This window comes from Macrosteles quadrilineatus, unplaced genomic scaffold (assembly GCF_028750875.1).
Source record: "Macrosteles quadrilineatus isolate MER2022 unplaced genomic scaffold, UCM_ALF_1.0 Scaffold_3__2_contigs__length_128488019, whole genome shotgun sequence".
Classification (NCBI taxonomy): domain Eukaryota; kingdom Metazoa; phylum Arthropoda; class Insecta; order Hemiptera; family Cicadellidae; genus Macrosteles; species Macrosteles quadrilineatus.
This window is the reverse complement of record NW_026542596.1, coordinates 112,548,593-113,125,308: the sequence shown is the minus strand read 5'-3', so window position 1 is coordinate 113,125,308 and position 576,716 is coordinate 112,548,593. Positions and strand designations below refer to the sequence as shown.

Genomic DNA, 576,716 nt, shown 5'->3' with positions numbered 1-576,716 from the left:
ATAAACAGTCAAATACATTTTACTAATGGGATAGCGATTTATGGTTTCACGAAACTCTGTGGTTTATAAATTCGCAGTAAGATAAGGTAAGATATGGAGAGTTTCAGGGGAGAGTAATATTCGTGATAAGGTTGAGGGGCGCCAAATTGACGTACGATGTTGACCTCTTCTTTACTTTGCTACCTTTCTTCCATCCAGACCCACATTCTAAACCTGAAGTGAAATATCTCCAGAATATTTTACATTTTATCGTTCAAACTGTAAATGTTTTTTCCAAATACTTTGATAAATTAGTTTGTAAATGACAAATGTGTTATTTCAAAAATATAAAATAAATAAATAACTGAAGAAGCTGCAGGCTTTTCAAACGTTGGCCCTTAAGCTAATGTGAACCCATTTTCATATCTCGTTTGTAGTATACAGGGTGAGTTTTAATTGTCCCCCCCCACACTTTTTTCTACATTTTTTCAAATATCAATGCCAGACCACTTCCAAACATTGTTGGGTAGTAAGTACTTCATTTTGACAAGGTAGTCATTTCCGGCCGCAATCTTGCATCCGCCATATTGGATGCAAAATTTTTTTTTCAAATGTAAAGGTGGGGTTGTGACCCATTATTTCGAACTAAATTTGTACCTTGATTACAATGCCACAAACCGTTTTAAAAAATCTTGATTCATTCTAAAGTTATGAGGGCTTTTTAAAACTTTATTTTTAGCCCATTTTAACATTGTGCATGTACAAACTAAGACCATAATCTCAAAATAGTGCTAGATAAAGATAAGTATACACTACCAGTAAGTGTCGACCTATTTTCACTTGGTTATGACTGATGTATTTTTTCGGCCGCCATCTTGGATCCGCCATTTTGAAATGTGATAAATTATTTTAAATATGAAGGGGGTGTTGTGACCTATCATTTCGAACTATTTTTTTAAGCTAAACTCAATGCCGCTATCAATTTTTTGTTATCAAGTTTTATTTGTCAAATATTGCAATTTTTTTGTTAAAAATGTCTATATTTCAAAATCAAAATATGAAAATGAAAAACAGATCATGGAATTGAGTTTAGCTTAAAAAAGTAATTCGAAATGATGGGTCACAACACCCCCTTCACATTTAAAATAATTTATCACATTTCAAAATGGCGGATCCAAGATGGCGGCCGAAAAAAATACATCAGTCATAACCAAGTGAAAATAGGTCGACAATGACTGGTAGTGTATACTTATCTTTATCTAGCACTATTTTGAGATTATGGTCTTAGTTTGTACATGCACAATGTTAAAATGGGCTAAAAATAAAGTTTTAAAAAGCCCTCATAACTTTGGAATGAATTAAGATTTTTAAAAACTGTTTGTGGCATTGTAATCAGGGTAAAAATGTAGTTCGAAATAATGGGTCACAACCCCACCTTTACATTTGAAAAAAATATTTTGGATCCAATATGGCGGATCCAAGATGGCGGCCGGAAATGACCACCTTGCCAAAATGAAGTACTTACTACCCAACAATGTTTGGAAGTGGTCTGGGATTGATATTCGAAAAAATTTAGAAAAAAGTGTGGGGGGGGGGACAATTAAAACTCACCCTATGGTACAGAAAAATACATATAATGTATCTTCAGGTAACTAAATAACAACTTAACACATTATTATTCGTACTTGTTAATGGCAAAACATGTCTTACCAAGGAATTAATATATGTGTAAAGATGACTAAAAATATTTGATTGTGATCAGTAATAAAACAATTCGATGTTGACTAATAATGTACATTTTTACCAACTTGTAAATTTTAATAGCACTCTAAGAGTTTAAGTGTAAATAAGTTGACAAATGTTAAAAAGACGTATCTATAATTCACAAATGATAATTAAATTACGTACTATAAGTAAAAATATAAATATTTTCTATTTCAGATGCAAGAAAAAGGTGTTTTTAATGTGTTCATACGCACTTGATATAATATTTATTTTAATGAATACATTTACTGAAAATACACTTTACAAACAAGATGAACTGAGTTAACTAAGTTTCAAGTGATGTAAGCAAATATACACGTAACAATCGATCTAGGCTTGAACTTGTAAAAAAAGTTTGATTTTGTTCAGACCGATCCAGAAAGGTGGAAAGGCGTCAATCGGTTGAGTCAAATACCATGACAAAAATGTCTCCGCGTCAGAAACAGTCCGATTGAATGTAACAGTTTGATTAATCAAATGTTACTCGATGCTGTTTCAACAATTTACGTCACACAACAAATTCCTTTTGCACAAAGCTTTTTTACACGCACTACTTGAGAGCACTGTATTGTTGTTGTACAGCATACCTAAAAAAAATTGCCAGAAACTGTCCAAAGTGTAATTGGTTCTCTAGGTTTATAGATAAAGTGTTCAAAATACTTTGTTTTAAGTATCTAGCATAAGTAATTCTGTTTGTACGAATAAGTTTATTAGACCAGATTGAAAATCGAGAAAAAAATTTTCAAATAAAAATAACTTTTAACTAAACCAGTATTGTTTGTAGTTTGATTATGTAAAAAATAAATAATTTTGAAAATTAGATGCTTATAACTAGTTTTTATTATTGTTTTCAAAAAAGCTGTCTTTTAATGACATTCCAGGTTAAAATAAGAGTAACTAACAAAAACAACGATTTAATTATTATCTTGTTTAAGTGTGATAAAATAGACAAAAAGTATTTTCGGTAGCAAAGATTCTCAGTAAAAGTAATTTAAATTCAAAATTAAACTTTGATTATTTATGAAACTTAATAAGATTAAGGTTGCAAAGTTGAAGGCTATTTATAAAAAACAACTTTGCTCTTCTCGAATAAAGGATGATTTCAAAATCCGAGGATTTATTTAAAAACACAACAAGCAGTGTCAGACTTCAAAGTAATGCAGTTAAGTCATATAATTCTTCCCACTCTCTGATGTAACATTGGCTTTCTTGTTTGCATATTTTAAAACTAATTATGTACATTCTCATCTTTGTGGTTGTAGCAAAACCACTGCATTTCATTAAAACTCGAGCCAATAAATTACAGGTCTCTAGAAACATTAAACAATTTTTAATTTCGTTCTGGAATGTTATATTATGACGTTGATGCAATTAACAACCCATAATGGTACGATCAGCAAAAGTGTAACGATTTAACTAGTCATAATTGTGTATGTTACATTAAGGTTGGTAACATTTAGTAATTGCGTAGTTAGTAACCGAGGTTTAATAAATTCTAGACGAAGTAAGTTACATTGTTTTTAACACGTGATTCGACCAATTGGAACAACGTTTTGACTGGAGCGATGAGTTTATAGGCCTATTTATTAAGGATTTATTATTTTAAGGCACCCAGGAAAGAATATGTTGAATACAATAATTTCCATTAACAATATCCATAACCTATAAATATAAAGAGCCATTACCCTAATTTATAGTAAAAGAAAGATAAATTACCATCTATAAATTAAAACACACCACATAAAACGGCCAGTGTGGACGCCGAATGCCACAATATAAAAAAATTGAGTTGATTTATTTTTGCAAAACAAAACTGGAAGCTTGACACCTCGTTGTTTACTTAGCTCTTGATTGTTCACTCCACAAACTACATATTTTAAATTGACTGCAAATAATTTTACTACATCCCTTTTTGATTATTTTAAATATCTGAAATTTACAGTGGTAAAATTATTTTACCAATAAAATCAAATGTAATGCTAATCATATGGGGTTCCTAGGATTTTATAAGATGAATTGGTCTGAATAGTTTTCAAAGTAAGAAAGTAGAATTAGAGTTTCTTATATCTGCTGATAACCTATAAGATCGAATTCTGCAAAAACAAACCATCTTTTGCTGGATCGCGAATTCTAAGGAATGTCTGTCTCCAAAGGAGGAACCAAATTAAAAATCATTTAAAGCTAAATAAAAAAAAATAATAGGAAATGCGCCTTTACAATGGAGAAACTCATTGAATAAATTTTCATCTATAATTTAGTACTGAAAAGGTACGAAGGGTAGTTTGCTGCTTTATATTTGACACTATTTTTGTACCAATATACATGTAAGGAAAATAAAGACGTTTTGAATTTGAAATTTGAAATATATAAGGTAATATTAAATTTGATTTAAATGCTATTTCAAGTAAGAAACCCATTTAATTCCCAATGTACGAATAAGTATTCTTGGAAAAAATCCCAAAGTATAGGTAAAGTTTACAGTTGAATCTGAGCGTATAATGGTGATTATATAGAAATATTATTTTCTATAAAAACTAATCATAAAAGATTATTTTTATAATTTTATTTAAACGTAAATTGGAGCTATTATCGTAAAAATATGTTTAACAAACAGAAAATGATCGAGATGAAACTCTAGTTTTGCTGATCCACTTGAAGGACCTTTAAGGACCTTACTAATGGTGTAATTTCCTGAAGACTCTTGACCTAATGGACAAGAACTCTCCCTGATATTCCTGCTAAATAAATGATCCTTAGTTAAAAATACAGTACAAATGTACGAAACTAACGTTCGTAAATGTGTTTTCTGTCTAGATACACATTTATGGTATCCACTATTTTACTGATTTTTTATTACTCAATTGTATGGCCTTTTTCGCTCTGAGTTTTTAAAATCATTAAAACACAATGTTTGATAAATTAATGATGTATTGTAACATCTGAATATACTACGCAAACATGTACAGAATATACAATGGCCAAACCAATATTGTGTTAGATAGAACTAATTCCTTTGGTATACATTTACGGAACGTATAAATATTAAATATTTTCTTCACAAATAATGGGATACAATCATACTATAATATCTTTAGAAGAAAATGTATGACCTAATGTTCAGTGTGTCCACCATCACAACTGTTATTTCAATGAAATTGAAACAGAATTTATGTATTAGTCGGTTACTTTTCGTCAAATTTCAAAGACTAATTTCACAAATCCTATGCGTTGAATGATATACTGTATGACAGAGGCTCTACTACTAGAGAACGGTAGATTCTCAGCGTAACAACCTGACATAAACAACCATTAGGCTCTTGTTACAGAAATTCTCGCAAGGAATTATGGGTAATGAGGATAACCTGTGTCTCTTGCCAAGCAATCCTGATATTTCCTTATGCCTCTAGACTCCATTACTCAGGACACATTTTAATGAATGCTAAATATTAGTTTTTGTTGTCAAAAAGTAGTTTTGTATAATTATTCTTTATTGCAAGCAGATGATTAGTCTGTGGAATATAAACAATTTAAGGGAGGGGCAAGATAAGTGTATGGCTAGGTTATAAGATTTTGCGTGGACACCCATACTTTATGCAACTTTTGCTATTCATCTTAAGAGAATAATTTGCAATGAATGCCCCTTTTACTTTGCCTAGATCAAGCATCTTTATTTTTGACTATTCCGGTACTTATTTTTCTTCATATTCCTTATATGGGGGGGGGGGGGGTGTTCCCGGGGTCCATGCCATGCCTTCCCTTATACTGTATTCGCCCATTTTATTAGTTGCAGGATTGCTCAAAACCAGTGATATTGAGGATTAGCGTTGAAAAGAAAATGAAATGAAATGAAAAATCATTTATTTACACAGGCAAAGTTAGGGCCACATGGCCCTTTCTTACACTTACACTTATAGCGTTGAGTGGATCTTAAGATTGGACTCGATTCATCGTAACCACAACCGGTTAAACTGTCAGCTCTCCATGTGAAATACTACACATTTTATTTAGTATTAGAGGATATTAGAGGATAAGAATCAATTATTATATCCTACAAAAATTTTAAACGTTTGAAATGATCAGTATTTCAGTTCTTAAAAATATGTTTTATTTATGTAATTAAATGCCCAAACGGTTTTCGTCAAATATTTTGGCTGGAGGTAGGAACTCAATATCAACATGCAACTCAATATTTTTTTTTTAAGTTTTGATTTATATAAGGCACTTTCTTAAAATGTAGGTTTGATTTAGTCCGAACCACTTACACCTAGACGTTTCAAGTGTATCGCTTACAACTCGATAACCTTATTTCTAAACTGACCAAACGTGTATGTAGTTCGAAGAATTAATTAAATTCAATCCGTAGGATTCGAATAAAGTCTATCTTCAATGGTTTACCTTAAGTATAACACCAAATAACATCTCAAAAACAATTTTATCTGCAAAATTTGGTCAGGTCAGTGGTTTTTAAGACTATTTTTAGGTTTAAAATCTGCATAAACCAAAAATGGTTTCTGCAGACCACCATTAACAAAAGAATTAACAAAACAAAAAAATAAACAACAAATAAACAAAAGAAAAATTAAATTCATAGAGGATCAGAATTTAAATTTTAATTCCCTTAAATATAATCTTTAGATATTTACATACAAAATTAAATAAATATAAATAGTTTGGAGTAAAGTACTCCTCTGCCTACATTCGGAATACACCTGCACAACGAAGTTCAATAGCAATGGTCAAGATGCAAATATCAAAAATTATATTTTAAACTCGTTATTATTCGCCTAACTGCTATAAAATTACTTTCGGTGTCATAAAATTTAATTTTATAGGCCTTCTGTAAAACAGATCCAATCTTCTAACATAAATAACATAACGCTTCAGGCTTTAGATAAATTAACTAAAAGAAATGTGTTACTTTACAATAGCCTCGTTTGTTCTTTGCTGCACTACCTGTTTCGTAGTATCTGCCACATCAGCAGTTCCATTCTAAGATTCGTCATAAACTTAAAATTGAAAACTCAAAAGAAGAGGATGAACCCGATGATGTGGTAACATGTAGTATAACCAAGAACAAAAAGGATATTGTAAGACAATACTTTTATGAATTTAAAACAATATCCAGAAGTAGGACAGTGAATTTTGATTAATTTGTTTTTTTGAAGTTGAGAGGACAAGATATTTAAATTATCTTTGAAATAATATGTATTGATGATATCAAAAAGGTCATTTAAGACCAACAATATTGATTTATGCTGTCTACAACAGGAAAATATCTAACACAACAACGATTATTAGCTTGATTAGCTTGAAATAGTTTGATTGTTAAATAAAATTACAAAATTGTGAATACTATTATATAAGTTTTTTTTCCTATTGTATCACAGATTTTATTGGAAATAACAAGCCTTGTAAATATTTGAAAAATAATTTACTTTCTGTCAAGCACATTTACATTCGATTATATAAATATGTTTTATGAATTGCCATGTTGTGAAAGTTAGTAAAATACATCATGTTGGACAAACCGTTTTAATTTGTTATTGGTGTAATTCGTTAATCAGTATTTAGTGTTTGACAGTTTAAACTTAACGTTATGGAAATACGGCTTTAGTTAACTACACGATGGAGTAAGAGGATTCCTAGTTTTAAAAGATGAAGTTATTTATCTAAATTTTTCTTCTGATGAAGAAATAGAATTTATTGTGCTGATAATGGGATACTTGTCACTATAGGTAACTGACAACATGTAACTACCCAGCAACAATGTGACCAACACACTCTCCTCTAGATTAACAACTCTCACTTATGGTTGGTTTGTCGTTCAATAGTGTTTAACTGAATTTGTTTTAAAATTCTTTTTTCATTATAAAAGGCTATTTGTTTATTTAATTTAACGGATTTACTACCAGATGATTTACAACAGATGACACGTGTAATTTCCTAAATCGGTAGGTGTTAAAATCTAGAGTAAAGTTTTACCTAAATTTGTCTCATCGAATATTATCTCTAATACACAAACACATATTTTTACATATTAATCTACGTATGTTCCATTGAAATCCTCGAAGCCACATTTCCGATTAACAATTACAGGCTTTGCTTTAGAAGCATTAAACATGTGTTTATACAACAATTGGTACATGATTTTATATACAAGATTTTAGTCGTGTATCTCTTTAAAGTTTGTTTCTTACCTTTATAATGGGCAAAAGACTTGTTTCATCTTCATGGTGATGATTTTAGTCGGGTCATTATGACCTGGTATTACCAAATGATCAACATTATTTATGTTCCGAAGTCAAAGATAGTTTTCAAAGTTAAATTTCAACATATTTGATTTTTCCAAAAAACTATGTACAACAACATCGAATCGTGAGAGTAAGAATGTCAATTTCTCAAATTATCATGAGAGAGAGAGAGGGGGGGAGAGAGTGGGGGGGAGAGAGAGAGGGAGAGGGGGGATGAGGGGGGGAGAGAGAGATATATATGTCTAGTTGGTGAGGAAGTTTGAGGGGGGGGGTTGTCGGTAGCACGGCTAACATGGCGTTAAGTTACAATCAAATTACAAACGAAACAGTTCGACCTGATGATTAAATAACGAATAGTGAAAATTTGTAACCGTCCACGCAGTTCACGTTACAATTTGGTTTTCGTTAATGCGGTAACTCTAACTTGAATATAACAAGATAATTTAGGATTTTGTTAACGGCTAGAATACTCATACGGGACATTAAAAGCTTTAAAGCTCTTACACTTGTTTTGTTGAGTAAATTATACACTTGGGCGGAAGGTTACTTTACATAAAATTTACCACAACGCACTAAGTGTACTTATAATCACCTAATATGTATGATTAATACCTTAATATTAACTTTAAATAAAAATGTCAGGTAAAATCGTTGTTTATATAATAATTTTCTATCCAAAACAATTGGATAAAACAAAACGAAAGAGTAAGTATGTTGCTTTAAGCCAATATGTTTGCTAACAATCCTGCCATAAAATAACGGAAAAGGTAACTGTTAACCCATGTGTTATAACGTTTGTTATCTTTGTTTGCATTCAAAACTGTCTGAAATCAAAGTAAAATTAATATTTGACTGTGTATTTTGTGAGTTTGTGACTATGTATTTAGTTAAACAAGCAGACAAAATTTACACGCTGAAGAAAAAGATTGGTTTAAGTTATATGGAAGTAGTATTATCTTGAATATTTCTATTTAATAATAATGAATGATGTAAACCAATTAACAAACGCTAATTTAATAATTTTAATGCGCTAAAGGTTTGCAATAATGTACTTGGACACATAAGTGACGTACTCTATATAGGCCTGATTATTTTAAAGTACTGTGCAAATAAAACAGTGCAGGGGTAGACTTCCGTATCTGTTGTCAAAACAAAAAAATGACAATATCGATGGATTTATCGCCACCACATAAAACGGCCAGTGTGGACGCCGAATGCCACAATATAAAAAAATTGAGTTGATTTATTTTTGCAAAACAAAACTGGAAGCTTGACACCTCGTTGTTTACTTAGCTCTTGATTGTTCACTCCACAAACTACATATTTTAAATTGACTGCAAATAATTTTACTACATCCCTTTTTGATTATTTTAAATATCTGAAATTTACAGTGGTAAAATTATTTTACCAATAAAATCAAATGTAATGCTAATCATATGGGGTTCCTAGGATTTTATAAGATGAATTGGTCTGAATAGTTTTCAAAGTAAGAAAGTAGAATTAGAGTTTCTTATATCTGCTGATAACCTATAAGATCGAATTCTGCAAAAACAAACCATCTTTTGCTGGATCGCGAATTCTAAGGAATGTCTGTCTCCAAAGGAGGAACCAAATTAAAAATCATTTAAAGCTAAATAAAAAAAAATAATAGGAAATGCGCCTTTACAATGGAGAAACTCATTGAATAAATTTTCATCTATAATTTAGTACTGAAAAGGTACGAAGGGTAGTTTGCTGCTTTATATTTGACACTATTTTTGTACCAATATACATGTAAGGAAAATAAAGACGTTTTGAATTTGAAATTTGAAATATATAAGGTAATATTAAATTTGATTTAAATGCTATTTCAAGTAAGAAACCCATTTAATTCCCAATGTACGAATAAGTATTCTTGGAAAAAATCCCAAAGTATAGGTAAAGTTTACAGTTGAATCTGAGCGTATAATGGTGATTATATAGAAATATTATTTTCTATAAAAACTAATCATAAAAGATTATTTTTATAATTTTATTTAAACGTAAATTGGAGCTATTATCGTAAAAATATGTTTAACAAACAGAAAATGATCGAGATGAAACTCTAGTTTTGCTGATCCACTTGAAGGACCTTTAAGGACCTTACTAATGGTGTAATTTCCTGAAGACTCTTGACCTAATGGACAAGAACTCTCCCTGATATTCCTGCTAAATAAATGATCCTTAGTTAAAAATACAGTACAAATGTACGAAACTAACGTTCGTAAATGTGTTTTCTGTCTAGATACACATTTATGGTATCCACTATTTTACTGATTTTTTATTACTCAATTGTATGGCCTTTTTCGCTCTGAGTTTTTAAAATCATTAAAACACAATGTTTGATAAATTAATGATGTATTGTAACATCTGAATATACTACGCAAACATGTACAGAATATACAATGGCCAAACCAATATTGTGTTAGATAGAACTAATTCCTTTGGTATACATTTACGGAACGTATAAATATTAAATATTTTCTTCACAAATAATGGGATACAATCATACTATAATATCTTTAGAAGAAAATGTATGACCTAATGTTCAGTGTGTCCACCATCACAACTGTTATTTCAATGAAATTGAAACAGAATTTATGTATTAGTCGGTTACTTTTCGTCAAATTTCAAAGACTAATTTCACAAATCCTATGCGTTGAATGATATACTGTATGACAGAGGCTCTACTACTAGAGAACGGTAGATTCTCAGCGTAACAACCTGACATAAACAACCATTAGGCTCTTGTTACAGAAATTCTCGCAAGGAATTATGGGTAATGAGGATAACCTGTGTCTCTTGCCAAGCAATCCTGATATTTCCTTATGCCTCTAGACTCCATTACTCAGGACACATTTTAATGAATGCTAAATATTAGTTTTTGTTGTCAAAAAGTAGTTTTGTATAATTATTCTTTATTGCAAGCAGATGATTAGTCTGTGGAATATAAACAATTTAAGGGAGGGGCAAGATAAGTGTATGGCTAGGTTATAAGATTTTGCGTGGACACCCATACTTTATGCAACTTTTGCTATTCATCTTAAGAGAATAATTTGCAATGAATGCCCCTTTTACTTTGCCTAGATCAAGCATCTTTATTTTTGACTATTCCGGTACTTATTTTTCTTCATATTCCTTATATGGGGGGGGGGGGGGGTGTTCCCGGGGTCCATGCCATGCCTTCCCTTATACTGTATTCGCCCATTTTATTAGTTGCAGGATTGCTCAAAACCAGTGATATTGAGGATTAGCGTTGAAAAGAAAATGAAATGAAATGAAAAATCATTTATTTACACAGGCAAAGTTAGGGCCACATGGCCCTTTCTTACACTTACACTTATAGCGTTGAGTGGATCTTAAGATTGGACTCGATTCATCGTAACCACAACCGGTTAAACTGTCAGCTCTCCATGTGAAATACTACACATTTTATTTAGTATTAGAGGATATTAGAGGATAAGAATCAATTATTATATCCTACAAAAATTTTAAACGTTTGAAATGATCAGTATTTCAGTTCTTAAAAATATGTTTTATTTATGTAATTAAATGCCCAAACGGTTTTCGTCAAATATTTTGGCTGGAGGTAGGAACTCAATATCAACATGCAACTCAATATTTTTTTTTTAAGTTTTGATTTATATAAGGCACTTTCTTAAAATGTAGGTTTGATTTAGTCCGAACCACTTACACCTAGACGTTTCAAGTGTATCGCTTACAACTCGATAACCTTATTTCTAAACTGACCAAACGTGTATGTAGTTCGAAGAATTAATTAAATTCAATCCGTAGGATTCGAATAAAGTCTATCTTCAATGGTTTACCTTAAGTATAACACCAAATAACATCTCAAAAACAATTTTATCTGCAAAATTTGGTCAGGTCAGTGGTTTTTAAGACTATTTTTAGGTTTAAAATCTGCATAAACCAAAAATGGTTTCTGCAGACCACCATTAACAAAAGAATTAACAAAACAAAAAAATAAACAACAAATAAACAAAAGAAAAATTAAATTCATAGAGGATCAGAATTTAAATTTTAATTCCCTTAAATATAATCTTTAGATATTTACATACAAAATTAAATAAATATAAATAGTTTGGAGTAAAGTACTCCTCTGCCTACATTCGGAATACACCTGCACAACGAAGTTCAATAGCAATGGTCAAGATGCAAATATCAAAAATTATATTTTAAACTCGTTATTATTCGCCTAACTGCTATAAAATTACTTTCGGTGTCATAAAATTTAATTTTATAGGCCTTCTGTAAAACAGATCCAATCTTCTAACATAAATAACATAACGCTTCAGGCTTTAGATAAATTAACTAAAAGAAATGTGTTACTTTACAATAGCCTCGTTTGTTCTTTGCTGCACTACCTGTTTCGTAGTATCTGCCACATCAGCAGTTCCATTCTAAGATTCGTCATAAACTTAAAATTGAAAACTCAAAAGAAGAGGATGAACCCGATGATGTGGTAACATGTAGTATAACCAAGAACAAAAAGGATATTGTAAGACAATACTTTTATGAATTTAAAACAATATCCAGAAGTAGGACAGTGAATTTTGATTAATTTGTTTTTTTGAAGTTGAGAGGACAAGATATTTAAATTATCTTTGAAATAATATGTATTGATGATATCAAAAAGGTCATTTAAGACCAACAATATTGATTTATGCTGTCTACAACAGGAAAATATCTAACACAACAACGATTATTAGCTTGATTAGCTTGAAATAGTTTGATTGTTAAATAAAATTACAAAATTGTGAATACTATTATATAAGTTTTTTTTCCTATTGTATCACAGATTTTATTGGAAATAACAAGCCTTGTAAATATTTGAAAAATAATTTACTTTCTGTCAAGCACATTTACATTCGATTATATAAATATGTTTTATGAATTGCCATGTTGTGAAAGTTAGTAAAATACATCATGTTGGACAAACCGTTTTAATTTGTTATTGGTGTAATTCGTTAATCAGTATTTAGTGTTTGACAGTTTAAACTTAACGTTATGGAAATACGGCTTTAGTTAACTACACGATGGAGTAAGAGGATTCCTAGTTTTAAAAGATGAAGTTATTTATCTAAATTTTTCTTCTGATGAAGAAATAGAATTTATTGTGCTGATAATGGGATACTTGTCACTATAGGTAACTGACAACATGTAACTACCCAGCAACAATGTGACCAACACACTCTCCTCTAGATTAACAACTCTCACTTATGGTTGGTTTGTCGTTCAATAGTGTTTAACTGAATTTGTTTTAAAATTCTTTTTTCATTATAAAAGGCTATTTGTTTATTTAATTTAACGGATTTACTACCAGATGATTTACAACAGATGACACGTGTAATTTCCTAAATCGGTAGGTGTTAAAATCTAGAGTAAAGTTTTACCTAAATTTGTCTCATCGAATATTATCTCTAATACACAAACACATATTTTTACATATTAATCTACGTATGTTCCATTGAAATCCTCGAAGCCACATTTCCGATTAACAATTACAGGCTTTGCTTTAGAAGCATTAAACATGTGTTTATACAACAATTGGTACATGATTTTATATACAAGATTTTAGTCGTGTATCTCTTTAAAGTTTGTTTCTTACCTTTATAATGGGCAAAAGACTTGTTTCATCTTCATGGTGATGATTTTAGTCGGGTCATTATGACCTGGTATTACCAAATGATCAACATTATTTATGTTCCGAAGTCAAAGATAGTTTTCAAAGTTAAATTTCAACATATTTGATTTTTCCAAAAAACTATGTACAACAACATCGAATCGTGAGAGTAAGAATGTCAATTTCTCAAATTATCATGAGAGAGAGAGAGGGGGGGAGAGAGTGGGGGGGAGAGAGAGAGGGAGAGGGGGGATGAGGGGGGGAGAGAGAGATATATATGTCTAGTTGGTGAGGAAGTTTGAGGGGGGGGGTTGTCGGTAGCACGGCTAACATGGCGTTAAGTTACAATCAAATTACAAACGAAACAGTTCGACCTGATGATTAAATAACGAATAGTGAAAATTTGTAACCGTCCACGCAGTTCACGTTACAATTTGGTTTTCGTTAATGCGGTAACTCTAACTTGAATATAACAAGATAATTTAGGATTTTGTTAACGGCTAGAATACTCATACGGGACATTAAAAGCTTTAAAGCTCTTACACTTGTTTTGTTGAGTAAATTATACACTTGGGCGGAAGGTTACTTTACATAAAATTTACCACAACGCACTAAGTGTACTTATAATCACCTAATATGTATGATTAATACCTTAATATTAACTTTAAATAAAAATGTCAGGTAAAATCGTTGTTTATATAATAATTTTCTATCCAAAACAATTGGATAAAACAAAACGAAAGAGTAAGTATGTTGCTTTAAGCCAATATGTTTGCTAACAATCCTGCCATAAAATAACGGAAAAGGTAACTGTTAACCCATGTGTTATAACGTTTGTTATCTTTGTTTGCATTCAAAACTGTCTGAAATCAAAGTAAAATTAATATTTGACTGTGTATTTTGTGAGTTTGTGACTATGTATTTAGTTAAACAAGCAGACAAAATTTACACGCTGAAGAAAAAGATTGGTTTAAGTTATATGGAAGTAGTATTATCTTGAATATTTCTATTTAATAATAATGAATGATGTAAACCAATTAACAAACGCTAATTTAATAATTTTAATGCGCTAAAGGTTTGCAATAATGTACTTGGACACATAAGTGACGTACTCTATATAGGCCTGATTATTTTAAAGTACTGTGCAAATAAAACAGTGCAGGGGTAGACTTCCGTATCTGTTGTCAAAACAAAAAAATGACAATATCGATGGATTTATCGATTACTCAATCGTTTCATTCGATATGTCGTTTGGTTAGTAAGCAACCAAACGAAATATCGAATTAAATAATCGATATATCAATCGATATTTTCATTCGGTTGTTATGGACAACAGATATAGAAGTCTTTCCCAGTGCAGCACTGTGTAAAAAGAAGGAAATTAAGCATTTTTAACGGCTAGCCTAATAGCAAAACGAAGCAAATAAAGGCAGAATTTGACCGATTGACTAAAATGAACCAATATTTCTCCAAGACGGTGTTCCAAGGAGTATATTTTAATTACATTTCGTAATCATTCATTAATCCGATTACACTTCATGTCTAGAAGCGTTTAAGAACCTCTCAAAATACGCCTAATGGTTGTTTATGTTATGTTGTTATGCTGAGAACCTCGGCTTGATTATTCTAAAGACATCATAAAAATATAAACCGTATGGGTAAATCACTATGTTACTCTTATATTAAAAATCCCCTTTTTAAATAATTTCGCCTGTTTATACTGTTCATGGGGAGATGTGTTAAAACAGTCTAACTTAAAAAGTTACTAGTCTTTTATTACACAGTATAAATAAACTGTAAAACTAAAACTGTGATTTAGTGTATTGAATTAAAAAAAAGCATTTCAGGGTTTAAGAGCGAATAATTCTTATCTGCATTCAAAACATATACAAAAAAAATGTTTAACAATATTTTTTAGTAATCTCTAAAAAGTTGTTAAGAACAGTTCATTTGGTTACTATGTGACATTTCCTTGAACCCCAATGTCTTTTCTAAATAAGATTATGTAAAGACGCCCGTTATGTTTTCTAATCAAAGATACACATTTCTATGGACTAAAATTAAGTACATACACATTTCGGTATATGACCATTTTCTTTTACTAAGTTTACTATGTAAGCTCGTTCTTGAAATTAGTAAATATTTTGCTTCTGTAGGAAATACTGGTAATTGCTTCCCAAAACCAAGTAAATAAACCATTACCAAAACCATTACTATTGGATACTATAATCAAAGTTTTAAACACTTTCCTACCAGCTAACATAGCTTCTTGTGGGCAAAAATACCTATTACCATACGATTTCAATTATTATTTTATTTAAAAGAAACACAGCTAATCTAATTATCAACAATATTTAAATGCAATGTTCTGAATACTCTTGAACGTAATAAACGAGAAACAATTTACTCGAATACAGACAGCACTAAAAAGTTAAGTCCTAAAGTGTAGTTTGTTTTCCCCAACGGAAACTAACTACCTTTCAACTCCAGTGGGCCAATTAGGTGAACTAAACAACTGCGACAATGCATTGTCATGTAATTGGAACTCTTTTACACTTGTGCTGCATTGCTCAATTGTGTATTGTCACTTGTCCATTAAGCGCAATCATTCTCGTGATAAAAGATCAATTTTCTCCCAGATTTGTTTATTGATTCGAGTGACTATTGTTGCGTTACAGCTTGTTCACATATTGACATTTAGTTACCATAAACCGTTGATAAGTCTGTTAGAAATTTATTTGGTTTAAATCAAACCTTGTTCAATAGTGAATTAACGTGTTACATTCTGTAAGAATTGTATTTCTTCGAGTTGTTTTTGGTACCATGTACCAAGCTAAAATGTTGTATACAAGACTAATCGGCGACTGACAAAATCTGTACAGGTTTAATTTATCTGAATTGATATTTTTCAGAATTTTGCAAAATATTTTACATGGAATGAAATACCTTGATGCATCCATAGTTAAATCTTGCATTGACGCAAAATGGATCGTGGTAGGCTATTGTTTTATCAAAATCATATACAGTATGGGTCTTGACTTTTAAAGAAGTTTTTATATCTTGAAATTGGGGGATTTATACCTTATGTGACTACTTAGATACATTATGATACCTTATGTGATACCTTATGTTTACTTAGATTAGCTAAGTAAAGGTGATCCAACCATTATTGTATACATTTTCAATCTTACTGTTAAAATACTCTTATAACTAAATTTAATTAAATTAGTACAAATATCATGGATGTAAATAAAATAAACTACTGCATATCTTTAATTGCATGAATTCATCTTATGGGCAGAAAATAAGGTAAGTGATTTTATTTAATTAGAAAGAGATCTGTAACACTTTTACGAGAGCGCATAGAACGAGAGCGCATAGAATTATATTTTAGTCATAGATTAATCTTTACAAACTGTACTCTCGTTCCAAGGATTTACTAGTAAAAAAAATATATAAATTAAAATTTTTCCTACACTCAAAATGTTCAGTAAGGATTCAACTCACGCTGTGTGCATCAGCAGATTTCATCCGGATTAAAAACAAACATTTACTAATTTTGTCTTTACGTGAGAGTGATGAATCTGTACATAATTTAAGAGAAATAATTGCAAATTGAGGAGAAACGTTACATGCGGGTCCTTTGTAGTGATGCGGCTGCGGGCGACGCTGCGACTACAATAACAACCGACACAATAGTTACCGGTAAGGGTGACAGGTTGATAATATAAATTAGTATACAAATTTTATTTCGTAGGGCTTTTAGTGATAGGAGTATTTTCCATAAGGAGATTTTTCTTCCACCTGAGGTGTCCTACGATTTCAGGTAGGTGTAATATAACCTGTCATGAATGTTTCATATAGTTAATCAAGCATTGCTATGTATTGGAACCTAGAACCTAGGACAAAAGTCCTTAACTTGAACTTCTCTTAGCTAAAGTAGGGAGTCTTACAATTAAGGTGTTCTCAAGGGCAGGGAATCATACACTTTCCGGTTTCTGGAACAGAAGGTGCTACAGGAAAAGTTCATTACGTCATGAAAATATGACATAGTCAACCCTGTTGGAATTGATGGGATTTTAACCAGGAACTATATGACAGTAGTCCCGTACTTCCACTATTAGACTAGCCTATTCTTTGTTTGAGGTTTATTTTAGTGATGGTGTGTTATGTAGAGGATCATTGCGGACACATATTATTACGACTTTTAAGAAACAATGTGTTTACGGCAGTTCGTTTACTAGATCCTGCTCCATTTCTCAGGTGATGAGGTTCCAAAGCAAGATTTAGCACATAAAGCAGTTAAAGCTGAAACATCAAACGACAAAAAACGAGCACAGAAAATACTTCATAGTTTGAATACTAGTAAGCCAAAATCCTAAAATAAAAATAAATGTTCGTCCAGGTTTTCCATCATTGAATAGGTGTTTGTACTAATCCTGTTATTTTTTGCGTTTTTCTTACCTGAGGGGATTAGATTCCAGCTTTTATAGTCTTTGAAAGGCTTTGCAAAAGTAGAGATGAAAAAACAAGTGTCAGTGGTGATATTCACCAGTTTTGTGTTTCAACATTCGCGATGGCTATTCACTCTGTGACGTTGCATATCCAAAGATTCAAACAGAGATTAAGCTTAAAGCCCAACAAGGACTAAAACTGGCCAGTTGCGATTCGCGCTTGAAAACACAGCTGATAGAGCAAGTTAATGTACTAATATTTTCAAGAGTCTATCTGCACCCACAATGATGCAAAGTTATGCAAGAGCTAAAATACACTTATCAATGTATTCATAAGTATATTCATTCATACACGATTGTTTTATCTGTAATATTTCAGTCTATACGATACCTGTGACAAAATACCAAATAATAATCATAAATTGGATTGTTTGTTTGTCTTACTGAAACACCATTGAAACAAAACTGATTTACAGACGGAGCATACGGATCTTATATTAAGCCACGCAAAAATAGTGACTAATAAATTTAAGAAAGTGGGTGGTAAAAATGTATTGCAATATGCGTCTACCTAATATCCTTCCTCGCCACTTTGGTATCGGTAAAAGTCACTTTGGTACGTACAATGCGGCCAAATGAGCCTGTTTAGCCTATTAAGAAGATGGCGGTCGTGTATTAATTATTCACAAACCGCAGCCGTGGTTTGGCCCTAAACCCGCACACTGTTGTATTCATTAGTTATACCTGGACATTGATTTTGTCACACACTTAAGTGCCTGCATGGGAAACCAACATGGATAGTATAGTAAAACTCTCACGTTAAATTATATTTGTATTTGTAAGTATAGTAATTTTAGTTGCAAGGTAGTATTTGTAGTGTTAATTTGTTTGCAATACTTCGAAACTTTTCTCCACTATAACTACTAGCAATTACGCCAACATTGGAAAATGTACTCGCGTTTACAAAGCAATTAAATATATGTCGGAAATATATAGCTAAAATTGTTATTTTCAACCCATGTGTTTTTGGTATATATACATACAGTAGTTGAGAAAAAGAGATTTTTAAAAGATTGCATTTACATTTATGTACAATGAGACTATTGATATGGTACAATATACATTTTCGGGATTAATACACTTTCAGATTTTTATTAGATTTTTGTATTTTTTATGGTTATTTATTTCTCAATGTTGCGGTTGTGTTCGGTTAGTGCGTGCATATTGTTTATATATTTTCTCAATTATTGCGAAGGAAGCCAAACAATGATTTCCTTACGTGGCTTTATTTCAATTTTCTTTAATTCTAAGAGATGAATAGGAATATGTGTTAGTCGGGTTAATTTCTACATTTGCTCAAAAATATAAGCTTATCCGGTTTGAGTACATCTCGTGTACAAGGTAAAAACACAAAGGTAAAATGTATATTCACACACTGCCTCGATGAAAATGTTCAACTCGTATATTCGTGAATCACAACTTAGTTGAAATTCTTCGTGTGATCGTATGTTGAGTCTAAATCTACAGTAACCTCGTTTGTACCAGGTCGCTGCTTTAGTTTACATTAATCCAATCAGAGGCCAATACTCGGACCTGACCCGTGTTACCCAATAACCCAATTTTATCGAAGCAACCTGACATTTGCATTGTTATAAGTTATGCTTCAGGTATGTAAATGGAACTTGGCAAAAATTATAGTGCAATGTTTTATACATTATCTTATATTAACATTTATTTTTTTCACTGGCAATAGTAGATTAAAATTCTATTCTATTTTAGTAGCATATCACTCAGCATGTTTTACATTTGAATGCTCAAGTAAAATTAAAAACTCATAGTAATAAGTTTGAAGCAATGTTGGTTAGGTAGAGGAAAGACAAAAATGTCATCGTATTTTCAAACCTATCAAACTACAGTATTTATGGGGTTTCCATAGGTTTCTCAAAGAGGGAAAACGTTCTTGTCTAAGGCATGTTATTTTTTTCTTGCAGGAGGGCCTAGACTCACGTTACACTTTAGATTACCATGGTCACACCACCAGAAGGCGGTAACATTGTTTTACACACTGAGTTAAAGTGAGACCTTCAGAAATGCGGCGACCTAGGGTGCGATTTTCACAGTGGAGCGATCCTGTACATACTATAGCCACAAGCATCGTTACGTCATTTTTTGTTTCAGTAACTTGATCACACTTTCAAGTATCTAGAAATTATCCACGCATTATTTTATTGCAGAAATAAAACTAAGGCCCATCATATTGAATTTATCATATAACGTGTATTAAGGACGAGAAACAAAACTAATTCTAGAATAAGTCGAAATATTCATCGATAAGAATTATCCAGACGAAAGCGAAAAATGTATGTGTTAAATTAATAATTATTACAAGTCCACGTCTACAGTAATACAAAACCTAGTACGTTTCGTAGTGCTTACATCACTGTCCATAGCGGCATCAAGACCGACCGACTGACCTAAGCATCATTTACTAAACTATTTTTAAATCTAACATTTGTTCAAATCAACTAAAACTAAATATACCCCCGCCACAGCAAACCTGCAGACTAAGCGAATTTCAACTTGTCTGATTATAAAATATTTCCATAAATAAGACATATTCATTCCCAATTTAAATAACATTAGATCTAACGAGTGCTTAGGTTTGCTGCTACGGGCAAGGTAAAAGTGTTTTTGACCATACGTCAATAGTATAGGATGAAATAAATAAATTTACCAACTTTGATCAACATATATCCATAAACAAGTAAACAACAACAGTTAAAATTGTATCTATAAGAATAACATGAGAATTTTAAATTACACTATCTTTCAATTTTCTCCGTGACCACTAGGCACACAACAGCGCTTCAATATAATACTAAATTATTTATTTTTTTAAGCTCTACAAAACGGTTTAAGAAGAAATTGCGAAATGTTTCGATTTTAGTGCCAAAAATTGGAAACCCCATTTTTAACCCATAAACCCCCGTTCCTATTGTCCGATTGTGCTGGTTCGCAAACTCGTTCAAATAAACGTAGGTTTACACGTTTTTACCAAATTTAATCCAAATCGGATCATTTTTGCTCGAGTTATCGAGCTAACGGACATATAGATATATGAATTTGAACGGATGGTGTTTTTGACCTCTAGGGACCTCAAAACGAAAAATTATATCGGTCCCGGGTCCAGGTCTTAAGTACTACGGTAATTGCTTATTCCCTATATGGAAAACTCGCTAAAAGTCAATTTTAGAACAGGCCCCGCCCTACAAGTTTAAGATGGGGTTAGCACCAGGGTGTAAGTGCCGTTGTACCCAAATCTTGTTCACTTGCGGTGCTGTTGAATAATGAACTAAGTGGCTGCCCTTCTCCGGTGTAACTAAACAGCCTGATTAATCACCCATTTACCGTCAGATTACCTTAAAACCTCGCCCCGTCTTTTAATTGCATAATACAGTTTAAAAATCCTTATACCCAACCGTCCAATAATTGCTAGATATTTTACGTACAAAGTAATAACTAAAAGTGTAATTTTCGGTAAAGGTGTATTTTTTTTTGTTTTTTCGTTGTTACTAGGTATCTTATTTAATTAAAATAATTGTCTTTACAGACATACAGTATACGAGATATATGTGATACAATTAATAATTATATAGTGTAGAAATTCAATATCACATTTACCACAGAGCAACGACGTCAATTATAAATTTACTTTTCTATTTAAATTTTACTGAGGTAGGGTGTTTGATTGGCTCTATTCTTTCATGAAATTTTGTCAATAATTTTATAATTATGAACAGTTTTCAACTTTCTTCAAAACCTAAAAAATAATTACCGTAGTTGATTAAGGCTCCAACAAAATGAGCTCAAATAACGATTTCTGTCGCATACACCTACTTTTTACGAACCAAACAAAAATAACAACTAACTGCAAAACATCAAATTTTTATGCAACATTACAAATCTAAGTATTCACAACAAGAAACAAATATAAATTTGGCTATTGCATATTCTGTGAGCTGCTGACCTGACTATGTTCTATTCAATGGCAGATTAGCTACAGCAGATTCATATAGATGTGATGTTTACTTCCGAATACAATACGACAATGGCAATAGTTATTTAATTTAACGTTGGCATAGCACTAAGCAAATCAATTTGCTAGTTAATTCCTTTTCATACACACACTGTTGTTATGGAACTTAAATCATTTCGAGGAAAAGTGACTTCAGTAATTTTATATTGTTTGATTGCAAGTACTATACAAATATCTTCACTTATGACGACATACTTTGCCTCTGACACTGCTACGTGGCACAAATCGCTATACTTCCACCAGAGCTTATATGCGTCACATACACCCTTGTCTCCAGGTAATAAACAGTGTTGCTCTTTGAACTATTTCGCAGTCTATTCAGCACTAATTGCTGTTATAATTGGGTGTCTATGGTCGTTGGCCACCATAGAAAACATCTCCTCAATAGCAGTTGATTGAAGAAACAATGTGTTTAATATTTTAAAGTACCGGAAGATTCTGGGGCAAACCATTTGTGTATTCTTAATGGTTTATATTCTAAAATGCGAATAGTTATTGTATGTGGAGGCGAGTGATTGTAGTGCAGGTTTTTATAACTGAAAGCTGTTGGTTCGATCCCAATCAATCAGAACTAAAACACCGTTTGTCACAAAGATGAACTTATCTTACGGTCGACTTATTTTGGTAATAGGCTAAAATTTGGAACGTTCCCTTAAGAAAGCCTTAACAAATCTAAATAGAAAATAAATGGTAAATAGTGGTATCAGTTCTTCCTAATATTAATTGTGACGTTCTTTAATATTAGTCTGTCACATGTGGAAGTAGTATACATACTGTAGTACACTTGTTAACTCAATACTGTAAATAAGAATTATTTAGGATTCTTTAGTTTTAATTATCGCAATTTTATTAAATGCACACCAAACCATATGTCAGTGTTAAGATCTTAAAAAGATTTCATTATAAATAGATTATATTGATTATAATCTATCTAACATTAAAACGATTGTTTTCATTCATATTTTAGCACTAACATTTAACATGCATAAGAACCCTGTATGACAATTTTGAAGCGTAAAAAAATATATAAATTGAATACGTTTGCTTACATAGGTACATAGCCTTTTGAAAAATAGAACTAAGCTACAGTTAAAATTTAATTTTAACACTGAGATTTTGATGTAGGACCCGATTTTGAAAATAGTGATTCTTGTGCAAACACCCAGAGATTGTTTGGACAACATTCTATACTTGGTCAATATGGCACTGTTCTGGATTGGAAAACAATATGGAACTGGGTAAAATTATTTAGGATCAGCTTTAACTACAAAAATAATCGGTAGGTGACGGAAAACTCTTTGTACACCAGCAAATGTTGAAAGAGTACGAGTCGCAGTTACTTGAAATTTCAGGGTTTTCAAAGTTGACCTAGAGATTTTCTTGAATTTCCAAGAAACTTAAGTGATTCCTGAAGAAATTTTGGAAGGAGTATTCAATATGGAATTTTCAAGTGACCGAAAAAGGAATGTCAAGTAGGACAAGGATCACTTAAAGGATTTTGTTTTCAAGAAATGGAAGAATGCCTTTGTTACGTTAAAATGACAAAAGGTAAGCTGTGTTTTGACTGCTATTTATATGTATAGGGTAAATGGTATTGAATTTGTACTATTTATAAATTGGGGCGCTTTCATTGCCTCACCCTGTGTTTTATAGTATGATACACGATAGCTACACACCAAAATGTAATGTGTCAGAAGACCATAAGCACCATTATGTGTAGCGAAATATAAACACTTTAACTACTTTTATACAAATGTTGGTGTCTAATATTTATTCTCAAAGTGCTTAGACACCACTGCTCTGCTGTGGCCAGATGAAATATCAAAGCATTCAGAGAACCACTTACCTTGATTGAAACTGAATGAAATCTCACTGCTGATTGTTTGTACTTTTCGTCGCGTTTTATTTTTAAACATTGCAGACAAAATGGTAACACATGTCAAGATTGTATTTATTAACATTATTGATAGTGTTATGCTCACTAGTGTACACTTATTAGGTGTGTGTTAACTGGCTGGGTAGCTGAGTGGTTATAGTGCTCGCCTACTAATCAAAAGGTCGCCGGTTCGATCCTGAGAAAAGTCAGTAGCTTTTTGATGGTTCAAAACTGGACCCAGCTGTTCCTGATCATTGTGCTTTAAATAAATGATCCTGACTAATGAAACAGCGGATCTTAGTCAGTAACAAAGCTACACAGGTCATCACACTCCATTCTACACTCATCCTTCACACATATTTGGGTTAAAATACGCACCTAGGCGGCGTCCCCATCTCAATGATTGATTGATTGATTATACTCACATTGTAATTATCAGTTAAGTTTTCGTGTCTCAAATAGTTGTAGCATAGATGAAGCAATATTGAAACAATACTTCATCTATGGTTGTAGTCCATAATGTACCTAGTGTACATTCTCTGTTCTGTGGTGTCTGTGTTCTGTGTGTGTTCTGTGTGTCTGTAGTGTTCTGTTTAGATTAATAAACTAAGATATGTAAATCCACAATATTATAATTATGTTAATGTCAAAAGAAACTTGGTTTCTCATTTTATTTCTAGGTTAATTGTGAAAGAAGTCCTATATAAAGGTGTATGGTTGTGAACAACTTGTTAATTTTGGTATTGAACGGAAGAGGAAACAGTATTAATCATCAGCACAGAGTTTTGGCAATATATTGTGAATATATTTTTTTATGTTAACCTGAAAATAAAAAAAAATTATGTCAAGTCGAAAAAAGTTACTAAATTTAAAGGATCTTTGTGAAGGCATGACCCATTTTCTGCAAAACAGAGTTAATTAGTTTAAAGATAGAAACATGTTATTTTTATGTTCGGGAACTTTTTTGAACTACGTATTAACACAACATAAACATTGTAATTCACACTGGCATGTGAAATATAAAGATCACATTTCATCAAATTGCATATAAAAAAATTGTGAGTCAAAATTAATTTGATTCCTAATTTTTTTACAAATGTAAAATGCCAGCTAATGAGAATAAAAGCTCTCGCCAAAGCTTTGACCCGCGTAATTCAAAACTAACAAAATAAGGCTCCGTCAGTCACAGCCAACGCTGACGAAACTGAGCAATGAGTCGCCGTGGATAAAAACTGTTTACCATTTTGTTAAATGGATGTCTGTTTTTGTATTTGGCCTTTTTTAGGTCTCGCATCGTTAAATTACGTTTACTGATGAAATTCAACGTGTAATTGTATGGTGATGATTTAAAGTGTATCTAATTAAATAGTTGTGTAGAAACTGGTTATAAAACAGTTATTGTGACTATAGTATGACTTTCCATTAGTTGTTGGATAAAGTTATGAGTTATGACGCATTAAATGTGGCAGGTAAATTTAGTATTCGGTCAGTTATGGTTACAAACACGATTATATGTTTCAATGAAACCAATGGAATAAGGAAAAGAGTCACAAAAGAGTATTTAATGAACAAATAGTGTCAAGCTACATAATCTAAAGGGATAAATAATGTAAAAGTTCCTTATTGTATTTGACCCCGTAATGTAATGTGGCATGTTACATAATGTAACAAGCTATGAATCGTAACAGGGTAGGTTTTTTTGTCCAAGGATGCTAGGCACGAGACCGGAATTGTTTTTCAAATTACTTTAGGCTAGACCTAGGGGTTACGGCATTATCACTTAGATGAAATCCATTGGTGATTTAGCGGGATTTGAACCCGGGACCCCAGGAACCGGAGTCCCGCGCTCTAACCACTAGACCAGCTCGCTCCACACTCAAGGAAGGTAATTTGATAGGTAAGAGTCGTATCATAAAAGGTCAAACAGCTTAATTTACCAACAAATATAAGTACTTTGAATTTATTAAATGTACAAAGTAGAATTCATTCAACCTAAGAATAACGTGCGATATACTCTATATATCATAAACGCCTCATTATTTATTTTAAAAACTAACGTTTTTCCCGAAAGAAGAGATTCTATCGGATAAGCCAACACTGTATCGGTGTCTGCATTAATTCTATGCGATTTTGTATTCCCGGAACGCCTTCGAAAGATACATATTCAAACCCTACACACGTAGGCGGATCAGTCAATACTGTATTTCGGTTGTTGAACTTACGGACAGCTCCACGGACAGGAACAATAGTCCAACTATTGTACTGCTTGATAATTAATAAACAAATCGTTTGGGAAAATTAAGAAAAATATCTGACAAAGCTAGATACAAGAGCCAGCTCTACGTTCAAATAACACAATCTAATCTTGATCCTCTCTTGGGAGATGACTTCGTTGATGAACAGGAAAATACATGCTAGCCAAAGTGTTGGATGCGTTTTAGAATCCATCCTCAGGGTAATCTGCAAAATGTTGGATTGAATTGTGCGGATTGCCACGACACATCCAAAGCTTGTGTCATTGTATTTCTTTTACAAACCCTTCAAAATGTTTACAATGTCAATATGTTTACAATCAATTCGACAAACAGAATATTTCTATCTATTTCGATATTAAAAATACAGATTTGTTTCCATATTTGTGAAGTTGGTGTTTTTTTACATAAAGTAAATCAAATTTTGGAGTACCTGACATTTTGGCTAGTGGTGGGATATCCACCTTGGGTTTGCGTCATTGTGTTTTTTTTTACAAATCCTTCAAAATGAGGGGTCACTCAGTAGGGGTTGCTATTTGAAAAAAATAAGTCACCCCCTACCCTGTTAGGAGGGTCAAAAAATATTGTTGAAGAAAAAAATTACAAAACTTGTGTTAACAATCAACGCCACAAACCGAATATTTCTATCTATTTCGGTTCGAAAACACAGATTCGTTTCAAGACACTATATATATATATACAACATAACTGGATACAGTTGATCCATGTGTATGCGTTATCCACAACGCATTCAAAACCAACTTAATGACATCATTAAAATGTTATTTATAACATCAATAATTAATTGGTGTTTGCTGATTACATTTCACAGTCAAAGAATTAAATAGTAGTGTTTTTACTGATCAAACAATAAAAAATTTGTATATATAACATTCACTTGTTTTTTAATTCGAAGCGCTCTAATTTCCCCCTGTAGACTACAATTTTTTCCCTAATATATAAGTTGACTGGAAGGAATTACTGAAGTCCTTAAACAATTCTCGTTAGCTTACGAACGGTTTTTTTATGGAATTTATAATTCCTTTCTAAGGTAAGCCCGACATTTACACATTCCTGTCCTTATTTCCTGTCTGATGATCAGATCAGCTTAGTTGATTATTTTAAAAGGACAACCATTGAACAAACGTCATATATTTGTATAACGATAGGCCTGCCATTAAAACATAACGTATTTAAACCAACAAAGCTGATTTGGTGTGTTCGCTGGACTGGAGTGTTTAACGATGGCATCTCGCCAAAACAAGCAACACGATTGTAACTTTTGGAACTGCATGACAGGTATTGTAAAAACCCCGGTTAGTAAAGGTATTTACATAGTCAAAGTGTTAACTTTATATCAAAGTGTTTATATCAAAGTGTCAAGGTATTTACAAAGTGTTTTACATATCCCAGTATAGAAAGAAGTTCACTATTAATTTTTCGAAATTCGCTTAGTCTGCAGGTTTGCTGCGGAAGGCATATCCTTTACATCATTGGCATTCGATACTGTAACTATAGGATGTTGACATTCAGGTCTACATAAATTGAAAAATATGTACTACACATAGACTTATATCCTTTTTTGTTGAACCATCCAACACAGTAGTACATAGGTATAAATATGTAAACTCTAAATTAAGTTTCCTCTATTTGAGTTTCTACGTCATTGGCATTTCTAATGTTCATTTATTAAAAAGTTTGAATTACTATGAAATCCAATTGTAATTATTTTTAAGTTTTATATAGCATGTAAATGTTCTTAAAAGGGTCATATTAACCAATCCAATATAACCTCTAAAAAGGTATCAGAGAGTCTTGAGATATGGTTAAACTTTGCAAGATTTGTGTTTTATATAGCCCAGTATAGAATATGAGAAGATTGTATATTTCAAAGGTCTATTTAATTTCCTTTGACGGTGCCTCCAGTATCCCGAATATTCTCTATTTTACTATATTATGTTTGCGAACTGCAACTTCTGTATTGCATAACTTTCAAAAATAGGTACCAACTTCTTAAACACCTATTTTTCCTTGGATTATAGCTGTAAGAATAAATAAGGGGGACAGCTAAAATGTTGTAATACTATTATTATACAGTTAATTTATAATCAGAGAACAGTTATTTATCAGTTCCGTTATATTTGTTAAAGAAACTATATTTAAAAACAGATTCACCCTAATATGCAATGCCTTTTGCTTGGTAATAAGAACAAAATGAGAGCAGTTATTTTCAATTCTTTAATAGGTTTAATTTATTACCGATTCTTCAATAGATTAGAGTTATAATGACTAAAGGAAGGATCCAACAAACTACAGTATAATATTAGACTGCACAGTATGTATCAGCACACATTATATGTTGGACAGCAAAGATAATTAGTTTATTTAAACCTTATCACTTTTTTACCTGAAAGTTTTCTTAAAATAATGAGTGGAGAGTTTTTTTGTACTCATTTTTTAGATCAAATTCGATGGATTTAAAGAGTGATATTTTATTTATAGCTGGATTGAGTGCTTATATTGACAGTGCAAGTTATTCCTGAGGAAAACATTATTTCCCACAGTTTGAAACATCTTAAAAGATTATGAGGAATCGTGATAAGAAATGTAACCAAAAAGCTTCTAAGTGCTTTGTGTTTACCGATTTGGACCATGGTAGGAAATTATCAGTTTGTTTGCAGTTTTATTCACTGAAAGTTAATTCCTTTAAAAATAGTATGATTCCGTAGTATGATATCACTGGCATTGTCTAACCAAATAAAAATGAATATTGACAAATATAAAATCTCCAGCATTTATGGTACAGCATCATTCATTTATAAATCTACATACTCCTATGCTACTCTTCGAGTTGTAGATTCATCTTCAGGATTTTTATACAACAATTAGTTTTAAAATAAACAAATAAGTTTGATTGGTACTTTCCTGTTAAAGGGAACATTCATTATTATCGATGATTTTTTCTCGATAACAAATTGAAACATATCAGCTGACAACAACGCGATAAATATTGTTCACTATCAACAAACACAGTATAAAAAAAATAACCTAACATAACTAACCAAACTTGCTATAACATTTAAAAATTCCGTGTTTAACTTGCCTTTTCTATTATCAAACCCAAACGGAATTTTTAAATGGTCTAGCAAATTTGGTTGGTTATGTTATATTAGCTTAGAACAGTTTCATTCCTAATCCATATATAAGACTATTTTAGCCTAAACAAGATCAGTAAGTTGTTGTCAATTTGTAATGGATCGGAAAAAAATATCGATATATCGAGAACAAATCATCGATAATAATGAATGTTACCTCAGGAAAGAACCGTTTGATTTGCCAAACGACTACTTCACCACCCGGAAAACATTATTTAACCATACCGACCATAACATTTTGAAACTTAGCACTTGATATCAGTAGTAAATGTGTATGGAAGCTGATGTACAATCAAGCCTTTGACCAAGCCTAAGAGCGAGTTTCAAAGGTAACAAACAACATTACCCCTCGTCACAGCTCTCCAGCTGCCAGCAACGTTTACGTTCCCTTGCTTCCTAATCAGTCCCAGTTCATAGGAAAAGTACAATATTGGAACAAAATTCAGCATACATAGTTAATGTGTCATGGGCTCAAGAGGGAAATATAGGTCAGGATTGGGTTATTCCTTGGTTTAAGGGTTATTCAGTATTTAATCTGTACTCTTTTTGGTTATAGGCCTACATTTATGATAATTTATATATCAATTAATAGTGTTGACACTCAGACGGAAACACAATCACACAAGTAGGCCGCAGTAGTTACCAATTTGCCTCCCAGGTTGCAGGTTGCAACACATGACCCAGAGCCATTATGGTTTATACTCGCTTTTTAGTGTTCAAAGTTTGGTTAGCCTATGGTGTGTGTCTTGCATCCGATTTAATGGATTTTGGGAGACAAAACGTTGTAAAAACATACATGTATGTAAGATAAAGATATATAGTTAGTTAAGCGTTGATATAATAAATAATGCAGTTTTTTATATCAATTATTTGAGATGAGCACGCCCCCTAGGTGCATATTTTTAACCAAAATATGAATGAAGGCTGAGTGATTTGAAAGATCACTTTCAGGTGATGAAAGATGTGTTACTGACTAAGAACAGCTGGTTCATCAGTCAGGATCAGTTTTTAAAGCCCAATGAGAAACAGCTGGGTCCGCTTTCGAACAATCAAAAAGCGATTGAATTTTCTCAGGATCGAACCAGTGATCTTTAGATTATTAGGATAATTACATAGATAATTACACTATAACCACCCATCTATTAAGCCAGTCATACATAATTTTAACTGTTCCTAATAGTTAAAAAAATGCACTATTTTTAAAATTCTACCTTCGTAGCTATCATGTACGTTAATTTCATTTCGTACTAAAGTGAAAACGCATCCAACGTTTTTCTTACCCGTGATCATAGTCAAACATTTTAGAGCAATTAAACAGATATTTTATTTAGTGCACAATTTATTTCTGGAAAAGGCTATTTTTACTACATCAAATCCTATAAGTTTTCTTATTTAATAATAATGATAATAGGTGATTTTTTACATTATGTTCCTGAAACACTTTGTATCATGTGTTTTCTTATATCAGGATCAAAGCTAACAACGTCTAAGTACAATTTATATTTAAAGCCTGTGTATGATGTTTATTAATAAAGTATAAATTCAGCGTAGAACATCGGAGATGGTTTCTTGCACAGTCTTGATATGCAAAGCAAGGATGAAATCCTTTCATTTCCTGCAGTAGATTCTTCTTCTCCTCACCTCCACTGCTGCCAACATTATTTTTCTTTTTGATGCGGGATCGAAATATACAAGTTTATGTGTATGAAATTTATAAACCAATAAGAAGTACAAATGTTTTTTTTCGTGCTTTCATGAAATCATTAAGAAAGTCATTATAACAAAATACAGTTTTGTTTTTATTATATATTTTTTATATATTTTTAGAAGTGATTTTAAGTTGTAAAATAAAAAATCCTATTTTAAGACGTAATTTTACTATAATTTCTGGAATAGTTAATGTGTTGTGAATTTTTATATCACAGGCTATTCGTAGAATCACTTTTTGATAAGTTGATGTGATGTAACTCTCTATTCATCGCTATTTAACCCTAAAACTAACAAACACTAACAAGTAAACTATAATATTGTCTTTTTTTTTTTTTTTACTCCACTCATCATATCTTTTGGGTAATTCAAGTAGTTAAAAACCACGTAACAGGTTTTCTATAATATAAACAGCAGGACTTTAAAGTACAAAGTTTTACTAGATATATTATGTAAGTAATCCAAATATTGAATGCTGCATTGAATTCGTCATAAAAACAGTTTATCATAAATTATCAATTAAATATCTAAAAACAATATTTCAATGATCGAAATTCAATACCACCAAAATTAGTTCACGTTGTGAAAGGAGGAAAGACAAAGCGAGGCTTGTTATACAAAACTATTGCGATGCATGTAAAACCCTTCTTTGTTTTGCAATTTGAAAACACACCCAATCCTCAATAACAGAAATTGCCTGCGAATTTAACGTGAAGGATACATTATTGTGCAGCACAAAGTTTGTCCCCGGGGAAATAAGTTTGAGTAAGAGAATATCTTTACCGTTAAATACTAAAACCTGCGGTTTAAAAACGTCATGCATTTATTTTTACCTTCAGCAACGAATAGGATGAACTTTAATCCAGAAGGGTTTATCCGTGCAATGTATTTGTGTTAATATAAGTAGAGTGAGTAACCTTCATTATTTTAACATTGACTGTTAACTTGGTTAAAAAAACACCAGTTGGATTTGAATTAATTTTCAATAATATAACTGTCTAAAGCCAACCTCGAAATTGTATTCATCGATATACATTAACTTAGTGTGGAAAAAAGACTACTTGTCCACTGTCAATACTACATTGATTACTAAAAAGGAAACTAAGGGAAACATTTATATTGTAATCTGAATAGAAATCGTGTGAAATGCAAACCAGAAAAGTTGGTGGTTAAATAGCAACACAGCCAATGTTAGTGAATAATACGTTGTGGGTCGAAATCGTCAACGATTATTGACGAATCCAGACGAATTTATAATCAGAGAGTCTTTGTAGAAATAATAAATAACAAAGTGCTATCATTCAGTTAGTATGTGCAAAACGTGTTATTTTTTACTGGGAAAATTATTCTTTAAACGTGGTTTTGAAAATAGTAACAACGTAAGTGCTATTCAGTGAAAATGTGCACAAGCCATATGAAATGTTAAAACTAACGTATTTCTTCATTAATTTCAAAATGCTTATGTAATAAAATCAATGATGATAATTCATTTAATTTTTAGCTTAAGACTTATTTGGTTTTAAAGTGTTTTAGTATGTCGAACACAAAGTTAGGATTTAAATATACACGTGTTAGTACACGTCCCTATTTACGGAATAGTGAAGTTGCATATTATTATATGCAACTTCACTATTCCGTAAATTATGCAGCTTGAAATTTGTTGGCACCTTACTCAGCGAACTTAAAAATTTTTGAAACAGTGTGAACAGTGTGATTTTTGAATTCTACGGTGAATAATCTCATGAAGCACTAAGTTTGATAAATAACTTAAGTTTTTTCGTGTATGGCGTATTAAATCTTAATTATACATTTTAGATTTGTAAAATTGTACAAAGGTTGATTTCGAAACGAATTATTTTACAAGGCATTGCAGTTGATAAGAGACACTTTTCGGGTAGACTTCCGTATCTGTAGGCACAAACATCCGAATGAAAATATCGATTATTCAATTCTTTCATTCGATATATCGTTTGGTTAGTTAGGTAACCTTAGCTAACCAACCAAACGATATATCGAATAATCGATATATCGATAGATTTTTTCATTCGGTTGTTTGTGCCAACAGGTACGGAAGTCCACCCCAACCGGCAAAAGCGTAAAACAAAAAATATATCTAGATAAAGACTATTTCAATAAGCAGGGTTACTTGGGTGCTAAACTAAGAATCGAGTGAAGGAAAATAAAACACCAATCATAACTTTATTCTATTCAAGCAGGGAAATGTCAGGGAAGGATGCAAAATAAAAACAGCAGATAAAAACCAAGTGTTTATTCCACACACAAAATAAAACATTATATAAAACAATTATCTAACTCATTCTTAATAAAGGTTTAGTATATTTTAGCTGTTTCACAAGATAAAAATAGCAAAGGCCGGACATTTAAATGTATTTGCATCTGCTGGTATTGGGACAAAATAATTGGTCCACAACTTGAGAAATCGGGTATAAGTACCCAAACAAAAACCAAAATAAATAGTTAGTTCTCTTTAAAAAGGTTTAGAATATATTTAATGAATTTTTCCCTTATCGAGGAGAATATTTTTTCCGTTGCATTCGTAAATTTTTAATATAAACTATTTGCCATAATGTTTATTAATAATTTTAGCACAATTGAGTCACTAAACAAACCTTGTTAAAAGTGAATGTCTCAGATCAAAAAGTAAACTGTACAATTTATCCTGTAAACTATTGTTTAAACGATTTCAACAGAAATAGGAACTTTTAAATCTGCAAGGAGATGAATTTGTGAAATATTTTAAACTTGCAATAAACTATTTATCACGTAAAAAACAAACAAACCAGCAAACGCTAATACATCAATCATTGTCATTACTAGTTTTAATACACATTGAATTTGTATACCTAATTTAAAATACATTGTTCAAAGAGAAAAATGGTTAACTTTTTAATTGTAATCAGGTTCAAAGAAAACATGCAAACACTATTGCATTGAAATTTAACATTAAAACAAGTTGTCAAAGAAAATGTTAAGCAGTAATTGCTATAAATTTATTCGAATTAGTTAATTTAACCTTAACACTTGCACAAAGGTTTAGAGTAATATTGCTGTACTGAATACTTCTGTCTGCATAACATGGTTATTTGCAAAATGTATAAGTAGATTAAACAATAAACTAAACCTTTCTACATATTTTTAAAATAAATTATAAATTATAAGCGACATGCAATTACTTTTTTTATAATTATAAAGAAAGCAAGCAATGTAAAATCCTTTTATACCAAAAAAAGAGAGTGCATGCCTCAATATTCTAAAATATTAATTTTTATTTACTCATGCAGTTTCCCATAAATTTGAAGTTTTTTTTAATTTGTTTAAGTAGTTTTCCATTATAAAACATAAAAGCTCTCTTTATCACGTTGGATTTTTTTATTCCGTATTTAAAATAAATGTTTTTATTAAACTTTTAAAAAGTACACTATCGAAATACAACGTATAGCTTCAGATAAATTGTAAATGTAATGTATATGGAGCTAAGATGAAAAGATTGAATATAAATGATGTAAAGTATAGTATATTATTTTTCAAATGCTTGATTGTTTTAAGAAATGAATTTTCTAAAATACACCACAAGATTACTCCGGGTGTTACTGAACCCCAATTGAAGCCTGCGAATAGTATTCAAAGAATTTAGGCAAAAAGTAATCTTATAAAGGTCTCAAAAGGGAACGACTGTTTTGTAATCCCGCAAAAGATTTACAATTACTAAAGTAGCATGCAAAATGGGTTAACGTTCTCAAAACTAAGCAAACATGCACTAAAATTATTAATTTAAGCACTGTTAAACAAATCTGTAAACTTGAATTTAGAAAACGATTAACAAGCGTAAGAAATGGGTACTACATAAGTGTCTCATATTTTATGAAATGAACATTTACATACATTTTATCTAGCCGTGGGGTTGTACACAATTTACATGGAACATACAATTAAGAATAATAATTAAAATCAAAAAATTTAACTCTCCAGCGCAAGAAAATCTAGCAGAAGTTTTTTTAGTTATTTTTTTTCATAGGCTATGTTTAAGTACAATTCTAACATTTTAACTTAAGCAGCTGGTTATGAAGTAAAGTTTTCACTATATTTATAGGTGTAAGTAGCATGTGGTGTATATAAAAAATATTAAATATACATAAATATTCAAAATGTTTATTTCAAAAAGGAAAAAAGAAAAAAAGTTAAATAATAAATACTAGGATGTTGATACTGGGACCCCCTACGTATATCTCCTACCTACTCACAGTAGTTTAGACGAAGTAAGCAAACGTTAATGTAATATTCAATTATATGCGTAATGTTTTGGAAAGATTAAGAAACTTGATCTCTAAACAGCAAACGCGATTTTTTTTAGAGATACAGACTAAGCCTAATCATAAAAGATTATTATTTTGAGTGAAGTTTGAGAATTATGAATAAACGTAGTGTTTTACATTGGAACACTTATAAACTTAGTTACTCGTATACCTCTCTATCGACGTAGTTCCGGTTTACATTTTTACTGCACTAGTGGGTTGTATTTTCCATAATTACTCACAAAAGTATTATTACTAACCGTAGAAAACATGTAAGATCTGCGCGACTTTGTAACGTAAGGCATTATACAGAGTGTCCCGGAACTCTATACCAATATTTTAGGACATTGATCCTGGATAAGAAACGTACCTAAATATCATATTTAAATTGTCCGGAAGTCCTTAGTTACTCACACAGCCTCCATTTTGTTTTTTTCAGTTATTAATTTTTTTCTAAAGAACGGTTGAACATACCAAATGGAAACTTTGCACAAACATTTATGACAACTAGACAAAGCTACCAAAAAATTATCACGATTATTCAAGTTCATAAAACAAAATGGCGGCCATTTAAAATTTTATTTCTTAAATAACTCAAAAACCATTGATTTTACAAAAATTTTAAATGACCGCCATTTTGTTTTATGAACTTGAATAATCGTGATAATTTTTTGGTAGCTTTGTCTAGTTGTCATAAATGTTTGTGCAAAGTTTCCATTTGGTATGTTCAACCGTTCTTTAGAAAAAAATTAATAACTGATAAAAACAAAATGGCGGCTGTGTGAGTAACTAAGGACTTCCGGACAGTTTAAATATGATATTTAATTATGTTTCTTACCCAGGAGCAATGCCCTAAAATATTGGTAGAGAGTTCCGGGACACTCTGTATTACATTGAGGAAACATTTAAGAGTAATTTGAATAACACAGTTAAGTAATCAAAACTTCGACTGACAAAGGTTTTGTGGGTAACAATAATTTGTATTACATTTAGAAAAAGTCTCATTAATCTTTTACAGTATACTACGTTAAACAAAAAGGAAGAATCAAGATAAAGAGAATCTATGTAATAATTTACGAACATTGGTAATCGAAAGAAACAAACTGCAAGATTTACCATTTTAAATACAGACTGGTAAAAATTAATGCACTACTGAATTACATTTATAATAGAATATTACTTGAAAACATGATTTAAAGTTCACCAATTTTTTGTCGTATTTTGTCGTAAAATAAAAACAAGCTATTCAATGATCTTGTATCTTGGTAATCCATGAAAAATATTAAGTATTCGGTTGAACCGATTACTTGTTAAAAGTTGATAACACTTTTTGCGCAATACTCCGCTGTATTTTTTTTTAGTATAACAATATTCCACAATAAACAGGTAATTTAAACGTAAAATGGTAAAAACATATGACAACTCCTACTGAAACAAGCATACATTTTTAACATTCTGAGTACACACTTTTAGTCATCAGCATATATTCGTAAATATAAATGTTATAGAGTTTAAATTTATGAACGATTGAATATAATCATGGTCTTAATTAGAATAACCATATATTGAGCATGCATCTTTCTTTTTTCCTTTCAAAAACTATAATTGTCTAGCTCCCATCACCAATCCCAAAAACATTAGTATTTTATGGTTCTATTTATATTCTTACCAAAACGTTTAGCTATCGTCAGACGTTCACTGTTTTCTTTACCTGAAACAGAAATGAAAAATACTTATGTATCACATAATATTGTTAATATGGTCAGGATTTCAATGGTTATTTCTATAAAGTATGGAATAGGATAAATGTACCTAATTTCCAACACTTCAGAAGACATACAAAAGTTCAAGCGCTTTTTAAGAGTAGAACCCACTTAAAGTCCAGTTATACTAAATCCCTACTATTATCTCTATACTACTTACTACGGATCAAATAAATTGGATATTCACCTTTTTTATTACCTCGTTTTAAGCAAGAAATTATCAGAAAAACGAATATTTTCGATGAATTATTGCTGGATTGATAACGCTAAATTTACAAACGAGGAAAACGCAGAATATTTTTCCCTTTTAACGTTCAGTTGGTCTCAACCCCCACGCTATTTCCATCAGCAGATTGTTTCATGATTAAAAGCAAACATTTGTAGCTAATTTTGTCTTTACATGAGAGAAAATGCGCACACAATTCATGAGAAATAAGTTGAGAAATGTTACATGCGGGTCCTTTGTAGCGATGCGGCTGCGGGTGATGTTGCGACTACAATAACAACCGACACGATTAACTGGTAAGGGTGACAGGTTGATAATATATAAACTGGTAATTATTACATTTTGTATTCCTTTTATTGGAGAGAGTTTTTGAATGGAATTCTGATTGCTGATAACCTGGTGTGTTTTCTAGGTAGAAAGATCTACAGTTAAGGTAAATTCCGACTCAATGGATCACTGACATATAGCAAAAAAGTAATTGATTGAATTGCCCATACCTTAAGGGAAGGTTGAAGTCCAATGCTACTACAACTAGACTACCCAAGCCTATTTTACCACAGATATTATTAAAGTAGGATTTGAAAGTAAAAGTATCTTTGAAAACGAGTTAACAATCTTGCTAAGTTTGCAATTTGATTCTTGAGACCGGGGATGTCAGTTAGAAGTCCCATTAACAGTAGAACAGTCAAGCTTCGCAACCACAAAATAACGAGTGAGACTCCGTCACTTGTTATTCTACCAACACACACAATAGCCATCATTAAACTTACGTGACGCATTAATGTGCTTCAACTGTAAATATTGTAGAACCAAAGACTAATTTATGCTTTTGTACGCTGGCACGATTTATATGATGCAGTAATGAGTCACAAACGTGTTTGACACAACTGTAATGTTAATGTTATGTAACACAGCTGGTTATTCGCTATGTAGCGCTTTTCACAAATGCACTCTAAATTTTTGCTGTATCATAACAAATTCAAAAGAAAATTTGAAAAATAACACACAATTTGCAGTTTTTATACGAGGTTGTTGCTAGAGTATGGTGAGTTATGCACATGGTAGTGTGGCATTGACTTCTTATAATTTCATTGTAGTATGGATAGCTTCCAGATTACGTAGAATAATAGTAATGGTTTAAATACCTGATTCTAGCAATGCAATTGCTATGTTCACAACTATTTTCGATCTGCTAAGAGATCATCATCAGGTGAGTACAAGGATGCTTATTTCACATGGATGTCGTCATAATTCATTTTTTACACATACACATACACGGACACACATATGCCGATAAAATAAAATCATAAACAACGAGCATTGGTGTTATTAATGCGGGAATTGAGTCCAATTTCAAGCATCCTGAAGTATACTGGTACTCACCTGATGATGATCCAACTTTAAGCAGATCGAAACTAGTTGTGAATACAACGATTGGATAGCCAAAATCAGGTATTTAAACCATTATTATTAGTTCTTATAATTGATCAGTCTAGATTATACTAAGGAATTTTCAAAATCAATGTGTTTAAATTACAAATGAAGTAAAAGACAAATAAAACAATAAAAAAGTAAATGGCCGCTAACTTACCCCTCTTTTTTAGATGCAAGTTGTGTTCGGTTAATTTAAGATAGGCCTATTCATTAAACTTGTTTTAACCAAAATGTATTTTAAACAAATAACAGTTATAATTTTTCATACATATTGTCGGTATCAGTTTCATGATAGTTGAAAAGTTTGTATTTGAATTACGATGTGGATGATTCATTTTAATAACTCCAGTTGCAGTTGAATGCCATAAAGCCCAATGTCTGAAAGTTGAAAGCTGAGAGAGTCAGTTACAACAGTTCTGACAGCGCCTGATTGATTAATATCACCCTAATAAGCGTGTTTAAGACTTGTATTGACAGTTGGTTGTTTCCATTGATTATGCTGACTATTGTGTATTACAACAGACAAAAGTAAAAAGTATTTAGTAAAAATATATTTTGGAAATTACATAAAGTAAACGTAATACACCGTCACGTTTTTCGTAGTTTGTGATTATAATTATTACAGTATTTCTGAAAATAAAGTGTTAAATTTCTACCTAAAAAATTAAAAATGTACATTTAGAGGAAAACAAAAATAAAATGTGAAAAAAGGCGTGACGCATAGCGGCACGCTATATTTTTTATACCTACCCTATTAGCATTACCCTGTTTATTCCCTCCTGATTCCCCGAATTCCCACCGATAACCCACACCATATCACACCACTAACCTAACCCCCCCCCCCCCCGTTCCACTTCATCATTAAACTTCACAAGTCCACTAGCTTCAATCCCCACCGGCTACAAGGGCAGTGATGAAAAAAAGATGCTTAAGGGTGGGAAATTAAGTTGGCACGGGTTTAATTGAGTTGATTCTTTAAACGGGTTTTGTGAATAAAGATTTCTTGAGAAATCTTAAACTACAATAATTTGCATACTGTACCAAATTTGAAAGTTCATTATAATGAATGTTATTTTCAAATTCACTGTTGTAGTTTTATTCCGGTCAATGAAAACCAGCAACAATCATTATAAATCACTCAGCACGTTGATTGCATTCCTTAGACCCAAACTGTGGGTAATGCGGTAACCAGAATACGAGTCATGGGAACGGGTCAAACCATTACTATGTAAACTTATATTACACACCACCAAAAGATACAAAAAGGTTTTTCACATTCTAAACTACTTTAAAAGCATTATGTCATTGGTGTGACTGAATATTAAGTGTGATGTCATTGTGTGTTTTTTACGGAACCCTCTTAACTGATGAAATATTTTAATAAAGATTGTTAATGTTATCGTTTATAAACATAACTAACTAATAACACTCATTAACACACACGCAAACAAAAGTGCTCAGAATCCAAATCCCATATATTGAACACCTATAACAATTTGAGACAAACTATTTGAACAATTTTAATAATGTTTTGATAAAAGTTAAACAAGGAACACCAACATAGTTTTTATTCGGAAAAGGAATGTATTTATGTAATGATAAACATCCATTTTTAATTTATACAGATAAGAGTACGCTGCTCACAAGTATTAAAAATCACAACATTAAAATATTGTTTCTAAAACATAGCCGTTGTATACCTTTAATCGGTATAAAAGGTATATTTTTAGAAGAGCTGAGCCTATTTTACAGGTGGTAAACCAATTAATTGTTTATAATCAACTGTTCTCTTGACTATATTGAATTTAATTTATGCATTACATTTAACTAGTAAGTACAGTATCATATGAGCGAGTTGTGTTTCAACAATGATGAAATACATATAAAACATAAATTTGCATTAGTAAATGAGCGTATGCATCTTTTCTCCTCTAGGAATCACGTTTTATTACAATCATTCACAGGGTGACTTTTAAGAAACTTCTAAAAGCAATAAAACATTATGCTCACATCGAGTACACTTCATTAGAACACAGTGGATACAGACATACATGTACTTGCTTACATCTGCAACACAGTCAAACTCACATTACCCGTCAAGGGATTAGTGTTGTAATGATAAATGACGATTTTCTGTGGGATTTGTTGCACCTGTAAACCCCGCTAACTGCAACAGATTGATCGATAAATCATTCGACATTTCAAATCCTCTCATCAAATCTACAGGGTGTCCCGGATCTCTACCAATATTTTAGGGCATTGCTCCTGGGTAAGAAACATAACTAAATATCATATTTAAACTGTCCGGAAGTCCTTAGTTACTCACACAGCCGCCATTTTGTTTTTTCAGTTACTATTTTTTTTGTAAAGAATGGTTAAACATACGAAATGGAAACTTTGCACAAACATTTATGACAACTAGACAAAGCTACAAAAAAATTATCACGATTTTTCAAATTCATAAAACAAAATGGCGGCCATTAAAAATTTTTGTAAAATCAATGGTTTTTGAGTTATTTAAGAAAGAAAATTTTAAATGAACGCCATTTTGTTTTATGAATTTGAAAAATCTTCATAATTTTTTTGTAGCTTTGTCTAGTTGTCATAAATGTTTGTGCAAAGTTTCCATTTCGTATGTTTAACCATTCTTTAGAAAAGAATTAATAACTGAAAAAAAAACAAAATGGCGGCTGTGTGAGTAACTAAGGACTTCCGGACAATTTTATATGATATTTAGGTACGTTTCTTACCCAGGAGCAATGACCTATAATATTGGTAGAGAGTTCCGGGACACCCTGTATATTCAGTATCGCATACATAACAGCAAAAGTATTGAGGCTATTTGATTTTCTAAATTCAAGTCATCTGAATGTAGAAATCTTAACCTGCAGTGCTTAACTTTGTAGGTTACTAATCTCGCATGTAGGCAAATCCATTTTTGAACGTTGTTAGGTCCACACCAGTGCTATTTAGTACTAAAAAAGCGGGTTTTTTCAGATGACGGTGAACTACCTCCTTAAATATTTGTGAGTGTATCAAATAAAACCATGTTGGTTTCAAGAACATGTTTTATCCAGTTGTTATTTTATACAGTCACTTTTCAAACTAGGTGTATTTTAGTGATAGCAAATCGTGATATAATTATTACATTATTAATTTACTACGGATGTATTCTAAAATCAAGTATAAATAAATTTATTTGCGAACATTACAAATATTTAATATCCACTTATCAAAACGTACTTTTAGTTATATAATAAATCGAAAAAGTAAAATATGAAATAAAATCTTTAATTAACACCCATTAAACATGTTCAAATAAAATTAATCTTAAAAAAGACGATGAAATAAATACAACAGCCAGAATAAAAAGGCCACTCAATAGGAAAATGAAGGATAGTCTATGTATTTTAAATAATTATAAGAAAGGATATGTAATGAATGCTTGGGAAGAATTGTATATTTATAAAGAAAAATGTAAAAATGTAAAAAAGAGGATTAATGAACAAGTAAATTTCGACTCTAGTTGCAACAATTTATTGAACGGTGCTTCCGGTAAGTAGGGACGCCATTCAAGATTCTCCAGGTCTCTGTTAATGCCGTGATCGGGTTACAATAAGTGTTGTAGGCCTACATGTAAATGTTTTTGTTCGTGCGTGTCAAGATTGTAATTTTTTTTGTTTGAAGCGTTACAAGACATTTCTTTTATTTAATTTCCGTAAATAAAATTATTGAACGAAAAACAATTTATTGGGTTCATACTTTTCATTGTTATTTAAAAATATTGCGTTCAACGCACGAATAAAATGTATTAAACATCAAATGCAATTCTTAATTCCGTTGATTATTTTTATGCTTGTCAATATTTCAACCTTACCTATATTCCATAATTTCAATACAGTACTACATTTTATTTAAATAACAGATATTTGAAACGTCCTTATTAATATAATACGTTTTGGGCGAGAAAATAAATTTAAATTACGGGTGATATTGCGATTTATAACCATGTTCCAATATTCAATTCAAGCGACATGGAAAGAAAGATAAATTCCATGCATCGAGGACATCGGTTTTCTATTTAATTTCCAAACAATTTAACCTCCTTTGGTAAATAATTGTTTTAAAAGTGTTGCCTGATTAAATTGGTCAGATGTCTAATTTAAACGTCAAACTAATGGGATATAGTATGAGTCAGGTAGCTGATAACGTTTATTAGGTTAGAATTTAATCAGGTTTGTATAGGCCTAAACACATGTTACACCTTAAACCCCTTTAAAATACAACCCAGAATTGAGATATTACGACATTGGTTACTTTCAATAATTCTCTGTCGGAAAATAACTAAAGGAAATACCGTGGTATCTAGGTGTTACCATAAATACTATGAAAAGATCAACTCTCCTAAAAGGGTATTTTTCAACTACAGAACAGTGGTCCTTAACTCAGGTTCTTAACAACGACTACGTTAAGTCTTATTTTATACTATATAAAATATGTTTTTGTAGTAACAATTTTTTTAGCTGAAACTAAAATGTATTTAAACTTAAAAAGTATGCATCCAAGCCTATTTAGTTATCTCTACAACTAAATTTTTGAACATCACTGAAAAATAACATGTACTGTTTCAATATAGAACAGGTAGTAGCTTTTAAATAGGTGTAACTTAACATAACTGTACATAAGTAACATACGTTTTTAGTAAATTATTCTGGTTATATAACCAGCTATTCTGAGGTATAAAAGACCATCATTTATTTATTTAAAAATCATAAAAGTAATCCAACAAGCAAAATATAGTTCACCTCTTCAAAGAAAATTATAATTGCTCAATGTAATTTATATACACGGAATTGCAGTAAAGAGGAAACATAAACATAAAGGCAAAACAATACTAGTGCAATGGAATGTTAAGCACTACCAAGTGTGCTTACTTCGACAAAATTGCAAGGAATGTTTATGCCTTGCCAATTAATGTACAATTGTAGAGGTTCCCAATAATTAATTACTCTCACGTAAGTGTGTGTGTGTAGCTTACAACCACTATCTACTCTTTGTAGGTTACAATCAATCAAAAACTTAAAAAAAACTTTTTAGCAGAGGAATTTAAACCATTCAATGTAGTTAAAATGTCGAAATACAATATTTTAAGTTAAATGTAATTATTATGAATGCCATTAATGAATGGAAATCCTTTATTTCATTAAGTTAGGACAAACAATTGTGTATACGAGTATTCTAAATAAAAAGGAATAAACAGGGTCAAACACATTAGTAAATACGCAAGTTTGATAACAACCCTAGGTCAAACATAATCAATTTTTTTGTGAGTGTTTTAACCCTAGATTGCTTAGCTTAGGGTACAATATAAATTGCAAACAACCCATTGACATCTACAACACAATAATTCACATGTATATCACGCAATCGGTGTTGTAATAAATAATAACACTGCAATGCCCACAGTTGCAACACCAGTTTCACAGTGTAATAATAATTCATTACTAATTATTTAAAGACCCCCTTAAGCCATGAGGTCATACATTAATACAACAATTTTTTTGTTAACATAATATCTTGCCAAAATTGCCGTGTCTACGTCTTAAAATTAAATTTCGTCAATGAGAAACGACAACTCATTAGTATAGTTTACAAGCGTAACAATATCAAAGCTTGCTACATTAAAAAGTTATGGCAATTTTGTACTTAATAGCAAATCAACCAGTAGCTTCTGTCGATGGGATTTATTCAGTATACAACTGTATAAGATATTAATTTATCATAAGTGCAGAAGTAATAGCATGAAATTAAAGCCTTTTTAGTATATTTTACATCTAAGTCCATGGCTTGGTTTATGTAATTACGGATGGACAATAATCGTATTGAATCCCTGAAACTGAACAATTAACTCGCAAAGATAAAGCCATTCCTATGAAAACATATTATTTTAGCTCGTAATGATTGCCCTTAAAGCAGGAAAACCCAGCGGACGCAGCACCTAAAGTACTCTTCATCCTGTTTCGCAAAATAGGTATCAATCAATGGAAATTCAATTTCATCGCCGATATTTTCTCTCATTCCGACCAGTACAAAAACTATCGGATTAAATGTTATGGAATTGTTTTATTAGTAAAAAAAGGGTAAATGAATATTAAATTCGTGACTTGGGCGATTTTAGTCAACCTTTAACAAATCGTTTTCAGTACTGATGCATCTAAACTGAAAGTGTATTAATTAACACAATAGGCACCACAAAATCTTTAATGATCAAGTGAAATGTGTTAAAACTACGTGCACAGATTTACACATGATACCTACTTTTATTACGCTGGAAAATTAATTGTATATTATACTTGGTCTACTAATATAACAGCTCAAGAACTAACAAATTAATCAAAAGAGTGTCTAAATGTTGACTAAAAAATTAGTATTTTGATATTTCAAAACTAACACATTCACTAGCAGGTGACACAAGGCTCCTCAAACAGATGATTGTAACAGCTGGTGGACATCGTGTTAAACTTAACTATAGATATAATTGAAAATATACATTAAGTAATGAAATAAATATATTACTTACTCGTTTTATTTAAATAAAAATACAAATGGCGGCCATACATAGTAGGTATTTTAAGCCAAGTATGAATGGAGATGAGTGTAGTATGAATGGCCCGATCTTGTAGTCTTGTTAGTGACTAAGGCCGACATATTCCTTAGACACAGCTGTTAATTAATATCCCATACAGCTAATGGCAACAAAGGGACCTACAGTTTATAGTGGAATCCAAACCACATTTTTGCCATGGTATATACGAATTGGTCTAAATATCAGGATAGTACTGCGGATAGTCGTAGTACTCACTAGAACGGACGTTAATCCACACCAGGGAGTATCGCATCAACTAAAAGGGATATCAAACATAAAACTCCAGAGAAGATACCACCACATAATATTGGTGGGTCAAACGTGCGTATTTAAAAACACTGATGGTAACATTTCGAATCTTCAGTAGCCAACTATTAATAAGTTTGACCCATTTATAAAATTAATGTTTGTAATAAAATACTGAGAAATTTAATTAAAAGTTAACTAGTGACATATTTATAACTGAAAATAGTCCGGCATCCACCGGCGGATAATTAATTATTATGATACGCTTTCATATCCTATATCTAAACATTAACCTACGACCTAGTTAGAGCACTTTGTGTTGCATAATCATAGATCATAAAAGTCACTACGCTCAGGGTAATGAAAATATAAACAGGCCTTTTCCATATTGCTCATTAAATTCTAATTTTAACTGGTTTAATATTCGTGCGACATATTGCTGATCCTGGAATACGATTTTGTTTTTAATGCCACGCTCTGTTAGAGTAGTATAAGGAAAATACTGTATCAACTATTCTCGACGATATAATCATTGGAAACATTTTAAAAATTGATAAAAGAGATCATCTAAAGCAAATTAAATAGGACCTAAAAAAGACATTATGGATTATTTGTTGTAAATATTGATTTTTGGATAAACATATAATTATAATAAGAATTGTCTCTAATATTATTGAGAAATGAAAATTATAATTTTGACTAACCATATAAAAATGACATTACTAAGTACATAGAAAAGAAAAGTTGGCAGGTAACATTGGTAAGATATCAAACGAGATAGCGAACTTAAGTTCTTGATCTTTTAGCACTGCAAGCGGAGTAGAACTTTTTGCTCCGAGTTACTTTATCTTAACCTTTTGTTATACTCCTGTACGTAAAAAATTTAGACCGAACATAATTTCACTATGGTACTGAACAAGTGTGTCTTACGGAAATAAAATTAAATACATTAAAAACCCAGATTGGTTTCTTGTGTGTTGTTAGGTTAAATGTCATTTGTGAAGTTAAACACACAATTAAACGTTTCTATGTGTTAAAAAAAACTATCAAAGCTTTGACATTTTACCGTCTAAAAATCGATCTGAACACAACACCTTTTATTAAATGCGATTTATTAGGATAATTAGTGACCTTGGAACATGGCACCTCATTCCAGAATACATAACACTTGAAATCTAAATCAACATAAAAATATGACAATAGTTACTTATGAACAGTGAAACGACTATTCTATATTTATTTGAAAGTATACTATATTGATTCCACATGAATACAATTCTAACCTTGTCTATTACGTTATTAAAACATTACTTAACTTTTTTGGCACAAATAGAATACCAGGTCTTTAACAGTTCTATATAAACTTTTATAATGTTCCTAACCAACATGCACGCACAAATAAAAGAAACCTTGAAAAAGATAAAATTGAGAAAACAGTTGACAAAGCATCTCTCCATTTACTAGATGATTCCATCGATAGAGCCATATGTTGCTTGAATTGCATTTGCGGTCTCATACGTCTGAGCGAACCATCCGAAATATTTTAAAAGACATTGGAAATTGATTTAAAATAAATAGCACAATTCTAATAAACATCAACCTTCTTGGCTTTTAAAGCTAGAATTAACTTACCCATTTCAATAAAGAATTAAGTTGATGATTAGTTACGATTTAACAAATGTTATTGATTTGTTTAGTTAGTAAATTATTAGTAACATAGCGCCTGTCTATTCGATAGATTGAATTTAAACTAAATTCTGGAAAACGTTCAGTTTTCAGTAGTTTTTATAAAAAGACCTTAAGGGGTGGTTCACGAGCTCGGGACTATCGTAGTACTGTACTACGTAGGACTGCCGGAAATAACCGGTATTTGGGCCGCGACTTAAGGTTTAATATTTCTCTTAAGGTGGATGATAAAAACTGTTAATAAACGTTACTATTTTAAGAGAAGGTTTATTGAACCACGAGAAAGAAATTGCCTATGAGAAAGAAATATTCGAAGGTAAAAATATTAAAATTTTCCGAAAATAGATAGAATAAACTAGATACACAAAACATATTTATGTGTATTTTTATATAAAAATGTTCATCAAATAATAAAATATAAAATAAAACAATAATAAAATTAATAATACGTAGTAAGGTTTACGGACTAATGCTAATAAACTTATAATACAATATGAACAATCGTTTCGTTTCTTTATTTCGCCTCAATCTCAAAATCCCTCTTCTATACCTACATTTTAAGTAAAAAAAAAATAATACGTATTCCTGTACAAAAAAAAATATTTTATAGTTAACGTTTTTAAAGCGTAAATCAATGCCATTTAAAGATTGAAAATAAACGTACTCCCAAATTATAAGTAGTATGTCCAGTGTTTGAATCTTTAATAAAAAAAATTGAACTGACTGTGATGTTAGAGTTAGAAAAATGTAGTAAATTTAAACTACATTACTACACTACAAATAAAAGAAAATGTGTTTTTACATAACTCCATCCCAATTTCCACTGCTAAACCTTTCAGCTTAATTTTCTTGCTTTCATTAATATCCAACAATTCCGATTCGTTTGCTGTATTGTCTATATAACGATGTTTAAATTATTTTAATAGTTATGGGTTCACCATAAATATGTATTTTTAGGTTACTAACAATCAATTTAACAATCGATTATAAAGCACGGTAAAATTGTTAGGACCTCAAGAGTTTTGTGGAGCAATTTCAGGCATATTGTCCTTCAAAAGGTTTTGGATTTTCTTGAATTATTAACGAATATTCTTCCGGTGTAGTTTAGTGAATGGGAAATGTTATATAAGTATTTATTCAAACATCACAGAGAGCAGGTGTCATTTTTTATGTTGAGCTAGGCTGATTTAATGTTTATTTTTAGATTATTATAATTTTTTCCACTGACCACACAACTTGTTAAAGTGGTCAGTTATATTTCCAATATTAAAAGTGTTCACCTTGTAAATTTTTGATGGAAATAAAATCATTTATTCATTTATTCATAATTGGATCGTTAAAAAGACTGTAATACGATTTGAACAAAAAAAATAACCATGTTTGCAGTTAACTCTTGGCAATAGTTAGTTTATACTATCTAAGAATTACTGCAGGAATTTTCCAATACGATGAGAATAAACCCCGGGTTTTATAATGTAAAATATTCACATATCCATTAGTATTTTAGACAAAATAACTACTGCAATTTATTAGGTACTTTTATGGTCCCTTCATGAAAGTTTGAGTACAAAATATATTTTTTTCTAAAATAATTTGAGAACGATTATGAACAGTCTGAGAAGATATAAATATAAAATCGGAAAGCGAGCGCCAGGATTTCATCTGACGGCTTGAAACAATCTGTCTCTTCCCACGTTAATTACGTTATGATTTCACACTGATTTTCTTCTTCTTTAAACGTAAGTTTTTTTTAATGAGTTCAAGGATATTAAATTTTAAGCTGGTCGGGGCTAATAATAAATTACTTAGACTTAAAAATATTAAATCAGTACTGGAGATGCAGATTTGATTCCCGACACAGCCACAAGAAAAGGGTTTGGACCTCTTCTCTAACAGCTTCTAATTTTCAGTTAAAAAGCACCGGCGTAGACAAGGAAAACATGTAATACATGTATAGGAATAACATAATTATATTTTTATAAAGGCAATGTGACGTAGCATACCTTGTGTTTAACTATAGATTGGAAGATTCAAAAATGTATTCATATCTTTAATTGTTATTAAAAAATAAAACACCTGTTTAGATTGCATGAATTAAGTGCTTGGTTTATTGTTGAATGCAGATTGAAGCCTTTGTTTAAAAGAAGGATGGACCGTAATACGTACACTAAAGATATATGTATTTTATGAGAATTGATTTAATTTGTATGTGGTTTTTATTGTGAAGGTACTTAAATAGTGCTATGTCTACACCATATATAATTTAATTGCCAAACAATGGGCCATTCGTCAAATATTCCTTAGAAGCAACTTTTTTTAACTTTAAAAAAAAATGCGTCTTTGAACTGCAAATATAGTTGGTTGTAATGACTAAAACACTTTGGTGTGCTAATCTTTTGGTGGGAAAAAGGAGTTTATCACGTGTATTGAATAAATAATTATGCATACTGTTTACTATAATTATTTAATCTTTATACCTAAGAGCACATAAGAAGTTCATATTTTGAAAGCCCCTTGACCTAAAATGAGAGAGCTGTGGTTATAAATGCATAGACTTTAAGTAAAACCCCTTTTGAAAGAGCTACAAAGATTTAAGTTTTAAAGTGCATTAGTTCATCCATTACTATGCATAGCTTTTCGTTGTCCAAGCTTGTATATACATTTATCGTCACAGGACATAATTATTTCAGAACCGAAAAATCTTCACACCCTAGTCGTTGTACGACGTTTTGACAGGATAAAAACACAGGAAACCCCAAAAATGAAAAACAAAATGGTGGGTCATTCATTAACTTAACGAGTGATTCCTTAAATGTTCTATTTTCATATTTTACAATTTATAATAATTATTTTTGTACCTGTCAATGTTATACGTTTATTCAGAGCTATTAGTCATACTACATTGAGTTGTAGAGTTGTATTAATATTTCAACGAGAAGCAAATGTTGCTAACGTATAGAATCTTACAATTACTTGCAAATAATAAAATGCGTAGAGCAAAAATGGTTAAAAAGACCATTTTAAATTAATTCTCAAGCAAAAAGATTACCTGATAAATCCGTATCAATTTAATATTTTGATTTGCAATATTCGAGCTATGAAGATAGAGTAAGACTTTAATGTTATTATTGGTTATCGTGTCAGAATGTTTACAAGTAAATTTACAACTCTTTTTTACACTTTATTTACCTTAATTTTCTCTGCAACTTTTTTTTTATTTTGTATTCTATGATCAATGTAGTATTACGATTTTAGACTCCAGCTACGCGAGGTAAAGAAAACTTTACTATTGCAAAATAATTTACCATCGAATTACGTAAGAACTTCTACATTAATTTTATTTGTTACAACCATTTTTACACCCTAACACCGTTGAAGATTGTTGAACAAAAAAAAATGCGAAGCTGTGTACACCTCATTTTACCTATTTGCACTAGACGTAGGATCCCGCCTACTGTTAATTTCAGAAGTCAAATCTTTTGATCATCGTCGTGGCGCATGCATCAAGGCAGCAACGTTTACCCCCCCCCCCACCCCCCCTAAACAACCCCCTCTAGCTCTTACGTCACACAAGGGTTGCTGCTGATTGAGACAGACGGATTCAGCAAACTCCACGCTCCATCTATCCACATATACTTGTATTCAATGGGCCATGCTACCAGAAACTTAACGTAGCTTAACATTTCCCATAATACTCTTTAAGAATTTTAGTTGTATCTATTCGGTTTGCTATCATTTCATTTGATCATAAGCATAGACTACGTGTTAAGAAAGCCTAAAATAAATGAGGAGACATGAAGGAAAGTTGCTTAGTTTGATAGGGACCAAAATTTTTTTTCGATCCAAAATAAATCCAGTGCAATCAATACTCATTTACTTTAACAAAATTGAGTTTGTTTAGTTTCATCTTTCTTAACCGACCTGGTGACGCAACAAAAAACAATTGTTTATTTCATGATCAATTTCCTGCATTTAAGCACCATCCTATAGAAAATACAAAAGTCAACTGAAACAAAAAAGGTATTGTTAACCATCTAGAACATATATTTTGCACAGCCACTATCGCGGGCAATATTCAACACGTAAAACTCGACTGTAACAACGAAAGGAATAGTTGAGCAAATACTGATTATAATTTATAATTAGATTCGTGTCATTACTGTTTTGCTACGATTTCATCAGCAAAGTTCATCTCTCTACGCCCACTGTGACCGGGACTTATCTGGAGCCGAATCGGGCAACAAAATAAAGTTTTTCACTGTCATTAAATTTATTTTTGTTCCTATAGCCAATGAAATGTTATCTAAAACACCAATCAGAGTAAAATATCATGTGGTTTACGTGTTCACAATCAGATAAAAAAATGTTATCACAATATCAATGTTTAAAAAATGTTATAGACAAATACAATGAATTACGGATTAATTGCGTTATGCGATCCATACTAAACAGGTATAACTTTGACGAATAGAGTATAGGGACCACTACAACGTATGTGTAAGTTCTACAATATAATAAAACTATAAAAATACAAAGCAAATATAACATAGGTCTGCAGTAAATTCAGTTCACCTTAAGGAATGCCATTAATTTTTGTGTAGTTTTAACACTACTCATAATTTGTCTCAACTGTTTCATAAGGTAATTTAAAATATATATAAATAACATTAAGCTGCGCGCGCACTACGGCGGCACGGCACGGACGGGCGGGCGGCACGGCAATTTTTAAAAGTTAATAACATTGAATGTCATATGAGTGCGCCCACTACGGCGGTACGGCCGGCAACGGACGTTCGGCAGCTTCCGCCGTTTGTTAAAAAGTCCGGGAGACAGAACTCCAGGACATTTCCGAGCTGCCGTGACGCCCGTACCGACCGGGAGCACTGCACACCGACCGGGCGGGCGGCACGGGACATCCGCCATTCTCAACCGATCTCTGTCAAAGTAGTAGTGTTTTCGTGTGTTATAAACATAGATGTTAGTAAGTTGATTTTTCTCGTTGAGAAATGCCCGAAACTGTACAACATGCGACACCCGGAATATTTTAATAACGTCCGGCGTGACAATATATGGGCAGAAATATGATCTATTATGAAACAATCAGGTAAGTTTTACACATAATCCTTCTACAAGATCAGGAAACAAGGTGTGGAACTCTCCAAAACTTAGTCTTTTCCTGTTTATGTGGTGTATCTAAAATCTTTGCTTGCACCTTCTTGTCTCCTCTTCCTATGCTAAAATTAAACCTACTATCACCACTTTATCTACATCCATCTTTACTCACAATTTTTAGCTCGCAGACTGTCAACTGTCCTAAATTGCGGATGTGCGGATGTCCCGTCCCGTCCGTCCGTGCCGTGCCGCCCTAGTGCGCGCACCCCCTCTTAAAAATGCCGTCCGTGCCGTACCGTCCGTCCGTGCCGTGCCGCCGTAGTGCGCGCGTAGCTTTACACTCTGTTTAAAAACGTGTAATGGCTGAACCATCAACCAGCTTGCATCTTCTGCCTTATTAGTTATATTTGTACAAAAGACGAAAATGCCACATAAGGATGATTTCAGATATGCATAATGAATTTACACTCGCGGCAACATATGGTTTGTGGATCCGAGTGTCGTCTAATGAGGCCAATAAGGAAAAATGTCAACATGATTTAACATAGAGCTAAAATAATTGATAACATTAATAATGGTAACGACTTATTTTCTATTCATAGCCAAATCAACGTTAAAGTCAGTTTTAACAAGGAAATATAACTTGGTTATAAAACAAAAGTATTAAATTGTATTGCGCATAATAAATACTAACATCTTTGATAACGGAGGTAATAAAATCAAATTATATAAGTAGCAGCACAAGAAATAGAAAAATAATAAGAAATTTCAACAGTAACTAAAAATAAAGTTATGACCTTACCGAATGTAAAAACATATTTTGCTATCATTGCAGTAAAATTAATTGAAAAAATATTATACTTCAAGTTAAAAATTTAAAAAGTCAAGTTAAAATTAAAATAATTAGATAACAATTCACAGCCATACAACATCAACAACATCTACTGCAGCTAATTATCTGTTACCTAACAAATACCTGGCTGTCTCACTGACAATGTCTAGGATCACGAGGTATTCAACTGAGGAAACCTTTGTTTTGATAACAAATCACAGTCATCAATCCAGCCATACAACAGCACCAACATCTACTGCAGCTAATTATAAGTTATCTAACAAATACCTTGCTGTCTCACTGACAATGTCTAGGATCACGAGGTATTCAACTGAGGAAACCTTTGTTTTGATAACTTATCACAGTCATCAATCCAGCCATACAACATCACCAACATCTACTGCAGCTAATTATAAGTTATCTAACAAATACCTTGCTGTCTCACTGACATTGTCTAGGATCACGAGGTATTCAACTGAGGAAACCTTTGTTTTGGTAACAAATCACAGTTATAAATCCAGCCATACAACAGCATCAACATCTACTGCAGCTAATTATAAGTTATCTAACAAATACCTTGCTGTCTCACTGACATTGTCTAGGATCACGAGGTATTCAACTGAGGAAACCTTTGTTTTGGTAACAAATCACAGTAATCAATCCAGCCATACAACAGCATCAACATCTACTGCAGCTAATTATAAGTTATCTAACAAATACCTTGCTGTCTCACTGACATTGTCTAGGATCACGAGGTATTCAACTGAGGAAACCTTTGTTTTGGTAACAAATCACAGTAATCAATCCAGCCATACAACAGCATCAACATCTACTGCAGCTAATTATAAGTTATCTAACAAAGACCTTGATGTCTCACTGACATTGTCTAGGATCACGAGGTATTCAACTGAGGAAACCTTTGTTTTGATAACAAATCACAGTCATTAATCCAGCCATATAACATCACCAACATCTACTGCAGCTAATTATCTGTTATCTAACAAATACCTTGCTGTCTCACTGATATTGTCTAGGATCACGAGGTATTCAACTGAGGAAACCTTTGTTTTGATAACAAATCACAGTCATTAATCCAGTCATACAACAGCACCATCTACTGCAGCTAATTATCTGTTATTTGACAAAGACCTTTCTGTATTACTGATGGACCTTTTCATAATGCCAATCTGGTATTTCGGGAAGTCATATTTGTATACATGATTTACACATATTGTAAGCTGGAACAGGAGAATTATTTGACATATGTATAATAATTTAAGTGACCTTAATAAAAACGTCCATATACCCAAAAAATATGTAATTTACTTGTATGTACATATGCAATCCACTTTATTACATATGTAAATTTAATACTCTCGTAGGTATCTCTATTGACTAGTTCCAAAACAGAATTAATTTAATGTATTGGTTATTCTCCATTGTACATGCAAAATTACTACTGTAAACATTTTCCATTATAACGTATGCCATTATATTATTATTGAACCAAATTTAATTTGAATAACCAAACGGAGAAAGCATCAATCGTCCAATAAAACGCAGTTGGAATATTTATTTAGTACGTCTTATCACATTGTTACTTACAGTATCAAAATCATTTTACCCAGGAATTCAATACTTACACACGAAAAATGCTTATACACAAGATAAAAATTCGAGGTAAAAGAAAATACAACTGAAAGAAAATTAACGTTTAACTTACATCCTCCGAGGAAAACTGTGAAAATGGTGTGACGAAAATTGTACCTTGACACAATTACAAAAGATAATTAGGATAGCATTTAATTTTTTAACGTTTAAACTTTTAAACAAAAAAATGATGTTTTAACAATCCTTAAGTTTCAGAATTCCTGGAGCTTACGCATTTAAAGCAGGCAGTGAGATATTAAGATCATTCCTCAATGTAAGACGAAACTATGCTATACATATTTGGATTAATTGTACTGTATATGGAATTCTATGGTCGTTTACAAATGCCCAAGTATAAAAGAAACTATTTCCAAGTCAACAAATTCAAATTAAACAGGACGAGGTGTTAGCCCGTCCTACGTACGGGAATTCAGTAGTCAAATTCAAATGAAACAGGATATTTCTATGTTAAAATCCCTCATAATTGTAATACAGTTTATTAAACCGTGCATTCCGATAACTAATTGATCGTTGAGTGTTCGACATTCGAAATAATTATTATTTAATGAGAACAATACAACGCTCAGCGTCATGCATTAGCTAATTTTGCGATGATTAGTTGATTACAGCACGGTGTTTAATTTACCGGTAAAACAGATACCTAAATGTTGTGTCAAGTTGTACGTGTTAAATATCCAATCAATATCCTGGAAATGTAAATAATCAAATGTAACAAATGTACAATTGAATCAAAATTTGATGTTAAAAGCCCGTTTTGCCAGAAGCGTCTGGTGCGTCTTTAGCGATGATCGCTAGAGCGGTAATCGCCCAGCGTCTATCGCTCGGGCCTATTTTGCCAGAAGCGTCTGTTTCTTGCGATTATTTGATCAGTGAGTGGTTTACTTTGGTGGCGAATAGAATTTTTCTGAAAATGAGCTGTAAAAAGCAAATAGTAAAGTATTTGTTAGCTGAGGAATTAGATGATGAAGAGATATTATAAATAAGGGGCAAACCTAGGGAAGAAGTTCGCACTATGTTTTAAAAGAGACCTGAAGAGTGATATTTTAAATTGTTGATTGGATATCATCTTCGCTCTGATGAGACCAAGTTTCACTAGTTTCATCTAGTTTTTCAGTTTTTCATCTTCTTCACTATTAAATCCCCACTTTGATAGTGTCATGTCACTAAACTTGAAAACACAACTTATTTAAGGAAACAAAAGTTAAGTCAACAACTAAACACGTGCTTATTCCAGTAATAATCGCTAGCGACTGCGTCTCCGTCTGCTCCAGGAGCAGTGGTCCGCGTCAGACGCTTGCGTCTCAGTTACAGACGCTGGCGGCTATAGCGATAGACGCTTCTGGCAAAATAGACTTAACTAAAACAATGCAAAGCAGTGGGCAGCGATTGACGCAGAGCGATAGACGCTGAGCGATAGACGCACGAGACGCTTCTGGCAAAACGGGCCTTAAGGGTGAATAAAAAAAACGCCTAAATAATAAAGTAAATTGTGATAACTACTTCTTTACACAACTGTAGCGTATCGTCACGGCATATGTGTTTACTGTTCAAATATTCGCTTTATTCACAACATCACCTGATTTATCACCAATAATAAATTCGTCTGACACTGACAGGGATTATCGGATTACAAATACAGCGACGTGAATGACGGATTCAACAACTCTGACACATCGATAGATCGATAGTTTCAACTATAAAATGTCGAATTAATTCTTACCCGTCAGTTATTTTATTTTTAATAACCCTTGAATACCGTAACGTCTGCTACAAAAAATCAAATCCATATAAACAGATTCTGTGTTTCAAGAAATAAATGTGTTAAGTATATTTTCCATCCAGTTAAAAATAGTTAAGTTTTATTCTACGTTTGTTAAGGATTTAATTTAAAACCAAGCTACAAAATTAAATTAAAAAATTTACAAATATTCGGATATTACAAAAATCTTTACGATCGTAATTGAAAACAAAGCACTAAAAAGGTTTACTGTCAGGATAAATAGTTGGAAGCGTGTTTGCTAACAAGATTGATTGAAACGATTGAGGAAATTCGATCAACATAAAACATGCGCACGTGTTTGACAAATCTTGTTACTTTTCCTCCTTGTTGACAATGTCGCCGTTCAATTAATCATGATGAAAAACATTGTGAACTATTTAAAAAACAATTATTTGAAATCGCCGTTGGCTATTGACAAATTTTGTTTTTAATATGTTTTATCATCTTTCTTTTTATAATTTACATTTTTAACATTTTTACATTTTTTTACGTACGATGCACGGTTTTCAGAGTAGAAGTAAAACCCAAAAAAGGGGTCCCCCCCCCGCTGAAGCATCAGGGCCAGGGCAGGGACAATTTTTATCTTCTAACTACCCCGAACACATTCCCGCAAACAAAATTTCCCCCTCTCCATGTCCTCTACAATCCCTTTATTGTATTTTGGTATTACAGTTATTATTCATCACTGGAGGTCAATAAATTGTTATTCACAGCGTTTGCATCAACAATGCTAGGCTTAAGATTCTGTTCCGGCTAAAGACAGAACTATATTCCAGATATTAAAACATCGCTGAACTTGTGTTTTAGTAAAAGACGTGGAAAATCCTTATGGCCTATCAAAGTCTGATACGATTACAACACAACATAATGTCATCAGTTTGGTTATCAAAATTAAAATTATTAAATTATTATTATGTTCGCCTTAAACTCAAGATCGCCAGTTCGATCCTGGGAAGACGCCGGTTTTTACGGTTAAAGTTGAACCCAGTTGTCCTAGATCAAATTTTTACAAATCCGATTTTAAGTGTCCTGGCTCTAAAAAAAGCCGAGTCAGTAGCCATTCATCTTACTCCATTCCACACCTAACCCTGAATAGTTTAAAGCCTGCGTCATGTCATTGTATTAGGACATTTTGTGACGGTACAATATTTGATGGGGGAAGGATAATACTTTAAAATACATTCCAAATTCGAAATTTGACCCAAAGGACACACAATCGCTGTACGTGGTGACGTCACAGTGAAGGGGACGACTGTAGTTATCTAATCCACCGACAGGAGCGATGCGAGCAGTCAGACGTCATCACACTAATTCTGATATACGTGTTAGCATTGGTCTAATTAATATTGTAATCCAATAATCTTGAGACGGCAATTAGTTTGTGGAACTCATTCACGAACCACGGACTATCTCGGTGTAGGCTAGGTTATCGAAACTCAATTTAATTTGTGATCAATTTTAGTAAAACAAAATTATTACGTGTTCACAAAAGGTTATGTAACTATATTTAATTTTTACTCTTATCCAAAACTTCATCACAAGTGCGGAATATTTATATACGTTATAAAACGTCATAACCACTACCAGTATTTTAAACATACTCCAATACGCATAGCTGTGTAATTAAAAATTATCTACGGTTGAGTTCACTTGTGTTCGTCTGGTTCTCTTTTAATTAGTTTTCATACAAATGCTACATTTTGAAGATTTATACCTAGAATACGGAATAAAAAAGGCTGATATGCTTTAATTTTAAATACATTTTATAAACAGTAAACAAAAGATATTTTAGGATACTGAAATGTTGTAAAAAATATAGTACTTCATATTTCCAATGTCGGATTCAGGTTGTATCCGTTGAGTGCTAAAACACCTCTTCAAATATAGTTTGGATCATGCATGTTTTTGTAAGATGTTGTTTTCAAACCTCTCGAAATTTTTTTCAGCACTTCTGTTTAAAAGAAGTCATATTCTTTTGTTATTTGTTGTTTTATATCCAAGAGGCATAATCAATATAATCATGCTAAAAATACTATAATTATTTATTTATGAGGATGCGTATAAAACATTTACAGTTTGTTATTATTCGTAGAAGCAACATATTTGTTAAGATTTGTAGTGCGCTATATTTTTGTAACACTGGATATTTATCTTAAAAAAGAATTCCTAATTTACAAAGTACTGTTTATTACATGGTGAAAGAAACTTTGAGATACTAATTGTCAATATTATTGTTAATTTTTGTGTTGGTGGATTCTAAAAAATCACAATTAAATTGAAATTATAAGGAGTTAGGGGGTAAACAAATATAATTGAATGGAAAATTATTTTTGGAAATACGAATCTTGCTACTCGAATAGTAAAAGATGCTCCCACATGCCTTCCAATAATTTACCTAAAAAATCGTCGGTTGCATTTTCTAATTCAAGTATTTTTTCAAGTGTGATCAAGCTTAAACGAAGCCTTATACTTATATTTGGTTTACATGTAATTTAATACATACGTGATTTGGCTAAATGAAGTATTTAAATATTGTTTAAATTGTTAAGAAGCTATTAGTTTAATCTATACAAGAATTTCATTAATGACCGGGTAATAATTTAGATATTTGGAAAGTAAAGAGGTAAAGTTTTGCAAGTAAAATAAACATGTAAAAGACAAACTAACAGTAAACTCGTTAACATTATGTTCAGAGAGTGTCAAGTAGCAGATTTCACTTTTGTTGTTACCGTTCTGTCAAAATAAATTAGACATATTTCCTTTCCACTTTAAATAATGTTCGCGTTTTCTTCATCTGAAGCATGACGTTATTAATTTATATTTTACAAATATTTGAGGTTGCATACAATTTCATAAAGTTAGCATCCACATAATAATTAGGAAGCCTTATGAATAATTTCCAACAGTTTTCGTTGAACTCTTTTTAACGGTTTAAACATGTACATAGTTTTTTTTAAATGTGTACATAGGTTGCAATTTGTTTTATTTTGCACTATATACACATGTAGAACAGTATACATGTTAACTTACACTTTTCCATAAGTAGTTTATCGACTTATTCGGATGGTTTTAATAACTTCCAATTGTTCTTTAGAAGTTAAGGTTAGGAACAGCTGGGCTGCAAGGCTAGTGCGTAAGACAAAGGCCGGCCGCACACCTGATACAGCACGGCACGGCAAGGCGAGGCGAGACGTCTTTGCCTCGCCTTGCCGTGCCCGATGGAGATTTGAGATGCATGCGGCACAGCACGGCAAGGCGACTTGAGCACCCACATGGTCGATCCCATGGTTTCAGTAAAGTGAGATACTGTGTGTTATATGAGGTTGTTTGTACATTTTGTGACACTTTGTACTACACATTTTGTGAGAATGGATGCAGAAGGCGAAGAAGACTGAAGAGGCTGCTGCCATCGCTGCTAAATGGTACCATTGACTGTTGTGTTTATATAGTCAATGATGGTACCTAATGAATGTAATGGATGATCTCCCTAACAGAGAATCGTGGGTGCATCCCATCAACCAAAAAAGGAACTTGAAACCATTCATTGCATAACTAAGAGCAGATCCGGAAAAAATCATAATTACTAATCGTTGGAAATGCACACTGATTTTGACAGGGGGTGTCACTGCGCTGAACGTGGTGTCGATCCTCGCGCATGCGCACATCGTTTTGCCTCAAGCCTTTTGCCCGAAAGACGAAAATTGAAAAGGCAGAACAAAGCGCCGTACGGCGCTGTTTTGCCGTGCCTTGCCATGCCTGATGATGTGTGCGGCACCCCCATTTGAAATAATAGAAATCTAGTCGCATAAGGCGCCTTAAGGCAAAACGTCGCGCCGTGCCGTGCCGTGCCGCATCAGGTGTGCGCCCGGCCTTACTCACAGGACTAGGTTCAAATGTCACAATATGCCAAAGTTCAATGTATTATTTCGTTTTTTATGGGTTGGAGCTGATCACAAACTGCAGCTACATCTATAAAGTGATAAATGTTCTCTTAGTCAAAGAAAACAAACAGCTGTTACCGCTGCGGTGCGGAATCGCTCCAGCGTGAGCGTCCCAGCGATACCACCTACCAGGTGATGGTGGATGAGGGGGATGAAATTTCGCGCCAATACCGCCCCGGTGTAGACAGGCAAGTTTAGGACAATAGAGACCAAAATTGGCACTGACTACCTATAAGAAATGTAGGGGTAAATAATATCGTAACTATTACCTTACGTACCTCGTCTTGCAGTTCAAATATAGTGTTTAAGTCCACTACATTATGTTTCGCCATGTATGGCATTCTCAAGTGGTTACAGAAACATTTTGTCCAATTAGGACTCGTCAACATGTTACTGTACTTCAAATACAAAAATATTTACATAGTTTAGTCTACTACGCAGTTCAGGGGCTACAAAATGGAATTTAAATAATATTTCTATTTACGTAATTTGGTGTATATAAGTATTTTAAGGTGGTTTACTTTATATTTCAAGATACGTATTTAAAAAAAAAATATTTCAATTATCTTGTGAACAAAAACAAATTTGATATTGATGCATCATCTCTGTTACAGTTGCGATACAGCTTACAGTTCAAAGATGGTATCAGTATCAATAACCAACATCATTACCTGACACTACCGTCTACCGTCTGGCATGTGTAATAGATAGTGTAATAGATGTGTTAGTAGTTAGTACACAACTGATGACAACCACCTCTAGGCTTGACAATGACATGCCTTTGATTGTATCTCTACCCGTCAGTATCACCCCATCACCCATAAGTATTGAATGTTTCAGGATTAACACGATGATAGAATAAACACATTTGTTTTACCCTAGCGTTAGTCATAATTGATTTAGTTTTGATTATTTTCACTTAAGAGTACTTGGAGCCTAGACGTTCTAACTCATAAAACAATTGAAAAAAGCAAATTTATAATCACGCTGTATGCTAGATATTTAAATTACAATCACTTTGGAATTTGAAAAAATATTTTGAGATGGTAAATAACTCTTCAGCGTCTCTTTGAAAAAAAAAAAACAAAATCATCATTGCTCTTATGCGGGCAAATACAAGATGGCCGTTATCTTCCATGGACTCCCTTGGAAATACATTGAAAACAACAAACAACATTTCTAATCCCACAGCATACTAGATATTTGCATTATGATCACTTTGGTGTTTGAAAAACTATTTTTGGATGATAATTCAGCAGCTGTTTAAAATTATCAAAGATGGCCGCAAGCCTCCAAGACTATTAATGGGTTTAGATTTTAGTGTTAATAATGGTCTAGGATAAACGTAAATTATTAATTAAGAATAGATTAGTTGACTCCCTTTAGTGCACAAAACTGTAATTTATGAACAAAGCATATTGGATTTGATTAATGTTTATCACCACAAATGTTTATTTTCCTTATTTTGACAAATGAATTTAAAAAGCAGCTATAACGTCTCATCCCTAATCTTCGTTACGATTTTCTCAAAAGAATACTACCCATAATCTAACAAAAGTAAACCAATTACATCTCAGATGATGTTTTTAAACAGCTTTGTACACTTTGTACACATTAGATTTTTTTGTTTATGCCTTATTTGTTATGTACTGTAATTTATCTTTGACTTGTGTTTTTGCAGCATATATTCAACTTTATTGACGTATCCTAATGCATGTACATGTCTAATGGAATAAAATATTGATTCTGATTCTGATTCACTTTGGATAAAATAAATTATGTTGGTGTAATTTACTTAGAGTCTCATTGTTAAATCATTGTTTTCAAAAATGATATGATGTGATTTTATAGCTAACGTGACCCCTAGTGACAGAATAAAAGGTTTCAACTGGTTTTTAAGAAAAGACTATCTGTATTTTAAATTAATATTCACATTTATCACTTCAAACAGCATCACCAACTAGTAAAGAAGTAAATAACTGCAACATATCAACTACTTAGTCTGATTGTGGCGAGTGGTTGCTCACATTTAAATCTAGAGATTATCGTTTCGTCCCTAGCGTTAAAAACTAATCAAATTTTTAAAACTTGTTCCATTTGCTTGACCCGAGCTTTGATTTATTTAGTCTAAACGAAGAGATGAAACGCGGCTAAAATAATGATACGTGATTGTTTTTCCACCAGAGAGTGTAGTGGTTGAAGAAACAAAGAAATATACAGGGTGTCCCGTAAAAACAGCCAAACTCCGGGAAATAGTTGTATGGGTCAAAATAAAGAGAAAACATGTTTTCCAAAATTGCCTCGTTAACTAGATATCCACCATTTTGTTTATTTTATATAAACATTATTTTTGGATTTTTTCCAACCGATCTTTATAAAAACTTGGTATGTAGGTTGAAGTAGAAAATATCCATGTTAAAAAATCATATTTATTCAACTTAAAATTTTGAAATTACAGCTATTTTTAGATTTTAAAATGGCTCAAGGTGATTTCTTTCTAACATTGGTATTTTCTACCTTAACCTACATACCAAGTTTATAAAGATCGGTTGAAAAAATCAAAAAATAAAAATGTTTACATAAAATATACAAAATGGTGGATATGGTGGTTGACAAAGCGATTTTGGAAAAAAATGTTACTCTCGATTTTCTCTTTATTTTGACCCATAGAACCATTTCCGGGAGTTTGGCTGTTTACTTACGGGACACCGTGTATAATTATTGAAAACAATAAAACAAAACAAAAATAGTTACTCACCTCCCACCGTTGCTTCACAAGTCTTTAACAATTTATTCTAACAACAGAGGATACATTAGGTAAGTAAGGACCTGTTTAAATTACACACGAGAATTAGCGAGGAAGCATAAACATCGCGATGGATTACTCATGTAGTACAAACACGAAAACGAGAAACAACATTGTCACACCACACGGCATGTTGAGTTAATTAATTCGTCGTATCAAGCTCAAAACCAGGTGTAACCTATCTCCTTACACCTTGTTAGAACAGAATAACTAGTGCAGTGACATGATTTACTCAAACACACGGTAGATTAGCTTATACATAAATAATATATAGCGTATGACCACTGGAGGTTTCATACAGTTACAGCTTCGCATAACAGACTTATCTTCATTTGGTGTTCAGTGGGTAGGTGGACTCCAAACCATTGAATCGCGGCGTTATCGAAGATCAACATTCAAAATTAACATGAACAACTTCAGTATATGTTATAGTATAATGTTCAGATGTCTGCAATATAGTTATAATTCTCTTCAATTGACAGACTTATCTTCATTTGGTGACCAAAGTTGGTGGACTCCGAACGTTGGATCGCATTGACTCAAGATCAACATTCAACATTAACATGAACAAGTTGAGTATTAGTATGTTTTATCTATGGTATTAGTAATCGCAGCGCGTTCGGTAGAGGGAGTCCATGTGTTTAATATAGTTACAGTCAGCTTCGCATAAAAGGTCGATATTCTATTGAGTTCAATTTTGGTAGAGTCGAACCATAGAATCACGGCGATATCGCACAAGATCAACACTGATCCTTAAAATGAGTGTGGTATGAATTATTGTATGATATTATTATACATGGTTTTCAAATGGAGGCAGCTGTCAATGTCAGGAAACCTAAACCTGTACTCTCTAATGCTGAGATATTACTTTTCGCTTTAGATAACCATTTGTTTTCCAGATAGCAAGACCAGCGAACTACCAAATGACTAGTATAATCATATTTCTAAAAGCTATTGGCGATTGGCATGATTCGAACCCACTCCATTAAGACTGAAGTCTCGTGTTCGTATCACTATAGAAACGAACCCTCTCTTAATTTGTATCCATACATTTTATCTTTACTATTTTACTGTTACTTTTTATCGTACTATTTAGGTAAGACAAAGTTCATTTCTAAGTTATATAATGTTTATGAATTATATTTAACAACTTAAACATCATACATTGTGATTTTTGTTGTTGTAACAAACACAATCTGTATACTTTCCTATGGAAAAGCGCGATCCAACGCTCTACGTCAAATAACATGTCAAATGCTTGTAAACGGGGTTCATGCGGAATATGTACAATACTGTACGCCAACCGTTGCCAGACTCACAGACTGTGAAGTTGTAGCGAAACATGTTGTCTAGACACTGCTTGAAACTATTTACGGGATTTTTCAATTGTCACGATTTGTAGTTAAGGGTATAAAATCATTAAAAACAGAATGCACTGAGTGATTTTATTTAAAATTATAAACATTTGTGAAACGCAAAAATAGCCAATTTACAGAAATTATATTTTTCGAAGTCATGGTGTTATATTTGAAAACGTAGTTTAAAAAGTTTCAATTTCTACATAGGTTTCATATGAAACAATTTAATACAGTATTGGAAAATCATCTCCTCTAGAAGTTCTAAGAAGTTTTAACTCGTAGCAAAGTCGTCTGATAGGTGATAAGAATACAATAATATTCATCTTGTATTTACTGAGCTTATTCTATCGTAAATTTCACTTTTAATGGTTCTGTATCTAAAACATAGCAAACGATGAAGTTTCCCCTTTAAAACTTTACTGCAGAAGGTTAAGTCTAAGTTTGTTAAGATACTCGTATTACATAAGCCTAACCATAGACTAAATAAACAAAACTTCGACTATGATGGTCATGTAGTAATTTCTTCCACAATTTACTACAGTATAAGCACATTAAAAGTAAAAATCCAAAACCTTTACATGAAAATTAATTCAACAAAATATTAAAAATACTTTTCTACTTATTTGGCAACTAAGTGATGAGTTGAAACCTAATAAAATGGAAATAATGGAGGGATTTTACAAAAACATTAAGCAATGGAACTGGATATTATTTTACAAGTGAAAACACAAAATTGAACTGGATTGTTACTAAATTACAGGATATCCGTTAAAATGTGATTGATAATGAAACCACTCAACCGCAAATGAATATTCGCCAAACAATAATCTAAATGTTATTATTGTAAACGTGATTTTACCAAGAGCTGGACGCTTTATTTCAATGGTTATTGATTGAATCTCAATTAAAATTGGCGATCAACGCTTTGGCAGATTTGTAACAATACGCTGTCCTGTTACACAACATTGAATTATGTAGACAAATATGTTTGACTAAAGTATAATTTTATACTTAAGTGATCAATTCGTTGTTGTAGGCATTCCACCCCCATGTTAAATTTGTAGCCAGGTTTTTAAAGAAAACTGTAGTAGTTGATGTGGCCAACAGATTGCGCTGATCTAAATTACGAAATCTGTCGAGTACACACACTTTTTTACCAAGTCATACTTAGGGAATGACTTATGGTGATCTATAGAAACTGTTATGACCCATCAACATGGTCAGTAACAGAAAATAGGGTATAAAATATAATTTTAGACACTAGCGCATTCTGTGACTGGCTCACACAACTACAATCTTTTTTTATATAAATTCGCGACAGCTGGTCTATATAGATGTGATGTCTAGGTTTAACCAAACAATATGTTTATACATTAACTAGAGTAGGTATCTTATTATGACAATAACTTGTGAGTTGAAATTAAAACGAAAAACGTTGTACATTGTAAAATGGATTTATGTTTTCGTAATAAAAGATTATTGTCCGAAAAGAATAGCCAATATTTATGTACATAGAGTTAAAATATGAGCCTTTTAAGCCCCTAATATTTTCAATCAGGATGTTTAATGCCATGAGATAACACACAGTTTAGCAACGCAGGTGTAACTATTGACAGGTGCTTCTGTCGTTGGATGACTCACTCTGTCAAACTGGAAATCTCTCCCACACCCCAGACCGTTGTGAAATTAAGGAATATCATCACTCTAAATCAGGATGTTTAATGCCATGAGATAACGCACAGTTTAGCAACGCAGGTGTAACTATTGACAGGTGCTTCTGTCGTTGGATGACTCACTCTGTCAAACTGGTTATCTCACCAGACTGTTGTGAAATTAAGGAATATCATCACTCTAAATCAGGATGTTTAATGCCATGAGATAACACACAGTTTAGCAACGAAGGTGTAACTATTGACAGGTGCTTCTGTCGTCAGATGACTCACTCTGTCAAACTGGATATCTCTCCCACACCCCAGACCGTTGTGAAATTAAGGAATATCATCACTCTAAATCAGGATGTTTAATGCCATGAGATAACACACAGTTTAGCAACGCAGGTGTAACTATTGACAGGTGCTTCTGTCGTTGGATGACTCACTCTGTCAAACTGGTTATCTCACCAGACCGTTGTGAAATTAAGGAATATCATCACTCTAAATCAGGATGTTTAATGCCATGAGATAACACACAGTTTAGCAACGCAGGTGTAACCATTGACAGGTGCTTCTGTCGTTGGATGACTCACTCTGTCAAACTGGTAATCTCTCCAGACCGTTGTGAAATTAAGGAATATCTTCACTCTAAATCAGGATGTTAAATGCCATGAGATAACACACAGTTTAGCAACGCAGGTGTAACTATTGACAGGTGCTTCTGTCGTTGGATGACTCACTCTGTCAAACTGGTTATCTCACCAGACCGTTGTGAAATTAAGGAATATCATCACTCTAAATCAGGATGTTTAATGCCATGAGATAACACACAGTTTAGCAACGCAGGTGTAACCATTGACAGATGCTTCTGTCGTTGGATGACTCACTCTGTCAAACTGGTTATCTCACCAGACTGTTGTGAAATTAAGGAATATCATCACTCTAAATCAGGATGTTTAATGCCATGAGATAACACACAGTTTAGCAACGCAGGTGTAAACATTGACAGGTCCTTCTGTCGTTGGATGACTCACTCTGTCAAACTGGTAATCTCTCCCACACCCCAGACCGTTGTGAAATTAAGGAATATCATCACTCTAAATCAGGATGTTTAATGCCATGAGATAACACACAGTTTAGCAACGCAGGTGTAACCATTGACAGGTGCTTATGTCGTTGGATGACTCACTCTGTCAAACTGGTTATCTCACCAGACCGTTGTGAAATTAAGGAATATCATCACTCTAAATCAGGATGTTTAATGCCATGAGATAACACACAGTTTAGCAACGCAGGTGTAACTATTGACAGGTGCTTCTGTCGTTAGATGACTCACTCTGTCAAACTGGATATCTCTCCCACACCCCAGACCGTTGTGAAATTAAGGAATATCATCACTCTAAATCAGGATGTTTAATGCCATGAGATAACACACAGTTTAGCAACGCAGGTGTAACTATTGACAGGTGCTTCTGTCGTTGGATGACTCACTCTGTCAAACTGGTTATCTCACCAGACCGTTGTGAAATTAAGGAATATCATCACTCTAAATCAGGATGTTTAATGCCATGAGATAACACACAGTTTAGCAACGCAGGTGTAACCATTGACAGGTGCTTCTGTCGTTGGATGACTCACTCTGTCAAACTGGTAATCTCTCCAGACCGTTGTGAAATTTGGGAATATCATCACTCTAAATATAAAATATACTTCTAGTTTACCTTACACATAATATAAATCAAATTATAATGTTAAAAATATTACGTAGTATCCTATATACCTTTTGGTCGGAATGAAATCTTTATATGATTGCATATGGTTATGATATTTGGTGGTATTTCTATAAACAAACAAAACAGGCTAAATAGCTGCAGAGATATGTAACTGCCGATATTCTACATGACGAAACTATACTTATGCAATTTTGGGAGTTAACTTATTATGATACAGAGTTGGGGCCTTTTAAATGTCGTATTAAATAATGATAAGTAATTAACTTAAATAACATGAAAGCTGCCAGCCCAGCTGACAGTCCTTTGGGCTAATGCTGATATAGTGCAGTTAAACAAAACAAAATGATATTATGGTAAAAAACGCTAGAATAAGTGTGAGTCAAGGTTGTATGTAGATATTTTATTTGTATGTGGAAGAGTTATTTATGAAAAAATCTTATTCTTTTGTAATGCATTGTTTTAATGAAAATAAAGCACTGGAATTTCATTTCATAACTAATAACTATAGTTAATCTCGATTAAATAATGTAGACTTTTTATTCAGGAAACTGTTCTTCAGTTGATTTTAAATTAGCTTAGAAGCGAACCAAAACTTAATATCTGGATAGTTAATGAAGAACCAACGTTCACATTGGTCATGGTGAGGAATCGAACAATTAAATGATTATTTCTAGTAAGGCAAAATACATTTCTTGAGGATACATCAATTCATGTGTGAAGATAGCTTTACTGAAGGGCATGGAAGTATGGGTTCAAGATGTATTCAATAAAACATGGAATGAAGGAGTAATAGAGAAGAAACGTCAACAGACCAGATCTTATTTAGTCTCTATTTGAAGATAATAGTTTCAAGAGAAGAAATAATAGTTTTAAAAAAAAAAGATGAGGAGTCCAAGCTCAAGGGGAAGATGACAAATAACATATGTTTAATTTAATGTTCATTTGTATAAGTTGTGTTTGTAAATATTTACTTTTATATATATATACACAAAAAGTTGATACAAAACTATGAATTTTAGTTTAATAATTATACATTGGTCAAGAAAGGATACAAGAAAATTTACAAATAAAATAGAGAAGAAATATGCGGATGAGAATAGCAACAAGGAAAAAATGTATCACCCTGTGTGTGATTAGTCCCAATACGCAGCGAAACCTAAAATTATTAGTTCCAAATATAATAAAGGTTCATTATAAGCTACGAGTTATTTAATTAAAATAATGAATAACTACTACTACTTAGGTCAGTTAAAATTAAAATAGAATCAAATTTCAATGTCCAGTTTAACCCCGTGATTACATTGGGACGGATAGAATAGCACGGTCACGAAGGCAGTTCTATGTGACGACTCGAGCAATCCGTCTTCCTCAGCTATAATTGCATTTTGATTAAATCCCATCTAGCAAGGTCCAGCGAGACTTCTACATCTTTGATCAAAACTATGACAAAAAGATTTGAAAACCATTTATGTTGCTACCGTCAAGTATTTATTTTGCATAAGCATGAATGAAGAGGAAAAAAATTGTTTTTCTCATTTGTCTAATTTGTAGTTGAAAATTAAAAGTTGAATTTCTTAGTAAACGGAGTCATATAAGCTTTCTTCAGTGAACCTCAAATCAATTTAACTATTTGATATCGATAGCTATTTATGTATTAAAGCAGATAACAAGTAACATTAAAAGTACTAATTGCGATACTTTTTCATATCTGCTTAGGATTGTTTTAGCTAATATTCCTTTTAAGGAGCAAGCTATTATCGTAGGTCTTATGGAATAACTAGACCTAAGTTGATTTATTTTTTAATGATACAATTATGTAAACCTACGTCCAATTGGACGGATTTGAGAACTAGCATGATCGTACACTGGGTTTTATGAAGGGTTTAATTGGGGGGGAACGATTATTAAGGAAATATTCAAATAAACATACAATAGGTTTGCATAAATGTTTTAAATTTTCAGTAATATTAATTTTTTATGTTTGAAAGAGTTTATTATGCTGTTATGCACGGAACGTGTGGTCTCGTTATATTTATGATGGTTGTTCTAGGCACTATTGTTAGTTACATAAAAACGATAATATTGATCTCACGAGTGTTAGACAACCCACCGATGGACACTCACAACCAAGAAACAGTGACCAGTGTAGCCAACATGACAGACAGTGTTCCCAGATATTGATGACGTGTCACTGTGTTTCACACCTGATCATATTTTACCCTATAGACCAATACATCACATACCAGTATAACAACCCTCACAACCAAGAAACAGTGGACAGTGTAGCCAACATGACGGACGATGTGTCCCAGATATTGATGACGTGTCACTGTGTTTCACACCTGATCATATTTTACCCTATAGACCAATACATCACATACCAGTATAACAACCCTCACAACCAAGAAACAGTGGACAGTGTAGCCAACATGACGGACGATGTGTCCCAGATATTGATGACGTGTCACTGTGTTTCACACCTGATCATATTTTACCCTATAGACCAATACATCACATACCAGTATAACAACCCTCACAACCAAGAAACAGTGGACAGTGTAGCCAACATGACAGACGATATGTCCCAGATATTGATGACGTGTCTCTGTGTTTCACACCTGATCATATTTTACCCTATAGACCAATACATCACATACCAGTATAACAACCCTCACAACCAAGAAACAGTGGACAGTGTAGCCAACATGACAGACGATATGTCCCAGATATTGATGACGTGTCACTGTGAGTTTCACAACTGATCGTATTTTACCCTATAGACCAATACATCACATACCAGTAACACAACCCTCACAACCAAGAAACAGTGGACAGTGTAGCCAACATGACAGACGATATGTCCCAGATATTGATGACGTGTCACTGTGAGTTTCACAACTGATCGTATTTTACCCTATAGACCAATACATCACATACCAGTAACACAACCCTCACAACCAAGAAACAGTGGACAGTGTAGCCAACATGACAGATGATGTTTCCCAGATATTGATGACGTGTCTCTGTGTGTTTCACACCTGATCGTATTTTACCCTGTAGACCAATACATCACATATCAGTAATACAACCCTCACAACCAAGAAACAGTGGTCAGTGTAGCCAACATGACAGACGGTGTGTTCCAGATATTGATGACGTGTCACTGTGTTTCACACCTGATCGTATTTTACCAGCGAGCAATATTTTACCCTATAGACCAATACATCACATATCAGTAATGCCATCCTCACAACCAAATTACAGTGGCCAGTGCCACATGACCAACAATGTTTTTTTTTTTTAAGAAAGTAAAAAAGTGTAGAATTTATAACTGTAGGGCCTAAATTAAATAAATTAGAAGCTTGCAAATAATACTAATATAATACACTTTTAAAGCCTAATGTATTTTATTTATGTTTTTATAACCTTAACATTTTTTTATATAGTGTGTTTTGACGTCATAGATTTTTTAACAGGGATTTGTGATATAATGTTCAATAATAGGAAACTTAGTCTTGACGTTATTTGTTGCATACGATCATTAATTGACACTTAATAGCAATTTGACATTTAATTTGACATTAGACAGTTTATTTAATTTGACGTAATGTTTAAAGGATTTTAAATTGGGTAAGTTTCCCAGATGTATATTTTTATATTTGATTGGCTTAAGTAATGGCATGTATAACTTAGTTAACAATGCACATTTTAAACATGCAAACCGTCATAAACTTTAATTTCATTTTAAATGACAAACGTTTTAGTTACAGCCTTGAGTTATATCGGTAAAATAGCTGACGGCACAACCTTGGAAAAGTTAACAAAAACGTGAATTTTTCATAAATACTTGTTCACCAACAAATTTAATTTGCTACATCAAAAGCCTGAAGGAGAGTAATAGTTTAATATATCAATGATAATTATTTCTTAATAACCTATAAATTTGGTTCACGAGCTACAATGTTTGACATCCAGATAGAAATGAAAGACTTGGGAAGAATATCAATACAATTATTTCAAACTATTTAAATAAATATGTAATCAGTAGCTATACAAATTATAATTCAAACTAAAGCATTTTGTTAGTAGTATTTTTTTATATTACAATAAAGGCTATGTAAATCTAATTACAACTCAATCAATCGGTTAATCCAAGCTCACATTGCTAATTGAGCTGAATAATTAATTAAACTTTGCCAATTGAATCGTGTATAATTGTTACTGATTAACATACTTAAATAATAATTATATTAATAATTTGTAGAATGGAATGTACTTATAAACATAAGAAAACATATTTATTTCATTATATCGTATTTTTATTTGTATTTACGTACAAAACCAATATATTAACATGACATAACTACTATTTTTATAATAATTCAGTCTAAAGATTCATCGTACGACTAAATAATTATACTGAACTACTAAAACGATTTTATTAATTTATAGGTAGTTAGAAAGCTAATTAAAAGTAAGCCAATACCTGCGGATTTGCATATTATTATGAAAGTTTGTTTGTGTTCGAATTTATGGCGAAAAAAATTATTTAAAAAAATACGTTGAAAACGGGGGTTTTCACTTTTTTTTATTTTGAGACAAATTTTGTAATTTCCATAAATCATCAAAGATACTTTCATCATAATAAATGTTTTTGACGAGCTAATAGTAGAAAGTATAGGAAATGCTGATACCGTTATTAACCAAGCTATTGTTAAAAAAAAGCTCACTTCCTAATAGGAAATTCGATAATATAAAATAATAATACATAAATTCCTTATTTTATTACAGGGTCAAAATAACGCCCACTGGACATCAAGTTTTATACTACAGCTAGATGCAGTCATTATTTTTTTACTATGATAAATGGGAAAATAATTTCAGTTTTATATTGTACTATATTGTACTAATAGTTTTTTTCTTGAGTTCGAAGCTAAGTTCAAGTTTTGTTTGGGTGTGTTGCCTAAAGAGAGCAAATGCTTCAAGGGGTTTGCTTTGAAATTTGAAACTGTTGTAGAAAGCTCAAAATCCTTAACAGTACCTCTAAACAGTCCTTCACAGATTCCCCATCTGACCAAAGGATATTCTCAATCTGACAAAAACATAATTATTTAAAAATGCGTTTAGGAACGATGCTCATCAAGAATACTTTTAGTAGAGTTTATAACATTTTTTTTTAGTTAAACAATAATAATTAATGTTTTCGTTTCTAGTATAACTGCAACTCCAACTTTATTCCAGGAAAATATTATTTACTTTCAAAATATCGGTTTGTCAATCAAAAGTATGCATGATGACTATAAAATGTAAAACTTTTGATAAATGCTTTCCTGCAAAATGTTTCACTGTATTTTTAATATTCTATACAACAAATGTCTGATTTTATGCATTAGAACTACAACTATACGCCTTAAGGATTGAAAATATATCTTAACGTATTAAACTAATTTTAATTTAAAATTCCACAAATAAATTTACTTTGTTTTATTTGTAATTAAACAAACAATAGTTAAGCCTCGCAACGTTAGGGTTACAAATGTTGGTACTTGATCGTACTTTCGTAGATTGTAAGTATTTTGCTTAAAATATAAGCTCAATATTATCTTATTAACTTATCTTATTATCCAGTGTCTTGGGCTGAAAAGAGAGAGAAAATTGGCTCGATGCCGAAAGAATGTACTAACTTATAACTGCAGCTGGCACTGACTTGTCAGGTTACTTTTATCATACCAGTATAATAACCTAATATTAACTGCCTAAAATGTCCACACAAAGTAGCACTTTTTTGGTAACGGGTATTTGATGATACAATTAATCAATTTTTAAAGAGAACGTATGTGTTTTTCTGTTGGTTATATTTAAATACAAATTACAGAGAAATTAACAATAAATACCTCCGCCACAGCAAACCTGCAGACTTGTGATTTTTTTTTTAATTTTAATAGTTAAGTAAGAAATGAATGTATTTTCCAAAATATGTTCATAAACAAGCAAACTACAACAGTTGACTTATTCTCCATAAGAATAACATGGGAATTTTAAATGTTCAGTTTTTCAGAATTTTCTCCGTAACCAATAGGCGCATAATAACGCTTCAATATACTAAATTGTTTATTTTTTTAAGCTCTACAAAATGGTTTGAAAAGAAATTGTGAAATTTTGTGTTTTTAAGGTCAAAAATGGGAAAACCTATTTTAACCCCATAAAACCCCCCATAAACCCCCGTTCCCATAGTCCGATCATGCTGGTTCGCGAACTCGTTCAAATAAATGCAGGTTTACACGTGTGTACCAAATTTCATCAAAATCGGATCATTTTTCCTCGAGTTATCGTGCTGACGGACACACACACATACATATATATATATGAATTTTAACGGATGGTGTTTTTGGCCTCTAGGGACCTCAAAACGAAAAAGTAAATCGGTCCCGGGTCCAGGTCTTACCATGAGTACTACGGTAATAGCTTAATCCCTATATGGAAAATTCGCTAAAAAACTACAATTTCGATCAAAAATTACGTTTGAAAATAACTTATGTTACATCAAAATTAAAATATATACAATATAGGTTTGTAAATTTGGCGTATTCAACGATAAAGCGAGGCGTCTCATGTTGTAGTACAATTGACAGCATTTACTTGCTGAAACTTCTCTCGGAACTTGTGAGATGAATGTTGCAGTAAATTATGTGAGGAATTCGAGACGCAGCTTAAAGTTCTGGTACACTTCTGTATTATACTGATCTAAACTTGTGCTCCAAACAATAACTGAAAAATACGACGAATAGGTCGCAAGCACATAGGTTTAATTTTTATGACTACAAACCAAACATTAAGATTATGGAATTATTTTTTTCAACTTTCAAGAACTTTACAGATATTGATTATTGATAACACCGTAGTGGGGCTAGACGTAATAGATTAAAGATATGTTTTTATAGATAAAATGTTAAATGAGGGTAAAATGTATTATTCCGTTTATTAAAAACTATATTAGGAAAAATTAAACGAGTATTCACACAATGTAACCGACACTACGGAGAGTAATTTTGTAATATTCATTAAGCAATAAAAAAACTACTTTTTATTGTAAATATAGCTAGACGTATTTACAATTTCACTTAGCTCTTCATTTTATTTAAGTTAAAGTATGTTTTTATAGGAAACAAATATCGGTACTAACCATTAAAACCATCAACGGATGTACTAAATAAAAAACTTCGTTTCAAAAACCGTGTGACACAATTTTTTTTGTAATAAAATATACAAACTAAATTAAAATAATTGTTTTACCTTATAAAACTAAACTTGATAATAACTAAAGAGCACTTCAAAAATTATATTAATATAACAATAATTAATAACAAAATATTTATCGCAAATTTTTTTTGAAAAAACTTAATTATAATTTTTCTCAAGGTAGGTTATTTCAAATAAAGAATTTCATCAATGAAGAGGTAACCATTTTCATAACATCCTTATAGAAAAATTTAAAATCGAAATAAATATTCACACCTAAACCATTTCAGAAGGGTTTGAGATATGGAAAAAGCTCTGTTAAAACATCAGCTTGAAACAGATGAAACTGACTAAGAATATTTCGAAAATATTTATGAAATAAAAGAGGCAGTGTTTGCCGCGCCTCGACTTAATGACTTCGGCAATCCGTCTTCCTTAAAGAGTTATTGCGTTATGATTTCACACCTGTTCTGTTAATATTTTTTTGAAGATAAAATAAAAGTCTATTGAAGAAAAGTAAAAGATTGAGCGTTCTTTTACTTAAAAATGTTACTTCGCTCATATTTCGTTTATAGTATTAAAGAATAAGTAGCTTGATATTTTATCTATATATTTTTTTAATTCAAAGGTTAACTAAGAAGGTTTAACTAAAACTAATGTAACTTAAAACTAGATTATACGAGTACTTTAAAATTAACACTAAGATATGTAGTCACTTAAGTGCAAAAAGAGAATTAATGCATAGTAAATTATACGACAAATTATTAATCTAAAAAGTGCATGAATGGTGGAGAGATATATTTAGCATTTTTACCATTAATGCTATCACATTTTTTACACTTAAAGATACATAATGGTCATATTACGAATCAACATAATAAATCATACAACAATATGATTTATTGTTTCATAGTTTTGAAACACAACGGCATCGTTGATTAAATAATATAATTCAATGCGAGAGTGAATACATACAAATACATTTGTTCCTAGGTTATTTGGTGATACTTGTTATTGAGTTTGTAACAAATTACTTTAAATGCATAACCATTTACTAAAATTACCACAGAATAAATCAATGAATTATTACATAAAGTTTAATATGATGAATATTTCAATATAAGCAATAACGGTAAATTTTTTCTATCACCTAAAACATGACCATTATCAAATGAGTAGTTGCATAGAGTAGTTATTGATTGTATGCAATAATTGTAAATGTATTTTATTTACCACATGTTTAGTTTACAGTAAATACCATGAAAAAGGTGAAGGGAATGAAACTAAATATATAGCATAATACATGTAGCCAAATTAAACTTACATTCCATTGTTATGTTGGTCTCCAAAAATTTGGGATCACTTACCTGAAAAAAAGATTTATTATTAGTTGATCTAATTTCAAAGCATCAGAATATATATATATATATATATTATATATTATGGTATAAATGTGGGAGATGAAATTATCAAGGACTAATATATAACTAAATATATACGAGTCAATTCATCAGTGATGGACAACTTATAAAAGTAAAAAACCAACTTATAAAAATTAAAATTGACTTTGAGGCACAAAACGAACATACGTTTGCCTTATCGCCTTTCGTCTTGAGCCAGAAGACGGATGTCGCTATAAATTCCACCAAGAGATGTTTGCGGTCTTGCTTCACTCGCGAGTTTGGTAATTTACTGTGTTACTGGAATTACTACAACTGCAAAGATGTTAATTCTTAGTAAGCATCTTGTTAGTATATTTGGTGAAGGTGATTTTAAAACAAAAAGACTTTAAAAAATATAATACTCCTTCAAACTGTTGTATCCTCATTAAAATGACATGATAACAAATAATTATCAAAAACCACATAACCAATAAATGAATCCCTGTTTATTTAAAAAAATATTCATTTGAGCCTTTTTAAAGTGAAAATTTATTTTTGAACGCGTCCTTTAAGTTTTAAATATAATTGTATACCAATGTCAATGGGGAGCGAGCTGGTCTAGTGGTTAGAGCGCGGGACTCCAGTTCCGAAGGTCCCGGGTTCAAATCCCGCCAAATCACCAATGGATTTTATATAAGTGATAATGCCGTAACCCCTAGGTCTAGCCTGAAGTAATGTGTAAAACAAATCCAGGCTCATGCCTAGCCTTCTAGGACAAAAAAAAATACCAATGTCATATCGTTCATCATATCACCATGTCGTTGTACAGTAGCATATTCGTAAAAACAATAAACCGTATAGAATAAATGTCCAAGAAAATGATGTAGCTTGTTTATGAAGATTTAAAAAAAGTGATATTGCTCACGAAAATATTGTATAGAGTAAAATCTCTAAAATATTGCTCGCAAATGAAAAAAAGACGTTATCTACTTACAAAGTTGGTTGAGCGGGCAGTAAAAGCCCAGAAGATTCGTGTATTAAACTAAAATCGCTTTTTGTACTATTAAAATGTTTCAGATATCATGATGATTTCTGACATTAAACTACCATTCCATCTAGATTTTAAAAAAAATCCCGTGTTCTACTAAAAAAGAGCATAGTTTAATAAGCCCCTCACAGAGAATGCTTCTATTAGTATTAATCCTTCTATATCGGCGTTTCATACTATGAAGGTTTACAGGAGGCATAACAAATAATATTAATGATTTTAAATTAACCTTTAAGTTTAGTATGCTTAAAGATTTCATTATTCTACCAATTAGTTACTGTATCAATATCAAAGTAAGAGGAATGCCATGAGATAACACACAGTTTAGCAACGCAGGTGTAACTATTGACAGGTGCTTCTGTCGTTGGATGACTCACTCTGTCAAACTGGTTATCTCACCAGACCGCGGTGAAATTAAGGAGTATCATCACTCTAAATCAGGATGTTTAATGCCATGAGATAACACACAGTTTAGCAACGCAGGTGTAACTATTGACAGGTGCTTCTGTCGTTGGATGACTCACTCTGTCAAACTGGTTATCTCACCAGACCGCGGTGAAATTAAGGAATATCATCACTCTAAATCAGGATGTTTAATGCCATGAGATAACACACAGTTTAGCAACGCAGGTGTAACTATTGACAGGTGCTTCTGTCGTTGGATGACTCACTCTATGAACCTGGATATCTCTGCCACACCCCAGACCGTTGTTAAATTAAGGCATATCATCACTCTAAATCAGGATGTTTAATGCTATGAGGTAACACACAGTTTAGCAACGCAGGTGTAACTATTGACAGGTGCTTCTGTCGTTGGATGACTCACTCTGTCAACCTGGTAATCTCTCCCACACCCCAGACCGTTGTGAAGTGTCTATAAAATACTTTTAAATCATAAAATCATCTACACTCACTAAGCACTACATACCCTTACACTTGTGTATATGTGTTGCATACATAACCAATAGTATGTATGTTTTATGAATATGGATGCATATTCTCCGCACCGCATCCTGGCGAATCTAAAGTTTGACGTAGCAAACAAGTAGGTATTATTGCATAACTTAAAGCCATGGGTGATTCTCAGAATGTTATCCCATCCTCAAGAAATACCACTCTACACACAACTAGATTAGCGACAACCCAAACACTGCCATAGTTACATGCTTTCTGAAATTATTGTACAAAAAGCAATGTAAAAAATTGATAAGCTTTCTTTCTAAAAGTAAAATTTAATAACACTTTAACAAGTAATTATGTAGTTTATCAAAAGACTATATATTTAACGCTACTAAAATGAGCTACAGTAAACTAATTGTGTTGCAGTAAGCTATGTCTTACAGACAAAATTGGTTAAAGGTTTAATAAATCAGTAGAGACAATTGAACAATAGGATGAAAAGTAAAATATTTTTGTTGTAAAACACGTAAAGAATATTGTCTTTGTAAACGAATCAAGTAAAATTGATGTAATGTGTAATTATTACTCTTTAAAGAATTTCTTTCTGATAACCTATTCCATGTTAAGCACATGCAAAGTGAACAGAGATAAAAACTTACAAAATAGGTATTCATAAATAGGGTTTTGTACGACGGCGTAGAAGGGCCATGGAGTAACATTTTTTTTTTTTTTTTTGTAAAATTCTGCCTGTAATCTCAAAATTTTGACTTTTAATCTCAAAATGTTTACTTTTAATTTTAAAATTTCGACTTTTTATCTCAAAATTTTGATTTTTAATCTCAAAACTTTGACTTTTATTCTAAAAGTTTTTACTTTTAATCTCAAAATTTTGACTTTTAATTTCAAAATTTTGACTTTTAATCTCAAAATTTTGACTTTTAATCTCAAATTTTTTACTTTTACTCTCAAAATTTTGACTTTTTTTACAAGTACAACCAACCGAGACCAACATAACGGCTCAAGCGGCAATCTTGGATGGCACGCTTTACTCTTATGTTCAACCACAGAGTAGTGACTACAGTCTATCTATTCATATCTATGGTTATAGTAGGCCTGCTTACGGAGTTTGGTGGTAATTTAACACTCAAAACCAGATGATTTAAAAAGTTATTGAGCTCCAGTTGTAAAAGCGCTTGCAATAAATACGACGTTGTAGAATTCAATGATACAAGTATACATTTTGAGATAGACGTCAAAATTTTGAGAATAAAAGTAAAAATTTAGAGATTAAAAGTCAAAATTTTTAGATTAAAAGTCAGAATTTTACAAAAAAAAAATACTCCATGGCCCTTCTACGCCGTAGTAGTTTTGAACATCAGTTTCTATCGCAAGCAAATCTCGGCCACAATTTCCTTGTAAAGCATCTGTTATTGGCTGCATTACCTCGGAAATTTGATGAAATCCAATGACATGAACGTTTACAAACATAATTAACAACCAAGTTTGATTTTGTCGTTGTTCTGTGGTTACCAGTCACAGCCAGTTAGTGTTTATCTCATTCTTAATTGAGTTCTGATTCAACTGTTATAACTTTCGGTTTACTTTACCATATTGTTACTAAGTTTAATTAGATCCTGACATTGCTGCAAAAGCTTACAACTAACAATGTTTTCAACCTCAATTCTATGAGTGTCGATGAGTTTGAGCTACATAATATAATCTGTCTCAATAAAGTATTGGATATTAAATGGATAGGCCTACACTAAAAACGGATTTTTTTACATTGTTCCTTATTCATAAACAGTTTTTTTGTTACAGTGCACTTACTGTTTTCGTTACGTTAGCCAATTCATGCCATTTCAGTTTTCCAAACAGAGTAATACCATGTTTATAACACACAAAATAATTTTTAATGTTTTTAACATAATGAAATTTAAACTATTTAATAAGGTATTTACAACTTTCGTCTGCAGTTGGTACTTATTGTAAATAATAAAATGCCAAACTTTAATTCTACTAATTTCCAATTACGAACTTAATCTAATAATAAGGTTAGTTGGTTTTATCTAAACATTTACCAATTAACCATGATGTTTTAGTAGTTAAATTGTTAACTATTAACTTACAATATTGAAAGAAAAAGATCGTTATTTAAATACAACTAGTAGTAGCATGTAGGGATATCTGTCCCTAAAAACTTAAAATGTAAAACGACTTATTGTAATATAGTTAAACAAACTACGAATCAAATTATTTATTTGTGAAGATGGATATCCCTGTACATCACATTACACACTGACTGTTAATAATTAACATATATTCGTCTTCTCACTTTTATTTACTGACAACAGCTGGAGTTGCATAAGAATGTTTGTTTCCCATGTTAATCTTAAGGAGAAATACAAAACGTTAAAGGGCCCCAGGGCCTCATTCTCTAATTATTTCCCTAAAAAGTAAGTTTCCTGCACAACTTTACGTTACGCTCTTTCCAATGACACAAAAAACATGTCAATCGGTTCAGCAGTTTCGGAGGAGTAATTGTCACAAAAACCTGCTTGCGTATAAAATAAGTACAGATTATGTCGACGGGGAAAAATAAAGGTATTGTATCACATAATTAAATACATATAATTTTTGGTTTAACCATTGAGTATACATGGGACTGCAGTCATTATTTATCAAGCTACGCTAAACATAGTTAATTTATCTATTTCCTTTGTTCAGAGGCAAACACTAACACATCTCAGAGATTGTCTAGTACCGCCCACATATCAATGTATACAGTACATTCCACACAGGGTAAAGCAACATAGTTTACCTTACGTCAATTACACAGCCATAGTGATAGGTCAAATCATAAGAATTACCGCTTAATAAAAATAAATATTTATTTTCCTACAGTCACCCGACAAAGTTGGCTTCCTTGTACTGTTTATAGTACAGAAAGCTGCTAATTACTGCATATTTATACTTTGCCGTACGGTTTATACTTTGTCGTACGGTTTATACTTTGCCGCACATCAGGATTCCAACAAAACAACACAAAACAGCGTGGTTCTATTATGCACGTAATCCGTGTACGCTTGGAAATAGGTTGGCAACACTTAAAGATAATAATACTATGAGCAGCTGATTGACTATTATAACTACGATTTAACCTGTCATTTCGTGTTTATAGTTTCGGTATTTCTGAACTTTCTGGACCTTTCTTTTAAACGTTTTTAAAACATTCCTACGATCTTAATAAACAAGAAAATACCATTAAAGCATATTTTTTAGGCACGGAAACCACTTCAAATGACAAAAACATACGGAACTATATTCTCAAAACGCGGAGCACATTTCTTGCCGAGGAAAAATAGCGGAGTGATACGGACCGGGTACTACTTTCTCTAGGGCACCTATTTGTGTTGCCAGCTGAACCTAAAAACATGTTGTATAGTGTTTGAAAGACTAATTATTAATGCTTTATAGTGACTGTAGGAAAAATATAATGTGTAACACGAGTGCAAAAGGCCTTTGCTGCACTCGAGATCATTCCGCACTCGCCTGCGGCTCATGCGTAAACATTGCTCTCGTGTGCAGCGAAGTGCCACTTTTCCCACTACAGTAGTTACACAAATAACTATTTCCCTACAAACATCACGTTATGGTCATACTTAAAAGGATTTCAATCTTAACATTAGGTGAAATACTTGAACATCTACATGTTTCTGACAAAAGCGCTAAAACAGAATAGAAATAAAATTATTTTAGCATAGAGAAGTTTATTTTCTTCACGAATTCAGAAATAAAACATATTAAACGATGGAGACTGTTTTGTATTAAATTAACGCATCCTAAATTATTTTTGTTTACCTTATTATTTTCTGGATGTTAATTATATAGACCGAAACTGCGACGGATACCAAGATTATTAATTAGAAACAAAAAATGACAGACGAGAATTTGTCTTTTCTTAGAAGAGATGTAAGTCTGTCTTTTGTCCAATTAGGAAATTGACCTCCTGGCATTAGGGGTTGAGTTTGAGTTGTTATAATTTACTCTTCTAAAAATGACAGTTTCCAACCACTTTCCATAGGCCGACAAATTTCAAAACTACTAAAATATGTATTTAAGAAACCTAGATTAACATTTATAAAAATCCCTCACGGTCTTTGTAATATAACCAGTGCAAAGATGTTATACGTTAACACTCACGTTATTAATCTAAAAGACATTGAATGTTATGAAACATGATACATTTATAAAGAATTCGGAAATATTATCTTTACTCGAATACTATAACAACTGAGATGATTCTACCAAGAATGTAGTTTTAGTTTCAAGTCTCCAATTCGTCTGATTCCCTGCGGATAAACTTACAGTCAAATAAATTATTATACAGAGAGACAAAAAAGTCTGGAAACGGCTTGATATCTTTTAACTAAATTCGTTAGAAAATTAAAACTTTTCACATCATCTTATATGTATGAAAACTACTTTTTGCAAGCATTACCATTTTTTGACCTTCACCAGGGAGGAGCACTATGCCCACGAGGAGTAGGTACATAATCTTTAATGTAAGCATAGGTTGATATGGACGTCATTTTAAAGATCTGGTCAAGTGGAGTTTATTGCCGGAAACCGCGTCAAAAAAGGTCCATTCGTTACAAAATGGCGGCTGTCCAAAGTTCTTGTTGAATATACCTGCACAGGCATTAGAATTGGTAAATACTCATATTCAACATTAGCCGGGAAATCTGAAAGCCGTTTAAATTTGTTTTGAAGATTGAATAATATTAGTCTATGAGCTTTTTGACTTTAAAATACAGTTTCAGAACTCAGCTAATGTTTAATACGAGTATTTACCAATAGTAAGGCCTGAGCAGGTATATTCAACAAGAACTTTGGACAGCCGCCATTTTGTAACGGATGAACCTTTTTTGACGCGGTTTCCAGCAATGAATTCCACTTGACCAGACCTTTAAAATGATGTGCATATCAACCTATGCTTACATTAAAGATTATGTACCTACTCCTTATGGGTCGTCCCCTGGTAGAGGTAAAAAATGATAATTCTTGGAAAAAGTAGTTTTTATACATGTAAGTTGATGTGAAAGGTTGGAATTTTCTAACGGATTTAGTTAAAAAGATATTAAGCCGTTTCCAGACTTTTTGTCACCCTGTATATATTATAAAACATTACCTAGTAGACTTCAAACTCGTATTTTATTTTGTTCAAATATAACCACCAGGACCAATTTTAATCAAGTCATCAAAATAACTACGCAAGCTGAGATCAACTTAAGTAGTAATACATTTAAGTGGATGTCTACTTAAGTTGTCTCCGTGTTCCGCCATGTTGTCAACTAGGTCAGTAACTTTTCAGAGTGAAGTATTGTTATCCTGGATATGTGATTTGTATATGGTTCTCACTTGGAATATTTAAGCTAAAGCAACTGTTTGGTATTCATGACATCTATAGTATAAAACCCAATAACATTAACTGCACTAATTAGGTTATAACCTCAGTAGAGGTTCCTAAGAAGGGCTTAGTAATTCCTAAGTAATTTAAAATAGGAAATAGTTGAGCTCTTACTGATCAGGCATATAACTACTGCTTGGACTAATACATAGTAGTGTCCCAGTAGGACAGTATAGTGTATTTGATATATACAATCAATTCTCCGCATGATTTAAGTGTAAAAACATTACTAAAGGTAATTTTTCCCTTCTATTTCTTACTGTAGAATATGTAGAGTTTTTTAGATGTATCAAATTACTAAACTATGTCAGGTTAGTTTGGAACGCTATTGTAGCTATTGCGCTATTGGTAGCTATTGTAGTAGTTAGAAAATTAATGCAGTAAAAAAAAATATTGTATTAAATATTTATATACCCTTTTATTTTATGATAATTGAATAACCTATTTGAATCAAGTCATGGCAATCATTGAACTTCCTGAAGTTGCAATAAACTTACATAAAAAGAATAAAGTATCAAAAACATTTATTGATGAAAACGTTTTATAATTTTAAAAGGTACTTTGGTATTATCCGGAGGCCAATTATTTTAGAGGGATTTTTTACTGGAGAGTCCAAAAATAACTAAGTTACATACTGTAATAGAAAAAACCTGCTTTAATTTACTGACTGTCCAAATTTGACATGATTACAATTAGCGGCCTTTGAGTTCTGTTTCCCAGAAAAAAGGCAGCGATGTCGGCGAGGATTGAGTTGAATGCGTCGCTGCCGCTATACTCCGCCAAGAAGGTATGCAGCACGCTGCGGCGGTCATGTTAGGTTGGATTATCATAAACATGTTTATAAAACTTTCCTCGTTTCGTTATGAATTGAACTATACCAAATGAGTCATACTTTCGCCTGCCAAATACCCCAGATACAGGTGATGCATGCTCCGGTCAATGACCTGGCTAAGTACTTGAGGGGATATGGCGTGCAAAAGTAATTTATAACTCATCTGGTATTGTAAGATTCACAAAGAAATGAGGAAAGTCCTGCAAACAAACATATTTGTGAAAACTCAACCTAACATAACTGCGCTGTGTAAGGGTGGCCTCCGGATAATACCAAAGTACCTTTTAAAATATCAAAAATCTTATATGATCATAACACCACTTCAAACATTGTGTTCAATGAGGTCCTGTAATGTAATAATGTGAATAACTAAAAATTATGATTTTTTATAATTTAATGATCTAAAATGTAAACCTACATTTATTCCTGAGGTAAGGGATCATACCTAAATCAACGCCACATTAACTACGAAGTACTAACTGTATGTTGTGTTTTAATTGAGTGGCATTTGAGGAGGATAGAGTGCGAATGCTTTGCAAGCTCCGGCTAGTTAGGTAATGTCAATGTTTGTTACTCTTTAAATATCGAGCCCATTTTTAGGTTTAAAACTAAACCTATTGTAAACATTGTTTTCTAAACAACACTTGGCACGTAACTTTTTCAAAAATATTTGATTTAAAAAACTTTTTACATACTATTTTATATAGTAGTTTTTTTTATATGCATAAATTGTAAAACGAAAGAAATCACTTGGTTAAAACTTTAAAAATTACAAAACTTGACGCCGATGGAAGCACTTAAGTTACCAAAGAAACCTGATCTGCTGTCAGCATGAGTAGTTAATATCGGAAAATTTGTCGGTTTCTATATAACTCTTCAAATATTTTATTGACACCCAACTTGCCTCTAAAATCTATCAACGCCACTCCAACCGGTTGCCAGATTAGTTTAGGTAAGCCTTTAACGCTGTTCACACTGTTTTAAATCCGTTTCTGACACGATTAAAAGTCAAAGTCATCCCAAAGTGCTGGATTAAAACTTTAGGTTTTTGGTTGAAAGACGATCACGATGTATTTAAACATATTTAGCACTTATTTTGTAAGAAGATATCATCAATAACAAGATCCGCAAGCATGTATGTACGCAAAAGCTGATTCTGCTGTATAATGAAAAAAATCTTTACTGATCCTAAGCAAAAAATATGGTTTTCTTAAAATTTAAAAATTTCTATAGTTTAAAGCATATTTTTTTTACTACAAAAAAATAAATAAAACATGAATAAAGAACCTAAATTTGAACTTCTTGCGGTAGCAGTTTTATTTTTACAAAATTGCATGAAAAAACCGTCTGAATAGTGAAACATTGCGTTATGAAAGAAAATTGTTGCTAGCTGTCATACATACAGGGTTTACGATCTCATTTACTTAATTTTCATTGAGGTATAAAATGTATAGACTACCAAAGAAGTTCTTCCTTGGAAAAAAAAATTTAACATTTTTCATTATTGATAATATGAAATACTATGTGCGAAAGGTAGCCAATGAATTTTCTACAAACTCAAATTTTTCATAGGAAGGAATTCAGCTAGTTGGCATAGTTTTATTATCTTCTACATTCAACATTTCAAGTCATCTACTTGTAGTCTGTAGATGACTTCCCATTTCGGGGCAGTTAAACAATAATTCGCTGGCAGGTAGATCAAGGATCGTCTGAGTCAACATTAATCATCTCTGGAGTTGATTGCGTTAACTCCGAGTCAGTCGTGCTGAGCCGACTCATCAAGAGAATCATCAGAACATGTTGAGAACTTAACAATGACATGCGTTAATAACTAGAATAGAAAAACGTATTAATTTACTTCGTAACTAGCCGTAGGTTAGTCTGTGTGTTATTACATTCATAGCCCAGGGTAAAATTTCATTGGAACTCCTGACCTAGAGGCCAAAACTCTATTCTGTCATATAAAAACGGATTTTCATACATAGATTTCTCTTGAGATAAGATTCTAATGTTACGCAGCGTAAACTTACAAACTTACATGTATTGGTCTTTTTCCCAGACAGTAAATGATTTTTTTCTGAAAAATTATACAACACTTGCGGATAACAGGCTTTGGATGTTTGGAATGGAAATGAACTAAAGCCTTCGAGTTAAACATTTACCAAACAAAACTACTTTGAAATACATAAAGAAACATTGTTCAAGTTTACGAAGCCCAGATTGCTCGACCAGCGATGAAAACTCTTATTTAACTTTTAAATCTCGTTTAACTGTTTTCCTCGACGGTTGGTGAATTCGGATTTCAAGTGGACGAAGTTTTCTTCATGAAAGTCACGGTTTGAAACGCTTCAGATTTTTTATAACTGGATATTAAATTTATGTCTCTGCTATGATTGTAATATTGTTTACTTGGGATTTATAGTTAGACAATTTGGATCATCAACCACGTCTATAAGTCATCTAATATACTAATGTTTTTACAGTGTTGAGGAAACACAAATCTTTTAAATAATTCTGAAAAAATACAACCATATTTCAAACTGGTGAGTCGGTGGCTCAGTCGGTAGCGTCACGGACTTCGGGCCCAAGGCAGCGACGTCGTGGGTTCGGATCCTGGCCACTGCCGCAACAATTTTATCAGTACAGTTCACCTTTGTAATGTACCGGCTCACCCCTTGCTAAAATAAGATCCACGGGCAGTTAGTCTATGTGTGCGGGCAAATGCAAGGTTAAAAGAGGCCGCCAACCTCTTAAAAAACATATGTATGAAATACTAGTCTCAAAAGAAAGAAATTTTAACAGTTGGGAAATGTATCCCACTCACTGTTATCAATCCAGTATGTCAGCCCTGACAATGTAGGTCAACAGATCCGCATAGTACGTGCTAATACGTGACACGGTTAATTTTTTGACACTCTAGAGATCATAAAGAGTAACGTAACGTAAGAATTTTAAGTCAGGGTGGCTAGTGAAATCACATTGAAAATTTCCCTGACTTTTCCCTGGCAATTCCATGATTTTTTAAACTTTCCCTGATCGACAAATTCAAAATTACAATTTAAATACTAATTAATTTTTCAAAAGGACTAATCTTTAAATCTGAAGAACATCTTGTGTTTGTTTACATGGAAAAAATACATAAAATCTATAGATAGGCCTACAGGCTAGCTTATATTAAAACTTTACAACTTGTCTTAATGAAATTAAACTGAGTTTGATAAGATGATACACAGTTTATTACAAAATTTAATTTGTACAAACCTGTAGGTAACTTAACCTCTTTTTTACAATTTGTCAGTCTTTAAAAATATATATAAGAACCACACCTTCAAAAGCTAATCTTTTATGCTGGGATGTTAAATTAAAGGCTTCCAATCATTTATCTATTCGCAGTGAGGGTAACTCTCCTCTAGAGGGAATGTTCTCCTAACCAGAAAAACACGTACCCTTTATCATTTATGAATTGGCAAACCTACATCTTGGGACAAGAAGGTTCCGTTCCACCTGGTCTGGTAATTACATGATAAAAAAACCTCAGTGAATAACATGTATACACTACGTACTTTTACGATTTACAGGCACTGATATCCACAGCCAATGAATGGCTAATATACTACTTCATATGTTTTTAGTTTTTTTATATATATATATTTTTTTTTATCAGCCTATCTTTAGTTGAGAGGGACAGGAGGACCTATAAATTTTGGAAAATTTAATATTTAGGTTATGTGGTTGCCTGCACGAAGTGGACTAAGTTCTATTCCACAATAAAACTAGTCTGTCATTAACACCCAATTTTTGCCGTTATTTTAAGTAGATATATACATTTTTGCTGTAGTAAAAAACAGCGAAAAATCGCGTTCCGCATAATAATCAAATTTGAAGTTTGTCTATAAGGAAAAGCATATATTTTTAATCTTTCAGGCTACAAAATTAAACCTTTTTGAGTATGATTAAAAGGTAAAATTCAAACTGGTGTGTTTTGTCAACCCTGCATTTAATCTCAGGAATATTATATTTTCAAGATACTCAATTTCAATGTAATCACTCGTTTTTTACCGCTAGTAAATGCTTTAAGCTACGGGAAAAGTATAAGTACGGTGAATGGTTATTTTAAACAAATAGTAATACCGTATTTTCTCGTTAACTTGTATTACCTTAACACATCAAGTTCATTAAACCTGTATAAACGTAAAGATCTATACAGAATAAAAAAAATAAGTTGTAATATTGTAAATGTCCATTTTTCCATTTTCAGTGCACTCAGCATTCAAAGATTAATAAAATATTTAATTATCACGAACAAATAACATTGAATGTACATAGTTAGGTTTTAAATGCATAACGTTGGAAATTTCACAATCGGAACACTTTACTCAAATATTGTGTAAACGCACACATCGCTATTGTTATTCTTACGACTTTTTCATCCGTAAAATATCAATATAATTTGAAATGTAAACAACAATAGGACAAAGACGAATATCAATGGAATCACTTGCCATCAATCACGAATAAGGGGTGACGAGTGTGTCTGAGGTAAAAATATGGGCAGCTGTAGCGTAGGCCGCGCTATGACATTATCGATACCTTTAAACATTTGTCATGTTGGCGACACTGACGGTCACTGACTTGTAGGGTTTGGTAACAAACAGCATAGAGTTATATTGCGTAAAAGGTTATTTTTAAAGATTATGCTAAGTTAAAGATTAAATTTGATGAGTACGAATTCAAATTTCAATTGTAATGGAGTTTCGTGGAAATATATGTTAAAACCAACAGTGGCTACCGATGAAAGATATCCCATTTTGTTTAAAAGTAGGACATTGTGTGTGAATACAAATTTGTCATTAGTTCCTTTTTGTTTCTCTTTTTTGTTCGTCGTAAAAAAAATTTAGTAAATGTCAAATTATGTAATTTATCAAACATACCATGTAAGATAAGGAGTTTTATAAAGGCCTTGCCAATCGTTACTTAGCCTACCTACTTAACTATGTTTTTAGTTTTATTAGATTATCTCGAACACTCAACATTATTTCAAGAAAACGTTTTTATTTTGTTTTAAAATCGTAAAATCAAATATTTACATGGTACATGGTACAATATGGTTTTGTAGTCTGGCTCAGACAACCATTACTAGATACAATACCGCGTGGCTTTTCGTGGACATGTTTTTAAATTTACACAAAGGAAGTGTTCCTCACGAGAAGAGACTTTATAGAGAAGAAACCATTTCTGTCGAATGTCCGTTCTGGTCTCGTTTATTTTAGAAAAATATTTAGCATGTCACTATTTTAGGGATTGGTGGGATTTGAACCCGAGGCCTCAGCACACAATCACCGCGCTCTAACCACTACACAAGTCACGCTCCATCGAAATAAAAAAATGTGTAAACCAGACTTTGGTGTGTACTCACCAGTAATAGAACGTAACCCGTTAAAATGCGAATGTATACAAATTGTTCAAATTCAAGAATATTTCAGTGCTAACACCATCAATACAATCTATAACCAAGAGGTGATTCACAATTCGTACCTAATCATATGATATCGGAGTCAGTGACTCTGATATTATAGACGCATTGATATGTGTTGGCTCATTGATACTTGACTATACCCGATCACCTTCATTGTTTTAGCAAGGCTGGTACAAAGTGGTTTCATTTTATTAACCTGACGAAATACACATTATTATTTTCCTACATATTGTATAAGTTTATGACATTTTTAATATAGCTAGTTGTTTCTTGCGTAACTATGCATAGTATGAAACTAATTTCAGAGTTAAGTGTTTAACCAATGTAATTAGATTTTATCAGTTAGTAACTTTCTAAATACTTTTGAGGAGAGGTGCCAAACGGGAGTAACACTGTATCTGTATAAGAAATCTATTTATAAACACTTAAGTGGATTTAGCCTTTTCAATGATGTCACGGTATTTATAATTAATTGTACAATACAATACAATATTCTTTATTGTTAATTCGTCAAGAATTACAATAGTGTCAATACAATAGTGAATTGTACATGTTAATTTTCATAAAATTCCTTTATTGAGTAGAAGGGTCTTGCGATTAGCCACTTCTTCAGCTCCTGGTGTAGCTTGTTGCCAGTCAGGTCTCTCAGGTAGTCAGGTAGATGGTTCCTCAGCTTGCAGCCGGTGTAGGAAGGTTTTTTCTCCCAAAGAGTTGTTCGGTGAACTGGTAGTGCAAATTTGGAGCCATGACGGGTGTTGTAGTGGTGCAGGTCTTGGTTTCTTGGGGGGTTTATTTCATTCACATACTTAATGGTTTCAAGTATGTAGAGAGACACCACTGTGAGGATTCCTAGGTTTACGAATGCTAGTCTGCAAGTCTGTGGTGGTACAAGGTTGGCGAGGGCTCTTATGGCTTTCTTTTGAAGGACAAGAATTCGATTCATATTTTTTGTTGAAGTTCCTCCCCACACTGTCAAGCCATATCTAAGATGCGACTCTACCAGTGCGAAGTAAGCTGTTTTGGCCACAGAGAGTCCGCCTATGTAGTTTATCCTTCTGACGACATATATTCCAGTACTGATTTTTTTGCTTAGGTGGTTGATGTGCTCTTTCCATGTTAGTTTGTTATCAAGGATAACACCGAGAAATTTTGTGTAGTTTTCTATTGTTACATCCTCTAATTGAGGGACTATGTCTTTTTTCTTACTGAAATTCAGAGTTGTAGTTTTTGTGGGGTTTATTGCTAAGTCATTGTTCTTTGAGTAGAGGATAGCTTTATTTAAGATCGATTTTGAATTAAGGTAAAGGCTTTGGGCTGTGTTGTCCTTGATCAAAATGGTTGTGTCATCTGCATACATGATTGCAACAGCATTTTCACTCTCAATTTGTTTGGGGAAGTCATTAGTCAATAAGATGAATAGAATCGGGCCTAATACAGAGCCTTGTGGAACTCCTCTCGTCAGCTTGCTTTTTGAAGATTTGAAACTTTCTGTGACTTCATTTGATGAGTTTTTCAGTTCCACGACTTGTGAACGTCCCGTTAGGTAGCTTTTGAACCATTCTAGCGCAGAGTTTCTTATACCGAGTCTTTCAAGTTTCTTGCATATCAGGTCGTGGCCCAGGCAGTCAAAAGCCTTACTGTAATCAAGGAAGATGGCGGAAATGTATTGTTCGTTTTCTATCTGGTCTAGGACGTACTCAATTAGTGCTGTTATAGCTGAGGATGTAAATTTATTCTTCCGAAAGCCATGTTGGTTGTCAGTTAAGAGTTTGTTATGATTAAGATGTGCCATTAATCTAGCCAGAGCAATTTTTTCTATGATTTTAGAGAAACTGGAGATGAGAGAAATGGGCCTGTAGTTTTGAGCATTTTCAGTTGGTCCTTTTTTATGTTTGGGGTATATTTTACTGACTTTTATGGCGGATGGGAATTTGCCTTCTTTAAATGATTTATTTATAAGATAAACCAGAGGAGAGATGAGTTCTTGAGAGCAGTGCTTTATCATCTTAGAGGAAAACTCATCTATTCCACTTGATGTTTTGGCTTTTAGGGAGTTTATTATCGTTTTAACTTCTTTATAGGATGTTGAAGTTAGGGTAAGGTGTATTGGGCAGACTGGTTCCTCTCCACTCAGCACTGTTTCAGGGTCTATTGGTCAAGGGTATTTTCTGCTATATTTGAGAAGAATGTGTTGAAGTGTTCGGCCATTTCTTTTGTGTTGTTTGTGAGTTTGCCATTTATTTCTAATTCTGCAAGGGTTTTCTCTTCACATTTTCCTTTCCTTTCCTTGTTTATAACTTGCCATAGTGCTTTTGGTTTGTTGTCAGCTTGTTCTATGAAGCTAGCTGTTGAGGACATTTTTAGGTTTCTTAGTTTCATGTCGTATATCCTTTTTCTATTAATCATTTCTAATTTGTCTTCATTTCTGTTCGTTAACTCAAACTTTTGCAGAGCTTTCAAAAAGTTCTCTTTAAGGTATTTTGCTTCATGATCGTAGTACTTCATATGTTTTTTGTTTTTAATAATTTTAGTTTTCTTTAATGGGCATGTATAATCCAGTGCTGTTTGAAGAATATTATGAAATTTGTTGTAGGAGGTTTCAAGATTGGGTGAAGAGTAAACATGTTCCCAATTTTGTAGATGGAGGTGGGCCTTCAGATTGTTTAGGTTTGTGTTGTTTAGGCTTCTTTTCATTACAAATCTTTGGGAAGTGTCTTCTTGGTGTGTTTTCAGCAGGCACAGCTGCGCAGTGTGGTCAGATAGACCAGTATGCACAACTTGTCCAGTAATATACGCACATGGTATGTTTGAGCATATACAGTCTATTGAAGTGGCTGTGTCATGGGTTATTCTGGTGGCCTCTAGAGGAAATCTCCAGATGTTTTGTGTGGTTAACTCTTCTTCCAGCATGGTGTTTTTGGAATCTTGGGTGAGCCTGTCGATATTTATGTCACCGATAAGTATTAGGTTTTTCTTGTGTACTTCTTGTAGTTCTAGCGTGTCTGATAGGAGGTCAAGGGCAATTCTTGCATTTTCGATTGGTGGTCTATAGATTCCCAGAATGTAGATATCCTTTTTCTTTGTTGTCTGCATGCGAATCATTGCTGCTTCGAAAATTAACTCCTGGCATGTGTTTGATATGTTAATAGCTGATACTGTATCAGCAAGGGATTCCTTGGAATATATTGCAACACCTCCAAGTTTATGTTCTTCTCTACTAAAGTGGGTGATTAAAGAGTAGCCGGGAATTTTTGTAGCTTCTAGCTCTGTTTTTTTCAGTCCGTGTTCAGTCAAGACTAGAATGCTTGGTTTTGTGTCATTGAGAATATGGTGTAGTCTGTTCGTCTTTGTAGCAAGTCCTCTAATATTTTGGTGCATTATTGCTACACAAGAATTATTTGGAGATTTGCAGATTTTTCTTTTGCTTTTTTCAGGCTGTTGTTTCTAAAAAAGGGGTTATAGTATGGGGCACTGTAGAGTTATTAGATTGTTGACTTGAATTGGGTTCTTGCAGCTGCTCATGTTTCTGTTCTCCTTGAGAAGAGAGGCAGTCCATCTCGGTCATGTTTAGTCGCTTGGTGTGTGACAGAATATTCTTTTTATATAGGTCTATATTTTTCCAAAAGAAGTCTTCAATGGTCTCTCCCGGCTTAAGAAGCTTGGCGGTGATCGGGGGTTTCCCTGTGTTCTTTGGTTTAGTTGATTTGTTTGGGGGAGATATAGTGCCCTTGAAAGTAGAGCAAACTCCTTTTTGAATTTTGATGGCCTTGGGTTTTTTAATATTTTGATTTTGTGTTTGTTGTGGTTGACTTTGGTGTTCTGGTGCTTCTTTCCTCAACTTGCTTTTTGCTATTTGCAAGGAAACACTGAAATGGGTTTTCTTAGTAGTTGCCAATTTGTTTTTATTATATGAAACTCGTCTTGGTGTGTTAATTGGCTTGCAAGGAGTCTCCTTTTTCTCAGTTATTAGTTGCTGGGAATCTTCTACTGTTATTTTATCTTCTAATTTCTTCATTTTTGACTCCATATTATTCTGTTTTTCTTTTAGGGCCTTTAGTTCAAGTAGAATTAGTGTTTCTGTGTTTGATGCTTCTGGATTTTTGCTGTCTGAAACTGTGGTTTTGTTTGTGAGGTCCTTCGCCTCTGTAGTGGTTGTCTGTGTGCTTGTCTCTCTGAATGATTTTGTAGATTCTTCTCCGGTGTTTATTCTGCTGCATGTATTTTTTTGCCTAAGGCATTTAATTTCATTCTCCATGTCCTTTATTTTTGTGTTGAAGCTATTAAAAGTTTCTTCCCTGTCTTTGTCATAATCTTCAAATGTTTTTGTGAGAGTGTTTCTCAGGCTTACTTCCTTTTCCAATTGGTGTTCTAGTTCAGTTATTGTTTCGATTAGGTCGTTGTTTCTAATTAGAATAGTATTTTTCTCATCTTCTAGTTGTTCAATTTGAGCGTGGTAGTTCATGATGTCGATGGTTTGTACGTTTGTTAGTTTCTGGGCCAGACTCGAGTTTTGTTGAGTCAGGTTGAGTACTTCTTCTCTTAGTTTGCTATTTTGTGCTAGAAGTGCGTTTCCAACTTCTGCTGCAAGTGTTAGAGAAGTTTCTAAATCAGGATCTTCTGAGTTTTCTAGTTCTAGAATTTTGTTTTCTACCTCGCCCATTTTGTTACCCTGACTTTCAGAGGATATTTGATTTGGGGGTGTGGGAGTTTGGTCTTCTTTTAGTTGTAACGCTGGCTTTCCAGAGGTGAGGGAAAGATCACTACAATTGTTACACCTCCATAGGAAAATGTCTTCTTTAGAAAGGTTTTTTAATTGTTTTTCTGTGATATTGACACATCCACCATGAAACCAGGAGTTGCAGGGACCAGTACATTTTATACTGGAGTATTTTACACCGATGTTGCATTCACCACAGGGATATTTTGAAACTTTTTTGTTCTTCGACATAGTTCAGGTGTAAAATTGTATCAGTTTTGAAAAGTTTGGCTGGTTCTTTATGTCAGGAATCTTGAGGTTCAGGTTAAAAATTATATCAGTTTTGAAAAGTTTGGCTGGTTCTTTATGTCAGGGGTCTTGAAGTTCAGGTGTAAAATTGTATCAGTTTTGAAAAGTTTGGCTGGTTCTTTATGTCAGGAATCTTGAGGTTTAGGTTAAAAATTATAACAGTTTTGAAAAGTTTGGCTGGTTCTTTATGTCAGGAGTCTTGAGGTTCGGGTTAAAAATTGTATCAGTTTTGAAAAGTTTGGCTGGTTCTTTATGTCAGGAATCTTGAGGTTTAGGTTAAAAATTATAACAGTTTTGGAAAGTTTGGCTGGTTCTTTATGTCAGGAATCTTGAGGTTCGGGTTAAAAATTGTATCAGTTTTGAAAAGTTTGGCTGGTTCTTTATGTCAGGAATCTTGAGGTTCAGGTTAAAAAATTATATCAGTTTTGAAAAGTTTGGCTGGTTCTTTATGTCAGGATTAGAACTATTTAAATAAATAAATAAATTTATTTCTGTTGTCAAAAATTTGTGTAGAGTAATGAAGAATACAGTGTTGTACTGTATTGCTGGTTGGTAGTAGGTTGTAGACACTGTTAGAAGTGGCAGTGTCTGTGGTCAGTTTGCTGAGCGTCCAGTCAGCAACTCTCAGTTCAAACACTCCCAGGCAGCAGGTGTCGTGTTGGAAGTGATGAATGTGTAAGTGCAATCGCCCCCTATTACTTATATCTTCTGTTACAGTATCGTAGCTAATCATTGTAGGTATTTATATGTAGGTATTATAGTAATACAACGGATCTTTGTCAGAATTAATATCATACCCGTAATTCCTCAGTTTTAACATGAAGTTGAAAGTTTTGAAGCTACAGCTTCTACCTGTGATTATCCACAACAGTAAACACACAAGTTGAGAGTTACTCTTCAGTCATAATCGGTTTATAACAACCAATTGAAAACGCGAAACTTCCATTAAACCCTTTAATTCAAAAATTTGCGGTCCTGTGAATATGATAAGAATTTTTGTTTATTCCTGTACACAGGAGAAATTTAACGTAAAATAGTTCTAAAATTAATTACAATAAAAATTTGATATCTCCTTTCTATGAGCAACTACATATTTAATATTTATATCGACTTAAAATAACCCCCTACTACAATCAATACTGACATTCTCAATTCTGACAAGAAAATATGTCTTCACCATATTTGATGACAAATACTACAATCAATACTGATTTTCTTAATTCTGACAAGGAAACATGTCTTCACCAGATGACAAACTATAACAGACGTACAAGACAGATATTGACCTCAATGCGACAAAACTGATCTCCTGTCATCCTTACACCATAGTATTAATGGTCTTGCATTCAGACAATTTATTCAACTTCCTAAACAATCAATACTGATATACTAAACTATGTCAAGGAAATGTGTCTTTACCAGATGACAAACTATAACAGACGTACAAGACAGATATTGACGTTATGCGACAAAACTGATCTCCTGTCATCCTTACACAATGGTATTGATGGTCTTACATTCAGACAATTTATTCAACTTCCTTAACAATCAATAATGATATCCTGAATTCTGTCAAGGAAATATGTCTTCACCAGATGACAAACTACAACAGACGTACAAAACTGATCTCCTGTCATCCTTACACCATAGCATTGATGGTCTTACATTCATACAATTTATTCAACTTCCTATTGGACTACAATCAATACTGATATTCTGAAATCTGTCAAGGAAATATGTCTTTACCAGATGACAAACTACAACAGACGTACAAGACAGATATTGACGTTATGCGACATAACTGATCTCCTGTCATCCTTACACCATAGTATTGATGGACTTACATTCAGACAATTTAGTCAACTTCCTATTGGACTACAATCAATACTGATATTCTGAAATCTGTCAAGCAAATATGTCTTTACCAGATGACAAACTATAACAGAACTACGAGACAGATATTGACGTTATGCGACAAAACTGATCTCCTGTCATCCTTACACCATAGAATTGATGGTCTTACATTCAGACAATTTAGTCAACTTCCTATTGGACAACAATCAATACTGATATTCTGAAATCTGTCAAGGAAATATGTCTTTACCAGATGACAAACTACAACAGACGTACAAGACAGATATTGACGTCAATGCGACAAAAGTGATCTCCTGTCATCCTTACACCAGAGTATTGATGGTCTTACATTCAGACAATTTAGTCAACATCCTAAACAATCAATACTGATATACTGAATTTTGTCAAGGAAATATGTCTTCACCAGATGACAAACTACAACAGACGTACAAGACAGATATTGACCTCAATGCGACAAAACTGATCTCCTGTCATCCTTACACCATAGTATTAATGGTCTTGCATTCAGACAATTTATTCAACTTCCTAAACAATCAATACTGATATACTAAACTATGTCAAGGAAATGTGTCTTTACCAGATGACAAACTATAACAGACGTACAAGACAGATATTGACGTTATGCGACAAAACTGATCTCCTGTCATCCTTACACCATGGTATTGATGGTCTTACATTCAGACAATTTATTCAACTTCCTTAACAATCAATAATGATATCCTGAATTCTGTCAAGGAAATATGTCTTCACCAGATGACAAACTACAACAGACGTACAAAACTGATCTCCTGTCATCCTTACACCATAGCATTGATGGTCTTACATTCATACAATTTATTCAACTTCCTATTGGACTACAATCAATACTGATATTCTGAAATCTGTCAAGGAAATATGTCTTTACCAGATGACAAACTACAACAGACGTACAAGACAGATATTGACGTTATGCGACATAACTGATCTCCTGTCATCCTTACACCATAGTATTGATGGACTTACATTCAGACAATTTAGTCAACTTCCTATTGGACTACAATCAATACTGATATTCTGAAATCTGTCAAGCAAATATGTCTTTACCAGATGACAAACTATAACAGAACTACGAGACAGATATTGACGTTATGCGACAAAACTGATCTCCTGTCATCCTTACACCATAGAATTGATGGTCTTACATTCAGACAATTTAGTCAACTTCCTATTGGACAACAATCAATACTGATATTCTGAAATCTGTCAAGGAAATATGTCTTTACCAGATGACAAACTACAACAGACGTACAAGACAGATATTGACGTCAATGCGACAAAAGTGATCTCCTGTCATCCTTACACCAGAGTATTGATGGTCTTACATTCAGACAATTTAGTCAACATCCTAAACAATCAATACTGATATACTGAATTTTGTCAAGGAAATATGTCTTCACCAGATGACAAACTACAACAGACGTACAAGACAGATATTGACGTCAATGCGACAAAACTGATCTCCTGTCATCCTTACACTATGGTATTGATGGTCTTACATTCAGACAATTTATTCAACTTCCTAAACAATCAATACTGATATTCTAAAATATGTCAAGGATATGTCTTCACCAGATGACAAACTACAACAGACGTACAAGACAGATATTGACGTTATGCGACATAACTGATCTCCTGTCATCCTTACACCATAGTATTGATGGACTTACATTCAGACAATTTAGTCAACTTCCTATTGGACTACAATCAATACTGATATACTGAATTCTGTCAAGGAAATATGCCTTCACCAGATGACAAACTACAACAGACGTACAAGACAGATATTGACGTCAATGCGACATAACCGATCTCCTGACATCCTTACACCATAGCATTGATGGTCTTACATTCAGACAATTTATTCAACTTCCTAAACAATCAATACTGATATTCTGAATTTTGTCAAGGAAATATGTCTTCACCAGACGACAAACTACAACAGACGTTCAAGACAGATATTTACGTCAATGCGACAAAACTGATCTCCTGTCATCCTTACACCATGGTATTGATGGTCTTACTTTCAGACAATTTATTCAACTTCCTAAAAAATCAATACTGATATACTGAATTTTGTCAAGGAAATATGTCTTCACCAGACGACAAACTACAACAGACGTTCAAGACAGATATTTACGTCAATGCGACAAAACTGATCTCCTGTCATCCTTACACCATAGTATTGATGGTCTTACATTCAGACAATTTATTCAACTTCCTAAACAATCAATACTGATATTCTGAATTTTGTCAAGGAAACATGTCTTCCCCAGATGACAAACTACAACAGACGTGCAAGACAGATATTGACGTCAATGCGTCAAAACCGATCTCCTGTCATCCTTACACCATAGTATTGATGGTCTTACATTCAGACAATTTAGTCAACTTCCTAAACAATCAATACTGATATTCTGAATTCTGTCAAGGAATTGTGTCTTCACCAGATGACAAACTACAACAGACGTACAAAACAGATCTCCTGTCATCCTTACACTTGCAAGTTAAATCTAAATACTGATGTTCTCAGATGTGACAAGAAACACGCCTTCATCAGATGATGAAATACAACATTCTACAAGGCTGATATTGACGTCAACATGACAAAATGCGATCTTTTGTCAACATTACATTTGATTATTGGAGATCTGTTAAGGTTCTTCCCCTTTTCCTATACTACAGTAATGTTAATGCTTTATTGACCTTTAGGCCTAAATGGAGATCCAATATCAAAGTATTTCTTAAAAGGTTGACACAACAATACTCAAATACTTGCATTATCGACCACATTGTTTACTCACTTGAGACAAAAACTTTAGATGCGAATCGGATTGATAAATTAGCTTTCCCTTTAGCATTTCTTTGTGACATATAAATTAAATTGAAAAAGTCACCAAGACTTAAAACGAACGTAACTAACAGTTGTAGAGCATATCTTATAGTAACAAAATTATGTCAAGAGTATCGGATATTTAAATTAATTAGAAAAAATACACGCTATAAATCTGAACTAATAATTTATTAACTATAAACTTTATATATTTATTGTATGTCTTCTTGAACAATTTGCAATTTCGTTTATCAAAACATTTGCATCATATGGAATGTATATTGTGTATCGATGTTCACTGATATTTTAATTGATATTTTAAACCGGGATAACGAATATATTGGCTTTCTTTTATTGTTGATTATTACAAGTAATAGTGCAAACAACAAAAAATGGATTGTGTTAGCTTAATGGTAGCGTGTGCTAATAGTGTTTAATTTCGCTGGAATCTATCGGAATCAGATTCCTGTTTATGAAAATGCTAATCGTTTCAAAATCGTGATCACTATTGACACTGGAATCTATCACCTCATTAACTATTATTTGTGTGCCAATTCAATATACGTCCATCACATTCAGTCATCGTCGCTCAGTTCAATGATTCATGACAGCTTTATCTAGCGGGTCTATTGTCATCAGCTGGACACTATCAATGATTTCATGTTGTGTTTTAGAATTTCATGATTATAGGCCTAAAAAATCTTCGTCAACAATTAATGTTTTGTATAGTGTCTAAAGTTGTAATTTAAAAATAACGATGAATGTTTTACGTCTTTACATAGACAATCACGCCTGAAACTAATGAAAAAGTAAAAATCATGATAAGATTTTTATAATTTTAATTAACTATTACAAAAATGTAGCATTTAGGCTAGCCAATTTATATCATCGGGATATACTTAAGTTGACGATTTCCATTAAGCATGAACCAGCAACCTGCGTCACTTCGTGACTTCAAAATCAGTGATATGTTTTATATTTATTTCATATAAGGTTGAAAACGAGTTCACTCTTCAATTTATCTCATCATATCCCTATTATTTGCATTGCTAGCCTTTTTATTTTATTGCGTGCGAGGTATCTTCGAGGCATAAAAAAAATTACAAATACTAACGAAACATACAATGAAAACACAAAATCTAACGTAAGTCATTTTCTTATTTACATCTTACACAAATAACATTACATTTTGAAACATCACCAACTATAGATAACCACATTTTCGTATGAATGTAAACAAAATTGTATCATTTTTTTATGTAAACTTGAAAAAGTTCAGATGATTGACAACAGAACTCACACAAACTATGATATTTTAATAGCGTATAGGACTAAGGACTTTCAGGGTATATAATCAAAACCCGCAAAAGGCACATCTAAAGGATAAGAGCATTGATACCCAATATGCCTATAAAAATAAATATTTAGGGGTCGATTTGCTGCACACAAAAATCCAAAAAATTCTTTTAATAATATAGATTCTATCTTACGATGGAAAAACTTATTAAGTCATTTAATGTTTACACTACTCAATTGAGATTCATCATCCCTATAGATCATGCTAGAGACAATGCCTCGGTAAGTTCCTGTCCAGTATGCAAAAATATAAAAATATTCTTCTTTATGTTTATTGTCTTATTTTACCAACGTTTAAATCATTATGGCAAAACTAACAAAACATAGCCTACAAATGCAACACTACCAAATATTTTGGAAGCTTAAAGTCTGATAGCACAATAGTTTACAAACGGATCATACATGAAGGGTTATATGGTAGTCACGTGTGATTGTATTTAGAATCACTGAGGATGACTGGCTGGAGACATTAATCTAACCAGCGTTGATTGCATTCCTTCTCAGTTGACTCGGGACCAGCGCATTATAAATATCTCTTCTCTAGACTGGTGTAAAACATGGTTGAAGCTCAACCTGATGTCTCGTCCACAGCGAAAACCACTGTCGTTAACACGACTCGCTGGCCTAAAGTAGTTATTTTTAGGGTGAACACGATGCAGCTAGAGTCGACACCAGCAATACGATTTTACTTTGTTAACTCGGCTGTTGATAAAAAAAAAGTTGTTTAATTGGTTTTCATCTATATTTAAACTAAAAATCTCAAAATTGAGCGTCTCAAAATATTTAATCTTAAAACTCGTACTACGTGACCATATTTAAAACTCAAGCATCTAACGTTTCTAAAAAAATGTAAACAAACCAGATAATGGAATACGTCGGTTGTAACTGTTCATTTACAAGACCAAGATATGAGGAATTCAGAGGACTAAGTATAAGAATAAACGACAAATAAATAAATGTTCGTTTTAAAATTGCCTTCAAAATACTCAGTGCAGCATGACGAACAATTTATTTCATTCTGATTGATTGGGCCTCACTCAATTTCAACCTCGGTCGTTGATACTTAGCTCGTAAGAAAAAGTGTTCCTTCTAAATTTTGAAGACCTAACATTTCTTTAAATCAACTACTCTACATTTTACATTTATCCTTGTATAGTGAAATTCGTATCCCAACAAGCAGCATTAAGTTAAATAGTGTAATATTGTCAGGCGATCCAAAATTGGTCAGGCTTAGGCGCAATTGTATGTCGAATATCAGGCTATGAATAAACCTCTCAACCACTGACGGGGGATGTGAAGAGTCGTCGTGGCATTGATTATGTGCGTAGGGACATCGACAAATATGAATACAGGGACACGGCAACAATTAGTAAAATTGTTGCCAAAAAATGTTTCAAATTGTGGACGCGTGGTGTTGCCAGCAAATTACGAGTCGTGACTTGATAAACGTAAACCAGAGGCTGAAACTTTTTGAATTAAGTTAATTATCATTAAATACCATGTGTTCGTTTTATTTACCGTTGCTTCCAAACACTAAAAACAATTTTCATATTTCGTACGAAAACTAACAACCGAACACAAAAAAATAATTTTATAATTCGATAATACTAGTAAAGTTGTTTAAACATCTCATCTTAGAAATAAGTTTGAATACAAATAAAATCATTTAGTTCGTTTGCAAGAGTTTGTGTTGTAACGCTACAATAATTTTGTAATATTTCACCAATATTCGCTTTTATAACATTGTTCCAGGTATAAATTATTAAATGTCTTTTAGATTACATATATAAAACAAGCAACGTTTTTAGAATGACGGACGTAACAATTATTAGGGAGACTACTTGGTTGTTCGCGTTTCATCTAATACTACAATCTACGTTGTTTTGTTAATGTTTAAAATTTCTCTATATCTCACTCATGAACGAACGTAAAAGTGTAGGCCTTTGTTAAACGTTTTCAGTTTTAAAACTTAATTTGCCTTTGTCCGCAGCCGTAATGAGTTAATTTAATCTTAATACAGGAACGATTCAATGTGAATGTATTAAAAGACAAATACGAAAAGTAAATAAAAGAAACGTCAAACCTAAATAAAGACTAACCCTATTCGACTTCATATCTATGTTTAGACGTTCAACAAACTCATAACTATTATTTACATTAAATATATTTTAATTCTAAATCATTGCTGAGCTTACTTGCTAACATTTTCGAAACATTGTAACATATTTCATATGTATTTATTTAAATACAAATATATATAAAACATGTGATAAGTTTGTTCATCATATGCCTCTGAAATAATTTGCTACAAACGAGAGGGCAGGTATGTTGCCTTAGGCCGTTATATGTTTGCTAACAAGCCTGTCAGAGAATAACGAAAAAGGTAACTGTTAACCCATGTGTTATAATGTTTGTTATCTTTGTTTGCGTTTGCGTCCAAAACAGTCTAAACTCTCAGTTAAATTAATATTTGAATATTTTTTCTGTTCTATTCGCATTGTGTTTGTAATCGTAATTAATTTTACAACCATTACTTTTATTTCGTTCAATTAGAGATTACGTTCACGCTGTCATATGATTAATACGTTTAAATTTTGAGTTTATTTGATGCAACTATATACCCTGATGAAGATACATTTCACAGTGACGTACTTTATGTACGTATTTTAAACTGTTATAAAAGAACGATCATAGTACACAAAGGTGAGCATCTTTGTGTAACTTCAAAAAGTCACATAAAGAATACAGCTATGATCAGGACTGAACCATTATCCTTCTGCAATTACTTGTGAAAATACTTATTTGCTATTATTTACTAATGATATGGTTATCCCTTACTTTTACCAATAATGGCTTGAAAAAGAACCTTTCTTAGATAATTTACTTATTAATCACGCTCTTATGGTTCAGTAAACCTACTAAGTTACTCACGAAAACAATATTTTTTTAGTTATGCGCTAAGAATAGCTGTTTAGTACGAATAATTTTGATAAAAACCCAATACGCTGAGAACCAGCATTTGTGTCTAGGTGAATACTTTCGTAAAAGTAAATTTTTAAGTATATTGGCAATTTATCTAATTAAGGCCACTAAAGCTTGTATAATTGTTAGTTTAAAACCATTTCACAAATAGATCAGTGTAATTGCTAATTGTCATAATTAAATTAACAAGTACCTTTCAAGCACAAAAGGCAATCAATTATTATCACGTTACAAAGCAAACTAAAAACACCGATCATTTTAAATTGGACATTCCATTAACATTAAATATTCAAAGTTTAATTACCAAGTTTCAGCTTTACTTTACAAGTGCTCAACGTCAAAGAAAACAAAATACTCTTAAAATAAATTATTAATTACTTGATAAAATTCACAAACGCGAGTGTTATTTCGGCTGTGTTCTGTTTGAAACTTTTAATTATTTGTAGTTTGTTTTGCAGGTAGCTTAATGTTAATAAGAACAAAAAGAATTAAAATTGTATATTTCACGGACACTGTACAGTCTTTTATTCAACCGAAAGTCAAATTTTTCTTATCAATAAAAGTGAAATAATATGTCTCCTTCGTATAAGGATATAGAAATACGTCTTACACAACAATGTCATGTGGTCAGGCATTATGATACCCAGAGTGATTGGTCCAAACCAGTCACCATTGTAATGTCTTACATATTACTGTATCTAATAAAACTATTTACCATTGTTATCGAAATTAATCTATGTATATTTTATTTTGTCCAGGGACGCTAGTACGAACCCGGAATTGTTTTTCACATTACTTCAGGCTAAACCTGTTGCGGCATTATCACATGGATAAAATCAATTGGTGATTTGGCGGGATTTGAACCCGGGACCTATGGAACCGAAGTCCCGCGCTCTAACTACTAGACCAGCTCGCTCCCCTAAACCAATCTATGTATTATATGTATCTAATTAAACAATTATCATTAGTTATAACTGTATGTCCTATTGTGAATGGCATTTCAATGGAATACAAAATTATATAAATAGATAAAAGTAAATAGATGTTTATCAGGAGTTGCATGATTGTTTTAAGATTATGGATTATGAAACATAACAATTTTCAGTTAAGCTTTAACCACTATTATGTACAGAGTAGCAAAGAAGTATGTGTTTTAATATCACTTGTAAATCATGCTAGGGACATATTTTCTCTTAGAATTTCGTTTTTTCTTCAACATCGTAACCAGCTAAAATCTCAAAGTGAAGTATTATACTTATTATACTGTTTGGGCCAGATTTTAAAAACTATATGCGAATCATAAAAAAATTCAATGAAAAAACAAACATGTACTAAAACGTAACATCCAAACTTATTAAACACATCATTTACGTCAGATTAGACTCAATCAGTCAACAGTGAACGGATTCCAGGAACTTTACTAACACATGTTCCTATAACTTTACTGATTACTTCGTAAAAAATAAATATCGGCGGAATATTTTTCGCACGTTTTTCCTGGTCAAATTAGCTGTATAAATGTATGTTAATACATTTTACTTGGTACTATGGGGTATTTCATTTCGTGCACTCATCGTGGTTTAATATCAAGCACGTATTCTTGTTAAATCAAAACTCAGTTCGTATATCTTTCTATTCATACAATGCACAACAAATTTAATATAAATTATCTTTTAGATTTACTAATTACATATATACAACAAATTAAACTTAACATAAATTCAATTCCAGTTGAGTAAAACTAAAAAAGGTATCTCATTCCAAAGAAAACAGCTAGATAAAGTTTTAAACTGTAAGATATAAAAGTTAAATAGGACTTAGTCAACGTACTGAATCAAACTTCTTTTACACAACTTTCCCAATTGTATTTCAATCTTGTAAAGTAATAGAGTAGACGGTGGTATTGTTTTATCTAGATTCTCAAAGAAGCAAATGTTTATATCTCTTTATTGAAGTTATGAATTTAATTAAGACAGTAATGTATTAAACTTTGTTAAAAACTATAGTTCGAAAGAGGAAATAAAATGTAAAAGCATGCTCAAAAGTTCTAGTGTATAGTGTAAATTATTTACATGCCAATTGAACATATGATGTAAAAAGGATACCCCCGCCGCAGCAAACCTGCAGACTACGCGAATTTCCATTTGTTTAGTGGATTTACATTAAAATATCTCCTTAAAAATATAACATTTATTCCCTATTCAAATAGCATCATTTTAACGAGTACTTAGGTTTTCTGCAACAGGAAGCGTACAAAAAATGTTTTTTTGTGAAATATTAATAATTAAGTATGAAATAAATGTGTTTTCCAAATTTGATCAAAATATGTTCATAAACAAGCAAACTACAACAATTTACCTATTCTCCTTAAAAATAACATGGGCAATTTAAATTATTATTTTTTTTTTTTTCATAACTATTAGACGCATAACAACTCTTCAATATACTAAATTGTTTTTTTTTTAAGCACTAAAAAATGGTTTGGAAATAAATTGCATAATATTATATTTGTAGGGTCAAAAATGGGAAAAACAAATTTTTACCCCATAAACCCCCATTCCCATAGTCCGATCATGCTGGATTTTCTTCACAAAACATGTAAATCCCCTTTAAACACTCCAATGAAATGTGTCGATAAGAGGTAAGGTTGGCCAAATTTACGAGGCCCATAGTCAAACACTGGCTTTGATTAGACACGTTTAATCCCCAATATAAAGTTTTACCATGGTTTTACACTGAACTATCAATAGATTTATAGGTGACTAGAGACACTTTGTCGAGTGTTATACGCCAGCTGTTTGTATGATTTAGTGGTATGACGGATAAATAGTGTGAAAACGTTAAATTACAAGTACTGTAAATGTTATTAGCCTATAATCCCTTCCATGTTATGGAGATCAGTGTGTTTAAATCTGATGTAAAAAAATAATTTTAATTTTTTACCACTACAATGTTTAAAATCAACTATTTTTTATTAGGATTTTATCAGTGTGTTTAAATCTGATGTAAAAAAAATAATTTTCATTTTTTACCACTACAATGAGAAAATCAAGTATTTTTTATTAAGATTTAGTAAATACTGTATCAAGTCAATAGTTCCAAATTGTTTCTGATGTGATACTAAAATTGAAGCGTATACCATTAATTGTATTGTAATTATACATTGCCATTATATTTTATACCATAAAATCATATTTGAACCGAGCTCGTGAAGTGTTCTGCAGATAATTAATGGAATGTATGCATGCTGTGTTGATCTATTGCCATATAACAAAGGCGTCCTCCTTCTACCGTTGTGCAGCGTTTTCCTAGTATACGTCCAATTGATATTTTTTAGTTCATTTGAGAAAATATTGATTAGAGAGTCCCAATTACTTGAAATATAATAAAATAAAATAGGGAATTCGCTTATGTTTGTTTTTATTTTTATGCTTACGCTCAAGCAGTCCATGAAGGATTTGTCTGATAGTGGGTTTTGCAACGTTTTAAATTCATTACACAACTATGTTACTCTACAAAACAAACAGTTTATACTATTTTACAATATTAAGCTATCATCATTATTAATTGCTTTTATTCATCAAATGGTTTAGCCTAATTACAGTATTTTGAAGCCTTAATTTTTATAACAAAACAAATAAATGTTTTATATTGGTAAAGTTTAAATTGTTCCACCTTTATTTACAACTGTATCGCATTTTACCATAACATTTACACGTGATTAAACTGACCTAAAGAACTAATTAGAGTTTAGTGGCCAACACTTTAAATAAAAATTTAAATTTATTTTTTATCAAAATTAATTAGAAACTTGTATTTATAATAAATTATTTTAATAAAAAATATATACAGGGTGTTTTTTTTTTAAACTTGCATCTTTATTTATATAAAAACCGCAATAGATAGAAATATGCAGTTGGCGGTAATCATCTATTGACGTAGAGGGCAAAATTTGTTTGAATTCAACGTTACATTCACATTCCCCCCCTTTCCCCCCTGCCCACAACTTAATTTTTTTAAATAGCAAGGTACCCCTTGTGACATATCAAATAAAAGAGCATGAAAAAAGAAATCTTTTGATGAAAAAAAATTGAAAATTGGTTTATAAATGTGTAAGATATTCCCCCCCTCCCCCCCGGAACTTATTTTTTTTAATAGCAAGGTACCCCTTGTGACATATCAAATGAAAGAGCATGAAAAAAGAAAATGTTTGGTGAAAAAAAAAATAAAATTGGCTCATTAATTTGTGAGATAATCCCCCCCCCCTTTTCCCCTACCCATAACTTGTTTTTTAATAGCAAGGTACCCGCCCTTGTGACATATCAAATGAAAAAAAATTCACCAAACATTTTCTTTTGTCATGCTCTTTCATTTGATATGTCACAAGGGGTACCTTGCTATTAAAAAAAATTAAGTTCCGGAGAGGGGGAGGGGAAAATATCTCACAAATTTATGAACCGATTTTCAATTTTTTTCATCAAAATTTTTCTTTTTTCATGCTCTTTCATTTGATAGGTCACAAAGGGGTATCTTGCTATTAAAAAAATTAAGTTGGGGTCAGGGGGGAAAGGGGGGGAATGTGAATGTAACGTTGAATTCAAAACAATTGGGCCCCCTACGTCAATAGATGATTCCCGCAAACTGCATATTTCTATCTATTGCGGTTTTTACATAAATAAAGATGCAAGTTTTTAAAAAAACACCCTGTATATATATCAATACCTTTAAACAATAGTGCGAATTGACATCTCACGACTAATGCAAGTTTCCTATTGATTATGAGTGATTACTATGATAGCAAATAATCCTCTTTCAGTAAATTGTCGATTTTATGTTTGAGCCTACACTAAGGTTCAAATAACAGACGACTAACAATACGTTATTAATTATTTTTTAGCATTTAAGTAGGTATAAAATAACAAATAACCCTGAAGTTAGAAATAATAATAGCAGTAAGCGTGAAAAAAAAATACCTTTTACGTGAGCTGGACAGAAAAAAAAAACATTTTAATTGTCTTAAGCTGTCCCGTGAGGAGGATATATCAAAGAAATCATGTTGGATCATGTTTATACGACAATTCTATTTGGTGCATACACATTAAAATCGTTCGTACTTTTAAACAATACTGCACACTCATATTTTTTGAATGAAAGAATATTTATGTGACGTTCAGAGTAATGGCCATAAAGCAAAAGTTACGATCTAAATAATCGGACAAAATCCGCTCACCGATACTCAGTCGCTGCCAATACTTCACTGTTATGAATGGTTCGATCATGATATCGATAACTCTAATCACTGTTTCATGTCACGGTATACTACCACAAACTGAAACCCGGTCTTTGGTCTTTTGAAATGCATCTGTAATCAGAACTAAATACACTATAAGGAAATTTATTTAAATATTAAGACAATTAAAAGCCTCCGCATATAGCCTATACGCACGATGGATTAAAAGTTATGCAAGTAAGATTAGAAAACCGTTTACTTATACGTAATTTTAAAAATAAATATACAAAAAATAAGTTAGCTGGAAAATGTTGTTGGTTGTTCATTTTAAGAAAACATCAGTACAAGTTAACTCCACTGACATAATTTGCTCTTGACAATATATTATATTGAATAACATCATTCAAAATCATTTTTGAAGGTAGCATTTATCATAGGGATTTCGTGACGCTGGCGGCAAATTTGTTGTGTCCAGAGATGGAATATGACAGCGTGAAAAAATACGCCAAGTGAAAGTCAACTATTGTTGACCTAACGAAATATTAGATTTAACTTTACTGAATTGATTAGGCAGTGATAATTTTAAGTCCCGGTATAGTGTAATATTTTTTCACCATTATAGATAAAGTAATGAGACTTGGTATATCAATAAAAACGATAAATGTCTACCCTTTTCATCTACTGTAAGTCAAACCCCTTAAGGGGGACAGCCTACGAGAAGTCGGACAAAATTCTTAAATAGCAGCATAGGTAACAAATTAAAGTTCTTAGAAGAACGATTGCCACAAACCCGAGCTCAAACGAAAACTGAGTAAATAACGACAGCTGTTCAAAGATCCAATGAATTTGCAATGCTTATTACCACTTCCTCCTCTAGGGGCGCCTTCTAGAAATCGTAAAAAAAATTTACATAGACGTTAGAATAGGTCGATAAGCACATCTAATTAGATCTTTATTATTACAACGCCGCAAATTTATGCTTGAAAGAAAAACAGAGTAAAAAATCGCGACCGTTCAAAAATTCAAAATTGCGGATTCATGACATGTTTGAAAGCTGCAAATTAAGACTCTATGTAACGGTACAATAACCCCAACATATTTCTTTGATAGAAAAGTAAATTTGAACATCCCATTTGGGATGAAACTGAACTACTGCCAAAAGAAGTAACGTTTAAAACACTTTAAAATTCGTAATAATTTGCACATGAACCGTAAAAAAGCGATAACAGTACAGCCAGCGCTTTCCTACGGCAACACCGGGAACTACGTGAAAATTGACTTTTTACAGTAAGTTTACCTCCTCCCAACCTCCCACTACAATATAAACAAATTTAACTCGTATTAAAATCGATAATCTACAAATACTATTTCAACAATTGAGTTGAAACCAGTAGAAAGAAACGCTGAATATTTTCATCCTGATAGTATTACAGCAAAAATTACAATAAAACAATCTTTATTCTTTTCAAATCATATTTACTGTAATGTCCGGCGTATTGTAGGGTTTACAGCTTTATTTAAGACAGGAAAGTCAACTACAATGTAATTCACGTGTATTATTCAAAGTTCCCTATGGAGCAAAACTACTAGAAATTCCTTAGAAATCTAAAAGGTTTGTTAGCGTCAACTTTGCGCTGAATATTGTATTAAATAGTAAGTATTTAAAAATTATACATACTTGTTTACCTTATACTGCTGTAGTGAAAATGGTACTTCCTTACCTTTGCAATCTAAAATTTACAATTTTATTACCAGGTGAATTATGATTTCCTTTCTTATTGATGAGTGCAAATAAGAAAAATGAGTAAGTTTCGGAACGAATTAGACAAAGAAAACATGAGTTTGGATTTATAGGTTAATCACCCTATAAAAGTTTATTATTTTCAATATCTAGATTCTCAAAGAAGCAAATGTTCATATCTTTATTCAAGTTATGAATTTAATTAAGACAGTAATGTATTAAACTTTGTTAAAAGACTATAGTTTGAAAGAGGAAATAAAATGTAAAAGTATGCTCAAAAGTGCTAGTGTATAGTGAACATAGTTTACATGTCACCTGAACACGTGATTTAAAAAGGAACCCCCACCGCAGCAAACCTGCAGACTATGTGAATTTCCATTTGCCTGAGTGGATTTACACTAAAATATCTCCTTAAAAATATAACATTTTTCTCCCTATTTAAATAGCACCATTTAATGACTGTACATACCTTTTTTACCTTATACTTCTCACGTAGTGATAATGGTACTTTCTGACCTTTGCAATCTAAAATTTACAATTTTAGAATTAGACAAGTAAAACATGAGTTTAGGAAAATAAGATAACTATAGCCATGGTTCCTGAGTGTAATAATGTAAATTTATATTTTTCATGCAATATGTTTTTCCAATAAGACGATTTTAGTCATAGAAGCCCTTTATTGAATAATATAAATATGTCGGTCTAAGCTAGCTGACGATGCCGTTACTAGGGTGTTAATCAATTTTAGATTTATAGGTTAATCACCCTATAAAATTTATTATTTTCAATATATTCTATGAAAATATCAGCGTAATATTTTTCTCCAACCAAAATTACGTAAATTCTTTACACACAGTAAAGTACAACATTCAGTTTAAATTATTATGGTCGAAATAAACCAATGTCTTGCAAAATTAAAACAAAAGTATAAACAAAGACAAAATTCAACCTAGAATAAATGTCAAACTGAGAATATACTCAAGAGGATACACAAGTAACAAGTCAGTTAACGAGCATAACAAGATTAGGTTTCAGAGGTAAACGACAAAAGAGACGGTCTTAATGAGGTAGTGACGTCACTCGACAGATAAACACAAGGGCTACATCAGCAAACAGAAGACGACATGCTATCATCACAGCACTGAGTAATGAATCTGTGTAAATTATTACATGTTATAAGGTCAAATAAATCAGTACATGGAGAATCACGTAAGGTGTCCACTTTTGATTTTCAGACAAACCGTTGGGCACCCAATGCTGATATGGAATAGTATATTACGTTACTAATTCTGAAAATAAGTGTTTACCGGACGAGTGTGGTCGTTCCCTTGCGAGACGAAGTCAGGTACGGGATTACCATACGAGTCCGGTAAACACATTTTGGACGAGTTACGTACGTTATTTTACGCCATACTACTAAATCTGTACAAATCCTTATGTCCACCAACTAAAGGACTAAAAATCACTAGTCATGTCATAACCTCTAAGAGAGGTTATGTTTTTGTTTATAACCATTCATTGCCACCTAAATACAGTATAATCAGCTGATTGGTGTCCGGTAAAACTCATTACAGTACCGTAGTACGCAATGAAACCCCATTTGAATAAGCTGGCGGCAAACAGCTGTTTTCTGGACTAAATCCTTGCGTGGGAAGTTCGTCAAAATAATGTAGTGTGGCGTAAATATTATTACCACTAAACTAACCCCAAGAAATGAACAAAAGATATTTTAAATGTTTTTCGAATACAGGATGTACCAAAATTAGAGGTTCACTAGTTCCAAATCTCACAATTATTCAAAACATATATACGTCATATTACACTTTTAAAGCTCTTCTTAGTACAAACATATTAGTGAATCCGAATTTTACTATTGTTATTAGGTAAAAATGGAGACTCTCTATGAAAAAAATTGTACTATTGTATTTTTAATACCCTATAGTTTCATTAAACTGTAATTATTTCTTATCTCATTAAAATTCTACATTCTTTATAAGCTAAGTTAAAATTGAATATGCAATATTACGATTATGCCAAGAAAACAAAAATTTCAAAATTTTCCTTGGTCGAAACTGAAAAAATGTCCAAATACAATCATTTTAGAGATTTGGTTGGCTACGTAAATATTAAAAAAAGGTATTAATATTGAAATTTTAGTTTTAGTAAATTTTTGAAATATTGAATATTAAATTAAGACTTAGCTCATAGGTAATGCACGATTTTAATCGGAGTATAGATATATGCTTTTAATGAAAAGTATAGCATAGGGTTTTCAAAATATTTAATGCCAATTCTTCCACATTAAGAGCCGTAATTTTTTTTAAAAATAGCCAAATTCTGATTCCACCAAAATGCTTGTACTAAAAAGCATAAAGTTATAGATAATATTATATGCGTTTATTTGACAATTATAGTGAGATTTCAACTACTGAACCACTAGTTTGGGTAGATACCGTTTTTAAAAACATTTGAAATAATTTGTAATTATTCTTTGGCCTTGCTCAAGTTGGAAAAGTTTTTATTTCATCAATATGAGAAGGTTTATCTGAATATAGATGACAAATTACGTGTTCATCCTGTATACAACATTAAAACATTTAAATCTCTATACAAGTTTAGATAAAGTAGTTTACATTTAAGTCATCCTATCTAATCCACGCCTAAGCATGGTTTGGGTATTAATGAGCAAAATGCAATTTATGCTAATTAATACCTATCTTTCATTATAAAATGTCAAAATCTCAAATAAGCTGTCCAAATTGCAATTAGCTACGAATTAAAATTTGAATTGTGGGTTTTTCCACATAGACATTTTGGATATAGTCGATGGTTAGTTATGAAACCTCCATAACAGCCTAGACTAGCATACTTAGGTGCATTAATTTCAAATATATTAATAAGGAAGGTACTGTGTGTGCCCACAATATAAACAAAGCTATTTAAACAATGTTCTCTTTGGGCCAACCCGCTGTCGTAGTTGATGGAGACGCCGCTAGGTAGCAGGACAAGCTTCGAATGTACAAAAATCAATGACAACAGCTGATCACACAACGTCACAACCGCTCTGAAATTTGACCTAGTCCCTAATGAAGGGCAGCAGGGTAAATAGAAATATCGTAATTTTAAAAAAGCCTAAAGAAAAAATATACATAGTTAATTTTACCGTAAATCATGCATTATGTTTACAGTTTCGCAGTATGAATCGAGTTTTTTTTTATTGTAAGTCATGGCTATGATTTTAAAATACTAGTGTAGACGCCCAATTTCGATTGACTAGCTGTAGTAATTTTTCTCTTCAATATTACAATTAGCATGATATTTAAATTAGCATTTTGAGTGTGCTATAATATTGTCTCACTTAGTTTTTGATACGGTAGATGTTATAGTCTTTAAAAAACGTTTGGCGTTGTTAAGATGTTGGTGTTTTAACAGTAATAATTGTATTAAAAGCGGCAACTTTAACTATTGAATGAAATGTCTAGCTGTAACCTTATTCATAGGTAATTATTATTACTGCATGGAAAACTTCTAAGATTCGTTTAGAAAATTATCTTAGAATAGAAAATTCAACCTAACGAAATGATGTAGTAAGCTTTTTCTTTATGACTATTAACAATAAATTATATAAGGTTTGATTGGCAAACTATTACGATTGGCTTTCGTAGAACAGACGATAAAATAAGTAACCAAAACTGATTTGTTTTTTTTGCCTGTTTAAAGATGTTTTCCCTTAAAATTATAAATAAAGTAAATATGTAAATAACAGCCAAAATATTCCTCACTCTTTCTGTAGTGTACCAAACCAACTATTCAAATCTAAGACAATTTTGCAGTAATAACATGTAACAACCAATTAAGTACCACACAAATAATTTTGTACACAAAAGAAAACGTTTGAAATTATATTCATGTACTGTATTTTGTAAAAGTCACTTTTTTAACAGCCAATCAGGCACTAACACCATTGATTATTAATATAATAATCAAAGGTGACACCTCCAAAGCATATTTTTTACTTAGAAGTTTCGACTAAATATTTTTAACCTAACTATCTTACTCTCTTTGGTTAACTGTACAGTGTAGCCTACAGCACATGAACAATTCAAATTTCTGTGATGCTTTTGTATAACTTGCCCTTAACGGTTAATTAGGCAAACACCTCCAAAATCAAGTTTGTTAAACATTTTACACAGCTCGTCATCGACGGGTCGAAAGATGCCGTTATTCGAGCCACAAAGGCGGCTTTTCAAAGAGCAATTTTCACACACATGAACAATTCCTCGGTGGGATAATTTTGCTCAAAGGCGGGAACTGGGAAGTTCAGATGTAACACTCGTCCTATCACTCTCTCACTCTCCCACTCACTCCCTCTCACTCTCCCCCTCGTACCTTTTCATCCATACCTCTCTTCGACGCATCATTCCGTAACACTTTGAAACTCTTCAGTTTTTTTTCCGAATTTTTCACATTACTCCAGGCTGGACCTAGGGGTTACAGCATTATCACTTAGATAAAATCCATTGGTGATTTGGCGGGATTCGAACCCGGGACCCCAGGTACCGAGGTCCCGCGCTCTAACCAGCAAAAAAAACTCTTCAGAGTGAAACCAACTTGTTTATTTATGAGCCAAGGTCGGTCTATAATAATAAAATATATTTATATTGTGTTTTTGAATAATTAAGTAGACCTCCCAACAATATGGACTAGCCAAAAATCCACGACTTTTTCACCGCTTTGTAGATGGTGTACCTTAAATGTTATAACTGGTTTAGGCATTTATAACTGAATTATACCTCCTATCTGCCTAAAGGACCCCAAGGTATCCACTATTTCCTCAAAGACGATTACACTAAGTTATTTCTTATTTCTCTTTAGGTTTTTCTTACTGTGATTGTTTCTGGGGAAAGAAGGAAAATATAAATTACTCTTTCAGTTTTGTATGGTAAAAAGCATACCAAACCAAACTAATACGTCCGGAGCTCGATTATTCCATTCTTAACATTTAACGTGGAAATCAAATTACTTATTACACGGTAGTGCATCACCAGTTTCAGACACGGATCAACGGATCAGACACCGATCAGTATTTAATTTTTAAGTAAAAGAAACTTAAGATTGGAAAAGTTAAGCCGTTAATGTGTTTTTTTGTGTTTTTATATTATTAAAACAATGCGAAAGCACCTGTTTATAAAGGCGTTTTCATAAACTAAATTAAGTATATTTCACTAAAAAGTAGTCCTCACAGCACATTACCCGTTACAACACTATTACCGGACATCTTGCGGATCAGCTGAATAGACTTACATGTTTTGGATTTGTTTTAGTTCGGTTTCCGTATGGTGCGTTTTGCTATTTGACATTCTTTGAGAGGATATGTTAACTGCATATTGTATTGCGTAAAACGCGCAAAAAAATTAAAAAGGTGTTTTATGAATAGTCTGCTTGCACTATTCAAAGTCTATAGTTTAGCTAAAGCAGCAGTTTGATTAATTCCAAATGTCATGAACAAACAGCTGATAGTAAGTCCCGGTAATTGTTACAACTCACAACCTAGCACTTCACTGCAAACGACTACCTTTTGTACCGTCTGATAAATCACGAATAATAGCAGCAGTTTGTTGAAATGGTTAATTTCCCAACAGGGAAGAATAGAGAGCGGAGTGACAAAATGTGCGTCAAGGGGCTGCGATCTAATTAATGTAGACACACTTAAAGCTCCCACTATAGACACAATGCTGTGAGGTAGACTAGACATTTCAATCCCGTGTTAATGTTGTAGCTGATTGGAATGAAAAGAACTTCGATTAAGTTACCACCATAGTGTGCAGCTTTTGACCGACTTATTAATCAACCCATACATTACTTCAGGCTATGTCTAAAAGGCGACATTATCAATTAGATAAAATCCATTGGTGATTGGCGGGATTTATCCCGGGACCTCGGGGCCGAAATCCCACGCTCTACCACTATAATTATGCGAACCCCATAATTTAAGAAATGATTTACATCAATGAACAGTGACAGTGCAGTTAAGGTATCCAAGGAGAACATACAGAAACTAATAGTTGTGAAATAAATTGTGAAATTATAAAATAAAGTATTGTCAAAATATCCAAATTAACTGAAGAAAGAAGAATTTAGACCTACATTATTCAGAAGAAAATTATTATTACAGAAGATTGGTGAGAACATTCCTTTTATTATTAACTCAAACTATAGATATCTCCAGGATCCATTTTGGAACTAAAATTACCTCCATATTTCAAATTATAGCAAAAGAAAAGAAAAATTAATCATCTTACTAAAATATTGTTTCCACATTATTACTCAATCTACATTTTAACTTATTGCCTTCCATAAATTCAAAGAAATCTTTTGATTCAGTCTGCACGAATCCCACCCCTGGAGAATTTTTGTAACCACTTATTTAGCATTAAACATTGTATTCAATAACACCTGTACCTCATCATTTCTATTATTAGTTAAGACAAAAATAAAATAAGAACAACATAATTAGAGGTTTATTTCAGACTTCTCTTTAGTTTGCTAAATTCAAACAAGCCCCACGGCCATATATATCTTCTATATTATGGTATATAGCATCACATATCAAATATATATGACGTAGTTAGGTGAGCTCCTAGATATTTCAACCAACTGATCATTTACGTGGCTGCAATGATGACAGTTAAGTGTTTTAACACATTTAACTATTACACAATTAATTTTTCTTAATTTAGCCTGTTGGCTTGATTCTTACAGGTGTTTTAAGTTGCAAACAGCAAATGAACTGACCTAGTAAAGCTTGGAAGAGACGAGATTTGAAGATGCGGATGACCCTCTCGATGGCCAGACGTAGCTGCTTATCCTGGGGCTTGATAAGCTTGGAGTGGTAGTCTTCTAATAGCTCCAGCGCGCGATGAGCCTCTGAAAAATTAACAAATAAATTTACTTTTCAAACCTTAGAAAATATTACATGGATGTCATGCGATAGTGGAATGTAGAAGAATTTAATTTGGCAAAGCAATACGAGAGGCTAAGTACAGGAAGATTCTGTCTGTCTGTATTTTCGACTAAGGAAAGTAAAATACATCATACTACCAATGTGAATTTGGCCAGTTATACAATGAAAACTACCGTCATAGGATGAAGCCTTCAATGAATATCCTGTAAAATACTAATGTCTGTACTAAACACTAATATTTTAACCAAGGATATGTTATAGTGAGGGAACGCATATTTTATGTTACATCAATAAATTGAATTGTAAAATTATGGGATGGCATTTTGGCAATTGCACTATTTCGCAATGGCTCATTCGCACTTTGCTGCTAGTAACAGAAATGCGGCGAGTGCTGAAGGTTTATCGAGTGCAGCAAAGATACTTTGCGCTCTTTTATACATTATATTTTTCTTACAGTTACTATAAAACGTATAAATAATGGGTAATTGTAAGTATATGCAGGTTAAGTTTTGCGATGCAGTTTCACAAACTAACATACCTAAATGTAATCATCTCACAAAAAAAACCCTATTGGAAGTTGTTTCACAAATTAGCAAATAAACATTTTAATGAAATTAAACAAACAAGATGAATTACAATCTGATGAATGTTTTTGTTGGCACGCAACAACAGGTTTGTAATCAATGTCACTGTGTTCATTATTTACAAACATTTGGCTTTAATAAGTCACTTAACAACACGTTTTACGTAAGGCTAAATTCAAGCGTTGAACGATAATTGTTAACACGCAACAACCAGGTTTATAGGTTAGGTTATAGTATATCGTTGTATCAATTACAGTAGTGTTCAAATGGAATAACGAATAAACAGCTGATCGTAGTCGTAGTATATAGTGTTGCAGACGTGTTCTCAAGAAACTTTTTGTGTTGTTTGGTTGAAATACTGGAATGCGGTAAAGTAAAATGATTGCGACGAGTAAAAAATGATGGTGTGGAGGGCATAAAAAAGATTGTATGTATTGTATACGTGGTGAAATGTATTCGATGGTACGATTTAAAAGATTAACCAACAATTTAATTCTTTTACAGTCGAAAAAAATTTAACAAGTAAATATTAAGAGTAAAGTTTTACTAAGTTCCTCGCACGAACGGGTTTCCTTTTTGCAAATTCAAATCACATTCTGAATTTAATCTGTCAGGAGCATTAGAAGATTAAATCAGCGTTTTCATCTTATTTCCTACCTAAATTAAAGCTCCCCTTTTGTTTCATGTGACATTAAACATAATAAATAACATTTGTTGAAACGTATAAAATGTAGCGTACTTATTGTTTACTAAAATTGAACTAATTCGCCATGCAACTATGAAGAGGTGGTTTATTCAATCGTTAACTGTGTGAGGTAAAACATACGGGGATTCTGAGAATATTTATTTACAATTAATTATAATTAGACTTCCGAAAGCATCACCTAATCGACTGTTCAAACAAACTCTGGCATTTTTAGAAAGTTAAAATAATAAACAATTAATCAGCATAGCAAAAATTTTAAATGAGTCATTTTCTACAAGCAAAGCTTTACTTTACATATTTTGTACTTCATAAGAATACAACTCATATACACATCATTGAATCACAATTAAAATAGCTAAATATTGTCAATTTTTATACTCCTCTCTATTACAGTTTGGACTTTATTTGTGTTTATGTTTTCTTCTCTTATGAAAATTTAATTATTAAACCAGTTTGAATGTACTGTACTTGCATGAAGTGTTTTCTACTGGAAGTTGAGTATAATAGACTTTTTGAATTATGCGTTATTTATTATCTAAAGATTACATGTTATAAATGGTTGTATATTTGGGTATACAAATTATTCCACACGCACTAGATTGCAACATATATTTTAAGTTTATATTTTCAGCCTAATGCATGGTAAATAACTGATATAAATCTTTTTAGATATTTCCAAATAATATGCCATTGTTTTGTATGAATGGTTTTCATCATAAAATTATGATTAGGTAATGGTTTTATAATTAAACTAACCTATTTGAAAATTAAATTAAATACAACGGACGCGACATCCACTAAAAATCAATAACAAACTATTTGAACTGTACTAAATGAATGCAAGGTCCAAACAAGAGTCTGAAAATTAATTCTACTACAGTTTCTTCTTAGTCTGTAATAAAAATGAATTACTCAAAATTAAATTATTTGCTTAAACCCAAACAATGCTTAAGAATTAGGTATTAATTTTACAAGGAAATAGAATTTGCAGCAAAGTTGTGTTTGTCATATACAAATATATGACGTGGCATTTGGACGACAAACTCAGGGTAGAAGTTAGTTTGGGCTACATAGTTGCAGAGTTAGTTGAGGTCGTCAGTATGCAACACTTACAACAATGTCCACGAGGGTACAAAGGCACTTTTGAAAGACTTCAACTCAAAATATTTTAATTATTTCTTGTTGTAATTTTGTAGAGAAAGTATTTAAAAGAAATTATCATAATGAAGCGACCATTTCCTAATGGTAGCACGTAGAATCAGGGCCAATGTACGTTTTTAGAGTCCACAGAAGTCCCCCCTATTATTTATTCAATGGTATTAATAATGGTAAAAAAAATTTCGTTTTATTGACTTTTTCTATTCATAATGATACTTATTAATATATTTTCTAACTATCAAAAATGCTTGTCAACTTCTGCTTATCAAACTTGAAATAGATGTTTTATCTACATATCTATGAACTGTACTGCTACATATCTACCCAGCACAGATATCAGCCGAGTTCAACACTAGGATGCTAAATGCGGTATCTGCAGTATAGATTCAATGAATTACGAGTGCATATGGTGCAATGTTGGCGAGTTTACATATTAAAACATGTTGCTGCAGCCAAATACAGCTTCTGCCAGTCTGAGAAAATCTGCTTTGCTCTATATATAACTATATGGAAAAGTATATATATTTCAGAGTTAATGCGAATAGTTATTGTGGGAAATAGGTTTCTCAAAAGAAATTAATCGCATTACGATTCAAAAATCTTTTAATATTGTAATTTATATTTATTATTTATTAATATAGTGTATATATTGTTATGAAATAACAGAAATAGTAGGCCAGGAAACTTGAGTCTGAAAAAACGTAAATAAAATCATACTACCTCAGTTTTACCATGGATTATACAGTAATTAGTGTCAGCTCAAACAAAAACTTTAGCAAACAATCATAAATAAATGATTTGCTAGATAATTTCAAGAGTTTTACAAAATGCACACGACAACATGATGGTTTTATCATTTGACATAACTTATCACAGGCAGCCCTTGTCCCGTATATCCTTCTCCACCTACATAGCATTTGCGATAACTATTCCCACGTAAAACTACATGAAATCTTATTTGAAACTGTACCACCCTCATTAGGAGCATTTTTATTTTCACTGTAATGTCAGCTTTAAAAATTACTGAAATGTTAGATTGTTCATATTTTAACTGTTCGCATTATAGGCCTGAAACAGCTCAAATCTAACCTTAACTGTTTTGCATCTATTACATCAGACATTAATTTAGACAAATGATCGTCACTTACAATAAGTTTAATGTCCCCGCGAGTTGTTAGATGATTCTAATAAAAAGCTATTAAATACATTAAAGTATAAACACCTAACCAGATGGTGTTTAAACGCATAGTGACCACCCATCAGTATTCCGTAAAATGTTTTTAAAGTTGTAGATTAGTAATTAAATCTTAATTTCCAAGTGGAACTTCAAAGCGCAATTTTCATAGAAACAATACTGTAACAGAACCAATTGCACAAAAGAAATAAACATTTAACATCCTTAAAAATAAAATGTTATGAAAAACAGTGTTAAATTATGTTTAAGATACGAGTTCAGTGTATTGTGTTGTATGAAAACATTGTTTGTCTAGAGGCTACACAGGACAATGCAGATAGATGCAACAAAGAACCTCATCAGCTGAGTCGGGACATCACATGAGCTGACGTCATCAGTGTGCTGTACATGTAGAACACTGTTATGATTGGTGTTAGATACGAGTTCAGTGTATTGTGTTGTATGAACACATTGTTTGTCTAGAGGCAAAACAGAACAATGCAGATAGATGCAACAAAGAACCTCATCAGCTGAGTCGGGACCTCACACGAGCTGACGTCATCAGTGTGCTGTACAAGTAGAACACTGTTATGATTGATGTAAGATACGAGTTCAGTGTATTGTGTTGTATGAAAACATTGTTTGTCTAGAGGCAAAACAGGACAATGCAGATAGATGCAACAAAGAACCTCATCAGCTGAGTCGGGACCTCACACGAGCTGACGTCATCAGTGTGCTGTACATGTAGAACACTGTTACGATTTGTGTAAGATACGAGTTCAGTCTATTGTGTTGTATGAACACATTGTTTGTCTGGAGGCTACACAGGACAATGCAGATAGATGCAACAAAGAACCTCATCAGCTGAGTCGGGACATCACATGAGCTGACGTCATCAGTGTGTTGTACTTGTAGAACACTGTTATGATTGGTGTAAGATACGAGTTCAGTGTATTGTGTTGTATGAACACATTGTTTGTCTGGAGGCTACACAGGACAATGCAGATAGATGCAACAAAGAACCTCATCAGCTGAGTCGGGACTTCACATGAGCTGACGTCATCAGTGTGCTGTACATGTAGAACACTGTTATGATTGGTGTAAGATACGAGTTCAGTGTATTGTGTTGTATGAACACATTGTTTGTCTTGAGGCAAAACAGGACAATGCAGATAGATGCAACAAAGAACCTCATCAGCTGAGTCGGGACATCACATGAGCTGACGTCATCAGTGTGTTGTACTTGTAGAACACTGTTATGATTGGTGTAAGAAACGAGTTCAGTGTATTGTGTTGTATGAACACATTGTTTGTCTAGAGGCTACACAGGACAATGCAGATAGATGCAACAAAGAACCGCATCAGCTGAGTCGGGACATCACATGAGCTGACGTCATCAGTGTGCTGTACATGTAGAACACTGTTATGATTGGTGTAAGATACGAGTTCAGTGTATTGTGTTGTATGAACACATTGTTCGTCTAGAGGCTAAACAGGACAATGCAGATAGATGCAACAAAGAACCTCATCAGCTGAGTCGGGACATCACATGAGCTGACGTCATCAGTGTGCTGTACATGTAGAACACTGTTATGATTGGTGTAAGATACGAGTTCAGTGTATTGTGTTGTATGAACACATTGTTCGTCTAGAGGCTAAACAGGACAATGCAGATAGATGCAACAAAGAACCTCATCAGCTGAGTCGGGACATCACATGAGCTGACGTCATCAGTGTGCTGTACATGTAGAACACTGTTATGATTGGTGTAAGATACGAGTTCAGTATATTGTGTTGTATGAACTCATTGTTTGTCTAGAGGCTACACAGGACAATGCAGATAGATGCAACAAAGAACCTCATCAGCTGAGTCGGGACATCACATGAGCTGACGTCATCAGTGTGCTGTACATGTAGAACACTGTTATGATTGGTGTAAGATACGAGTTCAGTGTATTGTGTTGTATGAACTCATTGTTTGTCTAGAGGCTACACAGGACAATGCAGATAGATGCAACAAAGAACCTCATCAGCTGAGTCGGGACATCACATGAGCTGACGTCATCAGTGTGCTGTACATGTAGAACACTGTTACGATTTGTGTAAGATACGAGTTCAGTCTATTGTGTTGTATGAACACATTGTTTGTCTAGAGGCTACACAGGACAATGCAGATAGATGCAACAAAGAACCTCATCAGCTGAGTCGGGACATCACATGAGCTGACGTCATCAGTGTGCTGTACATGTAGAACACTGTTATGATTGGTGTAAGATACGAGTTCAGTGTATTGTGTTGTATGAACTCATTGTTTGTCTAGAGGCTACACAGGACAATGCAGATAGATGCAACAAAGAACCTCATCAGCTGAGTCGGGACATCACATGAGCTGACGTCATCAGTGTGCTGTACATGTAGAACACTGTTACGATTTGTGTAAGATACGAGTTCAGTGTATTGTGTTGTATGAACTCATTGTTTGTCTAGAGGCTACACAGGACAATGCAGATAGATGCAACAAAGAACCTCATCAGCTGAGTCGGGACATCACATGAGCTGACGTCATCAGTGTGCTGTACATGTAGAACACTGTTACGATTTGTGTAAGATACGAGTTCAGTGTATTGTGTTGTATGAACACATTGTTTGTCTAGAGGCTACAAAGGACAATGCAGATAGATGCAACAAAGAACCTCATCAGCTGAGTCGGGACATCACACGAGCTGACGTCATCAGTGTGCTGTACATGTAGAACACTGTTACGATTTGTGTAAGATACGAGTTCAGTCTATTGTGTTGTATGAACACATTGTTTGTCTAGAGGCTACAAAGGACAATGCAGATAGGTGCAACAAAGAACCTCATCAGCTGAGTCGGGACATCACACGAGCTGACGTCATCAGTGTGCTGTACATGTAGAACACTGTTACGATTTGTGTAAGATACGAGTTCAGTCTATTGTGTTGTATGAACACATTGTTTGTCTAGAGGCTACAAAGGACAATGCAGATAGATGCAACAAAGAACCTCATCAGCTGAGTCGGGACATCACATGAGCTGACGTCATCGGTGGAGGACAGTTGAAATTTGCTTTGTGCATTTAAAGTGTATTTATGGCGCTGCTAGATTTTAAAAATTTAATATCATCATAAGTAGATAGTGTCGTCTTAATAAATAAAATAATGTTGGTCAATAGATACAATAACACACAACGAACTACATATACTTTTATATAAAAAACACAATCCTCTTCATATACTTGGAAGTGTACCATAGTATCCTCTGTAGTACCCTTGTAATATATTTTATAAGTAAATATAATTAATGTTTAAGATTAGCTGCTGGAAATAAAATGTGGTCTTAATCGACACGTACAATACGTAAAGGACAAAATTCGCTTTTATCTGTTACCAGTTTCGTGATTTAAATGTGTGTCTTAGAGGACCAACTTTTTAGAAGCCATCATTAATATAGATATATTCCCTATGCCATAAACTAATTCAACCCACTCAGCCCTAGCAAGTATGATACTATAACAGTCTAATCAGTCCCTAATGAGTCATGTGGAGGGAAAAAATTAAACCTCCATATCATACAAAACCTAAAGCACTTTAAGGACTCAGTTTTATTTTTGGGCCAAGAAGACGCCAGTAATTCGAGGAAAGATCCCTCGCGGTTTATTATTAATGAGGACGGCCAAGTTTCCAGACTACAATTGGATTTACGCGTGGTTAGTGGCGGATTACGTTACTCTCCAGCCTCGTATTTTCGGCCATCAATTTTAGAATTACCATTTCGTGGAAAACTCGCTAAAACTTTTGTTTAAGGTTATGAAAAATAAATTTATACCGTATTTTAAACTATGACATCCCCCCCCCCCGTAAACTACAGTCTACTGATTGGTGCGTTTTAGTCTTGTGTTTTATGTTATCGAGTAGCATTGTAGGCCTAGCATCTTTACGTGTTAGGACTATAATACGAATGTATTAAAAGACACCTTCAAACACTGCCACATGTATTTTTAATCTATATACACTGTGTTTTATTCAACTAAAATAAATTAATACTATTACTCGCATTTGCAAACGAATTGCAATAGGTTTTGGTGGACTCAAAGTTGACTTTTCCCCATTCTTCGTAAATATTAAAACGTTTATTCCCAATTATTCATAAATTTTCCATTTTGAAATATCACTTCTTAGATCTTTCTGCCATGTTGCCTTGTGTGACGTGAGGCTATTGATTGATGTGTGGTGTTACATATCGTAAGGACCTTTATGGTTTGTTAGTCCTCCACAATATGATTAATTGTGAAGGTGATCTTCGAAACAGATATATTTATGACCTTATGGAGCAAAAGCTTTTACTACTTCTTTATGGCTGAATCACGTAGCCTAAATTCATTGACGATTAGGGAAATTTATTAGGCATTAGCACTCTGCTAGTAGAACAGTAACAAATTATCACACCACTTTACTTAGTAAATCCTTACACTCGCCCCTATTTTCTTGCCTATTACCTCGAATCACATCCTTACTTCATTATACGTTCCATACGTGCTTTACAAAAGAATTCTAAAACGGGATCAACTGTTAACACTGCAACGCAAATATAGGCCTAAATATTTAAAAACAGATGTTTACCTTCATAAGAATGTGTTAACCAGAGTTAGATACACATCGTGCTGCTGCATTACAGATAAGCCTCCCGACACAAAGCAAAGCTCTCTTCTTCTTCTTCTCAGAATGCCTTTTACGCCTCGGCCATCATTATCCCTCTGGGCTCCTTCAAAGGAACCAGGGGAAAGCTATAATTTAGTAAAAAATTTAGATACTTCAAAAATGGCCACTCAAAACTGAATATAGTGATAAATATAAAACATTAGTGTATATTTACGACAGACAAAGTACTAAATCTATAATAAATATTTTGCATGAATAGATATGTTTCTATAAAGTGCATAAATTCACTTAAATGAACTTTGCATGCATACTTGTTTATGTTACTTATTATTTTTAGGTTAAATTTCCTCCACATATTCTTTCATCCCACAATACATTATCTGACCAAACAAAAGGTCCAAATTGAAAAATAACTCGACCACAGAGGGGTCTTCATTCAAATTGCGTTTTTGCTCAAGAGGACTTCTCAATAACATATAGGCTCATTTGAATGTAAAGCAAGAACTCAAAAGAGTCATTCTTTGGAGGTTAGAATGAGTAAATTAATGGGGGGTATCAAAAATGTCTCATTTATTATACTCAAATGAAAATACAACAGAAAACTAAGGATATATTACACACTATAGTTGTTCATACTCGATTATCCAAGGTGGATTGTTGCCATACGAATATAATGGAAGTCTTTCGCCACAACATAACGAAACATATCGTTAACACATAACCATTACGCAAAAGATCGATTTCAAACGGCCCATCGACACAACACATTGTCACAACCAATGATTATATAAAAGATAAATTAATACAGGTTCAAACGAATTTATTTGCAAGTGAACTTAACGTACCTAACATATATTCTCGTTGTGTGTAAACATATAGAAACTTTACTAATATTTGGTACGACACTCTTTGCACTGATGATTTGTTCATATTATATGAATCGAAACATTGTTTTATTTTCATTATACACCTCCAAAAGATATGATTTCTTCGTATTCGTACATTTAATTAGTTTACTGTTAACGTTTAATTAACCTTCCCCAAAGAACCTTGCTGTAATGGGAGGAATCTGTAATTGTCAATTAAAGTAGTTGCAAACAAATGATTTCCTCAGAGAATACAAAGCTAAATGATGCATCTGTTATCTTTTTTTTTAATTTTCCTCGTTTTATAAACTTGTGTATTGCATTTCATGATAAAGATTGACTTTTTAAAGCATAGAATTTGACTTAATTGTTGATATAACTTATTTCGAAACTTTACGTACTACCCTCATATATCTTGTTAATAGAAATAATAAATAAACGGTAAAAGCAATCTGACACATACGAGCTCCCATAAGCTTGTCAACAACCTTTATCATGGGTAAGCTGTAGGAGTAACTATGATAATTTTGTAGGAAAAATCAGAAAAGTTGTAATAACTTTTAAACCGTAATTGTTACAGTAATTGGGGTTGCATTATTTTGTTTAGAATTATTAGGACCATAACACATTAATTTTCATCAAAACCAGGGTTTTTACAAAATCCGATTATTGTAATTTTAAGGGTTATTATATGGACAATAACATAAGTTACAATAACTTTTGAGAAGTTGTTTTTACAGTAATGGCATTTGTACCATTTTGTTCAGAATCTAAAGGACTATAACAAATTACAATTTTATCAAAATCGTAGGGTCATTTTTTGGAAAATCAGATTTTTTGTTATTTTATAGGTTTTATGGGAAAATATCCATTAAAAATCAAAATTTCCAAAAAATGAAAACAAACTGCTGGAAATACCATAAATAATCGGACTACAGGTAAGGTATGTAGCTCTGTACACATCCACACACACGCACACACACCATGAGAGGGACAGACACCACTTCGAAAACCACTTTTTTGGGTTTAGGGGGCCCAAAATGGGTATATCCACTCAAAACTCAAACTCGAAAATGTTGACGAAAACAATACTTTTTCCGTATAGGAGGAGAAAATAAAACAAGACCATTTTCTTTTTAAATCAAAATTTAATTTTAAACTCAATGTTTTTACATTTGTCCAAATCCGAACGTTTCTATTTCAATACTTAAAAGGATTGATCCTGGAAGATTTGCCAATCTTACCTTATCCTTGCAAAAAAGTGTAACAAATGGTAAAAAAACATAATGTCATTTAGTAGTTATTCAATCTAATTTATAATACTCGTATGTTCAAGATCGATCTAGACCTACAAAAAGATGTAGAACTGTCGTTCTTTTTAATTAGGTACTTAACTTTTTTATATTTTTTACATTGCACTCTAGGCATGTTACGTTTACAGTTCTTTTACATGAATAAATGATTTTAATGTTTGCAACATTTAAGATATATTCTAGTTATAAAATTGAGTATGTCTTGTGGGAGAAATTGCTTTTTGTTCTAAGAAATTTTTCCTTTAAAGTATATTTTGGTGTGAGTTGTTTCTGCAAATTTCGTCATAAATAATTTTATACACTCGTATCTTTTACAATTGGAAACAACATATTTGGTATGCAGTATAATTGACGCTTTAAAATATTTTTAGCTATCCACTTAGAGATTTATCAACAGATCTGTAGACTAGGTTTTTTTTCGAAAACTATTATTAAATTACTATAATAATTGGTTTATCACTATTTTTTTTACATTAAATCAGTTTCCTCTTTCACACACTAATACGACTTAAGATCTTGGGAAATAGCTTTCGGAATAAATGTGGATATCACTTTGTTCAATTCCTAAACCAATTATAAAACCACCAAAACATATTAGAACTAGTTACCTCAATATTAGATTGTGTCTACAATAGCAAATTATATTGCAAACATAAAATAAAGTCTGTGGAAAAGATGAAAAGCAGAGGAAATCTTGCTTGTGTCGGCTGTTATTCCCACTTCAGCTTATGTAACCTGTTTATATGTAAACAGAAAACAAGCGATGTAAGCGAATATTCTAAACGTTTACTGTACCAGAAATGTGGAAGAATATCTTTCTAAAAATTTGTTATACGTAACATGTTATACATTACGAGATTTCTTTTATTTGATATCTCAAGATGTAAGTCGCAATATATACTCAGTATTCAAAAGTCTTGAAACCTCTTAATATTTTCACTTATGAATAAACAAAGAATTGTGAACTCCTATGTATACTTCTTCACTGCAGTTACTGACTTTATGGTGAGTCTTGTTCACTGACTGTTAAGGAAGTCTAAAAAACAAAGATTATATAAGTAGCACCAAACTTTATCTAAAGGTCTTTGTTAGAATAACAAATTAAAAAAATTCGGACTGAAATGAACCATTCGTTTGGAATTGGTAGCCTCACAACATTTGTATAGGTTTAATGATGGTTAAACAAAAAAATAATTGGTTGTTGGTGCAGCCTGCTAAGATGCACGAAAAATTCAAAAAAAATTGTACAGAAAGGACATAATCCTAGTTTTTTTCCCTTTTTAGGTTGATTTGTAAGTGAAACAAATAACAGTTCCCACACAACGACTGTAAAATCACTTTGTTATCGATTAACTAAAATAAAACAAACCTTTGTAAAATATTTACCAAACAGATATCCTATATCTATATATATAATTCCGTAAGTCAAATTTTTGTAAAGAAATTGTGAGTGACTGGATGGCCGTAGAAGGATGGGAGGGGTCTTATTTTAAAGGTCTTGACGTGAATTTATTCACAAACAATGATATGTTTGCTGCCTTTTCAAGTTAAACCACTGGAGTGATTCAAATTATTTATTGAAAATGACATCAACAAAAGCAAACAAAGAAGAACAACAAACTGGTTTTTACACAAAAGATATGGTGTAGGGATGCCTATTCTGACACATAGATAATGTTATTCTGAGTTTGTTTAAATACCGGTATATTGCAAAAAGTTGTTTTACATTTGAGCTTTTTAGGGACTTATGTTCCTGCAAGCCACTAGTATTAATAGGAAAGCATGTTTCTTGAAAACCTTTTTCCCAAGCTCATGTGCATCACAGGGAATATCTACGCATACAGTTAGAAAGATTTTTGCCTGTAGATGTGCAGAATTCTTTTATAAATTAACATGGCTCAAAAATAACAAATTAATTTAAATTTTATTTATTAACAAGGGCCGTATGGGTTGCCATGCTGGTGACGAAATAACAACGAAAAATGAACAAAAGATCAAAACAAATGAAGAAAACTAAATCATAAATAGGGAAGTCTGCCAAATAAATATTTTCTGTCGAGTTTTCAACCTCGGAGCGACCTCTAATGTAGTACTAAATACTAAAAATTTATGAAGGATTTCAAGCAGCATTCAAACGAAAACTGAAACAACGCTATGAAAATAAAAACTGTTAAAAGTAAAATTACGATTATTTTCTGCGGAATAGGTAAGAATGAATGTAAAGGAGGGCTTTTGGCTGACGTCCAAATGGGCCGAGGCAGATGATTTGGAATATTGGAGGCAACTGTTGCAAGAATTCTGACTATATATTGTTTTGAAAAATTAAATTTATACTTGTACTTATTTCAAACAAGTGTGTTGGTAACCCAATGGTAACACGGGGTCTATTCAAGGACTTCACATGACTTTAGGTAATCTAAACAGTTAGTTATAGTTTTAGTTATGACTTAGAAAAACCAAGCGTCGTTATAAAATACTGTTGGCAAGTTAGCAGAATATAACTGTATCATATTTTTTCTACTTAAAAAAAAAATTATCTAAGATCTTACAATACATAGTTTCATAAAGTTTAATAGGTCAAACAACATAATAGAAAAATTATAGTCAAAGATATTGTGTGTTGTATTTGATTCTAAGTACTGAGTTTTTATGGAAATCTCTACAAAAATGTGTTTTGTACGATTAAACATTAAATTAAAGACACAAATATTATATTTAAACCATGACGTTGACCTATGGTTCACAAGTATTTGGCGTGTGGACGTGCATGGCTCTGACGCACAATCTGAAGGCTAGATTTTTTAGCTTTTCATAAATTAACTATGGACATACTTGAAAAAACCAGATGAATGTCAAGTTTTTAGCCATCCAACGTGTCGGATTTATGAAGACAAAAGGAAAATTTTCTTGTAGCTACAGAAAATAATCCATTAATACAAGATGCATATTCGGAAAGGCTGGTTTACTTGACATCTGCCCACTATGTACTTATCGAATGTAAGCAAGGAACTGATAACAACCAGCGGTAAGTTCGGTGATACATATTTCCTCATACCAACGTTATTTTACGATGGACCCAAAAGTTATTGATTCCTTGTTATAGCTTGTAAACTTATTCTGGTGCGCGAACCTAGTGCTAGATGAACAAAAGGGCTACAAATAAAAAAAAAACAGATAAACAAATTTAAAAAAGTCACACAAACTCTTGACATCTTGTGAGTGTGAGTGTTGGTGAGAACTGTATCACTGATGAGGTCCTTTGTTACAATCACAAGTCACACTGTTTAACCACCTCCTGACTAACAATCACACGACAATATTACTGATTTGTCTCTGAATTAAGGTTACAGAGTCATTTAGCTTAGGAATTGTATCAATTTGAACAACCTACGAAGCAAATGTTCGGGAGAAACGGATTTGCAAAATCGAGGTAGATTTTTCATCGTGTTAACGCTTTAAATTATAAGAGCTCTTACGTTTAGAGACTGATCTCCTCACCGATGAGACCTTTTTGTTAATCCTAAATAGACAGACTTACAGTTTTCAAGAAAATTGTTGAACCATCGGTAATATTATCTAGCTTAGCCATGATTCATTTGTGATCGGTATGATCTGAACCCAGGTCATCGAGAAGTTCTACAGGCTAACCATTTGACCAACCACGTATGCACTATAAGGAAATAATAATAATGATTTTGCTCCCTAGATTACATTATTATTCTACTAAGTACCTGTATTTGCTACAACATAACAGCGTTAACATTTTAAAGGTAACATATAACGCAAAAAGTATAAAAAATGAATTTAATTCAACGAAAATGTACTGCCCTCTTATCTATACTGTATCTCGTACGATATAACCCGAAAACTCAGGAACACATTTCAGTTTTCGGGCCGGTCTTGTTCAGGAACTCATTTGCATATAAGTCTACATATTTGTAGGAAAGGAACACAAAACATAGAGCATTTAAATTTAAGTGCCTTTCCTGTTGGGGGTAACTTTTTAATGTGCCAAGAAACAACGAACATTTTACAATATTTAAGAGAAAGATTAAAAGAAAACATTTCAATCAAATTGGAATAAGGATTTAAAAAAAAAATTAATTACAGCTATATTAAATTTGAAAAAACATTTGATCTTACTCTTAATTAAAATTGACTCTTCCATTGTTTCCATTGTTTTTGTTGTCAGGAATTATAATTCCTATTCCAAATATAAATATTAAACGATAAATTTACCAAACCTAAAGTGGCACTATTTTTTACACGCGATGGGATTTTAACTCTAACTTTATTCAAGCATTTGTATTTTAACATTTCCCAACAAACAGAGCAACCGAACCAACACAATTAGCACGTCTTTGCAGACGAGCTATGGCGTGTCTTAAGAAAAGTTTAAAACACCGCAGTCAGCTGTGCCATAACTATCGATGAGCAAGGGGAGGGGGGGGAGGGGGTAATAAATCACCAGGGTTGCTTCATAACTATGCACAGATATTGTTGAACACTACTGAACTTAACCATTGAACAATATATTGAACAAATGAGTGGTTTTGAAATCCACGAATTTATAAATATCTCAAAATCTATTAAGAAACCAAATTTAAAGTATAAAATGAAAACAAAAATTAAATTAAATCGCCAATAGTCACGAATATAGTAAATCGTAGAAACAATATATTGCATGATTAAGAAACTGGTACATTGAATAATTATCAAATAAACAAAGGTAAACTGGCAAATGGTTCTAAAAACTGTTTATTTTTAGGTAAATGTTATTTCCTTTCCAGCATATATGCGAACCAGGAATGGTTTTTATTTTTACAAATCTAATTCATTTTAAGCCGAGAAATTAGTTAATAAGATGACAAATTGGCCAAGAATCAATATTTATGCAACATACAACTTTTATTTAGTACAAGTGTGTGTATTTTTTTATTTAATTTCATAACCAAGATATTCATGAAAAAAGTTACATTTCTAATATGAAATTAATACTACATACAATAGTAAATTTTATCAGAGAACATATTAAGCACTGTATGGAACTACAAAATAAACAATAAAATACAACTTTTATTTTTATTTAAAACTTATTTAGAGTATTGCAATTTTACAGCTCCACAATTCACAATCATAGTTTCCTATATATTATTATGTTTAGTCTATAATATTTTCACACACTAACACTATATTTCTTCAAACACGCGTACTGCGTTCAAGAACAAACTGCTACATCCAACACCAGCATTTGCTGCAAATTGTCTATCATTATTAATTTATGTTCATCTGGTAATATGCTAAGAGTAAATGGGCTGGTGCTTTGAGTGTGACTTATTTTTTCGATATTACATAAATAAGTAGCTCTAAAAACTAGTATAGTACGCTTTAACAATATAAATACTTAAAAACGTGTTTTACAATTTAATGTATCAAATATAATACGTTATGTTAAAAATATCGATAAGACGAAAATTAATTTTAAATTTAAGAGATTAAATACATTCTCTCGAGTATTTATTATTCATTACATTGTTTAAAGTCCAGTACTAACCTAACATTATGTTGTAAAAGTCACATAATACATACTCCTTTGTAATGGAAAATTAATTACACAATGAATATGTTCAATAGTCAAAATGAACAATAATTAATTCTGTTCAAAAGGGGTTTTGTTCCAGCCAATAACCTTTGTTCATTGTAACGTTTAATTGTATTAGAAAAGCGACAGCAATAATGATTTGATGATTTTTATCCACAAACATGTTTCACAGATGAACTCCGCTGAAGTTAGAATTTCGGAAATTGTGCCACCAATATTCCAATTCATCTATCATCGTCTATTTTGACGTTAGCCGAGTGCCCCCCCCCCACCTATCCAAGACCCCCCCCCCCCCGACAACCAACCCCTGAATCTACAACCTGCCCAATGCTTTTCTGCAGTCTATCGTATGAAAATCATATCACACGTTCAATCAGACAACTTAAGATAGATTTCTTAAACGGTTTACTCCACGTCTACCTTGTAATGTATTTAGTGAATAAAACGCAACCATTTTCGGCAACATCCATCGCACACACAAAAAATCCACAAGCAAGATAAATAAAATAAAATAAAACTAAATATCGATTTGACGAATAAGGGTCGTAACAATTTCTATGTCGACAGACCGTCAATTTTGTACACCGTTTAAGTATAATATTTCTGCGTCAATGAATATAAAAAATGTAACATTGTTTGAAGATCTGAGACAATATTGAAGATGTACGTGCAAAATAATGTGAATTTTAGGGGAAGGAAAGTATACTTTTAAAAAGTATATTAAAAGAAGATAAAAAACAAAATTATGAACAAGTCGACTTATCAAAACTTTTTCGAGGAGTTGGTTTCCGATGTTTTTAGTGACAAATAGGATTTGAGTAAGGATGCTAAATTTATTCTCCTGAATCTCCGAGTTGGTCTGTTGATGATCGGCGTAACTGATTTACAATTCGGTAAAACTTTGAATGATTAGACTTTACGTTATTTTTCAAAAGATATTTCTTGTTTTACTTGTATATTTTCAATAACATATGCGAAAACCATTTTAACAGTAACATAAATTAAAATGGAGTTGTCTATAAACTTGAATCGCGCTATATTGAACTAAATCTATAGAAAAGGTTAACAAAATTAAATATCCGTAAATATTTTCTTCTAAATGGAAAGTGCGAGGGGCTTGAGTGATTCCAAAATCTGCTGAATAAGCTAAATGAACAAAAAGAAGAACTTTTACAATCAAAACTGACTTCATGCCTCGTTTCTCTCAAGGATTGCCTCATTATGTTGGGTCCATTTCAACGATCTTCGCTGCTCGAAAGTTTTTCTTGGAACAGTTATGTTTTGTGTTTTTAGCTTAATATCTTCATAACTTGTTTTATTTGAAGAAAAAAAACCGTAGGTCATATTTTTTCTATGGAATATTAAAACAGTCTTAACTTAAGCTAGCTGACTCACCTAGCATTCAAGAAGTTTGGTGAGAAGAAAATGAATACAGATGTCGTACAGGGTGAAACGTGATTTACTTTGAAAAGAAACTTATCTCTCGAAGTATCACTTTGCTCACCATTTTTATTACTATTTCGATAACTCCAAAAGGTAAATGAACACAAAATATAGCATAATCTTTTTATGACGATGATTAATTTATGACAATTTAAACGGATACTATTTTTCGGTTGGCACTTTGCCTATCCTGTCCCCTCTACATTGAAGCTCTACAAGAAAGGCTAAAAGTTTCTATACATTATGTTAAGTACTACTGAAGCAAGGGTTTTCAGTTGTTACCTAATATAACTGTAGGGATAGTACAGGGTGATTCTAAGTTATTGTTACACTTTTGAAACTCTATAAATGAAAAACTATACAACCTACAACCTTGATCACGGGGTGAGAATCAATTAAAAGAGGAGATTCCAAAGTTTTGTTGACACCCCTTTGTTAAAAATGTTGCAAAATTAGCCTCTACAAACATTTTCAGGTTTTAACTACGTTTTTTAATTTATTACGATCTTTTACCTCTCTCAATCTCAAAACCTCATACTCTATGTTGAATTTTCAATTGTCAAAAGCTTTAAGTAATACCACTTGCGGGTAAATTAATTTTATAATTTACCGCTCAGTTATTGTTGTCCCCCATTATTGTAGCTGTGAGGAAAATAGCTTCGAAAGAGCAAAAAGTTTTCTGCGTTTTAGAGTTTTATTGATTTTAAATTGTTTATTTAATTTAAAATCTTAGTTAAATTCTAAAAATGTCAATAGAGGCTAATTTTGCAACTATTTCACTAAAGTGGTGTCAAACAACACTTTAGAATCCCCTCTTTCAATTGATTCTCACCCCGATATGATAGATTGTATAGTTTTTTCTATTTTAGAGTTTTAAAAGTGTAACAATAATTTAGAATAACCTGTATAATGTGCAATTGGTGAAAAAGCGTCGTTTTAAAACTCAATTGAACTTTTTATCGCGTTCTTAAAATGCCAATCAAAACTTGCACAAAGAACTAGTTTACTGTTAGGCGAACGTGCCCTGATTTTTACTCATTACAGTGATCTTTTTATGGAAAATTAACTTTAACATATGTGATGCACTTCGTCCATGGAAAAAGAACAGTTCAATACCACATTTAAGTGGCTTTCGATTTTAGATCGCAAATACTCCATATATCTTCATTGCGATTACGTTTAGGTCACCTGATAGAGACATTCCATCGATGAGTGACACATTATATCGAAAGAATCTATATCGGTTGTAGATTGAAAATAATTCTGAGGTAATCGTTTGATAGCAATATTGGCATCATAGGTACATTACATGGACTGGGACGGGTGGCGTCGTCCTGTAATCCAGCTACTAGGAGGTCACGAATTGTATAGGCATGCACTGTGGATGCGATACTCTCTGGTGTGGATTAACGTACGCACTAGTGAGTACTACGACTATCCGCAGTACTATCCTGATAATTAGACCAATTCGTATATACCAATGAAAAATGTGGTTCGGATTCCACTATAAACTGTAGGTCCTTAGTTGCCATTAGCTGTATGGGATATTACTTAACAGCTGTGTCTAAGGAATGTTGGCCTTAGTCACTAACAAGACTACAAGATCGCGCCACTCATCCTACACTCATCTCCATTCATACTTGGCTTAAAATACCTACTATGTATGGTCGCCATTTCATTGAACAGTATTAACAGTACATTCTACGGATGCGTGAAAGAATGGGTCAATATTACATAGTGGCTCTACGCCGGCCGTAGAATGCAAATTCCGGTCATATACGGCTTCGCTGAGGCAATAAAACTGAACTCTACTCAGTAGCGAAGCCAGCTAAATAGCCCAAGATATTACGATGGTCATTATACAGGGTTATTACAAATTATGTTCATGATTTCATACATATATAAAATGTAGTTTTATTTGTTATACAAAGAAATAAAATGGTTACAACTTTTGAAAACTCAAAAAGTGTCGACACAGATACACAGAACTGTAAATGCTCGATACGGGAACCCCTTGTGGTACGACAGATGTCAATAATGTAGTCAAGCTCTTGCTGGACTTTGAAAAGTGTGTCTAGGTCTATTGTTTCGATAGCATTGGTAATCCGTTGCTGGATCTCAAGTATGTTATCTGATAATGGTGGTGTGTACGCCTTATCTTTTATGTATCCCCACAAGAAAAAATCAGGGGGTGATGTCCGGAGATCTTGTAGGCCAGTTCAGGGGTGTGTCATTATTCGGACCACCTAGCTCGTTCCATATCTCAGCACAGAAAACGTACTACTATAGTGGTACGTTTTCTGTGATCTCAGGCAGCACATTGTTAATTTCAGCCCTACTACAAGTAACATTCAAATGCAGCCATTTATCTTAAATTTCAAGTGTCACCTTGCCAATATAGTGGTTACTAGGAGGATAATCGTTAAACCTGGTTCTAAAGTGTCGTTGCACACTAATAACAGATTGGTTAATGCTTAATGTAATATTCCAACTGGCAAAAAGCTTTCCTGCCTTCAAATTCAGCCATTACACAACACTTACAACAATTGACTTGACAAACAGCTGATATGCACCCAAACCAATGTAAATGAAACTTTATGAGTTTTTCTTTCCAATGGTACCAACTAAAATAGTCTTGAAACAAATTAACCCAGTAATATTTATAATCAAAATCAGGAACATCATTTGTAATAACCCTGTATATAATATCTACCGGTACATGATACAGCGATACATAATTTTCCTGTGTCCTTTAGTACCGAATCCTGTAGAGCCGAATTCAATTTGTAATTCCTATATCGGATCTCAATAGTTCAGAAATCCGTGACCTTTATTAACGTTTATTATTTAACGTTTTATTTCGTGATTTTCTAAATAACATACAAATAGTTTACAATCTCACAACTTCGAATTATCGTTTTTGTCTCAGAGCAGCTAACCCTATTGAATCACAGTATTGACGTCATACTGAATATCTTTTAAAGTGTTATAGGACCTAGGATGTTGTAGCAATTCCCCCTGCAAACTAGTTTACAAATTGAGCTAATTATAGTAAATTCTGTAATTCCTGTCACGTTACTCATTTTGTTTTACAAACTGTTCATACGGTGATTTTCTTAGCAAAAAGTGTAACATTAATTTAATAACAGATAAAATCAAACCTAAGACGAACGTTTCAGTTGTTTTCTTCTAGTTGCATAGGTTGGGAAGTTGAAATAATATCAGATAAACATTACTGCAGGTACAAAACAAAACCTACAAAAAACATTAATATGTTAATTTTCATTGTAAAGCATCACTAAACTGTTATTATTTATTTTTGTTAAATCTCATTGTAAACTATGTTATTATGGAGACTGTAAAGAAGGAAAAATGTGTAAGCTATCTTTGTTCCGCTTGACAAAAATTTCACGTAACTCAAGTCCGTATATTTACCACATAATTGCACAACAATTGCTGTCATAGAGTTTATTTTTTAACTTAAGTGAAATATTTATGTTTTTTAAGGCGACGCGACGGTCAAAACCATTGCGTTTACTTGTTTTGCAATGACATTAACAGAATGATAAAACTCCATAAACATATTTAATACATGTTTTTGTTGCAAATTTGAAAAGCTTATTTGTATAGATTTAGACCCAAAAACACATGTTAAGATACTCGTAACCAATATACGTACAATGGACGGAGATTCTAACAGATTCCTCAACCCAAAGTACAATCAAGCTGTATAATTAATTACCAAGGATCGCCTTACCCAAACAAGGTTATGGTATGCCGCGTTCAGTTCAAAACTTGGCTCGCTCAGTTCCCTATCGACGCTTATTAAATTTTACAGGCTAAAAGCACTGCTATAATTCACGTTAACCACTAAATATGACATGTTGCCAGGATAAAATCCGTTCGAAATTTCAAGTTCTGTGCTTAAAATGCAGTCGTAGTCATAGATTTTTCGAACGATTTTTTACCACATGTATGTCGTTATATGCCTGAATATAACCAAACTCAAAACAATAACTATAAGCAAATGAATTCACTTAGGGAATACACTGGCTAGAACAACGAAGATTTTTCTTGAGATTTTTTAGATTTTTTTTAGTGGGACGACTAAGTCAAGCCAATTATTGAGAATTTGTCAAGTGACAAAAAGACTGGTTCAAAATGACAAAAATACTAGTTTCACTAAAATAACTAATTATATAAATTAGTGAAGACAAAACTAAGTGTTTTCTAACAAAAGGTCATGAAACGTTACCAATGTGTACGACGTTTTGCTTTTTGGGAACATGCGGTTAAGATTTTTATAGCCTAACAGTTTTTTTTTTTTTTTTTGTACCTTGTCACATAGCTCCTTGACCTTGACGATAGCTATGGTCTTCAATATGGAATATGTTATTCTTGGAAAGTAAATTTCATTCAAAATATATATATAGTGGTAGGCCTTACTTACTTTTTTTTTTATTTAGGTCCAGATACGACAAAGATTTGGATCTAACAATCCAAATACAGTTGGAACAATTTTTAGATTTAGGTTCAGGCACTATTACGACGTCAAACTATTAAAAATATTCTAAACAATATTATATTAGTGCAATTAACTAACATACGTAAAAACTGATGTACAGGACTTGTACACGTTACCTTAATTAGCGGTTACATGTCCAAACAAGGAGGTCCACGAACAATTATTTTAACCATGTAACTAATTAAAGAACGCTAAACCAACGTTTAACTGACCTAACCTTACCACTTTAACAGTTAAACTGCTAAACGTACACAGTCTTCTTATAATAGGATCCATGAAATGATTGCTTGAATAAAAATAAGTTTAAATGTGTGAGTACGACCTTGGAAAATAAGAATAAACAATTCTAACTACGATATAACTCACTTTTACATTAAGGCTTTATTGATTTTATTAAAATATATTGGTAATTTACCTAGATTAATTTACTAAAGGTATATTAACTGTTAGGACCTATTACAATCAAATTAATTACTGTACATAACATTATACATAACTCCAACATGGTTAGGCTATATTGCCCGACGAACAATTATTACAACATCAATGCAGTAAAAAACCATTTAAGGAAGGCAATTGTATTCAAAGTAAAAACAATGGTAAGCATGCATGTAGCAAAATACTCAGTAACTCAGTGAAGCATGTTATAGTGTTAAAATATCGAAATGCATCGCACGAAGTGCATTGTAATACAGAAAATAATATCGTATTAAAATAAATAATGGGTATTGCTGCGTGAAATTAACAAACTGTACGAACTTATAAAATCAAAATAATCTTGCTATTAAAATCAATCAAAATCGACAGAATCGACAAAATGTTAATACCAAAGCGTGTGACGATAAGAGAATATAAAACTGTATCATATCATGATATTAAAATTGTATCTTATTATTAAAACTTATCTCAGTATCACCTAGTACAAAATTATTGTACTGTACCATCAAAATATATAAGGATCAAAATGCTGATTAAATAGTGTCAAAGAACACATCTTCCTGTCATGTCATAGAAATTTGTTTCGCGTCAAAACTAAAAACTCAACTCGATATAACACGTCTCATCTGTTGTAACGCTATACAGTTTGAGAAGCTGAACATGAGCCTTCGAGAATAACTAATTTGTGTTATCCGAGGGATTTATCAAGGTTGTTTTACTTCTTCAACTAATCATAATATGGTTTTTTCGTTTAGTTTTCAACACGACGGTTGATTGTGTGGAAAACATAGAATAAGTGAAGAATCGTAGCAATAGGCCTACACTTGTTTGTGATTTATTTAACGCTCAAAGAGCGTCTATAAACACAATGCGGATTAAAAACATTAGGAGATTCTTATTAAATGACTTGATATGAATAAAATAAAATAGTAGGCCTACGTCTGGAAACTATATTACAAGCTTTTGACGGTAAATGCAATTTATGTTAAATTTTCAATTCTTACGAAAATCAAAATCACGCCTATGCTAAAATGACTCTTTAATAATATTGGTCGCCGACAGTTTCTAAAAATTGTCCCGTTTATAAATAATTAACGTTGTGTTTTTAATGTTGCAAAACTTGTCCATTTACTTCGTAAATGCACAACTGTCAGCAATACAAAACGTTGTAACCTCAACACATGTAAACGTGAAATAAAATGGACGCTTGGAAAAAGTAACATGAAAATCGTTCTTTAGTGAAATAGACGCTTATTAGTAGGCCAATTGAAAAAAATTAAGAATTTTTTAAAAGAAGTCCAAAAATGTCAATTAACATTTCAAATAAACTAGCGATGGTATTTTTTTCGTACAATGAAATAACACATGCATGAAGAAAATACAGTATTTCTTTAAGTTTGAGTTAGGTTAGAGCCTCTTTGATTAGGTAAAATATTCTGTTTTGCGTAAGAACAGATTGACACAGCTGGTCCATCGATGTAATGTTTACATTGTTATCTAATCGTCTAAAAGTTATATAAAAGCTATCTAAAAGGTATCACTGTTATCTAAAAGTGAATGGTTTGACCCAGCTCAAAAGGCAGACGTTGAAGTTGGTAAGGATGGCGACATTTCTGTTTGAACAGCTTCTAATTAATTAGTACTTAAGCGTGACGTATTACCCAAAATTTAATATCAAAACTTCCTCGTCGGTTGCTTAAGTCTAAAAAATTACAAGAACATATTAAATTACTTATTAGGAGAGGATTTGTGACATAATTTGTCGCAACAAATAATATGAGTCAGCGAAATCGGTTATAATTTAAAATTTCTACTGTGAATAATAAATACTGGGTCTTAAGTATTGGTATTGGTATTGATGTTTTCGTATTCATTACGATTGCATTATTAATTATAGTCTTGACTTGTAACGTTATTCAAGAATTTGTTTATCTATAGCAATCATCCATAGATATTAGTGTTAAAAGGATTTAAAAGTCCTTTATTGCTATTACTTGTGCCTCTTGTATTCAATAATTTTTGGACTTACAATAGCTGTTGACTAATGTCATAGTTACTTTTCTCAAACCACCTGTAAAGTGTGCATGCTTCAACAATGTGAACGTCTTGAAAAAGAAATGTGTCATTAAGTAAAATTGTGTCACAAGCTGCAAAATTTATTGGTTAAATTGTAAGCAAATTTCTTAGTAATTTACTATTATTTTGTCCTTATAATATCAGCAGCCCAGCTGTTTATTAGTTTGTACACACGTCTAAATGGTTGACTAGGGATAAATTTCATCTGGGATTGAATTCAATACTATGCATCAACTATGACTTTAATTTATATTTCCAGTCCAATATTCTTTCAATAAAGTGAAAATATAAAATACAAATTAAAAGTTGACTTACTTTAGAAGCTGACGTTGGAAACTCTTACCTGGAAAAGGAAAACATGTGTTACAAAAATACATTTGGCGGGTGTAAATTGTGACAAAACATGACATAGAGTTGAATGTTTACACCTACAACAATCCTTTGAAACGGAAACATGCATGTTTAATAAATATTTGACTGTGTTCATATCCTTTGACATTGTGGATTTTCGATAGAGTAGTATTATTATTCATATTTATTACGAGTCTCATTTGTTGGTGACATAAATGGTAAACATCCTTTATAAAAAAAGGTATGTTAGCATTTTATTAACATGATTAATGAATATAATACCCAATTTTACACAAAGCTTAGGCCTAATTAATTTCGTATTGAATGTAACAGTTGTGCCGATTGTTGTAACAAAGTCTTGTAACTAAGTGTTAAAACAAATAAAAAAGTATATAAAAATTAAATTTGTTCCAAAACGTAGTGGATCGAGGCCTTAAGCATAGAACTCATAACCCAACACTTTATCCGGAGAAATATTTTTTGTCTAAAGTAAATTTTAAAATCATATTTTCTTATAGATAACTCTAAATTAGGCTTATCTGAAATATATAAACACATATAAAGATATTGTATGTCAATAAAAATGTTGTGCAAAATATGAGCTTTAATAAACAGAAATAAATGACGGTAGATCAGCAAAATGTTGAATACATTAACGTAAATATACAACAAGAAAGATGAATCGTTTTCGGAACTAATGAAACACCATCATTATTAAATGAAACATTTAGGACCATTGCAGCATTCCATTGCACGCGACAGCTGATTAACAACAATGAAATTTAAAAACGATATTTATACATACCACAATATTGTACATATGTGATATTTACTTAGATGGTTAATGTTGTAAATTCAATAACCCCTAGCCTTGTTTGATAAATAAATCTCTAAGTTCCTTAAGATATTCCCTCAAGGACACGTCCAAACTTGCGAAGACACAACTTGAAGCATCAATTTGTGATGTTTGTGTCAAAGTTTGACAATTACAGCTGTATGTTGGTTCAGATACGGAAATTTACTTCATTCATAAATTGAGAGAGAAACTTGTTTTTATTATCAGCACACTTAAATAACACTGGAGATGAAACAAAAACCAAATGTGGTTTTATATGTAACAATATTAAGCGTACTTGCAGAATCCAAATTCAATAAAAGGTTCATTAGGGTAAGATAAGGTTAGGGTGTGGATTAAGGTAGGGTTAACTAGGAACCCTACGAAAACATTATCGAAGCCCCACCAATAATTGTGATGCAAACCAATTACGATACTTTCGTTTTAATTTTTACACCCATTCTGTCATTAATCTTTCCTGGTTCATTCTATAATTTCTATCAAATTCTAAATCCACTCAATCTTAAAGTGAAAACTAACTAGAAAAATTACGTATTTGTTACTGACTAAGAATTTGCAGATCAAGCCATAAATAAGCTAACTAAGAAGGAAAGGGTAGTTTTCATCGTTTGAAATAAACTTTTCTCCAGTTATAAACGACACTTCACATTGCCTGGCAGTTACTTTATTCCTACACGCATTTGATGATCATATGCAAATAAGGGTCAATATCAAAGGGTTAACACATTTAAATATTCTTTTTGCTGCTGATTACGGCTGGATAAGCTTGCGTTGATTAAACGGGATTGGTTTTGGTTTGTTGAGGCAACTAAATAAATAATCTGAAGGTTGAGCAAGAATCCAACTAGTGGTTTGATAAGTAAAAGAATATTGATCAAAAAGTGAGTTTAAGCTCAAAATTTAAACAGTTTGAACGATACATAATAATTGTTACTTTTTTAAAAGTGTCATTTGTTGGTTTTTACAGTATATTGGATTGATTAATTTAAGCTTTGTAATAACTTCAATTTTCTTTATCAATCTACCAAAGACTTTATACTAGGTTGAAGATGAAAAATATCTATAGAACCCTGTCAGGCTCCATCTCCAAATAAAACGTGACGTTGGTAGCTTAATTGGTAGCTTAATCAAATCAAATCAAATCAAATGACAACTACGAATTAAGTTGAGATGGAACCTTTACATTTTCTAACACTTTACCAAATCTAAATAGACTGAGTTGATAAGGACACACTTTTTCTGTAATTGTGCTTTTTTAAGGGAAAAACAACCACTGTAGTAGATATTTGTGTAAACAAAAGCTAAGAAAAATCATTAAACTAAGTTTAAAATCTTGTTTAATTTGATAAAATATAGTTCTTATTAAATAAATCTATGAATTGGACGACAATTCATCTCGGTTTTAAAAATATAAATGTTTACAAGCAACACCATTAGGAGGTTTAACTGAATTCATAAAGAACTGTTCATAATTATATTCTTTCTATGTCAACATATTATGTAAGTTATAATACCTAAATAATAATTTCATTATTTTGACGTAGCTAATGCATTTTATGTTAGTTTTGCTGAATAAACAACTTATGACTTAACTTAACTTAACCTATAACTTAACTTAACTTATGACTTATAACTTAACCAGTGACCTTCAGATTTGAAGGCAAGAGTTATAACCACTCAGCTACCCAAACGATCCAGTAATATAAATAAACTACCAGTACCTGTACTTCACCTTATACATTTAATACTTAGTACCTTCAGTACATTAAGTGCCAATAGGACATTTTGATAATCTTTGGAAAGTTGGCAAACGAATACTGCCGTTATATCACCGATAAATCTATTTGGATATAAATTTGCGAAAAATAATAAATATATACTGCTGTTTGATTAGTCTAGAGCACCAAGATAGACAACTAACCATAGCTCTCAGATGTGGTTAAGTCTTATCCGGTAATACCACTACCAACGCATCATTGGTCTACTTGTACTATGACCAGTATATTCCGTTTTAGGAGTCCTAACCAAGCTTTATTCAGGAATACATACTAAAAGAGTTTGGTCTAAGTATAAAAACATTGAGGATAGTTAGTAATTTCCAAATAAATTGTTATATTTAATTGAATTTTTGGAAAACCACCTATGAATAAAAAGAAGATATTAACGCAATCAAGATCTACCATACACAATTAATTGTTTTAGAAATATTTATAGAATGATAATAGTAAATCTACAGGAAAGAATTAGGTTCCCGGTTCAAATCCCAACAAATCACCAATGGATTTTATCTAAGTGATAATGACGCAACCCTTAGGTCTAGCCTGAAGTACAGTAATGAGAAAAACAATACCGTGCTCGTGCCTAGCGTCCTAGGACAAAAATACTGTTATCTTAGAGCCCATTGCCAAACGTATTTAGAGAAGAATATAAAGACATCCAAAACATCTATAATCATCTAATTCAGTATTTCTTAAGAAAATCTCTTCTTTATCGCACAAATCAAGGTCAGAGACATTTTTCTATTGGACCTGACGATTAGAGTTTCAGATCAAAATTAAACGTAATTGTAACATTTGTATACATAATATGTTAATGATGTCATGATTTACAAGACTAGTGCAACTAACAGTGTTGGAAGACGTATCATTTTAGATTCAAATTCCGTTTTAATCAACAAATTCTTTCTATGCGAACCATATATGCCCAATAAATTGGTAATTCCCCAAAATTGGCTTGTAAATGAAGCATCGAAATACCACTATATCGGTGATAAAGCACCTATATCACCATTCACACTGCCGAGGTTTGGTTTGTTTACGCCCAGTCGCCAGTCCTAATAGAGATAAACGCGCCGTAACGGGTGCCAGGTAAACTGTGGCTATTTTTAAAACGAACAGCAGGCCATTACGTCTTTAGAATTTTTATTCTCTTCCCCTTTTACGTTTCTTATAATCGTAAAAAGTAATATAACTCTGTAAGCGAAGTAAACATTGTACGAACATTAAACAACGGTTCACTGAATACTTAAACGGAGTCAATAATTGTTTAATGTTTATGATTGGTTCTCATTAAGCACGTCTCTTGTTAACAGTTTATTTTACTAACACAAAGTCATTACAAACAAAAAGATTATGTACTCGTACATAACTGGACCATTTGCTCTGAAGTCTTAATAACTATGCACATACACTGCAAACTTCACCCTAAAATGAGACTTTATATTATATAGTCAACATCGATGAACTCAAGCGTTGTTGTGCATAATACATACAAGAAATAAGCTTCAGATATTATGAGAAGGTATGTTTCTACTGTTTTCAAAGAAGGTAGTTACACGCACAGGCGCGTTTAAAATGGGTAACATTATGTATGTAAGTAAATGGTGAACTACAAGTAAACTTTGAACAGTGCAACAATACTTTACACTCTGTTTATACATGCGAAACGTCTCAGTGGTTTTCGGTGCGCTAATATCGTCTAAATGTCTTTCTTTTTAATTTAGGGTAGACTTTATGATTTGTTATGTATTTTACCTACGATCGTTTTTTTAAAGTACAGTACAGTTTTTTCAGTACAGTTCTTTGAATTGAAAAGTATCTCATAACAGCATTGTTTACTTTCATAACAGCATAGTTTTACTCATAACAACACGGGTAACGGACCAATGAGGTTCAAGGATTGAGAGAGGAGAAGCAAAATTGTAATGATTCGAAATTCAACTAATCAGCTGTTCAGGCCAATTTAATTGTTGATTGGTGCAATTAGTGTTTCGTTGCATCACTGTCAGTGGCAATTAGAGGTTATAAACAAAAACATAACCTCTCTTAGAAGTTATGAGTGGTGATTTTTAGTAATTAAAACACCGTCGTAGGTAAAGTAGTGTACGCAACTCGCGTAAATAGTGTTAACGACACTCGAAGAAGTTTTTAAGGCACTCGCCAAGGCTCATACCTTAAATTTTCTACTCGTGTCGTTAACACTATCTTTACGCAATCGTTGCGTAAACTACTATTTTTTTATAAAGCCATCCAAAACATCTATAATCATCTATTTCAGTATAAAAAAAACAACCCAAACTAACCCTTGTTCCCCCTGTTCTGTGGTCTAGTGGATTTTGATAATCAATTGTTTAAATTGATCTCTTATTTTTAAAGTAATTTCTTATTTAGCATATTTTTAATTGCTTTTATAACAAGAAACAGATAGCAAACACAACAAAACTCCTTTTACAAAAACAGACACAACATGTTTTTATCGTCAATCAACAATCCTGATGATAAATCTCTATTGGAGTCGTTTTTATCCTGATTTGTTTCCACTGTACTAACAGGTTACTTCTGATATACTGTATATCGTTCAAGCTTTGTTTGAAGTGTTTGTAAGCACTTGTTATCAATTCTAATTTCTATTCATTGGCATGTGTTAAAATGGTATATCGTCACGATATAAAAGTCGTAAAGCAAAAAGTTATAAATGTTCCTTAAACGATTACTACATGTTGTTTTTTTTCTAAACCATAAGTAAATCTATAAAAACACAACCTAGTAAGTACTTAGGTCTAACAATACTGCCAAAATTTTCTAAGGTTCAAATTTCATAAATCTTCCTTCAATAAACTAACAAAATGACATTGTCTTCACCTTAGCTCTCCTACTCTCATGAAGCCTATAACGTTGTTACGCTTCAACCCTATATGCGCACTTCTCATGTAGCCTATAACTTGGTAGACTATCTTACTAAATTACTCCCAAATAGCCTACTGCAATCAACATGTCATTAAAACACTTCAGTAGGTATGCTCAATGCTTATACCTACTGCGCTATCTTTCCAAGCCGTGTAAAAAATTATTTGTTAAAGGAAAACTATAATGGTAGCCTATACTGACCAGTCGTACTAATATTCCTATATACAGTACATCAAAGATACATATGCTGAAAAACAACTCAACAAATTTTATCACAAGTGAAAAACGACTCGCATATCTCATACGTTGGTGTTTATTCAGCTTCCCTGACAAAATAAGCACTACATGCTGAAAATTGGCACTTAAACTTTTTTACGGCGAAACTAATGCATACCATTTTTCATAACATTCTATTCATAAACACACAACTAAGTAATTTCATGCATAAAATTAAGTATTATGTTTGTATTACTCATTTTCATGTCGTAACATGAAATGCTTAATATTGCGATCCAAAGTAATATTGGAAGGACAATTAAAAAACATGTTTTGTTCCTTTCCAAATCCTTAATGCTTTAAATAAACCCCCACAGCGCAAGGAATGAATATTTCTGGAAATTTAATCACAAACGACCCCAACAGATGTAAACTAATCAAGTGTTCAACATAAAGTGACATTCATTTATGTTAAGATACATTTTAAGGAAAGAATAGTTTTCTTTGTACTGCAGTAAAAACCAGTATTTCTTTTCCTTTTTTTCATTTAGGCATTTATTTTCATCTCAAGGTTAAGAAGAATAAATTTTAGCTGAGGACATAATTGCATATACAGGGTGTCCACGAAAGAACTGAAACATTTTAAAAGCAAATACCGATACCAAATAAGAGCCTATGTTTTACGATTAGTGGATTGGCAGGGAAGGACTCATGCAATGGCCTCCTAGGAGTCCAGATATGACTCCTCTGGACTTTTTCCATTGAGGGGCAGTAAAGAATGACGTCTGCTCGGTGCAGCAGGTTCTGAACCACCCCCGACAGATAATAGTCACATGAGATGGTACAACATCCCCTGAAGTACTGACCAAAACCTGGGAAGAGGTCAAATTTCGCTTAGATTTATGCCGGGCCACCAATGGTGCTCATATCTAGTTATACTAACTTGCTAATACAACTTGAGAATTTTAGCTTTAAATCTATATATATAAAATCCAATGTATGTTTGTTTGTTTGTCCTTTATGGACTACGAAACCGCTCGACATATTGTAATGAAACTTTCAGGTATTATTAAGCATTATTCAAGGATGGTTTGTGTGAAGTTTGGTGTATATCCGTTAAAAGGGCTCCACACCAGTGACTCTGGAGTTTCCCATGTTAACCTTATGAGTATTCATATTTAAATGGAATTAAAGAATCTTAAAAGTTGGTTCAACTAAAGAATTTGATTCTGTGATGTCCAATAGCATTAAAAATTGAATAGGTTTACCAACAAGGTGCAGCACTATTATTTTTTTTTATTTATGACTACAGCTAATTTGCAACCAAAAGGTGAGAGAGCATATCGAACGAACTTCAAAACCTGGAGACGAGTTAGCGTAGCGAACGAGCTAACCTGAAGGCAAGTGAGCGCAGCAAACGAGCTCCAACCTAAAGATGAGTGAGCGTAGCGAACAAACTTCAACGAGGACGTGATTGAGCCCTGCGAACGAGCTCATCTTGAAAATGAACCAGCATGTCAAATAAAACCACATTAGGTCAGGGCCAGCTGGTACATATATAAAACATTAAACATAGTCTCTTATTTGTTTCAGTATTTGCCCTCTAAATGTTTCAGTTATTTAGTGGACACCCTGTATTTATCCTTTGTAAATTTAGATTTTCAATTATTAAACGTGACGAGAGCTATTATCGATTAATCTTTGATTTAGCAACTGTATAAGCAGTCTAAAGTCTTTAAAAAGTGTTTTACAATCAATTTTAATAATTTGGTTTTAGTTTTCATTCAGCAGAAAACGTATCTAGGCTAGGAAGTTTCTACGTTACTAGTGTACTCAACACCCAAAGGTGAAAGAGTTTTTTTGTGCTGGATTCATTAAATAATAAATCATTGTATTTCACGAAAATATTTCTAAATTTGATTCGTGAACAAATTTAATTTACGGAAAATTTAAACTACTGTGTGATAAATACTTGGAAAAAGAGCAACCAATTATGATGTTTCGCATCATTCGAAAAAAACTGTTTTGTTCCGTTGAAACGACAAAAAGTGGATGTTACGAGTGGTAGACCTATTATTCAATCGCGTTGTTTTCCCCGTCGCTGAGGTAGGCGTTTATTATTGGCTTACCAATTTAAAACGGTTTCAAAGTCACAAACATCGTAGCTCAAAGTGAATTTGTCCTTATAATAACGACCACACAATTTAATGACATTGGTTTGATTTTGTTTGACCTTTAGTTCTAAAAAAGGAAATTTATTATTGTCTCAATCATAAATCAAAATTACAATAAATTTATAAATTGGCTATGATAGATTTTCATGACAAGAGCACACAGCTAGACAACCACCTTATGCATGGTTTTACAATTAATGAAATAAACAAGCTAAATATTACTACAGTGGGCTGCTGTATTTGACCAGTTCGTTGTCTTCGACAACAGTTGGTTGGGAAGTTGAAACAGATTGAGTGATTAAAATTATGTTAAACAAATTAATGGTCAAGCTATAGGATTTTTATTACAATGCAACTTATGTTACTTATGACAGGATTTATGTTTAAATATAGTATAAAGAAAGGGACGTATAAACAATTGTGAAAATTTCACTATATTGATTATGCATATTAACTTTATAGCCAGATTTTCATTAGTTATTATTGAATGGTTTATCAGGTTTGAAATGAAATTATCTAGATTGAAATAAAACTGTGTTCTTACTCTAATTAGGCTAATCCTATCAAAAACGTGTGTATGTTTCATAAATCATGTTCAACTGATGATGATGAATCAGTGAGGGCTTTATGTATACGTGTAAATACTTATTACATTATCCAACATTCGAAAAATTATTAAATCTATACGTAAGATGTTTACCAAAATATCTATCTACAAAACATACACTTTTCTTTAAGGTAACACAGTAGTCCCTATCCCGTCCATGTTAATTTTTAGGTACACCTAACTTCTTTAAAAAGTATCCTAGCAACCTGAAATTTTTATACATTGTCTTTATACACACCTTTCTCAACGATAATAGGAACCACTTTTGTTCTAAAGTCAAAAATAATATTTTTATGAATTTTTTTAAAACATAAATATTTTATAGCGTTTTTTTTATAAAAAAAATAATTAAAACTCGGGTTGTATCAATAATTTTGTAATTTCACTTCCCATTATTATTTGTTAATATGAACAGAAGGTCTGTAAACAATTTCATTAAAATCGGTTCATAAATGTGTCAAAGAAAGGTACCGGACGAAGAAAAAAGTAAATTTTCGGTAAATCGCATATAAAGCCTTAGTCGCTGTCATGCGATCACTGAAACAGCTGTGCAAGATTTATAATAAATGACAAAAAATCTATCAAATAAATTTTATTATATAACATATTTGGTATCTATGGATTCAGGATAAAATTTAAAACTAGAATTAATTATAAAAAATTTTATTTTCTTTATTTTTGACTACTGTGTTACCTTAAACTAACGCCCATACTGTTTAGTTTAAAGTACGAGGGACGTTGCACAGTAAACTCCTGTCAACGGTACATTCTTGTAAAGACGGCTATAAGATTAGCCTAACCAGTGTTTAACGCAAATTAACTTTAAACGAGAGATTTTCTCAACTATGTTAAACCCTGTCTACACAAAAAATATTTTCCCTGTTTCAAAGTGACGTCGCCTCACATAACGTCATCAAAGTGCACGAATTGATTTATGTGAAACGCAACGCCTTTGAAATGTTTTCCCTCGGGGAATTATGGTATTGTAAACTATCGTAGGTGGAGCGAGCTGGTCTAGTGGTTAGAGCGCGGGACTTCGGTTCCAGAGGTCCCGGGTTCAAATCCCGCCAAATCGCCAATGGATTTTATCCATGTGTTAATGCTGCAACCCCTAAGTCTAGCCTGAAGTAATGTGAAAATCAATTACGGGCTCGTGCCTAGCGTCCTAGGACAAAAAAAAACTACCGTAGAAGTATGCCCTTCAAAAACGTAAAGTTTAAAAATATTAAATTGGTTTCCTAAGTAGTTGTGTTTTCTTTAGTCTTGTTTGGTAATCCTGACTATCAATACCAGTATAGGTAGGTTAGCCTATACTACTAGTATAGGGATTATTACAACCGCTATCATGATAAAAAGGCTGTAAACAGTAAAACCTTCAAGATTGGCTAAATCATTATAAACTGTATCGGATCGCCAATGCAACATCAGTAGTATTATTCTAAATGTGCAATTAAAAATTTTAAATTACTGAACGTATTTGCACACTAGGTTTGCATTACAAGACTAATTGGCTGCAGAAAACTTATAAACTTATGAAATAATCTGATGAAAAAAGTTAGTGACCAATGATTATTGGAGGAACTTTCCGATGCTCCTCGCCAGTTGATTGTTATACATTTGTATTAGTTCCCAACTTTTCTCCTCACAGATGCTGATGTCAACTTTTATATTGTCTGGCAAATTATCTAGTTTATTACCTAAAGTTTCTGTCTACGGGCGTTTTTAAATTGGAATATACTTATCTGACAATTAGTTTGGGTTTCTATTGATTCTTCTGGTTATTTAAACTTAGAAATATATAACTAACTCACTTAAAATTTGGCTAAAATCTTCAGGTTTGTTACGTAACTAAAAAAAACTACACTTAAACCATAGTTTGTGTATAATTTAAACTCAACTACAACAGTTTTGGAATTCGCACAAAGGTTAGTTCTATCAAAGACTAAATAAATTCCTATATACAATTCTAACCTTTTTCAATTAACTGAAGACAATTTTAAGTATGTTGATATGCACAGGGTGTTCATAAATGGGTGCCACAAACTTCAGGCGCTGATAGTACTAAAGGTCCTCCACTCTAACTCACAGACCAGTCATGACCAGTTAATGGTAGTTAATTCAAAATACTGTAATTAATAGCCTAAACTGTGGTTTAACTAATGGCGGCCCTCTGCTAAAAAACACCCGAAATAATTATGGAACGCAATAATCTCTTACATTCCTTAAATTCCGCTAATAAAGTAACAATAATATAAAATTTAAATTGCAAACAGAGTAATTAACGATTAATTAAATACAACTCAAATTATAAAACTTGCTATGAAAAACTGCATATAGGGACCGTGACCACACAAAAACTTAAAAATACAACAAAGTGTGTACTAGTTTACTTTACTCAACTTAAACCGACCGAAAATATGTTACAAAATAGTGAACTGTACACGAACTGAGTCGTTCATCATCCCAGGTGAACTGTGGCACAGAGGAGGGTGAAAGGTGGTGAAATGTCAGGGAAACAAAAGCGGCGAGTTTACTAATCACAGCAGCGGTTCGTGTGCTCAATGTCAACTATTTGATTACATATGTTTTCTTTACTTTTATTTATAAACGAATACACTTTTTTAATTTCTCTGATAACTACAGACGAAAATAATCAAGTGTGGTTTTTAAATAACTAAAATTATGTAACATGTCTCCCTCCGCAGCGAACCTGCAGACTAAACAATTGCAATTTGTTTGATTGGAATTTTAATAAAATATTTAAATAAAACGAGTTATACGTATATTCCCTGATTAAATTAAATAAATGTAACGAATACTTGGGTTTGCTGCTACGCAGAAGGGTAAAAAGTATTATTTTGATCAAATTTTAATAGCATTGGATACGGAGATTGAAAATTTTTATCAAATCCATAAACAGGCAAAGTACAACAGCTCTTTCATGAAAATAACATAAGAATTTTACATGTAAAAATTTGTAGTTTTATCCGCAACCTTTAATAATTATTGTACAGTACAACAAAATTTCAATATACAAGACGTTATTAGCTCGACACGTTGGCTACAAAAGAATTTTGACAATTCCTTGTGTCAAGAGTCAAAATTTAAAAACTAATACACACTATTTCCTTACCAAATCTTACTGGTAATTTGAATTTGGCCTCTGGGTACATTAAAATTAACATTTATGTCCCTGGTCTAGGTCTTTCCCACTCTTAGGTGGGAACTTTTACCTTAGTAATAGCTCCTTCCCTATACAAAAATTCGCTAAAACCACTTATTTCATCAAACAAAACTTTACACTAGCTTGTATTGAAAAGTGTGAAAGTCTCTATGGACATTTGGTTAATAAACTAGATAATTTGCCAGACAATATAAAAGTTGACATCCGCATCTGTGAGGACGAAAGTTGGGAACTTATACAAATGCATAACAATCAACTGGCGAGGAGCATCGGAAAGTTCCTCCAATAATCATTGATCACTAACTTTTTTATTAAATTATTTCATCATGAGTTTATGAGGTATAATTAATGAGGTTATGAGTTTATTGGTTTGTAAGAATATTATTATCGCAACAAATTCAAGTTGTTTTTAACTTCTCTCAACTATTTCAAATTAGCACAAAGTGATTTGTATTATAATTCCCAAAGCTTTATAATTTTAATAATCATGATTTTGCTGATTAATAATTATGATTTTTTTACTGCTTGTTTATTTTAATAAAGAAATTCAACATAGTTTACAAAAATTTGTATAATGCTGTCCATGAATATAACTTAACATCCAATGATTTGGGTGAACAGCACATGTTGAAGATCGAATAAAACAAATTAATATCATTTATAAAGAAAATCTGTTGACTTTCTACTTCGGATCAAACAAAAAAAACAATAGTTAACGGGTGTTTAATAAACTAAAAATGTAAAGTCTTTTGTGATGAGTTTTTATTGCAAAAATGTATCAGGATTCCATTATAACATTTAAATATTTTTTATACGTATCAATAACACTTTCAAAATCCGCTGTTGAGTCCCATAAAACTATTTCGATTTTATATTTTTTCTGAGATAATTTCTAAAAGTAATGGTATTTTATTAGGGCCGTTACTTTTAAAGCAATCATATTACGGTAACTCAATCCAATGTATACGTATTTACTAAAAATATGTACAATTTGAATTTATAATTCAAATACAATTTTCAATAGCCTAAAAAATCTTTTACCCTCATAGTGGTGGTGGCCATAAGAAAATCAGGGGGTATTCCCAATTATATCATTTCATTCAATTCAATTATTTTTTCTTCTATTTTACTCTCAAGAATAATTATAAAATATAAAGAAATTAATCAATAAAATATAATATAAATAAGTTAAATGAATAAATTAATTAATTATTGATACGACAATATAAATAAATGAAATAATAAACAAAAATAAATAAAATCCAACACCTGACAAAAATTTAATATAACAATGATAACATAATATTCATGCACATTGCAAACATACAATCAATAGTCAAAGATACAATTAAGAAGAACACAATCCAGTACAGATATTACATGAAGCATTTTACTGCTTAAACATGCAAACGGACCAATATCCTCGTTAGATACCGATTATAGTTATAGTTTTTTTTCCTAGGACGCTAGGCACGAGCCCGGAATCGTTTTTCACATTACTTCAGGCTAGACCTAGGGGTTGCGGCATTATCACTTAGATAAAATTCATTGGTGATTTGGTGGGATTTGAACCCGGTATCCCAGGAACCGGAGTCCGGCGCTCTAACCACTAGTTAGTTATTAGTTTTATAGTGGTATGAAATCACAAAGTGAAAGTGGCCTGGACTGTTGGAATGGAAATAAAAAAATGTGATTTTAACATATTTTAAAATATAAAATAAAATTGAGAAACATTTTTTTATCTATGAAGGTAATGGTATCCTTTGTAGTTGTTAATTATTATTATGCAACTTCTACTATTTTGTATCCAAAACTTAAATACAAAAGTGTGACCGACAAAGTGACTATCGCACACCACAAACACTAATTAAAAGACCTTCTCTAGGGGTTTATTGTTACACCACAACAAAAAACTCTGATTAAATTTCCGCCTTATTCTCACTGACTTTATGATTAAAAATAAGTCTAGGGTGTTTGAGTGCAAAAGACAATTTATAAGTTACACTGGTCACAGGATTTAAAATATTTTATCAAAACATTTAGGCTAAAAAAAATGTTGAATGGTTAGTTGAAACGCGAGTGTTTAGGTTTAAGGAAAAATAAATGTAAATTATGAAGGCTTCGGTGAAAATTTTACTCAAGATTAAATAGCTAAATAGCATTGACGGTAAAAATACAAAAATATTTTCGGTTTGACTACAGCAATCCCGTAATAATCTGAACCTCATCAATACGCACTTTGCTTCATCCAGACAGCCAGTTACGGACCTTAAAAATATATATCACAGTAAAATTAGTTCCTAAAGACTATAAAAAGCGAAGTTTTGTCATACAGTTTACAGTGCTTACCTCCAGGGCCATCATCAGACGCGCGAAGATTCACCAAAATTGTTTTAGGGTCCGGCCAAAACTTACAAATTCACCAATCAGCTTAACGATCAGAGTCAGGCGCAAAAATGGGCCCACCAAATAGACAAATTTGCCGTCTTTTCCAGCCCTGGCCCAAGGAGGGGTAGCTTTCTAATCCCTGCCAGGAAGGGGAGCCGAATTATATTTTATATTCATCCTGGGGGGGGGGTTATCCCAATACCAAGAACTGTGCTAAATTTCACGTCTCTAGTACATCTAGAAGTGGTCTATAATTCGAATCCCCCAGAGAGTGAGTTACATAAGCGGCACTATAATATTTGTCTCCCCTATAAGTAATAATCCAAGCAGAAAGGTGAGCAAGACATTTAGTGTAGATAATATTACGTAGATCATGTTTGATAATTTATTTTTTCTATTGTTTAGGTGCAGTGGTAAAACATTATGCTACAGTATATGAGTCTACAGCATGCCAAAAAGAAAAGAATCAAATTTCATCTAACCGTGTCTTCCCCCATTGCAATCGCAAAGCTTGAGTATAACTGCAATGCTCATTTTATGCCAACCCCGTACGAAGAACGGGTACTCTGCTGGTAAATACAAAGAATATATGGATGTTGCTTTTTTACTGTCTATTTTTAACTAAACTAGCTGTATCACGTTGACAAACCATACGCTTCCCAGACAGTAACAGTTACTATAAATTGCAATATAGAGAAGTTAACGTCAAACTGACGTAGTGTAAAAGCACAATTTACAGCAAAGTTAACAGTAACCAACATGTCACTCGCTATACAGTTATGTACAGTTTGTGTGAAAGCATGCTCGTTGTTTGTCACAGTTATTGCTGTACAACAGGTGTTAATATGAGTATGTTGTGTGTGTTTTTGTCAATATTAATCAATTAATCGATATCGGTATAAATTAACCAGGGATTTAAACAATTAAGGTTATAATTAATGAATGTACTTAATTTGACACAATTATTGTTACATTTAATATGAGAATGGTGTATTTGATGCTGAGTGTCAATCAAAAATTCGTTACTGGGACCTAAGGTAAATTCTGTTTGTAAAAAAAAATTATTTTAAATCAACTAGCCCTATCGTGCAAACGTGTTTTTTTTACAATGTTATATAGGTAGTGTAGTTAATTTTATCAATTTAAACGAATATTTTTCATAATATATTTTAATTCCAAGTCCCCTTTTTAAACATACGGGAAATGAAATACAGTAGAAGTGCTCGCCTTCACATCTGAAGGTATAGTTCGATTCCAAACATGTTTGATTCTTAATGCCATTTATCAATCAATCAATCAGTCAATCAATCAATCATTGAGAGGGGGACGCCACCTAGGTGCGTATTTTAACCCAAATATGAGTGATAGTTCAGTTAATTTGTGTTTTTACCAGGAAAGTTTTGGGGTAGTTTTGATTTTTTCCATTTCTTATGTATTTTGGTGTGCTGAATCCGAATCTGAGGTTTGCCAACAAAAATTCTTGGTGCAACATAAAAAAAATGAGAAAAATATGGAAAAAATGATATTTTTTGTAATATTTAGCTTATAACTCACAAACTATCAACTTTTTGTTATTATAGTCTATATTATAAAAATTAAAGTACACAAAATTTGCTACAAAATGTACCCCTAATGTGGAAATCTCCGATGAACCGTTTAGGCTCCAGAGCTATTTGAAAATTGGAACATTTTGTGTTAGTTTTTAAATTTCTCCAATTATTCTGTCAATGACATATATTTATTGTATATGCCCAGGCAAAGGTCTTATATAAATACAAAGTGTTAAAATTGATTAATTTTGTGTTACTGAACCGTTGACATTTTATTTAGTGTACAGAAAAGTTACACGAACTTTTGCCGTTTAAATTATCCTCGCTCAGAGGGTTGTAGTGAGGCAGGTTCTGGCAAACGTTTCGATGCATTATTTGTGAGCATTCTAGCTTGTTCATCTGGACAATTTAAAAAAGGTTAAAAGTAAAAAAAAAAATACACATAGTAATAAGTAATACCAAAATCAAAATTATCAAAATTAAAATAACAGCAATCTGTTAATCATGTAATATCGTATGCACCTGATGACTTGATATTTAGATATACGTAAATAATGAAATTTTATGTAGGCATATACTGTTGTTAAGCATTTATATTATGTGTAGATTTAACAAGTTAATAAATAAAGGAATGTGCGTTTGGTAGGTACTATGTCATATGAATATATGTCATTGACAGAATAATTGGAGAAATTTAAAAACTAACACAAAATGTTCCAATTTTCAAATAGCTCTGGAGCCTAAACGGTTCATCGGAGATTTCCACATTAGGGGTACATTTTGTAGCAAATTTTGTGTACTTTAATTTTTATAATATAGACTAATAACAAAAAGTTGATAGTTTGTGAGTTATAAGCTAAATATTACAAAAAATATCATTTTTTCCATATTTTTCTCATTTTTGTCAATGTTGCGTCAAGAATTTTTGTTGGCAAACCTCAGATTCGGATTCAACACCCCAAAATACATAAGATATGGAAATAATCAAAACTACCCCAAAACTTTCTCGCTATGAGTAAATTTAAATACAAATTTACTGGATTATGAAGGATGAGTGTAGAATGATGTGAGATGTTTAGCTTTGCTACTGACTAAGATCAGCTGTTTAATTAGCCAGGATCATTTATTTAAAGCCCAATGATCAGGAACAGCTGGGTCCAGTTTCGAACCATCAAAGCTACTGACTTTTCTCAGGATCGAACCGGCGACCTTATGATTATTCGGCGAGCACTATAACCACTCAGCTATCCTTGAACTATCAATTAATGATGCTTTCTAAAAGAGATTGACGTTTGATAGTAACAAGATCATGACTTAGTTTCAAAAAAATGTAAAACTATAAAGTCCAACAAAAATTATAATATTGAAATAAAATATACTAAAATACAATACATTTAATTTTTTGTGGGCATTAACCTTACTAATGGATAATCACGTATCGGTTCTAGGTGTCCTACTTACTACAGTATTAGGTTTATATGGGAGTTAATGCAAGATACTGCATTGCGGCGATTCTTTGTCAACATAAAATATTCACAATCCCGACACTCCAGTGGGAAAGGCTGGTTATTGACAGCTGTTTTATTGCGTAATGTTATCAAAATATCTCTAACTTGTACATTGCTTTTGGTAGTATTTCTTAAGTAGAGGTTCTTGTCCAACGCAAATCGTTTTACGCTAATGTAATTTTTTGCGCATTTTTTTATTTTATTTTTAAGTAATGTCTTAAACCTGGTCTTGTTTTATCTAACATTTAATTATTGTTACTGTTGTTGTTGTCATAATTCAATGACAAATGGCATGTGGGTGCAAAATCTACTTAAATTGGAATTTAACCAACTACATTTAGATTTGATGGTTAGCACTAAACACTATCAGCTACCCAAAAAGTAACTTGACCACAATTTTTGTAACTTCAGGTTATGGTTGAGATTCTTGTCAACTTATTCGTCATTCTAGTTTGTTGGTATTTATATTTCATGATTAATTAATTATTTTTTACTGGTTTTAAATAGACAGATAAGTTCCGTGCATTTTAAATTATTACTAGCTGTTGACCCGTCCTACGTACGGGAATCGAGTAGTCGATTAAAACTGAATACAATTCAAAACAGCTAGTTTACACGCATAAAGTAAAATCATTGACGATAATGCTGGCACTTTAAATAGCGAAAATCATCGTCTAAACAAATATAACGTGACCACCTTCACCTAATTCTTTCATCCGATTATAAGCCTATACGATAATTTTACAATACAACAGCGAGTGTTGATTTGAAAGCCTTGAAGTGGGATTGGTCGATTCACACACACACTGGTTTAAAGTAGCCTACAGCTACATATCACCTTCCATTGCATACTATCACTTAAATAGTACCTTATATTACCTCGGTGGACACTAAAACCTTAAAGAGGATTTTGGCCTCCGATTCTCTTCTATCCCTTGTCTTTTCTAATATATGATATGATGATGATGATTTAAATTGCCAAAGGTAACCTAAATCTTTATTCTTTAGTAGTTCAAGTAGTCGTGAAACCTTTAAACACTATTAGTAAATGTTACCTATTTACGTGCATGATTTTAAAATGCTAAATTCGCATATGTGCCTACATATTTCCAACCCATTACTGTTCGTTAGCATAAATATTTCAAATCAGCTTAGTGTACAATGTTTGTCAAAAAACGTACGTGAACATTACAAATAATACAAAGCAAGTATTTTTTACCTTAAAAACATTTATTGTAATCAACCCCTACGGAAGACCAGACCGGTTTAAATATTAGGCCTTCTACACAAAAATATTTTCCCATACATATTTATAAAAACGTTAGAGAGACGAGAGAAAATCCTTCGACCCTAGGGAACACAGGCTCGGAAACCTTTCCAGCTAGCGAAATAATTCGACGATTGGGAAACAGCTAAATGTATCTTTAAAATAATTTCATAACTTCTGTTTGACTTTTATTTTGAAATATTTGTTATTAATTAACATAGAACTACTGCATTCAATTTTAATTTACATAAAATAATTGGTTCATGTAGCATTTTCACAGCAATTCAAATCACCACTAGTACTTATTTAATACGCAAGCAGATTTTTTGTGACAATTACTCCTCCGAAACTACTGAACCGATTGTCATGTTTTTGTGTCATTGGAAAGAGCGTAGCGTGAAGTTGTGCAGGAAACTTTCTTTTTAGGTAAATAATGAGAGAGTGAGGCCCTGGAGCCCTTTAAAGTTTCGTATTTCTCCATAAGATTAACATTGCAAACAAACATTGTTATAAAACTCCAGCTGTTGTCAGAAATCAAAAGCGAGAAGAAGAGCATAGGTTGGTTAATCCTAAACAGCCAATAAGTTTGCTAATATAACAGTTTGCTACAAATATTTGCTGACTTGGTTGAAATTCGTTTTAAAATAACGCCTGTAATACTTAGCAATTGCTCGAATCCGAGCAACAGGGACACTAGTATAGTTATATATAACTGGCGAAAATCAACAACAGCAATTAAAATAAACCCATTCAACTAATTTATGACACGCTGAAAATAATTTTAATAAAATTCAATTTGATCGTATTTAATTGAAGAACTAAAAAATTATTTTTCTATGTCGAGGTACTTTGTTGAGGAGGTACTTTGTTGAGGTACTTTCTTTGCCAGTTGAACCACTGGTAAACTAAATCTACAAAATCAATATACTCTGTGATTAAACAAACAAAACTACTCTAAAACGGGTGATAGATTTGTATCCCTTCAGAATATGGGGCCCAAATGAAATCATTGACATTTAAATTCTGAAGTAGACATCTCATCTAGGCCAGCTGTAGCCGTCCTTAAAAAGAGCATGATTAAATGAGCCTCTCACAAAGTTCTCAATTTTAGAATTAGTTTTCTTGAGTTATTGAGAATATGACAGTTGAAATATAAGATATGCTTGAGCAAGTTTTTATCTCAATTTGGCATTGTTAAAAATTATACATTTTCATTCAACAATTGTGATTCACGTCACTACATGCTGTCGGTAGCACAATTGATTTACATTAAACATTTACCTTAAAAAACTGGCAAAAGCTTTGACAGAGTAATAGAATGTATAATTTTCTCAGTAATTAAAGATTACGCATTCTTGGTAAATAAATAAATCTATCTACGATATAATATACTATGTGGTTAGGCCAATGAAACGAATCGATAGATTATGCCATGGATTTAGCATATATCCTGCCTCATAGATGTATCAATATTATGGATCAGCTGAAGACAATGTCAGTTGGATCCGTACAAACGAAGGGGGCGTTTTACTAATTTATTCTTGTTTTTACACATACTAGTAGCCTGCGTCACTTCGTGACTTCAAAATCCGTTACATATTTGATATATAGTTAATAAGGGTGAAAACGTTTATTTAACTTATCATATTTTCCTTTTATTTGCATTGCGCCCCTTATTATTTTCATTACGTGCGTGATCTATTCGAGGCGTCTTAGTAAAATTACAAATGCGAATGAAACATACTATGAAAACACAAAATCTCTTCATTACATTTTAAACCAATATCATTACAATATTTTAGTTAAATTCACTAAAACATACTATGAAAACACAAAATCACAACACAAAATCCAACGTGAGTAATTTTCTTTTATACATTTTATACAAATAGCATTACAATATTTTACTTGAGTTCACTGAAAATCACTACAGATAACCCCATTTTCGTATGGATGCAAACAAAACTGTATCAGGCCATCTGTTTTGATGTAAAGAAATGTAAACTTAAAACAGTTCAGATGATTGACAACAGAATTCAGCACAGATTTTGAAATGTAAAAGCCAGGACGAAGGGCTTTCACGAGATATCATCCAAACCCGCAAAAGGCACGTCTAGATGACAATAGATTTAAATTGATACCCAATATGTCCATAAAACTAAATATTTAGGGGTGGATTTTCTGCACACGAAAATCCAACGAATTCTTTTAATAATATAGATTGTACAACCAAACTATAAACAACAGCTCATCCTCTATTTGTATAACCAAACTGTGAAGCTCAAATTATAACACCGACCTTAAAATCAGAAGGAAAAAAGTTCCGTCCTCACTACCTACTCAACTTCATCACCATGACACGCACAAAAGTAGGTTTCTGAATTTATAATGGGATGCCAATTCTTTTAGTACTATTAAAAACCGATAATTATATAATTTGGGTTGAATATAATAAATCCACGATAGATATGTTATAAGCTAGGATTAAACCAGTGAGCGTGATTATTTTATTTATATTTTTAGTCTTTGGAAATAGTTCCTGGACAGTAAAATGCAATCGAGACAAACTAACTGTGTTCATAAACGTCAATTTACTAATAAAATCCATTTATTATTCGTCGTCACGTGTATGTGCACTGTGTAGGAAGCAGGTACGATGTGACTTACGTCAGTCGCCATGGCAACCACAGAGACAATTTATTAGGTTACGTCACGGTTAAACGGTGCTGAGATTCAACGGCCATTCTTTACTACCTACTTTGTCGAATTTACTGCTCAGTGAAGCCCGACTGCGTCACGCGGTCGTAACTCAGTGTAAAGTCGTGTTACTGTGACAGCAGAGCGGTGAACTGCATTACGTATCGTAACGCGGTAAATCAAGAGTTGTGGTGAACTGCGTCACAGTGAAAACGATAACTGCAATGAACAGAGTTACGATAATTACAACAACTGCAGTGAACTCAGTCAGAGTAAATAGTACAACTGCAATGAACTAGTTAGGATAACTACTGCGACTGCAGTGAACTCAGTTAGGATAACTACTGCGACTGCAGAGAACTCAGTCAGGATAACTACTGCGACTGCAGAGAACTCAGTCAGGATAACTACTGAAACTGCAGTAAACTCAGTTAGGATAACTACTACAACTGCAGTAAAACTCAGTCAGGATAACTACTGCAACTGCAGAAAACTCAGTTACGATAACTACTGCGACTGCAGTGAACTCAGTTAGAATAACTACTGCGGCTGCAGTGAACTCAGTTAGGATAACTACTGCGACTGCAGTGAACTCAGTTAGAATAACTACTGCGGCTGCAGTGAACTCAGTTATGATAACTACTGCGACTGCAGTGAACTCAGTTAGAATAACTACTGCGACTGCAGAGAACTCAGCTAGAATAACTACTGCGACTGCAGTGAACTCAGTTAGAATAACTACTGCGGCTGCAGTGAACTCAGTTATGATAACTACTGCGACTGCAGTGAACTCAGTTAGGATAACTACTGCGACTGCAGTGAACTCAGTTAGGACAACTACTGTAACTGCAGTGAGCTCAGTTAGGATAACTACTGCAACTGCAGTAAACTAAGCCAGGATAACTACTGCAACTGCAGTAAACTCAGCCAGGATAACTACTGCAACTGCAGTGAACTCAGTTAGGATAACTACTGCAACTTCAGTAAACTCAGTTAGAATAACTACTGCAAGTGCAGTAAACTCAGCCAGGATAACTACTGCAACTGCAGTGAACTCAGTCAGGATAACTACTGCAACTGCAGAAAACTCAGTCAGGATAACTACTGCGACTGCATTGAACTCAGTTAGGATAACTACTGCAACTGCAGAGAACTCACTTAGGATAACTACTGCAACTGCAGTGAACTCAGTTATGATAACTACTGCGACTGCAGTGAACTCAGTTATGATAACTACTGCGACTGCAGAGAACTCAGTTGAGGTGATTACTGCAGATGCTGTAAACTCAGTTACGGCAATTACTGTAACTGCGATGAACTGAGTTACGATAGTTATTGTACTAAGCTATGATTATCACTCAACTGCGGCGTACTCAGTTAAGATAACTGATATGAGTTGAGTTACGATCATGACTATAACTAAATTATTATTGTAACAGTAAGTGGGGTAAACTGTGTTACAATGAAAATTACAGAGAACTGCTGTGAATTGAGTTACAATAATGGCTACAACTGCGGCAAACTGAGTCATAACTATAACTGCGGTACAATATGTAAATATAATGAATGTAACTGCAGTAAACCGAGTTACTGTAGTTAGTGAAACTGCTATTTTTACTATAAACTATTACAATAATGATTTAAACTGCGATATGTTAATTTATAGTTGCTGCAACTGCGTTACGATAAAATACTATATTGGTTGTAACTACGGTAATCTGAGTTACGAGTTTTATAATGCAGGTAGATACATTTAAATAATTATTTTTACTGCGATAGCTGTAGCTAAAATGGTTCTAGCAAGTAAATTGTAGTACGCTGAAGCCAAAACAAAACAAAAGTACTAAGCTATAACTACTTTCAACTTGGTTTCCAAATTTATTGTAACTGGTCAATAACACAGCCACAACTCATCCTATTGTTTAATTACACAACTGCATTTGTTTAGTTGTTTTATTCATAGGAAACTTTTCCAATATACTCGAAAAGGAGTAGTCACTAGCGGTAAACTATAATATACACTTTTTAGGCAACTTAAAGTAGAAAACAAAATTATTTTGGCCTAAAAACAATAACAGTGACAAACTACCACCGAGTAGTGGTCGACTCATCCGAGATAACCATAAATCTCGAACAGCTGAGGTCATAAAAATATATCTTGTATCTTTTTGTTCTTTCTCCCAACCCCTCACAACCTATAAGCGTATCCAGTGATTTGACAAGCATAATTGACAAGGACTGTTTCTTAAAACGCCAAGCAATTAAATATAAACAGGTCGCTGTTCATAAGGTTGTCAAGAGCCTTAATATGTTGTATGTTAGAAATGTATATTCATAATAAAAGTTAGATCAATCCATTATTACATAATAGAATAAACTAAATTTGTATAGGATGCTGTATCTTTGCCCATAGAGCATTATAGTTCGTGGTTCAACATACACCATTCCGGATAACGGGTTTTCTGGTTAAACCAACGTCCCCGAAAACTCGTAAAAACGGACCGTTTAAATGCGTATTTGACTTAAATTTAGGAGAGCATTGTATTTAGACATGGGATCACTGGTCTCAAATCTTTCCTACGAGAACAGTCGTTTCAGCACTGCCCACTTCCTGCCGATCTAGTCCGATTAAACCGATGTGCTGATAACAATTATCCGGTTAAAGAGATGTCATTTCCGCCGAGTGTAGTTCGGATAAACCGATGTCCGGTTAAAAGGTATCCGGATAAGAGGGAGTCCACTTTGGCATTATTTAATCACGCACTGTAGTGCTCTATCGGCGTCCTTGACCTTCATAGACGAGTGGATGGAACACGTCCATACCTAGTGTTTTTTAACCGCCAAAAGTGCATTAATCCAACCGACAACCTTCGGATGACTTTTTGAAATCGTTAGCGAGTTATTAATGAGTTTTGAAGCGGTTACTCAGCATTTCTTGCCCCGTGGAATGTCTTATTTAATGGTATAATTTAATTTGTAAATTACAAATCAATTACGCTCTTCAAATCATTTTCGAAATGTGAGTTTGTTGTGGTAGAGGCAGGATTTGAATAATGATACAAGAATATTTTTTTTCTTTTTGAATGGACATCAACTGCGTAGTGGCTTTAATACTTTTCACTAAGTGGAACCCAAGTAGAATAAAAAAGTATTGTGTATAAAATGGAGGGAAAGGATTTCCGAAATCACTGATCCCTGAGAGTATGTGCATCGAACTGTGACAAAGTGATTTTGGTGATTTAGTGAGAGACTACATTCATTTCACAGTTAGTTCAAATTTGAGAGATATTTGTAGGGGGGGGGAAACAAAAATTATATTCAAACATATTTTTGCTAGAAAAATCGAGGTCAACCTATACTATTTTACTATCACCGCATTTCCCGAAATTCAAAAAATATGAGCTTAGAAACGCAATTTTCTTTTAAATTCAACAAAATTCCGAATATATGAAATAATAAGGTATTAGATATTTTTATTGACTTTTGTAAAGAAGTTCTACAGCCAAATGTACATATCTAACTAATGTATTTTAATTTCCTCATGAACTCATCATTATCTTTTAAATCTAAGTACAACTATGTAAAGAACACATTATTCCTAACAATCTTTCAAGCCTACAGCGGGGATGAAAGCAATAATAAAAATTAGTTTTTTAATGTTTACAAATCGAACCTAAAAACTATAAATCATTGTTTTCTAATATTTTACTTTAGATAAGCGAACTGGACAGTTCATAAACGTCAAAGATTGAAAATTGTGCAAATGATAAAAGAGATTTGAATGGCAATATTTAATCAACTGATAGTCCACAAACCGGCCTCAGTGCTTCTATTGTTTCCAATATTACAGTTTCATCAAAACACCGTCCTCAGATTCATTCAAACTTTTATTTGAGGCGGAGGGTTTCAGACCATTTACGTATAACTGTATTTCATAAGCTAAAACGAAGTAATTTAATAATTTTACCATATCCTTTAGCTTTAAATGGTACTTGATTATACCGGCCACACCGATAAATCGACTTCTAAATCTATATATATATATATATAATATTATGTTATGTATAATATAATATATATAATAATATAATATACTATATAATATAATATTATATTATATTATATATATAATATTATCTTATATTATAATACGTGAAGCAGTTTTTTCTTAACGCAACTCCTCCCTTATTTGTTGACCAATTTTAACGTTTAAGGTGTCAAAAGATTCGCCTCAATATATAGTTTTGCAATAAGGTTTTCGAATTTTAAAATTCCTACTCTTAAGGGCGTGAGACCCTCTCAAATATATTATAAGGAATTAAGGAATTAAGCCCGTTACTCTTTCAGTTTCAAATGGTAAAACAGTTTATGTATTAGAATGGAAACAATTGTTTGGATTCTCTGTGGATCAATTGAACTGCGTTTTTTTTCCTTTTTCTAAAACTGTTTTGGACAGCTGTTATGGTTATTTTTAACACACCTATTGTGATTAACAATTTCACATTTTGTATTCAGTCGTCGGATTCAAAAATAGCTAAACAGACAAACTATTTGGTACAATACAGTACTAATCAAATTAATATACAGGGTGATTCCCCTAAAGTATTACAATAGGTAACTTCTTAGGCGTTTATTTTACAGAGAGCTTTAAATTAACAAATTCCCTCATGTTTTGTAACATTTTATGACATGCTATTTTTTTATTTAAATGTTGCTACCGTTTTCCGAAATGGCGGACAACTTAATTTATTTCAATAGCAACCCAATATATTATGGCTGTATCTGCGAAACAGTTAGGAGTATAAAAAAAATGACAGAAGTAAAAAGTAACAATTTTTACAATTTAATTTTCAAAAAAGGGGGTTGCCATTGAAAAAATTGAGTTCTCCGCTATTTTTAAAAGTGGCGGCAAAATTTAAATGAAAAATGGCATGTCGTAAAATGTTACAAAAAAAAATTAGGGAAGTTGTTAATTTAAAGTTCTCTGTTAAATAAACTCCTAAGTTACCTTGTAACACTTTAGGCGAATCACCCTGTATTATTGTAAAATACATTTCATTGACTTATCATCACTGTTGATTAAAATGTGTTAAACACGCATTTTTCGTAGAAGCCAACACAAGTACTTATAAGGAATAACTTCATTTACACTTGGCGTGAAGATAAGTGTAATATTCCGTTTGTTAAAAATATATTGCAACGTTAACTCAAGAGGATTAGCTATTAATTCAATTAGTCGGCAGGTTAGCTGCAATTAGGGTACTTATGCTTTAAGCTCACAAACTAGGTGGTCTATCTGCTCATTACACTTTGGTCTAAGGCCAAATATTCTATTCACAACCAATATCACTGTTTATGAACACTAAAACACGGGCTTTCATCGACTGCCATTTGGAAGCATACCTAATACGGTACAGTATTACATTTGCCTGATAAAAAGAAAACACTTGGGTTTCCAATATTCAATTATAAAATAGTATCAGTTCGGTTTAACCAAAAAATATTGGACAAAATTATTGATTTTCATACGACAAAAATACTATATGTAACTAGCTAGTTAAAGGTCGGCTACGCCACACATAAGTTTGTGGGGCAAGTGTTATTACTATTACTACAGTGAACTCGCCGCCGTCACTTTGATATCGGCTAAAATAACCTTTGAATTATTAATATTTTCCCATTATGTTATAAATTATTAGCAATGCTACAATTTGTAGCTATAGTAACACGCTTCAAAATGGGTAAAAAATTTCATCAAAATATATTTATTATATCCAGAGTTAACTATAAGTAAACTATATATATATATATATATATATATATATATATAAACTAATAAGTTACGGGTTTTTACTACGGGCCCAACCGAAGGAGGGCGGAAATCGGTTGGGGGGGGGGATATTAGTCTAATTTGTCCCCTTTACTCCCAATAAAGTTTTAAACAGTATTAGAATACAAGTAAGTTTGACTCATTAAGATTTGTGGGTAAATTATGTTAAGATGTTTGTTTTAATATTAAGAATACTTATGTTATTTAAAAGTAAACCATGATGTTTTCAATTGAAAAATATGTAAACAACTGTACACCCACATTATTGTATAGCGATTGCTTGGTTTAACCCGTAATCAACGGTAATCGAACGGTGAGCCGCTGCAAAACACGTAGATCATCCCGAACGAAGGGATTGTCCACATTCCGCCACTGCTATGCATATCCTTTATTGAATACGACCTTTCAATCTCACTTTCTACTACATTGCCGTGATGTAGACATGGTTGAAACATTGAAGAGCACGAGTAGAAGTTTTCTTGTAAAATATTAAGCGTGGTTTAATTTGCAGTCAGCATGGACGCTTTACATTAGATTAAAATAGTGTGTCGCCGATACGCCAGGGGGCAAGTTTAAGGGACTGGGCGGATGGCGTCGTTCTGTTCGAGCTACTAGGTTACGAATTGTGGATATTTATAGGCATGCACTGTGGATGCGATACTGCCTGGTGTGGATTAACGCCCGCACGAGTGAGTACTACGACTATCCGCAGTACTATCCTGAAAATTATACCTATTCGTATATTCCAAAGCAAATATCTGGTTCGGATTCCACTATAAACTGTAGATCGCTTAATTGCCTTTAGCTGTATGGGCTATTAATTAACAGCTGTAAGGAATTAGTCGGCCTTAGTCACTAACAAGACTACGAGATCGCGCCACTCATCCTACACTCATCTCCATTCGAACTTGGCTTAAAATACCTACTTTTATGGTCGCCATTTCATTGAAAAGTATTCAAGTATTAAGGAGAGGATGACTGAAGTGGTGTTAAATTAATGATATGATAACTGGAGTACTGAGATCTACTGGTGCTCTACCAAGGTTATCATACGTCCTTGAACATCATACGTCATGAATGGATCTCATCTCAAGACTTCAACATTGACATTATTTCTGACACTTGATTGTTTTTGTGAAACATTAATTTCCACTCATGTACTTAAGACGTATGTTAACAAATTATCCTTTTTTTCTAAAAATATACTATTTATAATTTTTCAAAATCGTGCCGTTTCACTGCCTCACCCTGTATAAGTGTTACAGCGAGCACTTTTCCTTACTCTTTATTACTCTAAATAACAGAGAACAGGTAGTAGTTCCCATATCGTCTAATTTCGTCCCAGCAGTTTTAGAAATTGTAAAACAGGTATTCCAATTAATCCAATATTACTTATACCATACTGAACATAAATATTATAGTCGAGTAAATCCGTACGAGAACCCTAAAAAAATTACTTTAAATTGTTTTATTGGATATTTTGACTTAGGATTATGTGTATTTTCCAGGAAAAAAAGTCTTATGAAATCGGAGTCTCGGAAGTCCAAAATTCAAGATGGCGTCCAAGATTTTGGTCAAATGTGTCCGTTAGCACAATGACTCAAGCAAAAATGATCCGAATTCGGTGAAATTTGGTACAAACATGTAAACCTACATTTATTTGAACGAGTTCACGAACCAGCATGATCAGACCTTGGGAACAGGGGTTTATGGGGGGTTTTATGGGGTAAAAATTGATTTTCCCCATTTTGATTCTAAAAACGTAAAATTTTGCAATTTATTTCGAAACCATTTTAGGTTTAAGAATAAAAAACAATTTAGTACATTGAAGCGTTGTCATGGGCCTTATACCTAGTTACGGAGAAAATTCCAAAAACATTTAAATTTAAAATTCCTATGTTATTCTTACGGAGAATAAGATAACTTGTTGTAGTTAGCCTGTATATGAATATATTTTTATCAAATTTGGAAAGTGCATTTGTTTTATACTAAACTATTAAACATTTTACTAAAACACTTTTTTACCCTCCCTGTCGCAGCAAACCGAAGTACTAGTTAAAGTAGTGCTATTTAAATAGGGAATAAATGTGATATTTTTAATGTGTTTAGTGTAGATTCAATCAGGCAAATTGAAATCCGCTTAGGGTGCAGGTTTGCTGCGGCGGGGGTGTTTTAATTAATGACTATTTTTTGCTTGTAAAATCCAAAAGGCCTAATAGGTTTAAAATAAAGATCACAAGCTTGCTAAAATTCAACATACATATTTATTTACTTAAATAAATATCTATAAATTTTTAGCCCGAAAGGATTTTTTAGATAAGAATAGGCTTGTATTAATCGGGAATCCGAGCTATCATAAAGCCACATTTCAGCCCAATCCGACCAGTAGGTAATGCGTGATTGAACTTCAAATAAACAAACTGTCACATTTATAATATTATTAATAGTATAATATAGTCACACTTTCATGTGGTTAGTAGTAGAGCATTATACAAATAATAATTGATAATTTTCATCAAGTTGTACACTGTTATGATCACTTTACGAACTGTCACATTGTTCTCCAAGCTGGTAAAGTCCACAAGCTGTAGTACAAGGTAACCCATACTTTGTTGTAGGAGCATTGCAAATTCTTGCAGCCAGTAGAGTAGTTGCAGTGAACAAATCTTAAAAGAATCTCTGGAGCGGCACTTTGGGTCATCGAGTCGTTTTTATTGTTTATTTTTTTCCAGCAGAGCATCTCAACATTATTTTTTTACAATAATTGAAAAACACTCTTCAAATGAATAATAGTTCTTTTCTTTTTTTAGCAGTTGATTCACTAGATTTATGAAATAATTTTTGTTTATTTACTTTTTAATTTGGTAGGTATCAATCTCATTGAAGCTGAGATTGATAAATTTATATAAATTTTATTTCTAGTTTCATATGAATGGCATTTTTTTCTAATTTCCAAATTATGTTTTAAAATTCAGGGACAAATTCATAGATATATTTCTGACTTACTACCGCGAAATGGGGAGTTGCCTTCATAATAATTAATAATAATTTTAACCGTTACATACATTTTGTTCTCAAAATGGAAACTATAACAGAGTTCGTCAGATTATAAAACAAATATTCAATTTTAAACTAGAAAAGATGTGCAAAGTTTGGCAGTATGATTTCAGCTCTGATTCGTCGTTCTCCGGGCTCAGGCCAAACCGTGTGCACGTTTCCATTTGTTATGTTGTGTTATTGATCTAATCATTATTTTACAATTGTATTTTATTGACACATCAGAAGCAACTAATATACGACTCGAACGGAAGGAAAACCAAGATTAATTTTAAGTAACATAAAATTTACAATTTTAAAAACATATTTCGAATATTTGTCTTTTTATATATGGTTTTTTATTGTAGTCTAAATTAGGGGCTATGGCCCCTACAGGCCACTAGTTTATAGTACATATTTATTGATCAGACAGTCAAAATGTGTAGTTTTGAAAATTGATCTTTTACAGTTATCGTTTGTCTAAGTATAGCATGATTCTTATCGCATTTTTAGAGTTTCAGAACTACATCAAAGTTTTTTGGGCGTTCCGCCATAGATTGCCGGACCATAAGACAAAATATTTTTATTTTAGAATGTCCAGGTTACATTAGTGACACTGTCCTAAAAACATATAACTCTTAAGAAAGTTTTTGTATTATGATTTGTGTATATATAAGATTTGTGTCTAGGTTAAACCCAAAAATTGATCTCCTATTTTTTACGGGGTAAAAGTAAGAATTTTCCCATTTTTCACTTTAAAAAGTTGCAATTTATTTCCAAACTATTTTGAAGAGATCTTAAAAACAAATAAATTAGTTACCAGAAGGGTATTTATTCCGTACAGGTGCCTCCAAACGAATTTTTAATTTTGATATCTTACTTTATAGTTTTTTACCTCCTGAATCCAAATATACCATTAATTTTCACCGCTGATGAATATTTCTCAAGATATCGCCGTAAAAACATACCTAACATTACAATAAACAAGATAGGATGGATGACATTTACAAGTGGAATGAACTGTAGGTTAACTAAGCCTTAAACTTAAGCCTACTTAGGCCTACAGCTGATTGTTCAGATTAAAGCTGGGTTTTCCTAGACGCGGAGTCGGCCAGCGGAGAGCGGACAACGGAGAGCGGAATTGAAATTAACATGGCATTCCGCTCCGCTGCTAGGAAAACAGTAACATTAAATTACCTAAGACAAGCTGAGTCCGCTCTCCGTTGTCCGCTCTCCGCTGGCCGACTCCGCGTCTAGGAAAACCCAGCTTAAGTTAAGTGAAGAGAGTAACATGGTTGATGAGAAGAATAACATCGTTGACTAAAGATAATAACATCGTTGTAGACACGGTCGCCTTCAACCACGGCCGCAGGCGGCCGTGCTTTAGCTTTGTAGAAACATATCAAGTGATTCTATAGTCAATAACTTAAATGTTTTCTACAATAGGAATTTCGTCACATTATGGAGATATAGATGGAATAATGGACTAATTACTCGTAGTTCTTATTTAGGCATGTCAGGGTGGTAGGTCGTGCTATATGTGAATTGGTGACTGCATTAAGTGTTTTGAAGTTAGGTTAGATTAGGAAGGTAAAGTTTAGGTTATAATGTATCGAGTTGTTAGTTTATGTCGCCTGCAGACTGTTTTTGTAAAATTAAAATCCTGAGAAAAACACTTCAAATTACTATTTCAAAAATGCTTGCATTTGTGAAATAGTAATTTGAAGTGTTTTTTTCTGGATTTTAATTTTACAAAAACAGTCTGCAGGCGACATAAACTAACAACTCGATACATTATAACCTAAACTTTAACTTACCTAATCTAACCTACCTTCAAAGGACTTAATGCAGTAACCAATTCACATAAAGCACGACCTATCACCCTGACATGCCTTTTCTGACATCAAAAGGAGTTTGCTTACACATTCTAGAGGTTTGGTTAGGTTAGGTTATGTTAGAATAGCACCATTTTAGTATGTAATTTCTAAACGGCGAAATATAAATCAATAAATCATTAATCTATACTTATTTAATACGCAAGCAGGTTTTTTGTGACAATTACTCCTCCAAAACTACTGAACCGATTGACATGTTTTTGGTGTCATTGGAAAGAGCGTAACGTGAAGTTGTGCAGGAAACTTTCTTTTTAAGGAAATAATTAGAGAGTGAGGCCCTGGCACCCTTTAAAGTTTCGTATTTCTCCATAAGGATAGCATAGGAGATAATTTTTATTTACAGAAACATATGTTTGTTACTTGAACATAGTCAAAATCTACTACATAATAATTGCTGTGTATTATGACTGTTAATGTATACTACATTTCAATCAAGGATTGTATACCTTAAAGTTTACCCATAATGGATCTTAATACTTTATTTTAATGCTGGGAATAGTAAAATTTAGTTGAGATTAAGTTACCACTATTTAGAAAACTTTACTATAAAAATTTATGTATTTAAAATCACAAATCTTTGACATTATTAATTCATTTGAAACAAAACAGCTGATCGACAAATCAAACAAATCATCTATTTCATGTGAATAATGTTGTTACACAAAAATAGGTTACACAACCAATAACTTGATTCTTTTTTACTTGTGGGTGTATTTTGAGTTTGCAGTTATGAAAGCAACATGCCAAGTAACTTAAGCACTTTTATTAAAGATCAGCATTGTTCTTACCCAGACCAATTTCAGTCATGAGCAACTATATTATATGTTTTAAGTAAGGCTACATCTTTTAATAGGTTACACATATTCATTATGGGAAATTTTGACGAGAGTAATCTTCCTGGAGGTAACTTCAAGACTAAAATCGTAGTATTCATGGAAGTGCTTTTGTGGTTAAAATATTGTTTTTTTAGTGTTTATTTTTTAAAGTGTTTCCTCCAAGCAGCATTTTATGACCCTCAAAATATGCTACATAGGCCTATTGGTTTGATATGATAAAAACTTTTGTTAAATGTGTTTAAAAAAATCTTTAAAATAACTACCCTATAACATACTTGAACACTTATTAATCCACTAAATAATAAAATACACATACAGCTAGAAAATGGCTGGACTGCTTCTCTTCTAAGGATTTATTATTACTGTATTTAATTTTTGACGTTGAGCCAATATATAACACGATGAATTTGTTTTCTAAATTCATATGTAATTTTGCGGGGCATTGAGCCGCACAGGTTCACTAGTAAGGATAAAATACTGGAAACAATAATACATTATTAACTTATTGGTCTTAGAAAGTGAAAAGTGTAACTTAATCAGGTGATTTTCATATTGCAGAATCGGAGTTAGCTAACTAAAGTTGTCACTTCCATTTGCTTGACTATGATTGAAAACAATCAGCTGGTTGGTTTACTTAACCCATCGTACATTCCACTTGTAAATGTCATCCATCCTACCTTGTTTGTTGTAATGCTAAGTATGTTTCTACGGCGATATCTAGAGAAATATTCATCAGCGGTGAAAATTAATGGTATATTTGGATTCAGGAGGTAAAAAACTATAAAGTAAGATATCAAAATTAAAAATTCGTTTGGAGGCACCTGTACGGAATAATTACCTACAGAAGTTTTGTTGTATGCCTAACGGTTACTGAGAAAATAAAAAAGTGTACATTTAAAATGACCATGTTATTCTTATGGAGAATAAATAAAGTGTTAAAACTTGCTTGTCTATGGAAATATTTTAGTGAAATTTGGAAATTTTGACCATATTGAAAAAACCTCGATCTCCGAGACTCAGATTTTATTAGACTTTTAGTATATTATTTCACATACTTATTGGAAATGTAAAGCATCAAAAAATCTTTCAAAGCAATTTTTTAAGGTTAAGGGGTTTTATTTCATATCTTGACTAGACTCAATTTGATCTAAATAACTGTAAACATGAACAACAATACGATTGGAATCATATTAAGTCAAAAAAACATCTGATTAACAGCAGTATTTCCAAAATAAACCTGTAAACATTATACATGTAATTATTTTTGTAATTAACTATTTGCGTTTTATTACTAAACTACAATTGAACGAGCGGAAGTGAATCCTGTGGAGTAAACAGCTGATTAACAACAGTATTACCAAAATATACCTGTTAACATTATACATAGCCTATAATTTTTTTTATAAACTACTAGTGAACTATTACAAAATAAAAGAATTGAATGAGCGTAAAAAAAAGTATTGAAACAAATTCTATTACTTGACTCAACACAGAATTCGCTTATGACAAATATGTGTGTGTTTGTATCTGTGGAGACGATACAGGCCACGATGAATTGTTATCCAAGCGTACCAATTAACAATTAAGATATGGTAATTTTCAGAATTCCCATAAGAATAACTTAGTTTTTTTTTATAATTATCCCACCACCACTTAAGATGATTTAATGATTAAAAATACTAAATTGCATATATTTTTTAAGGATTTACAACATGGGTATAGCACAGACTAGGGATAAAAAGTTTTGTTCCCTATAGTGACCAATATTGAAATAAGTTATTTACTACTAACAACTTAAGACAGATTTTTACCTATTTTCAACCCCATACAACACGTTTACTGTATATTATTTATCTTAAATCATGAATAGTTTATAGATAATACAGTTTCAAAGGTTTGTACCAAATTTGGTCTAAATTGGAGGTTCCGATGAAAATTTACAGGGAAAATAGTAAGGTTTATTATTTTTTCAAATTTTTGGACGCCATATTGGAAAAACTCAATTTCCGAGTCTCCGATTTTATTAGACTTTTAATATGTAATTTAACATACTTTTTGGAAATGAAAACCATCAAAAAACCTTTTAGAGCAATTTTTTTAGGGTTAAGGGGTTTTTTTCCATATCTTGACTAGACTATTATCTATCTATCTATCTATACTATTATAAAAAAGAGGTGGTTGCTGTATGTGTGTATGTGTGTATGGGAAAAGTAAACTCGAAAAATACTGGTCGGATTGGGCTGAAATTTGGCATGATGATAGCTCACATTCCCGATTAACATATAGGCATATTCTTATTTCAAAAACCCTTTCGGGCTCCGCCCCAGTGGCTCTGGAGTTTCCCATGTTAACCTTATGAGAAATGGAATTATTGAATCTTAACAGCTGTTTCAATTAAACAAGTTGGTTCTGTTCTATGATGTTCAATAGCATTAAAGTTACAAGGATTACCAACAGGGTGCAGCACTATTATTTCTTTTACATTTATGACAACAGCTAATTTGCAACCAAAAGGTGAGTGAGCGTGGCGAACGAACTTCAACCTGGAGGCGAGTTAGCGTAGCGAACGAGCTAACCTGAAGGCAAGTGAGCGCAGCGAACGAGCTCCAACCTAAAGGTGAGTGAGCGTAGCGAACGAGCTCCAACCTAAAGGTGAGTGAGCGTAGCGAACGAGCTCCAACCTAAAGGTGAGTGAGCGTAGCGAACAAACATCAACCAGGACGTGATTGAGCCATGCGAACGAGATAATCTTGAAAATTAAGAAGTTAAACGGGGCAAAGCCCGCGGGTTACAGCTAGTTAATTGATACAATTATAATCATGGGGTAGTTTAATATTCATTGAAAAGTAGATATCATTGTGCACATACCGTACTATGCACCGGACCAAATCGAACATAGTAAATGAGTCTTTACACTACTAGTAACTTTCGGATTCGTAGCTTGGCCACCAACGTTTATTAATTTTGTTTATACTAACATTTACGGAGATCTATTATTTACAACCAAAGTCTAGCGCATTACATTCGGATTATCTGGATAATCGCGTTCGGATTATCGGAGATACAGTTGACAATACGATGCGTTGTCGGTAACCGACTTACCACAAGTCTTTAATGACATTCTTCTCAGATTCAGCTCACAACGCTATTTCATCTGTTGTTCCGTTGAGTGGAGTTATCAGCCAATAAGAGTTATATGACCGGCATCAATAGTTTCATTAAATTGTAATTACAGTAGGTTTTAGTACAATTTCTCAGATCACCTACTTATTTCTTAGATTTCAAGCCAATTTTCAATCAATTCAATTGTCATCAGTAGTATAATAACTGAACAATATGTAAATGTATCAATATAAGTTGAAATCTATATATTAATTTGAAACTGTTTTTCTTTGTGACAGCTAATTTGAGAGAACGGCTGGGCGTAGAAATTTGGTAGGGGTCTCTAAAGAAAGGTCTTGGTCTGTAGATGAGCCATCAAAAGAGAAACGTGGTAAATTCCCTTGGGGCTCTGCCCCAGTGGCCTTTAAATTCCCATCCCATGTTATTCTTATGGGGGAAAACTGGTTTTTGTCACAGCAAATTTTAGAGAACGGCAGGGCGTAGACACTTGGTAGGGGTCTCCAAAGAAAGGTCTTGGTCTGTAGATGAGCCGTCAAAAAAAGAAACGAGGTTAATTCCCTTGGGGCTCTGCCCCAGAGGCCTTTAAAGTCCCCTCAGCAGATTTGTTTACATTATGACCATATGTATAATTTTACACTACTTTTTAATGAAACAGCTGTTAATATTTAAATTGTGATTTACTGAAATTGTCAAAATGAAGTATTAGCAAAGGGGTTTTCTGATTTTTAAATTGATTTTCTTCTGCATCGTGTCATGTTTTGCAATACAGTATAATGTTGTACATATTGTAATATTGTAATGTTATAATGTGCAATCCAAATAAGTGGAAAATCCTAATATCACAGTAACTCTTAAAATTATTTCTTATGGAGTTAACTTATGTCTATTGTATGAGTTGGTTTCTGCCCTTCTTTACCACTTCTTGGAGATTGTACGTAGGCGTGTTGCACGTAGATGATATTCTTTGGCGTATTGCATCTGTAGACGATATTTGGGTTGGTGTGATTATTACAATGGAAAAAAGCGAGAAATCCTGGACAATGTGATATAGGCCTACTAAAAATAAAACTGAATTAGAAGAAAAAGAAATAATGTTTTTTTCTTCATTTATAATCGTTATTGTAGGAGAACCTAATGCGTCTATGAGTGGGAAACATTTGTAGAAAACTCTAAAAAAACAAGATCAGCTTTTGAAAAAAGATAAGATATTTACAAAAAATTTTGTTTATATCTAACTGTTGTGTACATCGTGAGTATTTCCATAATATTCGACATTTATAAAGTCATCGTAAATTATGACCGTCATTCGTTTTACAATAAACGCCTGTAATGGTTTGCAATTGCTCGAATTCGAGCAACAGGTACACTAGTACTTAATCAATTCAGAACTGAGACGATTTTTTTGTGATTAATTTTAGTTTTTTTTTTTAATTTTGAAAAGTTAAAACGTGCAAATTGTACAAAAATGCTGCAGGTAAATAATTTAATTCAATACATTACTCTACGTAATAACTTCACTCGGACAGCGACGCACATTATGTACGTAGGCATATACTGTAGTATATTTCGAACCTAGGGCCGAAAATTAGGTTTTGCCGTTCGATTTTGAACGGCTTTTTCAATAGAGTTTTTTTTTGTTCGAGACGAAGTCGAGAACTTAAAACGATCGAGACGTGCAAAACCATTACGGCCCGTGGTAAGAACACTTTTTTCACCACACTATACCCTATTACCACTATTTAATTTACCACAGTAAAAATTTACACTAATAGTCAACACTACTACAACTAAGGTAATGTGAAATATTTTGAGGAATCTGTAAAAATAACAATACAAGTCTATTGAAATGCATATGAATACTGCTTGTGTATTTAATACACATTAATGTTTTAAGTAAATAAGCAAACGGCTGGTTTTCGGCCCTAGGGATGTAAAAACCTCCCCAAATGACGATGACAGCTCCATTTCCAATGTAAGTTGGAAATATGCATTAACTATCCAAGCAAAAGTAAAAACAATAAAAATAAATTCATCCACGTGTATTGTCAGATATTTTTATAGAGCTGTTATTTATTGCAATAATTGTGGCAATGGTCAAACGTCCGGGTGGACCGACCTACCCCGATATCTGGTTTAATTAAACATAGTAAGCCGACATTCGGTTTAATTGGTTCAGCTCTACTTTGACTTTGCATTGTCTTGGTTAGGGAATTCATTTAGTGGCGATTCGCAGAATTATTGAGTTTGGAAATAGCCAGTTTAGCAATTTTAAGACTACACTCTACAGTGCACCGGACAGAACTATACAATTTGCTTCAGCTGTTCCATATGGATGAGAAATCTAAGACATTGTAGGATTGTAGTCAATGATTTGTTTCTCGCTATCAGCTGAGATTGTTTTGCAGACTGTTCCTCCCCTCCTCACCCCCCCCCCCCCCCCCCCCACCACCACTAGTCACTCTGGTACTACTCTACCCGCTAATCCCCACACGCACTTGTAGCGCCTCTCGTCTCTAGTCTCTCGTCCCCCCTCAAGCTATCACTTGCCAAACACTCGTTGCAAAACCCGCGAACAAAACTCACGAGCAAACTTGCAAACTCCAATGCTTCCCGGTTTATAGTTTTGGCGAATTTCCTATTTAAAGGGAATAAGCTATTACCGTATGTCTCATGGTAAGATCCCCCCCTCGTACCCGAGTCGATTCACTTTTTCGTTTTGTTCTCCCCAGAGGCCAAAACCAAAATCTGTTCAAATTTTTAAATTTTTGTCAAAAATTATAAACAATGAAATATGAAACAGTGCTAATTTTCGGTTATCATACAAACATTTTCAAGGGGAGAGAAGTACAACATATGGCACATTTGCAGAATCGCTAACCTCAAAATTTGCTTATTTCAAGTTATGTTTGTGAACAACAGAAATGTAAACATTGTTGGCGACTTTGCATAGTTTCAAAATATCTATCCTTATTTAATACGCAAGCAGGTTTTTTGTTACAATTACTCCTCCGAAACTACTGAACCGATTGACATGTTTTTGGTGTCATTGGAAAGAGCGTAACGTGAAGTTGTGCAGGAAACTTTCTTTTTAGGGGAATGATTAGAGAGTGAGGCCCTGAGGCCCTTTAAAGATTTGTATTTCTCCATAAAATTAACATGGAAAACAAACATTGTTATGAAACTCCAGCTGTTGTCAGAAATTAAGTGTGAAGAAGAACATATGTTAATTGTAAAATTGTGACAGAAAGGTTATGCAGAAATTCAGGTAGTTAATGGTTATTTGGTGCTATTAAAATAAAGACTGAAATTTGGAAACGTACTGGCGACAATGTGTACCATGAAGACTACATTATCATTGACAAAGACCAACATGGACAACCTATTGCGGCTATAAGTGGGAAACAGTTCAACAATAAACTAAAAGCCAGATCAGCTTTTGAAAAATGATAAAATATTTACAAGAAATGTTGATTATATAGAACTGTTAAGTACATTGTGAGTATTATCATTAGTGACGTAATCTTTGAGTTGAACATTTTAAACTCATCGGAATTTTTGACTTATATTTGTTCCTAAATAAGTTATTTGTTTTAAATAACTTCTTTGCGATTGCTCGATTTCGAGCAACGTGTACACTAGTGTAGTATAATTTTGTAACGATTAGAAGGTCATTTCCACAATTGTTTATCACACGGCACGAAAGTGTCTTTTTGGTACTTTATCGTATTTTAAAACGCAATTGCGTGCCAATAAGAGCCACTTTCGCTCCTAGTGATAAAAAGTATTATTGTTTTTATCCATATGCCAATCCTCACTAATCCATAATAAAATTCTTATTTAAAATATGTCTACTAATTCATATTTTAAGTGAGAATTATCTTCACGTCGAATATTAAAACAGTAGTATTTAATCCGTTAAAGTCTAAAAGAAAATTTGTAAACAAAGTTTAAAAGAAAATCTGTAAACAAACACAATAAAATGTTCTATTAGGGACTTCAAACGTAAAAGAGCAAATTTTTTCCCGTTGGAGTTTAAACACCAATAAGAAACACAATAAGAAAAAGTTGATTGGGATAAATTTACGAACAAATAATAAAGGGTTATTAAAAGTGGATTTCATTATAAAAACAAAATCATCTCCGTCCAAAACAACAATTAAATAGCGACTGACTTGGACTTTGTTGATAATATTTTCTTAGAAACTCAAAACTGCTTGTTGCCTTTTTACTCCATCACTAAACTCCAAGAATCCGGCTATTCATACATTATACAATTTAGATCAGCAAAATCTGACGGTGGCTCATATCAACTACGACAATTTTGGTTAAAAACTGGCTACAAAATGTAACATGGGGATGGAATGTCTAGTTGTATTAATATTCAAAGGTTAAGCCTAAATTGATTCAAAAATTCTAATAGGTTTAAGGGTGGTAAATTCGAAATTTGGTCTGCATTCATGTTGTTTCGATTTGAATTAACTTTATGAACAACTAATTATATTTAAAGGCTAAAAATTATTGATAGAACTTAACATAAAGTTTGTTTTACAAATATAACTGTTATCTTAAAAATACAAAATGCTACATAGCAACATAACTTAAAGCATATAATAATTCCAGATTTTACATAAAAAAATATGCTTCACTTAACCACCAAGATTTAATGAAGTTGTAAAAATCTACTGTAATGCAATGAACTTACTTTTTAACGAAACCTCAAAAACATGTATCCCTTCTCAAGGTCAAAGTTAAGCATATTGCTAAGACTCGGTATTTTAATGAGATCATTGTTTTCTGATATATTCTGAAACTGTCTTTAAAAAGGAACTGTTAAGAACGGCTATAAAAAGTTTATGCCTAAATAATTTTAATATACATTATTTAGCTTATGTTTTACTACGTTACGCCAAATACATTTAGTTGCTCTGAACATACCTCATACCTCTATGAACAAATCTTTCTAAACTATAACTTTTAACAACAACAAAACAAATCTAGTACAGTAATCTATAAAATCTATATTTAAAATATGCAAATAATTACTTGCATTAAAATATCAATAAAAACATTGTAATTGTATCATACGATTAAATTTTGTATAATCGTCATTAGAAAAATGTAAACTGTCTTTTATAGGCCTAGATGATTTGGATGAGTGGGATTTATCGAGATTATTTTGACGCCTTCATTTCTACTTCGATATTCTGCGTTACATTGCCGAACATATATTGCATTGTGCCGATTGAAGGCCAGTTTAAATGCTGTATAACAGAGGTGGGATACTCCAATCTTTTGTCATATATTTCCAAAGCTATTTTATCAACTGAAGGAAAGTCGAAGCTTTTACCTAGCTCCATTACTGATCAAAAATGTTTATAAATATACCAGGCTTCTCAGGGTGTATTCCGCCATCGGTACGATATCTTCATTCTCTCATCGCATAACTTGTGTGTTATGACATTCATATTATAAGCTATATTGCTTCGATGAACACAATAAACGTATAAAATCGATTTTCTGACATACTTTTGTGTATGGAACTGTTTCCAAATTTTTTATTTGACATGTGTTCCACAAAGTACGAATATATATATATATAGAATAGATTTAGTACGTATTTTATTGCATCCATATAATCGCACCTGTAAAGCGGCCTACACACTACACGTGCATTGCACGCCGTGCCATTTTTTATATTGGCACGACGTGCTTTGCACGGCACATTTTGCCCACACACTTGATCTTCAGTGTAGCCTGCAACGTGCTAAATTACATCGTCTGTTCGTACAAATGAAATGCAGAACACACATATGTTTTAAGAACATTGGACATGATTAATTGATTAATCATTAAAAATAGACACAAGGCAGCAGCACTAAGCCACCTTAGTGCCTAGGTTAGTCCAGACCTTGCACCTCGCTGCCGTACAGATATATGCCGGCAGGGCACTTGGTTCACAATACTGTGGTGGAGGATGTATGCTCTATGATATATTATATAGAGATCTATGACTGCGTCTCGGGTCACGCATCACATACAGCGTGCGATCCATTGTAATCTCGATGGTCGTGCCAATTATCAATGATCAATGATCAATGGTCAATTATCAATTATCAATAATTATTTAAGGTGGGGACGCCACTATATGCGTATTTAATCTGTGTTGCAAATGGCCAAGACAAAATGCCGTTGATTCACTAATAAGAAAGTACTATTATAGGGTCAAACCGATGGTCAAAAGTGGTTGAACTACCAGCACGTGGCACGGGGACCACCTACACACTAACACGTCAGAATGGCGTGCTTTGGCACGGCACGCCAAAAATCAAACTCGTCTTGATTTCCACCGTGCCATGCCAATGCACGCCGTGCTTGCACGGTGTTCGCCACACACTTGCACGTTTCGTCAGTTTTTGGCATGACGTGCTTGCACGGCGTGCAATGCACGTGTAGTGTGTAGGCCGCTTAAGTATGTTGCATTATGATGTAACGTAACATAAAACATTTTTTTTATTAAACTTTGTTCATATAACAAACCTAAAGCCATCGATATTAACCAGGGAAATCTATTAAGGTCCAACTATAACTAAACTCCTCCTTTAATGACAAATTATAATAACACCTTTGACTAATTATCCAATATGCCAACTACAATTCACATTTACATGTATAAATTCAAACACAAATACACACATTTACATTGAGGATGGAAGTGAAAAGAAGAAGTAAAACTGTTTGACCATATGAGAAGATGACTACAAAGGACGCGTTGCAGAAAGTCAACAGTCCCGGAAGGTCAAATAATTTATACCTGTGCCGCTAGGTCAAAAACTACAATGTTTGCAGTGTCTGTAGATCAAAAATCCCAGTAAGTCAAAAAGTACAGTCCGTGCTAAAAACGTAGTCTATGTTAAAGCAATTGACTTATTGGGAATTTGACCTAATGCAACAACAGTTTTAATATAAATTAACGAAAAAAGATAAAATATAAGTTCAGTTTCGCTGAGTCAACAGTGCCGGAAGGTCAAAAGTATAAGCTGTTAAAAACTACGATAGTCCTCTCGACGCATGACTTCAATAATTTCGTGTTTTGGTGTACTTAAAGTTGTGCTAAAATTTTGAAAATTGGCACAGAGCTTCTTGGTTAGTCCTACTCGATGACTATTTTGTTTGAACTTTAAACTATTTACCGATCTAATTAATAAAAATTGATATGTATGGTGAAATAGTTTTAAATCGTGATTTCTAGCATGAAAAAGTTAGCATGCGAGATTTTTTTTGTTTTTGGGTTAGAGAGGTTTTGTCTGTGGCAAAGTTGTAGCCAAAAGTGTGATGCGTAAAATATATTTTTTTTAATTTTTTACAACCTGCGGTTCAATAGATAACTTGGGTTGAAGAGGACGGCAAATTTAGCATTTCGCAACGCATGGAAAGAACTATACATCGTACGATGCGACAGCTGAGTGGACTTTTAATTTACAGTTCTAAGGACAAGAAAAAGATGAATATACAGATCACCTGTACATTCATATTATTTATAAAACATTTTTCTGTATTACCAGCTTAAATTTTTCACTTATAAGAATACATCATAAACAGGGTGTTAAAAATAAGCGGGGAGATACTTTACCTAGTAATTCCTTGGGTCAAAATAAACAGAAAATCAAGGATAACATTTTTTCCAAAATAGTTTCGTTAACCAAATATCCACCATTTTGTATTTTTTACATACAAATATTTATCTTTGCACTTTTCCAACCAAAGTTTTTTGAAACTTGGTATGTATGTTAAGGTAGGAGAGACCCATGTTATAAAAAAAGATTCATCTCGATTCACCCTAAAATTTCAAAATTTAACACTTAACTGCAATATAATATACTTTACTACACCACAATATTTACGTATCACCATAAATCTTTAACAAAATTAAACGTTAACATTTTTAAAATCCAAATTAAATCAATATAATCTTTCTTTTTGAAAAATATATAAAAAAAAGGCGATGGTAAATAACGACAGGCGAGTTTCGATCTGGGTGTTTCAGGTTTGAATCTAGGAGGATTTAACATTAATTAACATCAATGTTTAATCCTCCTAGGTTTGAACTGATTGAGAGGAATACATGAAACCGGAGGGGGGAGGTAGCAACAAGTGCACTAGTACTTACTAGTGTCCAATTACAATTTGATGGATTTAACCAAAACCTTTTCTATTTCACTTATTTTCAGCTGTTAAATTTCAAACTATACGTTTTAGCGACATCATTAACATTATTATCATCATCATCGTTTGAGTTTGGGTTTGCGGCAATGTATTTTTATGAATAAAACCTTTAATTTGATACCAAACTTAATCTCTGCTGCTATTAATTGACTGTATGGACTATTAATTAACAGCTGTGTCTAAGGATTATGTCTGCCTTAGTCCCTAACAGGACAACAAGATCGCTCCACTCATCACACACTCATCTCCATTCGTACTGGGCTTAAAATGCTTACATTTGTATGGTCGCCATTTCAAAAACAGATAAAATAGTATTAAAATTATATAAGAATTTTGTCTTGGTCTTTGTGGCCCATCTCCCTTAGGGATAAAAAAGTGATAATAGCTTAAGACAGTAGATATTTATGGCTATTATTGATATACCAAGTCTCACTACTTTATCTATATTGTTAAAAAATATAGCCAATCCAGGACTTTTAAACCATACTGTATAACGCCAACACGAAATTTTTCCGTTGAACTCATCCGCATTTCTTAGGCGATTTTGACCATTCATGTCTCATTAGAAAGAGCGTGTCACGTACATTTGCAAACCAACCTTACATTTTTAAATTCCTTGGGCTCAGCCCCAGTGGCTCTTAAAGAACCCATGTTATGCCTATGAAGAACATATTGATTTATTTATATTAGGATCAGCTCAATTAATTGCTGTTATGCAATTCAAGGAAATAATGTAGGCTACATTATTAACATGTTACTGATTTGTTTGAAATACTATATTTACTATTTTGATTTGGGCTTGCTGGATAATTTAATCCATTTTATCAAACAATAAAAATTAATGGACAAAGTACTATATCTCATGAGCAATCATTGAAAGGACCTATTGAAGTCCTCATCAACCAAAAGAATGCCTACTAAAGCAAATAAAATTGAGACGAACATGTAACAGGTGGTTCTTAAGTATGTGAAAAAATGTATCGCTATTCAAAAACAGACGGAAAACTTGTAAACATATTCGTGACAACGGGTGTAACATGGCTACATTATCAATGACAAACGTGGAAAACCTTATACGAGTGTGAGTAAGTCCGAAAACAGAATAAGTCCGAAAACAGAGTAAGTCCGAAAACAGAGTAAGTCCGAAAACAACTCTAAAAAACAATCTATACTATTATATAAAAATCTAATGGTGTCTGTCTGTATGTGTGTTACTAATAGGTGCAAAAACTACTTAACCAACTGGGCTTAAATTTTACAAAAATATAATTACCATACCAAGGATCATTATTGGACTATTCACATTTCAATACTGACCGTAGGCTTTGCCCCTTTGGCTTTAAAAGTTCTGAGGTGAACATTTTAAAAGTAAATATTGATTGGTCTCCATGGCTGTGATGAGAACCCTAACAATGTTTGTTTACATTTGCTTTGACATTTAAATGTAAACAAGAAGAACTGCTAAACTGCATATTTCACAATTTCAGACAGCTGTTACAAAGAAATTAAATATAATATTTTCCATAAGGTAGGTTAATTTTAATCTAACCATTTTATCATGGATTATTTATTCTAAAAATATGTCAATGATTATAGAAAAAAAAGATTCTATAACCGTTGCTGTATCAACTCCGGCTCTGCTTTGGATTTTTTAAAGCGTAAGTTATGAAAATAATGTTATTGATATGTTTTCATGGAAACAGTATGAAAATTACAATGTATAGATGTTTTGTGTGAATTTGGAGGCTACTTTAAATACATTCTAACTGCTTAACATGTGTTAGATTAACTTAACATAACTTGCACATCACATTGTTTTTATATGTATATTTAGGTAAACGAAGTCATGCTAAACCTATGCTTAAATTAAACTAAAGAATATCATCAATAACTAAATTGCGTTGATTTTTGTTTTCTTAAATCTGTTGTACTCAGGCTATCCAGAAAGTAAAGAAAGTTTGTTGATATTTTTGCAGAGTAGAATCAAAGATGCAATGAAACATATACTGTATTTGCTATTACATTTTTTAGTCCCTGATGCTTTGATAATCATATTAGATTTGTCTGCTGACTTTAACGCTAAATTATTTTATTTTTTATAGTACCTATAGATATAGTTTCTTTAATATTTCAAAAGACTGTTTTGATAAGGCACAGCAATATTTCTAAAGTTTATAACAGCTGACTTAGTTTTGCTAATGATTTATTGTGAGTGAAGAACTTGAAGATGGAAGGATTTGTGATTTAATATAAAGAAGAGTGAAATTTTAAAAACGTTCATTTAAATTTAATAATTAGTATTTTTGCAACTTCAAAATTGAAATATAAAATGTCGATAATAAATTAAAAGATATGTAACTAAGGGAGATGAAGGTAAATCATGTATGTCAAAGTTTTATTCGAAGATTTGGTCAGTTTTTCTCATATCTGCCTACACAAGATTTAAAATTAATCAAAATCAAAATGGTGGTATCCACTACTTACCAGATTTAAAAGTCATAACTTAAACGTTTGTATCAAGGCTATACAAGTTAAATTTTGTTTCTAAAAGCATTGGTGGATGTGTAACTATTATATGCAACAGATGTGAAGATTAAAATGTTTCTATTTTGTGTCCTCTTCCCGTTGCAAAGCACGGGTACAACAGCTAGTAAGCAATAAATTGCAAGAACCGTTGCTTATATCATTGGGTATACACGTATCTACTGACGTGTATACTCAATGCTTATATCGAACTGTTATATGTACATCGTGAGTATTTCCATTAGTTGTTCCATTTAGTTGTGTGTCCATTAGTATAATTTTTTAGTTGACACTTTTAAAGTCAGCGGAAATTGTAACTGTTATTACCCTTGAAATAATGTTTGTGTAGTACTTTGCAATCCTACCAATACTTATAGAATCATACGATTACAATTTTCTGGTTAGAATATGTCGCATAGAGTGGTGACTACTGTATCTTTTTGGTTTGCTTGTAAAACAGGATCAACAGAGATTTTCCATCGACTTAAACAATACGATGCTCCCAAATTGTTCATTGCAATAACAAAATATCACACAGTTTGATGAATATTTGTGTGTAAACCACATACAGTACACCTGCATTCTATCTATTTTACCTTTTATTTTTCCAAGACTTTATAAAAAATCACGCATTACGTGATCAGTGAAGAAAGGGTGTATCCCATGTGTTTTATAGGTAAAGAAGACAAGGGCGGTCCTAGACATATATTTTTTTTGGGGGGGGGGGTCACCGGGGGCCTAAAAAGGAGGGGGTGCTGGGGTTCCCCCCGGGAAAAATATATAAATAAATAAATATAGGCTATACAGGGTGATCAACTCAAGGAGGCCACCATTGGGATATCGGAAACGGTAAGAATTAGAGAAAACTTCAAATGGGGGACATTCCTTTATTTTTGTGGCAGTTAAAAATATTATTTTAGTTTTCCTTTTTATTCAGCCGCCATTTTCCAAAATGGCGGCCAAATTTGAAATTTCTTATAGAACACCCTATATTTTATCATGTTTTCGGATAGAATAGGCAATTTGAAAACTTTTTTACAATTGACATTTTTTCGATAAACCCACTCGTTTAGGAGTTACAGCCTATGGAAAAATGACTTCCGGTGTACATTTTACATCATGTAGCTCCTAAACAAGTAAGTTTATAGCAAAAAAGGGAAGAGTAAAAAAGTCTTACAATTGCAGCCACATTCCAAAAAGACCATAAAATTAATTAAAAATGTGAATTATATTATTTAAAAACTGGCGGCAAACTTGAAAAGTGGAAAACTTTTTATTTTATAGTCCTTAAGGAATGTAGATGCAATTCTAAGACTAATTTACTGTTTCCAATTTTGCTCTAAACTTACTCGTTTAGGAGCTACATGATGTAAAATGTACACCGGAAGTCATTTTTCCATAGGCTTTACTCCTAAACGAGTGGGTTTATCAAAAAAATGTCAAGGCTAAAAAAGTTTTTAAATTGCATATTCTATCCAAAAAAATGATAAAAAAACTAAAATCATATTTTTAACTGCCACGAAAAATAAAGGAATGTGCCCCATTTAAAGTTTTCTCTAATTCTTACCGTTTCCGATTTCCCAATGGTGGCCTCCTTGAGTTGATCACCCTGTATGTATGAATTTGAACGTATGGTGTTTTTGGCCTCTAGGGACCTCAAAACGAAAAATTAAATCGGTCCCGCGGGTCCAGGTGTTACTACTACGGTAATAGCTTATTCCCTATATGGGAAATTCGCCAAAAACCTAATAGTTAGGGGCCTATATAGAACAACATTACATTCAACCAGCTGTTAGTTAAAACAAATTTTATGGGACTAAAACAAATCAATGATTAAAAAGATTCCTTTAAAAAATAATTTGAACATCCTACAATTTTACTATGCATATTTAATTAATCTGCCATCCTCATACCTAAGAATTGAATGTATCAATGGTCAGCATTACACATAGTATAAATATGTCAACTCTAAATATGTCTTTAAATTTGTTTCCAAATGCTGAATTTGTGTCACAAATGCTGAATGTTTACAGCTGTTATGTTAAGCAAATTATATTGTACTAAAAGCTAGCTTAGAAGGTAAGCGTCGGCTGCTAGACTTTTTAAAAATTAAAACTTGATTCAGAATGTGAAAAAACCCCATTTACGTTTTAATAATATATATGATAGTTTGGACAGGTTTCAACTCTTCCGAGGCGTAATACATTTACACAGTTTATTTGTATACTACATTATAACTCATAAAATAGTTCTAAAATTAAATGGATCTCCTTTTACAAGCGTATATAATAACCAGAAACTTTCAGATCGTCCTTGCGTGTATTTCATGCCACAAATTTTGACGAAAGGCTTTTTATTACATAAACTATACCTATTTACAGTGTTGACCAAACAGTTGGCAAGAAGCATTAATAGATAAGCTATGTACCAAATATGATAATTTTAGCTCTATTCTAATTATGACAAAACACGAAGTAACTAAAAGCGAGTTTTGTTGGTGTAGTAAGCGTTGCAGGAGGTCTACTTTACACTGAATCGACGTTCACATTTATTGCTTTTGATCTTCCGGCACTGTTGACTCAGCGAAACTAAACTTGTATTTTACCGTATTTCGTTATATTAAAACTGCTGTTGCATTAGGTCAAATTCCCAATAAGTCAATTTCTTTAACATAGACCACGTTTTTAGCTCGGACTGTACTATTTGACTTACTGGGACTTTTGATCTACAGACACTGCAAACATTGTAGTTTTTGACCTAGCGGCACAGGTATAAATTATTTGATCTTCCGGGACTGTTGACTTTCAGCAACATTCCCACTACAAATTACAACAATGACATAATGAAGAAATGAAGTAAGTGTAGTTTACTCTAAGTTCAAACTTTCGACATTTACATTTAACAAATATTTCATTTTATTTGAACATAACAAAAACATCTTATTTTATAATCACTATATAGAAAATTAAAAAAAAAAATCAACAAAAATGGAGTATTCTGAATTCTAGATCTTCCTATTCGTTTTAAATACAAATACAAATAATTGTCAGTGAAATGTTTGTCAAGAAACAGACCACTGTAGAAGAGAGAATGTTCGGAAAGGTAAAGATGTGAATTGCTGAAATCTGCAGTTTAGTTTAGCCTCCAAAAATGTTTATCAACATCTCAACATAAACCTGGCGAATCTTACATTAAATAAACCAACATTGGTAGTCTTCTATCTCTCAAATCTACATAGGCCTATGTATTTCCATTGTTTAAGAGACAGTTTAGTTGGAAACAAAATTATGACTTAATTATGGTAAAATGTGTGTAACCTTAACATGATTGTACTCTTGGAAACGATAGTGTTTGTGGCTTAACATTAATCACTCTTTTACGTGAGTTCAACGTTCTCAGGGGAAAATTTTAATTCACCTAGCAAGTCGTATTTTATTTGACCGCCATTTAGATTCTCCCGAATGAAACATAAATCACATAATTAATTGCTCCCATCCTGTTTGAACGTAAGTACAATTCAACTTTTGCCAGGAGAATATATCGATATACTGGTATTATGTTAATTATACAGTGTGTTTTTTTATAACGGAACTCAACCCAAATTAAAAGAACTGTGACATAAATTTCAATGACAACACAAGCTTAGGATTGTATCCCTGTTTCCTTTACTTTGCCGATCAGCTGATTTGCATTGTTGCATAGTTATCTACGAGGTTTAGTGTTATTGGGAATTTGTTAAAAAAAATAATTAATGTGGTGTTTCCCCTGTTCAAAGAGTTAGAAGAAAACGTTAAAAGGAAACATTGGTTATATGCCAAGAAAGGTATGAAATAACCCAGAAATACTAGAAAAATGCCGAAGGATCATAAACATAAACAAATTACGGTTTGGCCCGAAAGTAAACAAAACCTCAATACTAATAGTATTAATTAACATGTAATTTTGTTTACTTTCGGGCCAAAAACGTAATTTGTTTATGTTTATGGTCCATACCGGGCCTTTTCTAGTATTCGTGAAATAACCACAGGTTAGGAAACCGGATCCGCACAGAACAAAAAAAACCGAGAGCCACAATACATAGCCTATTATATTTTTGTGATAGCTTGTGATTAAATTTGGTGCAACAATATATATCAGCTGATCGGCAAAGAAAAGGAAACAGGCTACCAAAAAATAAGCTTATTTTGTCGCTAAGCCGTGCCCCACAGTAACCTACTAGTGATATTTGGCTTGCGGACTCTGTACTACGAGTTAAATTCTCCCGGGTGAACTTTGGATGACCGAATAAGTAAGTCGGTTTGACTCACACGATGTGTACAAAAGGTCACTGTGACGGTGAACAGTCCAAAGTGGGCGTTAAAAGACGGCGTTTCGCTCTGGTTTGGCAGTCGACCATTGAGTTTGGCGACTTCATTATCAGTCTTGGGTCGGCACAATTCGGACACAGTGACGCATGGCTTCAGATAGGCTTTATTCAACTTAGGCAGAGCCAAACCCCGTTTCACACTTTACGCGATAAATTGTGTTCCTGGCATATGAATTAAATTAAGTTACCACACGGTGTGGATTCTGAAGGATTGTGAATGTTTAACTCTCAATAGTTCTAGCGTTAGCCTGTATTCATGTAGTAAGCACAAATGTGTTCTATGAATGTTTGTAGTTTGTAAATTAGACAAAGGAACTAACAATACCTCCTCAGGTTAATACATTTGTGAAATTCACACTGTTCAATATACGAAATCAATTAATTAAAATAATCAATTTGTAAAAAATCAACAGAATATTTGTTAGGTCCCCTACCTAAATTGATAATGATACTGTAACAACTTTTCCCAATACTAGAAAGTACATTTTTCCTGTATTTTTTTTTAAGCGTACAACAATTTTCTACATAAACGTCAATGGTTTGCACTAGTAGGCCTACACCTAACCTAAAAGACCACTAATTTGTGTCCTCAAGCACGATGATTACAATTAACTGGGACGGGTGGCGTCGTCCTGTAATCCAGCTACTTGAGGTAACGAATTGTGGATACGTATAGGCATGCACTGTGGATGCGATACTCCCTGGTGTGGATTAACGTGAAAATTGGACCAATTCGTATATACCAAGGCAAAAACGTGGTTCGTATTCCTATTAATTAACAGCTGTGTCTAAGGAATATGTCGGCCTTAGTCACTAACAAGACTACAAGATAGCTCCACTCATCCTACACTCATCTCCATTCATACTTGGCTTAAACACTCATCTCCATTCATACTTGGCTTAAAATACCTACATTCGTATGGTCACCATTTCATTGAAAAGTATTCAAAAGTATTAAAGTATTAACAAAATCGACTATACACTTACAAAATGTGTCCCATATGAACTTTTCAACTGGTTTAGCACGATAATATTTTACGTCTGGTGAAATACACAATTTTTATTATTGTTTAACCACAAAATATTACCTTTTCGAAAAACTTCTTTAGGTACCTAGTGTGTACGATATTTTTTTTATTTAAAAGCCATACAATTAGTTTATTCACACAGACACAATAAATTTTCCTCGTGCACGATAATTTTACACAAGCTACAGAAGTTACACAATTGATAACACTACGGAAATTCGTCCCTCATGAACAATGAAATCGTTTCTATTTGTACGAATTTCAAATCTGTTTTCACTCGTACGTTAATTTTTACCAGAAAACGCCATAATATTGTTCCCAGCGTACGATAATTGTTTAGCCAGACAAGGCGCGGGGGACACGAGGTTTGTGTTGGGCCTGTGGTTAAAAATAGAATCTAATATTAGACTTTGCCGAGTAGGCAGACTTGAACGCGAATTCTCCCTTCCACCTGACACGGTTGGACATCTGGCCTTTCATTTTCACACTTCCCTGCTATGATTGACCAGTGTGTATGGAATGCCGGTGTGCAATGATGTCTTTTGAGAAGTTACTTACAATCTAGACGGATGTATTTAGCAATATAAAAATATAACGAAAGGGTAAACTTTTATTTTTTATTTCAAAATCTTTGTTGAATAATTAATTGTGCATTGTACATTGAATAGTGTCAATTTGAATATTCCTAACCTAGTAAATACAGTTAGGCTAAAATTACAATTTAAACCATAACAACTAATAAAATCAAGTTAATTGAGGAAACACCTATTTAAGGGATTAAGGATCAATTTCTATAAGACTAGCAGAATACTTGTCCTTCGTACGGGATAAAATGCATATTGCAGTTATACTCTTCATTTGCATTTGAAATGGGAGAGGACACGGTTTGAGAAGATTTTTTTTATTTACGGTATAGCCCGTAATTTACACTACCATAGCCATAATAATGTTCTACAATTGAACCTAAACAATATAAAATACCCCGCCGCAGCAAACCTGCAGACTAAGCGATGAGTAAAAATGTGTTATGAGTAAAAATTGGAACTAGTTCTTGGATCGTGTATTTTATTACTTTAACGGGAATTTTACTTTTAAAAGGGGGAAGTCGTGCCCACGTATAGGTTTGTTACATAAGGGTTGTTACTTATCTGATAGACTGGTTTAAATATCTTCCAACGAAGGAAAAAGCATAACCCATTTCTGAAGAGAAACATGTTATTTCATTTACAGGAAATCATTAGGGACTAAGTTCATTCATGAAAATGGAATTTGAGCGTGGGATAGACTTGACTCATTTCTATCGTACAAAATGTATTTTCCAGTTCGGGTGCTGACCCTTGGCCCAGTTTGCTACAAGGTGGGACTCTCGCCAGAAAATGAGACATGGGTCATGAGATGCCAAATTCAACCATGAGTTTAATGCAAAATGTACGCAACGCCACGAGACTCCCCTGACGAGGAAAACGCGTCACCGATTGTCTAAAGCCGTTTATATAATACCCCGCCGCAGCAAACCTGCAGACTTAGCGAATTTCCATCTGCCTGATTGGAGTTAAACTAAAATGTCTCCTTAAAAATATCACATTTATTCCCTATTTAAACAGAATTAGTTTAATGAGTACTTAGGTTTGCTGCAACAGGGAGGGTAAAAAAGTTTTTTTAATGTAAAATATTAAAAGGTACTGTGGTTTAGTAAGAAATTAATGTATTTTCCAAATTTGATCAAAATATGTTCATAAACAAGCAAACTACAACATTTGACTTATTCTCCATAAGAATAACATGGGAATTTTAAAATTACAATTTTTTTAAATTTTCTCCGTAACAGTTAGGCGCATAATAACGCTTCAATATACTAAATTATTTGTTGTTTTTTTTTAGGTCTACAAAATGGTAGAGAAATTGTGAAATTTTGTGTTTTTAGGGTCAAAAATGGGAAAATCCTATTTTACCCCATAAAACCCCCCATAAACTCCCGTTCCCATAGTCCGATTATCCTGGTTCACGAACCAATAAATGTAGGTCGAATAAAGGTAGGTTTACACGTTTGTAGTAAATTTCATCAAAATCGGATCATTTTTGCTCGAGTTATCGTGCCAACAGACACGTAGCCTATATAGGCATATATGTGAATTTGAACTGATGGTGTTTTTGGTCTCTAGGGACCATAAAACGAAAAAGTAAATCGGTCCCGGGTCCAGGTCTTACCATGGACTACGGTAAATAGCTTATTCCCTATATGGAAAATTCATTAAATTAACATGGGCCTTATGGGTTGTCATGCTGGTGACAAAATATAAACAGAAAGTCAAAACAAATTCCAATCACATATTGTTTTATTTACAGTGTGGGTTGAAAATAGATAAGTCTGTACATTATATTTTTGGTCGAGTTTTCAACCACGGGACGATTTCTATTTTACTATATTATTAATTTTTTGTGGAGTGGTTCAAAGAAGGAATTGTCTGTGGCAGTTAGATTAATGTATCTGTAATACTAATATGGTTTTGGAAGGGAGAGAAAAAGGTCCATGGTGGAGGAAATAGGAGAGCCGTGTGGGAACCGTCTGTGGCAGTTAGTGCCAGTTAGAATAATGTATCTACAATAATTAAATGCCATGGGAAGGGAGGGAAACAGATCCAGGACGTAGGAAGTGGTGTAGGAAGTAGGCTAGTAAAGGCGAGCATTGCAGAGTGTGGGAACCGTTTGTGGCATTTGTTTTAATGTATCTGCAATACTTAAATGCCATGGGAAGAGGGAAGGGAGGGAATCAGGTCCCTGACGTAGGAAGTGGTGTAGGAAGTAGTAAAGGCAAGCAGTGTGGCGTGTGGGAACCATTTGTGGCATTTGTTTTAATGTATCTGCAATACTTAAATGCCATGGGAAGAGGGAAGGGAGGGAATCAGGTCCACAACGTTGGAAGTGGTGTAGGAAGTAGTAAATGCGAGCATTGCGGAGTGTGGGAACCGTTTCTTGCAGTTAGATTAACGTGTCGGTGTCTGCAATCCTTAAATGCTTTGGGAAGGGAGGGGAACAGGTCCACGACGTAGGAAGTGGTATAGAAAGAGTAAAAGCGAGCAGTGTGGAGTGGGGGAACTGTTTGTGGCAGTTGGATTAATGTAGGTATCTGCAATAGGTACTAAGACTGCTGTCAGAATAAACTAATGATTTTCCTCGAGCACAACTTGGTCCCCAGGTATTTAGTAGAATACAATGGTGTAAATTTGAGCTCAAAATAACAGCTGGGTAAAAAATGGCAGATTCAAGAAATATGTGAACAGTTGTCATTTTGACTCAGTTGTTTGTTTGAGTTTGGGTTTATGGCAATGTATTTTACTAATTAAGCCTTCAATTTAAAACCTAATTAGACCTATGATGATTCTATTAAAGGAAACATGTACAGTATTTAACATTTTAATGATTAGGTATTAAAAAACTTTTCAAAACTTAAGACAAATAGCCTGATCATACTACTGGACCGAATTACAAGGGGGTTTTACCAAAAGAAAGGTTATCGGTCCTATATGTGCTTGTTTTATTTGGATAATATTTATATTAATTGGCTCAAAAATGGAAAATCAACTTTTCTTATAAAGATTTAAACCTATATAAAATCTTCATAAGAAAAGTTGATTTTCCATAAACAAGCATGTTTATTGAAAACCTTTTTTCTCAGCTCCTGTGCATCGCAGGGAAAATCTACGCATACTTTCAACTAATTTCAGCATATTGTTTTTAAAATTACCCCCCAGGCCACCTGGTGGGCCACCCCTAGCGACCCCTGTTTCAATTACGCTCTTGCCCCCCCCCCCCCCCCCCGTATTAATCCTAGGTACGCCCTTGCTATATACTATTAGTAGAGGAGTTTCATTAATTTTAAAATGTACCAAGGAAGTACACCTTCAAATTCGGTAGCCTAGTTCCTTATGATTTTGTTGCTGATCTTTTTATCCAGGAAAGTACTCGACCGGATGAAAAGCAACAGGCCATTCAATCATGGGGTAATTGACACTGCAGCCTTAAAGCCTTTAGCCATTCATGTGTACTCCAATACTCCGACCCAACTTCCCTCTCACCTTTAACACTGTTTTTGCCAGCAGGGTAATACAGTAGGAAAGTACAAGAAATTCAACAACAAATTTTACTATGGTTTGTGGGTCTACTATAAGTTTTTAAGTTGAAAGGCCTACAGTACATATGACTAGGTAAAGAATATAAATTACCAAAGTATAAGAATCATTAACTTATTAAGAACAAAAACAAGAGGTTTTTTTATTAGGCCTATTTAAAAAGAAAAACCATGCCTAACTTTTATTTATTGTGGTATAAAAACCAATTTGTTAAAAAGCTTAAATAAAGTAATTTTTAACTACTGTGAGGTTCTTCCCTATTTGATTTGTTGTATTGGTAACGCTACAAAAAAATATTTTTAACCCCTCTAACAGGGTGGGAGGTATTTGGTGACCTAATTTTTCCTATTAAGTGACCCCTCATTTTAAAGGGTTTTTAAAAAGACAATAGCCTAATGCAAACCCAAGGTAGATAAATTATCTCACCCCTAGCAAAAATTGCAGGTAGGCCTACTGTATTCCCAATTTTGAATTAGGCCCTAGTGGAATTGATGTTTTTTCACATAGGCCTAAATCAAAGTTTGTAAGTTTGTTCAAATAATTGTGCAATATGAATAAAAATATAGGTAGTAAATCACTTGTGGGGCCAAAGTGTCTTTTCAACACTCGCTCACTTTCCAGCCTCAGCTTCACCTTGATCGTAAGACTTTAGCTCGGGGTTGAAAAGAGTCACTTTATGTCTAGTGGATGAAATTTACTAAGTAGCCTATTTAAAACCAAAAAGAAATACCGTAAGTTTGCCAGCACTGTACCTTTGAAATCGCTCTCTAAATATAAGTAGAGGGGTGCTAAACAGAATTACCCTTTTAATTTAAAAAAAAAATCATTAAGCTTTAATTGCAGACTTAGTGGATATCAAACTGTCTAAATGGATTTTAGTCAATTTGTCTAAACCACATTTTAGTCACAGTGTGGCATGCATGCTCTTTTTCAAATATCCATAAGCTATGACATTGCACTATGGGGACATTCAGCTGCCGCAAAGACATCTAGCTCCTTCAGAAGATGGCTTTAAGGGTGATTACGTCCGCTTGGCACCGTGACCACTGTAGGGCTATCTTTAAGGATCTAAAGGTTCTGCCCGTCTACAGTCAGTACATCCTTAGTGTCATATTACTCAAGAAAAACTCAGCAAAACTTGCTCAACGTGAGGACCAAAACTCGTACTTAACACAACATAGCCATCTCCTTGCCCTGTCCAGATGCCGACTTGCCTGGAATCAAAAGTGCTACCCTTACTAAACAAGCAAACTCTACACTAAGGGACTATTTGGGGGGCAGATCTCTGTAACTCTGTAAAAGTGAACTGGATGGCACACCACAATTTGGCAACCCGTCGCCATCGTAGTTATTTTTATAGGTACCGGTATGTTTTAATTTAGTTTTAATACCCAACCTAATTAACGCAATATTTTCAGACTTTGTCTGTCACCGATGCGGTATTTCCACCCGACTGTTTTGAATATTGTTCTAAGGTGAGGGAATGAACCTTTGTCAATCAATTTTCAAATGACAATTAACATTTAACAGCTCTAAAACTCTGGGTAAAGGGTACTAGGTCAACCCAGCATTTTATTAACTAAATTTAACTTAATAACTTTACCGTACTGCATTTATTAACTAGGTTGAATGTTGTGTTCACGTGTCGACACTTGTTCAGACTACAAGCGTCTAAATTTAGAGGAATTTAGTGTCAGTTCAGTTGGATTACTTAGACCATAACCTTGTCATGTAGAGCTATAACTTAGGCCTATATCAACCCACCTAACCTTCAGTTTAGACCTATTAGTATAGGATTCGGGCCAACAACGTCATTTGTTTATATGTTTATGATCCATACCGGTATTGTTCTAGTATTCGTGAGGCCTACTAAATGGCATTTTGAATGTAGGAATTGTATTAAAGCCTATTCCTGTCCAAAAATAATGGCTTATGTAATTATTTGTTTTGAGAACAAGTGACTTCAGCTTTATTTTTAACCAATCGAGCTTTAAAGCCGATTAATCTGATACAAACAGAATGCCCATTCATTACGTAATAACTCCTATGAAACTGCAAACAGCAATCTGCCTGACATAGCTATGTTATATTAGGCCTACACTACTACTGTAGGTTTAGGCTTTGGGTTAACGAGTATTGTTAGTGTGGTATAGCCTACCATTAGATCTGAACTGTGTACAGTCAACAAAACGCAAGATCTTGGACAAGATTATTTTGTTGGTTAAACATTTAAATTGTTAAGTGACTAGGCCTAACTAACTTGAATACTAGCACTCAAGTAATAACTTATAAGTGAAATAAAAACTATTGGGGTTAGCACTACAGGTAGACTATTCACTGATTCCAAAAATTTAACCTTCTCGGAGAAGTCTAAGTAACTTTATTAGGTTAGCAAAGTAACATGTTAAGCTACATCCAAGTTACTTAACAAAGTTGTAGTGTTGATGTCAAGAAATAGGCCTAACTTAGTTTTTAAGCGTTTTTAGAACGTTTTAGATGAGTTGGGGGTGATAAACATGCAACCTTCAGACGCTAAGTTTCAAGTTTGCACTATAACAACCCAGCTAATGCTTAAGTTGTCAATAGCTTGAATATGCTACGGTACCAGTATAGGTAAGTTAACTTTTTCTATTAAGTTACCTACCACAACACAACAGAACATCACACTAAGTAAAGCACTGGATTCATTGGATTACAATGAATAAGAACTTAGCCACTTTCTGAGGCTTGAATACTTTAAATGCTCTTGTATACAAATGAGTTCACCCCATCCCCAGTTTATAAAGGCGGCTATGCCTCATTAATATATGAAATAGCCTTAACTTAAGTTACTATGTCTAATTCCTAACCTGAACAAAACTGTTAAAGATTATGTTGATAGAATCAGGGATTAGAGTTTTAATACAGTATTTTTAAAAGAGGCTTAAGATAAGGCTAAAATAAAAAATACTGTGTGATGCAGTGTCATATCACAAGCTTATCAATATTCCTTGAAATGAAAAGTGGGGTATCAATAACCCAAGTATGGCCTAAGTCCAATTGTGTCTGGGGTTGTTTTGCTCAAGATTGAACAACTGCACAAGGGATGTTAAATTGTATAAAAATAAATGCAAACCTTGCTTTCTGACGGGCATTTCGAAGTAACGTATCCTCCTGTGTCGGCTTTGTTGTATTTTCGAAAACACTAAAACAACACCCCACTAGCAGACGAGGTTATTTTTTTAGAATAGAACCTCTGAGTGTTGGGCACCAAGAGATAGAATTCACAATTGAAAGTGAAATTGAAGTATATCAAAACACTTACACCACGCACATTTGTATCCCGTCGACGATATTATTTGTTTCACTGCACTCAAAACCGGGATAAACACGGGACAACGGTCAATGGCGTCCACAAACCGTACGCAAACTACAGCAGACGAAAAGTTACTGGCGACTGACGGGATTGGTCAGGTCGATTAAGGGATTACGTCATGTCATAAACAAAAGTAAAAATTATTTTTGTACGTATAGCCGTATAGCCATGTTTCTATGAGAATTTATTTTTGGAACAAATACCCGCTTGAAGTAGATAAACCATAGTGATAATAGCTCAAATACTTTACGGATTAAAATATATATGTATATATACTTTTTCTTGTATGCTTATGTTGTAGTTTCTATAATCAATGGTGCAGCTGCAGCGAAGATCTTTGAGGATTGTCTTCCTCTCATGAGGAACCCATGGTCAAGGCTGAACAATCCTTTGAGATGTCTAAGAACTGGTTCAGACTTCGAAAACTAAGTCATATAGGAAAATGAATGACTGGTAAAGACAAACACATGGTCTGCAGTCTGGCTCGAAATCTTATTCCTAGTAACCTCCCTGGATATAAATTAGAAGTTACGCATACTTGCACCTATCATGTTTGCCATCTTATTGTTTCCGTTGCCAGTCACTCGAGCAAATGGCATTCATAGAGGCAAAGTTCGTATTCAATCATTCATACTATTTTGTCTATTTTTTGCCATATACGAATAAAAGTGAACAGTGATTATGTTTTATTTAATATAAATCACACAATTACCCCTTTGTCCTATTAATTTGAGCGGGTTTGCTTATACAAAGTAGCTGTTCTAGGAGTGGGCTACCAGGGGCTTGGGGGTGTGGAGCTCCTCCCAATAATGGAGGGGGGTAAGGGGGTTCTTTCCTGGGAAAGTTTTTTTATATTTTAAAGTTTAAAATAATTAAAGGCCGTTTAGTGACTTGCTAACACCTAAAATTGTGTCCGATTGACCCAAAAACTCCCATTTCATCAACTATTTGTCATGATCAAGCGTAGAACGTCAACCAATCACAGACCATGATTAGCGCATTGGTCAATAAGCAGTCTACTTTGATTCTCTTTGCTCAGTGTAGACACCCAACGATATAGTTTCAAATAATATGCTACTGGCGCTACCGCTGATGACTATGATACCTGTTTAGTGTCATCATAGACTAGCATGTTTTATCTATGGTAGTGTGTGTGTGTGTAAGTAGTAGCTAGCAGACAATTTGACAAAACTAGGAACATGAAATCGACTATTTCCCGTCCTCGCTGTCAAGCTCGGGGCTCCCCAAGTAGTACACATCGTTGGCCCAACGTTGGGAGATGGTCGGCACGGTTGGGAAATGGTTGGCAGAAATTTTAACGATTTGCCAACGTTGGCTCAACGGAAACTGGTATTCGTTGGCCCTACAAAGGAAAGAATCGTTGGGCCTTCGTTGGGTTTTAAGTATAAAACATTCTAAAACGCATTTTAACGAATTAATTTATTTAAAAGTACATAAATGTTATGACAGCAGAATATAAGACAAATATTGTAAAAATTTGGATCTATAATAAATGTAGTCAGATGATGTTGTGATACTAGATACAGCGGGGAACACCTGCTTAACATATAATAATTATAATAATTCCTTTTTTTATATTCTTTAACTTATTTGAGCAAATTGTTAATAGTTATTGGGGAAAGATTAATTAATTATATAACAATCGATTATAACAGTAACCTACTAATCTAATGGTAATTAAAAAATCTATATTCAAATACTAGTATCCTCTCCAACTACCAGAAAAACAATTCAACTGCTTAAGGCCTAAACAGATTAACAGATTCATATTATACTGTAGCATCAAAAATAGTTTAAGTACTGTATTGTGACCATTGCACCTGTCGGCTACTCTTTGACCACTTGAAAACACTCATAATCAATAAGCACAGTTAGCTTAGAGGTAAGGCGTGAGGCTCACAAGGCGAAGGTAATGGGTTCGAGACCCGTTCCGGCCAAATAATTTTATCTAGTTTTTTTTCAAAATTAGTTTTTATGAACTATTTAATCAATTTTGATTAAATGACAATGTTAACATTGTCTCACTCTAATTACTTTGTCTCACTCCAGATTTGCAACATGAAGGCACGAAATAGTGAGCGCGTAACATGCAGGCAACGTCGTATGCGCGCGAAATACGTTGGCAGCACTGGCTGTAAATCAGCTGGTCAGCTGTTGTACTGTTGTATTTGTCACTATGTCACTTCAAATTAAATGTTATATTAAAAGTTCACTTCTGTGTAAAAATAGGTTATGTTTGTTCATGTTTCTTCACAAATGTTTTTGTTTTATGGTAACTGTAGGAAAAGTATAATGTGCAACTCGAGTTCAAAGTGCAATTGCCTCACTCGAGAAACCATTCCTCACTCGCCTACGGCTCGTGAGTAAGGATTTCTCTCGAGTGAGTCAATTGCTCACTTTTCTCACTAGTTGTACAAATAACTATTTCTTTACACTTCTTATGATTTTTCCGTAATCGTTAGGCATACAACAACGCTTCAATATACTAAATATTTGCTTTTTATGCTTCTCAAAATGGTTTGGAAAGAAATTGCAAAATTTTATATTTTCAGAATTAAAAAATTTTAAACCTTCATTTTACCCCATACAACCCCCATGGCCCCATAAACCCCTGTTCTCACAGTCCGATTATGCTGGTTTGCAAACTCGTTCCAATAAATACAGGTGAACATAATTTCATCAAAATTGAACCTTTTTTGCTTGAGTTATCGTGCTAACTGACACATCTATAAAAATACAAATTATAGGTGACCAATGCTGATGTTTTTTCTCCTGTAGTAGGGCATTTCTTTTCTACCTCTCTCTTAGTTCACCGTTGTCCGTTCTCCTGTTCTGCTTCTGCTCTGCACTGCACTTCTGGTCTTCTGCTGCTGCTTTGGGGATCTGTTTTGATGTTTAGAATTATAATAAAAAGGAACCAAGTATTATTGTAGATAATTTTCTTAGTTTTTAGTCTATGTAAGTATAAAGTTTACTAATAAGTTAAATTAAGTAGTTTAAACCGAAAACTGTGAATCGTACTGTTTTGCATTACAATTAACTACGAAATGTCACAATCAGCACCGAACCTTCTACTTCTATCAAATTAAGTAGGAGGCTAACATTAGGCCCAGGCCGGTAACACTTCATATCTTCATCATAATCTTGGCTTATTATATCCGCAGATGATACCGGACGTGGCAGTTATTAGGCGTCCTGCAGTGACTTTACCGGGTTATGATTTATGCGTGACGAGTGAAGGGGTCCCGGCTACTGGTCGCAAATTCAGGGGCCATATTTATATAAATAACCTAACCCTAAAGTACAGTTAGAACCGTTAAGTTACTTTGACAAAAAGTTAGTGTTACCGGTGGGATTCAATCTCTTTAGGTAGCCTACCTCTTGGACATCAGCCGAGTACTCTATCTTCTACACCACAAACACCGCTGGCTGCACTTCGTATTGTTGCGGTAAAGGTGTTCCACAAAAGTTTTCTGGGCCCCCACAACCCGGTGATGTTACTGCCGGACGCCTAATCCTTGTCCGGTTACCCGACATGTATCCTCTGCGTATTAAATCTTGTCAGTCCCATTAATTGCATCAAATTTTTTATCCTTTACTAGCCTTTCCCTCGTTGGATTTTGCCATAAAAGTTTATTTTACGCCTATTTGGTTAGTTGAAACCACAAATACTAGAAAAATACCGGTATGGATCATAAACATAAACAAATGACGTTGTTGCCCCGAATCCTATACTAATAGCATCGAACATATGTTTTGTCAGTTCCATTTAAGCAATGTTAAATAATGTTTATTTTCGGGCCAAAAACGTCATTTGTTTATGTTTATGATCCATACCGGTATTTTTCTAGTAATCGTGGTTGAAACCAGTCTAAGTAGTCTTGATTTTTGGGGTACATTTCGCAGAGAACTTAAGATATATTTTTGGATGAATAACTATACCTATATATCTAAACTTGTGTATAGACAACACAACTTGTGTTCAGTATAGGCAGGCCTCAGTTTAATATTATTATATTTTTTCTATTCTACTTGTAACTACTGGTAGGGCCTAGTTGCTATTGAAGTGTCAATGATTAAAGTAGGCCTATTGTAAGTTTATACAGTAATAACTGAAGTTACCAGTACATTTACTCATAAAACATAATTTTTGTTTAGTTGCTAGCCTAATTCAACCTCCTCTGGGACCTAGAAAATTTTGTTAACTAAAAAGTATTTTAACATTATATGTGTTTGCAGATAGAAGATACTTTAATTTGGTGAAGAGTGCGGTTAAAAGATTTGGTGAAAATGATAAATGTATTTATCAACAAAGCAAAACGAACAGATATTCCAAAAGATGCAGTTATCCTGACAAAAGGGGAGGCCTTAAGAATGCAGTGGGATATAATATCAAATTGGAAATCAAAAACTGATACGTAAGTTAAGTTGTATTTGGCCCCAAAGGCTACATAGAAAGGCAATGAAACCCTTACTTGTAGTCAACTGAAACAAAACGGCTGAAAGCTATACCTGACAAGCTCTACGAACCAAGTTGAAAATTATTGTGATTTGGCTTTTTTAACCAGTGTTGCTACTGGGTAGACCGTCAGTTTTGATCACTAGCTTAGCAGTTTAAGGCTCAGTTAGACTAAGGCTAGGCGCACACGAGCGATTATTTTGAGGCGACTATTTCATCGGCTGATCTGTGCATCATGTAATTGAATGGAAGCGCGCACACAGGCGATCGAGAATTGCGCCGATTTTAAAATCTGGGTTTTGTCACAGATTCGTAGGCAAGGCGATTGTCGCCCAAAAATCTCTAACATACAGATTGTTATCAGTCCGCGCACACGGTCGACTAAAAAATCGGCCAGTCGCTTGTTGTTCTGCACAGGAGTCAGTGAACTTCAGTGTGAGTTGTGTTGTTTTCTTTGCTAAAAAGTCCACAGTTGTTATAATAAAAACTGAAACTTTCAACAGACATTCTTTAGTAATTAAAGAACTTTTTACTGCTGTTGACAGTTTATAAAACTGTCGATTTAAAAGTATCCGACTTGATATCGGATGAACCCAATATTTAAGTTTTCTTCTTTTTTTCTTTGATCTAATTAGAAGAGCACAAACACAGGTTAATTCAACAAAGTCCATTTTAGGATGGCTTAAACGCACCGAAAAAAATCAATTTCTCGACTAATAAATCGCCACGTGTGCGCCTAGACATAAGTCAAGGGCGATTTATTTTTGGCCGATTTTTTAATCGGCCGATCGAAAAATCGACCGTGTGCGCCAGGCCTAAGTTTCTCAGCTCAGGCCCTAAACTCACCTCAGATAGGTCTGGTGTGCAACTCATGAGGAGTCCATCTGTCTGAGTAAAATCTTTGTGGAGATGGCTCTAATGGTGGATTTAAATAAAACAAAACGGATAGAGCCAATATTCAAATTGTCTTCAGCTGTTCCATAAGGGACCGCGTCTCGTTGTCCCTCCGTCTCGTTGTCCCTCCGTCTACTTGTACCTCGAGGCCTAGGGACAACTAGTCGTAGGTACAACTAGACGGAGGGACAAGTAGACGGTGGCTCACCCGACTAGTTGTACCTGCAGATTTTTAGGAGGTACAACTAGACGTAGGTACAAGTAGACGTAGGTACAACTAGACGTGTATCCCACCGACAAGTAGTATCACCTAGCTTGTACGGATGCGACCAGTTGTCCCTACGACTAGTAGTCCCTACGACTAGTAGTCTCTACGACTAGTGGTCCCTCCGTCTAGTAGTCCCTACGTCTAGTTGTACCTACGCGTATTTTGCGTCCTTATAGTCTAGTTGTATCTATCCTTCAATTCGTTACCCTGTTTAATTGATTACTGCACGAGTACTTTTTAATAATACCCTTAATTAAATCAGGAACTGCAGTGTTTCGAGTCGATTGAGTATGATTGGCAAATATTTTTCACCGCAATACGTTGTTTTAGTAGTTTTACAGACGTTAATTGGAGGCTGAAAGCTACGCATTGCTGTCCAGGGTCGAAATGGCAGCTATAGTTGTGATTAAAATTTCCCAGCCCTAGTACCGAAAATCTCTTATTTAATTAAAACATTTATTTATATCATTAAATATACAAGCAGTATATCCCTAATGAATTGCAATAGACCGCTGCCCAGCAATTATGTATTACTATTTTTGCTGATTCATTTAAATATTTTTTCACATAACCTTAAAGTATTTGCATTGATTAGTGTGCATATCTTATAGTTTACAATGGATTTCCCCGGATTTCCCAGTGATCAATGAACAATGAAGTGTACAATGAAGTTGAGGTCCAGCGGTTGAAAACTCGACAAAAACTATGCAATGTACTACACATACTTCTCCATTTAACATACACTGTAAATAATAAATGTGATTGGAATATGTTCCATTTGTTTTGATTTTATTTTCATAATTAGTTGTTATTTCGTCACCAGCATAGCAACCCGTTAAACCCATGTTAGTTTTAAACATTTGTAATTCTTTTTTTATGTCTTTTTGTTGAAATATGATTTGTGTGAATAGTTCATTTTGGTATCACATGTGTTCTGTGTACAAATTAGTTGTCATGGATACCAGATGTGTTTTGTGTAAAGCTATGTTGTGGTTTTGTATTGAGTAAAACTTGTACCTAAAAGCACCTTTCTCTTTATCATTCTACATAATTTAAGTCCATTTACAACAGGTTATGGGCCCAGGATATTTTATTCAGTGCTTCATTTAAAGAATACCAACTTCATAAGTTTGTAACAACAATATGACTCAAAATTCATTACCAATTGAAAGGCTTAAAGGTCGTGAGAATTTTGACACATGGAAGTTTGCAGTACAAGCTTACCTAGAAGATTTGGATCTGTGGGACTGTGTATCTGGTGTAGAACAGGATAAGAAAAAGGACACTAAATGTCGGTCAAAGCTGATCTTATTGGTTGATCCGGTGAATTATGTACATATTCAAAACACAACCACCGCAACGGCAGCTTGGGACAATTTAACGAAGGCTTTTCAAGATGATGGATTAAGCAGGAGAGTTGGACTTCTCCGTATTCTAATAACTACAAAGCTGGAAGATTGTAGTTCTGTTGAGGAATACGTGAACCGCATAGTCACAACTGCTCACAAGCTTACAAATGTGGGTCTGCAGGTAACCGATGAATGGGTTGGAACAATCTTACTAGCTGGTTTACCCATCCGGTATGAACCAATGATAATGGGAATTGAATCTTCCGGCAATAAAGTCACGGCGGATGCGATAAAAAACGAAGTTATTGCAAGATGTGTCTCCAGTACAACGTGATATGACTTATGCAGGAACTGATTCTGCACTGTATGGTTCCAGTTCAAGAGGGACAGTTAACAAAGTCTATCAAAAGAACAGAAACATAAGTAGTTCGGACAAAAATGTGAAGAAAGGTCCGAGATGTTATAAATGCAATGTTTACGGTCACATCTCAAAGAACTGTACATCTACAAGAGTAGTGAGCAAAAATAACGTAAACTCTGGCAAATCTAATACGTCACTTTTTGCTGCATTTTCAATGCAATCGGGCGTTAGTAATGAGTTCTTTTTAGACAGCGGTGCATCTTGTCATTTATGTGTTGACGTTAACATGCTTCTGAACGCAAGAAAAGGCCAAGCACTAACGATCACCACAGCGAATAATGAGACAATGGTGACTGATACCGTCGGTGATTTGGAGCTTCCAATATGTATTTCTGGTAAGGTCTCGGAAGCAAATGTAAGTAATGTACATTATGTGCCTAACTTAAAAGTTAATCTTTTATCAGTGAGTCAAATTGTAAATAAAGGAAACTCTGTGGTTTTCAATAGTGATGGAGCCAAAGTTTTCAATTCAACAGGACAGCTCATTGCTTCTGCTAGTTTAATAAACAATCTGTTTAAGTTGGATATGCCTATGAACACATCTGCATTATCCATGCAAAGCAGTGGCTTAACGCTCTGGCATCAGCGTATGGGACATTTGAATTTCGATAGCCTTACAAGATTAATTAATGGCTTAGCTGACGATATCAAAATTTCTGGTAGTAAGCCAGAAACTGTTTGTGATATCTGTATGTTAGGAAAAAGCCATCGTTTACCTTTTCCTAAGAGTGAGTCTAAAAGCAGTCATTATCTGGAGCTAGTGCATTCTGACTTGGTAGGTCCTATGGAAGTGAATAGTCTTGGTGGGTCTAGGTATATTTTGACCTTTTTAGATGACTACAGTCACATGTGTTTTGTTTATTTTTTAAAATCAAAGGACGAAGTCAATGGTCACTTTAAAACGTTCAAAGAGTATGCTGAAAAACAAACTGACAAGAAGATAAAAGTGTTGCTTACAGATAATGGTACGGAGTACTGTAATCGAAACTTAACTGAGTTTTTTAAGTCATCAGGTATTGTGCATCAAACTACATGTCCTTACACACCTCAGCAAAACGGAAAGGCAGAGCGTCTCAACCGTTCCCTCCTAGAACGAGCAAGATGTTTGCTGATAGAGTCTGGGCTTCCATCTAGTTTTTGGGCTGAAGCTGTAAATAAGTTACTGCTGCTTACCTTCTGAACAGATCACCATGCAGGTCCGTGGAACCAACTCCAATACAAGTGTGGTCAGGTGAGAAGCTTACTCTACAACATCTCAGAATTTTTGGTTGTAAGGCATTTGCTCACATTCCTGCCGAGAAACGTAAAAAACTTAGTCCACGATCTACTCCTTGTATATTTGTTGGTTATTGTCAGTTTAGTAAAGGGTACAGATTGTATGATCCTCAGAAGAAAATTACTTTCATATCTAGAGATGTTACTTTTTCTGAAAATCAATGGGGAAGTTCTTTATTGAAAATTGTGAATAAAGACTTAGATTTTTATGTGTTTCCCGAACCAACAGGAAGTTTGTCTGATAGTCAGGACAGTACTAGTGGTCAGACACAAACCGGTCCTGATGTGTCCAATACCGATGTAAACCAAAGTAACGACGATGTTACTGACATGAACATTATTCCGGACACAACAACTCGACCGCAGCGCGTCAGAAACCTCCCAGCTGCGTTGAACGATTATGTTACTTATTTCTCTGGCGAGCTATCCGATCCAATATCTCGCGAAGAAGCATTGAATAGTGAGTTCAAAGACTCTTGGAAGAATGCTATGGACCGAGAGTTTAAGTCTCAAATCGAAAATAAGACTTGGGAATTGGTCGAACCCCCAGCCTTGAGGAAACCTTTAAACTGTAAATGGGTTTTCAAATCAAAGGAAAATGAGAAGGGCCAGGTGACTTGTCAAAGGATTCGACCAAAGGAGGGGAACATTGTCAAAGGATTCGACCAAAGGAGGGGAATAGATTATGATGAAACATTTTTACCTATTCTCCAACAAAGGCGCTTGACAGAGAAAAATTCAGAGACTGCATTAAGTTCCAGGGATTCCACAAATAAGGAGGGTGTTGAAATATGATTTGTGTGAATAGTTCATTTTGGTATCACATGTGTTCTGTGTACAAATTAGTTGTCATGGATACCAGATGTGTTTTGTGTAAAGCTATGTTGTGGTTTTGTATTGAGTAAAACTTGTACCTAAAAGCACCTTTCTCTTTATCATTCTACACAATTTATGTCCATTTACAACACTTTTTAGCCTATTTTAATTTATAAAGGCATTCTGTAGATCGACAGGAAAATACATTTCCACCGATATGCAGATATTTTCTGTGTGATGTTCACGAGCTGATAAAAAGGTTGTAAAGAAACATGCTTGCCTACATTATTGATATATTTTCTCAGTTTTGTATAGTTTGGTGAAAAACAGCAATCGTACCACGGACCGATTTCATCTTCGTCTCGAACTTAAAAATGATCCCGAGCTGAAAAAAAGTCATTTTCGGCCCTACGTACGAAATATACTCTTAAACTATCGTAGGATCGGTGAATACTAATCTCTATCTTGGAATTGCATACACTCGCTCCTATCTTTAAGTTTACGTTGTTGCCATACAATAAATGTATAAATAAACACAAAAATTCACAAGTTTTGTTGTAAGTACCTATATCATGTATAAATAAAAACATACAATAGCATCATGTGTAAGTGTATTCTGTAAAACTTTAAACAAATATTAGTAAAATAGTTTTCAGGTAAACTATTGTTGAATGAATTAGTTTTAAGTTGTTAAATTAACCTCGACCCGTGCTATATGTTTAATGGAGTTTGTCCGGAAAAATACCATGGTAAAATTAAATCAAATAAATAAAATCAAAAGCAATTCATAACAAAAGAATAATAGATACAGAATGAACGTAATTTCTGAAAATCGACAGGGCCTACATATGCGAAGCCTGTGCGTGGGGACCAAGTTGACTCAATAATTGGCAATTTGTCATAGTCTTGTAACATAATTAACTACCACTACTATAATTATCAATACATTTTCAAAGGAGAAACAAACGTCCGATTATTTCTAGGCAGCCACAACAGATAACTTTAGAAAACTACGTTATAAGAATTAGAACAACTCAAAAATTAAATTGTTAACATGATTTGTTTAGCCTAACGAAGAAAATCATGAAAACCAAATTTAACTCCCATAAGAAAAACATGGGGAGCAATTTCGATTACGTATAAGCCGAGTGAGATAATAGAAAAATATACGCCGATGCTTGATGGCAAATCTGTGCGTGCATACCTTTAATTTGAGACCTCAATAATAAAAATGGTCGGGTAGCAGAGCCAAACAAATAACCCATTTTCTTAAATTTATAAGATTATTTAATTATTTATTTATTTTAATTATTTATTTATTTTACTTGACTGTTAATACCAAAGCAAAAGCTTCAACTTCGTATGCGTCCGGATTACGAATAAACCTAAAACAATCTTACACCAATTTACCAATAAGTTTAATAAACCAAAATTGCACATACTCCGGACAGATTTCTTATAAAGAGATGCTATGACAATATGATCAAATCTCTATTTAATATAGTTTAGGTTGTGTATTGATTAGTCAGGACATTGATTGAATACAGCACAAAACAAACATATAAAACATAAATGTAAAACATAAAACATAAATGTACAGTACATAAATAGCCTAATTGTTACAATAAATTAACAATGATCATTTGTTAAATTAATCAGTTCAATGTTATTTATATAATACGACCATAAAGATAGGCGAATGTCTCTCGTGTTTATTAGGACAATAACACAATATACCTTATTGTTGATTCAGGAACACGCCATGAACAGCTATTTCTGAGAAAGGTGAACGAAATACCTGTTGTAAAATGCAGCTAAAGACATCTGCTACAACGTATTTGACTTATTGTTTAATATAAGCAAAACCTTATAGATTCAGTACTTGGAAAGGCAAAGGAAATATTTTGTAAACAGCGTACAGAATGTCCCGTTAATCCCCACACGTTACTCAGAATGGACTTCATTTGCAAATTCTTAGAGTTTCCTTTCACAACAATCCATTCCAGTTATTGGGGTGTTGGGTCAGCCCTCTATCGCGTAGTTGCGAGAAAGTGATTGGCCTCCAATCAACCTAAATATTGTTTTGATTTTACGTAGTACTGTGGTAGTTGCTAAAAAAAAACTCTTTCACTCACAGTATTAAACATTTTCAAAAAAATGTTGATTATATCAAACTGTTATGAACAGTGTGATTTTTTTATTAATAACATAAGCTTTTATGTTGTTCAAAGGTTTATTGCGGACATTTTCCATCACGAATGTAAAAAAACAATACACAACGTTTCGGGATCTGGAATCTGATCCCGTCTTCAGGTGAAAAAACTTAACTAACACATTACAACTAACAATACACAAACGCCCAACCTAAGTTGGAATACACTACCGAGGGTAGTAGTCAAAAAATATGCACTGTATAGCAGTCAAGTCATGATACAACATGCAATTAATAACAAATCACAAAACACTATAATCTATAAAAGGTTTACGTACAAAAAACTCACACAATGGAACACTAACAACACCGTACGCTATGACTCCACCAATGAGACTGAACCAACATGGCTGACCAATCGGAAACACGGAGACAACAGAAATGGCTTCCGGTCCCTGGAAAAGTAAAACCAACAAAATGGCGGAGCGATGTACGATGCCGCAAGATGGGTGTTAATTATGTTTATTCATATTACGAGTTTTACTACGAGTTAACATAACGTGCGAATTTTGAGGAGAACTCGTTATTTCCCTATTTATTGAACAATTAAGTTCCCTATCCTTTAGTTCCTTGTTCAAAATGGGTAGCCAAAGTGGCCTTATTTCAACCGATGACTGACTGATTGGTTGGTCTGCTAATTTAATGTATGAGGCTTCAATGAGTTTACGTTTGAAAAAATGAGGTTCCTTATGGACAATTTTTGCCTCTTCAAAATTCATACGATGATTTTCGGACCAGCAATGATGAGCGATCTTAGATTTTTCCACTAAACCTTTTTTGGTGTTTTCTCTGTGTTCTTTGATTCTAATGTTCAACGGTCTTTTTGTCTCGCCATAGTAAGGCCTGGAACAATCATTGCAATTTATTCTGTAAACACAGTTTTTAGTATCCTGAGTGTCATTTTTGGGTTTTGTTTTGACGAGACTCTGCCTAAGTGTGTTTTGTGTCCTAAATGCTGTTTGCACATTAAATTTCCTAGCAACCCTTCTGATTTTTTCCGACAGTCCTGACACATACGGGATTGACATGTGGACGAGTTTTTCCTTGCGATTTTGTAAAGGTTCACGCGTAGCCCTATCTTTCTTGCATTTGTTTATAATGGATCGAGGGTATCCGTTACTAGCCAAATCCTGTTCTACTTTCTTAATTTCATCCTTTAACTCATCCTGATTGGAGCAAATGCTCTTAGCCCTGTCAAACAGAGAGTAAGCAACCCCCTCCTTGACAGAAATTTGGTGGTTTGATTGAAAGTTTAGATACTGCCCTGTGTGTGTCTTTTTTCTGTAAACAGATGTTCTAAGACTGTTCAAATGCTTTTCTACGCACACGTCCAAAAAGGGGAGTTTGTTTTGTGATTCCACCTCCATGGTTAGTTTTATGGAGGATGAAACGCTATTAAGATGCTCTAAAAACTCATTCAATTTATCATCTCCATGAGGGAAAACCACGAAAGTGTCATCGACATATCTCCACCATATCCTCGGTTTGAGCCGAGCTGAAGCCAAAGCTTTTTGCTCAAACTCCTCCATAAAGATGTTGGCAAAGATAGGTGACAATGGTGACCCCATGGCCATACCCTCAACTTGACGGTATAATTTACCCTCTAATTGGAAATAGTTACATTGAGTACACAACTCCAAAAGTTCCATTATGACGTTAACAGGGAGTTTAGTTCTGTTTGCTAAAGTATCGTCGTTTGTGAGACGGGTCTCAATTATTTTTAGGGTTTCCGAAACGGGGACATTCGTAAACAGACTTTCAACATCGAAGCTGACCAGCTTGTCAGTATCAGCCAGTACGATAGATTTAGACTTTTCTACAAAATCTTTGGAGTTTTTGATAAACGAATCAGTGTTTCCTACTAAAGGCTTTAAAATGTCCAGAAGGACTTTAGACAATTCCCTACAAGCAGAATCACGGGAGCTAACTATTGGTCTCAGAGGAACGTTAGGTTTGTGGATCTTAGGTAACCCGTACATGTGTGGAATTTTGGAATGGTGTGGTGTCAACCGAGTCCTTTGTTTGTCGCTAAAAAACTTTTTGTGTTTTCTTAGAGTACTAGCGATTTTACGCTCGAAAGTTTCTGTGGGGTCTTTTTTCAATTGGGTGTATTGGCCAGATTGCAAAGTTTCTAACATTTTTTCTTCGTATGTCACAGTATCAAGAACTACCGTGGCATTCCCTTTATCCGCGGGCAAAATCTTTACAGTACCGTCTTTCCCAAGGACTGATACTGCTTTGGTTTCCTCTTTACTAAGATTAGGTTTAGGAGTAGGAATTTTCTTTAGTAAAATACTAGCTTCACAACGGAACTGATCCCCCTGAGACTCAGGTAACTGAGAAACAGCAGACTCAATCCCTGTCACAAAATCCAGCGTTTTAACTGATTTAGGCACAACGGAAAAATTTAGCCCTCTGCTCAAAACAGAAATCTCAACTGGGTTTAGAACTTTAGAAGACAGATTCACAACTTGGTTTTTTGCATCATCACACTGTGAAATTTGAGTATTCCTATCAATGTTATCGGGAGGTCTGAGATGTTGTAGTTTAGCCTTTTGCCTAGCCTTCACATTTTCCGATTCTTTGTTGAACCTATTTTGTATGCTTTGAAAAATGTTTTGAAAATCAGAACCTATTATTAGTGCCAATTCAGCTTTTTTGTTCTCAATAGAGCTTTTCAGAAGTCTTTTTTCTAAACGGTGGTGTTCAATTCTTTCATTGATTAGAGATTTAGAAGCTAAAGACATTATTTTGCTGGCTTTGAAACTTTTGTAAGGAGGCTTTAGGTAAAAACCTTTAGGTATCAAATTTTCACGTTTGCATTTCACAAGAAAGGTCAAATGGTTTGTGTGATTAGCCAATTTTAAATGCATTTGTTCCAATTCACTTATTTGATTACTTACTCCGGGTCCGTACCGAGAATCAATTCTTTGTTTGAAGTTCATTGTTGGTGATGGTGAGTTAATGTTGTTCAAAGGTTTATTGCGGACATTTTCCATCACGAATGTAAAAAAACAATACACAACGTTTCGGGATCTGGAATCTGATCCCGTCTTCAGGTGAAAAAACTTAACTAACACATTACAACTAACAATACACAAACGCCCAACCTAAGTTGGAATACACTACCGAGGGTAGTAGTCAAAAAATATGCACTGTATAGCAGTCAAGTCATGATACAACATGCAATTAATAACAAATCACAAAACACTATAATCTATAAAAGGTTTACGTACAAAAAACTCACACAATGGAACACTAACAACACCGTACGCTATGACTCCACCAATGAGACTGAACCAACATGGCTGACCAATCGGAAACACGGAGACAACAGAAATGGCTTCCGGTCCCTGGAAAAGTAAAACCAACAAAATGGCGGAGCGATGTACGATGCCGCAAGATGGGTGTTAATTATGTTTATTCATATTACGAGTTTTACTACGAGTTAACATAACGTGCGAATTTTGAGGAGAACTCGAGGAAACAGAATGAATTCGAGGAAACAGATCCCGAAACGTTGTGTATTGTTTTTTTACATTCGTGATGGAAAATGTCCGCAATAAACCTTTGAACAACATTAACTCACCATCACCAACAATGAACTTCAAACAAAGAATAAGCTTTTAGTTGAGTATTTTAAACTCCTTGAATGACAACAGTTTTAATGTAAAACAGATCTATAATCTGATGTACGCTGCCCAACAAAGACGTTATTTATTTATTAGTTTTGAAATAATTCCTGGTAATACACATAGCTTAAAAATTAGTCGATTTCGAGAAACAGGTACACTACATTATAGTGCAAACAAAACGTAAATAACACTTAGATTTTCAATCCATTACTGATTTTATACTGATTTTAAGTCTAAATCTACACAGGCAACGTAACTTATGAAATATCTCTTAGTTTATGAAGGCTTGGTATAAAAAGTCTTGTAAAGTGCCATTCTTGTGTGTTCTCTGGTTAGGAAACTAGCCTTAATATTTAGTTGTTTATGATATAAGCGGTCTGATTCATACCTACAGTGTATTCAGGTTTTGGACTGGCTAGGCCTATATACAAATATGCATGAGTGTTCGATGTTATCATGAGCGTTGGAATGTTTACCTAAAAAAAATGTCGTAGTAGAGGGTGATAGTGTAAATCATAGCTGTTCCCTGGTCCATCGGCCGGTGCCTCGAGGGATAATGACCGACGGACTAGGGATAGAGCTGATGACTCATCCGGTCATGTGAACATCGATATATTAACTAATACTATTTAATAGGAACTAGGTGAAACTTGTCGAAATCGACGGTTACTTTCAAGGATTACGTTAATTCACCTAACTGCGTTAAATTGGATAAAATATAGGCTACATATTTTGAGCATTAAGTATTGTTTAAAGAATAATAAGTGTAAAAAAAATATTGATATTAATTGCGTTAGTTGCCAAATTCGGTTGATCATTCAATGAATAAAATATTCCCCTTACCGTACGTCATCGGAGTTATTATTAGTATGTCATCTGGTATCTCTTCCTTTTGAAGAACCTTTAAATAATATTAAAATCGTATTGGTGGATCTTTTGTAGTTTAACACTTCCGTGATTTCATCAGTGTAATATGATTTTATTTGAAAAGAAAACTTTTTTTGGGAAGACATATTCAAAGGGAGGTATATCCGTTACAAGTTTGATCCGTTTGAAGTTTGATTTTTCCTTCGTCACGTCGCGTCAGTTCATATCTTACTTCTGTGCCAACGAATGCACCCTCTAGCTTACTTTTGAGAAATTTATTTTGAGGTTACTGTTGAAGCTGGAATTTCTTGACATGGGGGATGTCAGTTAGTTGTCTCAGCCTTATCAATAACATAAAGTTGTCAATATAATCTCTCTACGGAATGTTAGGTGTAGTGTAATACTTGAAGTGAAGTTGGATTTTATTCTTGAACTGTTAGGGGCCTCCTAGTTCATACGGCCTTTTGACTTTATTGGCAGCAAATAATGCAAATGACATAGCAATGGGACATTTCCAAAAACAAAAAATACTGTAAATTGGCTGTTGCGTATACATTGACGTTTAAATATTGTTAATCAACGTATTTTATAAAGGATTATGTGATCTAGTTTAAATGGAATATGACCTTTCTGTCATGACAGTAGCTGCATAAATAGTATTTTCTCTCTGTACCATATCTTACAGCCAACATGTCGTGTTATTTTCAATAATGTTACCAACCCAGTGCGCCAAAGTTCGTAATATAGGAAGGTGCAAATAATTTGTCAAGATAGGTGCCATTTTAGGCAATGTTTCTATGTTTGGATTTTATTGGACACGATAAGAGCAGATATTTGTACATAAATATTTGATATGTGTAGAATAATATGATAAAATGTAGGCAAAAGTGGTGAAAAAGGCAGACACCATCCAGTACAATAGATATAAGATAGTTCAATAAGAAATAATTTATGAATTGCTGTGATAAAAGGATTTTGCACTGATTTCATAATGGAATGTTACATTGCAAAACATGGCTGAAAAATAAGAAAAACAATTTTAAAATAAGAAAATAACATTATATCGTATAAAATAATAATAACAATAATAATAACAATAATAATAATAATAATAATAATAATAATAATAATAATAATAATAATAATAATAATACATAATAATACATAATAAAATAATTTCTCGTTGTTTGAAATACAATTTAAAAATAAACAGCTGTTTCATTAAAAAGTATGATTCACATGGCCAAAATGTAAACAACTCTGTGGAGGGATCTTTAAAGGCTTCTAGGGCAGAGTCCTAAGGGATTTTGCTTAGTTTTTCTTTTGATAACTCATCTACAGACCAATACATACCTTTCTTTGGACACCTCTACCAAGTGGTGTCGCGAAGTTTGCGTACAGCGAAATTTGCGTACAGCTGGAATTTAGCGAAGACTGCGTATGTAGCCTTACACAATATAAAACCACGAATAACCTTACTTATAATAATTCAGACTTTTTAGTTAGTCTTACAATGTTGAAATCATTATTTAACTGTGCAATTTACAAACTTGTGTATTTTTTTGTAAATTAGTTAAACACGTGATAAGTAGTAGAATCATCGGAGATGGCTCAAATCAAAGGAATTTAACTTAGAATAGCTGAAAAAATAATGAAGTTTTTTCTTATAACTTGAAGGTTATTTTTGTGTTGAGGGAATGTTTAACATGAAATAACCACATTGACTAAAAAATAAACGATTCAGGATTTAATGGAAAACTTTTGCTTTGTTTTAATTTCAAAACATATGTTCAAGATTTATTCAATTTTTTATATTTTATTTTACCAATTTTAATTTTAGATTAATTTATTGTGGTGTTTAATCAATTATTGTATAAAGGGATAAACCTCAATGGCCACTCTTGGAAATCACCCTGGGAATAAAGATGAAATAGGTTCGTTCAGGACAGGCAATATATTTGTTCATTAATCATCAAGTAAGTACTATGACAAGTTCCAATGGGCGGAAACACATAATTTTTTAGAGGAGATTTTAACCAGGTACTGCAAAAAAGGTTAAAATAATATAGCCCAGCATGTACGGTGGTAAAGGAAGCATCCATATATAACAGTAAAACCTAGAGGTAGTTTCCGTTTCTTAAAACCAACCAAAAATATGCATGTCGAAGATTCTGATGAAAAGTAATTAATTGTTTTTTAACTGGGTAATGGAAACCTAACCAGTCGCAAAATAGTTAGGAATCAGCCGTTGAATAGAACCCTTTTTGATAGAATATTTAAAATCAATCGCACCTTTAGGAGGAATACCACCACATAATCTTACACTAGGCTAATAGTAGTTTTTATGTTGATCAGAAACAAATCTAGCGATACGTTTGGTCAATGGTATGCTTTTACTTTACACTAATTTTGTTAAACCTTTCCAAAAGGAGCATAAACGTAGAAATAATAACTTCGTAGGGATGCTAATTTAGCGGTTTTGACCAAGAACTAAGCTTATCTCAACACACCTTTATTTGCCTTTTCATTTTTGACGAAGACGATTTCCAATCTTTCAATCAGGGAAGCCTTTTTATCATCATTATCATCAAACACAAGACCAAAGCTACCTTAGTAAACCAATATTTATTCACAAACATGTTTGCTGCCTTTAGTAGTAGAGTTAAACCTCTGGAGTAATATAAATTGTTTATTAAAAATAACGTCAACAAAAGCAAAGAAAGACTAATAACAAACTGTTTTTGTACAAAATATATATTGTACTGGGATTGCTAACCTGACATGGATAATTTGATTCTGAGTTTGTTTAAATATTATAATAATTTGTTTTGTATTTGAGCTTTTTAGGGACTGGTTCGGTTATGCGCAATATTATATGCCTATTTAGTTTTCAAACCAGCTTTGTTGAATTGTGAATGTGTATACTATATACTAATGTGTATTTGGAATACGCTATATTTATTTTTTTAATCTAATTTATTTTTTTAAGATATACCTTTACATTACTTTTCCTTATTATGTGACTTATTTTTATATGTGTTGTCAATGTTTAGAACTAGAATTCATTGTGATGTTTGATCTCGGCTTGGCTTAGGAGTATGCACAATGTTTTAATATTTCAACACCAGTTACTAACTATAACCAGGCCCTTAGTAATATTATTTAAATGAAACACTTTGTAAGATTTCTAATGGTTAAGGATATGTAATTTGGCTGACAACTAACTGCACTCACGGTCAAAGGAATTTACAAGGGTTAGAAGGGTAGTCCGCCTAAGCCATATCACAGAAAACGTAGCCATATGGAACTGCACTCACGGTCAAAAATCGGTCTATCACGGCTGAACGCTTCGCTAGCCCCTTAGTCATCTGTTTATTCCGTCCTCTGTCTTACTTTATCCAATACTTATATTTAATACACGTTTTAGTGTCTGTCCCAATAAATACAACAATAAATAACCTAACCTAACCTAACCTAACCTAACCTTTACAAAAGAAGCTTCGTCATAATAAGAATATAGCCTATCATGTTATCGTAAATACCATGCTAGAATTTTCTGTGCACATATATATGTGTATTTTTTACAATGTCAGTAGTAAGTTTATTTTTTGACGTTTAGATTAATTTAATCAAAACTTTTCAATATATTTCAACTAATTTAATAAGTTTTAATCAATTCAATCATGGTGTTGCACAATGTGATATAGGCTAATTAAAAACTGACCGTGAGTGCAGTTCCAGTACCTCCAGAAAGGCTCAAAGTGACCGTGAGTGCAGTTCCGTAGTTGGATTAGGACCAGGGACTGACCGTGAGTGCAGTTCCAGCCCTCCCTGTAAGGTTCCAGTTTTACAATTGTCTTAGTTTACTGAAAGGTAGATGGAAAAGAAACATGTGCCATACACTGCATTCCCGGCGCCGGGGACGTTTCGTGGAAATACATCTCACCCCCATCCCTCCCGTAGGTATAAGTAAATGCCAGATATGCAAGATGTCAGTTCGTCTTGAGCAGTGGTCATAGAAGTTGGTGAATTATCGTGCTGAGCTATGTCTGCTGTGTCTTTTAAATCGAAATTTGGCGGGGTTTTGTGGTCAGATGATAAAAGTTTTGTGTATAAACCTAAGAAGTAGAGTTTAAGTGGAAAAAACAATGATAGCAGATCTTGACAAGAAATAAGGAAAACCAAAGTGTAATATGGATAAGGACTGACCAAGGGACACAAGTACGTTGTTGTCAAGAACAGGGGTTTCTCAATGAACTGCAGACAAGCCAAATTTTCCTGGCTTTTGTAGCAAGTTGTTTATAATAAATTGTTGTAAGATTGTATGATTTTTAAAGAAATAAAATAAATCTCTTAAACCGGTGACAAGTTGAAGGGGAGATACAACTAGCCGCAGGTACAACTAGACGTAGGTACAAGTAGGCGTAGGTACAACTAGTCGTAGGTACAAGTAGTCGTAGGTACAAGTAGTCGTAGGTACAAGTAGTCGTAGGTACAAGTAGACGCAGACGTATGAGGTACAAGTAGACGGTGACGTTCCCGACTAGTTGTACCTGTAGATTTTTAAGAGGTACAACTAGACGTAGAGACAACTAGACGTAGAGACAACTAGACGTCCGCACCATCGTCAAGTTGTCTCTACAGCTTTGGACGGGGTACAACTAGACGCCTGTCACCAAAATGCAGCAGGTACAACTAGACGCCGGTACAAGTAGACATCGCCCCTTCCATAAGGATCCAAGCTTTTAATTTACTAAGGGAGTATGTTTAATCTTTATGTCTGTTTTATAGCCTATACAGCCACGGAGGTTAGTTTTTCATACGTCATCCCAAAGAAGTCAAATCACTATAGTTTCAATGTCAGGTGCTTAAGCGGCCCACACAATAGGATGCTTATGCGCGCACATGTGACGTGCAAACAGCTCAAGCTCAAATCAGTTTGACTACTATTTTTATGTCCGATATCCATCAAAATACTGCTTGGTGTGTTGTGTGCATAATGTCATTACCTACTTTAAACCATCTGATTTGACTTCAGAGCTCCTTTCCACATCCTTCAAAGATGGTTGGTTAGTGATTTATAGATCAGCTATGTATTCTCTGTTATAATTAATTTGAGTATGTTGTTAATCTTATTTGACCTAAAGTCCGTAGCAATTTTTGGCAGTGGCTTTCTGAATTATGGTTAGAAACTCCCACATAAAAATGAATAACACTTATTTCTGTTTTAACTAAGCATCCAAGTTTGGCATAATTTTAATCTCTTCTACTGTTGCAGGTGGCCATTTACTATTGGTCTTGGTGTTTTAGCGAGTGTTAATGCAGCAACTTCCCTCAATGTAGTTCTATACTTCAGAAATAAGCTAAAGCTCCAGAACTACGGCAGAATATCAATGGCTATGCCAACAGTGGTTATACCCAGTGTTCTCACTGCCGTATCTCATCAATATGTAAGTTGAATAGGCCTAATCATTTTTTAATTGATTTGCCGCAAAATCATTGTGATTGTAAATTTTATTTCAGCATTGAACTATTCGCAGGAAGGTAAAATCTTAAAGAATCATACCCTATGTACATGTGTTAAAGACATGTTAAGTTTAAGTAATTGTTATTTATTTTGTTAAATAATAGGAATGATATTATTTCTTACATCCATATTAAATATCCCAACATTATCATTATCATTAGAGATGGGACCCAAATATGAGTGAAGGACGAGGATGAGTCAGGATCAGGTGTTTAATCAATTATTTATTTAGGATTAGCTCAATGATTGGAAACTGCTGGGTCCAGCTTCAAACCATCAAAAGGCTACTGACTGTTGTGCTTTAGTAGCTCATTGCATTCAATTTAGCTCTCTAAATGTGAATATTTTTATGTGTAATCATAAATTCATGGTATATTTATAATTCTTATCTTAAAATTAACATTAATAGTCAAAGATGGTACTCTGTACCTCCAATATTGTAGTTTGAAAAGTCGATCTCAACTACCTATAGGTTTGTATACTATCTATATAGTTTTGTATTTATCGGGCCTCGTGAAGTTACCAAACAATGCGGTTCATAAAAAGTATGAAGTTTTTCTTAAAATTTGCAGTAGTGGGCTTACCTGAATGGGAAAGAGTCTAAACTGGATGGATTCAAAAAACTTTACACTATGCTGTACCAGTTCGGACTCTCTCCCATTCGGATAAGCCTGTTATCCTAACAAAAAATCCTTATTAGGAACAATATACCGATTTGCATCCCTATAAAATTGTCCTGTGGGCACCCTTGCATCATAAGGCTAAAAGTGATTTAAGACCACTTTAAATGTTGGACAGTTGGTCACCAACGAAATCCTCCTGGGTGAAAGTTGCCCATTGTGTGTCCAGACGCGAGCTGCTGCCTTACAGGTCGCAATAGGAGCTGTCATTCCTCTGCTGTCTACTCCGGTCGCTGCATTCTTTGTAAGTTATCAACAACATACTGGTTTATTGTGTTATTTAAAAATTACTCGCTTTTTCTAAATGCTGTTAATGATAAACATCAGCTGATAAAAGAAGAAAGAAAAGGGTTTTGAGAGGTGAAATTATTCTTAACTAGCTGTACCCGCGGGCTTTGCCCCGTTTAACTTCATAAGTATTCGCATGGCTCATTCACGTCCTGGTTGAAGTTCGCTCGCTACGCTCACTCACCTTTAGGTTGGAAAAAAAATAATAGTGCTGCACCCTGTTGGTAATCCTTGTAACTTTTATGCTATTGAACATCATAGAACAGAACCAACTTGTTTAATTGAAACAGCTGTTAAGATTCATTAATTCCTTTTAAATATGAAAAATCATAAGATTAACATGGGGAACTACAGAGCCACTGGGGCGGAGCCCGAAAGGATTTTTGAGATAAGAATATGCTTTAATGTTAATCGGGAATGTGAGCTATCATCATGCCAAATTTCAGCCCAATCCGTCCAGTAGTTTATGCGTGATTGAGCAACAAACACACACACAAACTTTCAGATTTATAATGTTAGTAAGATTTTGATCGAAGGCACAAGAACATACATACTTTATAGAGGAGTAAAATACAGAAAAAAATTCAATGTTTCTCTTAAGTGGTGTCCAGGGTCAAGTCGAACATTGATGCTTCTAACCCTATTGCCAACATTTACTACAACGCTCGACGCTCACGCTGAGGTGACCTTGTGCCCTTGTGCCCTGAGACCTTCGCACTTTACTCGCTGCTCGGGATCTTCCTTGCTCTATCCCAAAAATATTATTTTGCGTTCTATCTTTTCTTGACATCTATTTAACTTCTATTAAAAGAATAATATCATAGTTTACTAAAATGATGAGAAAGATGAGCTTTTAACAATTGGTTTGGTTCCCCTAAACTGCCCAAACTATAGGAAATACCCAGTATTTTTCACGATGAATTCAATAAAGGCTATCAGCAGTAAGAAAATCTTCTCACCTTCCTTCCTTTTAAATATTAGTCACTGCAAGTATTTAAATATAGGCCTACATAAAGTTATTAATGAAAGATATTCATAAAATTTTTCATCCCAATGCAAACATTTTCTTTTGATAACAACAGTTCATAAAATTTTTCATAACTACAAAAATGTCCATATTGATATTGACACCTTCACTGTCTTTTTGGCCATTGTGATTAATATCTGTGGGGTTAAGGGTGTTTAAAGAAAATTGACGATTTCAGGTATGAAACAATGCTTTATTTTAAGCAATGATCAGTAACAAGATAGCTACTAATTATTTTAATTGAATAAAAAAACTTATGAGGATGATCAACAAATTTTGTAACAGACGTAAATTATAATACTGGTAAGGGCTAAAACTTGTCATCTAAACAGACAAAATAACCTCTCAATCTTGTATTTAAGCTCATGGTTGAAAATATCAATAACAGTAAAAATACTTCTGACTATAATTATTCATAAATTATGTTTAAATAATATAACCCAACTGTTTTATTTTTCAGTACGCTGACGCCTACAATACGTACAATGTACCTAAACCTGGATTGAAAAACATACCTCAGTTTTTTAGTCTGTGGTTAGTCCTTCTTCGAAAGATGAAGTCAAAGTTGCCCATTATCATCGGGATAAACGCAATCACAGCTGCTACGCTGACTTACTATGAAGCCGACTCGTTTTACAAAATGCAGAGTATAATTTATGAGAATGAAGAAAGGTTCAGAAGAAATTTAGAAGAAAGTAGGTCGCAAATCTAAGATAATGTCAAAACTGTACATAGATTCTATTAAATTGTTGCTAGTTTTTCTAATTTTGCTGCTAGTATCAGTTGATTTCTTGACCCCTTTATTCTAATAATAGTATGATGCAAAATCTGATGAATGATTCATATTCAAACTGTTCCCCGCAAATAGATAACATTTAGTTTAAGAAATCAAACATACATTTGGATTTACCAATACCATATACAAAAATAATCAAATATAGACCGTCAGCTCGGCTGCGGTTACCATAGGTTCTGGCGCACACCGCTAGGAGCGCCATGTAGTTACAGCGTACGCGCTACGTAAACTACACGGCGCTCCTAGCAGTGTGCGCCAGAACCTATGGTAAACATGGTATAGCAGCTAGGCTGACGGTCTGTATTTAATTCTTTTTGACTATGCTAATACTGACAAGTTTACCAATATAACTAGGCCTAAATTCAACATATTTCACACTATATCCCCACACAATTTCTATGTTACCTAATTAATTTTTGACAAAGGTTTATGAGAAAAGTTGAAAATCAAATTAGATTTTATAAAAAATATAGTACATAATCAACTTGAAGGATACCTTAGTGAAAATCACATTTTGTATAGTAACCTTTACTCAATATACTTAATGTACACATTCTTGATTTTTTTTATAAACATTTTACCACTGCAGGTTTTGACCAGCACTTTAATATCTTACACTTCATAGTATAAACAACAAATGGTATGAATTGAACACCCTAACATATCTAAAGAACGAGTTTTATCTAGCCTACAAACCTAGTCTAAAATAAATTTAATATAAAAACAGTATTTACACTATTTACAGAGTATCTAATGCTAATTACTAGAGCTGTTTGAAAAGTAACTTCTACGGGACACAGGTAGCTGTATGGTAGTGAGTTTAGCGTACCTGCAGCAGATCAATCGGCATCCAGCCATGGTAGAATCTTTCATTTTGGTTTTGCAGCATCTCAAAATGTCTGGCTTGATAGATAATCTCTCCAAGTGTTTGAGCTGTTATACAATTTTTAACTCCAAATATATATTCGTCTTATGATCAGAAGTCTAGGATCAAAGCCCAAACATACACACATACACTTAATCTTGAAGGCTGAGCAAGATTTCCCTTCCAGGAAACTCATGGCAATCATGTTTTGTGATCCATGAGGAGTTTCACATGTTTAATCCATGAAACAGTAGAGTAGTTCTTATAAAAAAGATTGGGTTTTAAAGGTGAAGAAACTTGGAGATTTTTATGAACATGGAATTAGTGAAAGTAGTGAAGAGGTGCAACTCTTGAAGTATATTACTGACGCAAGTTACTTTCCAAAAGGCCCTCTTGATTCAAACTTTGTCGTTTTAACCTATTTACTCATTTCTTATCTAGTATTTCATACAGACACCATTAGATGTTTTTGACTTGGCTGAGTTGATTGTTTCTAACCTTGGCGAGGTTTGGCTAGATTGTTCGACACTGTTGCGACCAGTTTCTCTGATGTCGAGTGTTGCAGCTTTGCTGACACTGTTGATACTCAGCTCTGTTGGAAGACTTTCCTTTACTAAAGCTGACCTTGAGAAAATCATCGATGAGATCGTTTTAGCTAAGAATATTATTCCCAAAATAGCAAAACAAACGCCTACTGCTACAAACTGGAACAGAAAATATTTCAAATTAGCTTAGTTATATATAAACAGTGGAATAACCTATACCTGACCGAGAGACAGTTTAAACTTTTTTTCCATCAATCTTCAAGGTACTCATAATACCGGTACGGTAATAGTTACCCTGGTAATACCATTTCCTAGTTTACGTAAATGAAGTTAAACTCGTTTTACAAAACATTTTAATGAGATCAAAATTTTTGAGAAGTTGTATTGATGGGTCAAAGCCAAATCCACCAATGGCAATTAAAACATTTGATCATCTGGACTCCTGCACAAAATAATATAGGCAGAATCGGTTTTCAGAGATTTTATGTTGTACTTTACAAATTGTATTGATGGTTTGAGTTTGAGGACTGAATCTTTTAAGATTCAGATTTGTAATCTTGAATTTGTCCTATCATTTGAGTAACAAATCGTAATGTAAACAATGTCTAGCTACTGCAATCACAAAATTTAGGCAGGGTTAGGGAAAAAATTATCTCCTCCACTTCATCCTACTTTCAAAACAATACCTCAACAGCTGAGGTTTGCCAAAACGTCGATCAGCTCCAACATACTTTAAGCAAAAGAAAAGTGGTGGGGGAACTATGCCTCGAACCGCATACATTTTGTGAATGGACTATAGTAATAGCCTTTGGTTCTTGCATTAATGGTTGTACCCCAATGTTTGACTATGTTATCAATCAACTATTCGCTAAGGGATGGGGTTGACTGAAAAAAGGCATTACTCAAGGTAACTGATGATTGGGTATTTTGGTCCTAATATCAATTGTCCTAATATCAATTATCTTTTACTATTGATAGTCAATGATATAACACAGTTACACTCTCATCCTAGTCCTAACATGTCAAAGACAATATTTATAACTGATGATTGATTACCTACCTGTTTACGGATGGGAAGAGCCAAAGTGTTCTTGGAAGTCAAAACATATGTTAGAATACCTTGGAAACCGATTGATAGGAATGTATTGATCCCAAAGATGAGCCCAAAACTGTCATTCTTCACTTGCAGCGCTATCTGTGAACTAATTTTAAATTCAATAACTTTGTTTGTTGATTTCTACTGAAGAGTTACCTTAGGTTATAAAGTTTAACACGTTCGCTACTGCAATAGTACGGAATTTTTCATTCACATGGACCAGCGACACATATGTGACGGCCGGTTTCCACCCATAGACTGCCGTCGCGTATATGCGACAGCTAGTCACATTAAAATAGACTGCCGTCGCATATTTGCGTCGGGGTTCTAATGTTATTAAAATGCTTATATCTTTGTAACGGTCTATTTGAAGGCACTGAATTCTCTGCAGTGGTCTACAGAGATGTCTGACGCACAACTGCGTTGCTTGGTCTGTGGATATGCATGTAAGTATGCAGTATGTATGCTGAGAATTATCCCATTTAGCTTTTATATTTGTTCAGTTATAAACTGTTCTTGAATAATCTGTTTTTTTTACTTACTTTCGTACCTCAAAGCACAAACATAAATGAACTGTTGCATATATGCGACGTTTGGTCTATTTCAAGAAAACTATGATAATTTTCACTATTGTCTTCACTGTAGAGCGGGTGTCGCAAATATGCAACATTACAAAAGGTTATAAAAAATACAAAAAAAAAACAAGAATAAATTATTTACAAACAGGATTGTAGCGTATTACAATGTATTCACTATTTTACAGGTTTTCGCCCGTGGTCTGTGTGTACTGTTATCTAAGTGACAGCGTGTTAAAAAGTACTACACTGCTATTAGATTTGGACTTAAGTTTGGAAGTAAAATTTATAGAATCAGTAGGCCATAAGAAAATGTGTTTGGATAAAATTACACAGACCGTTTGTACCCGTAAAAGTGTACAAGGATCATTTAAAGAAGAAAAACAATCCTTCATGAAAACAGTAGTAGAAATTGAAACTAATGCTTCACTCTTGTTTAGCATGAAACTATATTACATAGATTTGCATGTTATACTTACTTGCTGATGACAGTCATGAAGTCATAAAGTAGAGAAGCAGTGATGTAAAGTCCGTAAGACATTATGATGGACGAGGACTGTGCTGAAGCACAGAGAGCCATTGCTTGTACCAGGGTACAAACTGCAATGACAATCTCCCCGTGGTTCTGCCAATCTATCTTCAGCTTGCCCACCATGAAGCATATTATGGTGCCTGTAACATGTACAATATGTTGTATAAACGTGCAAAAAAAGTAGTAACAGTCATTTTGTGCAAACATAATTGGAAAAATGTTTTGTGAAGTTTCTAACTAATTCTATGGAAAATCTCCATACAAATTGTAATGTATTGCTGTGTATTGTTTCAAATAACTTAAATCATTATTTTATTTATGGAGGGGAATGACAGGGGAGTGGATAAAGATGAAGAATATAAATTGCAAAAGAATTTGTACAACCAGTAATTCTTTCTAATATGTTTCTTCGTTCCAAGCTTATGGTAAACAAGATAATCGAGATTCGTGGTCTTCACGCAAAGACTGTCAATTAAAAAAACCATGGAATAATTTAATCAAGTGGAAATTAAAACCAAGCATCATCAATCCTCAATGATCATTGGGCTTAAATGATCTTCATAAAAAAATCAGCTGATCTTAGCCTGTTACACAGCTGATTTTAATTCCAGCTGTTTTTAATTCCTTCAATACCGATCCTTCACAAATTTTTATCTGTACACTTACACAACCCCGTGAAATTAAATCTAATCACTGTTAGAAAGATCTAAATTAATACTCACTACAGCAGGCGTAGATGGCTTCTACTCCAGCATTGTATGTGTTTTGTCTCGACCCTGTAACATCGTTCCACAACGCTTGCACGTAGTAATCGCACACCTGTTGAGAGAAATGATTCTTAGATAAAGTACAGTATTTTCAAAGTCAAGAGCTGCTATGATAGAGCATACATAACCCTTTGCAGTAGTTCCTTGAACTGACGAGATTGGCCACTACCATCTTGTCTCTAATCTCTAGTTTGCCCTTGTGACTCAAATGGTACTTTACTGAATGCTCTGCGTGGATTTGAGTAAAATATTAGTATATAGGCCTAATTAAACGTGGTTGAGATTTGTTGAAAGAAAAAGTATATTTTATTCTATATAAATATCATATTATTAGAGGAACAGAATGTGGGACTGATCACTGTCTAATCCTAGTCAAAAGGTAAACCAAAGAATAGCTGTTGAAAGGAGGAAAGAAGAAATACAAGAAAAACGAATAGACACCGAAAAGCTTAAGGGTAAACCGATAGCTGATGAGTTTAGAATAAAACTAGAGAATAGGTTTAAGATTCTAGAAGACTTAGATAAAGACAGATGCCAACAGTACTCGGAATAATTTTAAAGAAGCAGTCCTAGATTCGGCAGAAGAAGTATGTGGAAAGAAAAAGAAAAGAAGCAAAAGACCGTGGTTTGATCGTGAATGTGAACAAATGCTGGAAGAAAGGATTAGGAGGAAAAATGTATGGATGAATAGCAACAATGAAGAAGACAGGGTGATGTACAACCAGTCAAATAAGGAGACAAATAAATTCCTGATGAGGAAAAAGCGACAGTATATTAATAGATTAATAGATAAGGCTGAAGAAGAAAACACAGCAAACAATGCAAAAGATTTTTACAGGAAAGTAAGATTAAAAAAAAAAAAACAGATTCACCCCTCGTACATATGGAGTAAAGAATAAGGAGGGACAACTACTAACTGAAAGTGTCAAGCCCCAATGTGAAAGGTGGCGCGAATATTTTAAGGAACTTCTGTGTTGAAGAAGAAAATCAAAGTAATGAGGACATTTACTTTATGTTGAACCCTTTATCGAGACACCAGCAAAAGAAGAAGTACAATATGCAATTTTAAGTCCCTGAAAAATGACAAAGCTCCAGGAAGAGATGAATTAACAGCAGATATATTAAAGAGAAGAGGAAAAATAATAGCAGAAAAGCTGTGGAATCTAATTTCAAAAATATGGGAACAAGAAGAAATGCCAATGGAGTGACAGGAAGCAGTCGTTGTCCCTATTCATAAAAAGGGCGAGAAAGAAGTTTGTGATAACTATAGGGGAATCTCACTGCTTAGTATCCCATGTAAAGTTATCTCAAAAATGATTTTAAACCGTCTAGAACAATACTCACACGAGTTGGTAGGTGAGCATCAAGCGGGGTTTATGAAGAGTAGATTGACAACTGAGCAAATATTTATCTTAAAAGAAATAGTAACCAATTATTAGGGAGTTCAATAAAGAATTTTATGCCTTATTTATTGACTTTCAGAAGGCTTACGACAGCATAAGAAGGGACAAATTGTGGGCACAGCTAAGAAAATTTGGCATACCGAATAAAATTATAGCCTTAATCAAAATGAGTATTTCAGGATCTAAATGTTCAGTTAGAATTGATGGTCACAACTGCAACCCCTTTGAAGTAAACTCTAGTGTCAGACAAGGAGATGGGCTATCACCGATCCTATTTAATTTTGCCATTGAAGAAGCTCTACAGAAGGTAGCAGAGAAGAACATATGAGTGAAAATATGAACCAAAATAAACATCTTAGCCTTTGCAGATGATGTGGTTATAATCACAGAAAAACTAGAAGATCTGAAGGCCTTAACCGAAGTATTTATGAAAGAAACAGAAAAAGTAGGCATAAAAACAAACAATTCAAAAACTAAGTACATGCACTTTTCAAGAAACCTGGATAATACTGAAGAACCCATAGAAATTGATGGCCATACATTTGAAAAAGTCAACAGTTATAAATACCTAGGAGTAATTATATCTAACCAAAATAATGATGAACTAGAAATCCAAAGCCGAATAAATTCAGCAAATAAATGTTTTCATGCTTGCAATAAATTACTTTCATCTAAATCTTTGTCCCGCAAAACAAAAATCAGGCTGTACAAAACAATAATTTGCCCAGTTCTCCTATATGGATCAGAAACCTGGAAATTAAATAAAAGAGATGAAAAGAAACTAATAGTATTCAAAAATAAAATGTTAAAGGAAGATTTTTGGACCAATATTTGAACAAGGAGAATGGAGAATAAGACACAATAGGGAATTAAGGTAACTGTATAATAGAACAGATGTAATTGGAGAAATCAAGTGCCGAAGAATCAGATGGGCTGGTCATATAATAAGAAGAGGTGAAGATTGTAGACTGGGAAGAGTTTTAAAGGGAAACACTACAGGAAGACGACCCCGGGGAAGACCTGAGCAGAGGTGGTGGAAGCAAGTGCAAGAAGATTTGGAGAGAATTGGGGCAACGGAGGATGATGCGAAAGACCGGTTAACTTGGCGAAGATTTGTTGGTGCGGCCAAATATCACCTCCGATATAAATGGCCCTGGGAGTAAGAGTAAGAGTAAGTAAGTCACTTCTCACTTGTATTGGTGATATTTCTCTCCGATACTGTTACAATTACGGTACCCTAGTTTTACTCATTGACCAATTTTTAAAAGCATCAAAAATATCAGTTCAATGAGCAACTGATAATTACAAAGTAAAGTGTATGCCTCTACCAAACACACATATTTACTCCTGAACTGAAGCCTGTTTTTTTCATCTACCACCTTTACATCCTTGGACGATTAGCCAACTAGCCTTGGTTCTAGCCTGGAACCGTTTCACACATTGCCTGTGCTCTACCACTAGACCCCCACTTAAGGCTGGTTGTGTGGTTTTACATTATTCACAGTTAGTTAAATTGCACTGTAGTCAACTACTAAACAAATCTGACCATAATGACTTTATATTTTTACAGCTGTTTGATATCAACCCAAATTTTCAAAACATCAAGGTTTCAGTTCCTGAAAATTTATTTCTACCAATAATGGTTTGAAGCAGTACCAACTGGAAGGCTCCGTTAGACAAGATCCAGCACACACACCATTTGAGGGTGTTTACATTGGAGGCTGCAAACTTGAGCTCCTCCCAGAGTAGGCGGGCGGCATGACGATATCTCTGACAGCCTGCCACAACAAATTATGTTTGTAATTTAACCAGCCACACTCAAAATGGCTGTGTTATGCAGTTGGCTCTTAATAAGACACATGATGGTCGGACACGCTCTGTGGTCCAACGCCTTGGTGTATACATTGGATGATGTTTGGACAATATCAAAATGTGATCAGAACCTGGATGAATTTGTCTCAAAGCCACCCCTAGTCCGACAAGGGTTCTACCACTCTCGCTTTGCGGCAAAACCCTGGTACATAAGAGAGACACAAGAACCAATAGTGTAGACTGTGGAACCTCAATAACAAGTAAGTGATATGATATGTTCAAATACCATTTGATTTTATAGCCTACTCTTAATTATTACAAGCTGTTAACAGACCTACAGGTAAAAAAACTTTTTACAAGAATAAATATACTAGTCAAATAGGGTTTTGTAAAATATTCTTTCATAATAATTTCTAAACTAGAAAAATATTGAAATCCTTGAAATAGGAGAAGAGTACATAAAAACCACATACCCCTAGGCTTATGTGTTTACTTTTCTTTAGCTCATAGGTTAATTTTAGTATTTTGTCAACAATCCTTGGGAATCCTCCTTCCAGTGTTGGAAATGTTGTTTTTTTATAAAATAAATATTTAACTGTAATGTTTTACTTTTGATATAACATGGATTGTTCTACGATGTATTATACAATGTATACCTTTAACGCCTTGCTTTTCAAGAGAGTTTTTGTCGGCCGAGTAAGCAGTGCCTTCCACTGATGGCAATGCGAGCGCAGTCAGGAATGAAGCACTGAGTGCTAGAAAAACACATATCAATAAATATATTGATTCCTAAGTACAGTATTTTCAAAGTCAAGAGCTGCTATAAATGATATCTAGAGCATACATAACCCCTAACTCTAACTAGTGGTTTACATTATGCAGTTGTTAGGAATGTGTACTCCATTAATTAGCTGTCATCGTATTGAATGTTATTCTTCCAACCAGCCCTTGAAGCAATTAGGTATGAAAAGTTTTAAGGGGCAGCCAAAGTGTTAAAGAATTGTTTTAAAGGGGGTAGAATTCTGCTATAGCTTACCTGAGAGACCGGAGGCTGAAGCTTATATACTTATATATAATATTATATTGTTTGTTTTTTTAAACCTGAATATTGATATTAGTGAAGAGTGAGAGTGTTGCTTTGTTACTGCCAAACACCAGCTGTTTATTTAATTTATTAAAACCCTTGTGACCAAGGACAGCTGAGTGGTTTATTTACCAGAACTGAGCTTTCTTGGGAATGATACAGAAACCTACAGATACACACTATTTCTTCTCAAATACCTATAAAAGAATATCTATTTATACTACCGGTACTTACTTTTAGATAACTAGGGTACAAATCACATAATATAGTACAGTTGTAGCCAATTAAATAAACGGTATCAGCAACCTGACACATACTTTCTCCTATTAGCTTGTCATCAACCTTGATCATGAATAAGCGATGACAAAAGTTACATTATCTTTAGAACCATTATATTTACAGGAATGGGAGTTCTACTATTATGTTCAGAATTTAAAGGGCTACAACATACTAAATTTTGTCAAAATTATTAGGGCCATTTTCGAGAAAATTCTATTTTTCCATACTTTTATGGGAAAATCAGCATTAAAAATCAAAATATCAAAAGGGAAAAATATCCTGGAGATATCATGGATTAGTACCAACATACCAAATTTAATCAAAATCGGACTACAGATGTGGCCTGTAGCTCTGTAAACATCCACACATACAGACAGCCCCCCCCCCCCCCCCCACACACACACACAGGAGTGAAAATTTAAAAACGTACACGTTTTCATGTCCCTGGCCTTTTACTTCGTAGATACTGGATTTGTAGTTTATTATTATGTGTTTTAATATTTTTTGGGACGGGGACAACATGTTACACACATTTATTTAATTTTAAATAGGTTCTAGGTATTTTTTTTGTATTTTCAAAGTCTCAAAATTCACGACCATGACGTGTCCCTAGGGTATATTTTCCAACTTTCACGCTGTTTTTAGACTAATTATTCATCCCGAAATATATAAAGCCATATTTTTATGTCATCAATGGTTATTAAACTTACAAAAAAGGAGCATATTATAATTTTATTGTCATTGCAAACTGACTACCATGACAAAATAAGTCTGTCCCTCGATTTGGCGTCACGACCATTTGGGAAAAATTTTCAACTTTGGAGCACGACAGGGGCAAGCCTGGCGTCGATGGAGTCAGTTGGTTTTAGAGACTAGTTCGGGGTGTACGTCAGGATTGTAGTGCCGGTCATTTCGAGTTGAAAGGAGAAATTACAAGATTAATAAAGGAAAGATTGTGTTTTTTTGTAATTTTGGTGTGTCCATGACCGTATGTAGTCATTCGATGAAGTAGACATGGTGTTAATTTTTGTTTATAAGATATTTCAATTGCTAGATTAACCTAGAAGTTCACTTTGTATCCTCGAACATGAGGTGCAGGGCTACCGCCAGAACAGAGCCAAATAACACGTAATTTCACGACCAAAGTTTCACGACCATCGCAGGTTTTTTCACGACCAATCCAGCCTTATGGATTATAGTGTATTTGGTCGTGACAATAACTTTAATATAATTGTAATTTGAACAGTTTAGTTCAATTGAAACACTTATTTTTATTATAACTAACAGTATAATTGAAGGATTGTTTAGAAAGATTTAGATTATTTCAGAAAATTCACGACCGTACCGCTTGTCCCTGACCATCACGTTTATGATTTCTATCATAAAAATTTCAAAAATTAAAATATCGTCATATTTCAATGTTTTATACACAAAAAAAGCACACCTCTATACAAACATAACGATTTTTCGGGTCTCAGGTAAGTTTTTTCGGAGTTATACAATTTAAAAAAATTTTATTGGCTTTTTTTCAATTTTTTGAGTTTTTTTATTTTTTTCTAGAAAGACCAAATATACTAAAAGCTCAGTGACCTTTTTATTGTATAATGGTCATAAAATTAAATTAGTTTACAGCAAAACATAGTTACACAAATAATATTAACTATTTTTAATATTCATTTAAACGTCTGTTATGGTCGTGACAAGATTTTGTGTTTTTCCACTAAAGATGCCCTTTTTTAAAAAAAAAATACCAAAGATATTGCGTTACCATGGACATTTTATGAAACTTCAAATGTTAATGAAATAAAAATAATAATAAAAGTTTTGAAAAAATGGGAAAAAAATTTGCAAAGTGCTTTTCCTGAAAACGTACGTTTTTAAATTTTCACTCACAGATCACTTGGAAGACCACTTTTTTGGGTTCAGGGGGCTACAAAACAGGATACATCCACTAAAAACTCAAACTCGAAAATTTAACAAAAACAATACTTTCTCCATATACTATGTATAGGGATAAAGTAATAAGAACATGAAAGAAGTGAAAAGCCCCTATCAAAGCATCTGTCAAAATTATATTCCCCTGTGTTTTAAATAATAGAAGTTTTAATAAGAGTTTTGGGTGGAACATACATTTTGGGTCCCCCTGAACCCAAAAAAGTGGTTTTCCAAGTGATGTGTGTGGGTGTGTACAGAGCTACAGACTACACCTGTGGTCCGATTTTGATGAAGTTTCAATTTTTTTTATATTTGAACTTTATAGTAATCCCTCCATTGAATTTTATAGTAAAAACCCATAAATAATGGTAAAACAGGATTTTCATAAAAATATGGCTCTAACAATTTTGATTAATATTTACTACTAGCAGAGTACCCGTCCTTCGTACGGGATTGGCATACAAGTATAAAATACTTATTGCAGTTATACTCAAGCTTTGCGTTTGCAATGGGGGAGGACACAATTTGATAAAATTTGCTTCTTTAAATTTACAGTATACAATGTATAGTATTTACAATATTACACATCTACCATGGCCTTAATATTCTACAACTTCCCATAAACAAAAGAGAAAAATAAATTGGTAAAGATTCACAAAATATCACATATGATTCATGAAATTAAAAACATAAAAGTAACTGTAAACAATCCTACTTTGACAGTTCTCATTGCATATCATAGTTTTTTGTTGCTGCTTAGTTCAAATTAACTGTTTCCATAAATGCCAAAAGGTAATAGTGCTGTACCCTGTTGGTAAATCTTATAACTTATGCTTTTATATGCCTAAGTGTTAATCGGGAATGTGAGCTATCATCATGCCAAATTTCAGCCCAATCTGTCCAGTATTTAATGCGTGATTGAACTTCAAACAAACAAACAAACATACAAACAAACACACAAACTTTCACATTTAATATTAGTAAGATAAGATAAGATGTTATGGTCCTTTTGATCCTAAACAAAATGGTAAAACTCCAAATGCTGTAAAATTTGGATTGAAAATTTATTGCAGCTTTTCTAATTTCCCCCATAAAATATCACAGTTGCTCCCAACCCTTACTATAAGAGTTGTTAAGTTAATGAGAGAAAGCATGTGTCAGATTGCTGATTCTGTTAATTTTCAATAGTCAAAGCTTACTGCTTATAGGTTACCTACCAACAAAAGAGATTAGAATTAGGCTCTGGACAGTGACGAAATGGGTTGACATGAGAAACTGAGCTAAGAGTGCCGAGACCAAAGTTCCCAGTTTTGGAGTTATGTGCACTACAGCTGTCACTTGCTGGTAGTTATGTTTCTTAACTTGAGTGTAGATGTAGGTACGATAAGCTACTTGGGACGCTCGGTAAAAAGCAAACAGCCCCTGAGCAATCTGAAAAAAAAATATTATAAGCTAAGCTTGTTGCAAACAGAATAGTTACAAAAGCTTTGAGGCTAAGAGTTAATACTAAGGGAATTTTTTTGTTTAAAATACTCTAAAATTGTTTGCTAAAATATTTTAACCTTGATAGTTCCCTATACAGCTTATGTCTCGGCAGCAGCAAGTTCGGAAGTCACAAAAAAAATCAAAACCATTTTATTGAATTTGTTACCCGTTTTTATGAATTTTCTAGTTTCTGGGGACTGTGCAATATTCAATATGCCTCTTAGTTTGATCGTGAACAGTATTGCGTTAGGTAAATTAATTCAAAGGTAAGTTACATGCTAACTCCATTTTCCTAAACATTATAAAATTCATAACACATGATTAGTGGTGTTGTATTGCAGGCATAAAAGGAACACCTACCCACTCTGCAATTTATGAGTGTTTTCTTAAATCGCCCTTCAAATTTACTTCCCATTGTCAAACCCCAAAATCATTCTATAATTGAAAGTAATTTGGAATTTGATTAAATTATACATAAAATACTAGCTGGCCCGACAGACGACGTCCTGTCCTAATGTAGTTTTACGTCAAATGCTCATTCATTTTCAAGATGAGCTCATTCGCATGACACAATCACGTCCTGGTTGAAGTTCGTTCGCTACGCTCACTCACCTTTAGGTTGGAGCTCGTTCGCTGTGCTCACTTGCCTTTAGGTTAGCTCGTTCGCTACGCTAACTCGCCTCCAGATTTAAGTTCGTTCGCTTCGCTCACTCACCTTTTGGTTGCAAATTAGCTGTTGTCATAAATTTAAAAAAATAATGGTGCTGCACCTTGTTGGTAAACCTTTTAACTTTTTAATGCTATTGAGCATCACAGAATCAAATTGTTTAGTTAAACCAGCTGTTAAGATTCTTTAATTCCATTTAAATATGAGTTCTCATAAGGTTAACATGGGGAACTCTATAGCCACTGGGGCGGAGCCCTTTTGACGGATCTGCACCAAACTTCACACAAACCATCCTTGAATAGTGCTTAATAATGCCTGAAAGGTTCATTACAATTTGTCAAGCGGTTTTGGAGTCCATAAAGGACAAACAAACATACATACATTGGATTTTATATAGGCCTATATAGATTACCTGAATATGTGCAACGGTAGTTCCAAAATATAGAACCGGACACTTCACTGCAGATGCTAAAGCTCCTAAGATGATAATGGTTTTGTATTGAAGAATGTCTGTGACTAGAAGTGCGACAAAGGTGAAGAAAAGATTTGTGTAAGCCATGACTGCGTAGATATCTTGAGTTACCTATACACATTGTAACACACATTGGCTATACACATTGTAAAACAGAACTTTTACAAATTTGTTCTTTTTAGCGAATTTCCCATATAGGGAATAAGCTATTACCGTAGTACTCATGGTAAGACCTGGACCCGCGACCAATTTTTTTTTGTTTTGAGGTCCCTAGAGGCCAAAAACACCATCCGTTCAAATTCATATATATATATGCAAAATAGAAAAATAGGGCTACTATATATAAATAAAGATTAAACGTTAATAAACTTAGTACCCAAGTAAAATTATTTATTAAAATATTTACTGACTATAGTTTCGGCTCTAAGGCCATTTTCAAAGTAAACAAAAATCAAATAAGATATGTAAATAAATAAATACCATATGGTATTATAAAACTTTTCTAACTTGTAACATAATTTTGTCTTCATTGATTAATTTATATACTATATAATGTGTTGTACTTATTTACATTAATATTTTCTCAATTTTGTTATTGTTTCATATATTGGATTATTCAATTTTGGAATCATTGTATTTAAAATATTTGATTTGTTATTTTTGTAGTTCATATAAATATTAATTTCTTCTTTTACATTCAATTTTTCTCTGTCTTTTTCAATTTCTAATATTGTTAAGTTTTCTTCGATCTTAGTTAAACTTATGTTTGGATTTTAGTAAATGATCTGCAAAATTTGATTTCATTGATGTTTTGTTCTTCGATTTATATGCCTGTATATGTTCGTTTATTTGAACGAGTTCGCGAACCAGCATGATCGGACCATGGGAACGGGGGTTTATGGGGGCTTTTAAGGGGTAAAAATGGGTTTTTCCAATTTTTGACCCAAAAAACATAAAATTTTGCAATTTCTTTCCAAACTATTTTGTAGAGCTTAAAAAAACAAATAATTTAGTATATTGAAGCGTTGTAATGCGCCTAATGGTTACGGAGAAAATTCCAAAAAATTGTTCATTTAAAATTCCCATGTTATTCTTATGGAGAATAAGTAAACTGTTGTAGTTTGCTTGTTTATTAACATATTTTGCCCAAATTTGGAAAATGTTTTTATTTCCTACTAACAATTAACATTTTACATAAAAAAACACTTTTACCCTCCCTGTTGCAGCAAACCTAAGTATGTGTTAAACTGATTCTATTTAAATAGGGAATAAATGTGATATTGTTAAGGAGACATTTTAGAGTAAATCCAATCAGGCAAATGGAAATTCGCTTAGTCTGCAGGTTTGCTGCGGTGGGGGTATTGTATTTTAAAATTTGATTGTTCCAAACATCTGTTATTCTCAGCTATTACGTTTTCCAATAGCAGTCTGTTTACTAATCATTTTGTTCCTTCACTCTTGAACAAACGTGTCATTTGTCAAATAACTTAGTAGAAATGGCTGTTTTTTTTGTTTTTTTTTACATAGTGTTGTTGTACACCTAATGGAGATTTTAAAAAAATGTAAATTTATAATACCCATGTTAGGTAATCTTAAAAATAAATCAACTGTTATTGTTTGCTTCAACTTTGGAGTTTTTTTAAAACTTCATACAAAGCTATAAAGAATTTTCAAAATATCACTCGTATTACCCTCTATATAACAGCATACCTATGAACTCATCGAAATTAACAGTATTTAAAGAGGAAATAAATCTGAAAATTGTTTAGGGAATACTGTATTTTTGTGTAAATCCAACTATCAGGTAAATGGAAATTCATTTAGTCTGCAGGTTTGCTGTGGTCTTTGTATATTTTAATTTTTGGTTGATTGATGACAGATTCGTTCAAGATAAAAAAAACCGTTCATGGCATACAATCTCTAAAATTATTTACTCAGTTAAAGATAATAGTGTGTAATTTTACCATTGTTTTAACATAGTATACTGGGGCTATGAAAAACAGCTACACTCACCTCAGCTACTGTTAAATTCTTTGGAGGGCTGAAAAGTATGTTGGAAAGATAAACTCCATCCGGACAAAAGTTTTTCAGGAATCCATATATTGCAATTGTTACTATTCCACACTGACAAAGCATGTTTGCTTTTTACAATAATGCTTTCCTGTAAAATATTGTACAACCTAGCCTGTAATTACAAAAATATAATAACCATAGATAAAACGATTAAATATAAAACCCTTATATAGATATATCATCTAAAAAATGTATTTAAATAGTCAATGCAACTCTGCATCCCTTTCAAAAATCCATGTTCTTACACGAAAACAAATTATGTTCTGTTTTATAATTGGTTCACGGGACTGTCTCAACTGGTTGACTAAAATGTGACCAAAATGTATAACTGCACAACTTTCAATGATATACTCTTTCATCGTTGGCTAGATTAAGTTTGGGTCGTGTGAACGAACAGTCCACGCCTTACGACAGGTGGTGATTCTCCCATCGGCCCCATCATCACTACTGGTGTGGCACAAAAGCCTGTTGACCAGCGCGCCACACTTTTGTATTCACTTAGTACCGTGAACGCGGCTTAAGGACAGCACTGATTAAGGCTGAGCCAACAATCACATCGGTCTTATGTGATTGTTGGACTTAGCTGAAGCACAGGAGCTGTTTGGACATGCCATGCAGTAGCTATTACTTCATGACATGTCCAAATGCCACTACTGAGATGGAAGGGCTAGTAGCACTGATTAATCTGTGTAATGTTTTAGTAACTAAACATTTAAAGAGTTCCTTATCAAAAAGTATACACTTCAGTATATCTTATTTATGCCGAGGTTACTGAAATTTTATCAAGGTTATTTCAGTTTATCCTAGTACAGGTAATGTACTTCAAGCAATGTTACTGGTGCTGGAACTAAAAACTAACACGACAATCAATTTGAGAAGTCATTAGTTGATATTCTGTCAAAACAGCATTCAAAAATTCATTCACATAACAGCATTAATATTGACTGAATTTGCAAAGGACCAACATTGTTGTAGCCTGATTTTGTTCATGAAAACCCTCAATCTCATTAAATTAAAGATTGAACCCCACAAAAACCACCGACAGCTCCTGAGGCAGTTTAAACGACAATTTAAAATATTTAATGAGCCTTTCAATTAAAACGCAAGTACTGTATAACTTTTTTATCCTAATCAACAATACCATCCTGCAGTTTCATCAGTAGTAGTTGTTACGTGTCCAGCGTGGGATAGTAGGAACACATTGTCTAAGAAGTGAATAACATATGGATAGGATTAACATAACAAGAAGTCCCTTGCGTTCCCGCTTCACCACACCACTGCATTTTATTAAACCAGATTATTTTTATAATAACACTAATAAAGCAAATCCAATCTTTATAATGCTGTAGCTTTGTAGGGGTAACTTACTGGCTAAATCCTAGGTTTTTTATATACCTATTTAGATTTACTTATTTATTAGAAACCTTGACAATGTACCTGTCTGTGTATTACATTTGTAATAACTCTAACAGATGTTATGTGCAATAAAGAATTGTCATTTGTCATTTGTCATTTGTCAATCACTGTTAAACTATAGTTCGGCCGCTTAGAAAGCGACCTCCTCCAGCATTAGTTTAGCATTAGCGCGCAGGTCGTTTTCTAAGCGGCCGAACTATAGTAATACATTTGTCAATACCAATCTAAACAACATACCTGAACAAAAAATGCAAAGTGATGAAGATTGATCATACACTCACAACTAACTACAACGACGAAAACAGTAAATGAATGTTTAAGTTTGGCCACATTATAAATAAAGATCAATTAAATATCATCCGTTTCACAAGCCAGAGGGAAAACCATTACTAATATCAAGCAGATCTACTATCTTCCTGTTCAATCTAAGCTCTGTCTCATTGTCGTATTTATAGTGATTTAGAATCAAGCCTCATAAATGTTTAATGTCCTAAATAAGTTTCATTGAAAAACACCCTAAGAATAATTGTGATTCGTTTGAATAATGAATCAGTAACTATATTCTCTTAAACGAGTTTACAATAAACTATAGTTGCTCTGCCCGTGCTTTGCAACGGCGGAAGAAGAGAACAGAGGAGAATAATGTGGGTCTCTACTGTAGGCTACTTATAATCAGTGTGCGTCTGTGCGAATCGGCTGCAAATCTCACTTCAACGCTTTTCACATCGTAAAAATTGCAAAAATGCTGTTTCATTGTAAAATTATCGGATTTAAAATCCATATCGTATCTATGATGGAATAAAAACATATTTGGTCACATAACATTTGTTTACAAGATGATTTTTCACATTAAAACTGCAAGAAACTTTGTCTTATGTGTAAACTAGCCGATATGAATTGTACACGGTTTTAACTTACTACCATTGACTATCATAGTCAATGTTACTACTGAATTCCCGTACGTAGGACGGGCTAACACCTCGTAACTTTTTAATGCTATTTAATATCATTGAACCAACTTGAGTAGCAGTTGAAACAGCTGACAAAATTCTTTTATTTCTTTTAAATACTCATACGGTTAATATGGGAAACTCCAGAGCCACTGGGGGCAGAGCCCGAAAGGACTTTTGAGATAAGAATTTGTCTATATGTTAATCGGGAATGTGAGCTATCATCACACCAAATTTCAGCCCGATCCGACCAGTATTTTTCGCGTTTACTTGTTACAAACATACATATCCATACATCCAAACTTTCTCATTTATAATATTAATACTAGCTGTTGTACCCGTGCTTTGCAACGGGAAGAGGACACGAAATAGAAACATTTTTTATTGTTGCAATTCTACTATTTTTGCTGCTTTTTGTTGAGAGTTGGTTCAAATTAGATGTTGTCATAAATGCACAAAATTAATAGTACAGCATCCTGTTGGTAAACCTTATAACTTTGTAATGCTATTTAATATCATAGAACCAACTTTAGTAGTTGAAACAGCTGACAAAATAATTTTATTCCTTTTAAATATGGATTACTCATATAAGGTTAACATGGAAAACTCCAGAGCCACTGGGGCGGAGCCCGAAAGGACTTTTGTGATAAGAATGCGTCTATTGGGAATGTGAGCCATCATCACACCAAATTTCAGCCCGATCCGACCAGTATTTTTTGCGTTTACTTGTCACAAACATACATACATCCATACATCCAAACTTTCTCATTTATAATATTAGTAGGACTAGGCCTTAAGCCATTTCCTCATAATGTATTCAAGAGCACAGTAAAAAAGAAGTTGTGAAAGGCCATCTCCCTGTCTCAAACCAGTTTTGACCAGGAAAGGTTCTGATATTTCTCCTCTAAATTTAATTTTATTGAAGGTATTTGTCAAGGTAAGTTCTATAAGTTTTATTAATTTTGGGTGGAGTCCGAAATGTCTGAGAATCTTTAACAATGATGGTCTATAAAATGGTATCGTAAGCTTTCTTAAAATCTACAAATGTTATTGAAAGAAGTATGTTTCGTTTTCTGTAGTAATCCATAGTCAATTTCAGCGTAATTATTTGTTCTGCACAGCTCCTCCAAGGTCTGAAGCCTCCTTGGTATTCTCCTAGTTCATTATCAAGTTGTTCCTTAATCCTATCGTATACAATTTTTGAAAAAATCTTATTAGTACAACCCAAAAGTTAAATTCCTCTATAGTTATCTGGGTTGCTCTTATCTCCTTTCTTGTGAAGTGGATTGATTATGGCTGTGGTCCAATGCTCTGGGAATTTCTCGGTTATCCAGATTTTTTGTAATATCATATGTAGAGATGTTTTTGTTGATTTGCCCGTATACTTCCACACTTCAGCATAAATTTGATCTTCACCTGATGCTTTATAATTTTTCATATCTTTTAGTGCTAATTCTACTTCTTGTATTGTAGGTGGGTTTAAATTTTCTGGATTTGTTTTTATGGGAGTGTTCGTATTCATCGTTAAAAGATTTTTAGGTTCGTCGCAGTTTAATAGTTTATTAAACGCTTCTGCCATAATTTCTGCATTCTCCTTGTTATTATGGGCAATTTTTCCATTTTTGTTTTTCAATAGCAATGTAGGAGTGGTGTAACAACGTAACTGTTTATTGAATGATTTGAAATAATCTCTATAATTTGTTTTGAAGTAGTTTTCTTCTATTGATTTCAAAAGATTCTTCTGATATTGTCGCTTTGCATTCCCATTTTTGAACCTAAAAACAAAAAATTTTGCGATTTCTTTCTAAACCGTTTTGTAGAGCTTAAAAAAAGAAATAATTTAGTATATTGAAGCGCTGTTGTATGCCTAACGGTCACGGAGAAAATTCAAAAATAGTGTAATTAAAAATTCCCATGTTATTCTTATGGAGAAAATGAAAATTGTTGTAGTTTACTTGTTTATGGGTATATATTGATAAAATTTGGCAAATTTATTTATTTCATCCTATACTATTGACGTATGGTCAAAAAACACTTTTTACCTTCCCCGTAGCAGCAAACCTAAGCACTCGTTAAATCTAATCTATACTATTATAAAAAAGAGGTGGTTGCTGTATGTGTGTATGTGTGTATGGGAAAAGTAAACTCGAAAAATACTGGTCGGATTGGGCTGAAATTTGGCATGATGATAGCTCACATTCCCGATTAACATATAGGCATATTCTTATTTCAAAAATCCTTTCGGGCTCCGCCCCAGTGGCTCTGGAGTTTCCCATGTTAACCTTATGAGAAATGGAATTATTGAATCTTAACAGCTGTTTCAATTAAACAAGTTGGTTCTGTGTTCTATGATGTTCAATAGCATTAAAGTTACAAGGATTACCAACAGGGTGCAGCACTATTATTTCTTTTACATTTATGACAACAGCTAATTTGCAACCAAAAGGTGAGTGAGCGTAGCGAACGAACTTCAACCTGGAGGCGAGTTAGCGTAGCGAACGAGCTAACCTGAAGGCAAGTGAGCGCAGCGAACGAGCTCCAACCTAAAGGTGAGTGAGCGTAGCGAACAAGCTTCAACCAGGACGTGATTGAGCCATGCGAACGAGATAATCTTGAAAATTAAGAAGTTAAACGGGGCAAAGCCCGCGGGTTACAGCTAGTGTTATTTAAATAGGGAATAATATGTCTTATTTATGGAAATATTTTAGTAAAAATGTAATCAGACGAGTTGAAATTCGCTTAGTCTGCAGGTTTGCTGCGGCGGGGGTATTTCTTAATGGGGTGAATTTAATTTTAATTTTCACTAGATAATGATCTGAGCCTGTATCAACTCCTCTTAACACCTTAACATTTTGAATTTCTTTAAGAAAGGATTTGTCCATGCATACATGGTCCAGCTGCCATTCTCCTTTGGTCCAATCAGGATGTTTCCATGGTTTTAGTTTACTTGGTTTTCTTTTAAAATATGTGGATTTATTGATAAGTCCATGCGTTCTGCAGATTTCAACTAGTCTGTCCATTTCTATTGGTTTGTTTCTGAGGGGCATATTTTCCAATTACATCCCTGTATTTCTTTTCTTTTCCCAACTGTGCGTTGAAATCTCCAATTAATATCTTAACGTGTTTCTTGTTAATTTGGTTTATTGTCTGATCCAAAAGATCCCAGAAATCTTCTACTTCTTCCATAGTTTTTGTATGAAAGTTTTTCTCAGTTGTAGGGGCATGAGCATTAATAATAGTGTAAATTTTGTAAAGAAGTGTTTTTGACTCCCTAGAGAATTTTGAGGTTAAAGGTACCAAAGTACCCGGAGACACGAAAATGACTCCTAAGGAGGGGAAAGATGCTCCGAAGGGGAGGTAAGGTACTCTACCCCCAACACTTGGGTACCATTCGGCGGGTACTTAACCAGGGTGTTTGGCACCGAGAAGTCAGTTGGGCCTTCGGGCCCGACCCCGCCGGATGGGCGTGCTGAGCCACCGGCGTGTTGAGCCCCGGGCACCGTCGGACGGGCGTGTTGAGCCCCCGACACCCTCGCATGGGCGTGTTGAGCCCGCGAGACACCTGATGGGCGTGCTGAGCCCCGGGTACGCTGGACGGGCGTGTTGAGCCCCCGGCACTGTCGGACAGGCGTGTTGAGCCCCCGGCACCCTCGCATGGGCGTGTTGAGCCCGCGAGACACCTGATGGGCGTGCTGAGCCCCGGGTACGCTGGACGGGCGTGTTGAGCCCCCGGCACCGTCGGACGGGCGTGTTGAGCCCCCGACACCCTCGCATGGGCGTGTTGAGCCCGCGAGACACCTGATGGGCATGCTGAGCCACAGGTACGCTGGACGGGCGTGTTGAGCCCCCGGCACCGTCGGACGGGCGTGTTGAGCCCCGGCACCCTCGCATGGGCGTGTTGAGCCCGCGAGTTACCTGATGGGCGTGCTGAGCCCCGGGTACGCTGGACGGGCGTGTTGAGCCCCCGGCACCGTCGGACGGGCGTGTTGAGCCCCCGGCACACTCGCATGGGCGTGTTGAGCCCGCGAGTTACCTGATGGGCGTGTTGAGCCACAGGTACGCTGGACGGGCGTGTTGAGCCCCCGGCACCGTCGGACGGGCGTGTTGAGCCCCCGACACCCTCGCATGGGCGTGTTGAGCCACGGGTACGCTGGACGGGCGTGTTGAGCCACCGGCACCCTCGCATGGGCGTGTTGAGCCCGCGAGTTACCTGATGGGCGTGTTGAGCCCCCGGCACCGTCGGACGGGCGTGTTGAGCCCCGGCACCCTCGCATGGGCGTGTTGAGCCCGCGAGACACCTGATGGGCGTGCTGAGCCACGGGTACCGCTGGATGGGCGTGTTGAGCCACCAGCACCGTCGGATGGGCGTGTTGAGCCCCCGACACCCCGCATGGGCGTGTTGAGCCCGCGGGACACCTGATGGGCGTGTTGAGCCACGGGTACCGCTGGAAGGGCGTGTTGAGCCACCAGCACTGTCGGACGGGCGTGTTGAGCCACCGACACCCTCGCATGGGCGTGTTGAGCCCGCGGGTCCGTAGTCGTAGGTGGAGGGGAGGACTTTGGAGTCCCCCACCACCTTTAAAGCATATACATAGGTATACGCTAAGTGTTGAAGGAGTTTACGTCGGACTGCAGACCGAGTAGACTGCCTAGAGAGTGCTAACTTCTGAGCAAGTGACGCCAGAACCGTCTCCAGTGGAGAGCAGTAGCACATTAAACCGGCCCAGCTTGACTTCTCTGCTTGGAAAGCCAGAACCGTCTCCAGTGGAGAGCAGCAGCTAGGGGACCGAGGATTCCGGGGTGAAGGTGCCAAGGATCTAGACCGCGGACCCACACGGATATCTTTTAGGAGTGTCGTAGACCACCGGGCCAGTAAGGGCGCAAGCAAGACTTGATCCAACCTCTGCCCAACCCCTGAATACGAGCCCGGAGACACTGCCTGGTAGGAGGACTACGGACCCAGGATCAAGACTGTATATAATATTGTATATATAAACATATGTGTTAGGATAAGGATATCATGGAATAAAATGGAAGTTTGAGATACCCAGAGTCTTTCACTTATCGACCCTTACCACCCTTGATAAGGCCTAGTGCTCTGGAGGAAACTTCCTCACAATTTTATTTGTTGTTTTTAACGTTAAGGTTGCAATCCGTGGTGAAACAGCATTAAAATCAACTATTGAATCTATTACTTTCAAACTTATTATTGTTAAGATATGTGATTAACTTATCTATCATTTAAAGAATTTTCCTCTATGTTTTTTCTTTCTCTCAGCTGTGCTATTATTAATTATGCAGTTTTTGTATAATATGAGTTTGTAGATAAAAACATAACAAAAATGTCTAAACCCAATTATTCTTTCCTCATCTTTAATTTCAACATGGTAGCAGAGCTTTGGTTTCGTTAATATAACAAACTGTTGATAGTGAAGTACTTATTTCTTTTTGTAACATATTATATTTACTGGAAAAGGCTAAATAATAATATGGAGTTTACAAAAGTGCAAATTGGACTTCTAAATGGGAAAGATAATTGGGCTACCTGGAAGTTCAAGATTAGTATTCTGCTGAGGAGTCAGTCTGGAGTAATGGATGTCATAGAGGGAAATCTAAACGCACCTACACAGAAAGAAGATCCGTCAACAGCAGATGTAGCTAAGTATGAGGCAGATTTAGATAAGTTCAGGCTGACAGTACAGCTATGATAATTATTACCACCAATCTGTCAGATGTAACCCTAGAAAAGGTAATGCGTTTTACAAATGCAAGAGAGGTGTGGCTAGAGCTGCATAGGTTGTTTGATGGGGTGTCTGAGGACAAAGCCTATGAAATATGTCAAGAATTTTTCAGTTTCAATCGGGATCCTAGCATTGATATTTCTGGTAACCTATCTAAGCTTAAGAACTTATGGAATAGTTTGAAACTTGAAATATCTAAAGAAGGGGACAACAAATTTGTTTTACCAGATTTGTTTTTGATCTGTAAAATCTTGGGAATGCTTCCTGAGGACTATTTTGCGTTCAAGTCTAGTTGGATGATGATGGCAAAGTCTGAAAGGACTATTGAAAACCTAACCACTCAACTGTGTGCTTACGAAAAAGCATTAGGGCGTAACTCTCAAGGTCAAGAAGCGTTATGGGTAAAATCGGAATCTAGAACAAAAAACAAAGCTAGTTTAGAAACTAAGGGAACTAATAAGAAAGTCACATGTCATTATTGTCAAAAGATAGGACACAAAGTTAGGCAGTGTACAAAATGGAAAGCAGATGGGAGGCCGCCTAAACCACCCACTTCCAAAGTAACAGAGGATAGTAAACCTAGTTCAAATATGACTTTGTCAGTTGATGTAATGATGACTGAAAACAACAGTGACTGTTGGTATGTAGACAACGGTGCCACTAATCATGTCACGCATAGAGGAGACTTGTTTCAGAAGTTTCAGCCGTTCGTCAACCAGGAGTCAGTGATGACAGCCAATGGAGAGTCCATCAACGCGCTGGGAAAAGGAACCATTGAACTTGATGTGGAGGTAAATGGGAAGCCTAAGAGAGTTACACTAGAGAACGTGTGGTATGTACCGGGAATAAAAAGGAATTTATTTTCAGTACTTGCATCTCAGGACTTGCATTTACAAAGTCGGTTCACGTCAACAACGGAAACATGTCAACTTGAGGTGAATGGAGAAGTTGTCTTGGTGGGTTACCGATGCAGAAAAGGAGGTCTGTATAAGCTGAAGGTCCAAAATGTAAAACCAAGCGAACCTATCCAAGTAAACTTACTAATCAATAATGACAATCTTCTACAGGTGTATCATGAGCGGATGGGACATCAAAACACAAAACATGTGAAAGCAACCATTGAGAGAGAGCTGGGAATAAAACTAACTGGGGATAAAGAGTTATGTGAAGGCTGTGTCTATGGAAAGAGTCACAGGTTAAAATTTGGCACTAGAGAACGAGCCACAACACCTGGGGAACGAATTCATACGGACGTGTGTGGACCTTTCCAGTCTTCAATGTCAGGCTACAAGTACTATGTTTTGTTTAAAGATGACTATTCTAGGTATCGACATGTTCACTTTATGAAGGAGAAATCGGAAGTTTCTGAAAAACTTAAACTATTTCTGGCAGCAGCTAAAACTACTGGACATGTAGTTAAAGAAATGGTGAGTGACAATGGTGGAGAGTTTGATAACGGCGTAGTTAAGAGTATGTAAAGCACTTGACCAAACAAATTGGGACAGTTGTTACTCGTTTAACACAGCAAATGAGAGTTTTAATTGTTTTTTTAATTATTTCTATCTGGCATTTTTGGAGGCATTTCCAGTTGTAACAAAAAAGATATTGTGTGAAAATAAAAGCAATAATGATAAAGGTTGGATAACAGATGATTTAAAGTTATTATGTCAAAAGAAAAGAGATCTGTTTGAGAATTGTAAGTTATCTACTAACACAAAACTTTGGAGAGATTACAAGGATCATTGTAAAGACCTACGTAAAAGAATTAAGATTTCAAAGAGAAACTATTTACATTCAGTTATATCTAAATCAGGAAATGTGACCAAAAGTTCTTGGAATGTAGTGAAAAAAGAATTGGGCCAAAAAAATAAAGACAGTCAAATATCTGAGCTTGTGATTAAATCTTCGATTGTCAAAACTCCTTCTGCAATTGCTAAACACTTTAATGATTTTTTCTCTAAAATTGGTGACAATATCACAAAATCTCCCGCCGCTGAAGCCATTAATTTAGTTAGATGCAAAACTTCTGATTGTTTTAAATTTAAATTAGTAAATGAAAAAGATGTCCTAGATGCCATTAAGTCTCTGAAAAGTAAATATTCTGCAGGGTGGGATGAAATACCGGCCCCTGTAATTAAAGCTGCTGCATCTTTTATTGTTAAGCCTCTTACTTTTGTTATAAACAAAAGTCTAGGAAATGGAGACTTCCCGGAAAAACTTAAACACTCTACAGTGATTCCTATTCTTAAAAAAGGAGATAAAAAGTCAATTGATAATTATAGACCAGTGGCCTTGTTACCTGTGCTATCTAAAGTTTTTGAAGAAGTGGTACTGAAACAAGTTGTTCCATTTTTTGAGAAACATGTTTTACATTCAAATCAGTTTGGATTTAGAAGAAATAGTTCAACAACTCAAGCCATGTTTAAATTAATAACAAATGTTTTGGACACCTTGGATAGGTCACAGAGCACTGCTGGTGTGTTCTGTGACCTGTCCAAGGCTTTTGACAATGTTAGACATGATATTTTGTTGAAAAAGCTGGAATGTTATGGTATGAGTAGGGAGGTTGTCCTGTGGTTCGGCAACTACCTCCAAAATAGGTTTCAAAAAGTAAAGATTAATACCTTGAATGGAAACTCAGTTTTTTCTGATTGGAATAAAGTACACTTGGGAGTTCCTCAAGGTTCAAAGGTAGGGCCATTCTTGTTCTTAGTTTATGTCAACGATTTGTTTTCAAATGTAAATTCAGATTTAATTTTATTTGCAGATGACACAACAGCAACAGTCAAAGGTAAAGACAAAAATGAATTGGCACTTAATATCTCTTCCTCTGTTCAAAACATCAGTTTCTGGTTGAGCAAGAATGGTCTAAGTTTAAATCATGCCAAGACTAAAATATTAGAATTATCCGCCTCCTCAAACAGGTCCAAAGAATTAATTTTTGCAGTTCCCAACACCAACATTGACCTTCCTGTCTGTAAATCAGTAGATTTTCTGGGACTGACAGTTCAAGATAATTTAAAATGGAATAACCACTGTGACCATTTATATCCTAAACTAGATAAAGCTATATTTAATCTCCGAATTATTAGAAGAATTTGCGATGACAAGACAGTGATGTTAGTATACCATATGGTTATTTTTATCAATTATGTCTTACAGTTTGTTGTGCTGGGCAAATTCACCTTCTAGCAAATATATCTTTAAACAACAAAAAAAGGCCATCAGAGTCATTGCTGGCATCAGCTCAAGAAAATCATGTAGATCCAGTTTTAAAAAATTCAAACTTTTGACCCTTCCTGCTCTTTATATTTTACACTTGGCACTTTTCATTAAAAACAACCTTTATTTATTTGAAAACTGTAAAAAAACTCATAGTTATGAAACTAGACACAAACAACTTTTGGAAATTCCAAGCCACAGATTAGCTTTGTTTCACAATGGACCCTATTATCGATGCATACAAGTCTACAACAAATTGTCCTTTTATTTCACAGACCAGTCTTTGAGCCTTAATAATTTTAAAAAGAAACTTTCAGAAAAACTGATTGCACTTTGTCCTTATGACATGAATTCATTTTTATCCTGTCAACTGTAATCTTAATATTTGTATATATTTATTATGTGTAAACTATTTATACCTTAATGCATGATTTGTACTGACATGTCACATATTCATTGCTGATATTCAGCCTCTGTATTATGAATTTTTGTGATGAATAAATTGATTTGATTTGATTTGATTTGATTTGTTGCAGAACAGAGGAATCAAGCACACCCTGACGATGCCCTACACACCGGAGCAGAACGGTTGCAGTGAGAGGGAAAATCGAACAATCGTGGAAACAGCTCGTGCTATGATGCACAGCCATGAGTCCCTTCCACAAGGCTTATGGGCAGAACTGATCAACTGTGCTGCTTACATCCTCAATCGCACCGGCCCTTCTTCAGAAGCTGACAAAACCCCATACGAACTATGGCTTGGAAAAAGACCTAGTATCAAGCATCTAAGGATAATCGGAAGTGTCTGTTATCCACATGTACCAAAACAAAAGAGAAGAAAGATGCAGAAGAAAGCACAGAAAGGAATACTCGTTGGGTACGATGAATATGGCTATCGTATCTGGGTCAAAGAAACTAACACACTGGTGAGATCAAGAGATGTCATTTTCAACGAAGAGCCCTTATTACAGAGAAAAGAATATCGAATCCCTTTGCCAAGTGAAAAAAGTCAAGAAAACGACTGCCGAGGCTTAGAATACGACGTCAAAGATAACGTTTATCAAGAACCGGAAGAAAATGAAGACGAGGAGGAAGCTGACCTACCTGAGAGATCGAACAGTTATGATCTACGAAACAGATCAGAAATCAATGTTCCGATGAGGTTCGACGACTACATCATGACTGCAGTTACTAATGTTCAAGAACTGAATGAGCCTGAGTCATACAAGGAGGCAATACGAAGTGAAAAAGTTTCCTACTGGAAAGAAGCTATGGAAAGTGAAATGAAGTCGCACAAGGAAAACCAAACTTGGACCCTGGAGAAACTGCCTGCAGGAAAGAAATGTATAACATGCAAGTGGTTATACAAAGTAAAAACTAATCCTGACGGCTCAGTTGACAGGTTTAAAGCAAGGTTGGTGGTTAGAGGTTTCTCGCAGAAGAAAGGAGTGGACTTCAACCAGACTTTCAGCCCAGTAGCAAGACTCAGCACAATCAGATCCCTACTAAGTGTAGCAGCAGTGGAACATTTGATTTTGATTTGACACAATTCGATGTATCAACCGCATTCTTATACGGCCAAGTCGATGAAGTTATTTACATGACGCAGCCTGAAGGATACAAGGATGGTACAGATCGTGTGTGCAGGCTGAACAAGAGTCTCTACGGTTTGAAACAGGCGCCTCGCTGTTGGAGTACCAGATTCAACAAATTCATGGAACTTCAAGGATTCAAGAAAAGTGATGCTGATCCGTGTCTGTTCATGAAAGAAGATGGAAAAAGTAAACTGATTGTAGCGCTGTACGTAGATGACGGGCTTATAGCGACAAACAACACGGGAATGCTTCAGAACTTCATGGATCATCTGACGAAGGAGTTCAAAATCACATCCAAACCAGCATCTTTCTATTTAGGCCTAGAAATAGAACAGAAAAGTGACGGAAATGTTAGAATATCGCAGAAAGCGTATACAAAGAAAATTCTTGAACGTTTTCAGATGAGTGACTGTAAACCAGCTCTAACACCCATCGTGAAAGAGAACGAAACACAACCAGCAGGGAAAGCAGAGAGCTCAAGAGACAAGTTTTCATACAGAGAAGCTGTAGGTGCTCTGATGTACCTGATGACTGCAACTAGGCCAGATATAGCCTATGCTGTGAGTAAAGCATCGCGTACTCTTGAAAACCCGTCTCACGAAGACTTCATAAGGGTGAAGAGGATACTGCGATACCTGAAAGGAACGATCGACTACGGAATAGAATACCAGTCCAAAGAAAACAACCATGTTTTAGAGTGCTTCAGCGATGCTGACCATGCTGGAGACTCATCGACCGGACATTCTACAACAGGAGTAGTCTGCAGTTTTGGAGGAGGAGTAATCGCCTGGCTAAGTCAGAAACAATCGAGTGTGGCAATCTCAAGCACTGAAGCCGAAATTGTTGCGGCCAGTGAAGCCTGTCGTGAAATCGTTTGGCTGAAAAGACTTTTGGAAGAGATAACTTCACTGAAGAGTGTGCCAGTTCTCAACATCGACAACGAAGCAACCACACGGTTAGCCGGAAACCCAGAAAACCACAAAAGAACAAAGCATATCAAAATTAGACATTTCTTCATCAGGGAGCTTGTAGCGGAAGGACAAGTCAAGGTTAACCATGTACCAGCTGAGTTCCAACTGGCAGATTGTATGACCAAACCTCTTCACAAGCCAAGACTTAAGACTTTGTGGCAAGCTATGGGACTTAACTAGTGACTTTAAAAATTCTTTAAATGAGGGAAAGTGTTAAGATATGTGATTAACTTATCTATCATTTAAAGAATTTTCCTCTATGTTTTTTCTTTCTCTCAGCTGTGCTATTATTAATTATGCAGTTTTTGTATAATATGAGTTTGTAGATAAAAACATAACAAAAATGTCTAAACCCAATTATTCTTTCCTCATCTTTAATTTCAACAATTATGAATCCTGTTCCAAATTGGGGGCACTGTTTCATGACTTTATTTCCTGGTTTTCCATTGTAAATCCTATATCCTTGAGATTCAAATGGATCTTCTGTTGTATTCCTCATTTCTTGAAGTCCTGCTATAGGCCCTAATGATCTTTTGTTTGTCTAGTTCATTCGTGAAGTTCTTGAGCTTACCAGTCTTCAGTAGAGAGTTAATGTTATGTGTGCAATGTAGTTTACTTGTTTGTGTTTTATTTTGTTTGTATGTTTGTGATTAGAGTCAAGTGGTTTCAAGTAATTTGTTTCATGTGAGCCTTTTAGTTGGCTACCCACCGAATCTGATGTAGCCTTCTACTTCCCCAAGGGGTTGGACAGTGGAAGTTTTTTTCTAAAAGACCTTTCCATGATTGACTGTCAGAAGTTAAACCTTCGGGTGGGCTGAAATTTGGCATGATGATAGCTCACATTCTCAATTAACATTTAGGCATATTCTTATCTCAAAAATCTTTTAGGGCTCCGCCCCAGTGGCTCTGTAGTTCCCCATGTTAACCTTATGAGGTTTCATATTTAAAGGGGATTAAATAATTAGGCAGCTATTTCGACTTTACAAGTTGGATCTATAATATGCAATAGCATTAAAAAGTTATAAGGTTTGCCAACAGGGTGCTGCACTATTATTATTATTTTGTTTTTGCATATATGACAACAGCTAACTTGAACTGCAGTACCTAACAAAAAGCTGTGATACACAATGAGAACTGTCAAAGTAAGGATTGTTTACAGTTAGGTTTGAGTTTTTAATTTAATGAATAATTTGTAATATTGTGCGAATGTTTGATAATTTATTTTTTTCTATTGTGGTTCAGTGGTAGAACATTATGGCAATGGTAGATGTGTTATACTATATCATACCAATTTATGAACCAAATTTTATCAAACTGTGTCCTCCCCCATTGCAAACGCAAAGCTTGAGTATATCTGCAATAAGCATTTTATACTTATAGGCCAACCCCGTACGAAGGACGGGTGCTCTGCTGGTTTTTTTATAATTTCAAATCCATTTTTGTGCTCATATTTGAGCCTATTTGAACATTAAGTATGACGTCATGGATCTATGGACCATCAATATGACATGTTGAATAGCTCCTGTGAGCCTGTTCGGATTGCGACTCATCGTTAGAGGAGGGGAGGGGACTGGACTGGGACTGGAGACTGGACCGAACGAACAACAAACAACAACAAACAAAACAACAAAGAAAGAAAAAAAAAGATTCGAATTTCAAATAATAAATAATGTAATTTAATTAATCATAAACAATTGGTTTGGCCTTGGGTAGTACCATGTAGTATTGGTAGTACTGGCTGGCTTGCTTGACGTTGACGGTACTGACTAGTGACTACTAACTGACTGGATTTATGATTAGGACTGTGCCATGATAGGCTTAGTTTTAACTTACAGTTTGGTTTGGTTTATTTTATTATGGATACAGGATAACTGAGTGACATGACAACTGTTGTGAAGTGATTTGGATTTGGCGCTTTAAATAATATTTTGAAAACCATGAACGATCTTATTGCATATGAGAAATATGAAACATTTATTAAGTGAAATTAACTTGGTACTTAGCCTACTGTTTCGAACGTAGGCCTAAAGCAGAGATCTCTGCCTTTACTACACTTAGCCAACTCAAGGTACGTTGCAGGTTATGTAGCCTAAATCACGTTTTAATAGTTGTTAAGTAGGTACCGTACCTGAGAACTCATTTTTTTAACTCTGGACAGTTTGCCTAACTCAACTTTTAACAGCTAGGCTTAAGTTAGCCTATTCAGGACAAAAGATTGATTGGCCTTTCAATCCTAATTAACTTAAGTAAGTTAGTGATGAGCATCGATAGTTCAGGCATCGATGCCAACCACCGATGTACCAAGACTGGGATAGTGGCGTCTTCCTATAATCCAACTAGGGTAGACTTCTGTATCTGTTGTCTAAAACAACCGAATAAAATAACAATCGATGTATCGAATAATTTTTCATTCGGTTGTTTTTGACAGCCACGGAAGTGTACCCTCCAACTACTTACTAACTTAATTAGGACTAAGTAAGTTAAAGAGGTCATAAATTGTGGGTAGGTATTTAACTTATAGACATACACTGTGGATGCGATACTCCCTGGTGTGGATTATCGTCCACACAAGGGAGAAGTTAGTTTTGCCATAAGTTTAGGCTATAGCAATTTGTAAAAAAGAGGAGATTTTAGCTGGTGGTCCCCACTACAGTATAACTTAGGCCTAAATAAATACAAATTTACGTGCTAGCTAAATTGCATAAGCCTACTTAGCACAAATAAATACTTTACCAGAAATTTTATGGGTCATACTCATAAAAAAATTAAGTTATGTCACTGGCCCGAAAGTATAGGCTTTTATTAATATTTAAATGGAACTGTCAAAAAACGTCCAAACCAGTTGTTACGTCTATTAGTAAGTTAGGCATGTTGACATTCGGGACGGTGTGTTAATGTTTATTAACCTATAGCCTACCGTTTCTGTTTGATATTCGTGCTACAATGTCAATATTCAAATATGGTACGCAAAAGCATTAAAGTTACATCTTGCTTGCCACATCTCACTATAAATAACTACATAATAACTTTAAACGATCTCTGTCTGCTAGACTCGGTTCGGCATTGGTAGTCAACACAGATCCTTCAACCTGACCGGCAGACGTGAATTGAAGGACTGGGAGCAATGAAACAGACAATAAACTAAGACTATAATAATTATGGTAGTACAATAACTCGTCAAGTAATCCGAATGTTGATTGTAAGGTTTAACAACCTAGCCTACATGTTTCGCTGTAAATGCAGCATTGTCAGGATTACAAAACATAAGACATTGATGTCACACGCACACAATAAATACACAAACACCAACATTTAATTAGCATTGATAGGCCTATCACACGCACATGACACGGACGGTCCCGGCACAAGTAGTAGTAGCTCGTATGTAACCCTGACAATGCCGCATTTACGGCAAAACATGTAAGCTTGTTAACCTGACGATCAACATTTGGATTACTTGACGAGGTGTTGTAGGCCTACCTTAATTATTAGTCATATATATAGGCTAGTAAGTTAATCCAGGTATAATATTAGTAATCAACATAGAATTTAATAAACTAAGGACGTTGTTGTCCAAAGTGAAACTAAGGAATAAAAAAAAATGTTAGTAGGCCTAGAGAGTAGGCGTACAAGGGTTGCATTTATCAGTCATTGCATACAATATTTGCAAACACAAACATTTATTTTATTCCAAAAGCGTTGTTATACCCTACAATGTATTATAACCTTTGGTATATAAGGCAGCCTATATGTCGCGCTGCGTAGGACGAGGGTTACTTACTTTTAACAGTTTCTGCAATTTTATAGAAAAATTCTATAACTTTTGAACATCTGCCTTGCTTGTCTTGCCTTTTTTTTTAAATTTCTTGCATGCTATTCTTTTTTTAATTTCATTTTAATTTTTTGAGATAGGTAATCGTTTATTTAAACTGCCAATATATTGTGAAAGTGTTCACGTTGGGAGAGCCTCAGTACCTCTTGGAGAGGCTTAAGTACAGGGAGGAGATCTGTCTGCGTAGTACTCGTTCCGACCGCAGGCTTTACTTTTCTAAGTGAGGTTGCAAGTCATTTTCTTATTTCGGCCCACAGTTGTACAATGGCCTCCCTCAGGACATAACGCCAAATTCTATGGTTCATTCAGAGCCGCAATAAAGAAAAAAACAAATGTAAAATCAATGTAAATTGTACATGTTTTTCCATAGTACCGGTAATTTATGTATATTAATCTTCTTTTTAATAGTATTTCTTTGAAATGGCGACCATACAAAGGTAGGTATTTTAAGCCAAGTATAAATGGAGATGAGTGTAGGATGAGTGGGGCGATCTTGTAGTCTTGTTAGTGACTAAGGCCGACATATTCCTTAGACACAGCTGTTAATTAATAGCCCATACAGCTAATGGCAACTAAGGGGCCTACAGTTTATAGTGGAATCCAAACCACATCTTTGCCTTGGTATTAACGAATTAGTCTAATTATCAGGATAGCACTGCGCATAGTCGTAGTACTCACTAGTGCGGACGTTAATCCACACCAGGGAGTATCGCATCCACAGTGCATGCCTATAAATATCCACAATTCGTGACTTCCTAGTAGCTGGATTACAGGACGACGCCACCGTCCATAAGTGTAAGGTTACACACAGTGTAGATGAAATGCTGGGCCGGTATATTGCCGTTGGTGACCGCTGTGCAGCCGTCCAGTGCCACTGCAGCAGGCGATATTTTTGCCGCTCTTGTCCGTATGAGATAAAATGTGCGTTTACACATTTGGCGGGTTTTCTACCGTTTCCTCAGTAACTCAATAACTTGTTTATTGAACCAATTAGACACAATTATTTTCCCATTTTATACAAGTCTAACCAGTGAGGTTAGTTGCTGTTGCATTTTAAGGGACATACAAATGAAAGGAAATCTATATTGCTCGGGAATGTAATATTTCATCAACTACGTTGCATACAATTTTGATAAACAAAGAAAATTTTGGAGAGAAAAAGAGTTGGTAAACGTACGTTAACGTGTGAAAACTAGATCAATTTCAAGACGTGAAAGAATGTTGGCTGAAACAATGTTAATTGAAAAACTAAACTTTAGGTCTACTAGTGCTTTTGATTATACTTATATTTTATTTAACACATATTTCAATTTTTATACTCGATATTAAGAGTACTACAACCTGCACTAAGCCTATTATAATTTGAAAAAAATACTCCTTGCACAAGTTCTAAAATGAACTCATTAAAAAGATGCTCGGTGCTTAATCATGATTACAAATCCACGACTGCTGGTCGAAATGACCTTGATAACACTACCTACCCTCGACAAGAAGATCACTTTAATACTTAAATACTTTCTTAATACTTTTTTTATGAAATGTCGACCATACAAAGTAGGTATTTTAAGCCAAGTATGAATGGAGATGAGTGTAGGATGAGTGGCGCGATCTTGTAGTCTTGTTAGTGACTAAGGCCGACATTCCTTAGACACAGCTGTTAATTAATAGCCTCAGAATATTTTGCTCAGTCTTTCACAAAATCAAAACTATCAATCAAAATCAATCATCGATCTAAATCAATCTGTAAAACTGCTGGGATTCTAAACAAGGGTCAATTGTTTGTTTTGGAAACTGAGCTCTATAATCTCTACTGACTAACTGAGGACTGCCTATTTCAGACTCTTTCAGTCTCATATTGCTTATGGTCTCATACTTTGGGGACACTCTGCAAATGTCTCAGATGCCCTGATTCTTAAAAAAATATTAATTAGAACCATTTGTCAAGCCAGGCCTGGAGATCATAGTAGATGTCTTTTCAAACAATTGAAGATTCCTACAATTATTAACTTACTGTATATATTTATCATGTATTAATATTCACAAAAACAAATCCAAATTCTTCTTTTATTAGACGTGAGGTACACAATCACAATACCAGGAATAAAAACAAACTTGAAATCCCTCAACATAGGTTAACAAAGTTTGGAAATTCTTACATGGTAAATTGTGTTAAATTTTTTAATAAGCTTCCCGATAATGCTCACACCACTCCTCTTAAAGGCTTCAAAATTAAGTTGTATCAATGGCTTCTAGACAATCCATTCTTTACTATTAATGAGTTTATGGCCACCAACATAGATAATATATTTTAAGTTTTCAAATTAATGATAAGCATTAACTTTTGTTTGTTTGGATGAAGTTTACCAATTTTATTAATTTAATGTTTATGAAGCTGTTGTTTAGGTACTAGGCTGGAGTTGCAACTTTTAGTTTTAATTTAAATATATTTAGATATTATTGATGATTATTATCGATATTATTGATATTATTTGATGTTATTGACTGTATATATTTATGTTGACCATGCCCATCTCATGTAAAAATGATCAACGGCAATAAATATCTTATGTCATACAGCTAATGGCAACTATGGGACCTACAGTTTATAGTGAAATCCAAACCACATTTTTGCCTTGGTATATACGAATTGGTCTAATTATCAGGATAGCACTGCAGATAGTCATAGTACTCTCTTGTACGGACGTTAATGCACACCAGGGAGTATCGCATCCACAGTGCATGCCTATAAATATCCACAATTCGTGACCTCCTAGTAGCTGGATTACAGGATGACGCCCCTGTCCCAGTCTACTGTCACCTCGAAAACAAGACTATTTTCCTGATCCCCTAGAAACACATCTTATCAAGGTTCTTCTACTGTACTACACTACCGCTGCTCACTTGTTTTCCTATCATTGTGATTTATTAATTTAGGCCTATGTTTGACAGTTCTCCGAAGTGAGAGTTGCCCATTGTGTCTCCTGGAGTGAGCTGCCGCCACAGGTCACAATAGAAGCTCTCATCCCCACGCCGTTTACTCTGGACGACGCTGCTTCTTTTGTAGGTTTTTATTACTAGTATTAATTTCTTGTTTTGTTATTAACATGTAACCATTTTTGTTAAAGATCATGTTATACATGGAAAGAAAGGGTGTAAAAAATAAGTTGGCTTTGATACATCAAATATTTCTTTATTTTGAGTAAAGCTACACGGCAAGATGGATCTCCCTACTAACTGTATTAATCCATAGAAAAACTAAGGAGTTAGATCACTGTTTCATATCCTACCGAAACATTAATGATTACATTTGTACCAGCTGAGATTTACATAGGTATCAAAATAAACATGAGATGAAAAAAGTTCATTTGTTAGCTACCATTAGATTCTTACTCTTTTGGTAACAATTTACGACACCATACTCACTGTAAACTCACTTCCTGACGTGTTATGTAAAAATTGTGTATTATAAAGTTTTGGAGGATAATCATTGGTTTGATAAGAGAAAGGGCATGTAGTAGAGGGAGGCTGAGCTTCATGGGGATTCGTGATTGCACAAATTTTTTTAAAAGGTAGACGTTAGATTAGGTAAGTTTAAGTGTGGGTTATAGTGAACCAGGTAATTTACTATGTTACATCCATACAGGCTTTTGTTCAAGAAATTTGACATATCAGAAAACTGTAAAGGGAGCAGCTGTGTACAGGCTTCTTACAAAGCCCAGATATTTTCAAAATGCTAACAATTATTCTGAATACAAAATATACTATGATCTGGCCTTTTCTCAACTAATTGACTCGTAATTTAAAAACTTTAATATACTCAACTATGGGCTGCAACCGAGATTGTGTTTCTGCCGCTCATTTTGTCTCGAATGTATTGGAATTAAAAAAAATAACAAGATTTGCTGTGATCATTGTATCAGGCAAAAATTTAAAAAAAATTGATCAAAGCAATCAACATTCAGAAAATATCTTAAACAAATACAGTACACTCAGAGGTGCCAAATACAAAACAACCCGGTTGAAAATTTTAAAAATTCATCATTTTTAATTCCACCAGCATACAGTAGACCTCAACCCCAGCCGATAACTCCCAACAACCTTACCATCAGCATCAGCAGCCCACTAACATTTCCAGGTTACGGTATCTTTTATTTTTAGTGAAGTGATCAAGATACCGGAAAGTGTTTTTAAAAAAGCAGAGCAGTGAAAGTCCAAATAGTATTGTAATAGAAAGTAGCAATAGTAATATAACATTTATTTAATACATTAGCATCGGCATTTAATTATGTGCTGGGCCACAGAATAGTATTTATACCTCTCAGTGGCTGGACGTCAGAATCTAACAAGTAAAGTATAGGATTGATAGTGCATTGTTGAGTGTTGATAGAGACGAGGATGTTGAATGTTTAATGAGGCTTAGTAGGATATTATTTTCTAAGGTACCTTTTCAATGAACCATTTGATGAGGGAGGCAAAGATTTTAATGATAAAGAAGGAGATCTTAAAACCTAAAGAAATTTTCTCTCTACAAGACAGAGATGACTTATAATTATTTATTGATTTAACCAAACTTTTTTTAGCAAACTATGTTTATTTGTAGTTTCACAGTTTTATCATATGTATTTGTCATTTATAGAGGTACATAGAAAACTAATAAGGTATTATTGACTTATTGAGTTATACATAGGAAACGGTTTACATCAAACAAACAATACAAGGTGTATGATTTTATTACAACTCAACAGTCAATTTTATGTTACATCAACTTAGCATATTCAGAAGGTTGTAAATTAAATGTTTTACACCATTTTTATATTTTGAGGGATTACAATATATCGCAAAACTTAATGAAATATGGCTTTTTAATTGTAGCCTACCCGGTCAAAAAGACTGTGCAATTCTCCTCAAGTTTTCAATTCAGTGCAACACTTAAGGAAATAGATCTGACTTATTTCAGGATTTTTTTCTAGTAAAAATCCTATTACACGATCATAAGTTCACTTAGTTTGCAGGTTTACTGCAGCAGGGGTACTTATTTCTTTATTGTTTTTAAACTATATGTTACCTCCAGAATGCAATGGTCTTCGTAATTATATTTTTCTGTATAAACTATACATTCAATTCTTATCATTATTGGTAATTAATATTTCATACAGACACCATTAGATGCTTTTGACTTGGCTGAGTTGATTGTTTCTAACCTTGGCGAGGTTTGGCTAGATTGTTCGACACTGTTGCGACCAGTTTCTCTGATGTCCAGTGTTGCAGCTTTGCTGACACTGTTGATACTCAGCTCTGTTGGAAGACTTTCCTTTACTAAAGCTGATTTTGAGAAAATCATCGATGAGATCGTTAAAGCTGAGAATATTATTCCCAAAATAGCCGTACAAACGCCTACTGCCACAAACTGGAACAGAAAAAGTAAAACGTTACACTTTTTTGCATCCTTGAGGTTATTATTTTATTTTATATTTTAACAACCAACCTGTTTCGACTCCTAGTCCATGATTACAGTTAAACAAGGTTACTTGAGACAGTGGCCGCTAATCAAATTATTACTTGTTAGCTCCAGAAGTCCATATGATCCTCATTATATGATCTGTACCTCAGGGTCCGCGGAATTGGCTAACTCTGGAACTCGCTAACCCCATGTTAAACGCCCTATCTTCAAATTTGGTCGATGAGAGGAACTCGCTAACTTGTTCGGTTTCGGAATTGGCTAACTCCGGAACCCGCTAACCCGCTCTAGAACCGGGTTAGCGAATTCCGTCCTCGTACGGAAGTCGCTAACTCGGTCCCTCGGCGGAACTCGCTAACTCCCAATCAGAAGCCTCGCGGGCCGTCCAATGGGAGTCAAGCACGAATATTTTTGGCCAGTGTTGCCGAAAGTGTAGTACCTATATCGTATCGGTACCAAAATGTCGTATCTTACGATTAATTAGTAGTAAGAGCAACGTAGTCGATAAAATAAATATATTTGGAAGTATGTTTAACATTATTCTTATGATTATTAGGGTGGAAAATGCATTATAGTCTTACCATAGACTAACCAACACAAGTAAACTTTACATCCCATTGTAAACTTTGAAGCTCGTTTTTCGTGTCTAGTTCATGTCCGGTGACACTGATCGCTAGTGTCGACAAAATTGTGTTTCTATTATTTCATAGTTAACTTCATGATTTGTTCTTTACTGTTTGGTTATATAACTAGAGGACGTGTTATTAGTTGTGATTAGAACGTTTTACTTGGTTAAACAAAGTTTTTAATGACTGAAAACAAGAAACAATTGTAAACAAAACACGACCTCTAAAGACGGTGCACCGGACAGAACTAACAATAAAACTGTCTTCAGCTGTCTTCAGCTGTCTTGAGCTTTATGGCTCGCCATAAAGATGAGAAATCATACTAATATTATAAATGTGAAAGTTTGTGTGTTTGTGTGTTTGTTTGTTTGTTTGTTTGAAGTTCAATCACGCTTTAACTACTGGACGGATTGGGCTGAAATTTGGCATAATGTTAGCTCACATTCCCGATTAACATATAAGCCTATTCTTATCTCAAAAATCCTTCCGGGCTCCGCCCCAGTGGCTCTATGGATTCCTATGTTAACCTTATGAGTATTCACATTTAAAAGGAATTAAAGAATTTAGTCAGCTGTTTCAACTAAACAAGTTGGTTCTATGATATGCAATAGCATTAAAACGTTATAAGGGTTACCAACAGGGTACAACACGATTAGGCCATTTTTTGTTTGCATTTTTGACAAAAGCTAATTGAACTAAGCAGCAACAAAAGCTGTGATACGCAATGAGAACTATCAAAGTAGGATTGTTTACAGTTATTTTTAGGCCTATATGACCATTCAATGAATCATTTGTGATATTGTGCAAAGTCTTGATAATTTGTTTTCTATTGTTTAGGTGCAGTAGTAGAGCATTATGGCTATGGTAAATGTGTTATACTATAGCATACCGTAAACTTCAAGAACCAAATTTTATCAAACTGTGTCGTCCCCCATTGCAAACACAAAGCTTGAGTATGACTGCAATAAACATTTTACACTTATATGCCAACCCCGTACGAAGGACGGGTACTCTGCTAGTGTACTAATATAAGGGAGTATGTGTTATATGTGGGTTTCTTACTTTAATAGTAGCTTTTTGGTATGCAAAAAGATAAAAATGCACATTTAATTCGGATCTATTACATGTTATGAAATATCTATTTTCGTAGTCCGCCATTTGTTTCTTTTATTCGAATAAATACCATTTTGTGAACTTCTGCAAATAAAATTGTTGAGTTCGCATTTTATATACTGGGCGTGTAACCTTGAATCATAAATCATAATAAAATTTACACGTTATTACAGAATTACATTGTAGTGGTAATGTATTTTTAAATAGAGCTATTGAATTTAAATAAATATTTATTAATACACTATAAAGTGGTAGGCTTAAAATGTATTCATGGATTGCATTAAAAATGAGTCTATGCATAAATACAACTTGCAAATTTCTTTTATCATAGGCTATTATCGTGTAGAACCCGGGTCATCCTCTTGTTTGTTGAATTAATATTAATTTTACGTCTTTCAGTAGGCCTATTTGTTAAAAGTCTAGAGTTTTTTTCAGGCTGGTTCTAAATGGACCCAGGCGTTCTTGTTTGTAAAAATTCTTATGAATGGTGGCCATAGCTAAAATTACTTGATCTTATCCAAAAACAAAGCTATTGTCTATTGTGTAGCTCAGTACCGGTGAACGGTGAACCGAGCAATGCCTTGGTATCGTTTATATAGTTTGTGAAAGCAATAATATAAAGGAAACCCAACATTTAAAAAAATCAGGAAAATCCGTCAAATCGTTTATTAAGAATCGTGAATTGAAATAACCCTGTCATGTTTTATTATATGAATATTATATCTTCTCCTATTTTTTACTAGTGGTGCTTAGGTGTACAATCTAAAAACGGTTTTAAAACATGTAACATTATTGCTAAAAAATTCAACACATTTTAGAATTATGCAACTATTTACTAGTAGGCCTACATTACTTTAGTTCAAACTATTGGGCCTAGATAAAAACTTAGTATATGTCATCATATTTGTACACGTAAGTTGGACGGTTCAACAACGAACATTTGATTTTAAATCTATGAATTAGTTATGAAAGTTACGATAGTTGATGACTGTATTAATTAATGGTTTTGGTTTATTACGTCATTACGATTGAATCTGTTTTCCGTGTTTGAGAACTTGCGTGTATTTTAGCTTAATTTCGTAGGAGTCTAATTATTTAGTACCAATTAAACTGAATTTTCAATATTTTTCATATTCTATTATTTTCTTTTGTACTGATGGCATTTATTTTTAAGATCGAAATCATAAACATTTAACTGGCCATTGTACAGTTACATAAATAAACACTTTTCATAATTTTGCAATTGTCTTTGAATTACTTTGGGCTAGTTATCTGTTAAAAGTGGAATTGATAACAAAAAACAATAACATTTACTGTATCTTCATTGACACTGACATTTTAAAATACGGCAGTGTACGATTATTTTGTCGTACAATGTTGGCAACGCTCCGTGCAGTGGGCGCGGCCGGGTTAGCGACTTCCAGAGTTAGCGAATTCCGCCGCGAGACAAAATCGAGTTAGCGGGTTCCGGAGTTAGCCAATTCCTGACTGAGACGGTTAGCCAGTTCCAGAGTTAGCCAGTTCCGACACACGACCGAGTTAGCGAGTTCCTGAGTTAGCCAATTCCTACGTCTCGTACCTCACGGTAAAGAACAACTCTTCGCCAGGATTGGCTTTTATAAAATGTGCCTGGTAATCCAAACAAACTTGCTGTCAACATCTGTGATAGTTAGGGTGCATTTGTCCGTTCCATCTTTTGGTTGTACTTTTGTACTTTACCAATAAAGTCTTTAGTGTATCTGAAAGTCAAATTTGATGTGTTTGGGACGTTGTTTATAAGTGGTTCAAAAACTGGTCAGTGGTTAGGGTTGTAAAACAATATCATAACAATTTGGTTTTCTCAGATTGAAAATGGAGTTGTTTCAAGAAATTCCTTGACTTCTTTGTTGTATATTTTGGTTGAGTCTTGAATTTCAAATACAGAATAATAAAAAAAATAATAAAAAAGTAGTTTGTTATATTCTTATTTTAGCTGTTAAATGTAGTCTTTATCTTCTTGTTCGTCAATGTTAAGGAATAAAACCTCAAATGTCCATATTTTTTTGCAACCATCAACCTTATTTTGGTTAGTTCCATGTACCTAACATGGAACCAAAATGGAGTTGGATTTTGCAAAATTGTACTCCTATTTCACATTTTCGGTAAATGCTGTTGTAACAATAATTTATTGAAATAGGGCATATTTTTAACCATAATGTTATCAGGATTTCAGATGAGTTTTTGTAAACAAAGTTACGATAGCATTTTATTGGTTTTTGGACATTACGGCATTTAGAAATTATGAAAAAGACCTGAAAAATACTATACTTAGTGATATTACTTTATATAAATTTTGCGTACAGCCTTGATTTTAGATTAATTTTATGGTTTCTATCTACTGAATATCTTAATGTGGTAAAACTATTGTTTAACGGATAAAAAAATATGTACCAAGCAAAAAATATACATGTCTAATAATGTATGATCTTTTTTCAGTGACAATAGATTAACCCAGGAAATAAGGAGATCCTCAGTTTAACACAAGGACCTCGAAAGAAAATCTCAAAAATAATGTGAAATATCTAATATTCAATGTAAGAGTTGACCAAGTACGCAATCACGTCCCTCAAGACGTCTCAAAGTAGTGTGAGAGACCAGTGCAACTGCTAGACATTTAAACAATCCTAAAAGCAAGGAAAATATCTATATAGACATACAAGTTCTAAATATATTAGTTAAGCCTGACATTTAGTTGCTGGTCGATTTGTATAGTTTCAAGTCAGTAAACTCAATAGAACAAGGTTAAGTCACTCTAAAATGTTGCCCCTTAAATGTCCGATATGTAGAACAATTTTTTCATCTCAATCAGCAATGAAAGCTCATATATTAGTGCATACGGGTGAGCGTCCATTTAAATGTTTAACATGTGAGAAAACCTTTATTCTAATTCATCATGTCAAGAAACATTTGTTGACACACTCTAGGAATTGTGCTGATAAAAGCAATACTTCTGGAAAATCTATTAAAAAAATACAAAATTCCAAGAAACATACATTAAGAAACACTGAAAAGCAACCACCAGCCTATAAGTGCACTACATGTGACGAATTCTTCACTTCCAAGACAACTTTGCAAAATCATACATTGGCCCATACTGGAGTACGTCTACATAAATGTGCTACACGTGGAAAATCCTTCAAAATAAAAGACCAAGTAAAGACACATCAAGCAGTTCATACCGTAGAGAGACCTTACAAATGTACCACATGTGGAAAATCCTTCGCATACAAATGCCAAATGAAGCAACATATATTATTAGTTCATACTGGAGAACTACCTCATAAATGTAAGACATGTGGAAAGTTCTTCGCATACAAATGCCAAATGAAGCAACATATATTATTAGTTCATACCAAAAGGCATCCTCATAAATGCTCCACCTGTGGAAGATCCTTTGCATTCAAATCCCAAATGAAGCAACATATGTTAGTTCATACCAAAAAGCAACCTTATAAATGTCCCACATGTGGAAAATCCTTTGCATACAAATGCCAAATAAAACAACATATATTATTAGTTCATAGGGGAGAGCAACCTTACAAATGTACCACATGTGAAAAATCCTTCGCATTCAAATCCCAATTGAAGCAACATGTATTAGTTCATACCGGAGAGCGGCCTTATAAATGTACCACATGCGGAAAATCGTTCACAACTAAACTGAATTTGAGAATACATACATATGTCCATACTGTAGAGCAATTTCACACTTATAGATGTGCTATATGCGGAAAAGCCTTCACATCGAAAAGCAACATGAAGAATCATATATTAGTACATACGGGCGAACGTCCATTTAAATGTTTAACATGCAAGAAAACCTTTATTCAAATACATCAGGTAAAAAAACATTTGTTGACACACTTAGGGAATAGTCTCATTAAGAGCAGTACATCAGGAAAATCCATTAAAAAAATAGAAAATTCCAAGAAACATACATTAGATCGCACTGAAAAGCAACCACCATCCTATAAGTGCACTACATGTGACAAATTGTTCACTTCCAAGACAACTTTGAAAAATCATACATTGGTCCATACTGGAGTACGACTACATAAATATACTACACGTGGAAAATCCTTCAAAATAAAAGACCAAGTAAAGACACATCAAGCAGTTCATACCGTAGAGCAACCTTACAAATGTACCACATGTGGAAAATCCTTCGCATACAAATGCCAAATGAAGCAACATATATTATTAGTTCATACTGGAGAACTACCTCATAAATGTACCACATGTGGAAAGTTCTTAAAAAACAAGAGCAATATGAAGAAACATGCATTGGTTCATATTGGAGAGCGGCCTCATAAATGTGCTACATGCGGAAAATCTTTCATATTCAAAAAGTCTTTGGAGCTACATATATTAGTACATACCGGAGTACGAGCTCATAAATGTACTATATGTGGAAAAAACTTCAAAAGAAAAGACACTCTAAATACACATCAACTAGTTCATACAGGAGAGCGACCTTATAAATGTAATACATGTGGAAAATCCTATACAGCTAAACGTCATTTAAGGGAACATACACTTATCCATATCGGAAAGCAACCTCATAAATGTACTACTTGTGGAAAATCCTTTACAAACAAGAGCAATATGAAGAAACATACATTGTTGGTTCATACAGGAGATCAACCTCATCATAAATGTACTATATGTGGAAAATCATTTACAAGTAAAAGATATATGAAGAAACATATTTCACTTCATACCGGAAAGCAACCTTATAAATGTACCATATGTGAAAAACCCTTCTTAAACAAAAACCGAATGGAGGAACATAAGTTGGTCCATAGCCCTACTGGAGGGAGGAGACCTCGCTCTTATGACTGTGCTACATGTGAAAAATCTTTCAAATGCAAAAGATCTATGGAGCTACATATATTAGTTCATACCGGAGAGTGACTTCATAAATGTACTACATGTGGAAAATCCTTCACATGCAAACAAACCATGCAGGAACATATCTTAGTACATACCAAATAGCGACCTCATAAATGTACTACATGTTGAAAATCCTTCAAAAGTAAAACCACGTAAAGGCACATCAATCAGTTCATATGCAATAACACTACATGTGGACTATTCTTCAAAAGTAAAAACCATGTAAGAGCACATCAAGCAGTTCATATCGTAGAGCGAACTTATAAATGTACTACATGTGGAAAATCCTTCACAACCAAAAATGGTACGCAGCAACCAGCAACATATATTATTAGTTCATATAAGAGAATAACTTTATAAATGTAGCCAACCACATGTGCAAAATCTGTTGTATACAAATCCCAAATGAAGCAACACACAAGTTCATACCAGAGATCAACCCCATTATGTGCCACATGTGGAAAATCCTTCGCATACAAATGCCTAATGAAGCAACATATATTACTAGGAAAAATCTGCGTGGCTCAGCGAGCCGCATACTAAGAAGCACAACGTTGAGGAAAACTCGCTGCTTGATGTTAGTTGCAGTAAGATTATTAGAGTTGTTTGACATTTTTGATAGAAATGGAGCTTAAATATCTCTAATTGCGTCTTGAAGGTTCGCTTACATTTCTGTTCTCAGTTATGAATGATAACTTCTAATGAATTATAAAATGAACTGTAGGCCTACCGTTTTAAGAAAAAGTAGCAATAACATAAAAAATGTAATTCAAGTAAATTTGCAAGTCAATTATTTGATTGTAAAATATTTAGATCAGATTCCAAATTTAAATTTGACAAGAAAATATCCGTTTTTATTTCAATTCAGCTTGTACAGGATTTGCAAAAACATGTAGGGTAGGTGAAATCTGATTGGTCAGAATGTTCTCGTTCTGTGGTAGATTCTTAAGGATATTAATTATAAAATGGTAATACAAAATACTCTCATTTTATCATAGCTTGCAGTTGTTAGCGTGCAATAGCGCAGATGACAACTCTTCTATTTATGCATGACTCACCACAAGAATTACATTCCAACATCTTATCCTTAACAGACAAAGCACTGCAGTACTGCCTTCAAAATGACCTGACCATTATTCCATAAAGAAACACATCAGTTAAATTTCAGCCAAAAACATGAAGAAATCCAAGAAATTCCTGAAATAACTGTTTTAAAAATCTCAAAACTGCTGGGCCTGACAATTGATGAAGACCTCTCCTGGAACGACCACATATATACAACCTGACCAAGAAACTTGCATCTGGGGTCTATGTAATAAAGAGGATGAAATGGATAGGATGTCTGGAAACGGCTAAGACAGCATACTATGCTGTAATAGAATCACGTATAAAGTATGGTTTCATATCTTGGGGAGGAACATCAGAAGCAATAAACCTCAGCAAAGTCATGGTACTCCAGAAAAAAGCCGTCAGGGCACTCTCTGGCCTTGAATCCTTAGAGACAGCTGCAGGGAAGCATTTAAATCCCTTAAGTAACAGTGAAATCACTCTAAATCCATGGAGTTGTCCTGTACACAAAAAAACTGAACCTTCCCAGAAATGAGAATTTTCACTCCCACCATACCAGAAGAGCAGCCGACTACAGCCTTCTGATCCACAACACTACACAATACATCAGAAAACCCTCTTATATTGGCCGCAAAATCATCAAAACTCTTCCAAACAACCTCAAGAACGCAACAGGAAATCAACTCTAAACAACAACTCAGGGACTGGCTTGTGGACCGACCGGTGTACTCCCTTAAGGAATTTTTTGACCAATTATGAACTTTCAACACAAAGAAAATGTAAACTGTTAAACAATCTAAATGTTAAACATTCTGAACGTTTGTGACACCATTGTATTTCTTGAGGAAATCACAAATAAAGGAAATTGTCTATTGTCTAGTTCAAAATTATTTTATTGCATTTCGATAATTTCATTATTTGTGTATTGCTACACCGCCATAATATCATAACACTAATTATCATAAAACAGATATCATAACACTAAGCTGGACGCAGTAATCTATTGTTTCTAAAATCAATTAAACATCTGTTACTATGTTTACTTAATAGGAAGTGTGAAATTGTAAAGGCAACGGACTGTGCAACTGATTAAAAGAACTGCTTTGTATATTAGGTTGTTCCTGTTCGTTGATATTTTTGTAGAGTAGAATCAGATGCAATGACACATAATATGTGTCATTGCATCTTTGATCCTAAGTATGCAGTATTCTGATTTAATTGTAAATACTGTATGGTATTACATTTTTAGTCCTTGATGTTTTGATAATTGTATTAGGTTTGCCTGCCGTCTTTAATGCAAGGGGAGTCGCTACTGAAACTAGTGATTTTTAATAAAATCCTTTTAAAAATTATCATATATACTTTTTTAAGTTCATTTAGTCTTAGAAAAAGATTTACTGCCGTTAAAGTAAAAAAAAAAATTGTTTACATACTTTTTGGAGTTTTTTAAGTTTTTTGGCGGGAAAAAATGGGGTTTTTTAAATCTCTTATAACTATTTAACTACTGAACCAATTTTATTGTTCGATATCTTATTTTAAAGAGCAAGGAAAGCACATACTTTCTGTGCATACTCATGTTATTTTCTCAATTAGTTTATAAGTTATGGCTTCAAAAATAAGTTTTTGGAAAATTTATAGGTTATAAATTTTGTTTCATGTACTTTTATTTACCCAATTACAATATCCATGCACATGAAGTTGATTTATAGTATAAACAATGTGTGGTAAAAATTTCATTCATATAGCTGCAATAGTTAAAAAGTTATAAGAACTTATATATAAAAAAACACAAAATTTTAAAGTCACGGAAAACAGCGGTTGAAGTTTATACGTTGGTTTATACTAGGCCTAGTTGATGCCCCAAAAGAGGTGTGCGCGCTTCACTTCAAATATTTTTTTCACAGTGAAAAAAATATATATTATACCAAATGTTATGTTTTTCTGAAACCTTACAATCCATAGAACAAGATAAAAAAATAATAAAAAAATCAAGTTTTTTACAAAATTGGTAGTTTTTCAGTAGCGACTCCCCTTAATAATTTACAATTTGTTATAGTATAGATATCCATTCTTTAATATTTTAAAAGACTATTGATAAGGCACAACAATATTTCTTAAGTTTGTAACAGCTGATGTTTCTATTTCGTGTCCTCTTCCTGTTGCAAAGCACAGGTACAACAGGTAGTTTTTAATAAATATGAATTTTGAAGAAAGAAGTTATTTTACCTGAGTTTAATATAGTAAAATATGGTAAAAAAAAGATCTTTAATATACTGCAACTAGCTGGCCCGACAGACGTCGTCCTGTCCTAATGTGGTTTTATGTCAAATGCTCGTTCATTTTCAAGATGAGCTCTTTCGCATGGCTCAATCACGTCCTGGTTAAAGTTCGTTTGCTACGCTCACTCACCTTTAGGTTGGAGCTCATTCGTTGCGCTCACTTGCCTTCAGGTTAGCTCGTTCGCTACTCTAACTCGCCTCCAGATTGAAGTTCGTTCGCTACGCTCACTCACCTTTTGGTTGCAAATTAGCTGTTCTCATAAATTAAAAAAAATAATAATAGTGCTGCTGCACCCTGTTGGTAAGTAAGCCTATTAACTTTTTAATGCTATTGAACATCACAGAATCAAATTGTTTAGTTGAACCAGCTGTTAAGATTCTTTAATTCCATTTAAATATGAGTACCCATAAGGTTAACATGGGAAACTCCAGAGCCACTGGGGAGGAGCCCGAAAGGATTTTTGAGATAAATATCCTGGATAAATACTGGGAATGTGAGCTATCACCAATCGTGGGAGACGATATAATGATGTCTTGACTGCAGCGAGGGATGATCAGAATTTTACCACGATCTTGCATGACGATGGGGGGTTAAAATACCCACACGACCGCGGGAAAAGATCAGAATTTAGCCTCATTTTATTTATTTGTTTATTTATTTATTTCTTTCATGCAACAAAAACATAATAAACAAAATACATTTTATACAAAGCTACAAAAGTCTCAGTAGTCTTGTTCGCAGCTATAGATAGAGTCCAGTTCAAAAGTCCATTCACAAAAATGGTCAGTTTCTTATCTGGTACAAGCTATTCTCCCAATCTGTTGTATTAAATAGATAAGTTTTCACATTTCATTACCATTTCTTTCATTGTCTTAACAATAATAGGAAAACTAATATAACAACAATCTTTAATACAAGTAAATAAATATTTAGAAAAAAACAATCATTTGCGGTAGACGATGATAATCTCCTCACGACTGTGAGATATTTTCATATTAATAATAACTAGGTAGCGTTCGCAGAGGCATCCACAAAATTGAGCGGAGTCGTCAAGGGTTCATATTATATCGTTTTTGTCATACTGCAGTAAAAACATTCGTTTTTAATGCAAGCGTTGCGGGTGTAAAGTAGCATTTTTACTCTTTAGGGAGTAAAAATAGTTTTTAGCCTCTGTCGAGTAAAAATCAGCTGTTGTCAACTCAGTTGTAAATTTTGATTGTAAACGATTGCATGTATCGAAAATATGTATAGATTAGAGCTTCGTAATCAATAACCTACAGTCTACAGTCTCTTCCCGTAGCATTTTAGCATTGCAGATACATTAATCCATTCCCACACTCAACACTGCTCACCTTTACTACTTCCTTCACCACCCCATACGTCGTGGACCTGTTTCCCTCTCTTCCCATAGCATTTTAGGATTGCAGATACATTAATGTAATTGCCAAAGACAGTTCCCACTTTCTGCACTGCTAGCCTTACTACTTCCTCCACCATTTCCTACGTCATAGACCTGTTTCCTTCCCTTCTCATAGCATTTAAGTATTACAGATACATTTATCTAACTTCCCAAACGGTTCCCCCACTCTGCACTGCCAGCCTTTACTACTTCCTTCACCACTTCCTACGTCGTGGGGCCTGTTTCCTTTCCTTCTCAAAGCATTTTAGGATTGAATATACATTAATCTAACTGCCACAGACGGTTCTCACACTATGCTCATACTTTACCACTTCCTAAGCCACTTCCTACGTCGTGGACCTGTATTCATAACTTTCCATAACAATTTAGTATTTTATATACGTTAATCTAATTGTCCATTGATTGATGGTATGACCAAGTTAAGAGAGATGTGAGTCAGTGTGGAGGGATAGTGGAGATGGCAGCGGACAGAGAAGCGTGGAAGAGGCTGATCTACGAGGCGAAGAATCGACTGCGATTTGTAGCGCCCCAGCAGTAAGTAAGTAAGTAAGTAAGTAATCTAATTGTCACAAACATTCCCCACACTCCGCACTGCTAGCATTTAATACTTCTTTCACCATTTCCTATGTCATGGGCATGCTTCCATCCCTTCTAATAGCATTTCAGCATTGCAGACACATTAATCTAAATGCTACAAACGGTTTCCAGTTCCCATACTCGATCCACACTGCTCACCTTACTACTTCCCTCACCTCTTCCTACGTCGCGGACCTGTTTTCCTCCCTTCCCATAGCATTTTAGGATTGCAGATACCTTAATCTAATCGTCATAAAAAGTTCCCACACTCCGGACTGCTCGCCTTTACTCCTTCACCACTTCCTACGTCACGAAACTGTTTCCCTCCCTTTCCATAGCATTTTAGGATTGCAAATACCTTAATCTATTGGTCATAAACAGATCCCACACTCCGATCAACTCGCCTTTACTACTTTCTTCACCTCTTCCTACGTCGCGGACCTGTTTTCCTCCCTTCCCATAGCATTTTAGGATTGCAGATACCTTAATCTAATCGTCATACACAGTTTCCACACTCCGAACAGCTCGCCTTGACTACCTTCACCACTTCCTACGTCACTGACCTGTTTCCCTCCCCTCCCATAGCATTTTAGGATTGCAGATAGCTTAATCTAATCGTCATAAAAAGTTCCCACACTCCGGACTGCTCGCCTTTACTCCTTCACCACTTCCTACGTCACGAAACGTTTCCCTCCCTTTCCATAGCATTTTAGGATTGCAAATACCTTAATCTATTGGTCATAAACAGATCCCACACTCCGATCAACTCGCCTTTACTACTGAGTAACATCGACAGCACTTGACAGAAATTTGCAGTGATTGCGGGAGACAATGATAATCTCCTCACGACTGTGAGATATTTTCATATTAACAATAATTAAGTCTGTACAACCACGGGCAATAGTCAGAAATTTGCAGTGATTGCGGGAGACGATGATAATCTCCTCATGACTGTGAGATATTTTCATATTAACAATAATTAAGTCTGTACAACCACGGGCAATAGTCAGAAATTTGCAGTGATTGCGGGAGACGATTCAAGGGCTGTCCTGATGGCCTTTTTTTGTTGTTTAAAGATATATTTGCTAGAAGGTGAATTTGCCCAGCACAACAAACCTAAAGTTTGTAATCTTACATCTATTTTTCATGTTAATGAATATACTCTTACTCTACCAACCACACCCTAAAGAAGATCTATTAAAATGATTATTACCTGTTCACGGATAGGAAGAGCCAAAGTGTTCTTGGAAGTCAAAACATATGTTAGAATACCTTGGTAACCGACTGATAGGAAAAAATTGATGCCGAAGATGAGCCCAAACCCGTCATACTTGATTTGCAATGCTATCTGTGAACTAATTATATATTCGATCAGTTTTTTAGTTGTATTTTAAATAGACGCTTGTTTGTATGCCTATAATTGCAGCCTTTTTTGCAAATTTTTTGTACAATAATTGGAGTACAGAAACTTGCCAGTTTTTGGTCTTTCAATTATAGACTATGATGTGTATTTTAGATTCCATGGTGGTAAAATTAAACTAATCAATTGTGATTTCAACAGTCAAATAATTGTGATGTTACTGTAAAGAATGAATTCAAGCCTTAAATGTAGTTTTTTCTATTTCTATAAAAACTACATTGAGTAAATTTAATTAGGTTTGTAAATTTCATTAATACAATCAAATTATATAAATTACATTAAGTTTTAAATTCAACTCAATACTAATCCTTTTCAAAATTATTTTTGCACAGATAACAGAGAACACCAGTAAATCACTATTTGAATTGTATGCATCAAACTCAGCAGTAGTATTTACTCCTCTCGTCTCGATACAAGTTCACTTGGTAAAGAAACTGATGAGACAATAGTCCAGTCAAATGATAGTTGAACGTTACAAAAAATAACTGTTATGAGTTTTTTTCTTAACATTATAATTTTTGGGGCGCTGAATCCGAATCTGAAGAGATCCAACAAAAATTCCTTGTGCGTTTTGAGCTAGACGCAAAAAAAATGAAAATTTTCGCTTTTTTCAGTTTCTTGCTTATAACTCGGAAACTATACATTCTAATAAATTTTACCAAATGTGAAAATGAAAGATCATGAAATTTCCTACAAAATACATATGTATCATTCTTTATCAAACGCACAATTAGCTCGCTAGAGTGCGCTCAAAAAAGAGAAAAATATCACATTTTTGTAAAAAACACGTTTATTGCCAGATTTTCACATTTATTACTGAAAGTACGCGTTTATTGTAGGTGGACTATGTAAGTAAATTAAGTTTTAAATACTTAACATATAAGCCCCAATTAGTGTACAATTAAAACATATCAAAACTTATTTCAGAACAAATAGATGCAAAGACGATAATTGGGACCTGATCCAAAAGACAAAAATTTTACATTGTTGTAAACAACTTTTTTGCCATATTTTCACATGTATTATTAAAAGTACAACGTTTCCACTCATCTTCCCTTCTGTGACTTATTTCACTATCTATTTAAATTAATTCTAGCTTCAAAAAAACCACTTTCAAATAATTACTTTCACCAAAAACACCTAAAATTTATCATGAACAAAAGGACAAATATTCTGTTAAACATAACTTGTCATAGTTAGACATTTATTTTTACAACTATACAGTAGCCTATGGTTGGTTAACCTGTAAGTTGAATAAGAAAGCATTATCATACACAGTTTGAACATAAACAGCTAATTATAACATATTCTATTTTTATTTTTTTACAAATATTGACGTGACATAAAACGCCAATTTTACTTGTAAGACGCCTTCACAATCCGTCGTCCCGATTAACTATGGTATGGCACCTTTATATACAAAACAATAGAGCAATTCCTCATGAGAAGTACTAAAATTGAGGGTAGATTTGGAATGTATAATATTTCTGATAGCATATCCTTTAGATGATTACAAATGCACACATCCATAATTCACATTACCAAAGAGATGGAAAGGTTTTGTGGTGTTCACTTCGAAATCTCTGAGCAGCATGTAGACAGTGTAGACAGCAGAGAATACCGAGTTTAGAGGGTCGACACAGAATCCATCAAAATCTTGAAATGGGAATTCTCATGTTGAATTATATTTATCATACCTAAATGTTCATTAATATGTGTCTCACATCACGTAACATTCCTTTTACATTATGAAACAATTATCCCAAAATGCGTATACCATATATACTAGTTGTTACCCACGAGCTTCACCCCGTTTTACATCATAAGTATTAATAAAACTATTGATTGGTTACTTTAAGCTAAAATAAACAAAAGAGAATACAGTAATACAAACAAATAATCACACCTAATTTTAATAAGGTAAACAATTGAAGAATAACAAACAAATAAGTAATTTAGGGATCGAAGACAAGGAAGCTCTCGTCATATTGTTAAAGTAACTTCCTAATATCCCTTCCCTTGCCCGCCAGGGCTTGGGGATGCTTAAAGTGTAACAATCAGTGTTTAAAACAAAACTCACGCGGCAGGGACACCTCAAGCGTCTTCCGACAGTTTTTTTATATTGAAATCGTTCATTTATACAGTGAGCTATTTTCTTATTTGTTATTTTTTCTCGATTCAATTCAATAATTTTGTATTCCAAACTGTTAACATCATTTCTGTCTTTGTACTGTTTTGTATTAAATATTGAATTCAGCATAACCAGTGAACAACTATATCAGTGTCTTTTGTCCACCGATAACTTTAAACTCATAAAATAATTTCATTAATAGCTACCCAGCTATCAGCGCACCAACCACAAGGAAAAGCAAGATACTACTGAACCGTATTGTACAGAAGAACACCAACCGCATTTGGGGGACTCTAAGCAGCGGTCTTCCACTGCAGTGGAAAAAGTCACTGAAAAAATATTGTCTTTGCTCTTATTTGTTCTGAAATAAATTAGATATTTTTAATTGTACACTAATTGGGGCTTACATGTAAAGTATTTAAACTTAATTTACTTACATAGTCCACCTTCAATAAACGCGTACTTTCAGTAATAAAGGTGAAAATCTGGCAATAACATGTTTTTTTACAAAAATGTAATATTTTTCTCTTTTTGGAGCGCACTCTAGCGAGCTAATTGTGCGTTTGATAAAGAATGATACATATGTATTTTGTAGGAAATTTCATGATCTTTCATTTTCACAGTTCGTAAAATTTAGTAGAATGTATAGTTTCCAAGTTATAAGCAAAAAACTTAAAAAACAGCGAAAATTTTCTTATTTTTCGCGTCTAGCTCAAAACGCAAAAGGAATTTTTGTTGGATCTGTTCAGATTCGGATTCAGCGCCCCAAAAAACATAAAGTTAAGGAAAAAACTCGTAACAGTTATTTTTTGTAACGTAAGGTAGATTTCCACGACGAATTGACTGGACTACAGGTCAACTTATTAAAAACATTGTTTCTGGACTCAGTTACTATTTCACAATGTATACTATCTTTGACTAATGATACTATCTAATTTTTTACCTTAGTACAATGATAACTAGTAAAAAAAAAGTTACTATGATGTTTTAGCCGTTTTACAAACGTTAATTGGAGGCTGAAAGGTACGCATTGCTGTCTATGCTAGTTGTCATCATCATTTGGGAACCGAGCAGATTTTTACATCCCTAGGGCAGAAAATCAGCTGTTCGCTTATTTACTTAAAACATTAATGTACCTCTATATTGAATACACAAGCAGTATCATCAATATTATGCATTGCAATACATTGTTTTATTGTCACCGCTGCCTGACTGATACTGACACTTTGGTGATGACAGATTTGCCTGCCATGCCACCTCGTACAGTAGCTGTAGTTTTAACTTAAAATAGGTAAAATAGTGAAAGTGAAAAATAAATAAATATCGGAGTGAAATATACTAATATTTACGCTATTAACAAAATTATTGAAGTAAAATATCGATATTACCAATATATCGGAGTAAAATATCTCTACCAAAAATTTATCGGAAGAAAACTATCGATGGAAAAAATCGACAATTGGCTTACAAACATCGATATTTTCGATATATCGACTATCGATGCCCAACACTAATGCAGACTTTTAACCAAGCTAAACTGAACAGACAACTTATTAAAATCAATTAGTATCCTGTATGATTTCACTATAAACTGTAGACTCCCTTAGTTGCCATTAGCTGTATGGGCAATTAATTAACAGCTGTGTCTCAGGAATGTCGGCCACGGCCTTAGTCACTAACAAGACTACAAGATCACGCCACTCCTCCATTCATACTTGGCTTAAAATACCTACTTTTTATGGTCGCCATTTCATTGAAAGTATTAAAGTTATCCAAACTATTACAGTGACAAAAACTAAAGCCGGTTTTTACTAGATGCGAAAGAGGAGTGCAGAGAGCGGGAAAGCGGTTAACATGGTGTTCCGCTCCGCTTCTAGGAAAACATTAACATTAAATTATCTAAGACAAAAGGAGTCCGCACTGCTCCTAGGAAAACCCGGCTTTAGGCAGAAAATAACATTTTAGACTGTGGCACAGTGTGTGAATGGTTCATCCACTATGTTTAAAATAATTTGCTACTGCTGGGACATATAGGTGGAATGTCTTCTTCAGAATCAAAAAGTTGTATGAGGAGGCGGATCTAAGCTGTCAACCCAAGCTGTTTGTGCACTCAAAAGTTAATGGTACATACTTGCAGATGACTGTCAATAAGTCACAAAGCACAGATGTAATGATGTAAAGTCCGTAAGAAATTATGATGGACGAGGACTGTGCTGAAGCATAGAGAGCCATTGCTTGTACCAGGGTACAAACTGCAATGACAATATCCCCGTGGTCCTGCCAATCTATCTTCAGCTTGCCCACCATGAAGCATATTACGGTGCCTGTGACACATACAAAATGTTGTATAATAAACATATCAACCATAAACCAAAGTTTGATTTAGCTTTTTGATGGTTCGAAACTGGACCCAGCTGTTCCTGATCATTGGGCTTTAAATAAATGATCCTGACTAATGAAACCGCTGATCTTAGTCAGTAACAAAGCTACACAGGTCATCACACACCATTCTACACTCATCCTTCACTCATATTTGGGTTAAAATACGCACCTAGGTGGCGTCCCCATCTCAATAATTGATTGATTGATAATTATCAATTATAAGTAATTATTGATAATTAAACACCGCGTTTTTAAACTAACTAAAAAGTAGAGAGAGAGAAAATACTGTTAAGATTTAAGACAAAAAACGTGGGGCGCATGCAATGGCTAATTTACAATTATTATCTTCACTTATTGCATGCGCCCCCATTATTTGTTTTAAATCTTTATCATATTTATAATATAGATTTTTGTCTACTTTTTAGTTTGGTAAAAAACGTGGTATTTTAAAAAGCTTTTTTAATTTATAAATTATTTTTTTACTTTTTAGTCTTTAATGTGTAAATACAGTATATGAAATCTATTTTATATAGCCTGTTAATACATAACCAAACCCATTTTAACTGTAATCAGATGTTGCTACTATTCTCATAATCCTAAAACTTTTGAATCTCTCGGGTGCAGAACATGTACCTCTTAACCTCTGCTCTTTGAACAAACTGTCAAATTAAAGTATTTACTGTTGACTTCAATTGATATATTTACATTCTTCTAAAAAGTAAACATTGAAATTTGGAGGCCCATAGCCCATGGGGCTATGAAAATAAGTTTCAAGTCTTTAGCTCATCGGAAAGTTAGTTTAAAATCAGTTGCAAAATTTGTACCGAACAGACAAGAATGCTAGCTAATAAAATTGTTTTAAAACACTAATTACACAGTGGTCTGCTAGCTTAGCTTACTTTAGAGCACTGTATCAGAGCTTGAATTTGCAGATAAATATGAGTCAAAGTTATTTTCGAGTATTAGTTTATATTAATACAAAATTTATTGCCTTATCATTTTCATTGCCTGTGCCCGTACAGATTTCTGACGAAAATCTATTCTTGGTTCCATGTACCTTCTGTAGAGTTCTGTAGAGCATAGCTAATTAATGATCATTGCTTAAAAATAAGTTGCAATCCTTGATTAAGACTGTTTTTCCTATTTGATTATGTTTTACTCGCAACATTAAGAAAACCATCATAAATGTTGCCTGATAGCATCAAACAGTAACGGATGCCGTCACAGTCACAAGAGATGAATACATCAAGTTATCTCTGTTCACTATTGAGGCATCCATTATAAATTACTGAGCCAAACCAAACTTTGAATAGGTTCGAGTGTCGTTACTCACTGCAGCAGGCATAGATGGCTTCTACTCCGGCGTTGTTGGTGTTCTGATTGGATCCAGTGATATCGTTCCACAGAGCTTGCACATAGTAATCACACACCTGTCATAGCAATGATTCTTAGGTATGAATAGTGTCAAAGGTAGATCTAGTACTTCACAGGCGTAACAATGGGAAAAATAAAACATTGCATTCATATGCACAGTCTCTCAAATGTTTATGTACTGATTTTTAACAAAGCATCATTAGAGTTGTTGCAAAATTACAAAATCTGATTTGAGTAAAGATTGGTGCCATCTGTCACAGCTTATGTACTAGCATTGACTATAAATACCTGCAGATTAGGTCAATATAGTCAATGGTACTAGATTTGAAGTCAATTGCCTAGTTATGGACAATGGACATTATTAAAGATCACATAAAGACAGAAAACCAGGCATTTCAGACCCTTGTTTATATGGTGTTTCTTTTTTTTTTGACCTGAAGAACAAAAATACACAAAATCTTTCCAGGAATGAGCATCTTGGTTTATTTAAATATAATAGAATAGAATAGAATAGAAAAGTGCTTTATTGAATACATACTATGTACAGTAGGCTACATGAAATGGGTGCGATAATTTATACATGCACATACAACAATGGTCATACGACCGTCTGCTGGGTTGGCATTAATGTCCATTCAATATTAATAAAATAAAATTGTCCCACATAAATCAACATACTGAGCACTAAAACAAAATAAAATAACACTTCTTTATGCACACATATACATAGATATATACACATACACATGTATGCATATATACACATATATTTATACTCTAAACATATTGTAATATAAAATTTTAAAAATTAAATTCCCTAACTAGCTCCCATCTACGTTTCCATGCAATTTTTAAAAAATTTCCAAGGCCCCGCCAATCCTTCCCATTCAAATAATCCACAAACTCCTCATATTGTATTTTTTGTTTACCAAAATACAAGAGTCGCAAGTCATTGAACACAGGGCAACTAGCCACAAAGTGTAAAGCAGATTCATTCTCCTTTAAATTACACAAGGAACATGTGTGGTTTTTATCGACAATCCACGGTTTATAGTTGAGATCTATAAGTTCTCCTCTACATTTTATTATCCAAGAAATGGTTCGGTTGTCTAAACCAGTTTCCAAGAAGCTATTGTTGCCAAGGTCAAAGTCAACGACGAGGTATTGGGAATGATAAGCTGAAGTACGCGCTCTGCCTAGACACTCAGCTCTCCAGCTATCTCTTGCTGCATTTACAACACTAACTAATTGAGACTTCAACCTACCACTCCCCGCCTCCTCCATCGTATGTATATTCAGGTCCATTTGCACGCCATATTTGATTCCTAATGCTCTCCACGCTCGACACCAATCTACATTTTTTCTTAAAACTTCAGCTGCTAATAATCTTGGTAAACGCTCAGGTGGTAGCCCCAATATATTTATTATATAATTAAGATTCATTGAGAGAGAATAAATGTGTAATTTATCTAGACCAGTTTCCAAGTACAGTGAGTAATTTGGCGTGTTATTAGGCAACTGAAACAGTTTCCTAATAAATAACTTTTGTTATTTAAATAACTTAATTAACTTATTTAAATATAAGTTGCAGATAAACAAATTGTAAACTAGCTGCAAGCTCCGGCTAAAACTGGTATATGCAAAACTCACTTAAGGAGCCACTGGAGTTATCGTTCATTTTACTACACTCAACCTGATTTAATATCCTATCAAATTAACAACAAATCCAAATTCTTATAAAAGCCCCTCCCTAGCAGCCCCTCCTTCAGGGACAAAGTGTCTGTTTAAATATGCAACTCTGATTCCCCAGAATCCATTTATCTATTCAACATCCACCAAGCTCTGGCACGCATAAGTGATTGAGAAGGAACTATACTATAAACCCTCGATTCACGGGGCTGTCTACAGGCCAGAGAGACATTCCATAAACTTCTTGGACATCGATTAAATCTAATGGCTTAGCAAACTGTTCTACATTTAGCAAAACAATTTCCTCAAGGTTGCACATCTTAAAAAGAATGATATTTTTGTCGTGTTATCAAGAAACACCTAAAGGTATTTATTTTTCTCACATACACTCTCATCTGTCATATGGTCTAGCAATCTATGGGGGCATTAGTGAACAAAACCTAGATAAAATACTTAAACTTAGAAAATAGCCTTGCAAATAATGTTAAACCTGGAACTTAAAGCAACTTTAAGAATTCACTTTTCACAACTAGATTATATGTTTAACCATCTATGACCATTATATTTTATAGTGTATTCTGCCAAAAGTCAACTTCCCAAGTGTTCAAATGTTCAAGTGTTCAAATAAATTTGTGTTTCCCAATTATTTAATACACACATAATGTAAGAATACAGGGGAGATGAAGTTTATAAGAGGGATAAAAGGTAAAACAAGATTAGACAGAATGAGAAATGAAAAGCTGAGAAGAGGAACAGTTGAAGAAAGTTTGAGAGAACGAGTAGAGAAGACAAGATTGAGATAGTTCAGCAACGTAAGAAGAATGGAGAATGAAAGAATCCCGAAAAGAATGAGTGAACGTCAAATGGATGGAAGAAGGCCAAGAGGAAGGCCCAGAAGAAGGTAGTTCGAGGAGGTGAAACGTGATGTCGAAGCAAGAGGAGTGCAATGGCAGTATGTGGAGGAAGTGGAATTGTGGAAGGACAAAAGAAGATGGAGAGGCCTAGTGAACACCCAGACCCAAGGATAATCAGACCGGGAGAGGATATGAATGTATGTATGTAATGCAAGAATAAATTACAATGGTGGTTGGGGCTCATCAAGAAGTTAGTGTAAAATCAATTGCAAAATTTGTACCGGACAAGAAAGTGAGCTAATAAAAACGAGCCCATAGGGTGTAGCCCAAGGGAAATGTGAAAGTAAAATGATTTAATATTGCATGGTCATCCATTTGTGAGCTATGTTTCATGTTTCAAGCCTCTAGCTTATCAGGAAGTTGGTTTAATATTGATTGCAAAATTTTTACCGAACAAGAAAGCGAGCTAATAAAAACATTGTAAAAAGAGATCAAATAGAAATACCCCAGCATAATGTCGCTCTTTTCCTCAAAGCAACACAAATCATCAAATGGAAATCCTATACCCTAACACAAGCTCGTGTATGGGCAAACTGTTTCTTTAGTCAGTCCGAGGACTTTCAAAATTTTTGTTTAATGTGTCACAAGAAATCGATTGTAGTTGGTTACAAGGCTGGGAAAAATCCAGTTTCTGTCCTACAGCCCTTGAAAGTGCCCTTGTTATTGTCAATACGTTTTTGAAGTTAACAAAAACAGCTGATACAGGTTATTTGCATTGTCATAATTTGATTTGATAACCGTATTGGTTAGATTGGACTAAACGTTCTAAAAAATAGTTTGTTATATTTGATTTGGTTTATTTGGTTTGGTACGTACGTGTTAAATGTTTTCATAGTTAATTTTCAAGATTAAGAATGAAACGCGAAAGACATCCCAAGTGAAAAGGTACAAGGGAGAGAATCTACTTTCGATCGTAGGAGAACAAATTTCGCCACTACAACCGAGCCAGTTCCAATTAGCTCATACATCTCGCCAAATGTCGACGCTGAATCGCTGCTTGACGTTTGGAAGAACCAGCGCACTGGAATTTCGAAGTTGAAACGTAAAACACTATGTCAATTGCAATGTATTTATAAAGGTGTATTAAATTTGTTTTCAGTCCCAGTCAAATTACATCTAGCAATAATGATTAAAACAGTACCAACTGGTTGGCTCCGTAAGACATGATCCTGCACACACACCACTTCAGGGTGTTTACATTGGAGGCTGCAAACTTGAGCTCCTCCCAGAGAAGGCGGGCGGCATGACGATATCTCTGACAGCCTGCCACTACAACAAATTATGTTTGTAATGTAACAGGTCGGTACTCAGAATATCTCTAAAAGTATTAGCATTGTATTAGGTTCAGGATGTAACTTAGAGCACAAGAAGGATTTTAGTTTGGACACACAGTAGGATTTTCTTTTTTTTATCTGAGAGAGGGAATCTCTACCTGACACATAGTTGCTTGACATCGTGGTTCCCCTATTTGTGTGGGGTTCGCACCCACTAAACGTAACCCCTCACAACTACAGTCTACTGGGACTAGGATCACCAGTGGGATTACTTCAGCACAGCAGGGTCATAATATTTGTGAGAGGAGTTCTACACTTGTTGTCTCAATCATCCCCCTGGACTATTTCTCAATTTGGTTATCTTGCCTTGATTTAATGTTCTTGTGCCTGATAATCACCCCAACCAGCTCAGGCACCATATTCCATACAGACAAACCTCTTCCAACATCCGTCTTACAATATTTATTTTGCTAGGGTTCCAAGTTCCAGAAGCATTGTCTTCTCTGTTGGGCTCAATGCTTACACTTAAGAAGAACTAGCTGTACCCGCGGGCTTCGCCCCGTTTAGCTTCATAAGTATTCGCATGGCTCATTCACGTCCTGGTTGAAGTTCGTTCGCTACGCTCACTCACCTTTAGGTTGGAGCTCGTTCGCTGCGCTCACTTGCCTTCAGGTTAGCTCGTTCGCTACGCTAACTCGCCTCCAGGTTGAAGTTCGTTCGCTACGCTCACTCACCTTTTGGTTGGAAATTAGCTGTTGTCATAAATTTAAAAAAAATTAATAGTGCTGCACCCTGTTGGTAATACTTGTAACTTTTATGCTATTGGACATCATAGAACAGAACGAACTTGTTTAATTGAAACAGCTGTTAAGATTCATTAATTCCTTTTAAATTTGAAAAATCATAAGATTAACATGGGGAACTACAGAGCCACTGGGGCGGAGCCCGAAAGGGTTTTTGAGATAAGAATATGCTTTAATGTTAATCGGGAATGTGAGCTATCATCATGCCAAATTTCAGCCCAATCCGTCCAGTAGTTTATGCGTGATTGAGCAACACACACACAAACACACACACAAACACACACACAAACATACACACAAACTCACAAACTTTCAAATTTATAATATTAGTAAGATGTTGACATTTTTTTAACATGGCCCGAGACATAATTACCCCACCTCCACCCTTACAGCGCCCCTGGACACGGGCTCATTTACTAAAATGACCCTGCTTACAGTGCCTGGTAAAAGAAGGGTTTCACTATTAAAGAGAACTATAATAGACGCAGATTTGGTTAAACATATTTGTAATACTGTACAATTTTCTTTTTACCTTTAACACTTTGCGCTTCACCAGGTTTTCTGTCGGTTGGGCAAGCAGTGCCTTCCACTGTAGGCAATGCAAGCGTAGTCAGAAATGAAGTACTGTGGACTAAAAAAATTAAAACAATTAAGAAGTATTAAGGCTGAATAAGTTTTTACATTACAGTGGTGTTGTTATTGTGAATGCATTAAAAAGTCTAGCATAGTATTTTATGTTTATACTTCCAATCAAATATAACACAATTAGAAATTATGATAGGTATAGTTCGGCCGCTTAGAAAGCGACCTCCTCCAGCATTGGTTTAGCATTAGCGCGCAGGTCGTTTTCTAAGCGGCCGAGCTATAGTATTATAGTCCCTGGACCATCAATAAAATTGTTAAATATTTGCTCATTTGGTAATCAATATTGTTGCCACATTCGTGAGGGATGAAAACAGATGTTGATGTTGCCACAACAGCAGAAATATATCCATCCTATGAGCATGAGAAACAGTTCATAGGCCTATGGTGATTTGGGGGGCGAACTTTAAGTAGTAAGGGGCCCTGCTCTGAATGTTTGCACAGGGTTTAGGCAGGGGCACTACACTCTGTAGGTAAATTACATTTTTTAAAGCCGAATGGGATTTTAAGGATCTGTTTTAAAAGATACAGAGTCCTAGCTTACCTGAGAGACGAGAGGCAAACTATATTGATACACATTTTATCAATGGAATACTTATTTTCGATATCCCTGAAGAAGTCCTAAAATTCTAAATAATATCAGTTTTAAAGCCACTATATTATTCTCAGGTAATCTATTATATTATTAAAGTGATACAATCAAACTTTATGTAAACGGTTAAGGCCATTTATCAAATAGAAATATAGGCATATGGCATATCAAAATGAAGCTTGGTGTGTGTAGGTTTGCCGAAAAGTATTGATATGGACGAACTCCCTAAGAACTCTGCCCCACAGGCTGATTTCCAAAGGGCTACGCCTTTCATGTTTTGAAAGTTATTATTCGATTAATTTTGTGAACAACAGCTGGCCAATGCAATTGACAATATAGTTTGTTTGTTTACATTTTTGTTTACTTATTTTATTATTTACTTTTATGTTCTTAAAAGAAGTGCGGCGAATGAACAGGGAAGCTATTTCTAGATGTTTGATACAAGTGAGTGATTAAAGGTGTTCGAAACACGATGAATATGAGATTAACAAACCATGTATGTTGTTTGTTCCAAGAGGTTGTCACCGATCTTTAACAGGTCGCAATTTCATTGAAAAGTATTAAAGTAAAGTATTAAAGACGTCATGAAAGAGAGCTGCGTGTTCAGGTACAACCTCGGCCAACCTTAGGACGTAAGGTGTGAAGGTTCCAATGCTTTTATCATCCTTTCAGATGACAATTTCTTGAACTTAAGCCCTTTAAATGAAATATAAAGTCAAAGTTGATTAAAATAATTTATTGATGGCTTCTGTACGGCCGTGAATTTGCGGGTAGAACCTCTTGTATTTAACTGAACTATGAAAAAAATATTGTTTCAAGCTGTTACCTGTTAGATTCTTAGCATACCTGTTATTTGATGAATTACAGTCCAGTTCATTTAGACATGGATACAAAATAAGTTGTATATGGTAAACATTTTTGCTTGTGTGCATTATTATCATTACCTATATTGAGACAGCGACATGATGCTGTGTATTTTAATATGAGTGTAAAATGGAGCAAGATGGCTTTATTTGGCTTTGCTACTAAGACCAGGCTATTTCTTTAACCTACACCATTCATCATAAGTCCAATGGTCAGGAACATTCCAGTTTCAAACCATCAGAACTACTTACCAACCCAAGATATGAGAATGAGGCTCTGGACAGTGATGAAGTGGGTTGACATGAGAAACTGAGCTAAGAGTGCCGAGATCAAAGTTCCCAGTTTTGGAGTTATCTGCACTACAGCTGTCACTTCCTGATAGTTATGTTTCTTAACTTGAGTGTAGATGTAGGTACTATAAGCTACTTGGGAAGCTTTGTAGAACCCGAGCAGCGCCTGAGAAATCTGAAAACAATTCTTAATTTATTACAAAGTGCTTTTGTAGTTTAACGTGGACAAAAGTTAATTTTAGACTGTGCACTATTCAAACTAGCTGTTACCCATGGGCTTCACCCCGTTTGACTTCATAAGTATTAACTTTGACTCACAACAACACCAACACCATTGATTTTACCACAATTTTACCATTGATTTTCCACAACATTTGACGGGCTACCATTTTGGATAGAGAAGAGATAGCGACCTCTAGTTTTCACCATTCTTTGAGTTTTTGTCAACACTTCAAAATGAGGTGTCACTTGAAGGGGGTTTACATTTAAAATATTTGAGTTGCCCCCCTTTTGGGGGGACACTCAAATTTCAAAATCGTTAAATGAAACTTCCTGCTAAGATTGCACGACCACCAAAAGGATATCTCTGTGTATTTACTTGAAAAAATATTCGAGGGGGGGTCTTGACTTTTTATTCACCCTGTATGGAAAGTTCCCTTTAGAAAGTAATTACAACCTTAAAGGGCGATTTATGAGGGAATTACGGATAGTTTTGCACAAGGTTTCTCGTCATGACGAACATTTTAAGTAGGTATATGGTTTATGTGGGTGTGACTTGTAGTTTTCTCAAAAGTTCATGGGTACTTTGGGATTTATATATGGATTGATTTTTTTACCAGGAACCTACTTGTGAAATTATACAAACTTCAAATTCTGACCTTCATGTGTTCAATGTGTCTGTTTAATTACAAACAATTTTGTGATCATTCATTTACACTGTTAGTGTACATTTGAGTGTTAGGGACACAAGCGAATACTAATACTCTGAATCTATTCAAACTATGTGTTATACACTCACTTCGCTTTAATTTTACTTTCCGTATTCAAACTCAAAATCATTCTTATGGTCGTACACTATGGAACCTTGTTGATTGAACACATTAGGTACCTGAATTTGTGTAACGGTAGTTCCAAAATAGAGGACTGGACTATATACAGCAGCTGCCAAAGCTCCTACAACGATTATGGTCTTGTACTGTAGTATGTCTGTGACCAGAAGTGCAACAAAGGCAAAGATAAGATTGGAGTAAGCCGAAACTCCGTATATGTCTTGAGTTACCTAGAATAATACAAAGCAAAATGGTTATACCGGTACATGTGTTAAGTATTATAGCAGATATTCTCCATCTTTAATTGGTAAAGCAATGTTCATGATTTTTTCGGGTTCGCAACATAATAAAGACCTTTTTTTATATGCATATCAACCGATGCTTACATTTAAGATTTTCTTCTGACTCCTATAGTGGGCCGTCCCCCTGAGGAAGTAGCGGATCACTGAATATGTGATAAAAATAGATTTTATGTCCAGAGTTTTGTAGCTCAATATTAAATATTTCAAAAAAATATTTAACCGCCCCAGGGTTTTTTTGGGCATCCTGTATACATCTATACTTATAAAAGTCAAATACCACTCACTGATCACTGTATCTCAAAAAGTACTAACCATAAGAACTCAGGAATTGGCTTGGTTATTCTTCGGCTCTAGGTGTGCAATAAGAAGTGTTTTCGAGAATTTCAATCAGGGCTCTGCCCCTGTGGCCTCTAAAGATCCCATGTTATCTTTATGGAGAAAAGATTTGTTTACATTTTAACAGATGAATATTTAATAGTTTAACCGCTTAGAAAGAGAGAGATGCGCGCTAATGCTAAACCAATGCTAGAGGAGGTCGCTTTCTAAGTGGCTGAACTATAGAATTTTATTCTATTTTAAGGAACAGCTGGTTGTATTTATTTGATTGAAAAGAAGATATTTGCATTATTTTGTGAATTTTTGTTATACTTTGGTAATCGCCAAATAAATTTAAAAATCAAGATATGTTAACTATGTCGTTGAAGTTTTTAAGATCTGCTCATATGGTCAATGTTCTGTGTGTCGTACAATAAGTTTATTAATCGTGGCTAGCTATGTTGTTTTTATATGTTTTTAAATGAATAATTTTTATTTACATACAATCATCGGCACCCAGGGGGTGGGACATGGCCAACCACTTAAAATAACTAAACTTTAACTTCACTGTCCTCTGTACGGCTGTAAACATATTTTAGTGACAATCTTGATTATCTTTTGAAATATTTAACTGTCCTTGGGCCTTAAACAATATAAAACAACATCTTTAATATCCCAATCCGATTCATATCGCAATCATCGCCCAATCCAATGTGCATGTCTAAACCAAGGATTATGAACACACCTCACTATGTCCCAGTGGTTGTGGTATATCGCTACAAACACACAGGTCACCAATTATTTGCCACACAGGACGGGAATCGAACCCAAGCAAATGAATGCCACTGCGCCAAGTGACACACGCCCTAGCCTTCTCGGCTATCTGTGCTTGGAGACTGAGGAGTCAAAAACCAGTATTTAAGCTGACACCAACATTGCGAACAGATAGCGCTACAGCAGGTTGTTCAATATGTAACAAGGTAGCAGCACTAGTTAGTCACGGACTATTTAAGATGATATTTTTCAGTTGAACCAAAACAGTGATCATAAATTGTGTTACTCGGAGGCTTTGCTGCAAAAAAGTATTCTTCCTAAAATGGCTATATTATTATAACCTTATCAAACTAAATCAAGGTTAAATTCAATGTTAAATTGTAAACTAGATGTCTTTTTCGATTTTATGAGATTTTTCTTTCAAACAATGCTATCAGAACATTACAATTTAAAAGAAAACTTGGAAATTTACAACGAAAACAAAGTTTTAATTAATGTTAACTACAAATACCCGTACTTTTCTTTGTTATATATATTTGTTATTATCTTATATTATTCAAAATAAGCCTAATTAATAAAATAGTGACAACAATACAGTTAAAATTCAACAAAAGGTAATGGAATTAAAAGGCAAACAAAAAAGTCTTAAGAAAAAATAATTATTGGCCTAGCACTGAAAGGGTTAATGGTTTTACCTTGGGAACGAGTTTTGATACCTTCTAAAATGTGCAGTTTGAACCAAGGCCCCTTGTAAAATACACTTCCTTCAATTTTGTTTTATTTAATCTTTTTTTACAGAGTTATTATTACTGCAGTAATCTATAAATGTCTATTGACAGTGTTTAAACAATTGGTTATAAACTATACGTGTCTGTTTTATATTGTTTAACTGCCAAAAAAACAAAAGCCACCAGCGAGCATGAATGGTCCCCTGTTTATACAAACCCTCTTGGCCTCTTGGTCTCCTAATACAGTGTACCAAAATTCTGTCTGGCTCCTTGTACAATAACTCTCCTGGTACTGACCCCCTGGTAATATAACCCCTGATCCTCTGGTACCCCTCCTATATGTGTCACTGGATAACCCCTCCTGGTCCAGTGGTACAATAACTCCCCCCCCCCCCTGGACTGTGTAAAATTACACTAAGTACACTCAGATGGCAATAAATAATACCTTGATTTACTCAACGTTAGTGTGTGTAGATTTTGAATGAATTTGAAAAAATATAGTGTTATTTCTACAAATCTAGTTGTTTGCTTACCTCAGCTACTGTTAAATTCTTCGGAGGACTGAAAACTATTTCGGAAAAGTAATTTTTGTCAGGATTAAAGTTTTTCAGAAATCCATAAATTGCAATTAGTACAAACCCAAATTGGCAAAGCATGTTTGTTTCTAATTATAATCCTTTCCATGTAAAATATACTGTAGAAATGAGCCTGAAATCCCAACAAATCATAACTTATAAAAATAAATTAGTCGGTCCAGTAATGCTAAAGCACAGGGGCAATAATTGAGACAGTGCTGAGCAGTAGTTACAATAATTGTTGCTACAAATGTATCAATTACAATGTTAAATCACTCACATCAGTGAGTAAAAACAATTAACTATCCAAATAAACCCACTCATAATCATAAACACTTTTTTTATATACCGACTGGATTTTCATCACAATTATTTAAGTTTACACAAATATATATATGGTATCGTCCAACAAGTCAATATAATCGGTTTGTAGGACAAACAAAACAAAGAATAATTTGGTTAAAGTATTTATGCTCGTATAAACAGCATTGTAGACTGCATTTGTGACAGACCAAAATAGTTGTAGCCTGTTTCTTGATAAGTTTAGTTCCTCCCCGCATATTCCAACCCACAAGTGCCCAAATACAGTATCGGTACCAAAGCTTAACTATAAATTATAAATTTACTGCATAATTTGATCACAAACTAATTAAATCAAAAAAGTCACTAAAACCACTGACAGCTTTGGGTTAGTTAAACAAGTGTTTGAAACAATTTATGAGCTATCAATTGAAACCCAAATATAACTTTCAATGCCAATAAATATTTTTTTAATTGTCTATTTCCATCCTAATTTCAAATTAAAGTTAAAGCTATTGAAGCAAATACTGTCTAAATAAGGTTTTGCTAGAAAATAAACTGAAAGTATATTGACACATATATATTGACTGATAAATCATAATATACCCACCACTAAATCTTCTATACTAACACACCAGAGCTCACATTTTAAATAAAGAGCAATTAAAAAACCATCTGTTTCTCTCATACAAGAGAGAAGCCTATTATAGTGCCTATTATTACTAAAAGCTGCAGATCTACTACATTCCCTCTCATTCAAGCCCTGTCTCAATGTAGTAATTTGAAGTAATTTAGAATCAAACCGAAATGTTAAAGTTCTTATACATTTTATTGAAAAACTATAAAAAAATCAATGACTATTTTAAAACATCATTAAAGCCGTTATATGAGATATGTTTCCTTAATTCTCCGCCAATTAACTAAAAAAATAAAAAGTTTTAGGATTTACTATGATGCAGGATTATTAGTTTTAATTGAATCTCATTCATAATACTTGAGTTTTATGTAACTAAAATAAACACTACAGAAATTTAATTGTACTTCTGTAACAATTCAAAATTATTAAGCAAACAATAATGTAAAAATATTTTATAAATAATGTGAAAAACAGGTCTATTGCGCAAACAATTCAGAGCAGGGCCCCTTACTACCAAAAACGTATTATCCCACTTTATAACTCGAAGAATGGCTGGACCTGTTTTAATGATTTTTGATTCGTTGGATTTGTCTTTGTCTCAATTAACACATATAGGCATATAAAGTTTTTTATTTAACCTTAGGGCTTAGCCCCACCGGCCTGTAAAATTTGTATGCTTATGGGAGCTATTGGCAGAATTTAAATAATCAATATATTCATTGAAGTCTGCTCTAAATACTTTAATTTGACAGTTCAAAGAGAATTTGGTAGGTTACGAGGTACAGGTTCTGCTCCCAGGATTCTAATGTTTTATGATTATGAGATTAGTTTTAATGGTGTATATTTTCATGGAAACAGAAGGATCATTACAACGTATAAAATGTTTTATAATTATTTTGATATGGTACCGGTAGCTATTTGTTAAAAAATTTGAACTGATTATGTCATGTTTGGATTAAGATATTAAATAGATGGATGTTTTTTTTTAAAAAGAAAAAAATATTTTTAAACAGTTAAGTGACTGTTTACACTATTTGCTTTTCCATTCAATTTAAAAACTAAATTTCAATTATACTACCATTTTTTTTTGTCCAGGTAGCTACTACTTAGGTCAAAATCCGTTTCTTGCCCACAACTCTATTTTTTTCAATTACACTTCTAACTTATTGAAACCTTTTATTGGTAATAAATAATGAAAAATACAATATTTAGAAAAGGTTTTTGATCACACATTTGGAAAACATATTGTTCTTATGTCTAGTATTATGAGAATAAATATTACTGTGAAGATCTTCTATAAGTATATTTATATCTAACACACATCATAAATTCAAGGATTTATTATCGGTACCATTACATAACTATAATAGAGTATAGAAAAATTGGTTGCAATTTAAAACTTTATTGATCTCTGTCTGCCTGAAATATTTTTAGAGTGCTTAGAAATTTGTAGATCTCTGTCCATGTGAAATGTAGAAATCCCAATTTAGGCGAACATTGGAAAAAAATAATCTTTAATGCAATGATTACAAATTAATAGAAAACTAATTATTATGTAAACTTGGACAAACAAACAGAGCGCATTACCCCAGATGTAGCTAAATATGAAAATGTTGATGACATTTTGTGATTAGAATAATTAAATATGGCTTCCCTTCAACCGTTGATAGTTCATGTGAAAGCTCTATTTCTCATAAAAACTTTCGAAATCAGCATTAAATTGGGCTAAATAAAATCACAAACAAATCAAAACTTTAAAAGTTATATCTCCCAATCGATCTCCCAGTCGTATGGATATGACTATAAGGCAAAAAATTGGTTTTACTGTGGTTTTGGACAAGATTGAATTTTTTCTGTCTATAACTATGATTCTTGATTCTTCAAAATCATTAAATGGAGTGGAAGCTGTTGTATTGAACAATGGCCACGGGTGCTGACCCCCATCTGCATTACTCCAGAGATGGTGGGTGGCATCGATACGATACACTTACTGTCACTGCACTGGGCCCCGCGTATGAATCAAACATTCGGAAAAACTATCGGTAAAAAACATATTCGCAATCCTCTTTAAATTACTGTTAAAACGAGTCCAAACAACAAGTAATTTTTTACTTCAAATACCTAGAATACCCTATGTAGTATATCCACTTATTGTTATTTCATGACCTAAATGCTATGATTCAGGGCCGTATTTAGAATCTATGAGGCCTCCGGCGGCTCTCACCAGAGAGGCCCTTCTGTATTCTGATTCTTCGAAGGTTGGAACTTAAGAGTTTGAAATACACGTGCTATTGCTTCAAAAACTTGATGAATTATTGACCTTTTGTTTCCAACAATCCGATCTGTAAAAGGATCTAGGAGGCTAGCTAATAAATAAGTCTATAATAAAAAAAATATAGGAGTCTTAGGTCAGTGCCAGAAATTTTTCATTTCATTAGGGTTGAGTCAAAAATTTTGACCTTCGGGCATCGGATCAAAATCCGGAATTGGATAGTAACATTTATAAAAATAATTTATGCCACATTCCAAGTGAGGCCCCCTCCAAGGCTGAGACAACCGCCGTGTCCACCGTTAGGGAAATATGGCCCTGATGATTACTATTTTACAAACTAATAAATCAAGCTCCCTCTCCCTGGATGTGGCTAGCAAACTAACATGGCGTCGAAGCAGTTTTCGAGATCTTTGTGCAAGCAGACATACAAGCAAACATTGCTTATATAAAAGTACTAGCTGTAACCCGCGGGCTTTGCCCCGTTTAACTTCTTAATTTTCAAGATTATCTTGTTCGCATGGCTCAATCACGTCCTGGTTGAAGTTTGTTCGCTACGCTCACTCACCCTTAGGTTGGAGCTCGTTCGCTACGCTCACTCACCTTTAGGTTGGAGCTCGTTCGATGCGCTCACTTGCCTTCAGGTTAAGTCAAAGTCAAAATAAACTTTATTCGTATGAATACATTGCAGCATCAGAATAGAGTCACATATAACTAAAAATCCCATACTTTCATGCTATATAGCTAAAATACAATATATTTAAAACTATATATAAAACCCAGGCAACCAGTAGTGGAGCCCTCACTTAAGGAAACTCCGAAAAAGAATAGAGAGCTTTATTAACAAGATATTCTTTCAGCAATTTTTTAAATTTATTGTAATTTTGCTAATTTCTAATTAAATTTGGCAACTGAGTAAAAAATTTGGTGCCCATATATTTAGTTTTGTTTTTATAAAAATGCAGATTATGTTTATCAAAAATAATTTTATTTCGGGTATCATAATGATGCTTGGATTCAAAAAATATATCACTTTCATGTTCTTTGACATACTTTATTGTTTCTAAGACATAAAGACTGTAAACTGTCAAAATTTTAAGATCTTTAAATAAGTTTTCGACACTCTCTGTGCTTTTTAAACCTAACATGATTCGTATTGCTTTTTTTTGTTTTATCAGAATTTTGTCCAAATTATATATTGAGGTAGCTCCATATATACAAATTCCTCGTTAGCTCGTTCGCTACGCTAACTCGCCTCCAGGTTGAATTTCGTTCGCTACGCTCACTCACCTTTTGATTGCAAATTAGCTGTTTTCATAATGTAAAAGAAATAATAGTGCTGCACCCTGTTGGTAATCCTTGTAACTTTAATGCTATTGAACATCATAGAACAGAACCAACTTGTTTAATTGAAACAGCTGTTAAGATTCAATAAATTCCATTTCTCATAAGGTTAATATGGGAAACTCCAGAGCCACTGGGGCGGAGCCTGAAAGGATTTTTGAAATAAGAATATGCCTATATGTTAATCGGGAATGTAAGCTATCATCATGCCAAATTTCAGCCCAATCCGACCAGTATTTTTCGCGTTCACTTGTCACAAACATACATCCATACATCCATACATCCATACATCCAAACTTTCTCATTTATAATATTAGTAGGATAGTATAAGCTAAGGGACTATGTTTTATCTATGTTATGATAGTCAAAGAATTTTTAATTTAATCCGGCCAAATTTACATTAATAAATCTACACATTAATATCGACAGTTACAAAAATATCTTCCAGTACATATTCCTGTTTATAATCAACAAATCAACCATTAGATCTTAAAAGAATGGTATTTTCATCACTGAGATAAATAGATTATATAGCTCAATGATTTTCATACTCCATAGAAGTATTTATTAAGATTTTCATTTTTAGTTGTTGGTAGACTTGGTAGCAACGGCTATGTTGTCACCTGTCAATTGTCATGTAAACAAACAAACCGATCAAACTTCAAACTGGCAAGTGGCAACTAATGGCAACAAACTAGAACTAGACCATAACACCAAGAAGAGATTTTGTAATTTTAACTTAAAGTTTTTATATTTTATAGCGTGCTACCTGCTAATAAATTGTTAAATGTATGACATTAACACAACAACTTATTTCATTCTAGGCTAATTGGTGCAAGAGTAAACAAATTTGAGAGGGTGTTAAGTGGTTAATAATCTTACTATGTTCCAATTCTTTATCTTATAGTTTTGTTATACATTTTTTGTGTAAAATGACCAATTTTGATTGGAATAGAATTCTGAATGTGCATCCTTCAGACCTCTCAGAACAAGAGAAAGATGAATTATTTCATGAAGTTGTGTGCTATGATATTGATGAATCAAAAGATCTAGGCAAAGATAGCCTGAAGATATTTTTTAAACTAGCTCAAGAAATTTTGAAGTTTAAAGGAGAACAGGTAGACCCATACCAACATTTTTTTGCATTTGGTATTAACTAGTTTAAGGTGTCAGACAGAGGCTAGATATTCTAACCGTCTTAGCCATTGTTTGTAAGGCATTTCCTAGTAAATTAGTCCTATATCTTAGATTCCGCAAAGATATGTCTAATTATGTATAATACGTGTTTTAGTTACACAGTTCTGACTGGATGTGTTCATTATTCAACTCAAAATGATATAGCCTACAGTAGGTAGTCAAAACTGTTCCCAGTCTTTATAGGCCTAATCAATCTGGGCCTACTGCCTTAGAATAATTTTTATTGTGTATGTTAGCCTCCGTATTGCCAAATAATATTAAAAAGGTTTTAGTACCTGCTATCAAGCAATCCATTTAATTGCATAACTGTATGTGTAAGTCTGGACTTACACTCCCCCGGGTTAGCGTCATCTGTTGTCATAACTGATCAGTTACCGTAAATATTTCGTGTCCGTGTATGTATAGGCTATGTGTCGTATGTAATTTAAATATGTTTTTTGTGTGTTAAACACGACGCTCTTCATGTAAAGAAAGAAGAAGTAATTGTAAGTTAACTGCACATAAGTTAGGTGTCAAAACTAGTTGCGACTGTGCAATTAAATGGATTTGCTTGAGGCTGCACTTTAATATCTGTCCTACACTCATTCGAATGAAAATGTCGATATATAGGTTATTCGATATATCGATTATTTCATTTGGTTAGTTAGGTCAGGTTAACCTAACTAACCAAACTTAATATATCGTATGAAATAATCAATATACCGATCGATTCTGAGATGGTAGGATTCATGACCCTGGTGATTTGACGTGGAATGACTTGTGTTTTTGGCCTCTGGGGACCTGAAAACAAAAAAAGTAAATCGGTTCAGGGCCTAGGTCTTACCGAGAGACCTAGATGGTAATAGCTTATACAGTTACCTGAAACTGTTGCTAGATTCAGTATATTAGGCCTATTAGACATATCACGAAAATAATAACTAGCCTATGGTACTTGATTTTAGACACACCTACATAAAGACTCAAAGATTAGGAATACCGGTAATTAATTTCAGCTTTGTAAAAATTGATGTTAAGGCTTAAAGTTACCTTTTAACGCAACTCATGACGATTGCCTGTAACGGCGAGATTAAAATGAAATAGGCCTAGGTAGATATTTGTATGTGAGTATTTTATCGATCATTTAAAGTCCTCCTAAGTTGTTTTGTTTTAGCGTATTATATTTTTAATAAAACATTGTACCTATTTAGGATGAAGATTCTTTGTTTACATCGCTGTTTGCTCCAATGATCTAGCAGACCATATGTAGTGATTTCAATTTGTAATTTCAGTGGGTGCTCTTGTGGCATACCCATATAAATGACATAGTTCTCACAGTAGGCCTTACTATTTACTATTTTTAAAGGTCGAATCCTTGATCAGTGAAATAGACAAGTTAGCAGCTCGCCAAGGAGAAGATGAGGTCCGTCATCAATCTTTGCTCAGTGAAATCGAGACGCTCCAAATTCGACTCTTGGCGACTCAGAAATATGACTCGCTGTCTGGTAATATTATTGAAGAATTTTGTTACCTTAATGAATTTAAGAAAACCGCTTATGTTTCACACTCATAGTAACATCATCTAAAACCTACATGAACGGTTTATTAATTAGTAAGAATTAATAAATAAATTAGGAAGACTGTTGACTACATTATCTCTAGTTGTATTCATAGTATGCTAGAATTGTTAACACACTCATTAAAAATCTTCTTACAATGGTTCACTACTACGTTGTCATAGGCAATATTTTGGTCATGTAGGCTAAGGCTATTACTTTAAAAATATTTAGCAAAGCAAATGTTGATTGATTAGAATTAATTTTTCAAGGTGAAGAATAGTTAATACACTTAAAACTGTTATATTTGACTGTTTTAGGTGGAAGTGTAGATGAGTTAAAACAGGAACTGTTGAAAGCTGAACTGAAAAATGAACAGTTAATATCTGAACTCCAAACACGAGAAAGGGATTTATTACATGAAAAGCAAGAGGTTGAAAAGGTATTTGTCGTTTGTTGTGCAATTATTTAACAGCGTTGGTGTGTATCTATACCAGGATTAACATAAGGCCTACCATACACGTTCCGGTTTGGACTGTACGGAAAAACTGAACGTGTTAATAATTGTTAATAACATAATTGCATGCGTATCTGACTTCTTTGCTTCGCTTCATTGCTTCATTAAGAGTTATTAAATTTTCTAAACAAATCCAACCCAAAAGCAACAAAGGACACTGTGGTGAAAAAAATAAACAACTACGGTGCATTTAGAAAAGAGTTAAAAAAAGTTAAATCTTCACAAAAATCTGGGATGGGAACTAATTATGTCTATGCTCTGAAATTGTGTACTTCAATGAGCTTAACTTCCTATTAGACCAAGAGGAGGCAAGACTCCTCCTCCATTAGAGTTATTAAAAAATTTAAGGATAAGAAGTCGGTGAAAAAGTACTTTAAAGAAATGAAAATTTTTATAGTGTACCGGTATGATTTGTATATTTTTAAAACTATTCAGCATGTTTATAAAGATAATACCCCCGTCGCAGCAAACCTGCCGACTAAGCGAATTTCCATTTGTCTGAATAGATTTTTAACCAAATCTATTTAAGAGTGAAAATTTAAAAACGTACGTTTTCAGGAAAAGCACTTTGCAAATTTTTGTCCCCTTTTTTCAAAACTTTTATTATTTTTTTTATTTCATTAACATTTGAAGTTTCATAAAATGTCCATGGTAACGCAATATCTTTGGTAGTTTTCTTTTTAAAGAGCATCTTTAGTAGAAAAACACAAAATCCTGTCACGACCATAGCGGACCTTTAAATGAATATTAAAAATAGTTAATATTATTTTTATAACTATGTTTTGCTATAAACTAATTTACTTTAATGACCATTATACAATAAAAAGGTCACTGAGCTTTTGGTATATTTGGTCTTTCAAGAAAAAAATAAAAAAAACTCAAAAAATATAAAAAAGCCAATATAATCTTTTTAAGTTTGTATAACTCCGAAAAAACTTACCTGAGACCCGAAAAATCGTTATGTTTGTATAGAGGTGTGCTTCTTTTGTGTATAAAACATTGAAATATGACGATATTTTAATTTTTGAAATTTTTATGATAGAAATCATAAACGTGATGGTCAGGGACAAGCAGTACGGTCGTGAATTGTCTGGAATAATCTAAATCTTTCTAAACAATCCATCAATTATACTGTTAGTTATAATAAAACTGTGTTTCAATTGAACTAAACTGTTCAATTTACAATTATATTAAAGTTATTGTCACGACCAAACACACTATAATCCATAAAGGTGGATTGGTCGTGAAAAAAACCGCGATGGTCGTGAAACTTTGGTCGTGAAATTACGTGTTATTTGGCTCTGTTCTGGCGGTAGCCCTGCACCTCATGTTCGAGGATACAAAGTGGACTTCTAGGTTAATCTAGCAATTGAAATATCTTATAAACAAAAATTAACACCATGTCTACTTCATTGAATGACTACGTACGGTCATGGACACACCAAAATTACAAAAAACACAATCTTTCCTTTATTAATCTTGTAATTCCTCCTTTCAACTCAAAACGACCGGCACTACAATCCTGACGTACACCCCGAACTAGTCTCTAAAACCAACTGACTCCATCGACGCCAGGCTTGCCACTGTCGTGCTCCAAAGTTCAAAATTTTTCCCAAATGGTCGTGACGCCAAATCGAGGGACAGACTTATTTTGTCATGGTAGTCAGTCTGCAATGACAATAAAATTATAATATGCTCCTTTTTTGTAAGTTTAATAACCATTGATGACATAAAAATATGGCTTTATATATTTCGGCATGAATAATTAGTCTAAAAACAGCGTGAAAGTTGGAAAATGTACCCTAGGGACACGTCATGGTCGTGAATTTCGAGACTTTAAAAATACGAAAAAAATACCAAGAACCTATTTAAAACCAAATAAATGTGTGTAACATGTTGCCCCCGTCCCAAAAAATATTAAACACATAATAATAAACTACAAATCCAGTATCTACGAAGTAAAAGGCCAGGGACATAAAAACGTACGTTTTTAAATTTTCACTCTTAAATAACATTAGGTTTAATGAGTACCTAGGTTTGCTGCCAAAAGGAAACTAATAAAGTGTATTTTTTTGGAAAGTATTAATAACTTAGTATAAAATAAATAAATTTGCCAAGTTCGATCAAAATATATCCATAAACAAGCAAACTACAACATTTTACAATATTCTCCATAAAAATAGCATGGGAATTTTAAATTTACAATTTTTTTAATTTTCCAATTACAGTAAAAAAACACTTTGATATACCGGTACTAAATTGTTTGTTTCTTAAAGCTCTTTAAACAGGTTTAGAGAGAAATTAGAAAATTTTGTGTTTTGATGGTCAAAAATTAGAAAAACAATTTTTACCCCATAAAACCCCCCGTAAAACCCTGTTCCCATGGTTCGATCATGCTGGTTCGCAAACTCATTCAAGTTTATCCCGCCTTATACCTTTAAACCAAATTTCATCAAAATCGGACGAAAATTACTCAAGTTATCGCATTCACAAACGTATATATATATATACACAAGCTGACAAAGGAAATTCAATAGTTGTCATAAAGAAAACTGATTACCAACATAAGGTTAGTACTTTTCTTGAAAAAGGTAAATTTAAATTATTAACAATAGACCCAACAGAATCATTCACAAGAACTACAAATTCAACAATATCAAAATGTAAAAGCATCACACAAAAAGACAAAATATCTTTGAAAATGCCAAATCCAAAATCCCCTACATTACGAGCACAACCAAAAACGCACAAACAAGACATCCCAATTAGACCAATAGTAAATTTTTGACAAGCCCCTACTTACAATGTATGCAAATATTTACACAGTAAAATAAAAACCAATATAAATTTGAACAACACTGTCAATGTATCTAATACATACGAATTGATAGACAAAATTAAAGATATTAATATACCAAAGAACACATTGTTTCTTTCATTTGATGTAAATGACATGTATACAAACATACCTATAGATGAAATCATTGAGATACTCGAACAACAATTAATCGACCATGGAACACTAACAAGACCTCAAATTAATGACGTAATCAAACTAACAAAAGTTACACTAAACTAAAATTATTTTCAATACAACAATTCATTTTACATACAACAAGACAGTTTACCCATGGGCTCTCCCCTCTCTGGACTTTTAGCAGATATTTACATGAACAATCTAGAAACAACCAAGATTTTAAACGAATCAAATCCTTACAAATCAAAACTATTATATTGGTACCGATATGTTGATGATATTCTTTGCCTATTTGAAGGCACTCAAATTGAAGCAGAAGAACTATATAAACACATAAATTCTCTTTCATCGCAAATTAAATTCTCTAAAGAAATACAAAATTCACAAATCAACTTTCTAGACATAACAATTTCGAAAGAAAGACACATGCATAAGTTAAAAATATACCGAAAACCATTTACAACAGACATAATCATACCATCAAATTCAAATCACCCGTGGCAGCACAAATTGTCAACTTTTCATTCAATGACACATCAATTAGTAAATATACCAATGTCAAGCAAAGATTTTGAAAAAGAGAAAAACATCATCCTATATTTAGCCTTGAAAAATGGGTACAAATGTTCTATAATTGAAAAAACGATTCAAAAGAAAATTAAGAAGAAATTTGAAACACAAAGATCGATTGAAGAAAACAATAGAAAAGAATATATTTGCATACCCCATAGTACAACCTTAAACAAAGCAAGAAGAAAAACCTTCCAAAATTCTAATTTGAAAATAAGTTACAGAACTAAAAATAATACCTTTCAGATGATAAAAAACAAAATTTCTAATGAAGCATATAACAACCAAGTTAAAGATATAAACAAATCAGGCATTTATCAAATTAAATGTTCAGACTGTGATAAATCCTACATTGGCCAAACAAGTCGTCGCTTTAAAAAAAGGTTCCAAGAACATATACAAGCGTTAAAATCAGGTAACAAAACGACAATGTAATCAAATTTTGCAGAGCACCTAATCGAAACTCGACATGAATACAAAAATATAAATGAAAATTTAGAAATTCTAGAATATGAAAGAAATAAAACAAAATTAAATGTCAAAGAAGATTTTCATATATACACAAATTACAAAAGATTTCCTCAAAATTCTTCTTCTTCTTATTCTTATTCTTCAAAAAGCTTATTCTTATCACTTTTAAAAATCCATCCTTGATTTAGCAGGGAGCGAGCTGGTCTACTAGTAGAGCTCAGGGCTTCGTATCCTGAGGTCCTGGGTTCAAATCCTGCCAATCACCAATGGATTTTATCTATGTGATAATGCGGCAAACCTCTAGGCCTGAAATAATGTGTAAAACAGTTCCAGACTAGAACCTAGCATCCTAGGACGTAAAGAGGTGAAATAAAAAAATTGGTGACAGTGATCTGGCATGATTCGTACCCAAGACCTCAGGGACTAGAGTCCTGGGCTCTACCACTGAGCCATCTTAGCAGCTTGGTTGCCCTTGAAATTCCAATTCCTTCTCATTTTCCTCCACTTCTTTCCCCTACATCAGTATTTTCTCCCCATAAGTAAAAATTGGCCTATAATATGTCTTACAAAAGATACAATAATTGGCTTTCATGGGTACCTCTCTATCCTATAACCTTACTATAAAGTTTAACTATGTTACAGTTTGCTAACCAAGTGATGGTGCTGGAGAAGGAGAGAGGAGAACTCCGTAGTGAGCTTGCGGCTCTACAGAGAGAAACTGTTGAGCTTCAGGAGGCTCGGCTACAAGCTGACAGTCCGAAAATGTCTTCTGGCAAATATCAGAACCTCGTGGAGACCATCCGACACAAGAACAAACACATTACTCAGTTGTTGAGCGACATTGAAGTGAGTTTTGGTAAAATTACAGTATTACATTAGTGTGATTAGCTTGGAAATTAGTATGATACAACCAAAACTGAAATCAATAATCTCCCTGTAGTTTAGATCAGAGGGGTGGTTTGGACGGCCAGCTGCAATTATTACATACTTTTATTCTTAGCTCCGTAAACAAACAAATTGCCTGTGTTATGTCTAGTAGGCCTATAGACTCTAGCCCAATTCATCTCACATAATGTGTTGTGTTAAAATATGTCCTTTCAATGTTTTATTATTGTAGCTCATTATCATCTAGTGGACGTTTTGTTAGTCCTAGCTAGAAAATCTCTTTATTTATCCCCTCAGGAGTCAGAGTCAATGCACTGAATTTCTGCCAGAGCAAGATTTGGTCAAAATCTCATCAATCATCAACATCAATGGGACGTAGGTAATTCATAAGGCATCAACCCAGTGGCTTAGAGCCCACCGTAGATCTAGAGAAGGCTCTAAGGTGAGGAGATCTGTAAGTTTTGTACAGATCATCACAAAGTGTCATAATAATTTTACCTCACTCAATATTTTTTCTTTTCAAATACAGACTTCAATAAAAAGGGTAATTATTTGATAAAGAATCTAGTTTTTACAAGCCCCTTTTGATAATGAGGTTCTCATCGTCTTTGTAAGTAATTAAGGGTGAATGAATATTAAATAATTAATTATCTGTCCACTTAACGTACAGACATTGGAGAAAGAAAATAACCTACTCAAACTGAAGCTTGCTGGTTTACAAAGAGAAGTTGCAGAAAACAGTGAACAGACAACCCTGCTGTCAGAAGGAAACACAAATTTAAAACTAGTGTTGAAAGAATTGCAAGGTAGGGTAGTTAATGGTTTGCTTTTTATTAAATTCTCAAATATGATAGTCACTAGTCAGATGTGCTGCCTTTGTATTATAATAAAACAAACACAATGTTATTCTAAGCCATGCACAATTCTAAAAATTTAGCATTGCCATTAAGTTAAAGAAAATGCAATGGGTTCTGAAAGAAATTAGATTAAGTGAATGAGCGAAGGGAATTATTCAGAGTTTTTTTATACTGTAATATAGAACAATATCCTGATTTTCTAAATGGATTCATCATACATATAATAGTGTGAATTCTTAAACTGGTCGTTAATGAGGTTAAACGTTTACATATGTTTTTCTCCGCTTCGTACCTTTATGTTCAAAGTGGAACTATTTTTTGAAACATAATGCAGCCTTTTCTTCAAGTTAAAAACTTATATGAGATATTTTTTTTTTAATTAAAAATTCCATCAGGCTTCCTTGGGGCCAAGAAAGGTAGTTAAGTTTCACATTTGCTCTGTAATATTTACTTCATAATGTTCCATATATGTGACAATTAGTCTTGTCATGGTATCTTTAAACATTGTGAATAAAAATCTACGTTCCTGCCAAGTAGGAATCACATTTTGTGGTCTATGTCTGCTACAGAAGTCCATTGCTGCTGACGAATCTGTATGGAGTAAAGTGTATTTTGGTAAAAAATGTGTATTAAGGGTGAAGGAGGTTTGTGATGGTTGTAAACATTACCATGATATTTTAAATATTTTTCTCACTGCAGGCTGGCTGCGGTTGCTTATACTGTATATATATGGTCTTGTTTGAGTCAATTTCCAAATATAGGGAAGCTTTGAATGCAGATTCTGATGAATGAATGAGGCATTGCTGAATAAATGTCATAAGCTCTGTCAATTTCGCCACAGCTGTATACTCTATCTTATTTTAATATTTATTTTCAACATCTTTTGGTGAATAGTTAAAATGTTTTGATTTCTGTTCTTTTACATCTCAATTTGACTATTCTTTTCTTAGTGTTTTAGTGGCAATATATTTCTCATTCATAGTAGTGATGGTGTATTTTTTCATCTAGTTATATAATTACTGGGTTATTCCGACTATTAGTTAATGATGCACTCTAACAATAGTTTGACGTTAAATAGTTATAGATCAACGTTTGGACCCTTTCTCTACAAAAACCATAAAAAGGTGAATAATGTTGAAAACATAAATAAAATTAAACTGATATGAAACATTTCTATGACAAATGTAAACCCTGGTGGTCTTTAACACCCCGATTTGAAAGCAAAGTTTCCGTAACTCTAATCAATGTCTCAATGGAAAATGATGAACACACTCTACCAGCCTAGTTGTGCAAATGTGCAAGACCTCTTGCGACTTCTCTTAAGCGACAAACACAAATATTTAACGTCCAAACAAGTTTCTGCAGACACAGTTGCACATAGGTGTTGGAAACTGTCCAGAATGGTAGTTGATAAAATACCCCCGCCGCAGCAAACCTGCCGACTAAGCGAATTTCCATTTGTCTGAATGGATTTTCAATGAAATATATTTTAATAACATTAGGTTTAACGAGTACCTAGGTTTGCTGCTACAAGGAAACTAATAAAGTGTGTTTTTTAGTAAAATATTGATAGCTTAGTACAAAATAAAAAAATTTGCCAAGTTTGATCAAAATATATCCATAAACAAGCAAACTACAACATTTGACAATATTCTCCATAAGAATAACATGGGAATTTTAAATTTACAATTTTTTTAATTTTCTCCGTTACTAATAACCGAACAAAAATACTTTTATATACTAAATGATTTTTTTTTAATCTCTTTAAAAAGGTCTAAAGAGAAATTGGGAAATTTTGTGTTTTGAGGGTCATAAGTGAGAAAAACCAATTTTTACCCCATAAAACCCCCGTTCCCATGGTCCAATCATGCTGGTTCGCGAACTCATTCAAGTTTATCCCGCTTTACACCTTTCAACCAAATTTCATCAAAATCTGACAAAAATTACTCAAGTTATCGCATTCACGGACGTATATATATATACATATATAAAAATTTGAACGAATGTTTTTGGCCTCTGGGGACATCAAAATGAAAAAGTAAATCGGTCCCGGGTCTAGGTCTTACCGTGCCACCCACGGTAATAGCTACTTCCCTATAGGGAAATTCGCTAAAAAGAACGCATTGGACGCATATTTGATCTAGCTCACTTAGGCACGACAGAGCTCAATGGACACCTAACCGATGGACAGCTCTAACTGTTTTATTTGCTGCCAGAACGATGTGTTACGTTGGAAGATCAGAATGAAGCTCTGAAGACACAGCTGATGGAGATGGCAGACGACAAGCAGAAGAGAGATGATCAGCTGGACCAGCTCGGGATCGCTTTGGATACACGTCTCACTCAGTGGCAGGTAATGTCTCGCACATCAAACAGACAAAAAACTTGAAACTCCAAATCTGCAACAATAAAATATATGATTCTTGATTACTTCTTGATTCCCACCAATAAGAACAAAATAATGGTGGAGTTTACTACCTACTAAAATGTTTGAAGTGTCCTCCTCTGATTCTTCACACTCTTTTGTTAATCAGTCTTTCACCGGCTATCTCATCCCCTCCCCTGCCTTTTATCGGGAGCTATGAAGTAAAGCGTTACAGCAGAATGGAATGAAATGTCCATAGTTCGGCTCTAATACTGACTAAGATCAGCTGTTTCCTTAGCTTGAAACAAAAAGCCAATGGATAGATAATGATCCAATTTAAATAACCTTGTAAAAAGCTCAGGGGCAAAAAGTTTGTAGTGAAAGTAACGCTTAAAATAACGTTTGATATCCCCAGGAAAATCACTACCAAGCATTAATTGATTTCATATAGAATAACTCTACAATGTTTTTTTCAGATTTTACAATTTTTGACTATGCACGAGAAAAATTTATACCGTGAATTTAAATCATATTTTATGAATCAGAATAAAATAATAATAGTATTATATTATACTTGTTTGTTTATAACGTTTTGAATTTACCTCTGTGTTAGTATCATTCCAGGAATTAGTAATGTTAACTAACGAACACTTCTTTGTTCTCTCCTAAGCGAGATCCACAACCAAGCCAAATGTTAACGGTAGGGGTTTTAACAGATTTTTACCTTTTTACAGGAACTTCTTGTGCAAAAAGATACAGAACTGATTGAATTAAGACAAAAATTAGCGCAGATCACTGCACAATTTCCTAATTCGTACATGGAAACCACAAGAAACCAACTAGCTAATGTTACTGAGGTAAGTCTTTTCTGAACTATTTTTAGCATATGAAACTTGAAAAATATCAATAACTTTTCTAATACCAAAAGTGGCATATAGGTTTTAATTTTATTACAAAATATTAACTGAAACTAATAAGGTATATGATTTTAGAGTTTGGAGAATAGAGAAGAACAAATTGAAGAGTTGCGGCAACAAATTTCTATAGCAAATGGAAAAATCTCTGAGAGCCAAGAGGTCATACGAGTGTTAAAAGCTCAACTTAAAGAAAGGTAAAATACCCTCGCCGCAGCAAACCTGCAGACTAAGCGAATTTTCTTTAGCCTGCTGTTTGGATTTCTTCATAAATATTTCCTAAACCTGAAGCTTTATCTCCTTCTATAAATAAAATTAGGTTTAACGAGTACTTAGGTTAGGGTGTTATGGGTAAGATTATACAAATTGTGTATTTTGTGTGAAATACTAATAGCATAGCATGAAATAAATAAATTAAGCAAATTTGATCAAAATACACCCAGAAATAAGCACACTACAACTTAAAAAAAAATAAAAATAACATGAAAATTAAAATTAAATTTTTTTTTCTCTCCATTTAACCATTTCATTAAACAATACTTCAATATACAAATAAATCTATCTATACTAAAATATTTGTATTTCAAGCTTGTAAGAAATTGCTGTTTTATTTTTTGGAGGTAAAATTTACCCCATAAAACCTTCCATACAACCCTGTTCCTAAAGTCTGAACATGGTTTGCGAACTAATTAGAATAAATGTTGGTACCATAATTTAATGTTTTTACTGGAGTTGTAGTGCTAACGGACAAACACATAGTATATACAGTTTAAATTGACTGATGGTGTTTTTGCATCTAAAGACAAAAACAGTATAAGAAAATACTCTTCTATACTAAAGAAAAGAGAACAGTCCAATCCCTACGCCATCTAACACCTCTTGGACTCTTGACCTTACGTAAGATAGGCTAGATGCTGGCTAGGGATTGATCCAGCTACCATACAATTTGGCACTGTAATGATTTGCTATTCAGACAACAATGTTTGACAAACTATAATGTTAGTATTTCTGATACTTGAATACAAAGTATTTACATCTGTTGGACATTGAAGGACGGACAAACAGGACGAGTCTCCACGCAGAAAGAAGCTCAAGAGTGACCTGGAGGAGGCTAGAGCCAGACTAGAACTGTTGGAGGCTAGAGTGAAGGATGCTGAGACTGATGCTGATGCTAAGGCAGAGGAGGTGGGAAGGAAATATTTATCTTTAACAGTTTTACAAAGATACAAGAAAAGTAAAGTTTTGATCGTTGAAGTAAAGTTTGACTAAAAGTTGTGACAGTAGCTGTTCTTAGTATTAGTATTTATTTGGCCTTAAAGATGTGGAAATGGAAATTGAATTATGTTAGTCATGTTATCAAGGGTACATGCGCCTGGCTTTTGATTTAAGCATTTTTGGGACGGCAAGTTTATGTGAATGGGAAGGGGTCCATTCTGGGTCAAGTAACGCAAAAAATTAGCTCCAATAGACAATAGACAGTTAACAATGTTCTTTATTTACATATTCGTGGGAGAATAGTACATGCGTCAAAACAAAAGATTTTAGATTGTCAAAGTTATACAATGCTCCAAACAAACACAATTGGAATATTTCAATTCAAAGCCAAGTCGTGTTTTCTACTGAAGGATATGTATATAGTCTATTAGTTAAATATTAATAAAATACTATGAACTTATGTGTTACTTGCCCCAAAATGGACTCTTGACCATTCGGTTAAACCTGTTATCTTAAAAATTATCCTAAAAATTTACTTACCCTCTGATTGACAAAGTTAATGTAAATTTCACTCTAAATCTGTGTTGAATAGCTTAGTTTTATTTTGAAATAACACACCATCATTCAAAAAGCAAACCCAAAAAAAGGTTAAAACCCTTTTAATATATTATTCAATGTTGATTTTTATAGTGTAAATTTTTTTTCAAGATTTAGAAATATTTATTGCCTTAATTTCTGTTAGATATTTCAATGGTGGCATTAATTTTCAATGAAATAATAAGTCTGTCAAAAACTTATTTTAATTTGAGGTGTGATTTATAACTTCAGACACTGGCTTCTATAATAACTGAATCTTCAATAAAAGATATTGTATAAAATACAATCCAGAAAATATAAAATTAAAAAATTTCTAATTAATTTACCTACTACAGTAGCAATCTTGGACTTATACAGTCCAACCTCAGTATAACGAATCTGAAGGGACCGAACTGAATATTCGTTATATCAAGGATTTCGTTAAAACGAGGTTCGTTATATAGAGGTTAGGTTTGCAGGAATTTCGCTAAGTTGAGGTTCAGAACCAGCGTCGGTCAATATAAGTTGGGATCCGACCTCATTAAAATACAATTAAAGTAGCATAGGCTACAATACTTTACAGTACAGTGTTAACATTGTACAGTAGAACCTAAATTATCCGGCGTAATAAAGGGGAGGGATCTTGAATATTGCGCAATCATGACAATGGCATTGACCTTGGTACAGGTTAAAAACTGTAAGTTTAAAATCACAGTTTGTTATAACCCTCCTAAAACCTAGCCAAACACTGCATTGCGTAGTCATAAACCATGTAAAGAACAAAACAAAACAGTAAAAAGTTTTGTAAGCTAACTGCTCGTGATAGGCCGGTAGGCTACTTACAGTACAGTACTGATTTATCACAACAGAGGAATGTCAATAATAATCATCAACTATAGGTGTTGCTAGTTGAAACAAATCGTATTGAAAACAATAAATTATTAGATAAGTCATTATAAAAGTATATAATCATAGCCAACTTAAGGATAACAAAAACACTCGTAAAAGGAATGTTAAAATAACAATGTTGCTATTCTTTCGGTTTGGTTTTGTTTTTATATTCTTTCTTAGGTTTCTCTTTATCCAAAAATTGTACAATTCACCATAGCTATCCCATATCGCCCAATCACAGCTTACTAAACATTACGTCGTCATCAGTCCTCAGTGAATGAAATCAGTTCTCAGTTGCAACATAGCGCGCGCAGCGACAGCAGACAAGGATGTAAAACGGAGCAGACGAATGTTAGCGCAAGCGATGACGTGACCTTTCCATTTCATTTGATAAAGAAACAGATTTTCCCAAAATAATAATTGGGTGGGGGATTTGTTATATCGAGGGAAAGACGTAGACAATTCGTTATGCAGAGGTTATATTCGCAATGTAGAGGTTCTGACAATGATAAATTCGTTATATTGAGGTGTCTTATTTTAGCCGAAAACACGAAAAATTCGTTAAATCAAGGTCGTTGTTGTGGTTTGTTTGTTATGTAGAGGTAAAATATACATTGTGTCTTATGGAGAGTTCTAGGGGATTAAAAAAGATTCGTTATATCAAGGAATTCGTTATATCGAGGTTCGTTATATCAAGGTTAGACTGTATAAACATCATCTATACCAATATACCAATGGCCTGCATTATGGTCACCATTATGATACCTTAGTGCAACCAACTTTACATCATTGCACAGACCACTGTCTATGGTGACAACGGCGTTCATTTGAGAAAGAAATAAAAATGTAATCAACCACTCTGATTTCAGATGACAGAAATGGTGATACAGCTGAGAGAATACGAAACAGGAGTGTTTGGTTTACCTGAAGCTATGGAGCAAATAAAAGAGTTACAGAAACAGAAGAAAGTGAGAGACAAACACATAGAACAGCTGATTCAAGCTGGCAATCAACTGCAAGCAGATGCCAACCTGCTAGAGGAGGAAAACTTGGCACTGAGGTACTGTAACTTTTATATCAAGGATTATATTTCTAAAAATGATGATATTTTAATGGGTGAATTAGGACTTTTATAAATGGAGGATTCAGCCACTGAGCTCATAGATTCACAATAAAAAATACCACAAAACAGGTCATTTATAGGCCTTAGAATCCTTAGATGAAACTCTACATGTTGTCCATCTTTATGTGCATGAGTCGAAGACATAAATTTTCTCATGGAAACTAACTGAACTCCATCCATTTTCAAAATAATTGTTAGCCTAATAATTAATAAATTAATGTGAAAGTAACAAACCTAAGGTGTATTTTAACTCGAATGTAAATAAAAAACTAGTGAAATGATTTGTGTAGCTTTGTTACTTGTATCTCTTTGAAATATTGACTCAGCCGCAAAGCTAAAAAGGTGGTAGTTTTAGTTTTTCAAACAGTTTTTGTACCTAATTATATGTTGACAAACAAATAAATACTTAATTAAATAACAAATGTTTGCAAAATAGAGGTTTACCTCTAGATTTGCTATAAAAACTTGATGAGATAAAGCAAAAAAGTATGCTTAGCAAGGACTTGTGTTTTAGAGATCAGCTTGGTTTGGACGCAGACACTGTTATCCGAGTGGACGGTGTATTGGCGAGATACAAAGCTGATCAACTCAGACTCATCCAAGCCACTCAACAACTTGAGGTCTCCAACAACAACCTCCTAACTCTTAAAGTCCAGGTACTTGTGTTGTTTGGTAGTTAAGGTCCGTAGGTAGGTAGTAGGGGGGGACCGATTCTACTAGGTGCCGAAAGAGATTCACTTCTCTACCAAACTGCACTCAGTGCACTCGTTTACAACCAGCTAAATTGGGCTAAGTTGGAAAAGTGGAAAGGTAGGATAACACAGAAAATATAAATATTGTCCTCGTATGGGATGGCAGAGTAGTTGAAAAACTCAAACTGCATAGTATTACTGACTTTTGGATAGACTAGCCATAGTCAATTTTTAATTTTCGTTTTCCTATTGAACCACCGATTTTTCTGTTTTGAGGCCATCATAGCAAATATCATAAAAAAAAGGACACGGTTTGATTTCTAAAAGTTTGAAACAAGTTGTATATTAAAAATACTGGTTGGCTTGTTTCTAAGAAATTTTCATTCCTATCCTTATTGCAGTAATAAAGTGGTGATTCTTAATTATTGCTACACTTTTGAAACTCTAAAAATGAAAAACAATACAACGATACAACCTATCTTCAAGGGGTGAGAATCAATCAAGAGAATGGATGCTAAGGTTTTGTTTGACACCACTTTGGTAAACATAGTTGCAAAATTAGCCTTCACAGGCATTTTTAGATTTTAACTACGAGTTTGAATTAATTTACACAATTTCACTTCTCTGAACATTAAAACTTCAAACTCTATGTTGAATTGTGTTATTAATTCAAAATCTTAGTTGATTTAAAAAAATGTTCATAGAGGCTAATTTTGCAACTATGTTTACCAAATTGGTGTCAAACAAAACTTAAGAATCCCCTCTTACAATTAATTGATCTTTGCATCGTAACGATATGTTGTATATTTTTTTCATTTATTTATAGACTTTCAAAAGTGTAACAATAATTTAGAATCCCACTGTATAATTGTGTCAAAGCCAGTCTAGTTTTGTTACAAACCACACAGAAAAAAGAAGAAAAAAATCACCTACTTTTTCATGTACATTTTCGAGTGTGAGTGTGGCTATGCTGCTTTTATTCTTCTTGTTCCCTTCTATTATTAATATTTTGCTCCGTTCACAAAATTTATGCCGTTTGAGGGGGAGTGAGTCCATCCCCTCCACCTCACCCTAACAAGCTAATATATAGATTAAGCTAAAAAAATTGTGACGGAACTCAGGACACCTTCCCCTTAAGCTGCCTAAATTTTGTGATCGGACAATATTTATGTATAAATACAGTTATGATATTCAGTGTGGTTAAAAATGCTACATGGTTTGTGTTTTTTCTTATTACTGCACATATTTTTATTTTCAAGAGTAAAATTATAGTAAGTACTGTAGTATATAAGAGATAGGTAATGTTTTTATTCACTGACAATATTTTGTTTTCAGAATCGGAAGTATAAAAAGATCATTTCAAAATTAAAAGCGCAAGTGAAAAAAGTTGGATTTGAACCTGAAGTGATTACTGGGAGCTCGGAAGAGGATTCTGTTCAGCATCCAACTCCTCAAGTTGTTGTTCAAGGTAAGATTTGGAGGCTAAAGTTATTAATTTATTTATTTATTTCATCAGGTACATCATTTACAAAATAATATATGTTTTAAACCCATGAGCAGATATGTGTTATTATGATAAGATAACAATTGCATTGAAAATAACAAAAGATGTTACAAATAATCATGGACCAAAACAGCATTGCATGAAATAATAACAACAAGACCTCAACATATCAACAATAACTGATAATATCATTGACAAAGTATTGTACAGATAATAACATGAAAGTATTTAATATTAATTCGGATTTCAGAAAAAGTATGCATGATGAGTTTTGCGGTACTTTCGAATAATTATGCTCTGCAAACTTACACGTTGGACTTTTAACAGGTATCAGCGAGGAGACTAAAGCCATGCTGATAAAAGAGGCTGAAATCCTAGAAAACAAACTACAGGACGTTATCGATGAAAACGAAGCTCTCCGGAAAGGAATGCATGAAATTTTGGACAGCGTTCGTAGTCATGATGGTATGTACAGTTCAACTTAGATTCATTATTTTATGATATGTGTAGACTGGTTCACATTGAAACAGTTACTTTGGTAAGGTTCACACTAATGTAGGCTGTAATAGAGAGACGGTTCTCTATGCTTAATAGATAGATAAGTTAACTTACAAAAACGTGGTGTTTATCTTACAGATCATGCAGAATCTAGACCTACAGAGATAATATTGATTGATTATACAAACATATTTTACCTGAAACATTACTTAAGTTCATAAAGAACATATTGACATTAACATTAGGCAATTTTCAATTTTCTTGTCTTTGTGCTACAAACACATTTGTTGAAACTGCCAATACCGGATCCACCTCAAGGATTTTTTCTGGCCAAAACTCATGGAGTGATTAGAAAAAATTAAAGAAAGAAAATGGGAAACTTTAATTTGTAAAATGAGTATCCTGTAGGTACGGAATTAGGTAGCTATACCACCAAAATATGCTGATGGTATAGTGTTTAAAGCCTAATGTAGAGGCTTAGGTTCAAATCCTGCCAATCACCAATGGGTTTTACTTCTTTTGGCTATTGTTATCCAGAGGTTTGGAGCCTAACTTACGCTGTTGCCCACACATAAGTAACGAGAGAGGTCCTTTAAGCAAGTAGAGAGCTTTTGTTGTAACGGATATCCCTATACAAAAGACTTGATTTATTTATTTGTTGGCTATGTTTGCCAGGCACCAGCGCTGTACACATAGAGTCTGCATGTCTAGAGCGTCTGCTAGAAGCACTGGACAGTCGTCACCTCAGTGGCTGGTATCACCCTGCCATGAGACTGCAGGCGCAACTCAATGTGACGGAAGGCAACAACGCAGCTCTCAGAGAACAACTTAGAGCAGCACGGTTCGTAAACTGTGGTTGATACGTAAGCTTTCATTTGTACGAGAGGCTTATAAAGTGATCTCAATTTACATTGTAATTATTATATTAGCATCGGCATCACACTTGATAATTAAGTTGAAATATTTCTAATTACTCGTAAAATAATTTTGTAAGTTCCACTCCTGATAAAAAAATTGTGATGAAACTTGGAAAAATGGTCAGTGAGTTGATAAACTAGTTATATGTTTTATAAAAATCTTGAACAAATGTGTTGACTGAGGCAACATTTAATCAAACGTCATAGGGAAACATTGTTGAATACTGCAGAATTTGGCTTTACATTAACTGGTGGAACGTTTGGGAAGAAACAGAAAGTTACTAATACATGTGAAGGTAACTGTCATGCGACTCAGGCCTGCATTAGTCTGCTAAATTGAAGTAACAATGTAACGCTCCTTTCACACTATACGTTTTTTGCCATCCGGTTGAAAACAATATGATTTTTTGTTGTGTCTATGTTTCATATTACATGGTTTCTGATTCTATAGTGAGATAAGTGCTTTTACAACATCACAATAAATATGAACAGTGTCCAATTGACAGATCAGATTGTAAACGATAAACAAAGATTGCAATAGCTGATCTATTTTCACTGAATAGTGGGCTCACGTTCGATTAAAATCTGTGCTGTATGAAATCTTACATTTTACTACACAACTGTCGCACGGCCACATCACGACAACCGTCCGGTTTTTGTCGCCGTAACCGTGTAGTGTGAAAGATCGCATGCTCTTCTTTACACTACAAAAAAATAATTACCTGTACAGTTTTCAACCGTTTGGCAAAAACCATATTGTGTGAAATGAGCGTAAGAGAAAAAAATACATATGTAAATATATGTCAACATGTCTATTGTGAACTAATGTTATGCATAACTAAACAATGCCTAATGTAGGCCAGAAAATTCCACATTTGTTAATTTGTACTTTCATTTATTTTTATCAGTAAGGTAAGGTTTGTTCCACCTATCTACTGCAAAATTCTTAACTTTGGCCTAAAGCCATCTAAGTAGTTTAAAAGTCATATGCATTATTACAAAAAATTTAGTCCTAGTCAATGAAAACATTAATTTATTTAAAGCCTCAAACTTCATCAATTTTCATAAAGGTGATTTTTCATCATCCACAGAAAAGGCTAATTTTTATTTTCAGGTAGGTGTTATCTTCCTAACATTATAATGCAATTTTGTATGTAGAGCTTTTTCGTCTCATAACTATATGTAGTAATTCAACTTTTACAGACACAACGAGCATGAGGCGTCTGCCCAGCTTCACAAGGCGTTGGTGCAGGTTGACCTACTGCAGGGCGAGCTACAGAAGATGATCACAGCGGCCCAGTCAGTGGAGAAGGAGAGTGGGCGACGAGACGATCCTGGTACAGCAGTGTCTCTGAAGGCTATGGAGTTCATAGACGCTATCAAGGCTAAGAAACAAAAACCACAATTGGTAAGTAGCGCTGAAAGTAACAAAGTTGAGGATAATGATTCACATAGTTATATTTAGACACCAAGCTTGGTCGCTAGTAACAAAATTTGGTTTCAAGTAATTGGTAACACGCCTTAAAACCAAATAATAAGAACAATCCAATTCCCAATGTGTGTCTAATAGTAATTTGAATATATGGATACTGTATAGCGTTGTCCTGTAATCCAGCTACTAGGAGGTCACAAATTGTGGATATTTATAGGCATGCACTATGGACGCGATACTCTCTGGTGTGGATTAACGTCCGCACGAGTGAGTACTACGACTATCCGCAGTACTATCCTGATAATTAGACCAATTCGTATATACCAAGGCAAAAATGTGGTTCGGATTCCACTATAAACTGTAGGTCCCTTAGTTGCCATTAGCTGTATGGGCTATTAATTAACAGCTGTATCTAAGGAATATGTCGGCCTTAGTTACTAACAAGACTACAAGATCGCGCCACTCATCCTACACTCATCTCCATTCATACTTGGCTTAAAATAAATACTTTGTATGGTCGCCATTTCATCGAAAAGTATTAAAAGTATTAAAGTATTAAGTAAAGGACGTTGAAAAGGTTATTTTTATTGTAAGAAAATAACAGTATCTGACCATGAATTATTTCTTGCGAAAAAAAAAAAAAATTATGCAAATAAACAACTTTCTGACATCTACCAATTAAATTAAAATTCTCTAAATAAAATGAAAACTCTCCTTGAAAGTGATACTGATTAACAAAAAATTTCCACAACCATGCTGGTTGTTCATAAAATAACTATAAATTCAGGAGGTTTTTGTCTCTTTTTTTAAAGAAACAGTTTTGTAAAATTTGTAAGACGTAGCAGTCTGTATTTTAACTAGCTATTTATTTGGATCATCTGACAGGGATGGCTGGAATCTAGGGAATCTGAATACTTTTAGCTATCGATTTCTGGTTGTGGTTCATAGACAAATAATTGGAGGAATCGAGAATCAAAATTTGGCATTGACCCATCGCCATGTAATAACAACTATGGTATACTTCAGAGTGAAATAAGGCCTGTTTGGCAGCAACTTAACTTACTAATCCGATGCAGTTTCCCTATAACGACCCATTAGTGTTATTTATTTTAAATTTCATTTTCAGAAACCAGAGAAGGAAGGCTCGGATTCTAAACTCAAAGAAGAGGTGGAAAGATTGAATGCAAAACTAAAAGAAACCAAAGACATTATGGCTGAAGAGAAAGAGCTGTATGAGAGTGACAAAGATAGCTGGCTGAACGTCAGGAAAGGTTTACAAGATGAAGTCAACTCTCTGACTGACAAGGTTGCGTCACTCTCAGCCCAAGTCAAGGAATACTCTACAAGCTGGCAAGCACTCCAGGACGGCCCTGATGCTATAAAAACCTCTTTGGCAAACGCCACTATCAGGTAGTGGTATTGGTTCTACAATATCTTAATTATTTTGTGCTATTTATTAGTATTCATGCCTTGACCTTTTTAAATCACTACTTAACTTGTTCACTCACAGATAAATTTATCCTACCTTAAATCTTTATCTTATTCCGTATAAAACAGTTGTACTTCAACGTTGCTTCTCTTTAGATCACCGCAAATATTAGTGTAGAAAAAAAAGAGCTGTTGATTTTAAACACTTTTTAAAAACAAACTTATCCTTTTCTCCTACAGGTTAGGTGATCTCTCATCCGAAAATGAAAAACTTAAAAGGAAGAGCTCGGTATTACAAGAGTTACAGACACAAATGAAAAATGAAAAAGATTGTCTGCAGGAAGAACTGGTCTTGCTCAAGAATTCCTCAAAGCATAGTATTGAAGAACTAAAGAGAGAAAGGGTAAATACACAATTGGTTGGAGTCAATTGTTCAACAGTATTAAACTTGCTCTGGCAAATTTCATTTGAAAGGAAGAAGTAGAGTAAACAATTGTGAGCGAAAGTGGAAGATGCTTGTGCTAGGCGTCAATAGTGGTTTTCAAACTACTATACTGTTCTTGCTTCCCCTTAAACGATAGTTAACAGTGACGTTTTTACTTTTTACATCAATTTTGTAAATGAAAATTATCACTTACGCAAACAAAAAAGAAAAACTTGCCATATTACAAAAACAAAAGTAAAGGACAACGAGTATCCAGGAGGCTTACTATGTTTTTATTTTATTATGTTTATGTTAATGTTATTATTTTAGGGAGTGTTCTAAAAGCATCAAAATGTAACTTTTTTGTTGATTTTTAGTACTGTGAAACAACCAAATTTATTTTTTGCAAATAACTATTTTTTAAGTATTTTCAGTTCACAAAAATAAAAAAAATAAAAAAAAATTCAAAAACTGAAAATGATCAAAGTCATAAAAGATGTATAGCCATTAGCCAGTCATCTTAATTTATTTTATAATATAAAATATTAAAATATACATTTTCAAGAAAATTTTAATCCTTTCAGTGCTTTTTGGTGTGTTTTTTATTCATTTACAATTTTACCTTTTTAACTTTTTTAGGATAAACTGGATGCAGAGTTGAAAGTTCTACAGAGTTCTCATTCACTCTGTTACCCTTTCGCTGAACTGGAGGAAGCCAAGAAACAAATAAATGAGCTGACAGTTAAATACAGAGATCTCATCACTAGCAAAACCTCACTGGTATGTGTAAATGTTGTATCATTAATTAAATATCCGCTTTTCATTCTTGATTAATTCATTTGTTATTTTGTTTTCTCATTTGCTACGGGGTTGGTGAGAAAAACACTGTAATAAAGTGCAACTGAATTCACAATTCTAGCAATCACAAACGCATATTATGGCTTTTTTTGGACCTACACAATTATTATGGTAGTATAAAGTTAAAAGAAACGATTCTTTAGTCGTCTTTTTAGTTGTGTGCCTACAACCTAGGAGTAAAATTTGGAACTACGCTTGGGCGTTGGGTTCACCAGTTTTGTTAGTCTGTTAGAGAGTTAGGTTTCATCAATGGTCAAGCGACCTCGCTGTATAAAAGACAGAACTGTAAATCCCAGCCTGGTCAGGTTTCAAGTGCAATTCTTGCGGAGTTGGCCTGTCAATGCAGATTTTGGTAAGAGAGGCTCTCATAAAATAATTGGCTCAAAGGGTTAATGAAATTGAAGTCTCCTCAACATAACTGATACACAATTTGATTTTTTAGGTTATGACTTCCACAATGTAGATTACTGTTGTCATTTCAAGTGCAAGTATGAATCAAAGACTAAAACCTGTAGACACTTCTATTGTTGAATTTAAAGTTGTATGTTTTCCAGGATGATGCAAACAACAAATTGATCAATCTGTTGAAGGCACAAGTTGAACTGCTACAGCAAGATGGAGAGCAAAAGGATAAGGTAAAGCTGTTTTTATTAGTTGGTCAGATATTGCTGCTCCCATTGTATTGTATTGTTGAGGGGTGGACTCAGGATCCCAGCACATCAACCAAAAGTTACTGTGCCTGCCCGACTTGCCTTTAGCTAGGCAAGTCGTTTCCTGTGTCTTTGACAAGGTCTGGAATCTCTGCCTAATGTTAGCGTCTGGTTCATCACCTGGCTTCTTTTGACCAAACAGGACCGTTCTCCTAGCACCAAGTTTGTAGCAATCCAGAATGATTTACTTTGCAGTCGTATTGGACTGGTTGCAAAATAAATAAAATAAATAAATAAATAAGGTATTCTTGAGCGAATTTCAGTAACAAAACTGTTTTACAAATTTAATCGAGTCTGGACCTAAACTAAACCAAAATTCTTAACACTACGAAACAATCCGGACGGACATTGTATTTGACATCCTACGGTGACTTGTGATATGATCATATTTTTAAAGGATGTATACAAACCTTAGGGAGCAATTCTGTAGCCTGTGAAGTATTGTGATCTGTTCCTGTGTTAAACTGTATCCAAAAAAAGGTGGGCAGTAGTTTAAGGTAGGGAAAATAAGGAATTAGGCCAACCTCAACTTGATTTATTCTGGGAGCAATGTTCTAAACCTATTAAGCACTTTTAATTTTCCAACTACACGTTTGCTTATTCAATTCAATTCAATATTTCTTTATTCATTAAAGCACAAAGAACATGAATAGTGTCATTCTCTTACATGTTTTTTACATTACAATGTTCTTACATTCTATAAATACAAAGTTCTTAAAACTAACACAAGTTTATACAAATTCAAAATTAACACTCCTAAAATTCTACAGTTTATCAAGGGAATACAATACCTTGTTGATGAGAAATTTTTTAAGACCCCTCTTAAATCCCACCATGCTTTTTGCCGATTTAATTTTGTTTGTATTTAATTTTAATTATTTATTTATTTCGTTTAATATTGTAGTTTCGTCTCAGTAGATTACGCTCTTAGTCTGAAATGGAACTACACAAATTCCAAATACAATATTGTATCAAATATGTTACCAGCTAACAACTATACAGTGCAACCTTTTATGTCTTTCCCTAGAGGTTCTAAAAGTTCTTCCAAACTTCAAATGGTAATTGTTTGTTTGTTGCAGATTCCTGAAAAAGAATTCAAATTGATAAAGCAAAATGATGGTAAACAAGAAAACAAAAGCCATGCTGAGAAAATGTACAGTCTTGTTAAAGGTAAGGAGTGTATCACATAAACCGATGTTGTCTTTTAAAACTTTAAACTTTTGTTAAAACATTTTACTATTAGTGTTTAGAACCTTAACATTTTAAGAAGAAAAAGTTGACATAAGATAATAACTATGATAATCTTAAGTTATAATTCTCAGTTGTCAACCTTCATCTGTGTATTGAGCTCTTGACAATATGTTTGATTATTTACCAAAGATAAACAAAATATGAATCTAAACCTGTATAAATATACTTATATTCATAAGATATGTTTTCCAAACACAAAACTCTTCAAATGATGAACCAAAAATAAGTCATAATGTCAAATAGGACGGATTAATATGATGGTTTTACCATTCAGATCAGCTGAAGGAGTCTGAAGAACACTGTAAAGAGTTGGAGGGTCAGTTGGCTGGACTGGTGCAGCAAAACTTGGCTCTACAGCTGGTAGAGGCAGAGTTGAGAGATCAGCTGGTCAACAGTGTGCCACACAGCAGACTTGTAGAGCTGAGAGAACAGCTGACTCAGTCAGAAAAACTGGTGGTAAGGGTAGAGTATTAAGTAGTTTAAATGTAAACATTCTTGCCACCAATACTGATATACAGTATGATACAGTACACATTATATACAGTATGATAGATAACGTACATTTGTTCGTCTTCAGTCTTGTATGTAGTATTCTGAGGATTGCTAATTTTCGATCGTATGAGTATAAGACCCATTGTCAAACCCGTCATCAAATTGACAGTCTACAAACTCTGACTGACTTCATCATCAGTGAACACGCACATAACGTTAATATAAAAAAAAAAAAATATTTTAGTAGTTAGGTTGGGTACACTTAAATTGAAACAAACCGACACAGGCTGCACGGCAAACCTCACACAACTAGTGTTGGTGGAAATTCGCCTATAATTTCTGTTTTCCTGGTGTACTGGTCAGCTGGACACTCGAATCGGTTGGTATTTCAGAACACATGCCTTTGTGACAGAAATCAATCGTGGTGACTTCTCTTTTTCCTCATTGCTAAGCAAGACTGATTACAGTACATGTTCTCGCTATAAAAAACTATGGGTGGTGTCTTTAATTAGGTAGGTAACTTTTTATTTCTATTTATAGTTGGAGTTAAAGGCAGAACAAAGCAAACTAGAAGAGAGAGTTTCATCAGCTGAAGACAAGGCTAAAGCTTTAGAAGAGCTGAGACATTGTCACGATTACCAACACGACTCATTGCAAAGACAAGTTCTTGAGCTGACGGCTTCTAGTGAAGACAAAGCTACTATTGGTATGTTGACCATACACTCCTTTTTAACTCAAACTTAAATTTATTGGGATGAAAGTAACCACCATTAGTATGTGAGTGAGCAAATCAATTGGCATAATTCAATAGAGCATTTAACCGATTCAGTTTGGTTCTTTTCCATTGTCATTGCTCACAAGTCACTGAGCCATTTGGATTACTAGTTAAACCTTCTTATCTGGAAAAAATATTGGTTTTAAAGTGAATGCTTAGTCAAATTTGTGTGGTATTCTCAGAAAAAATGATTATTTACGTAGGTTTACCAGGTTCTTAAAGATTGTAATTTGTATATAAATAGCATAGTGTAAAAGTGATGTTAAAACAAACGCTGTTCTTGAGGATGCCACACTTATGGCAAAATTTTCATCGGGCTTAAGAATCTACAATATTCAAGAACCTGGCAATCATAAGGTAAACTAACATGCTTAATCAAACTTTTTGGGTATGTAGTATTTATTGATGAAACAGCTTTGGTGTAGCTAAAAATATTTGTAGTTTTTAAGTTGTCCATTTTTGATGATAAAGAATTTAGGTTCTCTAAAAGATTATTGAGGTCATTTTCCATTGATTTGTCAAACGGAAGTTGATGATTCATAATCCTCCTGAATTTGGACCCTGTCTTTAAGTAGGGTATGTAAATTCCTAAAAAAAATGTATTGTAAAAAAATAAAAACCTACATGTGAAATTGTATAAAATGTTAATCAACTTGGTCTCTAGGTCGCTTAACAAGAGAATTACTGAGAGCACAGGAAAGTGAACTGGCTGCCTCAAAGCAAATTGTGGAAATGAAAACCAGCTTAGAAAAACTACAGAACATGTGCTCGGAACAAGAACGCAACATGAAAAATATCTGCAACCAGCATCTTAGAGAAAAAACCGAAATGCAATCAAAATACAGGTGTGTAAACTGTTACCTTGAACTGTACATAGGCTATGTACCTTTTATTGTCCACCACTATCTTTATGAATAGTTTCTGAGGTTATCTTATGTTATAATTGTGACAGTTTTAGATTACATGCGTCTTAACATAACTGAATTTAGTCTCCAAACGTGGCATTGGTATAAATTAGTGATTTCTTCCATTATTTTGTTGCCTTATGTCAACTTTTGTTTTTGACAACGCCAAAACTGAAAGGTCAACTTATTGTAATACTCTGTTCACAAAATTTTGGCGGTTTGAAAGGAAGCTCTCACACTACTTTTTTGCTTAATGCATGTTGAAGCTGATTGACGTTTTGGCAAACATCAGCTGTTGAGCAATTGTTTAAAAGGTAGGATCAAGTGGAGATGATAGATTTCTTCCCTTATAACAGCCTAAATTTTTTGAACGGAGTATAACAGGTAGTTGTTCTTAGGGTGGCTTTGGTGAACAGTTGGGATATTCGGCCAAAATAAGTACCTACCAAAACTGGTTTAAAAACCGACTTCTGTGTAGTACAATTCTTATTTGTGCTGCAACTAGTTTTGACTTGTCAAATAATCTTCTTCAAACATTGAATCACTTCATCAAAAGGTTTTTTATCCATAACAGTACATTTGCATGTAAACAGACACACAGGAACATGAAAAATTCCGTTAGTAACAACGGAATCGAGAAATGATGTAAAACGAGCTTGAGACTGAAAAAATTGTTATGTACATAAACGCTGGCATATTCATCCTTCACCTATATTCAGTTAGACGCAGCATCGTGTCCTTGTCTCTAATGATACTGTTGTTAGGTGGCTGGCCAGGACTGTGAGTGACCTACACCAGCGCTATTTAGGACATCTGTCACTACTGTCAACGGAGAGTATGCAGAGTATGTTGGCACAAGCTAGGTATGAGAAGACCAATGCGCTGGCTGCGGCTACAGCTGTCATGAGTGCTGACAAGGTGGTAGAGATGGTGAACAACCAGTATAACGAAGCTGACGGAGTCACTGCCTCTAAACTGCAGGTCATTGTAGTTTAAAAGCTTGCAGAACGCCCTAGATGTGTTTACTTTCAACTTAAACATTTTCAGAAAGTTTTTAATTTTTGAAATTAGAATTCGATTTGATAAAAATATCATTATTTGGTATAGATGGAGAGTAATTTGAAAAGTTGCTAAGAATGTAACCTAATAAGTAATTATTTACTCTTTATTGAGAATCAAGGCTCGATTTAAGGTAAATGTACTGGATAATACTGTTAGCTTAAATTTAGACACCTGAAATAACAAAGACAAAAAAATTAACCTGCTGTATTTTTGTCTTAGTGGGAGTAATTGTAGTAGTAGGTTAGTAAATTCTCTACTAGTCAATATCTCCCATGCATATTACCTATGAATGAATGAAATAATATTTTATTTCCCATTAATTTTATACATATAAGTACATTGTATTTTTTTCTTTACTTAAATATAATACTGCAAACATTACTAACTAGATAACAAAACAAAAATTATATACTGTAGAAATAAAGTGAACAAAAGTGTAAAAAAAATACCTTCTATAACAAAGGAAAAAGTCTACATAGGCCTGTGCGTAGACTCGAGTTGCGAAAAGGTTAATTTAAATGTGAGGTAAAAAATGTATAGGAAAATAAAAAATAGTTTGTATAATTTAAAATTATTTATATTTGTCTTGCTTAAAACTGAATTTTTAGTGTTCTGGAATTAAATTGACGATAAAAAAAACTCTTTGTGCAAACTGAGGTAATTTATCAAAATCTGGTGATTGATCAAAACCTAACATGCATTTTTGAAAGCTCATAAATAAAATACAATTGTAGGAACTGAAACTCAAAGTCCAAGTTCAGTCTCTGGAATCTCAGCTTGCACAAACCGAGGGACAACTTCATAGGATTGAAAAGTTGAGTGCTGTCCTTCAGGAGGAATTGGTGTACCAGGAAAACTGTTGGGAGAACAAACAGGTCATTTGGGAACAGAAATTGGTAAGTTATTAAATATGTCAAAAGGTATAAACTAGCATAATCTGCATACATTTTCCCTACAATATAATTTTCCAGGATATAAAGATCAAGTGTTTTACAGTCTATATTTTTAATGTGGCTTTGAGATTTATCAGTCTGTTGAAGCATTCCCTGTATAACTCATTGTCTGAATTCAAGGATTTAAGCCCCACTGTAACATGATTGATCTGAAATGTGTTTATTTTATTCTTGAAGCAGATAATGCAAAAACCAAATTAAAACCCTTTAAAAAACTCTTTCAGCAAATGTGTGCATTGGTAATTTTACTGTAAGCCTAAATCTATTTACAAAATCGTTGACTTTATGTGTATTCAAATTCTAGCTGGAAAATCTCTCTGTGACATCTCCTACAGAGGAGAAAACCAAAAGTGCTGAGTCTTCAGATGACGTTGTGGTTGGGAACATAACAGCTGATGTTACTGAGGTTTCAACTGGTCACCCTGAGGTGGGAGAAGTTGTGAAAGAAGCTGCTGGGAAACAAGAAAAAGAAACCGTGCCTTCACCAAAGGTTGCTGCCTTTCCTGAACCAAAATTGGCCTCGGAGTGTGAGAGCATCAGGATTCTGAACAACCAATTGAATCAGGTCTGTTTCACAGTATTATTTCCAGCAGTGGTTTCCAAAATAAAAAAAAATCCTTACTTTTAATAGTATTCATAAAATTTATAGAAATTTACTAATGCAAAAGAATTATTTTTAGCTGATTTCAATTTCCCGATCATTCAGTTGTAAAAAAGGTGCAGTAAAATAAATATAAATACACGTATAAATTTAGTTGTAATATTGAGGTTCAACATGACTAGTTTAGTTATTCTATCTCATTTTACATCTCAAAATTTCGATAATTCAGTTTTTTGTAACTCAACCTTTTTCAACTTGGTGTAATTTGATAGGAAATTTTAAATTTGTAATACAAGTGGTCTTGAATTTTTTTTCATAAAATCAGCCATTTTTTATTAACTTAAATTAAAAATAAAATGACAATTTTAAAATTTTGAATTGGACTAAAATAATTTTTATTACATGATTTTCTTAAGACTTAACATAAATACCAAGATCGGTTTGAAATGTTTATGTAAAAAATACAAAATGGCGGAAATCTTGTTAACAAAGCGATTATGGAATACATTTCTTTATTTTTTTTCTCTCTATGTTGACTCGTAGAACTTTTTCCCGGAGTTTGGCCGTTTACACCCTGTATATTATTAGTCAGATTTAAACATTTACTGAATGATTAATCAAACAGGTTACAACGCTGATGAATGAACAAGCAAAAAAACTAAACCAGTGTGAAACAGAGATATCAGAATTGAAAAGCAAAATGGAGTCTTTGAAAAGACAGTTGGATGATAAAGAAAGTAAGTTGAAAAATAAAGAAAAAGAACTTCTAGATTTGCAGACTTCTTTGACTGATAAAGAGAAGGAGAAGATAGAGGAGGAGTCCACTGAGATTCTTGCTCTGAAGGTATTTATTAAGTTGAAACTGTAACTATTTACTATTGTATCCATTGTTTCTTGTCTATACTGGTCTGAATTTGGTCTTTTTTAACAATGCATAGTTCATCATTGGGCGGTGACAATCAAAATCAGCAAAGATAATATGATGCAAAGATACAATTTTCTTAAAAGAAATAATCCATTAGAGGCTTGTATATTTGCATTTTTAATGTAGTGTAAGGCTTTTTCTTTACTTTACTTTACTTTTCAATGAAATGGCGATCATACAAAATAGGTATTTTAAGCCAACTATGAATGGAGATGAGTGTAGAATGAGTCAGCCGTTAAAACAACTTTTGACTTTTACCGCTGCGGATTGTTTCACTGTTTTTGTTGTACTATACACTACATTATCTTTGCTGGATCTTGTAGTCTTGTTAGTGACTAAGGCCGACATATTCCTTAGACATAGCTGTTAATTAATAGCCCATACAACTAATGGCAACTAAGGGACCTACAGTTTATAGTGGAATCCGAACCACATTTTTTCCCTGGTATATACGAATTGGACTAATTTTCAGGATGGTACTGCAGATATTCGTAGTACTCACTCTTGCAGACGTTAATCCACACCAGGGAGTATCGCATCTACAGTACATGCCTATAAATATCCACAATTCGTAACCTCCTAGTGTTGATAGAAGCTCACTAATCTGGTCTTCGGGGGTGCCGGATAATTTAAAATGCTGCATTACTGAACGTCTTCTAAAAACAGCTGTTATTGCGAGACAAGTGAAAAGACCACTAAACTAAGCTTTTGCAAATCGCTCCCCATGTCTGCCAATCGCTCCTTGCCTCTGTCTGTTGCACTCTGCTCTGCCAATCGCTACAGACTCTTTCTTGTCCTGACATCTGCTGATCTATACTAACATCCGCCGTTAAAACAACTTTTGACTTTTACCGCTTCGGATTGTTTCACTGTTTTTGTTGTACTATACATACACTACATTATCTTTGATGAAAGGAATTAGAGGAAATGTGAAGGATGGGGAGAATTTGTCATACCTCCAAGTATGTTTCAGTTTAAGAGCCTGAAATTAGATAGAAAATTACGAGTAGAAGAAGGGGGCGGGGGGGTTTATTGCACTAGCCAAGGGCTGAGTTGTTTTATAAGTTATTTATCTGTCTGTTTGTTAGTATTGTCTTTAATTTTTCTACTCTTTTCTTGCCCCCTGCTATGTTTTTTCTAATTTATTTTTAAACACACTGCATGTATTGTATACACAGTGCACCTGTTTTCAGTCTTTGCTTACCTATGTTTTTTATAAACTTTAGTATTTTATTTTTAAGATGACTGTGATACTTTTTGCATGTACTCTGCACTTGTTTATATTTTATTGTCTATATTTATTTAGCCTTATTGCCTGTAAACTTTAGGCTACTATTATGACGTTCATCCATTGCATGTGTTGTACATAGCGTTAACGATGAATAAAAATTCTTGATTCTTGATTCTTGATTGACTGTTGTGATAACTTTTTTACTGACCAAGATTTAGTCAGGATCATTTATCAAAAGCCCAATGATCAAGGAGAATTGAGTTTAGTCATAAACAATCAAACAACTTCAGACTTTTCTCTTATTGAATTGGCGATTTTATGCTTAATAGGAGAGCGTTGGAGCGGCGTTCCCACTCAGCCTTTTTCAAAGCATCTATATATTAATAAGCAACCCGTATTTTCCGCGAGAATGGTGAGCGTTTCTGGAAAATTTACGACTACCCTATGATAATTTACAATTATTTTCAATGGTAGAGTATAATGTGGAACATTTCCAGGCCACAGTTGCTAGTCTTCAGAATATCGTGAACCAGAAGGAGGAGACGATCGGACGTTACCAGACGCTGCTTCAGGAGAGTAGAGATGAACACAGCATCACAGTAGCAAACCTTCAGCAAGAACTGACAAGTCTTCAACAGACATTGGACAAGAAGGACAAACCTGCTGACAAGTGAGTGTTTGTGTTTTGGATGATTCCATTTCATCAATCGATCAATCATTTACTGTTAGATTTTCAATATCCCAGATTAGCTAGGGATAAAGGGGTGACAGTGACGATAAAGTAAAACCATTGAGTTTTTATTACCAGAGTGGCCAGCTGTGGCCAATTTTTCATTTAAAAAGATCACAGTTGAATGAACCAATCAGAGGACGCAACAATAGGGCTAGTCTCAACTTATATCTTCTCCATAAGATTTGTTACTAAGGTGGTTGATGTGACAACTAAGTTGCAGTAGTTTACAGTGATCTGTTCAGTTTGGCTTGGTTGGAAAGTTGGCACACTTGACTTGACAGTAACCATTTATTTATGTATTTAAGTAACTCAATTGAACTATATTCATTATCATTATAAACTGACTAAAACTTAAACATGGGAGTAGAGGGAGACCATGTCATACACACTCTATATGAACGAATCAGAAAAAAATATAAAAAAAAACAAGTATTTAATTACATGCAGTGCAATATTGTGAGCACACGGAGTGTTGTACAGGTCAAGCATTGGTGCAGGAAAATATATTGATCAGCCTGTATGCACACAATGCCTGCTACCTTCTTTCCTCTGCCTCGCCATAATACTGTATTCCCTACTACGCAGATTTGTTTAATGCTGCCGAACCCATCTATTGTGGGATTCCCTGTATTTAGTCATCATTATTACTTCAACTGACTGTAAGGGCCATGCATAATATTAATAATCCAAATTTAATAATGTACAGATGCTCATGAGGTGGAAAAAAATCAATGGTTTGTACTTGGAAGCATAGTTGGAACTTTTCGAAATAACATAATCAACATTCACATTTGACTGAAAGAATCTAGTAAAAAATTTAAACCTAAATTTTCTCTACTTCAAATTACTATGAATGTCTAGGGAGGGCAAAACCAAAGGCGAGAGTATGGCAATGAAGGTTATCTTGGAGCGATACCTAGCAAAAGTGCGAAGTCTGGAGGACGACTTGTCACAGACCAGAGACCAGGCTGCTCGGCTGGTGGCTGATCTGGCCGGCGCTCAGCAACAGACAGACAGATGGACTCACACTGCTGAGGAGAGACTCAAGACTATACAGGAGATGAAACAAAGGTTAACTTACTTATAAGTGACGTTTTACTAATTTGATCTGATTCTTTGTCTACATGAGTCTTTTTCACTAGCTAAGCTAGTCTAGTGGGGTTAGAGTGAGCCTCCTGTCTTGGAGTCCTGAGTTCAAAGTCATTTTTTTTAGGCAAGGAGAACATTGTTGGGTTAAAGTTCCAAGTCCTAAGTCCTTCAGAGCAGCATTAAGTAATTGCAAGCAAAGCATGATTTTATTTGTTGTTGTTATTGTATTAGTTTTGTATACGTGTAAATATACAGTTCTATGCCAGTTTGGATATTAGTTTAGTTTTTTTCATTTTATTTTTGGTCAGTAACCTCCAAAATACAGTACGCAGATAGATTTTTATTTATGGCAAACATCTAATTTAATAATTTCTTTCTAGGCTTGATAGTGCAAGAAGCAAAGAAGATCTAACTGATACCAATTCTGAACTAATGGAAAAATCTGCTGAAATAGACAGTTTGAACAGAATCATCAGCAATCTTAAGGTAATTCCATAAGTTGAACATCTGTTCAATTCCAATATTATTTCTATAAGATTAACATATATTATTATAGAAACATCTCTGATTTGTGTAATTGGTTTATTTAGGCCAAACTCGAGTCCAGAGAAACAGTTTCAGCTTCTAGAGACAGACTGAGAGGAGAACTAGATCGAGCTAATAAACGAATTGATGTTATACAAAACCAGAATACCGAACTGAAATCTGAAGTTCAGAGATTGCGCAAACAGCTGACATTGAGGTAACAAATAACAATAACTTGTTTGTTTAAGAATATCCTTTGGTGGAAAAGGGCTGTTATAGCAAAACCTCTCTACCTTGTGACTTGACGGGCAACAGCTGACAAAGCGCACGTCTCTTTGGATTTGTCTTACTATTATCTTCATCAACTTTTCAAGTTTTAATAGTTAGATATTTGTCATTTCTTTGAAGATTGTATTATAAAAATTTGTCTTCTCAATATGTAAAAAAATACTCATGTAAGTAAAAAAAAAAAAAAAAACACAAATGTAACAGTTTACAAATAATCAATCTTGTGATTTTATACAACCTTTTCATTAAGTGGGTTTAAAAACTAATTTTTTCCCAGAAAATATCTCATCAAAACCTTTAATTGAAATTAGTTAAATAGGTGTGATGTTTACGGTTTTCTGAAAAGTTTTTTGTTCGTTATTAACTAGACATTTTTAAATGTAGAATAAGGAGGATAGCTCACCATGAAGAAGTGCATGTAGGCCATAGGACATACAGAATTGAAAGTGAACACATTAAATTTGGTAACTCTTTCTCTACACTTGACAAAGTCCCCCAGAGGATGAAATTCCGTTCAGTTTTCTCTTCTGTATTCCTTACGTACCTGCACTTCTTCAAGGTAAGCTAGGTGCTATCCTCCTTATTCTATTCAAAATCCTGGCCTTGAACCTTTCAGTGAACAAAACTTTACATATATAGATAGTTAGTATAAGAGGAGTGTAGGATTTATCTGATACTTTTAACAGTACAGCTGACCAAGATTTGCTCATTATTTAATTTGTTTCATTAATTTGTGTGTTTGTCATACTTGTACTTAGGTTTCAAGCAAATGGTCTCTTCTTATAATCTATTGCTTTATTAACATTTTTTGGACTTCTAGACAAAGCAGCACTCCAAAGTCAGAGGTTGTGAGCACTGCTCGCGAGGAGGTTTTACAAAAGAAAATAAAACAGCTGGAAGAGCAACTCGCTGACTACCAAGTGATTGTGCAGAAAGGGAAAGAGATTCATAAGTCTAAGGTCAAAACAACATTCACAATTAAAATAATATTGAATGAATGAATGAATGAATTCCTTAGATAGTGTTCTTTAACACATTCGCTGTAGCCCGTCAATGTTGAACCAACCCGATTGCCGGGCGGTTGGCTTACAAATATTTAGGTCTGACGAATAGCGAATAACACGGGGTGATGTGCTGTATTACGACGAGAGTTGACGTAGTTTGCTAAAACACCCACAGATAGCAGCACTCCTTGGAACATAGCCGGTCCCATTGGGATTGTATTGCAAGAGAAAGACGGGACAACAAGTTGATTTTTAAGCTTGCCAGATGGGGATTTTACGGGGAAATTTACTACCAACCTAGACCACAATTATAGACTGGTATTAGAGACACAATACTAACGTATACCAACCGTCCTCGGCTAGATCCTGAGTTATTCTAACTGGGCAAACAATGCATTACACACTGTGCCCCCTGGTGTCGCAGCCGCCTCGCACCACGGCACACCATGCAGCGAGTGTGTTAACTTCTTTAGTTTAGTAGTGAGGTGGTAGCCCTACATACTTCGCTTTGTGGGTTTGCTTTCTGCTTGCCTCTAATTTGTTTCAGTACGGTCCACTCAAAAAGTTAGAAAACATAGGCCACATTATATTTCTTTAAATTTATACACTTAATAAACATTATACTAACATTTGATTTGACTTTCCTTTGGAAGTTGATGCTTGTAAAATTGACGGTGTCCTTGTGATAATTATTAATGTTTTTCTTTGTTTTGTAAAGACGTATACTTAATTATGATGTTACAGTATTATTCAGTGGTCAAATAAATCCTCAGCAAGAACATCTGTTTTTTTTTTTTATGAGTTCTTTATTAACAAAGTAATCTGTTCAATTCCCTTAAATTTTCTATTGAAGTGAGATCTGCATGTGTCAAACATTAATGAGGAGTGTAAACAATTTATTTTAATAATTTTGAAATCTTCTTAGCTAAAACAACCATTTACTTAGCAATTCTTAGCTATATTTGAAGCAGTTTGTTACTTACTTCTGTTTGTTTATATTATTTATCTTACTCACCGAGTGAAGTATATTATCATATGAACAAACACTAATCCTATCTTACTTAAATGGCAACTCAACCTAAGAAGGTTTTTTGTCCTAACTGTTTACCGCCATTTGTCTTGATCTTGTATCACTCCCAGATCGTCATCCCAAACCTCCATGTCGTACACTTTATTTAAAACCAACAGAGTTTTTAACAACAACCTCCCTACAAATTTCAGTGCGACCAAGAGTTTGTAAAATGGGAAGAAAAGAAGAAGTGGCAGACGAGCAACGACAAACTCAAAGCTCAGTTAAAGGAAAAATCTTGCCAAGTTGAGGCTCTAAGAGCCAACATTGACAGGCTGAAGGACACCATCATTCGCTTGGAGAAAGAAAAAGTTATCTTGGAAGGAAAACTGAAAAATACCAAAGGTGGGGGCTAGTTGATTTTTAAATTTGTAGCAAAAGTAACAAATTAATTTTTTGACCGAGTTGATTGTGCTTTCCATGTCTATTTTAAGAATATAAGTTTTTCAATCACTTTTTTTCTTTGATAGCCGAGAGGGTGCACCTATTCCTTATTTCCTATCCTTCAGCTTTACGTTAAGAAAAGATGAGGAAAAATAACAAGTGAGTCTATCTTAGATACAACCATAGAAAAAAAAGAATTAAATATAGACTGTTAGCCATGCTGCGGTAACCAGCTACGTAACTACACGGCGCTCCCAGTGCTGTGTGTCAGAACTTACGGTAACCGCAGCACGGCTGACGGTCTATATTTAATTCTTTTTGTCTATGACACAACTGAACAAATCTTATAGGTTTGACATTAAAAATTCTAAACTGAACCCTACAACTACAAGCAATAGTTTGTTCAGGTTTCAGTAGATTTACATTGGCCAGAAATAATTTATTAAATTGTTTAATTAATGTTAACTGATTTTGTAGTTCCCAACGTGTCCCGAGATCTGGTAGAAGAGCTAGAGAGAGACAGAGCCAAGTTGCTGGAAGAGCTGAAGGCTGTGAGGATGACCAATCAGATCAAGACTCAGAGTCCAACACTTAGTGATGTCATCGAAGCTCAGGAGAGGAAAATAGCCACTCTCAAAGTAGCTCAGAAGGTGGGTCAAAGTTTTAATATTATAAATTGCGTCATTGCATTTACAAGGTTCTCTTACTTTCAATCTAACCTAAGAGGTCTGACTCTTGATCAGAAACCTCAGTACCAGACTGTTGTTCGAACTGAACTATCAGAATTGTCAGAAGTTAGTATGAAACAGCATTATAAAGGAATACACCAATATCATTTACCTAATAGTGCAGGTAAACAGCTTGTAAATGGGTTGTTTATGTGGCTGTAAACAACATGTCACATTTGTATGAGTCTTACGTAGGTGGCTCTAAAGGGTTTGAACCAAGTGTTTTGGGTCGTTTCTCTCTAATATTTTTAGAATATCTAATTGCATGAAAACACATAATGTATCCATACAGTGTACTGTAATACCTTTATACTATTCATCTACATCATTACAGATGCCAAATAATATTAAAATATACTTACCTAGTGGTTAGTTAAATAGTTCCTCTTGATATTAATCTCAATGAAACATCCTGTATTTTTAGTATTGGAAAGATGAAAAATGAAAGTTCTGTAAATTGAATGTTTTTCTCTCAGGGTGAAGCAGTGTTAGCCGAAGAGATGGAACGTTTGATTGAGAGCAAGAGTCGTCTGCAACAGACAAACCTGAGACTGGAAGCTCAGAACTTGGAACTCAAGATGCAACTGGAGAAATCCCGCTTATCTGATCTGACTCCTCGAGAGTGAGTTCTTGCATTGAGATCTCTATACTGAAGTAGACTACTATGTATATGTACCAGCTGTTGCTAATTTTTTATTATAAAAGCCTATAATCCTGTAATCGAGCTACTAGGAGGTCACGGATTGTGGATATTTATAGGTATGCACTGTGGATGGTATACTCCCTGGTGTGGATTAACGTCCGCACTAGTGAGTATTACGACTATCCGCAGTACTATCCTGATAATTAGACCAATTCGTATATACCAAGGAAAAGATGTGGTTCGGATTCCACTATAAACTGTAGGTCCCTTAGTTGCCATTAGCTGTTTGGGCTATTAATTAACAGCTGTATCTAAGGAATGTCGGCCTTAGTCACTAACAAGACTACAAGATCGCGCCACTCATCCTACACTCATCTCCATTCATACTTGGCTTAAAATAACTGCATTGTATGGTCGCCATTTCATAAGAAAGTATTAAAAGTATTAAAATCATTAAAAGTATAGTTCAATGAATCAGTCCCAGAATGTGCTAGTGTCTTAAAAGTCTAGTTGTTATTTTGTTGACTCGCTATGGATTGTTTATGCAATTTAAATTTATTTTTAGGAACAGGTCAGTGGTTAAAAGTTATCCTGGTTAAGAAACTTTACCCTCCTACATTTTCAAATAATATTAATAAACTTAATACATTGGAGTCCTGATAATCCGAACTTCGGTACTGGAAAGTCTGCTTAATCCAAAACCGAAAATGATATTGTTTTGATTTTTTTTCGTCAGCTGTTGTTGTCAGTTTTTGTTGTGTGGCAACAGTTAGTTGCATCTCGTCAAAGTATTCTGTAGCGTCCGAGCGGCCTGACTAAATAGACTTGTTGTAGTAGGCTAACTTAAGTGTTGTCTATTTTATTATTACAGTAGAACCTCTTTAATCCGAACCCCCGTAATCCGACCGTCCACTAATCCGAACCCCTCATTGCTGTACTCTATACACAGTACTGCAGTTCTTTATTGTATACTGTATTTAATTTACTGTACTGTTTATTCACCATGTTTACTAATGTAGAATGTATTAAATAAACACTGTATTTTACTTTATAAAACATTTTTCCACTTTCCCCAAAATAATGTTGATCAATTTTAGGCATGTTTTAGCTATTGTTATGTAAAAACAACAATATGTTCTGTAATCCGAACTGTTCAATAGTCCGAACTACCCCTGGTCCCAATTAGTTCGGATTAAAGAGGTTCTACTGTATGTGTATTTTAGTAAACATTTCGCTTAATACTAAATAATCGGTAATCCAAAAGGGGTCCTGTCCCAACCATTTCTATCTATTGGGACTCTACTGAATTATTATGTCAAAATCTAAATAGATTGTAAAGTTAGCACACCTGGTTATTATGCAACTTTAATTTCAAATCACAGAAATATTTTTATGCTATTTTTTCTACAGGGACATGAATTCAGAAACTGAGAGCGTCAGGAGCTCGCCTAAGGTAAATATGATTACCTCCCCTCTATTTTTGTTTTCTTAAACTATAATTACATTTTACCATTGGCCTATCAGTCTGGGTGGTGATCTAAAGAAAATACTTTAAATTAACAATACAGTATAAGTCACACTCATGGCTAGGCAGTCTTGAACATTCATGTATGGCTTATCAGCTGTATATGCTATATTTGGTAAGTTTATGTTGTTATGTTGTGTATTTTTTTACTGTCAAACAATAACGAAGTAGCCTATTTTCATAAGAGAATTTTTGTATACAGTATTTTGGAAATTTACAATAGAAACTTAATTATTCTCGGTAATTCTCAACTCAAGTTTTCCCCTGTGTTGACTACATTAATCATCTCATCATGAATTAGGAGTAAATTATTACTGAAAAAAAAACTAGTTTATAATTTCTTCTAGGGCAAAGCAAAGGTTGGTAAGAACCGAGCAGATCTGGAGAGGACTGTCATAGTGTTGAAGAGAGTAGTTGAAAAGTTACAAGCAGAAAACAAGAAGCTTCACACAGCTCGACTTAGTGATGTTCATGACAAGGTTCGTGTATAACTTGACTTGGAAGTTTGAGAAATTGTAGAATTTTATGACACCAACCAAGGCTACACTAAAAAAACAGGCCGTAATGCTCGTCCAGCATGACGTCACGATAGAAGACGGCAATGACGTAATTTTGCCGTTTGTGATCAGCTGCTTGTTTTAATCTTTCATTGGAAAATAAATAAATAAGTACTTATACGTCATAGCCGTCTTCTATCGTGACGTCATGCTTGGCGAGCATTACGGCCTGTTTTTTTAGTGTGGCCTTGCACCAACTGTGTCCACAGATGAAACAGATGTAATTTACATAAAATGTTAAAGTTGAAATAAAAAGATTCTATGGATTCTGGCACTGGATGTATTCAGAAATTTTCTATGGATATCTGTACTGGGTTCTCATCCAGTGATGTAATTTTTAATTTGAATAAGAAGACATGGGATAACACATGGAAGACATGGGGCATGGGATGAAATGACCTGTCTAGCCATTGATTTATTTTTCTTTTCATTAATTAGGATATTTTTCCCCAGCTTAAATTGTCTTCCCTGTCCGATATAAATTTAATATTTTTTTTAGGGGTACGTGGAAAAACTTCAGATTGAACTACAAAGATGTCAGGAGAACTATCTGGATGCTATTGACAAATGTTCTGCCTTGGAGGAGGAACTGAAACAAGCCAAAGAGAAACTGAAACTTTTTGACTGCAATGATTTAGGTATTTAAATTTGCTTGATTTTCTTTACATTTGGCTCAATAAGATAATATTACTGCTATCCATAGGATTTTAAATTTAAAACAGCACATTTATTAAAGTGAACTAGTTGTTGCTCTAGTGGTAAGTGTCTTAAGACTTTCGAGACGGAATAGGAGGTTTGATCCTTGCTATTTCCACAAATAGATGAATCATTTAGACCTCTTTCACTTGAAAGTTAAAAGCCTTAGAATTTTGTTCCCTACTATTACAATAAATTGTTGCATTCATGAAATTTTCTATGGCTTATTTAAAATTTCTATAAACTACAACAAAAATTGCCAAGCACATTTGCCCTCTAACTACACTTACACTGGTGGTAAAATTTCAAAATAATCAGGAATCTTAGGATCAAATAATATCAATATACATAATTTAAACAATAATTTTACGCTGTCATGGTGAAATAGCAGAACCGAGAACAAAGTTGTTATGGTGTGACAAATTTTTGGTGCAAAAACGTGTCAAATACTTACAGGCAAAGATGATGACAATAAAAAAAATAGTTGTACGGTAACAGTTCTGTACAACGTAATTTAAATTTCAGCCGAGGAGCTTGCAGCCACTAAAGCACAGTTGGCACAGAAATGTCAACTATTGAGCAAAGTCAAGGTGCTTCTAGAGAATGCTGTCATTAGAGAGAAAGCATTGAAAGAACAGGTATGAAATATGAATGCTTTAATTCACATTTGCTGCCTGGAAATGCTTGTATTAACGGTTTAAAAAAGATCTGAGTGTCAGGAAATTGGTCAAAAGTATCAATTACCTGTGGAATTAATTATTGTATCATTAATTTGTAATTGGCTACCAATACTTTTGGCTGCTGCAGTATCCAAAAGTAAATGCCAATATCTCATGATAATATACTCAAAAAGTTGAAGATTACCTTTGTACTTAAATTGAGTTTCTGTTAGTGTGTACTTGTGACAGATTCTAAAAATGTAGACTATCTAGTGGCACATTAATAATTTTATTTTACATTTTCGGTATAAACAACAGGAGACCATTAAAAGAACTTGACATGGTGTAATTAATCGTGTCATTTTCGTGCAGCCCAGACTTCTGAAATATTTAAACTAAACTGATTAAACTATTGATTGTCTTTATTATAACGCATTTTTACACCACAGACATACGCATACTGGAAGAAATATGGAATATATAATTTTTTACTGTGTGCTGCACTTAAGGCCATCGCTGAAAACAGACTGAGATAAACTGTGATAAGGCAGTTTTCTGATGACCAAAAAATGATTTACCATCTCTATTTACCAACTTTGTCTTTTAGGTGTACGACTTAGAAAAGTTGGTTCCCCCTGAACGTCTCAGGGGCACTTACCATGAGAAAAAGTCATAACAGGGGGTTCTTTCAAGAGAATTGATCTGTCTCATGGTAAGTAATAGTAAATAAAACCAATCTTAAAATTTGGTTAAGAGCAAAGAAAATTTAATGAAATCATTACATTAAAAAAAGTATTGTGACTCTTGATCTTCCATGTTATGTTAAACTCATCTGCAATCCAGACTAAGGGGAAAAATATTTGGAGACACAGAGTATTGATGAACTACTGTATATGATGAAACGCCATAATATAAGCAGCGTCTGCCACCACCTTGACAAGGTCGTAGAGCCGCCAATGTGTCTAACTACCCTCATTTAGCTTTCTGATACTTAACTGGTGAAGCCAGAAGTCATTGGTATTTTCCCCCAAAATACAAATACAAATTGGAGATCCCAAAGAGTTATGATACCTTGTTTTGTATTTTTTGTGATGGGAAGGTTAATTTATTTATTTTTCTCAAACAGTTTTAAAAGAATTGTTCTGTATTCACTTATTAAAGGTTGGCCAGCTGATGTGAGGGTTAATTGCTCAAACCATATGGATAACAAAAGGCAACAATACAACAAATAATATGTAAACATTACCTCATAAAAGATAGTGTTTTTTTTAGTGTTGTGTCGTTAAACACTATTGTGCTACAAAAATTGTAAAAAATAAAAATACAATTGACATTTTTTAACAACAACATTTTTTACTGCAGAACAATAATTTGACTATCCTTATAATATGTACTATGATATTAATACTTGCTTGGCTATCACTTTTTTTACCAATTCTTTACTTGGTAAGACTTTTACTTTTTTGCCAAAATATACAATGTTTAACACTAATTAGTAATTAAGGTACAAATTTAATAAGAAGTTATAACTTTTCCAGGAGGAATCTCATGGAATTGGCCTCAAATACTTCCCAAGATAAGAAATCTTACTTATATTCCGTCCTTTGTTGTTGTGTTTCTAGTCTTTTCTAGTTAGATCTTTTATACTTCCTAGTTCCTAGTTATATAATTTTTAATTCCACTATCTTTTTGTACAATTTTATTTACTTATTAAATGTATTTTAAATAACCGATTTGATCAATTTTGCATTGCCTTCTGCAAAATTATTTTGAACCCTTCCTATGCTATGGACGATCCGAACTCAAAAGGACAATCAAGTCAAAAATGGCAGCCGTTCAAATATTACTTTAATCTGCCATTTTGAATCTTTGAACAGCTGCCATTTTTTACCCAGCTGATATTTTGAGCTTACATTTGCGGCATTGTATTCTACTAATAAAAACCTTTAATGTGATATGCATATCGACCTATGCTTACGTTTGTGATTTTCATCCGACTTCTAGCGTTCTCGTCACAGAATAAGCATTGCAAATTCAAGGAATATTTGAACAGCTGTCTTTTGTTACTCAATTGTCCATTTGAGTTCGGGTTTGTGGCATTTTATTTTAATAACAGAGAATTTTTTTTAATGTTACACCTAATTCGACCTATGCAGCTATTTAAAAATTTTGTCAGACTTCTTGTGGACCGTCCACCAGAGGGGTTATCCGGTCGGTAATTGAGCAGATGTGTGCGTTACTATCACCAGTAAGCACATGTACATTGGTATTCTTTTCTATTGTCGTTTAAAATTTGAAAAAGAGGTTCCAGACTTAATTTTTACCCTGTATGTAAACTCATAAAACTTTTCAAACCTATTTGTTTGGATAGAGAAACAAAAACAATTACATTCTATTCAATTTGTTAGAACACAAAAAAATCTAAAATCCTGATTGTGAACAGACAATATGACTTTAACACTACATTAGTTACATCATTGGTTATCTATACTCAGTCAATGACAGTCAAAGGCTATGGTCAACGTGCAGTTTAAAATTAATTTACTATATAAGTGGTTCTCTTAATACGAGTGTTACAGTATGACTGATAAAGAACCTGCCTCCCCTGAATTTTTAAAAGTTACCATTCAATTTGAAAGAATATCAGTTTGTAATAGATCAAGATTAAAACTGTATTTACGCTCATGTAATATAAGGAAAGATGAATAGATCATACCTTTCGAACCCATAATTTATAAAATATTAAATTTAAGAATTGATATTTTAAACTTTTCCAAAGAATAAAAACACAGAAGATAATTACGTTCAAAATAAAACTAAAGCAATATCTTGTTCACAAGACATTTTACTCCTTAGGAGTATTCTTAAACCCACGACTCGTAGATAATATGCTAGTTATTAGTATTTGACACAATTTAAATATATTTAGGTAAATTGTTTACAAAATAATAATATCAATATACAGACTGTCCCAAAAGTCCCGGACCGGTTTAATATTTTCTAAACGACAACAGATAAATCAATAAGATTTGATACATCAACACCACACCTAAAAATCTACTTTTTTTAAGGAAATATCAATTTTCTGTCATATCATGGGGGCAAGGAGTCAGAAGGAAATCTTAAATAGAAGCATAGGTTGACATGCACATCAAATTAAAGACCTTTACTAGCAGAATATAATGCCGCAAATTTGAACTCAAACTTACAACCGAGCCAAGAATGACAGTTGTTCGAAGATTCATTTAATTTGCATTTTTATTATACGCTTACTCCTCAGGGGCACAGCCCTAGGAATCGGAAGGAAATTGTTAACGTAAGCATAGGTCGATATGCACATCAAATTAAAGGTCTTCACTAGTAGATTACAATTCCGTAAATTCAAGCTCTAAAGAACGCCTGAGTAAAAAATGGCAGTCGTTCAAAGATTCAAAATGGCAGATTCAAGAAATCATTGAACGGCTGCCATTTTTTACTCAATTATCCGTTTGCGTTCAAATTTGCGGCATTATATTCTGCTAGTAAAGGTCTTTGATTTGATGTACATGTCAACCTATGCTTCTATTTAAGATTTCCTTCTGACTCCTTGCGGAACGTCCCCATGATATGACTAATGTCATGACAATATGAGAAAATTGATAGTTCCTTAAAAAGGTAGATTTTTAGGTGTGGTGTTGATGTGCAAAATCTTATTGATTTATCTGTTGTCGTTTAGAAAATATTAAACCGGTCCGGGACTTTTGGGACAGTCTGTATATGTTTTAACATGACTGCAAGTATAAACAAAACAGATAACACAAAAAATTCAACTTTTAATTTGCAAGAAAAATACATAATAATTTTATTGTAAAATGATTATGTATGCACTTCTGTAACTTGACACGATGCTTTGGTTTTACATTTATCATCGGACAAAAGACTTTTCAGATTTGGTTCTTTTACACATTTGATAGTCGAGTGTTCAGTCAGTTCCTCATCGGGGTAGATAAAACTTCTGAGAATTTGCTCATCTTGTGTTTGTTTAGGTGTTTTAACATGGGCTCCAAAGATCTCCCTTGTTGCATCATCGTCCTCTGAACTTGTCTCTCCTAAAAATTATATTTCGACAATGATGCTTAGTTTTGATGATTTTATTTACTAAATCTGTATTATTGAGAAGGATGACTGTAGAGACAAATACTGTATTTTAAACTACAATCACTTAATTTGTTGTTTTAAATTTTTTTACTCCATTGTCATTAACTAAGAAAAATATATTCAATAGCAATAACTACATCGTATGCCCCAATATAAATTTTTATTGGCTAGGTATTAAAAGCATATCTATGGAATTTACAAATTTAATTCAGTTTCTTATAGGAAAATGTCTTTGTGTCAGTTAAATGTATTGAACTAATCCCTAAACTGAACTATAAATAAAATAACACCTGATATAGTTCGGCCGCTTAGAAAGCGACCTCCTCTAGCATTGGTTTAGCATTAGCACGCAGGTTGTTTTCTATGCGGCCGAACTACAGTCTGACACACTGAGTGGTGCAACTCTGCAATGAATACATCAAAAACTATGTATGTAAAACTATACTGGTTTTGTGTGCCAGGAGTCATGCACTTGTGAAATAAATATAAACTAACTAACATAGCTTTATGGTAAAAAAAAAACAGAAAAACTCTTAAACTGATTACTTTGAAATTATGACTGTCAAAAAAGTACACAACAAAATTGTATATTAGCTTAAGGATTAAATTTTTTTTTTTTATTTTCAGTAATCCAACTCACTCCTGGATTTTGGATTTTGAATAACTGAGAGGCAAACTTAACGTTTTCTTTTACTTATAACTGATATTCTGAAGCTTAACTAACTAAAACTTGTCTCTTACCTTTCTATGGTTAACTAACGCTTACCTGTCGCCCACTCAACCTCTCCTCCCACTCTTTGGCCTGGTGTCTCATTGTTAATTGCGATCAACGCTGCACAATGTTGAAACTCCAGATCTATCTTGTCCACAAGAGACTTAGAAGTGTCCAGTAAAACCTCCTTGGTTTCCTCATCGTTTAAAATTTGCGTCTCGACATATTCCACCAGTTTGGAGACTTCGGTGTCAGTTTTGCCCACCACCTCTTCTGCTGTGATCCACCAAGTGACGAAATACAGGAGAAGAAAACCGAAACAGAACTTGATCATTGTTTCTGGTGAGAACACCACGTAGCCACTACCAACTAGATCTGTCATCTGACAGCACTGCGGCATCATCAACAGAAGGTCTGTGAGTTTCAGTTTCATCTTGGCTGTTGAAATGTAGTAAGCAGAAAACACAGCCCAGGACAAAACAGCTCCCCACGCCAATAACTTGTACCAATTCATAATTGATTTTGTATTTTTATCATAAATGAAATTTTGTTGAAGGAAAAGCTGTAAAGTTACCTGGTAACCAAAAATGAATTTGATTCTTGTTTTGTTCAAGCAGAATTGATTTTTGGTGTTGCTGACCAAAGGAATACAGCATTTATCCGCAAAATAACAGATAGATTATTATTTTATTATCATTAAAATCGAGATGGGGACACCACCTAGGTCAGTGCGTATTTTAGCCCTAATATGAGCGAAGAATGGAGTGAGATGATATGTGTAGCTTTGTGATTATGAACAGCTGTTTCATTAGCCAGAATCATTTATTTAAAGTTTAATGATCAGGGACAGCTGGGTCCAGTCCAAACAAATCAACCACAGCTGTTTTGTGGTATGTGAACTGGAGCACATCTTCTGGTAAGAACTAGTTATCTATATTTAAAGATATCTCATGGTGGAGCTCGTCGGATGTTTTAAATTTAAAAGATAATTTAACAGTGATATCAGTGAAACAGTGAAATAGTGATTTCAGTAACACCTTATTTCGTGTGCAATTAGTGTCTGGTTGACCGAATGTTAAACTTTTTTTGTGTTTGTTGTGCTTAATGCTATAATTACAATACAAAACTTCACCATGAGGAATCTTTAAAAGCTAGACACTTAAACCTGAAGGTTTGCTTTGTTTCCCGAAGCTGAAACCGCTGTAATTAGTCTATACTAAACTAATAGATTCTTCTGACATCAACACAGGTAACATAAACCTTTATTTGTTAATTCTGACAACCCTGAATTAATCATTGTAAGAATTGTGTACACATACTTCTTAAAAATTTGATTTTGATGTTTTAACAGGTTCAGTCCCAGCCGTCACACTCTTCTGTATGTAAGGTCTCACATCACGCGGGATTGAGTGTGCTAATAAAAAAAAAATTAATTAACTTTTATATTTTCAAACTTTACCTCAGTCTGGTTTCCCTAGAGCTGTAAGAATTGAAACTTGGTATAATAAATAGTGATACTAAGATTATACCTACACTAAGATTGTAAGGAAAATTCCCTTCCGTCACTTTAATACCTGAAACTAAAACTTATTTTACCTCGAACTTGAATCTGTTACCTTGAACTTGGACTTATGTACTGCATCAATAACTATCGTATGTACTTTAACCTTGACAAAAAAAATATACTTGGGCCAATTGGAAAAGAGATAACACAGTAAAATGTACAAACATTTTATTTACAATGTATAAAACAATTAATTCTGGTAAGAGTAACTTGATGCATATACCTGAAGAAGACGGGAAACTTTACCATATTTTGCTTACATTATTTGTCTAATTAGATATGTTTATTAAAAAAATCACATTAGGTTTGTGCACCTGTTTAAATTTGAGGTCTTAAATTTTCTTAGTATTTTCATTGAACTGAAAAAATTAAAAAATAACAGCTTTTACGATTAACAGTTTTTAACATTAAGGTTTTGTCACACAACCTGATTGAGTTATTGGATGGTTGTTATTTCGGTCTAAATTTATTTATAAAATTAATACTTATATCATACCATAACACCTAAATCTTATTTCAATACAGTTACCATATTGAAATTGTTGTTTCTAATGTCATAAATAAATATCAAAATAAATTCTGTTTATCCTCTTTAGTTTTAGCTATTTACAAAATTGATATATGCATTACGGCTTCAATTATTGCTTTCAGAAATGTTCTAGAAAAACTTTAGAAATCTTTTACATTAACTTATTGTTAAATCAGCAATTATTTATTCATTTATATATTTTAATTATTCACAATATCAGGTTAAAATTTGAACTCGTAAACATTTTAACACTTGATATGTATAACAAGCAAAATTAAGCTCTCTAGTTTCTTTATAAAAAAAATTATTAGGCCTTAGGATGTTTAAGTAGTTTGGAATGTTCAAATATGATAAATTACTCCTAGTGTTAACAATTACTTTACATTTTGTAATTAAGTGACTAGAATAAAATACACCTGAGCTATCCGAATGACATTTACATCTCATAAGTCCTCTTTCTGTTGTGAAGGTGTGTCGCTCTTTTCTGCTGGCAAGGAGTGATGAGTTTTCTGAAATAAAAAATAAATATGGATTAGGAAAAATTAAATTTCAATAATTATATTGAATCAGCAATTTTATTGAGTGATTGCTGTTTAGAGTTTCCAAACAGTAATCCAAACAAACAAATAAATTAACTATTGGTTGGTATCTTTTTATTTTAATATTTTGTATAGATGTCCTGGTCGGCTGTTGTAGTAAACTAGATACTAAAAGTTTCCAGTACCAACATAGTGTGAGAATCACTGTGAATTATTGTGAGAAGAAGATAAAAAATATGCTTATATTTGTACACAATCTCGTGTTTTTGTGGTGGTTTATAGGACTTCAACCCTATTTATACACAGGGAACCGAGGAGTAGGTATGATAGTACCCTTAAAGAAGAGCCTATTTCCGTAGACTTTTGGAGGAGTGACGAAAAAACTAGCTAAAAACTAGAATTTTCTGGTTGAATAAATAACCACTGAATTAATGGAAAAAATAAAAATAAAATTATTGTTCATTATGTTCATATTATGGAGAGGTTGAAAACAGTGCAACCCAATGAAAGCCTTACCTTCAACTCAGTATCCATAATGCTGTCGATTTTCTGGTATTCTTTCCCTGATCGAGGCCTCATGGTACAAACTGCCTGATGGCCGAAACTGTTAACAGGTTCACTCTTATTAGAAACAGTAATGGAAATACAGGGCCGGTTTAACCCATACGCGAACTACGCGGCCGCATATGGCGCCACGAAGAAGTGGCAGAGAAGTGGAGAGTTCAAGTATTCAAAGCACCACAATAAAGGCATTTATTCTGTTTGTACCGACAGCACTTGAAAATTGTGTATATTTGTACAGCACTACAACTCAAGGACTCAATGCCATTTGCAGGTTCGATTTGAACTGAGCTGACGCTCGGCAGTCGGCAGCGTCAGCGCCAGCGCGGCACTTAAGGGTTTCATTTCACGAATCACTCATGCTCGAGATAAGCAAGCGCGCAGCGCCACTTGTCACAAAAAGAAACTTCCCCTTTCTTTCACTCCTTTCTGCCTCTGATCCTAGAGCAGAGCATTACGTTGTATTGCACTCTTTTAGTTGTATACGTAGGCCAACGATTACTAGAAAAATACCAGTATGGATCATAAACATAAACAAATTACGCTATTGACCCGAATCCTATACTAATAGCATTGAACATATGTTTTGGCAGTTCCATTTAAGCAATGTTTAAATAATGTTTATTTTCGGTCCAAAAACGTCATTTGTTTATGTTTATGATCCATACCGGTATTTTTCTAGTAATCGTGCGTAGGCCTATACCGTGTCGGTATCGTATTGGCATTGTTTTGATGATTCATGATTGTTGATAAGCGAATTATTACGAGTGCATTAAGTTTAATTTATAATTAGCGCATTAAATAAAAAGAAAGTATAAACTGAATTAATGAGTAAAACATATTCGAGTCGAAACTATGAAAACAATGGCAGAAAAAAAGAAACCGTCTGGCACTTATCATAGAAAGCGTAAGGCGAATTTGGAAGAGGAAGAAAAAAAAGCCAAATCAATGAGTAGACTTTTGTAGAAATCATCTGGTGGCGAGTCCAGTCAGCCCAAAGAAGTCACGATAGAAGACGGCAATGACGTAGGTATTTATTTATTTATTTTCGAAGGAAAGATTAAAACAAGCAGCTGATCACTAACGGCAAACATTACGTCATTGCCGTCTTCTATCGTGACGTCATGCTTGACGAGCATTACATTACAGCCTGTTTTTTTTTAGTGTGTCCTTGGTTTTGCTATAGTTTATATGATGAGTAAAAGTGTATAAATGTCACATTTCTGCGAATAATAAACAGCCTTTTATTGCAAGTTAGTATTCTTCTACCTAAACTAAAAAAAAAATTCTTCCCAAAATTATTGGGAAAAAATTTACAAATACGGTTAAGTTATGTTCATGGGTTTGGGGGGGGGGGGGGGGAATTCTAAGTGGTGCTGATTTGGGTGTTCGCTTAACTCTGAAAAATTCCTAGAACCGGCCCTGTGGAAATAAGTTATAATTAATGAGCTATATATATACAAAAACAAATCCAGGTATTGAAACCTTTTTTTATTGACGTAAAATTTCATAGTACTATTAGCGTACCTGTTGCTCTTAAACAAGCAATTGTAAAGTGCTGGTATTAGTGGAGTTATTTTAAAACTAACAACTAACAGTCATACCTTTGGCATTGAACTAAAAGCTTATGTAACTAATGGAAATACTCACACTGATCCTGATCAAATTGCCCAGGCTTTCTCAACTTTTTCCAATATAATATTTACAAAAACCCAGATTAAATTTATAAATATTTAAGGGGACTTTTTCAACATGTAAGACCTTATGACATCTACTCAATGAGATCTTTCCAATGAGCCATAAACAAACAAAATCGGTTGCAAAATCATGGAGAAGTTCTGCCAAAAAAAATCGTGCTTCCTTTATATTTTTGTATTCACGCTCAAAGTCTGTAGATTATTATTGATATTATTAGAAAATTATATGAATAATGCTTAATCAGATGTTTCTGGTTTAAAAATTATAAAATTATACTCAATAACCTAATCTTGTTCCATATTGATGCAATTTTAGTTTTTGAGTTCAAGTATTATTCCTGAAACGCCTTTTTACCATTAAAGAATGCTGAGAGTATTTCATTTGAACTATCGAATTGTCAACTCACTGAAGACTGTCTGGGGTATCAGATGAACTGAAGGAGGAGAGAGAGAGAGTTTCAAAGTAGTCGGACATGTCGGACGTGCCACTGCTGGTGCTGCGAGAGTCCATGTAGGGAACTGCGGCTCCTGGACTGAGACATCCTGGAAACAGAGGATAATCAGCTGTTTTATGAACTGAAGGAGGAGAGAGAGAGAGTTTCAAAGTAGTCGGACATGTCGGACGTGCCACTGCTGGTGCTGCGAGAGTCCATGTAGGGAACTGCGGCTCCTGGACTGAGACATCCTGGAAACAGAGGATAATCAGCTGTTTTATGAACTGAAGGAGAAGAGAGAGAGAGTTTCAAAGTAGTCAGACATGTTAGGCGTACCACTGCTGGTGCTGCGAGAGTCCATGTAGGGACAATTTTATTTATTCAGTGGCAGTGATAAAGACAGTGCTGGCCAGCCTGTACAGTTTTAACCAGTTTTTCTTTTTTATTCCATTTTAATTATTTTTTTCAACATGAAAAGTTTTAATTATTGTGACTGTGACTGTCTTTTAAAGGATCTATTGAAATACAACAATGTATTAATCATTGATGATGTGGTTGCATTCTAAATGATCTGACGAGGTTCTAAGGAACGAAACTAGTTGTCATACCAACAACTGTGGTTGGATAAGGTAATTATTTTATTTTATCAATAATATATTCCAACCAAAGGTCACAATGAATAAAATGTCTGATTGCGTTCACTAAAAATACAAACAAAAGTTATGAATTGACACCATACATTTTATACATACCTCTAGAATCTCGTTTGGCATGAAACAACGGCACTTCAGCTTCAGCTGATGAGGACTTCATTGGTACATCAACTTTTTGGAATTGGAACGCTAAGTCTCGCAGTGGATCAACTGATTTTGACCTTCGTGGTAGTGAAGAATGAAAACATTCACAAAGCAAGTCTTTATCAGTCGTTGTATAGGTGTACCTCCTGCCCGTCGATGAACTGCCGGGCTTAACATCAGTGGCAAAATTACTTAGTTTCTTCAAGGAACAACTAGAAACCCCCGAGTCGTTGGAACTTGAAGAGTCTCTATTATGATTCGATTTACTAGGAGCACTTGAAGATCTTCTCACATGAACTAATGGCTCGTTTGACTTGATTGTTTGAACATTTTCATACTCCACTTCTTTGCTTACTGAAGGTTCTTGACTCAGACTTGATATATTCCGACTTGAGTTCCTTTCACTTTCATTCAACATGATAGTTTCCATGTTGAAATCAACTGTCTTCTTAGGATGTTTGACATTCTCTTCATACTGACGCTCTTCTCTGGAATCGGAAGATGACCCAGACTGATGTGAAAGTCGTGATTCATGCAAGATGTTCGCAGAATCTGCTGAACAAGCTCGTTTCCTCGTTTCACTTTCTGCAGACTCGTGTAAACAACCAAGAACTCTTCTTCTCAAGTACGGACTATTGGCTGCAGAGATGGACTGGTTGAAGCCAAACATTGATGTTCCAGCTCTTTGTACTTCTACATCAAATCTTTTTCTGCATTTGTCAGAATTGTCTATCAGACTTGGTGAACTAGACGCTCTCTCATGTCCACTTACTTGTTGCTGGTACAGTTTCAGCCGGAGAAGATCTTGGTTGCTCATAGTCGAAGATCCAATCGGATGCATTGGAAGATATCCTGGGATGTGTCTACATGAGCTGACTTGCTGGTCACTTGTACGAATGCTGTTTTCTGATCCTGATGGCTCCATCATCAGATAATCATCTTGCTTGGTTCCAGAGTTTGGAGGAGGCCATTTGCACTCGTGTCTACACTTGGTACAAATCTTAACTCCCAAATCTGGGGTTTGTGGTGTTGTATTTGTGCCGACGGATTTAGATTCATCTGTTTTATTTCCTCTTTTAACTTGACATGACTTTTGCATGAGGTCCTTGGAGTTTTCGTAAAATTCCAGTGACTTTACAAAATCAAAGTTCATGTAGTTTGGATCTGTTTGACCAGTGTTTATGTTAACCTCAGATGAATCTTGGTTTGGCTTTTCATTTGATATTTTCTCATCATAGGGAGATCTGTGTGGCTGTTCTGAATTTGATGACTGGGACATTTCAAATGCACTTTGTTCGTCCAAGGGTTGTCGATTTTTTATCTTCTTTGATTTATCCACTGTTGCATAAACTGTACTAAGATTGTTCAGCAGTACTTGCGCTCCACATTGTGTTGCCTTCTGAAAAAAAGAAAATAGTTATCAATCTACCATTTTTGCTGCCATACATTTGTTATCCTACCTTTGTTTAATTTTGATTTGTTTGATCATGAAACTAATCACTGTTTTATCAAATCCACCTACCATTGTGGTGGTTGTGTTTTTAGCATGTGTTAGGTATGGTTTTAAAAAAATAGAGGAAGTACCCCTTATTTCTTTGACACAATAAGTTTGTAGCTGGTAAAGTTCCTAAGATTTATAATTTAAAAAAATATGGATCAAAGTGAACGTTTATCAATCTCACCATCATTAATTTAATTATGTAATTATGACAAAGTTTCTAACATTTTAAATTAAAAAAAAAGAACTAAGCAGTATTCTACTAATTTTACTATTTAAGACAAGATTAATTCTATGAAAACTACTTAGTGCACCACAGCATACTCAAAGTACTTTGTGCAAAGGTGGAGGGGCTGTACTCTCTCTGCCGTTGCCTCTGCGACAGTAGGGGAAGAACATCCAGTTCTCGGCCCAGCAAAACATTCTTTGACAGGGACAAGCCACCATGTGCATGTCTTCATTGTCAATGACCACTCTGGAACAGTGGAACAGTGCCATAATATATGCTTATAGAGGAAAATATAGCCTTAAATTGCAATAGGGTGGATTTCAGTCTCAGCCTAGGATCGTGTTATGTTATTTGATTTCTATTGAACTGGCAAATATTTCATCAGCTGTTTTATTAAGATGGTTTTTGTTTATTTATGTAATGTTTACAGTTTTGTTTTAGTTCTCTCATCTAAAATGTAGCAGATTTTTCAGTTGAATAAATTGTTATGAAAATAAATGTTTAAAAAACCATATAAATTTGGTTTTTAAACATATCTTATCATAACAGATCACTAATGATTATACCGCAATCAAGAAAAATCTAAAACCACTCTTGCGTAATTCTTTTTTTTATTTTTCAGATTTAAAACTGAGTTTTTTTTATATACATTATATTACTAGGAGTACACTCCGATGTCGCGTATGAGAATGAACGAAGACAATTCCATGCATGCGAATAATCCTTTTTTTAAATGGTAATTCTATTCTTCCTACAGAATCAGTTGCCCAAACAGATTTCATTTTGCTTAAACCCTAAGTTAGATAAAATTAATAGTTGTCATACTTATGAATGAGCTAAGACAATTTCATGTTACTACTACCAGGCCCGTTTTTGACCATGTCAGCGCCCTAGGCACAACTAATAGTAGCGCCCCTTTGCAATATATAACAGGGTGACCACCAACCGGGAAATCCGGAAACTAAGCGTGAATTTTTGAACCAGGAATTATGTGTTAATTTTCTACCTGGAATTGTCAATTTACAACAGTGACGTTTCCGTGACCACGGGAGACGGGAGGCAATAATATGTCTCCACAAGGCCTCAAGGATGATCAGAACTTTGCCGCGATCGCATGAGATGATAATAATATCTAAACGACCGCGGGATATGATCATGATTTTACCGCGATCGCGCAATACGATAATGAGATCCACAGAGGATAATCAGAATATTGCCGCGATCGCATGATACGATGATAATGTCTAAACGACCATGGGATATGATCATGATTTTACCGCGATCGTGCGAGACTATGATAATGACTAAATGACCGCGGGATATGATCATGGTCCACACAACCACGGAAAACAGTCAGAAATTTGCCACGATCGCGGAAGACGATAATGCTATCCACATAACTGCGGGATATTATTAACATTTTGCCGTAATCGCGGGAGACAATTACGATGTCTTCACGACAGCGGGAGACGATTACGATGAATCACGACAGCGGGAGACGATTACGATGTCTTCACGACCGCGGGAGACGATTACGATGTCTTCACGATCGCGCGGAGACGATTACGATGTCTTCACGATCGCGCGGAGACGATTACGATTTCTTCACGATTGCGGGAGATGATTACGATGTCTTCACGACCGAGGGAGACGATTATATGATGTCTTCACGACAGCGGGGGACGATTGCGATGTCTACAGGATCGCGGGAGTTATAATAATGATGTCTACTCTACACGGCTGCAAGGGATGAACAGAATTTTACTGCAATCGCGTAAGACGATGATAATGTCCACTCAACCACAGGAAAAATCAGAAATTTGCCTCATTCGTGAAAGACGATGATGATCTCCAAACAACCGCGGGAGATGATTACCATTTGCCGCAATGACGGGAGAGGATGACAATGCCTCACGACCATGGGAGGCGATGATGTCTTCACGGCTGTGAGGGATTATAAGAATTTTATCGTGATCACGCAAGAAGATGATAATGTCCACACGACCCCGGGAAAAGATTACAATTTTGCCTCATTCGCGGTAGACGGTGATAATCTCATCACGACCGCGGGATGTGTTCATATATTGCCGCGATCAAGGAAGACGATAATTATGTCCACACATCCGCTGGAAATAGTCAGAACTTTGACGCGATCGTGGGAGACGGACGATGACGACGTATATACAACCGCGGTAAATAATTAACATCTTGCCGCAATTGTGGGAGACTGTTAAGGTGTCTTCACGGCCGCAAGGGATTATCAGTTTACCGCGATCGCATGCAAAAACGGCCACAATTTTTTTTCTTTTTTCTAATTTTTTGGCGCCCCCAAAAAAAGCCAATTGCCTCGCGCCCTAGGCACGTGCCTACCTTGCCTATTCGGTAAATCGGCCCTGACTACTACTACTGTTACTACTATTTACGACTACTGCTCTGTTTATTGAAGAGTCTCAATTTTGAACTCTGTTTAAGAACATTATGTTCTTAAAATAAAATCTTTGAAAGGATGTGTTTGTGGCAGCAGTGTTTTAGTTTACCTTGTCAAGAATTGGTTCTTCTGTATACTCGTGCACATTTGTTTCCTCTCCAAGAGTATTGGAGGAGGTGTGTCATAGTTGCCAAGTTCTGATGCAATGTTTTCTTTCAGAGTCTTAGGAGTGTCATAGAACTCGGGATCTTGAGCGAGAGGGTTTTGAAACCAGTGGCAGTTTTGGTCCTGCAATACAGTTAGAAACATACAGTTACAGTACACGTACTAACCAAATATCTTCTTCGGTAAAAATGACCACTGTAAGAATAAGTAAGAAAAAATCTATACGAATAAATAACTCATCATTGAGTATGACCATTTCATATTACTCAGTTTGATAAATTTTGTTTACCTTTGCACATGGATAACCCTGTGGAGCTTTTGGAACGTCATAGTTGTCGTATGGGTTGACCGTTACATTACAAGTACAGCTCGATGAGTTGGTTGCAGCATTTTGTTTCTTCTTTGGAGAGCTGTTGGCAGACGTGGTAGGTTGGCAGCTGAGATGTCCTGGTTTTGGAGGCCGAGCAGGAGGACAACATGCACATCTATCCATACCAGAGGGTTGGTTTTGTTTTGAGTTCCTGTAACATTGTTTTACAATTGATGGTAGCCAAAAGCATAATCAAATTAAAGTCAAGCTATTCCATTATAACATCTTACAAAAATACTAAATTCCTAGGTTTAAATATAAACCGGTTGAGAATATATAGAATGCTCTGATTATAAAACTCAAATAAGCCTGTAGACAATATTTATTTTATCATTAAACATAAAACATCCTATAGATTCTTTGTTTGTTCATTGCTGGTGGTGGTGAGTTAATGTTGTTTAAAGGTTTACAGATATTGTAAGACATTTTATTTTAGGTTTATTGTGACTCGTATGAATTTTGAAGAGGCAAAAATTGTTCATAAGGAACCTTATTTTTTCAAACGTAAACTCATTGAGGCCTCTTACATAAGTTAAGTTTTTTCACCTGAGTACGGGATCGGATTTCAAATCCCAAAATGTGTATTGTATTTTACCATTATGATGGAAAATGTCCGTAATAAACCTTTAAACACAGTCCCCAAGTAGAGGAGGGTCAGAAGACAGGTCATCATCTTAAGGTTAAGGTTTCATCTTAACTATAAGTCTCAAGAAAATGGCTCCTGCCCAACTGGATCAAACAAGTTTTGTTTCGTGTGAAAATGTTCTTACCAGCATGCTGCTCTAGATTTATTTCCAGAAGAAGACTCTTCATTTGCATGAGCTTGGCTGTTTGGACATGCACTGTTCGTTCTATCAGTTGTCCGGTTTTGTTCAATCTTGGAACCTGAAAAACTCAATATATATAGGGTTTGATTGATTAGATATTTTGTGATCCCACCAAATTGTCTGTATATAAACTAACTATTTTTTTTTTAATGCTACCGATACAGTGATTTTTAGGTTGTGAACAACTATTTTTTTAAATAATTTATTCTTTGACCCCTTTTAATATGTCTTCTGGGGATAGTTCAGGTGCTATAGTTCGGCCGCTTAGAAAACGACCTGCGCGCTAATGCTAAACCAATGCTGTAGGAGGTCTTTTTATACGCGGCCGAACTATAACAACTTTTTTCTACACTCTTTTAAATGGCCTGTTTTTGCTACATATATATCACCTGCAAATATTCATCATTTCATTTTTTACTAGGTACAGAAAAAGAATGTTTACTATGCAAAAGTAACGTTTACTATCTTTTTTTTATTTTGCCGACGTAAACAAACATGGATTTGTTATTGAGTTGTCAACTGTTTCAATTTTTAACAACAAAAACTCTACAATCCAGTTCAGGTACTTTAATTATTTTGATATAAGCACGTTAACTAGGGATATAAAATTCCCAGTTAATATGTATGTTACTTGTAGTAAACGGAATTAGTTACTGTTTGATAGTGCATCAATAGTCCAACTTGAACAAAATTTTTAGTTTGTAATTTAGGTAAACGTTTTCAAAGTAGCTTAAATTAACACCAACAGATTAACTATAAGGAAAAGTTTTCGTCTGAATCCATTCCCTTTTTTTTATTGCTTGTATAATTGTAAATCTTTCTCAAGTCTTTCAGTGATCTGCATTCCTGTACTGAAAACTAAAGTTTTGACAAATAATCCAAACAAATCAATTTTCAATCTACAAAGGTGACAGTGTACCAGCAGGGTTTGCCTCCATGGTCCAGGCAGGAGTGAAGGAAGTGTTGGGGGTAATGGCTGCTGTGGAGGAGCGAGACAGAGCTCCCAGTTTGCTGATACAACTGGCACAACGCTCCAAACCCATCTCATCAGGCCACAGCCCCTCCTGCAAGACAAGAACCAACATATCACTACATCATACAGGGGAAAATACCCTACTTCGGTGAATGGTGATACTTAAGATTCCCCATTGGAAGCCTCACTGCTCTGCAGTAGTCAAAATAATGTCCTATTTTCACTTGCTCAAACTGCTATGCTAGTGAGTAGCATGACCTCTAATTTGTTATTTCTTAACTTACACAGGTTTCTTTTTTTTTATAGCGTTGTCTTTGATATTCTTAATTGCTTATAGAACCTTGGTTAATATCTTCCTACACACATTAGGTTCAATTAATGGGGAAAATTTAACTTGAGTCAAAATTCAAAATGAATGCATTTTTTTAGTGTAGTTGTGTGTGTTTTGATTCAACTATAAAATGTTCTGTCCCCTGAGATCTTAGGACTTCCCCAATGAATGGTTTGCAATCTGCAAGAAATTATTGTGAAATTGTTATTACATCCTTTAACTATCGAATATATGGTTGGTAAAAACACTGCACATTCACCCTGTTGTGAGGATCCATAAAATCAGCCATGGAGCTAGCGTCAGCAAAGTCCGCAGCAAGGTCGGCTACAGGCCAGCTGATCTCGTCATGGCCGCAGGTACATCCACAACAACCGTCGTCTGCTGTTAGCTCGGCAGTCAGCTGTGGTCCACCACTGGAGACCTCCACACCACTCATGTCTGACAACCGGGTGTCTGGTCTGTTGTGACTGCTCTTCTTAGGACTGTCTGTTGAAATATTTGGAACTTTTATTTCTAAACATGTATTATATTATATATTAGCACATTCTCCCATTCTTATTGACACTTCACAACGATTGCCTCCTACACTTTTAGCCCATGTGCATAACCTATGTAGTCAAGGGGCCACTAGTAACAAGTAGTAAAACCCACCATCATTGTAAGTATTCTAACCTCACCCTGTGAAGAAGAGAGTGAGGTCGTAGTACGTACAAATTTTAAAATGTGCTATGTTTAAAAAACTGATGTGCCAGTAATATGTGTACTTAATGTTTTACGACAAAAACTTTACGTTCTAGCATGCCGGTGTAGTATCTTGGGACTGTACTTGCTGATAATGCCCCTGGTACATAGTGGTGAAACAAGACAAAAAAAAACAGTAGGTTTCGAAATGCAGAAAACACTTACTACCCAGATTATGATACAAATTTAGGTAAATTACTTGTGACAACTGAGAACAATCACTAACCTGAGGTGTTTCTTGATGCTGGTCTCTTTTTGGACGCCAACTTTCCCTCTGCGGCCAGTCTGAATGTCCTGGTGATCTGGTCTCCCTGGTCTGTCACCAGCACATACAATCCTTCTCCCTTCCCACAGCGAGAACCTCCCTCGAAGCAGAACCTCGACTCTACGACTCCATACCTCCTGAGTAAGTCGATAGCGTGAAAATTTGTTTTATGGTGACACAAAATAAGCAAAGAGATGTTCCATTGCAAAAACTTAGTACGTTGTCATTTTGGTTTGTATACAGTATATAGTAAGGACTGAATGAATTCAAATAAACAATAAAAATACTGTGCAGTCGTTGGTCTATGAAATCTTAATACAATATTAAATAGCCTTTGTTAGAAAATCATAATTTAAATTGATCAATCCCTTGTAAAGGGTGGTTTGTAAATAACTGACCATTTTTAAACTAATGTTTTAAACAGCTGTTGTTATGGGTAGAATTTTCATTGTTGTATTAAACAACAACAAATGTCATGCCCGCCATTCGAGTAATCATGGATCGTTGGACAGTACAACGATAGATAAAACCACTATGTTTTATGTATGGTTGTACAACATTGTGTCTTTGGCATTTTAAATGTGAACTGCTCATCTGGTTTTTGAAATGATTAAAATTGTCACCCGATGTAAATGAAAAAAACCAATTTCAAAAAGCATATCAATTCGTGCTAAAACACTCTGCAGTGAAAAATCTGATTTTTGAAAAATGTATCAATAAATTGAATTTTGCTTTCATTGAAAGAGGCTATCCTCAAAAACTAATATCTAATCAGATCATAAAACAAAAAAAGTCAACCAAGATAGTACTTTTTCAAGTGATTCTAAATTTATTACTTAATATTATCCAAGGCTGAAAAAATTAACAGTGTAATATAAGTAGCATTCAATATTGTCAAAATGTTCCCTCAGTACTGATAATTTATTTTCCAGACCACCACCTGTTATTTTTAAGGCCAAAGAATAAAAAAAAAAAAAATATGTTGGTGAGACCCAAAATTCAAAATTCCCGGCCTTCAAACAATTCTAAACACGACTGTGAACTATGTCACAAGCCCTGATGTGCTTTTTGCAAGATTATGAGTAGTACAATGACAGCTGAATTTGATAGCAAAGTTACAAACAAGGTTCATCTGATTGTTGGTAGATCAACTTGTGAAACTCGTGTGAACATCTTCCAAAAGAATACATTAGCCAGACTTTGAAATTGTTACGTGTTCAAATAATCAAATGATAGGCCATCGTTTTGATGTGGTACATGAAGACAAGAGAAAACCAATCTATAATCATGCCACTCACCACAACCAAAATTTTGATGGCTGCTATACCCTTAAAGCTCTTCAAAAAGTAAACACACATCAAAACCCTAAATGCAACTAACTGGTCTTAAGAAATTCTTAATTGGCTCACCAGTTGGTACTAAAACAAAGTTCCCCTCTGGTTTGAATTTAAGATAGTAAAAAAGTGATTCAAGCAGAATTTTAATTTTCTTTTAGGCTGATTATATTTTTCATTGATCTGTACCAAGGCCGCACTAGATATACCTCAATTATATGTTCTCAAAACTCAACTATTTGTGAACTGTTCATATTTATTTGTTTTGTTGATTTTTTTACATTTCATTGATTACAATTCATAAGGTCGCTCTGCTTGAAAACGTTTGGATTACACATAAATTCACACTGTTTCATGTTTCATTTTTCATAATTCACTCAAGAAATTCTCAAGAACAATATAGGCCCTATATACATACAACAATGAACTGACTGATAATGACAATGACCATTTGATACAACAATGAAAATTATACGTGTTACAACAGCTGATGAACATTTGATCCGTTAATAATACAATAATGATCTGTTATTTATGGAACACGTAATTTATAAGCTGGTAATTCATAGTTTACTTAAATAATGTTAAAGCAAGCCAATTAAAGTGAAAGAATGTTCATTTTATATACATAATGATGGGAGGAAGATTTACTGTAAGAAGAATTCACCTGCTAGGGGAAATCTTCTGCCGACAGAAAAAAGAACTGCTGGAGGGAGAAATGTCCAAGAGGAAAAATATTCAAAATAGATGGAATAGTCGCAAGAGTGTGAAATATCTGTCGAAATGAGAATTACTTAATTCAGGGAGGGGGTATGTGCGAGAAGTGGAAAAATCTGCAAGGAAAAAATATCTGCAAAAGGGGAAAATATCTGCTGAAGGGAGATTTTTTCTGCAAAATGGAGAAATAATGCTGAAGGGATAATTATTTGGAGAATTTTCATCTTGGCTGCAAAAAATCTACTAAAAGGATGGTCATAAAAATATGCTGAAGAGGGATATATACAGGGGGGAGATGTATTGGCTTACCTGAGCTGGTTGATCTGCCAACAGCCTACCAGCCGCGGAGGGACTCCGACAGTCAGACAGAACTGTCTCTCCAGGACATGTAGTAGCGCAGGGCCCGGGGACAGCTTGGCTCTTTGAGGACCTGACGATACCTGTACCAGGAACTGCTCATCTGGAGACAGGGTTGAAAATGATGAGTCTATAATTGCAATCATTTAAGTGCTATGGGGTTAGAAAGTATATCAGCAGGTAATGGAATCTATGCATACTGAATATTTCACTGTCTCTTTTAAATTCACTGCTGAAACTGAAAAAAATACTTTATAATTTCATATCTTTAAGACTTTCTTCCCCAGTTCAACTAAAAATATCAGGTGGTTGTATACAAGTTTCAATATTAGACTGTGGGACACTTGAAGAGGGTCAGACTTTTAAGCACTTGACTGACTACTATTCTAATTGAATTGGCCAATCCACACAATACCAGCAAACAGACCACTATGGGTTGGGGAATCAGATCTAGGTCATCAAGGAAAATCTTTTTGATTGGTTATCAACCAATATGTAATATGTAAAGCAGTTTTTTTATGTCAGAGACCCACCAAGTCTTTTTATTCTTCCTTATATGCTTCTGTAGGCTAGAACTAAGAATTACCTGTACTAATCACGAAAAGATAATTACCTTCTCCCAGATTGTTGGCTATCTTGACTTGCCACTGTATCAGTCTCTCCCTGGTGTCAAAGGCCAGAACTACAGTCACATCCTGACAGATTATAGCTATCGTGTTGGACTCCTTGTCAAGTGTGAATCCTGTAAGATTATGACAGAAAGTATAACAGAAACGCCTACAGTTTTCAGCTCTACACAATGTGAAGGTGACTTTATCATTGTTTGTTTTAGATATCTGAAAATAATTAATGCTATACTGTGCATAAATACACATACATACAGATATACAGGGTGTCTCACTTAAGGTGTCTGAAATTGATTACTAAAAACGGCTTAATGTACAAGGATGAAAAGAAAGTATTTCTCACTAAATCAACCCAAGGAATAAGGTGAAAATATTTTTTTAAATGTTCAAACAGCAATATATGTCAAGTAGCACATCATTTTATAGCTTTTTAATCCTAACAACTTTGTATACACTAACTTCTTATCTCATTTACTTTTTGTGTAAATAAAAAAAAACCTAATTTTCCTATATCAAATGTTTGTTATTTGGGTTGAACACTAATGGAATTTCATTTAGTGTTAAACCCAAAGCGGGATAAATTTTTTTTCATCCTTGTACGTTAAGCCTTTTTTTCCGCAATCAATTTGAAACAACTGATGTTTGACACCCTGTATATTCTAACATACAGTCTTAAAACTAAACCAAGAATTTATTTATACAGTAAACAGTAGTTTAGAAAGTTTAGAATTTGTTTACATATTTTCAATTTAGTGCGATCAGTGAGCCAGTGGCTCCAGTAGGCTACTTTAAGTATGGAAATGGTGTCACACTTTTAGTCCTTGGCTCCTACCATAACAATGTTTAAAATAGAGTAAAATGGAGACGTCCAGTTCCCAGAAATAAGGGAAAACTTGTAAAGTTTCTTGTATGTATCTAGTTTCTCTAAGATTATATACATTTCACGAAATATCTTTATTAGAGAGTTTTCGATTTATTTAATGCATACCTCAAATTGTTTCGGTATACGTACACTACTAAACTAGCTTAAAACTAAATAACTGTCGATGTGATACGACTGTACTTGGTGTGTTCAGTAATTGCACATCTCTAATTAGAAATGTTCTGCTGCCAGTAACATTTGCAGAGAGTTGGCCAGAAGTTCAATCAGATATTGGCTACAACCGGGGAAATTAGGTCTAATTAATATATTTTGTTGTGAAGATTAATTGCAAGGGAAACATTTTGTTGTATGGTTTTACCAATGCAATGTATTTTAGAATAAAAAATATTATCATAGGGTGTATGTGAATTAGTTTTGGCTGTTCTGTCCTATATTTTACTGAAGTTTTGGAATAAAATATGGCAAATAAACACTATTTAAGCAAACTAAAAAACATATATGATAAACGAAAGGTACGATAAAATCACCCTATTTCTCCAAATACAGTACAAATTCATTTTCCATTTGCAGTTTGTAGTAAAAGATTTGAAATCAAGCTAAACAGCATTTAGTCAGGTCTGAAAAAAAACTAGAGATAAAGGGATTAAAATATACTTGAATCATTTTTATGATAGCGAGGCATAACCATTTCTGAATGCTCTAATAAAACTTATTCAAGTATTTATTTGGTAGCACATAAGGAGTGTCCAGGCCAATAACGTATTGAGTAACGAGTGTGTCGTTTTATAACTTGTGTTGTTTAAACACTTACCTGACTGTACCCCCAGAAAGTGCTGTAGAGAGAGGGATGCCTTGGTTTGCCCTTGTTTGTATCTGTCCTTGCTGTCCCTGTACAACTGTAGATGCAGGCAATCTGGAACGGATAAGAATTGTGTGACTTTAGTTTTATAAATTTACAAAATGAGTTCACTTGCAAATTTTCACGTTTTATGGGTAAAATTTTAAAAACCACCATAAAAAAAATTAAACTTCATAACATTCCTTTTACCCGATCTTGCTGGTTCACAAACACGAAAAATATATAAACATTTGGACGAATAGTGTTTTTGAGTTTGTAAGCTGGAGACATTAAAATGAGGCAACCGCTTCTGGGAAATTTGTTAAAATGGGAATGGAAGGCGTATTTCAGGATAGCAGCATATAAATCTTTAGTTCCCATAGTATCCTTTTAGATACATATTATTTCTCATTTCTCTCTCTCTCTCTCTCTCTCTCTCTCTCTCTCTCTCTCTCTCTCTCTCTCTCTCTCTCTCTCTCTCGCTCTCTCTCTCTCTCTCTCTCTCTCTCTCTCCCCCTCTCTCTCTCTCTCCTTCTCTCCCCCCTCTCTCTCTCTCTCTCTCTGCAAGTAGAGATTTGAGTATATACCTCTATGCATTTTTTCTAGGCTTATTAAGAAGGGTTTTAATTTTCCTAGGGTTGGCAAGCCTGTATAAAGAAGAAAAAAACATTTCAAAGTGATGTAGACCAGGTTGATCACACAACACGAAATTGAAGATTTCCAAGATAAGATTTGTTATGTTTATAGTTACGAAGCGGTGAAAATTTTTATTTCTCTTCCTTACATCTTCATCTACTGAAATAACCAAATAACTAAATCCAAATGGATACCATGGGAATACAGAGTATGCTGACAATATTGAAAGAGTCATTTGTGTTCCCTATGGGGACTAATTTTTTGTTTGTGCTACTAACAAACACGAAAATACTAAATAGTACGAAATAGGTACTACAAATTAGATATTGATATTGATTTGTATTAAAAGAAAACGTGTTCATGTTTTTTCTTGCATTTTTGGTTCAACTAGTGTTGTAAAAATAATTAAGTTGTTTACATAATATGTCTATTTGTACTCATTCTAAATCAATTTGTTTTTATTAATCAACAAGTGACTTATTTTTCAATTTGATACAACTTTTAAGAAACCTGTATCCATATGGAGGCTATGTGAGTGTAAAGGTAAAAGTAAAAGTAATTTTGTATGAAAATTAGCGAACAATAGTACCATAGTATCCATATGGATACATGATTCCAATTTTTAATCTAATGAGGGAAATTTTGTAAAAACACATTTTTGCCTAAAAATACAAACAATAAAAAGAAAATTCCCAAGAACAATTTCTCGGGAAGTAAAGGGATATTTGTAGTCACACTTGGGTTATGAAAAGAATTCACTCTGTGTGAAGTGATTAAAACATAAGAATCATGTCTATTACATTCAATGATCAGCATTTACGTCTAGTTTATGCAAGAAATAGGTCTTGGCTATTGGAAAATCTACAGATAAGATTAAGTTCATTTGTGAACTTTTTCAATAAGCCACAGAAACCCCTTAATCTCAAGCATACGACTTTACATAACATATTGTGAAATTCTCCATTCCATAGCACATGTGCATGTGAACACCTCGGTTCACCTATAGAAGCTGATCTGTATCAAGCAAAGTCACATTTGTCATTAGACAAGCATCCTAACGAGACAAACTTTGGAACTTTGCCTGAGTTGCGGCAACTCTATAACTCTACCGCAACTCCAGCTCATTTCGCGGAGGTGATTGTGAGTAGATACAAAGTTATGACAGCTCGGGCTGAGAATTCTCAATTGGCATTGTTAATGTGTATTGGGGATTGATCTTTGCTGAGGGAAAAGTATAATTTAACCCCTAACTTTTTAGCTATGGTGTGGTATATTTAAAACAACTTATTGGGGACTAAGCTATGCTCAGGGTGAAATATAATTCATTTTATTATTACACATCTTTACAACACCGATTTTTTGACACTATAGCTAAGCTGCAGGATAAGTGAATTTTAATTCGTTTCTTTGATTTTTAACTGAAATATCTCTTAAAACAATTAGTCTAATATTTATTGTCCATAAAAAAACAAAAAAAAAAACATTTAGGCCTAACGAGTACTAAAGTTGCTTCGGGGAAGTGAAAAAGTGTTTTGTAAACTTTTAACCTTATAGGGTTAAATAAATACTGTTGTGAAAACACAAAAAATACGTCAAATAGCACTTGCAATAATATATTTACACTTATACTTTTTACTCACAAGACCGTAAATACAAATTAAAGATGGTCACCACTTACCATCTTTTATATGCATTAACCGTCTTGTGAGTGTAAATATATTATTACAATTGTTATTTTGTAAAAAAAAAAAAATGTAAGTAAATTTTGTTTGTTAATTTTTTGTGAATCAATTGGACCTTGCCGACAAGTTTTGCAAACTTGGCGAGGCCAGATTTTGTATTATCACAAATAAATATATTTGAATTTGAATTTTACGTATTTATGTACTTTCATGTAATTTAATAACACGTACGACGCTGATCAAGCTTTTTAAAATATTTTGATCAAAATATATGCATAACATTGAAACATTCCCATTTTACGCTGTCTCAATAATATTCTAAAGTTACCTAACAATCAGTTACATGTTCAATAAGCTCAAGCCTATATTCTCAACAATATTTACCAAGTAGGCCTACTGGTATTTTTGAACATGAACGACATACAAAACAAATAATAAAGAGGGGAAACAGGGAAACCATTCAAAAATCTATTACAACCCCTAATCGTTTCGACAACAATAAAACACAACAGCAAGAATAATTTAAAAAGCGCCCTCAGGCATTGGGGATGAAGCTATTTAGTGAGAAAATTGCAAAAGAGGTACAAGCCCGCCATCTGTTCTACAAACAGGAGGGGGGGGGGGTGGGGGGAGGGTCCATTGTGATTAGCTGTTTGTTATTAATAGCAAAGCCGTGATTTACTTGTGGGGTGGCAGGACAATTCAAAACGTTTGTTCATTTCTGAAATGTAAAGCATACCCATGCTTGCTCTCTCCAATTTGTTCGATTGCGCTTCAAGGGCCCAGGTCTTACAGAGCAATTGAAACATAATGGTTAAACAAATAGATTTTGGATAGTGGTTTATTTGGACAGTTGGTTTGTCTAGGACAGATTTGTATTTGCATTGTTATTTTAATGATACGATTATCTAAAATTTGGCAAAGTATTATTTTAATTATTTATATTTACATGTTCAACAAGTCAAATACAAATTTGGTTTAAGTTCACAAACTAGGAACGTTTTAATTTTAATGTGGATGTTTGTTATTATTTAGGATATTATACGGATCAATTGTTAAATTTGTAAACATCTTTATTTAATTTATTTATTCTTATTATTTATTTCGGTTTAAGTTCACAAACTAGGAACGTTTTAATTTTAATGTGGATGTTTGTTATTATTTAGGATATTATACGGATCAATTGTTAAATTTGTAAACATCTTTATTTAATTTATTTATTCTTTACCCTCCATTAGTGTCATTTTGCGATACATTTTTACAGTTGGATAGTAAGCTATGCGCACACGTACACACATTTATTTATACACATACATATATTTATTTATACATTTGTACATTTATTTATTTATTTGTTAGAAAATTAATCAGGAAAAAGGATTTTGTCTGAATAAATTATTTTACAAACTAAAATAAACAGTTTGCAATTTTTACGCTATTTACATACTCTATGTAAAATCGTTTTAGCAAATGAAAGCAGTATAATACAAAATAAATATACCGGTAAGTTTAATTTATTGCTTAATTACAGAACATATAGTAACAGTAAAGAATCTTAGACATCTTCTTTATTGACTAATGGACAGAAAAATATTTTGAAAAAAATAAAGTAAATTAAGAATAAAAATAAAGATTTGTTTGTAAAGATCTCAAAACAAAACTGTGTTTGTTGCTTGCAAAGTTTATATCCACATTTGATACTTAATAGTTTGTGATACATTGCTTTAGATTAAAACAGTTTAATGTCTAGGGAATGTCATTCATACATAAAACAATGAAATTAAAATACCAATTGAGTCGAGGAAGAATAAAAGCTAAACAAGATGTCATGGGAGTTGGTAGAAGGGCAAGGGGCTATGGGGAGGGTGTAAAAATCCCTTTTGGGATCTTGCGAGAAGGAAAAATGATAAACGTTTATTCCTATGTTTTGAGTAAACATACTCACAGCAAATACAAACATTAACTATCTAAATAATACAGGGTGATTGATATAAGTGTTCCAGCCGTTTTATTCGAAAACTATAAGAGATATCAAGAAAAGTTAAATAGTAAGTGCCTTGGATTAAAATTACTTTTTCTACCAGAATACATCATAAAATACAGGGTGTCCCATAAGAAAAATCAAAGTTGGCGGCCATATTTGGAAAAATGGCGGCTAAAATAATTTTTTTGACTTGACTATAATTTTTTTAATAAAAAATCCAAGGCACTTACCGTTTAACTTTTTTTGGTATCTCTTATAGTTTTCGAATAAAACGGCTGGCACACTTATGTCAATCACCCTGTATACTGCAATCACTTTCAGAGCAGTGAAAACCAGAAACCAGTTAGACGGAGCGACCACATTAGGAAAATAAAATTGAGGCGATAAAATTAGGATGGAACATTTAGTGGGCATCAGCAAACTTGGAAAGCGAACAAAGTACTTTAGAAATTGTAATATTTACAGAGTTTTCTACAAACGGAGGTTTTTGCTTCAAAGGGCACTAAACAAACCGTTTAGCTTATGTTTCTAGAAACTAAGTACGACTATGGTGATTGCTTAGATTGTTACAATACAATAAAAATCCAACAGTTTCTTTATATTTTCAGTTCCTACAACTACTCACAGGTACCTTAGTATTACCATAAAGACTTCGGTAACAGCTCCTAAAAACGGATTAGTCTCGTAAAAAAGTATAATTTCAATGAAATTGAAATTAAAATTAAATCATAATCTTATCGTAATCCCCAACCAGCCCGAGTCCAATAATATAAAGAGGTTTTCCATGTTTCAGTTTGAGTTAAAATGTATATTTTTACCCCTCCCCCCCCTCTCCCCTGTAACTCTAGTAGGAAGACGTTTTATAACACAATGCCCAAGAGCAACGTCTGGGGACACAATCTTGTAATGTTATTACTTACGGCATCTTCAGAAGATGTGTTATTCATGAGCATACAAGAGGTAACCCGCTTATGATAAGCCGGCTTATGGTTATTGAATAAAAACAGTTCTGAATACACAAGTCTATTCAGTTCAATTTACTTTTACAAAGAATATTCTTTCTTTGTGCTTTCTCTTCTCCTAAATTTCACATTTTGGTCGTGATGTTAAACAAACAGTATATTTATGAAAATAATTTCGGTTATTTAGTATTCAGGATATTAGATTGTATAGATTGATTAGCCTACCTGTTATAGGTTATTTTCATAAATTAACTGTTGTATGAATTTGTTCATCGAGTTAGCCAAGAGTTTCATTGCAAAGCAGGAATAAACTTGTAGAAAATTTTAATTAAAATTTCTTGTGTCATGTGTAGCAATGTGCAGGAATGCAAGTTAATATACTTGAGTTTTTACAGCCAGTAATACTTTTTAAAACATTTTCAACATTATTTTTTAAAGGATAGTTTTGATGTGAACGTATAAATATCTACGTAGGTTACAAGTTCTGTAAATTATTATGATTTACACAGTGAAACCAAACATTTGTGTGTACATTAAACACTTTTAACGTATAAAAAACGTTGTCTCCTCAGTTAAGGCAAGTAGGGAGCCCGCATGTAATGTCTTTGACATTATCTCTTCACGTTATGAGTACAGCAGGGGAAGATGATGTCCTGTAAATGGCTTTTACGTTTAACAGAATCTTTCAAATCCATTGCATTTTCTTTATGAAAAATACGTTTATATGTACCACATATATCTATAAATTAACAATTAAATTGCATACAAAATTATGACTCAATATTTTAAAGCTTTTTTCATTTTCGCTACGAGTCTAATGTGTAAAATAATTTACTAAATTATTTGTTTAAGTCTAAAACGTCTGACTGAACACAATAAACGCATGACGGTTTTTAATATGGCCAACGTTATTCTTGCAGAAAATTAGGTATGCAAAACTCGCCATACTCACTTGTAGTTGATTGAATTGTTGGGCTGTCATAGTATATGGAGTACTACTAAGAAAATACAAGGGGGTTTCAAAATTATTAGTTTCTAAATTACAAATTTTGTCTTGCCTCGAAAAGGCGTTTTAAAAGACAGAAGTATAAGGTTTTTTTTGTTTTATTGCAATTATATAAACACCTTAAAATAGTATATTGCATCAGGTGTAAAACATGATGAAGTATATTAGCTAATATATCATTAACCTTAAAACCACCAAAATCAATGGTTCACGCCAGCTGAAACCATTTAAGTTCAAGTTCTACTCTGTACCAGATAACTTGTATCCCATTGCTAAAAATACAAAAGAAATCATATAAATATTTAATACATAAACATATTACAAAATTACCCCTTAATAAATTTTTACTCATACATTTCAACAAATTGGTATGGTGTGGTTTCAACGCAAACAATCCATAGCTTTTGATTGCTTCTGTTCATTTACATCAAAGAGATTCTATTATTAAATATGAACGCACTCATGTTCGTCCACGTTAGATGCCATAATCGAATCATCCGGAACACCCTGTGTTAATCCCCCCTCCCCCCTCCCCTCACACAAACTAGCGGGCTAATGACAAGGGGGTCGAATCATCGTTTCAGTTATTTGAACAAAAAACACAAGGCTATTTCTAGTGTGGCTTTCTTTCATTTCGTCCCAAAGACCGTTTATTCAAGAGTTTTCCAAAGTATTTTTGACGGTAATAACTTAATCCACTATTTTTTGTATTTAGTTTTTTTCCTATAATACATGATTATTTAGTAGATGGTGACACAAAAATCTGGGTTGGACTATATTTTTTACCGTAAGGGGATTCTAAAAATGTTAGATAACTTTTATTAACACAATGGCTATATAAATCCAATCTCCTTATTTGGTATACCATTTTACAAAGGAAACAACAACTAAATAAGGCTACGGTATTAATTACACGTCTTATAAATAATTAGTTGTTGTAAAAACACATTGTATCACGTTTTATCGTGTTAGCATTTCAATAACCAGCAAAAGTAATATTTTGTAATTAAGAAAAATGCTCTACTATGACTTGAGTGATCTGTAACCGATGTTACCACAATAAAACATATTTAATTTTGTTTTCTTACATTATGACTAGTTTGACAAATAAAGCCTACTAAACTATCGAAATTTGAAAACTCAAGCTTTTAAAAGTCGTTTATTTGGTTTCTAACAGAATTAGAACATTTGTAAAATTCACTTACATACTAAGTGTTAAACATATTTAAAAAGTAAGACAATTTTAAGAAACATTTATTATTGCAACTATTTATTCTTAGTTACTGATAGAGCATAAATAATGTTTTGTCTGCCCACAGATCAAGCATTTGATTCGTGCACTACAATCATTTGGGTGAATTAATTCAACACACAAAAATATATAAATACATTGTAATTTTAAGATAAACATGTATTCGTATATACCTCAGAAAAATTTAAACGAGAAAGTAAAAGATGTTGACTTCTTTTCTGTTTTATCAAACATTAAAACACGTCTGTTTACCAGCTGAACAATGGGAACTTTCAGCGTCTCCCAAAGGACAAGTCTGTAGAGACAGTGAAACTTTCTTTTGGCAACTTTGAAGACGGACTGTTTTGTTTATAAAATATTCCCTCTCAAAGGAAAGGCCCTATAGATTCTACCCAGTCAGGGATACGTTTTGACTAAAGCAACAACGTGAGGTCCGTCCAACCATGTCTTTTTATCAGTAAAATTTCCCTGTATCTGTAGGAAAAGAGGCATTTAAAAAAAATTTACTTTTATGAACTGTTTAGGAATCAACACCTTATGCTTTTGTTAGGTTAAATAGTTTTTAAGGCTAAATTGGGTCTTCTAGAATTCTTGGGAGGTGCTTTGTATACCAAAGTTTGTAGCTTAGTTTTAATGATTTTAAATATGTTTTTTTCACTTTTTAATTTAGAATAGAGCGAAAACAATTTATTACATTATATACACTAAAAATATACTAAAAAATCAAACATAGTACAGGAGAATAGTAGAGGAGGAGTAGTAGTAGTAAATGGAAAATAGTTAACTCAATTGAGGATGCTCTCTTTCGATACATATTTTTCTTTCAATTTTCAAAATACTAGTTAGGTATTTATTTTAGAAGCTGGTGTGTACATACGTTTCTTTTCTTTCTAATACCTATTGAATCTAGAGCCAATAATACACCTGAAAAAATATCTCTTGGTACGTAGGTTTTCCATATCAGGGGTGTTTAGTATAAGATTTTGATTCCTAGTCGAGGAGTGTGGAAAACTTTGAAACCTACCCCTCGACTCTTCATCCCCTAATCTTGCCTCCCCTGGATTTGGAAGATCGAGTCGATTTCAATTTATTCTTGAATAGCCTTCTTGAAATTCATGTGTTGTCTTTTATTTATGGACCTTTTTAAAACATCTGGAGCGTTATGGCCCTCCCTTCGCAGGGATTTGGATATTAAACCGAGGTAGGAATCGGTGTATAGAAGGGGAATTGTGAAATTAGGGAGTAACAAGATTTATACTCATACGTGTGTTTTAGAGAGGCAATGTCATTTACAACAATGATGGGTGTATGATATATAAGCTTAATTTGTAAAGAAAACCAGACAGTTTAGCAAAAGTTACTTGAGCGACTTAAAAAAGTTAGCCAACATTTAAAAATATTATGAAATCTGTTTAAGCAACAGCTTGCTTTATACAGGGTGTCCCGGAACTCTCTACCAATATTTTAGGGCATTGTTCCTGAGTAATAATCATATCTAAATATCATATTTAAATTGTCCGTAAGTCCTTAGTTACTCACATAGCCGCCATTTTGTTTTTTTCACTTATTAATTTTTTTCTGAAAAGTGGTAAAACATAAGAAATTGAAACTTTGCACAAACATTTATGACAACTAGGCAAAGCTACAAAAAAATTAGGACAATTTTCCAAATTCATAAAACAAAACGGCGGCCATTTGTAAAATCAACGGTTTTTGAGTTATTTAAGAACCAAAATAATAAATGGCCGCCATTTTGTTTTATGAATTTGTAAAATTGTCAGAGTTTTTTTGTAGCTTTGTCTTGTTGTCTTAAATGTTTGTGCAAAGTTTCAATTTCGTACGTTTTACCACTTTTCAGAAAAAAATTAATAAGTGAAAAAAAAACAAAATGGTGGCTATGTGAGTTACTAAGGACTTCCGGGCAATTTAAATATGATATTTAGATACGTTTCTTACCCAGGAACAATGCCCTAAAATATTGGCAGAGGGTTCCGGGACACCCTGTATAAGGCATCTATGAAATATCAATGATTTTTTGTTTGTAAAATAGCCTCCATTTCCTTAAAATATTCTTCTATATACAGTAAGTGATTTCGCTAGATATGTTAAGTAGTCATAAAAACAAATTTTCATTAGTACATTTACATTGGCACATCAATTGGCTGTTAAATAGTTCACAGGACATAATGTTCTGATACAGCTTGATTGTTATCGTTCTGTGAAATGCCGAAGTAATTTCAGGTCCAGACGCCAGTCAGCTGATTTCAGCATTGTTGTCTCTATCTCTCTCTCTCTCTTTCTTTCTAGTGGCAATGTACGTCTGTTGTCATAGCCATCTCTAGTATTACTAGAGACGGCTATGCTGTTGTCCATTGATTTGTTGATAGCAATACGTTTATGAATGATTGAGTTTATAAGTGAATGAGTTTGTTTGAATCATGTGAGTATAGTTTGTGTGTGGTCGTTATTTTGATGCATGACGTTTCATGTTAGAAACATCAACACATACCAATGGTTGTTTAAAATAATTGTGTTGTGTTTAAACCATTCTGTTTTTACGAAAGGCTTGTAGATATTAAATATTTCACCATAGAATACTGAACATTAAAGTTGTCAACAAATTTTCATCTTATTTAAGTTTAGTTTCTATGAAAAGGCCATGAATCTTGATGATTTGTTAGTTTTTCTTTTATTCTTTTAATTAGGAAGTTTTAAGCGTATAAAAGATCAAAATGTGAACTTTTAGATTTTTAATACCGTATGCAAATAACAATATAAATATGTTGTCTGTTATTTTGGTGGCTATAGCTGTTCCAAAGGTAAATATTTTGCATCACACTTCCGAATGTGATGTTAGGGATTAAAACCTAATATTTCATGTTAAAACACTAGGTAAAACTATTTATTTAAGAAAAATAATCTAACTTTCACATTTAAATGTTTAGTAAAAGGTTAGCTATGTAACTAGCTTAGTTACTTGTAAGTTTGGGACTAGGCTGGTCTATTAGTTTGATCATACCACGTGACCTATCTCAGTGGAGGTTCGAAGCCCATTCCCCAACCTAAAAATCTTTAAAATAAATGTGGATTTAACATTTTTTTATTTACTAAAGAATTAATTGGTCAGTCAGACTGAAGTAACCTTACTTACTCAAATGATGTAATTCCCAGAAAAATGAAGTAGCCTACCAGATGTTCAGAGCTGTGGTAAGGACAGCTCATTAAGGGGATTAAATCAATTAATTACGGGACCTACGTGGCCCACATATAAGGGGATGTACCCCTCCCCCGCCCCCCTAGACACCCTCCTCGGGGCTACTCATCAGGGGCAGACGATAACTTTGTCCGATACCGCAACGTTTGCTGATACGTAATGTTTATTTTTGACATTCATTTGTGACAGGTACACCATACATTGTATCTTAACATGGGCTTGAAAGACGATAGGTGTTGGATAGCTTTATTGTTGATTAGAATCAGCTGTTTCTCTAGCCAGTGTTCAGTTTTGTACCATCAAAAAGCCACATCACTTTTTCATAATTGAAAAGAGCATTTTATTTACTAGTACCCACGATTCTGTAAACTCAAAATATTATTCTCAAGATATGATATGTCTTGCACATACTTGATATAAAGGAACAGTGGTATGTTTAGAACAAGTTTTTTTTGTTATATTTTTTGATTTTTTTCAGTCATAGTTTTTTTGTTTGACTGCAATTGCGCTATGTAAGTTTATACCTAAACATAAATAATCATATTCAAATATTTATATATAACTTTCATTAGAAACCAGGGAAAGACCCTTAACCGCAAAACGTATGTTAATTTTATAAATGCACATAGAATGAAAAAGATTTTTTGGTATAAAGAAAATCATCCTTAATATAAATGCAATATGAAATGCATTTTTCTATATATGTATGAATTCGAATGGATGCCGTTTTTGGCCACCTCAAAACGAAAAACTAAATCGGTCCCAGGTTGGACTTGGGACCATGAGACCTACGGTAATGGCTTACTGCATTTGATGGAAAGTTCGCTAAAAGTACTATTTATAATGCGAATAGTAGTTCTTACAGTGGTTCTTAAAATTCATAAACTAAATACATGTCACTGAAATAAAATAAATACAATGCTCGATTTTATTAACATAAAGGGTTTTATTTTCTTCTTAAACCACCAATGATAAGTAAATTGTTTTTTCTGACTGTTACCTGAAAGTTGTTGACAAGTTTTTTTTAAACGTAATGGGTCCAAGTTGCTGCTAGGGACTATATCTTATCCTTATATATAATAAGTGAAGGTGATTTCTACGAAACACTACTCCTCCGTTAATAATTGACGGATTTTTACAAACGAGGTGTCAAAATTAAGTATTTTTTGTGTAGACGCCCCCCTTCACAGCTGGAAATATCACCTATAAGTAAAACGTTGGGCCCGACACAGTAGAAAATGGGGTTGGAAATTCTCGCAAACGTAGTTTAGAAGTGGATGTAGAGTCAAGGCAAATATTTATACTTGCCATATTTGAACAGTGCGAAATATTTTAATTTTGAATAATTTAGAATCAAATCTGAAAAGACTTATCCTTAAGAGTTAAACAAAAGCTTTGACCTTCTAGAACAAATCTGTGTTTGGAGGTATTGTAAACTAAACTTCGATCAACTAGGGGTAGTTTTAAATAAATACTAGTTCATAGTTACTTCACATATACTCGTACATCACAGTTAGAAAATGTATTGAAAAAAAGGTGTCAAAATCAATAAGTAAAAACAACATTGATGAATAAAGAAAAATATGAACTTTACACGATGACGACTCCTCTACGTGATAGAAGTCTGGTTAAGCGAAGCACAATCCATAAACCAAAACCGCCTCAAGTGATCAACCAAGTGTTTCGCAATGCAAAACCTCCTTGGGCGAGTGTCTAAGTCTCCCCTGATCCTTCGACCCCTCTCACTTGAATATGTGTTATTTGCCACCAGTGTCATTTGCCACCACTCTAGGATTTGTGTCATTTGCCACCACTGTATACCTGGCTGGGTGAGTCATCAGCTCCAACCCTAGTCCGTGGGTCATCGCCCCTCGAGGCACCGGCCGATGGACCAAGGAATACCTATAATTCACACTATCACCCTCTCTTGCAACATTTTTATGGTAAAAATTCCAACACTCTCTAGGAGTAGGGAAATACATGACGGAAACGCCCATTCCTATCTGTGGTTTTGTAGTGTTAATTAGTGCTGTTCTCACCAAGTTTTACAAAGTGTTATGGTGTTAGTCTAATTAATTAATTTATTAATTTGCTAAAAACGTTCATAATTATTTGCAAATATACATAAATTAAGCTTTCCAATGACCTTCTAATTAATAAATCAGTCCAGTAGAACTCTTAGATTACCTTTTACCTTTTACCATCTGTCGTGAACTTTTACCAGAGAAAACTGGATTGTTCATGTTAATAAAAAAATTAAAACATCACTTCATACATAAAATTGAATATGAACACATTAAACTACCTATCATTAATATTTACAGAGTACAAATGGCGAGCAGGGAGGAGAGTGAATCGGCAAAAAACTCGTCAATTGAGTAAAAAGACTTACAAGATTAAGTATTTTTAGAGATTAAGTTGTACAAAGATGTTCAAAGTTCAATTATATATAAGTAGATGCATATTGCACAAGAATGACATCACAGTTAAATGAATCCTTAATACAAAATATTTCTAAAGCGGTTAAATAAAAATCTAATAACGTACTAAATAAAACAACGTTTAATCAACAAATTAATTTAGATGATAGACGGACTTGGTTAACATAAATGTTTTAGTTGCTTATTTCAAGTTATCAGGCAGACTTTTACACAATATAATACCGGCATATGAAGGATTCTTTCCAAATAACATCAAGATAACATATGATAACAAAACACAGTTGTTAGGTCTGTTGTTTATCCCATAACTGTTACATGAACCTAACGTCTCAAAGGAATAATTTCAATATATTTTATGATCTTTTTCAAATTTAGATGTAATTTTAAAACATTTATAATTTTTTTCACTTTTTCTCCAAACTTACTCGTTTAGGAGCTATATCATGCTGAATGTAACCAAAAGCTACTTTAATCTAAATTGTACATGCTGTAACTCCTGTAGCTTTATAGAAAAAATTAATCTGAAAACATTTTTAAAATTACAGTCTAAAATCGTCATAAAATACAAGGTGTCCGATGAGAAATTTTTAAGTTAAATATTGAAAATATCAGACTTTAAAGGAAGAGAATTCATATTTTTGAATGTCTTAAAATAGTAGTTTAAATTCCTCATATAATGTTTTCTCTAAATCGAATAGTTTCTGAGATAGCAAAGGTGGTACATTTAAGTTCTTCACCCTGTATATTCGCAGAATACTAAACACTGAACTGCGTCTTTTCAAGTATTTTAATGGGATTTAATCTTATTGATGCGTTGTGTACTGTTCCAAATGTTATTATTGTATTATTTATCTAATCTTAGGCCATGTAAGGAATATTCAAATAGCTTAAAAATACCTTAACATAGATCGGCCTATACTGTTTAACTTGCGATTATGTGATTTTGGACTCAAAATGTGCGTTTTCTTTTGCCGAACAAGATGGTAAAATACATTTTCACAATTCACAGTTGCAACTGGAGTTATAAACATTTATTTAATATCCAAAAAAATTATAAGTACCCACATCTACATGGTTATGACTCATAGGAACGGCCACGGCGGGAATTCCAGGAACTGAACCTACTGGTGGCAGATGACACTGGTGGCAAACGACACTGGTGGCAAATAGTAGGACACCCTCTCACTTGCGTCAACAAAATCACAAGTACTGACGGGAGTGTGCATTGTTCATGAGGCGGGGTCTGGAGAGGAAACAGATATGGAATCAAGTTTGTGCTCTTGCATTTTGTTACTCTTTCTGAAGAGGACACTTAGTTACGGTGAATAAAACTTCAAATATTCTGCTAAACGTAAAGCTACGTTTAACGGATAGTCTAACGGATTGTTCAACTTTCATATCAATTATCATAGATTTTTCACAATGTCCGTTGTATTGCTGTTTGACCACCTACATCTGATAACATTTTGGAACTTTTGGAAACAATCGTTGTATTTAAATCACAGGAATAAATTGGAACATAAATGTGTTATTCACAGAATCATGAATAATCGTTAGCTAAATCGGATATGAAAAGTAAATCGTTTCTGTAATATCACATACACACGCTAGCACCCACGTATTGCCCCACCTCTCCCCTAAAACATACCAGATGTTGGTGAAATAAATGTTCTTTTTGATTTAGGGGATGAGATTAATGTGTGATCAATTTCGAAAATACAATTACTATTAGTGCAATCAGTGATTCGTCTAAGACGAGTTGCATTTAAGATGCTTGATAGCTTTTTGTACATTATTTGATAAAAACGAATTTGGTGAATCAGGATTGAGTATGGTAAAACGGTAAACATTAAGTTATAAGATATTTTAAAGATTGGTTTTCAGAAGGAATACAGTCTTCTCCTTGCTAGTATGTCCTTTTTGTTTCCTAGATAGATGGAAATACCGTGTGAGGTGAGCTCTGGACTCGCTCCACTCATCCTACACTCATCTTCATTCACTTGGCTTAAAATACCTACTTTGTACTTTGCCACTTCAAAGAAAAGTATTAAGTATTAAAGTATTTTACTTTGATTTATAGCGAAAATCATTGTAAATTGGCGGGATTTGAACCTCTGCCTATGACATACTAATCCAGTGCACTATAAAATGCAAGCTCAACGACTAAGTAAAAGATGAAGCTTACAACATTTACTTTTTGCTCATCACTCTGACACTATGGATGTAATCATTTGCTGAAATACCACCTTCGGATCATAGATTTAAGAAGACGTTTGCAATTGGCGATTGATTACATATTTTGCAATTTTTTTCTACTAATCTGAATATGTTAATATCTCACCATTTATGTAATTTCTATTCATCCAAAGTCATAGTATGGGTTTCCTGAATAAGAAAACGTACTTGCATAGGTTATGGTAAATTACATCACATTAATAACAGCTGACTGATAAGTAAATTTACTAAACGACATGTTTGCATAGAAAGTAGTTTTCATGTCAAACAAAATAACTCAATTTTCAATTTTGTAATTGAAAATAGTACAATATATAATTCAACCTCACGTCTAATTTGTTAAGAAAGTTGTTCATTTTATGTGCAATTGTTTCCATCAAACAAATATGAATTTTACACAAAAAGTTATCTGAAGTTATTAATATTGTATGGAAGGTTATAAATGGCTTCTAAACATAGCCGTATTACTTGGACAACCTGGCATTTCTACGGCCATTATCGTCCATTATTGTAATCTTACTTAAAACACAACCCGTGGGACGAAAATAGTGCTAGTTCGTTCCTAACAAGATCTATTATTATACCTTAACCTGCAATTTGACAATTTTGTTTTACTATAGCAATATAATCGTAATAACTTTTATCCAAAGCATTTCGCCTAGTGATTTAAAGTACAATTAATGACTACTCTAAATCTTAACGTACTACTGTAATGACATGACATATTTCGTGTATTATGTTTGCTTCACATTCATATCTTTTTTACATGTGCAAGAATCAGAGAGCTAAGAAAAAAGAAAAAACTCTTACAACATAGATTATGCATTACAAATATTATATTTTACAAATAGATAACAAATAAAATTAATGATAAATATATCTAAACTTAGCGACATAGTTCCTTTCTTAGACGTTATTTAAAACTATGTATATTTTTTCAAGAGTACAATTTATATTAAATACAATTTTATATACTAAAAATATAATTCAACAATGATAAACTAAGTACGGTTATGGATTTAAAATTATTTTATAGAAACTTTGTTATTGTTTTCTTTTTATGGCCATTTTCAATATACGTATTAATCATTTTCACATTCATAATTTGATCTACGCCTGGTCATTGGGGTGGCCAGTGCTAGTAAGATAATAAATCGTAGAGTAGTGTTGGTTTGTGGTTTCGAATCTTGTCTACAGTAGGTGGTATGGTAGCTTGTAGAAAAGCCAAGGAGCACTGTAGAAAACTTTGAGAAGAGATATCTACGGTGGACTGCTCGGGCGAAACTAGACGTCTCGGGCGAAACTAGACGTCTCGGGCGAAACTAGACGTTTCGGGCGAAACTAGACTTTCCGGACGAAACTAGACGTCTCGGGCGAAACTAGACGTCTCGGGCGAAACTAGACGTCTCGGGCGAAACTAGACGTCTCGGGCGAAACTAGACGTCTCGGGCGAAACTAGACGTCTCGGGCGAAACTAGACGTCTCGGGCGAAACTAGACGTCTCGGGCGAAACTAGACGGCTCGGGCGAAACTAGACGTCTCGGGCGAAACTAGACGTCTCGGGCGAAACTAGACGTCTCGGGCGAAACTAGACGTCTCGGGCGAAACTAGACGTCTCGGGCGAAACTAGACGTCTCGGGCGAAACTAGACGTCTCGGGCGAAACTAGACGTCTCGGGCGAAACTAGACGTCTCGGGCGAAACTAGACGTCTCGGGCGAAACTAGACGGCTCGGGCGAAACTAGACGTCTCGGGCGAAACTAGACGTCTCGGGCGAAACTAGACGGCTCGGGTGTATTTTTTGTATGCTGTACCTCAATCAGTCAGATTTTTGCAAACGTGCCAGTTGACATTAAAAAAATAACTTTCCTTCATTTGAAAAAATACATAAATAAATCAAAGGAAATATTTTTACTGGTCATGTAAGAGTTTTACAGTCGTTTCGGTTTCCAATAGATATTAAAGTTCATCTTATTTGTATTCATTTACTCACAACTACCCTACCTGCAGGCCCCATTATTCTCGATACAGGCGAGACTACCGTGGGGCTAGGCCATTGATCATGAAGGGGTGTATTGTGCTCGCCCTTGTCATTATACCGATTGTTCTTTAACGTAATGGCTTTCATATATTGGAGTATGTATTGTGTTTGTTGCATGATATTGGGGTGTTCCGTAAAATTTGATATACTTTTTCAGTAAAAAACTTCTTGTGAAGGGACAATACATTAGACCTGTTTAAGAATTATGACAGTACTTTTTTCCAGCATTGTCGTTTGCAATTGGTTTTGTTTCCCAATTATATTTTATTTCAACTCGTTGTCTTTATTTTCAGATAGATACACGATGACGTGTAGAATAAGACTGAAAGATGAGTGTAAAAGGAAGTGAGATTTCTTGTATAGCACTGTTACTAAATAAAGTACAGCTCGGTACAGTTTCCAAAGCTACTGAATTTCACAAAAAAATGTAATTAACCTTATACTGAGTACAAGACAAGAATTATATCCACACTAAGTTAAATTCTAAAATATGTAATTTATTTGCGACTACACAATGTTTTGTATTACCTTCTTGTTGTTATTTACTTAGCATTGTTTTAAGAAGTGCAAAACTGTAAGTTATTCCTGTTTGCTTAATCCACTGAAACTGTCTGAGATTCCACATTAGGGAAAATACAATTTAGAAACCACAAACAAATTAGAACTGTTTTATTAATTTTTAACAGCTCAGACTATGGTGTAATTTTTAAACTGAAGCATGTTATACATGAATATATCATATATCCACTCCAATCATCCTTTGAAAACATACGTCACTTCTTAATACATACAGCATAGGGGAAAGTCAGTAATAACATTTAGACTGACACTCCTAATTATCAAGTACCATTCGTTAATTTGCTTGACACCCCTAACAGACAAGTAACATCCCCAGCCCTAAAACGCGCACCCCTACTATGGGGGGCCCTTACCCAAAGGGGGATCAAAATTGTACCCGAACTTTTTATGTCCAGCACCTCCTCCCCCTCTGATGATTGTACAACTGTGGTTAAAGCGCGGAAGCTTTTTCTCTGAAGGTACGGTTATAATCTAAGCAATCAAACAATTTTTGAAAAACAAACATGTCTCGTTGTTGATAAAAACCTTTTCTGTATTTGAGAACTTTCTCCACTAAAGAATTGAACGCAACCAGACCAGTTTAAAATTTTAAACCGTATTCAACACAGGGTGTCAAACAACCTAACATTTTTTAAGTGAAATTTTACTGCACTTGAAATTCTAGGAATGACTTTGTCTTAGCAAAAAGCATTGTGCGTGATGTAAAACTGCTTTTGAGGAGGTTAGGTTATGGTTTTATGGCTCAAGAAATATTGGTCAATCAAACAGCATGCTATTGAAGTTTTTTTTAAATTAAATTTGTATAAATCTCCCTTAACATATTACACAATGCATTGCATTATAATATGCTGAAGAATACCTCCCAGAAACAATTCATTGGAATATTCTTGGGTGTTGCCTATCCTGTAATAGTGTGATTTGTAAGCCACTGCACACATTTTACAGCAGATATTACAATGTAGAATATGAAGTAAAAAAAAAAAAAAACTATCAAATGTACCGGGGCCTACAGCTGGTAGTTTCAATGTGTCCTACAAATGGCAGTTTCCATTGGTCCATGTTTTTCTTTTGATTGGTGTTTTAAAATTTACATAAATTAAAAACGTGTTGAAATCAATTTGACTTGTACATATAAATACATATATTGCTGGTCCATTTGTTTGTACACAATCAACATAATCCCTAATAGTACGACACACGCGGGGGTCGCCCAGATTTCCCAATGGTGAACCCATTCTAGCGAGAAATAGATGTGACAAGCTGCGATGCAATAACATAATAGCTGTAGTGATAATTACTTCTAAATTAAAATAGTTTCAGAATCAAAATATACCAAAAATCTTTCAAATAGTTTGTATATTTAGTTCCCATAGTAAGTCTTAAGTTATTATTGCTATTTTCAAAGTCCAGTCGTTAAAATGCCAATTGTATTGAAGAAAGGATAATAATGGAAGCGGGATTACTTACAAGTAGTTGATCAATTATATGAAATCGAAACAAGGTTTACCTGAAACAGAGGAAATTACGTGTTATATTAAAACTTGATTAGTCAGACACATTTTTATTCATCATACAATACGTTTTATTGCTTACTATTACAATACAAGTTTTTAGCAACGTTACAGCCTCATTTATCACAAGGAAAGGCACAACACTACACTTTATAGCTAAGACCCACAGTGATGATTTTAAATAATATGGAATCAAATTAAACGCACAAAACGGGGTCACAAAACGTGGGGGGGGGTCGGAAATCCACATTTGAGGCTTTTTTTTAGGGTGTTAGGGTTTTTTTTTTACATTTGAGGCTTTAACAACCAGAGAAAACCGAATAATTAAATAGATTGTTGAGTCCAACCAAAATAATTAAAATAACTACAACAAATATTAATTGGTAGCAGCCAACAAAAGCCATACAAGTGTAAGATCACATGATATGCTATTATAACTTTGCTCTACGGACGGATGGTGATAATATATTGCAGTTAAACATATTTCGCCTACTTTGACAAGCGTTACATTTGGCGGGAGTTTAAAGCCAGCCATTACCTTAATGATACCATTGACGTGCAATCTTGGCGGGAAAACGCACCTCTTTTGTTGATGGTTTGAAAGATCAACACAGCCGTTTATGACATGTAAAGGTAACGAATAAGTCAAGAAAATATATTGGTGTGAATTAAAGATACAATTGAAATAACAAAAAGATAAACGATAATTATTATAAAGATAAATCTGATACGATCTAAAATGCGAGTTTGTATGCTTTTGTTACATTGAAACCTAGACACTATAATACAAGAGTTATACAGGGTGTACCAGAACTCTCTACTAATATTTTAGGGCATTGCTCCTGGGTAAGAAACATACCTAAATGTCATATTTAAATTGTCCGGAAGTCCTTAGTTACTCACACAGCCGCCATGTTGTTTTTTTCAGTTATTATTTTTTTTCTAAAGAATGATTAAACTGACGAAATTGAAACTTTGCACAAACATTTATGACAACTAGACAAAGCTACCATAACGTTATGACGATTTTTCGAATTCATAAAACAAAATGGCGGCCATTTAAAATTTTGTTTCTTAAATAACTCGAAAACCGTTGATTTTACAAACATTTTACATGAATAACTTTTTTAAGGCAATTTTAATTCAAATTGATTGACACCTTAGTTTTTAAGATTGGACGAGTATTAACTGAGATGTGACAATTTTAGTGATACGTGACCTCTGAAGGTTATGTTGGAGCGCATGCTGAAAGCGGTCACGTATTACTAAAACTGCCATATCTCAGTTAATACTCGTCCAATCTTAAAACTAAGGTGTCAATCGATTTGTATTAAAATTACCTTGAAAAGATACTCTAGTGAAAGTTTTGTAAAATAAACGGTTTTCGAGTTATTTAAGAAACAAAATTTTAAATGGCCGCCATTTTGTTTTATGAATTGGAAAAATCGTCATAATTTTATGGTAGCTTTGTCTAGTTGTCATAAATGTTTGTGCAAAGTTTCAATTTCGTATGTTTATTCATTCTTTAGAAAAAAAATAACTGAAAAAAACAAAATTGCGGCTGTGAGAGTAATTAAGGACTTCCGGACAATTTAAATATGATATTTAGGTATGTTTCTTACCCAGGAGCAATGCCCTAAAATATTGGTAGAGAGTTCCGGGACACCCTGTATACTGTGCCACTGATGCTACACACTTAACTGTGGAAGCTAAACCATATGTTGGGGGTTAGAACACTTTATTGTAAAAGTTATAGACTGTTATGGAATCTAGACAATGTGCTTTGTGCAATAGACATTGTGGGAGAGTGTATTATAGAAATGATATACTGAATAATGGAAGCTAGATATTGTATTCTCAGTGCTGTCTATTTAAGCTATTGTAAGCAACATTGATCCAATAGTTGGAGTGAATGACAATGGAGCATTTGGTCCTGTTGCATTGTTATTTTGGTTCAGCTAATTTGATGTAATTGTCTCCTTGGAGTCAGTTAGAGTGCGAAATATTTTTCGCCAAACCAAATAGATATACATGTGTATAAGTAAACTATTCTTTATAAAATAGGTAAACTATTATCCATGCATTATGCTAACAAACTAATTTGTGAGTTGGTTAAAATGGGTGATAAAAACCTCACTCGTCTTAAATGATAAATTAACTACGATTGCTGGTACAAATAATGACTAGTTCATACTAAAATAAACGGTATCAGCAATCTGACACATACTTTCTCCCATAAGCTTGTCAACAACCTTTATCATGGGTGGGAGTAACTATGATAATTATAAGGGAAAAAATCACAAAAGTTGCAATAACTTTTGAACCGTAATTGTTACAGTAATGGGGGTTGAATTATTGTGTTTAGAATTATAAGGACCATAACACACCAACTTTAATCAAAATCGGGGTTTTTAAATAACTTTTTTTGTAATTTTATGGGATTTTTATGGGAAAATAACAATTTTATGGGTTACAATTACTTTTGAACCGCAATTTTTACGGAAATGAGATTTGTACCATTTTGTTCAGAATTTTAAGGACTAACTAAATTTGTATCAAAATCGTTCGGGCCATTTTAGAGAAAATCTGATTTCCGTTATTTTAAGGGTTTTTATGAAAAAATCCCCTTTAAAAGTCAAAATAAAAAAAAACACCTGGAGATACCATGGATTAGACATACCAAATTGCATCGAAATAGGGCTACAGATGTGGTAGCCCTGTACACATCCACACACACAGACATCACACACACTAAACCACTTTTTTGGGTTCAGGGGGATACAAAATGGATATATCCACTCAAAACCCAAACTCGAAAATTTTGACGAAAAGAATACTTTCTCCATATACTATGTATGGGGGGAGAAAGTAAAGGAGTGATAGCTTTCAGCCCTCAGGCATTATAGAGAAATGTGAAGTGTGATGAATTTCATAGCCTGGTAAATATACAGGGTGTTAAAAAAGGGTGGGGATTTATTTTACCTAGTGATTCCTTGGGTCAAAATAAAGAGAAAATCAAGAATAACCTTTTTTCCAAAATCACTTCGTTAACCAGATATCCGCCTGTTTGTATTTTTTTACATAAACAATTTTATCTTTTAATATTTTCAACCGATCTTTATGAAACTTGGTATGTAGGTTAAGGTAAAAGAGACCCGTGTTCGAAAAATATTTCATCTTGATTCAACCTAAAATCTCAAAATGGCGGACATTTAAAACTTTTAAATTTAAATTACTAAAGAATGGCTGATTTTATGAAAAAATGTCAAGAGCACTTTTATTTAGCATATTTAATTACCTATCAAACGATACCAAGTTCAAAAAGATCAAATAATAAATAGCTGAAATATTAAGACTTTTAGTTGTAAAATGGGGTAGAATAAGACAGAAGCTAGTCAGGTTTGCCCCATTTTACAACTAAAAATTTTAATAATTCAGCTATTTCTTATTCGATATTTTTGAACTTGGTATCGTTTAATAGGTAATTACAAATTCTAAATAAAAGAGCTCTTGAATTTATTCATAAAATCAGCCATTCTTTAGTAATTTAAGTTTAAAAGTTTTAAATGGCCGCCATTTTGAAATTTTAGGTTGAATCAAGATGAAATATTTTTCGAACACGGGTCTCTTTTACCTTAACCTACATACCAAGTTTCATAAAGATCGATCGGAAAAATTAGAAGATAAAAAAATACAAAATGGCGGATATCTGGTTAACGAAGCGATTTTGGAAAAAAAGTTATTCTTGATTTTCTCTTTATTTTGATCCAAGGAATCACTAGGCAAAATATGTCCCCACCTTTTTTGAACATTCTGTATATAAAAAGCTAAATCGTTGACATTTATTTCACTTTTCAATGCGTGCTGTTTGAGATCAAAACGCACAACCACTGTTTTCCTCAATCTAAACCCCAACCTTCTAATTACTTGTGAATACATTTCTGCCTCGTCTCCTCATTTTCTGACGAATTAATCCGTCGTCTTACGTCGAGTTGTGAATGGATAAATAATCAACGTCTGAAATATCTTGGGTCTAACGTCTAACGATCCCCTTCATGTAAATACAGTACTAAACTCTCTGGTATTGCAGGTAGTTGTGAAAACGACCACGTTAACATGTAATGCAACGTGAAGTTTTCTGCTTTAAATCTTTATTGAAATATGATAGAAATGTACACTTCCCAACAATATTTAAATTAACTGCAAGGAAAGTTATCAAGTGACATTGAAAGATTTTCCGAATTTTTAAATATGGTTTATAGCTTTAGCTGTGATATTTGGTTGTTATTTATTTTTAGAAAAAAAAAATCAGTATCCACTTTTAGTGATTTTAATTCACTATGCATGTTACAAAGGGGTGTGAGATAGTTTCAGGAGTAGGATTTGGCCTATTTAGGCTACCACTTTACAAAAATGTAAAGAAGTGCACTTGCACGTACACTATTAAAATATATGATGAGCAAACAATTATTTTTAAGTTAATACGTGTATGTTTGGAATATGTTTTTCAAATCAGGATAGAATAAATTAGTTAGATTATGTAAATCGGTCAAATACAAAAATATCTAAAACAACATTCTCTTTGTTAGTTTTTTATTTTACTACTAGGTACAAACTCAAACCATGCGTCTTTACAGTACGTTACTAGTTAAACCCGTATTGCACGTTTTCAACATGAAATATGCATATACTAAACATGTTGTGCCTCGTATAAACTTGTGTTTATGACCTACGCATAACTTTAAGCGTAAAGAGTAGGTGCAAGTAGTAAAGGTACAATCACATATTGAAACACTAAATGCAGTTCACTGTAATCTCTTGATAATATCAATCATTCGTTAAAGTTTACACAAGTCAGAACACAAAGAGATTAAAGCAAGGGATAATTTTGAATGTGACTAAAAAGTATTGATTTCATTTATAGTTTTCCTTATATAATAATCGGGAATGTTTACTGTATTGTGTTTTTGTTTACGTCAGGTTTGACATTAACAATAAAAAATCTTATATTATTATTTAAAAAATTAAGTTTTACTCATTTTCTTATGCATGTTTGAAAACAAGTAATTAAATTTTGGCTCAGCTACCAGTGCAGATATTTATTTTGCATCTTCATATTCCATTTTGATACTATTCATTAATAAAATATTTATTGGTTATTTATTGGATTATTAATTGTGTGTTACTATATATATTTATTTTTTTACCTAGTTACAGTATTAGTAAAACTAATTTACCAACCTTTCTTTTTGCATGTAATATTATTCTTAAATTAAATTTATTTGATGTACCCTTTGATAATAATGATGATGTTGATATTTAAAAAAATTGTATAATACATTAGTGCGTTTGAACGATTTGATTATTTTGGGTTCAATAACCAAATGTTTTGATAAACAATTTTTTGTTTTATACTTTTTTAATCAGATTATTTTACTTTAATTTCATTAAAAAATTATATTAATTTTATGTAATTAAGTGAAGTGAATATTTTTGAATTCACTGTTAATAAAGACCCAAAATATTAGGTAGGCCTATATGTAAGAATTAGACTGTACTAGAGGCAATATGATTTTTTTATTTATGGTTTAAAAGTCACAAAATATTAGGTAATGCCTGTGATATTTTAGACTGTATTAGACCTAATATTTTTAGAAAATTATGAAAAAGTTACTACAAGCTATGGTGAATTTTTTTAAATGTCCAAGTTGATCTGGCAATCATTGATTGAAGAATAAAACAAATAGTGATTCATGTTTCAGTGGTTCTATCTTTTTTGTGGCTACAGAGACCATTACTTAATTTTTCTGACCCTAATAATGAACGCCTAGAAACATTAATTTTCTTCGTTGTTGAGAGGGGGCCTACCCCCATTACACTAAAACAGCGATATCATCTCTTAGTGTCGAAAAGTGATGTCTAGATTAGTAAATTACTATTGAGATGTGTGTGAATGTCGTCTCTTTAACGTAACAACATGCTGTTTGGTCAATACTCTAACAAAATGTTGAATACTGCACTAACATTTTCATATCCTAGCCTAGGATTCTATTAAAGTATGCAATGCCAATACAAATATGCAGTAATTTATTTTTGTAAGTAGAACGAATATGTTGATTCTATGTTAGTTATCAAGCTACCATTATTTTGATAATCCATCTATTTATTTAGTTTTTAATATCAAACAAATACTCGAATACCAACCAATTAATTTAAATTGAGATGGCGACGCCCCTAGGAACTTATTTAAAATTAAATACAAGTGAAGTATAGGTGTAGAGTAGAATGTATAGAATTGCATTGTGTTTGTTACTGACTAAGATCAGCTGTTTCAGTCAGGGTCATTTATTAAAAGCCCATCTGGGACACTTTGATCCAATTTCAAGCCTTAAAAAAGCTACACTTGCCTTAGAATTAAACCGACCTTTTGATTACTCGGTGAGCATTGTACAAAAGGTATAGGCTACATACAACAAACTATACACGTTAAATATAAGCTTAGGGATAGTTTAAGTTTCAAAGAAAAATTTCGGTACTGTATTTAAATAAAATAATAAAGACAGCTGTTTTAACGAATAAAAAACAACTGTTTGAGCTACTAGATGCAGGGTAAGCTCAAGGTCCACACAAACATTGCAACAGAAAACAAAATTGAAATCCCGCACGAAAAGGAAACCGTAAAAACAGGCCCGAAATCAACCCCTTGTTCAGAGAGTATGTTTTCAAAGGACTCAATCCCGATGTCGCAATCCCTTTTGCACTGATAAGATTACCGACAGCCCCTGTCTTATCTTATCTCACTTGACCTTGCCCTTCACACCCCTGCAATCGATAGAAGGGTAGCGGGCAAACAATAAAGCTTACATTTCACAATGGGGTAGCATTTCGTGAAAGGGGTTAATTGAAATAGAGATGCCATAGAGTAGTACACTTGAAACCAAAGGTTTAACTAGAGGATCTGAAGTTGATTAAAAGGGTGTATAAGTAAATGGTATTGGAAACACAAAAGTGCTAAAATGGGAGTAAGAAATTAAACTTACAATGGATTAAATATATCGATAGTAAATATATATGTTTTTTAGATTATCGAGCAAAATTTAATATTTGATAGTAGGAAAAAGTATAAAGAATAAAATGCTGATTTCAAATATGAAAATAACAATTTCAATATCAATTAACCATACAACTCTATAAATATATTAGCTGAAGATAATTTTAAGCTGCATTTATTTCCAGAAAATATAGAGCGGGGTTTTGTATGAAAAAGATTAGGTAATAGACCGGTGCCTCACTATAAACGGAAAAATGTCATCTGGCGTAGATGTAGATAGTCATAAATTGAAATAAAATTTGAATAAACCATAATATTTTACTTAAGTATTATTGTTGGGTTCAAAATTACGGCTGCTGCATTGAAAACTCGCCTTTGTTAACACGAGTTTCCGAGAGGCGAAGATCACAGGATCATAACGAGACTCTTACGAGAGCCTTTCTCATATGAAATAATGAAGGATTCCTTCAAATGACAACATCCTGCTCTCAGACCTCGGTTGTACTGCAAAATGGGATACATCATTGGCAATAGGTGAAAATAAATGTAACATTATATTTTGTTGTATAAATACTACTAGTTGTTACCCACGGGTTTCACCCCGTTTGCCTTCATAATATATTTGATTGGTTAGGTTAAGCTGAAATAAACAAAACAGAATACAGTAATACAAACAAATAATCTCACCTGATTTCAATAATGTAGTAAATTGAAAGAATAAAATACAAATGAATACAACTGAGGTATTTTTAACATAAGTATACGGAAAATTCCCTATTGAAAGCAATTACGACCTTATAGAGCAATTTAATAAATAAAGGATAGTTTTGCGCAAGGTTTCTCGTCATGACGAACATTTTAAGCATATGGTTTATGGGGGTGTGACTTGTAGTTTTCTCAACAGTTCATGGGTACTTTTGGCTTTATACAGTATATGTATAGAAGATATCAAAAGTATTTTTGAGGGGCGGTTGTCCTCTTCCATGTTTGTTGAAAGCTGTCTTCGTTTGAGTGGCCTCTCATGGTTTTCTAGATAAGACTCGCAGCTAAATGTGGGATTCGAACCACCAGGTACCGGCTTAATCAGGAAGCTAACCGCTATTGGGGGTGGGACTTGATACTTGGCCTCCTAAATAGACCAGTCACCCATTTGAAATGTAAGATTACAAATTTTAAAAGTATTTATATATTGATGGTGGTACAATATCTAGTGTTGGGTTTAATTTACTTTCGTTACTTTTGAGATTCTCATTATTTAGGATAATATTCAATTTATTATCACTATATTTAGGTATTACCATATTGGAAATGTCCTCAAAAAATAAAACCGAGAACATATTTTGCCTATTTTTGAATAGTTAAGCTTTGATGATTAGTGGTATTGAATTATTCAACAATATTTATTTACCCTATAACACAAGAAATACTCTTTAAAACATACAGACCATAATCTTTGGTTTACACAATAAGTTTACTAAGTACGACGTTTTGTATATTGACCAATTTTAAACTTTTAATGTGTCTGCCTCAAGAATAATTATTTATACAGAATACCTAAATTATTTTTTTGAAACCAAAGCAGCATTCTGTGATTGGGGGCCAACAGTAACCGTGTTAAGTATAATCAAAATATAATGTCATAAAATTCACATAAAAATATTATAAAATACATAATTTTGTATCTATGATCTTAAAAGTGTTTACCTAAATCATTACGTCTATCGTAATATTACATAACACCTTCCAAATTCAATAACCATTTCCAAGCACAACTTTGCCATTCGAGGAAGTAATAAGAAGGGAATGTAAATAGAAAGCGATCGAGTAAATAAACAATAGCTTCTCGTGATATCGAACACTCAAGACGCTCATTAAGGCGAAGACAAAAGCTAATTGTGACGAAGAGAGTACCTAGTCACACTTTACACTTTTGTTTTCAATATTGCTTAGAACAAACCATCGATTTGACGAAACAATGCCGTTCCAGGGACGATTTCAACTTGCACAAGTTTTATTACTTCTACTGATGTTTTTATCCGCACGTTTTTGGGTGAAATTTTAAAGTTATTTTTACGACCACGTAATGATATACTGTACAAACATTTAGTGAGTCGGTGGCTCAGTCGGTAGCGTCACGGACTTCGGGCCCAAGGCAGCAATGTCGTGGGTTCGGATCCTGGTCACTGCCGTTAACATTTTATCAGTACAGTTCACCTTTGTACTGTACCGGCTCACTCCTTGCTTTGCTGTAAACGATCCACGCACGGGCGCTAGTCTATGTGGACGGGCAAATGCAAGGTTAAAAGAGGCCGCCAACCTCAAAAAAAAAAAAAATATATATATATTGGAGTGTGTTAACGTGTGCAAACAGAGACACACCAACAATCAATCTCTAATACAAGTTAAAGCAGTAGTTGTGTTTATGTCACAGACGGATTATAAATGTACTTGAATGGAACAACATAAGTAAAACCCTCGTCGCAGCAAACCTGCAGACTAAGCGAATTTCAACTTGTCTGATTACATTTTTGCAAAAATATTTCCACAAATAAGACATATTTATTTGGAATTGAAATAATATTAGATTTAAGGAGGGATTAGGTTTGCTGCTACGGGGAAGGTAAAAAGTGTATTTTGACCAAACGTTAATAGCATAGGATGAAATAAATAAATTTCCCAAATTTTATCATCATACTGTATATCCATAAACAAGTAAACTACAACAGTTTTCATTTTCTCCACAAAAATAGCATTGGAATTTTAAATTTACACTTTTTTAATTTTCTCTGTAACCGTTAGACTTTGCGTCAATGTACTAAATTATTTTCTTTAAGTTCTACGAAATAATTTCGAAAGAAATTTCAAAATTTTATTTTTTAGGGAAACCCCATTTTTACCCCGTAAAACCCCCCTAAAACCTCCGTTTCCATGGTTCGATCATGTTGGTTCGCGAACTCGTTCGAATCAATTTAAGTTTATACCAAATTTCATAAAAATCACTTAATGCATCGTCCTGCTCAGAAACAGCACAAGTACAGGCATACTTATCACTTTTAAACTGCCATTTAAAACAGTGTTCATTTCAGAAACAGCAAAAGTCAATGACTTATGTTGCTTTTGCAGTGAAAGCCCGGAGTAGTTAGTTTTTGAAAATGTCGTTTCAAAAATGACCGATTCATTGAGTCATTGACAGAGTGTGTGAGCTAAAACATTGCACCATGAGCTATTAAAAACGACGATGTTTTAGTTAATGGCAGAATTTTATCTGATAAGTTTTTCCCAAGACGTCAGCTTCATTTACAGTTACCTTTTATACAAAATTACGTGCCTTATCGAATCATAGGGTGTTGCTAAAGCAATATCTATAAGAGCAGCTGAGTTTTATTTTCTTAATGTTTTGACTTTAGTTACTATGGAAACAATTTGGATAAATAAACTAATACTAAAGAAAGAAAGTTGATACAATTTTAACTCTTTATTTATTCTACATTTATTAACTTAAAACTTAATTCAAAGCAGGAAAACCAAACATAACTAAACTAATCCACGGATTCACTATATGGTAGCAGAGCGTGGTTTCCTGCTTTAAATTTTTACAACTTTCTAAACTTAACTTCTTTACTCAAACCTTTTACAACTTTAACTTACAACTTTGAACTTCACCTTCAAGAATAACCAAAAATGTCTTCAAGATGGGAACTTCGGTTGAAATCTGCCTTACTGCAACTGAAGACTTATATAAAGGATACAACTACTCTATTGGACACCACGGAATTCACGGAGCTACAACTTGAAACAAGATTACAAACTTTGACTAGCTTTGTGGAGAGCGTGGTGGACATTCAAGAACGACTGGACTCCGAACCTATAACTGATTATGGACCAACGGGTGAGATCTTCACAGAGGATGAACTTACTAATACCTTGATGGACTACGACGAGGTCGAAGCTCAAATCTCAATAATATTAGATAGGTCCCGAGCTGCTCATCAACAGACAACTGAACCTGGATCATCTTTACCGTCAACCATTCCAAATTACTGCGTTCAACTTCCAATATGGATTTTACCAATTCCCGATCACAGCCTCAATACTAGTGATGACAAAGATGTCGGATCTAAATCACTTGAAAATGACGTAGTTGAAGCCGAGTCGCTGACAATTGCTGATGATAAATCATTACCTCATGAAAGCTCAAGTTCTATTCATCAGGAATTGATAGATGACAACGAGGAAACAACACAGATAAGTTCTATAAATTGTGTGACTTTCAATCTGATACCAGCAGGTGAAGAGGAAGTAGATGTGGTACCAGAAATCATCACTTCAAATGGTTCAAGCAACAACGTCTCACTGGAAGAACAAGCCATGACCTCAGTCAACTCTGTCTATGGTCAGCTGCTTGTGATAGGTTCCTCACAGAATCGAAGCAATACTGTACTTCTATATCCCCAAAATGAGAAAATCCCTATCGAATCTGTCAGAGCTACCTCCTCTTCTCACTGTCGGCCTTTCGATGACAGACGAATACGAGGCACTCACAAGAAGAAGGACAGCTTGAGAAGAGACAAGATCAACTTGTGGATCATGAAACTCAGAGAATTAATCCCAGCGTGTTACCAAGACTTGGGAAAATGCAGATATAAAGCCAATGAAGAGTTTCACTACATACTCTATCGTCCAGTAAAGAAAAAAGGGGCCCAGAACAACTAGATGTGGGAGTGTTGCTAAAGCAATATCTATAAGAGCAGCTGAGTTTTATTTTCTTAATGTTTTGACTTTAGTTACTATGGAAACAATTTGGATAAATAAACTAATACTAAAGAAAGAAAGTTGATACAATTTTAACTCTTTATTTATTCTACATTTATTAACTTAAAACTTAATTCAAAGCAGGAAAACCAAACATAACTTTACTTATCCACGGATATCACTATATAGGGTTACACACTCTTATTTACATAGTTGAATTTTGTCATCAATGGGACTTTTACTTAAGTAACCAAAGTCAACTCTCTAATTCTTCTATTAAGGAGAACTGGGAATTATTATTATAAGATAATAACGCAAAGGGAGTTCCACGAAGACGTTTATTTAAAATAAAAATACAAAAATCGTCTGCGTTATTAAAAGTTAGAGAATGTAAAATAAATATCTCAACGCGTTGCATGTTAGTACAAAACAACTATAAGTTGGACGAAAAACTTTTACATTAATCGCAATTCAGTACAACTAAACTTCCAACCCCTACTGCAGTTGTAATATAATATGAGGTTTTAGAAACTACTTTATTATATGCTATGGAAGAATATGCTTAGATTAATTAGATAAGGCATGCTAGGCTAGGTGTCGACACGTATTGTACTAACGAATGTACAACACATATCTCAACATCTTATGTTAAATGTACAGGCCCGACTTAAAATAAGTATTTAAATGAAATATAAAACCACCGAGACTATCCAGTGATTTACTTAATCAGCAAATCAATTAAATTCAACCTATCCGTTACAAACAGGTTTGTATTCGTAATAAAATCCTGCTGCTAAAGTCGAGTTTGTTCTTCTAATGTTATTTTGAAGTAACAATATATTAATACACTTAAAAGCCAATTTTTCATACAATTATCTAAAAATAGTATAGATCTAATAGAGTTAAAGATATATTGAATCGTATATAAGTGCCTCATAAAAATTTATCTGGTGTAATCTATACTATACCTCGTCCAATACCAATAATGGCAGCCTGTTCATAGCCCCACCTGCGCGTAGTACCTTCGCAATTCTGATAAAATGTGCTTTACAAGATTAACTGTTTCCTTTTAAATATCTTTATGGCCAAGTGTTAATTAGTCGAAGTAAACACGATAAGAATTATCGATTTTAAACTATGTTTAATATTTATAATTATTTGACTAGCTGTTACCCACGAGCTTCACCCCGTTTGACTTCATAAGTATTTAAAACTATTGATTGGTTAAGTTAAGCTGAAATAAACAAAACAGAATACAGTGATACAAACAAATAATCACACATGATTTTATTAAGGTAATAAATTGAACGAATAACATACAAATAAGTAAAGCTGAGGTATTTTTAACATTAGGTATATGGAAAGTTCCCTTTAGAAATGAATTACGACCTTAAAGGGTAATTTATGAAATAATGGATAGTTTTGCACAAGTTTCTCGCCATGACGAACATTTTAAGTATACGTTTATGGGGATGTGACTTGTAGTTTTCTGAAAAGTGCATGGGTTTTGGTATTTATATATGGATAATTAGGCCTACATGTGTTTAAAAAAAGGGTCAAGGAGATACATTAAGTCAATTGAATTATGAATATCCTTTTTTTATTGCACAGCTGATCAGCATTGGTATGTTTTACCGTATTTCCTTAACGATATATTATTATGTAGCTTTTTGTTAGTTTGATGCACCCAGCTGTCCTCGATTGGGCTTTTAGTAAATAACCCTGACTCGAACAGCTGATCTTAGTCAGAAACACAAGGCATCTCAATCCATTCTACACTTTTAATTCACTAATTTTTGGGTTTATAGGCACATAGTCTCATCGCAATTTATATTTATGAGTCACGGGTTTGGCTCTCTAATAAGCCATTTGTAGTTATTCTAAAGTTCGAAGCCTTGATCATTGGACTTTTAATGTTCTGGCTAAACTAACTGGTGATCGCAGTAAGGAACAAAGCATTAATTAACGCTACTCACACATTCCACTCTAAAATAACATTCTAATTTTGTTAGAACGCCTAGTTGCTTCGTCGCGTCCCTATTTCATAACAGTAAAATAGAAATAATTTACTGCTTTTTACCTTAACACCTTAAAATTTACTCAAAAATCTCTTACAATTGAAAAAAAACCACTCTCCCAGTTTAGGCCCTTTTAACTCTATTCAAAACGCTTCACAAACTTTACTCTCCAATCAGCTTGTAACCCTCACAACGATATTAATTAACACAATTTCAACGAAGCGTGCATTTGTGCAAATCTCCGCATAAGGGTGTCACGCAAGTCTAGAGTTTGTTCTTTTTCTGCGTCATAATTTAATTGCGACCGCATAAGTACATAGTCTACTTTGTTTGTAGTTATTCAGTCGCCAACGCCACGCGGCTACACCATACAACCACCCTAGGACGATCTTACCGATATCTGGGATAAGTCACGCGTGTATCACTAATGACGTATAAAACACCAGTTTTTGACTAGGGGAGTACAATAGCCGCTTCATCCCCACAATCAATAACTCTCCACATAGGAAGTCCACACCCGGGGGGGGCTCGATATTAGGTATTAATGTGCTGGAAGTTATGAGCAAGACTGTGATTATTTCCACATAACAGCTGTGAGGACGATGGCGGATGAATAGGGACTCGTAAATATTAATTGTCTCATTGTGGTAAAAATGTCGATAGCAAATCGCCTTGATTTGAAAATTGTGAAATGTTTGGTAATGTTTGGGAATCTAACATTGTTGCTGAAATGTAGTCTGATGAGTTTATTAACTTCCGTGAAAAGATCTAAGACGTCTTCCCTGTCAGGAGTTTGAGGGTTAGAATCCCGTCTCCGTGTTTAAGTTCTTCTTGTCAGTTACAGGGCTTAATGGTAACATTGAATATTTGATACAGAAGTAGACATCTATATGGACTATCTGTCGCAATTTTTTAACTAAAAAAATAATGCAGTTGTGTGAGCCAGTCACAGAATGTGCTAACTTAAAAACGCAAGTACCTATAATGAACTGTGAATGGCTTCGTGTAAGTTACGAGTAGTGAACGAGTAGTATTTGTTATCTGCTTATTTGCACCTGAAAAATTGTTTTATATGGTTTACCCACCCTTTTACCGAATGAAAATCTGAAAATCTGTTTTGTAATAATTACGATTTTTGTGCTCATAGAAAGGGAACCGATAAAAATTGGCCTAATCAAATCGTTGATCAATTTCTCGGTTCAATGGTTTACAAAATATTTATAAAATACACAATAATAAGTCGATCATGAAATACTTTGTGAACAGTTTGAACCGATTATGACAATTAACTCCTTAAAATCTTTTAACAGTTCAGTAGATACTACGGAAGATTTGGCGTGGCCTAAGACAAGTTTGTGCAAATAATTGAACATTAATAGTATGAATTGGAGCTGTTAGACACATTGAACAACGAGGGAAGAGGGTTACGAAAGGGTAAAGTTGAAAAGTAAAAATTAGAAATTCTGGGCACGACCAAGACGGGGCCAATTTACTCCCACGATCGACGTGTGAACATGTTCACAACACGGATGAGAACTCTGCTCCAGCCAGAACTGTGGATTAAACACACTCTAACTCATCGTTCTTCTGAATTACGATAAAACTACTTGAAAGCATGTCTCTGTCCGAGTACGTGTGTTGCATAGGCCTACTTGCAGTGTCCAAAGTAGTCTGCTAAACATCACATCACCCAGAAATAATCGAAGTTACTATACAGGGGGGTGTCATGTAAGTAAACAGCGAAATTCCGGGAATCGCTCTATGGGTGAAAATTAAGAGAAAATAAAGTATACATTTTTTCCCCCAAAATCACTTTGTTAACCATTTTGATATTTGTCATTTATTTTATTATTGTCATTATTTGTAATATTTACCATTTTGATATTTTCACTTTAACATTTTTAACCGATCATTTTGAACCTTTGTACTTATGTTAACGTAAAAGAGACCCACTTAAGAACAACAATTAATCTTGATTTATCCTAAGATTTCAAAATGGCGGCAATTTTAATTTTTTAAACTAAATTACTAAAAAATGGTTGATATTATGAAAAAATGCCACGAACACTTTTATTTCGAATGTTTTTTCCCTATCAAACGATACCAAGTTCAAAAAGATCGATTTATAAAGCGAATAATCGATATAATTGATTTATAAGCTGAAATATTAAGATTTTTAGTTGTAAATGGGTTAGAATAAGACTAAGCTATACCAAGTTTCGTAATGATCGGTTGAAAAACTTAAAAGATAAAAGTGTTAAGGTGAAAAACAAAATGGCGTATATCTGGTTAACGAAGCGATTTTGGGAAAATGTTATTCTTAATTTTATCTTTATTTTGACCCATAAGACCATTTCCCGGAGTTTGGCTGTTTAGTTACGGGACGCCCTGTATAATTTTTATTTAGAACGAAATAGATCTATATCTATAGTATACTTTATATTCCGATCCAATGCTACAATTATTATCAGGAATCGCCAAGCAGATAGATTCTCCCGATCTAAATTGAACTTTTTGTTCAGCGAGCGGAGAGTGCGGGATTTCTACTCAGTTCCTTACAATGATAAACACAAAGGATCCTTGCCAAGAGCTCCAGATCTCTCCCCAACAGCAGTGGAAGGTGTTTCAAAGACATTTGGTTGCTAAAAGCATTTCAATTTTGACAAAGATACTTATGGACAAGAGGTATACGCACTACGCAGGCTTGCATTGTTGAAAATCATATTTTGGACCTATTTCATGGAAATATATACCAGTTGTAAAACAATTTAAGTTTGTTAATTATCACTATAACCGACCTATTGAAATATATATACTCATATTGAGAAAGCTTTCGAGGCTAGTATCAGTATTTATAGTTATTTCTTCGTAAACTACAACGCCAGATTAAATTTTCTGCCAGACGTTTCGTACTTTGATGTGAAGTCGAATACTATGTTAAAAAGGGCGGTCGATCAGTAGTCTTGATAGGCATACTTCAAGTTATAATTTTATAAAAATTTTTCTATGCAAGATTCAATAAGAATATTAATTTTTATTAGAAGCAAAAATCAATGACTTGTATATTTTATAGGTACCTTTTTTGTATGGAAAACAAATACGAGACATCACAGTTATAATGATAACACATTCGATACACTTTTGTATATTGCTTTACGTATTATCGTTATCAAAATCAACATTAAACTAAAATATAAAATAACATACAACTTTGTACAGTAAATACATACTGTAGTTATCCTCAATGTTGTATGTCTGTGCGTGGGGGGGCGAATACAAATAGAATGAATATGAATTAGTAATATTTCAGTAATAGAATACTATTATTTTTCACTTCAAAGTTTTTCCTTGTAATATATATATGGAAATATGTTCTACGTTACAATGCTTTGCATTAACCATGTTTTGCTTTGATGGAATCACTTCCCTTGGCAATACAAACTGACTTTAACTTTAATCAACAATGTAATTTCATTAATATTCAATCACATGCTTTCATACGTGTAACAATTCATACATGTTTCACCAAATAGAATATGCTAATGTCATATTTAATTTGAAACAGATTGATATTTACATTAACAATTCAGTGTTGATATTTCCAGTGTGATTACAATGAAGTATAAATAGGTGTTTAATAATGACTGTCTTGTTTTCATTGTCGAAAACGATAGACTAAATAAAAACCACTAATATGATGAATTAATATTTAACGTCATAAACTAATTATTTATGGTATAGATGATTCATTTTCTGTTATAGTTTCGTCATTGACTATACAGGGTTAGGCAAAAGTCTGGAACCCCCCAGTTAACAATTTTTACGCGTTGCAGTAGGAAGCCCAAACTCGGCACATATTTACAACATAAGAAATTGCACTTTTTCATCGATGTTAAAATTTTGCCCCAGCCCCCAAAATGGGGTATTTTGGGGGCAGCCCCAAATCTTCAAATGCAAACACCTATCATGTGACCCCTTAATTTAAAGGGTTTCTCAAGACAAACTAAATGGCGCAAACTAGAGGTCAATATCACACCCCTAATCAAAATGGCAGTCATTTTGAAATATCCCCTATTAGATTTTTAACAGGTTATATGAGGAAAACTAAACTCATCGTACCTTTATACAAAAAAAGGATTCACCTTTTGGTTAGTATTAAAATATTAAATTTCCAAAGTTAACTGGGGGTTTCCAGACTTTATCTTGCTTGCTCATCTTAAATAATTAAAATGGCTGCCATTTTGATTACGGGTGCGATATTGACCTCTGGTTTGTGCCATTCAATTTCTCTTGGTAAACCCTTTAAAATGATGGGTCACATGATAGGTGTTTTCATTTGAAAATTTCGGGCTGCCCCCAAAATACCCCATTTTGGGGGCTGGGACAAAGTTGTAACTTAGATGAAAAAGTGCCATCTCTTATGTTGTAAATATGTGCCGAGTTTGGTTTTCCTACTGCAACGCGTTAAAAAGTTAACTGGGGGGTTAAAGACTTTTGCCTAACCCTGCATAACACTAGTGTTATATAGTCAATGGTTTCGTGCCACTATGAAATAGGTACATAATATAGTTTACTAAGTTTAATTAAAAATGTAGATTTTTAAGAAACAAAATGAACAAAACAAAATATTAATTATTGCGTAGTAAAAGTTAAACGAAAAATCAATCATGTAACAATGTATTATAGTGTTGATAATTTGTTGCTAGTTACATAAAGAGTAAAATAATACCAGCTATAGTTATAATTTGGTAGGATTATAAAATTAAATATCCAGACATAAAAGAATAGTTTTATATACATCCAGTCTATAGAATTCCCATGAATAATTATCACTACGTAAAAAGTGCAGAAACTAATAAAAGAATAATTTTAATATATTTTCAATCAAAACTCAAAGTAGGATCAAACAAACAAATACGAAATCTCAATTTGTATTTCCATATGTGTCGAAATTTACAAAATTTACTAAATTCTTGGTCTTAATAACATCACACTTTCATCGGTTCAAGCCAATGCAATAAAGTGAGAATGCAAAACAGCGATTAAAGTTTTACCTGCGACGGGAGACAGCTTTCTCATGACTCCCCATCGAGATTTCCACTGAAAAAATTAAATAAAATAATCATCAAACAATTAAAATGCAAACACAAAAACATTACCTAAATATATTACTATACTACATAAAGTACAAGGCAAGCAATGGATAATCATTTATACAAAATAAGAGATAGTGCTAACGGTTCATAAAATAATAAGGCTATTTCCTATGTTGTATACTAATTAACTAAAATTAATACTAAAATTAAATTAAATTAGGAATAGAAACTAATTTCACAGTAATGACAATGGTAGATGTTTAGATACATTAAGTGTAAAACAATTAAGTGATGTAATACAATCCCTAAAATACATTAACCAGATATTTTACAAATGTTTGACATCCTTGCAGCTTTAAATTAATCGTCTAAGTTATTAGTTATGAAATAAAAGTCAAAGTTTGCATTACACAAATTAGTTTTGAATATTAAATTTAGTTTGATACTAGAAAACTAGCCTATAACACTGTTTTCTGTCAATATATTACGGAATACACATTTTAAATTGAGTCTTCGGATAGAGTAACACTCAATTCTGTATAATTGTATGATTGTCTGATGGTCTATCCATCACTGCCCTGACCTACCCCTAACGAGCGGCGAGTTGTTACCACAAATTGACACCTCGTCAACCCCATAACCACCCCATAACACCCCATAAACCCCATGACTCCAGAGACCCACCACCCACTAATGGTCCCATTCAACATTCATGGTCCAATATTTGTAATGGCAGAAAGCCTGTCAGTCATATTTGCATTACAAATTGTGTGAATCCGAGCAGTGATGCTTTTAAGGCATTATGATTTTACTTCTTCGTTAATATCAATTTGCATGTTCAAATCCCCATAGACTCGACACCAGTGGGGTGAACCTGACGGAATTTTGAAGTAGATTGATTATGTAATAATTGGGGGGGGGATATTGAAATATGCAATTGTCATAGGCTCCTAGATAAAAATTTTAGAAAATTGTTTTAGGGGTAGAGAAAAACAAATGAAGTAAAAAAAGTTGAACTTAAACAGAATTAATTTTAAAATTTTCGAATCCTTGGTAATCAGAATATAACAGCTGATATGACCCTTGACTAAAATATGTCGACGTGACCCGGTTGCAGCAATTCGTACAATAAAACAGTTCTGAGTTGCTGGCTACTAAAATGGAATGCTTTTAGAATACTCGACATATCACAATGAAACTTTGCATTCTTATTTATTATGGTCTATTTAACAACGACTGGAGGTAAAACTATAATTATACTCGCATAGACAATAATAATTAAAAAAAATGTTTGTAAACCACATTTTTTCTTATAGATTTATTGATTTATTTGTTATTTCTAACAAAAATTTTGCATAATCTTAGGTATATTTTGTATTTTGTATAATAATAGTTTTAGGTCCAAAGCTGTATTACGTAATGGCCAAGAGGCTGTGAAAATGCCATAATGATATCTCAAACGGTTTAGAAATGCGTACCTAAGTAAAAAATACCCCACCGCAGCAAACCTGCAGACTAAGCGAATTTCAACTTGTCTGATTACATATTTGCTAAAATACTTCCATAAATAAGACATATTTATTCCCAATTTAAATAACATTAGATATAACGAGTGCTTAGGTTTGCTGCTACGGGGAAGGTAAACAGTGATTTTGACCAAACAACAATAGTATAGGATGAAATAAATAAGTTTGCCAAATTTGATCAACATATATCCATAAACAAGTAAATTACAACAGTTTTCATTTTCCCCATAAGAATAACATGGGAATTTTAAATTTGCATTTTTTAAATTTTCTCCGTGACCGTTAGGTATACAACAATGCTTCAATATACTAAATTATTTCTTTTTTTAAGCTCTACAAAATGGTTTGGGAAAGAAATTCTAAAATTTTTATTTTTTTTAGGGTCAAAAATGGGAAAAACCCATTTATCCCATAAAACCCCCCATAAACCCCTGTTCCCATGGTCCGATTATGCTGGATCGCGAACTCGTTCGAATAAATGTAGGTTTACGTGTTTGTATCAAATATCATCAAAATCGGATCATTTTTGCTTGAGTCATCGCGCTAACGGACACACACACACACACACATACACACACACATATATATATATATATATATATATATATATGAATTTGAACGGATGGTGTTTTTGGCCTCTAGGGACCTCAAAACGAAAAAAAATCGGTCCCGCGTCCAGGTCTTACCATTAGTACTACGGTAATAGCTTATTCCCTATATGGGAAATTCGATAAAAACATGTTTTTTTTTTAGAAAATGCAGAAAGCCTGTTATTGTTGGAAATTGCAGGGCACCAGTAGCCCTGTTATTTGATGGGCAACTGCAAAAAATGTGGTTTGATCTCTTATTAAGCCCATCATTAAGCACCAAATAGCACGAGTCCCTCGATAACAAGTACCAGAATCTTCAACAATCAATACCATCTCAATTAAGAAAGTGCAATCTGATAAGAAATAAAAATTCACGATCTTTAAAGTGTAGCAAATTCCGGCATATTCACTTGAAAAAAGTAATTTAAACCACGGTTACATTAAATATGTAGAAAAAGAAAGCACAAAATACATCGGAACCAGTGCACAAAAATAGCCATGATTGTTTGAACCAAACTGTTAAATTTAGTCCCGAATGAAATATTTTACTAAATGTATATTGATGTTAACACCTAAAACAACTATCAACGTGTACTTAAAATATTCATAGTGCATTTAAAAACTTACCTTTCTTCCATCCCGGAATTTCACCCCTCCTTCGATGACTGTGTAGGTATCCATGTTGGCAGAGGCACGATCGCAGCACAACTGACAACTTGACAACAATGCCGCCCTCCCCTCCCCACCCCGCGGTGCAATCAGCTGATTGTTGTGTCAACAGCTGACTTGGCGGCGCGCGACGTTTGTACAGGTGTTAGATTCGGAGGGAACTATATGGAAACCGTCCTTTACACGGCAAAATGTGACCAAAGTTTTACAAAGGTTTTACTAAGGTTTTACCATGTATTTCTACGTGTTCTCTATCTGTTTTCTAGGTACATTCGTTCCAAACAGTTTAATTAGTTAAGCCTGTTACCCCAGTTGTCAGTTCCCAGGGAACTGACAACTGGGGTAACAGGCTTAACTAATTAAACTGTTTGGAACGAATGTACCTAGAAAACAGATAGAGAACACGTAGAAATACATGGTAAAACCTTAGTAAAACCTTTGTAAAACTTTGGTCACATTTTGCCGTGTAAAGGACGGTTTCCATATAGGTATTGTATTAATAACTACATTAATGAATGACAGTATACTACATACTAAAGATTTTTTCTATCAAAGTATTAGAAATATTGTATTAATCAGTCATTACTTAGTCGCATGATAAGCCAAGTTCTCGACCCAAAAATTGTGTTGGGGTAATTACCACAGGCTAATAATAAAAAAAAAATGAAAAAGTTTGATAATTAATGAGATTTTGTAATATAAGGTTTGTAAAATTTACTGGAATGTGGTTTGTCACACGCAAAAAACAATTGGCATTTTAATAGCTATGTTCGGATATATTTCATTTTGTGTTTGATAGATTTGATTTGAATACTAGAATTAGTTTGTATACAACGTTGTTAATGAAATTACATAACATATAATATTGTGTATTAGTCTCAGAGTAATTAATATAATCGATATCCGTTCACTAGTAAGTCTATTGTATGGAAAAAGTCAAAAGTTGGTTTTCAAGGCAATTTTAATCACCACAAATATTGTTTCGAAGAAATTACTTTTAGCAAATTTCACTTACAGGAAAGAAGCTATTACCGTCGGTGCCACGAAAAGACCTATAACCGATTATTTTTACATTTTGATGTTCCCAGAAGACAACGTTAAGATTTATACTACTAATTTTACCAAAAGAACACTTTTTCCTTTCCTGTAGCAGAAAACTTAGGGACTTAAAACTAATGTTGTTTAATCTCCATCTTTGCTGTGGCGAGGGTATTCATATCATTGACGAAATTTTAGTACTGTAATAATTAAATGTTTTAACTTGTAGTAAAAACAGGTTACTATAATATCAAAATTCTCAACTTTAAATATATTTCTTACTTTAAGGAGTGAATGAATGAATCTGACGTTATATCTACGTTGCAGAGTACTAAATAGTAGTTAAATGTATACAAAAAATGTTGACGACTTAATTATTATACGAATTAGTAAACACCTAAATTTATATGCTTCAGGGAAATCAGCAAATCTAGCCTAATGAAATCATTACTTAATATGACTAACCGAAAACCGAGTAATAAATAGTCAAGAATATATAAACTTTAAGTTTCTAAAATCTATGATGCAGTATACAAGTTTATCACCAACATTTTACTATTAGTCGTTGTTTTCAGTCCATAAAATTTGAATGTGAGTGAGCCGGAGGCAAGCGGTGGGGCTGATTATGAATCAGACTTTTTGGAGGCCCAGGGGACGCTCCTTCACCCCTGATTTGACTTCCGGTCCCAGGGGGGGGGGGGTTTAAGGGGGTGGACGCGCCACGGAACAAGTCCTCTGAGAAATAATTATTGTTTTGCTGACAATAATTAGGCAGTGTAAAATGTCTCGATGTGTAAAACAATGTTTAGTTATGAATGCTGTAAGAAAATGATAAATGAGAGTACCACCCCGATGAGAAGGATCAAGTGACTTTTTTACAGCTGTTTGTAGAGTTTATCATTCACACAAGTTAACTGTAAAACATAAGCTCATACTTAGATCCACACTTAATAACAAATAAACATAGTGCTAAGGTTGCATCTTAAAGAACACAACAATATAAGTGGTATAATTATACAATAGTTAATTATTACATTAATTGCGTTGCTGAATAGTAAAAAAAGTGTACAATGATATTTATGAGCACAGGTGGTTATAGTAAAAGCTACCTTTTGTTTCTTTGGTTGCCTTCAGATTTTGAAGAGTATTAGTATTAGTTTCATTGATGTGCATACGATATACAAAAGTTTATATATAAAAAAAGTCACTGCACTATTTATCACAACAATGACACGCATCAGTAAATACTAAATTTAAAGAACTAAAGGCAACTAACAACACAAAATGTAACTTAATCACAAAGTTTTTAACTAGGTAACATTATTATTTTTGGTTATAGTAAGTTGTAAGTTGTAATTCTGTTCTGGTAACTCTGGTTTTGGCATTGGGAATACCACAATAATAAGTAATTTTGTTTAAATATGTAATAACGACATTAATCAGCTTGTCGGAACCCACCTTAAGCTGGAGGTTTACATATGTAGAAAATAAACATTATCAGCAACATGACGCATACTTTCTCCCATTTACTTATAAATAACCCCTATAATGGGAAATCATTGGGGGAACTACTATATTTTATGGGGAAAATCACAAAAATTGCAATAAGTTTGCAACATTATTTTTTACAGCTTTGGGGGTTGTGCCATTTTGTTTAGTGTTAACAGAACCACAAAATACTAAATTTTTACTAAAGTAGCTCGAACTGTTTTTGTGAAAATTTTCCGGATTTATAACATCCCTTTAATCATCATTAAAAATCAAAAAAATTCGAAAAGTAAGAAACCATGAGTTACCACAGTCCAAATTTTATCAAAATCGCACCACAGGTTTAGTCTGTAGCTCTATAAACATCCACATACACACAAACATTTATACACACATACAGAAATCACTTCGAAAACCAGTTTTTTGGGTTGAGGGGAACCCAACACGGATGTTTCCACAAAAAATACAAACTCTAAAATGTTTACGAAAACACTACTTTCTCCATACCATGTACAGGGGGTGAAAGTTAAAGAAAAGGATGCGTCCCTCAAATGTGAATTTATTCTGTATCGGGGAGTTCTCACAATTGAAAGACCATCATAATTACATTTTTAGCATGTTTCTCACACGACACGACAGTCTGAGTCATTTATTCTCTCAGCTGTTAGTAATGTCAACAACTCGCCACTGCTAATCTGATGGAGATCTATCATTAGTATTCATTTGCAAAGTAACCAGATACTTTGTTAGTGAGTCACAATTTTTTCTGGCGGATTAAAATTCAACAGTTCTAACACGCATGTGTTCCTTGAAATTTAATCGTACCTGTGTACAACATTATCGAATAAGTTATTTAATAATATAGAGTATTTTCCCACCTGAGGGGGATTTTATATTTCTATATGGGTAATCTCACAACTTATTTGCATTGGCGATTCGCAGGGGCTCAACTAGAATTACTCTAACCCTTAAACAAACCGTGTTATCTTTTAATAATATTCTTAGTTTCTAGCAATGCACTTATAATATAATATATATATATATAATTATAAACGTCCTTTAAAAACATCAAAACCCGATCTATGACGTGATTTCTTACATTACGTTCTGTGGAAAGTAGTAATAACAATAGTTGGGCTTTTTAAGGAGCAAAATCGGTAATGATGCTTGAAAAAGGTTCGAATCATTGACTACCTTCGAATTTAATATTTTTAAAGGATATGAGACCTTGAGTTCCGAACTGACGGATCACATTATCAATTAGCAAATTGTTTTTATTAATTGGCTGGACTTTAACCTAAGCCTCCATGCAATAAGGTTCGCCCAAGAACCAATAGAGTAGCCACACCATCTGTGAATGTAAAACGTTATTATATTATATCAACATTATTCAATCGTAGGCATAAATAAACTATACATTTATTTACCATTCTCTGAGAGTTTTTGTTCTCGTTATTTATTAATATGTATATTTATCGTGGTTTTATGAAATGTTATTTATTATTATTTATAAGTTGTTATCTTTTCTTAGTTAATATTATGTAAATTGTGTGTTGTGTGTACCTACCAAGAAGACTGCATGGACTTTCTAAAATGGACTTAAACTTTAATGCTGCATTGTAATTGGGCTCTGTGCCTGTAATGTAGTGTTGCCATTTAAATAAATAAATAAATACATTTCACTTTTGTTAAGTTTATTGGTTAGCTTAATATAATCTTTTGATTGTTCCAAGTTCGATCAAAGTATACTATATTTCTTCCATTCAAGAATTTATACTCCATAAATTACTTACATGAAATTCCTCCTCCTCTTGAAGTTACTACTTACTGTGTACCCTCCCAATTTGGCTGGACAATTTTATTTCATGTGACATTGCAATTCCTTTCGCATGTTAACGATAAACTATATCACGTATTCTATGTGTTTTTAGTCTCAGCCTTGTGCTATGTACCCTTCACAGTTGCATTTGACCTTTCAATAAAGGTTTGCTTTTGGCATTTAATTAGCTTGGGTCCCCTTTGACCGTTGAGGCTTGTATTTTATTGTATCTCTACCTATTGGAGTAAGTATTTTGTTTCCACCATTAGAGTTGGAATTACTCGGTCGACATTACTGTAGATTTAAACCTAACTTCAAAGTCACACGTTTTGGAAAACTTTCTTTTCAAACTATATTGATACAGTATAAGATTGTTATTTTAAGTTGTTATTTAGTAACTTAAATTATCTGTAGGGCTAAATGATTTCCAAATTCTATAACTTATAATCTGTGATAATTAAATATTAGGAATTAATTGAAACTATTGTATAGTAAACTTAACATGACTGATATTTTTTGAACGATTTATACGGGGTCATAATTAAACAAGAGCAAACAGGGCTTATGAAAGGAAGATCTACAATTGACCAAATCTTTTTGCTAAAACAGGGAATTCCAAAATACTGGGAGTACAATAAAAGTTTCTATGGAATCTTTATTGTTTTTAAGAAAGCATATGACAGCATTGACAGAAAATCACTCTTTAAGAACATGGAAGTGCATGGCATACCAGAAGAGTTGATAAGATTAACAAGACTATGCATAAATGAATCCAAAGCTAAAAAAAATTTATGAAGAAATACCTGAAAGTTTCCACATAAACACAGGGGTCAGACAAGGAGATGTAATTTCTCCATCACTCTTTAATATAGCTACAGAAGAAGCCTTACAAAATACAAAAAACCCTTCAAGGATGCATTGCACTGGGAGTAGACTTCAATATATTGGCATTTGCAGATAATGTGGTAATTTTAGCAGAAACCCCCGGAAACCTTTGCTTATTAGCTGAAAACTTTATTAAAGAATGTAAGTAAGGTAGGATTAGAGCTAAATGAAGAAAAGACTAAAATTGTTCACTTTGGCCGAAACGCTAACAATAGAGATGTAAATTCCAACATTGCCAACTATTCAATTAATTGTGAGGAGAGCTTTAAATATTTAGGAGTTACTTCCAATAGTTCAAATCCTGAAGATCTGGAGATATAAAGTAAACTAGCAAATCCCAATAAGAGCGTTGGGGCCTGTACAAAACTTTTATCATCCAAACTTTTATCAAGATGCTCAAAATTAAGATTATACAAGACCATTATACAGCCAGTGTTATTGTTTGGAAGTGAAAAGAAATGAAGACGTGTGATGGTGTTTGAAAATAAGGTACTTAAAATATTTGGCTAGGGTGAGATATTCACCTAGGGTTTGCGTCATTGTATTTCTTTTGACAAACCCTTCAAAATGAGGGGTCACTCAATAGAGGTTGCTAATTGAAAAAATAAGCCCCCCTATCACCTACCCTATTGGGGGGGGGGGGGTTAAACAATGTTATTGGTGTAATTGCGGAACCTTTGTTAAGAATCAATGCTACAAAAAGAATATTTCTATCTATTACGGTTTTAAAATACAGATTTGTTTCAAGACTTAATTTACACACTGCACAAACTTATTTTTTGTAGTTGGTTCATTAAATTTAAATTTCAACCAATCGCCCTGAGATTTCCACAAATTCCGAAAGGACAAAAGGACTTCATTGGTTTCATAAGGGATGAGTCAGGCCGGTGTCTGTAATTTTATGCGTGTGTGATTATGTGATAAACCCCCCTTCATGCTTGCCCGCCCAAGATAAACACATCAAAGGGAATTAGCCGCTGCGACAGCCGAAATTGATTTGGTGAATCACTCCTTGTTGCCTTGACCTTTCCTGCTGCTGACTGACATTTCACGTCCTCGACACAGCTTGTAGGGGTGTTTCATTAGTAAAAACACAATCAAAGTGTGAGGTTGGGTCGGCTTGGTGTGGCGAAACGTTGGTTCGAAGATATATTGGTTAGGATTTGATAATTACCAGTTAATTTGGTTAAGTATACAGGGTGTTTCCAAATTGTCTGAACATATTTTATGAACTTGTTCCTAGGGCTAAGACAAACATAAAATGTAAAGTATGGGACTAAAATGCCTATATTTCTGTTTGTCGGTCTGTTCGTGATTTTTGAGAATTATTTTATATCTTGGGCATTTTTCACGATAAAAATTTCAAAATTGGTATAAAAACATTAAGGTAAAAAAAGCTTACAAAGTGTCGTTCCAATATCTCAAGCCGTTTAAGTATAGTGGCCATTTAAAATCTTTAATGGAAAATTTAATGAAAACAGTAAATATTAAGAAAATAGTTTTTCAGGTCTAAAAGATAGAGAATATAGATCCAAATAAAATGATACCTCGTTTTACCAACAACACAGTTACACAACAAACAACAGAATCATCTTTTTTTTCATTCGGTTATGTGGGTTACGCAATTTAAAAGGACTTCCATATAGTTTATTATTTGTTATTTTATAGATCAGTATGGTAGTTCTTCACCAATGTATTACATTAACATGAGACTGAGTTTACTAAACTGATTTGTTCGAGTCCTATTCAAACCTCAGATTTTTATTAGCATATTTTTGGTTGAGAAGGCAAAGTATATTGCTTCTGAAGACGGTTTCCAAAGACGATATTATGGCCTTGAGTTTCGAGATAAAAAAATCCTTGAGCGGGTGACAAAAACATCGCAACCTAATCATTAATTATACTTTATTAATATAATACAAAATACGTCCACACCTTTTTTAATATGTGAAAAATATCAATTATTAAAATCGCAAAGATAAGAAACGGTACAATCTTTATTTATCACGGCCAAAATGACAACTTGACTAACTGTGTGCCCGTAAGTCAAACACATTGGCAACAATGAAAAAGATAAGTGTAGTTTACTGGCCTCTATAGGGGAACGCCCGAACCAAATGGGAGTACTTCGAACCAATTCCGCTGCGAGCGCTAGCTGACTAAAGTTTTGTCAATAGTTGACACTGAATTCCACAGATGCCAGCACTGCCTTTATTTCTGTATTTAGTAAATGTTCTATGGATATAATTCCAACCTACGATTGCGAAGACACTAGGAACAATTACATTCGATTTAATTAAATTAATCAATCCACAATTAGTAAGCACTCGGAAAAAAATATTTTGTAACATTAATTGGTTTAGTTATCAGTAAAATGTGACTCAGGGTGGTTTTGTGAATTTAATTCAGATAAAATCATTAATGTATAAATAGGATTTTCTCATATTTTATCACAAGTGAGGTTTATTTTGCTTGATTGTATTTGTTCTTTTAAATCCACAAAGACCTTGGTACCTTGTTAATTGTCACAAAATATTTTTAGATAAGTCTCTGAAAATTCAAATTTTAGTTAAAACTTGAGTTTATAAAGGATTTTCCTTAGTTTAACTAAAGAAAGCAAAAAAATATTTTACGAAACAAACTGTAGATGAGAATTCTTTGTTTGTACTGAGGAGTGGTAGTAAGACAGTTGGCCTCATAGTTTCATAACAAGTTATAAATTCACCAAAATTTCAAAAAGTTACGATCCAAAAATGTAAAAACACTTTGATTCGTTATCATCTTATTCCTTAGAGACAAAAGTTGGTTCATTTTAAACAGCGCTATTATTTCGGAACTGTTCCCCTGTAGTTCAACACATCACCACTAGATAGGGTATCTGGGTATTTGAGGGAAACCTATTTATTTATTGTGTTCAGAGACGTTCACATGTGATCGTGTTGGTGTTTACTGTTATCATTGATACTTTCATGATTATTGAGGTAAGTTTATTACTGATTATACTTATTCTAAATGGAAAATGAACTTATGGTTTCGTTATCTATATATATAAAAGGCAAAGCCCTCACTGACTGACTCACTCACTCATCACTAATTCTCCCACTTCCCATTTACCTAGGAGGCTGAAATTTGGTACACTGATTCTTTAGGCATTAAATAGGAAAACTAAGTGGTTTTTATTCTGATCGGACTCTCGGGCTCCGCCCCAGTGGCTCTGGAATTTCCCATGTTAATCTTATGAGTACTTATATTTAAATGGAATTAATGAATCTTAACAGCTGTTTCAATTAAACAAGTTGGTTCTGTTCTATGATGTTCAATAGCATTAAAGTTACAAGGATTACCAACAGGGTGCAGCACCATTATTTCTTTTACATTTATGACAACAGCTAATTTGTAACCAAAAGGTGAGTGAGCGTAGCGAACGAACTTCAACCTCAAGGCGAGTGAGCGTAGCGAACGAGCTAACCTGAAGGCAAGTGAGCGCAGCGAACGAGCTCCAACCTAAAGATGAGTGAGCGTAGCGAACGAGCTCCAACCTAAAGGTGAGTGAGCGTAGCGAACGAACTTCAACCAGGACATGATTGAGCCATGCGAACGAGATCATCTTGAAAATTAAGAAGTGAAACGGGGCAAAGCCCGCGGGTTACAGCTAGTACAATATAAAGTTGTTTTCCCATAATTTGTTTAAGTTATACGTTGCTAGGTGATAGGTCAAAACAATTAAAAACAAGCATTTTTTGCATTTGTCATAGTTCCGTGCAACATGGGGTCACAGAACTAGGGATGGTTCCGCGCAGCAAAGAGTTAAACTGAATTAGAGCGAAAGATGAATCTGTAATTTTAATAAAATGCCTTGTATGGCCTTTGACTAAGATCAGCTGTATATTTTGGTTAGACCAATATTGTTTCCTAATGACCAAGGACAAGTGGGCCAATTTTCGACCAATCAAAGTATTGTATTTTCTCAGATTGCCAGGCGAAAACTATAACCACTCAGCTGTGTTGTCCAATCATTATGAAAACAAAAAAGAGTTTATTTTTTTACAATAAAAATAATCCTATTTACAATATATAAGGGACAAAACAAAAATAAATTCAACTTAAACAAGTGTATTTAAAATACGTACAACCCATAGATTTTACTGATATATTATAACGATAAACTGGAATTACGATAAACGTTAGATACATCAATATAACCCTTGATTGCCCTCCGAGCCATACCCTTATTATCTAGCACAGTAAACACCACAGGGACCAATGTGATAAGTAACCCGAGTCGGCTTTTAGTTTACTACTGGCACGTGAACTGATTGTGTAATGTGTATTGGGCTTGTGTTTGTACCAGGCAACTTAGCCTAGAGCCATTCTCGATACTGACGTAGACATCCCATCCATACGGACCAGCTGTTGTTATATATTTTATTAAAAGAACTGTTTTTTCTTTTCCGAGTTTGTTTGGCTCTTCTACTCGACCGATTTTAATGACTGAAGTCTCAAATTGAAGGTATGCGGGCACATATTCCAAGCATCGGCATATTACAGCCCCACTCGGCTTATACGTAAACGAAATTTGCTCCCCAGGTATTTCTTACGCGAGTTAATTTTTTTCGAGTTTATTATTTTGGCTCTTCTATACGGCCGATTTTCATGAGTGAATTCTCAGATTGAAGGTAAGCACAATCAAATTTCACATCAAGAATCGGCATATCTACTGTATTACTCGACAAAAAAAACAATAATTTGATTCATTTTCGAATTCTACACTACGTGTAGAGTTAACCATTTGTTGACCTTCGCCAGGGTCCCCTTGAAAAGGTAAAAATGACAATGCTTGCAAAAAGTAGTTTTCTTACATATAAGTTGATGTTAAAGGTTTGAATTTTCTAACGGATTTAAAAAGGTGTTAAGCCGTTACCAGACATTTTTGCCACCCTGTATGTATTGTTCATATTAACATAGAAAGCGTTAAGTATGTTTTGTAACTATATTTCTTAGAGTTGACAAAGGTCAATTGACCACATTTAAACAATACCACACTTAATAATTTAAACTACTAATGGATTGTAAATAGCACGTTTCATAAATATTACCAATTGAGTCAATATTTTTCTAATAAACTATGAATGTATAATACAACTATATTATAATACAAACAAAAATCAATAAGCATGAGGTCAAACAAATAATAAAAAGTTTCTATGAGGAAACATAACCATTCACATTTTGTTGTGCAATAAGTGTTGATAAACTATCTAACAGTGCTTCATGCCAAATAGACTCCGCGTTTAGCTTCGGAACGAGTGGCAATAAAGATATCTTGAATTTTAGTTATGAATAATTTCCATGCAAGTTTGTAGATATTACGACAGTCATAGCAATAACCTTGATTTGTTGATACAGGAAACTCTCTTGCGAATGATTTAACGACGGGGAATCACAATTTTTATTACTGCTACAGGAACGTCATAGGTAATAGTTGGTTAATATTACGGGGTACATTAATAACTTTGCTATTATTAGTTACTTTACTTGAAATACTGAATATTAAGAGGAAAGATAACCACAAACCTGTATTACTAGTCTATAATCAGACCTTGTGTTCAGTAGGTACGGTTAGAAGATCTGTTGTTTCGTATCAAGTTCAAATCCGGTCAATCACCATTTTAACTATGCCAATTACCAATTGACAATTACCATTTAAAACATCATCCCTTTAGTTCGGAGCTTAACTAAAGCTAAAGGTCCAACGATTGAGCGAAATAGTATGCCTCTTAGAGACGAAAACTGTCCGTTTATTGAAATTATCGTACAAAAAAATGGGTACTTTCCTGTTAAAGGGAACATTCATTATTATCGATGATTTTTTTTCGATATATCGATTTTTTTCCCTTTACGATATATTACAAATTGACAGCTGATATTTTGGCTAAAATATAGTCTATTATATGAAAAGAAATGAATCTGTTCTAAGCTTACCTAACATAACCAACCAAACTTGCTGTACCATTTAAAAATTCCGTTTGATAACAGAAAAGGCGAGTGGAGAATATTAAATGGAGTTTTTAAATGTTACAGCAAGTTTGGTTAGTTTTGTTAGGTTAGTTTAGAACAGTTTTATTTAAATATTTTTTTTTAAATTTTTGTTTGTCGATTCTGAACAATATTTATTTATCGTATTAACTACGATAAACAACTGTTGTCAGCTGATATGTTTCAATTTGTTAATATCGATATATTGAAAAAAAAAATCATCGATAATAATGAATGTTCCCTTTAACAGGAAAGCACCAAAAAGGTAATAGTTGTGATTAAACCAATTTTGAACCTGAGTATTTCATAATTTTATCTCCAAAACATTGATCTTAAGTGAAATTATCAGTTAGGGAGGTTGTGCCAGCTTAGTTAAATGAAGTGCAAAGTTATAAGGGTGCAATCAAGGCGGGTCGATCATTCTACCTCTTATAAATTTGCATCAAACTCTTCATTACGGAACTTGATGAGATAACAATAAAATCTCTTTAATCAGCGTTTAAGATTTTACGGATCGAAGATAGGGCTTGGAAAAATTCACAGTTGCAAATTAAATTTCCAGAAATACTTAGTAATTGGACGTAACGTACAAGGCAGTTTGAATTTTTGGCTAAATTTACTTTGTTTGATTATTTTCCTTTGTTTTAAAATTAGAACATAAATTCACTGTCCGTATATAAAACCAGTTACGTATTAGCATCAAATCAAATAATTTATTTAGCCAGAATTTTAACAAAACAAGTTTCATTAAATAAGTCATATCTATACTTATTTAATACGCAAGCAGGACTTTTGTGACAATTACTCCTCCGAAACTACTGAACCGATTGACATGTTTTTGGTCTCATTGGAAAGAGCGTAACGTGAAGTTGTGCAGGAAACATAATTTTTAGGGAAATAATTAGAGAGTGAGGCCCTGGGGCCCTTTAAAGTTTCATATTTCTCCATAAGATTAACATGGGAAACAAAAATTGATATGAAACTCCAGCTGTTGTCAGAAATTAAAAGTGAGAAGAAGAACATATGTTGTAAACAGTCAATAAGTTTGCTAATTTAACAGTTTGCTACACAAATTTACCGACTTGGTTGAAATGAAATGTTTACTATTTGGATTTGGGTTGGCGTAAATATTACTATGGAAAAAAGTGAGAGAGCCTGGATAAATTTATACACTAAAAAGAAAACTGAATTAACACTGTGCTGCATTTCTTAGCAATCATTGAAAGAGCCGATTTGCAAAACTATGGAAACATAGAAAAGTTCTAGAACTCCACCAAGGAGAAGAAATAGAAATAATGTTTTTTTTAAAATTTATAATCGTTATTATGGACAACCTAATGCGGCTATGAGTAAGGCTATTTGTATAAAACACTGAAAATCTTTGAGTTGAATCTTTTAAAGTCATCAGAAATTATGACTGTTATTCGTTTTAAAATAACGCATTAAATACTTTAGCAATTGCTCGAATTCGAGCAACAGGGACACTAGTTATTTTTAAAACATGCCTTACATACTAGGTTTACAAATATATACAGGGATTTACAAAATGGCTTACATTATACTATAAATGATATCAGAGACTTAATAAATATTAATGTTTACAATCGCATTTCTAGAGCTGATATGAGATAGGAATTCCTGGACACTGTAAGAGGTAAAATGTATCAAAAGAGATTTTAATCGTTTTTTAAATTTTGAAAGGTTTGGTTGTAGCTTAAGAGAAAGTTGCCATTGTTCTGTAAGTGTCTTTTGAAAAATTTTGTAGAATGTTTAGGGATTGGTAACGTGTGTGAGTTTCACAATGTGTAGTGGTTTTTGACAGAAACGTTAAATTGAGAAAGTTATTCTTTTACAAATGTCAAGGATTCAAGAATTTAAATAGGTGGAAATGTTAAACATTTTGAATATTTTTGAATACATAAAAATAAGAATAGTTAAGAACGAGTTTAGAATTTGTATAAATGTTAAGAGTATGAAATATTCATAAACGAAATGGTTTGAGATTCTATTAAATTAAAAAAATCCACACCTTAGAATTAAAGCAGCGACCTACCGAATAATATGCGAGCAATGAAATAATTTACCCCACCAGAAATTGCATTCATTATATTCTCTTCCGCTTAAATTCCTGCACTTGAACTAGTTACGATTTATTGATACTAAGCCGAATTCATCAAGTTCGGCTGTAAACAAGGGACCTTTGAGCACGTGAATAAGAGATATCAACCCTACCTTCCAGTTTAGTGACGGGACATGTGTGGGTTTCTAATGTCCACAGTGACTCTACGTAGTCGAACGTGCCACATCAAATCATATTACTCTTATGGACCCTTTTGCATGTTACTTAAGGTTGGAAATTACCATTTATCGTAATTTATTATAATTTAAATAAACGGTATCAGCAATTTGACACATACTTTCAACAATCTTGACACATAAGCTTGTCAACAATCTTTATCATGGGTTAGCGGTTTTCAGTTATTTTATAGGTGTTAATGGAAAAATCCCAATTAAAAATAAAAATTTTTAAATCAAAAAACACCTGGAGATACCAATACATACCAAATTTCCTCAAAATCGGACTACATTTTTGCTCCATATACTACGTATAGGGGGAGAAAGTAAAAGTAGAAAAGATAAAGTTTGCTATGTTTGAAAGTGGTTATATTCGTGTAGTAAGTTAGAAAATATAATAAAAGGGTGATCCAGAAAAATAAAAACAAACTTTTTTCATCGTGCTCACGATCATTCTGGTTCTCTTTTGTGGATCTTGTACGTAGGCAAACATATTTGTCGTATAAACTTAGGTGAAGAGGGCGTAATTAGCTGTCCATACATCTGTGTGTGGCTTTAAATATTCATATTCGAGCAACAAACCGGAATCCTGACATAATTAACTAGTATGATAATTAAAATTGTTTTAAATTTTACCATTCAGATTTCTCATTTAAAAATAACAAATCCTACTAGGTTTCAAATCATATTTAGATCATTCAGTTTGAAATCCTGGATGTTCCATCCATCTCAAACCATCAAAGATAACAAAATTTGTGCTGTTGGGTAGAACATCGTTACAAAAGGGTTAAAGTAAATATCACATTATATAGTAACTTTAAGAAAATGTTGTAAAATGTATTTATCTGTGCACAAAGAACGAATCCACGAAAAGGACTAGGATTATCTGGAATAGTTTAAATAACTTAAACAGTTGGAAAAGAATCATCACCAAATCTTTGGTGGAAATTCAAAGTAGACACCATGTTAACAGTTTTTGTTCTATATACCACGTAAAAAAAGATATCGTGGGCTTATCGAAGGTGACCCGTCATTAAACAGCCCACTCCGGAAATAGCTTTTTTGGATCAAAATAAAATAATAATCAAGTATAACATATTTCCATTTTAGTTTTATTTTGACCCATAAAACCATTTTCTGTAGTATGGCTGATTACGTAGAGGCATCCTGTATAATTTAGGAAACAAAAAGGTTGTCAAACGAGCAGTTTTCTACAAATTCCATTATTTATTTTCCAACCAACAAACTTTTCAAGAAATAATAAGGCGAGTGGGGCTTAATTATTTGAAAGCTTCTTTAAACAACAAAGACCTAAACCTTCCTTTATACTGGGCTCTTGTAATAACTTCAACGACATTATACCAAACATTTATAACTACTTCGTCAAGTATTTTTGGCACATCATTAATTTTACCTCAATAATTGTAAAATAAAAAAATCTGGGTGTTTAAATATTAAATAGGTATCTTAAGAGGTTGCGTAAGTTATATTTAAGTAATTTTTTGCACATGATAAATATGGCTACGGTACTGAAAATCTTTTTGAAATGTGGGTAGTTTGGTACTGCATTAATTGTATAACAAACACGGACGAATGGTAAAGAGAAATAACTAAAAACAAAAAAAAACTACTTTTATACACCACGACAAAAAGACACATAGATCACCTGCAATCTTAAATGTCCTATGGTTTGCAAACTGTGGTATAAAACAACTTAATATAAAAAAAAATCTATTTGCGACCATAAAAATATTGGAATTAATAGTTTCAGGTGTTGATAGTAGTCAAATACCGAATTAAATCAAGGATTGATAGGCCGTTCATTGTAATTGAATTAAATTAGTAAATTGGTAGTCACTTTTTTGTTTCGGGACTGAAATTAAAGACACGTAAATTATACAGTTGGGCTTCTCCTTTTGCTTTGTTGGCTACTGCAAAGGACTTAAGAGTTGGTCAGTTATTTTAACGAATTGATGAATGGCCAAAATCTCCAAACGCCCAATTATACGTCGTTTCTTAACCAATGACTATCCTTACATTTACATTTGCCTGACAAAGAAAAAAGCTGCTGAAAAAAGTTGCTTTACTTTTCATTAATTATTAAGCTAGTAACGAAAATTGTTTTATTATTTTCTAAAATGGTTTAACGTTTTAATTCACCAACTGTAAAAGGGTTTGATTTCAAATTTATAGCTTAAACAAAATCTATAGTTATACAATTTAAAATTGCTAATAGCTATTATCTTTGCAGGTTTGAATAATTTTGTTGGTGCTATTAAAATTATTTTAGAGCAACAAGCATTATAGCTTTAACCAACCAAAAGTAAAAACATAAAATAAGTCATCTTCACTGCTTTTATTAATTATTTGTACGTTCAACGAGTAATTTTGGATACCGAAATTTGCAAATAAATCCATTAAACATAATAATAAAATAGAGTTTACATGTATAATACATTAAGGATGAGCCGTTAAAAGAAATATGTTAACTTTTTATTCTAAAACAATATTTTCGTGAATATTATTTAATATATATAATTGAGTACGATTAAGATATTTTACCTCCTTAAACGAACAAATATTTTCTTTTCTCGTAGCGGTAATTTTGTAATATTGGGATTAAATTAAAATTAAGTCTTAATTTGGATTTTTTTGAGTCGTAATTTTTTACAATACTGTTATTTCCTAACGGAAAATAAATAAATTCGACATTTGTAATAAAACTAAAATTTGATATTACCTATAAATTTTGACGATGTAAACATTACTTTTTACACTAACATTAAGACACGTTTTATTTACTATAATTTTTATATATTCAACGGGAACGTATGCAGCAAATCATTTTGCGAAGCCACATACGAAGATGGGAAAGTGGTATTCTATTCATGCAATAAGTGGACAGACGAAGGAAACAAGAAAATCCATTTTACTTCAACGCATATATTGCATATAAATCAAGAAGGCAGTAATGTTACTGAATATATTTCGCATGAAATGTATGAGAAAGACCTATTATTCTTAACTATTATTTACATACTAGCTCAACTAAGTTAAAAAGGTATTCCAGTAAATATATAGTAGATATATACAGTAAATATTTCAGTAGTAAACTGCCTTGGCTAACTGGTCATTTCCTGAAGAAATGAGGATTAAACTTCTGATTAGGATAATAAATTTTATCAAAATAGTAAAATTGAATAAGGTAATAATTGGAATGTATTAAAACGATTGTTGAAATGAATAATATTTATGGAATTATCAGAAATGTCATATCAAATATAATTTAAGTTTTGAGTATATTTAATAACTTAAACTTATAAGCTTAACGTTAACGTTAACGTAAACATGCTATTTCCATACAACGTATATATTTTCCATGTGCAAGGGTGTTTGATTGATTTTGGTTATTTTATGTAAAGGATTTATACATGAAAATATTTGGAATGTGTTCCCGAATATCATTAATGGTAATCACTCAGTACATAATAAATACCTAAAAAAGGAAGTAACAAAAGAAATCCTCAATAATGAACATCCATTATTTTATCCTTATATAATTTGTTGTGGGGTAGTTATTGGTAAAGAAAACTATGTATTGTCGAACGTTGATAGATTTTAGCCTTTCGTTAGTTAAATAATCTATATATTAAGGTATCCTTTTAATTTTATATCTAACCCTGAAACGATTTTATATAGTGATATTAATCCTGGCCAAAACAATTTAGAACCTAATACAGTTTGTCTTTATTAACCCAACCGAAATTACATTCATATTCACACACACAATTCAAAACTATACAAAAACCTTTACTTAAAAAAAATAAATACACAATATTCTCAGGTTTTTCGAGGGAGACAAAACATGTTGAAATTGAGAGTTACAAATTGTTACAATCTCGCCTCTGTCTGGGTGACATCTTCAGTTGGACGTCTACATTTATAACAATGGAGATTTGCGGCGAAGAGGAATCTTTTACAAAGTTGGTCACGAAACAGAATTGATTTGACACATGATTGTCACTGGCTTATGGAAATATAAACACTTTATTTAAGCTTGTTTTCAAGATAGGTTAAGGCTAAGAGCTTTGAGAAATGTTTATTTATACGTGAAAACGATCTACTTTGTTAAAATTAGTGTGTCTACCCATAGATAAGAATTTTCCAACGTCTATATAAATGTCGCAATGTTCCTTTTTGCTTTGAATGCAGCTGTTCGAAAAACAAATTTTAAATTGTATTTTGAATAAGAAATTATTTATTCCTCTGTGCGATTTTGGATTTTGATTCGTTACCCTTATCCTTCTTCATTTAATTTTAGCCATTAAAATATTTGATATAGTAATGTGGACCCTGAATAGAACAAATGTGAACCTGATAATATTATTTGATTTATTATGCAAACAAATATAAGCAGGTAAGCTAGTTTATTCTTTAAGAACAATCTAAAAGGTTATAGAGTCTTGCAGCCTTATTGAACTAAAAAAAAATTAAACTGTGTAAAATTATATTCTTAATATTCAATATTTTATTTTCATCATCTCAAAGGACATGAAAAATAAATTTAACAGGTAAAATGCTGTTAAGCATTGTACAATGTGATGTAATAGTCAGTTAATTTGATGTATCGTAAACATTAGATTTAAATAAAAGTTCAACGTACCTAATTTTTTCAAAAAATATATTTGTTTTATTTTACTGGTGTAAAACAGTTTATAAACTTCTAAGCTTCAATCAGATCCATGTAGTGTAGACGAGATAAGTAACATCGTCCCTGAGAAGTTCCAATCCTCATGGGAACTTCAAGTGTTCGCGATGTAGCTTACAACTTGGTACACTTCTTAGATAAAAGTGCAACGAAAACTTGAAGAAAATTGGATCAAACGTGAAAGTCGACAAAAAAAATTGAAATAGTCAATCTTCTTATATAGTTAATACAGTAAATGAACAATCTATATATTAATAGGCAAGCATGTTTCTTTAAAACCTTTTTTCTCAGCCCAAGGGAAAATCTTCGTATACGTATTGTTGTATATTCCTTTGATGGTTTGTAACACATTTAAAGTAGTTTAAATAAAGATTATTAATCTGTTCCTCATTAAATGTCCAATTTCAAAATTGAGAAGAGGAAATTACATAAAAATGACGATATGATATTCATAATACGAAACAATTATGAATATAAATAATCAAATGGTGAGAGGAATTAGACGATTAGCCATTATGCGTTTTATAAACATAGAATAAACATTAACATAGGCTTACATAAATTTAGATGAGGAAAATAATTCAATGGATAATACTAAAGGGACAAGAGATAAAATTTGAAATAAAATTTAAGGGGTTGCATTTCAAACTAAAATAACTAAAACTATTTTCTTGTTTTAAGTTTTTTGTTTGTTTGTATTTTTATGTTGTGTTTATATGGATTCTGTAATATTGAGTAATCTATACTAATGCTTGTTTACTAATTAAAGTGAACCAATTGAAATAGATCGCTCAAAAATTACAGACAAATATATTTATCCATTATTTTTAACAATAAAATTGAATATATGGCTTGATACAATACTTACAATATACAATACAATTAGGAAGTATATAAAATTGTAAAGTGTTTAGGGTTGTTTAGGTACTAGGAACGCTTTCGTCATGTTCGTTCGTAGACTCAAAACTAAACAAAAATCTTTATCTATAAAAAAGTAAAATGAGATCACTTAAAATTTCATGTTGACTACTTAAAAAAATCAGTATTATCATCAGTATAAGTGCAAGATCCATCGGTTATTTGCTGGAATAACACAATAAGATTTATTCTTAAATATATAAGAAAAACTACTTTTAAAAAACTTACCAGCACGTATGCAAAGACTATCTACTTGTAGGAACGTACCTGAAAATAGAAAATATGTCAACATAAACAACTGGAAAGTTATCATAATGAATACATATCGGGTTATGGAAGTTAGAAAATACAAATCAATGATCCAATCCTAAATAAAAAATGGATATGTTAAAGGAACTTGGATTAATGATTCAATGGCAAAGTCCATAAGGAACTTAAGAATATTTGTGCAATGTTTTTGTAATGCTATTTATATTTTTAAGCTTTCCTATAAAAAATTATTAACAAATAATGTTTTAGAGTAAAGCTTAAAAATATAAATAAGAACCATGCAATTTCATTGTGATGTGATGAAAAAATTTAAGATTTCAAGAGCAGCTGAAAACACAATACGCCTAAATGAGTGCCTTTGTCTTAATGTTGCTATTGTCTCTGTAGAGGTATAGGACCGCTTAAGGTTTTAAATTTAATGTAAATAATCTTTAAGCCTAAATATTATAAAGATTCAGAATTATCATGAAACAAATTTCTTATTACTTTCAGCTAAATTGAACTATGCACTACAAACAGTTTGAACTATTTCACACTTTGTAAATGTTGAACAATAGAATCAATATGATTATAAATTGTTGAAGTATTTTATACAATGTTTCAACTGTTAGTTTAAATAATGTACAGTGTTCAAATACATTGTTCACTGTTTTTCATTTCACTTATATTATTGAAGCTTAGTATGATAAAGTGATATAATTCTTTATATCATATTATGTTGTTGCCTTAATGGTGACGATTGAAAATACATTTATGACAAAGTCTCTGCAATATGGAAATGTACTGAAATGTACTTCTACGTAAGTTTATGTTGAGGTATTTAATTAAAAAAGTAAATCCCTGTTATTTTTATATGCGTTAGATTATTGAGTGACATACTAAGTAACATTACACTAGTTACATATCTTTATTTTACTCACTTTATCAAGTTAAAAATGTGTTCAGTCAAAATTGCGACTGTTATGACCGATAGTTTTATAAAAACTCTAAAAAAAACATCACTAAAATAATTATATTTTTATATTAGTTATATTTTTACTAAATTCTTACCATTATGAATATTGCTATTTTCCCTTTTATTTAATTAACATTAGTTTGTTATATAAAACATTTTTTTCAAATATAAAAACCTTTTATGTGTATTTTGTTATTGTTGGACAATATGTTCAAGTTAGGATCGCCGGCTTATTTCAGCAATATAAGGAAGATAAACGGTTCTTGGTTGTTTACCCTTTGCTTCGTTACTTCATCTTCATTCTTCTTATATAATCAAGTCGGTCTTAGGGTTTGGTAATATTTATAGTTCTTTTAAGAAGGTTGGAATGAAGTGTATGCAACTTTTTCAATGCAGTAAAATAAATAAAGGAATAAACTTTAATTGATTTAATTTTAACCACGAAAGCTTGCTTTGTAATGAAAAAATATTCTTAACATGGTTTATGTTTTAGTATTACAATATGGATTATTTATTCTAACACTCTTAAATATATTTACACCAATAGAATAAACATTAACACAGTAAATATACAGTAAAAAACATATCTTACAATATTTCTTTAATGGACGACTGATCGGACCAATCGGAGATGGGTATTTTTGGCATACTTTGTAAAATATTTTACTTTTCTGAATAAAATTATTAAAAATTATTTAATTATTAATAATTTAATTAATTTAATTATTTAATAAAATTATTTTCTGAATAAAGTATTTTTGCGTTTTCGTTTTACAAGAAAATTATACTTTTAGAAAATGGAGATGAGCCATAAACACCCGAACAACTGCTTCACACACAACTGCGAACACCCGAACTGAAAAAATGCTTTTCATAATTAAGTAAAATGTAAAAAAATTAAGAAAACAATATAAGGTATGGGGACAACTATTTTTGTAATTCTCTCAAAGCATGCAAGTCTTAAAAACATTACATCTGCTAATCGTATATATCCCTGCAGTAATATTTCTGTCTGAATTGAAAAGTCAGTCCAAGATTGAAAAACTTGCTTAAATTGAAGATTGCTTAAATACCCCCTTTAAAAACTCGTACTCATCAGGTATAGTTCAAATATATTTTTCTCCACTGATGCAAGAGGTTTCCGAACAGTAGATCTTTTGGTTCACACAATTTTTATAGACACAACTTTTTTCTTTTAAATATTAATTTATATTTTAATTATTTTCATGAAACGCAATCTTGTCTCGGCATCAGCTGATTCTTTGTGTCAGGATGAGCTGAGCTGGAGATACAGTTGTAAGCTGTATTATGAGAAGCCGCTTTGTACAGACTGTTGTGAATCCTAGGAAATTTTGTCGTTTAATCTTGAGATTTGTTGGAGTTTAATTTATTTCGAATCTTATTTGTTTTCATGCATAAATAATGTTTGGTTCATTTTTCACTAAATTTATCTTTATGTTACATAGACAATTGTGTTATTATGCTTCCCTTAAAATAAAAAATAGTACTAATAAGGATTTGGGAAAAGTTGTAATGGTTATGAATGAGTAACTAAATATAATAATAATGATAATTATTATTTATTTAATTATATTTACAGTTAAACATTTTCTTTATTTGACGATTTGCATAGATAGACGGCCATTGGCTATTCCAAATAATACAACCAAATAATTTCAGCTTCCGTACTCGTAGCAATCATGTACGCGACAGGCCTGTCTCCTGACGTGTTTTTGTGATTTTATCGTGTTCGTGTGTGTGTACAGTTTAACGATGTATCTGAGGATGGCATTTTGATTCCAAAACAGCTGTAATATACAGAAACTTCAGAGCTGTGACGAGGTATTTATATTAGTCATCAATTCAGCTCAGGGGCTAAACCATGTCTATTGAAATAATACAAGTTACAAATTTATCCAATGATAATTGCAGTCATGTAGAAAACTATTTCGGCAGGAACCTAGAGGAATAACAAATTTATATCATCACTGTAATCAATTGCCACCAGTAAAATAACCTCAATTTTATCAACGAGGTAACAACATAACAAAGAAACAACAATAATTAACGTTATACGACAACAAAAACATACTAAAATTGAAATCAACAATGACTCGACAAGAAGCCACACCTTTCACACAGTTAGCAAATACATAGGAAATATTATAAAAAAGAAGTAAAATTGTAAAATACATTTTAATTCCAGGGTTGATTTGCGGTGGTTTTGTAAAAGTTCGTTGATTGAAAATCCCGATGAATAGACGCTGGGAAAAGGTCAGTGTTCCATTTAATCTGAAGCAAGAGGTCCCGAATTGAATAGAATTCATTATAATAACCATAATGACCATCCAATATCCTAATAATATTTTTCATCCATCAACTGTCCTGAGGTGAAGAATTGTTTTGGGTCATTGCTTACCTCATGTTATCAAATCAGTACAAATCTGCTAGTTTAAAAACCTATGATTTTTAAAATTTAAAATTATTCTACTAGTACACTTATTAAAATTAAATCGAAGCTTAAGAAATGCACTGCACTATATCCATGAAACTAAGTCCCTTAGAATTTGATTGTAGATATTAATATTGTCCAGTATGAATTGATAAATGCAGCGCTAGCGGCTCTACAGATGTTAGATTTGTCATTCGTTTGTCGTTGGAAATGCTGAATCGCTGTCACTGAGCGTAATGGCATTCAGTGTTTATGCGACAGAATTCTAATTGGATTTACAATCATTAGTCAGCGAAAAGATTTTTCAGCCCAGAAAATACACGGATGAACAGAAATAATACCGGTAGAATCTAGAAAAATATATTGCTTTAAAATGTATCTTATGTCAATAAGGTAAACGCACCAGTAGCTGACAGTATAAGAAACTATACGCACTTAATAATCCGTGGTTTTGAATAAATAGGAACTAAAGAGATATTACGGATTTTATGTGATTCTAAATTTAGTGTAGTTTTCAAATTTGTCCTACAAAAAGGGTTTTTTAAATATATTTTATCACATTTTTAAACTTAATTCAACCTTTGTACGTGTTCCAGTGGCTGACAGTGAAAAAAGTGCTTGCACCAGTAGCTGACTATCAGTTGTCCCAGTAGCTGACACTGTAACTAAAAATGTACTAGCTGCTAAACCTAAGGGTTTTATAATTTATAAGACGAATAAAATCTAACTTAATACCTAATTAAATTATAAAATCATGTAAAACGTTATTAAGAAAATTTATTCTACATATTTTAAAATAACAAATATTTAAATTAAAAAATATATATATTTTATATATTTAAAAAAAAATATACATTTTTAAAATATAATTTGGCTTATTAATTAAAAAATTAAAATCATTTTATAAAAATGTGAGATCACATAAATTATAAATAGCATGCAAATTTTGATGGGTAAAACCAATTTAATATTGTGCAAGTAGCAAATATCCCCTGTCAGCTAGTGGAACTTGTATGGGTTTTGTGTACCAAAGCCTGACATTGATATAATTTTAAATCCAAAACCCCTAACACCCCAATTTTATCATGTCAACAAAGGTATAATTGATAAAAATAATGAGCCTAATCATTAATACTATTTAAGAAATTTAGCGAAATGACAAAAAACCAAACTTGCCTTCTTAACAATTTCATTAAGGGAATCGACTAAATGTTATGTGTACAGACAGGGTCGCTTTCAAACCACCACCCATTCAGCGAGTATGGGCTAAATTTCACTGATTTGTTTGTAAACAAATCAAGATTAAACATATGTTCTTCTAACAATGCAATCATGTGTAAATATTTTTAAGAGACCACATTATAATGTAAAGAAACTCAAACTGTCAGCTTCTGGAGCACTGTCAGCTACTGGTGCATTTACCTTATGTGTTAAAATATCGTGATTTGTATTTGTAAGAAGGTGTGATATAAAGTAAGATTTCATAGGCCAAGGATAGTTTGGGTATGCAATTACCACGAATACTAGAATAAAACCCGGTATGGATCATAAACATAAACAAATAACGTTGGTGGCCCGAATCCTATACTAAAGGTTAGGTTAGGTTGTAGGTACTCCTATCTACAAACCTGTAAACAATAGGTTCTTTAGGAAGAGGTAGCGTAAACTTCGAGAACACTCCTTACTCTAAGCCCTACTCTAATAATAAGATAGTTCAACACAAAAAATCCATGAAACTGTGATATATTTTCTGATTTAAAAAAATCACATGGTAGTGGCAATGGTTCAAAAGCTAGCAACTGTTGAGGCATCATAGTGCATAAAGCTAATAATTAGTTTCTTGATAGAAATGTACAAAATTTTCAGATGTGTCTTCAATACTCACGGCAAAAAACATTATTATGAACCAGAAACGCAAATAAAGTATATATGATTTTATAAAAACAAATTTTGAATGTTCTCAATATTAAGAAAATGCGTATAGATCTAAAGGTTCAAGAGTGTATGAAATAAATTATAAGCCTAAAAACATGATCAATTTCCATAAAAGTTATTTGTAACTAATTGTGTTTGTTCATGGGTTGACGCGTTTTATTATTTACAGCGCAGCTGACTCAGTGAGTAACTAAAATTCAATCAATAAGGGTTGAAAAATCGACACGTCCGTGTACCCACTATGTATTGCTAGTTTTATCTCTAAATGCTTGCGCTGTTTCACAAAAAAAAAAACTACTTTCTATCATAGTGTTTGATTTTGTACAATGTATTTGAATACAATCAATGTGCGTAACAATGTTCTTGAAATCGTCGATGCTGTATTTTGTGTACATTTGGTATCACAAACTAACAATGGTTTTGGAACATCTCGTAAAAAAATCGCTTATTGCTTACTTCTAATAATTTTTTTCTCAGCAAACATCTATGTCCTAATGGGAGAACTGTCTATTTTCGTTAATGTTTTGGTTGAAAACAACGCCAAGAAGATTGCAATCCTTGTTCTGATTTTAACTCAATGTGTGGCTCCTATTTTACAATTAATCGTGACCCTATTAACAGAAAGGTTGGTTTTGAAAGGAATTGGCGTATTACAGAAAATTAATAATGAACTTTTGATACTTAAATATAACTTAGATTTCAACGACTCAAGACACATATGGAGATCATTTACCTTCTTGAGTTTGTTTTTTGGATCAACCGTTGTCTTGGATATCATTGCTGTTTGGAGTTTAGGTTTCGACTCTTCATTGGTTCTAAGAATCCACATACAGTACATCATATGTGTTTCGTTCGATTTGGCAACCCAATTATATCAAGTGAAAGTATTGCAGCGTTTTTTCCAAGTCGCAGTGAAACTAAATAGGTCGTTATGGGATCAACTGCGTGTGGAAAACAAAAACTTAGCAGGTCAAAACCTGTTAGTAGTGAGCAATATATTCCTTCTACTGTGTAAAGCTAGTAGGATATTTAACAACAAGTACTCAACGATTTTAGTGTTTACGTTTTGTAAAACTGTGATTTCTGTTGCTCCTAGTTTGTGTACTATCATTGTAGACCGAATGGTGGAGATCTATGTGTCTGGGGACGTAACGACAACTTTCGATTATGTAAAAACCAGCTCAACTATAATACCACTGATTTGGTTGGTTTATCAGTTAGTAATTTTTCTCTTCGTTGTTAGTGTATATGACAGTGTTTCATATAAGGTAAGTTAGCTAATAGTATTAAAATTTCTTTTATAATAAGTTTACTTTAAAAACATACTCTATAAATATATGATTACAAAAAAGAGAGCATCTAAAAGATTTTCTAACTTTCAAATACTGATTTTGGTTGTATACACCAACCATTGAACCAAACGAATCTAAAATGCCCACTTATTACAAACCGAAGAAAATTCTTTCATTATTATTTACAGAAAGTACCTATTTTCGCCAAAAGTAACTATAAAAGAATATAATTGGTACTCAAGCTCTTAATTTACATTCTCTTGCTCTCAATCAGTTCTTTATTTGCCCACTACGTGCGCTAGAGATACTTCTATTGCTGAAATCAGCTGACTTTATTGTTCAACAATGCAAAATTGAAAACAAGTATCAATTTGTTAGTTTTTCATTGTTTTAGCATTGTTTAAGCTTGTAAAGCTCGTTCACTATGTAATGGACATAACCTTGAACTTGAACTTCTAAATTTCTCGTTTTAATATAATTTTTCTATAACCATTTGCTTTAATTTTGATATTAACATGATTTTTATTGGGAAAAATAACAGTTTTATCGTACTGGGGTATTTGACTCTGTATTTGAGCATTTTTGCACTTTAATTCAGACCGGAAGTGATTTTCTGGCAACTCCAATCATCACATATGAAACACGAGTGTGAATAGGAAAATACCACTTTCGGTACTATATAGGCTTAATATTTATAATATAAACTAACATTGTGTCAAGAACTAAGCTGACAGAGAATGGAACTTGGACAGTAACTCAATCAGTCTGATATTCTAGGAATGATTCAGTTTGAATATAGTATATTTCGTACCTAGGGCCGAAAACCAGGTTTTGCCGGCTCGAGATAGTTTTTAAGTTCGAGACGAAGTCGAGAACTTACATCGATCGAGAGCTGCAAAACCATTTTCGGTCCGTGGTACGAACACTATTTTTCACCACACTACTACTATTCACCCCAATAATAATGCACACTGAGAGTCAACACAACTACAACTTTAAGGTTATGTGAAGAAGTAATTTCAGGAATCAGCAAAAATAATAATAAACAGTTGCTAGGCAACGGTGAAAATAAAACAATTCTATTTTAATGCTATGGATACTGCTGGTTTAATATGCAAGCAGACAGCTGATTTTGCGGCCCCGGGATGTTAAAACCTGCTCGGTCCCCAAATTCCGATGACAGCTGGAATGGTCAAAACGTTACTTTCAGCCACCAATTAACGTATACAGCCAAAAACATCGTAGTGTGGTGAAAAATAATTTTGGGTCCAGACGAAATGTCTTCTTGTACATCTTAAAGTCAATTTTATATGCAATAAAATATATTAAATATTTGTTTTTAAGATCATGGTTCAATATTTTACCTGATTGCAAAGGTAAAAAACTACAATCAACATAGTTTCTTAGTTACAAAACAGTTTTTACTACCTAATATAACTTGAAAATGGGAACTGGAGTCGCTTTCCTTTCACATGATATTGTAGATTTAGACAAATCTGTCTTGTATCTTCTAAAAAATAGTCATGCAGAACACACTACTCAACCACAAACTCGAGGAAAATCCAGAGTAAACCAAATTAAATGAACCAAGTCAAATATGTTTAGTTATAGATTAATTCCATATTGTTACAGGTGAGTGAAATTGCTAATACTATTCATGAATTGGTCACAACTGAAGAAGTCGATGGTATTGCTGAGCAGGTACGGAGTTTTATATTTTAAACTGATAAATTTACTAGGTTTAGCTACGAGAAGACAATCAAGAAATTATAGATTTATTTTATTAGATTATTCGTAATTAATAATTAACTAAAAGCGGAATTACTGTAGGAGCTAGAAGAAAAATGCTGTCATTTTTAATTGAGTAAAATTTTTGAATATAAGCATCCATTAGGAAAAAAATGATAGCTCATTAAAAAAGAGGATTTTTATAAGTATAATTGGTATACCAATATATACCGTTTTATATAAAATATAATGGTTTTTCTTTTTGTTGCAGTTATTCGATTTTTCTTTGGAGATTCTTCACTCAGACTTCCATTTCAGCGCATTCGATTGTTGTAATATTGACTTCACTCTCATTTACATGGTAAAAGTGCATATAAATTTAGCTTTTTAAAAATGAAACGTTAGGGCCGACAATTGAAGTCAAACATTGGCTCTTATGGGGAATATATTTGTCTAATTAAAGAGTAGGAATTTGATTGTCCTCCCCCTACTCATTCATTTTTGACGCGCTGTGTGCCAAACCCTTGAGATGACAGTTTCTCAAGATGCTTAGTTATTTTATTTGGATTTAACTATCTTTAATGATTATTGTAACTGTTCACTTTCTGACTTGGTGATATTACTTTTGCCCCTTTCCGCCAGGTTGCAGCTGGGGGAGCGGCTAGTGTAGTGGTTAGAGCGCGGGACTTCGGTCTCCAGGGACCTGTGTTCAAATCCCACCAAATCACCAATGAATTTGATCTAAGTGGTAATGCTGCAACCCCTAGGTCTAGCCTGAAGTAATTTGAAAACAATCCCGGGCTAGTGCCTAGCGTCCTAGGAAAAAACCAGGTTGCAGCTCTACATCCTTTGTTAAATGTTATCCAACACACCACCAGTATATCATCAGTTGGCATTTCTGAATGTGCCATACAGAGGTCGTCTTTCCCCTGCACCATTTCATCCCCACCCCTCCCCTAAGCTGAAATGAAGAGTTCTGATTGGGCGGCCCATTCCCCGGGCCGTCTACTACCCTTGTATAGACATTGTGCACAGTATACAGTATACATTATTTAAAAGACACAAATTAAAAGTTAGTTTATGGTCTTCATACAGTTTCAGTGTAGACAGTTATGATTAAAGTGGGTAACAGATGGTTACAAAAGTCACAGTAACTAGCATCAAATAGACAATTATCATTTACAGGTACTACGGTTCACCTTTAAATTAACATTTATAGTGGTTTGTTACAGTGACTGTAGTTATTGAAAGGCAATTTACCAACACATAGGTCAGGGATAAAAAAAATACAATTTATTTGCATTAAGGGTCCCATCCTTGTGCTAAAAAAACTTTGACAAAAGCTGGGGAGAGACCACCGCTGTTTGTCATATTCAGAAATAACAGCATGGTGATGGGTAACATCCAACAAAGGATGTAAAGCTGCAACCTGGTTTTTTCCTAGGACGCTAGGCACGAGCCCGGGATTGTCTTTCACATTACTTCAGGCTAGACCTAGGGGCTGCGGAATTATCACTAGGATAAATTCGCTTGTTGATTTGGCGAGATTTGAGCATGGGACCCCAGGGAACGAAGTCCCGCGCTCTAACCACTACACCAGCCGCTTTCCCAGCTGCAACCTGGTGGAAAGGTGAAAAAGTAATATCACCAACTCAGAAAGTGAACAGTTACCATAATTATTACAGATGGTTATATCCAAATACAATAACTCAGCACCTTGACGAACTGTCATCTCAAGGGAGTGGTACAGAGCATGCCAAAAGCTTATGAGGAGGGGGAAGTCTATCAATTTCCCACATTAGACTAATCTATTTTCCATAAGAACCCATGTTTGACCTCAAGTGGCGGTCCTAACTCATCATGTTTAGATGTATAAACAAAATAATGTAAAAAATGCATCACTTTCATCTGAAGATGTTTTCAATTCCGTCGCTCAGAGCGGATATTTTGTTGATAGGCTAGAAATATCTTAAATATACATTTTACCTGGTATAGCTTCAGAACATTAGCTATTCGTCATTTTTAGATAGAACTAACAGTTTCAAAATTATAGTTTCTCCTAAAACACTATTTCACCTAAAAACGCAATGCTAACTCTTTAAAATATGTCTCACAATATATGAGAAACTGGTTATCATCGCACTAGAGCAATGCCAGACATGATGAGCCAAACAAGTTCTGATGTTAAATTATAATAAGCAATCTACTTTAACTTATTGGAAAGCTTAGTAATCCCTGCTCCTGGTAGAAGGACAGTTGATGCATGATAAAGTTCTCTAATAGTTTAACTTTATTAGTCAAATATGCTCAATTTGGGTATTTTTACATTATGAAACATTTCATTAAAAAATACGATGTACGAATAAAAAATAGTACAGTATATAAAATTTCCATAAAGTTTCTATGTAATTTAATTGAACTAAAATATGTATATTTGAAATGTTTTTGTTCTTGTTTGAACAAAATTTATCTAGTTATGTTACCGTGATTTAATGTTAAAATATTTTTAATTTAAATAAAAGGGGACAGAAACTAGAAGGTATGCTAGATTATAGAAAATATTATACCTAATCTTTTAACAACCTAGATTGTACGCTTTTAATAATTGTCGTTCTTTCAGGTACTTGGAAGTATATCCAGCTACACCATCCTTCTCGTACAGTTTCAAATAACTACAAGCACCTCCACAACACTTTCTCCAGCTAACTTCACCACCTAACCCATTCAAATTATAACTACAAACATTTCCGTACTATTTCGTTTTATTTATACTCTATGACTTTATTCAAGAACAATTTCATATCGGTGCCCACTAAAGTGTCTACAACCTTTTTGTTTTTGAAGAATACAAATGTAGGGACTTGCTTTATTTTGTGTCTTGAGCTTAGATCTTCAGCTTCCTCTATGTTCGCCTTGAGGAAGATCACGTCTGGGTTGTTTTTGGCGGCTTCTTCCACCTTCGGACTGATCATCTTGCAGGGACCGCACCATTCGGCGAAGAAGTCAAGGACCACCAGAGCGTCTCCCGATGCCTGAAGGATGTCCGCCAGCTCCCCAGCTGATCTAACAATAGGCACCCTCCACACAGGCTCACTTGAACCGGGTGAGGACCCATCGGATTCGTCCGACGGACGCCGTTTTTTGCAACAGTTACCTATTGTGAATATTTATTAAACCTGGTTGACGAATTTACATAAATGATTTTGAATGTTTGAGGTAAACTGTTTATCGTTACTGCGGAAACCAGTTTTGCGTTTGAAATAAGTATACTTTTCTTGATTCTGTTTAACATGAGTTTACTTACTGACTCATATGCTCACATCAAACTGTGATTTAAGTTATAAATAAAAATAACTTATGGTGTTCCTAACAGTTAAAAGGATCTGGGTCTGGACTGATTTTAAAATTTAAAAAATTACATCACAGGTCCAAATAATTAAACATAGTTTCATCATTATCCTACTAATATTATAAATGAGAAAGTTTGGATGTATGGATGTATGTTTGTGACAAGTGAACGCAAAAAATACTGGTCGGATTGGGCTGAAATTTGGCATGATGATAGCTCACATTCCCGATTATAGGCATATGTTTATAGGCATATTCTTATTTCAAAAATCCTTGCGGGCTCCGCCCCAGTGGCTCTGGAGTTTCCCATGTTAACCTTATGAGAAATGGAATTATTGAATCTTAACAGCTGTTTCAATTAAACAAGTTGGTTCTGTTCTATGATGTTCAATAGCATTAAAGTTACAAGGATTACCAACAGGGTGCAGCACCATTTCTTTTACATTTATGACAACAGCTAATTTGCAACCAAAAGGTGAGTGAGCGTAGCGAAAGAAATTCAACCTGGAGGCGAGTTAGCGTAGCGAACGAGCTCCAACCTAAAGGTGAGTGAGCGTAGCGAACAAACTTCAACCAGGACGTGATTGAGCCATGCGAACGAGATAATCTTGAAAATTAAGAGGTTAAACGGGGCAAAGCCCGCGGGTTACAGCTAGTTTAAATATAACTGTCAAACAACACCCAATCCAATGGTTACGGTGAGATAACCCTTCGGGCGTGACGTCATTTGTTTATGTTTATGGTCAAAAATGCTTCTGTTCTATTATACGTTTAGTAATCTTAACCAGGAGTGTTTTGTCTAATATGTTTACTAATTGGAACCACCGATGAAAAATGAGCTATGTAAAAAGAAAAATGACTGCAGTAATTTATAAACAAAATGTCTATACGTCCAGGATTAAGAGTGATGAGTCTAAATACATAAACCTAAATAAATTTATGATTCCAAATACATCAAAATTTTTACAGAAGGGTGGACGTTTCCAGCTGACAAAAGATTACATTTTAATTCAATAATCTGATCTAAATTTCATCAAACCAAGACTTATGTTATTCATTATTATAGTAGATGTAAACAATTGTGTTACTGTAAAGTATTCGTAAATTTCAAGCACAGAAAAGGTAATCTACAAAAATCACGCTAACAACTATTGTTTGATATTCTTTGCCATAATTCCATAATTGCTTGTTTCCTCTATGACATTTGTATTTGGAATGATGTAATTAACATATGTTATATTCATTGTTTTTTTTTTCGAAATATACATAATTACAGTCCACTTATTACGAGTTATTTTATTTCAACGCAAAGCAGTTATCTACCAATTATTATGCATTGTATTCAATTGTGTTTAGGGAGTATTTAAAAATTGACTCCATCCTAATAAACCCTATAATGCCCACAGCATTTTTTGCAACTGGGACATAAAAAAATACGATGTACGAATCAAAAATAGTACAGTATGTAAAATTCCATACATACAAGGTTTGTGTTATTGTTTGAATTTTAACTTGTAATGTATAATTTTTGATATGAAAATCTCTCACGCAGGGAGCAATGGTGTAATTGTGTTTTTGGGGAAATCATACCTCAGATTATCTTAAAGATAACCAGGAAAGACAAATTATAAAGTACAATCTTATCAGTCCATTTGTTATAGTTGCTAAGTAACTGTATCAAAAAGAGTATTGTATTTGGGTAGTTGAATAAATATGTTAATGAAGTAGGCTACAATAAAAGCCGGAAAGTAAAATAACTGATTTTCATTCACGACTTGCAAAACACTATCTTATGACAAACAACAATGTTAAGTTATCTTGTGCTTGATTGAAGTTCACCCAGACGATAAATATCATCAGTTAACTCTATAGAGGAAAAATATTCTATATAACTCAGTTTTCAAATTTACTTTTGTAAAGTAAGATGTTTTGCTCTTTAGTAATAGGCCCTTTACATCAATGTATACATTTATTAATTAAGATAGTTTTTATAATACTTGATCCATGGAAGACAAGTAAACTTCATAAAACATACAGATGATGGATCATGGCACTAGTGAGAACCTCGTAAAAGGTTAATGTAACAGGAAATGTGTATCGATGGTTACTAAGTTTGTTGGTTAACATGCACAGATGCATACATAACAGGTTGACGTTTTTTTCCATTAGGTGCGTAAAAACTATCATCGCTTAGAACTAAATATCTCTTTGGGGCAAAACATTTTTCTATAATAGAATATTGACTACAGAATTAGTAAATTTATAATAGAAATTTTCTTATATAAAGAATCGTGTATTAGGTGAAAATTCGACTGTAGAAATTTTAGGCTATCATCATTTTTTTTCCTAGGATGCTAGCCACGAGCCCGGAATTGTTTCACATCACTTCAGGCTAGACCTAGAGGTTACGGAATAATCACTTAGATAAAATCCATTAGTGATTTGGCGGGATTTGAACCCGTGATCCCAGGAACCGGAGTCCCGCGCTCTAACCACTAGATACTCCCTCCATGTTATAATTAGGAAGCTTTTATTTTTAAACCTAAAAATCTAACGTAGCACTGGAAAAATAATCAATCCATCTTCTAAAATTATATAGTTCTTGAATTTACTTATATTTTATAGCCTTCTTATATTTTAGGTCTGTCACGTTTCATTATTTACAACATTCTAGTTGACACAGTGAGTAACCAAAATGCAATCAATAACGATTGAAATATTAACAAGTCAGTCTATTCATAGCTACTACAGTACATTCATTATTGCTACTGAAATGTACTTAACGTATTGCTTTTAGTATTTCTTAAATAATGCTGTCGTAGTTTTCAAAGTGTCTTCTTCCAAATTGGTGACCACGTTTTTGTAATGTATTTAAAAACAAAGTTTGAAGTGCGTGATAAATTTCTTGAAATCGCAGAAGCTGTATTTTGTGTCAATATGGTATCACATACAAACGATTTGAGAATGTCTCGTAAAAAATTAGCCTACTGTGTATTTCTAACAGTTTTATTTTCAGCCAACGTGTGCATCCTTATAGGACAACTGCCCAAATTCATGAAGTTGTTGTACGAGAACAATATAAAGAAAATTTCAATCTGTGCACTAATTACATCTCAATGTTTAGCTCCTGTTGTACATCTCATAGTTAATCTATTAACACGAAGAAAGGTTTTAAAAGAATTTGAAATTTTACAGAAAATGAACAATGAGCTTTTATTACTTTATCATCATCTAGATTTGAACGATCTAACATACGTTTGGAGGCCTTTTACATTCTTTAGCCTATTTTTTGGATCAGCCGCTGTCTTGGATATCATGGCTGTTTTGAGTATTCCATTTGACACTTCAATGGCTCTTCAAAACCACGCACAATACATAACCTGTGCGTTGTTTGACTTAGCCCACCAATTGCATCAAGTTAAAAGATTGCAGAATTTTTCGCAAGTTGCAGTGAAACTAAAAAAGTCGCTATTAGATCAAATGTGTGATAAAAACAAAAGCATGGCAAGTAGAAACTTACTACGCATAAGTAAAATATTTCTTCTTCTCAGTAAAGCAAGTAAATTATTTAATCAGACGTATTCTACGATTTTGGTGTATACGTTTTGTAAAACTGTGATTTCTGTCGCTCCTAGTTTGTGCTCCATCATTGTAGACCGAATTGTGGAGATATATGTGTCTGGTGACTTAAAAACAACTTTCGATTATGTACAAACAGGTTTAAGTGTAATATCAATGATATGGTTGACTTATCAACTAGTAACCTTTCTGTTCGTTATAGTAGCCTATGACAGTGTTTCAGAAAAGGTAAGTTTATTTATATTTTAACAACCATTCATACACTTAATATAAGATCCTTGCAGGTCCGTGAAGTTAGCCCCCCCCATAAAAGCACTAACAATTAAACTAGTATTAATGGTTAGTGCTTCGTTAGTGCTGGTTAGTGCTTCAACTCCCATCGTTAGTGCTCTTACGGTTCAGGAGCTACAACCGAAAAACTGTGGGGGGCCAACTTCACGGAAGTTAGCCCCCCCCCCATCAAAGCACTAACAATTAAACTAGTATTAATGGTTAGTGCTTCGTTAGTGCTCTTACGGTTCAGGAGCTATAACCGAAAAACTGTGTGCCAACTTCACCGAAGTTAGCCCCCCCAGTAGTAATATGTGAGCACTAACTTTTAAAACTGTACCAACGGTTAGTGCTTCGTTAGTGCTGGTTAGTGCTTCAACTCCCATCGTTAGTGCTCTTACGGTTCAGGAGCTATAACCGAAAAACTGTGAGGGGGCCTCGTGAATATGGCCTCGGAACTAGAGATTTCCTGTAAATTTCCTAGAGAACTCCTGGACATTCAGTAACCAGCACTAGACATTGATACCATTTTGAAAGTTAGAACTGTATATATTTTTACTGGGGAAGTTGGCCCCACCCACAGTTTTTTGGTTATAGCTCCTGAACCGTAAGATCACTAACGATGGGAGTTGAAGCACTAACCAGCACTAACGAAGCACTAACCGTTGGTACAGTTTTAAAAGTTAGTGCTCACATATTACTACTGGGGGGGGCTAACTTCGGTAAAGTTGGCCTCCCCCACAGTTTTTCGGTTATAGCTCCTGAACCGTAAGAGCACTAACGATGGGAGTTGAAGCACTAACCAGCACTAACGAAGCACTAACCATTAATACTAGTTTAATTCATGGCCCCCACAAGGGTGGGGCTGGCGCAACTCTGGTCACAGGGCCCGGGCCCTCAGGGGGCCCGGGCCTACCCATTTTTTTCTTTTTCTTTTTTTTCCCCCATTGAAGATCACTTTACAGCAGATCATAAATTGAAGATAAAAAATAATATATAAATTTTACAAAAAACAAAAGTTAAATAATTTAAAATGTATTAATTCTAGATTCTAGGCTAGTTTATATTTAAATACTATGGGTGCGTAGGTGCGTATGTACTATACAACAGCAGAACAGCCAGCTCGGGCCCCAGTGGCCGGCCCCACAAACTCCCTCTACCACTTCCTCCCGCCAGGCGCCTAGCCACTCCTACCTCACTCCCCCCATAATAAACAAAGTTTGGTTTTATAATTGAACTGATAGTTTCAAGAATGAATCCTTATAGTTATGAGTTAAAATAAAATTTGTAAAGCATTGAAAAATTGACATGTACTATGTACCATAGCTAAGGTGACCAGACGTCCCGTTTTAGGGGGACTGGCTCGTCTCGACAAATCCTCTCGGGACGCTTATTCGTCCCGTTTTATCAACATTTGGTCCCGGTTGCACTTTTATGTAGTTTTAAAAATATGAAAGATTGTAATAATTTTGACCTAAGTTTTCTTCCCAATTCGCACGGTACATAATACTGTACTAAAGCATGGATTGGATAGCATCGGCATCGACAGCATCGGTCATTCTCGGCGTTACTAGTGCACATTCGTTTTTCTCCGTGACCACTCGAGCAAGTTCGGCAGCTCAGGCATCCACTCCCAAAAAATGTAGTATTGTTAAAATTCTTGATGAAAATTGTCACTGAATAAAATATGATTTCATTGGTGTAAGCTGTTAAACTCGATTTACGTAAGTTTTTTTCCTACTCCATATTACAAAGTACAATTATAGCAGTTAAGATAGCCAAACCCTTTTACAGGGAAATAAAAAAGACAAAATATTAATAGGCATGGAGCTTTTGTGTATTGATATAATAGTTTTAATTGCTCATTTCGTGTAATTTTAAGTCTTATAAAACTCATTGAAGAATTCTTTTCTTCCTTAAAAAAGGCTGCAAAAGTGTCATTTACCACTCACAATTTTAATACCTAGATTGCCTTAAAAACTCACTAAAATACATGACATTTTCAAGATTTTCCCGGGGGAGAACCCCCGGACCCCCCGTCTAGGCTGGGGGGTATTCCATACCCCCCCGACCCCCCGGTTGGTAGGGGGCCCGAGCCAGATCCTGGTAACAGGGCCCACAATTAAATGTGGGGGCCATGGTTTAATTGTTAGTGCTTTTATGGGGGGGGGCTAACTTCGGTAAAGTTGGCCTCCCCCACAGTTTTTCGGTTATAGCTCCTGAACCGTAAGAGCACTAACGATGGGAGTTGAAGCACTAACCAGCACTAACGAAGCACTAACCATTAATACTAGTTTAATTGTTAGTGCTTTTATGGGGGGGGGCTAACTTCGGTAAAGTTGGCCTCCCCCACAGTTTTCCGGTTATAGCTCCTGAACCGTAAGAGCACTAACGATGGGAGTTGAAGCACTAACCAGCACTAACGAAGCACTAACCATTAATACTAGTTTAATTGTTAGTGCTTTTATGGGGGGGGCTAACTTCACGGACCTGATCCTTGCTATTACGGTACGTATAAGTAGAGATTAGTGACTTCTAATTTTAATATGAGCCAAGAGTGTACAATTATTTGAAACCTTTCCCTTCACCCTTCTTTTTATTTTAATGAAGTGCATACTTGCTTCTTATACATATAATACTTAATCCTAACTTAAATAACGGTAAAAAGTGTTGTTCATCATAATCCTATAAATTTTGCATGATTAGAGATAACATTCATTTGGCTTATTCCGTACTGCAAGGATTACGTTTTATTGTTTAAATTCCTTCCTTGTTTCATATACATGCTTTAAAAAGAAACTGGACGAATAACCGTGTTAGCAAAATGACTTTACACTATATTATTTTCAACGGTCATCAAAATTAAGTTGGTTTGTTTTACTTACTTATTAATTGGGTAATTCACTACCACACTTTTTTATTACTTAATTGTTAATGTTTCTCATCGTCATACTACTATACTTAACGCAATTTAGAAGATTCTTAAGATAAGTTTAATTTCTTTATAATAATTTTTATAATTAATAATTTTCTGTTTTAGGTGAATGATATTGCCAATAGTATTCATGATTTGGTCACAACTGAAAGATTCGACAATATTGCTGAACAGGTATGTAGTTTCATATTTCATTTAGGGTTAGGGGAGGACAATGATAGATCAGTTGTAATATATAATTATTTAACCTATTGCCACTATGTAGACTATTATGTTTTATTTTGTGTATTCCATCTAATGTAAGATTATTTAATTTTCACACTTATAATGAAATATTTTGCCAACAGGTGTGTAGCACGTTACAAGTGTAGTAAGAGCGTTTTTACATCACGCAGGTGAATGTTGTGCAGCGAGCGGAAGCGAGTTGCATAATTTACCGAAGTGATGTAAACACGCTCTTGCGTAACGTGTAACGTACAAGATTTTACCTGACCCGACAATATACAGGAGGTTACGAACAATATTTTTCATAATCCATTTCACTCATCTTCTAACAGTAACGTTCATTAACAAACAAAAGCTAGGTTAGGATTTAGGAAAATTCTTCAAAACATAACAATAAAATTCAAGCGCACAGCTGATTTCTAGCGTTGAACGTTGTTGGCTCCATAGAGGTATATTTTTTAAGTTAAGCACTCAATGTTATTTAAATGGGTTTCATTACATCACCGAGTGAGTTTTTTTCAACTTTACATCACTCGAGAAGTAACGAAGTTATATACATCACGCTTGGGATAGGGAAGTTTAACATGGCGGGTAAGGTAAAGTAACAAACTCTGTTTTTAAATCAAGATGTGTTAAGCAATATGTTTATTTGAAACAAATAACTAATATGCACGTAATAAAATTTAACTACCATATATAAATCACATTCATTATTTATTGATATCAGTAAAAACTGTCCGTAAAGGAGTAATTTAATTACCATTTAGTATTCAGGATATTTGAATATCTTTGTTTTATTTTCTCGAGCAATATCTGTAATTTGCATTCACTGAGAGGCAAGTTCTTTTCAATATTGAATTTCATTACTTTTATACACTTTAATAACCGAGAGACCTAAGTTTAGCTTTTTACTGCTGTTAATGTTAAGGTAGACAGACATACTGTTGGATTTAGTTTCAGAGTTTGACAATTTACTTTAGGGGTACTAACTTAGTCTTGAAATGCATGTGTGTAAATGCATGCATCCAATGTGGGTTAATGGGTTATTACGTATTTTGTCAATTATCACTAGTTAAATCGTTATGTTAACTTAATTCAAATAAATAACTTCTTGATCAGCGTTGTACGTGTTATCAAATTTACGGAAAGTAAATAAAAGAAACGTCTAATAACGCTTAAAACATATATTTACGCTTATACTGTTACTCACAAGACGGTAAATATACATAAAAGATGTCTAATCGAAATCGACCATTACTTACCATCTTTTATGTATATTTACCGTCTTGTGAGTAACAGTATAAGTGTAAATATATGTTTTAAGTGTTATTAGACGTTTCTTTTATTTGCTTTCCGTAACTCAATTCAACAAATAAAAATCCTTTATTTCCGAGATTCTCAGGACATGTTATCTGCTTCAACTAAAGTATTACCACTAAATTTTTTCTAATACTTCATTGCATACTAATTAACTTACTTAATACATTTCTGTAAACGATTATTACGTCAGTAAGTTTACAAAGTGATTTTGTTGCAGTTTTTCGATTTTTCATTGGAAATTCTCCACACCGACTTTCATTTCAGCGTATTTAAATGTTGTAAAATTGACTTCACTCTTATTTATATGGTAAGATACTTTTTACTTAACCTTTATTTTAATTAAGGATAAAATGTTTGTGCAGCTGCCAGCTTTGGTATAGCTTATGAAACTTTGGCTCAACAGTAAGGGTTTGATCCTTGGCATGGAAATAAAAATGTCAACAGTTTGCATCACGTTTATTTGGAAGAGTTTTTATTTCTGACGTACAAAACAGATAGCTTTTTTTGATAGAAACAAAAAGATTGTTTGCTTAAGAAAGATATATCATGCTTCCACTCAGTAACGTTTTCAAATATTATTACTAAATAGTAAGAACGAAAAAAAATACACCCCTAACAAGAAAAACTTCTAGTTGACATCAACATATTTGAGCGATGACATTTGTGTGAATAAAAGTTCAGATTTCAAATTTGGATAAGCATTCTACTTATATAAATTATATACACCCTCTGATTCTACACTCTAAACATCTAATAAATCACTAGCACTAGAATTTACGACAAAAAATTGCTGAATGTTCTTCGATATATTATTAGAACCATTGCAAAAATGATATACACCCCTAATAGCTATATAGTTGGTGTTAATTTTCCTAACCAATCAAGAACCATTTACCATAAAAATAAACCAACTAAGTATTCTTTCAAATAATTGTAAAAATATGATAAATAGTTATGTTACTATTCACTTTTAATTCACAGAGGTATGGATTAGATTGTAAGATTTATTTACTTTGAAAAGCTTTCTAGTAAAAACCCTTAGCTTATAATTTTGGATGCGTTTATCTTAAAGTATTTACCATAAACTCTTGCTTTCTTACTCATAACTTTGCTTTTTTACTCTATCTTACTTTCTTAAAAACTTGGTGAAACACTTATTTTACTGTGCAGCTAATAATTGTAACCGATTATTGAATTTAGTTTAGTTGTGAACAAATTTCTCGTGTGTTTTTTAAGCAATTATTGTTCTTTCAGGTTCTTGGCTGTATATCCAGCTACAGCATCTATCTCATACAGTTTCAAATAAATTCAAGCTCCTTCAACACAGCACCTTCTCCAGCTAACTTCACTGCCTAAACTGTTCAAAGCCACATAAAATACCAAGGTACTTTGGTATTATGAATACCGACCGCACCTAAATTTAGGTTAGAATAAGATGTCTGGAAGATAACCTAACCTATCCTAACCTAAGAGGAACCAATTTAGTTGTGGTCGATATTTATACTAAAGAACCAATATCAGGTATCAAGAATTCTCGTTTGGCTCTTGTTTAATTCATTTAACTATTGCATAGCTAGCCCCAGAAAGTGTACGGGACATATATATTTTTAAAGAAAACATTGGTAATTTGACTTTTTTTGTGTTTTGTGCTTAGTCTGTAAAAAAACGTAAAATATGAAACAAAACTATGATAGTACGTTACTAAATTTTTTTGTTATGATTGCTAAACAGTTGAAACAAAAAAAAGCGTACTTTTTTATTGGTACTCTAAGTAAAAATTGTTGATTTATGGGTTTGAAAACGCTGTTCTACGAAATGACGCTGTAAACCAATATAACATTGTACTGAACTTGTATTTTTACATAGAATAGTAAGTTGATTAGTCATCATACGATTTATTCAATAATGAGTTACATTGCACATTGACGAATGTGAGGTATGCAGCAAAGAATATAACTCAACAATGGTTGTGCAGTATCACATCCATCACGGCTAACTGCTGAGGCTGTTAGGATGATGGCGAACTACAATCCAAATAGTCACACATCGCAATGCGGTAATGGCATTGGTAATAATCCATTTTGAGAATTTACTAAAGTAGTTTCAAGGTGTCTTGTAATTAAAATCCATTGACAATTTTGCTTGGTTCAAATTTAAATAAAAATTTAATTTTGATGTTATTTGGAGGAAAATACTGTATGGTACAGTTTGTTGTGAATAAGTTCTTAAAGAATTATGATGGCTATATCTTTTTGTATTTAGATTTAGCAATAGTTTAAAAGTTATGTCGTATTGATTCATTCTACATATTAGAAAATAATTTATTTCTGAAAAAAAAAGACTAGGCATGTGTGGTAAGAAACTACAAAGGAATATTACATTTGTATTATTGTATTGTTATTGTTGTTACCTGTTGGAAAAGAAATATCAATCCTACATTTATACAAATAATTAAACACTTATCTGTTAAAGCTTCAAAGAGTCTCATATTACTTCTCTAGCTTAACCCTTTTTACCATCAAAAATTGTTCAAATTGCCTAATGTGTTTAAAGATGAATGTGGATAATAATTTGTAATAAAAAAGGGGTAAACAACTCTTTGATATTGCTCAGCCTGTGGTTACCAGGTTATTTGCTAGTGTATGAAACTCTGTGTTTGCTGATGTAAAGGTAAATCCTCCCTTAAGTTACAAAAATTTACCCGGATCAGCCAAAGCTGAGCCGTAACACAGCAGCTTCTAAGTTGAAACAGCTTACATCTTGCCAAAGCTTAAACCGCCTATTGTATCACTAAGCCTTAAGACATCTTCAATGAAATTGCCTGTCATTGACAAAGGTTATTGCTTAGAAAATAAAAAAAATCTACATGCTATTTTTAGGTAAAATAAATCCATTTTCATTAAATGGAGACATTGAAGCACATAAATGAGCTGTGGTGGCAATTAAAAAAAAGGCAAGTATACAGGGTGATTGTTTCTCAGTCATTGCAACTTGAAGTTTCATACTCTTAAAAGTAGATAGCTTTCTAAATTTGTTAAACAAGTAAGTCTAGGTTTTTAAACGCCTATTATATTAAATACCACCACCGCAGCAAACTGACTAAGCGAATTCAAAATTTGTGTGTATCAAAGAAAGAAATAAAAATATGACGCTTAAAAGTAATTTTCAAAGCTATTTTTAGTTTTGATTGAAAACATCACATGATGTCCTCAAGTAGAATGGTATCTGGATGAAAGCAGAGAAACAACTTACGATTGGTGTGGGACAAAATGTTATTTGGAGAAAATAAGATAATCAATGTTTATGTTTTCTTAAAATTATTTGAAACAAAAGCTTCGTTAAACAAGGCCTCAAAAGTAAGACAAAAAATACTGTTTAATTTTCGTATTTAGTAGTTTATCTATATTTTACAAATTTCTGTATATCCTAAACAGTAATTCTCATTCATTATCAATACTTTATTTGTCAATGACTTTTTAACGTTTTTTACAATTGAGTGGTCAATGTATAACATTCTGTGTGGTTGTCGGTATTTGGAATAATTCCTTATTGGCAAATCTTGTTTAGTATTATTTGTCAGGTTTTGTTTGCTATTACTAGTTTAGTAGAAACGAGAGCTCGCCCCATGGTCGAAAACTTGACCAAAATTATGTATTGTGCAAACTTTTCTATTTTCAACCCACGATGTAAATAAAATAAAACATGTGATTGGAATTTCTTAAATTTGTTTTGATTTTCTGTTAATATTTTTTTGTTATTTCATCACCAACATGGCAGCCCGTAAGGAATTTTTTAAAAATTTAAAATTCATTCCTTGTGATTTTTTTTTAGCTTATTTTAATTTATAAAGGGATTCTGTACATCTACAGGAAAATGTCTTTCATTCTGTACCAACCGCGTGTAATTCGGTCCAGTAGTATGGTCAGGCTAGCTGTCACAAGTTTTTTCAAAAGTTATATTAGAGTATATAAGATGACAAATTTTTATTTCCAACCATATAGTTTGTGAGATTGTATGAATACTTAAAATTCAAATTCGAATTTGTTACCTTGGTCCAATAAATTGGGAGTTATATTTAAAACTGAGCCACTTAGCTGTAAAAAAATCTCTTACAAAGGAATTCGAGGATTCCAAATCTCGGAATTTCACTAAACAAATAAATGCCAAATAACGTAGGATAAAGAGAGGGCTGGAGAGCCTACTAGTCGTTAGGCTTAAGCGTTATTGCCTGCGGAAAACATTAATGCTCCGGCTCTTGCCTAATGAACTGGTCTTATTACTCTCATGCTGTACATGTTTCAACATGAAGCTACTAATCAAAGACTAATGAATTAGTAATCAGTTAGAAAATGGTTTCATTTTTTCGTTCGTAAGTCTTTGACCATGCGGTAAAGGTTTTCAAAAACCTATTGCATAGCTTTAGTGAAATGAGGTCCCCAATCGTTAGCGGAGACTTATTGTTTTTTAGTTAGGGTAACTGGTAACTTACAGCTTAAGGAAGACTTTGAATAGTCATTTTGCGGCATTATCACAAAAGTTAGCTAAAAACCTTTGGAGAATGGCAGGACTTGAGTCCGGTACTCCAGGACAACACAGGTTCATCCTAAAAGCACTAGACAAGCCACTCTTTTTCACCTTTACACCAGTTTCATTTTTGTTTGAAGTCAAAGTTATTAAAACGCGTTAAGAGGAAGCTAAATAAACCCATAAACGTTTTGTAGATGTATTAAATTGTTATTGTGGGAATTAAGCCCTCCCGCACCGATTCCCAGACGCTAACCTCTAGATACAAACTAATCTAGAACATATTAACGATGTTTATTTATTTATAAACGATTTCATATCGACACCCACGAAAGCTTATTTAGCTTATAGGTTTATTGTTTTTGGAGAAGACAACAGTGGGAATGCTGTAGTTGGTGTCCTGTGCTTAGTCTCCATAAAAAAATAACCATGAAACAAAGATATGAAAAAGCATGTTATCAATTTATTCGTCTAATATAGTACATGTAGAAGGGTCTCAAGGTTTTATCAATTTAGGATTTCTAACCATAAATCTTAAAGTAAATTTTATCATGCTAGAATGTCAAATAATGTGAAGTTTGGTTTTTAATGTCTTCCGAAGAGACGTTAGGGATTTATAACTTTTACTAACTTTTCAGTTTGCGACATCTTTTGACAGTTCGTGGTTTGATGGACAAGAAAGTACTTTATACAGCAATATTTGGAGGATTTTCAGTCTTTATAAGTTTTTCATGGTTGAGCAAATTCGTTATACTGTACTCAACGTATTATTGTAGTACAGTAGAATATTGTAGTAACACACAATGTATTTGGTTTTGTAAATTGAAACACTCCTTATGATGGAGAAATGTATGTTGTTATTGGAACTTGTAATTGTATAAATCAAACTACAAAAAAGTCCGTTCAAAACGATTTTGAATTTTGAATGGTGAAGTGGTAGCTTTTTTGAATTTTCGTAAGTATAAACATTTACTTTAACCACGATAACAATCCAAATTGTTTTGATATTTAACTCTTTAATACATGTTATAAAAGTGATTAACGCACTTCTTTTATCTTCAATCATAGAAGATGTGATTAAAATACCAGATAGTGAGTATTTTACACAACAATCAATCAATCAATCAATTTATTGAACAATAATATTAAATACAAGCATATTAGACAATAGGTGCAAAAATCATACAAGACTTTTCCGCATCAACATATTATGAAACATATTTTTAGTTAATTAATATATAAGTCAAGTTCAATCAGCAGTCAACACAGTTCTATGAGTGTCCTAAAGTTCCATTGTGTTATCATGCATAGTTAAATTATTAAAAACCACTGATATTTCAATCCAAATCTCATGAAAAAACACAACACACTTCAAACCATGTCATTCTTCCTGAATTGGTTATTAATGAGATTGTTCAAAGCGAACATATATTGTCTACGAAAGACTTTGCAACAAACATTTATTTCATTTTGTTTGAGTTAAGCCTCCGAATCACTGATCAATACGTGTACTGGTGAAATTACCTGCTGTCAAGTGATCCTTTTGACCTTGAAAGGCGACCGTGTTTTGTGTTTTTGTGTTTTAAATGTTAAAAACTGTTTACTCAATGTTTTTTTAAAAAACGACGTGTTCGCAAGAACGAAAAGACGATGACGACGTCCGCCTGAAGATGATCCCGTGAGGATCGAAACCGGTCGCCTTTCAAGGTCAAAAGGATCACTTGACAGCAGGTAATTTCACCAGTACACGTAACATTTTTTTATTCGTTTGTCTCGTCTTAAATTTCACTGTTGGGTACTTAGTACTTATTTTTGGCTATTGTATTTGGTCACACTATTGTAAGGCAAGCGAGTGTGACTTTTGTAAAATATAACATATGAGAGTTTATTCGCCCAAATATGGTTAAAGTCACAGACTTTATAGTAAGTACTAAAGTGGATATCCCATCTATAAAGACAGATTATAGCCAATTTATGTATATTCGTCGTTGAATGAACATCTTACAGATTGTGCTTCTGTCAAAATCCTTTTTCTTCCATCTTTTTGTCTAGGTTAAAAGTGTTAGCTTACTATAGTAAAATCAGTAAATAGACAAAAGTAAACTCTGTCGATGGTGTTCATTTCACATGGTGCATCGTGTCAACATTGTGGAAAGTCAGATTAGTGATGTCAGGATGGTCAGGATAGTCAGGAAGCCAGGATAGTGATGTAAAGTTATGGAACAAAATTTTTATCATGGAAATAAGCAAGAAGTCATGGAAATCCCCAATTATGGGTGGATTTGAGGGCACTTTTCAATGCTGTAGTCGGCCGTAACCTTGACTGTTGTAGTATTTTTCAAGATTTTTCAAATATGTTCGAAAATTAAATTTTTGACAGTTGTACTATTTTATGAGTTTTCAGTTCGTTTTAGTTCATTGTTGTACATATTGTACTCCATTGTTAAAAATATTGCATATTTCCAGTATTTTCTGCTAAATCAAATGTCTAGACAGTATTATTCTTGTGTATATGGTCACGGATAGTCATTGAAATTGACGAAAAATTTTCTGTGGACACCCTGATTTCAACATAGTTAATATTTATTCTAAACAGGCCTCTATAAAAAGCTATAGATAGTCCCAAATAAAATAATCAGTCACCAGATTATAATTTTGGTGAACACCATAAATAAACTCAACATTCAGTTACTGATATGATACGAGTGATGTAAACAACTTTGGCATTTTACCAGAGCGAACCGAGATGAAGGATAAATGGGACAAGGCTATAAACTGTATTTCAGCGCCATTACAGACATAAATCAAATGAGCGTGAACCATGTAACGACCACAGCTGGGCTGATTTACATGCACTCTTTACGATTATAAAACCCCCTAGTTTTACAGAGAAAAATGTATAAGTTGTAATATTGCAAGATATGTAACTGTGATTAGGATTTAATTCATACGTGGTTTACAAAAAAGATCATGTGACACCCAATATTCACCGAAACGATTATAATGAGATAATAATGCAATAGTGAGATGGTAGCCTGGTCAATACTTGAAGTAATTAATTACTAAACATTTTCAAACTGTGGGTCTATACCCACCTTGATCACTGGTTTACATCTTGACTAAACCACTGAACAAGGCCGTAACAAATCTACATGAGACATATCACTTCCATATACGGTTGTATTTAGTATTATGACATTTACGTGTCACAGCCTTGATGAAGTTCCAAATAATTAATTGTACCAACAACTGGCATTATTTAGTTCTTTGGTTTGGTTGCTGTGTAGAACGTCCCACTGATAAAATAGCAAAATCAATAGTATTATACAGATACATCATGAAAGTAACAAACAGCTTAAATTATCAAACTATAACTTATTTAGCAATTTAAAAATAATACAGTCGGTTACCACCAATTTAGCACGGAAAGGACAATGAATTATTTTATAAATCTGGGATATGCTAGAAAAGTGATATCTTTGATCAGAAAACAACAGTCTCACAATCGTGCTCTAGGATGGACTTTAATGTTCTAACAAATGTGTTATTTATGAAAAGCAGACCATAATGTAAAATTTAAAGTCTCAAGTATCACTTTATGTAAATTAAAAACCTCTTTCTCTTCCAAACTTTTAAACACGTCCAACGCATTAAAAGTTTCATCCGCTCGTTTGTCATATCTGATCTTAAAATTTGTATGAATCTACTTTATTTGTAAATAAGTATTAGTTGTACGAATTGTAAATTATTGTAATATAGGCAAAGTTGTTAATTGGTTAGAGGTATTTTTTTAAAATTAATTATTAAGCTTTTGAGCTATTTACAAATTTACAAGAGGAACACAATCAGATTATTACTTACCGTTAATAAAGTTTTACTTATATATAATATAAGTATATATATAATATATAAAATATATAATATATAATTTATATAATATATATAATATATATATAATATTTAAGATTATACTTATAGTTAATAAAGTTAATTTCACCCTTAAATCAGAGTGTATGTACAAATGTCTTTTATTTACACGAATACCGTGAAACCAATCCATTTGAAGGTGTATGAGATTTATTTGGAAACATATCTTGATTTATTACTTTGAAAAGAGAAAATTGCTGTGAAACTATCAGAATAAATCGCACGGCGTAAGATTGATGTTTGAGTCAAGTGACGCAGTACACTATGATGCTATATTTCGTACTAGAGCTCTGAATAAAACGTGCAGAATAAACTACATTGTACTTTAATTTGTATTGTGTTAAAATGCCAGTATATATTGTATATAAAACGAATTTAAAGATATAGATCTATCCAAAAATCTTTTGATATAAAACTTCACCAATATTTTATTTACTTTAAAAAAAGAGAAAACAATATTAAAACAATTGGTGAAGTTAACAATTTTAATTTTATTGAAACCAAATGTTCTTCATGAAGATTCATAAAAATGTTCATGGACAATTCATTTTGATATCCAAACAATATAATGGTATCATTGCAGCCCACTTCTTTGAAACGAAGAGATATGAGACATAAAAATTAAATAAGGACATTGACAAAATGCAAAATAATTTAAATAAATCTATCAGCATTCAATAAATCAGAATCGTAAACCGTCAGATCACCGTACGGATCACCAACGGCATTTTGTCGTATCATCGTGGCATGTCATGTTTAACGCACCAACACGACACAGACACCATCGAACAGCTGTGTCCATGTACATAATTACTCAAAAGTATCTTTTTTTGCAATAGTATGGTTTTATACTTTTTTTACTCAAACCTAACATTTTGAAATTATTCAATGATCTTGGTATGAACTCAATGTTGTCGTTGAGGAGAGGGTTAAGTTCTCACCAGTACCGTCAGCTTTAAACTTAGTGATAATGCATTGATCCAGTGATCATAAACACACCTAAACATGCACATTGCTTGTCCTTGAAACAAAAAAGAATATGACCTTCACGTATTTCTTGAAATTTACAGTTTAACATTTTCAAAAGTTCTTGCAGGAAAAACTTTTATTTGAGTACTTTGATAAAACTTTGCATTAAACACCAATGTAAGTTTTACCGCAAAGTTTTTTATAACACAATTTTGTAAAACACTTATAGGAATAACTAATACGGGTCATAACAGTTGCTATAGCTCACAATAAGTCATTCCACTAGTTTGAATTGGTAAAAAAGATTGCGTATTCGACAGAAATCAGTAAAATCTGTCGGTGGCTCACATCAACTACGACGATTTTGGTAAAAAAAAACTGGCTACAAATTTAACATGGGATGAAATGTGTTGTTGTATATATAATCAAAGCTAATACGTAGTTTTACTGTTTAGATCCACGCCTTAAGTTGGGTTCATAATCTCACTAGTCTACAAGACATGATAATCCCTTACTTGTGTCGCGACAGATGCAATATTAACACATCTGTGTTGTGTCTCCATGTCCCAGGGGAGCCATACCAGTGACTTACAGCGGTCATCTCCGCAGGAATACGTACGCAGGATTTCTCAAACAAATATATGGTAAAAAATAAAAAAACAACAATAAATATCGGTAGCTTATATTATCACAAGTATACATAACAGAAATTTTAAATGTTGTTTCTAATTTGGCGTGGAGCTCAAAAATATTTAACAAAATTTAAATTTTGTATACATTTTATACTCAGGTTATACATTTTTTTAACAATTCATATTTTACTAAAAACGTTTTACTAAAATAATTCTTATATATTATGAACATTATCGGTAGACTTAAGTTTCAATGTCAAAGTTATGGGATAGGGATAACCATAGTTCATTTGAGCCTACTACCAACATATGTCATCAATGTGCATCTTGAAAATATATTTAACCTATTTAGGGATAGCATAATATGTTTAAAAACAAAGCCCCACCGAGTAACACCTCATTGAAAAGAATATCGAAGAAAACTAAATGTCTCTATCTCATCTTACTTACAGAGTAAAGATTTGATAGTATAATATATATAATCTATTGAACGGGTAAAGAGGGTGTATCTTTACTCTGCATAACCCTATTTATTATTGAAAGTGAATTAAAAAATTATGAATTAAAAAATTCGTTCATTCGTAAAAAAGACAAGTTACAGGATATATACATGCTAAAATACACTGTACCTTCAAAGTTTTAATAATAATAATATCTTAAACCAGTATGTACTACACATTTATTTTATACAGTTGCTTTATTACATATAGTCAGTTAAAATACATACTAATTTGATATTACCATACACATATTAATGTACTACTTTAAAAATAGTATTAATAGATTAAGGTTGAAACTAAAAGTGTACATCGTTATTTAAAAGATCAAAAAGTTTACCCACATCATTGAAAGTTTTGGCTTAACCTCATAAACCCAGATTTCAGGCTTAAGACGATTACCCGAAGTGAACAGCTGGCTTAGGAGGCTTATTGCTACTTTTGTTTTGGTATTGTCTTGCTTCGTGTGACTTTAAGAGTTTCAGATTAAAAATAACATCTTTAAAAAAAATTAACGATGTTTTCTGCATTCTAATGTTTACTACGTTGAATTCTTTTAGAATTTTGAAAAAACATCCTATAAAAATAATAAGAAATGACCCTAAAGCAATCTTTATACTAGATAATTTGTTATACAAATGTTAGTGAAAAATACTAATTATTAAGTTCAAACCTGTTTTGAAACGAACTTAAACAATATTTCTAGACAATGCAATGTCTGGAAAGTTTTAATGCACTCTTGCTGTATTGGTCCTTTACAGTTCTTCTTATCATATTAAAAAGCATTTCAGAACAAAATTTATTTGGAATTGCATATTTTGTGAGCTCTTATTTCTTTGGTACTCTTAGGCTTGGCTTTGAATAATTATAATGTTTTAAATTGTTTATACAATTCTAACTTTTACTGCGATTTAGGGTTTTATTGTTTACTTTAAATTTTGGTCTAAGAAATTATTTTAGATAAAAATCTTAATATGAACAAGTAGTCCAAACACTTTATGTACACGAGCATGTTTTGTACTAGTATGTTTGAAGGTTTATTATTAAAAATCATTCAAATTTATAAATTTAGTTCCGTATTTTTTTACATGAATGTAACTTTTTTCTATCCAACAAACCTTTATTTTGAATATTAAAATATTAACTTCAGAAACACAAAAGGATTATCTGTTAAACAGTTTTCTCAATAAGATTTTTTATAAATACAGAAATAAATTAGTTTATTTAAGAACAAATCTCTCTATAATGTTAGCTAAGTAGTTTAACTAATCTTTATGCTTAAAGTTTAAAGTTTATGCATAATGTTTCCGTATCCAACGTCTGTGCTTAGGAAATTAATATAAAAATCATGTATATTGTATTGATGTGCTTCCTGCAGATAATATTTTTTCTCGATTCCTCCAGACATCCCCACCATTATCAATTAATGATTAAAATATGAAATACTCTGTATATTTACTGTATATATCAAGCTTTAAATAGATGATCGACTGTTTTGCGTACCAAAGGTTTATACTAAGATCTATTTTCTACTCGATACAAACAACTGTCCTGTGAGATTAAATAGTTTAATATAATAAGTAATAAAATAGTAAAATGTTTGTTAGAAAATATAAACAAAAAAATTATCCTAAAATAAAGCGGCAATTGCTTAAACAATAATTATCTAATTACCTTAACACAATTTCGGAACCAAAATATATTGTCACTTATTTAAAAAAAAGAAAATAAACTACATGTGACACAGATCGCATTTAAATCGAAGTTATCTGTTTACAGTTTAGCAACATTTAAATTTATATCGGCACCGTATAGTTAAACCATGCGTGTACTGCGGATGTTGCTTCGAAATAATACCACGGCGCGTCCAAAATATATGTTATAAGTACAGATACATATCGCATGAGAGAATTAATTAATTATCATTGGTGTGTTTATTAAAATTTTTGATCCTAAAAGAATTTATAGATTGAAACGTAATACAAAGTTAACTTTGAGCACGTTCGCGGCTTAAAGGCTGCAGAAATTGCGAGTAAAACTATTAAACGGCGAAGCGTTGGGTGAATACGTAAAACGTTTCCATTTATGAACATTGCCTAGTTCCTTAGTTATGCTTTCCACGTAGCGTAACATATGCGAAACAACTTAAAACCTCGAATCCCTGTCTTGTTTCATAAAATTGTTTCTGAGTAATTAGTATATATTTTACTTTACTAGCTCAGTTTGAAATTAAAGGTTCCAACCCGAAATGGGACTTACGTGACGAGTATTGAACGATATTTTTTATCTCTACGAAAAAAAAACTATTTCATCTTTCATAACTATTTATTTATAACTATTTCACCGGTTCTCTTAACCATTTACTAGTCTACATTTGATATTAATGCCAGTTGTAAACTCTGTTGATAAAAATTGCATAAAAAATAAATTTCGGCTATGTATTTTTTATTAAAACACAATGTTGCTCGCTCGCTCTTTTTGAGCTAACCGGGAACTTCAATTGTTTGATGTGAGTATTGTTTGTGTAGCAAAAGTAATGTTTCTGTCAGGAAAAGTCAGCTGATCACTATTTGTTTTTATGGAAATTGACGATTTTCGAATATCTCAGCCTTATGAAAAAAAGCTATTTTCGAATACAGAGTGATGAAAAAATATTTTACATAAACTAGACAGCAATAAAGATAATAATAAGTGTATTATTACTTCATAATAAAAAAGATTTAAATTTTAAAATACTAGCTACTTGGGATGTATAAAAAAATAAAATGAAAGCTCAATAGAGCACTGGGGGAATTGCGGCACCATCTTCAAATTGAATGCTTCGAATTTTTCGTCTAGTTCCCCGTAGCCTAAGCGAAACTGCTCGAATTATGGAAAGCTGGCTTTGGATCCTCAACCATCCGATAATTTGGGAGTATGGTTTTCTCCATTTTACAGCCAGGGCTTCGCTTGTTCTCCTCTGAAACGCTTCATATTCTTTGTGGGGGACTCCTTCCGTGGAACATATTAATGGTGTGAAGCTTCCTCTGATGTCTTCGGCTGCTTTGTCATATTTATTGTGTTTCTGAACGGCATGGTTTCGAGATATTGTTCCCCATTCTTGGTTGGCGTAAGAGCGAGCGTCAGCATTAACAATGCGATTATCAAAAAACGCTACTCTCTCAGCCTCCCAAATACCATTAACTTTAAAATCAGCTTTTAAAGCAGGCACATTGTTTGCAGGGTCAGCTTCTCTCATAATAGGCTCGACTTCAACTCCTTTCCAGGCCATATTTGCTAAAAATGAAAATACTCACCGAATTCGACAATTTGAATCTCAAACTAACCTGAAACAGCAACATTAACTTGATTTTATTCTTGAATTTAACAGCACACGCTCTGCTTTATGGATAGAAACGAAAGGCAAGAATCTTATTTTATTGCAACATGCTTAATACAGTTACCTGTATGCAATTACGTAGTATAGAGAATGCTTATAAATAGTTCCATATATACAACATACGGTAAATGAAAGTGACACAACACAACGTGCTTCACCAATTAAAATCCTTAATTGCATTTAAACATTATTAACGTAGTTTTTCGTTGGTTAATTGATACATATTGGAATTTTAAAGGAAGAATATAACTGCGTCAACTATTTCACGTTAAAGTGGGGTTTTCTTGGTATATTTTCAACATAAAGTGATTACAAAATACTTACATTACTGGGGGGGGGGGGGGGGATTATTATTCACGTTTTTCAGACATATTTTCCTATTAAATTCACCTCACTAATTATCAATGTTCCTAATGTGTAACTATTTCATCACTCCGAGATAGAGATGAAGGATAAATGGGACAAGGCTATAAACTTTATTTCAGTACCATTACAGACATAAATCAAATGAGCGTGAACCATGTAACGACCACAGCTGGGCTGATTTACATGCACTCTTGACGATTATAAAAACTACATGAATGTGTCTTTCTCTTGTGAATATTTATTTAGCAACATTTAAATATATCGGCACCGTATAGCAAAACCATGCGTGAACACCATGGTTAACAATACTAAGACCAATATTAAAAAAACCACTTACATCACTTACACTTACAGGGATAAGAATAATGGATATAAGGTAACGAAAAACTACAGGTGTTGTATACTAAACTTGGCTTACCCTTTGATTCACAGTGGTATTATCAGGATACCACTTGTAAAATAATTTTTACTGCATTGATGCATACTGGTATTGTGGAAATACCATACCAGGGGCCTAGTCAGTGCTGTAACCTAGCGTATTTTGGAGGAACTAGTAGCTTCTAGATTAATTTAGTATTAAAGTTGAAGTTTCAAAGCGTCGTTGCATGCTACAGGCTACAGGCTGTTATGCAGAGGTTTTGACTGTCTTGTATACCCTTCTATTACATATAACAAAGTAAGATATATGTTTTTATGTTGAATTAGACACTATGTAATTGTTATATTGCGTCAAAAACACTGTTTTTGTTCAAACTGAAAGTTTATTTTGCCAAATATAGGTGGTATACCTACAATACCACTATGCTACTAACACTAGACATATTTTGTTGTTGCCTTACTAAGCTAAAATATAATTTCAAGCATATTTTGTGATAACTTTCGTTATTTTTTTTAGGTAACTCAATCATATAAATTTTACTTACTATATTTTAAATATTTATTTATTATTCTCAGATATCCAAAAGACATGACTGAAGACATCTTACTAACAGAAATTCTAAATGACGGTTGCTAAGATGAAATAGGTTTATCAGATAATTGACCAGATGACAGTAGTCTCTCTTCAGCAAATATACTCATCTTCATTGATGAAAATACATAATTTATTTTTATCATTATAAATCACCTATTGCGTTTGGAATCATAACCCAGGTGAAGCAATTCCGCACTTCCGTCACGAATGGCTTACACTCAAAATCGACAAAAGGCAAAGGAAAGGCTAAATTAAATTTGATCAAACATAAATTTAAAATGCCAGTAGAAAAGAGGCTCAAGGAGAACGTTCACATGCCCATAATATCAACATGGACGAGATGCAACTTATGCAGAACAAAAGAGAAAAAGATTCGCTCATCCTGGGAATGTAACGAGCGCAAAGTGTGCTTATGCTAGACAGACAAAAAATGGTTTTTATGAGTTTCACAACTGAACTAAGATAAAGATTAATCTTGAATCTTAAGATTGGAGAGTACGATGTTGTACAATGATTCTCTGGAAACTTATTATTTTATAACAGACCTTCAAATGTATTCAGTATTGTCATACAAATGTATTTACGAGTACTAATATCTTGAGCTAATTTACTATTTTTCACATAGATTAGATAAGTAATCTTTTTATTACAATACATGAACAGGTAAATAATTGTTTCTTATCTGTAACATATTGGTAGGTTTTACGTTTCAAGGAAGGTTTTTAATATTTTATATGCACATTAGACTACGCACTGATACACAGTGGTATATATAGAATACCACCTCGTTTTTTATTAATAAAAATTATAAAAACAAAATTAAATTTTTTAAATTATTTTTCCTGAGCTCTGACACGGTTAAGGCTACCAAAAAACATCAATTCAGTAAAAATTGAAATAAAAAAATTTTCCTGTGCATCAAAGGGTTAAGACTTGGCTTGGTCTGGTGTTGTTCTTGGTCAGCCTCGCGCGCGTGCGTAATAATTGTAAATATAAATGTGTCCGTGTGTTTATGTATGATGTCTTACCGACAACGGAAAATGCAGGTAGATATGTGACGACTTAAGACAAATATTTGAAAATGGGGTTTTAACCCAATACTATAACTTAGTCATCTACAACAAATATATAGGATTGATTGACGACTAAGTAACCTAATTTTATGTCAATTGATCAATCATGGAGGAACATTTTGTATAAATTAAATTTTAAATATATAGACAGTTATACGGAGAATGCATTTGTTCTAACTAAGCACTGGTCTAGTGGTTAGCTCGTAGATATATTATATTGGAAGCTCCGGATCGAATACCACCAAACACCATAGCTCTCATGTAATCAAGACAAGATCTGTTAGCAAGGAGGTAAGATCGGTATGATTAGCTTGTAACCACCGAAATGAAATACAATAAATAGATAAATACGATAACTTTATGCCTCTACGTGAGGGAGAGTTTTGTGTATGTAAGAAACCTCATTTATGTAAGCCTTATGAAATGTATATTGAAAAATTCGTAATAATGTTACATTTAATCTTTTTGAAATATTTAATTATTTTGGAGTTATTAATTTGAGTTCGTGTGGATTAAACTCCGAACAAAATTACTGTAGGGTAAAAAATCCTTGCTTTGTAATTTATCTGTGACTAAAAGCCTTACTGTTGCACTTTCGGAAGTTCTATGATGCAATATTCATTAGAGCGCTTGTTCCTGATTTTTTTAACATCTAGAAACTTTACGAAATTATAATTAGACATAAAATGTTATATTCTATTTGTAATCTATTTGAAATAAGCAATTGTTTAATTTAGTATAGTAACCAAAGACAGAACTTTGAAATTCCTATTGAAAGTTTTAAAACGTCATCTTAAGACGAGTATAAAACTACAGGAGGCCCGAATACATATATAGTGAAATTAAACATGTAAAAATGTTTAGGTAATGTCATAACAGTTCTTTATATTTTACTAATTTATATTTTAAATACACAAAACTAGAGAAACTGTAATAAACAACAAAACCCAGAGTACTAAGTGCTATTTCATGTTTAGATATAGCCGTCTTGTGTTTGGAAACTTTTAAACACGTCTAAAACATTAAAAGTTCTAGTCGTCTGTCATGTCTCGTGAATTTCATATTTGAGCTTTTTCAGTATTAAGTATACAGTATTCAGTATCAGTCAGTCAGTATTAATAAAAACTAACTTTGGTTACTTCCAAGACGTAAAACTATATTTATCACTTCAATGGCTAATTTTCAATTAGTATATGCATTAAATAAAATTAAAATAAAATTGTAGGCTACCATATTTTTGTTGTCAATTAAGTGTAAACAACGAGTTAGAATTTTTTTGCTTTTAAAAATGTATGACAAAGAGCGCTTTTTAGGATTATAAATAATTAAAAAAACAAATACGTTAATAGTCATTTGGCCATATTCAAAGTTAAGACATACAACAGTCCAACACAATTCTAATTTTTTTTATCTACTGTAGTGGTCTGTGTTTTACTTGCGTTCAAATTTTGAAAATTACCAATGGATTTAAGACAACTGATAAGTATAAGTACTTATCCTATTCTTATCAAGAACTGAGATAAATTATACCAAGTCAATACCATTAAGATCCATTTTTCTATGCCAACATACCATACATTATTTTACAGATGATTTGTGGGGGAAAGAAATATTCCATGGCGTTGAGATAAAAAAAATGTTTTAATATTTAACAGGCCTATTCGTTTGAGGAAGTACTAAACATTTTTCTATTTTGTAGGATGATTTCTTTGTTTACAGTCGCGCCTAGAATGGTGGATAGAAAAGTTCTCATTTTGTAGCTTGTGTTGAAATCGCCACCAAACATTAATGGTGTTAACTCAACTACAGTGACTGGTGGCTTGCGATCCATCATAAGATAATAAACAGATGTTCTATCCATAAAAAAAAAAAAAAAAAAAAAAAAAAAAAACCAGGGTCGCTCAAGTTAGTAAAAACTTATCTTAGACAACATCCTTCCCAGGAATTCACACGACAAATTTATTATTTGCCGAACTAATTACCTACTGAAAGAACCCTAATCCCTCACTATTGTCGTGACAGATGTAGTAATACCTCAGCATTGCACCGTGTATCGTGTGGCTCGTCCCAGGAGAGCCGTACAAGTGACTTACAGCTAACGTTCACTGCAGAACACGTACTGGATTTTTTTTAGTTTATCTTACAAATGTTTTAACTTAACACATTTATGAATGCTATGTATGTCTGATTAAATTTATTCCAAATTATTTCCACATTATATTCTATAAATTACACAAAGTGCAGGATTTTTTTTAGTTTTTCTTACAAATGTTTTTCATTTCACACATTTATGAATGTAATGTATGTCTGATTAAATTATTTCATATTATTTCCACATTATATTCTATAAATTACACAAAGTGCAGGATTTTTTTTTAGTTTTTCTTACAAATGTTTTTTTACTTTACACATTTATGGATGTAATGTATGTCTGATTAAATTTATTTCATATTATTTCCACATTATATTCTATAAATTACACAAAGTGCAGGATTTTTTTTTAGTTTTTCTTACAAATGTTTTTTTACTTTACACATTTATGGATGTAATGTATGTCTGATTAAATTTATTTCATATTATTTCCACATTATATTCTATAAATTACACAAAGTGTAGGATTTTTTTTAGTTTTTCTTACAAATGTTTTTTTAATTCACACATTTATGAATGTAATGTATGTGTGATTAAATTTATTTCATATTATTTCCACATTATATTCAACAAATTACACAAAGTGCATGATTTTACAGTAAAATATGATTCTCACATATCTCTATAATGTAACAGAGGATGATTAATTCTAAGCGTTTTGCAGACAATTAGACCATACAAAACATATTAGAATTAATAAAATAGAAATAATAATGTAGAATACCTAAATAAGATAATCCGGGAATACTAGTATTATTCTGGAAAGACATCGCCAATTTGTGTTTGAGGAAAACAAAATGCTTGTAATTTTAATCAAACTAATATTAATCTATATTAAACAGATTGTTTACAAGAACAAAAACTTTAATTTATAGGAAACTTCATGAAACAATTAACGACTTAGGGTAAAAGAGCTTACGAATGTAGGTAAGAAGAAGAAAAAAACTATGACGTCATTCAACTTTATTTCGCTCGTGGTATTGACACCGGAAAATGAAACAAAGCGTCTCTAAAACTAAAACTGTTGATAAATAGGATATTTTTAGTTTCCCTTTGGGTAAAAATAGTAAGGAATTGAATATGTATGTAAAAACTGTTATTGTAGCAAAAACACATAAATAGAGACAAGTAAAGACCACTCTTCAGTAAATTTACGTAAGGATTTCTATATCTTCTGTCTCTTTCTATGTAAAGTTCAAAATACTTTATAGAATGTGAAATTAACTCCATATAAAAGAATAACAAGGTTAGATGTTTAGGTAAATGAATCGATTCAGTGTATTACAGGCAGCCTAAAAATTCACATCGCGTACGTCCCATATACTTATAATTGTATTCTTGAAAATAAGTAAGTTAACACTTAAAGATATTACTACTACAATCAGCTGGTAATATTTTACAATCTATTTTCAATTTTTACAATCTATAAATATGTTATAAATATTTCATGATTGTTTGTTTACAAACATTGACTCACCCACAAACAAGGCTTGTACAAGCCAAAGTCTAAGCGTTGAGGGAAAGCTTTCACAGTTCACAGGGTGGAAAATCACAGCTAAATCTGTGATAACGTTCGGTCCACTAAAGGCTTTGCACTTCCAACTGATTAGGCACTGATTTTAACAACACTGCTTGTATTTTTGGCATGTAACCGTTATAGGAGTGGTAATCGTACTTAAGCAAAAATACAGATTATTTTACAATTTTAATTCAAATAGTTAGAAAACGGCTGGAACAGTTTTTAAGGGGAGTTGGCATTTTTTCGCGCTCAATGCTAATCAAATGGGATATTAAGCATACCTTTAGGTACCAATTTCTTTATCTCCCAAACAATTTCAGCTACCAAAACCAAAGTTGCACTACATTTTCACATGTATATTAGTGACATTTTGTGTCTAAAATTAACTTCTGTAAACAATTATCATAATAAAAAATCTAAAAAATAAATGACAATTTTTTATATATTTTTATATGGATGTAACATTTTTTCATGCGTTATACTTTTGAAAAAAAAACTGCTAGGGTAGCTCCATATGGTATAATAGTCCTTGAGAGATATATAATATTCCATTGATGTATGTTTAGTAGTTGTGAAAATAAATGTACCTATAAGCTAATAAAACATGGCTTTCGGAAAATCGCTACTACAAGGTGCATAACCCTATACATATAAAACTTTCCCAGGCTGTATATCTCTTAATTTTTTTTCTTATTATCTAATATTTTTATTTTACAACGCCAGTACTGATAGCAGAAGTCTAGTTGTTTGCTTTAAGCAATATGACCAACATTCACAAATAAATTTAAAAATAATGACCTTGCTGTAGCATATAGATAGACAAATATAAATCGATAATCATACCGATAAACTTTAGAGTGTTGAAATCCATGCTGCAAAATAGCGTCGTACATATTATGTCACCTATATTATTTTATTTTTTATCTTACACGATAGAGTGTTGTATATTCTTGAACATAATGAGAGGTTATAAACGTAAACATAACCTCTCTTTTTTAGTTTTGAGTAGTGATTATTAGTAATTTAAAACCGGTCGTAGGTGAAGCAGTGCAACTCGCGTAAATGGTGTTAACAACACTCGTAGATGGCACTCAACAAGGCTCGTACCTTAAATTTTCTATTCGTATAGTCAACACTATCTTTACGCGAATGTTGCGTAATAGTATATTACGTTACTAGTCCTGAAAATAAGTGTTTACCGGACGAGTTAGGTCGTTCCCGTGCGAGACGAAGTCGAGTACGGGATTACCATACGAGTCCGGTACACACATTTTGGACGAGTTACGTACGATAGTTTACGCCATACTACTTAATCCGTACAAATCCTTCTATATCTCCACCAATTAAAGGACTAACAATCACTAGTCATAACCTCTAAGAGAGGTTATGTTTTTGTTTATAACCACTCACTGCCATCTAAATACAGTATAATCAGCTGATTGGTGTCCGGTAAAACTCATTGCAGTACAGTAGTACGCAATGAAACCCCATTTGAATAAGCTGGCGGCAAACAGCTGTTTTCTGGACTAAATCCTTGCGTGGGAAGTTCGTCAAAATAATGTAGTGTGGCGTAAACTACTTTACTGTACCGGCTAATCCCTTGCTCTCCTGGATGTTCTACGCGTGCTCCTTGAGGTGGACAAATTCAAAGTTAACGGGAACGCCAAACTCTTAAGCACAAAATAAACCTAAATCCTCCAATTTTAAAGTATGAGACCACGAGGAATACAATAACAGTATTATTGCATAAGTTAACACTTTTTAGAACCTTTGATGTTATAATAGAGTACTGTAAAGTTCCATGTATACTTAAAACCGAAATCTCATTTATTTTATTTATTTTTTATAATTAAAAGTATACTTTGTAAATAATAATAAAAATAATTTCTTCTTCGTACTCACTAGATTTATGAAGGAGGTTGTAAGTAAGTGATAAGTGGTCTTTTCAGGCTCGCAGTTGCGATAAATCAACGAAGAGTGAAGCATATAATGGCCACAACGGGCTGGTTTATGATTTACATACTCCCCACCATCGTATAAAATAGATTTTCTCTTCTTGTTTTGACTTGTTTCATGTTAGGATGTTATTTATGTTCTAACTCAAACAGAAATGGGAATTTTTACATATATTAATTTGTTAAATGTTTTTAATTCCCACTTAGGTTTTATATGTTCAATAAATATTTACCGTAAAATGTTTTGACCCATTTTTAAAAATGGTGCGAAATATTATCATGACATGAAAGATTCTAAACTAAGAAACTCTAGCTTAAGCTACTGCGTGGATAAACTTATCATTTCTTGCAACCAAGTCTAACTCCAGTTGAAATAACTCATTGCATAAATCATTTTCGATTAAAAAAATATACTTAAATGCGATATTAGAAACATGTTGACTATACAGGGTGTCCCGGAACTCTATACCAATATTTTAGGGCATTGCTCCTGGGTAAGAAACATAACTAAATATTATATGTAAATTGTCCGGAAGTCCTTAGTTACTCATACAGACGCCATTTTGTTTTTTCAGTTATAAATTTTTTTCTAAAGAATGGTTAAACATACAAAATGGAAACTTTGCACAAACATTTATGACAACTAGACAAAGCTACAAATAAATGATGACGATTTTTCATATTCATAAAACAAAATGGCGGCCATTTAAAATTTTGTTTCTTAAATAGCTCAAAAACCGATGATTTTATAAAATTTTAAATGGCCGCCATTTTGTTTTATGAATTGGAAAAATCGTCATAACTTTTTTTTAGCTTTGTCTAGTTGTCATAAATGTTTGTGCAAAGTTTCAATTTCATATGTTTAACCATTCTTTAGAAAAAAATTAATAACTAAAAAAAAATGGCGGCTGTGTGAGTAACTAAGGACTTCCGGACAATTTAAATATGATATTTAGGTATGTTTCTTACCCAGGAGCAATGCCCTAAAATATTGGTAGAGAGTTCCGGGACACCCTGTATATTGAACATCGATAGTAAATGATTCACAAATTATAGTCGCACTTGCTATCCCTTTTACAGCTTATAGTATTAATCTTGGCGAACGTAATATGTTATATGAGAATTTTTCTTGAAGCTCAATCTTAAATCCTGACGAAAAGGGGATTTTGAGTGTAAATGATACACAGTTATAGTCTCAAGATAGTGCCATTTGGGGGGGGGGGGGGGTGAGTAAATAATTGATTTTTCTATACCTGTATTACGAAAAATCATAAACAGTGAAAGTTGAATTCTGATGAGTTGACAAAGTAGATTTTAATCTGCACAGCGATCATGTGTCATTTATTCAGGCCGTAGATTATGAGACTCGCTGACGTATCAGCTTTAGTGATTGATGATTGCGCAGTATGACGTCACGACGTATCAGCAAAGTGTCATTCAACGTCGTACTTTTTTCAACCAATTAAGCCTCTTTTCTCTCATTTGTTTCACAACTTAAATCTTTCAAACCAGTATTTGCTATCTTTTTGATTTGGAAAAATGTAAATTATGACGTGATGGTGAATATTATTATGCTTGTTACAGTTGAAGAATTTGTAATGTTAATGAATAATTTTAGCATACACCGTATTATTGTAGGACTAAGTAAGTGGATAGAGATTGACATGAACGAGTTGCAATAAAAGTGTTTAATTTTAATAGATTCAATGTTCTATGAAAGCATCTAGAACTGTGGTTTGGTAGATTAGGCAACATCTTTTAACTTAAAAGCTAGGATGCTTCCTATTGTTATATTTATGAACTTAACACAAATGGGCTGTGGGGAAGCGAGCTGGTCTAGTGGCTAGAGCGCGGGAAATCGGCCCCGGGTTCAAATACCGCCAAATCACCAATGGATTTTTTCTGAGTGATAATGCCGTAACCCTTAGGCCTAGCCTTATATAATGTGAAAAACAATCTCAGGCTCGTGCCTAGCGTCTTAGGGCAAAAAATATTTTTATTGACCCTAACAGCTGTGGGCTGAGGGAGGGGGGCTAGGATGTTCTGTTATAGATGCAGTATGAACATTAGATAGGTAGTTTTAAAACATATTACTAATTGAAATTCAGTGAAATAAGACGAACGAAAAAGGTTTGATACCTACAATCAAAGCATTTAAACTACTAGATTTTAATTATTTTTGAACAGGAACACAATTAAACAGTTTTAATATCACATTGTGAGTAAAGGACGTTTTAATCCATAAAATAGTCATTTAAATGGTAGTAGACAATATCATCTTTAAAATTAACTTCTTACGAGTGGAAATAGTTTTAATATATATAAACTTACCTTGTTAAACGTAAGTGTTGTAATCTGTGAATTAATTGTGTAGATTGGTATAAATATAAATATATAAACAGTAATTTGTTCTTATTTTCCTTTATGTTTTTTTTTTATTATATATTACATACATAAGCCCCTGGTTACACAGTGATTTAATTTAGAATGCACACATGTGCAACAATATTCCCAAATGTTAGTTTGCATATTTAAAGTACCTAGGTCCACGTGAAGGTTTAATACAGGAACGTTGGTTCTATTCATAAACGGAAACGCTTTATGTATTCAGCAGAATTGCTTCTGTGTAATAGTTTTACTCGCGCTCATGGTTAAATAAATGATAGAATATTGTCTAACATTTGATACTCGTTCAAGTAAGGTGAAATTTTGTCAACGTTTTGCTGGTAAAAATATATAATTATACTTTATTGTATAGTTTTGTTATGCCAAGTGTAAAGTACAAGTAGAAAAATCCATCTTTGTATGTTAAAATATTATAATGCCATATTACAAAGATTTTTGGCATAAAGTAGCTGCTCTACACTGGAACTTGCATTTTCATTTTTTTCCAATATATGTAAAAACTAATTTGACCATACAATAACAGAATCAACGGCCTCAAAGAATATAGAGTAACCATAGTCCAAGGTCCCAATGGGAAATAAAAAAAATACTCTAAACAATTTTTATTATCTAACGTTCCATTTAGTAAATTAGTAATAGGGAATTTTCACAACTAAAATAACTTGAAATGCTTATAAGTATTGACTAAAAACTGTTGACGTTACCTTAAAATTGTTTTGTATACTCGTTTCTAGTGTATAACAAATTTCATTTTAATAATGAGTTATTTATTTATTCAACATATACATCGTACAGTCCATTTATGCTTTTATGTTACTTGTGTCTAAACTTTTAAAGCGTGAAGTATTAGAAATAATAAACAGTTTGCCATTATCCATACTATAATATGTAAATGAGAACTCTTAAAAACACATGCGTTACCTAAGACAGTTGTGTATTTACCATTCAACATAACCAATATGAAAAACAGCTTAAATAGAACAAAGATAAAGACCATTGATTCAAACACCGATTTTTATAACTTAGGCTACGACATAGTACATAATAGTTGTCTGCAGTTCTAACAATCACTGGGAAATCAATGCCATCAATATACACATTAAGTTTAGTAAGTCTACAGATAGATTCAGATAACTTCTTCTCCAACGTCTTATAACTACAGACAACACCACAGGGAGCATATCGTGCTTAGAATACAATACGAGGTTCTCTCATATACGGTTGTATATGACGAAAATGTATACTTTAATTCGCGCGTCGACTTTGGCTCTTTGTTTTCTGAATGATGAATCAGATGACTAGAAAGTTAGATTACTGTATATAAAACACACTCCCTAAGCAGATTTCTCATCTCATGGAACAGCTGATGCCAATTTTATTGTTAGTTCTGTCCGGTGCACTGTAGAGGTAGTGTTTTGTTTACAATTCATTTAAAAACTCGTTTAACCAAATAAAACTATCTAATCGTAAACAATAACTGGTCTCCTAGCCATATAACCAAACAGTAAAGCACAAATAACCCTATAATAGAAAATGTTGTCTACAATAACGATCAACGTTGACGTACATGAACTAGACACGAAAAACGAGCTTCAAAATTTACAATGGAATCAGTCAACTTGTGTTGGTTAGTCTATGGTTTAGAGCTTGACTTTTTGTGAGCAAATCTTAAGTTTTTATCTAGATAACTGTTTGGCTAAGGAAACGGTTGTTAGTTGTAAACAAACATCAATAAAGAAAATTTACATGTTTATGTATTTGTGAGTAGTTTTTGTATTTTAATATTATTGTAGATAGAACTCACAGTATCAAATCCATTCAACAAAGTGCTGTTACAATGTTAACCTCTTGTAACCTTTTGTTATCGTAGACTATTCGAATAATCGGCAATCGAAGGAACCTAATCGAATCTAGATGACTGCAATCCCTTCCGATCACCACCAAGGGAAAGCTTCTAAGGAAAGATGTTTATTCTGAGCTCTGCTATTACAGGAAATCATATTACCGGGATGACGTTGGCTATTTAATGATTGTATATACAATTTAATCTATTAAACAGACTTATCGCCATAATGGAATCAATTATTGAGTTTATACCTCGAGTTTAAAATAAGAATTTAGGTTTCAGTATATTTCTCACATTACTGAAGTAATTTTTGTCTAAATAAGCTAAAATATACACGCAAGAATATAGCTGCAAGAAACTTCAATACGCTCTTGTTCAACGTCAGTAAATTATTACGTTACAGATTACACACTACGTGTTAAACAGTAGGGCTTACTTAAAAAAAATTATAATTTTTTTTATATAATTCTGGCAAAGTTTTGAATTCTGCACCAGTTTTGCTTTATTTTACCTACAATACTGACTTTACTCATTACCACTGTTCTATACACTTTACATATAGATAAAATTTAATTTCATTTTATTTTAGTATAGTCTTATGACCCATGAATAAATATTCTAAATAATAATCTCCAGTTTCATAAATTCGTTTTCAAAACTATTATATGTGGCATTAAGAAATAATACAACTTAAAAAATACAATGTGGTTTTATCAGACGTTAAGATCAGAAACATTGTGTGAGGTTTTACATTGTAACCTTCATGTAAAACTAAATCGTGTTATCGTGATAGCTTATGAAAACTTAATCGTGATTATCAGCTATTAGTCTAAGGAAGTTAATAAATTATCAATCGACCAAGCTGCAGATTACCACTGGCCTAATTGCTACAACGGAACACCCCTCCCGAGACCCATGATAGTGTATACAAGACACAACAAGGAATAAATTCCGGCATTGAGGCAAAAAATAAGGTTAAGCTATGTTGAAATTATAGTAGAAACATGGCACCGGGTAATAAATATTTTATGTGAAGAGGCGTGACCTAAGACGCTGTCAGGTAGAATCCAAAAGGAGTAATCTACTAAAACATTGTTTGTTTGTAAGAGTTCCATTGTAGGTATATGCCAGAGAACATATCCAATGGTTGTCACTACTACAGTACATTCAACTTCAGAAAACCAAACATTTACCTTCATAAAAATTCCACCAAAAACGCGGTCATCCGTGCTTTTGCCACTCTCTACAGTAACAGACGATGTTTCCGCAAGAGGCTGATGACAAATTAGTCTCCTCTTTGTGAGTGAAAATCATCACAACTCTTTGTAGTCTGATTGTTTGGTAACTTTCCGCTCCAAAGCTAATCATTTGTCACACTTTTACAAAGTAACTCTCAACAACATACGTAAACATAAAACAAACATGTGAATTTTACAGGAAATAGAATACAGAGAAAGTTTCCTTCGCCTTTGAGGGTTATTTAACTACCTCATAAATGAGGGCATATCAAATCTTAAATTAATTACAGATTCAAAGTATTATCACATGATTAACTGACAATAATAGTTACTTCAATTCAAACCAATTCTGAAGAATAATAGTCCAACACAATAACAATAAGGACACAAGGTGCTGTAAACATAAAACATTTATATTAAGACTTGAAGACAATATATTTTAAAATTTCAATAATACATGTATGTAAAAGCTTGGTTTCAAAAATATTATTGGTTATTGTGCTCAATTAAGTTTTAAAATTGAATGCTGTAAAAGATTGTAATATTAATAGGGTTAGGGTACTTTCCTGTTAGAGGGAACATTCATTATTATCGATCTGATTTCTTTCGATATATCGATATTTTTGTTTTCCTTTACGATCCATACCTTCTGTTTTAATATCTTCAAACACATTTATATTACAAATAATTGACAACTGATCTTGTTTAGACAAAACATAAATAAGTAAAACTGTTCTAAACTAACCTAACATAACCAACCAAACTTGCTGGGTTTGCTGTATCATTTCAAAATCTCGTTTGATAACAGAAAAGGCATGCGAGTAATATGAAACGGAATTTGGAAATTTTACAGCAAGTTTGGTTGGTTAGGTAAGGTTAGTTTAGAACATTTTCGTTTCAATATAATATTTTTAAATCGTTTGTTGATACTGAACAATATTTACTTATCGTAGTTGTCAGCTGACATCTCGTTCATTATCGGATCAAAAATAGAATATCGATATATCGAAAAAAATCAGATCGATAATAATGAATGTTCTTTTTAACAGGAAAGTACCATTAATAGCTAGACAATACGTTGAAATTATAAATCTAGTTATAAATACCTCAAGGACAAAACAACTGCAAAATATTTCCCAGGAAATCAAACTTATTTCTAGTTTTCTATTGGTTTCATTGATATTCATATTCAATAAAGGAGGCAGTATTTAACCCACTCGTTGAATGCAAATTTCTGTTATTGCATTCTTAGTTAAATGAGGTAGAGGAATTGAAAATTTCTCCGATAGCAAATTTCCATTATGTTCATTTACATCATTATTTATTTGAGAGTTGCTATTTATCATAATTATTGTACACATGTTTATTTAAAATAATTTTCAAGTTGCACTGAGACAATAATTATTAGTTGCACATCGTACACTAAGCTCAAAAAACAAACACAGATCTTCATGAATATTTTAAATCGATATTTTGTATATCATGGCTTGGATGTATTAACAAAATAAAAAACTTCAAAGAAATTACCAAATCTGTCCATATACATATTAGAGAAAACGAGGAATCGTTTAGGTAGAATCGGCAAAATGGACTTTAAATAATTTCTATATCAGAGTATTCAACTTTCTGCAGAGAACTTACATGCTGTGGTATCCTGTTTATCTCCATATAAAACATATTACACTAAAGATATGCAAATTGTTATAGGGGTGCCGCTGCTTGAATATATAAACAGTATTTACTTGAATAGAATCAATTTATGTCACAAAATCGTTGCCATAAAACCATTTTTCAAAGTAATGAAAATGTCTTATGATGAAAATTCCAAATACCATTATCACAAAATGCCTGACTTAAATCCTGTCATAAAATATCACTTATGTACCGGGGTTTTTTACGGTATTTTTTTTTCTTTTGAATTCTTAAAGATCCAGATGAGCATTGATTTCTGTTCCTCAAAATAAACTTGAACGAGTTGTTCTCGAACTTTCCCGAAAGTTTTGGAGTAAACGTTTGTATAGGATCTTGACTAAACAAAACAAACAGAAACGTGAAGCTTAAGCACCTTTTGTAGTTTTATTTTGGTTTGCTAAAACATAGAAATACAAAAAATAGTTTTCGTTTAAATTACACTGTAGGGAATAAAATTCTAGAACATTTTCTCAAAGACTAGTTTCAATTTGTATTAAACTAGGACGAATAAGCTTGTCAGTGTTTAGGCTAAATAGTTTCAAGAAATAAAATATAAACTGTATCACAGTATTTTCTTTGTAAAGTTTTTAAAAAAGTCAACTTATTTGTTTCTTAAATATTTCTTTAAATACGACCTACAAAGTTAGTTAGCTTTGCAAAGTTTTAATAAAATTTGAATTGTAATGTTAAAAGTTCAAATGTATCCACACTATTTTCTAAGACTTGAAATAAAGTAAGTAGTACAGTAGTAGTAGGTGGCTAGACAATGTACAACAAAAATATCGTTTAATACATTTTAATATTTTTACCAAAAGAATAAATTAATCACATACCACTTAGATTAAGAAATAAAGTGAAGATATAAAGTGCTTGTGAAATAATTCGATTATTGCACGTGTATTAAAGTTGGTGGTTACAATTACTGACAATCAACATTAGTTTAGTTGAATGGACAACCAAAGCCAATATTTAGTGCTTGTATTAGTTGAAGCCCATACAAGCAGTTTCGTAGTAAAGTTTACAGAAAGCTGTAAGTTTGGCACTAAACTTTGCAACAACTTTAGGTAAAGTGTGATTTACAGAGAGACCGTCGAAAGTAAATTTGTGTTAGAGACGTTCGCCATAAATGACCACTAAACTACAAACAAGTAGCTCGCATTTTTAAAGACTAAAATCTAATCAACCTCTTTTGTAGATTAGTAAGAATAACTTCACGAAAAATATCTGCCAGTTTTTTTCATGGCTTTTCTTTACGTATCAATTAACAATAAACGTTAAACTTGAATTTCAATATTAACTATTTTCCTCAACTTTACTCTTAGATTACGATACATTACTTAAATAATGTTATATTAAGCTTATTAGTAAGATATAAGTAAGCCCTGCTCAGCGGTGGGTAAAAGCGAGATTAAAATTCAGCTCTTTTTACTAAGGGAAGAGTTTAAATTATCTGCTTGATTACTATTTACTGTGATGATATTTTGCTTAAAGTTATGAGTATGATGAAATAAAAAGTAGTCTGCTAGTAAAATAGAGCTTGAAATACATTTTATCTTCACATAATACAAGCTACAGTAGTAAATAATAATGTTCATGTTTTACCGTGAGAAGTTGCAAAACCATTCTACCACAGTACATGGCCATTCTACTAGTATAAGCATGACAGTAATCATTAACTAAATAGTTAATGATTCCAGTTTAACAATTAAAATAAACAAACCAAATTCTGTCTCTTTTCAGTTCATCATTATTATTGAACAAGTTAAAGTCAATCGCAAATTTTTTTATGTTAATTTATAATTTTTTACCTTGGTTACATAAGTAAGCAGGGTTTACCATGTTCGTGATCGGACCTATGACATCCGATAATCACTTGGTACTTTCTAAATCTTTATTTTAAAAAACTTCATTGTTATATCTTTTTTAAATAGTTTAGTCAATCAATTGTAAAAATGTACAGTATATTATTGTTTTAATAAATAGACATTGAATGATACAGGTATTTTTGGGATTGAACATGAGACTAGTGACCATTAATCTAGCATTTGCTTTGACTAATCGTTAACTAATCTAAACTAAGGCAGTTTTCAAGTGTTAGGAAACCATACATAGGCTAATCAAATGAAAACAAAACCCGAAGTAGCAACCTCACAAAAATTATAGAAGATCATTTATGAATAAGTAGTTTTACAATGAGGTAAGATCCAAACTTGAGGTACCGTTTAAAACTAATGAAATGTTATCAATTACCATATTTTTTGGGTATTTTTTGTTATAACTAGTAGCATCCAGAGAAAATAAATATACCTCATAGTCTTAATAATCATTCTAATAATTGTATTGTTTGATTATTAATTTATTAGTACTCAAGATGGTAGTGTAAGTGGAAAGATTGGAAAGATGTCACCAACAACAAAGTATGTCTTACTCAAATCGTTTCGGTTGCCAACATTGATACTTCCCAAATTTTCATATCGGAATCTTAGGGCAAATAATTAAGATCAAATATAAAAAATACGTGTAGCGTCTTTGACACTACTTGGCGTAGTATTATTATTCCAGTTTAATTGAACAAGTAACTTTAGTTGATAGAAAAGACAGACATTTCTATAATCGTAAATCAGATAACGAATTTTGTTCAAGGATTGTTTAAGCACTAAATACTTATATAAGTAATTTTAAAACACATTTTTATTACTATTTACTTAATAAACCTTAAGCACTAATGAACTTTCCACATCAGTATTAACTCCATATTTTATGAATACAACCAACAAAGCAAGGATGCTGGTACAAAAATCTAAGTCAGTCTTTATCTGATTTCAAAACAAAGCTGTGCTGCTTAGATCTTAGAAAACAAAGGCCTTCATAAACAAGTCGTTTCAATAGTAAATTTTGTTCACTAAAGATGTTATCTTTTGTACCAGATTTCGCTTTAATTTCATCCTGTTTGAACTGAAATTTATGAAAAAAACATTGTAAATAATACAAGTGAGCGATACATTATTTTAATATTAATTCTTTAACTACATTTATTATATATGTTAATTAAGAATATAATACGTAAAGCTAAACTAAGATATTTTTGAAGTAATGTTTCTAGGGTAGCTATTTCCACCTAATATTTTACTTTGATAAAAGTATACGTTTTTAAACCGAAATACGAAACGGTAATAATACAGTGTGTAAATTAAGTATGGAAACAAATCTGTATTTTTAAAACCGAAATAGATAGAAATATTCTATTTGTGGCAATAATAGTTAACAAAGATTCCGCAATTTTTCACATGAAAAATATTTTTTTACCCCCCTAACAGGGTAGGTGGTAGGGGGTGACTTATTTTTTTCAAATAGCAACCGCTATTGAGTGACCCCTCATTTTGAAGGGTTTGTCAAAAGAAACACAATGACGCAAATCCGTGGTGAATATCTCACTCCTAGCTAACATGGCGGATATTCCAAAATGGGTTTTTTTTACAAAAATTAAATTTTTCATTACCCACCATTTAGGCTAGGGGTGAAATATCTACCTCGGGTTTGCGTCATTCTTTTTCTTTTAACAAACCCTTCAAAATGAGGGGTCACTCAATAGGGGTTGTTGTTGAAAAAAATAAGTCACTCCCACCCCCTACCCTGTTAAAGGGGTTGAAAAAATATTGTTAATTAAAAAAATTGCGGAACCTATGTCAACAATCAATTCCACAAACAGAATATTTCTATCTATTTCGGTTTTAAAAATACAGATTTCTTTCCATTATTTGTGAAATTGGTGCTTTTCACGTACAATAAATCAAATTTTGGAATATTCGCCATTTGGGCTAGGAGTGAGATATTCACCTCGGATTTGCGTCATTGTGTTTCTTTTGACAAACCCTTCAAAATGAGGGGTCACTCAATAGGGGTTGCTATTTGAAAAAAATAAGTCACCCCCTACCACCTACCCTGTTAGGGGGGTAAAAAAATATTTTTCATGTGAAAAATTGCGGAATCTTTGTTAACTATTATTGCCACAAATAGAATATTTCTATCTATTTCGGTTTTAAAAATACAGATTTGTTTCCATACTTAATTTACACACTGTATATAGCTTACGAATACGGTAACCTTTAGGATTGATTTAATAACCTTCTCAAACAGCTATGAACGCTAGGGAAATTAATTTAAAAAAGATAAATTAATCATAATTTGCTTTGTAATGGCGTTATAAAATATCTTACAGTATTTTATTTATTCAACATTTCAAATTATATACTACATTTCTGTAAATACTCGGTACTGTCCTCAATAACGTACAAAAATAATAGTAAAACTTAATAATAAAATTGTACGAACAACAAAACTTAGTAATTTGAAAAATGTTCCGCAAACCCGGATTTCCGAGAGTTTCCAATGAGCATTAACATTGTTTTACCCCTGCTGCCTTGACATCTCCTTGTTAGTCTCGAGAATTAATATAAATTTTATAATAACGAAATTTCTTTTAAATATACTGTAATGATATTTATCACGAGTACAACCAGTTTGAAGTTTAAAAAAAAAATAAATAATAATTTCACCCCGTCGACTAAAAACCTTAAGCCAGTTAGAACACAGTCTACACTCTTAATTAAGGTAAATTCATTAGTGGCTACAGCTGAGTGTTGTTTTATGACGTCATAACCTTAAATATTTTGACGAAGGATAACAAGCGAGAGCTGTCATGAGGCAGTCAAGTCAAACTTCCTCTCTTCGGCGTAATATGTTGGAATTCCTTCCTATTGTTTCTTTCGAACGAATATTATTTGAACTGGAATGAAGATTATAAACAGGTAACATCAATAAGATCGTGATAGTAGCTTAAGAAAGTACCAAATTAGTGGTTTTTCGTTTTAACATGTTTGTTTTATTTAGTACAGTAACAATATTTAATCAATATTTTTTTTTCTAAAATGTGGTAAAAATAAAAATTTAAAGGTGGCTTCTTAATTTAAAAAAAAAACCTATTTGGAAGGTGAAGGTTTATTTGAAAGCACATGTTGCCAAAACAATCTGCTACTGCCCCACAGTGATGACATTTTGGGATTTGGCTGATGACAAATTACTCGGCTCTTTGTGAAAGAAAAATCATCAAACCTTCTATCGTATGATTGATTGGTAAGTTTATAATCCTTCACAAATAATTATTTTGGTTTATAAATTATAAATTGGTGTCCTATATATGAATACTTACACCTTCATACATGTCCTCATATACATTTTACATATACGTCTTCATATACGTATTAGGATTGTTACATTAAAAGATACGCTACAAGTTATTACACAATACCCATGTTTATAACTTTATATTTCATTTTATTAATATCAGTAAAATATCAAGTACATCACAATAAATTAAATTAGAGTTTCACAACCCCGAAATAAGTGTGCGTATTTCATTTCAAGTAAATGAGATAAATTAGTGTTATGATAGCATTGTTGCTAACTAAATTCAACGAGGATCATTTATTAAAAGCCTAATCGACAGAGAGCTTCGTTAAATTTTAAACCATACAAATGTAAATAATTTCTAAAGGTAAAACCCATTAAATCCAAGCATAAGTTTATACATAAAACCAGTTATTTCATCAATTACAGTTAGGGATATATTGACTGAGTCTTTAGAAACACACTCATTTTAAGGAACTAGCTGTCATAGTTGTATAAGTTGTCTTTAACTATCAAGTCCCAAAAGGACGATTACCATGCTGTGTTAGAACCATCAGCTGCTCTGCCCAGTAGTTAGATATAATACTCTAGGGTATAGACTGTAAAGCGTGTTAGGATTTATTCAAAACTGTCTTCTACCTAATGAACTAAAACAAATATTATGGTAAAAAAATATTAGTTTGCACACCTCTTTAATTTATTGATCGTTACTAAATAGGTATAATAGATCTACGAAATTGGAGTTTCATTTACAGCAGACATAAACTTAGGTCGGTGTTAATTTATTTTGATACAAATATGGTAAACCAAACATAGAGTAATGTAGGCTAATTTGGACATGAAATAAGAACAAAACACGAAATACCTTTAGCTAATTAACATCAGTAAGCAATAGTATTCAACCAGATTTCAGTATCCAATGTGTCCCATATTTGTTGATTGCAGTTTTATTTGTCTTTAGTTACAATACCAGTTTATGATTCTTGTATACCTGCAAAGCCTATTCTGCAGAAGTATGAATACTTGGAAATTGTTAATGCTCACCAGTAATAACATATAATTTAGGCAGTAATATAAGCTGTGTATTTACCACTAATAATTTTACAGTACATATTTTTTGTAACAATAAATCATATTTATACCAATCCTTATTTATATAATCATAGTAAATGAAAAGAGATTTCAATTATCAAATGCTGATCATTAATAGTGTTTCTAAGAATGTCGGTAAACATTTTAAAATTAACAATCTACTGGGCGCTTGTGGCGATGACAGTTCTGGTTGTTCGCAGGACAAATTACTGGCTGCCCATCTGGCCACACTACAGCCATATTTCACCGTCTTCAAATTGCTTTTTTCTGCCTTTTTCAATTCCCACCCCCTCATTGTGGTTAGTTCCAGCAAACATATTGCCAAATAAAATATCGTGTTAGGCCTACGAGACTACAGTGAATACGAGTATTTATATTTACGGACTATTTTGGAATACGAATTTTATAGAAAGGGGGTTAAATAAAGAAAATGTTGTGATAATGGGTCTAATAATGAAAAAATGAAAAAGAAACTGCCCCTAAAGTTCAAACAAATTGCCAAACGACAAACAGTAAAGTTTGCAGCTTACGATAATTTCAATTAAATAAACATCATTAAACAAATAAACATTAAATAACATGTCGTATTAAAAACCACTCAAGAACTTAGTTACTGGTCGAGTTGTGTTTGTGCAGGACTTCTGCTCTGGAGGCGTGAGTTCAAATCTGGATAATCACCAACCTTTTTTTTTTCAACGATACGGAGGTTTTAGGACTACATTAATGAGTTGGCCTATTGCGACATGTAAATTTAAAAAAAATACTAGGCTAGGAAAACTTTCTGTATTAGAGAACTCTTTTTATTAACAACTATAATAATGTAAGCGACCAAACCGATTTTATTAATATCCCTTATTTACACTTACTACCTTATGCCCTCACAGCATTGAAATAAAAAAAATACCAAGTATATGAAGTGAAGAAAATAATTCTATTGCTGCAGCAATAGAATTATTTTCTTCACTTCCAATGCATTTCTCCCTATCACTGCTGATACGGGTTTAATAAGTCTGTGAGTGAGCAAAGTTGTAAGCTGTGAGCACTTGAGTGTCCCACGGGGATTTTAACTTTCAAGAACATTGAAACTGATATGATTAAACTGTTAGGTAAAAATTTGAACGAGAAACTTTATAAAATATTGTTTACCTATACTTGTGGAATGTTAGTAAATAGCAATTTTGATCATGGCATCAACTTAAGTAAATAATTAATTTTGACATTTCTAAATATATTAATTTTTTTTCGTTTATTGAATCTTAAAATAGTGTTTTTAAACTGTAAGTAATACAATAGTCAAGGGTAACACCTTACCACAAAAGATGCAAGGCAATTTGTACTGAAAACGAAGTCTCTTAATTTTTGTTTTTAATTAAAAAAATATTAGCGCTCTAAAGCAAAAGTTTCGTTGCGGATTGGAAAGCGCGGAAACCCCGGATTTCCGTACCGTCGTTAAAAAAGGCCATTAAACGTATTTTCTACGGTTTCTGACACCTTCGTTGTCCAAGATATCAGAGATGAGGAAGTTTATTTATTGTAAGGTAAAACTGTAAAAGAACAACATAAATCAATTATATAAATCAAAAACTAATTTATTCTTTAAATGTTGCAACGCTATAAACATTTTTAACATTAAAGAAATCGATGGCTAATTGATGTGTACGAAATATAAGACTGCTAAATTATTTAAGAGAATAATGTTAAAATATCAACTTTAAATATTTACTTAAAATGTACACAAGAACCTCTTCTTACTTAAAAAGTAGTTTTTTTATGTAATATTCATTATTTTAACAATAAGTGACAATTTCGTCAACAAATTTATACTTTATTTTTGACTGAATGAGTCTAAGAACAACATCTACTCTTTAATCTATGCTATTATCATCTTCCATCAATTTATCATGTTTATGAAGAGTTTATGATGGATGTTTATCTTGTTGACCTACTGAAGACAAATTTAGGCCTAATGCTAGTTATATCCGGCTTATGACAGGGAGTTTTGTTGTCTACTATTTGTTTTATGTTTTATTTACATTTGATAATTTTTCAACTGATTATAATCAAGGGTTTTTAGACTTCCTCGGGAAGAATATCGTTGGATGTTTCGAAAACATAATTTCACACTTTAAGATTAAAGAGATTCAAAAATCTCTTTAGCTTAGAAAATCTTTGAAGTAACTAGAAGTTGTACAGATATTTGTTGACCAGTAAGCAAATGTTTGCATGAATCATAGATACTCTTTAATACTGAAGAATGAAGTTTAAAGATGAAGCCCAGTAAGTTTCATCCTAACATTTCCGAATGCATTACGTCTTGCTATAAACTTACCAACAACGCTAAGTACGGAGTGATTTATAACGTACAGCCGCATGAACTTAAGTTTACAAGAAAGTTTTTAACTGGAGATGTTATTGCAATGTTTTTAACAGTAATCACTAGACAATAAAGTATACGTTTTCTTGGTCTACGTTTACGGTAGGGAGTAGTTAGGTATCGGTTAGCTATTGCAATCTATCCCTGCTTCGTAGCAATAATTTATTATTATGTCTTATGCTAAGCTACTGCATGACACAGCTTCCACACCCTATATTCGTTTATAACAAGAAGCATTACCAATAATACTCTGAAACTACCCAAAGTAAATAAAGCTATTTTTCGTCACTCTTTTCAATATCTAGGTTCGAAATACTATAATTATCTACCACTTCAAATAAAGAATAGTTTAAATTTAAAGCAGCTTAGCAAAGCAACGATAATTTGACTTTCTTCTCAGCAGGACATAAATTATATCAATAATATTCTGATCTAATAACTTTCATTGTTTATTAAAACAGTTCTTGTATTGTCCATCAGATGCACAGTTCAGGCGAAATTCAATGTTTTATAACAGATGCTAGACCATAAATTACAACGTCATGTTAGCCGATAAGTTAGTATAAGCAAACTGGTTACACTACTGGATCAAGTAGCCAGTCATATTTCTCTACATCTGATGTATTGTTACATTGTGGTTTTTTGTGGGAAATAAACTTCATTATTCATTATTCATTATACAATAGCTTTCCGTAATTTGATTTCCTAATTATTTTCCTCATATTTTAAATACTTAAATTTAATAATATCTGGTAGTATACGCAATAAAGTGAATTCTTCAATATATGATCAGGTTACGGTCATTAGAGACTTTACTGATGTTGACCCTTTACTATTGTTGAAATATCAAACACAGAAATAGAAGTATAAATAGATATAATGAAAGCGAACATTGCAAATTATGATTACAATATACGAGTAAAAATCATACTTGTACTTGTAGAATATACAGAGTGGTAAGAAATTAAAATTCACTATGGGTGTATATTTTCAAGTACAGTGAGTAAAGTGATATACATATTTTTTGAACTAGTTCATACCATAATTTGCTAACGAAATGTTTCTACAGAATTATAAATTCACCGGTATATCTAGTTTGGCATAAATAGAGCAGTAAAACTTTTGTTATAAACAACTAGCGCTTGCTGCTTTTATGAGTTATGGAACTAACATACTAGTTACAACAGCCAACTTGTAGGCCCACTGCAGCTGTACTGACCTAAAAACATAATTTATCTTACCAGGCTTACAAATACAAATATTTTACCATAGACTATTTATTTTTAATTATATTATTTTATTAATTCACGGCATATGCATGCTGGGAGTATATCACCATTCTCCCATTTTCTTTTATAGCATCAATTATTCAATTTTCATGACCAAGTTTTTTCACTCCTAGTTATCAAGAAGAGGTACGATTGGAAGTAAATGGGAGTAATAAATTATAAATATATGCACAAGAGGCACTATTTTTCTCCAATATCTATAATAAAGAGTACGTAAATCTTTGCAACACCCACTCAGCCAATTGTATTTTTTATTTTACATTTTACTCTTTATCGCAGATAAATGCAATTTTTCTAAACTGTTGATACTGTCGGAAACGTTTTATAAAATAAGATAGAAGTATTTTATAGAATAATGAACATAACTCGTTACTATTAGGGCAAGATAACTGGTTAAATAGTTGTTGTTGTAAAAAATGTGTACCAGTTGTATTAAAACTCCAACGTTACGCCCATCCTAAACAAACCAATCACACAGTTCTATTTCTAGTCTACTCAAGAGACAGGAATAGTCTGGCTGCCTACATTTGCTTATTCAGCGCCTGTAATAAATTTTTCACCTTCTGTAAATTCTTGATTAACTTGAAGACCCTTAACGTGCTATCTTACATGAATTTGCATCAATTGATTATGTTTACAGTATAGTTATTACGAAAATAATTTTTGAGACATATCAATAAAAAACCACTGTATTTTACCAGACAAATTGTCAAACACACAAAAATTACGTGATATGTGTGTCGTGATATGTTGGTATTGTTTACCATTCAATATATATTCTCTTGGGTTTTTTATTAGTTAAAACAACAACATATCATTATAGTTAGGAAGACTCAATTTGGTTAAAAAGGCGAATCCTAATAAAACATATTTGTGTCATTGGAACAGTAAAACTTTAGTATTTTTTTTAAATAACAGCAATTAAAAATATTGTGTTTCCGCATAAATTGCTTGGTATTTTGATAAATAAAATAATAATACAATATTTATTTACAGAAGTATCTAAAGCACTATTTTCTTAGGTTTTCAAATTACTTGGCCTATGATATTTTTAGTTAATTTTTTAAACTTCATTTGTAAATTAGTTTCAATCCCTAGCTAAAACAAAGTCAAAGAACCAAAAAGAAGTATGAGACTGCACAAAGCAAGACAGGCAGAGAAACTGGTAATTATAAGATCGAACATCGCACTGCGGACTTTGAGAGGTAATGAATGAGCTTGAATGTCATCTTATACCTGTGTGCTACTATTTGAAGCTACCAACAAAGAGGACATTAGCATTTTTAAACTTTAAAACTAATACTTAAGAATTTATTGGTTTTAAATCATACGCTACTGTTATATTCAATTGAGTAAGTTTAACCCTAATCTTTCAACTTTTAAAAAAGGAAGGGAATTCTCAATTGAAGCGTACAATGAGGATATTCTTTAATACATATTTGAGTGCACAAGTCAAGTACTCCCTGTTATTTTTGTAGTATTATTATAATATATTATGAAAGATTTGTCAATAGATTTTCGTATTTTAAACACGATCGCGTCAGCAGAGGTAGTAAAACATTTAGGAACTATTTAACCCACTCATTCTATTAAGAATTCTATTTGAACCAACCATAGCGATATAAAATAGGCCCTATGCTACGAGTTGAAATTAATTTATTTCAGAGACTTAAAAGCAAATGGTATTCAATGAGTTTTGTTGTGATTATGTCAAGTAAATGGTGGTTTAGTATTAAACTTAACAAAGATTCTTCTCAATTTTAATCTCATTTGTAAATTTCCATAACATCAGAGTGTATAGAAACGAACAACAGACATCAGCTGGTAATCATGTGATGCATCTTCCCCGGACAGCTGACTGAACTTTTCACACTGAGCAGGACACTGACAAATGTGACTGTTGAGGGCTGAAACTGTTAGAATACAACTAGAAAGATAAACAATCAGACTAAAGGATTAGTTAGTTTATAAATACAGGGTGTTTTATTTTTTTTACGCAGCCGAAATATTACAAGCAGTGTGAAGCGTTGTTTAGTGACAAAATGAGCTTACATGTTGGTATCCCTGTTTTCTTTACTTCATTGTCGATCAGCTGATATGCATTGTTGCATAGTTGCACAATGTACAGGAGGTTTAGTGTTATTGGGAAATTATTGTAAGTAAGGCTCAACATGTTGTTTTCACTAGCTCAAATTGAGTATTTAATGTGTGTTACCCTATTTATTACTACAGATCCGGTTTCCGTAAACTTGTACACGTGAAAAATATAAAGACATAAATACAATATTATAATGTAATCCAAAAAATCCTGCAGCACGCATCTTGCCCAAACCTATTATAGGGTCAAAGAGATCGTGAAAGGATGAGGGGAGCTTTTCCACTCTAATGAACAGAAAACCAACAACATAAGCAGTTTAGCTTACATAGATACAAACGTAGACACTATTCTTAACTTTCATAGTGGGTGTTTCGTCTACAAAATACTCTAGGAGTGTTATACCTTAATGTTCCCAGGTTTCATTATTGATGTTAACCCCTTATTGAACGTGTTCGTAAAATATTTTCTCGTTTAAAAAACAACAAAATAAAACCAATACACACAAATATTTACTATTTAATTTTTCACCGTATAACTAATTAAAATACTAATAATAAAGTATAAACAGGTTCACTACTAGCCATCACACTCCTTTGTGTGTATAGTTTACTGAAACTGGTATTAAATGTGTTATAAAACGAGTTCAGTCTACTCATCGAGTTAAAAATCTAATTGTAAATCATGAGAGATTTACTTCCACGCCTATTAAAACATTCTCTCTGACAAATCATTCATTTGTGCGTACAATTCTGTGTAAAATGCAGTAAAGGGTTTTATTACGTAATAAATCTTCAAACAATGACGTAAGCTCTTTTTACCATACAAATTGACTCTGTACTATTTCCATGGTTAATTATTTGGTGATTTTTTTCTTTACCACTTAAACTATAAAATCGTACATAAAATGATTTATACTACAGCCTACTAGTACATAGACGTTGTTTAGTATCATTGGTTTAAGGCAATGTGTAGTTTCAAACATACGTTTTCCATCCACATTTATTTTTTCTATAGACCTATGTGGTATCTTTGTCTAAGTTGATGACTATAAAATTACAATTTTTACATCCATCTATTTTAATTTAATAGGTTTTCGAAGTTAATTTTAAAACACGATGGAGATACCAAGATATGTGTACGTTTTCTTATATTTTAGTAGACTTTTAATTTGTACATGACTATTTTATAGCGCTTATGTGCTTTATATTCTATGGTAAGTTCGTCAATAGTCCGCACGTTCAGTTTTATTTTCTTAATTTAAATTATTTTCTAATCAATATTAAAGAAATCTAATTATACAAAAAGTTTCCAAAGTCATGATGATTCATTAGCGTCTGACCACTAAAGATTTCAAATAGAAATAAACCACAGTTACAGTATTAAGGAGATTGCAATAGTAATAACTAAGGCTACATAAATACAAAATAAACATTGACAAATATATATTCTTGTTTTGTTGATTGTTAGGTGATTTCAATTTCCTGGAAGTCTTGTGTTCATAAGTGTGCATATGTTACTATGTATTCGTTAAATTTCTTTTCATTCATCTATTTTTACTAATTATTATCAATTTTCACAGCTGTTTAAGGTCATTTTACTTTTCCCTGTTAGTTTATCAGATAGCTAAAGGTATAACATTCTTTCCCACCCATTGGTTTTAAAAATGATAAAATTGTCAAACGCAAAATTAAGCATATAATAGCATATTATTTTATCGTCTACGTCTTCTTCCTATGGAGTATGAATACATTTTGGCAAAAATCAACCTTTAGAATGTCACTAGACGTGTCATAGTCCATGATACGCGGATAAAGCAGCACTCATTTACTTAATCACTCACTTTTATAACTACTTACTACTTACTACTTATGAACAATTTATGCTTGAAAAAACAATCTGATATTTTTCCAAAAGTGGATAAACATTAAGTGAGATAAAAACGTTTACAGCTGAAGCACGCTTGATTTCACGTTGTCACTTTCAATATAATCGAGAGTAACAAATGCTTTCTGCGAGTTAAACGGATTCTGAGTGGTTCTGAATAACATTTTGTCGAGTCTCAAAAGTTTTTTATCTTGCAACTGGAATATCTATTAGAAATAATTTAACAATTTAGAAAAATGTGAAATTTTTATTGAAAACACATTTTGTAGCAATTTAAATTGGAATCTGATTTTTAACCAATAGTTTATATTGCGTTTACCAAATAGAGTCGTATATTTTATTGAGGTTTAGGGTGATTGATATAAGTGTGCCAGCTGTTTTATTCGAAAACTATAAGAGACATAAAAAAAGTTAAATGTTAAGAGCCTTGGATTTTTATTTTGAAATTGTGGTTAAATCCAAGAAAATAGTTTACTCGCCATTTTTCCAATATAGTCACCAACTTTGATTTTTCTTATGGAACATTCTGTATTTTATGATGTATTCCGGTAGAAAATGTAATTTTAAGACAATTTTACTCTTGTGTTTCTTTCATAAACCTCACCGTTTCAAAGATAATAATGGTTAAAATTTTGAAATTTCGGCATGGCATGAGATTTTGATAAAGGCCTAAGCAAGCATGCCAGCTGTTTTATTCGAAAACTATTCGAGATTTCACAACTTCCAGCTGGCACACTTATATCATAGACTAACCAACACAAGTAGACTTCTCATCCCATTGTAAATTTTGAAGCACGTTTTTCATGTCTAATTCACGTACGTGACACAAAGGCACTAGTGTCGACGAAACTTTGTTTCTATTATTTTAGTGTTAATTTCTTGATTTGTGCTTTACTGTTTGGTTATATAACTAGGGGACAAGTTATTGTTTATGATTAGATCGTATTATTTGGTTAAACGAGATTTTAAATGGCTGTAATAAAGGGAAACAAATTGTAAACAAAACACGACCTCTACATAAACCGTACAGAACTAACAATAAAATTGTCTTCAGCTGTTCCATAAGGATGAGAAATCTACTAAGGGAGTATGTTTTATCTATGCTTATATCAATCACCCTGTACAGTAAATGGAAAATACATTTACTTCTTAGAATCTGTTTAACTGAGTGATTTTCCCATACAGACATTTTTTATTGACAGTAAATTTTGTTTGCATTGGAATCACACAACAAATTATACGATTTTTTCCTTTTATTTTACAGCTCGACAGTAGTATTTTTACCACACCACTCCACATGAGGTTGTACTATTGACTATGTCTACCGAGTATAATATATTGAGTATATATAATCAGTGGTTATACTTATTAAAATGTTAGTTGGAAATCATTTTACGGTTACTTAAGCATTCTTAAGTCAATAATAGCAAATATTTTCTTAAATAATATTTTTGAAATATTTAACTAACGAAAACCACACGTGCGAATACATGTTTCCTTTTTTTAATTCGTTACTAAAATATTCGTTAGAACTGATTTTTTAGTTTGTCGATCACAGGAAAAGATTAAGTTAAATCTTTCTGTTCTTCTTTCGGTGATTTGATTCCTAAAGTGTGTTAGTTTTTTCATTACTATTGTCCACAGAACTTGTCTGTAAAACAAACTGCAACAACAATTTTGTTGAATTGTTCATTCAAGTTGTATAAGCAAACATCTAAGTAAATTTTTTTATTCTGTTTAAGAATTTGGATGTTGTTGAAATGATATGTTTTGTATTTTGTCATCATGAGGAGTGAAAATGTCCCTCACCTGGTTAAGAACTAATAATGGTTTAACAACCTTCAGTCATCCAGTTCAAGTAGATATCTCCGACCTAGGTTTTAGCATATTGTTGTGCTATCATTTGACTCAAGTGCTAATCATTCAGTCCATTGGACTTAGTCTAGTTGAAGCTCACACGACACAGGGATACAAACTAATAAACACCTACCTAATGGTATGTAAAAAACGAATACAAATACTTTCATCAGGCCACGACTATTGACGTTTAAGATTTATTTTCAAATATTTACAAAAAACATAGTTACAAACACCGTGAGAATGAAATGAATTAAAATTAAATTCTAGAATTTATCAAATTAACAGGAATTGAGTTATAGTAATGACATTTAATAAAATCCTTAAGCAAATACACAAGAAATGTACGTGCAGTCTGCACGATTTTATTTAATCGTTTACAAAATCTAATTACAACAGATCCAGTACAGATGTCGTGTTAAAGATATTACAAGTATGAGACATTACAGTAATGTGACTATCTTTGTAATCATGTTTCTCGCCTTCGTATAGCTCAAGGTAGCTTTTACATGATACTTTACCTGCTAAGGTGGCGTGGTGTTTTATGTAAATGAGAGGTTATACAATGTTTATTTTGAACATAACGCGATGGGATGAGTTGCAGGTTGACAGCTTATTTGGTAGCAGAATTGGACGTCATGATTATCAAGGGTTCGTGTTTTAAGTAGAAACAAGACGGTGTAAATTACCTAATGACGAAACCTTGTGAGATTTTTTTTTTAATTTCCCCATAGGGAAGTAGCTATTACCGTAGGTGGCACGGTAAGGCTTAGGCCCGGGACCGATTCACTTTTTCATTTTGATGTCCCCAGAGGCCAAACACACCTTCGTTCAAATATTTTTACACGTCCGTAAACGCGATAACTTGAGTAATTTCTGTCCGATTTTTATGAAATTTGGTTTTAAGGTGTAAGGCGGGATACATTTGAATGAGTTCGCGAACCAGCATAATCGAACCATGGTAACGGGATTTTACCAGGGGTTTTATGGGGTAAAAATGGTTTTTGTAATTTTTGACCCTAATTTTTGTACGGTTATTGGTAACGATGAAAATTTAAAAAAAAAATAAAATTTTAAAATTCCAAGTTGTTTTCATGGTGAAAACTGTAAAATGTTGTAGTTTTTTTATGGATTTTGATCAAACTTGGCAAATTTATTAAAATGAATAGTATTAAGCTATTAATATCTTACTAAAAAACACTCTTTATTTGCCTTGCATCAGCAAACCTAGGTACTCATGTTATTTAACTCATGCAAACCTAATGTTATTTAAATAGATTTAATTGAAAATCAACTCAGACAAATGGAAATTCGATTAGTCAGCAGGTTCGCTGCGGCGGGGATAATTGTAAATAATTTTATTACATAAAAGAAGTAAGTTAAAAATAAAATTGAATATTTTTGAAATGACGCGTTTTATGTATTAACGAACTAAGTGTTAACTGTAATGATTTGTAAGATCAATTTTATCTACCAATGAGTTTATTCACGAGACCAAATTGGCTAGTGGTTTGACCTAAGTACAGATGGGACTCCCAAATGGCGTCGAAGATTTGGACTGCAATCCCAGAAGGCGTTAGTGTACTCAAAATACAATACAATTTGTGTGAAATTTTTTAAATAAATACCCCGCCACAGCAAACCTGCAGACTTAGCGAATTTCCATTTGCCTGATTGGATTTACACTAAAATGTCTCCTTAAAAATATCACATTTATTCCCTATTTGAACATAATTAGTTTAACGAATACTTAGGTTTGCTGCAACAGGGAGGGTAAAAGTTTTTTTTATGTAAAATGTTAAAAGGTACTGTAGTTTAGTAAGAAATTAATGTATTTTCCAAATTTGATCAAAATATGTTCATAAACAAGCAAACTACAACAGTTGACTTATTCTCCATAAGAATAACATGGGAATTTTAAAATTTACAATTTTTTTCTCCGTAATAATTAGGCGCATAGTAACGCTTAAATATACTAAATTATTTGGTTTTTTTAAGCTCTTCAAAATGGTTTAGAAAGAAATTGTGAAATGTTGTGTTTTAAGGGTCAAAAATGGGAAAACCCTATTTTTACCCCATTAACCCCCGTTCCAATAGTACGATCATGCTGGTTCGCGAACTCATTCAAGTTTATCTCGCCTTACACCTTCAAACCAAATTTTATCAAAATCGGACAAAAATTACTCAAGTTATCGTGCGGATGGATATATATATATATATATATATATATTTATTTATTTATATATAGATATATATATACATATATAAAAATTTGAACGATTGGTGTTTTTGGCCTCTGGGGACATCAAAATGAAAAAGTAAATCGGTCCCGGGCCTAGGTCTTACCATGAGACCTACGGTAATAGCTACTTCCCTATAGGGAAATTCGCTAAAACAGATGTTGCTTACTTGCGATTTTTAGAGCACGTTTTATCACGCCGCACTCGGAAAAAAATCCATAATTAAATTTATAACATATGTTTCCATGTTGGATACAAGTAGAAAGTTAAGCTTACAAATGTTCATTCTCTAGTTCATTCGTCCTGAATAATGTCAGTATAACGATAATAATACATTGATATCTGTAGCATTAAAGTGGGTTTGATATTGGAGTTGGAGGAAGATAGTTTTGACAACTCAACCAACCGATGTAATTGACATTCTTATGAAGTTATTCGTATAATAAAGATAACAATTAACAAATAATTTTGTCTTGTTGAACCTACTTTTCACGCCTTTGTGTCTTTGAATTCCATTGCAGCTTAATCAACCAGTATATTTAGGGGATGTTAATAGCTGTTTTGGTAAAAGATCAATAATTGAATTAACTTCATTTTGCGTATGCGGCAATTTAAAACACACGAACCGTTTTCAAACAGTGAGAGACGCAACAATGGAAACATCTGGTAATTAGATGATATATCAGCTGACTGAACTTTGGACACCAGGGAGGACGATGACAAATGTGCAACTGGCTGACAACCAATGTTACTTTGAAATATAAAAAAATCTATGATAATAATATGTATTACTTTTAAAAAGATTATCCTTTTATCAGATTGGTATTAATTTAAAACTTTTACCTACGCCCGTTATTAAAAGTAGCCATTTCAGTTCAGTTCTTAGAATTGAAAAGTTTCACTTAACAGCTGTTTACTTTAATAACAGCATTATTTATTTATTTCTCATAACAAGACCAATGAGGTTCATGCATTGATAGAAAAGAAGTAAAATTGTGATGCTTCGAACCTCAACTAATAAGCTAATCAGCTGATCAGTTGAAAATTATAATTGTTGATCCGACTTGTTCCTGTTGATACTCGCGTATTTTTAACCTAAGTTGGTGGAAGTTAAAGGTATGTACATGAATCCGATTTAAAAATGTCAGTTAGTGAATGTGATGTTGACGAGATGGAAATGAGAACAACAAGTTTTGTTCAATAACTAGGAAGAATATATTTTTTGCAGCGTTACTGGTATTTTAATATAATTATGCATATAATAGATTACAATAAAACCAAATTATTTAAAAATATAAATAATACTCAACCCATCGTATTAATGACCATAAAACAATTATAACAACGTCTACACTCTTAATTAGGCTAAACTCATTAGTGGCTACAGCTGAGTGTTGTTTTATGACGTCATAACCTTAAATATTTTGACGAAGGATAACAAGCGAGAGCTGTCATGAGGCAGTCAAGTCAAACTTCCTCTCTTCGGCGTAATTTGTTAGAATACCTTCCTATTGTTTCTTTCGAACGAATATTACTATGAGTTCAAATTTTTTCCAATGTTATTGTGAACGGTTCTTAAATAATCCTGCAATAATTCCAAAACTAAGAAGGAATTTTGTTTCCCTTTGAAGATAAATTGTAAATCACTTGTTTAAAAGTGCAATTACATTAAATTTCTTACTTTCCACGTGAAATGCTAAGATATCGAAAAACAAATGTTCAATGTTTTACAAATGTTTTACCATTTGTTATATAGATTATAATAAACGACTGTGTAGGTCATAAAATGCAGTTATTTATTTCATTAAACACATTGATAAAATTTATGATATTTCAAAATCGTATGTAAGTTATCGTTAAGGAATACTACTATTTTTAAGCTTTAGGTGAACAAGACTCAACTTTTAAAGTACTTACAGCTTTAATGGGGTTTTGTTAAGTTGCCGATTTCGACAGAAAAATCTTTCTTTAATGGAATTCTACATATTCTTTTTTTCTAGGGAACTAACTACAAAACTAACTTCAACTTTAATAAAATGTCATTAATTTCTACCGATGGAATATTTAGTCTTATCCTGCAAAGCTTGAATACAAATACTTTTGTTTTGGATGGTTGCCTAATCAGAGTAACCTGATTTATTTTATGCTGATAGTATTAAGGTTACTGCAATCAGTGTGGTCCAGGGATAGCGTATACACATGAAAGAGACCTTCTTATGACCTTTGTAAATTCAATAACTTTACTGTAATGGTAACCTTTTTGCTTACGTGTTTGAATCTTCTTACTTCTGCTAAGAAGATTTAGAAACTGTAATACTTTTATCTAACTCATTGGGGGGAATATGGTTTTGGTGGAAAAAAAACTGAAATGTTTAAGAACAATAAAGGATTAAATTATTTTTCTCTTCAGAAATTCCTTTGAACACAAGAATAAATAAACATTGATTATGAGTATAACAAACATAAAGTATCTCTACAGCAAAGTTAACTCAAAAATTCCCTAAGTACAGATAAAATTGCGAAGTAACATTGGGGGACCAGTGGCAGTAGGTGGCTAATGGTATAAACCACATATAATTTTCTTTCTCCTTGTACTGCAACAGTAGCTTGAGCAAAGACCATTTTCAAATGTGAAGGTTTATTTGAGAGCACATGTTGTGCCAAAACAATCTGCTCCTGCCCCACAGTGATGACATTTTTGGATGTGGCTGATGACAAATTACTCGGCTCTTTGTGAATGAAAAATCATCAAACCTTCTGTGGTGTGATTGATTGGTAAGTTTATAACCTTTCACAAATAGCTACTCCAAATTTCTGTTTGCAACTAAATAAGTTCGTTTTTAGATAAAACACTTTTATCTTTATAAACGCATACACATTGTAATGGTACTTCAAAATAAATGCTGCTAGTTTTGGGTTTAGTTTCTGATAATCAAAAAACTACTTCAGATTTTATAGAAAATTGATCAGATCACTTTTGTATGTGAATCTATGAAGCATTGTAAAAGATATTGTATATTAAGCAAAATTTATCAAATTCCAAATTTTTTGCTTGAATTTTCATTGATTTTTTTAAAAACTAAACTGTTTTAAAATATAGGTTTGTGATATATTTTGAGGAAATGATCTTTAAAAGCCATATAAATATTAGCTCTGATATATCTATTGAATATACAATTTCAAAATTATTTTTAAATTATTATCTGCAAGGAATGTAAAATGTAACATAAAATAATGCCAGTAAAAATGTTTGCAATGTTGAAAAACGTTTACAACGGAAAGCTATCGTGGATAACAAGAGTATAGAATCCAATTGTGAATTGATGCACAATGATTGCAGTTCTATTCGGTTACGCTTAAGGATCATCTGTGAAAATAGATTTACTTAACAATATCATTTTATGAATGTAGTAGAGGTTAACCGTAAACGATTTATATTCTTTATTGCAGAGGTATGTAACCTTAAGAACTTTTCATGCTAAAAGAAATTGTTTACATATTAGTGTGGACACAATATTTACTTATGGTTAACATAACGATAAGAAAATGTCACTTAATCAAAGTATATAAGTTATAAATCATTATTGTAATAATAAATACTGATTATGATTATGATTACCTTATGTGTAGTTGAGACTATATGTACACCTAACTTAAATCGTCAAATCATATAGGAACACCTTCTTCGTGATAACTTCTCCGCTAACCAACACAGAAATTATGCGTAATTTAATTGAAACTCTATCTTCTCCCAGTTTTATGTAGAAAAAATAAAATTTCTTTGATATACAGGGTGATTTATATAAGTGTGCCAGCAGTTTTATTCGAAAACAATAAGAGATATAAAAAAAGGTAAACGGTGAATGCCTTGGATTTTTTATTTTAAAAATTGTAGTCAAGTCGAAAAAATTATTTTAGCCTCCATTTTTCCAATATGGTCGCCAACTTTGATTTTTCTTATGGAACACCCTGTACTTTATGATGTATGCCGGTAGAAAATATAATTTTAAGACGATTTTATTCTTGTGTTTTTTTTCATAAACCTAACCATTATTATCTTTGAAACGCTTAGGTTTATGAAAAAATTACAAGAATAAAATCGTCTTAAAATTACGTTTTCTACCGGAATACATACCATAAAATACAGGGTGTTCCATAAGAAAAATCAAAGTTGGCGGCCATATTGGAAAAATGGTGCCTAAAATAATTTTTTCAATTTGACTACAATTTTTAAAATAAAAAATCCAAGGCACTTACCATTTAACTTTTTTTATATCTCTTATAGTTTTCGAATAAAACTGCTGGCACACTTATAGCAATCACCTTGTAAATGAACAAATCTATTAAATAAAGGTCATAAACAGTTTATATTGGGGACGTTTAAGGTTTCCCATTCTTTAATCTAATTTTTCTTCACATAAAGCAGTTATGAACACACTATGTAAGTGAGTGCTGAAATTGGTCTTAACACTGTGCAAACAAGTTAAAGTCCGTGAGTGAGCAAAGTTGTAAGCTACAGCGAACACTTGAGTGTCCCACGGGGATTCTAACTTTCAAGAATATTGAAACTGATAGGATTAAACCTTTAGGTAAAATGTTATACGTGAAATTGTAACAAGATTTACATTTAATCATCTTGTGTTGTTTAATAGTAGTTTTTATTGTGCTAGACATGATTGCTAAGAAATATTTTCCTAAGAAATTCTATCGGTTTTCAAATTAATAACGAAAGATTTTTACAAAACGATAAAAGTATTATCGTTTTGATGTTGCTGAAATGGTATAAGTTTAAATACAAGAGAGCTGCGTTAAGCTGAAAATTTTACTTTTGAAGTAGCAATTGTTATCCGTATAAAATATTTGTGTTGGTTCATAACAAATTTAAGTACCCGTTAACCAAGTAGGTACTAAACCGAAGGACCAAGCATCTTTGTGGCCAATTAAAAAAAGAAAGACCATTTTACACCTTTTCAATTCCAGAATGATCACTAATTCGTTTGTAGATTATCAACTCGTGTGATATCTAATATGAAGTTAGTTATAAACCTAAAGCAATTAAGGGAATTAGTGTAGTATTTTGCTGCATGATATTCTGTTGAATATTCCAAATAATGTGCAAGATACAAAATAATTGAAATCTTTTGAGTGAAAAGTAAAACGTTGATCATGGTTCAGAAACTCGCCTTTTCCGGATTTCAGTGTCGTCCTCAAAGAGGATATTTACTTCATTTTCCAGTTGAACTTCTTCGGCCCAGATACCCCATCCAGATGAGGCTTGTTTAATGGTAAGCAAAATGGCAGAAGAAATAAGGTAGATTTTAAGGACAATACATTTAAGGACTTAGTTACTATATGGTTATTACGTATTTAAGAAACTTATTAATGCCAGAGAAGAGTTCCGCATTAAAATATCATATTTGTGAATGTAGACAAAACTCATATTCATTTAACTAAGATATTCATTTAAAAATTTTCAAACATGTTATTTTTCATTTAGAAACATGTTTCTTGATTGTTACGGATTAAATTTATGGTTCCCCCTGAGCTTTAATATATAATCTAATCTTTAAAATTATCTATTGAAGAATCATGCCCCATTGTGATTTCCAATTTTAGCCTAATTGTGCTTACAGTTTAAGGATAAGTAAAAATAGGTATTAAAATAGCAAGTATGGATACAAAACCACCATGGGTCATTAGACTTTCAATAAGAAATCTTATAACTCAAACAACGATTTACACTTAAATCTTTGTAATTTGAACCATGTACGAGGCATGTTTTTTAAGTAAGTACCGTTTTTAAACTTCTACGTTCCAGCGCTGCGATTAACATTTTGGACATTTGCGCTGTATATGTGCATCTATTGGCAAGCCCTAGCCGGAAATTCGACAAAAATCGGCCGTGTTTACATCAGGTATCGAGCATTCAAAATGGTGCCGCCAATTGAGACTGCCGCCGACTGTGAAGTGCGCGCTGTAATTAGATTTTTAAGTGCTAAAGGTGTGAAAGCCATTGAAATTTATCAACAGATTAGTGAGGTGTATGGCGAGAACATTTATGAGTGATGGAATGGGACACAAGTGGGTAAGGGCATCTAAAGACGGCCCCACCAACGTCTATCATGAGCAACGCACTGGGCAGCGTCACTGTCCCCAGTACCCAGGGCGTTGCTCATCATGAACGTTGGTGGGGCCTTCTTTAGATGCCCTTACCCACTTGTGTCCCATTCCAGCACTCATAAATGTTCTCGCCATACACCTCACTAATCTGTTGATAAATTTCAATGGCTTTTACACCTTTAGCACTTAAAAATCTAATTACAGCGCGCACTTCAAAGTCGGCGGCAGTCTCAATTGGCGGCACCATTTTGAATGCTCGATACCGGATGTAAACACGGCCGATTTTTGTCGAATTTCCGGCTAGGGCTTGCCAATAGATGCACATATACAGCGCAAATGTCCAAAATGTCAATCGCAGCGCTGGAACGTAGAAATTTAAAAACGGTACTTACTTAAAAAACATGCCTCGTATTTACATGATAATTATTTTTACAAATGACACGTACAAAATAGTTTACCAAATTACGTGATAGGTAATATTTAGCGTTGGGAGTGCGAAGCTCAGAAAGTTTCATCGTAAAGTTTCCAGAATGTTGTAAGTCTTGCAATAAACTTTCCAACAACTCTAGGTTTCAAGTGATTTATATACGAGTAGCCGCATGGAATTGAGTTCAACGAACTTGATTTTTTACAGTACATTAGTTTTAACCTTAGATCTAAATATGGAGAGTTTTAATAGTAGTTTAGGGTTAATATAACATTCTTGCAGTCCTTATGTTCAGTTGAAGGATGGGTAATTTCTGTTACGTGTGTCCTTAATCTGTTATTTCACCAAAGAAAACCTGGTTCCCACTTAATAAAGTAAATATTTTCTAGCCTTTCAAATACAAAAAGGTAAATGCCCAGTCACCATCTTTTAGAAATGGCTTGCTTTTAAGAACCCCTGCGGTAGTATGTCAATGAACACAAACATTAAGTGTTTATTTTTTTATTAGTCTAACGCATTTTAATTTTTTTGTGCTACTATGGTTTTGATAACTCCTCTTACTCACTGCGTTTGGAAAAATGCAATTAGCAATGATCAGTTTATATAATATCCTGAGCTACTTTTTTTAATTATCTCATGATTACATTACGGCCATTATTGCAGATACTAATTTTGTTATAACATGATAAAATGAAAGACTAGTTGCAAGTAGCAGAACCACATCTGATTGCATTTTTTTTTTTAGTTTAATGCAGCATAAACATTTTATAATACAACCATAAGTATCAAATATTTTGCAAAGAGACTAAGCGTCATTAGATCCACTAAATCTAAACACAACAGTTAACACAATTCGCAAACGAATCGTTTCCACCGTAAAAATGTCATAGGAAATCTAGTTGGACATAAAATATAGCCATACAATTTATGTAGTAATCAACTTTAAGCTAGTTTTATGACTTTCAGAACAAACATAATAGTTACAATAATAAACCAGCATGCCATAAACTACAGTTTCAGTTCTATAATAACTATTTTTACTTGCCGTTTCTTTGTCTCATTGGATATAAAATAGTTTTCCGTACAAACAAGAGTATTTTACAATCTATAAGATGGGTATAAACGTAATTAAACAATGTTACTCATGATTACATATTAACCAACCCCTCATTATTCAAACGATCACTTTATATTACAATTATTAACTTTCTAGTCATGCTTTGCCTTAGCTAATGAACGCCCGGCAAAACAATTATACTCCTAATCTAAAATACTGTCTATGATAGTTTAAAATTTCCATCTCAAAACAATGGTATTGTGAGAATAAAAATTAGTGTCACCATCAGTTGTTACAATAAATTTTGATTGGATACAAAGTCAAGCTTGATAAAATTCTCTCTCTTTAAATAGTGTATTCTAAGTTTTTAATTTATAATCCATTGAGACGATGAAAAGGAAATTACAATTGATTTAATCGATCACACATGCAACATACATTATTATAATTAAAGACTAAATTCATGAATAAGCCATTATGTGTAAGAATATGTATATAATAACTAAACATAGACCTGTCAAATTAGAATTCAACCATTCACCTATTCAAAACAAACCAATCACACAGTTCTATACAAGTCCACTCAAGAGGGTAGATTGGTCTGGCTGCCCACCATTGCTTGTTATTCAGTTCTAAAATATATTTTCTTCCACCTTCAGGCAATAGTTTGACTGATTAGGAAATTTATTTTTTTTTTATTAAAATACATACAATTGGTTTTACGTTATGCCACGTAGGCCTAAATACAGCATTTTTAAAGTTATCGATTAAAATAATGCCTGATGTATACATAAAAAATATCTCATATTTAGTTATTCTATGTATTCCTTGTCACCCCTTTGTTGTAATTTTAAATTTTTAGATTTGCATTTTATTTTATTTCTTGATTTTCTTTTCAAATATTCTTTTTAATCAATCTTTAAAACAAAATTAAACAAAAAAGAAGGATGAGACTGCACAAAGCAAGGCAGGCAGAGAAACTGGTAATTATAAGATCGAACATCGCACTGCGGACTTTGAGAGGTAATGAATGAGCTTGAATGTCATCTTATACCTGTGCGCTGCTACTTGAAGCTACGTTTTAAGGAGTTAAATAGTTATTCAAAAACTGTTTACGGCAATTTCTGAGAACAATTAATATACCTTTGCATTGATTGGTTAAAAACCCCCAAGACTATTTGTAACTTTTTTATTCTAACTCTAAATTAACTCTTTTTAACCCTTCTGAAACTCTAGGAAATTTATTTTGAATACTATTTTTATTAGCTATTTCTTTAGAAATGAAAATTAATGGTTTGAATGTTTTAACAATAATTGTAAGTCAAATTATTTGCTTAATAAAAGCTTTTTTGTTTGCCAATTAAGGAAACTCTTTGTTATCCATTCGTGATTAAATGGTTATATTAGATAAACAAGTATTTTTAAATATACAAAGAACAGTGTAGTTATTTGTTTAGGAAGAGCTATCATAAAAGAATTAAAGACGTCAATAGGGGGTTTTTACCCTTTTTTGTTGGGTTTTTTACAAGTAATTAAAAGGCAAAATGCAATGGAAATCTGGAAAGCTGTTGTCCTTAGAGGTAGTTTTAATATACAGTATAACTATATAAACTATAACTTAGAAAATTGCACAAAACTATAACTTAGAAAATTGCACTAAAAAAAATATATTTAGTAGCTTGAATTAATCAGATTTTTTGATCTCCTGACATTCGAGCTGAGTTAATAAAAACGAGCAACAGACATCAGCTGGTAATCATGTGATGCATCTTCCCCGGACAGCTGACTGAACTTTTCACACTGAGCAGGACAATGACAAATGTGACTGTTGAGGGCTGAAACTGTTAGAATACACTGAGGAAGATAAACAATTTTGCTATGTTGTTGCTATGAATTAATAAAAAAAGACTAATTATTATTAACAGATCCTACGAACCCTTCATATTTTTACAAGTACGTGTTTTGTAAAGCTCTACATGTTTACAAGTCGGTCACAATTTTTTGAACTCTCCATTTCCTTATTATTTGTTTTAGAAGAATGGTGGGGATTTGTGCAAATTGCACATTCTAATTGAGTTCTAGGAATAACCAAAGCAGAAGGAGGCAAAGCCCTAAAGGACGTCACCTTTTTAGTGACCGTACTGCTAAGTGAAACCTATTTCGTTAACATCGATCGGTTAATAGTACAGGTGGTAAATGGATGAACAAGAGACAATTTTTTTAAATGCAACTGTTAAAAGCAATAATAAAACCATGGTTTTTCTGTGTGTTTTACTATCTTTTTGTGGGAAGTAAATAAAGAAACGACTTATAACACTTAAAACATATATTTACGCTTATATTGTTACTCACAAGACGGTAAATATACAAAAAAAGGTGGTAAGTGGTGATCGATTAGATAGACCCGATAGGCGAATCTATTGCGTATCAATAGATTCGCTGTATCAATAGCGAATATATTTTTGTTAAATTATTCTTACAAATAATATTAACTGATAACTGATAACTAACTGATAAATGTTGGCACATTTCGTATTATTATGTGCTCTAGACAAACGTTTCTAAAAAAATACTTTTGTCGGGGTTCATTATATTTTTATCTCGCTTAGTCTTTTTCGGGCGTAACCTTGTTGAAATATTTAGTTTATATGGTAATTCATTTTTGAAAACTAAGGTTATTTCAGTACTTGATAGCAATGTCGCGGGTTACTAGGCCTACCATTAAAATGTACCAACACCTTCCTTTCATTGTTACGGTGCAACAGCTTAAAACCTCATGCCTTGCTAATAATATCATGAAGCTACTCAGGCCCGCGTGTACGGGCAAAATCAACTTATTGTTAGAGGATTCTGCAAATCTGTTTAAAAACTGCAATTAAAGCTTAAAACTTAACGTAAAAGTAATATCCACGTTCTGGGATAATCTTACGCCATACTTTGCGAGTTTTAGCAAACCTTCACCAAAAAAGTGCGGCCAGCGGAACTTTTCATCAGCTCATCAAGCAACGAGAACTTACTAAGGCTGGACGCACACTGATCCAGCATTTCACCTGAAGCAAAATGTTGCACAACGATTTGCTTTAAGCGTTTTGTTTCTTTGCTTCTCCAGTGTGCGAGAGGTTCAAGCATGATGCAGCATTTGGTTTCAAGCATAAATAAATATTATTTGTACTGGTACTCTACGGTATTGTTTTAACATGTGTGACGAGGAAGTCAACGTAGCTATTGCTGTATGTCAGTTTTTGCAAATGCTAGACTAAGAAAGAAAACATGGGGTTCACTCAAACAATCAGATGATAGACATTAATGCTCTCAGAAATTAAATCAGATCCAGGGAAATTTTACAATTATTATTGTCGAATACTTGCCACACTATTTTATTGGAAGGGTTTTTAATAACGTAAGTGATATCGTTAGAAATTATTATTTGATAATGTCGCGATGGTTATAAATAATGAACTAAATAACATAGGTTGTTTCTTAACTATCTACTACCAGTATTATATGGTTATCAAAGTGGTAGCAAGAAAAAATAAACAACAATGTGGTTAAATGGAAATTCAAAAAATATAATTTTTAAGTTGTAATGAAACTTTAAAATGCATTTTTCAAAGAGTAATAACAAAAGTAGTAAAAAACAAAAGGTCCATTGAATTTCGAAAGCCACTAAGCTTTACTAGCTAGAAGGGATTTGGCGCATGCGCAGAACGTTTTGCTCCTTGAAACATCAAACATCGTGCTGTATGGGATCCATTCGTCGAGCAACTGCTCAAATGTTTCAAGGCGTTGCGAGGCGCCTCGCAACGTTTGCTTGATCAGTGTGCGGCGTCCCATTGAAATACATGGGGTGCTCGTACCCAGCGAAACATTTTGCCTCGCAACACTTGCTTCAGGTGAAATGCTTGATCTGTGTGCGTCCGGCCTTAGGCCACGACAAATAACTCAACCTTGTGACGTCATTATTGCTTAGGTTGAACTCCCTATATGTAAACCTAAAATTAATATCAGACCCGTACTTAACAAATTTACACAATGTTATACTTCATTGTTTTCCTTATTATGGTAGTTGGAAACTAATGTCAGCTAATTGTACTTTGTTTTATTTGTAAACAATTAGATAATAAATTCAGAATTGTTAATGTTTAATTATTTTAAGTTTTTATGAACACTGTTTGGCTAAAACCCCTCGGAGCATTTAGTAAATCTACAACGACTAGTTTTGTGTCCAATGATGTGCATAGTTCATGTCCAACTTAGTTTAGAAAAGGTTATTGTATATTAAAAATACAAAACCCCGATTCCAATTCCCCATGCAAAAATATAGCTTGAAACATTTATGCGAAACGGTTTGCAATCCGACGTACATAAATAACTAAACGTATTAAACAAGTCAAAATATAAAAATGTATATAACTGATTGTAACGCAGAAACCCCCAAAAGCACACGTTTTTCAATCTTCTTAGCAGTGGTATGACTGTCCAAACATATATAAAGGAAAATTACCAATGAGTATTGGTAGTGCTCAAAGTAAGCAGATATCCTTATAAACGATCCCATGACAACTATCAGAGAGGATTGCGGTCATTTCGATACTATCAAGTCACTCTTAAACATGTTATTCGTATTAAATTTTTGAACCAGTATAAGACTAGATTTTAAATTTACTTGTTTAAGTTTTGGTCAGGTTATTTACCAGTTTTATAACAGGAAAGCTTAGGTAAAATCCTATCAAAGAACGATGTTTTTGTTAAAATTGGCAACGTAAAACGTCCAATTGTCCCACAGGAAATTGTGGCAGGATTGACTTGCACGCAGTCCTTACATGGTTCCAAATGTGCTTTACCAGCCAATACTGCCAAGCTGAAATACAAACTGAGTTTTGTATTCAAATATTCCTTTAGTATAAAAAATTATGTTATTTTTTGTATTTTTTTTTTGTATATTTACACGGGTTCCACTCAATTAATCGACTAATACATATTTAAAAAAACTGTAGGTTCTATTGTAATAATATTTTAGAAAAACCAACCTTTTCCTATAAAAACATTCCAGTTATATGCATTTTAAATCGTTCTCTTTCTTAACATTCTTGATTTTCAACATTACTTTTATTCAATTTTTAAAATATGAACTATTTAACATATGTGAATATTTATACACATTCCTCAGCTAAATAGTATAAAATCGATCGTTTAAAATGCTGACTAAAGTTTTTACAGCAACCTTTATTATATTTCAATATATCACTTGGAGGATTGTAAATCTAATTAGGCTTTTGAAAGTAACTTTTTTCAAACTTCATGGAAAAATAAAACCTTACTCACTTAACCAATTATTAAAAATTATATCAAAATATCACATAAATATTACACAAGGTTTGATGACAACGTGTTACTAGTTTCAAAACAAACAATTTGAAGGTATTCTAACAAATTATGCCAAAGGTTAAATTTAACTTGACTGCGTCATCAAACACTCTCCCTTGTTATCGTTCGTTGAAATATTGAAGGTTATGACGTCATAAAACTGCAATCCCCTGTAACCACTAATGAGTTTGCCTAAATGAAGTAAATGTTGCTCTTCATGTTGTACATTCCCGGTAATACGACGAGTAAAAATATTTATGTTTTTAATTGATTGGATATAGCTGTCTTTATTAGAGATATCGTTAAGGTAAAATACAGTAACTTTGTAATACAATATTATAATATTGTATTACAAAGTTACTGTAATATTATACTGTTATTTAACTAATTATCGTTAGAATGATAACCAGTGTGATCGGTCAAAATCAATCTTGTAAGCTAAATTTCATACATGCATAGTCTAGTATTATTATGTTTGAAAAAAATTCAACTGTCTATAAAAAAACCTAAAATTGAATTTAATAGCTATATAAAATCCAAAACTGTTTGGTGTTTTTATATATTGAAAAACATTAGTGATGTTTGAGAATTCCTAAGACTCTATAGGTCTTGATAAAATGTTTTATTCATATGACCGTATTTACTTAAAACAATAAACGTATTAAAACGCACCTATACCGTCAATAACTCAATAAACACATTGAATAGTGTTAAAAAGGAGGTAAACTGTAATATATCGTTTTAAAGATAAACAATAAATGTAGAAATACCTTGAGTAATGTGGATTAATTTGAAAGGGAACTATGGGCAATCTAAAATGAACGGTTAAATATTTTTTTAATTATATTTTTTATTATTAAATATTGCTTTTTAATTATAACAAACTCGTTAGCAATAATTATATCCTACAACCAAACATTGATAAACGATTTAAATATATATATATTACAACAATTCACACATTGAAGTCATTGGAGTTCAAACAAGTATTAATTCACAATAGTGTGAAACAAATTAACTCAGCTCATGTGTCATAAAATAAACGGGTTATCAATACAAATCAATTTAATATAGCTTTAATCATTCAACAATACAACAATATAATAAATGAACAATTGACAAGTAATATACAATATATGCAAAAAATTGTTTTAACAAATTGAGATCGAATAGTTAGGTTCCTAATTTTCCAATGTTGAGGAACCATATCATCACGCAATGAATTTAATTTTATAATAAAATTGCCAACTATTTAATTAAAGTAATCCGAGTCAAAAACACGTCGTTCTTTATTACTAATGCAGCCATTGAGCATTTTTTAAATAACAAAGATTCTCCCATAGGTTGTCAGCCAGTTTGCACATTTGTCATCGTCCTCCCTGGTGTCCAAAGTTCAGTCAGCTGATATATCATCTAATTACCAGCTGTTTCCATTGTTGCGCCTCTCGCTGTTTGAAAACGGTTTGTCTATGTAAACCGTCATAACTGAATACCCCTATTCGAAGAAGTTTTTTTTTACTCAAAATAGTTATGAATATCAATTTAGGTCTATAATTCCATTTTCGAAGTCGTGTAGCTCATCTATCTTCCCCAAACTTAATATTTCTTCGTAAACATTTTTTTGTTAAATAAATGTTTTTAAATTCCTATTTCCATAATTAATAAAATGTATGTTTTAGTAGTACTGTAACTACTACAGGAGATAATTTATTATTATCTCCTTATTCTAAGCTGTACGCTTTAAATCATTTAAATATTTTAATGCTTACGTTAATATGATCCGTCAATGCAAACACAAAAACAGATTAAAATCAGCAGGCATGGATGGTTTGTTAAAGCCATTGTGAAAAGGTTAATTGCATAATAAATTAATCAGCTAGACGGCGGCGGCGACTGGAGGCCATCCTTTATAAACTGGTTTGTGAATTATATTAAACTGCTTCTGTAAAGTAAAATGCATTATTTGAAATTTATAATTACATTTAGAAAAAGACTCTTTCAGGTTTGCATAGTAATACATTTACTAACTATTTAAATACCTTAGTAAATATTAATAATACATAATCTGATATATAGAAATGTTTTTTGAATGTAATATTTATAAAACTCTATACTTTGAACTTTTCTTCAATATTTCATTTGTTCTAAATCGTCGGTCTCACCATCGATCAATAACATTCATGTCTTAATCTAAAAATAATTTGAAAATGAGTTAACAATGTGATAAAAAGTTCTCAAAAATCACAAGTAAAATAGTATTTATTTTTACTTTCTCCCCCTATACCATAGTATATGGAGAAAGTATTGTTTTCGTCAAAATTTTCGAGTTTGAGTTTTGAGTGGATATATTCGTTTTGGGTCCCCCTGGACCCAAAAAAAGTGGTTTTCGAAGTGATGTCTGTGTGTGTGTGTCTGGATGTGTACAGAGCTAGAGAATACACCTGTGACCCGATTTCGATGAAATTTGGTATGTAGGTTCTAACCCATGGTATCTCCAGGTATTTTTTCATTTTTTTGAAATTTTGATTTTTAATGGGGATTTTCCCATAAAAACCCATAAAAAACCGGAAAAAACGAATTTTCTCAAAAATGGCCTAACGATTATGATAAAAATGTAGTATGTTGTAGCCCTTTAAATTCTGAACAAAATGGTACAAATCCCATTTCTCTAAAAATTACGGTTCGAAAGTTATGGTAAATTATGCAATTTTCCCATAAAAATCCCCATAAAATAACGAAAAATAGGATATTAGAAAAAAAATTTTTTTTTATTAACATAGTATGTTATGATCCTTAAAATTTTGATAGTTTTTTTTATTTTTTTGAAATTTTGATTTTTAATGGGGATTTTCCCATAAATCCCCATAAAATAACGGAAAATAGGATTTTCCCAAAAACGGCCCAAACGATTTTGATAACAATTTAGTATGTTATAGTCCTTTATATTCTGAACAAAATTGTACAAATCCCATTTCTGTAAAAATTACGGTTCAAAAGTTATTGTAAATTATGTTATTTTCCCATAAAAACCCCATAAAATAACGAAAAAATCGGATTTTTACAAAAATGGCCCGAACAATTTTGATAAAAATTTATTATGTAATATTCCTTTAAATTCTGATCAAAATTGTACAAATCCCATTTCCGTATATTTACTCTCACCGCTTACACATGATGAAGGTTGTTGACAAAACTTATGGGAGAAAGTATGTGTCAGAATGCTGATACCGTTTATTATTTAAATGGTTGGCACCAAGGGTTAATATATTCAGCTATGTTTACGCTAACGTCTTAAGGGATTGCAGTCCAAACCTTCAACGTTATGTGAACGTCCCAGTTGTACTTAGGTCAAGCCGTTAGCCAATTTAGCCTTGCAAATAAAACCATTTGTGTTAATTTTATCTGGCAGTTGAAAAATAAGCAAAAATATGTTACTTGATATTGGTAAATTATTACAAAAAATATGGATGTATGGATGTAACATATATTACTAATAATATAAATATACATTATTCTGATAATGTATATACATTATTACTTATTAGTCTGATACCTTATTTTTTAAAGCTTAACAATAATTTTACCCTACCAATTGTTGTCCATACAAATTCTTTTATTTAAATTCACTTTTTAACTATATTAAGTGATTAAAAAGTGAAGAGAACAAACTACATCCGACACACAGAATTACGTGACAGCTACACTTGCCACATCTAAATAATATCTTCCCGAATGAAGGTCACTTAAATTCATGTCCATTAATGTGTAAACAGTGAAAATTTTTTAAAATTGATTACGTCATTTTCTTGTGAAAACTCAAAAATCTTACGAATATTTTATGTTGTTATGTTTTTGATTAGTAACAATTGCATTTTAAAGTTCCCTGTGTGAGTTCTGCCTTATAACAAGCATTTTAAAATATGTAAGTATTTGTTTTAATTTAGAAATGTTAAACAGATAACTGTAGTTATGTCTAACATGAATCTTGTCTCTGTAACTTAAAAAACCCGCGGAAATAGAGACAAACGTATACAGGGTGAATAAAAGGTCAAGACCCCCCTCCCTCTAATATTTTTCCAAGTAAATATACAGAGATATCCTTTTGGTTGTCGAGCAATATTAGCAGGAAGTTTCATTTTATCATTTTGAAATTTTTGAGTGTCCCCCCAAAAGGGGGGATTTGGGGGGCAACTCAAATATTTTAAATGTAAACCCCCTTCAAGTGACACCTCATTTTGAAGTGTTTACAAAAACTTAAAGAATGCTGAAAACTAGAGGTCGCTATCTTTTCTCTATCCAAAATGGTAGCCATTTTTAGTTGTCCCTCAAAACCCCCCTTTTGGGGGACACTAAAAAATTTTAAAAGTAAACCCCCTTCAAGTGACACCTCATTTTGAAGTGTTTACAAAAACTTAAAGAATGGTGAAAACCAGAGCTCGCTATCTCTTCTCTATCCAAAATGGCAGCCAATATTAACAATTTTACCATTGATTTTCCACAACATTTGACGGGCTACCATTTTGCATAGAGAAGAGATAGCGACCTCTAGTTTTCACTATTCTTTACGTTTTTGTGAACACTTCAAAATGAGGTGTCACTTGAAGGGGGTTTACATTTAAAATATTTGAGTTACCCCCAAATCCCCCCTTTAGGGGGGCACTCAAAAATTTCAAAATGATAAAATGAAACTTCCTGCTAAGATTGCTCGACCAGCAAAAGGATATCTCTGTATATTTACTTGGAAAAATATTAGAGGGGGGGGGTCTTGACTTTTTATTCACCCTGTATTTTTATTGTATTTAATTAAACAATTCTTACCTTTTAAATATTAATGTAGTTTTGCCTTTAGCGATGAACACTTCTGATAATCACGATTCCATGGCGCTACTAAATAAGCTGTCAACCTGCAACTCATCCCATCGCGTTATGTTCAAAATAAACATTGTATAACCTATCATTTACATAAAACACCACGCCACCTTAACAGGTAAAGTATCATGTGAAAGCTACCTTTAGCTATACGAAGACGAGAAACATGATTACAAAGATAGTCACATTACTGTAATGTCTCATACTTGTAATATCTTCTACACGACATCTGTACTGGATCTGTTGTAATTAGCTTTTGTAAGCAATTAAATTAAAATCGTGCTCACAGTATGTGCAGATAGTGTGTATTTTGTTGTTGAACTTAATTCCAATTAAATCTGCGAGCTGTAAATTATATTGTTTATGTCAAATTAATTATTATCTAAAGTAGGCCTATATATCTATTTGTTCGGGGAAAAAGTACTTTTTAAACTCCCTTGATTCTGTGGCCAAAGCTACAGCATATGTTTGGTTTTTATTATCAATAATTTGATATACCAGCAATCCTATTTTCTATTGCTCTACTTTTGGGTTTTATCAACGTGCTAGTTTGGTGTCTTTTTAAATAGATACTGTAAGTCAAATAGAAAAATATATTTTTATTCTCATGAAACTGGTTTAGTTTAAGTTTTTCAAATCGCACTATTTGATTTGATAAAGTAGTTATAAATAATAAGTTTAAGCTTTTAAAGCTTTCCAACATTGCATAATCCAGGGTTATTAAAAATATATCACTTATCCCTAATCACAAGAATAACAGAGGACATATAAACTGATAAAACACATAAGGAATATAAATAAATCAAACTAAATCAAGGTAAAAAACTATACTATTATTATAGATAAAACATACTCCCTTGTGTTAATTAGTTAATGTCATAATCTAATTATAATAGAATTTTATGCTTATTGAAAAAAATAAACAAATAATACACGTTAATACAACTACTAATTTGGTATAGCGATTTTCATTTGAGAAAGGGTAACTGAGAACCTTAAATAATTACAAATATAACAAAGAGATATTTTTCGTACCGTGAAACAAACATTATTTCCACTAACCAGCTGTGTACCATACAATAGCTCGGTACATAATATTTTTTTACTTTGAAAAAAAAGTAAGTTTTATTAGGATTTTGGGAGGAGATTGTTAAATGGTATCTTGTTAAAAAAAGCTAGACAAATAATCACATATGATAGAAAGGGTCGCTAATCAAAATGCTTAAGCCCTTAAACACTAGACAATTTTGAATAATAAACATAGTTTACTATCTGTATCATCGTTAGTTAAAACAAAATGCATAACATCAAATTACTCAATCAACTAATGAACCAATATAGGTTATCTTAAAAGTCATTATATTACAAAGCAATGAAAACTGTGAACAACAGTAATGAATAAAACAGAAATCTCTGAGAACCAAACATCAAAGGAGTATACGATCGTATTATTCCTGATCTCTTTTTTATGATTTATTCAAACATATTTTGCTATTACACGTATTTTGAAAGTAGTTATAGAGACATTTTCCCAATTTACGAACACTATTCCAAATTTGGTGCATAGTTAAAGGATGTTAGACAGACGTATATTTAATAACATTAATCTAATAATGATATTTCTGACCTAAAATGTGTTTGTATACCCTGATTCATTAACATGATAGAAAAAGTATAAACTATACTTGATACTCATAACTTATTGAAAACATTTTAAAACTTTCTCTCCAATTATATTACATAATCTATTTTGAAAACTATAACTATTCTGCCCTGATATAAAAAGCAGTTCGCATTTTAAAATAGCAAATCTTTACACTGATTGTAGTCAAATTGTAAACCGAGTCACTGTCCTTACAGCGAAGTTTATTTTGCATTTTCCAGTTTATTTATAATCAATGAAATGTTTTTCAGAACCACTTCGAATCTGTTTAACTCGCAGAAAGCATTTGTTACTCCCGATTATATTGAAAGTGACAACCGTGAAATCAAGCATGCTTTGGCTGTAAAACGTTTTACCTCTTAATTTAATCATCTGATTTGAAAAATATATTCGCTTTCTTCCAACCAATACATTTTACAGAAGTCATAATGGTAAGGGATTAATCTACATAATTCTTTTTTAATACTATTAGTGCTATGTTATTCACGGCTAACTCCCCTGCATTAACGGTAATGACTAGTATTACTCCAAAGATAAATATACCATTTTCATACAAGGCATATTATAATGATGTGAACTATAAGATATGCTATCAAGATATCGATTTTGTATTGGACACTTTCGTCATCACTGTGAACGTGAAAAGTTCTATTGTAACTATAATTTCTTACTACTATCTGTCTGAAAAACTAACAAGAAAAATACTGAGAAGAAGACTACAAGAAATCACAAAAATGGTTAATTTTTGAAAGGCTGCTATTCTAATGAGCTTCGATACACGTTACGTAAAGTACTTTTTGTGGGTAACTTAAAATTTACCCCCAACAACCCCTGTTTAGGGGTTGGGGGTGAGTTTCAAAATACCTCAAAAAGTACTTTACATTACCATAGTAACGTGTATCGAAGCTCGTTTGAATATATGCAGCCGTTTAAAAATTAACCAGGAGGGGACTATTATGGGACACTTCGTATAATGGCAGCACAAAGTGGAAAGAAGGGAAAATAGGACATTAATCACACTCACTAGAGATTTTATAACAAGAGACTTTAGAAATACATAAGTAGAAATGTACATTTATAGAAACATAACTTACAGAAAACACCAAAACAAACATATCCTTTGAAAAACATATCCTTTTGTATTCATTATTTTTGTTAGGTGCAGATTTTAAATTTTCATAAGCATTTTAATACTGTGTTGTACTTTAATTTTTGATTGGAACAGTCAGAAGTTTCACATATACACGGTTATTCGCTTTATTGTGTACTGTATGCTTATATGATAAACTTCTGTACGTGAAACATGGGTTTAAAATCAGATTTTACAGAATAGCAGAATAGAATGGCTTTAGAGTGGATATGGAATAAAATAATGATGAATAAATGAAAACTTTAAAATATTACAGTATATAGTAAGACATATGTGTATAAATTAATTTTAGGAAACAATATTGTACGCTGGTTTTACACACGGTTTGACAAAAAACCGCATAGAAACATCCAATACACAATAATAATAACGGAAATCATACAAAACAGTCCAGAAAAGCTTTCGAATTGTTGAAAGATTTATTACGTCATAAAACTTGTTAAGCAGAATTTAACGAACAAATGAATAATTTAACAGAATGTTTTAATAGGCGTCGAAGGAAATCGCTCATGATTTAAAACTCGCTATTACATGGTGACGTTCTAACACAGCTAACAGCTAGTGCTTTGAAACAATATTATTTTAGGAACTTCTGTTTTGGTACAGATAAATTTCAAATTGTAACATTTGATTGAATTACTTTTTTGTGGTATTGAAGCAGCAAAATGTGTACAATAAACAATGAAAACCCTCCGAACCTAACTCAACCTAGTTTTTTAAGTTATAAAAGAAAACAAAAATATCGAAAATAACCATAAAATTAATTAAAATACTTATGGAATGGGATCCATAACCACAACCTTGAGGTATTATAACGAAACAAAAACTATAAAGGGTATGATTAATTTATACATATTGCCAACAAGATACTTAATGTTATGCAATAGTAAAAGCTAAACTGCTTATGTTGTTGGTTTTCTGTTCATTAGAGTGGAAAAGCTCCCCTCATCCTTTCAGGATCTCTTTGACCCTATAATAGGTTTGGGCAAGATGCGTGCTGCTCAAGTTAGGATGGAATTGTGTATTTATGGCTCCATATTTTCTTAAACCAAATCCAAAAACTAAAGGTTATTTTATTCTGCGGGCCCTTTACAATAAGTTTTACAATTTATAGTTGTGTATTGTTTATTTGTTTACTTATGAACGAAAACCGTTCCACATGAACTCTTTAAACTGCACAGTAATAATATAAAATTGTATAGTAAAAAAAGGCTTCATTCTTAATTTTAATATCAAATTACTATGAATTGTCGTTAGACAGTAGTAATGGAATATTCATGCATTCATACCAATTTATTCACATGACTAAATTGGCTGGTGGCACGTCCTAAGTTCAGTTAGGATGCCCAAATGCCGTTGAAGGGTTTGGTCTGCAATGCCAGAATATTTTTAATGTATTCGTAACTGAATATCTTTACGTTGTAATGTTTTGAAATAAAAATATTGCCTAGAAATCACAATCATAAACCGATGTATAAAGACTATAAGTGCTTGGTAAAAATCATTCAAAAACTTGTACAGGCTCAACAAAAAAATAATGCGATTAACCCTTCGAAATGAGTTTACAACGTATATTTAAAACTAGTTTACAAAGGATGGCCTGCAGTCGCTGCCTAACTGATTAATTTATTACGCAATTAACCTCTTTACAATGGCTTTTACAACCCACGGCTGCTAATTTTAACTTGTTTTGTGTTTGTTCTGAAGATTGTAGTACAATTTTTAAACTCAGAATAAAATTAGCAATACATAGAGTTTCTTCAATCAAAGATACATAAGCTTTTTTACTAACACATATTGTCATACAACTTAGATTTTTACAACAGTAAAATAATGCAATTCAATTATATTCTTATTTTAATTTCATTGTTTTATTCAATTAATTAATTATTGTGTACATTACTTATGTTTTAGGCCGTCAAATAGTTTCGATAAAATTTTGAAAGTAGATATACTGTATATTAATTTATGTAACTATACAGGTAGTAGCAGGAGTGACAAATTTAGTAGGGGGTTCGGTACCCCCTATGTTAGCAATGTTAACATAATGTACCTTTTCTCAAAAACCATAGCAACTATGACAATGCAATTTTTGTAGGTTGTTTATGGTAACCTTAGCAACAATGTAACACAGGGATTTAAAAATGTATAAACGTTTAGGTATTAATTTTTTTTTTCTAAACATAAAAAATGTCATGAAATTTACTAATATTACTAATAAGGCATTCCTAAAATCAGTTAAAACCTAACTAGAACAAAACCCATGTTTTAAAATAATCTGTTACACCTAATAAATAAGTGGTTAAAATTTCGGGGCTCTAGCTTTAATAGTTCCTGAGAAAAGGTACATTTTATATAAAAAAAAAAAAAACTTTCGGAAAAACGAGTTTAATCGCACTCTCACTTTTCTCACTCAATCTCTTTTTGGAGCTAAAACCTGAGTGCTGCATTATTTTCGAAACATTTTATCTATTGTTTATAAGGCAACAACCCTTATAAGTTATATGTTTCTGAAATCAGAAAAAAACCGAGAATAATATAAAAATATAAAAAAATATAATTTTTTTTTTAAATTCTGAGGTACCGAACCCCCTTTTATGATTTTATAATAAATTTTATGATATAAAACTGTATGTTTACGTTGATAACAATACGTTTTTGTGTACACTTACCACAACTACTTGATCATGTGGTGGGTTAATTTCTAAGAAATACTATTTTTGTTGAATGTTTTATTTTTTTAAGGAAATATAAATAATTCTTCATTATTCTTTATATTAAAACTTCAAAAAAGGTAATTTGGTTAATTTTTTGTAATAATATTTTATGTCTGTGTTGTTTTATATCTTTTTATTAAAAACTTACTTCATTTATGAAGATTTGTACAGTAATTTACTTAATAGTGTCTAAAGGCATTCTAAATATCAAGCACAAAATCATTCACATAAATAAAACAGTTTTACAGAAACCGTAAACAAATAATAAAAGTCAAGATAGCTTGTTTACCTAATATAATTGAATATTTATACTAAAGAAAATATTCCATCGTAATGGCCCAGCTACGTTTTTGCAAAAACAAAAAACCTAAGTTTAATGAGTCCCTCATAAGTTTGTTAATATCTAAGATGTTAAACATAGTTTTAAGTTTAAGTTTAAGTTTAAGTTCTGTTTTAAGTTGTTATATGACAGTTACGGAATTAACAGATAAAATACGTTATAAGTAAGACTTTCAGTTTAACAATATGTACCAGTTGATGAGGAGAAAATTACGGTAAATTGATTCTTGTTATAATAAAACCAGCCTAGCTGTACAAACAAAATAGGACGTCTACTTCAAAAATGCATATCCATTGTAAAAGATAATATTCAATTTCTCTCCAAAATTTTTATTTCTCAAATCGTTTGGAGAAGCAATGATATAAAATACAAAATGAAACTACGCTCTATGTCAAACATACATGAATAATATAAATATTTAAAAAACAACTTCTTAATCAGCATATTTATAAGTTATTAAATATAATTCGCCGATTAGATCTGATGATGATTGGAGTGTCTAATTGACATCAATCACCCCTTACCTTATTTTTAATGTATTTACAGTCTTTTAGAAAACAATTTAAGTGTAAACATATGTGTGTGTTAAATGAGCACATAATCATAATAGTTGCAATAGCTCTTATTAATTTCCAATTTTTGTAAATAAAACCAAACCACTGTAACAAGAATTTAAGAGAAAGTAAATGTAACCTGAATATTGGCAGAACCATCTTTCCCAAACCTATTACAGGGTCAAAGCGATTTGGAAAGGATGAGGGGAGCTTTTCCGCTTCAACTATCAGAAAACCAACAACATAATCTGTTCAGCTTCCTTCTTCTTGACTGCTAAACCCTCGCCCATTATACGTAAGGTGAAGAGGTTGAATGATTTTCTCTATTATAGTATTCCAAGTGTTATTTTAAATGTAATATTGGATTTTGATTTCTAAATCTGTGGTTTCTATATATAAATTAATTCATTTATTCAGTTTTATGTTTGTCATCCTACAAATTAAAAACTATATATTTTTTAAGAATGTTTTTTTTATATGTAGGTGCTTCTAAGAACTATAAATCAGGATTTATCAAGTCACTTGAACTGAAAGAAGATTACCAATAACGATTTAGTACGTATAATTTATGGTATTAGCAAATACAGCATCTTTGTGCGATAAATCTAAATTTATATTGGTGGCCATAGTAGTTTTTCCAATAATACACTTCATATTTTCTGTTCTATGTACTCGTAAAAAAATGTTTGCAAAAATACTAGTGTTTACTACAATCCTTCAAGAGATGGATGCCCAATTACAAAATGATATAACAAAAGGGCTACACAATACGTTTATTCTAACGATATATTTTGGTAAAGCTGTAACAACATGATACAATAGGTTTGTGTCATGTTGCATGTAATTTCATATGACGAGAAACAGCTAACTTGTCTTGACTGCGTATAACCTGTCAAATCTTGTAGCAATGTTTTGTGAAGGTTTAGACAGGAGCGTTTGATGAAACGTGGCATGGTAATAAGATATGAGAAGTAACAAGAGCCTTGTACATTCAATATGACAAACTTGAAGTATTTAAAAACTAAAAAAAGTTAAATGTATAAAAATGGTAATCTAAATATAAAAAATATATAAGACTCAGATTAAAAAATAAATTGATCAACTATTGATGTGGTTTAAATTAAGATTTAGGTGCTAAGATTTCTTGTAAATAATGAAGTTATGCAAGGTATTTAGGCAAATGTTCATGGTGAAAGGAAATTTTAGGAATGTTTGGAGTTTGCGTGTAGGCAGAACAAAACTCAATTTCCACCAGTACAATTTGGGATTTTACGATGTAGTTCACAAGGCACTTATTGAGCGTAAAGCAATTATTTAAGATGGAATATTGTAAAAGTAAGTAAACTGAATTTAGCTGCTTACTAAAACTTTGCATTAATGATTTTTAGACAATAAACTACACTTGTCATTCTATTTATTAGTTAATTTATTTCTAAACGATATGGTTTTTAGGTGAGGTCAATAATGCAGTTAGATAAATATTTTTGGGCATCACTCACCTTATTTAAATCAGGAGAACACAGTCATCTCAGTTCATGATTTGAACAGACTAAAAAGTCTGTGATTTTATTTTTGTATTTTTATTAATGCGTGTTTGAGTGTGTACAATGACATGTGATGACAAGGCCTGTGTTCTGGTCCATAAGGGGAGTGATGCCCAAAAATTGTTATCAAATTATTTTATCATTAGTTGTTTTGCTCCTTTAAAATTTAAAATAATTTTATTTTTTAATGTGTTTGTTATGTTGAAAACTGAAAAGTCTTCTTTGAGCATAAACCAATATTGTCTAATCAGGGATTTTAAATACAATAGGATTCATTCCAATTGTAACACTAAACTCGATATGGCAATATTATAGTTTCTTAAAACAGAATTAGTATAGTGTAACGACTAAAAGGTTTAAGTCGTTTCCTAAGAATAATTCGCTAGTAGTGATACGTTTAATACGATATCATAGTCAAACTCGGTTAAAGAGCCAAAACAACTTACAACTACAATTTTCTTCTAACACCCTTTCTTATAAAGAATCTTGTGGGAAGAAGCTATTTATTAGTTCTGATACATTAATGCATTTATAATACTGTAAAAGCAACTAAAGTCTGTAATGTTACGTTATTTGCAATGGATATCAATTAATTTAATCTTAAATAAATGGGTGATAGCCATTTAAATCACGATAACGGCATTTGACCAACCATCAGTCGTATAAAAGCTGTTCTTGTTATAGAGCTCAATGCTGGATCCAACATCTCACTCGCAACACTAAACCATTGTTTGGAACTTTTACTCTAATGGCTCTACCTAATGGCTGCACTTCGAGATGCTTTATTGTACGACTACTTAAACCCCAGAACTCGTCATTGTAAACTATGCATACCTCGTGAGTTTGATTGAGGAATGGTTTGTGATATTCACGTAGTCGTCTTATTACTATACTTTGCTGGTAAAACCGCAACAAAATGTCCATGAAATATACTTAATGAATACCAGAACAATTCAAACATGTAGAATATTTTTAAAACATATTTTCGTCTTTAAAAAATAACGGTTAAAAATACGTGATAAATTAGTAAGCAAATCATGTTTGCAGTAGAAACACAATTCTCACTACAATAACTTACAACAGTGTAAATCCGAGCTTTTCATAATAATCAAGAGTTTTTCCCACCAAAAAGTAAAGCATTATGGATTGAAAAATACATTTTCCTACAGTCACCCGACAAAGTTGGCTTCCTTGTACTGTTTATAGTACGGAAAGCTGCTAATTGCTGCATATTTATACTTTGCCGTACTGTTTATACTTTGTCGTACGGTTTATACTTTGCCGCACATCAGGATTCCAACAAAACAACACAAAACTGCGTGGTTCTATTATGCACGTAATCCGTGTACGCTTGGAAATAGGTTGGCAACACTTAAAGATAATAATACTATGAGCAGCTGATTGACTATTATAACTACGATTTAACCTGTCATTTCGTGTTTATAGTTTCGGTATTTCTGAACTTTCTGGACTTTTCTTTTAAACGTTTTTAAAACAATTCTACGATCTTAATAAACAAGAAAATACCTTTAAAGCATTTTTTTAGGCGCGGAAACCACTTCAAATTACAAAAACATACGGAACTATATTCTCAAAACACGGAGCACATTTCTTGCCGAGGAAAAATAGCGGAGTGATGCGGACCGCGGGTACTACTTTCTCTAGGGCACCATTTGTGTTGCCAGCTAAACCTAAAAACGTGTTGTATAGTGTTTGAAAGACTAATTATTTATATGCTTTATAGTGACTGTAGGAAAAATATAATGTGTAACACGAGTGAAAAAGGCCTTTGCTGCACTCGAGATCATTCCGCACTCGCCTGCGGCTCGTGCGTAAACATTGCTCTCGTGTGCAGCAAAGTGCCACTTTCACCACTAGTTACACAAATAACTATTACAGTACATTATCAACCTGAAAATAAAATATTTTATAGTTGGTAATGTGTTAACAAGGTTCACATAACTTGACAACAAACATCTATGTATATTATTATAAAATTCAGGTGGTGTCTGCCTGTCTGTCTGGGCAGCTGTCTTGACTTAAACGATACACCCAAAATTACGCACAAAGATCGTCCACATATCGAGAAATGTCATAGACCTATTCAGTTCCCTGAGTTCCTCTCGTGCTACGCCCTTTGAATGCCCAAAGTTTTGAGGCGAGGTTTTCAAAAGTAAATATTATTTGGTCTCCATGGAAGCATGAGAAAATTCACAATGTTTACCTTTTCGTTGACATTTAAATGTAAACAATCAGAACTGCCAAATGCTCATTTCACAATATCAGACAGCTGATACAATGAAATTAAATATATTTTACACAACTATGTGGTAGGATTATTTAATCTAAAACTTTATGATAGATTATGTATTCTAAATCTATTTCAATGATTATGAAACAATTTTTCTTCCCGTTGCGAAGAACGGGTACAACAACCAGTACTTGTATATAATTTTGAATTCTTTAATAGTTCCTCAAAAATACCTGGATTTAAAACATAAAAAGTACATTGGATAGAAGGATATTTTTCTATTTTTAAACCAGGCTGACCTTTATTGGGTAAGAAATTGCATTAAAATAAAAATATTGAATAATCCCAAACAGAAGAAAAACAAACTTACATGTATATGTATTTACATTCTCAAAACATGTTGTTTCATCTAAAGTGTATATGGAAATTAGCTTACATGTGTCTCAGTGGGGTACGAAAGTGTTAATAGTTATTAAAAACTCTTAATCTGAATTCTGCTCGTATTCTTGGCTGAAGGATTTAAAAAGGATACCCAAAACTTAAATAAATAATGCAATAGTGATGACTCGGTTCTTGAACTCTTCTTTGATGTTTGATTCCCACAGGCTTCTGGTTTATTCATCAGTATTGACCGGTGGTCTTATTGCATTTATAAAATAAAACGTCTATTGAATTTTGCATCAAAGTAGGGGCATCAAAGGAGAGTTTGATGGAAGGAAATGTACGCTATAAACAGCTTATCGAATATTACAGAATATGAAGGTGGATCACATGCTTAAACAGTTTGAGGACTTGATAACAAAATATAATTTCTCCATCTTTATTTCTTAGTTTCCCAACAGTGACCTTGGTTTTTTAATTATTTCTTTACAAAATTATGAGAATTTCTTTTAGTAGAGGCTCATTTGCAAATAATATCAACATATCTAATTTCATTGAAAACAAAACAATAAATGTTATATCTTACTTTTTAGGGTTATTTTACCAATAATATGCCCTTTATTAATTTGATTTATTTTTTCAGGATTATTTGCTGATATACTAAAAACTCAGATGTATTATAATTTAAGTTTTAAGCCAGAATTTACTCTTTTGAAGTCCGAAGTCCTGTGAAGTAGTCTTGATCCATTTATTAGTGCCATACACTAATAGACACAGACGTTCGTACAATGTGTTCGTTATCACACGTTCGCAGCATTATAATAATTAATAATAATTAATTATAATAATTTATAATAATGTACATTAGACATACATAATACATAATACATTAGACATTATACACGGCAGTTATTATACATTATAATAGTACTCAATAATTATGTGCACTTCTAGGTGGCTGTCACACAATCTATATTGCAAAAGAATTTTTTTATTTGTGAAACTATTTGTTCCTACCACTGCACGGAAATCAATACATTGCCTTTGTACAGTATGCAAAGTAGTCCATTGTCGCACTAGTTACTTATATGGTGGATAAGTAGTTTGAAAAACTAGATACATTCTATATACTTTACGTTTTTAATCCATATTCATTAAAATTTAATTCATTTAAAATCATGCTTGTAATCTCCACAGTTGGATATTTACAAATAAAATTCAATGGAAGATTTATAAAACACCAGGGAGACGCAGTAGACCCGTGTGAGGCTGATTTACTGGAATGGCCGATCTTCTCCAATGGTAGTTAAACTTAAGCAGCGTTCGGTTCCGGGGTTTGATGCGATTGATTCGGTTTCGTCTTAGGTTTCTGTATAGTGATCAATATTTACCAAAAAAATATTCTACAATTAAAGAATAAGTCAAACACATTTTTTTCACAATATACAGTTCAAGAGGTTATCAATATAGAGAAGCTCCTCGGAGTAAAGACTTTTAATTTTTTTCTAGATAGGTAAAGTAATGTTTAATTACTTCTTCGTTGCAAGGTAATCTTACAGTTTACAGTCATTTGTGATCGGCAGGATTCGTACCCGGGGCTCCATGACTGAAGCCCCGTTCAAAAACAAGACCAGTCAAACACCATGTGCAACTTCGTGTTGAGATTCAAGTTTTAAATAAGAAAAAATGTGTACAATCATGATTGTATAGAATTAGTTTCGTCGTAATGAACTAGTTTGACATTCCATAGTCAAATGAAATTTTACTTTATTTATAAAATGAAATACGGAAAGTAAATAAAAGAAACGTCTTATAACACTTAAAACAAATAAATCTTGTGTTGTTTTAAATGTTTAAAATGAAATAACACTACATTCTTTGGTTTTTCAACTAAATGTCGTAAAGCAGGGTGATTTAGTCTAAATTTACAATAGAATTATGGATATAAACTCAAGCTATGACACCATAGTCTTTGAATGTAGCTTGTTAATGAGAAACCTGTAAATACAAAATATACAAGGTGAAAAAGCTGGTAAGTTTTCATTAAAAAACAGGCATAAACCAAATGGATATAACTTTTTTGATTGACATAAAAAAAATCACTAAAATTTATCTTTTTAAGTTTATTTTTTAAATTTTGAATATACTATTCCACAAATTTCTTTCTCAAGAAATATTATCTTAAGTTAGAAAAAACTTCGCCGACCCTTAAAATATTTTGCAAACATATTGATACCCTGTTAGATGTTTCACATTCAACTATTAATTTGTAGTTAGATACAACACTTAATATCTAAAAACAGCTAAATATTTCAATGTTGGCATAGCTTGTAAGTTGTACAAAGAAGAAACATAACACACTAACTTTTCAATGTTTACTTCAAGTGTTTCAAGTAAATGGCCAAACTCACTCTCAGAATTGCTCTATTACTTGTGTTTGCTCTAGTAAAGTCATAGAAACATTTCGATCTATATTGATGGAATTTGGCAAAGGTTGTTCCAATAAATTGTTTACCCATTTAATAACCATAAAAAATATATCAATGAATAACAATCCTTAACAGAAACTAGTACACACTTCGTCCTCCTTCTCCAGACCTTTATTGAGAGGGTATTTATTTAATAATGGGAGAAAATAGTATATATTCAAATACTTCCATAATAATACGGAAATATTGACTAGTATAAGATTATTAATTTTTATTTATTAGTATAAGATTAGTTAAGATTATGTTATAATATCCACTAATTTATCTGTCATTTTTTTAAGTGCGGTTTTAGACTCAGTTTACAGTAAATAATTATCAAATTTTAACCTCTAGACAGATTGTGCTATCATTTAAATCCTCCACAAATGTCTTAGGCAAATGGCAATTGGCCAATCAAATCTTAAGTAACTCCAAGTTAGGTTCAGTAGTGTTTAAATTGTTTGTAAAGTATTGACTTTTAACCTTTTAACCATCCACCCCCCTCCACAAACTTAGTAGAGAGAGTAACCTCTCTTGGCAATGAACGAAAAACGTCATAAAACGTGTAATACAGTACTAGGTTTAAATAATAATTATGTGAGCTTTTAAACATCTAAGTTATTCCACATCCGATAATCCAATGGTTTTACGACTTAAGAAGATGGTTCTGTTAGTTTAAGACGACTTTTACATTCAGGAATCCCCATTACCAGCAACACAGCGGAAATGCGTAGCAGTCTGAATACAAGTGTTATAGCCCGGCCTGTGTTGTGTCGATATTTAGATGTACATTGCATCCAGTCACGCTAGAAGGCAGACTCGGGACTTGTCTGTGAAACTCCGACGTTCTGCCTCAAAACGATGAAATGGTGTAAAATGATTAAAGTTGGCTTAATTGATTCAAAGAAAATGAGGACATACTCAATCCAAAGTGAAAAATGCACGTTTAAGATTTAAAATAGATTTAAATTGGTATAAAGTGAAGTTAATACGTTTTAAAAGCAAAAATAAGACCTTAAATAAACGTTCAATGCTTTAAACTATATTCTATAAAATTATAAAGGCATTTCAAAGAATTTAATGTGTATTTACAATGAACCAAATAGAAACTGTATTAACAGTTAAAAACGTGTTCTCAATTTTCGTTAGTATTTCTTAGAATCTTCTGAAATAGTTGGTTAGCATTTAAATATTTAGTTCAATATTTACACAGCTGGAGGTAGAGCACCAAAATGTTAATTAAAAATGTTTCTTGCATTGAAATTACCAAATCAATGGTAAATATCATTAACAGCTGGCCCTAATCGTTGTTTAGAAACATTAAGAATTAAATAATGTTATCCCATCATTAGTACGGTTCTTGTGTCCTCTTGTATCCGTATTGCTATACAAACGGAGGTTTTTTTATAACAGGATCATGTAAATGTAACTAGGTAATTTGTTTGTCTACACAATTTAAAATGGGAATTGCTTTGACCCACACAGTCTGAGATGCAGTTTTTATAGCTGGTCTGCTGGACTCGACCCATTTCAATAAATCACCTATACGCTGAACCGTGCGATTCAGAATGTTAACCCCTTACGAGGAATTCACCTTTTAGGTGTGCTAAAATTCAAACAAAACCACAAAATAATAGTGCGTTATATGTAAACAAATCCCTCACTGGCTGCAATTATTTCAACAAATTACCCACAAACCTTTACTGAGTTTGAATTGAAATTTAAATTCACAGCAATTAACATATGACTTCGATGGAGTCAACACTTATTTGAATAACTAAACTTGCTACTTTTAAACAGATTTTTTTAGTGAAGCATATTACATTGGACTAGAACAATTTTAATAGTTTGACCATAATACATTTGATAAATTATGTTGTATTCCTTCATCAAGAAATATAAATACATAGTAAAAATATTTGCTATGCATGCAAATAACTTTAAAATGTAAATACCTGCAGCAGGCGACAGTTTGGTTACGACTCCCCAACGCTGCTTCCACTGCAACAGAAAAAAAAAATTAAAAATTATCATGGTGTTTAAACGATTTTAGCGAGTACTCCAAAATCTGCACTGTAGTAAGTTTAAAGCATGTAAGTATCTGACTATAGTATGCTTAGGCATTTTATATGTAGTTTTTAACTTATCTTAGATGGCAAAATATAATTACTCAAGCAAGCTATGACAAGCTTTAGTTTGACAAGCCGATTAGTTTGATATGAAATACAATATTCTTTTTCTGGGGCTAATATTTGAGATATGACCATGGGTCCAGACACACAGTTTATAACCATACTGTCCACAGTTGTAAAGAACTCTCCAAGGAGGGAAACGCTGCTTGGAACATAATTGAAAATCCTAACGCTCCCGGGAGCATACTGTGTTACAATCAAGTATACTTTAAGTGTTTCTTCATTTTTCATCTTCTAACTGTAAAATCATCAAAAAACCCCCACCGCAGAAAACCTGCAGACTAAGTGAATTTCGACCTGTCTGAATACATCTTTACTAAAATATTTTACTATATATTAAGACATATTTATTCCAAATTTAAATAATATTAGATTTAGCGAGTGCTTAGGTTTGCTGCTACGGGGAAGGTAAAACGTGTTTTTTTTACCATAGGTCAATAGTACAGGATGAAATAAAAAAATTCGTCAAATTTTATGAACAAATCCATAAACAAGTAAACTACAACAAATTTCATTTGCTCCTTAAGAATTACATTGGAATTTTAAATTACGCCTTTTTTAATTTTCTCTGTCACCGTTAAGGGTACAACAAAAGTACTGCCTTTGAAGCAGTTCAATCCAAGGTAAAACTGATATGTGTATGATTAAAACAAAATATTTCTTATATTATTATAAAATGTAAATAAGAATTAATACAAAATTCCCATAATGGCCATTATGTCATCAAAGAGCCATATTTGTTATAATCAGTTATCGTAATATTCATAATCATTGGAATCATACCAGTTGTTAGATGTTGTATCTAAACAGTATCATTCACTCTGTTGCTCTCTACTAACATTTTTATCGACGTATGGAGGAATGCCTCCTGTAGAGTCCTCTAATTGGTCCTCTTGGTCCTCGTCCTCCTCCTCCAGAGACGTACTTAATGGCAGTCTTACGTCGTCTGATGGTGAAGGTCCCGGGGAGGATGGCAATGGAGTCCCTGGAATAACGTCTTCGCCGACCTTCCCGCAAGGTGCTTCGTTCAGTGGACCTGCGATCGGTATAGGAAGACATATCCGACAATAGCAATGACAAAAGCATTACATGTTATTCAAGGGATTATTGTAGAAATTTACTTCAGCGATTTAATAGACTAAATCATTTCTTTTTTAAGCTTTACAAAACGGTTTTGAAATAAATTGCAAAATATTTTGTTTATAGGGTAAAAATGGGAAAACCCCCCTAAGCCCCTCTTCCCATGTTCCGGTTATAATGGTTCGTGAACTCATTCGAATAAACGTAGGTTTACATGTTTGTACCAAATTTCATCAATATTGGATAATCTTTGCTTAAGTTATCGCGCTAACGGACACACACATATTTATATATATGAATACCTATATATATGAATTTGAACTGATTGTGTTTTTGGCCTCTAGGGACATCAAAATGAAAAAGTAAATCGGTCCTGGGTTCAAGTCTTACCATGAAACCTACGGTAATAGCTTATTACCTATATGGGAAATCTTTCTAAAAAGGTCTATAGAAAAACCAAACATTAAAAGCGCTTTTAGAATATTTATTTGCAAGAAATACCAAGACCAGGTTTGTTGTATTAAAACACATAAAATATAATAAAAGAGTTAAGGTTAAGCTTTTCCAATTACGATATTTTATCACTTTAAAGGATTCCACGCTATTTCTTATGGCAGTCCATCTGTGTTTGTGAATTGACTTTAAACTTAAACACCGATTGTATTTCGTTTCATGTTTGTAATTTATGCTGACTTTTGAGGTATTTTGTATTGTAATGGTACAAACACTGGTTTTATTAAGATCTAAAGTAAACCTTTTGTTTTACATCGTCATTATTGATAGTGCCATGACAATGCATTACAGTCCAAAATCGTTTCTACTTAGAATCAAACAAAAAACCTTCAGATTTGACATAGAAAATTGTTATACAAATTGTTAGGATACTTTTTAACAGTATACTCTGTTAATTTTCCTTTTAAAAGTTTCCTTTAATATAATTGGTGTGGAAATTAATTTGTCAGGTTAAATTTGCTGCAGATTATAGAAGATAATTCATAGCTCGCAGCTCGTGCAGGCATAGACCTGTGTAGCGCTGTGGCGTGTTAGTAGGCTGTCCCATGATGATTATAGTGCTTATCTGTGCTACTATTATGCTCTGATACAGGCTTTACACCTCCACCTGTACACCCTCTATACACTGTAGGATTTAAACTTAGTAGATCAAAAGAGTTAATTAATAAAAACAACCGTATACTCATGCAGGAGACGTTTTTATTTCACTCTTTAAGTTCTAGAATGTAATGAGAAGTTCCAAGATAATAGTTGCAAGCAATATGGTGCAGAATATCATATCGTTCATATCATATTGTTTTTTTTTTACTTTAACTACTAATATTCTAAAGCCCCCCCCCCCCCGGATAAGGAGTGAGAGTTTTTTTACAACCTGTTTTATACAGTGTGTAAATTAAGTACTGAAACAAATCTGTTTTTTTTTTAAACCAAAATAGATAGAAATATTCTGTTTGTGGCAATAATTGTTTAGAAAGGTTCCGCAATTTTTACATCAATAACACTGTTTAACCCCCCTAACAGGGTAGGAGGTAGTGGGTGACCTATTTTTTTTCAAAAGGCAAACCCTATTGAGTGACCCCTCATTTTGAAAGGGTTGTCAACAGAAAAACAATGACGCAAACCCAAGGTAGATTTTTCACCCCTAGCCTAAATGGCGGGTATTCCAACATTTGATTTATGTGAAAAGCACCCATTTTGGAATAACCACCATTTTGGTTAGGAGTGAGATATTCACCTCGGATTTGCGTCATTGTGTTTCTTTTGACACTCAATAGGGGATACTATTTGAAAAAAATAAGTCACCCGCGGGGGGGGGGGTTTAAAATATTTTTGATGTAAAAAATTGCGGAACCTTTCAAACAATTATTGCCACAAACAGAATACTTCTATCGATTTCGGTTTTAAAAATATATATTTGTTTCAAGACTTAATTTACACACTGCTGAGACTATTTGAACAGAAAAAACGCCCTGCCACTTATATGTAGTAGGCATAGTGGCAATCAGAAACATTTACTACATATTTTTAGCTGAAACGTAGGTTGTTTACTCTCGCGTTGAATAGTAGTTTTTGCATTATGCTAGAACTTATATTTCCAAAAGTCAATGGATGTAGTAAGTTGTATAAAAACTATTCGTAGTTAAGTTTAAGCTACAACAAAGCTATGTAGCTTTTATCGGCCCTAGGTACGAAATGTTCTATTAACACACCACACAGAAAAATCATATTACTCTATCTAAACTATAGCAAATTTTGTTTATCATGTTATGATAAACTACAAACTGAACGAACATAGGCAATAAAAATTAACATTGGCACATTTCGAAAGTGAATTATTCGACTACTTGAACAAACAAAATGTTACAGCCAGCCCTAGTGGATAACCCAGTTACCTAAGTATGCAAAAGTCAAATATTTAAATGCGTTTCAAATCATATAGGAATGAAGAAATAGATTCAACTCATAATAAACAAGGGAATGAGAAGATGATTTTTTTGCAAAAGGGTTATCTAAAAAAAGTATTATAGATCTAGTTAAATAAAATAACCAATGTGGAGATAAAATCTTGGCGCAACGACTAAGGATGATCTTGGAGGGGTTCTAAGTTCCAATGCGGGTCTTACCTACCCCGATGTCACAACAAATAAGGGCAATTCGTTTAAAGACAAACATAGAGGGCTATATTTAAATTTTCTACTCGTTCGACAGTCAACCAAAATACTAATAAACCTATTTTACTTTAAATTATTCACGACCACCACAATATCAATGTAACTGGATTGTTTCTCTGAGCGTTATTTTATCGATTGTGTCGCACAATAAAATCGTAGACCCGACTGTCGCACTCTATCTTTATCATGTATGATTTAAAGTTGCTACTTTTAAAATTCTGAATTTGGGTTCACTCAAATAAATATATTTTGTAACATATTAAATGTTACAAAACTCATTGAATCTTTGTGTCGAATAAAAAAGAGTCATCTAGGGATTAATACTCAACCAGATGAAAAACTAATTCCTTTCGTATTTTCACTTAACATATGTGGTATAACAATACTGTAATATGTTAATTTTTTACAAAAACATGTTTAGATACACAAAAAAAGATATAGAGAAGTAAAAATTAATTATAAGCTGAAACTACATTTTCATGTTGAATTTAAATGTATAAAAAGTGAAAATCTTTATAATTGTTCGTAAAAATATAGAGCCATTTTTATTGAAACAAAAATAATTAAAATTAAAAAAAAACTAACTTCTATCTTTGGCCCAAATGGATAACCATACTGTACCATGACGTTGTGAATTATTTTAGGTATTGTAAATTTAATAAAATAATATGCATGTAAGAGATATATACATGGAATATCGTACACGAAATTTTTGTACAAAGTAAAGACTTATAAACCTTAATAATATTGATTAATATTGTGGAAAGAGGAGTTCAATAAAAGAAAAATGTTAAATTTTGCTTTAAAGTTCTTTTCCACTTTTTAATCATTACGAGTAGACATCTTAAAAAGACATTCATCTTACTTTCTATAATATCTCAACTAAAGAAATGTCAACAATAGCGTTTCTCCAATTTCTCCAAAACAGCTTTCAGTGGCCAGTAAATCTTTGTCTGATTGGGATGACAAGTTATTGAAAGATTTCCTTTTATAAATCGCACAGCTCCATTAAAAATATTACAATTCAAAATTTAACTTAGATGTAATTAGAATTGGAAGTAGTTTATTTCAATTATTATGTTAAGATTTTTACCAGTAGCATATACATCTGGATAAATAATTATTAAATTGCTATCAATGTTGATAATTTGAGTATTATCAATGATGGTAAATGAACTTTTTTTCTTACTACAGTGGTCAACAGGAGATGGAGATATCAGTTTTATATTATTCCTTTGTTAACTTTGTCTACTAATTTTTTTTATGTTGCATTTTGTAATAGAATCAGTTATAGATTTTTACACATTCGTATGCCAACCAGCGAACACATTCCAACTTATATGTTCCAACATCATATCAAATTATATAATTCCAAGTGAAAAGTCATGTCATGACTACAAGTAGGACCCTTGTTGATATTTTAAACTAATAGAAAGATTAAAATGTTTTCAGAAATTTAAGTTTGATATCCTTATATAATTGGTGAAGTAATATTTGTAGTACTCAGTTTTCTTCGGATACCTAATTAAGTCAGATAGTTAAATGCATACATTATCAGTAAATACTATTTAGAAAATCAATGGGATCAATTCTGCTTATAAAATTAAAACCAATATAAAACATTTTAATTTTTTGATTGATTTAACCTGGATAATAGTGCGGTAGGGTGAAAAATACAATAGTTCGCCGGATGAGCCAAAAGTAGTCAAATCATTTTTCAGCTTCGTGTTCGCCTTCGTGACAAAAAGAGTTTTTTAACTCTGGTGATGGAAAATACTATTATTTCAAAAATATTTTTTTGTATATACAACCATTGCCTTTTCTGATTTTCCAGCTTAGAAAGTCTGTAGCTTAAGAAGCTCGTGGAATAAATTAGGAATACGTATTTATGTATATTTAGTAAAGCTAATTATTTTCATATACAAATTTTATAAGGTATAGTTTATGATATAAGTTTTGTAAACAGAACAACTAGTTCAAATAGGAAAATCTCAGTAAAAGATAGTCTTGAACAATGAACTGGGGACACACGAGAATGAGTAAATTAAAATTTACCCTAGATTTAACTAATAAGAAAATCCAGAGGGCAAAGTGGTAGAGTAAACATATTTCCTTTGGGATCTACGAGAGATTTAATTAAGTGAAAATAGTCCGGAGCTCATGCGGGAATCATGTTTCTGGAGCAAATTTGCTTTGGGGCTTTAAGTCGTATGAACTAGTTGACATGATTATAAACTATAAAATTATCTATTCAAAGTCAAATTATATTGGTTGATATTTTGCTTTATATTTAATGATAAAAGAAAGGTATTGTAAATCTTTTGTATGGTAGTTTAAATTTAAACTGTATAGTTTAAAAAGTGCCTAAAGTGTGTTCTAGCTGACTTTATTATAAACTATTCTATTGGTTGTTATTTAAAATTTTTAAAATTCTCATTACTTTGTCCTATTATTTTCTTGGTCAAAGGTCCTCTATGTACAAGAAAGATAAAATATTATTTAACAAAATATGTATAAAATGCTTATTGGAGTTAAACTCGTGCTTTGCGTTTGCAATAGGGGAGTATAAGGTTTGAAAAAAATTGGTTCTTTATATTTACGGTATGCTACAGTATTACAGATATAGTATAGTAATACAGTATAGTATTACACATATACCATAGCCATTCTGTCCTACCACTGCAACTAAACAATAAATAGTAAATTATCAAACATTCACACAATATTACAAATTATGTACTAAATTAAAAACATAAACATTACTGTTCTACTTAGACAGTTCTCATTGTGTATCACTGCGTTTTGATGCTGCTTACTTCAAATTAGCTGTTATAAAAATTGCAAATAAACGGTATCAGCAATCTGACACATACTTTCTCCTATTAGCTTGACATTTCATTCCTTTTAAATGTGAATACCCATAAGGTTAACATGGGAAACTCCAGAGCCACTGGGGTGGAGCCCGAAAGGATTTTTGAGATAACAAAATGCCTATATGTTAATCGGGAATGTGAGCTATCAATACCCCAATTTTCAGCCCAATCCGACCAGTATGTTTTGCGTTTATTTGTCACAAACCTACAATTTTGTGATACATACATCCAAACTGTCTCATTTAAAATATTAGTAGGATTGTATTGTGATACGAAAATGACCCATGGAATACTTTATACTATTAATATTTGTACCGTACATGATTTTACCAGAAAAATGTTCCATAAAAATTAAAAAAAAAATTCTAATCAACATAATTTATACCTTAAAAATTGCAATTGAAGCGTATAGCCTTATACGAAATTCTAGCCTAGAAATATCAAAAATCAAACAACGTGTAATATAAGTGAACACAATATTATAACACACATTGTTTGAACTAGGATACCTTTTATTGAAGCCTTTCAATATTCTGATATGTATTCAAACACACATGAGTTCTACAAAAGTATTATAACTGTTACAAATTTATAAGGGGTAGTCAATGGCCTGTTATAACAAATAAAATTTTTCCATTTAATTTTCCATTCAATCTTTTTACTTTTTAAATTTTTACTAATTCGTTTCACAACTATATTTTTAATTTAATTGAATATAACGAATTTTTCATAGGAAAATGCCTTAGTAATATTTTCTCATATATCTAAAGTGCAGGGTTCTTATATAGCTTTAATAACGGTTCCAAACACACTTATAAAAACTTCAGTCTTTATTCCTCAATATTAAGGAAGTTTTCAACTCAATGAAACTTTGTTTACTAAGTTCTCAGTTAATAAAGAGGGAGTATATTTTGATTCATCGTTAGAAATATATGTGTAGCGTAAGGAATACATATCTTCAAACGGTCATATATTGCATTGTTTAGTTGAAAGCCTGTATAAATGTATGAAACTTAATAATGACCCATAATGTTTCACATCAATGATGTTCATTTAAGACTAATCATGTCACCTCTTAAATTAAATAAGTTACACTAAATTAACTTCATAAGTTAAGTTACATTAAATAAGTTACAGAGATAAGTTAAAATATGTGGTAATGTTTCATATTGATTCACAATACATATTTAATAAATTAAAACTAATAACAGAACTTCAAATAATTGCTATAACTATGCAATTTCATCATTGGTCCTTTGGTTCAAAAAGCTAAGTTTAGTGAAAAATAAAACAATACAAATTAAGAAGCTATAAAAAAGATTGGTTTTAATATGAACTAAAATCACTTCAAGTTATTGTAAAATTGAAATAGGTAAAAGTATAATAAAACTTACACTTTGAAACAATTTCAATATCTTTTGTTGTTCTAGTCCTCGTACATTTCTGTAGTGTGTTTTACGTTTTTAAAACAACAGTAGAGTTTGAAGCTTATTGTTTACACGGAGTGGAGGCTAACTTGATACAGCGTAAAGTGATCACTTATTGATCTACTGCTGATACTCGATGGTTACTCTTCACCAGCACGATGTACATAGAGGATTTTGATCAACAAAGCATTACAAAATAGTTAAAATATCTGACTTACTCCATACAGTAAAATAACACGAAGTTACATTGGTGAAATTAAATTACTGCAACATTGTGAAATGAAATGAAAGATATTTTCAAACAGAGAAATTTATGGTCCATGTGGTTCTTTCTCATTCTTTGCCTGACGAGAAATGGACAGCATAAATACTACAATGAGAGTAGTTAAGCAAGTGAATTTACATTGATTTATGTTGTGATGTGAGCAAATTTCAACAAAAAAAGCAGGAGTTCCATGGAGGAGTTTTCTGTGAATACTAATAACACTATTCATTGCTTATATTAAATAATTTTGTTTTTATCCATGTCGGAGTCACTGTTTGAACTTAATGGAAATTATTATTAGCTTCCTTTGAATTGCATGGTAATTCCGAATGAAATTCTGTAATAGTAGTTTACGCAAGGATTGCGTGAAGATAGTGTTAACGACACGAGTAGAAAGCTACGATTCTTGGCGAGTGCTATAAAAACTTCTACGAGTGTCGTTAACACTATTTACGCTAGTTGCCTATACTCTTTATCTACGACAGTGTTACAATCACTAAAAATCACTACCAAATAACTTCTAAAATGTTTATAGCCTCTGACTGTGGTACAACGAAACATTGTACCTTACACTAATTGCACCACTCAACAATTAAATTGAACTAAACAGCTGATTAGTTGAAGTTCGAGTCATTACAATTTTACTTCTTCTCTCTAAACCCTTGAAACTCATTGGTCCGTGAGTACTTAACCCGTTTTGTTAAGTAAACCTATGATGTTAGGATAGTAAAGAATGCTGTTATTTGAAACTTTTTAATTCTAAGAACTTAAGTGAAACGGCTACTTTAAAAAACTGTCGTAGATAAAAAAAAATAACAATACGGATAGTAAATATAAAGATAAAGATTGTATTGGTGAGCTCACACGTTTTAAGAACTATCTTTTTACGGCGAACTTTACACGTAAACTATTGTTGTTCGAGAGTATTGAACTTGGGACTCTCCAACTAACAGGAATTGAAGAAAATGTTGGTATAAAGTCAAAGTTCTTTAGCAGAAAATATACAATTAAGAAACATGGCATGTGAGAAACAGCATAGATAACTTGCATGTCACAACGAATGTAAATGGAGCAATCAATGAGGCAAGAAATTAAACTGTAGTTTGTGCGAATCGTTTTAGTGCAATTTTGACTGCTTTAGTAGTGTTAAACACGCGAAACGGTAAATCGAAGGGTGAAGAGTTTATTAATGTTCATGAAACAATACTTAGTTCTTTTCATTGTTTTATCAAATATACACAAGTCATTTCACTGAAGAATTTAATTAAAAGCTAACGAGTTGCCAAGTTCAAACCGTATTTTATTCCTTAGATAAATTAATACATTAATAGAAAATCGAAATAGCTACGATTAATGTTTATTATTGATGTTGATACAAATTCGTTTAACTAAGTGAATCAGTAAAAAATTGAAGAATTATTTTGCAAAATGTTTAAACATTTTGAATTAATTTTTAAATCGGAAACACACATTTCCATGCCACCAATCTTGTATCGTATTATTTTATATATTGCCTAATGTACGTGTGACGCTTTTTATGTGCTTAAAATAACATTTTATATCCCACAGAATCTTTATAGAGTAAATGTACATCTTAATTTCACACTTACCTTCACACACTTTGTTTTACATTTTAAGTGGTTTTTTTTTGCGTTTATTTCATTAATACATATGGTAAGATAGTTTTACTAGTCCAACAAAGCAATATCTGTAAAGTACCCTTTTAGCTACAGTGACCAGCTGGTCCAGTCCTAAGTAGTTAAGTTGTTGGTGTTCTCCCATTAGAAATAACAAGATCTTTACGTATGATTATTCAGGACGGCTATTTTCCAAATTGCAATGCAGAAGCTAGAATAAAAATACTGAATTTAGCATCATTATCCTAATATAATTACAGTCTACCTAATAGTTCACATAAACACCACTTAAACTTGTGTTATCCAGAAAATCCTCCATTCACAAAACAATAGTATGTTAGTTACATTAATTTGGTTTGTTCTTCTTGTTAGAAGAACACTGTTGTGATCTAAATGCAAATAACTTTTGACTGCTGTGGTTCGAAAATTGTCGTGACGAAAATAGTTTCTTTCCTACAGAGAAAGTTTACAATTTACAATAGGCCCACACTGTGTGAGTTATACTTTGAAAAGTCAGGTAAAAAGTCGACACGGATCGATAAATGAGTTGACCAAAACGTATAAATTAACACGAACGACTATAAGGAGGAGTTATGTTTCTGCGAATTATCCACCAGATGTTCCGACTGTAGTCACGCCATCACGGGGGTTCAGGGAATTTGAAACGACTAAAACATGGCTTACTGGATACTACTAAAGCCTTGCTGGATACTAAAAATACTTCCTAGATTTGAGAAAAGCTTATTGGATAAGATAACACGGAACCTTACTAGGTACTTCTGTATACCACGTCCCTAATATTACAAAAACTTACAAAACACTAAGTTTTGGAGTGAGTGGACAATGGGCTTACCGCTTATTATAATGAATTCTTAAATGTAACAATGGCTTAGTCTAAACTACAATGATATTCTGTATGTTGCAAAAGTCTAGGATATCACTGTACAATTGCTTATGGATGTTGCAACGGCTTACTGGATTAGTATCCATTATAGTTAATGAATTCTTGAATGTTAAATAAGCTTACTGGATGCTAAATTTATAATGACTTTCTGGATCTCATAGTACCTTGGTGGATACTTCAATGGCTTAGATAAAACAATAGCTTACTGGATCAATTTCGGGACGTTATAAACACTATTCGATACTATCATGGAATGTAACAATGCCTTGCTAGGTTATATAGCTACAAGCCATGTAATAAATTCATATCTCATACCAAAAGGTAAAAGGAAGTACACATAAAAGTTACATTACAAGCATCTTAAAATAATTATAAATTTGTAGCATCATTGCTATTAACATTATTGTAATAGTTTTTTTTAATCAGTGATTTCCAATTCCGTTAAGTTATTTAAAGCCACTTAACAATAAATTTACAACGAATCAGAATGTGCAGTTAACTTTGATGGCGATTGTGTGTGAGCAGAGAAGCTGGTTGGTCTGCATCCCTAACATTGACAAATGTGTGGTTACCCTAGTTAATTTACTGATCTCTCCTGCAGACTGCCTCCTTAAATGTACCTTTGAATGTAGATTTTGTAAATTGGACTTTAATTAATAGCTAATACAGCTAATGACAACTAAGGACACTAAGGCTTAAACACTAAGGATCTTTAAGGGATCTACAGTTTACAATAGAATCCAAACCACATTTTTGCCTTCTCATTATCATTCATTATTTTTTCAATCTGATTGCTGGTTGTACAGATTAAATTCATTTTAATTTAACACTCAACAGTATTAGCACATGTTTATCAGCGTGTTTTGATTCTATTTTAATTCTGTTTTAAGAATTAGGTGACTATTGTCGGGACCACGTAAGTTTGTAGTTGAGGGAGGAGCCTATTTACCATATGGTTTTTAATGAACCAATGAGAAAGAATAGCCTACTACACTTCTACCAAACATACATTGACGCTGTTTAGACGTTACATCTCTAAATACAAGTGATATTTCCAGTTTGTTACAAATTACATTTTTGGTTTACCCCTTTCACCCACAACTCAAGCTTGTCACAATTCTACCAATGCAGCAAATAACACAGACAGCGGAAGACCTTTGTAGGTGAATAAACCCTAGCATTATCCTTTGATGAAGGGATGACATGCAAACGCCAACTCTTCGATACGTCAAGTAAAATCACACTTACTTCTACTGAACATTGATTTACATCTAAAGAGTACATTAATTAGTATACATAGTAGAATTTCTTAGTTAGGATTGTTGTAATAAGAGTAATCATTTAGAAATGTGTTGTTTTTGTAAACAATTTTTGTGTTATTTAATTACTTAAAATATTACAGACGTCTTTTTGTTGTATTATGTTGTGTATTATGTTTATAATACATTTTTCTTAGTTATGTAGTGAGCTGACAGATATATCAGCTGACAGATGTTTTAAATAGTTTTATTGAATTTTTGTTGCTAAGAAGAGAAAAATAAACAAAGAGAGATTCTTTTAGGCTTTTCCAACAAAAGTGGTTCATGTTTTATTTGTACTTAACAATTAATTGTTATTTAATTTTAAAAATATGTTAAATTAAAACAATGATATTTAGTGGAAATCTCTAGACTTTATTTCAAATATTCTCCTGTTTAAAGTGGTTCTTTCCACTAAAATTGGTCGCCCTGATTTGAACACATCAAGAATACATAATGGAAATCAAGGAAGAAGTATTGGCAAGACTAAAACTGAAGGAAAATCCTAAAAGGATGTCTCTTTGTTTATTTTTCTCTTCTTAGCAACCAATATTCGATAAAACTATTTAAAACATTTGTCAGCTGATATATCTGTCAAAACAATGATATTTAGTGGAAATCTCTAGACTTTATTTCAAATATTCTCCTATTTAAAAGTCGTTCTTTCCACTAAAGCTACAAAAGATTCATATATTCCAAAGAATTAATTCATGAACTTATCAATCATGAATTAAAAACTATTTTAAAAAGGATCTTATGATAAACTAGTGAAGTTGAAAAAGAACTAGTTTGAAATTTCAAGGCTATATTATCCACTTCAACGAATGTATAACTGACCTACTCCTAGCTATATAACAATTACTATATTTTATATGGGTACAAATAAATCAAACAGTTTTTTATTGTATTACTATTTTTATATGCAATGTAGTATAGTGTCAACATTGGTGAAGGTTACAGACTCACTGTACTACTTTATTGTTATAAAATGCTTATATCTCAAAAACAGCTTGGGATACGGCAAAACTGTTCAAATACCAGCCTACTACATGGGTTTCAAATTTTAATCAAAAACAATACAGCAAAAAAGTCTAAAATTTTAAAATTGTATTAACGGGTACCATTTACCAGTTTCTTTTGTATGTAAATGCGTTATAATATAATTTCAGCATTGGCAATGGTTACAAACTCCAGGTGTTTCCAGCACGGGTTCACTGTTAGGGGCGTGACGATGTTCAAAGTGGTGCGCCTCCTATCACTTACACGTTCGTCTAGCTTATAATACAAATATTTACAGGATGAAATTTATATATTATAATTCTAAATGAACTACTGTTTAATACAATATAAATATAATTTAATTTGTGCCAGTGTGTAATTTTACACTAAGGCAAATATAAAAAGGTTACTCCGAGGATTTTTTTATTTTTGGTCAGAGAAAAACGTTTAGGGGGGAAAGTAGAGATAGTTAGATGTTCCTCAATTTTTGTTCTAAACATTTTTTCATAAGACTTCAAGTATGTCACCACTATGCCCGTGGCTGGGAGCGCCCTCGAGTTCTTGTGCAATCCTCGCACTGTCAAGTTGATGGTTTTTAAAATATATATGGGAATAGATGTGGTTTTTAAATGTTTATGGAGTTGTAAAATACTATTGAACATCTGTATAGGCCGAGAGCAGGATTTTTAAAAAGTGGCTAAAAAATGATCCCCATGTTATTCTTATAAGAAAAAACGCCCCAAGTGCTGTCATATTCTTCTATTTTCCCTAATACAATTCCATTTTACTTTTGTTTAAGGGGTTCTAAATAGCCCACAAACAGGTTTAAGGGCGTCAATGATATTTTCGTTTAAGTGGAAATTGTCGAATACTTTGCCGGTGCGTGCACTTGATGGCGGACTTATTCCGTCATTTCCCGCCAGATTGCTGAACGGCTGTCAATATTTCCATCAAGACTATGATGGAACCACCTTATACACCAACGTTCACTATTTAAGAAATTCATCTCCTAAAAGCGTAATTGTGGAATTGGAAGAATACAATTAATTAATCTATCTACTTAGTGCTCATAGTAGTATATATACTCTTAATTTATCGCCTTATTTTTTATTGGATGTTTTAATACTTTTGTATATATATTTTACAAGGATAAAATATGCTTTAACAAAGCATAGTTTTACCAAATTTTGTTAGAGACACCTGCTTAAAATTTTTTCATGTTATCAAAGGTTCAAACCATTGATGACAGCTGCAAATTACTAAAGTAAAACAAAAATTTAATTTCTTAACCCCCCCCCCCACACCAAAAAAACCAATTCACAAAAATACAGGATACTTTTTCTTCAACCACCATAGTGAGAAATATAGTGAAACAATTAATATAAGTGGGTTAGTATTCGATCTAATCTGTTTTTTAGACTACTAAGAGCATTCAATATAGATAATCTACCATTTATTACGAGTACATTCACATGTTGAAGTTGGGGTCAGTTTTAGATTAAAAAGTGAGCGGTTAATGTGAGCCATCAGCAGAGTACCTTCTTTTTTTTACATAAGTTTGAACAAAACCCTTTTAATGTTGTATTTGTTTTGGCTTGATCAGCATCATAATAAGAGAACAAACTATCTTCTATATTAACCCACTTAATTTTCTATTTGAGTGGGTAAAAGACCGGCTATTTTATTTTTTTGTGTTTTTACGCCTGTGGCATTATTTACGTTTTGAAAGGGAACGGTCCAAACGCTGGTCTTGTTACTATCTAACGTCGCCCCGTTTTTAGATACCATAATTAATTCATAGCCCAATGACAAATGGCGTCTGGGTCTGGAAACGATCTCGCTTGGATTCGAACCAGCGACCTTCAGATTTGAAGGCTAGCACTATAACCACTCGGTTGCCCAGACAATTATTGTTTAACTATTCAGATGATTCGATTATTACATTTGATGATTACACTAAACCGAAGTTTATGTTTTTCCGTTCAAGAGATTTTACATACTTTGTGTATAGATTTTCTGTGAATAAACAATTTAATTTAATTATTCCTTTTGAGACGCAAAAACGGATTCCTTAGCCATTAACAAAAATGGTGTTACCATTTGAGGTAAACGAAACTGAAGCATTATCATAATAATGCCTCGTTATCTTAATACGGTCAGAAGACACGTTTTGCATTCTTAATGGAACGTTCTCACATAGCGTAAAGGGAAAATGTAGTCTCAAATATATTTTTACACTTTATTTTCAAGTAGTTTGAAAAAGTTTCTAACGTAAATTAAGGTTAGTTTATTAATTCTATTATTATTAGCTATATATTTGCTCAACGCATGTATGAAGGCTTATTTTAGCTTATTTTATTTAGGAAATTTAGCTTATTTTATAAACCGCTTAGCTTTATAAAAGCCTCGTTTTTAAGATAATCCCAAGCGTTTTTGGGGTTTTATATTTGTTTTACAACGTTATCTATTTAAAAAAAAAACATCTAATTTTAAACCAGCCTATTATTAAAGATCTCCATCTTAACTACATTGTACAGGGGACCTAAAAGAATTATTATATTATAAATGAGAATAAGAGTGTACCATTATATTTTTGTGTTTAACATTTGTATAGACTGCTTGAGTACTGATTTCTGAGGCAGACAATAAATATATTTCTTTTGAAACATTTATTTATGTTAAAATGATTGACGTTGATAATTCCTATACAAAAAGTTGTATTCGTATATAAACAGTTCCTAAAACACATAATCATTTATGTTTTATTTTATTTCAGGTATAATTGGTGGCTTTTGAGAACTCCCTTTAAACAAATTAATATAACCTCAAACCTCTTGGCTCATAATATTCTTGATGGACAGGTTTAATACCCCTTGAACGGCATTTTATGCAAACTTTTTCCTTCATCCTCTGATATTGGCAAAGTTTTAACTCAATAAAACTTTCTTAAATGACACTATGTTTCCAAGGAGGCTGTTTATGTAAAGAGCCAAAAAAGTACATGGTAGTTCAGAAGTAAATGTGTTGTTATCAAGCTGGCTTTTATTAAATGATGCTACAAGTCTTGTGACTTCTTTTCAAACATGGCAAAATGTTGTCTTAGGGAAGTACAATGAATAAAATTAGTATCTATTTATCCATATTAACATTAGAATTAGGTCATTACAGTATAAGTTGTTACCAACTGTTGGTAAACACAATCATATTGTGCTGTATCTTATTGTTAGTATAACAATTAGACCATATTATGGTCTTTGTAAGCCTTCCTTATCTAATTTATTTATTTACTTGGTTAGCATTCTCCATTTCTATTCATGAAAACTCATAGATCTGTAAAATAAACAAAAATACGTTTTGACTTGAACAACAAAATTCAGCAAGCAAACAAGGTACACGTACCTAAAATTGTGTATGTATTGGCACTTTGTAAATAACGTTTGTTTTATTGTCTCAATAAGACACTGTATTTATTATTTAACAAATTTAATTATTTATTAATAACAAATTTATTTATTAACAAATGGATACTACATTTCCTAATAAGTTTCAAAGGTCATCTCCGGTGACATAACAATTATAGTAAAATCACCCTTTTTTGTCTGATATAAAGTTAAAACTAATTAATAAAAATTTTAGTTGTTTTTCGATATATTACGTAAATATTTTACAGATTACAAAAAATATTAAATATATGGGAGGTTTTCTACTCGTATTGTTGATATAAGTTCAATTAAATTTGTTAGGCTGATCATCTTGACCACCTCAATTTCAAACATACTTTCTCTAGAAAAAAGGGATACTGACAAAATTTTTGTTTTGTTGGATATTCATTAGGAATACAAAAGACAGCCAATTATTTCAATTTACTTAGTTAAGCTAAAATAGTGGATTGGTAAAGAACTCAAAAAAGGAAGGGCAAATTAGTTAAGAAGATATCTTTTAAGTATATTCTTTGAAGATTTACTTCCACCAGTTTTCTTAACACAAGATATAAAGAGGCCATAACAATAACAATGCATCATAATAAGGAAGACGAACGTGATATGAGGATACCAAGGTTTTTAAACATGTTGCAATGTTTCTTATTGCAAATAATTACTACTAAGTTTAGTTCACTTTGTTGCAACAAAAGATTATGTATTAGGTTTTGTGTTTGTTTATGACATAGCAAAAAAATGAGTTTACTTGAGACAAGCCATAGTTGCAAAAAATATATTGCTCTCCTTTTCCCTCATAATACATTTCCTCCGTATTTTATATCTGTTGTTGTAAAAAATCCATACTCAATATATATACGCATATACACACACACATATATATATATACATAAGTTATATTCATACATAAGTCTCCTAATTATTTAAACAACGTTTAAGTTTCTGAAGGAGGGAATGACTCTCTTGTCTTATTTTTACTTAGAATGAAAAAGCTTTCACTTAGTACAGTACTAGGAATTGTTTTGAATTTTGTTTGATCCCCTAAAATTATAGCTAAAATATTTTATTAATTATTTTTTTGTTGTAAGATTTTGCTAAAATTACGATGATCTATCGCACGGCCTTTGTTTTATGCAATGATGACTTAATTATTAAACTGTTTTAAATTGCTTATACAGTTATTTTATTTCACATGTTTATGTAATTTATGATAATGTAATTGGTTGAAGAGTCAACTACCTCCATCAGCAAATGGCTTGAGGGTTTCAGATAAGACCATTTTTTTTCTTACCTTTAAAAAAATATTTCTCTGAGGGAACATAATGTTTTGGTCCATAAAAAAGCTGCACGACTCGCCGTATTTCAATCTACTCGAAAACTTACATTTAACTCGTATTTAGCTTAACACACACCATTATATTTAAATACCTTTTATGTGGTAATCTATCTGCATAAATATACGTATTGCAATCAGCTGTTTAAATTGTTAAATATGGTAATATTACGTATAACACTGTCTTTCAACTAATAAGTAGAAATATTATTAACATTGAATAAAATAACACTTCATTAACAGCTGATATTTAAAAATTAGCTGTTGTCATTTTCATAATAAAATTGTATGTAGATGTATCAAGCCCCCAACTAAAATAAATTGCTGATCTTCATCGAATACGTCATTTTTTTTAACCAGCCAAACTGGAAAAACAACCTGTTAATCACATAACTTTACAAAATTAATAAATAGTAAGGAAGAAAATAAAATGTTCATGGTACCCTGTTCGAGTATCATACAACAATGTTCTATTTGAATTACAAGTTACCCCTGGTCCCCACATAATAGAATGCCTTCATCAATATACAATATTCAATTGTAATAATTACTAGTCAAGTAATATTACTCATGCAGTATCATAGAATAGAAATTTTATAAATCAGCTGAGCGACATAAATATACATATCACCAAAACCTCACTAGATAGTCATTATAAATAACTAGTTGACCATTGATGCAACCGTTGATTGAAATTGATGTACCATTAGCGTTCAATGGTCCATACAGTTAGTATTCACAGTATAATAGTGGCCAGCAAAGTAGAATCTTCAGGCTTTGATTCCTAAGTTATTCCTCAGAATTTGCGTGTCTGAGGTGGAACTTGTTACAGCGTAATTTGCCAGAGAACTGTTATTCTCCACCAAACCTGTGATCATTCTTTCGTGCAACTCACCTTTACAATTCAACTTATTATTCAAAATGAATTTCAACTTTAAATAATGTCGAAATTGATCTGTTTTAAACCTTTTATAATGAAAGTTTTGTGATTAAACGTGTGTTACCATGCATTTCGACTATTGGTATGCATTGTCAGAGTAATATGTTATTATATTTCATAGCTAAAAGAAACTATTGTATGAAATCAGCCTAGAATGTACTGTTGTTTATTGGTGTTAAAGCCGTATGTTAAAAGAACAGGGGGAAAAGTTGTCCTCCAAAGATTTTAATAGTTTTGTTGCGATCGTTGTTCATTAATTGGCGTGATAATGTTTTCTCAGAAATGACAGTTTTTGTACTAGCTGATTTCTTTATATAAATATTCATTAGGTAATAAATGTACTTGCAAGTAAATCAATCAGCTAACTTGAAAAAAAAATCAGTTTAATTAAATAGATTGCATTTATTGTATTTAGCCTATTATCATTTGTATATTTACTATTGTTATTTAGTTAAACAATCAAATTGTAATATAATTCAACGAATAAACCAATCGAAAAAAAATAATTAAGATTGTGTTTCTTTATTAAGTATTTTTTGATGGATCTTGTTTTAAACATTTTTATCAGTTTATAGCATATGAAACGTTTTTACGTAAAAAATATTTTTTTTTATTCGTGGTATTCCGACGTATTCATGGAATAATCAAAACCATTGGGAATTCTTAGTTTACTGCCGATTTTAATCCAATTTAAGTTAAGCAATTTAATATACTGTATTTTACTATATTTTTATACTATGTTGTTTGTAATAAATGTTCGCGAACCAGCAAGATTGTATTATAGGAACCGGGTAAAATGGAATTTACAATTTTATCCCTTTAAAACGTGGAAATGGCCAATTTGTACTACTACCATTGTGTAAAGTAAACAAAAAAGATTGTATGTTGAAGTGTTGTTGTTGAATTAAATGTAATGGAGAAAACTAAAAAAAACGGTACTTTTTAATTCTCACGCTACCGATACTATCTTGGAGAAAAATAAAACTGTTAAAATTTACTTGAATATGTTGATCAAATTAGGCAAATATATCATTCTATACTATTAACATTTGGTCAAACAAGGTTTGTACTTTCCCTTTAGTAGCAAACCTAAGCACTTTTTTAAATCCAATGATATTTAAAAGGGAATTAAATGTGTCTTCTTTATGGAAATAGTTAAGTAAAATATTTAGACAAATTGAAATTCACCTAGTCTGCAGGTTTGCTGTGGTGGGGGGGGTATTGTTATATACATGAACTTGCTTAAATTTATGCTTCGCCATGGATCAATCAATTGCTGTATTGTTCTGCGTGGTGGTAATGTATTTATTTAGGATGCTCATCGTATCAATATTATCAACCACTAAGTATTAACATGTGGTATGTCCAAATCACATACTATCAATAATGAACTCATGTTGTGCATTCCACAACGCTATTGCGTAATATATGGTTAGTAACATAAGCTTAGCAATAATAATAAATAAACTAAACTTCATGTATAACTCTTCCTAAGCTTTTAAACCTTTACAAACACTTTAGAACCATTTCATCACAAATCATTTAATGACAATCGACCAAGTTATTTTTAATTTCATTTCGTTGGAGGTTCACGTTTTAACAGGGAGCTTATTGTGCATTATAACAGAGCAAATATAGACTACACAAGGATGTAAATATTGAAAAATAATAAATATTGATCTTTATAAATGTACGATTAACCAATGACATTGCAGTAAAATATATTAAATATGTGTATTATCTCTGTAGGGATGGTTTAAAACGCGTTGACAATAAAATAATTAATATTTACCTACGTCTGTTATCCGTATATACAAGATTTTTTACATGCAAATCTATTCAATCTTGCTTGTCTAACAGATGTTGTTGAAGAAGAATAAATTCAAAGTGGAATAGTAGAGATGTAAACCGAAATTATATCACGGAGAATTATTTCCTGAATATTAACCTTTCTTGACAATTTTACAATTAAAGTCAAAGATCTTTAGAAGGACGGACGGAACATACATGAAATGTCACTTTTAAGTGTTAAGCTAGTCATAATCAAATCCTAAGTGGGTACACATCAAGACATATATGTTTTAACACTCTCCTACAACTCTGACCCACTTACCTTCTTGGCATCCCTGAACTTGAGCCAGCCATCGATGATGGTTTGATCAGGAGTTCCCGGAACTTCAGTGACCAACTCCCAAGTCTCGGACTCGTTCTCCGACTCTCCCAGACTCCGAGCCGGGGAGTTATGTATGTCTGACATCACACTAATACACCGCAGTTCACACACTTATCTTACAGTACACTGTAATAATTCAATCAAAATAGGGTTCAATATATCACAAAAAACTATCCACTAAACACAATTTAACTTATTCGAAATTTAAAATTATGAATCCCATCCTTCGAAATCACAGTACGTAAAGTTCCGCTAATGAGAACATCATCAACCGTTAGATGAGAGAGCGCGCGAAGTTCTGTGGCAGAGGCACCCCTCTCTGTTGGGGGTTTGGGGGTTGGGGGTGGGACCTCCCATCACACAACCCCTAGTCCGACATCTGACTTGTTACTACTGATACATACCTCAGTGCATTGGGGCTTCTCACTCCACAGCACGTGGACGGTACACTTAAACAGAGGGTGGAAAATTTGGAGGTTTTCGTTCTTAGAGATCACTTAAGTTTAATTTTTTTTTACTGAAAAAAAAAACAAAGATCGATAAAATTCAACTACAGTAATTTTTTAGTTTTTGAGTCTATTAGTACAGTGAGAGACAATCTTTCTTCGACTTTTAAAATAGGTAGATTCGAACAAAAAGGTTTATTATATTTTCCTTTTAAGGCAGTTGTTATTGAATGTTTTCTTTTTTTGTAACGTGTTTCTGTATTACCTTATAAATGGGCATACAGAATCATTTTTAAATATTTTTTATGTAATCATTGTATATACAGTTCATAAAACTGTTTGTATCAATTTTAATATCAATGATTGATTTCAATTATCACGATTGTATTGACCAACGATATTTAACCGTTTGATTTTACGCATTTTTTTAGTTTAACCTCAAATTAAATAGTTTGAAAACTGTTTTTTGTTGTCCAAATAATGTTCGAGATTTTCGTTAAATCCCATTATGTAATAAGTCCTAAAGGTGCAAGGAAAATGTAATTTCATTACTAAAATTGAATAAGTACACATAAAACAGTTATTTCATATCATCTTCTGATCTATTTGAGTGCTAAATGCACCAAGCTCCTTTGACCAAGAGTGTATCAGAATTGTAAAATTACTTTCGCAAACCCTTTTGATAGAGTGTATGAGTTAAAATACTCAGTTTGAAGCTAAAAGGCTGAAAGCAAACATCTTAAGCGCTCTGTTTTGCAAACATTGTTCTGCATGAATGCGTTCACCACTGTATTGCTGTTTGTACATAAGTTGTTTGGATTGCTGAAATGTTGGTTGAGCTATTTACCACCCTTGTATACAGGGTGGATTATGGAGTATTCAGGATAATTTAATGGCATTAATAACTGTAGATTAAAGGAAACATTTATAACGTTGTACAGGATGCAACGCTGTTCTTCAGTGAAACGTTTCGGCATAGTTTCATTTTAATGGTAAAATAAACTTAAAAACTAGTAAAAATTACTTATGCAAATTACATTTTAGTACCATCAAAACATTGAAATCAATCAAGTTGCATCTGTAGCAACTGTATTACAAATTTTAAACTTGTAATGTTTTACTTCAGTCAGTATTATTGAGACCTTAACAAAATAAGTTGTTTTAACTTAAAATATGGTTTTAAAACTATAAATACCTCTAAAAGATATTTGGAAGACTTTTTTCATTATTATTCAACGATGGACATTTATTACTGTATTTAAGTGGCAAATAAGGTAATACTTTGTACTGAAATATTTAATAGTAGTAATACATTTTGAGCCTCAAGAAATTTTTATTAAAAACTACCAAATATCAATCATGAATTGGTTGAGGTGGGGACGCCACCTAGGTGCGTATTTTAAACCAAATATGAGTAAAGGATGAGTGCAGAATTTTTTGAGATGATGTGTATTGATAATACTCATCCAATCAATTGCTCAATTTATAAATATTTATTACCATTTATGTTGATGTTCTTTAATTACACGGTCAATTTTGTCCAGTTGGTTTTCGATGGTTTTCTTTTACGGTGCTATAAATATTTGTATCTAATGTTAAGCAAGAACTAACTGACCGTTCACTTGTTTTAGGTTTATGCAAAGTGATTACTGATTATCATTAAATTGTGATCTTTACATCTTCGTGAATTGATCTGTTTTACCTGTTTCAAACTCAATAGGTGCCATCAGGGTTTAATTAATCGGCATCAGAAGGGATACCACAGAAACATAATCATACAATGTTCGCCAACCTCTAAAAAAATTAAGTAATGTATCATTATTCAGATATTTCATTTACATATAGTGGATGTCCTTTTTATACTTACCCACTTCCATAAAGTTTTCTTATGTCAGTTTTGTTACTACTATTTTACATGCTATTGTGATTCTTACGTTAATATTTTGCCTACATTTCCATGGTGAGTCGCACCCTACGTTTTGTATATTCATAAACTCCTTCTATTGCATACTGGTGTTTTACTGGGTTGTATTCCAACAGTGAATGTCAACTTTTATGTTCTTTTCATTGTTGAATCCTAAATATTTAACGTCTCAGCGAGGGCTACGATCTTCTAGACCTTAACATGCCTTTATCTTTTAAGAAATCAATTGAAGATGATTGTTTGGATGTTGTAATTTAATTCTAAGACTACAAATACAACTAATTATGACGAAAAATAAACCTTAAAACTTTTAGTATGTAAACAAATAAAATAATTTAAAAAAAACAATGGAAATGGTTGCTAAAACATTGTTTTATTGAAGGGGTTATAGTGTAACAAAGAAAAGTAGGCTGCAACAGATAATGTAAGTTGTAAAAAGCTGTATTGAACGAATACCCCAAAATATATCTAAATCTAAACCAAAATATACCTACTAATGAATAACAGATTTATGAAGTAAAAAACTATTGTAACGTATACAAAATATAAACAAATTTGCATAAAATCTTTCTACCTTCAGTTTATACCTCATTATATATATTTTTTTCATACTTCAATTAGGTTTATTTCAGCATTCGCTTTGATTTATTTTCAGGCCTATGCTAAAATTGAAATAGATATTTTAAAGTTGAAATGTGATCCCTCCATCCTCCAAAAGTAGTTTCGGGAGAGTTACATAATTTTTAGTGCAAAACGTAGATGGATATAAAAGCATCTTTAAATATGTAACTAACTGATTCCAATATTCAATACAAACTCAAACCATATTAAGGCTAGTTGTTCAAGAGATACAAAGCTAAATGAACACAAAGGCCTGACATTGACAAATGTGCGGCTAGTTAAGGTTAATTCACTGCCTCCAAGAACTGATTTTAATTTTATCTTATTCTCACCTGGAATGTTTTGTATAAATACGGAATGTTTTAATATAAATATAAACTATTTACAATTCGGTCCCTACGAACACTAGGTAATATTAAATTATTAATTGTATACCGCTTTGAATGAAGTAGATTATTAGGATGCTGTTGCTGTATATATTTACTGTCTAGGACACAAACCATCATTAAATATATTTTAAAAGATCCACATTTTAATAAAACGAATTGAAATTTGGAGAAATTACTCTTACAGACTTAGTTTACAAATTAAATTGATCAGGCCAAATTAAAAAAGAACGATACGCAAATCAATAAGTTTTCGTATTTATGATTCGGGATATCATAATAGGTATATATTTTTCGCCACTGTACTCTGCTTAAATACAGTTTCCGTGCAAGGATTCACGAAGGAAACAGTTGTTTACCCCCTACAAATTGAATTTAATTACGTACTACTGTACGGGAAGCGAGCTGGTCTAGTAGTTAGAGTGCGGGCCTTCGGTCCAAGAGATCCCGGGTTCAAATTCCACCAAATCACCAATGAATTTTATCTCAGTGATAATGCAGCAACCCCTATGTCTAGCTTGAAGTAATGTGAAAAACTACCCCAGACTAGTGCCTAGCGTCCTAGGACAAAAAAATTAGGTAATAAATGTTGCCAGACACCAGCTGGTTATAGCAGATTGTAAACCTTATAAAAAATTCTTACTAGATTATATAAAGAAAGTTAGTAGGTTAAGATAAATTGCATTAACCCTTTCTGCCCTAACATGGAAGATTTTTATATTATGATACTAGGTTTGATTGACCGTATACGTAGCATAAAAAGTATCAATGTAATTAGTTTTTGAAAAGTCACCAAATTAGAGTTTTGCAAAAAGACTCTGTACAAATAATAAAGTCTAACAGTGCATTAATAGCAATGTAATTTACTATAACATGTAAAAACTTTGCTGTTCAAAACATAATACAAACACTTAAAAACATCTTAATACTAAGTTGGCAACCTAAAAAATTAAATCCGTATCATTTAATGCGTTTAATTAACCAATAAGTAAGATCATTTTTACAAACATATCATGCGAATGTTGGGTTACATGTCCAATACATTGTTAAAGTGTTGTTTTCTTATCTTCTGATAAACACTGCCAACAACAAATAATGTAAAAGAATTGCATGTTGTTAGGGTGAGATCAGTTACATACAATTTGCCACCCTTGATATATTGGACAGTCGGGAGACCGTGAAATTCGCAACCAACAATCTGCAACTTTACCAATCTTCTACTGCAGGGGTGCGACTTGGAGGCAAAGTTCATTTTATACAACCGTTAGGGAAGTTAAAAATAATAATTTACGTTTCGCTTAGTTATACTTTGTTTGGTCGTAAATATTTTGAATTATATTTTAATAGGTTGTAATAGGCATTTTTAATTGTGTTAAATAAAGTAGAAAATTTACATTTTACAAGTATTGCTTTAATGGAAAAAATAATAGCTCTTGAAGTTCATTAACATTTTTAGAACATCGATTTCCTTGTATTTATTCCATGGTAATTAGTAGGGTTTCCCAGTTAAGGGGGGTAGTCCCACCTATCCACCCCATGTTAATTTCTTCAACTTAACGTACATTTTTCTAAAAAGTATTAGAGTTAGGGAACTAACTTTGATGTTACTGAAAATAGTGTATGTTAATGAGTAATTACAGCTAGTAACTTTTTAAAATATCGATTGGGTAATCTTTTATTTCTTTTTAAAAATCAGCTGTTTTTTAAAATTATATTTGCATATTTATTAATTTTAATTTTATTCCATACTATAAAAGATAACGTTATTATTTTTTATTTTATTTTTTTTAATCTTTATGCGCCTTTTCCATTAATAATATTTTGATGTTTATTGTCTATAGATTTAAAAATATTTATTACACTTCTTAAATTATTATCAAAGTTAATAAAACAGCTGTTTTTTTTTTCAAAAATGATTAAAAATTACCCGATTGATATTTTAAAAAGTTAACAGCTGTAATTACTCAATAATATAACTTACACTCTTTTCAGTAACATCAAAGTTATATCCTTAAACCTTTTTAGAAAAATATACCTTAAGTTGAAGATATTAACATTAATAAATTAGCATTTGTAAGTTATTTGTAGTTATTGTTTGAATGTAATGTATTTTTTTAATTTATTGTCTATGCCAATGTCTGTATTTATGGATCAAAGGCAATAAAGATTCTTGATTCTTGATTCTTGATGGGATAGATAGGCGGGACGACCCCCAAGTTTATTAAAATTGTTATACAATTACTATAACATTTATAATAACAATACATATACTTGTAATGTATAGATGGACAAGAAATGCTGACAGCATAATTGGTGACTTAACTTCATTTCGGTGTACCCCAGGAGAATGATTTACGGGGGAGCGAGCTCGTCTAGTGGTTAGAGCGCGGGCCTTCGGTCCCAGAGGCCCCGGGTTTAAATCCCGCCGAATCACCTATGGATTTTTTATCCATGTGATAATGCCGCAATCCCTAGGTCTAGCCTGAAGTAATGCGAAAACCAATTCCTGGCTCGTGTCTAGTGTCCTAGGACAAAAATCAAATAAAAGGAGAATGAAAACATGCAAATGCGTATAACTTTTGAATAAAATTTTAAGGGATGATTGAACTAACGTTTACTTTATAGTGAAATGTTACCATATGTAACATTTTATAGCGTTATTAAACCTATTATACGGTGTAGATATGACAAACTCAATAAAACATTTTAGCACATATTCCAGCAACATACTTGCAGGTCGAAAAGTAGTGGCAGCATATTAATCTTTCTACTGAAATAATAAATATGTCAAATAGACGTGTACTTTGGTTGTTTTCGCTTGTTGCAGCTCCACCCTTCAGTCTAGTTTATTTATGTCACCCTTTTACCAGTAAATTCAGTTGGGAAATAAAACCACATGAAACCATTGTAATCGATCGTGCATATGAATAAAATACTTGAAACTCGACACACACTTGTGCATACTGCATTTTATACATATCTACTGTTTAACTAAACGTTGAAAAGATTTTGAAGTTTTTCTTTTACGAGTGCATAATCTCCTTCACATTGTTGCAGAAGTTATACCAAACACTCAAAGAAAATAATTAATTCCCATCAAGATTTATTTTGACTTTGCACATATGAGGCAAGGAGTAAGCCTTGGCTAAATTAGCGGACGTCCAAAGTGAACCTCAAAGCGAGAAGATTCTGGTTAACTCACAGAGCAAATACCTGTTCTGATTAGAACCTTTAAGTATAAAGACAAACTTGGCCACTATTGGTGAACATAGACTACAAGACTGTTTTGTCGGATGTTTTGTAATCACATTTGTTCATATTGTACTGATTTTCAAGCATATTCTGAATTTTGGTAAAAAAAAAATGCTCAATAGAGCAAACCAAGTATTTGAGGAGGATACACTTTTGTTTATTTCAAGGTTTAAAAGACTTATTGCATTTTTTATTGACAAATGTAATGTTTAATGTACATTTAATATTTCCCCGCATTGTTTATGTTTTTTCTTCTGAAAAATATTTTAATTTTTTAAACAAAACTGTAGCAAAGTTGATATTTATCAGTAAATTTATCGTCATTAGGGCCACACTCATCTTAACCTTGCTGATTCTTTCCACGGGCGTTACCCGTTGGTTTGAGAGATACATTACAGTATATGAACAGGCCACACAGGAGTAAACACGTCCATAAACGCGTTTACCAGTCTCGCTACAAACATATTTGTACGTGTATTCTTTACTAACATTCCACGGGTGTCGCACATAAAACTTGTTGTGGGGCATTGCGGCTTATGGGAGGACCACACTCATCTCACAGAAAGTTTTCCAATTTTTTTGGCGGAAAACCAGCTTATGACATTTTTAGTTTCTACTACTGCTAAGCCCAATCTCCATAGATTAGGCAAACCTTGGCTATCTTAATCTCCCAAAAATGCATATTATAGCAACTTTCATCGAATTTAGAAGTTGTATTGAATAAACATGTAATGATAAAATTAATCTTTAAAACAAGCTTAGAGAAACCTTATCAGGTTCGTAAGAAGGATTAACTTCAAACGCAAGTGTACAATTTTTGTTTTGACAAAATATGTTATTGCATCTTCTATTTGGCGTTTGATAAATTCTGTCAACTTGTCATGACAGATTCGCTTTACATCTGAAGGGAAACTTATTTGATTGTTCCCCCTTGTGGAAGTCAAACACAACTGCAGGTGATATTTACTCCTTAAGATAAGTACAAGAAAAAATTGTATTCTACTCTTATCATAGAGTATTAAGAATACCCTAAAATGTGTATCTTTTATGACAGTATTTATAGTGGTGTTGGGAGGATGTATTTATATTTTAAAAACATATTATATTTAAATACTTATATTCAAACAATAATTACAACTACACGAAGTGATAACCTCTCAAGGGTATAAGCCCTTAAATATATATTCTTCAATAGAAATACTGTATAACAAATAATTACAGGGTACATGTATTATCATATTCTCCAAAAACATATGGGTTATGTATGTTTAATCTATGGTCATACTCAGAGAATTGAATCACAAGCATATAATTAACTGATCATCTTACCAATATTATAAATGTGAAAGTTTGTTTGTTTGTTTGAAGCTCAATCACGCATTAACTACTAAACGGATTGGGCTGAAATTTGGCATGATGATAGCTCACATTCCCGATTAACATATAGGCATACTCCTAGGCTATCTCAAAACTCCTTTCGGGCTCCACCCCAGTGGCTCTGTAGTTCCCCATGTTAACCATATGAGTATTCATATTTAAAGTGAATTTAGTCAGCGGTTTCAACTAAAAAAGTTGGTTCTATGATACGCAAAAGCATTAAAAAGTAATAAGATTTACCAACAGGGTGCAGCACTATATTTTTTTGTATTTGTGAAAACAGATTATTTGAACTAAGCAACAACAAAAAACTGTGATACGCAATGAGAACTAACTGTCAATGTAGGATTGTTTTAGTTATGTTTATGTTTTTAATTTCATAAATAATTTGTGATATTTTGCGAATTTTTTATAATTTTTTTTTTATTGTCTAGGTGAAGTGGTAGAACAATATGTCTATGGTAGATGTGTAATACTATAGAATACTGTAAATTTAAAGAAGCAAATTTTATCAAACTGTCCTCCCTCATTGCAAACTCAAAGCTTGAGTATAGCTGCAATACGCATTTTATACTTATATGCCAACCCCGTACGAAGGACGGGTACTCTACTAGTACAGAATAGACATAATTAAACTGAATAAACTTTTATAATTTTTCTGCAAAATACTCTTTGCATTATTTAAGGATTTACAAGAGTATATAGACGATAATAATTTTCGGAGAATTTATATTTATTAACCATTGATAATCGAAATTTTTATTCATGCCTACTCAAGTATCTACTTTGCATTCCATAATTGTGTCCCAACAGTGAGGAAAAGTGCGACTTTGCACATTATTTACATTAATAACTGTATCATCTATTATTTTATGAGAAGGTCCTAAAACAGATGTGTCCTAAAAATAACTACACGAATCATGTACTCTATTTCGTACTCACCCTTCATTTAAAGTCAGCTTGAAATACGCAGTGTTAGTTTTTTTTCAGGATAGGTACTGTAACATTTTTTACAATCATACATTTTAGTCGACAAATATAAAATAGTAACATTTCATAAATAAGATACTCAATAAAAATGTGTATCTTATATAACAGGGTGTGTTGTTATCTTAAAAAATAAATAAAATCTAATAGCTAACCTATAGATGAAGAACATTTTACTAGGTAAGCGTATAGTTCAATTTTAAAAAAAAATTTGGACTGTTGAGAATTAAAAAAATAGATAGTCCCTTTATTGACAATAAGAATTGTGTTATGTTTTAAGTAAAAGTAGACTAGTGGTATTTAATCATACAAGAAAAAAAATGCACTTACCATTTCTATATTCTTAAGAATCAATTGTTTATGTAAAACCTATGACTATCCAATAGTCAATAATAACCGCCGTAAATAATAATAATAACCGTCAATAATAATAGCCGTTAATCTTGAATAAAAAAATCTAAATCTAGTTAAATGTCAAGTTTGAACAATTAAGTATATTATATTCCTTACTACATTGTTGTACATGTGTTTTCCTCAAACCAGAACCTTACAGCTGTTACATTCTAATGTTCAGGAATCAGCTGATCTCGTGTCATCAGCAAATATCGTGTTTATTTTCACAGATAATTAAATCCGCTCACATCCCAGAGGAAATTTGCTTACTCTGTCCCTACCTCGCCTCTACAGTGCCTCCACACCTCCTACAATCACCAGTCTTTGATCTTAACTGATTACTATTTCATTAAAAGTCACTTATACTTTAATAAGACTGACTAATCTTTTAAACGTGTAAAAATTTAGGTAAAAATGAACCAACTTTACAAAACTATTCTACGACGTTCACAATGCTGTGCTCACTGGGTTAGAATAAACTGAATTGCCATTTTTTTATCTGACTTTACCGGTTGTAATCCAATTCAATATTAATTACTGCCATTTCTCTACACAATTAAATAAAAAATAAAAAATAGATTAAGTAAATTAAAATTATTATTTTATCAAAATTTCTTTAATTTTTTATTATTAAATTATGTTGTTTAGTAAACAACACATTTTATCCATCTGTATCTGTTTGACAAAGCTTATTCATATAAACAAGTTTAATTGCTTTTCTGATCAAAGAATTTTATGATTTTACTTTTAATATTACAAATTAAATGTGTTATAGTTAAAAGTTCATGGCTTTCCACATGGGAAACAATAAAAACCGTTCACAGGGGCTAAACTTTGGTTGTTGTTTCTGCTTTACACTAAATGTTTTCAGAGGTTGTTTGCACAGCGAGATTCTTGCTTGAATAACTAGCAGTGATGGTTTGTAAACATGGAAAAATCAATTCGAACACAAACTACTTCAGTACTTTCTGCATGTTTCTTTCTGTATACATTATGTGGAAATAAACGTATATTTCATTAATTCATTTCATTCACTGACACTAGTTTGGTATTTCCAAAAACATCCAAACTCTTTCTCTCTACCTCTCTCTTGTTAAAGTTGTTATGATATAATTATACTAGTACCCAATATTTTACCCACTATACACTACCCAGTACCCTTGTATAGGCCAATCACCGGAGAGTAGGTAGGCAAGATTTGAATTAGAATTATTATTTTTCAACACCACGCTAGCAGCTAAGATGGTGTTTGCTGTGATAACCTATCATTTGGTGATTTCCCTCAGATGGTAGGATCCTGGACAAATTACTCCAATATGGTAATAACAAATTATAATTTTATTCTTCTAAATAATGGAAATCCTTGAAATTTTCCTTTATAAATGACAATTTTACTATATCAGTAATTAAATAAGGCAACAGTCTTACTTGGTACAATTCCTATGATTTGACTGGCTTAAATAGGCTGTTATTCCCAGTTCCTACGGCACTATGACTGTTTCAAGTACAGTAGGCCAAATGCTTGAACTCGTCTGTAACAGTTTCAAAAGAAATAATAACAGGTAAACTAAGGTAATACAAATTATTACACATAATTGAGGCAAACATAATTAGTTAAAAGTGATTTTACAATTTACAAATTATTCTCAGAACATGTGACTTTTCATCCAAATGTAACATGAAGGTTGAATCTTAATATGTAAAAGAAAGTTGTGTTAGTTACAGCGTTTATAACTAGAAAACTACTGAACCAATTGGCATGAAAATTTACAGGGATATTCCTTAGGTACTAGAATAACATAATAGCCTGTTTCCGTTTCAAAAACCCTTAAGGGAAGCGTCCTATGGCCCTTTGCAGTTTACATGTTAATCTTATGGAAGAATGTTTTATTTTTTTTACCATGCTATGTTTGTCATTTCTTGATTAAATTTAATTAAGGAAACAGCTGTTATAATGATAACCTAATCTTTATAAACAAATCTATGCATAACCAAATAGGTTTCTATTCCATTTGTTGTTTACGAATATTTGTTGTCAAATGTAACTGAAGGCAAGTGAGCGCAGCGAACGAGCTCCAACCTAAAGGTGAGTGAGCGTAGCGAACGAACTTCAACCAGGACGTGATTGAGCCATGCGAACGAGCTCATCTAAAAAAAAACACATAAAAAACCACATTAAAAATAAAATCACATTAGGACAGGACGACGTCCGTCGGGCCAACTACTATTTAATATTTGACAATTACAAAGTTATTAACTGACAGACAATCAAAAGACTATATATAATAGTAGGTAAAAACATGGCAATCAAGATAATTTACAATATAAAGCACATTAATCAATTTTCTTATTTTAAAATTTTTTTCTACTTACATTTTCACTAGTTTGTACAATTATTAATGGGAATCAGCCAACTAAGAAAGATTGAAGAAAGCTCATTACAGAAATAACTTTAGTTAATTAACAGCTGTTCTCCAGTTCTGCCAACAAGGTGAAGTCTAATCTAGTGAAACTAGTTAGCCATTGATCATGATATTCTATGAACATTATATATTCTGTTAATTAAAATAATTTAAATTTAATAAACATTTAACCCTTACATCAGTATATCACTTAAACACAAAAATATAAACAATTTTTATCAATTTTTCTCAGCTTATTTAATAAATGATGTTTGTCAGTGACACGTTTTCCCATTTAATTACTTACCCTTAAACTATTTAAATTCTGTTATCATTCAGCAAAAGTGACAGTGTTATCTGTTTAGAATTTCAAGAGTAATTTCTAAGGATATCTCGATGCACGTCCGATGATAACTCAAAAGACCGAAAGTTAAATCTTATCTCGAATTGTTGATTGAATACAAACGACTGCATTACCAACTACAGAAAGTTTTTGTCTTACGGTTGCTGTAAGAATTCGTGGCTGGGTATAAACATAATTTACAAAACTTGATTTCAAATAAAATATATGTGGTATGTTTTCATTTTTTAACTCTGAACTTTTAATTACCTAATTTTGGATAGTGTATGTAGTTTGAAATGTATTTTACCTACGACCATTTTTTAAAGTAGCCATTTCAGTTCAGTTCTTAGAATTGAAAAGTTTCACTTAACAGCTGTTTACTTATATATCTGCATAGTTTCATTTCATATCAGCATAGTTTTTCTCATATCAACACAGGTAACGGACCAATGAGGTTCAAGTAGGTATTGAGAGAAAAGAATTAAAACTGTAATGCTTCGAACGTCAACTAATCAGCTGATCAGCTGATCAGTTGACAGTTTTAATTGTTGATCCGACTTGTTCCTGTTGATACTCGCGTATTCTTAACCTAAGTTTATGGAAGTTAAAGGAAGGTAGATTAAACTGATTTAATAATGTCAGTTAGTGAAAGTGAAGTTGACGAGATGGAAATGAGAGAACAAACTGTTTATAATATTCGATGCTGGGATCTAACTGTAAATTAACTGTTTCACTATAATCATCCAGTTCTCAAAAACAAAATGCAAAATTTTCCTAATTGTACCTGATGCAGTATTTATGGTAAGAATGCTGCTAGCAGAACACATTCCCTGAAAAAGGTAACGCATTTTTTTAACGAAGTTTTACAAACACGTAATTACAGGAAATCAGCTAATTATACAATTATTCGTTGCATCACTTTAGTTTCATTGGCACTGACAATAAACGAAAATATAACCTCTCTAAGAAGTAATGAGTAGTGATTTTTAGTAATTAAAAACAAGATTGTTAGTAATTAAAAAACTGTCGTTGGTAAAGTAGTGTACGCAACTCGCGTTAATAGTCTTTACGCAATCGTTGCGTAAACTACTTTATATTAAAGAGAAATTACTTTACCACCTCTTAATTTCTAAAAGACCACGAGCCAGCTGTTTAGCCGACTCAGCACTGCATCAGCGATGTGTAACTCATTTATCCTCAGCACACTTTCGATAATCATCACTGCTGAGTCTGATGCTCATATTTACACCTCTGTACTACAATTTCTCATGTTTCTTGACACCTTTACACAAATCTGCGTAATGACAGTAACGTATGAGCAAGAATTACTATTTACTAGTCATAACAGATAATTTGAAAAGGAACTTTAATGCGATGGAACTTAGTTTTGATGATACAGTTTCTAGCACCTGATTTTTAATGTAATAATACACACAAATAAGATACATTGCATTTATTACGCACTTAACATAAACCGTAGTATAATAACTACTAAAGTTATTTTTTACTTTAATTAGTATTAAAAATTACACTATTTTCTTATTATATTTAACATTTGCCAGAAATGTTATTTATATTTAAAATATACACATGTATATTAAAAGTGTCTGTCTTACATACGTAAACGAAAATCATAATTTTGTATACTCATAAATTCAAATACAAGGCTATATATTTTAATTAAAAATATATAACTCTTAGCTCAGCAACTAAAACAAAAGTTTTTTTGATCTTTAATATGGGTACTCACTATCGAAAAACTTAGTACAACAGAGATTTCACTTTTGGTGGCACATATATTAATTCTTTAGATATGTACGATATTTTAATGGACGTTTGTGCGTCTTAACACTAGAGAACATGAGCTTGGCGTACTTCAGTGTAGAAAATTAGACTAACAAACAGCACAGTCGGACACCGTGAAATTCTCAACGCAACAATCAAGTAACAACTTTACCAATCTAGCTTGCCACCGCAGTCTCCCTCGGCGTTTATCTACTTTCTTGTTGATTCTGTAGGAAAAGAATCTCTGGATAAAACCCGAAAGCTGTTTCTAAAATGTTAATTTTCCTGAACGTATAACTTAATCGCAGTACAGTACAATGGGTTATGGGGGAGCGAGCTGGTGTAGTGGTTAGAGCACGGGACTTCGGTCCCTGGGGTCCCGGGTTCAAATCCCGCCAAATCACCAATGAATTTTACCTAAGTGATAATGCCGCAACCCCTAGGACTAGCCTGAAATGTTTAAGAAAATCCCAGGCTCGTGCCAAGCGTCTTAGGACAAAAAAAGTACAGTGGACTATGATGTTATTGATTCAAGTCAATAACAGAACGATTAAGTTGTCTCTGTACCAATATTTTACAGAAAGATCGTAGGTTTGGTAACTACTAGTAAATACTCTAAAGATGTAATATGTTGAGAAGAAATTTTCTCGAGATGGATATTAAATTATAATGATCACAAGGAAACCTCTAATAATGCAAGAGTAATTGAGTAGTTATTAGTCAAATATTGAGTTAAGAACCCAATATACATCGGTTTGTACCATTTTATCTGCAATGGGGAGTGTGTGTGCGCGCGTTTGCGTGTGTGTGTGTGTGAGTAGAGAAGCTGGTTGGTCTGCATCCCTAACATTGACAAATGTGTGGTTACCCTAGTTAATTTACCGCTCCCTCAGTCTGCCTTAAATGTAACTAACTTCTTTCACTCGTCTGATGTTTTTTGTTTTCTTCATTTATTAACACAAGAAAGTATGTGGTGGCAGCAAGCGTTAGAATACAGATTAAATACTATATAACCTAAGGCAGTACGTGAATAATTTACTGTAACATATTTCGAAATTTCCTGTTGAAAACTTAAAATCGCTGTAGATATGTTTTACTAATAGAAGAATTCAAATACGATGATTCCCTTAGTAAGTTTAGAAAGTTGAGCTCTTTATGAAATTGAATTGGAGACAAAGAAATCTAAACATTTAGGCTACGATTCTTATTTAGTTTTTCTATTAAGTTTTTTTTTCTATGCTCGGTCATGATTTTTCTCAGCTGACTCACCAATGCACCAGCAATGTGTAACTAACTTAACCTTTAGAACACTTACGAGATAAGGTTCCTATAGAAAGTAAGTAAAAAGCAATTTATGAAAGAATAATTAGTTTTCCGCAAGGTTTCTCGTCATAACGGACATTTGAAGTATATGGTTTATGGGGGTTTGACTTGTAGTTTTCTCGATAGTTCATGGGTACTTTGGGATTTATAATGGATGTAAAAGCTGTACAAGTTGACTGCTGCAGTCCGTAATCAACATTACTGCCAAGTGAGGAAGCTTAAAAAGCGCTGTCTTTTCCATTGATTCACTGCTCTGATTTTAGTTTAAAATGTGATACTTATCTACAAATCCTGTTTGGAGTTATCATAGAACTGAAGCAATCCACAAATCATAAACTGTGTATGTCTTGGACTTTTCCTTCACAAAACAAAAATTTGGAAAGATACTTTTTTGTACACATAACGAAATTAAAGTCGCTTTCGAGGATGCAAAAGTTAGTTATGTTTTACGAATTTTATTTACGGTATTGCAGTTTTATTTAAGAATTGTTTTATTTTTCAAAATTGATGAACGAAAGTTTCCTTCAGTATTTCCACCTCGAGAACGTTCAACAGTGTGTCACTCGTACGTGTTTCTGAAATATTAACTGTTTACCTGAATGCTATTTCTACCTTGCTTTTGTGTGTTCACCTTTACAACTATAGAAATACTTTTCCTGCAGTCACCTGACAAATTTGGCTTCCTTGCACTGATTATAGTACAGAAATGTCAAAAATGGAAATTAAACTTTTAACATGGGCTAAATTTTTAAGCTTATGACAGCCACCCTGACCATACTACTGGACCAATTTACACGCGGGTTGTACCAAAAGAAAGGTTATCGGTTCTTTATGTGTAGGTTTTATTTTTATTTTGATAATATAATATGGTAATTGGGTCCAAAAAATTTAATTTTTCTCATGGAGATTTAACATGCGACATATTCTAAATAGCGAGCATGTTTATTGAAAACCTTTTTGCTCAGCTCCTGGGGTTATGGGGGGTTTTGTAGGTTTTGTTGAGTTTTCTCTTTTTTTACCCTATAAACAAAAGAATTGTAAATTTCTTTCTGACCATCCATTTCGTATACTTTAAAAGAAGAAATTAGTACATTGAAGCGTTGTTGCATGCCCTAACTGTTGTGGAGAAAATTAAAAAATTATAAATTAAAAATGTCCGCGGCATTCTTTTCGAGAACAGCTAACAACATATAAGCTAACAAATTTAATATTTTGGTTAACATCATACGGAGCTCTCAACATTTCAATAAAAGTCCCACCTTCCCTGTGCAGCCCCAAACTCACTCAGTACTCATTAGAATTAATGTTATTTAAATAAGAAATAAATCTGACAATTTTCAGTGAATATTTTAGTTGAAATCTAGCCAGGTAAATGGAAATCCACTTAGTCTGCAGGTTTGCTCCAGCGGGGGTTATGATCGTGTTGCCGAAGCTCTAAAAATATTCAATGGAGATTTTGCAAGAACATTTACTTTGGAATTCGCATTAAAAGGTTGAAAAAAGGTTGCAAAAGTGCTATTTGAAGGTAGAACAAATATTCCTGGAAGGGGAATAACAGACTGTCTCCCTCACCAAACAATCAAATATTTAACTGAACATTCCTTGCTTGAAAAGAACATAAAGGCTGCCAAGCAAGGACAGAAAGAAATACAATCCACAAGTATTTTGTTGCATGTTTTCACGGCTTCGAGTTTACTAAGAACTAGCACAATTGTTGCTGAATATAGACAGCTTTTATAGAACTAGACTAAGAACCTCGTGCACCGACACGAAAGCAACTTATTTTACTAGAATCTTGGATATAAGTAGTACGTATATTATTTGGGTTAGAAACATATTGAAATAAAGAGGAATAAAACAAAAACAAAAATAAAAACCAAACCTGATATGGGACCGGTTTTATGAAAGAGGTTAAGAATATATGGGAAATTCGCTAAAATTTTGAGTTTCAAAAAAAATGTTGAGGACAAACATTTTGACCCCACACTGATATTACGTGTGTTCACAATAAAAATATAAATGTGTATAAGTTTAGTATATGTATAGCAAAATAAATAAATACCTTGTTTATTTTGCCATTGTGCATGAGATACAAAGTTGTGTTTTTCATAAAATGCTCGTTAAAAACGTAAAAATGTTAATTATTGAAAAATACCTTTAACATTCTTCTTGAATGTCTTGTAACCGTTTTATGTACATCAGTTGGCAAAACATTATAGACCATGGGTCCAAGATAGGAAAATTAATTTGTCCCCATTTCAGTTCTGACCCGTGGTAACTGCAGTAAGCCTTCCTAGCGAGTACTGGTCTCCCGTACATCAGACCGTTTACAATTTCTTACTCATATAATTTAATAGAAACCAAAATAGCTTTATATCATATTCATCCCTTGTTTCGTATAAGAGAGTTAACACTTAAGAATAATAGAACTGTACAATTGGCAAGTTTACCTCATTACAAATATTTTTTTCTTAAGCGCAAAAGCTTCAACGTTTAATTCTTTTGTGTGTATCCTTATACATAATACGAGAAGGCGATTTCTAAGAAACACTACTCCTCCGTTAATAATGGACGGATTTTTACAACCGATGTGTCAAAATTAAGTGTTTTTTGTATAGACACCCCCCCCCCCCCTTTCATCAATTCCTGTAAAAAAAATTCCTCGGGCTTTGCCCCACAGGCCATCAAAATCCCAATGTATTTCTTATTGACAAAATTTACCAACCCAGCTGTTATACTTCGTTCTCTTATTTAATTAAATTGTTGTTTTTTGGTGCCATGTGGTCAATGAGTTAGACTTTTGCATATATTTTAAATGCAATACACTATATAAAGTGATGGTAATACATTAAGAAACCAATCTGCATTTAAATAATCAATAAGTACGGTTGAGCTTTGTCCATATATTCCTTGGTAAGTGTGTTGTAACGGTTTCTTATAGTAGATTTAATAAACCGAATAATTTTTTTCTGCATTTTTACCCCGTAGCGAAGCACGGGCAGAGCAACTAGTTATTTCTAATATTAAACTAATGTTGAACATGATGGAAACCATATTTGCTCGGAAGGATCTATCTGCACCAATACTAGGATGCTTGCTGCCTGCACAGTGCATGCTGTAACATTTGCTTGTTCGGTGGATCTTCATTGTTTGAACAAAGTTGATTGATTTACTGCAAAACAACAATAACGCTGTGAGAAATACACCTGGGGAATGCCATACATCGTGTTTAGGCAAATGTTTCCATAGAACTAGACTAACCAAGTCGTGTAAGTACTAAGCCAATAGTAATAATTAACTTTATATAACATACTTTAATTAAATTATTTAATGAGTGAGCAATATTATCTGGATAATATTGTAAATTTTAAAAATCTGATGTTTATGAGTATGTTACATTGAGGTTGACGCTTAACGTTTGAGTTAACGTATATACCATATACGTTAGCCCATATTTATTATGAAACTCTATTATGACCCCGCCCATCGGCTCAGAAAGTTGCTGTTATTCTTATGAATCCAAAACTAAGTTGGCATATTGGCTTGAACAAGCAGTAAGTAAATATTTTTGTGATTTTTATTTACACTGTAGAAATCTCAATGTTTTTTAAAAAGAGAATTATGTTTTATTGAAAAATATAGTAAAGGTTTGGTATAATTCTTCTTATGGGTTTTCTGTTTTAAGTAATAAGTGCAAGTAAAGCGGCTTGACTATTGCAGAATAATCATGGTAAAACATATTAATATTAGGTTAGATTCTTTTGTATTTAAAATGTAGGTAGAGTTTTTAAACTAAGTACGCTTTAGAGTAAGAGTTTTTTTTTCTATGTAATCATAATCTGTATAGTTAAATTGTTTTCAAACTGCGCCATTAAAAAACCGTCCTCGGTATCATAGGTATTTTAAATCTCTGACAAGTATCTCTGATTCGTATTTTTTCTAATATAATGATGGATTTATAACAATTTGATGAAACATATATATCACAATTTTATCTCTTCCAGTTGCGGAGCACGGGTATGCTATGTAGTATATTCATAAGCAGAGTAAAGATATAGCTTACTAGCAAGCATAAGAATGAATACGGTAGAACACTGATACGTCCTAACCAACTTAATTTTGAAAATCTCTTTTACTAACCTAGCCTTACGAAATCATAAAAAGTATGTTTTTAAGATACCCATCAAAAACCTGATACAAACTTGTTCGCTAAAAGATATTTTAAACATTATTCTATTATTGAATTAAAAACGATAATGCATTACTATCCTTATAAAGAGTAGGCTAAAGTTCTGCCAGTTAAGTAATTTTCTGTCTTAAGTTCCATGTTTAACTACCCCAATCCCTTGTTGTTGGGGTATATCGTTACAGTATAGTTATGGTTATAGTATATAGTTAGTTTAAGTTGTCACAAGTTTAACGTTGCTAAAAATGATTTACGTACCACTCGTGTATGTTCACTTTAAATTGTACAAATGCTGTCATCGTTCAATAAAATTTTTTTTGTTAACAAAAAGCGAAGTAAGAAGATATATACGTTGAGAGAATTGTTGTTTCATTCAATGAATGGACAATAGAACACAAAGACAACTGAAAAATATGGTTATTTTCTTGCTTGATTATTTAATTTCGACAAAAAAATGTTCGTTTATACATTAGTATCATAAGACACACTGTGATAAAATTAACAATGTTTCAGACAGTAACAACGATTAAGAGATTATTCAGAGGTTACAAAAAAAAATAGACGACTCATTAGGGTGAATTTTTAACACAACCTAAATTAAAAGAACCGGGAGACACTTTTTAACGATGGAACAATCTTATATGAAATGGAAATGAAAATGAAATGAAATGAAATGAAAAATGATTTATTAAGTCAGGCAAAGTTAGGGCCACATGGCCCTCTCTTACACTTAACCTGTTTATACAAATCTAAACATACAAATAAAACAAAACAATGTACAATACAAATAAAATACTATAATCTATTAACAATATTTAATGGTATATGTTGGTATATGTTGGTTCTATGTTGGTATCCCCGTTTTCTTTACTAAATCTTTATATCAGCTGATATGCATTGTTGCATATTTAACTATTACGATTTTTTTTGCAAATAATACTAAAAAATGTATTTTTCCTACAGTCTCCCGACAAAGTTGGCTTCCTTGTACTGTTTAGTACAGAAAGATGCTAATTGCAACTCATAAGCTGCACTTGAGAGCAACCACTAGTTACACAAATAACTATTTACAAGCTCAAATAGATTGTACAGTACTGAATTTTTACGTTAATTTATGTTTTCTGCAGATCGGATTTTTTCAACTAAGGAAAGCCCTTTCAGTAAGTTTAAACGAGTTTAATAATATCAACCTTATAACAGTTACAGAGCTAGTTTAATGTTCTAGAAATGAACAATGTTTTTATAAATAATTCCATTCCAAAGATTTTCCAGACCAACCAGTAACTGCAGGTCTCCGCGCCACGTTTCGCTGTCTAAATGTTTGATTGTCGAGGGAGGATGACGTCGGCCCTGTATCTTATTTGTTTCCGAATTTTCAGAAATGCGACGTATTGAAAGTTTACTGGGACGCTTAGGGATTGAAAATGAATCTACGTTTGAGGTTAGAAAGACGTAAACGTTTATTTTATATTCCTCAACTTGTGTGCACTCGTTTTAACTATGCAGTTGGCCGTCCATGTAATTGCCTGTTATTGTTCTGTGTTTAAGTTGTCGTGTACAACCTTATCAATACAATTATTTACGATGTCATATAGTATCGTACATAGAGGTTTTATTGTCATCTGCAAGCCACATTTGGATTCTACAAACCCAGATATATTAACATGTCTAATAAATTGTATAACCATTGATATAAAATTTCATTAATGCAACTGTATAGTTCCTAATGGAAGCATTTTGAAAGGTTATGCTCGGATAGTTATTATTTTTGTTTATCTTTTGAATTGTACCTAGCATATGTTACAATTCATTTATTTACATTTCCGTATAAAAACTGCCATTACTACTTGACAGTTCATAAGAATAAATGTTACCAATATTAAAATTGCATTTTTAAGTTTTTAACTAAAAACTAATTTTCCTAGAACAGATCCTAGTATTTACATTGTTATTAGCCTAAAACTAAGATATTTCTAACAATTTGGGGAAAATCATAGTAGCCGTTTTTCTCATAAATCAATCAAATCAAATCAAAATGCCTTTATTCTTGAGCGCTTCTCAATACAATATTGGTTAACAGAATAACTCACGTAACTAAAACTAAGCATTTACAAGTCATATATCTAAACTAATTATGTACAAAAATAAACATACAACAAAAATTACATGCCTGCTTTACAATTGTTTGCAAACGTTACCCATATTATAGAAGGAAACTAACTCAAAAAAGTAATAAAAGGATATATATATATTTAAATGTTCGACGCAGTATTTAAAGTGCATTTCAAGAGTCGATAACGTCAGGTTAAGCAATATAAATAAGAGACATAGTAATAGAAGTGTGATCTGAAGCGTAAAGCCGAATCACAACAGCTATTAACCACACAAACATCCAACGGCATCCTGAGTAAACTATAACGGGACAAATCTTACAGCTAATCGTGGTGTTTACATAGCCGTGCTACTTGTACAAGTACCAGATACACGATTAAAACAAAAGAGGGGTTTTTTGTTGGCAGATATTTCAATAACTACATTAATGGTATAGTGAGTGGATGTAGTAAAAAAAACTATATAAATATATACTGTATATATTAGGCCTGTTTATTTCGAGATATATGAATGTACACATGCCTAATCTACAATGAGTAAATTATAAAATATAAAAATGATTTTAATGAAGAAAGCTTATTCCCCAAAAGGTAAGTTTGATAAAATAGTAATGAAGGTCACATTTTCAGTCCTAGTAGTAAATTCTGTAAAGATGTTGTTAGCAGTTTTTTTTTTTTTTTTTTTTTTGTTGGTAGTATTTTCAAAAGAAAGAAGTCTATTGTACACATACGTACATGGAAAGTGGTCCAAGCCTACAAGTTTTGTAGATATATCGGGAATCGAACCCACCCCTCCGACACACAAGTCCGAGACGAGAATAACAAGGCTACCAACTCTAGCTTTATTCACAAATTTCCCAAACAGGGAAAAAGTATTGTCGTAGATCTCATAGTAACAATTCACATATATTGTATATGTGATACTTAAATTACTTTTCAATTTGATTCCTTGCATCATCTTTCCTCAACGCCATCACCTTGTTTATACTTTTAATTGCTAGTATTTTATTTTAATAGTAATTTCTTTATTAGGTGTACATGTGATACAATGTCATGCCAAAGGTTTTGGAAACTCCTATGTACTCTATGCTATAACTTATAATGTGATTTCGTTGTCAAAACGTTTAATAAAGATTAACCTCAAAAAGCTTTCAATTAATATATAGATTTTATATGTGTTTACAAAACAAATACTTTAAAAGTTTGAATTCCGAGTAACTAAAATTTATAATTTATAATACATAGAACATTTATAATTTTTATTTTTGCTCGAAAGAGCTACCTCTGAAAAGACATTCGTTTTCATTAATATTATGAATGCACTCACAGCAACTATGACTAAAGTTTATTATTGCACTGTTATTACAAAAGTTTTACATTTAGCTTTTTCGTTCAATGTACACAGCTTTTCTATAACGTTTAAAGTATTGTAAGCTTACTGTAAAATGTGGTATAACATCTACTGTAGTAAATGAAATATTAATATCTGAAACTGTATCTTTATTTTTCACCTATATAGATATGAACATACACGTACGTATATTATTTTGTAAAACATCATTGCGAAAATTTGAAGTTTAATATATAATTAACATATTTTTATCTAAGTGTACTTTAAACATTTCGAATGATCAAAGTTCAGTTTAATTTTTTATCCTTTAAGGAAATAGTTTTTTTATAAACTAGTATTTTTTTGTGAAACGTGACAACTAAAACTATTGATTCGTTTAAATATTGACTCATAACTGTAACTTATTGTACAATTATGGTGAGCCTATAATCCATGTTTCTCAAATTAAAATAGTTAAATTTAGTTTTAAGTATACATTTTGATTTAACATCAAAAGCGTGTCATTAATTAAAAATCTCACTGAAAGACGATTCCTACATAATCCTAATTTTCAGTTACATAAAAGCTTCAAATAATATTTAAATCTATACATTTAAAACCACCTAAAAAACCGTCCTCCGAAGTAATGTGTTTATGTAAAATCGTCTGTGCTACAATGTGAAACCATTTAATCTTTAGAGCACTTTATAAACATTGTATTTCGTTACGAAAAAATAAAGAACAAAAATAATAAACCAACTTATTTTAAAATCGGCTGTTCAATTAAACTATCATGTGAAAAAAGAGACTAGTGAAAGTCAAAAAGCGAAAAATAAACAAGGTTAGTAAACAAATGTTAAAGCGAGTCCTCCTTTGGGACGAGTATGCTGAGTTAATTTAAAGGGAAAATTGAGCAAAATTGTGAACAAACTGTTTGGGGAGTTTTGGTTTTTTTATGTGCGTGGTTTTAAAAGTGCTTAAGTGGTACCAACCAGTGCTAACTAGTTTTACCGTTTTAAAAAATCACACTTACCACCCTTTGAAAATTAATTAATCATCGTTTTTTTGTACGAAATGTTCAATTACGGAGAAAGGTACAACCTGAATATGAATATTAGCTGTATGACCTGGAAAATATACCTTTTGTGTTCCCAGTGATAACCTATAGGACTTGAGCTACCTAGGCATTATCACATGGATAAAAGACTGGTAAACTACGGGATTTAGTTTATTTGGTCATGCAACTTAATAAAATGAGTAAAATATAATTAATAAAATATTCAATTAAACATTTTTAATTATGTAAATATTTAAATTGTATTCGAATAGAATTCAGTTTCGTATTGGACAAAACAAAACGAATTAACAAAACCTATTTTGAATTTATATTAAGTATCACATCAATTTGAAATTACTTGTATGGTAGTTCAACTATCATTTGACTTATTCAAGTTTAACCTGTTAAAAGTAGTGTCAATATAAAACATAACAGCATAGATTATTTTAAATACCAGTAACCTCTGGCACCCCTTAATCCGACGGATTACGCCTCCATTCAATAAAAGCTTTGGATTTGTTTTAATTTATTTCTGTAACACAATTTAATGAATTAGTTTATTTCATATTTGCATTCATTATTATTTAGGGCACACGAAAAATGGCATGCGTTTTACTTAAAACATAGATTCATAGAAAATCAAAACCTATTTTGTTCAACATTTGTTCAAAATGTTTAACTATACAATAAAACATGTTTAATATATTTTCAAAGAAGTATGACAATTTTAAAATCCATTTGATATTTTTTTTCAAAACCTATAGTGTTTATGTATAATACCAATATTTAATACTTCCGCATTGCTGGTGGGTTGCAGCTGTGATGGTTATTTCATGCGGCAGTAATATTTAAAATGACATTTAACGTGCATTATAGCAGCCTTTATGGATAAACTAAGAATACATTTTGTGTTATGACACATAAATTATACTGAATACTAACATCATCATCAGCATTTAAATTAAAAGAATATAGAAAATATATTCTCCCAAACTTCAGTTATTTATATATTTTTATAAATCCATGCATTCTTTATTAATCCTCTTAAAATTCTATCATATTCACCATATTAATTCTGATTCTTCAATTTATGTTTCTTTATTGATGTCATCCGAAGGAGAACAGTTATGCATATCTTATTTATAAAAATTCTAAAATTTAAAAGTACTTTTTATCTAATGTTGTATTTGGCTGTTCATATTATTATTGTTGTTGTTGTGTTTGTTGTTAAATCTATCTTAATATGCTGACAAAGGTTACAAGAGATAAATTTTTTTAGATAATTTAATAATGACTTACTAAATTTGGAATATTATGATTAAAATATAAGAGCAAATTTTGAAAAAAATCACTAGGATGTTCAGTATTTTACGTCAAAGACCATCAAAGAGGCCAAACCAAGATTAAAGACTCCAGTAAGAGAGGCTAGCGGTAGCTAGTGATGGATAGCAGGTTAAGTCAGTTTAAATGAACTGATGGTTTTAATTTGTATGAGTTTCTATACTTCGATTTACTTCTGGTGTTCGAAATACATTGTAGGTCAAAGTAACTGATATAAGTTAACTATTTTGTTACTCGTTATGATTCATTGTGTTTTTTTCCTATTTCCCCAGGGATCATTTTTCGTAGTGTAATGAACTATTGTGATCTTGATAGTAGGTGACGTTTACCTCAAGTTAATTAACATTGATGTTTTATAAAATTAAGTTTTGTAAATTGATTTCAATTTGTTAAAAATTAAAGACGGCTTTGATTTTAGCTAAGTCAACAGTTAAATCAATAGCACGATGGACTGCAAAAACCAAAGAAGTGGTGTCGTAGGTTCACGTCGAGGTGCAATAATTCAAAACTACTGCACTAGCTTACCGATGGTTTTGCTTGACAAGTTCCACAATCAGAACTTTGAGACCCATTTTAAAAGGGTAAGAAACCGCAAACATCTTTTTTGAATCCTTGTAATACTTTGTTCCTTCTTAAACTAAGGATTTTAAAGGAACAAACATCTTAAAACAGTCCAATTATTTGCGCAAATTAGGATTATGTATACGCACATACAAGAAAATGACGTAGGCCTATGTTTGAAAATGCCAAATGACCTATGCCTCACGTGACTGCACCTAAGTTACTAATGTATTGCCTAGTAGGTAAATGGCAAGGTGACTAAAGTCAATAAACGCACATAATTTGACTTGCATTATCAATGACATAGATTTTTAGCTTTTAATCATTTACTACTTAGCAACTAAATGTAACCATACCTGGTCCTAATTTTAGCTTTATTTCGGAAAATCCGCGTAAGTAAGATCACAGTTTTGTAACTGATCAACAGCTCGGGAGCTTCAATTAAATTAATTTTGATTTGTTCCTTAAATTTAATCGAATTAGCTTGCAAATACAATTCGCAATTCCTTGTTTTGTTCTTGAAAAACATTTCACTGTGTAGGAATGAATATTTTAGTACTTTCAATAGTTAGAGCCTTTAGATCAATAAAATACAATCACCTGTGTTTTTTAAAGATTTTTTGGAAGCCTTGGAAGTTTTACAAAGATTAAAGAGGTTATTTTATTAAATATGCCTACATATGAGGATAAACATAAAAGATAAACATCGTTTGTGGAACCACGGGAGCGTTTATTGAAGATCCTCTCAGATTTTTCGGTTAGTTAGATGAAAAAGTGTAGTAAAGGCCCTTTATGTGAGAGGACTTTTGATCCCATTTTAACCATTAAGGCACTATTTTTCTGTAGTTATTGAACTCAATTATTTGGATACAAAAACAACGCTTTTGAGAAACTACAACATTGGATGAGAGGCTGAATAAAAATCAAATGATTAAGTATTGGGCAAATATGTTATGAAATACCTATTTAAAAGATTGTCTAGAAGTAAAAATAGAGGCTGTACCGTTCTGCCTAAATTGTTTTCTACTGACGTTTGCATTGCAGTTATTCCTCTACAATAAAAAAATCGTTATCGAATTTCGATAGTTTTGAACGATAACTGAACAAATCATTTTGCTTGCCATTTAAAATAGTGTTTTGGAATGAATTTAGGCATTTGCAAAACAACATAACAAATAACCTAACACAACACATTGATACCAGATCTACTAAGGTATCTATCAAAACACGTTTTGGCTAAATGACGTTTGAGCTTCGATAAGTAAATCCAGGTAAAATCAATAAGATTTACGTGTTAAACATTATTTACCGTTCGGCTTAACAGCTCTGATGTCGACAAGCCCGTTATTTATGGTATCTGCGTTCACTGTTCTGGGTTGTAAATATTAAATTAAGCGATAAATACATAAATTGTAATAATTATTTTCCATGAATCTACACTGACGGTTTCTGTGAATTGCTTTATTTTTTCATATGAAACCTAA

General features: G+C 33.0%; 8 protein-coding genes and 1 long non-coding RNA gene across 9 annotated transcripts; 4 read left to right on the top strand and 5 right to left on the bottom strand.

Moving 5' to 3' along the window:
* Positions 1-37,115: 37,115 nt before the first annotated feature.
* Positions 37,116-203,211, bottom strand: LOC128991144 (disks large 1 tumor suppressor protein-like). The gene is made up of 3 exons (XM_054413907.1): positions 202,917-203,211; positions 118,593-118,724; positions 37,116-37,220 (listed from the first exon to the last, which is right to left on the bottom strand). Exons 1-3 carry the CDS (start codon positions 202,933-202,935, stop codon positions 37,147-37,149), a joined length of 225 nt encoding a protein of 74 aa, XP_054269882.1. The 5' UTR covers positions 202,936-203,211; the 3' UTR covers positions 37,116-37,146.
* A 2,828-nt stretch (positions 203,212-206,039) lies between these two features.
* On the top strand, positions 206,040-227,660 carry LOC128989863 (uncharacterized). The gene is made up of 5 exons (XM_054411952.1): positions 206,040-206,135; positions 207,417-207,595; positions 224,652-224,823; positions 225,699-225,824; positions 227,356-227,660. The coding sequence occupies exons 2-5, from the start codon at positions 207,468-207,470 to the stop codon at positions 227,605-227,607; spliced, it is 678 nt and encodes a 225-aa protein (XP_054267927.1). The 5' UTR covers positions 206,040-206,135; positions 207,417-207,467; the 3' UTR covers positions 227,608-227,660.
* A 1,033-nt stretch (positions 227,661-228,693) lies between these two features.
* Positions 228,694-244,965, bottom strand: LOC128990952 (folate transporter 1-like). Its single transcript, XM_054413627.1, has 10 exons — positions 244,935-244,965; positions 243,222-243,369; positions 241,149-241,319; positions 239,802-240,015; positions 235,943-236,041; positions 235,131-235,252; positions 232,027-232,123; positions 231,252-231,444; positions 230,162-230,303; positions 228,694-229,260 (listed from the first exon to the last, which is right to left on the bottom strand). Exons 2-10 carry the CDS (start codon positions 243,342-243,344, stop codon positions 228,994-228,996), a joined length of 1,428 nt encoding a protein of 475 aa, XP_054269602.1. The 5' UTR covers positions 243,345-243,369; positions 244,935-244,965; the 3' UTR covers positions 228,694-228,993.
* A 14,179-nt stretch (positions 244,966-259,144) lies between these two features.
* Positions 259,145-271,155, top strand: LOC128990125 (uncharacterized). Its single transcript, XR_008490491.1, has 3 exons — positions 259,145-259,244; positions 263,958-264,068; positions 270,681-271,155. It is a non-coding gene; the product is annotated as an uncharacterized LOC128990125 (long non-coding RNA).
* Positions 265,694-297,542, bottom strand: LOC128990124 (folate transporter 1-like). The gene is made up of 10 exons (XM_054412384.1): positions 297,510-297,542; positions 296,558-296,732; positions 293,965-294,135; positions 292,818-293,031; positions 291,001-291,099; positions 289,533-289,660; positions 285,748-285,844; positions 284,164-284,356; positions 279,695-279,836; positions 265,694-266,415 (listed from the first exon to the last, which is right to left on the bottom strand). Exons 2-10 carry the CDS (start codon positions 296,678-296,680, stop codon positions 266,149-266,151), a joined length of 1,434 nt encoding a protein of 477 aa, XP_054268359.1. The 5' UTR covers positions 296,681-296,732; positions 297,510-297,542; the 3' UTR covers positions 265,694-266,148.
* Positions 297,543-299,456: 1,914 nt separating this feature from the next.
* Positions 299,457-320,793, top strand: LOC128989478 (centrosomal protein of 290 kDa-like). Its single transcript, XM_054411372.1, has 15 exons — positions 299,457-299,578; positions 302,105-302,267; positions 303,689-303,827; positions 304,199-304,320; positions 309,056-309,259; positions 309,969-310,104; positions 312,372-312,508; positions 313,255-313,377; positions 313,513-313,631; positions 314,487-314,619; positions 316,986-317,176; positions 317,754-317,895; positions 319,267-319,399; positions 319,763-319,900; positions 320,609-320,793. The coding sequence occupies exons 1-15, from the start codon at positions 299,457-299,459 to the stop codon at positions 320,791-320,793; spliced, it is 2,187 nt and encodes a 728-aa protein (XP_054267347.1).
* A 1,321-nt stretch (positions 320,794-322,114) lies between these two features.
* LOC128989788 (centrosomal protein of 290 kDa-like) lies at positions 322,115-345,523 on the top strand. The gene is made up of 27 exons (XM_054411835.1): positions 322,115-322,258; positions 323,409-323,692; positions 323,951-324,113; positions 324,774-324,914; positions 325,547-325,627; positions 326,782-326,872; positions 327,228-327,409; positions 327,986-328,151; positions 328,885-329,065; positions 329,890-330,106; positions 330,922-331,083; positions 331,445-331,705; positions 332,367-332,585; positions 334,395-334,567; positions 335,492-335,701; positions 336,100-336,205; positions 336,310-336,461; positions 337,353-337,491; positions 338,758-338,950; positions 339,467-339,639; positions 340,194-340,339; positions 341,771-341,813; positions 342,233-342,364; positions 342,942-343,080; positions 343,664-343,776; positions 344,405-344,509; positions 345,336-345,523. Exons 1-26 carry the CDS (start codon positions 322,133-322,135, stop codon positions 344,471-344,473), a joined length of 4,062 nt encoding a protein of 1,353 aa, XP_054267810.1. The 5' UTR covers positions 322,115-322,132; the 3' UTR covers positions 344,474-344,509; positions 345,336-345,523.
* Positions 345,524-347,622: 2,099 nt separating this feature from the next.
* Positions 347,623-349,197, bottom strand: LOC128991013 (uncharacterized). The gene is made up of 2 exons (XM_054413714.1): positions 348,701-349,197; positions 347,623-347,885 (listed from the first exon to the last, which is right to left on the bottom strand). Exons 1-2 carry the CDS (start codon positions 349,158-349,160, stop codon positions 347,653-347,655), a joined length of 693 nt encoding a protein of 230 aa, XP_054269689.1. The 5' UTR covers positions 349,161-349,197; the 3' UTR covers positions 347,623-347,652.
* Positions 349,198-350,757: 1,560 nt separating this feature from the next.
* LOC128989477 (uncharacterized) lies at positions 350,758-549,491 on the bottom strand. Its single transcript, XM_054411371.1, has 16 exons — positions 549,348-549,491; positions 528,121-528,166; positions 367,323-367,424; positions 365,616-365,744; positions 364,955-365,105; positions 362,556-362,731; positions 361,848-362,074; positions 361,204-361,348; positions 360,228-360,342; positions 359,377-359,608; positions 359,032-359,210; positions 356,599-356,740; positions 354,723-356,166; positions 353,944-354,221; positions 351,795-351,882; positions 350,758-351,248 (listed from the first exon to the last, which is right to left on the bottom strand). The coding sequence occupies exons 1-14, from the start codon at positions 549,489-549,491 to the stop codon at positions 354,106-354,108; spliced, it is 3,348 nt and encodes a 1,115-aa protein (XP_054267346.1). The 3' UTR covers positions 350,758-351,248; positions 351,795-351,882; positions 353,944-354,105.
* Positions 549,492-576,716: the final 27,225 nt, after the last annotated feature.

What these genes read in the sequence shown, in the direction of transcription:
- LOC128990124 (XM_054412384.1), bottom strand. Translation starts at nt 296,680, where the DNA reads ATGCTTTGCCAATTTGGGTTTGTACTAATTGCAATTTATGGATTTCTG. An exon ending in CTTACGGAGCCAACCAGTTG is followed by an intron (nt 285,845 to 289,532) that starts GTACTGTTTTAA and finishes TTGCTATGACAG; the next exon opens with GTGTGTGATTACTATGTGCA. An exon ending in AGCCATCTATGCCTGCTGCA is followed by an intron (nt 284,357 to 285,747) that starts GTGAGTAACGAC and finishes TATGTGTCACAG; the next exon opens with GCACCGTAATATGCTTCATG.
- LOC128989863 (XM_054411952.1), top strand. Translation starts at nt 207,468, where the DNA reads ATGATAAATGTATTTATCAACAAAGCAAAACGAACAGATATTCCAAAA. An exon ending in CTGCCGTATCTCATCAATAT is followed by an intron (nt 224,824 to 225,698) that starts GTAAGTTGAATA and finishes AATGTTGGACAG; the next exon opens with TTGGTCACCAACGAAATCCT. An exon ending in CTCCGGTCGCTGCATTCTTT is followed by an intron (nt 225,825 to 227,355) that starts GTAAGTTATCAA and finishes TTTATTTTTCAG; the next exon opens with TACGCTGACGCCTACAATAC.
- LOC128991013 (XM_054413714.1), bottom strand. Translation starts at nt 349,160, where the DNA reads ATGAATTGGTACAAGTTATTGGCGTGGGGAGCTGTTTTGTCCTGGGCT. An exon ending in AGAGGTTGAGTGGGCGACAG is followed by an intron (nt 347,886 to 348,700) that starts GTAAGCGTTAGT and finishes TATAATTTTTAG; the next exon opens with GAGAGACAAGTTCAGAGGAC.
- LOC128990952 (XM_054413627.1), bottom strand. Translation starts at nt 243,344, where the DNA reads ATGCTTTGTCAGTGTGGAATAGTAACAATTGCAATATATGGATTCCTG. An exon ending in CTACCGTTGCACATATTCAG is followed by an intron (nt 240,016 to 241,148) that starts GTAATCTATATA and finishes TTTTTTTTTCAG; the next exon opens with ATTGCTCAGGGGCTGTTTGC. An exon ending in TGAAAAGCAAGGCGTTAAAG is followed by an intron (nt 235,253 to 235,942) that starts GTATACATTGTA and finishes TTGTTGTGGCAG; the next exon opens with GCTGTCAGAGATATCGTCAT.
- LOC128989788 (XM_054411835.1), top strand. Translation starts at nt 322,133, where the DNA reads ATGATCACAGCGGCCCAGTCAGTGGAGAAGGAGAGTGGGCGACGAGAC. An exon ending in AGAAACAAAAACCACAATTG is followed by an intron (nt 322,259 to 323,408) that starts GTAAGTAGCGCT and finishes TTTCATTTTCAG; the next exon opens with AAACCAGAGAAGGAAGGCTC. An exon ending in AAGAACTAAAGAGAGAAAGG is followed by an intron (nt 324,114 to 324,773) that starts GTAAATACACAA and finishes TAACTTTTTTAG; the next exon opens with GATAAACTGGATGCAGAGTT.
- LOC128991144 (XM_054413907.1), bottom strand. An exon ending in TCTCTTCCAAGCTTTACTAG is followed by an intron (nt 37,221 to 118,592) that starts GTCAGTTCATTT and finishes TTTCTGTTTCAG; the next exon opens with GTAAAGAAAACAGTGAACGT.
- LOC128989478 (XM_054411372.1), top strand. Translation starts at nt 299,457, where the DNA reads ATGGCCACGGGTGCTGACCCCCATCTGCATTACTCCAGAGATGGTGGG. An exon ending in CACGTCTCACTCAGTGGCAG is followed by an intron (nt 312,509 to 313,254) that starts GTAATGTCTCGC and finishes ACCTTTTTACAG; the next exon opens with GAACTTCTTGTGCAAAAAGA. An exon ending in GAGGAAAACTTGGCACTGAG is followed by an intron (nt 317,177 to 317,753) that starts GTACTGTAACTT and finishes CTTGTGTTTTAG; the next exon opens with AGATCAGCTTGGTTTGGACG.
- LOC128989477 (XM_054411371.1), bottom strand. Translation starts at nt 549,491, where the DNA reads ATGTCAGACATACATAACTCCCCGGCTCGGAGTCTGGGAGAGTCGGAG. An exon ending in AGTTCAGGGATGCCAAGAAG is followed by an intron (nt 528,167 to 549,347) that starts GTAAGTGGGTCA and finishes TTTCTGTTGCAG; the next exon opens with TGGAAGCAGCGTTGGGGAGT. An exon ending in TGCCAAACGAGATTCTAGAG is followed by an intron (nt 354,222 to 354,722) that starts GTATGTATAAAA and finishes CTCTGTTTCCAG; the next exon opens with GATGTCTCAGTCCAGGAGCC.